We start from the raw sequence: 576716 nt of genomic DNA, 5'->3' as shown, positions 1-576716 counted from the left end.
TCACTGTTTTCTCCCATTAAGGCAAGGAGGCAGGCCTTTTATACCCCTATATTGACTTGTCCCAAGCTATCCCAGTGAAGGAGGGTAACCCCGAAAGCAAGATGGCTTTCTTTCGCTAAGGATAAGTCCCAGAGAGGGACTCAGCTTAGAGATAACAGTCACAAACACTCCCAGGACCTGGAGAGTTTAGTTCTTCAGTCCTGGAATGCGATCTGGGTGAACACCACCGAGTCCACTCCAGTCCACACCTTGTGCCTTTCAATTCCACATACATCATATAATCTGTTCTGGGAGCAGTCCCACTGTTCATGGAGGAAGCTTATGAGGAGCTGGTTAATGAGATGAACTACAGGCAGCAACAGGGAAGCCAGTACTGAAGCCTGATATTCATTGTACTCCTGCTTCACCAGCCATTCAAGATTCCCTTCACCCTCCACCTACACTGCTGTTAGCCTCACCTGGTAGAGGAACCCAGACCCTCATTCCTGAACAGTTAGCATGCCCTTCTCAAGCTTTAGCCACTGAACTTGTCCATTTGTTATCAAAGTTGGGCAAGGGTACCAAGGGGTACCCAAGTGGATCATCTGAGTGCCAAGCACATTATTTACTGCCCGTATAAAAGCAGGCTTACCCCCTCTAGATGATCAGAATCATTCGCCAGGTTGATGACTCCCTTCCTTGCATGCTGTTCTCACGACACAAGAAGAGTCAAGTGACTGCACAATTGCCAAAGCTTCAGCTCTAATGGGATTCTTTCTGAGTTCCCTGGCAGAAGCTTTCTCCCTCTGGTTACCAAGGCTCAGAGTTGTCAGAATAAGAAACACAAATTCTCTAAGTGGGTCACTGGGAGTGATAATTAAATAGGCTACTTTTATCTTCACTGCTTAGTTCTAGGATCAATGTGTTCTCTCTTTGGAAGACACAGCACTATATTTGGCTCTTAACTTGAGGTATATACAGTATTTCCCAAGGTGTCCTCTCCAAGCCTCAGGTGTTTGTTCAGCAGGCGGTACCACTGCTAAAGTAACTGACAGCTCCTGGGAAATGTGGTTTGTAATAGCGCCAAGAGATCCCAAGAGGATAGGCTAATACCAGATCTACCCTGCCATGAGGCAGGTCAGTTATTCTGATGTTACCTTATATGGACTCACATGTCAATGGAGCAAATACCCTGCAAGTTCTTCAGTTGTGGAGCTGGCTCAGCCCTATTGGCAGAAAAGGCAAACTCATATCCCAAAGGGTATGCATATCAGTTAATCTGAATGGCAGCCTTTCCCAGGGTGGAAGGGGCCCTATTATAATCAATTTGCTATCAAGGAGCTGGCTGGTCTCCTCAAGGGCTGGTGCAATATTCAGGGCTCAGATTTGGACTCTGTTGTTAGCAGACTGAAATTTGGTAAAGGCAATCACTAGATTAGCCTCGGTAAATGGAATCCATAAAGTCTGGCTGATGCCTACTCTGTTCATGTGCCCAGTGTGCCAGTGTTAGAATGGCTGATGGCAACTGGCTGAGTCACTCAGACTACTTGGTTGTCTAGTGTCTCTTCTATGTTGTATGTTCTCTAACTGGCATTGATAAGCAGTAGAAAGTCCACCACGCTTCACGACCACTCCCCGTCAGTTGTCCAAATGCCTGTTCCCCAGAATTTTTCATCCCCAATCTTCTACTCTTTCTTCTTCCAGGCTTCTGATTAACCAACCAGGCTATTTTCTACGCCCCATGTGTCTGTATTATTCTTACCTCGGGCTACTTCTCTTTCCACACAAAGTATCAATGGGTAGCTAGGTGTACTGCCCAAAGTTCTGGCCTTTGGGATGAAATTTCCCTTAAAATGTCTTTCAGTGTCAGTCCTGAATGGACTATAGTATACCTCTGTCCAATTTCAGTTTGTATCTATATACTGAGCTGACCCATTCATGACCTAAGCTTGGTTTATTCCCTCCTCTGTCAGCTGGTCATAAGGAAGCTCCCCATATGTTCGTACGTGTCAGCTGAGGGAGAGGGCTTGTACAAGAGTGGTGGGTACCATGAGGGTCTAGGTCTGGGCCACCCGCTAGTGAATCTCACTTATGACTTCTAGCCCTATTCTTGTCTGATCCCAGCTATACCACTTGCTTCTCACAGTGGATTACAGCTGGCCAGGCCAACATTATGATGTGGTGAGTCTGTCTGAACTCTACTCACGATAAACATTTCTAGTTGCATAGCCGCTGGCTGTCCCATGGTCAAGCATTATCTCTTTACCAGGGCCCAGTAGCATAATGGGAGGTGTTTTTCAGAAAGTTAGTAATAATTCTTTGATCTAGATGGCATGGTCTTACCATACTAGCACTTTACTGTAGGATGAAGGGTATTCTGGCACCTGGGGTATATTTTTCAGCCTTCAGGGCTTCTGTTAAGCACTCCTAAACAAAATGAAATGACAAATTTGACATCTTGTTACATGTATATTCTTGACCTCATTAAGGTGGAAGGATAGATCTTGGGGCCACTCTTCAGCATAGCTTACACTTATCAAGGCTTATAGGAGTAGAGCTGAAAGGAACAGAGGGAACTTTTATAGGTTTCAATGGCCCTTTTCTTCTAATCATTCTGAGAATCTAAAAGGAAACATGTACAAAGTATTATCAGTGTCCTCTAAGATGCCCTCATATGCTGAAATTAAAGGCAATGTCTACTTCAACTAAGCCTTTAAACAAAGCTGGTACAAACACAAGAATCAATCAAGTGATTCTACTGAACGTGAGAAAAGGTGAAAGGCAACGAAAATGAGGTCAGAATCAGAACTGGAGCAGACTGCCCATGACTTTTCTTTCTTCTTTCTAAGGGTATAAAAGCATACAGTTTCTTCACTGTCTGTGTGAAAGGACTGTTTACTTTGCATCTAACACAGAATAAGGAGAGCCTTTCTATTCTGATTACTGTAAAATGAAGCATTCCTAACCCATCTGAGTGATGGCATTGTCTTCTAATAGGAAAGGTATTTTGTGTTTACCAAAGTACAGCCTATCTAGAAAAATTGTAAAATAGCAGAAGCCTAAATGAAGACTTGGAGGAAAATTAGGGTATTATTTAAACAGGAATTACACATGATATTGTACTATAGAACCTAAGACGGAGCAGGAAAACGTTTAAGGGGAAGGGATTTTCCTGTTCTTAAAGAAACATGTATGTTATTAGAGAATTCTGAGCCCTGCAGACTTGAGTTCACTGTAGCAAAAAGGCTCCGCAAAAGATGAAATCATCTGTATTATATTATGAGCAGTCAGGCCAGTTGAAAACGGACATTGAGTTTGCAATGTGGTAGATATTAGCAAACACTTAAGAGAAACCACAAAAAACCTCATGCATTGGCCTGGAGTAAGCCTTCAACATCTGCTCAGGCCCTTCAGAGTCTACACTGCTGAGAACATGTCAGTTGGTTGGTCATTCCTCTGAACTTGAAGCCAGATGAGCAAATCCAAGCCATTTTATGGTACAATCATTCAAATCATTCCAGTATGTTACAGGACTTTTTGCCTTTGCCTTGAGCTTCAAAAAGAATTAGGCAGCATTTGCAACACTTCACACATTCCAAGGAAACGATTGGATCCAATTGCAAAAGTTTTCAAGTTCAGATGAATTTTTAATGTATAATTTATGCTGAACATCCAACTTAAAATGATACTTTGCTATAGAGTCATGGTGCTACAGTACAGCAAGGCAGTTACTGCTCTGCTTATTATTTTATCACATATGCTATTTATATTTATTATTTTTATTTAATAAATACTGATTTTGAAGTGATGCTAATCCTTTGACAGTCTCATCATAGGCTTCATCCAAATGGAGTAGATTCACCAATCAAGTTTAAGGTCTACAGAAGGGCACGTAAAGATGACCATACAATGAGAGGAATTCATTTACATCAAAATTTTCAACAAATGCTTTTAAAAAATATATTTTTTACATTTATGAGGCTGAAAACAATGGAGCAGATATTTGGGTTATTTCACTGCAGTGACATGTATTGTCTTGCTATCCATGAAATATCTCAAAATACATCATCTTTGTTTTAGAATCTTTATAAGTACACTGATATACGCAGGGCTGGAAGTGAATACCATCCTTTCACTGCAGAATTAATCTCATTCTCAGAAGCAAATTATTTTATGGAAGCCCTAAAATATTTAATGCGTGCCTAACAGCCTCAGTGTTTCACAGTTAGGTTAGAGTTTCTCCAGTGTTTTTCCTGTTAAATTATTGCTGCCTGGAAGGAAGTGGGAGTAGGGGAGAGAGAGAGGATGGGGGAAAGGACTTTGCAGAAATTTTAAGTTGATTCACAAAATGCTCTTTTATGTTTTTCCTGAAATTCTGAGATGCTTAGTCTACTTTTCCCCCTTTCAGAGTTAGGATAAAAACAACAACGTTTGGACCTGTTCCTCTGTGCCAAGAGGTATGCCTAATCCTCTATTTGCATTATTTTTTAATGTTTACCCAAAACAACCCCATGGAATCTGGGCTGCTATTATTATTCCTATTTCCCCTGTTAAGGAAACTGAGAATTACAGAAATCAAATAACAATCTTGAGCTTGTACTCCAAGGTATCCAGAGGATCCAAAGCTTAAAGTCTAGTTAACACCAAATATTCTTGAATGAACTGCTAAAAAGAATCAAGTGTATATTATGATGTTGAGCATATTGAAATCCACATCCTGGGAGTCAGGATACTAGACCACAACTATATAAATCCCCTAAATGGTTAACTGGGTTAACTCTCAGCTAATTGATTTTCTTTTTCTGGACAAGATTTTTTAAAAGAAAAAAAAGAAAACATAAAGGTAGGTCTTACTCATTTGGAGTTTTGGAGCTGATAAACCAAAGATCCTTGAATCCTTTTCAAGCAGCTGTAACCATTAGATGATTAGTTGGCGCTGTAGAAATCACAAGGGAATTGGCGTTTCCTGCTCCTGAAAAGGAGTACAGAAATTAATGGTCTGCTTCTCCACTCAAATGTGAGCATCTTAGGATGCCTGAATTCTCTTCTGGGTTTTGCTAAGAGAATGTCTAACTCATATGTGCAAACTTAAAGAGTATTTTGTGAAAACACACTGATATCTTGAGCCTCAGCACTTGATCCACATCTGCAACACCCCAGAGATTTAGGAACCTAGGAAGAGTCTTCCATCCCTTTTTTACCCTGCACTTTATTTTCAAGTCAGTTCCTGGGACCAAATAATGCCATAGCTCTGAGGCACCTTAGAGAGCATCCAGCTCAGTGTCTCCTTACTGGAACTACTTTGGGAATTCAAAGGCTTCCTAAGGAAGACTACAGAAAGGCTAGTTTTACTGGAATCACATTCTAATAGGTCAATTACTCTGTACTCTTTGTTTACCTGACTTGCCCAAGGAGATACTGGAGGTCTCAGAGTTTACCTTCTCTAATTATCTTTCACAATCAGCCTTTGCTTAGCTTACACAATGAAAGCTATCTCACCTTCTTTTGAAATGTTTCTTGGGTGAGCTACCCAGGAATGTAAAATCCTCTGGAATGCTAAACAAAAGGGCAATTTAAGAATGGAGAGCTCCTGAGGGCAGAGCTCCAGGAGAACAAAGTATAAGAGAATTTTCTCAAGTGCTACTTATTCTCATATAAAGATGAAACAAATGAACGCCAAAGAAGTTAAGTGACCTACTGATGATCAGTGCAGCTACAAAGTAGAGGATTTTAGGTTTGAAATAGCATATGTCTGCTGGCTGCAAAGCCTGCCACCTCCCCTCCTTACCGTATTGCCTTAAAGCATGTCGAGACTGGTAAGTCTGGTACTAAATGTCTAAGTTCATTATTTTTTTTCCTTATCTTACCTTTCAGTATTCAAGTCTAAAATGGAGACGGTCACAAAAAAGTCAAAGATTCCAGTGGAATTAAAACTATAGCCACACTGCCTCAGTATAGCCAATATATGGCATTACCCTCTAGACTAATACTTCTTTTCTCCTTAGAAGTATAAAAGATAGAATTACAAAGGGTCGTATTATACACGCTCTAAGCATTAACTGCAAGTGGGAGTTTAATAGCTAGTTTTTTAGCCAATTTTTGTAATGGCAATTTTCCTCCCTTTCTGTGCTCTCTGACCGTTCCTCCAACCTAATTTGGTTAACAAGCAAATTGTGCTTTCAATTGCCTTTACTTAGCCTGGGCAGGTAAGTAGTTGAGAGTCATTTTACATTTATTTCCTGTTTTTTCCCTTTTGAGAGGACTTCCCAGAGCTGTGTCACACACCCTCCATCTCCCCAAATTGCATTCCTTCAGGAAAACCCTGCCAAAACTTGGTAGTGAGAGATTTCCCTTAAAAACCTGGGCATGAAGCTGAAAAAGTTTTCTGACCCAAGAGAAACTCCACCAACTCCACGTTCAGTGACATATCCCATATGTGATATGATTCAGAAATGGAAGAAAATACAAATTAACTTATTTACAAAACAGAAACAGACTCACAGAGACAGAAAATAAACTAATTGTTACCAAAGGGGCAAGGGGGGGGGCAGGAATAAATTAGGAGTTTGGGATTAACGGATACACACTACTATACATAAAATAGATAAACAACAAGGACCCACTGTACAGCACAGGGAACTATATTCAATATCTTATAATAACCTATAATGGAAAAGAATCAGAAAAAGATATATATTCAATTATATATATATAATATATATACAGCTGAATCACTTTGCTGTACACCTGAAACTAACACATTGTAAATCAACTATGCTTCAATAATTTTTTTTAATTAAAAAAAAAGAAATGGAAGAAAATAAGAAGGAAGGAGGGAGGAAGGAAAGAAGGAAGGAAAGAAGGAGGGAAGGAAGGAAACTGGGAACCAAGGGTCTGAGTTCTGATTTACGTTTTACCACTGCCTCACTCTGCATACTTGGGCATTCTCTTTACTTCTCTTGCTTTCTGTTTATATAATCTGTAAAAATGGATTAATAATTCTATCTTTATAAATTGTTTAGAGGGTGATATGGGATAAATAAGTTAGTTGCCGACTTCAGTTCAGTTTCTTGTGCAGAATAAACTCTCAATAAATTACATGTAGCATTATTATGGACTTAAGAGATGAGATGTGACTCTGCAATGAAATTCTCATTTACTCAGCAGAACTTACTTAGGGAACGCATTTGGCTCCTATCTGGATAGACCAGGTGAAGGGGTAGTTCTTCATCCAAAAAACAGACCAATCTTCCCTTCTCTCCAACTCATACATTATTATTTCTGGAAGAAATATTATTTAGTAGAACAAGTTCAAGCTTCCATTTCCCAATGGAGAGACATTGAGAGAATGGTGAGAACAAGAGAAACAAGGAGTGGACACATGGATAAGTTATCATCGATTTTGTGGATGAATATTCAAATAAATGACTACTGAACAAAATCAACCCAATCAAATGCAAAGTATATACTTTCAGATATGTTTGAGTTGTGTTTCAAGGAATTTATCAAGCCACCAAGCTTTTATTTCAAATAGATGATAATAAGTGACATCAAAAACTGTTCTTTTCTATGTTTGTTAGGTATTTCTTAAATGTTAATTATTTTTTAATTTAAATTTATTTTTGTATACAGCAGGTTCTTATTAGTTATCTATTTTATACATATTAGTGTATATATGTCAATCCCAATCTCCCAATTCATCCCACCACCACCTATTTTATTTGTATTAATTCATTTAATCTGTACAACAGAATGAGATTGATAATAATATTATTACCCGAGATTGGCAATAATATTTGAGATTGGTAACAATATTATTACCTATTTACAGAGGAGAGTTTATGGTTCAGGAAGGTTATGTGATTGGTCTATTTCACACATCTCATAAGTGGTGGAGCCAACATTTGGATTAGGCATTCTGGTTCCAGAGTAGCTGCCTTAAACAGCAGCATATACTGCCTATAATTTTCAGGATAATTAGAGGTAAGGGAAGAGGAGAAAAGAACGGCACATCTCTGAGTGAGCTTACTTACCTAAACAGCAATTTTCATTAAGATCTCCTTTTTTAATGAATATTATAGTGAATGTAAAACATTTCACGAAAATGAGAATTTACTGCTGTAGGAATTTTTAAAAATTAATTAACTTAATTATTTATTTATTTATTTTTGGCCGCATTGGGTCTTTGTTGCTGCACGCCAGCTTTCTCTAGTTGCAGCGGGGCGGGGGCTACTCTTCATTGCTGTGCGCGGGTTTCTCATTGCGGTGGTTTCTCTTGTTGTGGAGCATGGGCTCTAGGCACGCAGGCTTCAGTAGTTGTGGCGCACGGACTTAGTTGCTCCGTGGCATGTGGGATCTTCCCGGACCAGGGCTTTAACCCATGTCCCCTGCGCTGGCAGGCAGATTCTTAACCACTGCGCCACCAGGGAAGTCCCCTGCTGTAGGAAATTTTATGATCATTCCACTGAAACAGGTCATCTTAGGGACAAAGAAGAGTCAGCCTTTAAGCTTAGTACCCTAACCAGTCTGGTACAACTTCAAAGGAATTAACATACTTCAAAAGCAAATGCAGGATTCACTTGTGTGCAAATAGCAATAAGAATAACAAGGACAATAATTTACTCTGGCTGCACAGAAGTCACAGTGTTCCTATTTCACTTGCAGAATCTCCAATATATTACTAAGTATCAAACATATGAGAAAGAGACTAGTTTGGTTAGGTCACCTTGTACTTGGCCTAGGTGGAATTGCTCTCCATAGAATATTGTTGGAAAGTATAGAAGAAAAGTTATCACAGCAGAATCTGCTAAGGAAATATACCTAGAGCCAGAGATTGGATCAGGGCCACTGTTATACAGACTGAGTCTGAGTCGATTAAAATGGCAATGTCCTATCTGTGGAAGGACACAATTATAGCACCAAGCCATGTCCATAACTTGGGAAATAAATTGAACATGCACTGCAGCTGTTTTCATGGAATGGGTGCAGAGTGTTATATAGAATTGAGCTTTCACCAAAAAATACAAAAGAGGAAACTGATTCAATACTTATGAAATTAAACCCTTACAGATCATTTTTCCGATTGTTTGAATATGTTTGCCCACTATTTTATTTATTTTTAAGAGTTTTCCAACAATGTACCCTCAGTTTGGGATAATAAATTGTTGAATTTAATTGAATGGAAAGAGAAATTCCTGTGGCTTGGAATCATTGCTTCCTTGTTTCAGAATTTCCTAATACCTTCAGGGCAAATTTGGTGATGAATTTCTAAAATAAAGCAATTTCCAGAAAGTTCCATCCAACAAGGTCCAAGTATTTCCTACCCGTGGATAGAACATGAATCCCTAGGTTCGGCTGAGCTATCTGGAAAAAGATATCTAACTTCTCAGTTTCCTTGGCTGCAAAAGAGGGATAAATTAATACCTAAATCCAGGGTTCCTGAAGATTAGATGCAGTAATGATGTAAGCCCTCAGTCAATGCCTGGCACAAACACTCGATATATATTATATTAAATCAGCTGAGTGGCTGTTCTAGTTGAGAATGCTTTTCCTCTCTGACATACAAACTATTGTGTTCTATGGACAAGATAATCCTAAATCCCTTATACTACTATTTTGCAACTTTTTTGATTTTTAGGAGGTGGTATGTTGCTGTGAAATTATTTCTGGATCAAGGTAAAATACCTGGGCTCTAGTCATAAAGCTGTCACAGGACAGGGGATTTGAAAGAGCCATTTTGCTTCCCCGTGTCTCTATTTTTCTCATATCTAGAATGAAAATCATGTCCTTGCAAATATCTTTTGAAAAGAAACCATTTAAATAAGAATCAAACCAGTGGTAAAATCGCTAACCTGTCTAATGTCTTACAAAGACTAATGGTCCTGACCCACTAATGAAAGATAATTCAGTAATCAATTTCTACACTTTCTAAACCACTCTCTCCAGTGGTTAAGGACTCATGCTTAGGTGGGGTTAAGCATGCAATAAGTGGACATGGAACTTAGTAACACTAACTGGACCAGAAGTTAACTTAACCATGGCCCCTGAAAATGTCCTTAGAAGTTTCCTAAACCAATAGAAACATGGTTGGATGTACAGAAATGGGCATTGCAGGCAAGCTTTTGGCTCTTTCATCACTCTGAAAAGGAAGGAGCATATGTATCACCCCAACCTAATTGTTATTGAAGCTATTTCAGCATACTAGCTGCACAATATAATGAGATAAGCATGAAAGATGGAATTCTAGGTTTAGAATTCAAGTACTAGCCCTGCCACTTTCTAATGAATTAAGTGCTCACTTTCCACATTCTAGAATGGGGGAAATAAATAATACTTTTTTAGTATAATACTTTTATATAATAAAATAAAAGTATAATAAAAATAAAATAAAATAAAATAAAAGTATAATAATACTTTTTTTGAAGATTAATTGGCAAAGCACATGTAAAGGCCCTAATCTAATTACAGCTCCTAAAAGATAGTCAGTTAATGTTAGTGCTTTTCCTTCTCCTCCAAGATCAGCTGACTCTCACTGTCCAAATTTATGGAAGAGGAAAAAGAAACAAACTTTAGGATAAAAAATAATTTTCTAAATCAACTTAATTTTGTGTCAAATTTTTAGGCCTGAGAATAATACATCTTTGACCTCCACCTGGTGATTTATAATCAGGGAGAAATGCCTGGTTAGTTGTAGAAACTGTTAAATTTCTAAAGGATGTTACATATATAAATCTAAATGTCAGATATCTATTTATTCAGAGGCTCTGTTATCTCATTTTTCTATCCTTGACTCCCACTAATAAGTAACTCCTTTTCCAACCCTGATATCCATCTGGTGTTCTAGCAACTCAAGGCAGGTCAAGGTTTTACAACACCACCACAGCTAACTCACAGGTGTGTGAGAAAAAATGATTGTTGTCAAAGATGCTGAGCTTTGGCGTGGTTTGTTACACAGCAATACTTAACTGATGACACGCTCTGCATAAAGTGTGTCTTCACCTTTATAGTCTCCAGTACGTATTTCGTTTCTCAGTTGCCTACTGCCATTAAGGCAACGCCACAGATTTTTGATACGGTACACATTTAAGATACATACTCAAATTTAGTAGCACGACTAAGTGAGGGCTAGCTGCTTTAACAAGGAGACCTCAACATGTAGGATAGTTCAAACCTCTTCAACAGGACTGGGCAGGCAAGCAAGCTGAAGTTGCTTGGTTTTTAAAAGTTTTGAGAGTCATCTTCATTTCCTCAAGCCCAGAAGTTAAAAAGGGCATGGAGGATGTATCAGAAGGTTTTGGGATCCAAGCCTAGAAGTGGCATACTTCATTTCTGCTCATATTTTATTAGCTAGAACTTATTTGTACAGCCACACTCACCACAGAGAAGAACAGGAAATGTATTTTAGTTGAGTGCCAGGAAAAAGAGTATAATGTGCGGTTTTGGTGATCAGCTAGCAGTCTCTGCCACACCCCACACAGCCCTTTTCTGAGGTGAGGAAAAGAGCTGATGAGGGCACCCTTTGCTTCTTCACTTAGGGATCTTTTAACTACTAAGATCACTATTGCTGCTGCTGCCACACCTACTACTGCTCCATTTCCTCTTTCATACGACCTTTCGTTGAGTTCTCACTGCCTTCCAGGCACTTAATATGCTTATTTTATTTATTCCTAATATTACAGATGAAGAAAATTAGATTAAAAAAATAAGTAGAAGAGTCAGAGAAAAAACTGTTATGTCACATTCTAACTCATTATATTGTGTATCTGAACATAATCAAACTCGTCTTAGACGATCTCAAGTATTTAAATGAATGAACTATAGTTCTTCACATACACACACACACACACACACACACACACACACACACAGAGATGTTAAAATCCCTGACAGTGGCAATGACAAGCTTGCTTGAGCTAAAGAGACAGGTGATTTTTCAAGTTTCTCCTCAAAAAATATACTGTATTTCTCAAAATTCCTTGGAAACTGGAGGCCATATTACTTATTTCCAAGATACCAAATTTCAGTAATTTAATCAAAGTTGGTCAATGCAGTAAGAGAAAGAATTCAGTTGAAAAGTGTCTATTGATCCCTTAAAGAGAAACAATTAATGGCAAATACTTGCATTTCTTGTATGTATATAACTATAATTTGAGAAATGTATTTAATGAGTAAGGCAAAATCACCCAGCTAGTTAGTGTAATCTCATTCAGAATTACATAGTGCTTTGCCTATTTCTGATGATTGGGGGAAACTACTATTCTAAAAATGATTGAAAAATCTTTTTATGACAGTCATAAAATAGGAAGAAAACAATAACATGATGCAGTTACATGATTGTAAAGCTAGAAGAGACCTAAAAACTGTCTGATTCATTCATTTTCAAATTTTAATTTTGTTCTGCTTGGAAGGATTGAGCCCAGATTTTAATCCACTCTAGCCTGTTCCTATCATCTTCCACTGTTACATCTAGAGAAGCATAATAGAACATCTAGAACTCATTTGAGAACTACTTGAAACCCCACTGATTTTATTTTACATGTAAGGAAATAAAAAAGTAGACAAAGTAGGAGAATGATTGAAAGTCATTCAGACAATCAAAAACTCAAGTGGTATTTTGTTTCCTTTTTCCTCACGTTAAATATTTCATTACCTACTGTAAGAGGGCAGGAAATGGAGGAGAATAGGGCGGTATGCTTGAGGAGTGGAAGATAAGAAAAAAAGAGAGAGTATACTATTACACTTCACTGTGATGATGCAGCTGCTGTTACAAGGGGTCCAATATATGCCAGACCCTCCATAATCTCACTAAATATGATAAGTCAATTTTTTTTTAGTGTGGAAGGGTGACAAAGATGGGACGGACAGTGACCTAGAGAGGCACCAGGAGCATCAATGCTGCAGTACATCCCCATCCATGGAAACATAAGAAGCGTGGAAACAAGCACGCATGTGCACACACACACACACACACACACACACACACACATTTACCCGCCTAAACCAATACAAAGGATAAATAAGCAGTGTGGGATTATGCTGTGAGGGTTTCAAAACTCACATAGAATAGATATTTTTACTGTATGACGAAATTGAGTCATTTAGGCTCTTTGTCAAGGAAGTGTTTTTAAGAATATTAGTGTAAAGAATGAATTGGAATTAGAGCAAGTAGAAGGGTATGGGAATTAGTAAAACGTAAATATGCAGAAGACTTCGAAGGGTGTTACATAGCTTGTTGTGTAAGTACATGGCTTGTCACTTATTCCTGCTGGCTCACTCTGGCTTCCAAATTGATCAAAATGAAGTAATTTAACTTAAGAATGACATGGCCCTTAGCTATTGTTTGAAAATATCTTTCATTGTATTTGGATGACACTAAAGGCCAAATATGTAAGTATGTCATTTTACTTCGGCTTGAAGATTTACCCAAGAGAATGGAAGAGTGGCCTTTCTTCTTTGGTCTTCACCTCTTAAATTCAGGAATTCACAACAGCTTCCTCTATCATATGCCCTGACCGCCTCTGAGTTTCTCATTAGTCCTCTGGATCTAGTTCAAGACAATATAATTTGGAGATTTTTTGAATAAAGAAGTGGAGACACCTGAACAAAACTATCATGTAATGTCCAATAATCAATTTTATGTCCAAGACCAATTACGGAAAGAAGGCAATCGTTTTTTGGGGTTTGGGGTTTTTTTTTTGGTTTTTTTTGCAGTATGCGGGCCTCTCACTGTTGTGGCCTCTCCCGTTGCCGCGCACAGACTCCGGACGCGCAGGCTCAGCAGCCATGGCTCACGGGCCTAGCCGCTCCGCGGCATGTGGGATCTTCCCGGACCGGGGCACGAACCTGTATCCCCTGCATTGGCAGGCGGACTCTCAACCTCTGCGCCACCAGGAACGCCCAATGCAATAGTTTTATATCATTTATTTTGTGGAAATGTTTTATATACTAACTAGGAGATGAACCCAATAATGTAATCATGTTTTCATATGTAAAATTACTAGGATAATCAAAAAAGTAAGCCAAGAAAACAAAGCTTTGCTTGGAATACTATAATTTGGGGTATTTATATTTATGAGATTTGGTGTTGCTGGCCTCACTTTAAAGGTGAAGACTATTAAATAACTATTGGAGATGTAACAAAAGGACATTGAGGCAGATTCCAATCCATAGTGCAATAAAGATAGAAGAAGGAGGGACGTTGTAAAACAGAAGGATTAGGCCATAGCCTTTCCTCTACCACTGCTTATCCTAATACCTTAGGGATCCACCTGCCTGGGCATCAGACAGCATACCTTTAAGACAATGATAGTCACACCTTACCAGTCCAAAGACAGAGGGCTGAACCAGAATTTCTCTGAGGTCCCTTCCAGTTATAAAACCCAAATCTAAATGCTGGTAAAAACTTAAAGGAGGGAGGTGACTAACAACCCGGGCCTCCATGACAAGTAGAAGTTAGAGTTCTGAAGATTTTCCCATGTTTCTCCCATACTCCCTCTAGGTTGGATCATGAGATGTACTAACCACCAGTCATAGTGGATTGTACTACCCTTGGCCAAATGGTCCAGTTTTGCTGCTCCCAGTAGAATGGTTATGTTATCTCCACCTTACTGAACCCAAGAGTGTCCATGTGATATCCTTTGGCCAAGGAAATGTAAGCAAAAGTGGCTATGATTCCTTCATGAAAGCAACGCTCTCCAAATAGTGAATAATGTAGGACTTAACTGTAGGGTGACCAACCTTCCTTGTTTACCCGGGTTTGAGAGGTTTCCTGGGATGTGGGGCTTTCAGTCCCAAACTGGGATGAGCTTCTCACCCTTGTTTTTAAATGATAAAAGCTCCCCAAAGTGCCTGGTATAATGTTGTCCCACGGCTGCTTAGGATCTCCTGTCCAATACCTTTTTTATCTGCTTCTGTACAAACTTAACATTTCTGTGTTCCATGTCCTCCTGTTAAAGGTTACTAGAAATCTGATAAACCTACAATATTCCATATGAGGTCTCTCCTCTCTGAAAGCACTGCCAATTTAATAGGCATCTTCAAGACCTTATCTCAAAGACATATGTAAGTGGAAACATGAAGGTAAGAGATTTTGGAGACTGCAAAAAGATGCTCAATGATCCTCAGTTCATACCATGCACACTGATATAGTGTAGTAAACACAGTTCTGGATTTGCATATATTAGATATAGCTTCAAGTCCCCACTCTTCTACAAAATGGTTCTGTGACCTTGAGATGGCCACTTAACCTCTTTGAGTTTGGGTCCTCATGTTTTAGAAATGGAGCGAAAATAACATGGAAAGAATTTTGCAAACTCTTAAAAACCTGTAACATAGTATTACTTTGCAGTGCATTCATAAAGACTGACCACATAGCTAAATCATATTCTATTCATTTCCCAAAGTATTTTTTTTAATTTAATGATCATTTCCCTTACCCAAACTCACACCCATGTATAGCAAAAGAAGAATGGGCAGGTAGTATCTACCCTACACCCACAAATACAGACATGATGTCAACTTATACCAGGGTACGATTCCAACTTGGTCAATAAAACATGGGTAATAATGATTAGAAATGCATATTTGACAGTGTAGAGGGCAGTATGGGTGATAGGGAGGAGTTAGGGTAGTAGAAGGAAAAGCAACTCGTCATTATTCTGAATCTCTGTACTAGAAGGCAAAGAAAAAGTACACTAGAACTCCTAATAAGTGCATTTTCGCTTTAAATGGGAGCTGTTAACTCCCGTCTGTCTGTTAACTCTGCTATCACAAAATACCACAGAATGGGTGCCTTGTAAACTACAAACATTTATTTCTCACAGTTCTAGAGGCTGGAAGTCCAAGATAAAGGTGCCAGCAGATTCAGTGTCTTGTGAGAGCCCACATACTGGTTCATAGACAGTTGTCTTCTCACTGCAACCTCACGTGGTGGAAAGCGCAGGAGAACTCTCTGGGACCTCTTTTATAAGAGCACTAATCCCATTCATGTGGGATCCACCCTTATTACCCAATCACCTCCCAAAGGCCCTACTTCCAAATACCATCACATCGGGCATTAGGTTTCAAAGATGATTCATCTAATTTGCCCCTCCAAACCTATACCCTATTTTCTCCTCCCTACTCTGTGCCCTTGTATGACGGGTGTCTTTGCCCTCTGGCTCCAAATGGAAACACTGGCAGAGACTGGAGGAAGGGAAGTAAGATTAGAGTATTTTCCTCCTGAATGAACCATTTTCTTGAATGGTTGCCGGGGAGTTGACTGTATCCCTTACCTGAAAGTCACAATTCAGGTCAAAGTAGCCTTCTCCACATGACTCATTCCAGGTTCCCATCATCTCTGATTTAAGGCGATGACAGCACTGTGGTGTTACTGTCCCAGGGACATTTTGCTATCAACTTGTGGTTTCCCTTGTTAAACACCTTGTTAAACCTTCTTCAAATAAGCCATTTTGAGAACACAATTTATTTCCTACCAACCCTTGAAAGCATTCAAGTACCTACTCTGTGTCAGATCTGTCTTAACTACACTTGTTTAGATATGTATGTTCTGTTTATTTTTTGGTATGTAAGAATCATTATTTTCATTTATTTATAGTAACACTTTGTATTGATTATGTCATTGAAAGAGAGTCTCTCTCTTGATTCTGCCTGCTTTAATCCTGATAAGAAATAAATTAGACTTACAAGATCCAGTTGTTCTACAGAACAGAGTCTTGACCAGCCTCTCTGGACACTGGTTTCAATGAAGGCTACCGAAAAGCTTACAAACAGAGTGTCCTGTCCTGTGCTTTCCTGCAAGATAAGTGAAACTGATTGCTGGATAGCTTCCAAAGTGCTGTTTTAAAGGCCTGGATTCTCCCTCATCTTTCAGGCCGTTTCCAACTAACACATGTGAACAATCTGAGCCCTGCCAGTGCATTTCCTGGCAGACACAGCATGTGTCACTTCTATTGCTCATTCAGACTTGGGAATTGAAGTGAATGCAACAAATGCTTGCTGAGCCCCAGGTTCGTGCAGAAGCACTTGGCTAGGTGCTGTTGAGGCGCAGAACTAAATTATTGTTATCAGGAATTTAGGAAACAGTTTTTAAACTGAAACAGTGACTATTAGTTGTTACACAGCTTTATGTTTCAAACTTTTACCAGCTATTTATTCACTGTTTCATTTCATTTAAATTTCAGAAAAATCCTGCAAGGGAAGCAATTATTTTTATTTTTATGAATGAAAAACAAGGAGGCTCAGAGATGTTAAGCATGTTACCCATGATTACACAGCTAGTAAGTGGAAAAATTAGGATTTGGATCCACTGATCCAGGTGAGCCTGGCGCCAAAGCCCATGTTCATCACCATAAACCTAGAAAATGGCACTAGTCTTATTCTGGATTCAAAACAGCTGAGGAAAATGATCTTCCAAAATGTCAGCTGCCCATCGAATCTTACTGCCTTCTCCCTTTGAGCAGCTGACAGAACACAGGCAAATTATACCATAAATGTGTACAATCATGGTTTCTGAGGGGATGGGTTCCAGGACCCCTGCCGGGATACCAAACGTGCTGATGCTCAAGTCCCTTACAGAAAATGTGTGCAGTACAGGAAGCCGTCTGCTTCTGCAAATTCCGCTTCTGCGGGTTGGGTTCAACTAACTGTAGATGCAAATTCAAACCTCACCTATAAGGAGGGCTGACTGTATTGACTCCTGCAAGGTGAGTCAGGAAAAAAAGGTTGGGAAGGTAGGGGAGCATGTCTCCTCCTAGGTTAAGTCTGCCCAACAATCAAAGGGTTTTTACAGACAGGCTCTCAGACATGGTGAAGCGAAGCCTGGAGAAAATACAGGATGCTTTCATCCAAATGGAAAAGCACAGAAAGCTCCCGATTATTCAGTCTTATTGTATGCATAGTTGGCTGGTAGACAGAGAATATTAGAGTCTCTTTTCAATGTACTAGGAGGACTGATGAATTAAGGGAAAGTGTAGTGATTTCTTCAGTTAGACAAAGAATCCCTTTTTTAATATGATTAATCATTCACTTCATTAATCTTATTTCAAGATGTTACAAAGAAATATTTCTTTCTTATTATCACACATTACTAGTGTGCCTTTTCCTGGTTACATACCATACTGGTATGCAACTATGCCCCAGAAATTTCCTGTTTAAAAAATAGGAGCCTAAAATAGAAGAATTAAATAATTGACACTGTGATAAAGCTAGTTTCTCTCTCTCTCTCTGCTCTAGTACAAAAAATTGCTCCTGGGAAAAACCAATTGCTGGTCCCTTCCTACCACAGAAGCCTTGTTGGGTCTGCATTATAATTCAAGCAATAAGTGATCTAAATTCTTTAGAAGAAAAATCTCAAAGGGCCCTCTCTTCTGTTCCACTTTTTAAACAGGAAACATATTTTGCTTTTTAGCCAAAATGACCACATCATTTGCATCTTGGGAAGCAAATGAAGTTTTTTCCCAAAGTTGAATATGATTTCTTAAAGGAGCTCTCCATAATTAATGAGTAGAACCAAATGTCTTTGTACAGGCCATCCTTTTTCAAGATGAAATCTGGCTTGAACGGCAGCAGGTGGATGGTGGAGATGGTCAACTGTGCACGTGACTCAGAAACAGAAGAGAAGTTAGCCTTTAACTTCTGTCTGCTCTTCTTTTCATTCACTTCTTTTGGAGCCGGGAACTTGTCCCAGGGCTTCGAAGTATCAAGCATGGAATACGTACAGTGGTTGTGTATGTACTATGGAGTGCAGAATCCAGTGAGCAAGGACAGGCTGGTGACGCATGTTCTGTACAAGTCTTACCATAACACACATTCCAATCCTCCTTCCTAGATTCTGTTAGCGCTCTTTTGCCTGACATGGTGTGAAATGGAGGGTTGATTCAGGACATGAGCTAGTTATATGACTTTGGGTAAGTCCTTTCCCTATGTCATTTCCCCGAATCTCAGGTGTTTCCTTTGTAAATTGCATGAAGTGAGAGTAGACAAACCTTGCTTTTCTCAAACTCTGATATTCCATACACTAAAAAGCAATAGTTTTCATCAGATTCTTCCTCATGGCAAAACAATGTCTTCAGAGAAAGTTTTGAGCTGCCAGTGTGAACATCAGAATTTCTTAGTATGGAATGTAATTGCCATCAATATGATGACTGGATCACTGTTGTTCTGGCCCCTGATTTCATATCTTGTTCCATGTGTAGCAATGGCCAAAGCTCATACTTTGGAAGAAATGAGATATTGACGACCACCCGTGGTGAAGTTTGGCCACTGCATCTGAAACAAAATAAGATTAAGCAATGTACTTGGAAGGCAAGGGTTTACTATAAATTCATTTTGCCAAGTGTGGGTGCCAGCTAAAAATTGTCACTTGCCATTTGTTTCTACAAGGATTAGGTCACTAGCCACTGCAGCCACTGACCTTCAACACAGCCCGAAAGGAGTTCAGGGTGGAGATCAGGAATGAGGCTCTCTGTGCTCTGGGGGAAACTGGCAGAAGAGGCCTTCAGATAGGTAGATATTTTCAGAAGATGTTATGAGCCCAATATCTTGCATCTTCTCACATCTAGAAAAGCACTCAAATCATAAACGGGGACATCTGCTCCTCGTGACTGGCCGCAAGCCTTGCCAAACTGTGTGCCTGACTGCACGTAACCCCCCTTACCAAAATCCCATATATACTGACCTCCCTGTCACAGACACCTTTTCAGAGCAGGTCCTCAGAGCTATCCTAGATGCTGTCTCCCAGGTTATGGTCCTCATTTTGCCCCAAGTAAAACTTAACTCACAGCTCTCACATTGTGTACTTTTGTAACAGGGGATAACACTATTTGGAAAAGACTGTAACAGAATTTGGCCAGAATAAACTGTCTTCAATATTAGGACTGGCCTGGTGACATATATTCTCCAAGACTTTGGTTATTACAGTTGGACACTACAGCTGTGATGTGTCATCATTGACAAGACAGTTAAGTCAGTTTCATGTTTCCCAAATATCAGTCATGCATATACCAGCTGCAGAAATTTTTTTTTTTTTTTTTTTTTTTTGCGGTACGCGGGCCTCTCACTGTTGTGGCCTCTCCCGTTGCAGAGCACAGGCTCCGGACGCGCAGGCTCAGCGGCCACGGCTCACGGGCCCAGCCGCTCCGCGGCATGCGGCATCTTCCCAGACCGGGGCACGAACCCGTGTCCCCTGCATCGGCAGGTGGACTCTCAACCACTGCACCACCAGGGAAGCCCTCACCTGCAGAAATTTTGTGAATCCATATTTTTACTAAAATTGATCCTTTATTTCAATATCATTAATTTATTTAAAACAACTTTTTCACTATTATAAACAGAAAGCCATAAGTAGAAGTAAATCATACAACGAGTAAACAAAACACTGCTACTCAATTTTTAAAATTAAAATTAACCAAAAGTTAATTTTTAAAATGAGCACTAAAAAACTCTCTAACAGAGTCTTTAAAACCTGTGTGGGCATACTCTACCAATCGACTCTTTGGCCTTCCCAACACAGTCTCCTGGTTGTGGACACCAGCCAGTGAACAGCTTTTAGTTTCTCATTATCCTGGCTCCTCTTCATCTGGGTTATCATAGGCTGTTTTCTCTACATGTAAGGCTCTTCCAGATCCCCTTCCTACATTTCTGTTCAATCCTCAGGTTTCAGACTCAGCTAAAGGTCACTTTCTCAAGAAAGATTTTCCTGTCTTTGTGACTAAGACAAATTTTCCTGTATCTGAAATCCCGGCGTACCTTTCCTTTGTATGCCTTACTCTGTGGCAATTTTACATTTCTTTTGCATTTCTTTGTTTAATGCATGTCTTGCCCAATAGACTAGCAGTTCCAGGAAGGCAAGTCGGGTTTTGCTCACCCCAGCATCTAGCTTGATACCTGATAAACTGTAGAAACTGGGATTCTTATCCCAGGTCAAGCAACAACAAAGGGTGGAACATGAGGGACAATCTTGTATTTTCCTGGAAAGAGAGAGGCAATTTTCCCCCACGAGAAATAAACTATTTCCTCAGGTAAGGGGACACAAATGGGAGTGATTCTGGGGTAGGGAGGTTGAATTTCAGTGTCCTCCACATTTCCAAAACCTCTTTGATCTAGTCATTCCAATTGTTGGGATCCCATTCTTTCTCAGTTCTTCTTTTTTAATATTTAATTTAATTAATTAATTAATTTTTATTTTTGGCTGCGTCAGGTCTTAGTTGTGGCACGCATGCTCTTCATTGCAGCGCGCGGGCTTCTCTCTAGTTGAGTTGCGTGGACTCAGCAGTTGTAGCAAACAGGCTTAGTTGCCCCGCAGCATGTAGGATATTAGTCCCCCAACTAGTGATCGAACCCGCAACCCCTGCATTGGAAGGTGGGTTCTTAACCACTGGACCACCAGGGAAGCCCCTCTTTCTCAATTCTTATTTTTACATATAAATACCCTTGTAATTCTGTAAACTTAACAATTAAAATAGATATGGATCCATTAAGGAAATCTTTATACGTGAACCACCTGATATTATCGTGCATTCCACCAATGACACTTACACCACACTTTGGGAAACCCTGTTAGAGTTAGTATGGGGTTAATATTCCCGAAGTCATATCACGTTTCAATCATATCACCCTCACCTTCTCATAATATCTAAATCTATGTATCTTTCAAAGCTTATTTTCAATATCTCTTCTTATTTAAAGTTTTTCCTAATTCTCGTAAATAGATTTAATCTTTCTCTCCACTGAAAGGCACAGGTCCAGAACTTTATCCAGTTTCCATTTTAAAATGTATCACTTATTATTTTGGATTGTACTACTTTATTCCCATATCATAACATCACCAATAAACAATCAAATAATTAACCTCTCCTTGTGAGACAGGGTTTTTGTCTTATTTATATTTTAATTTCTCACATTGCCTGGCACAATACAGACATTCAAAGTAATATATAATTGTATAAATGAATCTGGCATGTTCCATTTTTAAAAAGATGCTTGAATTTTCTGGGCCTGACCTTAAAATCTCAACCCATTCCCTATGTGTGGGATACTTTGCTGTGGGTGACATTTTTCTTCTTTCTTATATCCCAGTTTTTTATAGAGAGTTCTAAGTTGAGAGAACGGACCTCCCCCTTAGTGGTTTTCACAGTCTGGCTGGAGTAACAAGATGTGGTTTGAGAGCAGGGTCTAACTGTGAAGGTACATTAAGCCAAGGGAACATGAGGAGGCAGGGATGCATCATGGGACCTTGGAGATCAAGGATATCCATGTTCTTTGATAAGCTCTTGTTTGATTAAGTTTAGGAAGGATCCCACAAAGTGGGATACCCCTGTTCTTAGTTTTTTTCTTTGCTAATGTATTCTGAAAAGTAGAATTGAATATTTGATAATAGTGATAGGTAGCTGTTGTTAGTACAAATCACAGTTATTTATGTTTCCATTCCATTCGGCTACTCTAATGAATGTAATTGCGGCCAACATGGCCATCTTGCCTCTTCTTTCTCTCATCCACAAACCAAATTAATCCTTCTCCAGCACAGCGCCCTCCATACTACCCTCCTGCTGAAAAGCCTTCAACTGCTGCTTCTCTTTGCCTAACAATTTAAAAATAGTACTTAGCTTGGCGTTGGGTGACTTCTACAGTCTAGACCCAACTCACTTTTCAGTTCCTCATACTCAAGTTCAGAAAAGCAAACAGACAATGTCTAGACTGGGTTGTTTCTAAAATATTTTGACTCAGTACTATTGAAAATGAAATATGAGTTGTCAACATTTAAAAATCAGAATAGAGCACACAAAAATCTGGATTTCTTGAAAAATTCAGAATCTCTAGCAATGCTGGGTCTTCATTCTTGTGTGACAATATTCACAAGTACCATCAAGAAGCAGCTGTTCCCTTTCAATAGTCAGACCCTCTCCAGTTCTCCGCAGACTCCATAATCCCCTATGACTCTTGCAAACACCAGCCTTGTTCATTTTCATTGCCTGTTAAACCTCTGCAGACATCTGCATTCAAGGCCCCTACTCGAGCCATAAAGAACAGTTTGCTGTTAGCCTAATTAATCTGCCCCCACTCAGTTGTTGGAATTGTCCCTTCTCATAGGTGGACACACCTACCTTGCCACATCCCATCTCCCAACAACAGTCAATGTCTTTATCAATACTTTTTGTTTTTGGCTCGGGGGGAGAAGAAAACATGGAATATTTAATGGCCATGGGATAGGCAGACAAAGAGTTCTTAAACAGGACACAAAACATCACTAATCATAAAGAGCAACAATGATAAATTAGATTTCATTAAATTGAGAAATTGTCTTCATCAGAAGACAACAAAGAAAATGAAATGGCAGTTCACAGAGAAGGAAAAGAGTTTTTCAATACATATATCCAACATAGGACTTGTATCCAAAATATATAAAGAACTACTAAAGCTAAATAAGGACAAGGCAAACAACCTAATTTTTAAATGAGGAAAATCTTAAACAGGCATCTCATGAAAAAGGATACCTAATAATGGAAAAGAATCTGAAAAATAAGTGTATATATAGATATATACACACACACACATATGAATCACTTTGCTATACACACATTTAAATTAACTACAGTTCAATTAAAATAATGGTTAATAAAAAAATAAAACAATGCAAGGCAAAAAAGAGCTTAACTAAATACCCAATAAGAACTTGAAAAAAGTGCTCAATATCAAGAGCCAGAAGGAGAGTGCAAGTTAAAGTCACAATGAAATATCATGATACATCTGCCAGAAAGGCTAAAATTTTTTTTAACAATACGATAGGTCAGAGAGGGTGGGAAACAATTGGAACTCTCATACACTGCTGTTTGGAACAACTGTTTTGGAAAATGGATTGGCAATATCTACTAAAATGAAACATGCAAAATCCCTATGATTCAGCCATTCTACATATCTATCCCAAATAAATGAGTACACATGTCTACTCTAAGAAACAGATCAGAACTGTCATAGCACTATTACATATAGTAGCCCCCAACTAGAAACAGCCCAAATGTCTATCAACAGATAATGGATGAATAATTTAGGACATGTTTATACTATGGAATGTTTTACACCAATAATAAAGGATGAACTACTGGTATGCAACGACAAGGATAATTTCACAGAAATAGTGCTGAACTTAAAAAGCTGGCACAAAAGAATACATTCTATATTTTTCCATTTTACAAAGTTCAAAGAAAGGCAAAACTAATCTATGGTGATAGAATTTTCTTCTTAAAAAGTTCCTAAATGATTCTAAAGTATCTAGGTTCAAGAACTACTTACACACTGAGGAGGTAACTGAGGTCCCAAGAAGTTCATCAATACTTTTTAACGCACCCTATCAGACATGCCCTATCTATTTTTCCATGTTCATAATATCTTACAATTTATTTTATGGAATTCTCATTGTCTTTCCTGAAATAAGGTTAATTAGAAAATGGCTTTTTGATCCTTCTTGAGTTAGACATTGGACAGATGACTAAGAGCAGAGACTTTGTTTTCAAACCAACTTGGATTCAGTTCTCCACTCAGCCACCCACTGGCTTTGTACTACCAAGTTTGAGTCTTTTATGCTTTAAAATGTCAGTTTCTAGATCTGCAATGTAAAGCTAAGACTCATTTCATAGGTTTTTGTGAGCATTAGAAGAGACAAAGCTAAGACTTTGTCTTAAGAGACATTAGAAGAGACAAAGCTAAGACTTTGTAAAGCTAAGACTCTCATTAGAAGAGACAAAGCTAAGACTTTGTAAAGCTAAGACTCATTTAATAGGTTTTTGTGAGCATTAGAAGAGACAACACACGAAGAGAGCTTAGTACAGCTACTGGTACCTAATAAGTACTCTCTAAATGTTAACTATACTAACTCTTATTATTAATATGACAGCATTCCTGGCAGTTATTTTCACTGTGCTTTTTTAAAGCAAAGAAACTTTGCAGCTGAATAATCAAAAGGACAATGATCCAGTCTTATTTGCAGCCTATGAAACAAGCAGCAACAAAAATCTTATTTCATCTCTTTTACTAGATAGTAAAACATTAATATTTGACATTTACATAGCACCTGCAGAATATAACACAGCTGGGGTTGGTGTTTCATAAAGGAGCCCTCAAAGAGTTCTACCTTTCGGAAAGATCTCATTAAAATCAAAGCAACATGACATTATCACCCTCCTTAAAGGAATGGCTGAATTATGCATTTTAACAGAGAAACTGACCATAATACAGCATTAGAAATTATCTACTTCTTGTATAAAATTCTTTCACCCTATTACTCCTTCCTGAATACCATGTGTAGACCAGATCAGCTTCTCTCAAGAAAGAAATAATCAGAAATTAAATGATGAGAAACATAAAGAACCTATTGTATGGGTCAAAATAAATAACTGAGGTACTTGCCATACTGGCAAGATGAATGAAGAGGAAGAAAGAGGAGAAGGAGTAGGAGATGGACTTACTATTGCCAAGCACTTCTTAGTACATGATTTCACATAATACTAACAACACTAAGAAGTAGGCACTAGTACACTCTCCAATGAACAGACACAAGAATTAAAGCTTGGAAAGGCTACATAATTGGCATGTTGATCTAGTGAGTAGTAGAGGTGGGATGCCAACTCAATTCTTTTTGTTCCAAGAGTTCCATTCATATTCACTATGTTCTAATACTGTGGAAGTATCTAAACAAATGACCTTAATTCATTCTATAACCATTTATGATCTCAAGAACTTTTGTTAAATTCCACATAACTAGAATTAGAGAAAACTTCTGGATACTGAGAGAGGCAAGTAAACAGTATACAAATGGAATTTCTACTGAATACTCCAGTTAATGATCATTACCTGCAATATGGGACATTTCTCCTAAACGTTACTGAGGTCAAAGAATAGCAAACTACCTATAAAGAGGTTTAAAGAGGATGAGAGGCACAGACCTTCAAGATGGCGGAGGAGTAAGATGTGGAGATCACCTTCCTCCCCACAAATACATCAAAAATACATCTACATGTGAAACAACTCCTACAGAATACCTACTGAACGCTGGCAGAAGACCTTAGACCTTCCAAAAGGCAAGAAACTCCCCACATACCTGGCCATGTGGCTGACAGGGTCTTGGTGCTCTGGCCGGGTGTCAGGCCTGAGCTTCTGAGGTGGGAAAGCCAAGTTTAGGACATTAGACCACCAGAAACCTCCCAGCCCAACATCATATCAATCAGCAAGACCTCTCCCAGAGTTTTCGGTCTCAATGTTAAGATCCAGCTCCACTCAATGAACAGCAAACTCCAGTGCTGGACACCCCATGACAAACAACTAGCAAGAAAGGAACACAAACCCATCCATTAGCAGAGAGTCTGCCTAAAAAGAACACTAACCTCACAGACATGCCAAAACACACCATTGGACGTGGACCTGCCCACCAGAAAGACATGATTCAGCCTCATCCACCAGAACACAGGCACCAGACCCCTCCACCAGGAAGCCTACACAGGCCACTGAACCAAGCTTACACACTGGGGGCAGACAGCAAAAACAACAAAAATGACGAACCTGCAGCCTGTGAAAAGGAGACCCCAAACACATAAGTTAAGCAAAATGAGAAACACACAGCAGATGAAGGAGCAAGGTAAAAATCCACCAGACCAAACAAATGAAGAGGAAATAGGCAGTCTGCCTGAAAAAGAATTCAGAGTAAGGATAGTAAAGAGGATACAAAAACTTGTAAATAGAATGGAGAAAATACAAGAAACATGTAACAAGGACCTAAAAGAACTAAAGAGCAAACAAACAATGATAAACAACACAATAAATGAAATTTAAAATTCTCTAGAAGGAATCAATAGCAGAATAATTGAGGCAGAAGAACGAATAAGTGGCCTGGAAGATAAAACAGTGGAAATAACTACCGCAGAGAAGAATAAAGAAAAAAGAATGAAAAGAATTGAGGACAGTCTCGGAGACCTCTGGGACAACATTAAACACACCAACATTCGAATTATAGGGGCTCCAGAAGAAGAAGAGAAAAAGAAAGGGATTGAGAAAATATTTGAAGAGATTATAGATGAAAACTTCCCTAATATGGGAAAGGAAATAGTCAATCAAGTCTAGGAAGCGCAAAGAGTCCCATACAGGATAAATGCAAGGAGAAACAGGCCAACACATACATTAATCAAACTATCAAAAATTAAATACAAAAAAAAACTATTAAAAGCAGCAAGGGGGCTTCCCTGGTGGCGCAGTGGTTGAGAGTCCGCCTGCCGATGCAGGGGACACGGGTTTGTGCAACGGTCCGGGAATATCCCACATGCCGCGGAGTGGCTGGGCCCGTGAGCCATGGCTGCTGAGCCTGCGCGTCGGAGCCTGTGCTCCACAACGGGAGAGGCTACAGCAGGGAGAGGCCCGCGTACCACAAAAAAAAAAAAAAAAAAAAAAAAAACAGCAAGGGAAAAGCAACAAATAACATACAAGGGAATCCCCATAATGTTAACAGCTGATCTTTGAGCAGAAACTCGGCAAGCCAGAAGGGAGTGGCAGGACATATTTAAAGTGATGAAAGGGAAAAACCTACATCCAAGATTACTCTACTCAGCAAGGATCTCATTTAGATTTGATGGAGAAATTAAAACCTTTACAGACAAGCAAAAGCTGAGAGAGTTCAGCACCACCAAACCAGCTTTACAACAAATGCTAAAGGAACTTCTCTAGGCAGGAAACACAAGAGACGGAAAAGACCTACAATAACAAACCGAAAACAATTAAGAAAATAGTAATGGGAACATACATATCAATAATTACCTGAAATGTAAATGGATTAAATGCTCCAACCAAAAGACACAGACTGGCTGAATGGATACAGAAACAAGACCCGTATATATGCTGCCTAGATGAGACCCACTTCAGACCTAGGGACACATACAAACTGAAAATGAGGGGATGGAAAAAGATATTCCATGCAAATGGAAATCAAAAGAAAGCTGGAGTAGCAATTCTCATATCAGACAAAATAGACTTTAAAATAAAGACTATTATAAGAGACAAAGAAGGACACTACATAATGATCAAGGGATCAATCCAAGAAGAAGATATAACAATTGTAAGTATTTATGCACCCAACATAGGAGCACCTCAATACATAAGGCAAATGCTAACAGCCATAGAAGGGGAAATAGACAGTACCACAATAATATTAGGGGACTTTAACATCCCCTTTCACCAATGGACAGATCAACCTAAATGAAAATAAGGAAAGATAAGCTTTAAATGACACATTAAACAAGATGGACTTAATTGATATTTATAGGCTATCCCATCCAAAAACAACAGAATACACTTTCTTGGCAAGTGCTCATGGAACATTCTCCAGAATAGATCATATCTTGGGTCACAGTCAAGCCTCGGTAAATTTAAAAAAACTGAAATCATATCAAGTATCTTTTCCAACCACAATGCTTGAGACTAGATACCAATTGCAGGAAAAAAAAAAAACTATAAAAAATACAAACACTTGGAAGCTAAACAATATGCTACTAAATAACAAAGAGATCCCTAAAGAAATCAAAGAGGAAATCAAAAAATACATAGAAACAAATGACAATGAAGACACGATGACCCCAAACCTATGGGATGCAGCAAAAGCAGTTCTAAGAGGGAAGTATACAGCAGTACAATCCTACCTCAAGAAACAAGAAACATCTCAAATAAACAACCTAACCTTACACCTAGAGCAATTAGAGATAGAAGAACAAAAAAAACCCCAAAGTTAGCAGAAGGAAAAATCATAAAGATCAGATCAGAAATAAATGAAAAGAAAATGAAGAAAATGACAGCAAAGATCAATAAAACTAAAAGCTGATTCTTTGAGAAGATAAACAAAATTGATAAACCATTAGCCAGACTCATCAAGAAAAAACGGGAAAGACTCAATCAACAGAATTAGAAATTAAAAAGGAGAAGTAACAACTGACACTGCAGAAATACAAAGGATCATGAGAGATTACCACAAGCAACTATATGACAATAAAATGGAAAACCTGGAAGAAATGGACAAATTCTTAGACAAGCACAACATTCTGAGACTGAACCAGAAAGAAATAGAAAATATAAACAGACCAATCACAAGCACTGAAATTGAAACTGTGATTAAAAATCTTCCCACAAAAAGAAAAAACCAGGACCAGATGGATTCACAGGTGAATTCTATCAAACATTTAGAAAAGAGCTAACACCTATCCTTCTCGAACTCTTCCAGAATATAGCAGAGGGGGGAACACTCCCAAACTCATTCTGCGAGGCCACCATCACCCTGATACCAAAACCAGAAAAAGATGTCAGAAAAAAGAAAACTACAGGCCAATATCACTGATGAACATAGATGCAAAAATTCTCCACAAAATACTAGCAAACAGAATCCAGCAGCACATTAAAAGGATCATACACCATGATCAAGTAGGGTTTATCCCAGGAATTCAAGGATTCTTCAATATATGCAAATCAATCAATGTGATACACCATATTAACAAACTGAAGGATAAAAACCACATGATCATCGCAATAGATGCAGAAAAAGCTTTCGACAAAATTCAACACCATTTATGATAAAAACTCTCCAGAAAGCAAGCATAGAGGGAACTTACCTCAACATAATAAGGGCCATATATGACAAACCCACAGCCAACATCGTTCTCAACGGTGAAAAACTGAAACCATTTCCACTAAGATCAGGAACAAGACAAGGTTGCCCACTCTCACCACTATTATTCAATGTAGTTTTGGAAGAATTAGCCACAGCAATCAGAGAAGAAAAAGAAATAAAAGGAATCCAAATCAGAAAAGAAGAAGTAAAGCTGTCACTGTTTGCAGATGACATGATACTATGCGTAGAGAATCCTAAAGATCCTACCAGAAAACTACTAGAGCTGATCAATGAATTTGGTAAAGTTGCAGGATACAAAAGTAATGAACAGAAATCTCCTGCATTCCTATACACTAATGATGAAAAATCTGAAAGAGAAATTAAGGAAAACTCCCATTTACCACTGCAACAAAAACAATAAAATACCTAGGAATAAACCTACCTAAGGAGGTAAAATACCTGTACTCAGAAAACTATAGGGCACTGATGAAAGAAATTAAAGATGATACAAACAGACTGAGAGATATACCATGTTCTTGGATTGGAAGAATCAACATTGTGAAAATGACTATACTACCCAAAGCAATCTACAGATTCAATGCAATCCTTATCAAACTACCAATGGCATTTTTCACAGAACTAGAACAAAAAATTTCACAATTTGTATGGAAACAGAAAAGACCCCGTATAGCCAAAGCAATCTCAAGAAAGAAAAACGGAGCTGCAGGAATCAGGCTGCCAGACTTCAGACTATACGACAAAGCTACAGTAATCAAGACAGTATGATAATATCACAGAAACAGAAATATAGATCAATGGAACAGGATAGGAAGCCCAGAGATAAACCCATGAACCTCTCGTCAGCTAATCTATGACAAAGGAGGCAAGGATATAAAATGGAGAAAAGACATCCTCTTCAATAAGTGGTGCTGGGAAAACTGGACAGCTACATGTAAAAGAAGGAAATTAGAACACTTCCTAACACCATACACAAAAATAAACTCAAAATGGATTAAAGACCTAAATGTAGGGCCAGACACTATAAAACTCTTAGAGGAAAACATAGGCAGAACACTCTATGGCATAAATCACAGCAAGACTCTTTTTGACCCACCTCCTTGAGAAATGGAAATAAAAACAAAAGTAAACAAATGGGACCTAATGAAACTTCAAAGCTTTTGCACAGCAAAGGAAACCATAAACAAGACAAAAAGACAACCTTTAGAATGGGAGAAAGTATTTGCAAATGAAGCAACTGACAAAAGATTAATCTCTAAAATATACAAGCAGCTCATGCAGCCCAATATCAAAAAACAAACAACCCAATCCAAAAATGGGCAAAAGATCTAAACAGACATTTCTCCAAAGAAGATATACAGATTGCCAACAAACACATGAAAGGATGCTCAACTTCACTAATCATTAGAGAAATGCAAATCAAAATTACAAAGAGGTATCACCACACATCAGTCAGAATGGCCATCATTAAAAAATCTAGAAACAATAAATGCTGGAGAGGGTGTGGAGAAAAGGGAACCCTCTTGCACTGCTGGTGTGAATGTAAATTGATACAGCCACTACGGAGAACAGTATGGAGGTTCCTTTAAAAACTAAACATAGAACTACCATATGACCCAGCAATCCCACTACTGGGCCTATACCCTGAGAAAACCATAATTCAAAAGAGACATGTATCACAATGTCCATTGCAGCACTATTTACCATAGCCAGGACATGAAAGCAACCTAAGTGTCCATTGACAGATGAATGGATAAAGAAGATGTGGCACATATATGCAATGGAATATTACTCAGCCATAAAAAGAAACAAAATTGAGCTATCTGTAGTGAGGTGGATGGACCTAGAGTCTGTCATACGTAGTGAAGTAAGTCAGAAAGAGAAAAACAAATACCGTATGCTAACACATACATATGGAATCTAAAAAGAAAAATGGTTCAGATGCAACTAGGGGCAGGACAGGAATAAGGACAGAAACATAGAGAATGGACTTGAGGACACAGGGAGGGGGAAGGGTAAGCTGGGACAAAGTGAGAGAGTGGCATGGACCTATATACACTACCAAATGTAAAACAGATAGCTAGTGGGAAGCAGCTGTATAGCACAGGGACATCAGCTCAGTGCTTTGTGACCACTTATGGGGGTGGGATACAGAGGGTGGGAGGGAGATGCCAGAGGGAGGGGATATGGGGATATATTTATGCGTATAGCTGACCCACTTTGTTATATAGCAGAAACTAACACAACATTGTAAAGCAATTATACTCCAGTAAAGATGTTAAAAAATAAAACTATTCTACCATTTCTGTCATTTATTTTTCAAGGCAACTTGTCTGACCTTGACCAGAGAATCTCAGACCATCTGTAGCTGGTTGGGACACAAGGCAGTGCTTTCTGCCCACAGAGGTCGTTCCCTACATTCCAAGGGAGACCAAATGAATCAGGGATATGGAAAGAACACAATTACTAGAGATAACTCTGGAAAAATTAGAATGCCTGCCATCTTTGGTGTTAGTATTTGCCAACCTCTTATTCCCATCTCTTTAAGTTCTTTCTACTTCTGGATTTTTCTTTCAATCTTATCCTCCTTATCCATATAGATAGAACCCTGAATCCCACTCTTAGTCCAGGAGTTCTGCAATCCAAGTATTGTAATGAGTTTTACAAAATTACAAGATATGTTTATCTTGCTATTAATGCTCTCTTGTAAATATATATATACATACAATTGCTTCAAAGTCATATCTATAATAGTACCCTTTCTACTCACTAGCTGTGGCAGTTTTAAATCATGGCTGCAAATCTCTGACAGTTCTCCTATTGATAAGTTCACTGTCCTTGCATCTGGATGGGCTTGTGACTACATCCACCAATGGTATATGGCAGAAATATCTTTATGTGACTTCGGAAGCTAGGTCTTAAAGGTCAAGCAACTTCCTTCTTACTTACTGGAACACTTTCTCTGAGGTCCCTGAACTGTCATGTAAGAGGTCTGACTACCCCGAAACCACCATAATGGAGAAGTCTTGCATTCTGGCTAACAGTTCCAGCTGAGTTTATTCTTTCTGCCATACCTCCTAAGGCATGACGGCAGAAGGCACCAAATGATTCCATGCTCCAGCCATTCAAGTCACTCCCGGACATCCGAGTCCTTATAGCTGAGGTCCCAGACATTATGGAACAGAGAAGGTATCCAGGTGCACACTAATAAAATGTTCGTTGTGTTATGATACTTGGTTTTGGGGTGGTTTGTTATGTATCAGATAACCAGAACATCAGAACTTTAATATGCTTTTAAGAATGGTAGATAAAGGGATGGAATGACAGCTACTATTAACCTGGAACCTACACATAGGAGTATGTCTCACTAAAGGACGTAATTCATCATTTGTATCTCAACAGAGAAGAGACTGAAAACTCCTGCTTTGCAATCTATTGAAGGAGAGTTTTACCATTTCCCACTCCTCCTAACACATTTCTTAAAGTTATCTCATCTCATGATGGGAAAAATGTTCAATTTCAAGTGCCAGAGACCCAATTCAAACAAGTTTAAATTTAACATCGGGGCTTATTGGCCCATATGCTGAGAAGAACACTAGATTTGCCCAGAGAATCAAAGAGATACAGGGAACAGGGCTTGGTTTCAACAGACTCAGCCCATCAGGACTTTCTCATTTTGACTGCATTTATTGTTAATCTCTGATTGTCTCTGCTTGGCTTTATATGAATATTACTGAAAATGGTAACAGTACCCAACTTCATAACCTCTAATGTAGCAATATCAGCAGAAGCAAACTTTTTCCCAAAAGTTAATCAGCAATCCTGCAAAAGAATCCTGAGTTGATTTGCTTGGGTCCCAGGGCCAATTATTGCATACTTGTTCTGTGAGTTTTATTTTGTTTTCATGAAAAGTGATTTTTGCACGTTGTGGCCAGTAGAGCTGCAGAGGAGAGATTGTTCCACATATCTGAGAGGTGGCTCAAGACTGTGGACACCCCTGTAAGGTAAACAGAGACCCTTTATGGCATGAGCCTTTCAGAACTGTTTACACCTGATTCCTCCACAGCTGGATTTATGAACTGGTTAACCTATTATTACAGCAGGATTCTTCTCACATACTTCTCCTTAATCTGTTAACGTTCACAGCACCTAGTTAGTCCCAGCTGATCCCAATACTTAGCCACTTCATACCCCATAAGCCTGTCCCCCTTATGTTTGAAACAGGTAGCAACTTTGGAAACACTGACTTATAAAAACTAGAATTGGCTATTTAGGAACATTCTGGGTAGGCTGAAAAAAAACACCCTTTTCCATGTATCTAACACCATCTGGAAGCATTTTATCAAGCAGGTTACTTGATTATTCTATGGTTCATTGCTCTAGAAAATGTTTCCTAAATAAAAATAACTAACAAAAAACCGCATAAATACAAGAACAGAACACTTAAATACGGTGCTTTATTAGCATGATTTCAGTGACCAAGAATTTAGAGAGATCAGTTCCCAAATAAATCAACATAGAAATGATGTATTTGTGCCAGAGGGTATTTAAATACTAATTGACAATATGGCAAAGATTAAAGAATATGTCTAAAGAGTACATCTAAAAACATCATTGAAATAGCTTTAATTCCCCCAAGCTACTACCATACTCAAATTGAACATGTAAAAATACTTCAAAGAAAAATGCAGTAGTCATTCTTTGTCTCCTTATTTATAGCTAAATTTTCCAAAAAATGCCAAAAGGCTTCTTGCTCTTGGATTTTGGTTTATTCTCCTAAAGAGAGCAGAAACCACTTTTTAGTTTTTCAATGCTTGAAAAGGATAAACACACAGCTAGAAGAAATTTTAAAAATTGATAACCAAAGCTGCTAAAATATTGAATTAGTTACCTGAGAGGGAGGAGATGAAGTATGGAATTTCATTCTAGAACAGATCTCCAAAACTCAAAAGCCTTTGGGAGCCAGGCTTAAACATGTAAAATAGTAAGATGAACCAATGTGGAGTGGTGGAGACTGAAAGATGAAGAGGGTATTCTCCATCCAATGAAATTCAAAATCACACCGTTTAAAACACCATGGTGGAATAAGGTCAAGGTCTACTGTCTCTTGAATATCAGCAATATTTGATGAATATCAAGGACCTGCCATGTTTCATTCTGCTGCAGTAGATAATCATTATCAGGCACGATGTAAAGTCTTCAAATACTTTACACCATTTAATCTTTTTTTTCCCCCCAGTTTATTTATTTATTTATTTAATTTTATTTTTAGGCCAGTTCTGGGTGACTTCTTTTTTTTTTCACACACACACACACACACACACACACACACACACACACACACACACACTGTATTTTATTTTACAAGAGATAAATAGACTGACACCAAGCATTGTAAATGTATGACCACAACAAAAGCAACAATGATTGCAATTACCAAACATGAAACGCACTCATACTATGTCATAATATTGACATTCAGTCCAGGAATCCTCCACTGCAACAGCTCCTTTACTTTGCAGTGAAAATTGATTTGTATATTTTTTGCCTCTGAGTCCTTCTGGGATTTTTTTTTTTTTATTCAAACAGAAAGTCACAAAAATTATAATCATCCTCATCAGTTCACTCAGTCCCATGTAATTCATTTTTTTTATCTTGATCTTTTGTTAGCACTTTTATGAGTTCAACAGTTTTCCATTAGAGTTCTGAAAATGCTTATTCATTCAGTTCAGCAGTATAGTCAGTTACCAGAAACCTGTACTTGTCAGAGTCCTTTCAATGAATTCCTTGAAGATGAAACCCTTTTATACGAACATATTTGCAAAAGCAACAGAGTACACCCAGAACTGTCTGTAAATGACAAAAGACTTAAAAATGACCACAGTTAAAGATCTGATGAAAGTTCATAATAATGGAATTGACAAGGAAATTTAGTTATTTCTGAGATATACATTTTAAAGTACTAACTAGAATTATGACTTATAACATTATACCAGAACATATAAGATTTTTAGAAATTTCATGTAATGTCTGAAACATTTATATTAACATATTTCCATACAAATAACCCAAAGAAAGTTTAGTATTAGTTGTTTTGTTTGTTTGTTTCTTTTCTTATACTTCAGGTTCTTATTACTCATCAATTTCATACACATCAGTGTACACATGTCAATCCCAGTCTCCCAATTCATCACACCACCACCACCGCCCCCAGCCACTTTCCCCCCTTGGTGTCCATACGCTTGCTCTCTACATCTGTGTCTCAACTTCTGCCCTGCAAACTGGCTCATCCATACCACTTTTCTAGGTTCCACATACTTGCATTAATATACGATATTGGTTTTTCTCTTTCTGACTTACTTCACTCTGTATAACAATGTCTAGATCCGTCCACGTCTCAACAAATGACTCCATTTCATTCCTTTTTATGGCTGAGTAATAATCTATTGTATATATGTACAAAAATTCTTTATCCATTCGTCTGTCGTTGGGCATTTAGGTTGCTTCCATGACCTGACTACTGTAAATAGTGTTGCAATGAACACTGGGGTGCATGTGTCTTTTTGAATTATGGTTTACTCTGGGTATATGCCCAGGAGTGGGATTGCTGGATCATATGGTAATTCTATTTTTAGTTTTTTTAAGGAACCTCCATACTGTTCTCCATAGTGGCTGTATCAATTTACATTCCCACCAACAGTGCAAGAGGGTTCCCTTTTCTCCACACCCTGTCCAGCATTTGTTGTTTGTAGATTTTCTGATGATGCCCATTCTGACTGGTGTGAGGTGATATCTCATTGTAGTTTTGATTTGCAATTCTCTAATGATTAGTGATGTTGAGCAGCTTTTCATGAGCTTCTTAGCCATCTGTATGTCTTCTTTGGAGAAGTGTCTGTTTAGGTCTTCTGCCCATTTTTGGATTGGGTTGTTTGTTTCTTTAATATTGAGCTGCATGAGCTGTTTATATATTTGGGAGATTAATCCTTTGTCCGTTGATTCATTTGCAAATATTTTCTCCCATTCTGATGGTTTTCTTTTCGTCTTGTTTATGGTTTCCTTTGCTGTGCAAAAGCTTTGAAGTTTCATTAGGTCCCATTTGTTTATTTTTGTTTTTATTTCCATTACTCTAGGAGGTGGATCAAAAAAGATCTTGCTGTGATTTATGTCAAAGAGTGTTCTTCCTATGTTTTCCTCTAAGAGTTTTATAGTGTCCGGTCTTATATTTAGGTCTCTAATCCATTTTGAGTTTATTTTTGTGTATGGTGTTAGGGAGTGTTCTAATTTCATTCTTCTACATGTAGCTGTCCAGTTTTCCCAGCACCACTTATTGAAGAGACTGTCTTTTCTCCACTGTATATCTTTGCTTCCTTTGTCATAGAGTAGTTGACCATAGGTACATGGGTTTGTCTCTGGGCTTTCTATCCTGTGCCATTGATCAATGTTTCTGTTTTTGTGCCAGTACCATATTGTCTTGATTACTGTAGCTTTGTAGTACAGCCTGAAGTCAGGGAGTCTGATTCCTCCAGCTCTGTTTTTTTCCCTCAAGACTGCTTTGGCTATTCAGGGTCTTTTGTGTCTCCATACAAATTTTAAGATGATGTGTTCTAGCTCCGTAAAACATGCCATTGGTAATTTGATAGGGATTGCATTGAATCTGTAGATTGCTTTGGATAGTATAGTCATTTTTACAACATTGATTCTTCCAATCCAAGAATGGTATATCTCTCCATCTGTTGGTATCATCTTTAGTTTCTTTCCTCAGTGCCTTATAGTTTTCCGCATACAGGTCTTTTGTCTCCCTAGGTAGGTTTATTTCTAGGTATTTTATTCTTTTTGTTGCAATGGTAAATGGGAGTGTTTCCATAATTTCTCTTTCAGATTTTTCATCATTAGTGTATAGGAATACAAGAGATTTCTGTGCATTCATTTTGTATCCTGCAACTTTACCAAATTCATTGATTAGCTCTAGTAGTTGGTGGCATTTTTAGGATTCTCTATGTATAGTATCATGTCATTTGCAAACAGTGACAGCTTTACTTCTTCTTTTCCAATTTGTATTCCTTTTATTTCTTTTTCTTCTCTGATTGCCATGGCTAGGACTTCCAAAACTATGTTGAATAATAGTGGTGAGAGTGGACATCCTTGTCTCGCTCCTGGTCTTAGAGGAAATGCTTTCAGTTTTTCATCATTAAGAATGATGTTTGCTGTGGGTTTGTCATATATGGCCTTTATTATATTGAGGTAGGTCCCCTCTATGCCTACTTTCTGGAGAGTTTTTATCATAAATGTACAGCATTTAATCTTTATCTCTCTGAGGGAGGCACAAATATCCCCATTTCACAGAAGAAGAAACTGAGGTTTCAGACCTCAGAACTCAGACCTACGGTAATTCCTGGCACATAGTAGGTACTCAACAAACATTTATTGAAAGTTAAGTGAATGACAAAATCTTTCCCTTCTGTATTTTATGCTGTGATGAGAGGCTGAGACTGAAAACTTCATTTTCCTTTGTTTGTTGGGTTCCTATTATGTTTTGTCAGTAGAGGCCACTAGAGGGAACTGGAAGAGGGGACGAGGGAAGAGGGATATCCTCCTTGAGCTTGCCATTCCGTTCAGCATCAGACCAGCCACACCCTTCTCCCAACAGCAGCAGTTGGTTCTGGTCTTCAGTTTCTTTGGTACGCCCGGAACCAGTTTACTGCGTCTTGTCAGAGCTATAAGCAGCAGCCGACAGCACCCCCGCTCAGAGGTCTGAGCCTTAGCTCTTCAAGGGCTCTCCTCCAAACTCTTGAGGGATCAGCAACAGCCAGCTGGCACTCCCTCCCCAAAAGCTTGAGTCCTTAGCTCGCACAGGGACATCTTCCAGTTCCTGAGGAGGAGGAGTACCCACTTCTCCTCAGAGGTCTGGATTCTGGTTCTGCAAGTCCCTCATTTGCATTTCTAGATTCTGAAAACCCCAATCCCTTCCCTTTATTTCTCCAGCCTAGCAATGAATGCTGCTTTTTGTGTTATCTCAGTCTTTCATTTTTTGCTGTTTCAGACTTCAAATTTCAGACAAATCAATTCTCAATATTCTTCTCGACAAAATACCTAGTGTGATTCTGGTTTCCTGACTGGGGCATGACTGATATGGAATAGCTACCTTGTAGGACGGTTATGAAGATTAATTTCTATCTGGTTCATAGTAGATTCTCATTAGCCATTATTTGATTATTTAAAGCAAACCACAGCATTGCCTCTCTCTCCCAGGTTAATATCTTCTACATATTTGACAAGCATACATTTTATCCCTTCATCCAAGACACTGTCAATAATCTTGAACAGAACAAGGCTAAGGACAAAACCCTGTTTCACATCATTAGAACCTATCTTCAAAACTGGCTTCACTCTTTTTGGTCAACATTCATTAAGTATATTATTATCCTCTATGATGGAAATGTGTTATTTTTATCATCAGATAATGATATTTTCATTTTGAGAAAACAAGAAAACATCGAGTGCTTTAGACAACTTTTGGCTATAACACAATGAACTGAAAAGAAAGCTGGTTGGAAACTTAATCCTAGTTCTTCTGCTACTTGATTAATGTGTGATTGTGGGCAGGTCACTGAACCATTCTGCTTTCCAGCTCCCTTAAAAATAAAATGAGGAACTTGAAGTAGGCAATGTTCAAGATTCCTTCCAGCTTTTTTACTCTAAGTAAAAAAAGTAGTGTTATCTCTGCATATTTCAGATCACTGAGATATTTCTGACACTGAAATGATGATAAACCGACTATACTCCTAACAGCAAGAAGCTGAAATTGGGCATGAATGCTTCCTTCTTTAAGCAGATATGAAGCCAGTTATGTCAAACCTGGAAAAAAAATCCAAGTGAAATAAATTTCTCAGGCATGTCAGTATTTCTATGGCTAATTCACTTTGAGCCTAAGAGGAAGGGAAGCTAGTCTAGCCAAAATTATAATTGTGAGGAAGCTACCCATTCCTTCTTATCATGAAAAAGCCCATCTATAATAACGACAGGGCTGGTGGTATGATGTGATCATAACGCTACCCAATTATCTGGGAGTAGAGTATGTGTTAAACTTGCCAACTAGAACATCAAGTTCAGCTAACAATTCTCTGTGGCTCCTAACTGCCACTGTGGCATCGAGCTGTCTCCTCACCAGGGACTTCAAACAGTGTAGCTGACACCACAGGCAGCAGCTAGCTGAAGTTTCTCCCCTATGTATTTAGAAAGAAATAACCACAACCACAGAAGCCAAAGAAGTTTTGCAGCTTCCCTACTGTCCAGATAAATATTCTCATTCCAGAGTAGTAAAGTGACGGGAGCCTAAAATATCTGCGGAAAGAAAAGCCCAGATCAGAAAAGACAGAGATGTCATTCCCATGATTAACTCTACAATAAAACATTTTTCTGATACTTTTCTTCCCCCCTTCCTTCCTTCCTCCCTCCCTCCCTCCTTCCTTTCTTCTTTGCTTTCTTTTTTCCTTTCTTCCTTCCTTTATTCTTTTCCTGCTTTCCTGTCTTTCCCACTTAGAAAATATGTATGGCCTCTGTATTTATTAAGCTATTACAGGAGAGAGGAGGAAGAAAGGGTCATCCAGACAAAATGAGTAGAATGTGGATAGTGAATCACATGAGAAGAAGCCCAGCAGCTCCACAGATCTATGAAGCACAGCACTGGGGCTGAAGTGGAGGGCGTGTGAAGGAACAATGACAGAGAAGATGAGGGAAACAGCAGAGGCAAAATCACGGAGCAAATTTATGTGGCACCAGTGTTTGGATCTACATTGTATGTAATGAAAAACCACTGAAAGGAGCTTAGCATTTTAGAAAAATTATTTTGTGGTCAGTGTAGATAATAGATTAGAACAGATGACACTAGAAAAAGAGGGAAAAGATGTTAGAGACCACTGCTGTGTTTCAGGGAAGATCTAGGAGTGTTTGGGTTATGATTATAGCAATTGGAGTAGACAGGAGAGGACAGATGTGAAACTCCAAAAAAAAAAAATGGAGTTGAATGACTACACATTAGAGGGTGTGAAGGCAAGGGAAAGAGAGGTCTAGGATTACTCCTAAAACTTAAATTGTTTGCTATTTGTCTTTGCCAGGTCTCAATTATACATGTTCAGAGGAAGAACTGAGTCCTATGTTTTGCGAGAAAAACTGACTAAAGTTTTCTCTCCTATCTGTAACTATGGTGCCTGAAATTCTTTGATCATGGAGAGTTAGTCCTATTGCTTCAAAGTTGTGCTGTTCCATAGGAATCCCAAATTACCATGCACATCACTCCAGATAGGACTAATAACATAAGCTTATTATTCTTAATTCTTCAGAGAAGTACACCTAAGAAAAAGAAATTAAATAAATTTTTTTCTCAGATGACTGTTGAGCATAATATTTCCTTCCTATGTTAGTTTTAGTATAGAAACAATATTTTAATAACAACATTTTTTCACTGAGAATAATTTATGCTCTGTCAATATGTGTCAAAGTTATGGTTTTTTTTTTTTTTGTAGCCTCAATACTACCACAGATCCACAAGAATAAGGATTTACCATTTGATATGCACAGGCTTAAGTGCTCCTCAGGACAGGCACTCATATTAAGGAGGATGCTATTAGCTAGATAAGCTAGATATAAATTGACTGGAAGAAGGAATATTGGCTATTAGTGGTCCAGAAAATAGAAATGAAAGGGAGGGAGGTGTAGAAGGATATTTAATGCAAACCTCTCCTTAAAGATCTTTCTGTATGTTCAGCACATAAACACTGGAAAGAAGTTAAGGCTAGAGATACGTATCTGAGAGTCATTAGAAATTGCATGAAGAGAGGAAAAACAAATAGAGCAAGAATGAAATCCCGGGAAATTCCAACACTTAAGGGGCAAATAACAAGCCTATAAAATAAGAAATGTCAAGAGAGTACAGACTCTTTTTAACAGTACAGTCATATCAGACCACATTGAGGAGATTACCTTTGAACAAAAACTCGAAGAATTTTGAGAGTTAGCTATGTGGGTAATTGATAAAAGATTATTCCAGGCTTAAGAAACAGCCAGTAGTTTCTTAGTAAAGCCCCTAGAAAGTGACTGGAATGTTTGAGTAGCAACAAAAAAGTTAGTGGTCAAAGATGTGATGATAGAGGGTCATGGAGATACTTAAAGGCCATTGTCTTGTCTCTGGCTGTTACTCTGAGTGAAAAGGAGTGCCATTGCAGGGTTTAAGCAGAGGAGTGAAGCACTCTGGCCACCATGTTTGGAATAAGCTATAGGACAGGCAAAAACAGATCAGAGTTACTAAAAAGAACACTATTAAGGCAATTGATAATGATGCTCAGACTAAGGTAGTAAGAGTGGAGGAAGTAAGAATTGGTTGAACTGTGAATGTATTTTAAATGTAGAACCGACAGGATCCCCTTGTAAATTCTATGTAGGAGTAACAACAGAAAGACATCAGGGATTACTCTGTTTTTGCCAGAAAAACTTCAAGGATGGAATGATCATCATCTGAGATGGGAAAGGCTGTAAGTGGAGCAGAGTTTAGGTGGAAGTACAGAATTCAGTTATGGACATGTTAAGGTTGAGATAAATCTTAGATATCCAAGACGAGATTTTAAAACGGTAGTTGTTATGTGAGTCTGGTGTTTGAGAGACAGATATAAGCTGAAGCTATAAACTTAGTTCATTGGCATATAGAGGGAACTTAAAGCTCTATAACTAGCTGAGACTAACAAGACAGCAAGAGTAGATCAGAAAAGGACCATTGACTATGGGTTTGGGGAGAAGAGGAACCAGATGAAGACAGGGAAAGAAGGGGGAAAACCAAGAAAATTTGGAAGTCTACAGGCTGAGTATATAAAGTATGTGTAGAAGGAGGGAGAGAATAGTCCAGTACATCAGATGCTACCAATAGGTCAGGATATGGGCTGAAAATTGGCAATTGGATTTAACATCATGGAAGTGATTAGAGGACCTGACAAAAGAAGTTTCAGTGGAACGGTGATGATAAAAACTTTATTGGAAACAACTCTTTTAAGAAATGTTTTTATAAATGGGTATAAAGAAATTGAGGAGACTTGCAGGAGTAGGGTAAAGAAAAGTTTGTTTGTATTTTAAGATGGGAAAAATACCAGTTTACATGCTGATGGAGATATGTCGAGGAATGAATGGGAAGTTAAACAGAGACAGTAATGGTAGAAGACCTCATAAGAAGCTTAAACTGGAGGAAACAGAGAGTACCAAGTGGGTTTGTAAAGAGGATGTCAGAGTCAAGGGAAGGTTTATGAACATTTTTAGGATAAGATAAGCTAGATTGTGGGAGGAAAAAGAGACAGCAGAATTAAAATGGTTTAATATACAGAAGAAAATGAAATCATATATAGAGCTAGTCCCAAAAGAGATGAGTGGAGATAAGAGTATAGATGGAGAACTGATCCATGCAAATTATCCCAATACAGGGATAACTCCTCTTCTGATTCCCAGAAGGATGATACAGATGAGAAGAAAGATTAAGTAAGAGGATAAAAGTGATGGTGTGTGCATTTTCGAGGTGATGTAGAAGGTGAAGACATCTGAGGAAGGGAATGTGTGTTCTGAGTTCAGGAAAGGGGTGAACTTTGGAATATTTGCTGACAGAAGGAAAAGGATCATGACCAAGGATAAGTGAAAAGATGGGTTAACTGGCCAAGGTTAATGTCCACACGAAGTTGAAAAATCATACATTTATAGTGGTGCCAATTCATATATTATAGTAATTATTTTCCTGAAATTTTCTTCATAGTCCAATTTTAGGAGGTGAGAAGGCAAATGGTCAGTTGATCTGGGGTCTTAGTTTGCGAGGCAGATGCTTTGGAAATAAAAAAGAGCAAGAGTTGATAGTGTTGGTATCCAAGTTGTGTCAATGATTAACCATGAAGTCTAGGCTAAGTAGTGAAGTAAAATGAAGCCAGGAGGGTCCACATAGAGAAACAAATGGAAAGACAAGGAATAGATGGTTCTTTGAGGTGGAAGAGCAAGTATCTGTGAAAGTTGGATGAGACTGATTTGGACTGATTCCGGATAAGTTAAGAGTGTGGATCACAGAACGGAATGCTGGGATAGTAAAGATGCCTTAGAGTGGAGTTGGATGGGTCATTTACATTAATTCTTGAGTCATTGAGGATATTAGCAGGATATGTGGTAGAGAGGAAAACAGTGACTCAGATGTTAAAGTTTTGCTCTTTCCTTGACAGCTCCCAAGTTAGCTACCAATTCATTGTAGCATTCGTGGAGTTTGCTAAATTCCAACTGAAGATCTACCACTAAAAGTTTGCTGATCACTTATATAAATGTTCCCTTGATGTGTTGTAATAAGTCAGTTACCTCCCTAAACACCTAACCTATTACTAACACAAGAGTTAGGAGCAGAAGAGAAGAGAGTTTGATAACTGTTTCCATTAGTATTGCTCCATAGCAAACTACCTCAAAACTTTTCAACATGAAACAACAATTTTATTAAATTCAACATTCAAAGTTCAGCAATTCAGAGAGAGCTCCACAATGTCTGGGGCCTCAGCTGAAAAAAACTCAATGGCTGGGTGTGACAGGACAGTTGGAGCTGGAATTATCAGGAGGTATCTTAATTCACCTACCCAGTGGTTGATGCTGACTATTAGCTGGGACCTCAGCTGGGGCTATCAGTTGAAGAACCTACAAGTGGCCTTTCTTGCTTGAGCTTCCTCACAGCATGGTAGCCACAGAGTGGCAGACTTCTTCCACACTGTTTCAGGACTCCAAAGGTGAGTGTTCCAACAGAACCAAGTAGAAACTGTATTCTGACTTAGCTTTGGGAGTTACATAGTGTAATTCCTACTACATTCTGCTAGTGAAAAATGAGTCTACACCACCCCAAATAAAAAGGAAGGGGACACAGACCTCACCTCTCAATTGAGGGTGTCAAAAAATTTGCAATCATATTTTAGAACTTCTAAGTGGCATTAATGGGGATTGCTTAACCTTACTCCCAAGTCAAATGCTAAGTGTTTGCTGAGCGCGGTTATAAATGTTCCTTGATTCCAACTATATGACATTCTGGAAAAGGAAAAACTATGGAAACAGTAGAACTATCAGGGGTTTCCAGGGTTTACGGAGGGAGGGAGGAATAGGTGGAGCACAGAAGATTTTTCGGACAGTGAAAAAAGTCTGTATGATGCTGTAATAATAGATATATGTCATTATACATTTGTTCAAACCTATATAATGTACAACACCAAAAGTGAGCTGAAATGTAAACTATGAACTTTGGGTAATATGATGTGTCAACGTAGGTTCATCAATTGTAAGAAATATACTATTCTTGAGGGAGTTGATAATGGGGAAGGTTATGCATTTGTCCAGAGCAAGAGGGAGATGGGAAATCCCTGTACTTTCCTCCCAATTTTGCTGTGAACCTAAAAGTGTTTTTAAAAAGCCTTAAAAATTAACCTATGATAGAAACTGTATATAAATTAAATTTTAAAAGACAAATTCTTCCTCTCTTTATTATATTTGAAAATTCCCAATTTTCTAGTCAGTGCTTGAATGTTCTCACCCTCATATAGTGTGTTTGGGTACATATTAGTAATTCTCTTCATAACTGAAAAACCATCAATTATATGCTGCACAGATTCATAAAAAACCACCAGCAAAACCACAGTTCCTCACAGGAAAAATTGCCTATCCAGAGTTTATTTCAACAAAAGTGGCAGTAAACAATACAGACAGACCCATTTTTCCCATTCTTTTTCAATGCATGTGACCTCTTGGCATGTTGCAAGCTTATATTATTTCAGTTGCCCTAGTAATTCCTTGTGTTTGTTTAAGAATTGCCTAATGTTTATCACTAAGTATAGGTTACTGTGTTGAATGAATATGCTTTATTTTTATGCTGATGTAATTTAAAAATAGAACAAGTAAGTAAAAAGATAATGGTTTAAGGCAAAAGTCTTTTAACATAGGATACTATTTTGCAGTGGTATTTGTGTTTTATGGGAGAATTGAATCAACTACTAATTCCTTTATTTAACAAAAATATCCAATTAAAATGTAAAGTGTACACTATATTCTGAAGCTTGCAAGTGTCCAGTGAGTTCAGTGAAAACAATGAGCTAAAAGTATACTTACTGGAATTAGAGTTCTGGGTTGTAATGTTAGCTTTGTTGCTTGCTAGCTGCCTCACCGTAGGTAATTACTCTGAGCCTCAGTTCCCTTTTCTGCAAAATGGAGGTGTTTATCTCAAGTGCACTTTTCTACCAGAGAACAACTACAAAATATTGATAAAATACAAAATATTAACTGTAGACATCAGAGAAAAGCCAAGACAGTTAGGACCTGAAGGGTAAATATCCTGAAGCACAGGGAAATATATTGACGTTAGCCCCACATTCTCTACTGCTTTTTTTCTTGAGATATTTGCTCATTGGTTGGCAGTGTGGGACTTGGAGTCTACACAGAAAATGCCAGCAAATCATCCCCATCCTCAATGATTGATGCAAAGACTGTAAAGACAATGCATGTAAACATTTAGTGCAGAGTATAGAATGTGGTAAGTACTCGATACACGTGTAAAAGGACTAAAACAAACATGACAGAAGATCTCCTGTTTTCCCATTGCCTTCTCTTCCTGCCTCCCCACACTTTCTTCCATGTTTGCTATCTAACTCCCTCACCCTATGAACTTTGACTATCTGTTAAGCCACAAGGCTTCCAAAAAAACCAGTTCTTGGAAAACATTGTTCTGATAGGTATTATGGTTGTATCAAGGACAATAAGAGCGTATGATGTGGAGCATCTTTTCATATGCTTATTTTACATCTTTATATCTTCTTTGGTGAGGTGTTATGGTTTAGTTTTAACAATGACTACTTGTTAAGGGACTCATACACCAGACGGTATCTCTTTTAATACCTTCAGCAATCTTCTAGTTAGGTATTGTTATAACCTAATATTAAGACAGTTATAGTTCATAAATATGAGTTTGATGCCACTTACCAGCTTATGACTCTAGACACGTTACTTAACCTCTCTAATGCTTCAGCCTCCTCCTCATTAAGATGATGACATTGATAATATCTGCTTCAATGAATTTCTTTTCAGATTAAGTATAGGTGTAATGAATGCACAGTTATTGGTGTATTATAAACACTCAAAAACATTATTATGATGATTATTACATATGAGATACTGAGGCTTTGGGAGGTCAATAACAACCCAATTGACACAGCTTGTGTGTGTCAGAATTGCAAATCAAACACTCACTCCCTGATTCCAGAATTTGTGAACTTAATTACTATATTGTATCTTTCTCTAAGTCTGTGGGCTGTATCTCCCCAAGGAACAAAAACAGAATTATAGGACACAGCCGAAAAGCAAATCAAAATTTGTGCAGTGGGTTAATTGGCGGCTCCCAAAATATGTCCGTTTTACAATTCCCAGAACCTATGAATGTCAACTTATTTGGAAAAGGGGTCTTTGCAGATATAATTAAATTAAGGATTTTGAGATGAGGAGATCATCCTGGATTATCTGGGTAATCCCAAAATCCAATGACGAGAGTGATTATAAGAGTGAGGCAGAGACAGATCTCACACATACACACAAAAGGAGAAAGCCATGTAATAACAGGGGCAGAGATTTGAGTGATGGGGCCACAAGCTAAGGAATGCTGACAGATACCAGACTCTGGAAGATGCAAGGAACAGAATCTTCCCTAGAGCCTCTGGTAGAGTGTGCCCTAACATCTTGATTTCAGATTTCTGGACTCCAGAATTGTGAGAATAAATTTCTGGTCATTTGTTATGACAGCCCTCAGAAACTAATATACCTTGTTTCAAGGTTGATGTAAATTTAAATTTAAAAGTCATTTATTAATTACCTCAAGTCCTACTTCCTTTATAATACTGCCTAATAAAACTAATTTATGTCAGCCTTGTTTTCCTCCAGCTCCTTCTTTTGAATTAGTAGCTTAATATATATGTTCCTTGATTTTTACCTATATGCATCACATAATTTGGCATTCAATTTTATTTTCTCAATTCTTCATGGTTAACTTTGTCTCTCCAACTAGGATTCAGGTTCTCCTGAGCTAGAACTACCTAGTAATTTGTTTATAGTATATTCACTTTATACCATGAAGCTGGATCTCATTGGCCCTCAATAAACATCAAGTTATTTGTCAGTGTGATTAATCAAATAGATGGGTGACTAAGAACTTCTGTAAATATAAAAACAGTGGGACATGCAGGAAGGACTAGAGACTTCAAAGTCAAGCAGATCTGAATTTCAATCTTGTTTCAACCATTTACTAATTTTGTGACCTGGTGTGAATTACTTACACACTGAATTGAAATGTCCTCATCTGTAAATAATGATAATACTTACTCTCCAACCTTGTTGAAGGGAATAGCAACAGTGTCATTGTTCTTCCCAGAATACATTCATTCCGGGGGTGATAGTACCTAATTTTGCCCCATTAGGTAAGGTCTTCAAGTCATGATAGTCAAGGGGCCATCTGATCCTGGTCAATGGACGGTCAGGTGACCCAGGCTAGGATGTCAGGCTTTCTTCATGGAATTTGAATCTCAAAACCAGTGACAACTGAGACTGAAAATAATGTTCAAGATGACTTCCTAATGCATGTACCCTGAGATAATTCATCATGTCCTGTCACCTAGAAGACAGAAACTTCCAAAGGACAGGAGCTTCATTGGTCCCTGTCTTTCTGACATCTGGTTCTTTAGCTTTGTCTTCAATCCTATGATTCATTTCATAGGACTGAATTTCCTATGTTTTCATTTTGCTTATGTTTGCCATAGGATTCAATTTTGTGCTTTTAACCACCAAGTACTCCTCGACAAAACATGTTTGTCCGGTGACTGGGGCATTGTAGGAACCCAATAAATTATTATCAGTTGTGCTCTTCATTTAAGACACACAGTCACACATAAAATAGACTGGCTGGTATAATTTACAATTTGTATTTTCTTCCTCTGTATCTCTACTGGGGGTGAATTTACGTTCAAAGGGATATTTGGCAGTGTCTTGAGACATTTTTGGTTGTCACAGCTAGGGAGCTATTACATAGGCATCTAGTGGGGAGAAGCCAGGGATGCTGCTAAGCTTCCTACAATGCAGAGGACAGGCCCCAGAACAAAGAATTATCTAGTTTAAAATGTCAATAGGTCCAAGATTGAGAAACCCTGCTTTAGAGGAAGCAGGACAATACACCATGATTTCCAAGGAGTAAGTGGCATTATTTAGAGGAATTAATCCTTGTGTATAGAATCAGTTCATTTACTCCTGGAGAGGAAAAAAAAAAAAAGAATCAAGACAGTAATTGCCACAAATGTTATGAAGATTTTAAATTCTTTCTTAGCAATGTGCCCGCCAATATCTGATCAATGTGCTTAAGGGACTTGTGGTCCTGGGTCTTTGATGATTTCTTTGAAACACTGTATTAATCAGCAGTGTCCTTCCTCCTTTCCTTAGTTCTCACTATGTCCTCAATTTCTTTGATTGAAGGATTGAAGAAACCCCTCATCCTTGAATGTGCTACCACGTCTTTAATGAGCCTCTGGCACCAATTGTTCTCCCTTGGAGAAATGACCTAATCAACAAAATCAGTATATATAAAACCAAAAGGTGGAGGGAGAGTTCAGTGAAAACCAATTAGCGTCCTAGTCAACCAAATGTTCTTTTACATTCTGAGTAATCTGTTCCCTATTTCCCTTTCTTTGTAACTATACTGCCCATCGGCAATACATGGTTTTGATAATGATGAGGGTAATGAGATGAACTTCAAGATGGGTTACAAAGTGAAGAAATAATCAGAGAAAAAATAAGCCCTTCATTTTGGAACGGATTGATTTGGTTTGTATTATAAAAAAAAAAAGCATAATTCATTCAGCTGGTGATTGGTAACAAAGGGACCTTTGATTCACTTTGTTATAAAGCAGAAACTAACACACCATTGTAAAGCAATTATACTCCAATAAAGATGTTAAAAAAAAAAAAAAAGATGAGCCTCAGGCAAAAATTCCAGTTCTTGCAGTGGAGAGAAAAAGATTTTATATTTTGGGTGCTCTTGCCTGAGGAATTTTTTTTTCTAAATAAGTACTGTGTTATTTGGCAAGCTATAGAGATCTCAGTTTACATAATTAAGAGGTCTTTAAAGGCTGTCCCTAGTGGGTTTCACAGAACTCTGACAGTTTCAAATGATCCACTCAATAGAGATATATCAAATGAAATGACAGGATGAAAATAGTTTTAAATAATTTCCCAGTGCCAGGGACATCTCCCATTAAATACTTTCAATACTTGGATGTTTACTACCTGGACTCTCTCTATAAAGTACATTTTAATCCCCTCCAAAAAAGTCCAGACTTGTGAAACGTTTGGTTATTTTTTGAGATAACTATATCCAAATAAACATTAAACTAAAAAGACTTTTCCCTTCATAACGCTCTGCCGAAAATTCAAGAATCTAAGAAAAGAGTCCTACATTTCCTGTCACTGCTAATGACAACAGACGACGAGAAAAGAATATTTCTTGGGGACTGGAGTTCATCAGCGCTAATTAAGCAGCAGTAATGTGGGGATTATCGATACTATAGTTCTCCATCCCTGTGAAGAAGAAACAGCTAGACCAATAAAACAGTGCAAGAAAACGAGGTATGCCTGTACTCAGAATTACCTCTCATTGTATTTTCTTCAACTTCCCAGTACAGAGTTGGCCCAATTGCCATAATGCTATGAATGGACAATGCTCAACAATGAATAATATTAATCACAGTCTTGTGGCTACTAAAAAGAAAGTATTAATCAATGTATAAACTTGCTTACTGAACTCTAATATTTGTCCTGATTGACTGCTTTCCATTTAAAATTCCTATCCTACATTCTGATTCTACTACCAGAACCCACAGTTAATTAAGCTTGTAATAATAGTACGCAAGTACCCCGAGATTATTTCTTTAGCAAGGAAAAAATGCCACAAATGCCCACCACAGCTGAATATATCCAAGCATTGTTCCTTGATATCTTGCAGAATCAGACTAAACATAACAGCTGAGGCTCAAAAAACCCACTTTCTCCATGGAAAGATCTATTTTGGTTGGGCTTGGGTTTCTACTACACAGTATTCGGCTTTGTTTTACTAACCACATGCTATCTGTTGCCATCTTCTCTCTCGAGTCCACCCACGGACATTTGAATACTTCCATTAATGGTAAACCACTAGCATCGATGCAAGCACAGCAATAATGCCACAGCCAGCACTGGATCGTAAGACTACAAAGGGAAGAAATCAATGTCTTCAAAATATAACTTTTTCACACATAGTATCTTAAGCAACAATGTTATATCTGTATAGCCCACCAAAGCAAGCTGATTGAGCAAAACTTTTTTTGCACCTTTACATGATTGTGACCAAATTAATGTTAAAGGTAAAAAATTGTTTGTGATTTTTTATTTTGGTTACAAGATAGCAAGATGACATTGACATTTTGGGCTTAACTACAGTGGTAACATTTGGGTTGTTTAAATTTTTCAGATGATTGCAGAACAGTCAATTCCCATAATGTAGAGCAACCTGGTCATGTTTATTCCACCTGACACTCAGACACTTGCCAAATAAGAATCTAGATCAAAGCAAAAACTGATATTGTTATCTTTATGTGTCCCTAATAAAAACATTTTATGCTTTTAAGGGATTTTTAGGAAAATTTTTAAGGTAAGAAAATGTTATATTTAGTGCCTTCTATCTGTTTTCATTCTTTCCCCAAGTGGGCATGGTTATTTAATCACCATAATGTTTCTCTCATGATTGCAAGATAAGACACACACACACACACACACACACACACACACACACACACTTCTCTTTCTTCTCAAAACCCAACACAAGCCTGTATTTACTCAAAGTCAATATCTCTAACATTTAGATATGGTTTACAAAAGTGAAATAAATCGGTCTTAAATGTACAGTTCCATCAGTTTTGGTAAATGCAGACATCCATATATCCCAAACCTCTATCAAGATAGGAAATGTTTCCATCATCCCAGAAGGTTTCCTCATGCCCCTTCCCAATCAATTCCACTGTTCCTTCCACTCACACACAAAAGCAGCCACTGTTCTGGTTTCTATCACCATGGATTAGTTTTACCTCTTCTAAGATATCATCAAAATGTAATCATACAGTAGGTACATAAGTAAGTAAGAACTCTTTTTGCATCTTGCTTCTTTCACTCAGCCTAATGTTGTGGAGATTCATATTGTTAGGCTGAATCTTTTTTTTATTGTTAAGTAGTTCTCCATTATATGAATATTCTACAGTTTGTTTAACCATTTTTCTGATGATGAACTGATTAGGTATTAAGAATAAAGCTGCTATGAACAGTCGTGTACCAAACTTAGTGGACGTATGGTTGTATTTTTCTTGGATAAATACTTAGAAGTTGTAATGCTACATCATAGAGTAACTGTGGCTTTAACTGCTAAAGTTAACTGCTTCTCTTAGGAAACTGCTAAACAGTTTTCCAAAGTGGTTGTACTATTTTTCCTTTCCCTATACATGAGAGCTTCTGACAGCATTAGTGTGGGTTTTAACCTTTCTGGTGGGTATGCATCTTGTTGTAATTTTAGTTTGTCTTTCCCTGTTAAATATTGATACTGGGTATTTTTCAAGGGTTTCTTAGCCCCACACACACACACACACACACACACACACACACACACACACACACGATATCTGTGACGTATCGGTTCAAGTCCTCTGCCAAGTCATACATCAATTACTGTAACAGGAGCATATACAGGTGCAAGTTTAAAGAATCTTCCTTTTAACAAATACAGCTGTTGTGTGCTCCCACTCAGAACAGTCACGAGGGGACGCTCAAAGCATCAGAGGTGCCATTTCATTCAGCAATTTATCCCCACCGAAAACTCCTCTCAATCCATCTTAAAGCAAAACCTTCTCTGATCTGTGTCAAATACAAATTAGAGTCTGTGTGGATATATAATAGTACCACCATTGGAGTAGGAAAGATTTCAGAGACAGGATTTATGCTAAGTATGAATATCATTACTTAAACATTTGCTATTAGTTGGCACCATGCTAATCACTTCTGATGTGTAATTATTGCTATTATATTTAAGATTTATAAAAATGCAACCAAGTGGCTATCATTATTCCCCAAGAAAGCTTCAAATTTTCAAATTATAACACCTTTCATTTCTGTATTGATTATCTATCACTGCATAATAAATTACTCTAAAACATAGTTGCTTAAAACAACACACATTTATTATCTCACTATTTTTATGGAGCAGGAATATGGGAGTAAATTTTGTGGATCCTATGCTTTAAGTCTCTCCTCGAACTATCAAGTTGTTGACTGTGGCTGTAGACATCTCAAACTCAACTGGCTAAAGAGGCTACCAGAAAACTACTAGAGCTAATCAATTAATTTGGTAAAGTAGCAGGATACAAAATTAATGCACAGAAATCTCTTGCATTCCTATACACTAATGATGAAAAATCTGAAAGAGAAATTAAGGAAAAACTCCCATTTACCACTGCAACAAAAAGAAAAAAATATCTAGGCATAAACCTAACTAAGGAGACAAAAGACCTGTATGCAGAAAACTATAAGACACTGATGAAAGAAACTGAAGATGATACAAACAGATGGAGAGATATACCATGTTCCTGTACTGGAGGAATCAACACTGTGAAAATGACTATACTACCCAAATCAATCTACAGATTCAATGCAATCCCTATCAAACTACCAATGGCATTTTTCATAGAACTAGAACAAAAAAACTTCACAATTTGTATGAAAACACAAAAGACCCCGAATGTCCACAGCAATCTTGAGAAAGAAAAACGGAGCTGGAGGAATCAGGCTGCCAGACTTCAGATTACACTACAAAGCTACAGTAATCAAGACAGTATGGTACTGCCACAAAAATAGAAATACAGATCAATGGAACAGGATAGAAAGCCCAGAGGTAAACCCATGCATATATGGTCACCTTATTTTTGATAAAGGAGGCAAGAATATACAATGGAGAAAAGACATCCTCTTCAATAAGTGGTGCTTGGAAAATTGGACAGCTACATGTAAAAGAATGAAATTAGAACACTCCCTAACACCATACACAAAAATAAACTCAAAATGGATTAAAGACCTAAATGTAAGGCCAGACACTATCAAACTCTTAGAGGAAAACATAGGCAGAACACTCTATGACATAAATCACAGCAAGATCCTTTTTCATCCACCTCCTAGAGAAATGGAAATAGAAACAAAAATAAACAAATGGGACCTAATGAAACTTAAAGGCTTTTGCACAGCAAAAGAAACCATAAACAAGATGAAAAGCAACCCTCAGAATAAGAGAAAATATTTGCAAATGAAGCAACTGACAAAGGATTAATCTCCAAACTTTATAAGCATCTCATGCAGCTCAATATCAAAAAAACAAACAACCCAATCCAAAAATGGGCAGAACACCTAAACAGACATTTCTCCAAAGAAGATATACAGATTGCCAACAAACACATGAAAGAATGCTCAACATCACTAATCATTAGAGAAGCGCAAATCACAACTACAATGAGGTATCACTTCACACCAGTCAGAATGGCCATCATCAAAAAATCTACAAACAATAAATGCTGGAAAGGATGTGGAGAAAAGGGAACCCTCTTGCACTGTTGGTGGGAATGTAAATTGATACAGCCACTATGGAGAGCAGTATGGAGTTTCCTTAGAAAACTAAAAATAGAACTACCATACGACCCAGCAATCCCACTACTGGGGATACGCCCTGAGAAAACCATAATTCAAAAAGAGTCATGTACCACAATGTTCATTGCAGCTCTATTTACAAAGCCACGTCATGGAAGCAACCTAAGTGTCCACTGACAAATGAATGGATAAAGAAGATGTGGCACATATACACAATGGAATATTATTCAGCCATAAAAAGAAATGAAATTGAGTTATTTGTAGTGAAGTGGATGGACTTAGAGTCTGGCATACAGAACGAAGTAAGTCAGAAAGAAAAACAAATACCATATGCTAACACATATATATGGAATCTAAAAAAAAAAAAAAATCGTTCTGAAGAACCTAGGGGCAGGACAGGAATAAAGATGCAGACGTAGAGAATGGACTTGAGGACATAGGGAGGGGGAGGGGTAAGCTGGGACGAAGTGAGAGAGTGTCATGGACATATATACACTACCAAATGTAAGATAGATAGCTAGTGGGAAGCAGCCGCATAGCACAGGGAGATCAGCCCGGTGCTTTGTGACTGCCTGGAGGGGTGGGATAGGGAGGGTGGCGGGGAGATGCAGGAGTGGGGAGATATGGGGATGTGTGTGTATGTAAAGCTGATTCACTTTGTTGTAACTAGCACACCATTGTAAAGCAATTATACCCCAATAAAGATGTTAAAAAATTTTTTTTAATTGAAAAAAAAAAAGAAGGCTCAACTGGGGAAAGGTCAACCTTGAAGTTCCCTCATGTGGTTATTGGGAGGATTCAATATCTCATGGGTTGTTTGACAGATGGCCTCAGTACCCTGCTGGCTGGCGGCTGGAGGAAGCTTTCCAGACCTTGCCACATGGGGTTCTTCATAGGGTAAGTCACAACATGGCAACTTGCTTCATCAGAGCAAGTAAACAAGAAAAAGAAAGAAAAGCAGAAAAAGAGAGAGAGAGGTCACAGTCTTTTATAACTTAATTCAAATGTGATATCCTATCACTTTTGCTATATTCTATTTATTAGAAAGAAGTCACTATGTCTAGATAACACACAAGAGAAGACAATTAGACAAGGGCATAAATACCACTAGGTGAGATTTCTGGGAGCCATTTCAGAAATGTCTACCACAATTTCTACAGTGTTCTACACTTTACAAAGGGTTATCAACAACAATACTTTTTGACATTCATAATACTGTCATAAATGATATTAAATCCAAAGCCAGAAAAGATGATTCAACAATATATCCAAGGCCGTGGCAGGAGGACTTGACCCTGGGAAGGTATACTAGTTCAGTCCCAAGGATGCTATTCATAGCTCCGTGTTGCCCCTACACCAGTACTTCTCACTTATTTTTGTTTATTTGTTTTAATAATGAGTCAAATCCAGGTAATTTTTTTTCTTTAAAGCTTGAAACTTTAGTTCAGTGTTTCTGAGTATTAGTAACTCTGAATTCTGTTGCCCAAAATTATATATGAAGATGTAAGAACTTGAGTTTAGTGCGAACTGGCCCAAAGGTCCATATTTTTATTTTTTTAAATAAATCTCTGAAATTAGTTTGTTTGTTCAGATTGACCTTCTTTAGATGCTGTGGAAAAAAAGAATCTGGGCAATTAATGGCTCAGTTTGGTGGGTTTCATATGATTAATCAAGGCTTTACTATACTGAACAGATACAGGCCAAAGGGTAACTTTTCAAAAAATGGTTCACTGACATTGCATGTGTTTTAACTTGGAGGATCCTGTTTTGAATTTTAGCATGTTCAGATTCCCAGCCTTGAATTAAGTTGTTTCGAAAGCTCAGGGTAAATTTGCTCTCAACAGCAAAAACCCTCCTAAAGACTATGAAGTAAATTTGACTTTGAAAATCAAACTAATTGATCTTGGATCTAAAACCTCAAAAGTTTCACTTGGACCTATCATTTATCTGAGTTCTAGGAATCTTCTGTTGATGGGTCTAAAGGCCAGGAATGAACGGATATTGGTTCCTCTGTACCTGGCTGGACAGAAGGAAAATGTTCTGTGGGGATTTAGTGGAAGGAAGGGAAAAACAGAGAAAGACAGAGAGGGAAAGGAAAAGAAAAAAAATCATAAAGAAAAGAGAAGAAAAAGTAGAAAGGAAAGAAAAAAATTGTTTAAAAGTTTTCTCTGTATAACCTTTACTACCTGAGATAACAATGGTTTCTAACATTTTCCAAGGAACTTCATAAACTAGAGCAGTTATCCTTAGCATAATGCCAAAACCAGCAGCATCAACTTCACCTGGAAAATTACTAGAGATGCAGATTTTCACCTCCCATCCCAGGTCCACTGAATTAGAAACTTTAAGGTTGGAGCCCAAGAATATGTGTTTTTCCATACACACTGTAATGTACCCTAAACTTTGAGAACCACAGAAACTAGAGAAATTTCAAATATAGTTATAAGATCATAAGGAGTGTTATATCCTAGGTGTTAATTAGGGCCACTGAAAAGTCCTGGGTCTTGTGTTGAAATAACATTTTTCAGCAGAATATCTCCATTTATTGAGGCACTAGCAAAATAAAGTGCAGTTACTTAGGTAACTATAGAAGATGCCAAGTCTGAATGGGGTTAATGTTAGAAGCACAGCGTCAGTGAGCAAAGTCCAGTTAAAATAAAACAAAAACTAGGAATCAAAGGAACAATCACTACCCCAACAAAAACAAATAACTGACAAGAAGACAAGATCAGCAGCAGAGATCTGTGCAGGGCCATCACAGGTGAACTCACCCGGGCACAGACTCATCTCCAATGGACTTCCTATGAAGGCTTGAGTCCCACTCCACGTTCTCTTCTTGGCAATGGTAGACAAGCCCCAACCCATCTTGAGAAACAAAGCCCTGCAATCCAAGATTTGACATTGTCACAAACCTTCCTAGAAGCAGCAGCTCCAGCTGGAAAATCAGCAACCCTCCTCATAGGAGTTTATGAGCTGTCCACTGTGGTGGCAGCCAAGATGCTTTTGAGCTGCCCTGACACTGAAATCCTCCAAGAGCACTCGATTTGCATATCTATAAAAGTAGCAATGTGACCTGATTCTACCTAAGCTTTACCAAACTGTAGGTCCCTATGAAATCATATTGTAAACAATATCCTAAATTTCTTGCCCCATTCTTCAAAGCACATACAGCCACCTAGAAATTCCCTGCTATCCCTACCCACCTCTCATCGGGTATGTCTAGAAATTCACAGGTACATTTGAAAAGTGCATACCTTCCTCCATTTTGCCACTCCCCTACCACAACCCAAATCTACTGCCACTGTGGCAGGTTATGTCTATGAAAATTCTGTTTCCCAAAGTCCCCAGACTCACAAACCCTCCAAGTGCCTTTGGTGCAGATCTGTACTTAGGGAACATGAATCTACATGATAACTGAAGGTCTGGAAGCACTTAAAACAAACCAGTGGGAGGAGAGAGGAGAGGAGAGGAGAAGCAATCAAGGATGGAATCATCAGAAATAAAGCTTAGGCAGCCGCATAGCACAGGGAGATCAGCTCGGTGCTTTGTGACCACCTAGAGGGGTGGGGTAGGGAGGGTGGGAGGGAGATGCAAGAGGGAGGGGATAGGGGGATATATGTATATGTGTAGCTGATTCACTTTGTTATACTGCAGAAACTAACACAGCATTGTAAAGCAATTATACTCGAATAAAGATGTTAAAAAAAAAAAAAAAAGAAAGCTGAGGGAATGGAACAAATTAAATAAAGTGCTATAGGAACCTGAGGAGGAATTATAAAGCACACAGATTTCAAAGAACCAGGAAAACGTCTGTTGTACAAGCTAAGAGATGAAATACCTTTAAGAAAGTTGGCATGATTGGTCAATAAAAGCATTAAACTGCAGAAAATTCAAGTGGTATTACTTTGAGAGGAAAAAAGACTACCAGATTTATTGACAACAGGTACTTGATTACCCTTGCAAAAGCCATTTTTGAAGAGTGGTGAGTTTTGAAGAAGGGGTAGCAGAAATTAGTATTTAGCATATAAAGGGAAAAAAGAAGTGAGAAAGAGAGGACAGAGAGTCAAGTCTACTAATTCAAGAATTATGGTAGTGAAGGAAAGGAAAGGTAGGGAGAGATTTTTAAGGTAAGAGATATTTAGAACGTTTCTAGGCAGAGAAGGAAAAAAATAAAAACTTTATAGAGGGGGTAACTGAGGAAGCAAGAAAGAGATGAACATCTCTGAAATATCAGCGAGGAAAGAAAGGCTAGGTGTGGATTATCCAAAAGGCCAGAGGAGTTGGGAGGGAAGTTGAGAGGGTTTGTGCCTGAAAGTCACAATTAATTTTCTCAGCAGAGTAAACACTCTGGATGTTCTTGGCACCAACGCACACTGGAAGCTAGTGAGTTGGCGGAAATTATTTTTCAAGACATTAGACCAAAAAAACTAATTGCCTGGCTTAGTAAGGCCACAGGCATCTGACAAACATCAAAATGATTAAGAAAGGCTGGAGAGAGAGGGGAGAGAGATAAAGAGAGATGGTAGTGGCAAGGATGAGAGGAAGAGGCAGAAGAGAGAAAAAGAAGGATGAGGAAAGAGAAAGGAAACAAGAGGAGGAGAGGGAAGCAGGGTAAGGGGAGAAGAGCTAAAAGGAGTGGAGGAGAGAGAAGCTGCAGAAAGAAACAGATGCCATCTCAGAACATTGAAATGTCTCATTTGTGTTTAAATTCCTAGAAAGGGGAAACAAAACAAGGACAAACTCTTAAACGTTCTTGTTGACCAGCTGGCTTTCGACCAATGATAAATTCTAGGCCAGAGGTTTGGTAAAAGCTAATGCAAACCAGGGAGAGAATTTAGATCACAGACGTAAATATATTCCCAGGCTAGATAGTTGCAGAGTATTTCACAGGGGAAATCATGAAAAATTTTCCTTGTAGTTGCAGTGCACATTATTTATAAAGGTCAGGGAAAAAAACATGATATGGTATATATATTTTTTTGTCTTCTTACTACAAGTAAACCCATACACAGTGAATACGTCATCCTGAGCAGATATGAGCCAGTTGCTGTGCTGTGATGATTTGTGTTTCTTTTTGAGCGCGATCTAGCCTAAAGCTGATCCCGAGGTGGTCCTAGCTCATTTGACAATTGCCTTCGGTTTCACACTCTGTCCAAGGTGAAGATCATCTTTGCAGTGGTTCCTCAGACTTGTCTAAACTTTCCTCCTCTCTTCTAGACCCCTAGTGAGAACTTCCCTGTACAGTGATCTCAGGCCTAGAGAACCCTCGGATTGGGTCTCTCCCATCTTCGTGACATGTGGACTTTTGTCCAGTGACCTGTAAAAGTGCTATGAGCAGTTACAAGTGTTGGTTGTATTTGCAAAGTGGCACAGTTCCGTGGTTTTAAATACATGGTTATTAAAATAAGAACTTTCCTAACCATCAAATATATTCTGAACATATTATTGTGGTAAGGACTGGAGTCAACATGGTATAGTCAAAGGATCAAACTAGATGGGTTGTGGAGTCAGATATATTTAGATCTGAATCCATTTTCTAGCTATATGGCCTTAGGCAATTTACCTAAGTTCTCTGGGTCTTAGTTTCTGTGTCTGTAAAATGTTGTCCATAACAGTATCTATCTCAAGGTCACCAAAAATTTAATCAATAGTCAATCTAAGAAAGAAATGGAAAATTTTATTTGAGCCAAGCTGAGGATTATAACCCAGGGGGCGGTCTTTCAGAAAGCTCTACAGGTGAGGGGGAAAGCCAGTATATATACAATATATGACTTTGGAGAAGGGGTATATGCAATCAACACACATCTTGGTAGAGGGCAACTTTCTCTATTCGAGAGGAATAGATATCTTAGTGGTTTTAGAGCTTTTCAAAGTATGGGAAGATGGAGGAAACTGGGTTCACAAAATTTTCTCCTGAAAATATCTGAGGGTCAGTTTTGCCAGTTTTCCTAGAGTACAAAGTGCCTCAACCTGATCTTTGCTCTGAATTTCTTTCAGGGTGTATTATAGCTCAGCGACTGCAGTGACTAACGACTTGATTCTTGTAGAACTGGATCGTGGGCAATATTCTTTATTTTAGAACTCCCTCCCTTTCGGTCTTAACGTTGACCAAGTTCTCGGAGGTGTTTCGTGACCAGTTTGTCCCATGGCATTAGGAATACTCATTCCCAGGTCAGGCGAGAATTTCATTGAAAGGCCACTCAATGTGCTATTACTGGACTAGGTCCTGTTAACAGTAGCCAAAACCTCTGGACCGCCTGTCTTACTAGTCTGTTATGGTCCAGGACATGGATCCCTCTAGTTGCTTCTTCCCATATCTAGAGTTACACTATTGCAATCACTGATCTTATAAAATTATGTATTTGGTCAATCATTTCAAGTTGCTTGATTATCATTATTTTTATCATAGTCTCAGTCACACATTTGGTAATGCAAAAAACAATAATCTTGTAAAAGGCAGAATACAAGTAATATAGTAACATTACTAAGGTCATAAGTAAGTATTTAAGCTAAGAACTTTCATCAGGCGCAGCCAGTGTCTCCCCAGGTCAGCTAACTCAGTCTGTCCTGCACCGTTCGCTATCTTTAAGGAAAATGATATATTGGCATTTTACATAAAGTTCACCGAGGATGTCTGCACATACAAGGCAAGTGGTGGGTCATTGTGACCCCTTACAGGACTGGGAAAGGAGTTACGTGGCTGGTGTCAGAAGAAGAAAAATTGATCTTTATAGTTGAGCAGGTATTTCTGCCACTGGGGAGTTCTGGTTAATGCATAATACAGATGCACGATGCACACTAGAGGGGAGGGAGGAAGCCTAAATAGGCCGAGAAAAATTTTATGTTTAAATCTTTCTTGTCTTGCCTTAAAATATGAATTTTATTTCATCATCAAAGAGTTGTGAAGATATAAACCATATAAAGGGTTTGAGCATTAGAGTGACTTGAATTGTGTCCCCCCCAAAGCTCACATCCATCTGCAACCTCAGAATGGGACCTTATTTGGAAGTAGGGTCTGTGCGGATATAATTAAGTCAAAATGAGGTCATACTAGAATAGAATGGGCTCTAAATCCAATGACTGGTATCCTTATAAGAAGAGGAGAAAACACATGGAGACCAAGGGAAGAAGGCCATGCAAAGACAGATGGAAATTGGAATTCTGCTGCTATAGGTGAAGCCACACCTATAGAAGCTGGAAAAGGTAAAGGATTCTTCCCTGGAGCCTTCACAGGGAGCACTGCCCTATCAATACTATGATTTTAGACTTCTATCCTCCAGAAATGAAGCTTGTGGTAATTTGCTATGGCAGATCTAAGAAACTAATACACGTTTATAGTAACTGCTCAGTGAAAATCAACTCAGCATCGGGCCAATTTTACTCTATACTCTTTCTGGCTACTATCTTACGGTCCTTAGATTGGTAACTTAATTTGGTCCTACTTTACCAGCTTTGACCTCTCCAGGTCTAAATTTCAGCCCTGCAGACACCTTCCTTATTCTCCAGACCTGGGCTAAGAAGCATCCTGCATATTCTCCTGGCAGCTCTGCCATTGGCTCTGTGAGTCTCCCTTCCCCAACCCAGCCAATCCAACTCATTCATCCATCCCATACATATTAACTCACCACTTACTATGAACCTGTCAGTGTATGAAAAACTGGGTGTAAAGCAGTGAATGAAAGAGTCCCTCTTTCCATAAAAGGTGTTTTCTGGTGAGAGCATAAAAAAGATTAACAAGTAGGCAAGTGAATATATAATATGACAGATGGTCTTATATGCTATGGGGAAAAAAAGGCAGGCTGGGGGAATGGAGAGCAGGGGCAGGGTGTACATCAGTGTGTCACAAAAGGTCTCTCTGACAAGGTGGTATTTTTTTTTTTTTTTTTTTTTTGCGTTACGCGGGCCTCTCACTGTTGTGGCCTCTCCCGTTGCGGAGCACAGGCTCCGGACGCACAGGCTCAATGGCCATGGCTCACGGGCCCAGCCATTCCGCGGCATGTGGGATCTTCCCGGACCAGGGCACGAACCCGCATCCCCTGCATTGGCAGGCAGACTCTCAACCACTGTGCCACGAGGGAAGCCCATGAGGTGGTATTTTAATAGTGACCTAAATTTAGTCAAAGAGGAAGGCAGTCATTCTGACACCCAGGAGGTGAGGTGAAAGAAGAAATGGGGACTCAGTAACCTGCAGGATTGGAAGCCATAACTTAGACTTGGGATTTTGCACTGAACGACATAAAAAAGTCACTGGAGGATTGTGAATAGAGAAGAGCATGATCTGCCTTCTCTTTTAAAAAGATTCCTCTAGCTACTGTTTGAAGAGTAGGTTTTGAGGGTGACTTGGAAGCAAGATCAGTTAGGATGCTGACTGCAAAAAGTCCACGCTAAATGTGATGCCTCATTTCTTTTTAATTCTTTCTCCAGAGCTGTGATAAAAGGCAGATAGAAGTGAAAGCATTGATAAGAAGTTACTGGAGTCTGTTTATATTTTGCAGATAAAGCCAACTGGATTTTTTTTTAAATGAATGTAGTTTCTAAGAGAAAGAGAAATTAAGGAACACTCCGAGTGTTCTACTGGGCTAGGAAAGACTAGAGAAGATGTTGGAGAGTGGAGAAAAGAGGTGGATTAAACGTGCGAAATCCAACAAGCTGTGAATATAGGACTGATGAGTTTCCTTCCCTTCCCCTGCAGTCATTACATAGCTCTCAGCTGGTGGAATCCAAATGTCTCAAGTAATGTTAAGACATCACCTAGCTTATGAAACCTGGGAGGCCCAGCTGTGCCTTCCTAAGCACACTGTCTTAAATATATTTTTAATTTGTTAAAATTATATTACCATGTAGCCATTTATAACATCAAATACATGATTTTCCCCCCAAACAAAAGCAGAGCAGGAACTGGAGCATCTGTTCTTTCATGGCGTTTGATTCCCACCTGAGGTGCGGAGAAGGTATGTCAAGTAACACTGGCAGACCATTTTCAACGAAGGTGGACCTCCCCAAACCCACCAAGCTAGACCCAGGTCTATAAAGACAGCACTTGTGGAAGTGGCAGCCAAGGTGCTGAAGATGAACCAGTGTCTTGGATTGCCACTGAAGTCTTTTATCTGCTACTTTGAAATAATGAGGCTAAGAAACTCACTCTTGTCCAAAGTTGCCAATTCCTTTTTCCAGACAAAGCAGCCAACCAGAAGAGCATAAGCAGCTATAAAGTAAAACATTACCAACTCTTCTGTGCACAAGCTGGGGAGGGAAGGTGAAATAGGGAGATTACAGAGCATGCTTTTTCACACTCAGTCTTTTGGGGATGATTTTTGAACCATAAGAAATTCTTCCGGGAAGCAGGGCTACCAGTACAAGGTCCTAGGGAGTAACCTTTTATGACTCCCTCTGCCAAAAAAAGGATAGAGAACTAGGGGATTGCTTAGAAACATATGTTCTTCAGGGAGTCTTGTAAGCGTTACTCTAAACTCTGAGCCAACACAGCTGTGAGGGAGCATAGGTCAAGACTTCACAGAAAGCCAGATGCTGCAGTGAGCACATATTGTTTTAGAGACATATGTGTGTATGGATATGCGTGGTGGATAAATATATACATCGGCATGTGTATGTATACACTGGCAACCCCCCCCCTCCCCACTTCTCATCCTTTTAGGTAAACTGAAGGAGGAAGGGAGGATTTCCTGTGAAAACAATGTATAACCCTGCTCATCTGGTTAATGTGTTTGGCTGGATCCAATGTAACCAAATGAAAAGGAGGAGTAGGAAGAAAATTTCCTGATAAGACAAACTTTACACAGGGTATTCAGTCTAACTTAATTCAATTCCTAATTATGATTTTTTTACACTATTCAATCTAATTCAGCTACATTCCTAAGTACTATTTATTTGCACTGTTAGGTACTATGCAGGATGTCGAAATAATTCCAACACCAGTCACCCTTATACATTTATAAGCAGTGTGACTTTAGGAAAGGTACCTCTCTGGTGAGATAACTTTGAGTGGGAGAATCCCGTATTCTACCCGCTAATACATCAGAGCCCTAATGGAGATACCCATAGTATGCTATGCTATGGTAGAGAGAAATGGGCTGGGACTCCAGCCCCAAATCTGCACTGTGTTACTGTGACCAGTTCATCTCACTCCACTTCTCCTTCCCCAAAACTATCCCCAGAAAGAGATGGTTTTTTTTTTTTTCATTGTGAAATGAGATGCTTGGATTAGAAAACGGGTCACAAAATAATTGCCTATAAAAGAACTGGGTGGGTTCCATGTATTCCAACAGGGACTGAGGCCCCTGCATGAGGGAGGCAGCTACTCTCCACCACTGTCCCACTGCTGCCAGTGACAACGTGGCCTCATCTAATTTTCCAAGAAAGAGTAGCCCTCTGCGTTCTTCTATATGAGACTGAACAATTCTTAAAATACTGTACAAGATGAACAAAATACATCTGGAAGCCGAATCCTTGCCCATATGCTGCCAGTTTGCAATTTTAGGATTGGATGACATAATATTTCTTTTAATTCAGAAATGGGTGAGTATAGGGCACAGCTGTACCAAGAGTGTCCCAACAGATTTCCTGCTACTGGCAGAAATCATGCCTGTGAATCCTTGGTCCCTGAACTGGGGCCATCCAAAGGTCACTCACTCCCTGGTCTCAAGCTCTTCTGAAGCAGGATTGCCTAATTCCAAGTCCAGAGGAATCTCTAGGCTGTCACGTGGCATTCACGTGGCATACCTGCTTAGAATTTACAAAAGGACATCTCCTGACCCAGCCAGTGAGTCTCCTCTCAAAGTCTCAGATTCTATACCACTTATAAGTATTGAAGGCTTTCGTTCCAGAGACTACATTTGCTTGTACGGCAAAGTCCAGGAAACTAGAAAGGATTCAGCATCACTCAGATCCCAGAAGATCTAAACTTTTTGTATATCAGTACTGAAAAAATGAAGAAATAGACTCTGTCATTATAGACCATCCACCACTCCTTGTGATTCAAGGAGCTTTCATATAACCCAATGCAGGGAAACTACACCTAACATAAGTAAAAGTAAGCAGAACATTGTCACACAGAGAATGATTGGATATGAGTATAATTATGTATATGACAGTGGAGGATACCTCGAAAAGATAGTGCTCAAATTCTTCTTTTAATTTTTTTTTAACATCATTTTTTTTTTAAGGGCTTCAAATGCTTGGCTATTTATTTATTTATTTATTTATTTATTTATTTATGGCTGTGTTGGGTCTTCATTTCTGTGCGAGGGCTTTCTCTAGCTGTGGCAAGCGGGGGCCACTCTTCATCGCGGTGCACGGGCCTCTCACTATCTCAGCCTCTCTTGTTGCGGAGCACAGGCTCCAGACGCGCAGGCTCAGTAGTTGTGGCTCACGGGCCTACTTGCTCCGTGGCATGTGGGATCTTCCCAGACTAGGGCTCGAACCCGTGTCCCCTGCATTAGCAGGCAGATTCTCAACCACTGCGCCACCAGGGAAGCCCTAACATCTTTACTGGAGTATAATTGCTTTACAATGGTGTGTTAGTTTCTGCTTTGTAACAAAGTCAATCAGTTATACATATACATATGTTCCCATATCTCTTCTCTCTTGCGTCTCCCTCCCTCCCACCCTCCCTATCCTACCCCTCTAGATGGTCACAAACCACCGAGCTGATCTCCATGTGCTATGCGGCTGCTTCCCACTAGCTATCTATTTTACGTTTGGCAGTGTAAATATGTCCATGCCACTCTCTCACTTTGTCACAGCTTACCCTTCCCCCTCCCCATATCCTCAAGTCCATTCTCTAGTAGGTCTGTGTCTTTATTCCCATCTTACCCCTAGGTTCTTCATGACCTTTTTTTTTTTCTTAGATTCCTTATATATGTGTTAGCATACGGTATTTATTTTTCTCTTTCTGACTTACTTCACTCTGTATGACAGACTCTAGGTCCATCCACCTCACTACAAATAATTCAATTTCGTTTCTTTTTATGGTTGAGTAATATTCCATTATATATATGTGCCACATCTTCTTAATCCATTCATCTGTTGATGGACATTTAGGTTGCTTCCATGTCCTGGCTATTGTAAATAGAGCTGCAATGAACATTTTGGTACATGACTCTTTTTGAATTATGGTTTTCTCAGGGTGTATGCCCAGTAGTGGGATTGCTGGGTCGCATGGTAGTTCTATCTGTAGTTTTTTAAGGAACCTCCATAGTGTTCTCCATAGTGGCTGTATCAATTTACATTCCCACCAACAGTGCAAGAGGGTTCCCTTTTCTCCACACCCTCTCCAGCATTTATTGTTTCTAGATTTTTTGATGATGGCCATTCTGACCAGTGTGAGATGATATCTCATTGTAGTTTTGATTTGCATTTCTCTAATGATTAATGACGTTGAGCATTCTCTCATGTGTCCATTGGTAATCTGTATATCCTCTTTGGAGAAATGTCTGTTTAGGTCTTCTGCCCATTTTTGGATTGGGTTGTTTGTTTTTTTGTTATTGAGCTGCATGAGATGCTTGTAAATTTTGGAGATTAATCCTTTGTCAGTTGCTTCATTTGCAAATATTTTCTCCCATTCTGAGAGTTGTCATTTGGTCTTGTTTATGGTTTCCTTTGCTGTGCAAAAGCTTTCACGTTTCATTAGGTCCCATTTGTTTATTTTTGTTTTTATTTCCATTTCTCTAGGAGGTGGGTCAAAAAGGATCTTGCTGTGATTTATGTCATAGAGTGTTCTGCCTATGTTTTCCTCTAAGAGTTTGATAGTGTCTGACCTTACATTTAGGTCTTTAATCCATTTAGAGTATTTTTGTATATGGTGTTAGGGAGTGTTCCAGTTTCATACTTTTACATGTAGCTGTCCAGTTTTCCCAGCACCACTTATTGAAGAGGCTGTCTTTTCTCCACTGTATATTCTTGCCTCCTTTATCAAAGATAAGGTGACCATATGTGTGTGGGTTTATCTCTGGGCTTTCTATCCTGTTCCATTGATCTATCTTTCTGTTTTTGTGCCAGTACCATACTGTCTTGATTACTGTAGCTTTGTAATATAGTCTGAAGTCAGGGAGCCTGATTCCTCCAGCTCCATTTTTTGTTCTCAAGATTGCTTTGGCTATTTGGGGTCTTTTGTGTTTCCATACAAATTGTGAAATTTTTTGTTCTAGTTGTGTGAAAAATGCCATTGTTAGTTTGATAGGGATTGCATTGAATCTGTAGATTGCTTTGGGTAGTAGAGTCATTTTCCCAATGTTGATTCTCCCAATCCATCTTCTTTTGATTTTTATCAATGTACATTGCACTTGATTCCTTCCTATTAAATTCCATGCATTCCTGCATTTACACACTTAAAGTCTAGATAGAGTAACAGAAATTGCAAAATGAATTATTAAAAATATTTAAGAAATAGAATGCCGAACTGCAGAGGAATGGTATAGTTTCACAGGACCACGTCATCTAGCTTGAGTGTAGGAGTTTACTTAGTACATTATTTCCCCTTCTTTCTGTTGACTATCTCCTACTCATTTTTAAACAGAGAAACTAGCTATCCAGAGAGAGGAGAAAGGAAGGCAGATTCCATTTACTGAGAGATGGAGAGACAGACAGTGGATTAAGGAAAAGAGAAAGTGGATGTACTAAGAATAGAGAGGCAAGTATGGACAAGATGGAGTGCAGTCTTCTAGGGCATGTGAAGACTTTATTTGAAAGTCCATGGGAAGCCACTAAAGGTTTTCTGCAGTTTTAAGTTTATGATTTGTTCCTTTTACTCTGAGGCGGCTTTCTTCCTAGTCCCAGTGGGAGAAGATAGTGGTTTGTTCTAGGATAATTACAATGAAAATGGAAAGAAGTGAATGAATTTGAGAAATATGTAAATTTGCAATTTTCATATTAGCATAGACCAACCTAAACCATAGCATGTGTTTTACAATTTGGGTTGCTTGAATTTGCATACTATCATATTCCACATTCTTCCACATTTTCAACATACAATTTCCCCCCTATGGAATATTAGACAACTTAGTAGATGCTCTCGTTATGGATATTAGCATCTGATGGCCTATTCAAACTATTCTCCTATATTTAATGACATTTTCTTCCCTTTATTTTTTTTTACCTCCCCAGCTACCAATTTACCAGAACCCTGATGTGAAAAATTGAAGTGGGGAGAGTGTCCAGGAGATAAATTAGAGAAACAGACACCTCCCCCGTAATCAGAATCACCTCTCCTCTTCAGTGCCTACCTCTCTGTTACAAAGTTGTGCTTAGCTTAGTCTTTCCTTAGGATGAGTTAATTCCCAAGAAAGCTCTCACTTGTTCACAAATGTAAGATTTTTGGTAAGACTGCCTCCTACCTATTCACCTCTGATCCTTAGTAGGGTTCACAAGGCAGGCTCAAGCTAAGTCCCCACTACTCAAGTGTGTGACAGTCAGAAGCTTTATCTACTTTTAACATATATACCTGAAGAAAGACATCGCATTTATGTAATCAGGCTGAGTGTTGCATTTTATATTCAGTTTTATGTTAAAGGGGAAAAACTGTGAAAAACTTTGAGATGAATCGAAAAGATTACTAAGTATACTGTCTGAATCGGCTTTCAGATTATTTCAGTCTTTCATTGCCTTCAAGCTATTTCATAATCCTATAAATTTTAGAGAAATGATAATAAGACAAAAGGTTCTTATCCATCAAAATGGAAATTATGTCCAGTGGAATGCAACTGATTATCGCCCATGTATAGTGAACAATTTTACCAGTTTTGCAACTATTTGTAATTTTTTTCAGTATTCCTGATGTTTATATATTTGTCCTTTGCATTCATCTTTGAACTGTTGTAAAATCTTGTTAATTAATGAGTTAATTAAAATCTGTGACCATCTTCATTTTATGAGTCATTATTTTACCATTAAAAAAATTGCCTTTAGCAGTGGATTCCATTTGCATCTCTCATTACTACTATATAAGATTGACTTTGATTTGAACTCTAAATATTTTATAATATCTGGCTGAAACCTAACAAAACAAAAGAGAGGGGAAGTATCATATATAGCAAAGAAGAATTCAAGGTCACTCTGTTCCAATATATTATTGAATTTAATTTTTAATAAATCTACAATATTTACCACCTCCTCTGTGCCCAAATCTCTAGAACAGGGGTTGGAAAAGCCCTTTCTGTAAAGGGCAAATGGTAAATATTTTTGGTTTTGTTTTCCATGCAATCTATCTTATAGCTACTAACCTCTGCCATTATAGCACAAAATAAGCCATGGACAATATGTAAACAAATAAGTAGACACTGACCCAATAAAACTTTATTTACAAAAACAAACAGTGAGCCAGGTTTGGGCTACAAATGGTCTAGCATATCTACCTCTTGAATCTCATACTTGAAAAACAAGTTACTACTTCCCTTGCAGTTGGGAAGTCTTAAATGCACTTTGGAGGAAGAGAGTGAAACAGGCCCAGTTTTACAAACTCCATGAAAGAGTGGGTGTTGTAGGAAATGAAAGGAAATGACTGTGAGATTTTCTTCTTTTTTCTTTTTTAAACATGCTACTCATTAGTATAACACAATGACACTCTTTTCTTTCAATCTAAAATGGCCTGTTTCGTTATCACCATGGATTAATGAGATAAAATGTAATGTTTTCTCTCTCACTTATCATAAATATAGCCATTGACCTGCACTTGGCAATTTGTGTAACTCGTGCTAGAGATAGACGATTCATTAGAGAAACAAGGAGCAAAGTGAAAGGGGTAAGAAGAAACATATCACAACATTATACATTTCTGAATAAAGGCATCTCTGCTTTTATGCCTCAAAAAAAACATTAAATATATTGTTATATATTTCTGTAGTCCTTTTTCTGGGCATATCTTACCTTAATATGGTTGTCATGATACTGTATATATAATTTTGTGTATTTTTTTCACCAACAACTATTTCCCATATTATAAGCTTTTCACTGTGTAATTTTAAATATTATAATGTTCTCATTAGGTGGATTTATAGTTATTTACCATTCTGCTATTCCCACACAATAAAGTTTTTATCAATTTTTACTTGTCATAATTTGTAATGAATATATTAGTATGCATTTTCATATTGTCTTTAACAGTTAAGAGTAGTCTTAGTTATAGACTTATTGAAACTGAGAATATGAATATTTTAAGGTCATATGAACCAGTAGAGATAAGTTTGTGGTACAGAAGTCTGCCATAAGGAAATTTATCTTTTTTTTTTTTTTTTACATTGTAAATGATACATGGACATAGGAGAGAAAGTAAAAACTATATAAACTGAAAAGTAAAAGTATTCCTTACTCCTGATCACCAGTCAAAACCCAAAAAGAATAAGTATTAACCATTTATTGGACAGCTTTACAATAATTTTAATGTTCATAGAAATATACACACATATCCTTTTTAAACCCCCCGAAAGATGTAATACATACACTCTCTTAACATCTTGATTAAAGCAGTAAGAAATGTTTTAAGAAATCTTTTTTTGAAAGAAATGAAGGTGATCTCCAACTTTGTGCTATTACAACAATAGTGCAATGAAAACCTTTGTTCACATTTCTTAGAAGAATCAACAGGATACAGCTGGACCACAAGTTCCTAGAAGTCAATTGCTTGTTCCAATTTTAAGAGCAATTGTGAAACTGCCTGCCCAGAGATGCTGTACCAAACTACAGGTATATTCTAGAGGAGAGATCTTAAATCGTTTAAACAAAATAACATTTACTGAGTCTCCAATGTGTGCACATTATTTTTTGCTCAAGGAACACAAGGATGATTATGACATGGTCACCAGTTTATCAGTATATCAGATTAGCAAACTATGGCCCACAGGCCAAATCCAGGCTGCTTTTCTAAATAGGACTGAGACCCATTTAGGACTTCTGACCTTCAGAATGTAAAATAATAAATGTATGTGTTTTAAGCCACTAAGTTAGTGTCAAAAAGCTATAATGACCATAGGAAACTAATAGAAGGAATGAAGAAAAATAGTGGAGCCGGTTACTGCTACTCCCTATTCTATCTATCTCAGTTACATACGTGTTAAGGGACTATATTGTCTATGCCAATTATGCATAAGGGAAAATTCCCCTAGCGAGGGATATCACATATTCTGTTTTAGTGAACTTGCTTTATCTTCCAAGGAAACCTCTCCGAATTCTTACAAAATGGATTGGGCTATTTGCTTTAAAATTCAAACTTCTATTAGATAAGAGGACCTCTCTGACACAGTTAATCTCATTCTGTTGAAGGGTCCAAAAGAGTTTCCAAAGCCAAAGGCATGACCAGGAGAAATGAGAACGCCCTCCATTACATTGTTTTTAGAATGATGTCATCCCTCTCTATGAAGTTGGCTGATTTCTTATTTGTAAAGCAAAATGATAAAACCACCTGAGTCCTGGGAACTCAGGACAAGCAAACCTCTGGGTCGGCTTTAGTGGGGACACATTTCATTAATTTACAAATTGTCTGGTTTTCTTCTAGAGAGAAAGAGCATACAAGCAATGGTTAACATCAGAATGCCTGGAATAGCTGTTTATTTGGCTGAAAACAGAAGATAATCCCCAGCTCTCTCTCTGGCAGTCTCAGCTTGAAGTTGCTACCAACAGAATAAACAGATACTTCTTATGCTGTGTTCTTGGAAAAATATTTATATGAAGTAACACACCGAGTACTCTCCTGTTTGCGGCCAAAGTCTCAGCCTGAGAGAGACCTTCCCTGATCCTGCCCGTGTACACATTATATATATATATACACACACACACATCATTCATATATTTGTAGGGTCCATCCACTTCACTTAGTGTTTGCCTTTGTCTATTTTGGGTAAGAAAAATAAGAAAAGATTACTCATTTTCTTTTTGCATTCCTCCTATAAAAATGCAAATTCTCCTTGAAGCGTACTTTTGGACAAGTCAGGAAAGTGTGGGAAAGAAAGATAAGTACAAAAAGAATACTTTAGCTCTTATCTTGCTATACATGTAGTCTTAGCACAGTTCCTTCCTAGCATATCTATCAACACCACCACTTACACCAATTTTTTACACTACCACTCCTCTTCTGCAAATATCTGCTCCACTCCTAACACTTTCCTCAACAGCCCAATAACCCACAACCTTCCCCCTTCAATATGGTCACGCCTATCTGTTGTCTAGGGTTGAGGTATCTCAAATAAGTGTGAGTTTCCTAAGACAATGTCTCAGGATTCTGGTGGCCCAACCCTCCTAACTACTTAACTTTTATAATATTGATATATGTTACATTTGAACTGCCTCTGAGATAATTGGGCACCTTCTTTGTTTAAATTCATTCACACATTCTAGTCTATTGTATTCTATTCTGTTGTAAAGGGTCCTAAACTTATTCTGTTACTGACTTGTATAACATGGCTCTACAGGTTTCATGTATGTCTCACCATGTCAAAATAGAAGATTTTTACTACTACTCATTCATCTACCATTTGCACAGCTCAGTGTAGCAGATGATGGAAGAATCAGCTTCTCTTTCTACTACACTCTTGTAACTCATTAGACCATACCACAGGTCTGAAACATTTAACTGTTTAATATATTAGCTGTGAGCCATGCACATGGTAGCTGCACAGTAAATGTTTTCTTTGATTATTTTATTCTTCTCTATAAATTCTTTACAGTGAGAATAGGCTCTTCCACATCTTCTCCATATGACATTTTTAGTTGGTGTAAGAAATTCTTGCCCCAATTTAGTGCTATAACACAAATACAAGTGGAGGCTCTTTTTTTCATCTTGTTAATGGTATGTCAGTGTTCCTGGTGGGCAGGTAGTCTTCCACAAGATTCAAAGACCTACAGTTGTTTCATCTGGAGACTAAGTTGTCAGACAGAGGCTCAGAATCTTCTGCATTCACTGGGAAGATGGGGAAAAGGGACCTCCACTTCTCAATTAACCTGGCCTGAGCAAATGTACTTGTGCTTTTGATTATCCCTCTTTTATTCCCTTTCATTGACAAGAAGCTAGTCACTTGGCACCACCTAGAAGTAAGGAAGACTAGAAAAAATCTAGTTCCTGGGTGTGCATCCACCTCTTAGCAACAATTCTAAATTAAAGGAAAAGCATGGGGCTTCCCTGCTGGTGCTGTGGTTAAGAATCCACCTGCCAATGCAGGGAACACGGGTTCGAGCCCTGGTCTGGGAAGATCCCACATGTGGCAGAGCACCTAAGCCCATGCGGCACAACTACTGAGCCAGCGCTCTAGAGCCCGCCAGCCACAACTCCTGAGCCCGCGTGCCACAACTACTGAAGCCTGTGCGCCTAGAGCCCGTGCTCTGCAACAGGAGAAGCCACCTCAATGAGAAGCCCGCACACCACAACGAAGAGTAGCCCCTGCTCGCTGCAACTAGAGAAAGCCCACACACAGCAACGAAGACCCAACGCAGCCAAAAATAAATAAATAAACAAATTTATTTTTTTAAAAAAAGGAAAAGCATGGATCTTTGATGATCAGTTAGAGTATCTGCCATAGAATTCAACTTACAATTGATATAAGCATGTGTGTGTGTATATGCACATAAACGCACATCTCATATAGGATCTTTTATACATTTGTCAACCTCATATCACTATAGCAAAAAGCAATGTGTTTTATTTTACAAGCAACATATAAATCCTTGAAGCTCATCCAAATCTTTAATTATCTGATAAACCCTTTTCCTCAATTCAGGATACAAAATATGTTCACATCTGTTGTAGATTCAATTATTGGCCTTGATTCTTCATGCCTTTGCCATATAACTTTTCGTTCCTCTATTTGAAAGATATACTTTCATGCCCCTTCACTTTGAGCTCAACCATGTAACTTCTTTGGCTAATGGGATGTTAGAAAACATGACACAAGGGCTTAAAATGTACTTGTGCATTTGAATATTCTCTCTGGCCCCTCTACCACACCATTGGAGGAGCATGCCTCAGCTATCCTGGCAGTCCAAGAAGGAAGAGAGACATGTAGAAGAAAGCTGCTGCAGCTGACCCAGAAATTTTTTTTTCATTGAATATTAATTTATTTTTTAACATCTTTATTGGAGTATAATTGCTTTACAATGGTGTGTTAGTTTCTGCTGTATAACAAAGTGAATCAGCTATACATATACATATAACCCTATATCTCCTCCCTCTTGCGTCTCCCTCCCACCCTCCCTATCCCACCTCTCTAGTTGGACACAAGGCACCAAGCTGATCTCCCTGTGCTATGCAGCTGCTTCCCACTAGCTATCTATCTTACATTTGGTAGTGTATATATGTCCATGCCACTCTCTCACTTCGTCCCAGCTTACCCTTCCCCCTCCCCGTGTCCTCAAGTCCATTCTCTACGTCTTCAACTTTATTCCTGTCCTTCGCCTAGGTTCTTCAGAAACTTCTTTTTCTTTTTTTTTTAGACTCCACATATATGTGTTAGCATACGGTATTTGTTTTTCTCTTTCTGACTTACTTCACTCTGTATGACAGACTCTAGGTCCATCCACCTCACTACAAATAACTCAATTTTGTTTCTTTATTTGGCTGAGTAATATTCCATTGTGTATACGTGCCACATCTTCTTTATCCATTCATCTGTCGGTGTACACTTAGGCTGCTTCCATGACCTGGTTATTGTAAACAGAGCTGCAATGAACATTGTGGTACATGACTCTTTTTGAATTATGGTTTTCTCTGGGTATATGCCCAGTAGTGGGATTGCTGGGTCGTATGGTAGTTGTATTTTTAGTTTTTTAAGGAAGCTCCATACTGTTCTCCATAGTGGCTGTACCAATTCACATTCCCACCAACAGTGCAAGAGGGTTCCCTTTTCTCCACACCCTCTCCAGCATTTATTGTTTGTAGATTTTTTGATGATGGCCATTCTGACTGGTGTAAGGTGATACCTCATTGTGGTTTTGATTTGCGTTTCTCTAATGATTAGTGATGTTGAGCATCCTTTCATTTGTTTGTTGGCAATCTGTATATCTTCTTTGGAGAAATGTCTGTTTAGGTCTTCTGCCCATTTTTGGATTGGGTTGTCTGTTTTTTTGATATTGAGCTGCATGAGCTGCTTGTAAATTTTGGAGATTAATCCTTTGTCAGTTGCTTCATTTGCAAATATTTTCTTCCATTCTCAGGGTTGTCTTTTCGTCTTATTTATGGTTTCCTTTGCCATGCAAAAGCTTTTAAGTTTCATTACGTCCCGTTTGTTTATTTTGGTTTTTATTTCCATTTCTCGAGGAGGTGTGACCCAGAAATTTTCAGTGAGAAGCAAGGTGGCATAGCTGAGTTCAGCCTAGATCAGTGGAACTCTAGTGAGTTCATAAATCTGTGAGAATGCTTACTACTGAATGCTACTGAAATGCCATGACTATTTGTTACACAATAATATTGTGGCAATAGATAATTGGCACATCATATTTCAGTTTTAAAATTTTTGCTTATGAACCAACACTCCTAAACTATTACAAAGTCTTTTTCCCCTCTCTGGAGACATTCTCCATTCTGAATTTTCCAAGAATATCTGCACTTATGTGTTTTAAATGGTGATTGATTAGCTGTCCTTCCAAATGCAAGGTAGTGAGAGAACTGGAGAGTAAGACCAGTCCACTACTGCTACCGCGGCTTGCTGCCATGACGTGTTGCTATTGAAGACTGTTCAACACAATCCTACAGATATCTGTGATATCATTGGTGTAGATCCCTGTACTAACCATATAATTCCTTGAGGTTTGGCTTTTACAAGTACTAATCTTTATTCATTCGTACCTCCCTAGCCACTGTCCACCAAGCACACCTCCATGTCAATATGGCTACAACCTCAGCATACTGTGTTATATGGTCCTCCTCCAAAACCTTTGGGCCCATGTTTGGGACAAAGTGTATGGATAAGACTTCTTATGCTTCTTTTGGTCTTCCTAGCCAGGCCAGCTAAGTCCATTCCAAACCATTAGGGAGCATCTAATAATGGGGAAGATTAAGGTATAGGAGATGCTGATATTCATCTTCCTTGAAGTCACTGTCATCGCTGCACATTTTATCCAGCCTTCTCCAAATTCCACTCTGTATAAGCAAACAGTGTTTTGAGAATGTGTCTTTTCTCAGGCCACAAAAGTTTTGTTATACCCTTTCTGCAATGTGTTTATATATCTGGTCCTATTCTAGTGATTGCTCCATACTAATAAATCAGCTCCATGCTAAGGTGTTATCTCCATCTGCGAGCAAAGGGCTGGCTAGTGTGATCTATAAAATTATATCTGATCTCCCATCACATTATATCAAATATTCTATTTTAAATATTATTTAAGGGAAAATCATCCAGGAGAAAGCACTTATAACATGGGAGTCTTAGGGTTTACAGAATGTTGGGACTCAAGGTATCATATTCACAAATTGTCAGCCAAAGTTAGTCTCCAGCCAAGGAGCTTTCAGATAGATTTAGCTGAGCCAGCAAATGTCTTTAGGCAGGGCACGTCTTCTCAGTTTTAAACCCCTGTCATGTCCAGCTGCCTTAGAGTAGACAGTTTCTCTGCTTAGCAGTTTCTGCTTTCCTTTGCCTGTGTATATCTAAAGACATTTGAATTCAGGATCTCTGTTACAGATCAGTTCTCTCATTTTACAGATGGGGAAAGTGAGGTCCAACTTGATGTAGTTTATATGATGACTGGTGGAGTCAAAGGTGGAATCCCAGCCTCTGGACTCTGAGCCTTGGGCCATGTACTGGGATTCAGAACTCTTATACATTGAGAAATGAATTGACAAGAGTTGAACTCAGAAGCTCTTATTCTCATTCCAAGGTACAAATCAGTGCACCCAGGTGTCAGGCAAGCTAGAATGCAAGGACGATGGAATAGCTATTGCCAGAATAAGGGAGAACAGGCCAATAGGAAGAGAAACAAGACTCCCCTCTTCCTCCTCGAGGACTGAACAGCTGCTGAGGGATGGTAAATATTTCCCTTCTGGGGTTAAAGGTGAATGAACTAAAGGTGCCAAAAGTATAGATGAAAGATAAAACATGTAGACATTAAACTGACTCACTTTGCCCAAGTAAAACAGATGGCTGGAAAAAAGTCAAAGAATCTGGGTCGAAGACTAAATGTGTGGTCCCAGGGGAGGCTGAGATGTTGTCTTATTGATTCAACTAAGCTTTGGAAAATAATCCACAATTAAACTAAATTAATTCAGACTGCCCTTCCTAAGGAATGCTATCAGATTGGCTGAATGGGGATCCAGGGAAAGAGACTGTCAGTGGAGCCAGTGACTTGAAAGAAAGCAAGAAGAATAAAGAATGTGCCAAGAGAAATGGGAACAAGGAACCTAGAATACCTTCTATCAGTGATTCCTCTTTGATAAAAGAAAGAGGAAAAAAAATTCCTATCAGTGGCCACATATCAAGTAGGAAAGACAGAGAAAACAACAAATAGAATTTACCCAAATTTTACAGGGTACATGTTAATACCACGCATTTTGGGATCTCAATAAGAGGTAGATTGGGAGAGAGGAGTAATCTGGGAATGGAGGGGAATGTGGGTTAACTGGACTTTCCCCTCCTACAGGAAAGGAGTGGTGATGGCAAATTATATAAATCTTTACGATTAAGGGTTCATAATATATGATCATTGATCCAAGAGGTCAGATCAGGTAGATGAGGCAAGACTATAGCCATCTCCAAGGAGAAATAATTCCGGAGGCTGCTGGGTGTTGTGGCTGAATTGAAGAAGAGCTAGAGTTTGAAGCTGGGAAAAGAAGCAGGATGAGGAGAAAAAGGGCTGGCCTCCAGGAGAAGGTGCTAGAGAGGGATGGCTGGGTAGTTTACATATCTAAACTCCACACTCCACATGAGAACTGGATTTATCAGAAGGGACCAGGACAGAAACCTAGATACTTGTACTGACCCCAAACCACAGGGTTTAGAGTATAAATGCAAGCTGGCGGCATCTGGTGAAAACTGACCCTTAGATATACTATTTCATTGGCACCCAAAATTTTAAAAAGATATGAGTTCTTTGCCAACATTTCAGAATCAGGAGTTTTTCATACCAAAAAAAAAAAAATCTGAACTTTTGATTTCTCTTTAAAAATTATACAGTCAAACAACAACAGCCTTGTGATTTGTGGGGACCCAATAAATTTCACCTCTTGTTCTTCTCACTTGAGTTTATGAATAAATTGAAAAATGAGAGAAGAAAAGATTAAGGCAGGCAAGGCAAAGGTCAAAATATCTCATTAATGCTCACAATGTCTAAGATGAAAGATGTGAGTTGGGTGAGCAGAAACAATGAGCTTCTTAATGCCAAACCCCAGAAAAAGCCAGGCTTACGCACCTAGTCACAGGTAGCACTGGACTACTGCAGGAGCAGACGAAAGCCTGCACCTCCTCACACAGGCAAATGCCAGAGAGGAAAAGCGAGAAAGAGGCTGAGCTTTGAAGTCCAGGTCCTCCTCCAGATTTAACTAGCTTGATCAGTCACTTATCTCTAGGCAGCAGTGCATGAGAGCAGGGAGAGAGGCCAGAAGGTTCCTCCATTTGGAGGAGGGAGAAATGAGGTTTTCTCTTCACCCCTGGACCTATCTATATTGCTCATGTGGCAATGATAGCTCCTGGATCTGTGGTCATTGAGCAGAGGTTCTCCAGGTCACTGTAGTCCCTACTACATACTTCTTACTCTTATCATAGCCAGTTTGCTTCACTCATTTACATTACCTGCCTTACTCTTCTAGTATTTGTTTGCAACCATAAGCATTGTTGTCAATGTGGTCATCATACTACACAGTGGGTTAGTGAAGCAAAATGGTTCCAGCTTCACCTCTAAGAATCAGAGAATAGAACTTGCAGGGTTTTGGTCTTCAGTAGGGCAGGTGAAATGGACCGAGTCAAGTAGGGATGTATGGTGTGGTTACATTTAAAACTCAAAATCTATCCACATAATAATTGACTTTACAGATAATGGGGGCTTGCAAGTATACTGGGGAAACACAGAACTTTAAGCAGAAAGTAGAATGCCGATGAGAAAGAGGGGAGAAATAAAATAGAAGACTCAAAGATGCATAGTCCTCTTTACTTGCCTCCTCATGGCCCTTACCTTACTGCACTCTAAAAGCCTCCATATTTATCTCATGAATGATTGCATTCTTCATGGCCTGGATACAGTGGGTCCTCAAGATATTTTTATGAAATACATGAACAACAAACTAAGAAAGATGTTTTAAGGAAGAAGCTATTTAGGGTAAGTGATGATGAAATATTTTATCAAATAGGAGGTTACTGTTGATCTTGTGCAGAGTGGGTAGATGTAGAAGTCAGATGATGATGTGTTAAACAAGCTTCAATTCCTTTGCAAAACCTTCCCTGATCTTCCCACCATATGAACCCAAGGCAAACTGACCAAACCGTCATCTGTGACACCACTGTTGCTTACACTGTATAAATATTTATCATGCTAAATTACTGTAGAGAATAAATGAAATGGTAATTTGCATATTAAAAACAGACTCACTCCTCTTAAAATTCAAGAGGAGGGAAACAGACAATACACAAATGAACAGATGAGCATATAAAACATAGCAGGTTGCTATAAATGCTTTGAGGCAGACTAAAGGAAGATTTGGAACAGAGAAATAATATCCTATGACCACTCTGGATACCCTATTTAGAACAGATGCTAAGGAGAAAATATTGGAAGCTGATAGACCAGTCAGGAAATTACTACAAAAGATAATGAGGGTTTAGACCATGTTTATAGTATTGGACATAGTGAGAAGTGGTCGGCTTTTTTAAAAATGTATTTTGACAGAAGCACAATGGGATCTGCTGATGGTTTGGATGTGCGTTATAAGAAAAAGAAAGTGGTCAAGGATCCCAAGCTAGTTAGTTTGGGCAGATGGTTGAATGGAGTGCCAGATTACTGAGTAGCAGAAAAATGTGGCTGGAATAGGTTTAGATAAGAGGAAACACCCTTTGGTAATTAACTGTTTTCCTGTCTGCTTCCTGCACTATTTTGTGGATTCCTCCATGACAGGAGTTTTGTCTTTTTTTCTCTTCATGTCCACAATACCTAGTACAGCGTTTGAGACAAAAGAGGTGCTCATTCATTTTCTTAATGTTTGATGAATAAACAAATTATTTGGAAACATACAATATTTATTTCTTAAATTCAATACTGTAAGCTCCACTGGAGTATAGTCTTATTTTGTTACCACTGAATCCCCAGCATCTAAAATAAAAGCCAGCACAAATGTTGAATAAACAGGTTCTTGTCCTGTTCTTTCTACTGATATTTCTGTTCTCTGTATCTGGTTCTGGTTAGTCTGAAGGAAATACACAAGTAAATTAATACATGTTTTTGGCATATTCTTAATCACTTAATTGGAGAAAGGCTGCTTTGGAAAACGAAATTCATATTTCTTATTACCAACTGATAGTCATTAATACTGGCAAATCTAACAGTTTCAAATATCAAACTCTCTCCCTGAACTTTTGGTCATTACATGACCTTTTCCCATTTTACTACAATTTCATTTAGAAAGTCAGGGAATACTTCCAAGCACTCAAACGTGTTCTTGTGGTTTAAAGGAACAGATATCTGGCTCTGTATTTAAATCTTATTAAGATGCTAAACAAATTACTGAACTGATTCTAATTTTCTATAGTTTAAAAATCACTTTTAAACATCCATCTTTGTCCTGGACAGTGGCCAAAGCTAGCAAATGCATCTCAGCTGGGGAACAAACTGCCACTTCTTCCTTCAGATCCTCTTGCTACACTGGAGATCGGCTCACACATGGCAAGGAGCTAAGAGTCAGACCTGTCCTTGAATCTTCCTTTTGTTGTAGAGCAGATTTTCTAAATTGCCTTTTGCAGAACACCACAGTCTATGAAAATAAGTTTTGGAAATTGTAGTCTATTCCCTCTGAGAGATTAATAATGCATCTAAATACCCTGTGGTTAAAAGAAATCAACTTTAAATCCATTGCTTCTCAAACCCACATGACTCCAGAATGCTTTTTATAAAGGAGCGTTAATAAGTTATGAGAAACAGTGGGTTACAAAGTTCAGTTTTGTGAATGCTCATCTAAAAACTTAGGCTGACATATATATATTATATATATATATATATATAAAAGACCCTCCTTTCTCGTCAGCTCAAGTTTTCTGGACGCTTTCCTTCAAGTAACTCTCCCCTGGAGAAAATGAGAACTCTAGATGAGGCACTGGAATCTCCACCACCTACAGAATGGGATAGGCGGAAAAAAGTGTTGGTTTGAAAGATGTTTCAAGATTTTGTCTTAGCTCTGTCACTTGCTACTTATGTGATTTTGGGGGGTAGCTCTTTTACATTACTTGACCCTCAGTTTTCACATTTTAAAAACCAGGAGTGATAAGCTGTACCTTACTCATCACACATGACAGTTATAAGAATTAAGTGTTTATTAGAGAAGTTTATAAAGTGCAACAGATTATACAAACGTAAAGTGTAATTGTAAAATTTCCAGAAGGGTTTTCTCTTTATCAATATTGTTCAACAGAGATATAATGTGAGCCACAAATGTAATTTTAATTTTCAGGTAACTACATTTTAAAAGCAAAAAAAGAAAGAGGTAAAATTAATTCTAACAATATATTTTACTTAACCCAACATATTTAAGATAGTAATATAAACTAAGCAATGTAATCAATTTAAAAATAGATACTTCGCATTCTGATTTTTTGTACCAAGTCTTTGAAATCCGGTGTGTGTTTTATACTCATAGCACATCTCATTTCAGATTAGCCACATTTCAAGTGCTCAGTAGTAAATACATTTTGCTAGTATGGCTATTAGCACAGCTCTATATAAAAGTTTTGTCTGCAGAAAACCAGTGCATTTGTTCTAGTAGATTCCAGAGTAGTCATTTTTATATCACTATAATTCGTTCTGGAGGCTTTATGGGAGAATCCATTTTCTTCCTCTTCACAACTTTTAGAAGTTGCCCGTATTCCTTGGCCCATGTTTCTCTTCCATCTTCAAAGCCAGCAATGGTCTGTTGAGTCTCTCACGGCACATCACTCCAACCCTGACTCTTCTGCCGCCCTCTTCCACGTTTAAGGAACCTTGTGATTACACAGGGTCCACTGGATAATCCAGGATAATCTCTCTATTTTAAGGTCAGTTGATTAGCAACCTTAATTCTATCTGCTACTTTAATTCACCTTTACTGTGTAATGCAACATATTTATAGGTGCCAGGGATTAAAATATGGGCATTTGGGGGAGGCCGTTGTTCCACCTACCAAACTCCCCTTGTGAAATATTATGCAAATTGTTTTTCTCTGGCTCTGGTTGAAATCTCAGGCAGGTCCCATGAATGATATCAGTTCCTTCATAATTAAAAAAAAATATATCCCCAATGAATATTTTCAACATTTTTAACTGATTTTCAACTTTAACTTCTCCTATCCCTCCAATTAGTCTTACCACAAGCCTGGAAATCTGGAGTGGGTAGGGACACAGGTATATGGTTAATTTCTACATACTTCTTGACTACCACTTCCCCATGTCAATAGCTGCTATTTCCCATCTAGCCAGGCTCACGGAGGAGGAGTGCTGTTTTATGGGTTGAACCTCTGGCATTGGTGCCCTTTAATGCCAGTTGCAATTACTGGCTGTCTGTTTCATTGGGTGTTTGTGTGGACTCTTTAAGATCCTCTATGTGCAGTCCCCATGATATGGTCAGTGCTTCCCCTCAGTTGGATGCTACAACTTGTCTCATAGTCCTGAGGTTCCAGCATTCTTCCCCTCTGCTGGGGTCACCAGGGTCCTCCAGGCAGTCGAATTGGACAGTGACCCCAGGCTAGCTCCCTTCCATGGTGGAAATATAACTTGCTCCCCATGCTGTCCTTAGGGCAATCTAGTCATAACTTAGGACATTTAGACTATCCAAGCCTGATTCGTAACACTTAAGTTCATCAAACTCCAAGTTGTGTGAATCACTCCAAGAAATCTCCTTAGATTTTTTTTTTCATTGGCTTAAGTCAAGGCAAAAGAACACGCTCTCCTCTGAGAGATATGGAGGGACAAGAAATAAAGGATAGAAGTAACACTTTTACAAATAATCCTTTTTGCTTGCTTCTTCATAGTCTGCCTAGAACTGGATAGTGAGCGGGTAAGCCCGAGCAGAACTTCTTTCCCAATACCTTATTATGTCATGAGCAGGCAGTCAAGCCCTCAGTTTTATGGGACGGCTCTTGGTACCTATTGAATTGCTCTTGGCCTTTGGTGTCTCGATGGAAACTGAGATATATCTATATCTTATAATAAAATGATTTATATTTATGCAAGTATTATAGGGCATTTAAATAAATTGCTTGGACACAGACACTTCTAGTGTAGAGACGCCCACCTCAAGGATCTTTTTTGAGTCCACTGAAATATACAAACCTTTTGTTTTAAAGCCAAGGAAAGAGGAAGAATTTGAGTATGGGTCAATAGAACACTGAGAGAAAAGTAGGAGAAATAAGGATAATAAAGAGGAAAAGTATGGAATATTTTCTCTGCCATTCCTAACCCCTTGTTCTACTACCCTTCTTCCCTACTATTTAGAAGGTTGTTGACCAACAAATGGAGGAGATATTTTGTTGGAGACCCTGGTCACAAATAATGTTCATCTGGGGCCAAGTTGACAACATTGGTACAGAGTGGAAGTAAAAGATACATTTCTCATCTCTGCTCAGAGCCTAGGACCACCCTGGCATTCCAAGAACTGGTGGCCTCATAAATGGGAGACAGCACTTCAGACATGGGCACTGTTATCCCCATGTGGGCACCAGAAACGGCGACAATGACACAAGCAGCCCACATCAAATCAGAATAAAAGAGGAAGATTAAGTAGATCCTGCCTGTTGACTACATGCTAAAGAATAAGTAAATGCCTATAGGCAAAAGTAGGAAGCTTAGAGGCACAAGCTAAGTTAAGAAACTTTGGACTATTGATGTCAATATGACTTTATGTTCAAAAACTGGAAAGGTTAGGGACATTTGGGGTACAGAGTATATTACATTATAATGGACTTATTATATAATATGAAGTAACTAAAAAAACAGGCAGATTTTTAAGCCAGTTGAATAAAAGACAAATTATTAAACTATCACCCCCGGGCATAAAACAGTACCAGTCCTTTAATACACTGAACTGACCATGCGCGATTTGTTTCTTTTGCCCAACTGGAGCTTATCCTGAGGGTTACATTTATATGACTCCAATCTTCAAATAGAAAAAATTAATTGATTCAAGTATTTTAAAACATGGAAAAACATTTCTAGACACAGGGCTGCATTTTTCAGTTTTTGTCCAAATATGCAATGCAGAACAGCAGAGATCTGTTCTGAATCATTGTGGGCAGGGATCACTAGACCCAGATACACATATATCACCCACATCTTATTTTAGTCTTCCCTTTGATAATATTTAGATCATCTGCCTACCATCCAAGAACTGCAGGGCTTAGAAGAGAACTGAGGAAGCAAAGGGAGTTTATGAAGTCTTTGTGGTGTTTGAGGAATACAGAGAAAGAACATTAAAAAATGAAAGGGGAGAGACATTTTTAGCATTAAATAAACATTTTAAATAGACTACCTTTTTCTTAATGATGATTAAGTATTCCTAAAACTCTAAATATTCACCTTTTGTTTCTTGTGAAATGCACATCTCTCTGGATTTCCATGCTGCTACACTCTCCTGCCCACTTCCTACTCTGCTTCCTCAGTGCTTGTTCCTTGACATCCCCTATTTTCTGTCCTCTCATTAAATGTAAGCACTCTTCAAATTTCCATGCTCTACATTCTTCTCTTCCTTCCTAAGCAAGATTTCTAGGTAGTGTTTCACACCAATGGTTCCAATCATTGGATGACCCATAAAGACAAACTCATCATGTCCCAACATGTGCTCACATTGTCCATCTTGGTTTCATCATCTAACCATTTTCACAAATTAGAAACCTTCAAACAGCTTTAGCTATTTCCTTTGCTTTAACCCCCACATGCAATTAGCCGACAAATCCAATTGTTTTTACCTCTGCATTGTTTCCTGCAGCTATTTCCCCTTTTCTGTCACTGCTGTCTTGTTTATAGTACCCCACCTTCTGCAGTAACTTCCCGTATTCCCTGCTTCTCATCACCCTCCCTTTATCATCCTGTTCTAGTCATTGTTCAAAACTACAGATACGGTCCTATGACCTACTGATGTCACATTTTCTGGCTTTCCATCTCCTCAAATAAAAAAGCCCAAGTACTTGATAAGTCTTCGCCATCCTTCACAGTTGAAACCTAAAGTGCTTTATTAGTGCTTCTCATTAGTACTTTTGTTGGTGCTCTTTATTAATCTTGCACTATTTTGCAGCTCCCACATCAGCTTCATTCCTCTGTTTACCCACCACACTCTGAACAAAATATGTTCATAATACCTTAAATCCTTCTGAGCTCATGTCATTCTCTTTATGTGAAATATCTTATTAGCACACAGACACTGAATAATAATGAGAGCAACAACTACATTTATTGAGCACTTACTATTAGCAGGTGCTGTTCTAAGAGCCTGTCATTTATTAAGTCATTTAATCCTCACTCAAGCCTCTGAGGTAAAAAGCATGATATCCATTTTATAGATGAGAACGCTAAGGCATAGAGTGTTTAAGTAACTTAGCCAAAGTCACAGGGCTGACAAACTTTTACTGAATTCTGGTATCAGCAAGGTGTTTCATTTCATTTCATTTGATTACTAAAGCAATGTCATGAGGTAGGAATTATTACATAAAGGTCACAGGAAATTGGGCTTTACAGAGGTCTGCCTCTAAAATTTTTGCCATTTCCATAATAAAATTCTTCCTCTCTTCTGAGGGAAAAACATAAGCTTTATAGTTGGACTGAAATTTGAGGATCTTCCACTTAATGTAGTCTTGTTTTCTCCGTGATGTTAGTGGGCTGGCCAGAGGATGATGCTAAGCAGGCTTGGACTGCACATTTCGTGACAGGCCAGCTGGAGCACAATGAACCAAGGGAAATGGGTTTGTAAGAAAATGATGAATCTGTCTGTGACATCCAATTAGTATAGTTCTGGTAGCATCATTGGCTGAGATAAATGCTATTTAACATCCAGTCTATGGACTATACAGTTTCTAATCTTTAGGTAGTGTTTCCAGATATGCTTTGGAAATCAATACCTGAGATGTTGTGTAGAGCACCTGATTTCAGACGTTAGGTTTTCCTATTTTTAAAATTTTCTCCTGAGTAAAACAGTATATTAAGGTACAAATAAGGTCGTTTTGGCCACCATGCTAATGAGGGGCATTTTCTCCCCTAGTTGTGCGGGAGGTTGCTCTTGCCTCTTCTAATGCATCAGCAGAAGAAATCAAACCACTCAGACATTGCAAAACCACACTCTTTTCCCAAGCTGGCTGCTTTTCTGGGTAACTAAAGATGACATTTTGCAGCTCAGTGTCAAAGACAGAAACACAAAACTGAACTCACTGCTCAGATGTTGCTGTATGTAAAATCGAAGAGCTACAAATTCAGCAACAGTCAGTGGCCAAAAATGAAATAACATATTTCGCCAAAAAAAGAGAAAAAAAGTCAATTATGAAAGTAGTCTGGGAGACTGCAGATCACTTGAAACTTTTGCTTCTTTCTAACATTATCGTTTGAGAATAACGTTACTGAGGGCCCGTGGGCTGTGTGCACTACAGTAACACCCATAGTCATTGCTGGCAGATGTATCATATGATTTCTAGTCAAGATTTCAAAGCAGAGACATTTCGCTCTGTCCTATGGATACTGAGGAGCTTGGGCAGCAATCGTACCTCCAGGTACTTGCTTATATGCTGAAAAGTGAAAAGTCCCATCAAACCACAACACAGACTGCAACTACCTCTATACCAAGACTTGTCGTAAGAAATCCTATTTCTGGTAAATGGCATCTCTCTTCTCCAGTCATTCATGCTCAAGTCTTCAATCTCCTTTGAACGCTTCTATTTCTCCACACACATTTACCATAATAAGCCTATTCAATCTTCTTTTGTTGGTCTTGTTCCTTCTTCCTGCTCCAGAATTAAGACTTCATTATATTTTTCAACAGACATTTTTTTTGCAGTTTTTTTTTTAAAGAAGCTTGGATTAGAGATCCTAATGTTCACCACTGAACAAACATCTCTAGTTATTTTCTTACTACTTTTTCCAGCTTTGTAACAGCATTATAACAAGTACAAAGGAAATATCTTAAGGAGGAAAGCCGTTACGATCCAAACATCTCAGCAATTTTCCTTTTTCAAGTCCTCTACCAATTCAGTCTATATACATAACTGATGGTGTCTTCATATAATCAGTTCACACACATAAATTTATTTTCTACCTTTTAACAAAAGATTTTTATATAAAATGATATGTAATATAAAAATTATATTAAGCATTGCCATATATAGATATAGAGTGTTTATAATTTTTTATTTTTAATGGTTGCATGAGGTCAATATATCCTTTCTTATTTAATCACCTTCTTATTATTGGATAATTACGTTGTTTTCAATTTTTGTTTCTTAAAATGATAATTCATCATTCTTTATGTCTCTTTTCAGTACTACGTCAAAGGACAGGATTCATTATATTGTGCATTAGACTTGTTGTATAACGTGCATTTCAAGTAATGTGAGAGTACATGAGCTAAAAATTAATAAAATAAAATATTTTCAATGCCATTTTTAAGTTGCATATACTTTTTGTAAATTGTTCATAATTTTTTTTTTAATTTAACCATCGAGGTCCTATTTTTTATTGTAATCAATTTGCATGACTTATGTAATGTAGAATCAAAACCTTTATCATTTTATATAAATTTTATATAGTATTATCTTAATCTTATTCCTTCCAAGTTTAAAAGTTTTATGACTGAATCAATTGATTTTTTAAAAAATTTTACTTCATCATTTAAAATGGTGCCCCACTAGGGATCTGATAACTACTCCAATCTACTTTCTGCTAGTTATTCCATGATTTCACTTTACTTTATACTTAATTCTTTAATCCATTTGGAGCTTTCTTGGGGTATGTTCTGTGGTCATACTTGTGGTTCACAAGTTCAGAGAATCATATGTGGAGTTTTTTTTTTTTTTTGAACAAACATGGGCAGAACCAGAGATCTACATTTAGTAGGTATGAGATCAAAAAATATATATATATAATTAATATATTATTTTTGTGATTATAACATACGAATATACAAATATAATAAATACAATCATTATTTATTATAATGTATTACCCAATTTAGAAAAGTTGCAAGATGCAAAACAGTAAATAAATAATAAATAGAGCATAAAATAAGGATTGGCTCATTTTTCCCCCAGATTTGTGGTTTGTAATTTCTTACTTCATCAATATATTACATTACTCCCCTATGCCCCATTGTTTTTGGTTACTGTTCTTTCAGATACAAATATTTCCGATGTGAAAGGGAGTCATAATTCTTGCTGTCACTACCTTGAGTACATCAACTTAGTTCCATTCATCTCCAGCCTATGTTCACCCCCCACCAAGTTCCTCAAATGCACAGACCTTGAATGTGCAATGGGCATCTATGTCTTGCTGAGGTGTGTAATGTGGCAACAACTAACCACTGGAATGTTAGCAAGCAATGTCTCCAAACACAGAAAGAGCAAGGATGAAACTGCAGAAAGCAGCTAACCAGAGAAAGCTGGGTGTTGAAACACAGTGCTGGCTTGTTCTTTATCCCTTTCCTCGTTCCACACTCTAGCACAGCACCTGTTCACAGCTGTACTCTCCTTAATCCATAGGTCCTAGCTCTCTCAAATAGCACTGAACCTGGAACATGGTGTCAAGAGAGCCTCTCACTTGAAGAACCCAAAGCCCTGACCACCTTCCCTACAGTGTCAGAGAATGAGATTTCTAAATGTACATGTCTCCCAGCCAGACAGCCCATTGCCTTGTCTTTTTTTTACAGTTTTGTATGATCATACGACTTCGTTCTCACGAATAGAATGTGAGCACAAGTGATATAGGCAACTTGTGCATCACTGCCTGAAAAGGAAATATTTTGTTTACTTATTTCTCTCCTTCCTGTTTCACTTCAGTTAGACAATACAAATAATGTTGGGCCAGTTTCAATCATGCAAAAGAGGATAGCATCATAGGAGATGGTATAGTAGCATCTGTGAAGAAATCTGGGCTCCTGAGTGATCCCATAGAGCAGAGATGCTTACCTGACGCAGACAGATACCTGCTGACATCCAGACAATCATATTTTGGGGTCTCTTCATTAGAATAATTTATATTATTTATATAATATATATATATATAAATATATTTATATAAAATTTATATATAGGCTCAAACTATTATACCTCTACTCTCTACCCTCAGTTGCCCTTAATCCTCCCTTGTATTTCTGGAATATGGCCACTTTTCCTTTTAGATACTCACAGGCGTGCACGTGCATGCGGCACACACACACACACACACACACACACACACACACACACACACACACACACACACACACACACACAGAAATATAATCCAATACATACTAGCGAGTGATGTTACTCTGTGCCCTAGTTATGCTCCCATCAATCTTTCTGATGATACTATTCTTGGTAGTTCCAAGGTGATTTACCACTTACCAAGGATGATGACCCAAAGAATTATAAGTTCACCAACTAGTTCTCTAGAATGACTACTTTCAATGATTTTCAAGGTCATTTTCTGTACTCTGTCTCTCAAGAGAGTTTAATATTTATCAGTATTTTCCTACATAAATAATTCAATATTTCTGGAAAATCCTTTCTGTTCGATTTATCTATACTTTGACCATGCTACAGCAACAGCCTACCTGGTAATTTCTTTCCCCTACTATTAGTTTTCCTACTAAAATCTTTCTTGCACATCTAGGTGAATTTATTTTTCTAAAATCAATCCCCAATCATGTTAGAAACTTCAATAGCACCAACTTTACCTATAACTTAAGTTCATCCATGAGTGCAGTCTCTGTTTTTCACTTTATTGTTAACTCTATCCATTCCCTTTCAAGTATCCTGTGTATCCTCTTTGCCACACTGTTCTCCATACTCAGAATGTCTGGCCACAATCCAAATCTTTAAAATGTCTGCTCATTTTTCAAGGTATAGTGCCAATGTTCCTGCCTTGTCCATGATACTTTCCCTGAGGCCCTCTACTAAAAGCAATGTCTCCCTTTTTCACAGAATTTTGATTTTATGCATTTATCTCATACTTTTCTTTCCCTCTCATGTTTGTAAGCATACGTCTGCTAGGAAAAAAAAGATTCTTGAACATTCTTTTCACCTCTGTATCTCCTATCGAGCTCACAACAATGCCTTTACAAAAGCAGAGGTATAACAATTACATAATATAAAAATGACACATTGCCTTTAGGTAAATAACAACTACAATTCTATAGCAAATCATGTGGTGATTTTTGCAATTATTTTCTTAATACACTCGCACAATAAACGTGGAGCACGGCCAATTGGTAGATGAAGAAACTGAAGCTCAGAGAGGCTAGTTGGTGTGAAACTTGGGTTTTCAACCAGAGCCAGCCTCCTAAGGTGAAGATGTTAGATTGCTTGTCCTACCCTCCACTCCTTGTCCTACTCCCCCACCCTCTACTCCCTCCCCGACACACACACACACACACACACACACACTAATTCTACTCTACTTTCTGACAGCTACACTTATACTTGATTGACACTTACTCTTTACCCTGCAACTACAACCAAGTTTTCAGCTTTATTCAGAAATTCACCCTAAATATTAAAATATCAATAAAGAGAGTATGTGAGTACTACTTATGGCTAAAGGGAATTACATGCCAGGATATTATTTCCTTCCTTGCATATTCAATGTTATAATTCTTGAACCACTTAAAAGACAATTTATCATCAATATCATTTTTTCTCCTTATACCCAACTGTTGCTTAAAATTCATGTTTGTATTTGGCCAGTGACTTTTTTGAATGCCTTTTTCTTCATCCTGGAGTTTCCCATTGTTTTTTAAAACCATTGTTTGTCTTTACCACATCTTCAGCTTTTCCAAAACTTTAAATGCACTTTGTAATTTGTTGAATCACATCTTTTCTTAAAATATTTTTCTCCTTTTCCCAGAAAACCATCATCCTGCTCCTATCCAAACTGTTTGATCTGACAAAAATCATCCTGATACGTGTGTCCCTTCAATGTTCCCCTAAACTAGACTTGCTGTAGCTTGGATCTGCTATATTTTAATAATTTTTTTAATAACCTTGATATTTTTAGTCCATACTCAAGTAACTTCCAAGACAAGGACGCATGGAAAGCAAATTGTGTAAAACACAAATGCCTTTATTACACTCTCACACTTAATTAATAGTTTATGGACACAGAATTCCAAGATTGAAAATATTTTTTCTCATAAATTTTAATATATTGCTCCACTGACTTCCACATCCAGTATTGTTGATAAGGACCATAATATTAGTCTAATTAATGCTCTTTTGGAAGTGATTCATTATTTTTGTCTGGAAAATTTTCGGAGTTTCTCTTAATTTTTGGTGTTCTGATAAATAATCAGAATATGCCTAGGCGTGTGTGTCTTTTTTTAATTTATTTTGTCAGGCACTGTTGCGGTCTCTTAGGAAGCCAATTAATAACACATCTCCTTACGCAGATTCTCAGTTAACAGAAACTTTTTAAAGTCTGGGTAGAGACTACAATATTATGGCTTCATTAGAGAATACACTTGAATATCAGAATCAAATGGCTTTCTAATACAGTAGCGGAAATCAGGAGGACCTCGTCACTGGTTCTGTCTGGGGACTGCCTACCCTACCCCACCACCACAATGTCAGCATCTCTTCACGGAGGAGCCAGAAGAAAGGCTGCTTTATCTAGAGATTTTGTTCCTAAGTAAAACAACAGAGCTGAGCAGTGCAAGTTTTATCATTACAAAGTTACCAATGGTATGAATCGCTCCATGTCCTCTGCGGCAGAGGAAGAGGTGGAAAGAGGCTTGAACGTTAAGAATTTTTCTTTGCCTAGAAATAAGTATCATAAATGGGGATTAAGTGTTCCCTCCTAATAGACCTGAGGTAAGTGCTTGGAAATGTGTCCTAGTACCCTATATTAACTTTGGGAAATTCTTCCATAATTTAATAATTTTTTCCATGTTTCCATTTTTTCCATTCTTTCTTTTTGTACCTCCTATTTATAGGATATTGACTCATAGAATTATTCTTATTCATTCTAATATTTTGTATATATTTCTTATCTACATTTTTTGCTCCATATGCTTGAAAATTTCATTGATTTTATTTTACATTCCCCTGATTAAGTTTTTTCAACCATCATAGTCTAATTCATTAAGATTTTTTGTTGTTGTTCTAGTGGTTTCTTTGTCATAGCATCATATTCTTTTTTTTTTTAAAGATTTTTTGTTGTGGACCATTTTTAGTCTTTATTGAATTTGTTACAATATTGCTCTGTTTAATGTTTTGGTTTTTTGGCCCCGAGGCATGTGGGATCTTAGCTCCCCGACCAGGGACGGAACCAGCACCCCCAGCATTGGAAGGTGAAGCCTTAACCACTGGACTGCCAGGGAAGTCCCCCATCATGTTCTTTTTTATGATATATTTATATTTTTAAATACATCTGAGTGTTAATTTCCACCCCACACTAGTGTAGTGCAGAGCCTGCCTCACATGTCTAAAATATATCAAACTTATGATTATTCCTCATAGGTTGGTCTTCTAGCATTTGCTGTCCTAATGAATGGCTGTCAGATTGGTTTCAATTTGTTATCTCTGGCTCATCTCTTGGATTATCACTCTTTTAGGGATACTCTTCCTAACTTCTGCATCATTGCCTACTTCATCATTGCACCATTAAGAACATTAATTTCTTGTTTATCTGTGTGATGATTTGATTGGTTGTCTATCGGATTAGACTTAAGGACAGAAACGACATCTATTTTTGTTCAGCAAGTGCAGTGCCTGCGACAAGATAGTCATTCATTATATATCTATGGAATGCATGCAAGAATGTACATATAAATATGATACCTCATTTCTGTAAAATCTAGGCACCAGGATTATTAGTATGCCAAGGAAAGCTGTGTTGCAATCAAGAGTACTTACCATTTCTTTAGAATCTAAGTTTATTGTGCTCTCTAAGGGTCTGTATTTGAGTGCTAAATAACTTAGAAGCAATTAGTTGTAATTTTTTTTTATCTGTAACTAGATTCTGTGTTGGAAATTAGTTGTCTCTAACTTTTATTGTTACCCCAAATGCTATACTTATGTAATTACTGCCTACCTCTCTTTAAGAGGCATAATACCTGCTACTAAAAGGAATAAAAAATAATAACAGAATGTTAAATATATATATACTGTCTAATGCTGAAAATTGCTATGGGAAAGAATGAAACAACACAAGGGGAACAAGAGTACTAGAGAGCAAGTTTTGTTGTTGTTGAGTTAGTTAGTTAATTAGTTTTTATACTGTGTGGTCAGGGGAAGGTCTCACTGCAAAGATATCATTTGTGCATAAATCAGAAGGAAGTAAGGAGCGAGCAATGTAGATAATGGTTTAAAAGTATTTCAGGCAGATTAAACATTTTTTTTTTTAAAGCAAGTGTGAAGATTATGAAATAAAAGCAAGCTTGGTATGGTTGAAGAATGCCAAAGAGACCAGTGGTAAAAAAAAAAAAAAAAAAGTGATTAAGGGAAAAACTAGTAGATGAGTTTAGAGCAGTGGCCAGATTTCATTATTATATGGGCTTTTGGTAAGGGTTTGGAATTTTACTTGAATGAAATGGGACACCACTGAACACCATACCACATGTCAAGCACTATTTAGACATGAAGATGTAACATTACATTCTTAAGGAGTTGACAATCCAATTTTGAAGACAGACATATAGTCAAAATATTATTGTATATGATGAAGGACTATGAAAAGGCTATTTCCAAGGAGCAATACAGAAGGCCACCTACCCCAACAGAGGAAGATTTATCTAAACTGAGGAAGCAGCAAAGATGTGGAATCAATCTCATCTTCCGTTTTTCCTCACAGTTCTAATGGTTAATGGGCCCTAACAATCGGACTAGGGCCCTTGTGATTCTAGTGTCACTCTCAGAAGGGTATCCAAAGCTTATTTCATGGAGACCTAGGAAGACTTAGACTATATTGCTGGTACATTGCTAGCAACATGGTTTTTCATGTGTTCTCCAAGTCACATCATTCCTATTTCCTGACTGCTGCCATCTTAGAAAAAATCTATTTGATTAGGCGTTTTCTACAGTTTCTCTGATTAGCACTTCACTTTCCCACTAACTCTTGTCTCGGGCTATCAGTCAGTGTTCAATCAGAGAAGTGGAAACCACTGTAGGTGTTTTAGGCAGAGAGAGATGAATAATACAGGGATTTATTTACAAAATATTAGAAGAACTAAGAAACAGGAGAGGAAAGTTCATGTTGCCAAGACATCTGCAACTACAGGGAGCCTCTGCCTTCACTAGAGATCGCAGGAGCCGGCACTCCCAATGACACAGTAGGAGGCTACCTTCCCGCTGCTAATCGGGAGACCATGAGTCCACACACATATCAATGCTGCTACCAGTGTTAGAAATGAATCTACCTTCCTCAGGTCTTCTAATCACATGTGAGTGTTTGCCACTAAGCTAACAGAAATATAGCCGTCAAATAAAGTGACGATTCATCCTTGTTTGCCAACAACTGCCACGTTTTAACAGTGAAAGTCCCATGTCCCTGGAAACCTTCAGTCCCAGGCAAACTGGACCTGTTGATACTCAATTGGCTGGGAGTCTGAGAAATGTAGTTTTCAGGCATCTAGCTCATGCAGTACTAAAAGAGAAAAGTTGCTATGAGGCTGAGTACCAGTAGAAAGTTGTCTGACATAGTCCCTTAAAGAAAATTACAGATGACTCAGAACCAAAATGTCACTTCTACTTAAATGTGAGCATAACCCACTATTTGGAGCTCCTGTTGCTATGCTACACTTGAACATGCTGATAGCAAAGACTTACTGATTCAAACTGAGTTATTATGATGATGAAAATCTGACCATTAATAAACCTGACTCTGAGTATAGGATTTTTGTGAGATTAGGTTAGATTATTATTATATAATGTCCATAGCACACTGCCTACACTGAATACCTATCCAACAGAATAAATGACTAGTACTACCAGTACCACTAACAATGATAGTAACTGAGGCCATTTGTCTTTTTCTGATGAGCAAAGGCAAGCTGTAAAAAAAAATAATGAAATTGAGGCCAAGTGGAAAAGGAATAATAAAAACTAATTCACAAGTTGACTTCTCCAGTTTCATAGGATAGAGAATATATTTTGTGACTATTCCCATTCATCCTCGCAGAATGTAGATCTAGAAGACATTTCTAGCCCCTCTCGGAGAGGAAAGCAAACACATCTTCCTGGTACAATTGTGGCTATGGGCTTGGCTTATTCTAAAAGCAAAGAACTGCCCACTCTTATTCCTGCCCCAAAGCTTGTGCTATGCAAAAAAGACAAGGAACACTCTACTGTCAAAACACTCAATAGAGCAAAGGCTGAGTATCATTTTAAACATTAAAGAATTTCATACCAGTCCTTGGTACCAATAGCAATTCACGGCATGTCCACTGGCTGTATAACCCTTGCTTGACTTTGCTTGTGTGGCTTTTAAAATGTCACATAAATGTATTTAGCATCCATGCTTTTGTTTTGTGTTCTTGAGTAAACACAGGACAATTAGACTGACTGGTAATAAAGCACTCTTTATATAGCAGGATGGTGGAATAGAAATGGCTGCCCTGACCCTGGAGAGCAGACAGCTATTCCAGGCCTCTCTGGTTGTCCACACAAAGCTGTGCGGAGAAAGGCTTTCAGAGCCCAACACCACTGACTTTCAGGATGGAGCTCAGGGCTCATCCCTTAACCAGAGCTTTCATCATGTGTTCTTGGTTTACAATCCCTTATTCTGGCTGCCAGACAGGGCACTCACAGCTTTTTAACCTGAACAGGGAGAGACCGCATGTTTATCCATCCTGGGGCTCTGACATCTGATGCCCAGCTGTGATGACGCCAGAAGAATGGACTCCAGAGGCATCGCTCCAGTGACTTCTCCCAGCGAACAGTCCCCAGGGAGGGACACAAATCCCTCCCAGATCACAGGGGAGGGAGGCTCCAGGGAAAGGCAGTCAAGGCTGCTGGGGAGCTCAGGAGGAAAAGTTTTGCTGGGTGTGCACATATGATTTGGGGTTGTAGAAAGAACTGAAGTGCTGCTAATGGACCACTTCTTAGAGAAGACAATAACAGGGTTGTATATTTTAAGACCTGTTACAACTCCTCTCCATACCTTATGTGGAATGCATATCTCCATGTGCTAGCTCTTTCACATTAACGCTCTGATTAATTCGCCTCATTCATCCATTCATTCATTCCCTCATTGATACTAAGTGCCTGGACTGTGTCAGGGAACACAAAAAGGAATGGAAACTATTTCTTCAAAGGGTTCTCTGTTATCTGTCCAGTGGAAGCAGGCAATAGCAAGCATATCACTAGAATGTATTGTCAAAAGATTGTATAAAGTTCAATACACAAAAAGTCATTATGGGGACTTCCCTGGCAGTCCAGTGGTTAAGTCTCTGTGCTTCCACTGCAGGGGGCGGGGGCTAATCCCTGGTCAGGGAACTAAGATCCCACATGCTGCGCGGTGCGGCCAAAAAAAAAAAAAAAAAAAATCATCATGGGAAAATTTCCGTTCTTCCTAACACCCAGTCCAAGGGTAACATGTGCTGGTCCTTAGACTATCAGAGACTTACAGATATGCCTTTTGATAAAGTGGTGGAGTAGAGGGTGGGAAAAGGCATAGTTGAAAGAAGGCTGTTAGACAAGAGAAGGTGTTACTTCCAGGGGCCATTTTGTTCCTATACATAAACCCGAAGACTCAGCTCTTTAGTACACTGTTGGCACAGACTTAACTTGTGGTCAACTAAATCATGCCCACAGCAACTACCATAAGTTTTAGGGGATATTTTTACAAACTGTCAGAACCATTTGCCTCTCTCTTACACTTGCTCAACTGTTTGTTTTTTGTTTGTTTGTATTTTGTTTTAAAGCACAAATGCTGAACTTTGTCATTTTTTCCTATTTAATTTCATCCTGTTGGTTGGATTCAATCTCCAAATCTGGTGAAATCATTGTGAATTTTGCTTTTGTCATCCATTATTGTAACTATTCCACCCAGCTTTATGTCATCTGAAAATTTCACAAATATCTCCTTTTTCTCTTTGCTTCAATTCAATCTATCTACCACATGGCAACCAAAGTGATCTTAAAGAAAATCTGATCTTGTTATTCTCTATCCATCCACAACTTAAATATGGTTCCCCATCATGACAAATAGCCTAGCACGAAACTCGAGTACTTTAACAGTTTGCCCCTTATTTGTTTCTTCTTCAACTCCTAACACCTACACTCCCTTATCTCCAAATGTATTAAACTATTCAGAAGTTCTCAGAACTCAATATACAACCGCTGCCTGTCTGCCGAGCTCTGCTCTTCCTTCTAGGATAGGACTTTTCTACTAGATCCCCCTTGATAATTACTATTCATCCTTCAAGCCTCAGCCACACTGTAGCTCCTCTGGAAAAACCCATACCCACACTCCCCCACCCCAGGCTGGTGTTCCAATTTCTACGCTTTTATGATAATTTATATATATGCTAATATGCCACTTCCGACACCAATTAAAACTTAGAGTTTGTCAAACTCTAATGTTTATACAGATCACCTAGGAGTCTGGGTAAAATGCAGATTCTGATTCACTTGGGCTGGGATGGTGAGATCTGAAAATATGCATTTTCTCCAAGTTCCCAAGTCATGTTGATTCTGCCAGTTGTGGACCACACTTTGACTAAAAATATATATATAATTCCCTGTATATTTCCTTTCTCAACTGTGAACTACTTGACACTAGAGCCTGTGATTTGCTCATCTTTGAATCTCCAGAATCCAACACACATGGGAACACGCAAAACATTTTAAATGAATTCACCCTGTGTTGTTACCTAGTATTAATTTTTTTTAAATGTTGAACAGAGCTACCAGAAACTAGTTTCTGTGTTGACATCAATACAATTGCAAAAGTGCATTCAAAGTAAACCTTGGCTTTTTCATTTTTGATTCAGAACCTCTGGAAAAGAACTGCTCTAGACAGCACCTTTTCTCTGATTTTAACTGAGGTACAACAAAGGAGGCAAAAACAAGTTGGCTACAAATAATAGTTATTTTATGGTACTTGCATTCCCTTTTATGCAAACCACTTTCACATACTATTTCTTTTATGTTCAGTCACTCCCACCCTGTGAGACAATGTGTGTATATGTTAAAGGCACACATAAACTTCAAAACCCAACTCACTAGTTTTGATCCCTGATTCTGCCACTTACCTGCTGTGTGATCTTGGGAAAGTTTCATAACAACTTTGAGCTTCTATTTCCCATTAATAAAATTAGAGTAATAATAGTTTCTGCCTCACAGGGGTGTTTTGAGAATAACTGTGTTCGTGAGGTAAATAAATGTGAGATGCTTAGACCAGTGCCTGCTCGTGTTAAGTATGGACCATTTTAAAAAATTGAAGTATACTTGATTTACAATATTATGTCAGTTTCAGGTGTACAACATAGTGATTCAATATTTTTATAGATTATACTCCATCTAAAGTTATTATAAAATGTGGCTGTTGTTATTTACACACTCAAAGTTCCTGAGTGCCTGCTGCATGGCACACACTGTAGTCTGAGCTGAGCTTACAGTGATACACAAGATAAAATACACATCTATTCTCAAGGAGCATAGAGCCTTGGAAAAACAGACAATATGCAAAGAAACAAACAAATAAATAAACAGTTACAAATTGAAATGTATGCTGAAAAGGAGCCAAACAGGGCTATCAGAGTTGGGGATGGGGAGCTGGTTTAAATACCGCAGTCAGAATCAGAAAAGGATGCAGTTGACATCCTGAGGGGTGAGAAGCCAGCTGGGGATGCACAGAAATAAGGGCATTCCAGGCAACTGAAAAAGCCTCTGCAAAGATCTGAGGTAGGAAATGTATGATTATAGCCTCACAGGGAATGAAATCGAGGCTAAGCGAGGTTAAGCGATTTGCCCATTGTTAAATGTTAAGCCTCAGCAAAGTCAAGATCATCACCTAAATTCCTAATTTATATGACTGTCATCATTATACCACACCATGTTATGGATCCCTCATGGAAGGGAAGGTGAGGCAAATGACCAGCCATTTGTTCATGAGATTAGCTCAGTAGCTGCCCCGTCTCAAAGGGCCATGATATAAATCAGTCTTGTCATCTATGTGTCAGGCTGGATAGGGGATGATATAAAAGCCCAGGTCTCCTTTAAAAAGCTGTCCAGGAAAATTTGAGATATTTCTAATTTTTATTTTATTTTATGTTTCCATAGTGTGTTAGCCAGAGTTCACTAGGTTATGATGAAATAACAAATTACTCTAAAGTTACAGTGTTTATCAAAACTAAATTTGATTTTTTTGCTTGCCCTACATTTTGGTGATGATTTGCTTGCAACTCTGTTTATCCCATGGTCTAGGCTGAGTGAGAGCAGAACTATGCAGTGGTTCCTAAATGTTCTGCAAAAAAGAGTGTCATATCACTTCCAGTTAGACAACAAAAAGTAGCTTGGCCAAAACAAATTTTATGGCCAAGTTCAACATCAGTGAGGTAGAAATTGGTGGGATGTGTAATCTTCTCCCAGGGAGGTACAGCAAATACACAGATCAACAGTATGATCTGTCAAATGCACTAAACAAAGACATTCTCATTTGAATTTAGGATAACTTAATGGTTATTGAAATAGCGAAATTTATGAAGTGTTTATTATCAGAATTTTGAGAGGAGTTTCTTTAAATTTGATCCATGTATTTATTCAACAAACAATCATTGATGTTGCTGTATCCAGGGTTCTATATCTATTTCCTCTTTGCTCTGAAACCTATATTCTTCTACCCTTAACCTCAAAATCTCCTATGTGAAAGACTTATATATGTGTTTATTCCAACCCACCAAACAGTTAATTCATTCTGATACTATCTACCTGGAGATAGCATCAGATCTCACAAGTCAGGAGCTCAGTCCCATAAAACTGGCCCCACTTCAGTTGCCAATTACAAATCCAGGTGTTACCTGTGCTTTTGACCCACTGGCTATAAACTAGAGGGTCACATGACCTCCTCCTTGGGGTGGACTAATTTGCTAAAGCAGCTCACAGACCTCAGAGGAACATTTACTGACGTTTACCAGTTTATTATAAAGAGTATTATAAAGGATACAGATGAACATCGAGAGGAAGAGGTCAAGGTATGTGGGTAGGGGCTCAGAGTTTCCATGCTCTCTCTATTCCCCCCATCACCATGTGTTCACCCACCCAGAAGCTCACCCAACCTCATTCTTTGGGGTTTTTATGGAGGTTTCATTCTGTAGACATGATTGATTAAATCTTTGGCCATTTGCCGATTACTTCAACTCCAGCCCCTCTCTCCTCCCCAGAGGACAAGGGGATGGGACTGAAAGTTCCAACCCACTAATCACATGGCTGGTTCCCCTGGCAAACAACCACCTTCCTAATATGCTTTCCAAAAGTCACCTCATTTACACAAACTCAGGCGTAGTGGAAAGGGGTTTGTTATGAACACCAAGACACCTTTATCACTCTTACTGTTTAGGAATTTCTAAGTGTTAGAGGAGTACTGTGCCTGGAATGGGGTCAAAGACCAAATACATATTTTTTTATTATGTCACAATATCACCAAAAGGAGGGACTATGACAAAGAAGGTCTGCTTGCAGTACATACATAGAGGAAAGAAAAGGAATCCTGTCCTTTGTCTTGGGATTACATAGAACGTATGGTTAAACTTGAACCATTTTAACACCAACATGGTAGCCTTCTCCATTTCTCTCCTTCTGCTTCCTTCCAGAGTCCCTACCCAGTACCCCCATTAATAGCAGAGCCCTATTTCGACCATAAGGTGCTCATTAGCTATCTCACATGAGCTAAGGGCTAAATATTATATACTTTACTATAAAACTGGAAATGATGAAAGCAGTAAATACACAAACACACATAATTCGGAGAAGTTTAAACGCTGTTAATAACCCTCCACAAATATAATTTGCATTAAGATGTAGAGATGAGTGGATACCTACTTATAGGTTGGTGCCTTAGAGCCCCACAGGATAATAGTATTGGATGTGAATCTTATACTATGAGACAAACTTGATATGAAAAAATAGAATCTTCTGGCTTTGTCTTATTTTCCACTTTCCAACTAAAGATGACTTTCTTGAGATTAACCCTTTGCTAGACAGAACCAGAGACTCAGAGACTGACAATGTAACTAATCTAAAATCCCTGAAGTTCTACATCACAGGAAATGGTACAAGTATTGATGGAAGTGGTATTAAGATGGATACACTGATATTTTAACTACAGTGAAAATATTCACTGTAGTTAAATTCACTACTACTGTGAAATACTTTCATATCTGTTAGTGAAAAGCCATACCCTGAACCTCTTCCCTGCTGATAAACATTTTGAAATTTATACCTCGGGCTGAAGCCTTGGCATTCTCGGTCAAGTCAGAGCAGTGGCGTAGTGAGATCATCTAAGTTTAAGCCTTAGCCCTGCCACTGAGTTGGGATGCAATACTTGGCAAGCCCCTAACTTCTACTTCTTTTTCTTTACTTAAAAAAATCAAGTGTCAACAATTCCTCTGCTTGTCTCATAGGACTGAAATGACAATGAAGTAAGCCTGTATGTGAGCCTTTTATGTCACACATAATAATAAATACCATGTACGAGGTTTTTTATGCACCAGAAATTCTACAAAGCATTTTACATTCTTGCTTGATTTTTTCCTCCCACAGTGCTATTTGGGAGACACTATTAACATTCCTACTTTACAGGTAAAGAAACTGAGATGATGAAAGAGCACTTTACCCAAGGTCATATAAATGGGGTTTGGTAGAGCTAGCGCTAAATCCAAGATCCCTCTGACTCTAGGATTCAGCTAGTTACCAGCACATTAGAAGAGATATTAAGAGCAAGCTGTTCCTACAATTTTACTTTCAAGAACTAACACAAGGATTTGGGCAAAGGTAATCACGGTTATGACTTTAATGGCCAGGTAGCAATATCTTTTAAAAAATCTGATCTATATATAAAATAGATAACTATTTAATAAGAACCTGCTGTATAGCACAGGAAACTCTACTCAATACTCTGCAATGGCCTATATGGGAAAAGAATCTAAAAAAAAAGAGTGGACATATATAGATGTATAACTGATTCACACTGCTATACACCTGAAGCTAACGCAACATTGTAAATCACCTATACTCCAACAAATTTTAAAATTAAAAAAAAATTTATTAAATAAAAATCTGATCCTGACCACCCCCCACAAAGTTTCAAAATTAAAAAAAAAAAAAGACAGTTTCATGGTCTGTGGACTATGTGCCTTATGTCAGCCTCCTAAAACACATGTGATACCAGGACAAGACCAGGACACACACATGTTTTTGATCAAATTTTCCAATTTCTGTATTCCTCTGATGACAAAACACATTACAGCCACTTTCCAGGACTTGGTAAGAGTCTCTCTGGTCAAGGTGTACTGAAAGAAGTATACCTCATCTGGCAACATCTATGGACTTAATGGGAAGCAAAGCAGCTTTAAGCATTGAGCCCATATGTTTACTCCACTAGCTTGGCTCCCCATCTGGAAAAAAATTGAGGGCATGGAAAATCTCGGACACTGAAAAGGATGGGAGGCAATAAACCCACGCTGACCACAGATTTCAGACAACCATATTGAAACAAACCAGGAACAACAAGAGAATTTTGGCCAAGTCTAGCTTAGTCAGTAATCTATCTTTGGGAAGAAGTTTCACCATGATGACCACTTTAAGAATGTAATAGAATCTGCCCTTAAGTTCTGTACTTGTCCCCACTCCGTGATTCATTCCACCCCAGTCTTCTTCCCCAACAGATGGGCACCCAGGATCCTCATAGCCTTTCCTCTACTTCTATCTAGACCTATTCTAAAGAAAGGATTCCAAAAACTGATTCCCTGGGAGGAAAATTATTTAAGTAAGTTTCATGGTACTCTCTCTCCCTCGTAGAGAGATTTACATGTTAATGAGAAAAACAGCTGCTACGATAGAATCATCAGCTAAAGAAGTAAGTAATGTGAATAGTAGGGTTATGGATTTCTGACGAATGGGTCTGAAATCACACTTATGTTACGGAGCCCCGAACTATTTTACTCCCTGCCACCTCACTGAGGGTTTCTGAATGTAAATATCAAGCTGACAGAATAAAGAATAAAGGAAGTTGCCAACAAACACATGAACGAATGCTCAACATCATTAATCATTAGAGAAATGCAAATCAAAACTACAATGAGATATCATCTCACACCAGTCAGAATGGCCAGCATCAAAAAATCTAGAAACAATAAATGCTGGAGAGGGTGTGGAGAAAAGGGAACCCTCTTGCACTGTTGGTGGGAATGGGAATTGGTACAGCCACTATGGAGAACAGTGTGGAGGTTCCTTAAAAAACTACAAATAGAACTACCATACGACCCAGCAATCCCACTACTGGGCATATACCCTGAGAAAACCATAATTCAAAAAGAGTCATGTACCAAAATGTTCATTGCAGTTCTATTTACAATAGCCAGGACATGGAAGCAACCTAAGTGTCCACCAACAGATGAATGAATAAAGAAGTTGTGGCACATATATACAATGGAATATTACTCAGCCATAAAAAGAAACGAAATGGAGTTATTTGTAGTGAGGTGGATGGACCTAGAGTCTGTCATAGAGTAAATAAGTCAGAAAGAGAAAAACAAATACTGTATGCTAACACATATATATGGAATCTAACAAAAAATTTAAAAAAAGGTGGTGAAGAACCTAGGGGCAAGATGGGAATAAAGACACACACCTACTAGAGCATGGACTTGAGGATATGGGGAGGGGGAAGGGTAAGCTATGACAAAGTGAGAGAGTGGCATGGACATATATACACTACCAAATGTTAAGATAGCTAGTGGGAAGTAGCCGCATAGCACAGGGAGATCAGCTAGGTGGTTTGTGACCACCTAGAGGGGTGGGATAGGGAAGGTGGGAAGGAGGGAGATCCAAGAGGGAAGAGATATGGGAACATAAGTATATGTATAACTGATTCACTTTGTTATAAAGCAGAAACTAACACACCATTGTAAAGCAATTATACTCCAGTAAAGATGTTAAAAAAAAAAAGAATAAAGGAAGACCTGAACATATAAAACACTTCAAAATATCTGTATTGTACTCAGTGCTTGAAATTCTCTTATTCTTTTTCCCTTCTGCTTCCCCCACAGATGAACCTCGCATATTGACTCATATATGAATCCTTCCCTGACCCCCACTGAAGCCTGTTTACTTTCTCCGCTCCTGTAGTGCTTTGTACACATTTACCACCTGTAATTATTGGTGTAAGTAACTGTCCATTCATTTGTGAGGTTCTGAAGGACAGGAATCAGACTTTTTTTTTTTAATCTCTGAATGCCTGTTTACTTGCTGAAGCCTCACTCGTAACACTTAAGAAACATTAGGAGGATGATAAAAGGATGTGTGTGGGAAGTAAGCACAAAGTTTTGTCTGTTTTAGTTTTGAAAATGGATTTGAATTAGTTGTCAATATTGAACAATTGGGTACTTCATGTGGAAGTCTATATTCTCAATTTTTCTTTAAAAAGAAGTCTGAAAACATTGTGCTCAATAAGCTAGAATAAACTCAGTAAGTTTATCTTGGAGTAGAGAAGTTATTCTCAGCATGACACAAAAAGATAAGACATAAGAAAATATTGATAAAGTTGACCAAAAATCCTATATATAAAAATTAGCAAAAAAAAAAAAAGTCGTCAAAAGCAAATATCACAAATTCCGAGAGGAGAAAAAGAAGCACATGCATTTGCAAGAGGTTAATTTCCCCAAAACACATAGGTTTTCCAACAAGAAAAACATCAATTACTGAGCCCCGCTCCCCAAAAAGAATCTGCTTCCTTTAGATGGAGCACATGCTTTCTTTCCTAAATCCAGCCTGTCTCACTCATTAGTTTTAATGACTTGACCCTTGTAGGCATTTGATTTTTCTACCTTTGCTATAAGTCTATTGTGGGAGCTTTGTATTATGTCAGTTTAGCTAAATTGGAACTACAATTCCAAGAATTCCTTTTTCTCCATGTTTCAGAGTCAGGATTTGGCGATAGAGAAATCTGCCTGAGATTTACAAGGTTGAAATACCCAGCATCTATGTTTACATTTGAAAGTGTTGGATCAAGCACTGTTGCAGCTCACTAGCTGGTCTGTTGGCTCACTTTGCTGGACAGGACAGCAGTCAGAACTGCAGCTCTCCCAGATCCTACTACATTTCCTCCTGCAGCTTCTCCAAATCCTGTACGAGGTTCACGTACGGCTCTGTGGTGACTCATACTACCTCTTGAAATTGTTAGTGAGTGACCAATGTAGGTTCCAGTCTGTCCTCATGGGTTGCATCTCATCTTCTCGGGTTTCAGTTAGCTCTCCCAGACTCTCCCTGATCACCAACCCCAGTGACTTCTGCTTCAGCCCCTGAAACTGACCTAAGAGACATACTTATACATAAGCTTTTTTTTTTTTTTTTTTTTTTTTTGCGGTACGCGGGCCTCTCACCGCTGTGGGCCCTCCCGTTGCGGAGCACAGGCTCCGGATGCGCAGGCCCAGCGGCCATGGCTCACCGGCCCAGCCGCTCCGCAGCATGTGGGATCTTCCCGGACCGGGACACGAATCCGTGCCCCCCGCATCGGCAGGCGGACGGACTCTCAACCACTGCGCCACCAGGGAAGCCCCTATAAGCTATTTTTTTTTAAGACAGTTTTTTTAATGTTTTTTTTCCTTCTCTCCATCCCATCTCATTTTACTTTTTTCCCTGCACAACAATGGATTTTAGCTTTTCTTTCTTCTTTTGGCCTTGCGGTATGCGGGATCTTAGTTCCCTGACGAGGGATTGAACCCACGGCCCCTACAGTGGAAGCTCAGAGTCTTAACCACTGGACCACCAGGGAAGACCCTACATAACCTATTTAACAAGGTCCCATGATTGCATAAGGTCAGACCCCTATAATAAATCACAAGGGTTCTGCTTCTCTAATAGAGGCCTGGCTGATATGTCTCTCATGATTGTAAATCAGCACCATTGATCATGATAGTCAGAGGCCTTCTCTGACTACAAATTTATCAAAAAGGTTCCCTCTTCCTAATTCAACCATAGAATAATCATGGTAATAGTGGGAACAATAAACATTTATATATCATCATATTATTTACAAAGCAGTTTCACATTTACCATCTCATTTAATGTTCAAAACAATCCCCATGTAATTTTTTAAAAACTTTTATTGGAGTATAGTTGCTTTACAATGCTGTGTTAGTTTCTACTGTACAGCAAAGTGAATCAGCTATACCTATACATATATCCCCTCTTTTTTGGATTTCCTTCCCATTTAGGTCACCACTGAGTTCCCTGTGCTATACAGTAGGTTCTCATTAGTTATCTATTTTATACATAGTATCAATAGTGTATATATGTCAATCCCAATCTCCCAATCACCATGTAATTTTGAACTATCTTTGTTTAATAGATGAGGAAACTGCAATTTTGAAAGTCAGAATGACTTGCCAAAGTTACACAGCTAGACCAAGGCCAGACACTGAAGGCAGCTGACAAAGTTTCACAGTCTCACATTCAGATTGAGAAATTTACATAGCCCCCTTTCCAGCCATGTAACTGTGGTCATACATATTTCATAAGATTGTTATAAAAAGTAACTGAAATAACATATGTAAAGGATTAAGAAAGGCATCTTTAATATAGCAAAGACTCAACAAATATTAACTATTATTATTATCGGTTGTAGTAATATTAATAATAAAAGAAGAAATTGATAATGCAAATTAATCAGTAAATACTGGATACCTATAGTCAGCCCTTATCCCTGAGTTTTGCATCCATAGATTCAACCAACCAGATATCAAAAATATTTGAAAAAAAAATTCCAGAATGTTCCAAAAATCAAAACTTGAATTTGCAGAACACTGGCAACTAATTTCATAACATTTACACTATATTTATAACTATTTACATAGCACTTACATTGTATTAGGTATTATAAGTAATCTAGAGATGGTTTAAAGTACTCAGGAGGATTTGGGGTTATATGCAAATACTACACCATTTTATATAAGGGACTTGAGCATCCGTGGATTTTAGTATTTGTGGGTGTCCTAGAACAAATCCCCTGCAGATACTGAGGGATGACTGAATTTTAAATAGATAAAGACTAGAAGAAAGCAGAGAGAGGTCTTGTATGAGCAGGACCCACAAGATAGCTGCTCTCTTGCTCTTCGTACATCCCCTGCCCAACCAGGCTCTGTTTCACCTTCACCTTACTGGCATACCCTCCTAACCTTAGCATTCAATCAATAACTACTGGTGTGATCAGCCCAACCCCCAATTAATGATAGTTCTATCTCTTGGACCGGAAGGACTCCATTATGTTCGGTTATCAACGAGAAATGTCAGCCCTCATGACGGTCGCTAACCCAGAAAGTTGTAGGCGACACATTCCTTCAGCCTCATGGTAACCAGGGAGCCCTTCTGATGTCATTCCCCCTACAACTGGTAGCCTCCTCCTCCCCTAATAATGAAGACTGCTGCCGTGTCCTGCCTGCGATCAGCCACACTGTGGGGTGTCACTCCAGAAGCTTTGCCTCCCACTTGTAAGATTCCCTGTCCAATAAACCATCGATGTCTCTGTCATTGACTCCAGGTGTTTTCTTTGGTCTCGCTGCTGGCCAGCTGCAAGGATTGCAGGACTGTGGGGCAGAGCCCCACAAATCTACTTACGTGCTATGTCATCACGGGCAAGTTGTTAAATTTCTATAATCCTAGTTTTCATGACTTATAAATGGGAACGATGCTATCAACGTATTGCCATTTCTACCCTGGTTCTCAATGACCCATTCCCACACTTCCTGTCCTTTTCCTTAATCTTACTTTAATACCCTTTCTCATTCAGCAATTCCTGGCATTCTTTTCATTTCCTTCTAGGACCCCAAGCCCTTGTTGTCAGAGTCATCTTCTAGTATCTGCCCTAGGACCTCAGTTTATCCTTCTTCCCTCTCACAAGATTGCCAGAGAATTTCTTTTCCTTTCCTTTTCTTTTTTGTAAACATATATTTAAGGTATCTTCCTCCAATCATCCCAGTAACCTAAAATTTCAAGGCACCTCCACCCTGTATTGTGTTCACAGAAGTGGCAATAACTCTTGCTGATCCATCACACAAGACCCCAAAGATAAAGCTCAGCTTGGAGAAATAGGATGAGCATTTGGCAGCTTGCTTGACAAATGCCTGTGGTTCTGCCCTTGGCACCATTTGCTCTTAATTTCCCTGCTGATATTCAGTACTCTTGCCTTTTACTAAATTATCTCCACTTACAATTGCAGTGACTGTTAATTCTCACAACGATGCTGATAATGGGTAACATAACAAAAAGTAGACCTTATCTACCTCAGAGCGTTTTAGCCCAGCCAACTTCATCCCAGCTCAGCCTATCTTCCAGAACGCACCAAACCCAGCTGGAGCTAGGGCGCTCCCCAGAACTCACATCAGAGCCCCATCCAGCCACATATCCCCCTGCTTCTAAATGCCGCACCTGTTGCATTGGACCATCTTTTATTTTGACATTTAGGGTCTTTTTTCTTTTTAAATGAATTCCATTTTTGCTTTGTGTAGTGTAAGGCCTTCTGTTTTCAATAGGTTTCCTTTTGTCAATCATTGACTTCAAAATATTCTCTTAAGCTTACACTTTATTTCCTTTCATCTTCTCATTCATAAATCTCAAAAGCTGTTTTACATTAGTTGTTTTTAAAGTATAATCCAGTTCACTTCCTTTGTCAATGTATTTGCAGTGTAGCCAGCACTGGCTCCACCCTTCCTTATGATGAAGGCTTTTCTCCTAATGCAAATATATGCATGTAGATCTCTAAGACTCTATAGTGATTTCTAAGACTGTATATAACTGAAATCTATTTAACATATTTGAGGAAATTTGGGGTAGTGTGTGAGTTGGTTTAGCAGAAACAGTTACTGTGCTTAAATTAGGTTAGATTACAGTTATTTTTATCCTTCTGTCTCCTATTTGATTTATTGCATCAGCAAACATTTATTGAAAATCTGCTACATTCATGCACCACGCTGGGCATAAGTTGTTGCATGCGGAGCAAAGCAGACATAGTCCTTCTCCTGAAAGTACTTATAATCCAACATCAGAGACTGATGATAACCAAATAAGCAAATAAATGAAATATATTAGTCCCTTCTAGGATAGGCTAGACTCTGTTGCAGGAAGAAGAAACAAGAACAACAACAACAACAATATATTAGGGGTTAAAGCAACAAAGACTTATTTGTCACCCTCATTATGGGTCTGGAGTGGATTGGCTAGAGATCTGCTCTTCAACATTCTCTCTTTGGGGACTTAGGCTAGTAGAGCAGCCATCATGATGGATGTTTCTTGTCTCTGCAGCAGAGGAAAAAGAAAATAGTGAATGGTATTCTGGTTCTAAAATGTTTCCCCTAAAACTGACTCACATCCCTCCTGCTCATATTTCACTGGTCAAGGAAAGTCATGAGGCCATGCCAAACTACAAGGTGAGGTGCTGCGGGGTTAGTAAAGGAAATGCAATCCTATCACAGGCCACAAGGAGAAGACATGGAAAGCTTATGAAGATCTCTAACAAATACCACAAGAAGGGACTGTATCTCAAATTGTCTGTTGGAATGCTTTGACGATAAGTAACAGAAAACCAAACTAAAGCTGTTGAAATAATAAGGACATCCATTTTCCCACATAAGAAGTTTAATATCAGCGCAGACTCCAACGTGGATTGATTTAATGGCTCAACAAACGTCATCCAGGACCCAGATTATTTTCATCTCTCTGATCTATTATCTTCTGCAAATTGGCTTTGCCCTCAAGCTGACTCCTCTCTTAGTCTCAATAGAGGTCCAGTTCTTCCCAGGTTACACTTTGAGGCAAGAACATGTGAAAATGAAGAAAATAACATGATCTCTTCCTATATCTCCTTCAAAGTGAGGAAATATGTGAAGCCCCAGATTTTCCCTCAAGTTCCATTGGGTCGTAACAGTTGTTCCTGATCTAATCCTTGTCAAGCAGAATGAGATTGCTCTGATTGGCTTAGACCAATCATCTGATGATAAACGGATGCTGGGGAATATATCACCCTTTGAATTCCCAATGCCTGTCATAACCTTTGGAACATACCAGGCCTTCATAAATGCTTGTTAAAATCATGTATAAATAAGTGACTAGATGACAATCAAACACATTTCATTTTGGACTGCTTTCTGTAATCCTCTTTGTAATTTTTGTTTTTTGATGTTATGTTATTAGTGTATAATTAAGGGAGTTCTGTATTAGTTTGCTATGGCTGTCATAACAAAGTACTACAAACTGGGCAGCTTGAACAACAAAAATTGTCTGAAAGCAAGGTACCAGCAGGCTTGGTTCCTTCTGAAGACCGTGAATGAATGATCTTTTCCAGGCCTCTCTCTCTGGTTGTCTTCATGTCAAATGGCATTCCCCCGTGTGTGCCTACATCCAGATTTTCCCCGTTAATAAGGACAATAATCATATTGGATTAAGGGCCCACCCCTACGACCTCACCTTAACTAATTACATCTGCAACAACCCTGTTTCCATATAAGGTAACATTCTGGGGTGCTGGGGGTTAGGACTTCAATATATAAATTTTGGAGGGGACATAATTCAATCCATAATAAGTGCTATAACAAGCAGTCCTAGGAAATTGGCGTTTATTTCCTGGGTGTATATTTTTAGTATTTTCTCATATGATGTCTCTCAAGAAAAAACTTTTATTTTTTAATGCCAGTATAAACTTATGTTTCCTCAGCAACGTATCTTGCTGACATTATGAACGTTATAACTGATCCCATGTCTCTTTTGCTACAAAATCTTTTTTGTATATTTCTGTACATAGCACTATCCTTGCTTCAACTTTTTTATCTTTATCTTGATGTCCTTATCTATTTTTACCCTATTATCATTTAAAGAACTCAAATCATTTCAATATGAGTAGAGAGGAAAGGAAGGAAGAAAGGAAGGAAGGAAGGAAGGAAGGAAGGGAGGGAGGGAGGGAAAACAGGAAGGCAGCAGTAAAGAACACCAATGTTCAGAATTTAGAACCTCTAGAATTATATGTATAATAGCATTTTAGAAAACATCAGCATTAATTTTTCAGGTTTAGCAACATTCTACATAACTCTACAGCTTTTCCATTTATTTGTAATAGACATATTGGGTTAAAATATAAAATTTAAGAAAGATTTAGTAAAAATACAATAAACTATTGATTCAGATTAATGGATGAAAATGAAATGAAATGGCGACATTCTAATTGTGGTGTATTCACAAAAGAAGATAGCTCTTTTCTTTTCAAGTCCCTGTAGTATCTTGAAATAGGACAGCAAAGTTTAGTAAGTAGAGATTGCTTGAAGACATGTTTTAATGAATACACAGGAATAGTTTTCAGTTAAAATATCAAACTAATTTATAAGTGAAGGTTAAAGTGTTTGGAAAGTAGATTATTTTAAATTGCAATAACAAGAACCACTAAAAGTTACTGAACACTTTCTGCATACCAGCAAATACATACTATGCACTTCACAGAAGCCTTAAAACAGGCCTATGATACATGTTTTACTATTATTATCATTTTACAGATAAGGATATAAGGCTCAACTAGTTAAGTTTCTTCCCAAAGTCACTGAGCTAGAAACCAGCAAAGTTGGGAATAGAACCAGGGTCTGTGTGACCCCAAAGCCCATGCTCTTAAAATCATACTTCTCTCCCAAATGAAAGGTCACTCTATGGTTTTTACTATTCTCAGTCTCCTTTCTAAATTACCATACATTTTGATTAAGTGCATATTTTATAATATCTTTGGAAGCTCATAATTAAGTAAACTAGAGATGATTTAGGAACATCAAACTTGGTGAAAAAAATTCATATTTTCTTCATATTTTATTATTATAAGAAAAATAATATACAAAATATTAAGGAAAATATTACACATTGAAGTCATACAAAATCTTCCAATAAAATATTTTTAAATTTTTTAAATTATGAAATACAAATGAGTTCACTTCATTAACGTATTTTTATAGTAGGTTTATGTCTGATGTGGCACTCTGTTTTTTGTTTGTTTTTTTTTAGCCTATTGCAGCATAGCAAATTACCCCAAAATGTAACTACTTAAAACAACAAACATTTACTATCTCACAATTTCTATGGTCAGAAATCCAGGATGGATTTCTGGATTAATGCCTCGCATGAGGTTGCAGTCAAGCTGTCAACCAGGGCTGCGGTCTCATCTAAAGCATCAGCTGGGGGAAGGTCCATTTATAAGCTCACCTATGTGGTTGTTGGTAGGATACAGTCCCTCTCAGGTTGTTGAATTGAGAGCCTCAGTTCTTCTATGGCTACTGGTGAGAAGCTTCCCTAAGCTATTTCCCAGGTGGGCCTCTCCATTGAGCAGCTCACAGTAAGGCAGCCAACTTCCCTCTGAGCAAGCAAGCAAGAAAGCAAGAGAGGATGGCAAAGATGCAAACCAGTCTTCTTGCAATGTAATCTCAAAAATGACATCTCATCCTGTTTGCCACATTCTATTTTTTAGTAGTGAATCAATGAGTCCAGCCCACACTCTACAAAAGGGGAGTAGATAAAGGTGTGAATACCAGGAAGTGAGGATCACTGGGGGCCATCTTAGAGGCTGCCTAGCACAATGACTCTACACCAGTCATAATCTAAGGCTCACTGATTATAATCTTCTTGAGTCATCACCAACAAAAAAAACTCATTCACCCAAGTAGTAAATAAAACATTTTAAACCAATTTTAGAACTGTTCAAAGTGTATAACAGTTGAAATTACATTTCAAGATTCTAATAGTTGTTTTGATAAATGCCATGTTGAATAATTGGGGGATACTTCAAAAGAACTTTGGCTCCAAACTTTTCCCTCACATTTTTTTAAACAATGAAATATCTTCAACTTGCAAAATGTGCATGAATTTTGCAAATGAGAATGGATGCTACTAGATGGGCACACTAGCTGCAAATGCACAACAGGGGCCAATATATGAGAAGGCAAATATTTGTGGCTGCCTCATGGAGTGTCACCCACCCGGAGCTCCTGCATGCAGCACATATTATCTGTGCACCATATTCCCTGGGCACTTGGGACATGAAATTCTCCAGCAGCTCCAGGATCTCTCATTTATGGTGGCAACTCTGAAGCTTGCTGCTGGAATATGGTCAAGAGGCAAAGCACTTATTTGAGCATGTTCTACACTAGTGTTTCTCTAACTTTATTCTTGATACAAATCACCCAGGCATCTTGTTGAAATCCAGATTCTGATTAAGTAAATACAGCCTGAGGCCTGAGATTCGACATTTCCGTCCAAGTTCCCAGGTGATCTGATGCTGGTGGGTAGCATGTCTCTATACAACAAAGCTGAATACTAGAGACCACATATTGCTCATCATATTTTTTGCTGCCACTGGGAACAGTGAGGGAGTACCGCCAGACCCCACTCCTCAAGACTACAACCAGAGGATATAATAGAGACTTTAGTTGTCCTACCTTGAAACCCTTAGATCTCTTTTACAGTTCTGTTCCCATCTTCCTACGTCTATGGGCTTTGCTTCTTAGAGCTCACACCCTGCACATTTATTCAGAGGATTACCCCTGAGCTACTGTGCTGTTTTACCCATACTGCCCTCACGTACCAAGAGCCAGTGGTGCTTGGTAAACTGTGTCCCGCAGGGGCAGCCTACAGCCAATGACTGACTTTTGCAGGAGTAGGAAAGTTCAGCTTTCTCACTTTAAGGTGGGACAAAATCTGAGCTGTATTTTATGCTCCAGAGCTCCCAGAAAAATCAAGCTGAGTCTGGCACTTCACTAAGAAATGTCCACCTGCTCAGCTGCTGTCCCTTCTATATCCTGTTTCCCCCACTCTTTTGCAGGTTTCTCCTTACACACAAAAAATCACTTATACACAAATTCTTGTCACAGGTATACACATTGGAGGAGGATGCTTGCTGTTTGAAACAAGGCACCCTGATTAGGCCACCTTAGGCCTTGCCTTCTTCCCCAGGGCCCACGGACATCAATATCTATCTATAGCACATGTATAACTGATACACTTTATGGAAAGCTCTGGGTTAGAGAAACAATTTTGTACATATACACTGTGTGGCAAGAATCATGGAACACATAAGATATTCACCTGTTTCTAAATTTGTAGACCTCACGTTTTTGACACACATGTCACAGAACCACTGCATCCTCATTTGTAAATTTAGAAAAGAAAAAATGTATGACAGATGTAATACTATTTGTAGACTCTTTCAAGTCACTTTTGCCAATGATTCCTAATTTTTTTCAGGAAACAATTTTAGTTGGCATGTGTCCTCCAGCCTTTGCAGTTTGGACTGCAGTGTGTGAACAAGGATGATGAAGACATTAACAATTTTATTTAAAGTAGTTGTATTTTACTTTAAAGACAAAACAGGAAGTCCTTGATTTTGCTGGCAGACTTTTGGTGTTTGAATTCTATTTAAAGTGAATTATGAAAAAAAATCTTATGTTGGGAAAGAAGCTACAAATAGCTTATGAGCCTTGTGTAATAGACCAACATCTCATTATTCTGATGTGAGTTTGTTCCAACTAGTGGATAATTCAAAGCAACTGCTAGTTCCCTTAAATGCCTTGTTATTCTTTAATAAAAATAGCTAAACCTTAGTTCACAGAGACTCATTTATTTTTAAATTTTATTCCCTGCTCACCTTATTCATTATTTTTCATCATAAAGTTAAAATAGAGCTAAGGATTATGAAAACCAAAAATCAGTAATAATCTGAGAACTACAGCTTAAATGTAACTATACTTCCCCCTCTTTGAATAAGCAGCTTTGGACCCACTCTGTTCCCTGCTGCAGGTTTTAATAATAGTAGTTAAGTTGGGTGTTTCTTTCTGCAGTTAATCAAAACTACTTCCCAACGAGACTGAACTTAGCTTTTCCATGTTTAAACTGCAGCTGTTTTTCATATGCTGGTGTTCCAGGAAGGATCTGCAGTCTCCCACCCCCAGGAGAAGGTGGGCAGAGTATGAGAAAGTTCTGTCTTCCACTGTTTCCTGCCTTTTCTGTTCCTGGAACAGGCAAAACAAAATAAGTAGTTTTGTCCTTAAGAAAGCTCTTCCCTCCATCTTTTTTCTCTGTCTAAGCAGTTTAAACACTCAGCAACCAATTTTTTGGCTACTCATATCTCCTGAGGGGAATAAGTGCTAAGGAATATTTTCTGTTATATTCAAGCTTTTGCTATAATAATGTGACATAGGCAGTGACAGAAAACAATCACTTCTTTCATTCAAAAGATGCTTATCCAATGACTATCTCATGAGTCTACAGGCTAGCACAGAGGGAACAGACATGAGCAAGGCTACTTCCTTCACTTGACAAGTTCATGATTTTGTTGCAGTAACAGAAAGCAAGTATTTTCAAAACAATGAGATTCACTGCTTAAAAGAAATATATGGGACTTGAGTATAGAGGTTAAGTAATTTGCCCAAGTCCCATATTTTTAAAAGTGACAAACCAAGAACTTGAACCCAGTAACGCTCCCAAGCCCATGCTTCACTTTGTTCATCTCTGTATCCTCTGTGTGTCTCGGTTTCCAAATCTGGGAAATAAGGATAAGGCTAGAGTACCTTGATTTTAAAGCATTGTTGGTTTTAAAACACGTTGTTTAATAATTCGTTATAAGGAAAGGAAAAAAACTATATTAAATGTACACATGATTGTAAAACTCCATAATTCCTAAAATACTAAAATGTAAAAAATATTAATATAAATACAAAAGAAATATAAGCAGTGCCTCAGGAGATGTTGTCAAGAGCATTTATGAAGTACCTTACTCATTGTCCATCCCATAACAGTTATCTTATAAATGGCAGATCTTACTGCCTTTAGCATTACTGAATTAAGAATAGGATACTACTTAAATGTGAAGAAAGGACTTCACTATCTGACCCTTAACATAAAGTTTTACACTAGAGATAATACTTAAGCTGACTCTTGAAGATTTACTATTCAAGAAGATAAGGAATGGAACTGAATTTGAAGCAAAGGGAACAACAGACACAAAGACACACTAGTATGCTGTTTTCTAGGAATCTAAAATAGTTTGCCAAAGTTAGACTGCAAGGCATGCATGCAAAAGTGATGGCACACACAGCTGGAGCTGTAAAGCAGAGCCAGATCAGGAAGGGCCTTTGATGGACCTTGGATGGCATGACATAGAATTTGGTCTCCCAAATAAAAAATGAACATAGGGCAAAGAATACTTGAAATGAAACTCGCTACAAATTTCATTTGTTGCCATTGAGAAAGAAAATTCATTCTTCATTTCATTTCCCAGATGGAGACATCGTAAAAGTTCTATAGTTTCAACACCTTTAACAGTATGGTATTCCCACAGCAAACTGATGCCTTCCCCATCTAGTGGGCTTGAGAAATCACAGAGCTCTTTCTTGCCAGAAGCTCATTTGATTCTGTGGGATGGGAAGAACAGAATATATTATAAGTTGTTTCTGAAGACTCCGATACTGAGCAGATGACTAAATGACTTGCTCAATATCTCATAGCTAGTGAGTGGCAAAGACTCACATCTGTGTCTTTGGACTTGAGATCAGAAGCCTATCAGGGCTCTTTGGAAAAACTCTCCTTAAATTTCAGTTATATAGAGTCAGATTAGAATTGGGCTGGCCTCTTCCAAGACACATTTCACCCCTGGACCTTTTCTCATACAGATCCTCCTGCCTAGAATGCCCCTTAGCCCCCTCCTCATGACTTTCTATCTATCCAAAATCTTACCACCAGAAAAGAACAAACTGAAGTCCTTCCTCATCTGAGAAGACTGCTCTGCTCCCTCCAGCCCATAGAGTACTTTCTCTGGGGCACCTTCCTGTACTTTTTATATAGCAAAACCAAATTCTTATCATATTAAACTCTGAACTTTCTTTTCTTTCATTTTTGTCCCAATAATTTTATCCTGGTCATTCAGAGGCCTCAATCTTACCTTGAGTAAAAGTAGGATTCTAGAACAAGAATGAAGAATTTAAGAAAGACTTATTGTTTGTTCACATTTGTATACTTCAAAATAGGCTTTTGAATCTAAAGAAAGTACCAAATAAAATATAGGCTATTAAAAATAAAATTGAAAATAGAATGAAAAAGAATCAGATAATCCACTTCTTAATTCCTGCATCTGTACTCAAGGGAAACTATGGGTGGACCACATGGAGATATCAGCAGAGCCAGCATCTTGGGATTGCTACCCAGCCTGAATGGCCAGGACCAAGGTGATATGTGAATATTTTGGGTCATTCAAGGAAGTACCATATGTCATCCTAAAGAAGAAGCTAAATCAGAGTGGCTTCATGGTAGTAGGGTATGGACCATCTGTCAACTGCCATCTTAGCTGCCAATGAATCATCGAGAAGAAGGAAATCCACCAGGCCCTGGGGCTTTCCTGCACACCACTAGAACTGATCATCGCCCTTCGTCAAGAGTCGAAGACAATATGAGAACTGTAGCCTGGAATTGCATGATGCTATGAAATTGGTCCAGAAGGAAGGATTCCCTCCCTTCATTCAACTAAATGGGGAAAAAAAAAAAAGGATTTTTTTGACCTTAATTCCCAGGAGATGATGTGGAGGGTTGTGCAATGTAAAGTTCAGTTCTAGAAACTGGGTGGGACTGGAGAATGATGAAACCCAATCACATTATAGTTTTTAAATTCTATATGGTTATTAAATATTTGTATATTTATGTCTTCACTCTACAACTGGAGTATGGTTAATACGAGTCATAGTTTTGTGTATCTCTAAAGCACATAGAAACTAGATGTGTAAAAGTATTGATTAATAACAAGATAACTTTTCCAAAGTCACTTGTATAGTAATAGATTACAGTATCAAACTTTAAATTTGGGGACTTCTGGCCTTAAAATAGTTTCTCCTAAAGCCCATATTAACTCATGAAGTAAGTTAAGCACTGGTAGCTATTACATTTTACACCACCAGAATTATTATAACTTTTAAAAACATCCACATGCATTTTTGTCCTTAGCATTTACTCCCTCAGGGTTAGACGTAAATGGGAAAAACACTGGGCAATGAATTTTTGGGATAACACTTTTATGAAGTATTTCTTGACCAACTACACTCACAGGGAGGAAAAGTCTTTCTTAATGCCCCCATTTTACCCTATTGGTATCTCGACCACAGCCCCTATTATAACATAACCCTTCCCTATCTATACATTTCACTCTCTCTCTCTAGAATAGTGGTTCTCAACCAAGACACATTTAGCTATGACTGGAGAATTTTGGTTGTCACAACTGGTGTGTGTGTGTGTGTGTGTGGCAGGGTCTGGGGGAGGCAGGTGTGGGGGTGATACTGGCATCTAGTAGGTAGACACCAAGGATGCTGCTAAACATCATACAATGCATAGGATAGGCCCCACGACAAAAATTTATCTGGCCCAAAATGTTAGTAAGTCTGAGATGAGACCTTGCTCTAGGGTATAAACCTCTTGAAGGCAAGGATCATGGCTTATTTACCTTTAATCTTAAATGCCTGTACTATCAATAGTGTATTAATAAACTAATGCAATAAACATTGTCATAAAGAGAACTTCCTTCAGGTCTCGAGAACTGTTTCTTCACTTGGGCCAGGTACCTGTTACTCTTGTCTCTCTTTTGCAGACCCCTGAGTTTTATTTATCTTCTAAAGAAGAGCAGCAACATGTGTTAAGTGCTTACTTATGTGCAAGCAGTGTTCTCAGACCAGGGATAAGGCAGGAACAGAAAAAAAAGAAATCCCTGCTCAACTCCTCTGCTTTTTAAAACTTATTAATTTAAGGTGTTTTTTTTTTTTTCCTTCTAATGATTACAGAAAAGAGCAAGCATAGCAAGCATACTGTTTAGGAAAACTTATGGTGAAAGAACTCAGACCTGCTTTCATGTAGATATCTTCCCAACTTCCTGGGAATTTACTTGTAATTTCTTATGTTACCTATTTCTGTTTGTGGGAGAGAAGGTTATCATTTTCATGCAGGTGAGAAGGCTTCCACAAAAGAATATACTAGAGTGGACATGATGGGGCACAAAGAGACAAAGTAGACCTTGAGGATAAAAGCATAACTGGGCCCATGCTGTGAGGGACATGCTAAGGAATCTAGATGTCACTCTGCGGTCAACGGACAGTTGCTCAAGAGCTGTATCTCACTCTGGAGCTGGCAGTCTGGTCCTTGTTGGTATATTAGTACAATTCTGAAATGAATTTTCACAGTAAGAGGAGTTTCACTGACTTGAGCAGCACACTCCACTAGAACTTTCTGCAATAATAGAAATATTCTATAATCTACTTTTTATTAAGAAAACTGAAAATTTACCTGGCAGAGGGCATGATTCAGGAAGAGGTTAAGAATAAGGGCCAACAATTCAATCTATCTTCAAGTCCTAGATTGTAGTATCCAGGAGGGCAGTCACTAGCCACATACGGCTATTGAGCACTTGAAATAGTTAGTGCTAAGGAAATGAACTTGTAATTTTATTTTAGTTTAATTAATGTAAATGTAAACACACTTACGGCTAGTAGCTCTGGTATTAGACAATGCAAGTTTGGAAAAACCTATGTTCTAGAATGGAATTGTCCAATAGAAATATAATGAGTGCCACTTGTTTTTAAGTTTTCTAGTGGCCATATTAAAAAATATTTTTAAGTAAAATGATTTTAATAACATTTTATTTAACCCAATTATGCAAAATATCATATTAATATTTAATCAATATAAACAGTTATTAATGAGAAAATTTACATTATTTTAATTGAATCAAGTCTTCAAAATCTGGTATATATTTTACACTTAACAGTAAATCTCAATTTGGATGTTAAATTTCCAATGGTTAACATGGAACATAGTCCTACAAAAACAATGAAGTTGTGTTTAAGAGATAACTCTTTTATACTACTTTCATTTATAATTTTAAAATATATTAATTATAATTAAATAACATTAAGTTTTTTTCTTCCTGGGTCACACTAACTCCATTTCAAGCACTCAATAACCACACATGGCTTGTGACTCCCATAGCGGACAATGCAGCTCCAGATAAATAAAAAACTAACAAAATTGTTTTTTGTTTTTTTGTTTTTGTTTTTGTTTTTGTTTGCGGTATGCGGGCCTCTCACTGCTGTGGCCTCTCCCGTTGCGGAGCACAGGCTCCGGACGCGCAGGCTCGGCAGCCATGGCTCATGGGCCCAGCCGCTCCGCGGCATGTGGGATCCTCCCAGACCAGGTCACGAACCCGTGTCCCCTGCATCAGCAGGCGGACTCTCAACCACTGCGCCACCAAGGAAGCCCAAAACTAACAAAATTGAGATGAAATATAAAATGAGTTGATCTTGCAGTGAGACCAAGATAATGTGTGATGAAAGGTCGGCACTAATACAGATTTTGATGCTAGGCCTTCCTACCAGAACAAAAGTGGAAAATGAAACAACTTGCAGAAGTGAATTTCCCCATTTCCTGTTCACTTTTCATTCTCTACCCTGTTCTTTCCGAGGCTGCAGTATTTCCAGCGTGTGAATTTGGCCCGTGCTGCTTCCACATGTTCTCCCTGCCGTGGCTAAGGAAAATCTCTATAAGTGCAGAGCTTCAGGGATTCAGCCCAGCTTTTGTTAGATCCTCACACTTCATTCTGCTTCACCACTTTATCCTCAGGACATCACTCCACTGCCTCCACGGAGCTATAACTATTCTGGCTCACATCACTAGCATCTCCTTCGCTCCGGGTTCAACTGGATAAGCAGCTGTTAAGTACAAAAGAGTACTATACACTCCAGAGCCATCTTCCTCTTCTCTCTGTTCCCTGGCTCAGACAGATCATATGTGAGAAATGCTGCTTGTTCAAGGAGAAATAGGCTTGAAAGTGATTTCCAGGCTCCTATATCCAATTTTCTTCCCATCTTATGCTCCTGAGTATTACTGTAATGAAGAACTCCGAAGTGTCAGAGAGGAAGACAGGATGTTACCTCTAAAAGGGTACCCTATCCCTCAGAGTTTGAAGAAATCCAAGAGTCTCTTAATACATGCAGTCCACATATCGTGAAGGTCATCCACATCCAGGTGCAAAGAAGGCCCCAAAAGGATGGGAAACTTCTATTAAAGAACCATTGCCAGTTGTTCCTTGGAATAGCTTCCCTTGGAAATGACCGGCCCCCAGACACTCACTGTTAGTCAGCCAACTGGCACATTCCAAATTTCCAGTTCCGTTTTTGGACAGTCTAAATTTGTCATATGTTTCAAGAGTTTTCTGTAGGGCATTCTTTTTCTTAATGGACCTCAGGTGCAGAAGGTTGAGTTAATCATTTTCCCCAGTTCATAACACTTTATTGTCTTTGGTTCAGGAGAACCAAAGATAATAAAATATTACTTATTCATACATTCATTTGCTATGTATGTACTTTTTTTTTTTTAAGAAAATGTTGGGGATAGGAGTTTATTAATTAATTTATTTATTTTTGCTGTGTTGGGTCTTCATTTCTGTGCAAGGGCTTTCTCTAGTTGTGGCAGGCAGGGGCCACTCTTCATCGCGGTGCGCGGGCCTCTCACTATTGCGGCCTCTCTTGTTGCGGAGCACAGGCTCCAGACACGCAGGCTCAGTAGTTGTGGCACACAGGCTCCAGACGTGCAGGCTCAGCAGTTGTGGCTCACAGGCCTAGTTGCTCCGCGGCATGTGGGATCCTCCCAGACCAGGGCTTGAACCCATGTCCCCTGCATTAGCAGGCAGATTCTCAACCACTAGGCCACCAGGGAAGCCCTTATGTATGTACTTTTTTATTGAAGTAAAGCGGCAGATAAGTTGTACATATAGCAACATGGAATACTAATATAAATATTAAATAAAATAAATAAATATTATTTATTCATATATTCATTCATTTGCTATGTATTATGTACTTTTTTATTGAAGTAAAGTTGATTTACAATATTATATTAGTTCAGGTGTACAGCACAGTGATTCAGTATTTTTATAGATTATACTCCATTAAAAGTTATTACAAAATAATGGCTATAGTACTTTTATCCCCTTTTCTCACTTGGAAGTCTCCCTACAGAGGCAACCATTATATGCTGTTTAATATTGTCTCTCTTTTTAAAAAACTTTTATATAAGATGTGTAATTTTTGTGTGCATGTATTTTTTTAACTATATAATTTATGTTGCTTATTTTATTCTATATTATTTATTTCATTTCCTAATTTTTCACTAAGGTCTGTAAGTTGAAGGTTCCTCCATGTTGCTGTATGTACAACTTATCTGCTGCTTCCAATTGCTGTACAATACCCAGTGTGCATCCAATGAGTAGGGGATCACTCTGCCATCTCAAAAGTATCAAGAGAATCTGGGAGTTCAAATATGCTTAAATGGCTAAAGAAAGCAATAAACAAAGAGCTTTGTTTATAAACCAGGAGAATGATGTATGAACAAATAGAGACTATCAGTTAATGGAAATTATAAAAAGGAACCAAAGAGAAACTCTGGAGCTGAAAAGTAAAATAACTGAAATGAAAACCTAGAAGAGTTTAACACCAGCTTTGAGCAGGCAGAAGAAAAGAACTAGCAAAGCTGAAAGAAGACATTATCTAGTCTAAGGAGAAGAAATTTAAAAATGATAAAGAAAACAGAATCTAAGAGACACTGGGAAACCATCAAGCATACCAACATAAGCCTAACAGGAATCCCATCAGAAGAGGAGAAAGAGAAAAGGGCAGAAAGAATATGGAAAGGAATAATAGCTGAAAACCTCCAAATTTCACAAGACACTATTCTACATATTTAAGAAAAACTACTCTACATATTTTACATATATATTCCAAGAAGTATAAATTCAAAATAGATCCACACTGAGACACGTTATAATCAAAGTGCCAAAAAGCCAAGGACAAAGAGAGAATATTGAAAACAGCGTGGAACAGGGCCTTTGTACAATGAATAGGATCTGGGTGGAGGAAAGGAATGCCAAATCTTTTAGCTTCGCTCACCAGGAATTTAGTCTCTTCAATTTGGGGGTAGAGGGGATGAGAAATGCTGGCAGTTTGCCTCTCCGGTTCAGATACCAGAAGCCTTGATTGGGAGCTGAGGGGAGTGGGAGGCTTCTTCTGCCTGTAGTGGAGCTTCCCTCAAGCTGAACTCAGAAGGGGGGATGGGGGGGTGGGGAGAAAGCAGGTTGTGGCTCTAATGCCACAGACTCTCATGGTTCTTACTAAGAGTTAGTAGATTTTCTTGAATAAGTCTACTACCTTAGGATAATGTACAAAGACTTTAAATCATTGTTGGGGTTTTTTTTTTTTTAATAGTTTTTGCAAGCTTTTCTTGTTTCTCACGGAAGTGGGTCCACAGAGCTCCTCATGGTATCATGTGGAAATGCAACTCACCAATGTGTTACTTCTTAACCATTCCAAGATATCTAAAGAGACAGTGATCTGCCTGGAATTCTTGTGTAGTAACATTGCATCAAAAGACGTAGACATAGAGAATGGACTTGAGGACATGGGGGGAGGGAGAAGCTGGGGCGAAGTGAGAGTAGCATCAACATACATACACTACCGAATGTAAAATAGCTAGTGGGAAGCAGCAGCATAGCACAGGGAGATCAGCTCGGTGCTTTGCGATGACCTAGAGAGGTGGGAAAGGGAGGGTGGAAGGGAGGCTCAAAAGGGAGGGGATATGGGGACACATGTATGCATATGGCTGATTCACTTTGTTGTACAACAGAAACTAACACGGTATTGTGAAGCAATTACACTCCAATAAAGATTAAAAACAAAAAATTCCCAGTTGACTCTGTAGAATGCAATAATGTAGTATATTTGTGACTTTTAAACTGTTAATTATCCTACAGTTACTTGAAGATGAGGTCTCACTTTGCCAACACAGCTGGTGCCCTCTGCAGAAACACAGATATTTGTGGAAAGGCCACTGCCTCTCACTGCCCCCAAACTTGTATTTTCTGCATCCTTACTCTTCCTGGCCACCCAGTGTTTATGGAAAACTGTGGAAAATCCCTCCTCCCTCACTCTAGGCCACAATTTGTCACTAAGGTTGGCACTGATGGAAAGATACTTGTACTTCCTGTGTAACACAAAGCCCCTCGACAATATGCCTCTATAATCTGATGATGCCCCACTTTCCACATGCACAGACCTAACTCCATGGAGCTGGAGCTGGAAACCAATCACTGAAGCAAGTATCGTTGGATCCTCAAAATATAAATTCCTCCCTCCTTGCCTTTGCACACACAAAACCCTAATAAGACTCTTTACAGCAATCTGCTCATGATGCCTTCCTGCTTATTAAGTATACATATTTTTGCTTGTCTCCCAATAGAAGCTCAAGCGTTTCCTAAAGTGGTGGAAAACTATGGCCTGTGGAGCCAAATCTGGCCTACTACCTGTTTTGGTAAAGCCCGTGTGTTAAGAATGGCTTTTACAGATGAATATTTGTAATCAATTAGATAATAGAGAATACTGATTTTGAGCCCTAAAGTGAAATGTTATCCCCCAAAATAATTCCATTTTTTTACTAATAGAGTTATATTACCAATAAATTTGTACTTAATTATTTGTATTATATTTTGAGTTTCACCATTAAAAATTTTGTATATATGTGCTTTCTTTCTTGGCATATAATATCAATAAAATTTATACTATCTTCCACTTGTCTAACTGGTCCACAAATTCTAACATATTTACTATCTGTCTCTTTAAAGAAAAAGATCTTCCAACTGCTACCATAATGGATGCCCAAGAGAATCTAAGATTGAAAAATGCTAAAGAGTAAAAAAGGTGTGAAAATTGGCAAACTTCTATATGGGATATAGTATCCTGGATCTGCAGGAAAAGTGAAAGCCAGTGACAAAGTTGCAAGGCCCAATAACACAGACACAGATTTGCAGCAGATGTGGTCAATTTATTCCTTTCCTGACCAGATGGAGGCTATAAAGTCAGAAGCAAGGCAACCTTCTTTGTACCAGTTCTTTACACTGTCAACACATAAACTCCAAAAAATGCCAGGCACCTTGCTTTCTTCAGGGCAAAACACTTTCAGTGAATTTTTATTAGCCTAATTCTCACCCATATGCTTGGCTAACCCACCATGCGATGTTTTCTGTGCTCCAGCCACCTGCACAGTAGCATGATATATTTATGTCAGAGGCAACAGGATATGGTAGAAGCTTTGAAAGATAAGAAATAGGAATTTAAGGATTTATTCTGCCAGGTAACAACTAAGTGGCCTAATCTATTATATTAAGTGACAATCTACCAAGTCCTCAGTTTCTTCTCTATGAAATGGAAATTATAATACATAGATACTCCCAAGGCTGATATTCAAAACTTTTAATGGCCAATATAGTGCAGGCATTGATCAATCAGTAAGTATACTGGTCACGAAGAGCAGGAAAGCCACACAAGCCAGACTTATTCATAAGTTGTGTGGGGACTAAATGACAAATTGCATGTCATATGCTCAGCACAGAGTGTAGAACAGTAACTGCTTCATAATTTTTGCTATCATTACAGTGACACAATTCCTTCTCTTCTTCCTAAAAAAATGATTTCCTACCTTATTTGTTGAAATGCAGTGTGTTTTCCATATAGTGATGTATTCATAGTGTCAGAGCTTCCATTTCTTTATTTTGGGGTAATTTTACACAATGAAGAAATGTACTCTCTTGAAATAAATATCTGGAAAGGGATCCTTAAGGTTGGCAGGATTGAGAAACACTATTCTTTTGCCCACAACACTAAGAATAATACTAAGCAGTGAGATTCTTGCTAGAAGTAAATTAAGTTAAAGATTCATAGGTCTTAAAAAATAGTTAACTTGTAAGAAAAGGTTGCAGTAAATTTAACAGGCATTACCCAAGCTCTGACCACATGGAGAAAACCCTCAGGCAGGAAGGCTTTCATTATTTTTCCTCAGTTTTGATCTGTATACCTTAAGTGTTTTCTTGATTGAAAACAAGATATAGAACATTAGCACCAGCAATTAGGAGAAAGATCAAACAAGATAGCCAAGTTCTACATCTTCATTAGGTCCACCATGATGATATGGAGCAGAACTGATAGAACAGAACAGACTTATTGGCTATGCATGCAACATGCTGAGCAATCTTCTGTTTTACATATATTAACTCATATAATCCTCACAACTTTATCAGATTGTACACTGGACACCTTTCAACTACCACATCACACTCCCTTGGTCTCTCCTGCCCAGTATTCCACCACAACTACAGCAACCAGCTCTGCCAAGACTTCTACTAGCTTCATGTTGTACAGCTGATAGCATCTAGCTTCAGGCCACCTACCTTAGTCACTTCAGGCTCTATAACAAAGTATGATAGGCTGGGTGGCTTATAAACAACTGAGATTTTATTTCTTACAGTTCTAGATGCTGGTAAGTCCAATCAAGGTAATCTAGTGAGAACCTGCTTCCTGGTTCATAAGCAGCCATCTTTTAGCTGGGTCCTCACATGACGACCCAGCTAGGGAACTCTCTATTGTCTCTTTTCTAAGGGCACTAATTCCATTCATGAGGGTTCCACTCTCATGACCTAATCATCTCCCCAAGGCCCTACCTCCTAATACCATCATATTGGGGGATTAGATTTCAACATATAAATTTGAGAGGAACACAAGCATTCAGTCCATTGCACCACCCATTCCATTTGTTTATCTCCAATGCCAAGACTTCTCTTTTGATGCCCCAGAGTAGGACACAAAGGTAACTAACTCAAAGCCTGCATATGCAATCCAGAAATAAAAAGGAGTTGACCTCTAGGCAAGTCTTTATTCAATGACAATTGGGAGCTGATGGATTAATTTTTTCCCCAAATGGACAGATGAAAGGTTTTTCATATGGTTTCTTAGACAGTACTGCAGAATTAAGTAACCAGTAGCTTGTAGCACTGGCCAACTCAGTCATGTATCTTTGTATTGGCTCTCTCTTCTCTGCTTCACTGCTCTTTCCTTATTCCTCCTCCCTGGGACTATACCCTCCAAAAATATACTCACACCTCTCACTAATAAAACTTTGTCTCAGACTCATATTTCTGGGGAACTTGTTAATAATCCAATTAGTACCAAGAGTGGCCTAGATAACAGACTCTCAAGGCGGAATTTTTGAAGCCTGATCACTCACCAGTCAGATGGCAATACAATCCCTATTTCCTACTGGTAGTTGGGGTGAGGATTACCATTGGAATTCAGCAGAATTAGAATTACTAAGAATTTTACCTGTTGTTTTGGATAAAGTGCCAGTAGAAGGTACAACATCGGATTATACAGTGGCTGTGGCAGATAAATGGTATATGGAGCCAATGATAATTATAATAATTATAGAACAGACTGGTTTTATTTGTTGGAAGTCTTGAATGAAAAGCAGATAAGAACATAATTGCCAATTTCAGCTCAGGGCCAGCTAGGAAAGCTATAGGTCCTCTACAGAGGAAGAAGACTCTACTCTCCTGCAACTGCAGGGCAGGTTGTGCTGAAAATCAGGCCCCTGATCTAACTGTAAGGGTGGCAGACCTTTAACAGAGATTAAGTGCAAACCTTAACAGATTTCTTATGTCAAAGTTGGTACCTGGTAGAAAAAAAAAGGTGTAACTGTGTGACCTGGAAGGGGGACATTTAATGAATAAGCGTGAGACTTTTTTTTTTTTTTTTTTTTTTTTGCGGTACGCGGGTCTCTCACCGTTGCGGCCTCTCCCGCAGCGGAGCGCAGGCTCCGGACACGCAGGCTCAGCGGCCATGGCTCACGGGCCCAGCTGCTCTGCAGCATGTGGGATCTTCCCGGACCGGGGCACGAACCCGTGTCCCCTGCATCTGCAGGCAGACTCTCAACCACTGCGCCACCAGGGAAGCCTGAGATTTTTTTTTTTTTTTTTGGTAAAATCAGATTTATTGAAGGATTACTTAAATACAATAAATTTGCCTCTTTTAAGCGTACAATGCAATAAGTTTTGACAAATTCACACACTCATGCAACCCCAAACATACTCAAGATACAAAATCATCCTTAAAAAGTTTCCTCATGTTCCTTTGCAGTCAACCCCCTCCCGAAATCCCCAGCCTCTGGCAACTATTGATCTGTTTTCTATCCCTAGAGCCTCACCTTTTCTAGAATGCCACATAAGTGTAATTATATAGTATGAGGGTTTTTATGTCTATGTTCTTTCACTTAACATAATACTTTTAAGAGTCATCCTTTTTGTTAGTTTGTTTCTTTTACTTGCTAAATACCATTCCATTGTGTAGACCACAATTTGTTTATACATTCATCTAAGCTTGAGAATCCTGAACCTCCAGATTTCCCTGGACCTTCCACGCCAGCGAGAACATTCTCCTCCCTCTTGCCAGAGAATAGTTTTCCCTTAGTTGGACACCCTGTACTGTTAAAGGCCACACAGATCAAGCAGGGAATCATAGCCCCTTCTTTAGGAGGAAACAGCACACATACCAAGGGAATAATAGAATCTGTGTGTGTTAGAATAATGGCGCCCCAAAATGTTCATGCCCTAATCCCTGAGACCTATGAATATTACATGCCAAAAGAGACTTGGCAAATGTGATTAAGATTAAAACCTTAAAATGTGGAAATTTTTCTGGATTGGTCTGATTTAATCATATGAGGAAGAGAAAGGCAGAAGAGAAGGTCAGAGCAGTGTGACCAGAGGAGGACTCGACTCACTTTTGCTGGCTGTGAAGAGGGAGAAACAGGGCCACCAGCCAAGGTATGTGGCAGCCTTCGGAAGCTGGGAACAGTCCTCATCTTACAGTCAGTAAGAAAATGGGGGCCTCAGTCCTATAGCTACAAGGTACTGAATTCCACCAACAACCCAAATAAGCAGAAAACATATTCTCCCCTACAGCTTCTAGAAAGGAACTTAACCTGCTGACAACTTGATTTCAGTTCAATGAGACCCACACTGACTTCTGACTTACAAAACTGTGAAAAAGTTGTGGTATTTTAAGTCACTAAATCTGTGGTTATTTGTTACAGCAGCAATAAAAAACGAATATCCTGTATACTAGCAGGAATGGTATATTAGTAGGGATTGTGGGAATAGGGTGTAAAAGTGTGTCTTGGGGGTGTCAGAATAGAAGATGGGTCAGAAAATAGGCTTCTTTGGGGGATATATTCAAACTGGAGCATTCACACTTGGCTTGGCATCCCTATTCTGGCAGAGAGATCCTAAAACACTTCCGGGATCACTCCTTGAAATCTGACATACTGTTGGCCAAGTAGATGGCAGGACCTCCTTGGCATAGTCTTGAGAAAGAGTTAGAAAGCTAAGAGGTAAGAATATCAGAAAGGATTTATTCTGTGAAACCAGAAGGGCTCAGAGGGTATTACTTCCACTATAACAATAAGAAACTCACCAATAAGGGGTATATCTTTGACAAGATTGATAGTGGTTGTCCTCTGTGGGGCAGCATAGATGGTGAGAGATCTTGACACTGGGAATAAATGGATCCTGAAACAGCAGGGTCCAGTTGGCACACTTAAACTTCTGTAAAGGTTAACTGGATATAGTTTAACAATGTACAGTACACCAGATTGGTTTGCAGGACCTGTAGAAATCCAGCAATAGCTAATGTCTCTTGCCTAAGGGCAAGATAAAAGGACAACTGACTACTATGTTACTCAATTCTTACAATTCAGAAAAATAATCAAGTTCAAATAAATAAAGGTCTATGTCAGCAACCATAATGAAAAATTATAATTCTTTCAGATTCTTTGGACATAGAATTTTTCAGGTTTGACACAGGATTTAGAACTTTTCAGGTTTGACAAAGGATTTTAACACAATGAAAAATTATGATTCTTCATCCAGTTTCCAGATTCAAGTCAATTCACAGACTGAGCCAATTACTGAAGGGGCAAAAGGACCCTGAAATGCCACAGAATAACACATGGCAAAATCCCCTTAATCCTTCTCCCCAAGTGACATATGCCTGTTAGCCAAGGTAACTGTGTTGGAGAAGGGCAGTACTCAGACATTTCAATAACTGTTAAGATGTAGTGTCTGAGCTGACACTGATTCCAGGGGAACCAAAACACCACCATGCTTTCCACTGCTAGAAAAGGAATGTATGGAGGCCAGGTGATAAGTGGAGTCTTGCCCAAATCTCTCTTACTTTGTTCTAATGGGTCTATGCAACCATCCTGTGGTTATTCCCCTGGTCAAGTGTATAGTTAGGTTTAGATATATTCAATAGGTAGAAGAACCTTCACTTCAATTCTCTGCTCTATAAATTAAAGTCGTTATCATAGGAAGGACCAAGTGGAAGCTTCTGAAAAAAAAAAAACAGACAAACAACTCTTTCATCCCTAATCCTGATAGACAATCAGAAAGAATACTTCATCCTGAGAGGAACTGCCCTTAATGCTACCATCAAAGACTTACACAGGGAATTATACAGGATGAAGGGGTGATAGTCTCCATTTTATCTCCATTCAATTCACCTGTCCTGTCTCTGCAAAAGCCATATGGATCATCATAGATGATGGCCAACTATCATAATCTTAATCAGGTGGTAGTCCCAGGCTCAGCTACAGTGCTAGATGTGGTATTTGCTATGCACCTAACCGTCTGGTGAATGAATTCTTCTTGAAACCCACAAATTAGGAGGATAAAAGCAGTTTGCTTTTACATATAGAGAAAAACTAATATTCACTGTTTGCTATGGACTATGCTAACTCTGCTGTGCTCTACCCCAGAACAGTTCACAGTAACCTTAATTGTCTTCACAGTTCGCAGAATACCACACCAGTGTACTAAGTCCTGGCTAAAATATAGCTCAGACCGTAAGTGAGGCCGGCAGCGTGGATCCTCACTCTGTGCAAATCCTCGGGTTAGGCAGCTGCTTCTGGGAAATGGCGGCAGATAGGAGTTTGTGGAAGACCCAGCTACAATTCTCTCAAAGGTTGCCCTCCTCCTGGACTTTGAAATGCTTTACATGATCGGTTTGGGGCTGGGAGATGCCAAGGACATCACAGTCAAGGGCCTTGAAGTTCTAAGACGCTACAGCCGAGGGTATCTGGAAGCCTATACCTCAGTCCTGACTGTAGGGAAGGAAGTTCTGGAAGAGTTTTATGGAAGAAAATTGATTCTCGCTGATAGAGAAGAATTGGAACAGGAAGCAGATAATATTTTAAAGGATGCTGATATCAGTGATGTTGCATTCCTTGTAGTTGGTGATCCATTTGGCGGTGTGGCTGACAGGGTCTTGGTGCTCTGGCCGGGTGTCAGGCCTGTGCCTCTGAGGTGGGAGAGCCGAGCTTAGGACATTGGACCACCAGAGACCTCCCAGCCCCATGTAATATCAAATGGCGACAGCTCTCCCAGAGATCTCCATCTCAACACTAAGGCCCAGCTCCACTCAATGACCAGCAAGCTACAGTGCTGGACACCCCATGCCAAACAACTAGCAAGACAGGAACACAACCCCACCCATTAGCAGAGAGGCTGCCTAAAATCATAAGTTCACAGACACCCCAAAACACACCACCAGACGTGGGCCTGCCCACAAGAAAGAAAAGATCCAGCGTCATCCACCAGAACACAGGCACCAGTCCCCTCCACCAGGAAGCCTACACAATCCACTGAACCAACCTTAGCCACTGGGGGCAGACACCAAAAACAACAGGAACTATGAACCTGCAGTCTGTGAAAAGGAGACCCCAAACACAGTAAGTTAAGCAAAATGAGAAGACAGAGAAATATGCAGCAGATGAAGGAGAAAGGCAAAAACCCATCAGACCAAACAAATGAAGAGGAAATAGGCAGTCTACCCGAAAAAGAATTCAGAGTAATGAGAGTAAAGATGATTCAAAATCTTGGAAATAGAATGGAGAAAATACAAGAAATTTAACAAGGACCTAGAAGAACTAAAGAGCAAACAAACAATGATGAACAACACAATAAATGAAATTTAAAATTCTCTGTAAGGAATCAACAGCAGAATAACTGAGGGAGAAGAACGGATAAGTGACCTGGAAGATAAAATAGTAGAAATAACTACCACAGAGCAGAATAAAGAAAAAAGAACGAAAAGAATTGAGGACAATCTCAGAGACCTCTGGAACAACATTAAACACACCAACATTCAAATATAGGGGTCCCAGAAGAAGAGAAAAAGAAAGGGACTGAGAAAATATTTGAAGAGATTAGAGTTGAAAACTTCCCTAATATGGGTAAGGAAATAGTCAAGTCCAGGAAGTGCAGAGTCCCATACAGGATAAATCCAAGGAGAAACATGCCAAAACACATATTAATCTAACTATCAAAAATTAAATACAAAGAAAAAATATTAAAATATAGCTCAAATTGTTGCATGTTACAATTTGTACCATCAAGAAAGATGGACCACTTACTATTAAGTTTAGACCCATTTACTGGGCTACCTAGAAGGCTACCAGTTTCAACTGCGATCTGAAGCACCAAAGAGTCATCTTCTTTTAAAAAATCTTCACCATAAATGTACTTATGCTTCTTCTTCTATCTTCAGTACATCCGTCCTTTGTCTCTGTCTCATTCTTTCTTTCTCTCTGTTTCTCCCACACAGGCCAAATTTTTATTGTTTTACTTTATTTTTCAAAGAATAATTGTGTTTTCAAATTATTAATTTATGCTGTTATATTTAATAATTCTTCCCATATATTTCATTTGCTTTTACTTATTATTTTATTTGCTTCTAAGATTAAAGTTTACCTCATTTAATTTGTCTTCATTAATACTAATTTTCCTGAAAATCACTTTGATTGCATCCTGTTAGTTTGCATTGTTATTCATTTCTTAATAGTCTGTGATTTCAGTTTTAACTTCCTCTTAGACTCAAAAGTTCAGAAGAGGTCAGTATGTTTTTGTTGTTAATCTCTATGTAATTGAATTTTATTTATTGACATTTGTTTGCTATCTTTTGTTGCTAATGCAACTTTGTGCTTTTAAAATATCCTTTAATATTCTTTGTAGCCTTATAATGGATAACTTTAAAACTATTCCATTGGTATTTAAAAACCAAGTATATTCTCTCCTTATTGAATAGAATAAAATTAAATCAACTTTCTAGCATGATTCATCCATCTTCTCTATATCTTTACATTTTTAAAAATATGTAATTCATTGGTTTCTGAGACGGGGTGGTATGAATTCTTTTCTATTGCTTACGTTTCTAATAGCTTTTTATATATGTATTTCTTATAAATTAGCATAAGTACTTATAATGCATTATAATTTTTATCTATAAAAATTATTATTTTTTTCTATGTGATATTTTTCACCTTGAATTCTCTTTTGTCACATATGTCTCCATTCTTTTTGTTACCATTTTCACAAAGTATCAATCACTTTTTTACTTTTTATTGTTTTTTTCTTTTGCATATGTGTCTCACAAGGAGAATATAACTGAATTTGATGGATTTGTTTACCTAACACAAAAATCTTGAATTCATCAGTTTTATCTTCTCTTTTGTCTTGCATGCTACTCAACTAACCTATTAAGTTTTTATTTCATCATTTATGTTTTTAATTATAAAGACTGACTATTCCTTTTGCAGGGATCCATTTTTGTTCACTTTTAAGAATGGGTTACTCTCTCAAATATTTATACAAGTATTATTTATACCTATCTTTATATTTCCTTCCATTTTCTACGCTAAATCTGTTTCATGAGGAGCTAGGGATTCTGTTAAGTTTATTGCTTCACTCTTATGCCTTAGTGCTCTGCAAAAGTTTGGTAATGTTTATACATCAGAAAGTGACTGTTCACTTAGCAAAATATTGTAATTTGAGTGTATTTCCATGGCATAAGTCAAAATCCCTCTTTCTTAGGCGGACAGTCCAGATTCTGACTGCAGGAGTCCTACCTCTGAGGAAAGTGCAGGGGATGAGAAAATGGCTTGTGGCAACCTGGCATGTAAAATGCAGTTTCTAGTCTCATATTCCTGTGTGAGCTATATGTTTCCTCATGGTACCACCCCCACTTTTGAGGTCAACAAGCCTAACTGGCAATCTCATACACTAGAACTACTACTTTCAACTCTATCCCCTCCTCTACACCTATTTCATTCTTCTCACTAACCAACTTTTTCTGCTACACACCAGACATAGCCAACAATGCCTGAATTTTCATTTATTCTACTGTAAACAGCAGACTAAACTAGAACCTCTTATTTCCAACGTCATAAAGATTTTTATGTTCCAATCTTGGGAAAGGTAGCTACCCATGCACCCATGTTTTGTAGCCAGGGAGTCAGGCTGTACTTATAGGATGGCTCTCAGAGTAACCATAGAGATGGAATAGTATAGGGAGAGAGTGGGAAGAGACTGTTACTAGAGAAACTCCTTAGAAACAGAGCAGGTGACAGTCAAAGGGAAAAACATACCAAGTACTTTGAGCAGGATAGACATTTAGTGATTCAATGGAAGAGGAAAAGGAGATTAAAATTAGCTAAATAACAAAAATGTTACATAAACTAGAAGGAACAATGCCAAATGGGCTTTTGCATGGCTCAACAGCTGTATAATGTGAACCTTAGAATGCATTACCATCTAACATGTATATGAATTTTGCAGCTCCAAAATCATCATATGATGCCTGCTTTCCATCTAGGCTATGTAGTATTTCTGTGTATATTTATATATATAGTTTATCCTCAACCTACTTCAAAAAGATTTTGTGTTAGCTTACGATGAAAGACAAGCATATAATCAGATTATTTAACAGTAGAAACAGAAAACAGCATAGATTCTAAGGGAAAATAAACTGAACAGAAATATGGGTTATAGTTATGACTGAGCATTATACGTGGTTCTGGGCTTCTTGACACCCAAGGCAAAAGGTACTCAAAGTCTAAATAACAGAAGATGCTAGTTCATCAAGAGAAACAAAAAATTTTCCTGGGAAGGAATTTATCATATATTTACTCAAAAGATAATAAAACATATAAAAAGGCAACCTTGAAACAGATGCAGAAGCATTCTTTATATAAATACTTTCCTGTAAAAACCATAAGTTTAAAAATCAGAGTCTAACATTGAGGGCTTATTTAGATAAGGCATCTCTTTAGAAGGCTACGATATGCAGTCTTGGCCTGTATATCCTCTTGGACTTCAATGTTATACCCACCTCCTGCACATAGTTAATTTCCACTCATCTGTTTATATTTGTTGTGGGTGTTGTCTCCTTCTCAAAGCTTGCCTTAATTAACTTTTTGTCCCTCAGGCTGAGTTAGGCATGTTTCAACATACTACATAGAACCACTGTTTACCTCCATCACAAGTATATGCCTTTATCGTTGTATCATAATTTTCCTGCTGCTAGAGTCATTGCTTGTTGAAAGCAAGGACTGTGCTTTATTCATTTTTATATTCCAAGTGCCTATGTCAGGGTAAAGATTTTCAATATTTGTTAAATAAATGAACTATAAAAAGAATTAATGTTTATCTAGCTTGATACAATTTTATTGTTTAAATTTCCCATCGCCATAGACAGGGAGCCTATCTCTATGTTTATCTTTTTCTAATTCCAATGCTCTCAATCATGATTCTGATAGAACCTTAAGATCAGACTAAATTTTTGACTTGTTACTTTGAGAAAAGCTGTTGGATGTTAAACATGTTTCACAAGGACAGTGGGACGTGTCACCCTCTGGGGAATCATCAAACAGGGTCAACATTTTCCTCAAGAAGTAAATTTGTATTTGTCCATAACAGCTATCATTTATTGACTGCTTACAATAATCAGTTATTCCCTAGTTGATATCATTGAACCCCATGGTTTTAAAGGTCACCTGTATACTGATGACTCCCAAATTTATATCTCCAGGCCCAATCCACTCCCCATAAGCATCTTTTATTCATCAAGTTGCTCACACTAACCATCTTAAAGTCATTCTTGACTCCTGTCTTTCTCTTATACACATACTTATTCTGTTACCAAGTACCAAGGAGTGTGATTGCTGGACTGTATGGTAAGAGTATGTTTAGTTTTGTAAGAAACTGCCACACCATCTTCCAAAGGGGCTGTACCATTTTGCATTACCGCCAGCAGTGAAAGAGAGTTCCTGTTGGTCTACTTCATCAGTATTTGGTGTTGTCAGTATTCTGGAATTCAACTATTCTGATAGGGGTTTAGTAATAGCTCACTGTTTTGTTTTGCATTTTCCTGAGGACATATAATGTGGAGCATCTTTCATATGTTTGTCACCTGTATATCTTTTTTTTAATTTTTTTATTGAAGTATAGTTGATTTACAATGTTGTGCCAATCTTCACTGTAGAGCAAAGTGACTCAGTTACACACAAATATACATTCTTTTTTTATATTCTTTTTCATTATGGTTTATCACAGGATATTGTATATAGTTCCCTATGCTATATATTAGGACCTTGCTGTTTATCCATTCTAAATGTTATAATTTGCATCTACCAACCCCAAATTCCCAGTCCATCCCTCTCCCTCACCCCTTCCCCCTTGGCAACCACAAGTCTGTTCTCTATGTCTATGAATATGTTTCTGTTTTGTAGATAGGTTCATTTATGCCATATTTTAGGTTCCACATATAAGTGATATCATATGATATCTGTCTTTCTCTTTCTGACTTGCTTCACTTAGTAGGATAATCTCCAGTTGCATCCATGTTGCTGCAAATGGCATTATTTCATTCTTTGTTATGGATGAGTAGTATTCCATTGTATATATGTACCACATCTTCTTTATCCATTCATCTGTCGATGAACATTTAGGTTGTTTCCATGTTTTGTCTATTGTAAACAGGGCCACTATGAACATTGGGGTGCATGTATCTTTTTGAATTATAGTTTTGTTCAGGTATATTCCAGGAGTGGGATTGCTGGATCATATGGTAATTCTATTTTTAGTTTTCTGAGGAACATCCATACCGTTTTCGATAGTGGCTGTACCAACTTACATTCCCACAAACAGTGAAGGAGTGTTCCCTTTTCTCCACATCCTCCCCAGCATTTGTTATTTGTAGACTTTTAGTGATGGCCATTCTGACCAGTGTCACCTATATATCTTCTTGACAAGGTGTCTGCTCAGGTCTTTGGCCCATTTTTTTAAATTGGGTTGTTTTGTTTTTTTACGGTAGAGTTTGAGTTCTTCGTATATTTTGGATAACAGTCCTTTATCAGATATTTCTCTTGCAAATATTTTCTCATTAATAAATATCTCTTCACTAAAAAAATGAGAATACTAAATTTATTAGTTAGGGCATTTTTTGGGGAAAAGGAAGGAAAAGCAGAACACAAATAGTTTCCTTTTAAGCTGATACTGTGAAGTTTACACATATCACTTCTGCTCACATCTCACTGGCCATAACTTACATGGCAACATCTAACTGCAATGAAGACTAGGAAATGTAGTTTATGGTTAACTAGCTTAGGTGTCCAGTTAAAATATGGTGACATGGGGAAGAACCCAATACTGAAAATAGGAAGAGAATGGATTTTAGAGGACAGTTATGAGAAAACACCACACCCCACAATGTGTAGAAATAAAGAAGCAATTTTCACAAATTAAAGAACAAAAAAATTCTGGGTTCTGTAAATTTCAGTCAGTTTTAATGAGGTATGGAAATATTGAAAGTTATCAGGAGAGACATTTTATGACAACACAATATTTCCCATATTTTTAACCCCAAAATTTCTTCAAGTATGGTTCACTCTAGGTAAAGTGAACAAGTGACAATTGTATGATGTCTTTAGATACATCTATATTTCATTTTAATAGTTATTCCTTTATTAATTGGCTACCTTATTTTTGTGGCAAGCTATTCCAGCTTTTCATCTACAGGAATGATGTAAAGTTTCTTTTAAAAATATATTTTACCAAAGCAGGGAATCACATTTAAAGAAAAATATCAAGTAAATTATAATATAGATATGAGATTTACATGACAAAAATTACTAAGGTTGTATACAAATGACTTAATCTATACACCTTTAATAAACTTTAAAAATTTCATTCTCTCTTTGTTGATATTTCCAAATAAATTAAATACGGTTAAAAGCAAATAAATTACAGTTTTATAAAGTATTTTCATAATTTCAAACTGTTCATATACCTCCACATTCTGAGGTTCTAATGCACTCCCATAATGAGGTACAGCACCTCATTGAGAATCATTAAGTAGTGGAATAAACAGTGAAATTTTGTAGTGTTGAGCTCCTTGCCTGAAATTAACATTTACTGGTTCATGACACTCTTGAGCCTCAGCCCTGTCATCTATAAGATGGGATAGTAACACCTCGCCTAACCTCCCAGATTTAAGTAGGAAACTCTTCAGCCAAAATTAAGTATAAGTGGATCTGCAAATATAAGGAATCCATTCAGCAACAGCAATAATCCTAGACTCAGTAATTTTAGTCAAAGTTTCCAACTGTGAATTAGAGCGCTGTTAACTAGTGAAAAGCCAATCAACGAAGGGCAAGAAAGGAACAGCCATGGGAACCCATGGTCAAAGCCGTTGGAATCCAGTTCACAAGAAGACCTTTCTTCTACACTAGCACCAATGGAAAATTTCACTGACTTCAAGCACAAAATCAACCCAAACAATACAAAGACATACTATTGAGTATTATCCTAATAAATGTCTCTTTAGGAAGGTAGTTTGGGAGATAGTGTTTTCATTTCCTTTAAGATAGTTATGCTACTAGTGTGTACTTTGTAATACAGCATTTTATAAATTATTATTCTAAATAGTAACTAAATTTATTACGATACAAACACACATATACATACACACAATCTTTTAGGTATTTTCTCCATTATAGAGAAGAGAAAATTAAGTCTCAGAATTCAAATGTCTTGTCTAGGATCATATATTTACAACAAGGCAACACTTGAAATGTCTACCACATTTATAGACACTCAATATATGTTTATTAGATAAATGAATGAATTAACAAATAAGTTAAACATTGAGAAAACTGAGAAATTTCAGCTCCTAAAATGAAGGTATCTTTTACTCTACCATATTGTTCTTCTATTTTCATTGAGTCACAATTCCATAAAATAGTAAAAATTAACAAAAAAATAGGAGCTTATATTATAAGGGCATTTGCCAATGGCCTAGGCTCTAGCTATGTCGAATTTATAGTTTCAAAATTATTTTATAGTTTCTGCTTTGTGCTCCAGAATGACTACTTTCACCATTCTAAGTTGCCCTCCAGTAGAACACTGCTTACTACAACTGCCAATATTCACATCCCATTTAACGCACAGACCCCTTATAGGATCAGAAACAGGATGTTCAAATTAAGCAACATGTATGATGTAAAGGCTGTTTTATGGATTACTTAAAAGTATTCATGGCTATAAATGTTTCTACTCTTTGATCTGGGACTTTTTATTCATAGTTCTCCACTCTTAAGATCTCCAAAGTTTTCTTCCAACAAGGAGGCCCGAATCTATAGTGATGAATAATGTGGGGGAGCTCTGTTTTTATTTCAGGCTCCTCCCTGCTATGGAGCTTTCAGATCATGTACACAGAACTCGGCAGCCAATGAGATTTACTTCTCTAAGCAGAGGTAATATGTGGAAATAGCTCAGCACCAGCTCTGTTTACTCTGCCTCAACTCACCTAGGGTCATACCATTTCAGAGCTTGTTGGTATGGCCACTTGGCAAGTTGAAATTGTCAGAATGACAAGGAAGGTTAGATGGAGATGGCAGTGAATTTATCCTAAATTTGAGTGACTTTTGGTGTTCTTCAAATTTTATTTCTAGGTCTTACATGTGTAGATCCTTTTAGATACCTATTACCCTACTCAACTGACTCTCAAAGTAGTCAGAAGATTTTAATGCAAATATTCCTATTACTTGCCCTACGGTACCTAGTATGTGGTCTCTGCTCACCTCTAGGTGCCATGGAGATGTAAATGTACTTCAATGACTTTCTGGAAGCCCCTGATTTTGGAGCTGATTGAATGATCAAATTACTTTTCATATTAGGCAGCCCTATCAATAATCAACTCCACTACCACCTTTCCATTAAGACTACATCTGACTAAGAATTAGACATGTTTTTCTGAATGTCAAATACCTAGGGAAAACCACCCTTGATAGAAAACTCTATCATTAAAATAATGTCAAAAGAATGAAGTACCAAGAGAAAAGTAAAATGAAGTCCTGTGGCAAGGAGGTTGCTGCCTCATTTACTGCTCCCTGTAGCAGGAGTGCAGCTTTGATGGTGGATTGGGTTTCTTGAACACAGTTGGGTAAACAAAGATGATCATGGGCAATTGGACAACAGCACCTTAGACAACTGCACTTAGTGCACCAACTATGAGCCCTAAGAGTGCAGATACTTTGCCTTTTTTTTTTAATCACAGACAAAAATAATCAATCACCAAGTCAACAGTCACCCCATTCCATTTGCATCACAAAAATCTGAGATGCTTCAGCAATTTTACCCTAACATGGAAAGTCAGCAATAGGGTTGGGGACTAAGAATGCCTCCTGCCATATCAGCAAACAAAGGATGTTGTGGTCATCAAGCCATCAACCACTGCAGCCACCTCCAACAGTGTCCCCTGAGGGGACGCAGGATGTGAAAGAACAGGATACTGGCACTAGATAGTTTAGGTGCATATCAAAGGAATGATTTCACTGAGCCCAAACTCTTGCATCTCCCCATACATAGAAAAGCACTACATCCACTAACTTCAGATGTCTGATTTTCTTTAATAAACAGTAATATTTTGATGTTCTGACTACCTGGTTTTTGTTGCAAAAACCCTTGTATACACTGGCTCCTCCCTTACCTCTTCGAAGCAGTCCCTCAGAGCGACCTGAGAGGCTGTCTTCCGGGCTTAAGTTCTCAGAAAAATCCACCAAATAAAACATAATTCTCAACCTTTAGGTTGTGCATTTTTTTCAGTCGGCAGAGTGTTTGCAAACTGCCACATACTTTCTTGGGAGGAAGCAATAAGTAGTGATTAAAAACAGTGCTCTTGACTTCACTACTGAGATTTGATTCCCACTTTTACCTAATTATTTGTGACTATTACTCTCAGTTGACTCCTGTTTGAAATGGGGCTGGTGAAAGTTTCCATCTCAGATGGTTGTTGTGAGGATTAAGTGGAATAAGGAATGTAAAATGCATAGTATACAGAAGGCACTCACTAAATGCTGGCTATTAGTTGAGGTTCTTGGAAACACTGGAGGCTGTCCTTGCCATCAGAAGTCTTGCTTTCATGTCATAGGAAAACACTGTAGTTTGTTTACCTACAGTGCTACAGCTAAAACCATGTTTCCTAGTCAAATCTCATTTATTTGACCTCATCATTCAAAAATGCACAAACTTTTCTTACATTTCTATTCCACTGAATGCATTATTCCCATTTTACTCCTTATCAATCATTCTCAAAATAATATCTTTAAATGAAATCAATCTCTGACAGTTCCAGCCTTTTTCTACATGGTACGAATGACTGGATGAAAGACTCATGTCACTATGGACAATGTTCCAACATTTTCTGAATATTTGGTGCTCATATGAAACCCCTGCAGGTGATATTACCTCATCATCACACCTCGCCTTTAACTTGTTAAATACTCTGCTTGCAGATTCAACCTCACACAAGGATTTTATATTTGTATTTTTTTTTCTTGGAGCTGATCTTAATTTAATACATACTGCCATGAAGCAGTTTGCACTAGATCCACATAGGACAGTCCAAGCCTGACTGGCTGGCCTTGAAAGCACAACTCCTGTAAGTTAAACAGAGTTCATAGACCCTGCTGTGATCAGCTTCATTCCTCTTGCCCCAGACAGACAGAAAAATCTGCTCATTTTTCATGGTCCCTCCACACGCACAAACATAGCCACACAGCCAGCGTTAAATCTCATTAATCGAATGGTAATTTGTTGCAAGCTATGTCTAATGCAATGCAAAAAATTGTTACTCGCCAGATGACCAGATCCACTCATTCTCTTTCTATTCAGAGTGCCTTAATATTCTGGTGCTTGGTATTTGAAGTTAATGAAGTTTTATTGTATGCGAGGCATCTACATAAAGGGTGGTCAATTTATATCAGAGCTCATTCTATGCAATGTGGTTTGCAATGAGGCTGTTTTCAATAAGTTGACTTTTATATTCCCAACCATATGTGTTCAGATGATCATGAGTATAGGATATTTGAGGAGAGCTGGAAATGTGTTTGACTTGTGAGGCCAAACTTCTAACACATCATGGTGGTCTACTCTCGAAAGTATATATATATATATATATATATATATATATATATATATATATATATATATACACACACACACACACACACACACACATATATATATATATGAAATGCATGTATGAACTCAAATCTAGACCACATTTACTTTTTTAAATTTTTAAATGCAAAACAGAATTTGCCAAATATTAGGAATAACAGAAAAATTACAACAGGAAACAGGAAACAGTGAAATATTGATATCAGACTTCACTATTCCTAAAGTCCACTGGGCATTTCCCAGCTAGGCCCCTCTTACAGCTCATCTCCCATATGCCTGAGTCCTCTGCCATGTGCAGAAGTCATTGTTTACTCCATCTCCAGAAACCTCTTCTTCCTTCTCGAGTCCTCAAATTCTTATAGCCAGGGCTTCCAGAGCTAATATTAATGTTCCCTTATTATTTGAAGCAATTTAACTTAGCATCTTCTCAAATTCCACCTTCAGAATTAAGCCTGAGATTTTCTGAGCATATTTCCAGAGTAAATTCTTTTGTACATGATAAAGCTTGCTTTTTTTTTCTTACCTGAATTAGGAATAAAAAGTTCTCTAGTAGCCATAGTCAAAAATTGTCCATATCAAGCATTTGGCACAGTGTTTTAATTTTCTATTGCTGTATGACCAGTTAACACAAACAAATAAAAACATCATACATTTACTATCTTGCAGTTTCAATAGGTCAGAAGGCTGGGCACAGTGTCACTGGGTTCTCTGCTTAGTCTCACAAGGCTGAAATCAAGGTGTTGGCTAGGTTGAGTTTTCATTTGGGGCTCATGGTCTTCTTCCAAGCTCATTCAGGTTAGTAGCAGAATCCAGTTCCTTGTGGCTGTACATGTGAGATCCCCTTTTTCTTACTGGCTGTCAGCTGAGGGAGTCACTCTGCTCCTAGAGGCTGCCTTCAGTTGCTAGTTATGTGATACTATCACAACAGGGCAACTTACTTCTTCAAGGCCAGCAAGAGAATCTTTTTCACTTGGAATCTTTCTGACCTATGTTAAGAGTTCACCTGATTGAGTCAGGCCCATCTAAGATAATCTCTTTCTTAATTAGCTTAAAGTCAACTGATTAGAGATCTTAATTACATCTGCAACTCCCTTTACCTTTGCCACACAGTGTAGCACAAGAATGATATCCCATCTTATTCACAGGTCCTGCCAACAATCAAGGAAAGAGGATAGTACAGCAGAAGGTGGAATCTTTGAGGTCATCTCAGAATTCTTTCTACCACACATGGCATTCATGACAAGGTAACCTTCAGAAAGACATAGTTTATTTTTGCTATACCTATAAACGTACTTTAAGGTGCAAGCACAAAATGTTCCTTGTAATTGCAAAAATGCACTGTGCTCTCCTTTTCATTCTTCCTTTCAACATGCTGTTTTTTCTTTCTAAAACAACCTTTTTCCCAAGACCCTACTCCCTACTTAGCTGACTATTACATATGTCTCAAGATCTAAGTCACTCAGCTTAGAAAACATTAATAAAATCTACTATGGGTCAAGCTCTGGAGACACAAACTCCCTCACAGAGTCACATGCTAGCAGGAGCTACAGAGAGAAATGGAGAGAGGCTTATAGGACTTCTGGTCTAAAGGTAGCAGGATAAAGACATTTCTAAACATTATATCCTTCCACCCATCAATGCAAAATAAAGAGAACAAGAAAGAAAAACACAAGCTATTTCTTTGATGAACTATTAATGGATAAGGTGATGGAGATATGGCAAACAACTTGGAAGATCAGAAAAAGGTCAAATATAAGGGCCTAGGTGGGGATACAGATGAGACGTCAACTGCTTGCCTACATAATCCTGGAAAAATTCTGAGATGTAAGGCACCAGATATATATAACAGAAAAAAACAAGTTTGAAAATCTGCAAAAATAGAAATTATATACCAAAATTCTCCAACCTCACCCCCAGGAGTTGAGTCCAACTGGAAGGATATGGGGTTATAATATGTGGAATAATTGAACCAGATGGACCCTAAACTTGGGAACACAAGACAGAGAGGAGAGTAAAGGTGAGGACCTAGATTTTTAAAAGGAAAATAATGAAAGACTACATATTGAACAGTGAGACAACCAGCTCCCACCTAGGTATCAAACTTATCATCACTCAACCCCCGTAGCTCACTGGCAAAAGATTGGAGGAAGTGTCTTTAGAAAAGTTGAACCATTCCTTAGGGAAGGCCTAGTGATACTGATGTTTGCTGGAGGAGATGGGGGCAGTTCCAAAGAGAAATAGCCAAATTCACCACTGATACCCCTACCATTCAATCGGCCTAATTGTCACTCACATTTTAATGCCTCACTCTTGTAAGAACAGACAGCTATTCTTATACCACAATACAGTGGTATTTCCAACACTTCGAACTATTCATAGTATATAGAGAACATGTAATAGCTATTTGTTGAATGGATGAATGAATGAACAAACGAATGGATTTCATAACACTGTAAAATTATATTATAAAATAAAATTTACTTTGAAAAATGAATGAATAGCCAAGGATTACCAAACTGTTGAGAAAAGCCTTTGACATGAGAAAGGCTGAAAATGAAATGTTAAAAGGAAGCTGAAGAAAACAAAGACAACGCTAGGGCAAAACATCTAAAAATGAGATAAGAAAAAGTGGATCCAAAAGTAAGAATATTATATCAAAAAATTAATAATCAGAGAATAAGAATTAGCCTGGAAAACTAAAAAAAAAAAGATCAAAACTTAAATTCAGCAAAAAGGATAGAAGACAATGACAAGTAAATATTCCAGAGAGTAGAATAAAATGATGAAAATATCAAAAATAGGAAAGAAAGGACAATTCAAGGATCAATCCAGAAAATCCAATATCCAACTAACAAGACCCCAAAAATGAAACATCAAATAAATTATGCAAGAACATTTCCCAAAATATAGAGTCCACCAAATTTTTAGGAAAAAAGGAATCCATACTAAAGTATATTATCTTGAAACTTCAGAACATCAGAAATTTAGAAAAAAATTGTAAACAGAAAGGTCACATACAAAGGTATCAGAATGGCATAAACTTCTCAAAGAAATATTGCCTAGAAGACATTTTTCTTTGAACTTTAATATTCTAAAGCCAATGTGATTTTGAGAATTCTAAAATCAAAGTATCGTTCAATGGTGAAATCTGAATAAAGACCTTTTTAGATATGCTCCAAAAAATTGCCTCCCACAGAATTTTTCTCAGGAAGTTATTCAAAAAGTTGATTAATAATACAAGGCAGATAAAAAGTGATGAAATTGAGTTATTTGTAGTGAGGTGGATGGACCTAGAGTCTCAATACAGAGTGAAGTAAGTCAGAAAGAGAAAAACAAATACCGTATGCTAACACATATATATGGAATCTAAAAAAAAAAAAAAAAAAAGGTTCTGATGAACCTAGGGGCAGGACAGGAATAAAGACACAGACGTAGAGAATGGACTTAAGGACACCGGGAGGGGGAAGGGTAAGTTGGGACGAAGTGAGAGAAGAGCATGGACATATATACACTACCAAATGTAAAACAGATAGCTAGTGGGAAGCAGCTGCATAGCACAGGGAGATCAACTTGGTGCTTTGTGACCACCTAGAGGGATGGGATAGGGAGGGTGGGAGGGAGACGCAATAGGGAGGGGATATGGGGATATACGTACACATATCGCTGATTCACTTTGTTATACAGCAGAAACTAACACAACATTGTAAAGCAATTATACTCCAATAAAGATGTTAAAAATAATAATAATACAAAGCAGTAAAATCAAGAAAGAGACCTACACGGGATGGCTGATTTCCAACATGGAATCCCACCACGTTTCCTCAAAACAAAATGCTTATTTTTTCTGCCGAAGTAGTATGACAGTAAGGCATATGACTACTGGACCTACTTTATACCTCCTTACTCAAAAGCGGTTGCCTAACAGAACAATGGAATGGCCTACTAAACTCAACCAAGACGTGGGCTCAGGTGCAGCATCATCCAGGATGCGGGATGTACACTAAACCAAAGGCAGATATAGCCTACTGTTTCTTAGTCATTAGAATACGTGAGTCTGGAAGTCCAAGAGTGGAAGTAGGATTGGCCTCTCTCCCTATCAGCCCCAGTCAGCCACCTGCAGAATTTTTGCTTCCCAGCCCCACGAACTTGGACTCCACTGGGTTAGAGGTCCTAACTCTTGGATCAAAGATGTAAGATTGGAAAACCTTACGGCTGAGACTATCACCTGGTCACTTAGGAGTAGGAATAAAGTAGCTTGTTCCTCTAACCTCCTCTGTTAGGTCTTACGGAGATTATAGCCAGCTGCTACCTTGAAGTCCTGTGACAGACTGAACTTAATGAATGTACAAGGGGTGGCCTGTATTGTATGCCTCTTGTGTGCCCAGCCTTTGATTCCAGCCAATGCTGAAGTAACTAGTTTTGAACAATGCAACATGTACATACATGTACCTTGACCACACCTTACCTCAGCTGCACCACATATTTCAATTTCCTTCCCAGAGCTTGTCTGATACTCTGGTGTGAGGAATCTACCCAGCACTCATATACATATATTGAGGAAATGTGAGGAGATTAACAACCCATAAGGCAAATCCTGACCACTGAAGATCACTGAGGAATCAGTGGATACATTTTTCCTTCTCTATCCCTTTTGCAGCCAATTCTGGGGCATCATGTACATGGCTCCTTAATAGGTTTGTGCAGGACTGAGTGCCATTCTCCACATTGGGCAGCAGTCACAAGCAACAAACGGCCCAGCCTAGAGCAGAAGGACTGAGGACTGCAAGATGGATAATTGAGAGGAAAGTGGAGGACTTAGATGACAGACAGGAAAGAAAGAAGGAAGGAAGGAAAGAAGGAATGAAGGGAGGGAGGAAGAAAGGAGAGAGGGAAGGAAGGGACGGATGGACAGAGGAGGGAGGGAGGAAGGGAGGGAGGGAAGAAAACAGAGGCAATCCCAGAAAAACAAACTTGTTCAGGAATGTAAATATATTCATATACAATACATAATTTAGCAGTGTTTGATTTTTACTCAATCATAATAATGAAAACTAAATATGGATTTAAGAAAAATTATAAAATAAGTATCATGATAGAATAGAGAGGGGCAGTGGGGTGTAAGAGCGAAAATCTTTATCCAACATTATTAGAAGTCTCCAGGTGACATCTAAATTAATAAATCAAGTATGAAGAAAATGACTCTTTAGAGATATGGAGGGGTACAGGTTTTTTAAGCCTTTCAGCTTGTTAATTTTTTAAGTTGTGGTAAAACACATGTAACATAAAATCTACTATCTTAACCATTTCTAAGTGTACAGCTCAGTAGTGTTAAGAATATTCACATTGTTGGGTCACCAATCCACAGAACTTTATCTTGCATAACTAAAATTAAAACTCTATACCTATTAAACAACAACTCCTCATTTCCCCTTTCTCCCAGCCCCTGGCAACCATCATCTACTTTGTATTTCTATGAATTTGACTATTCCAGGTACCTCATGTAAGTGGAATCATACAGTATTTGTCTTTTTGCGACTAGCTTATTTCACCTAGCATAATATCCTCAGGTTCATTCACACTGTAGCATATTTCAAATTTTCCTTGTTTTCTAAGGCTGAATACTATTCCATTGTATGTTTATATAGCAACATTTCAATGTGCATATTCTGAGACACATCAAGTCAATTTCTAAAAATTATCTTCAGACAGACAAGTTAAACAAAATGAACATGAGGGCTTCCCTGGTGGCGCAGTGGTTGAGAGTCCGCCTGCCGATGCAGGGGACACGGGTTCGTGCCCCGGTCCGGGAAGATCCCACATGCCGCCGCGTAGCGGCTAGGCCCGTGAGCCATGGTCGCTGAGCCTGAGCGTCCGGAGCCTGTGCTCCGCAGCGGAGAGGCCACAACAGTGAGAAGCCCACGTACCGCAAAAAAAAATAAAAGGTTCGGGCCAGATATTCAGGATTTCAATATGGCTTTTTTTTTTTTTAACCCAATAGCTATGAGGGTCTCAGTTTCCCCATCTGTAAAATGACTATAATCATACTTCTTATCTCAAAAGGTACCACAAAGAAAATAAATAAATAAACATGAGATGTTCATTATAGCATTGTTTAAAATATAGAAAAATTAGAGTCAGTAAACTAGAGTACATTAATAGAGCACTAGTTATATAAATTACAGTATAGTTTATAGTTCATTCAATGAAATATGCAGCTATCACAAATATTTATATGCTCCTATATTTATTGACATTTATGATATACTAAGATTTTCCTGGTATATTATGGCTTATTCTCAACATATTAACAGAAATAGTTTCAAATTGTATGCAGTTTAAATTTGTATAATACAGCACAATAGACAAGATGTTAACCATGGTAAGAATAATAGTTGATAGTATTAAATTATTTTTTGATAAGTCTATTATTTTTATTATAATAAAGAATTATTTTTATTTTGAAGGGGTCATTTTTTTCCTACCTCTGCTGTTTACCCAAGTGAAATAAATAAACACTTTATCTTTATGGTAAATTGTCTTTTCCACTCCTGCTCTTACCCTTTCTCTGGCTGCCGGTTGCATTCATTGCTCAGTAATACTATGACTCAATTTTGTCAGAATTAGTCTTCATCACAAAGTCAGGACTATCCTGAGTTGAGGCCATAGTGACCCTAAAATAGACATCCCTATATATAAAATCCTTTTCCTTAACTAGTTTGTGGAAGAAAAAGAAGGTAGAAGGAAAGAAGAGAAAATTAAAATGAAAAAATATGAAGCCATTTGTATAAAAACTGATGATATGCCCTCTCATTTCATTAATCAAAATGGCCAGTAGTGTGAGAGAACAAGGTCAGTGCATGCATGTGTCCCCATGTATTATGTATTTGTATCTTAAAGAAAAGCACGTTTAGAAAATAAGACAATTTTCCAGAAATGGGACCACCCTAACAGTCACCAGTTTGGGGCTCACTTGTAGAAAGTCCTTGCTTTAGGAACATAGACAAGATTGATACATAACAACTAGCTTAAGTGGTCCATGGAGATAGACAAAAGAAAGGTGAATATTTGTCCATGCACTAAACGGAGAGAGAACAAATAGTGAAAGGGGAGCGTGTGAGCTAATTCTAAATGCTTTCATTGGTGTGTTCTAGAAATCCATTTTCAGCTTTCTTCTTTCTCCATCTACACATTCTCCCTTGAGTATTTTGCATATCCTTATTGCTTCAATTCTTAAGTAAAAAACAGGCTTATACACAATTACCAATAACAAAATGAACCTGCTTCCATACATGTAGTAAGAATAAAGGAGTTCAAAGGAGAAAGAGGCTATGTCCAATGGTGGAATCCAAGAAGGGGCATTGTTGCTGAGTACTGGGAAATAGGAAGGATTTCCTAGACTTGGTAAGAAAGAAGGAGGGTATTATATTAAATGCAGAAAGGGCAGAGCATATGGAAAGATAAGGAGAAGAAAACATTGAAAAAGTTAAAAGAAACTCAACAAATTAGTTTAAAGTAAAAAATATGTGTTATGAAATATCAGGGGATGACATCAGAAAAATAAATTAGGGCTGGATTTATGTGAGTCTTGAATGCCAAATTAAGAATATGAGACAATAAAAACACAAACCATTATAATCATAATATCATATTGATATTTTTCCACCTGTTCTCTCGCATTTCTGCTTGATTTAATCATACAATTGTTTCTGATACTGTTCTTGCATAAGAAGGTGGTTATTATATTTTTTAAAACTGAACAAATTAAAACCCATCATTAATTCAACAAGAAAAGTGCTGTCAGTTTTAATCTCCTTAATTGCACAGGTGAAAGGCATTACTAGAAGATTTGGCAACATTTGGAAAAACAACAATTCAGAGTTAGAGAAATAAGTGCAAACCATACACAATTCTCAGGGAAATTTCCCAAATCTTTCCAATAAGAATGGACATGGCCCATTCTTCATCCAGGCATGTTGACTATTAACGTCACAATCCATTTGCAATGGGGCTAAACTTTCAGGGCTAGAACAGATTGCTAGTGAAGGCTTAATGATCAGAGGTCTCAAAAAATTTGGCAACAAAATGCTGAGTACTCTTACTGAGTCTGGAAAAGAAAAGCTTTAATGAGTGGTCATCGAAGCACAAAGCAAAGGGTCAGCACACCTACTTAGCAAATGTCTCTTTGAAGTAAAACTGTTTACTGGGCTGCTGATTCCCCACACATCCCTGCAAACAGGTGGCCATGCTTCCCATTCTGATTTGCACTGCTCTTTCTCCTCTGTGTGTGAGTGAATAGTCTGCCAAGTGGAAGGAGACCTGCCAAGATACTAAACTTGAACATGGACACACTCCTCAAAACTCTGTGACTTAAAAGTACCCACTACAACAGTATGCTGATCCTAAACTAACTTGACTCTGTGTTGAAATTGTCTTACATTCTACTTTTAAATTGTTACCATTCTTTCGAGGTTCAAAGAATTTTATTTCACTTAACCTGTCTTCTGGCCCAAGAAGATCTGTCTGTTCTCCCTCAGATAAATTATTCCTTGCCAGTGAGGCAACTCTGTAGGATTACTGAAATGGGTGTAGGAGCAAAAGTTTTCATATTTTTAGAAGGAATGGATCGGCTACACACTAGGCTAGTAGGGGTGGGTTGGGTAATTCTCCTTGTTCCGAACCTTCTTCTCCATTAGCTTGAAATTCCATCCTTAGAAATTAATTTACTTGAGTCTTAAAGTTTTCCATTCTTTAGGATACCCCTACTGAAATGCAAATACCCCCGAAAGCACTCAGCTGGCCCCTCCAGGGGAATGGAATACAGGCTGCATAACTGGTTTGGAGCAGGGACATAACAGCAGAAAAGAAAGAGATATTAAAAGGAACAGTAGAACGACAAAGGCACAATTTTCCTCCTCATCATTTTGTGTGAGAATGGGAGGAACATACCATTGTTTCTAATTTCATCTTCTCTCCCTCAATAATTCAGACTCCTAATCATTCCTTGTTTTCTAATAACCCAGCCTCACCTGAAGAGAACCCTATTCAAAGCAACAAGAACACCATAACTGTGGGAAGAAAATCACGACAAAGCACATTTAGGTTAGAGTCAAACCACTGGAAATTTGCATGTAACTCTCTTGGAGTTAAGCTGGGGCTGGGAGTACTGAGAGGCAAGAGATGCCATGTGTGATCACTATGTGCATGAGTTTTTCTGGAAACACAGGTTTTCATTTTTCTGGAATAAATGCCTAGGAGTTCAATTGCTGAGTCCTATGGTAAGTATAGGTTTAGATTTTATGAAATGGCTTTACTATTTTCCAGAACGCTTGTAGCATTTTACAGTCTCACTAGCAACATATAAGAAATCCAGGTTCTCTGCATCCTAGGCAAAATTTGGTATTGTCACTGTTTTTTTTTTCCTCTGTTCTAACAGGTACATAATGATATCTCATCATCATGGTGTTAACTCCCATTTCCCTAATGGCTAGTGATGATGAATATCTTTTCAACTACTTATTCACCATCTCTATATCCACTTTGGTGAAAAAGCTCTTCATATCTTTTGTTCATTTTCTACTGAGATTGTGTTGGGGATGTTTTAATGTTGAGTTTAAAGTTTTTTATATATCCTAATGATAAATCCTTTCCTGGCCATGTGGTTTGCAAATATTTTCTCTAGATCTATGGTTTATCTTTTTATCCTCTTAATAAGGTCTTTCTCAGAGCAAAAAATGTTTCAATTTTGATGAAGCCAGTTTATTGATTATTTTCCTTTTATGGATCATGCTTTATATGTTTATGTCTAAAAACTCTTCACCAAACCTTAGATCCCAACGATTTTTCCTGTTATCTTCTAAAAGTTTTATAATTTACATTTTATATTTAAATTTCATCCATTTTAAGTAAACTTTTGTATCAGGTGTGAGGTATAGGTTGAGGTTCATTTTTTTCCCTATGGACATCCATTTACTCCAGCGAAACCATCTGGGCCTTGAAATTTCTATCCTAGGAGGTTTTTAATTATGAATTCAATTTCCTTGATAGTTATAGTGCTATTTAAATCATCTATTTCATATTTAATTATTTGTGACAGTTTTTCATCTTGTTAGGTTATCCCTTTCTTGGTCTTTTGGCTAAAGAGAACAGGTTTCTATTAGAGTTGGGTTGTGTGTGTGTGTGTCTGTGTCCACTGGCATTTCTAGGTTGCTGGCTTCTCCGGTATCGAATCTGAATGTACGAAGCAAAAAGAAAACCCAGGAAACACACCACCATGTTCTTCCTTGGATTCTGAGGTACCAAGCTAGTCAGTCTTCTCTTCAACTTTCAGCCTTCTTGTGTACAGTTTATATATAATGCACAGGGTTTTCAGTTGTACTTAGTGGGAGAGATAGGGAAAAGTATGTGTATTCCATCCTCACAAAATTAGAAGTCTAACTGTTATCTTTAAATGTATGAATAAATATTTTTAAGTTTCTCTGTTTTAATTTCTAATATGGTAAACATCAATAGGTATAACCCACATAAATAAAAGTTTTTTGAGGTTGTCAAAAAATTTTGAAGTGTAAGGAGATCCTGATGCCAAAAAACTAAGGAAACACTATTATAAATCATTTTTTAAAGATTACTGCTGAAAAATGTCCAGTGTTTTAACCACAAATAACACACTGGAGTGCATTAAGGGAGTGGTCTCCATGGAGATGTGGAAGAAGAAGCCAAATCTAGCATTTATTTTCCCAGTACTGAGAACAACCTGTGATACACAGGGTGGCCGCATGTCCAGCTATGTCCAGAAAAGTTTAGGTTTCCACCTGTTTTCCAGGCATATTATTAATAATAATCCCTTTCATTCTCAGAAGTATCCTGCTTTGTGTGATAAATTATATTGTCACCCAGTTTATACAGAACCATCAAGACTGTGCCACCATCTCTTTTTACTCTTTACTCTCTCAGAAAAACCCCTTAAACCTCATACTTTCAAATATCTTAGGATACAAAATACAAATATAGTATTTAATTTTAAACCACATGTTGATGCCAGGCAAGCTGAGTCTGGAAATGTCCATTTGTCTCATGGTGGCTGCCAAAACAGGACCAGTAATCACCCTCCCTGAGTCTCTCTCTAAGCCTTGACTGTGTGATGAGTATGTCTTCTACAAGGTTTCCACCTTGCCTTAAGATTCGAGCTAAGCATGTCCCCTTAGGCTTATCATCTAGGACCAGCCAGGAGAAAATCTTGAAGACCTTCTCAGATCCCTGGCAACGCTTTAGCCATATTTTCTCACTCCTACTGCTAGCTCATCTTCTCCATCATGGGAATCAAGAAAGAAAAAAGAAAAAATGGTACAGATGAACTAGTCTGCAAGGGAGAAATAGAGATACAGATGTAGACAACAAATGTATTGACACCAAGGGGGGAAAGGGGGGAGGGGTGAATTGGGAGACTGGGATTGACATATATATACTAATATGTATAAAATAGATAACTAATGAGAACCTGCTGTATAGCACAGGGAACTCCACTTTGCTGTACAGTAGAAACTAATACAACACTGTAAAACAACTATACCCCAATAAAAAATAAAATAAATAAGTAAAATAAAAATAAATAAAAACTTAGTTTTTAACACTAAAAAACAAAACAAAAAGCTCAGCTATGATGGAAATACTAGAAAATGTTCCAACATTTGGATGGCTAATACTAGTGAAAAAGCAATTCATTCTTTATCCATTGATTTATAAAAACATTTACTGGGAACCTACCATACACTCTTCTCTTGAATTATATAATCACAGAGACTGGCATACAAAACAAACTGAAAAATACTCATTTCCTTCAAAATATTCTTTTCAAATATAATTTTTGGAAGAAGAAACCAAACATAATTTTCCATCTTAACATATCCTGGAAATATCTTCTATACACTAATTTTACCATGAACAAACTATATTTTAAAAGCACAAAACAAACAAAAATCTCATACATAACATTAAGAATTTTTGTGGGAATCATTTTGAAAAGTTACGTGAGAGAAAAATATTTTCCCATGGAAAATACGAATTTGAAAATTATCTCATTACTGCATAGATTCTTATCAGACACCCAGAGCCTGAGTTATCAGATCAATTCCTAGAATTCTCAGACATAAGATTTTCTTCTCAGTCAGCAAATTTCAACTCTAAAGAGGAAATGAAAGTCTGACTTTCAGAATTTAAGGAAAGAACAATGTCACCAAGTTTATGTGGAAGAGAAATCTTCCATTTCAGAGACCTAAACTTGGGGCAAGCCCTGAAGAACAAGTTAATTTAAAATGGCTCTAAGTCTCCACCTCATAACATATGCAGAATATGCCACTGCCAGGCAGTGCTCTGCTACACAACAGGCCTGAGAGACACAGAGGAGGAGGAAAATATACTATTATCAACAGAATATTAGCCATAAGAGAAGAGCAGGGTCTGAGTGGCAAAATTAATCATACTACCAACAAATACCACCAATATTAGAAATGTATTTGCCAGTTTAGGCAAAATAGTACCATAGGGAAATTTTTTTCCCTGATATGTGGTTAACTTGTTTCCTCTTTATGAACCACCTTTTTCCTCCTCTGGACTCCCATAATTTAGTTTATCCCCAGGGAACTTGCTTACAGTTTTCAATCAATTCCTAGAAATTACTGAGAGTAATATGTGGCAAATAAGCCAAAACTCATTCCTCTAGAGCCCAAGTTTGACATCTTGTTCATAGAGCTCAGGCTTTTCAGGCTCCAGAATCCTTCACAACACAGTACACAAGATACTCTCGATCAGTTGTCCTGGGTTGACACAAGAACCCTATTTTCCATCTTTTCCCTAAGGCATGAGTTTAACCACATAAAATATTTATACTTCTAGCCTATCCCTTCTTAACATAATCGTTAAATATTCTTCATTAAAGTCTATCAGCACTTCAAAGCTTACCACCTTCACAGAGCTTTCCCAGTATCCAATCAGAGAAATCCAGTTTCCTGGATTTATTAAACCAAAGCCCAATTTTGCAAAAATTTGCATTTCAATGTCATATTCAGACATGTACATCCTAATCAGCCAAATAAAGAGAGCAGCATGTGACCTGGTGGATGAGTACACATAAATGTACAAAAAAATATGAGTATATAACACACGCTTTTAAAAATAAATGAAGCATTCTATACAAGTACAGTGAAACACTTGAATCGTTTAACTCCTTACTTGTACAGTTCCAGAGCAGAAGAAAATGGTAGACTACCGAAGTAACATACACAAAAATAGTAAAGATGACAAAAGCTAAAGAAAATGAAGCAAAGATAGCACTTTTAATATGAATCAAAGCATAAAATACAAAAATATTAAGAAAATATACAGAGCCTATAATAAAGATATCTCTAAAATTTTATTGAGGTCATAAAAGAACAAAAGAATTAGAAACACTTCTTATTATTTCAAGACATTCCATGTTTCTTGATAAGAAAACTGCTATGAAGAAGTCACCTCTTCTAAAATTGGTTTGTGGTCTAAACCTAATTCTGGGCAAACAACCAATGAAATTTTTTAGAGGGGACATGTAGCTTGTTGAAACAATTTTAAAATTAAGCTAGAATAATAAATTGATGTAATTAAGAAAAATCTGAAAAAGAAGACTAATTAATATAATGTTTAATATTACAGATAGTTTACTTCTATTACTGAAAACATTGAAGTAACAATAGTAATAGTGTATAACAATAGTAACAATAGTTATTGAGGAACTATTATTTGACAGGTTTTGGAATAAACATTTTATTTAATTTCCACACAATCCTCTGTTGAAGACAATATTATGGCCGTTTTACCAATGGATAGGTTAAGTGATTGACCAAAGCTTACATGTAGAGGTAGAGCAACCTGTTAGGTAGGTGCACAGGCTCTGGAGTCAAGGAGATCTGTATCCCAATCGTAAATGTATCCCTTGCCAGCTCTGGGACTTTGAGCTTGTGATTTAACTTTCTGAAGCATCAATTCCTAATCTGCAATTTGAGGATAATAATAGCCATATGACTAATATATACTACCAAGTGTAAAATAGATAGTGGGAAGCAGCCGCATAGCACAGGGAAATCAGCTCGGTGCTTTGTGACCGCCTAGAGGGCTGGGATAGGGAGAGTGGGAGGCAGACGCAAGAGGGAGGAGATATGGGGATATATGTTATATATAGCTGATTCATTTTGTTATGAAGCAGAAACTAACACACCATTGTAAAACAATTATACTCCAATAAAGATGTTTTAAATAATAATAAATAAAAACATTTTTAAAAAGAGCAATACATGAATGAAACAATATACATATGCTTAACAGAGTCCCTGTCACATAGTTGTTGATGCTCATTAAATAAATTCAAGGTTAAAAATGCTGGGAAAAAAAAAACATGGTGGGACAGGTATTGAAAAGCGATAATAACAGCTAACATACAATGAGCATTTATGACATCCTGGGTACTGTATGTATGAAGTCATGTTAATTATCCTAACAATATTGGAGGCATTCACTATTATTACCTCCATTTTAGAGATTATGAAACAGAGGCACAGAGAGATTAAATAATTTGCCAGGAGAATACAGCTGAACTGAGGCTCAAGTGATGCTCTTATAGCCACTGTGATCTACAGCACTTCCTCACACACAATCACAGTGTTATGAGACATAGAGATGACGGAGTAGAAAAGCCTAAATGCAGGCTGTGATTAAGATACTATCAAATAGCCTAGGCTTGAGTAGATGAGGATTTAAACAAGAACAGAAACAAAGGAGTTAAAAGGGAGGGAATTAATAAGGCACCTTTATTTAGGAAAAAAATAACAAGATTTAAAAAGCAACCAGATGTAGATGAAACAAGAGTTTAATTTCCAACTTTGAGAAATGGGAAAAAAAATGATGTTCTTGGTCAAGATATGGAAAGCAGGAAGAAAAAACAGCCTTAAAAGAAACTACCCAGATTGATCAAACTGGATACTCTACAAAAAGTCAAGAGCAATATTTTATTTAACATTTACTATGGGTCACGGACAATTTAACAGCAATAAAATCCTCTCAATTAACACTTGATAAATAAAGGGAATTTTCACACAAAGACGACACGGTAAATACAAACAATGAAATAATGTATCATGGGGATTTCCTGGTTTAGCTTATCGAAGCCAAAGTCTTACTTTGCCATAACTTGATGCAGACAAGTTTTGCAAGTCTTTGGGAAACTCAGGGGAAACCCAAATATAATTGCTTAAAATTTTGAAGCTCCAATTAACATTCAGAACAAATAACATTCAGAGTTTTGTCAAATTTAGGCTATTTAAGAGACTTTAAAGTTCTCAAAAATCTGGGGTTCTTTTATTGATTAAGACACCCTATAAAATGTCTGGGAATGTTATGGGATAACAACATTCCCAGGTATATTATATTAACTATAAAATCTCCTATATAGACATCATTATCAAAGTCATTCTCAAAAGCCCAAATCACCTTTTTCTCAATCCTTCTCACCTCTTCTCCTACTCCTATGTGAATACATGGGTACACACTGACTTAGTCTTCAAAAGACAGGGGAAGAAGTTATCTAAAATATGTCGTTGCCAGGTACTGATTTATTCTGTGAAAGAAAAGGATTTCCCCTTCCTCTTCACAGAATCTCCCCTCAAACTTAGAACAGTCATTGGCCTGAAAGTCCCAACTCTAACTTCTCCAAGAAGAAGACGGCATGATTTATAAAGGCTCCAGGGCTCCAGGCAGAAGAGCAACTGCCAGCTGTTGCTTAATCACATCACAACAGAACACAAAGGAAACTCTCATAAGCTTTATTCCCATCACTACCACCATCATCAACAAGTCAGTGTTTCACAGAGCCCTCAGACTATCTTGAGGAGTCTTTAATTCTTTTTTCCTGCAAAATTGTCTTTAAAAGACAATGGAGACAAAACTAGAAAAATTTCATGATACGGGAACAAATGACCTATTGTACTCAACTTCTGAGCCCTGGTTTATCTGACCAAGTCACGTAAACTCTTTGAGCTTCAATTATCTTATCTATAAAATAGAGGGCTAGGTAAAAAGGCTCTAAAATCTAAGTGCAGTGGTAATGTTGGGATTAGACTGCTATTCCATCTCAACATCTCAATATGGACTAAAACTTTTTAGGTGGGAGAAGAAGAACCCAGGAAGAAAGCCCTCACTGGACTTGCTAAAGTTGATGTTGGGCCTCACGATCTTCTCTCTTGGAATGACCCTACCTTCAGCTGAAATTATACTAAAACACAACTCACCACTACTGTTGTCGCTGCTGCTGTTTTTCTGGAATGCTTTAGCATTCTGAGCTCTTCTCTTTAATTCCTTTCCCCTCCCCTCCCCTCCTCTCCCCCTCTTCTCTCTTTCTTTAAATATTTCTTGAGCATCCATATGTGCAATCACAAATGTCAGCCACTAGGGACAGAGCGGTACATAAAATGGACACAGAACTGGCTCACTTGGAACCAAGTATCTAAGACTAGTTGTTTCCTCCAACCACAGCATAAGGTCATCACACCATAACGAAGCCAATGTTTAAGGATGCAAATTTAAGAGAAATTCTCACCAAAAGTCAGAGTCTCACATGCATAGATGCTGGAAGAGATTTTAAACTTTTGTTATTCCAATATCATATAAAAACATTGGAGTGGACTTCCCTGGCAGTCCAGCGGTTAAGACTCCGCACTTCCACTGCAAGGGGTGTAGGTTCGATCCCTGGTTGGGGAACTAAGAACCCACATGCTGCGCAGCCAAAAATATTAAAAACAAAAACAAACAAACAAACAAAAAATTGGAGTATCTGATAGATGTTACTCAGCCTCTCTTTGAGTACTTCCAGTGTTATGGCACTCACTTCCCCACAGAAAAATCCACCCCACATCTTCAGCACCATATAATATATGACACATGACATCCCTTTTCTCCAAGGAATACAGGAAAATCTCTTTTTAAATGGCTAGTATGCCTCTGGCAGAATATTTTGTAATGCCTCCCCAAGTGATTATTTTCAGAGGTCATTTAACAATCTTGATTATTAAGAACATGCAGTTTGAGATGATTAACATCTTGTACTGACACAAGAAATATTTCAAGTCTAACAAATATCTTAAGAAAGGACTTCCTTTGTGGTTCTGCAGCAGTTCAGGTTTGAAGTTGGTTGTTTGATGAGAGATAAGGCAGACAGATCTTAATGTTTTGTTTTAGTTGTTTCGATTGAGAAAGAGTACATTTAAAATATGTAAATATGATGGGTCTCTAGCAAAAAAAAATGGAAAATGAATATACTTATCTACTCTTGCTCTCTTCCATAACCCCAATAAAATGCCAGTAAAGGGTTTTTTTAATGCATAAATCCACAAGGACGAGGAGAAATAACAGAGGAGAAAATGATAATAAAATATTAGAAGATGGAAAGTAGATATATTAGCAGTAAATGCCTTAGTGAATTCAAGAAAACTAAACATTAATAGACAACTGGGGAAAGCTCCACTTGACTTGCCCAGAATTCCCTAAAGGCTAGGAACTACTAACAGTTCCCAAAGGGAGAAGAAAGGGGGTGGCATAATAAAGACGGTTGATAGAAAGTCAATTTGAGGAAAGATATCCAGATCTTGTCCCTAATTTCACAAATCTGGGGACTAGCCAAACTTTGGAGGTTTATTTTCAAGAAGGGATAAAGAGTCTTTATGTGAAGAACATCAGGTACATTTTTGAACATAGGTATCTTTCTAAAAAGAGGAGGATGAAGTAAAGTATATGTTAACCCCATCAAAAAGGTCTTAGGGAGATCCAGAGATCTACCCAATATACACATAAGCTTTTCTAATCTTGCAGTCAACCCTGTGAGCTGAGAATGGGTCAGAGACACATCTGGGAGTGATCAACTTAGGGATAAAGAATGAGTTAAGATGACCACTACAGGTAAAAGATCCAACACAGGGAGGAAATGAAGGAAACCACTGAGGGACAATGAAAAATGAAGAGAGCTATGAATCAGGCTGAGGGACAGACAACCAGTCCAGAATAGAACAGAAAGAATGCTCTGGAAGAAATTCCATTAACAGTGCAAACTGGTAGAACACCAGTGTTTAATTTGGTGTTGCACTGTGTTGGGTAGATAAAAAACTATCAAATGCATAAACAAACAAAAAACCTTCAGAAAAAACATAAAGCTGTTCAGAGGGGGGAAAAAAGTTACCGTAGACTATAATGCAGAAAATTATGCCTTGATCCCTCACTTTAGATGGTTCCTAAAATTATGTACATATTATGGAACACACAGAGGATATCAAATCCAAGTTCAGTCTGAGTATTAATTTCACGTCATAAAATGTAAATATTAACGACTGAATTGACTAAAATAAATATATTAAGAGGTTGGTAGATAGGAAGGCAGAGAAAGTACATGTATAAAGAACGCAGGGGGAGGGCTTCCCTGGTGGCACAGTGGTTGAGAGTCCGCCTGCCGATGCAGGGGACACGGGTTCGTGACCCGGTCCGGGAAGATCCCACATGCCGCGGAGTGGCTGGGCCTGTGAGCCATGGCCGCTGAGCCTGCGTGTCTGGAGCCTGTGCTCCACAACGGGAGAGGCCACAACAGTGAGAGGCCCGCGTACCGCAAAAAAAAAAGAACGCAGGGGGAGGAAATAAAGCTAAGTCCTTACCTTCCACGGTGGGAAAATCAGCCACTAATTCTTAAAACTAAAACTTCAAGAAGTAATATAAGCAAATTATATAGAGATACAAAGGAAAATACTAAAGAATCAGTTAAAATACTTGAAAGATGTTGTGTCTGGAGAGGACAAAACAGGGAGAGAGGCAGAAAGGAAACACTGATTTTCATACCAATGAGAACGCTTTCTCAGGATCAATCTGATTTTTTAAACTGTAAGTATAATTGAGTTATTAAAACAGGAAAAATGAATAGGTTCCCTACAAAGCTCCAGGGCATCTGTTAACAGTCTAAAGAACCAAAAAGGAAAGTGTTTTCCCCCAGACGGAAACTCAGAATCAATGCAACAAAGCCTTGCATTCTAGCCCAGCTGGCAGAGCCCATACTTACCCAGCTGGAAACAGACAATCCAACATCTGGGTCCCAAACACTGAATCCATGTTTCACCTTCTTCCTACCTGCTATGTCAGATATCGAGGGGCTGTATATGCACTGTGCTGAGGGTTGAACTTGATTGCCTGTTTTTATTTCTAACATATGTAGGCAGAAATTAGGATTTAATGCAAAGAAGGAATGTGTCTCTATGTTTTGCTTTGGAAATCCCTAAAATACTACAGAGTCTATGGCTATGTCAGATTCAAGTTAAATGGCTGACAGAAGGAGTTAAGGCTACTGATATCCAACCAAATAATCTAAGTAATCTAAGACCACCTGTCAATCTTACTGTCTTCAAAATGTCACAGAATACTCTGTGTCTCAAAGACACACACACACACACACACACACACACACACACACACACACACACACAAAGGTAGCTGAGATGGACTACAGATTTTTTTAATACAATTTAGTTGGCTTTTGCCTGATCCCACTGACCATATGGCAGCTAATCAAAGGGAATCCCCACCTTATGAAAATAGTATGGAGGTTCCTCAAAAAATTAAAAATAGAACTACCATATGATCCAGCAATCCTACTTCTGCACATTTATCCAAAGGACACAAAATCCCTATCTTGAAGATATACTTGCACTCCCACCGTCATTTCAGCATTACTCACAATAGCCGAGCTACAGAAACAACCTAAATGTCCATTGATGGATTAATGGGGTTTTTTTTCAATGTAAACATATAGATAGGATAGATAGATAGATAGATAGATAGATAGATAGATAGATGATAGATAGATAATGGAATATTTATTCAGCCTTAAAAAATAAGGAAATTCTGCTATTTGTGACAACATGGATGAAACTTGAGGGCATTATTCTAAGTGAAAAAAGACAGACATAGGCAAATACTATATGGTATCACTTACATGTAGAATCAAAAAAGAAGTCAAACTCATAGAAGTAGAGAGTAAAATGGTAGTTACCAGGGGCTGTGGGGTAGCAAAAGTGGGGAGAGGATGGTCAAAGGGCACAAACTTTTAGTTATAAGGTGAATAAGTTATGAGAATCTAATATATAACATGCTGACTGTATTGATAATACTGCATTGTATACCTGAAATCTGTTAAGAGAGTAGATCTTAAATGTTCCCACCAAAAACAAAAACAAAAAAAAGTAACTGTGTGAGGTGATGGATGTGTTAATTAGCTTGATTATGGGAATCATTTCATAATGTGTGTGTGTGTGTGTGTGTGTGTGTGTATCAAATCATCACCTTGTATACTTTAAATATATTACAATTCTATTTTTCAATTATATATCAATAAAGCTGGGGGTGGGGGAAGGAATCCCTTCCAATCCATTCCCTCCGAGGCTCACAGGTCTGGATTAACAGGCAAATGATAAACTGTAACTGGCCTTATAAGGAAATTTCAACTTACTCGAGCAAAGCAGCCAGCTAAGACATAATAAAGAGGGCCGACAAAGCTTGTTCACAAGACCCCTTTAATGTTGTTTCCTGCCTCTTGAGTTCTCCTATTTTGGGTCTCAGGATCAGTTAAGGCTTAGAGGAAGCTAAGACTTTCCTGGAGGCATTTCTACCTGGCTGAGAACAGATATTATACAGAATCCCTAGGATTCCATTTTCTATTAAATCATCATAAGCCAGACTGTCACAGATGCAAATTATCGTGCAACAGCATCTGTATGCAAAAATGACTCACTCATCTTCTGTTAACAGAAGGTTCAATTTGAACAAAGCATGAGTCCCAGACTTGAGACCATTGGCAAATGCTCCATGTGTATTTCTCTAGAGCAGCATTAGATGTGACCATGAGAATGTAGCTCTGGTTTTAAGACCATCATATTTTCACCCTGTAGCACCTCCCAGGAGTAGGCAGAATTTTCATATTCAGTTCTTTGGATGATAATTTTTTAGGTAAGGTCTGAAGACTTATTTTAATGTTTGCTTCTATTTTTAGTTCCTTCCTTACCCGGAGTATAGGAATTTCAGCTATTAGCATGGGTTCAAAAGTTTCCCACCAAATGAATTACACCCTAACCAAGCAGAATCCACTACTGATCACTTCATTTAATATCACTTTTAAATTTGGATTTGAAATGTATTATGAAATAAGGGTACATATATGCAACTTGTATATCCAAACCTAATGATTAGGAACTGGTCTCTTAAGTCAGATAGGATTGACATCATATTCTTGTTCTTTGCCTTCTAGCTGCATGACTGGGTCAAACTTTAGTTTTCTCATTTAAATAAAGTTGAAATGAAATGAAAGACAGCATCTGGAGCAGTATACACTCAAGAGATATTAGCTATTATAATTACATCATTTTATTATTAATACTTCTATGTAGTTACACTTGGAGAGAATTCATTTTTCAAATAACACCATATTTCTCAAAAAGTTTGACATTGTTGACCAATCCTTTCTGAATAATTTTATAAGGCTTGTGAGAATCAGATTCATATTTTTTTATATTATACACTGTTATCAAGTATAGGTACTTTTTTTCAGAGAGATCCTGATATATATTTACTTAAATTAACCCTTCTATCTCAATTGATTTTTTTGCAAGAAAAATTAATATGCCCAAACAAAGAAATAAAAAGTCAGTATTAGAAGGTTGATATATGTGGTGGATTACATTATTTTTATGTATTCACTGTCTTCTCTATGAAAGGATTATCTACTTCTGCCTTATGACCGATAGACTTGATCATTTCACTTACTTTGGCAAAAGAAATGTGAAAGTAACATAAGCTGCTTCCAAGCAGAAACTTTAAGAGCCATCAGGTAATCTCATCATTGTTCTTTTTTCCACCTCCTTAAGATTAATTTAGAATTTCTCTTTCAATTCTGGAACTCTGAAGGAAACACTTGCAAAGCATCTATAATTGAGACAGACAACTACAGATGCATCTATACCCGAGATACTGACAACCCAAAGTTCTTTTGGTATATGTGGGAAATAAATATTTATTGTGGTAAGCCACTGATATTTGGGGATTGTTTGTTATAGCAGCACAACCTAGAAAAAGCTGACCAATACAAAAAGCTCTTAAGTAAGGTATTTCCATGACAAGAAAGCTAAAATAGAGGGTATTGGTTGCTTAAGGAATGAATGAAAAAGAAATTTACTGAAGGCTGGAAAAATGATGACCCATGTTATGTAGTGATAAACTGTTAGCAATAATGGAAAATAATGTATCAAATGATCTGTGGCTTTAAGAAAAGAGATTAAGAAACAGAATGCTACTAGATTTACGTAAGTAATTGCTATAAGTTGCATTTGACAGAGAACTACCAGAAAAAAGAAAGAAGTCAATAACAACTGGCCAGTTAGAAGAGTTGTAATATGAAACTGTTTCTCATCTACTAGCATAAGAGCAATTTGAGAAATACTTTGAGAAACAAAGACTAATGAATGTCATTAGTCATGGCAATATGTCCAATACAAGAGTGAGAAAACTATACCCATATATATAACCCCTCAATTCATTAAAATAGTTCCTGTTAAGACGTTTCAGGCAGATAAAATGACTCAGAGAAAAGAGATGAAAGCTGTGGTTCTCCCCTGGAAATGTCATAGGCTTGAGTTACCTATAAGTATGTCTAAAGAGGTATAGAGATATGTTTCAAAAAGAATTTTGTGTGTGGGTTCTTGGAATAAAATAGATAAGAAGAGTTGTAATTCTAAGAGACCAACAACCTAGATTAAAAGAGACTACCATTTGAGGCTTAAACTGACATTTGCCACTTCCACCTTCTATAAACAAATGTAGAATGAGAAACCTATTAAGCCCCTAGGGAAGGCATTTTCCCCAATTCCTTCCTCAAATATGGGCAAGAAAAAGAGTGGAAAAAGAGGAATCTTCTAGTAAGTGGAGCCAGAGTCAAGCAGAACAATGGACTGATGAACTAATTTCAAGAAGCAGAATCTGGATCTTAAAAAAATGGTTTTTAAAAAATCCATTTCACAGGAGGCCTCTGATTGTCTGCCCTGTACGATTTCAGAGTTGTTATGGAACAGTGATTACTGTATACTTCCCATTTGTTCCTTTCCCAAATATGCCTTTATACGTAGCTCACAAAGGTGGGGTCAGAAAAATACTTTTTTCTGTTCATGGGTCACAAAGAGATTCACATTAAAGTCTGAGGCACAGATTATTGCAATATCCTAGATTAGGCCAGTTGGTGTGATTGGGTGCAAATCTGGTGGATATACCTGATAGACAGGGTCAATGTTTTTCAAGTAAGTCTGGGAAACAACTGTTTGACAAGATGAAGGAGAACTGAAATAGTTTACTACTATGGCCAAGTATTCACTATCCTTTCCATAAAAATATTATATTTTCCTACCCAGATGGTATGAGGTTTAACAATTTCACTTTTTTTTTTTAACCAATGAAATTAGCAGTGATGTGTGCCACATCCAAGCAGAAACTTTTAGAGCGATTATATGGTTCTTTTTTTTTTCTCTTTTCCCCCTTCCATGGAAACATCATGTCCAAGATACTGGCATCTCCTTAGCCTGGATCAACCAATGGAGAAACACGTGGACCAGAATCACAACCATCTCAAAGTGAGCAGTAATAGAATTACAGATGACACACAAAGGTTATGTAACACGAGTAATAAAGAAAACCTGGTTGTTTTAAGACAATGAGATTTTTGAGTCATTTTTATCACAGTCTAACCTAACAAAAACTGATCAGTAATATATAGGAAAGCTATTACATTTAATATGATATGCATACAAATGCCACTTCAATTTTTTCAAAAGTAAAAAATGTGCATTGACTAACAATGAGTAATCCTGGTGTATGTAGTAGATATATTTCACTTGTGAATTACTAATATATAATAATATTTCATTTGTGCATTATTCATATGTAATAGTATTATATATTTTGAACAGCCTCCCTATATTTTAATCACTTCCCACATTATGAATCCTGCTCTGCTGGGGTAGAATTTAGAACACATCCTTTCAGTGCAAATGCAAACAGGTGACTTATGTCCTGATACAACTGTATGAGACTTGAATTTAGAATGAAGCAACAATCTACAGGAGCTTCATTCAGGGAAATTGATTTTTAGCAAACTTGGAACAGAAACATTTAGTTCTTCAGAAATGGCAGTTGATGGGATGTCCTGCATTCTGTCCGGAGTGAAAGGAGATGGACAGCAGTGACCCTGAGAAGATCCTGCCACGTTGTTCTACATCATGTCTTGTTTCACAGCTTTGGAGTCCATGTCTCTATAACTTCTAAATGGGCTTTAATAAATTCCTGTCTTTTTAATTAAACTAGCCAGAGATAACCCTGTTGTTTGCTAGTAGATATCCAATATATATCAGATATATATTTATATATGTGAACAGAAAAATACTCATTTTGTCATAATTTGTACATAACAGGAGAATGATTCATATTCCCAGTGTAAACCAAGGTCTCCTGAACATGACACCCTCCACCACTCTCATAGGCAGAGATTCAAGGAGAGGAACTTCATTACAGGATTGGATAGTCTCAATTTCTTGACTATTTCTGGATAACTACTTTATACACATACTTACACTCCATTGGCTCACACATCTCTCTTGCTTTCACTCATTCGCCTCTAATTAAAGCCCTCATCACCTCTTCCAAGGACTAATACCATGGTTTTCCTGCCTCTAGTTCCTCAACAATCTAATCCAATTTTTAGGCTGCTGCCAGGGCAGATACCTTTCTTCCATATTTAAGAACTATCCACTGACTCCAGAAAAATCCATCACCATGTGGTCCCAATCTACCTTTCTAGACTCATTCCCAACTAAATCCTCTCATGCTTCCTGCCTTTCTGACACATATGACTTCTGAAAAGGGTCGTCAGTGGCACCTTACTCCTGAACACTTTTGTTCAGCCTACCACCAGAAATGCCTTCCACCTGGTCAATGCCTTCCACACCTGCACACACAGGAAATTGGAGGGAATAAAAAAGAAACTCTATCATCCTTCAAAAACAACCTCAAATACTACCTGTGTAGGGAGCTTTTCTCATTCCTGTGGGGGAATTCATCACTCTCAAAGCACTGTGTACCCCTCTTAGAGTGTCTATTTCTATTTGCTTATATTGTTTTATTTGTTTGCAGATCTCCACATACGTATTACATTATAAACTCTAATAGAGCAGGGGTCAGATTGAATCATCTCCGTAAATCCAGAGTAGCACTATTATCTTTTGTCTCTAATAAGTACTCCAAGAGTGTCTATAGATAAAAGAAAACAGTTCTGTACGGAGTAGAACAGATGTTACGGAACAGGATACGCATTTCCTCAAAGGTTAAACGGCTCTGCCTCGGCCACAACAGTAGCCACACATTTTGTTCCAATGCGGCAGGGGAGCCTATAGAAAGTGATGAATGAAAAATGTTCTCAGGAAAGATCAGATTACCGTGATGCCTTTAGGGGAGAAAAGACGCATTTGGATGTGCATCTTTAGACTGTAGACTATTAAATGACCTTGAATGTTTGGAAACAGGAAAGGAGCAAAATCCAGCTTCCTCCTTAAGTGTAGGTCCATCAATGTTTAATTATGGATTTAACTATTGGCATCAACCTAAAATAATAAACTCTCCTACACAATGTCACCTCATATGGGCTGTCCAGCGAGAACACACTCAGGCCAGCATTTCTCTCAACAGGGAGAGAAAGGTGACATAATAGATTCTAGTTGCTCAGTGAATCTGAATTATGTGAGAACAGCCGTATGAGTTTGGATGGAGTAGAGTGGGTCACAGGGTGATTTTGTACCTAATATCTCTGTCCCAGGCGACAGAATTCCTTTGCTCTTTTAAAACAAAATCAATTTGTTTGAAACTATAAAATTCAGTCATAAACTATTTGATTTAAACATTGCTCAATTTCAGTGATTAGCAAAAGGTGTAGAATACAATAGGTATTCAATAAAAAATTGTCACATTGTATTGAATTGCAAATGAATTAATGCCTCTTCATCTTCCTCCCCCATCCCCCACCACAAAAGAAAAAAAATTAACCAGCTGCTCTGGTTATTCCATGAATAGTATCATACTGAACTGTCTTTTTATAACCTAAGTTAAACTTTATGTTTTTATAATGCAAAAAATATTTTATTTATTTTAGTCAATCAGTCAAACATCCGGCTTGACTCAAAGTATTGACTAAATTGACTATATTTTACCAACATATAGACACATTTCATGTTCCCTTTGTTGATCTTCTCTCTATTTAAATTTCTTCAACTTTGGGTTTTCTAGTCAAGTGCGGATATGTATCCTCAACATATTTTGAAATCTATCCTTTTCAAATCAGTCAGCTTACAAGTTCTTGATTCTGCAGTGCTGAAGTAGAAGGATTAAACCACCCTTAAATTAAACTGAAAAACTGTCTAGAACCAAGAACAGGTTGGAGAAGCCTTCAGTCTTAGAATGCAAGCCATTATTCTTTATACTAAAATTAAATGCAACAGAGAAGCAGCAATGAGTTCTTAAACAACCGCAAAGGGAGAAAAGTAGGTATTTATTGATGTGTCTCAATTCTCAATCTGAAATAAATACTCTTTGGGGGCAATAAATTTTGTGTGTGTGTGAACTTCATTTGTAATTCATTAGCTTGACCACATCAAAATGCAATATAAAGGAACAAAAAGGAAACAGGCAAATAAGAAGGTTATATGCTTTTGGAAACTAAAAGGAGATAGTGAAAAAGCCAGGATTTATACAGTAAATGATTGAGAAAAAACAATGAAACAGCTGTTCCATCTCTCTCTTTTTTTTTTTTTTTTTGCCTATTCTGGATATAAATATAAAAGTATACACTCCTCCAAAACAGAATAATTCTTGCCTTCCTTAGAGTATAACAAAATCTATGTTTGTAGTTATACAAAAAGAAAAAACAAGTAGCAATTCATGTGCTATTATTCAGTTTTAGATCATGAAAGAGATTGTCATGAAAATATTCACCCCTAGTAGTACTAGGAAAAAGAGACTCATATAACAGAAATGGGAAAAAAGCTCCTACTATTCTTCATAAATATTTATGAATATCAATTTTTCCAGTCTGCATAAAATAGAATTCTACTTCCTACCATCAACTGAGTAGTGTTGTGACTATTCATGTGATTAAAAATAAATTTGTGATTTGGTGGAAACAACAAAATAGGTTGAAAAAAATTAGGTTTATTGTGCTCAGATTCTCACTTCTGTGCTGAAATCTTCATTGCATTCTGTTGATAATTACTAATCAACACTGCTTTTAGAAAAGACACCCATCACTATACCTGACACTATATAGCCACACACTAAATATTTTTTAAAAGACAAATCTGTTGGAAAGGTATCACTGAATCATGAGTCAGAGGCCAATTTTGACTATTTTCGTAAAATGACTTTGGCCCCAAACTTCTCTTCAGTATAACAAAATACAATGCCTTTTTATTTAAGTGGGGAAGGGTGGAAGAGTGGGATGAAGGGAACTAACTTTATTAAATTGCTACCGTGTGCTAGATACTGTGGCTGGTGCTTCCCATGTATTATTTATCGATTCCTCACAAAGCTGATATTATTATACCAAAACTACAAATGAGAAACTGAGAAGAGACTACTAGCACATCAAATGCTTTATAGGTAGCATAACAGAATAACATCATTGGTATTTCAACGGAAACACCAAGATAAACAAATACAGCATTCCAAAGTGCCAGACTAAAATAGAAACTGCCAACGTTAGTGTTCTAGACTGGTTTCGCAAACTTTGGTCCCTGTATGCATAATGATACCTGTCCCAAATTGAGTACGTAAAAGTTCGAGAGAGTAAAGAGAAAGGCTTTAAACAGAGTTGCCACCATCTCTGAATCACATGGGCCACCATTGCGCCTTTGGCCTAGCAAGAGAAGCCTCACCAGGTCTCCTTGTAGAGCTTCAGATGAGTTTGGTAGGCATAGTAGGCTGAAATCTGACTCCTGCCCGGAAAGCAGGAGGGCAGGAGAGGTGAGTGGGCAAGCTACATTACCAGCTAAGCTTTGGTCAGGTGCATCTGAAAAGAAATTACACTTCCCTTTGAGAGGTGGTCTGAAAGTACTGCATGCTTCCCGTGGACCGTGGCTTTGAGGAAGAGAAAATGAGCCTAGAGCCTTTTTTAAAGTTCTGCCCAAGACAGTCTTCTAGAAAGAATATCTGGTTTCCAAAAGTTAAAGTACCGGTCACGAGGTCCTCTGAAGAACCAAGGACTGTAAGGATGCAACCACAGAATGGGCATTGCCCTTAGAATGGAGGAGCTGCAGCTGGAAGATTTTAGGAAGATGAGAGACAGACACACAGACAGACAGACACACAGAGAGAAAGTGAGCTTCATAGATCTGCAAGGCCAGAGAGGGCAAAGTTATATTCTGACAGCACAATTCAAGAATTAATTCAGTTTCTTTGTCTCCTCCTCCCTGCCTATATTCCTTATTTAGATGGGCAAGGGTAGTAGCTAGTTAGTGGAGTAAAGGTGAAGAAGAGAGTGACCACACCCTCACTCCCAATGCAAGCTGCCAGACACTGGGCTCCAGCCCGGAAGAGGGAAAACAATGAACATTAAATGAAAGTCCATATTTTGAATAATTTCTGGGCTTAAAATTCATATTTAGAAGTTGAAATGCATTTAGAATTTGACGTGATAATTAGGACATGCTAGGTAACTTGCAAGATGTGAAGTTTCTTTCTGTCCCAGCTGGATTCAAGAACAGAGTCATGACATCTTTCTTCTCTGTTTCCCACAATGCTGGCACCGTGTGGATTGATTGACGCCATGGTTGTAAATATCAGGATGTCCCAGAGATCTCCCCCGCAACATGGGACCACCCACCAACCTTAATACAGCCTGGCTCCCATCAGCCGCCCATTATTTGGTATAATGTGGAAAGATGTGGAAGGGCTGAAAACAAAGCCAGTGCCTAAGAAGGGATGTGAAGTGATACAAGGAAGGAAACTGTTCCCTGGAAAACAAGGAAAGGAAATAAAATTGCATGTCATCACCAGCCAGGGAAGTGCCCAGCACAAAAATGGCCCACTGGAGTCAGGACACCTCTCAGCTGAGAGGAAAGAAAAAACTGTCTATATTCATGGAAGATGTTTTGGTAGCAAAATCGTTTAGGTATTGACATATTTGAAAAAGAAATACTACAGCCTTATTCTTTTAACTTGGTAAAGTCTATTACTTCGGTATTTCTCCAAACCAACAGGCTAGAGGTACTCCGAGGGGTAACCTGAGAGTCCTCACGTGTGTTCTACATGCCTGGTACATAGTAAGTATTCAATATTTGTTAAATAAATGAATATGAGTCTAAATCTGTCAATGACGATAATATTAGTTTTCATCACAATATAAATATAACCCTTGGATCTTTGAATGTTTATTATTTTTTAATTGTTCTTTTTTGTTCCTGTTATAGCTTTTCATAGCTTAAAGAACAAAAGAACATAGTTACCATGGACTTAAAGTTCTAAGGCTTGAAACAAAAGAAGCAAATACAATGCCAACAATGGCTTGGGAAATAAGGAAACAGTTGGACATGGGAAAATTAAACTGCCAGGATGGTATAGGGGCTGTGAGAATACCCATTTCAAATCCCTGCCAGGGTAGGTAGCTAATGAACTTCCCGCAGTTCTCTCTTCCTTTCCCCTCACGGGCTCTTGCAAGTCTGACCTGAGTTAGCAACTGCAGCTACGAGGGGCCAGATTACTTATGAAAGTGTGCTTAATGCCCAAATATTTCTGAAGAAATCGAAAATCCACTTTTTTATGTCTAATTCAAGATTTTTAAATATGCGTTCAAATTTTTCTTAAAAATCATAAGCAAACCAAACAATACATCCACCATCTTGATTCACCCACAGCCAGCCAATTTGTAGCTTCCACTCCATGGTATAAATCCTTATCAGTGTAATTTTTTAACCACCTCTACTAGGATTTGCTTTATTTTCCTTTTCACTGTTCTCATTTCTCTACTGAGGACAGAGGATTCTAGGAGTTCAAACAAAGTCAGGAGTTCTTACAAAAGTTCAAACTGAGGATGGGAGAGGAGACTTCTCGATACCAAGAGAACACTTGAGACGTGGAGATGCTTGGAGGGACCAGTTGCCTTTAAAGCAACAGAAACAGAGTGAACACCCAGTTTTTCCCCTGAGTTCAAAGACAAGGAATAAATGTTAGACAGCTCTTCCTCCATCAGGGGCTCCGTCTGACCTAGCATCTAAATGTGCTTTCAAATTGCCTTTGAAATTTGAGAAGGCTGTATAGTACCCTACTATAAAGTCAGCTTAGCCTGGAAAGCATGTCTTTAATGGCAGTCTAATATCCTTGGGACAGCTACTGTAAGCCTTCTCAGTAAATCACTCCTACTTACGGGTTTAAACTCTATTATGGTCCAGTTAGTCTTCATCAGTATGAGAAAGTCTGATTTATTTGCTTTTCACATTCAAAGTATCTGTCTTGTTAGAAAACAAAACCAATATTTTGTTTGCCTTCTGCACACTGTTAGTAATTGGAGGTCCCTAAATATACATTTATTTTAGTTGTGCAGAGACAGTTACAGAATATAATTAAAAGGGATTTCTAGACCACATTTGTGGTGAGACTGCAATGACAGACCTGCGTTAATGAACTTCCCTCTCACTCTCCAAGATTGCAAACATCCTCTGGTTTCCCTTGTGTATGATTCAGAGAGAATTCAGCCTTAGGGAATATGAATACAGTCCATGTCACTTTAATCAGTAACAAATGAGTCTCACATTATCCGGTTCTTTCATGCTTTATTCAACAATACTATTGCACGTCATTTGGATTTGCATCTCTAAATTTCAGTTTCCTGGCCAAGATTTCTGGGACTTTCTGGTAAGAACTGGCAGACCCCAAAGTGGTTCCCTCCTCATTTCTAGCCACTTTGACAAATGCCTTTTTCTCTAAGAAATGCATGCACAAGTGCTTACATGTTTTTTTCTGCACAATCTCTGTATTTATAGCAGACTTTGAGTCCTAGAGTTTAGCTCTACAATACGTTTTCTCAGCTAAAATTCTAGGTATAGATTCATATATACAAAAAAACTTAAATTATTCTATCTATAAATGAATAGTGAGAGATTTGACTCACTGCCCAGGGATCTGGGTTGTTGTTAAATCCTGTCCTTAACAGGTGATTCCAAAAAGTAAGAAATTATCTCGAAACCTGTATTTTTGTCTATATAATAAGAGTCTTGCACCAAATAATACCTAAGTCCAGGGACAAATCTAGGTTTTATGAGGTCTGAAGTGTATACAATTTAAGGACTCTCTACAAGAAAATAAATTCAAAATTATGAACACAAAGTTAGATATAAAAAAACATTTATTTATAGTAAGGAATAACAACAAATTACTAATTTTAAAAGGATGACAAATACCATAGACATCACAAAAATAGAGAAAACTGAAATAATATTTTAAATAATAATTGCCTGGTACATCCCTGTATTACTTATCTCCTTACATATTTTAGCTGCATAGTCTTGACTGACTCTTCAAATGAATGCCTATAATTTTGTAATATTATTCTCTACAGATAGAAGAGAAAGGCAATTCAGTCTTTCCTCTAGCAGGGCTGATCATAATTTGTGTTGTTCATAGTTTATTATTTAGAAAAGTTTCTTTCAGTTTCACAACCCATTGTTAATAACTTTATGTAAACATTTAATATGTTGTCAAATTTGGGGGAACATCTAACCAGTGTCTTTTTTATACCAGCTGTAAGATTCAGACTAATCTTCCACAGACCAGCTTCTGACTCCATATATTTGAGACTTTGCATCTTCTTTACTATCCACATACACCCAAGCCAGATGCTATAGATACATATCTAATGCAACATTATTTCTGGCACCTTTGAGTGAATCAGAAAAATGGCTGGTCGGAATATTCCTGAAAACCATTCCTATTATGAGATGGCTAGCAATAATTTAACAATAGCTGGAAGAGACTGCCAATCACATAAACATAGCCCATTAAAATCAAAACTCCAGTTAAATGTATCTTACTTTTTTCATATTATATATATGTGTATATATTAAATATATGCTATATAACATATATTAAATATAGATAACCATGTGAAAATATTGCCAGGGATCCTCCCAGGAGCTTGAAAACATCCCATTAAATGAGGGGCCTAAAGTGTAAGTTTCAGTATCTTCACAGTAAATCCATTTCTGTTCTAAACCTTCCTAATTCCAAAAAAGGTTCTGAAAATTAAAGTAGCTAAAATTCAACCCTTTTCTTTTGGCTTAGAAAAGAAAAAGTGGAAGAGTAAAAAGAAGTGAAGGATAAGGAATCATAAATACACAGGCATATGGTTTAAATTGTTTTGAGATTATGAACTGATTTCAATCACTTCTAGCCCATTTCCACTTACTACAAACAAACAAGAGTTGGTTGCAACGTTCTCTTGTCAATTAGGTATAATCTATCTTGTATTATTTAAGGACTGAGTTGACCCTGTTCTGAATATAGGGTGGACATAGCTCATACTTAGTCATTTAGATTATTCACTAAAGTTACTACCTTTAATTCTGATATAAGATTGGGTTTAAAAATACGCACCAGTCTGGAAGAAAGGTGTCAGGGATTTGTTGTTGTTGTTATTTGTTTGGGGTATATTTTTGTCATTACTGAAACTTAATATAAGTTTTGTAGTAATCCTTGAGTTGATCCGAGACCTAAAAACACAATCACAAACTGAAACCCTTGTCTTTAAGGAAATTTTATTAATTAATGGAAAAAGCCCTAGACTCTATACTTATCCATTCATTCAACAAACTTTTATTAATACTTAGTCATATGCGGCAAGCACTGTACTAGGCAGAAGCATGCATGTATAATTTGTGACTCTGACAGTCTTTCCCAAGATCTCTGGGCATGTTGATTCCACTCTTGCCTGTCTTCAAGTTCTGAGTTTGTTGGTGAAAAAAAAAAATAACTAAAACAAAGCTGCTTCCTACAGCCATATGATCTTCCTTTCATTGAATTATAACAGATACAAAATACTGCAACCTGGAGTCAAAAATCTAACTTTAAATGCCCTTTCTGCTTCCCGCCACCTGTGTGAATTAGCCTGGTGGTCTTCAAAATGTGTTACTTACATTCTTCCCCAAAGGCACAAAATTTAAGTTAATGTCTCAATTCTTTGAAATCAAAAGTTTAAATAGGAACAATGTCTGTGATTTTTGGTATATTGTAAATATTGCTGTTTAGAAATAATATGGTTATATTACCTTTTAAAATGTGTCCAGTAAATCTAATATCATAATGATAGATACTTGCTATCATATGTTTAAAACGTATATGAAATCTCTTCCTTAACAGTTAGGAATTTTATCTCATTTCTTTTCCCTTTGATCTCCTTGAACCTATTTCCCATTCCACTTGTCACACACACACACACACACACACACACACACACACACACAGTACCCTAGGATAATATACTTTTATGCTTAAGAGGTTATTACTGTATCATACTTGTCATACGTTTCATACTCTACAACAAAATCTTTTATATAAATTTAAAACAAAGATTTAATGCTTGAATACTAACCAATTTTGTTTGAATCCTGTCATAATTATAATTATCACTAGTCCACAATTAAACAAAAAAATTAAAATTTTGAAACTCATTAAACCAAAAGATAAATTTTTGGAAGTTTATCTCTTAAAAAGGTTGTTTTTTGCAATTAGCTCATGTCTCCATGGATGTCTCTAGAATAAGACAGTTTTCAGTACCGTGTCTATTCTTATTTTTCATTTTTATAGACGTAAATTCTGAAAAAATTTGTTCTTACAATAAACTGAATGGTATGCAAGAGCTTTTCTATTACATATCACCCATTTCTTTGGATTTCCTCCAAGGTATATGCCAAAATTCATGTAGTGATCTATCATCTAAAATTATTTTTAATAGTCTCTCAACTGACAACTTAGTTATTTCCTCCTTCAGTTTTGTTGAAAGCCAAGAACTGGAAAGTACCTGACCTGTGAAATGATTTGTTATCCAGTCATGAAAGCCATTCACTTTCTCAGTTTCTGGGAAATATACCAAAAAGGCTTTACCAAGTCTTATTAAATGACTCTTGGTCTTTCACACAGCGGCACCTTGTTTAACCCAATATCCTCAGAAACGTTTGAGAAAATCAAAATATTGCTATTTTCAATACACTTTTGGCAATACTAATTTTTAATAAAATAATTTTGTCTTATCATGTGGCTTAAATATATTTTCCTCAAAACCTTGGCACTACAAATTGAACCCATTCAGTTTATGGAAACTATCCACTACATAACCTAACTGGCAAAGTCAGTCCTCATTGTCTAACCAATTTATTGATTCCATATTTACTTTCTGTAAGAAAATGTTTCACTTTAGTTATCAATTCAAAATAAATTTATTAATTTATTATTAATTTATGACCATCAGCTAACTTATAAATTGTATGTTTAAGATACTTAGAAAAACAATGGCGCTTTGCCATGCTTTTCCTTTTTAATGACTTTCTTTTTGCTTTATGCTCATGAAACTCTCCCTTAAAAACAATGGATTTTTGACAGTAACCAAACACACAGTAGACTAACAAATATTAGAAAGCTGACTAATGGCAAGGGATGGTGGGATACAGGAGTGCCTGAACCCTGCTAGTGTAAAAGAAAGGCTAGTGCAGCCATTCCGGATGAACGCTGGTGCAACTTAGTCAATTGCATAGACACTTCCCCTGTGACTCAGAATTTCCACTCTCAGATCTATATCCCAAAGACATTGTCACCTAAATGGGACTGCAATGAGGATGCTCATTGTGGAATTGTGGTGTAGGCAGGGAGTTGGAGATTATCAGTTTGTCTGTCACTGGGAGAATAGATATATATAATGTGGAAAAGGTCACCATCCAATGGATGGATGTTAACATTGCTGTGCTGGTTAATGAAGGAGGAGAAGGAGGGGAAGAAGAGGAAGAGGAAGGTGGTGAAGGAGAAGGAGAGCAAGAGGGAGGGGAGGGGGAGAGGGAAAAAGAGAAGGAGGAGGAGAGGAAGAGGAGGGGAAGGAAAGGGAGAAGGGCAAAGTGGGAGAGAAAGGGGAAGTTGGAGGAGAGGAAGAGGATGGAGAAGAGGAAGAAGAATAGATATATTTTATAATATTTGTGGAAATTAAAAAGACACAATTACATAACTAAAATTAGATGATACATATATTGCAGAAACACACATGAAGTGATAAACATTAAACACATTAGAACTGTTGTTACATTGCAATTTATCGTTATTTTATATACATTATAAATACATAAGATATAGTTAACATTCACACTCTGCTTTCAGATACCGCTCCACCTGAAATAGGACCAGCATCTACACTTAAGGGTACTCTTTTGTTCCTTCTTAAGTCTTCCCAGGCAGGATGGTTGGGGAAGAAGTTCCAGGGCAAAATAAATTATCCAAGGAGAAGGAAAAGTCAGCTCTTAAAAGAATTAATTTGGTCTTAGAATAAAAAAAAAAAAAAAAAAAACAGGTGAGTTGAATAGAGGACATCTAGCCCTTGATAACTGGAAGTGATCAGACTCCAGGCAAAAGACTAAGAATTGAGCCAAGGCATCTCCCTCCCTCCTCCTCTCTCATCCTCTAACCCCCCATCACATCTTAAGATAAGCGGGGAGGGATCTAGAGCAAATATGATACAGTGTTAAGTCTGGATAGTAGGCACCAGATGGTTTCTTGTGTTATTTTTTATATGCTTCTGATGCTTGAATTATTTTGTAATTACTAACAATTTGCATGAAACTTGTGTTACTAATGTGGTATACAGAAAATATTTGTTTAAACACAAAGTAAAAGACCCTTTGCAACAAATCTACAGACCCATCCTGGAAAATCCCAAGGTGATCTTGGAAATTACAATAATCCTCAGAGGATTACATTTCCAACCATTATCATGTGACTTGCTCTGACCAATGGCATCTGAGCAGATGTGACCTATGCCAAGTCCTAGGGGAAACTATAAGAACGTCACAGGCTGAATTCCATCCCCTAAAAATTCATATGTTGAAGCCCTAACCCCTAGTACTTAAGAATGTGACTATAGGGCTTCCCTGGTGGCGCAGTGGTTGAGAGTCCGCCTGCCGATGCAGAGGACACGGGTTCGTGCCCTGGTCCGGGAAGATCCCACATGCCGCAAAGCGGCTGGGCCTGTGAGCCATGGCCACTGAGCCTGCGCGTTGGGAGCCTGTGCTCCGCAACGGGAGAGGCCACAACAGTGAGAGGCCCACGTACCGCAAAAAAAAAAAAAAAGAATGTGACTGTATTTGGAGATGAAGCCTTTAAAGAGGTGACTAAGTTAAAATGAGGCTGTTTGGGTGGGCCCTAAACCAATCCGACTGATGTCCTTACAAGAAGAGGATATTTGGACATACAAAGAGACATTCTTTGTGGACATGCTCTCACAGAGAAGAAACCACGTGAGGATACAGTGAGAAGGTGGACGTCCACAAACAAAGGAGAATGGCTCGAGAAGAAACCAAACCTGCCAACACCTTGATGTTGAACTGTGGTCTTCAAAACTATGAGGACAAGGACAAGCACCTACACGTCCCACATCAGAACTACTCCTTTAACCTGGGGTAACATTAGACAGACTGGGAAGCTAAGTGAAGCCACATCAGTTAACTTGTAGTTGCCAACATGTACCAAGAGAATAAATGCTTGCTGTTGCAAAACACATGCACACACATGCACACATAGAGTAGAGCTGTGTGGAATATACTTTTTGCCTGAGTGCCAAAGGGCAAAGAGTTAAAATCAATATTGCACCACAGCCGAACGAGAGCTGAATCACCATCACAGAAGGAACCTCTGGAATACAGAAATAAATCTGAAATTTGATATAAATTTTTCCTTGTCATTATTACCATTTGATTATTACACATTGTAGTGGTGGCCAAGGTTATGGATTTGACATTACAGTACAGGAAAAATGATTTCTCAGCCCTGTCAGCTGCCTGACTGCACCCACGGTTACTGAAGGCACTTTAGAAAAACAAAACAGAAGTGCAGTTTCAGTTGCCTTGGGGAGGGGAGCGATTTGGCTGGCTCTGAGGTACAGAGTGCTGCTAATGGTAAGTTGCCACAGAGTGATTAAGCTTTTCTTCCTCTCCATCATAACCAAAATAAATCCTCCATGGACTCAAAACAATAAGAAATTTTCTAAAAGCATTCTTGTGAAGCCTGTTGTTTTGAAGTTTGAGTTGAGTGAACAAAATGTGTTTTCATATGTGTTTTGTTATAACCCTTTTCCTCTAACACTTGCAGGTTTTACTTTTACAATAATGAATCTACATTTATATATCAATGGACTGTTAGAATTTCATGAAATAAAGAAGGTTTTCTTCCTGTCTTTGAAATTTTTATTATTTTTGGATCAAAGATGTATATCCTAGATGTTTTACAAATGAGTTTGAGGTCTTTCCAACTCTTAAAAATTTTAGATAGCTAGGTTGATAGTCTTTTTTTTTTTAACATCTTTATTGGAGTGTAATTGCTTTACAATGTTGTGTTAGTTTCTGCTGTATAACAAAGTGAATCAGCTATACGTATACATGTACCCCCATATCCCCTCCCTCCTGTGTCTCCCTCCCACCCTCTCTATGCCACCTCTCTAGGTGGTCACAAAGCCCCGAGCTGACCTCCCTGTGCTATGCAGCTGCTTCCCACTAGCTATCTATTTTACATTTGGTAGAGTATAAATGTCAATGCCACTCTCTCACTTCATCCCAGCTTAACCTTCCCCTTCCCCGTGTCCTCAAGTCTATTCTCTACATCTCTGTCTTTACTTCTGTCCTGCCCCTAGGTTCTTCAGAACCATTATTTTTTAGATTCGATATATATGTGTTAGCATATGGTATTTGTTTTTCTCTTTCTGACTTCACTCTGTATGACAGACTCTAGGTCCATCCACCCCTCTACAAATAACTCAATTTCATTTCTTTTTATGGCTGAGTAATATTCCATTGAATATATGTGCCACATCTTCTTTACCCATTCATCTGTCGATGGACTCTTAGGTTGCTTCCATGTTCTGGCTATTGTAAATAGAGCTTCAGTGAACATTGTGGTACATGACTCTTTTTGAATTATGGTTTTCTCAGGTTATGTGCCCAGTAGTGGGATTGCTAAGTTGTATGGTAGTTCTCTTTTTAGATTTTTAAGGAACCTCCATACTATTCTCCATAGTGGCTATATCAATTTACATTCCCACCAACAGTGCAAGAGGGTTCCCTTTTCTCCACACCCTATCCAGCATTTACTGTTTGTAGATTTTTTTTGATGATGGCCATTCTGACTGGTGTGAGGTAATACCTCATTGTAGTTTTGATTTGCATTTCTCTAATGATTAGTGACGCTGAGCATCCTTTCATGTGTTTGTTGGCCATCTGTATATCTTCTTTGGAGAAATGTCTATTTAGGTCTTCTGCCCATTTCTGGATTGGGTTGTTTGTATTTTTGATATTGAGCTCCAAGAGTTGTCTGTATATTTTGGAGATTAATCTTTTGACAGTTGTTTCGTTTGCAAATATTTTCTCCCATTCTGAGGGTTCTCTTTTTGTCTTGTTTATGGTTTCCTTTGCTGTGCAAAAGCCTTTAAGTTTCATTAGGTCCAATTTGTTTATTTTTGTTTTTATATCCATTACTCTAGGAAATGGGTCAAAAAAGATCTTGCTGTGATTTATGTCATAGAGTGTTCTTGCTATGTTTTCCTCTAAGAGTTTTATACTGTCTGGACTTACATTTAGGTCATTAATCCATTTTGAGTTTATTTTTGTGTATGGTGTTAGGAAGTGTCCTAATTTCATTCTTTTACATGTAGCTATCCAGTTTTCCCAGCACCACTTATTGAAGAGGCTGTCTTTTCTCCATTGTATATTCTTGCCTCCTTTATCAAAAATAAGGTGACCATATGCGCATGAGTTTATCTTTGGCCTTTCTATCCTGTTCCATTGATCTATATTTCTGTTTTTGTGCCAGTACCATACTGTCTTGATTACTGTAGCTTTGTAGTATTGTCTGAACTCAGGGAGCCTGATTCCTCCAGCTCTGTTTTTCTTTCTCAAGATTGCTTTGGCTATTCGGGGTCTTTTGTGTTTCCATACAAATTGTGAAATTTTTTGTTCTAGTCCTGTGCAAAATGCCATTGGTAGTTTGACAGGGATTGCATTGAATCTGTAGATTGCTTTGGGGAGTATAGTCATTTTCACAACGTTGATTCTTCCAATCCAAGAACATGGTATATCTCTCCATCTGTTGGTATCATCTTTAATTTCTTTCATCAGTGTCTTATCACTTTCTGCATACAGGTCTTTTGTCACCTTAGGTAGGTTTATCCCTAGGTATTTTATTCTTTTTGTTGCAGTGGTAAATGGGAGTGTTTCCTTAACTTCTCTTTCAGATTTTTCATCATTAGTGTATAGGAATGCAAGACATTTCTGTGTACTAATTTTGTATCCTGCTACTTTACCAAATTCATTGATTAGCTCTAGTAGTTTTCTGGTAGCATCTTTAGGATTCTCTGTGTTTAGTATCATGTCATCTGCAAACAGTGATGGTTTTACTTCTTCTTTTCCGATTTAGATTCTTTTCTTTCTTTTCCTTCTCTGATTGCCATGGCTAAAACTTCCAAAACTATGTTGAATAACAGTCGTGAGAGTGGGCAACCTTGTCTTCCTCCTGATCTTAGTGGAAATGGTTTCAGTTTTTCACCATTGAGAATGATGTTGGCCATGAGTTTGTCATATATGGCCTTTATTATGTTGAGGTAAGTTCCTTCTGTGTCTACTTTCTGGAGGGTTTTTATCATAAATGGGTGTTGAATTTTGTCAAAAGCTTTTTCTGCATCTATTGAGATGATCATATGGTTTTTATCCTTCAATTTATTAATATGGTGTATCACATTGATTGATTTGTGCATATTGAAGAATGCTTGCATTCCTGGGATAAACCCCACTTGATCACGGTTTATGTTTATGATATCTAGTGTCATAGCATTGTGGTCGGAAAAGATACTTGATACGATTTCAATTTTCTTAAATTTACCAAGGCTTGATTTGTGACCCAAGATATGATCTATCCTGGAGAATGTTCCATGAGCACTTGAGAAGAAAGTGTATTCTGTTGTTTTTGGATGGGATGTCCTATAAATATCAATTAAGTCCATCTTATTTAATGTGTCACTTAAAGCTTGTGTTTCCTTATTTATTTTCATTTTGGATGATCTGTCCATTGGTTAAAGTGGGGTGTTAAAGTCCCCTACTACTATTGTGTTACTGTTGATTTCCCCTTTTATGGCTGTTAGCATTTGCCTTATGTACTAAGGTGCTCCTATGTTGGGTGCATAAATATTTACAATTGTTATATCTTCTTCTTAGACTGATCCCTTCATCATTAAGTAGTGTCCTTCTTTGTCTCTTATAATAGTCTTTACTTTAAAGAATATTTTGTCTGATATGAGAATTGCTACTACAGTTTTTTTTTTATTTCTATTTGCATGGAATATCTTTTTCCATCCCCTCACTTTCAGTCTGTATGTGTCCCAAGGTCTGAAGGGGGTCACTTGTAGACAGCATATATATGGGTCTTGTTTTTGTATCCATTCATCCAGTCTATGTCTTTTGGTGGGAGCATTTAATCCATTTACATTTGAGGTAATTATTGATATGTATGTCCCTATTACCATTTTCTTAATTGTTTTGGGTTTGTTATTGTAGGTCTTTTCCATCTCTTGTGTTTCCTTGTCTAGAGAAGTTCCTTTAGCATTTGTTGTAAAGTTGGTTTGGTGGTGCTGAATTCTCTTAGCTTTTGCTTGTCTGTAAACATTTTAATTTTTCCATCGAATCTGAATGAGATCCTTGCTGGGTAGAGTAATCTTGATTGTAGTTTTATCCCTTTCATCAGTTTAAATATGTCCTGCCAGTCCCTTCTGGCTTGCAGAGTTTCTGCTAAAAGATCAGCTGTTAACCTTATGGGCATTCCCTTTTATGTTATTTGTTGCTTTTCCCTTGCTGTTTTCAATATTTTTCCTTTGTATTTAATTTTTGATAGTTTGATTAACATGTGTCTTGATGTGTTTCCCCTTGGATTTATCCTGTACGGGACTCTCTGTGCTTCCTGGACTTAACTGACCATTTCCTTTCCTATATTCGGGAAGTTTTCAACTATAATCTCTTCAAATATTTTCTCAGACCCTTTCTTTTTCTCTTCTTCTTATGGGACCCCTATAATTTGAATGTTGGTGCATTTAATGTTGTCCCATAGATCTCTGAAACTGTCCTCAATTCTTTTCATTCTTTTTTCTTTATTCTGCTCCATGGTAGTTATTTCCACTATTTTATCTTTCAGGTCACTTATCCGTTCTTCTGTCTCAGTTATTCCACTATTGATTCCTTCTAGAGAATTTTAAATTTCATTTATTGTGTTGTGCATCATTGTTTGTTTGATCTTCAGTTCTTCTAGGTCCTTGTTAAACGTTTCTTGTATTTTCTCCATTCTATTTCCAATATTTTGTATCATCTTTACTCTCATTACTCTGAATTCTTTTTCAGGTAGACTGCCTATTTCCTCTTCATTTGTTTGGTCTGGTGGTTTTTACCTTGCTCCTTCATCTGCTGTGTATTTCTCTGTCTTCTCATTTTGCTTAACTTACTGTGTTTGGGGTCTCCTTTTCACAGCCTGCAGGTTCGTAGTTCCCATTGTTTTTGGTGTCTGCCCCCAGTGGTTAAGGTTGGTTCAGTGGCCTGTGTAGGCTTCCTGGTGGAGGGGACTAGTGCCTGTGTTCTGGTGGATGAGGCTGGATCTTGTCTTTCTAGTGGGCAGGACCACCTCCAGTGGTGTGTTTTGGGGTGTCTGTGAACTTATGATTTTAGGCAGCCTCTCTGCTAACAGGTGCGGTCGTGTTCCTGTCTTGCTAGTTGTTTGGCATGGGGTGTCCAGCACTGAAGCTTGCTGGTCATTGAGTGGAACTGGGTCTTAGCGTTGAGATGGAGATCTCTGGGGGAGCTCTCACCAATTGATATTATGTGGGGCTGGGAGGTCTCTGGTGGTCCAATGTCTTGAATTCGGCTCTCCCACCTCAGAGGCTCAGGCTGACACCCAGCCAGAGCACCAAGATCCTGTTAGCCACATGGCTGCTAGTGTTGGAGGGTCTCCCGCAGAGGCGGGGGGCAGCTGTGGCTCACAACAGGGGCAAGGACACTCGATAGTCTATTTTTATTTGTGAATTATTCCAAGATATTTTTTCATAAAATCCATACATGAAAGTAGCTAAAAATTAAATGAAGTTCTCAGCAGTTCATTGTGTAACATTAAGGACACTAATACACTTGATAATTTCAGATAGTTTCAGAATATGATATCATATGATCTATTATTTGGTTTTGTATTATTTAAATATTACATACATTTTTGATTCAAAAATAGTATCCTTTCCAAGTTATCCAGCCAAAACACTCTCAATGTTCATATTAAATTCCAATATTTTACTTTTTAACTCTTTTAAAGTTCTTAATCATTTTTTTCATAAAATTAACACACTTGAAAATCATCACAATTTACTTGCAGCATTTTAGTTTTCCAATAATGAATATACATTTATATTTCACTGGACTTTTAAAATTTTAACAAGAAGAACACTTAAGGAGATTTTTCACTGCAAGTTATATCTAGCTTGACAATTTACTACTTGAAATAAAAACAATATATTTAGATATTAATATTTATAATATTCAGATATTGACAATAAATTCAAACGTTACTGTTGGTACCCCACCCAAATGCCATAAGCATTCATACTTCAAAAAAGGGCAACTGGAATTTTTCTAAACAGGAGCCCTGTAACTCTTCCCATGAAGGCCTTCTCTAATCACAAGAGCCCACTCAGCCAGTGCACAAGGCACAGCAGACCAGAAGTACTGAGGAGTTAAGACACTCTCCTCACCCCCTAAAAGCCCTCTATCAAAAACTGATGGGATTTGGTAGATAGATACCTCAACTCCTCACCTCTCTGTTGGGATAACTCTGAGGTAAGATCTACTCTATCCACCAGAGTTCTACTACAGAATTGAGACCTAATTGTCTAGTAATAACAAGTTCAATAATATGCCTGCATTGGCTTCCTTCTTTTCCTTGTATCACTTCCCACTCATGCACTAGTGCTCCCAAATAAACAACTCACACCCACATCCTTTCCTCAGGGTCGGCTTCTGGGGGAACCCAGCCTAAGACATATACAATCATGAAATCACACACACATTAGAAATGCCAGAAATGACATTAAAGTGGGATCTTTTATAAGCCATTAGCTTGAGGTTTACAAAGGTGGAAAATTTTAATCTGAAAAAATTTAAACCTGTATCAGTTGTCTAATGTTACAATAAGAAATCATCCCCGGGCTTCCCTGGTGGCGCAGTGGTTGAGAGTCCGCTTGCTGATGCGGGGGACACGGGTTCGTGCCCTGGTCTGGGAGGATCCCACATGCCGCGGAGCGGCTGGGCCCGTGAGCCATGGCAGCTGAGCCTGTGCGTCCGGAGCCTGTGCTCCACAACGGGAGAGGCCACAACAGTGAGAGGCCCGCGTACCGCAAAAAAAAAAAAAAAAGAAAAAAAGAAATCATCCCCAACTCAGTGACTTGAAACGATGATTTATTGTTTATCACAATTCTGTTCATTCGCTATGCAGTTTATCCTCTCCTTTTACCTGGATGACTCATGCAGTTGCCTTCAGGAAGAGTCAGCTGGGTTTGAAGGTTCAAGTTGGCCTCACTCATGTATGACAATTGATGCTCATTGTTGGCTGGAGTGACTTGATTTTCCTGCCTGTGGTCTCTCGTTGTCCAGTAGACTACATCCTTACATGGAAGTCCCAAGACAGCATTCCAAGAGAACAAAGACAGAAGTGACAAGACCTCTGGAAAGCTAGATTCTGGAAATAGCAAACACCGCTTCAACTACATTCTACTGGTAAAAGCAAGACACCAAGGTTAGCCTGGGTTGAGAGAGTAGGGTTATAGCCTTCATCTCTTAATAAAAAGAGCTGGAAAATGTTATGCCTATGCTTCCAATCTACCATAAATCCAACAGTCTTTGTAGTAGAAACCAGCTAGATATTCACTAATCCTACTTTCACTTTCTGGACATGAAACAGAACTATATCTCCCAGCCTCCCTGTAGGTAGGTGGAATCTAAGGGCTTAGATTCACGGTGCCTCCAAGTGCAGCGTATTACGCTGTAGTTTGTTGTCCCCTGCCCCAGCAACAGCATGTGCTGAAGATGTCAACATCACAAAACAGAAGGAGCATGGACCCCTCGGGGCTTTTTGAAGGGAAACTATTTGATTTTCATTGAACTTTGAGTGAAAAATAAACCTATAATCCATTAAGTCACTGAGATTTAAACACACTATAATATAAAATATCCTGACTAATAAAGACTTTTTTTTTTGCAGTACGCGGGCCTCTCACTGTCGTGGCCTCTCTCGTTGCTGAGCACAGGCTCCGGACGCGCAGGCTCAGCAGCCATGGCTCACGGGCCCAGCTGCTCCGAGGCATGTGGGATCTTCCCTGACCGGGGCACAGACCCGTGTCCCCTGCATCGGCAGGCGGACTCTCAACCACTGCGCCACCAGGGAAGCCCGGTGATAGGGACTTTTTGTTGCTGTTTTTGTTGTAGATTAAGGAGAAAATCCCCCCTCATTTAATACCATGTTAGCAGTCTTCTCCCTACTTAGGACATCTTCCTGATGATGTCTATTAGTTCCTTGGGCTCCGTTAGTCCCAAGGAAAATACAGATGACCAGACTTCCTACTGTGGCAGAGATTCAATTGCACAATATATATTTCTGACAGTTCAATTTCACAATTAAACTACTACTGTTCATAGAGAAGAGATGGCTGGTAGGAGCACATGCAAACATCTGGGGAGGTGAGCTTATGACTAGCTTAGAAAAACACTACCTTTGATGATAATGTCCAAAATTTACTTTCATGCACTCTCACACTCTCCTTATCTCTCACCTCTTAGATATATTCCTCTCTATTAGAACAACATTCATAGAGTTTCGCTCTGAAAGACCTTGCCAATTCCTTTAGATGTTAGTTTTCCCTTTGGTTCATAGCTGAAGTGACTTGGTCATATGATAAAGGATATCAAGTGGGTCACTAAGAAATTTTTATCCACTTTCTAGAGCAAAAACTCCTCCAAATGTTTTAAAGATGCAAACCTGTGCCTTTTCATGTCTGGCAATGATGCTGATGATGAGAAAAACCTTCCCAGACCAGGATGATCTATCCAAGATCTATTTATTTTTCCATAATTCCTCTGTTTATGTGTTCTCAGATGACTAATGAGGCCAATCTGGAGCTGGCAGATTTTGCCACAATTTAGACAGATGGTTTCAGTATATGTGTGTAAAGAAAGTTGGAAATGTGAAAATAAAGATATGTTTTGTACCATTCTGAGTTTTTCTAAGAGAACAAAGATAAAATGACAGCGGCATGGAAAGGTTTCAGTGTTACTAAACCATACAATGTGATCCTCTTACCTTATGAGCCTCTGGAATAACTACTGAGAATCACTACACTAACATATATATGGTTTCTTTAGTCCAAACACTTGGGAAAATCTAAACATATGCTCTAGTCATTGCTTTAGAAAGCTTGTATAAGCAATATTAAGTGAACTGTTGCTGATAAAAATGTGACCTCACTCCAAACCTGAGCCCTTCCTAGAACTGAAGCAAAACCAAATATTTCTGGGCAATTTGAAATATAAACAGGGCTGCCCATTTTTCAGGTCTTTGCATGGATGACACATTTCTAAACCTTCTACTTTAATCTAGTTATCCAAAGTTTAGTGTAATCTCTCTTAGATGCGAAACCCTAGAAGCCTTCATAAGTTTCCAATTTATTGCATAGAGCCAGCAATATGAAGACACATTCATTCATTCATGCATTCATTCATTCTTTCATGTATTATCAACTAGTACTCACTGAATACTTTGTGTAAGACAAGATAGTTGATCCTGCAAAATTCTGGCATGAATACACCCATATCAGCCCTGTATTCAAGAAACTCATAGATTTCAGAGATGCGGAAATAAATTTTTGTGATGCAAAAGACGTATAAACAAAATTTGTATGATAAATGTGTATACCTCCTTGGAGAACAAATGCACTTTTTGCTGCTGATGGCTGTAATGGTAATAACAAGGAAGAAGTAGAATGGAGGAGAGAAAGAAGAAACCAAGTATAGTAAGTAGTCCTGAGACATTACTCAGAAATGTGTGCCACATGAATACCATTAATGGTAATTTGCTAAGCATTTAAGCTACTTGTGGTGGTGGAAGAGACAAGGGTTGTGTATGGGTCTTGGATGCAGGCATAAGGAACAGAACATCTACCTGTGCTTACAAGGCCCTGTGATGCAGGATAGAAATAAGACTTGGAAGAGTGGGGAACGTATTGTGGTCCATGGGGTGGCTACCCATGTACTGTTGCAGTGAAGCTCCACGTGAGTTTCAGGTTCTAAGTTCTGACTTGGATATCCAGGTCATTATGAAGATATGTTTTTCAAGGTAAGAGAATAGAAAAAGCACTATTTAATATTTTTGTTAGCTAGATTTATAAATTTTAAATGGCATACATTATAAGAACTTCCATTTCTACACTAGCCCCAATCCCACCTACAGACTGTGTGTGTTTGGGAGCCTCCTCATCAAAGAATCACAGGCTTAAAAAAAAAAAAAAAGAATCACAGGCTTTTTCAGACCAGGCTGGTTTCTTTGGTAGTAATATTCCCTCATAATCTTTGTAGGCATTTGACCTATTTGTTTCCAGTTAGTTCCTGTGTAAGTAACCACAGCCAGAAGTTTCCCTCCCATCTCTCTTGCTCTCAATTTAATTGTTTCTACCTTGAGATGATTTGAAACAGTGGGTTTAGGTGGGTAGTCGATACTGTTTATCTGATCTTTGTCACTGGGTTGTCTGCCAGTTTCTGAATAACATGTAATGATAGGGAAGTGTTAAAGGCTTGAGGCCCACCCCTGTAAATCTGGTTTCATCAGCACAACCCCTAATAACTAGCCCAACTTCAACTCTCTCTTATAGAACTTTGCTAAATGTAGCAAAAAGAAGCCAGCACACATCAACAGTGTAATTTTTCCGACAAATTTAGCTAGATAAAGACTCTGTTGGCATATGGTCTGCCTTCCAAGGTATTGCAGATGAGAATTCTATCAAACGTTTTACTAAAGCATAACACAGATCACCAGCTTTCTAGCTTACCGTGTGTGCCCCACTCCTTAAGATCAAATGTTAAGCTAAATGTCAGGACAGTGGCCCAGTTTTAAGTATCGATTTCTATATTCATTGTAGAAAACAAACTCAATTACGTGAGACCCAAAATACAGTGCTTGAGCAAGAGTCAAGTTCATTTGTCTCTTACATAGCAGTCCAGTTCTTCAATCAGGCAGCTTTGACATTTCGACATGCAACTTTCAACTCTAGGTCTAAAAGTGACCATTCCACTTCTCATCACCTCCCAAGTGACAGAAAGAAGGAAATGGGTAAAGGCAGCATAGACACATTCATATTAATGATAAGCACAGAAATATATACTTTCTATGTTCATCAGATTGGACTGGACTTACTCACATGGCCACACGGGGTTGCAAGGATAGTGGGAATATGTAGCTGCTACTTGTGTAGCCATGTGTCTAGCTAAAACTGCGGTGTTCTATTACTAAAGAAGAGGGATGTATAGTGATGGAGAATCAGCAGTCTCTAGTACCATTACTCATTAGGTCAGAATAGGAGCCAAGAGAGGAAAAAGGAGTAAAAACCACAGAGAGAAGCAATGCTAATGACTAGGTAGGAACCTTCTCCTGAGCTGATTTTTAGTCTGACACCCTGAAGCTGTCAGCTCATTAGGAAGAGTTCCCTCTACACCGAGGCCTCCCTTTCGTCTCCCAAGAGGACACTCCCAAATTACAGAAAAGCCCATCTGCCACTTGGAAGTTTCAATGATTTGACTCATTCTCCATTGTTCTGTTAGACACACTTGCCACAAATAAAGAGACTCTTCTGTATCTGTGCAGTAGTAGCTCAGAAGAGCTCAGAGAAGGGCGAAAAACTCACGTAATCTGGAATAGTTTTACAAAAGAAGTAGGACTTGAGGTGAATGCAAAGGAATAAAGAAGGACAGAAGGGAGTCAGGCTTCTGTGAGGATTGATCAGAGGGGCTACCCCTGCTACTCAGACTTTGCAGGTCTGCACAACCTTAGAGAGAATGACTCAGAGGCAGGTAAATCAGGACTGGTTTCCACAATAAAGTTCCCAGGTTGAACTTCACCAGGTTACTTAATCTCTCTGTTCCTCAGTTTTTTCATCTGTAAAATGTGGACAACATTTACCTCATAGGGTTGTTTTGCAGATTTCAATGAAAGGATGCATTCAAAGTGCTAAGATAATGTGCCTTACACATGGTGTATGGTTTTTTTTTTCCACATGGTGTATGTTTAATAAATGTTACCTAAAAACATGTATCTTGGTGCTTTTATTGAAAGCATAATAGATGGACAGAAAATATATTTTTATTCATAGTAATATTTTTCACTGCCTCTAACATTGTGCCTGGAATGACACAGAAGTCATTCAATAAATAAGTGAATGAATGAGTAAATGAAAACATTTTGAAACCCATTAAAGTAAGCAACCTATACAAGGTTTCCCTGGCTTCTCAAGTTTCTTAGTGGTTCTTAAATAGTGGCTCAAAAATGAAGAATTTACGTTAAATATGTGAGCCAATATACATAATTCTATCTGAACAAAGAAAGTCAAAACTGCTTATTAATTTACAGTGAAGCCATAATATCAGTCTGGGAAAACCAAACATGCAGCAGCACTGAAATATTCTAGAACACACACACAAAGAATCCTGAAGTTTCTTTAGGAAAATGGAGCCATCTACAGGCCATATCAATTTACCATCAAACAAAACTCATTCTTTGAATTAGTCATCACAGAACAGGAAGGCTTTTTTCTTTAATGTCTTACTATTCTTATTTTTTTGTTATTCTCATTCTTCTTCTTCCAAATATGTAGCTCCAGTTCCAAAGCATATCCAGAACACAACCAGTTTTTTCTACCTCCACCACCAGCTGTGCCAACATCACTTCTCCTTGGATCTGTGCAGTAATCTAACTTGTCTCCTGCTTCTGCCCTTGACCCACACAGGTCCATGCACAACAGAGTCACAGCCATCCTTTCAAAGTAAATTAAGTGTCCATTACATTTAAAACTAAATGAATGTCTACCATAAGTTATACACAATTTCAAGTATTGGTGTTAAAGTGATAACAAAGACATTGTACCTGTTTTGTGAAGAAAACAGAAAAATTTATGGAAAAATCATTATATCCACTATAATAAAGGTAAGACCAGAATGAATGATGAAGAATTATACAACTAACTTCCTTAAAAATGACAGAGCATTTAAGCTGGTTCTTGAAGGACAAGCAGACTAGTACCTTCCTAGTCAAATAATAAGAATGGTAGGAATAAGGCAATAGCTGTCATTTAGCTGGGATTGACTATTACCAGACACAGTGCAAAGTGCTTAGATGCATTACCTCACTTAATCCTTACAGCTACCCAAATAAGTAGACATGTTATCTCATTCTGCAAAGGCAAAAGCTGAGAGTTGCCAGGGTTAGGTAAATTTGCCTAGGTATACACAGTAGTGGATCTGAGAGCTGAATCCAGCCTGTTATGGAAGGCTGCATTCTTAAGAACTAGGCAATACTCCCTCCATGAAAGGCAGAGACAGAGATCCTGGTGACAAAGCTACTGCAACAAAAAGAAGATTCTCAGTATCTATTCTGCAGCCCTTTCACTGACCAGAGTCCTGGAGCTTTAAGATGACTGTGATTATTTAAATGAATGCCAATGCCAATGACATTGTCCTGCCAATTGCCAATGTCCTGCCAATCCCTGCCAAAAATATAAATTTTCACATTGCAACACACATACACACAGAGAGATACACCTGCTGCATGAGACTCTGAAAGCAAGAGGCTATAACCAGAACATTAGCCCCATATGGGCAAGCACTATGTGTTATCACTACGTGTCCCCAGTGTACCAACTTGGCATTTAGCGAATGTTGAATAAATGAACAGATGAACTGAGACTCTGACTGCATGTTAAATATCCAGTTACAAACTGAAAGGTAAGAAGTGCCATCTCAGGACAACAGATTGCACAACAGATTGTACGTGGTGCCCAACAGTTGACGGCTTTTATTTTCAAGGATTTGAACATTAAATAGGCAATTGAGCAAGGATTTGAAATTGGCTAAATCAAGTTATAGACTGGGTAAGTCTTGTGCATTTTAAGTCTAATTTTATAAACATGCCTCTCACCAACTTCAGTCAGGAACATGCATGATAAATACATGTTTTGCTGATAATCATTCAGGTAGAGCTTTTCCACCGATAGAGCCAGTAGTAACCATAACAGGGGGCACAGCATAGTGACATCAGTGGACACTGAGTTCCTAAGTGTTATGGTAAAAAAAACCAAGACCTTGAAATGAGAAGAAATGGGACATCCCAGTGTTCACGAAGACAAGCCCACCAGTTTTAACTCATTCAGTTTCAAGTAACAGAAAGCTTTCTCAAACTGGCTGAAACAATGATTGCCTCTTGTAAGTGATATATTTAAGAGATGTGCCCAACTTTAAGAATCACTGGACCCAACGCCTCAAAAAATATCATTAAGATATTGCTTGTCTCTCCAGCCTTGCTTCAGCATTCCTCTGTATTTGGCTGCATTCTCAGATAGGTTCCCATTTGGAGCTAGCAAAATGGGTTTCAAGCAGCTTCAAACTTATATTCTATAAACTTAGCAAGCCTGGTGAGTAAAGAAACCTCTTTTCCAATAATTCTAGCTCGTAAGTCTGTGGATTTCCTCTTATTGTCCCCGCCTGTGTCATTTGCCCATCCCTGAACCAATCACTGTGGCCAAGATCATGCAGCCATTGCTCTGACCGGTCAGGATTGAGCCATGTACTTATGGCTGGAGTCCAAGGATAGGGTCAACTCTGCCCACATGATATAGACTGAGAGTTAAAGAGGACTAATTCTCTAAATACAACTGATCTAAATAAAACACAGAACAAGGAACGCTGGGTTTAAAAAAATACACAATAGACAAAAGGATATGAATGGCAGAAGCTGAAAATATGGAAAAGCATGTTGAATGCGACCCTAAACCTGTTAGACCACAGTCATTAAGCATTACATTAAGGAGTTTGACCAAGTTGTAATTTGATGGCAATGCTGTGAAAGGACATCATTCATCCTTTGGTTGTGGGTGACTGAATGAATGCATATGTGCATGAAAAAGGAAATGAAAGAATAAACAAATGTGGAACTTTTTTGTTTGTTTGTTTTTACTGTACTTTATTAAGTAGCTCCTTCTTGAACATAGACAATTACCATCTTGATACATTTTTTTTTTTCTAAGCAGTAGCTTTTTTTTTTTTTTTACATCTTTACTGGAATGTAATTGTTTTACAATGGTGTGTTCATTTCTGCTGTATAACAAGTGAATCAGCTACATGTATACATATATCCCCATATCCACTCCCTCTTGCGTCTCCCTCCCACCCTCCCTATCCCACCCCTCTAGGTGGTCACAAAGCATGGGGCTGATCTCCCTGTGCTATGCAGCTCCTTTCCACTAGCTATCTATTTTACATTTGGTAGTATATATAAGTCCATGCCACTCTCTCACTTCGTCCCAGCTTACCATTCCCCCTCCCTGTGTCCTCAAGTCTATTCTCTACATCTGCATCTTTATTCCTGTCCTGCCCCTAGGATCTTCAGAACCATTTTTGTTTTTTAAGATTCCATATATATGTGTTAGCATACAGTATTTATTTTTCTCTTTCTGGCTTACTTCACTCTGTATGACAGTCTCTCGGTCGATCCACCTCATTACAAAGAACTCAATTTCGTTTCTTTTTTATGGCTGAGTAATATTCCATTGAATATATGTGCCACATCTTCTTTATCCATTCATCAGTCGATGGACACTTTGGTTGCTTCCATATCCTAGCTCTTGGAAACAGAGCTGCAATGAACATTGTGGTACATGACTCTTTTTGAATTATGGTTTTCTCAGGGTATGTGCCCAGTAGTGGGATTGCTAAGTCATATGGTAGTTCTCTTTTTAGACTTTTAAGGAACATCCATACTGTTCTCCATAGTGGCTGTATCAATTTACATTGCCACCAACAGTGCAAGAGGGTTCCCTTTTCTCCACACCCTATCCAGCATTTACTGTTTGTAGATTTTTTGATGATGGCCATTCTGACTGGTATGAGGTGATACCTCACTGTAGTTTTGATTTGCATTTCTCTAATGATTAGTGACGCTGAGCATCCTTTCATGTGTTTTTTGGCCATCTGTATATCTTCTTTGAAGAAATGTCTATTTAGGTCTGCCCATTTTGGGATTGGGTTGTTTGTTTTTTTGATATTGAGTTGCATGAGCTGCTTGAAAATTCTGGAGATAAATCCTTTATCAGCTGCTTCATTTGCAAATATTTTCTCCTATTCTGAGGGTTCTTTTTTCGTCTTATGATTTCCTTTGCTGTGCAAAAGCTTTGAAGTTTCATTAGTTCCCATTTGTTTATTTTTGTTTTTATTTCCCTTTCTCGAGGAGGTGGGTCAAAAAGGATCTGGCTGTGATTTATGTCCAAGAGTGTTCTTGCTATGTTTTCCTCTAAAAGTTTTATACTGTCTGGACTTATATTTAGGTGTTTAATCCATTTTGAGTTTATTTTTGTGTATGGTGCTAGGTAGTGGTCTAATTTCGCTCTTTTACATGTAGCTGTCCAGTTTTCCCAGCACCACTTACTGAAAAGGCTGTCTTTTTTCCATTTTATATTCTTGCCTCCTTTATTAAAAATAAGGTGACCATATATGTATGAGTTTATCTTTGGGCTTTCTATCCTGCTCCATTGATCTATATTTCTGTTTCTGAGCCAGTACCATACTGTCTTGATTACTGTAGCTTTGTAGTATTGTCTGATGTTAGGGAGCCTGATTGCTCCAGCTCCATTTTTCTTTATCAAGATAGCTTTGGCTATTTGGGGTCTTTTGTGTTTCTATACAAATTGTGAAATTTTTGCTCTAGTTCTGTGAAAAATGCCACTGGTAGTTTGATAGAGATTGCATTGAATCTGTAAATTGCTTTGGGTAGTATAGTCAGTTTCACAATGTTGATTCTTCCAATCCGAGAGTATGGTGTATCTCTCCATCTGTTTGTATCATCTTTAATTTCTTTCATCAGTGTCTTATAGTTTTCTGCATACAGGTGTTTTCTCTCCTTAGGTAGATTTATTCCTAGGTATTTTACTCGTTTTGTTGCAATGGTAATGGGAGTGTTTCCTTAATTTCTCTTTCAGATTTTTCATCATTAGTGTACAGGAATGCAAGAGATTTCTGTGCATTAATTTTGTATCCTGCTACTTTACCAAATTCATTGATTAGCTCTAGGAGATTTCTGGTAGCATCTTTAAGATTCTCTATGTATAGTATCATGTCATCTGCAAACAGTGACAGTTTTACTTCCTCTTTCCCGATTTGGTTTCCTTTTATTTCTTTTTCTTCTCTGATTGCTGTGGCTAAAACTTCCAAAATTATGTTGAAGAATAGTGGTAAGACTGGACAGCCTTGTCTTGTTCCTGATCTTAGAGGAAATTCTTTCAGTTTTTCACCATTGAGAACTATGTTGGCTGTGGGTTCGTCATATATGTCCTGTATTATGTTGAGGTACGTTCCCTCTATGCCTACTTTCTGGAGAGTTTTTATCATAAATGGGTGTTGAATTTTGTCAAAAGCTTTTTCTGCATCTATTGAGGTGATCATATGGTTTTTCTCCTTCAATTTGTTAATATGGTTTATCACATTGATTGATTTGCATATATTGAAGAATCCTTGCATTGCTGGGATAAACCCCACTTGATCATGGTGTATGATCCTTTTAATGTGCTGTTGCATTCTGTTTGCTAGTATTTTGTTGAGGATTTTTGCCTCTATGTTCATCAATGAAACTGGCCTGTAGTTTTCTTTCTTTGTGACATCTTTGTCTGGTTTTGGTATCAGGGTGATGGTGGCCTCACAGAATGAATTTGGGAGTATTCCTCCCTCTGCTATTTTTTGGAAGAGTTTGAGAAGGATAGGTGTTAGCTCTTCTCTAAATGTTTGATAGAATTCACCTGTAAAGCCATCTGGTCCTGGGCTTTTGTTTGTTGGAAGATTTTTAATCACTGTCTCAATTTCACTGCTTGTGATTGGTCTGTTTATATTTTCTATTTCTTCCTGGTTCAGTCTCAGAAAGTTGTGCTTTTCTAAGAATTTGTCCATTTTTTCCAGGTTTTCCATTTTATTGCCATATAGCTGCTTGTAGTAATCTCTCATGATCCTTTGTATTTCAGCAGTGTCAGTTGTTACTTCTCCTTGTTCGTTTCTAATTCTATTGATTTGAGTCTTCTCCCTTTTCTTCTTGCTAAGTCTGGCTAATGGTTTATCAATTTTGTTTATCTTCTCAAAGAACCAGGTTTTAGTTTTACTGACGTTTGCTATCGTTTCCTTCATTTCTTTTTCATTTATTTCTGATCTGATCTTTATGATTTCTTTCCTTCTGCTAACTTTGGGGTTTTTTTTTTTCGTTCTTCTATCTCTATTGCTTTAGGTGCAAGGTTAGGTTGTTTATTTGAGTTGTTTCTTGTTTCTTGAGGTAGGATTGTACTGCTATAAAGTTCCCTCTTAGAACTGCTTTTGCTGCATCCCATAGGTTTTGGGTCATCGTGTTTTCATTGTCATTTGTTTCTGGGTACTTTTTTTTTTTATTTCCTCTTTGATTTATTCAATGATCTCTTGGTTATTTAGTAGTGTGTTGTTTAGCTTCCAACTGTTTGTATTTTTTACAGTTTTTTTCCTGTAACTGGTATCTAGTCTCATATCTAGTCTCATGTGGTCGGAAAAGATACTTGATATGTCAATTTTTTTAAATTTACCAAGGCTTGATTTGTGACCCAAGATATGATCTATCCTGGAGATTGTTCCATAAGCACTTGAAAAGAAAATGTATTCTGTTGTTTTTGGATGGGATGTCCTATAAATATCAATTAAGTCCACCTTGTTTCATGTGTCATTTAAAGCTTGTGTTTCCTTATTTACTTTCACTTAGGTTGATCTGTCCATTGGTGAAAGTGGGATGTTAAAGTCCCCTAATATTATTGTGTTACTGTGATTTCCCCTTTTATGGCTGTTAGCATTTGCCTTATATATTGAGGTACTCCTATGTTGGGTGCATAAATATTTACAATTGTTATATCTTCTTCTTGGATTGATCCCTTGATCATTATGTAGTGTCCTTCTTTGTCTCTTGTAATAGTCTTTACTTTAAAGAATATTTTGTCTGATATGAGAATTGCTACTACAGCTTTCTTTTGATTTCCATTTGCATGGAATATCTTTTTCCATCCCCTCACTTTCAGTCTGTATGTGTCCCTACGCCTGAAATGGGTCTCCAGTAGACAGCATACATATGGGTCTTGTTTCTGTATCCATTCAGCCAGTCTATGTCTTTTGTTGGAGCATTTAATCCATTTACATTAAGGTAATTATCAATATGTACTTCCTATTACCATTTTCTTAATTGTTTTGGGTTTGTTACTGTAGGTCTTTTCCTTCTCTTGTGTTTCCTGCCTAGAGAAGTTCCTTTAGCATTTGTTGTAAAGCTGGTTTGGTGGTGCTGAGCTCTCTTGGCTTTTGCTTGTCTGTAAACGTTTTAATTTCTCCGTCAAATCTGAATGAAGTCCTTGCTGGGTAGAGTAATCTTGGTTGTAGGTTTTTCCCTTTCATCACTTTAAATATGTCCTGCCACTCCTTTCTGGCTTGCAGAGTTCCTGCTGAAAGATCAACTGTTAAACTTATGGTCATTCCCTTGTATGTTATTTGTTGTTTTTCCCTTGCTGCTTTTAATATTTTTTTCTTTGTACTTAATTTTTGATAGTTTGATTAATATGTGTCTTGATGTGTTTCCCCTTGGATTTATCCTGTACGGGACTCTCTGTGCTTCCTGGACTTGATTGACTATTTCCTTTCCCATATTAGGGAAGTTTTCAACTATAATCTCTTCAAATATTTTCTAAGTCCCTTTCTTTTTCTCTTCTTCTGGGACCCCTGTAATTCAAATGTTAGTGCATTTAATCTTGTCCCAGAGGTCTCTGAGACTGTCCTCAATTCTTTTCATTCTTTTTTCTTTCTTCTGCTCTGCGGTAGTTATTTCCACTATTTTATCTTCTAGATCACTTATCCGTTCTTCTGCCTCAGTTATTCCACTATTGATTCCTTCTAGAGAATTTTAAATTTCATTTATTGTATTGTTCATCATTGTTTGTTTGCTCTTCAGTTCTTCTAGGTCCTTGTTAAACGTTTCCTGTATTTTCTCCATTCTATTTCCAATATTTTGTATCATCTTTACTCTCATTACCCTGAATTCTTTTTCAGGTAGACTCCCTATTTCCTCTTCATTTGTTTGGTCTGGTGGGTTTTTACCTTGCTCCTTCATCTGCTGTGTGTTTCTCTGTCTTCTCATTTTGCTTAATTTACTGTGTTTGGGGTCTCCTTTTCGCAGCCTGCAGGTTCGTAGTTCCTGTTATTTTTGGTGTTTGCCCCCAGTGGCTTAGGTTGGTTTAGTGGGTTCTGTAGGCTTCCTGGTGGAGGGGACTAGTGCCTGTGTTCTGGTGGATGAGGCTGGATCTTGTCTTTCTGGTGGGCAGGACCACGTCTGGTAGTGTGTTTTGGGGTCTCTGTGACCTTATTATGATTTTAGGTAGCCTCTCTGCTGATGGGTGGGGTTGTGTTCCTGTCGCTAGTTGTTTGGCATGGTGTGTCCAGCACTGTAGCTTGCTGGTTGTTGAGTGGAGCTGGGTCTTAGCTTGAGATGGAGATCTCTGAGTGAGCTTTCGCCATTTGATATTACATGGAGCTGGGAGGTCTCTTGTGGACCAATGTCCTGAACTCAGCTCTCCCACCTCAGAGGCCCAGGCCTGACACCCAGCCGGAGTGCCAAGACCCATCAGCCACACGGCTCAGAAAAAAAGGGAGGAAAAAAGAAAGAAAAAAATAAGCGAAAAAGAAAGTTATTAAAATAAAAATTATTAAAAATTAAAAAGTAATAAAAAAGAAAGAAGAGTGCAACCAAACCAAAAAACAAATCCACCAATGACAACAAGCGCTAAAAATTATACTAAAAAAAAAAAAATGGACAGACAGAACCCTAGGACAAATGGTAAAAGCAAAGCTATACAGACAAAATCACACAAAGACGCATACACATACACACTCTCAAAAAGAGAAAAAGGAAAAATATATATATATATATTTTGGGAAGTCTGAGGTCTTCCGCCAGTGTTCAGTAGGTGTCCTGTAGGAGTTGTTCCACATGTAGATGTATTTTTGATGTATTTGTGGGTAGGAAGGCGATCTCTACATCTTACTCATCTGCCATCTTGAAGGTCTCCCTGTAGAACTACTTTTTAAGGTAGGCATTATTGAATCCCATTTAACAATTAAGGAAAATGAGGTACAGAGGCTGAATAGCTTAGTTAAATCACCATAAGTCAGCAACTGAGAATTTTAGCTGAGGACTCAACCTCTTAGTTGAGTGCTTTGAAATGCGGTGCATTAAAACAGAGGCTTGTTCAAAATAGTGGACATAGAGTTACTAATGCACAAGCACAAGTAGAGATGCTAGGGCCCAGGGAAATCAGAAAACTATTGTGTTTGCCTACAGTGTCCTTGAAGTGGAAGCTCATGGGAAAATCGGAGATGCCTCCACATCTGGCCACCAAAGAGTAAAATGGTAGCTTGCAGAGAAGTCTGAAAAGCTACCATTTCTGGTCATCCAAGCCGCAAAATAGGAGCTGAAAGATGTCTGAGACGCCATCATGAGTGCGAAGTTTCAATAATCTCCTGAGAATAACAGACTTCCTTTCTCTGTACCTTCCAAGTATTGTTCAAATACCTATCAATGGGAAATCCTAACTCATAACTATCTTGTAAAGAAATCTTGCTCAAATATGCTTCTTGAATGCAGAGAAAACCTTAGAAGTGAGTGACAGCAGTGCAAAGTTGACAACCAAAATCCAGCCCAACTACTTTTTTTAGGGAAAAGTCAGCCCTGGGACCACTGGGACTATATGTGTCCCTGTAATTATAGAACGACACTTGACCTACTAGTGTATTACATTTCTCCCTATTGAGTTGATGTTCCAAGCAAGGTATAAGAACTCTTCCAGAATTTCCCCTATTATCATGATATGTCTTCCTAAAAAGTTACCTATCCATGGATATATGGTTACCATTGAGTTCAGCATATGTTTAAAAGTTATTCTTCCTACATTTTATACAGTGAAGCTCTATTTCACATTCATGCTTGTATTCTGGAGCCTATGAAATACAACAAAAATAATTTATTAATGGTACTAGAATATTCAAATAATTGAAAATATAAGTTGTCATTCATAAATAAAAATAAAATAGAGGCCTATTTTAGTGAATAATTCTTTTTTTAACATCTTTATTGGAGTATAATTGCTTTACAATGTGTTCATTTCTGCTGTATAACAAAGTGAATCCGCTATATGTATACATATATCCCCATATCCTCTCCCTCTTGCGTCTCTCTCCCACCCTCCCTTAAAGTGAATAATTCTTAATCCTAAAATTCAAAACTGTGACAGGGACTTTCATTATAAAAATACAGCTTAAATCTGAATTCTTAAATATCTTACTAGTCAAGCGTTCTTGGGCAAATGATTTCATCTCTCTTAGCCTCTACTTTCCCATTTGTAAAATGGTGACAATAACACACCCTTTATTGTGGAGATTAAATGAGATAACCTATGTGAAAGCACCTAGGTAACACATGTAAAATTAGTAATACTAATTAGTAATACTAATTAAATAAATGTGAGATTCTTTTTTAAAATAAAAGGGAAACTATGGTCCATGCTTTAAATTAAACAAAGAAGAAGAACACACACACACGCACAAAACAACAAAAACCTTATTTTGGCTTTCGCCCAATCACAATACTAAATCACCCCCATGCTATTACTTAAGTTAATATAATTATGTACAAGGAAAGGAAGAGGCATTTACTAAGCATATAATGCATGAAAACATGACCTCCGCTAATTCATTGGATCCTGAAAGCAATTTAGGTTTGGTTTTACACCACATGCAACCTCTCAGACTTCAGAAGCTTTGAATCAGCACTGTACCACCTTGCCATAGATTGGGCACAAGTATAAAAATAAAGAGAAAAATCAAACTATAACTCTGGACTCTATCCAGGGTCTTGTCTTAAAGTCTTAGAAAATGTCTCTCTTTGGCAAAATAAAGGAGTAATCATATCCTTGCCCATGTGGGACCTCTACAGTCTCTTCAAGGTTGTCCTGTTCTACTGTATCTCCCTGACCCCAAATCGTGACCCCTCTGGTCTTTGTGATGTTCTTCCCCTCTGGCTTCAAAAGTATATTCTCACTCCCTTCAGTTTAATCAAACATTTTCCTCTCTTCCCTTTTATTCCAATCACCCATCAGCAGCCGTAGCTGTTTCACAAGTGTCTAATATCCAGCATACAAAACAGGACAACTGAACACTATCACAAAGGGAAAGATTCAAAATTGAACTTTAGTAAAATTAAGAACTTCTGTTCATCAAAAGATATCACTAAGACAGTGAAAAAGCTACAAAAATATATCTGCATTACATAAATCTGACAAAGAACTTAAACTCAGATTTTTTTTTGAAATCTACTTTATATTAATAGGAAAGGACAACCCAAGTTTTTTAAATAGGTAAAAAACTTTGATAGTTCACAAACGAGGAAATCTAAATTCCAATAAGCACATGAAAAGATGCTCAACATCACAAGGCATTAGAGAACTGCTGATTCAAATCACAGTCAAAAAGTCCTACATACCCATTAAAATGGCTAAAATTTAACAGTAACAATGGAATGGATCAGTGTTAGAGAGTATAGGAAACTGGAACTCTCCTATCTCACTGGTGGGAGTGAAAATTGTCACTACTTTAGAAACTATTCGATGCTATCTACTAAACCTGAATAGACACACATATTCATGACCCAGCAATTCCTCTCCAGGGTATATTCCTAATAGAAAGGAAAGTGTCCACATAAGAGAAAAGGGTATATTTAAGAATATTCAAAGGAGTCATTGTAGTAGCCAAAAATGAGAAAACAATGCAAAAGCTCATAAACATTGGAAAATAAAATCATGGTGGTAGATTCATATGACAGAGTATTAAACAACAATAAAAAGGAATAAACTACTGCTATACACAATGGCATGGATGAACTTCACAAGCATAATAGTGATCAAAAATACATGTTCCATGATTCCTTTTTTATAAAGTTCAAAGAGGGGAAAAACTAATCTAGGGCAATAGAAGCCAACAGAGTGGTTACCTTTGGTGGAGGAAGGGGCTGACCAGGAGATGCACGGGGATATTCTGTGGTATGGGCAACATTCTCTGTTTATATCGGGAGTATCACTTGAGTATTACACGAATACGTTCACTTTAGGTAAAAGCTAATCAAGTTGTAACTTAAGATTTGTTCAGTTTACGAAATGTAGTTTATACCTCCATAAAAAATACACACACAAAAATCCACATCCTTCTTCATACCTCTAATTAAGACTCATGGATTCCATATAACCAACTCTGTGACTTTAGAATAAACATAAGTATGATTGGAATTCACCCGTCCACACAGAACATTTTCATACTCCATACCCACAAGACCACCTTTTTCCAAAATAACACTTATAAATATAAGCTGAACTGTCTGCAATTCAGCATTCTCTGGTCAATGGTTTGTGGAAATCATCATGTACAGAAATGGAAAGCAAGAAGTCAAGAGTTTCTAAAACAGTCATCATAATAGTGGCAAATATGAACAGATTATTTACTATACATTAAGCAATGTGCTAAGGCCTCTAGGTGTATTATTTCATTTAATCCTCACAATAAACATTTGAAATAAATACCATTAGTACTCCCATTACAGAGGCCAAGGAAAGTGAGACACAGAGATGTTAAGTATCTTATCTAGGTCCACACAGCTGACAAGCAGCTAGAATCAGGATTTAAACCCAAATATGTCAACTTACCCTGTCAACTCTGTGGACACTGGCCTACCCTGCCCTCCTCCTTGGGAAGCAATGAGACAGAGGAGGTGGGAGATAAATTCTCTCCTCCCTCTCTGCCCAGGGAAGAACTTCACAGTTAGGAAACACAAAGAAAATAGTGTAGATATTTCAGCTTCAGAGCTCCATTCTGGCCAAGAGCACATAGTCTGGGACTGGGGGTGTCCTCCTTGTGAGAGGCATTTCTGCACAATGGAATGGAAAGAGAATACCCAGCCTTTGGAGTATGAGAGATCTCAGAGCTCTCCCTCTTATATGCTCTTGAACAAGTCTGTTTCTTTTTCTACAAAATGAAGATGATCTATCTTATTCATAAAGTTATTAAGTGAAAGAAAACATTGGTTATCTTAAACCACTGCAATTTGGGGAGTTTTGTTTGTCTGTTTACCACAATGGAGCAGAGCCTATGTTGTCTAGGACACTTTCCTTTCTGATGTCTCTACTAATCCTCATCACAGTCCTGGAATGTATTGCAGAGAGGTGATTAACTTAAAGACCATGCAGTTTTTAAGCTAAGGTCCTTTCCTATGCTTAGCCACTGTACAAACTGCCCTAAATTCCTTTTCTCCTTCCTTTTTATGTGACCTAACCTGGGAAATTTGGAAGAACACTCAAGTATCTTTATTTCTCTCCTTTTAAATTTAGAACCAAAACTAAAATGTTAATTTCTGCTTCCTTCAATCCAGATCTTATTTTGATCCTTTTCAGCAAATGAGAATCAAATAATTATAACTACCACTTCAGCATCACCTCCTTTAGGACAGATCTAAACCTCTGATCATTTTTGCCCCAAACTTTGTTGCTCTTTCCACTCCTTTTTTTTCACAGTGTGCTGCCATCATCCACACAGGTCCCCAAAATTCATATCCTCAGTTATCTTTCATCCTCTTCTCCCCTTCAACCCATAATACATTGTTTCAAGGTTGATTGAGTTTAGCCCCCTGCCTCAAACCTTACCTACCACGGGTAGTTTAGGAGAGCTGGAACTTTTTACCTTTTAATTGTATGTACCATCTTCCCAACTGGTCCCTCTGTTTCTACCTCTCCTCTCTCCTTGTTTAGGGATCTCTCATCTATATTTCCTGTAGAATAAACTCCAAACTCCTTAAATGACAGGTCAGGCCTGACACCCTCTTGACCTTCTTTTCCAAGTGCATCTAGCTCACTTCTCTTATCACAGTCTATACTTCTGCCAACCTGACATCAGCACCATTCCTTTCACGATCCTTTGTACAAGCTGCTCTTCCGTCCTCTTCCCAATCCTACCCCATCTGCCAATCTCTTACACATTCTTCAAAATACTGCTAAATGTAACTTCCTCTACGAAAGCTCTTTTTTCCCACTCCCAGCAGCCCAGTTGGTTGATTTCTACTCTGAGTTCCCACAGCACTTGATACGTTGAATTGTGATATCTATTTTTCAATTCCTGCCGTTCCTCAGAGTAAAAGTTGTGTTATCTTTATCTTTGTAACCCCAGTGCTTGGCACTCTACCTGGCATATATAGCTTTTATGAAGATTAAAAAAGGTATCTGAAAGAAAATATATATAGCACGAATGAATGAATTAAACAAATGTAGAAGTTACAAAGGAGAGTAAGAATCTGATTTGGAGAAAGAGCACTGCATTAATAATCCATACACCTGAGCGTTACTCCATCTATGCCGTTCACTAGCCATGTGGCTGTAAAGGTGTAATTTTCCTCCTCAGTACTCTTAAACCCAAGGATCTCTGACATCACTTCCTATTCTAACATTCTATAGGGCTTGAAAGAGATCAACAAGCTAACCAATGACCTAAGCCTCTGTGTGCTGCAAGAGTTAATTCACATGCTAATGAAGTTCTAGGGTACAAGAATCCCTTTCCTAACTGAGGCCAGGAGGAAAGAGCCACAGCATTTCTAAGCAACAGCTTTAAAGACATAAGAAAAAGAAATATTGGCTCAGAAACAATATAAAAGGATACTCTCTGGATGTGGGACAAACCACATGAAGTAAGAGGAAATACTTTTTTTATGAGGAGATTCGAGCCAACCCCTCAAAACAAAACAAAACAAAATTCAGACAAAGTAAAAGTCCATTCCAATGCAAAGCACTTTCATTTAGGGGAAGGCAAATGGTGCAAGGTTCTTGCCGAGTTGGACCCAGAAGCTCCACTCTCAAAATAGACAGGAATTTTAACTTTACATGTGTGGTTTTGCTATTGTCAATTACGATATTTGTAATTAGCCTTTGTTGTCCTTTCTGGCCTGTGTTAGAACATTTTGTGGTTTCAAGAACAGGGACATACTGGTTCATATTTTGGAAAGGGGAAGGGATGGCACTGAAAGGACGCATAGAAGGAAGACTGACGAGGATCTTATCTGTGCTACCAGCATTAGGGAGAGCAAGGAAGAGGGGAAGTCAAGTTTCATGGGAACCCAGGAAGAACCACCATGACGGCCTCACCAAGATCAGGATATACATAGATTTCACTTAGCAACATCTCTAGTAGTCAAGTAAATTGCTTGTATTTTCAGCAGCCCAAGTTTGCTAAACCATGCTCTATTAACCACTGTTAGCATGGCTCAATTATACCCTTTGCCCCTTTTTCTGTGTGACTTTCAACTTCTGCAAACTCATTACATTATCTCCTCATGTATCTAGGTCAGATATTTTCCAGGGAGGATCTGAACACTCCAGTGGTAACATCTTGTCTGATTAGCAAAGCATTTACACAATGCCACTAAGTAGGCTGCTGGCCAGCCTGCAGATTGCTCACACTTGAGTCTCTACCCTGATTCTATCAGCTCTGGCCAGAGTAAACTGGTCAAATGAATCAACATCAATGTTTACAAAAGAAATCCCTGGGAATGATATTTTGGGTGATGCAGGTACTCTCAAATTTGGTCTGTCCAGGACATAATAACAAGGCCCACTTAGACAGTAGGGGATAGCTTTCCTTGTTTTAAATTGGAAGAAGCTGCCAGTAACTCCAGAAACCTCTGAACTTATCTTTAGTGTTCAGCAGTCACTTGAATGACCCAGTTACTCAGGCCAACAGAAGGCCACTTTTCAATGAGTTTTCTGCATCAATCAGCTGTATTGATTAAACTTCTGTTACCAGTTGGCTGAGCTGTGCTGTAGTAACAATGGACCCCAAAATCCTAGTGACTTACAGAGGGCGATTTCTCTCTCATGTGTGTCCATTATGGCCGGCTCTGGCCCTGCTCCCTGCCATCTTCTCTCCAGAAACCAAGCTGACAAAGCAGCCTCTATCTGGACTCCACATTCCAGTTTATCCAACACAGTCCTAGCTTATGTCTATGTCCCAGAGTAATTATTAATAGCATATCTTTTCACTCTCAAGAGTTCATCTTCTCACTTTCAAAAATGCCTGGTTTGGACAATAAATCATGTGTCACTTTTCCTATCTGGGTTATTGATGATTTCCTGGCAAAGAAAAAAAGAGATGTTGCAAAAACACAAGCTGGCTCTTAAAAGTTTCTGTTCAGAAATGATGCATGTCACTTCTGCCCACCTTTCATTGGCTAAAGCAAGGTCTCATATCCATTCCTGAGTTCAGTAGGGTGAGAAAGTATAATTGCCCCCAAGGAGGGGCAGCAAGTATTTTGAATAAAATACAGCCTTCCACAGTGAACAATGGCAAACATAAAGAAAAAATAAAATGATATAAATGGTGTGCCTGAGGCATGTGTGTGGAAGAGATAAAAGGGTACAGTTAGAGTTACTACGATTGGGGGCTTCTGTAATTTTATCAATTCCCTAGTCATGCTCAATGCCCTCATTTTTTGAGAGGAGAAGAACTGAAGCCCGGGGAGGAGAAGTAACTTGCTCAAGGTCCTGAAAGTCTGTGGACCGGTACATAACCTGCTAATGTGTCAGTTAAGGAGTGTGGTGAACAGAAAGGAAGGTCTGGTGATAATATAAATCATATATGTCTAAATATAAAGCAATCCCAAGCCACTGAATTTGCATAGCGTTAAGACAGATGTAAAATCAACATCGCACAGAACACAGCAAATGAGAGAGTGCCCAATAACATGAGAAACTTTGTAAGGACTGGAACATAATCCTTCCTCTTTTAGGAGGGATGATTTTGGAGAAAATTCTCCCCTTCTATTCAGACATTTATGGCATATGAGTCTCACTTCCTTCTTGTCACTAGGTGACAAGTCACTGACTACCTCCTTCTACTCCAGGGCCCAGCTGCCCAGAGATCAGTGGTTCCCAACCTCGGCTGTAACCCTCAACCCTGGTCCCCAACCCTCTTCCAAGATTCTGATTCAGTTATTGGGAGAAGAGGTGTTGAGGATTAGTACTATTTAAAAGCTCCCAGGTTATTCTAATTTACATCCAAGATTGAGAATCACTAACATAGGATTTTTTATAATATTCCATGGACCAGGATAATAGACATAATTTTTGGTCTAGCAAACCACTCTGAAAATAAGGAGATTTACATACTATTTCTTATGGACTGAATGTTTGTGCCCCCCCCCCCAAAACTCATATATTGAAGCCCTAACTCCCAACATAATGGTATTTGCAGATGGGGCCTTTGGGCGGTAATTAGGGTTGCATGAGGTCATGAGGTGGGGCCTGCCAAGATGGAATCAGTACCTAATTAGATGAGGTCATGAGGGTGAGGCATCCACGATGGGATTACTATACTACCCTTATAAGAGACACGAGAAAGCTTGCTTTCTCTCCCTCTCCACACTCCCACAAATAAAGAGGGCATATGAGCACAGAGAGGGACAGTGCCCATCTACAAGCCAAGAGAAGAGGCCTCAGAATGAAACTACCTGTTTGCACCTTGATCTTGGACTTCCCGGCCTCCAGAACTGTTAGAAATAAATATTTGTTATTTAAGCTACACAATCTATGGTACTTTGTTATGGCAGCCCAAGCTGACTAATATACACCAGTTCTCTTCAAAACTTCTCAAGTCCTATTTCTCACTGCTAGTACTTCCCAAATACACACACACATACATATGCACAAACACAAGCACTTAGTATGTTTTACTTGTTTGCCTATAATGCATTTTTTAACATATAAGTAACATATAATTTATCACCCAAACCAGACATTTTTGAAAGTGAGGAGGTATACTATTTCATTGGTGTTTTTAGCTTGAAGATTCAGTGTCTCTCTAATGAGTATAATAAGGCTACAGGTTAGGAGACCTTTGGTCTAGCATTGGTTCTGCTACTTAACTGGCTTGGACACTGGCTGAGTCACTTCACCTCTCTGGATGTCACTTTCCCATTATAAAGGAGAGAAACAACACAGACACTTTTGTAAGATCCTCTCTTCCAGGGCAGGAGTCACACAGCCATCCATAAGGCAGAAGTTCTGGTCCACTTTATAAAATTTATTGAGCTTTCCAAAAATGCCAATACCCAGGACTCTCCTCTTCTCCCCAAACTGGTCACTGGTCCAGGGCAGATGAAACCATTCATTGTCGTGGTGGTTTTTAAAAAAACTTCTAACGAGCAGCCAGGATTAAAACTATGAGCTATTTTACAAATTTTTACCACTGAGAATACAGACTCAGGTGAAGTCATTTGCTCAAGAGCACGTATCTTTCAAGTGGCAAAACCAGAACACAAACTCTAGTTGTCTAGCTGCAAAATTCCACCCACTGCACGTGGTACAAGAACTCCTGACACATTATCAAGTGCCTGATGCTATTTCCAGAGCTTTGGCTGCTCGTATTTGAAAAGTTGCTTAGCTGACTGACCAGCCACACTCACCTATCAGCTGCTGCAGGTGTCAAGCACAAAAACTGGTTTCATTGTGAAGCTGGGATAGGGATATTTTTCCATCTGTGCCCAGTTGGATATACTGGTCTTCCATATCTGCGGTTCAAAGGAGAACAAGATGCACCGAGATTAATTGTGAATTATAAATAGGAATGTTTATAGATATAGAAACGCTCTGGCTTGCATTTCCACATAGAAACTTTCTGGTACACTATATGGACGTTTTGATTAATGTTACATTCTTGGCTCATTCTTCAGTTACTGCAACACACAGATTTCCGTCTACATGTACAATTAACTGTCATCTGAGCTTCCCACTCAATACAGCTGATAATTACACATTCTGGAAGCTGAGTGTCACAACCAATTAACTTGACAGGCTTCACTGATTTGGGTAGAAATGGAGACTGAACAAATCCGTTTTGTAGTATCTCGGTAGATATAAAGAAGTGATTAAGTGCAAGGACTACAATAAAATAATACTGGCTTAAACCCAGGCACATGAGGAGTGAGTAGAACGATTTTGAGCTTTGGAGCCAAAGAGACCAAAGTTCAAATCCCAGTTCTGCCACTTCCTAGTTAAAAAGCCTCCAAAAAGTTACAGTCAGCACCCCGTATCCTCAGTTGCAGAACCAGCAGATAAAGAGCGTCTTCTGTACTGTGTCATTGCATATAAGGGACTTGAGCATGCTCGGATTTTGGTACCTGTGGAGGGTCCTGAAACCAATCCCCCGCCGGCCAAGGGATGAGTGTACTTAGCCCTACTTTATTTTAAACTATATACCTACCCAAAACTGCATTTTTAAAGGTGTCTGCTTCTTCCACGCCCCCGGCGACAAGGTGGGGCAGGTGGGCGGCCAGGCCTGCTGTCACCGCTCCACTGTCTCAGTCGCCGCCACCACTATGGCGGCCGCTGCAGCCTCGCGCAACCTCCGCGGGAGAACGGGTCGCCTCGTGGGACAAAATACAGCAGCACTCAGCCTTCGCCCGCCGTAGCCCAGGAGGTGGAAGGGGAGGAAGGAGGAAGAGCCCTGGTTCTTAAAGGAAAAAAATAAATTTCTGTTCAACCTCCCAACTTAAGAAATGGAACTGATCTATACTCTTTCTTTTTTTTTTTTTTTTTTGTGGGGTGGGGGTTGGTCAGTAGTCGTAGGTCGCGGGCTGTAGAGCGCTGGCGCAGTAGTTGTGGCGCACGGACTTAGTTGCTCCGCAGCATATGGGAACTTCGCGGACCAGGGCTCGAACCCGTGTCTTCTGCATCAGCAGGCAGATTCTTAACCACTGTGCCACCACGGAAGCCCATGTGATTTGAGGGTTTAAATCACTGATTTAGGAGATAGATTGAGTGATGAAGGAATGATAACACTTCAGTCTCTGATTCTGAATTCAGACTTTATGTATTAACTATTTTGTACCATGCGACTGCACTTGAACTACCTGTGTGTAGAAGGACAGTTTATCATCCTCTATCAGAAGAGTCTGAAACATGAGATTTGAAAAGGTTTGACTCTACCTAAGACTAGAAGAAAGTCCACCTTTTTTTTTTCATTTTTTAATTTAATTTTATTTATTTTTTTATACAGCAGGTTCTTACTAGTCATCAATTTTATACACATCAGTGTATACATCTGACCAGTACTCTTGAAGCTCCTAGAATTTGACCCATTCTCATATTCCCTTCCTCCATGATGGTAACTCAAAGCCTCTCTTAATCATTCCCTTCCTTTCCTCTATAGTTTCCCCACCCCTATATGTATCCCTAAATACACTTATAGTCGGCTTACCTGCTCTGAACTGTAGAATAATGTTATGTGTGCCTTACTGCACTTGTTCCACGCTGTGTCTAGAATTAGTTCACATTGATGTATGTGGCTGGAGATCACTTCTTTTCACTGCTATCTAGCATTCCACCGATTGAATATAAAACAACATATGTAACCATTCTACTGGTGATGTGGCCATTTGAGATCCTTGTTCTTATGATCATTATTAAAAGAAGCACTTCTGTACAGCTTTTCCCAGTGTATCATTGTCAGTTGTTCTAGAGCAGGAGTCAGCAAATTACAGCCCAAGGGCCAAATCCAGGCTGCCATCAGTTTTTGTAAATAAAGCTTTATTAAAAAATAGTCACGTTCATTCATTTACATATTGTCTATGGTTGCTTCCCACCACTGTATCACAGGATCCCATTTGCTCTCCTGAACGGTGCCTCCTTCCCCCAGACCGCAACACAAAATCTCTGTATCCCTCCAAACAGTCTAGTTTTTTTCCCTTTTTTGAAAAAAATCACCATCTTTATATTCTCTTAAAGAACCACCCGGAATTATTAGCAATTGCTTTTAAAAACTAATTCCCTTTTCTTGAAAGCAAGAACATTAAATTTCAAACACTCTGAAAGGTAAAGGGAAATCCTTGTGTTCATCTTGGGGATAGTAATTTAGACATGATTGAGAGGAATGTTTATGCTGTTTAGAAATAAAATGGTTGTTCTTTTTATAGATTTCTACCTCCTGCTTCCTATACTTCATACTCATTCTCACCCAGAGGCAATCCTTTCTAGGAATAATTCTATTCCATCTCCCTGAAGCAACTTGGTCTAGAAACAGTCAAAAGATGATTCCTTAGGAAACCAAATGTGTGGGCTAGTTTGGCCAAATGTGTGGCTAGCTACTACAAGAAGAATGCCAAGAATCTCTCACATCATGTGAGCTTTTGGAAGGAAATTCATTGCCTCCCATCTTTACAAGTAATTCCAATCCCATGCCTCAGAGCTTCACTGGGCAGTCCCAGAGGTAGCTTCATTCTGAAGCCTGTTATTTGCTTCCGGTAGAAATATGTTGCTCCCTAATAAGTAGTAAATGTGGTTTTTGGAAAATCCTTGGAACTTAATGCCATAGAGACTAGACCTTGGGAAATCTTATTTCCCTTGATAGCCAGCCTTCTCGGATGGGTTCAAAGCCTATTTTCCGCTTTGACATGTTTTAATTAAGCAAGTTACTTGACTACTCATTTCCATGGTTTTTCCAACAAGCATTTTAAAATAGGCAGCAACTAGGAGAAAGGCATAGTGCTGGTACAGATAAAGATGAATCTGAAATAGCCCTTCTCCGTATGGACAGCACCACTTACAATATTTGCAGAACTCGGTGCAAAATGAAAATGCAGGACCACTTGTTGGAAAATTTTTAAGATTTTCAAGATGGTAATAACATAACATTCAACTAAGTGTGAGGTCCCTCTAAACACGGGGTACTGTGCAACTCATGTCTATGAAAGCCAGCCCTCATAATCTAGTGGACGACATAGACACAAGTTAGTTACCTGATAAAGCAACAAAGAACTTATGTTAAACATCTGCACAAGTAACAACTTATCGTATAGACATGTAATTCTAAAGGATAATCAGGGTAAGCAACTGACAATAGGAAGTAGTTAAACTGGACTTTAAATGAGTGAAGACATTTTTATAGGGAGAGAGGGTGACCAAAAGCATTCTTGGCTGGGAAACAACACAAGAAAAAATTTGTGATGTGAGAATGTTGGCTTTGATAGAGGAGAGGCAGGAAAGCTACAGTGGTTAGAATGCAGAGTGCTGTAGGTGACGTGGTAGTGATGAACCCAGAAAGGTCATTTAAGGTCAATTACTGGGGTGTCCTGGGAGGCTGAATTCCTTAAATTTGGACTTTATCTTGATTTGGATATACTAAACCTTCCAAGGTTTTTAAGTAGGAGAATTATATAATCAGTTCTAGGATTCCAGAGAGAAAAATAACTCCAGTTGTAATGTGGCAAATGGATCAGAGAAGAAAGGGACCAGAGACAGGGAAAACTATCAGGAAATAGTTAATAACGTCCAAGGGTAAGAAGCTGGGGCTCCAGGCTACAGATAGAAAGGAGACAGATGGAAGACACTGCAGATGGAAAATGCACTGCAGTGCATTTTCTTTGAAAATGAAAAAGAATTGCCAAGAGTGCACGTATTTCTTTTTTTTTTAATTTTTTAAAACCACTTTATTGAGAGGTACGATTGACATGTAAAGATCTGTACGTATTTAATTTACACAACATGATGAGTTTGGGGATAAATATATACCCATGAAAGCATTAAGGCCATAAACACATCCATCACTTCCTCAAGTTCCCTCCTGCCCCTCTTTAGTAGCACGTATGTGTGTTGTGTGTGTTTGTGTGTGTGTGTGTGTGTGTGTGTGTGCACCCATGCGCTAAGAAAACTTAACATAATATTTACCCTCTTAGGAACTTGGGTGGATGGGTTATAAATATTCATGCAACTCTCCTGGAGAACTCAATGCCAAGATTAGAAAGATTGTTCTTGTGCCTTGCCAAGCAATGAACAAGCACAGACCCCCACTAACAAGATCCACAGGGGAGCTGTCAGCAAGGTACAATCATGGCTGTCATGGTGGAGAACAGAAGGACCTACCCTGAGCTGCCCATGTTTGTTTCAGTCAAACTGCTGGGCTGCTGAGGTGTAGATGGGTCTGAAACACCTAATCCTTGCCAAGAGCTGGGCAAACTGGGTGAACTCACCCAGAAAATCTTTTTACATAATTTCCATAAAAGACTAAGGAAAGCATCAATTTTTTAATTGATAGATGGATAGGAAGCAGGAAAAAAAAAATTTTAATGTCCTTGCAGGATCTGTTTAAATACCCAAAGCATCATTTGTCTAGGAGGAATATTTTTTTAAATCGTAAAATTTTTGATACAAAAATAGATGACAATTATTAAAACACTGGTTTCTGGCCATAATTCAAATCAATATAACTGCAACATCAGAACAAAGTTGTATAGAAAGATTTTGGTTCAAATCGTGATTCTGCAACTTACTATTAATCTGATCTGAGACAAGTAATTTAGCTTCTCTGAGATTTTGTTTCCTTGAAAATGAACATAATTTTATTTGCTTTGCAAACTTCCCAAAATCATTATATGGGGCAGGAGATGAACAAGTACACAGCAAGCCTTGAGGGGCTCCAAAGTGCTCTAGAAATCAAAGATCTTATTAGCAGTGCTACAGACCTTAGTGGTCTGTAACTTTTAATCCTACAGAATTAATTTACTTCCTTATAGCAAATATACTCCCAGAAAAATGTGGATTAGAAACCACTTGAATTGTCATCCTTGTGTGTATGTGTTTTGTTGTTGTCAGTTTTTGCACAAACGTATAACAAATATTAGCAGACATCATAACACGGAGTAAATAGGAAAACCTGCCAGAGCCTTCAGTATGTAACCAAGAAAATATATTCCATGTATGCTGTCTTCTGAGCATATGGGAAATGTTAAAATAAGTGAACCCAACAAATACTTGTAAATCACATTTGTTTTTCTTGCTTCCCTGCCCCCAACAACAACAAAAAACACTCATAAATCATCCATTTTATGTATAAGCACAGTGGTTACCTCCTACTAGGCTGCTTCTGATGGTGCAAACTGGCCATGTTAAGTCCACCTGTTCTGGCATAAGGAATTCGGCTGGCTCTGGCTCGGATATGCCTTAGGTTCCCTAGGTGTATATGTGTCCCTCTCCCACTAGAAAGAAAAGACCTTCAGGGCAGGGACTGACTTCTTCCTTGTTGTATCTTCAGCATCTAGTTCCGCGCCTGACACACAGTAGGTGCTCATTCAATGATGAAGGAATGAATGAAAATTTAAGAGTTCTCGTAAAAGGATGCACAGCCAGTTTTCTTCTCCATATGATTATCCAATTTTCATGGGTAGGTTTTTTCCTCTGATGTGGGTATTTTTGCAAAGACCACACACACTAAGGCATCCTTTTGCATTTTTTAATAACCCGATTTCACCTAATGTACAGTTTTTGCAATGAGTATGAAATGAGTTTACACATGTAGGGAGTTTAGCGTTTACATGATATGTACTCAATAAGCTAAATATTACATTATTTATCTACAAGAGGCAGAAGAGTGACTCTGAAGCCAGGTTACCTAGAATCATATCCTAATTCTTCCATCATTGCTATGTGACCCACATGTAACTTAACTGCTCAATGCCTTATTACTTTAGCTGTGTAATAGGAAAACAATGCAGCTCACTTTACAGCGTTGCTGTGAGGCTCACATGAGATGCTACGTTTGAAGATAATGCAAGAAAATGGAACACATATATGGTGGTGGGAACACAGTAAATACTCAATAAATACTAGAAAATAAAGAAAGCCGAAGAAACATTTGTTAATCACCTGCTTTATGCCAGAAACTCAGCTAGCTGCCGTGGAAGAGAGACAAGACCCAATCCCTCATAGAATTTAGATTCTAGGCAGAAAGGATCTCAATCTGGGGAACTATGATAACAGGGATAGTTACACTTTCCCTCCATTGTTCCTTCAGAGCTCTGGACCGGCACACAATTGAGACAAAAAGAATTTTTACAGCAGCCATGTAAATGGACTGTTAAATGGCTTCTAACACTTCAGCTCTTGGATGTAATTTGGATACAAATAATAATAGTAATAATAACCTTACCATGCTGAAAATTCTATATTTGATCTCATTTAATCCTTACAACAAAAATTGCAAAACAAGTATAGTTACCCTCTATTTACAGATTGAAGTTCAGAAAAGATAAATAATTGCCCGAGGTCACATATCAAGTGTATCCCAGAACTGCACTAACCATGCCTGGATACTTTCCCTGGCCTTTTGCTGGAACTTGGCAGCTAAGCCGATAAGCTCAGCAGGAGTCTATTCTCTCATCATGAGCACTTCCTGAATTAGGGACTGCCCTGTTGGCTGGCATGGTTGTTGCTGTGTTTTGCTTTCCTTTGTGTTAGAAATCAGATGGCATGGGGCCAGCACAGCATCTTCCTCTTTGTTCTCCTCACTTTCCCAGGAATTCCACCTCCTGGCATCCCAATCAGGCTGTGTCACAAAGGCTCAGACCTTAATCGGAGCGGCTTTCGCCCTCCTAGCTTTGCAAAATGGCACACCGAGGTCTCTGACTTATCAGCCTCTTCTCCCACCTTGTCTGCCAGCCCAAAGCTAGCAGAGCACTGGACACTGCAGGTCCTTCTCCAACCTCAGCTTTTCTTCCAACCTTCTCACAAGATCTTCAGCCTCTAGTTGGGCATCAGTGGCCACAGAACTGCCCACAGTGGAGGTCAGCCCACCGCCCAGCCAGGCATTTCCCTTCTTTGCCTTCCTGCAAAGAACTTCTTGAAGTTCCTCAAACAAGCACATCAAACCAGCCAACATTTTTGGGACATCCCAATACCTGCTCAGTGGTCCACAAACATCTGACATACTGGCCACCCCTCCCCACATAGAGGTTGATGGCCAACTCGGGATTTTCCCTGTGGGTGCATCTATCCCAAGACCCATTTCTTGTCTCCTGGCTGAAGGAATTCAATTGCTGGTTCACAACCTTGGGAGCTTCCTGGGTAAAATCTGAAAGTGACCCCATATACGGAGGGCAAAGGGAGACCAAAGAAAGAGACAGAGCCCTCCAGATTGGTAGGTGGCAGGTGTAATAATCAAGGGAACCTACATACAAGGCTCGTCTTGGGTGGCTACAAGATGCGTAGATCTTAGCACCCGCCTTCCAAAATCTTAAAAGTTTATATATATAGAGAGAGAGAGGCCTTAACCAGTTTCAGTCACATATACCAGGCAGATGGTCCCGATACCTAAACTCTCTCTAGGCTCAGTCCCTGAAATGGCTCCAGTTATGGGAACTATGGGTGAATGTATATTTCAAGGACAGAGAAGGGGTGAGGAGCCTCTGATTGCCCGGGTCCAGCTCTCTGGTCAACCAGCAGTCTCATCCTCTTGATAACCTCCTCCAACTCTAAGTGTAACCAAGTTACATATCAAGTGTAACTGCTCTAACAAATAAACTCGAAATTGTGTAATGTCACAAACACAAGAGAAGTTTCACTCTTGCTTACATAATAATACTGAGTAGGCGAACAGGAAGGCAGAGACACAGGTTGCCAGAAGCTCTGTCAACATGTATATTCTAATAAAATAAGGAGGAGAAAGAGGATTTAGAAGGGTACGTGGGAGGGCTTTCCTGGTGGCGCAGTGGTTGAGAGTCCGTCTGCCGATGCAGGGGACACGGGTTCGTGCCCCGGTCCGGGAAGATCCCACATGCCGCGGAGCAGCTGGGCCCATGAGCCATGGCCGCTGAGGCTGTGCGTTTGGAGCCTGTGCTCCGCAATGGGAGAGGCCACAACAGTGAGAGGTCCGCGTACTGGAAAAAAAAAAAAAAAAAAAAAAGAAGGGTACTTTTGGGAGATTTAGTGGGCCAGACCTGAAAGTGGTGCACATCCCTTCTGCTAATTTTCCATAGTCTAGAATTTAGACACGTGGTCACTCTTAACTCCAGGGAGAAATGGGGAATATAGACCCTGGCTGGGCAGCCACCTCCTGCGCATAATTCTGTCCTATGGAATTGAAGCACAAATATTTGTGTCTTCAGTCTTCTCTAGACAAAAAGTAAGTACCAAAGGCATGATTCCAATCCAGGTCTGTCTGTCTCCAGAGTCCATGCTTCTAAACACTGGTAATCACAAAGCCAGCCAAGAGCTCAGTATTGCCCCTATGCTGTCCATGTTTCAAATCACTTCATCCTCAAAACAACTCTATGAAGTGAGTCCTATTATTTGATAGACAAAACATGACCCAGAAGGATCAAACAGCTTGTTCTGTGTGACCTTGGGCAAGTCACTGAACTTCTCCACTGCTCAACATTCTTATCTTTAAATGGGCTTTATAATAACACCCTTTAGAGTGTGTGTTTGATCAGAACCTGCCCCCACCCAGTCCCTGATCCTGACAACTTCCCAGGACCCTTCCAACTCTGCGTGCAGCCCTAAAGCCAAGTTCTGAGATCAGCCTGAAAGGATGTCTTCTACCAGTTATCCAAGGAGCAGAATTGAGCTGTCCCCCAGGATGCCAGCCTTTGCTGGCAAGACAACCTATGGCCTGTTATTTTGGCCTGTATGATGCTGTCTCTAGATTATCTCACTTTCTAGATAATCCTTGCTGTGGGTTATCCAGGCATTCCACAATAAAACACCCTACTGAGAGAAAAAGGTTTTTGGCTTTTGACCCAAAGATTTAATGTCCTTGCAGATTTTGGAACACAACATTTCTCCCTAAAAGTTTACCATCAAATGGTGACATCTGTCAAGAATAAAAAGCTATAATTCTATTCATATACTACTTTGAAGTTGAAAACTAAAATTACATTTACTGGACATAGATTTAAAAACCTCTATTTTCAAAGTAACCACAGACCAATTTTTTACAGTGGAGCCTCATATCAGAGTAAATTTCACAGGGGTTGCTGCTTCTGAAAGGATTTCATGTCATTGTGCTTACAAGCCCAGGCATTGGAGCCAAGTTGCATATGCTTAAATTCCAGTTCTGTCACTCCTGCTAGCTGTGCAACAAGGGCAAAGGGATTTACTTTCTCTAAGCCAGTATTTCCCAATCTGTAGAATGGGGACAAATCCAGCGCCTGCTTTAGAGTGTTGCTGTGGAGATTAAAGGACTGAGGGTAACCGATGTGATCACTCAGCATAGTGCTTGGTAAACACTCCCTGGACTGTGTAAGGTAAGAAGGCATTTTATTTTCCCATTTGTTTTCTTAGATTTAGGGCCTGCATAATGGATCAGACAGAAATTTCCTCTTTCTAATATCTTGAGCCCATCAATCACTACAGTATAATGATCAACCTGTGGGTAGAATCTGCCTCTCATCCTATATCACGAGGGTGGCCCATGGCTCCAGAAAGTATATCCCCCCAAATAGGTTTATCCTGTTCACCCAGCATGTGATTAGTGTGATGCTAATTTGTACCTCCAGAACTAAAAGAGGGAAAAAGGCTTTATAGTACAGTTGTTAAAAGCTTAGTTTTGGAGCCAGATAGACAAATATTAAGAATCCCGCATTCTGTGTGGCCTTGGGCAAGTCGCTGAACTTCTCCACTGCTCAGCATTCTTATCTTTAAATGAGCTTTCTAACAATACCACTTTTATAGGTTTACTATGAGGATTAAATCTGATGTGACAGACACTGTGCTAAACATTTTATAAACATAATAAGTCTTCGGTGAGTACAGAAATCCTTTAAGCCTTGTAACGGATTCTCATTTTTTCTTCAAATAAAGACATGGTCAATGTAAACGTAAAATGATGCAATCACTATGGAAAACAGTTTGGCAGTTCCTCAAAAAGTTAACTATAGGATTGCTATGTGATCCAGCAACTCTCCTGCTAGGTAAATACTCCCTCCAAAATGAAAACATATGTCCACACAAAAACATGTACACAAATGTCTGTAGGAGCTTGAGTCATAATATCCAAAATGTGAAAACAACCCAAATGTCCATCAACCGATGAATGAGTAAACACCATCAAATACTATTAAGCAATAAAAAGAAATGAAGTACTAATACATTCTATAACATGGATGGACCTCAAAAACTATATGCTAAGTGAAAGAAACCAGACACAAAAGACCACATATTGCATGATTCCATTTTCTTTTAACTGAAGAGTAGTTGATTTACAATGTCATGTTAGTTTCAGGTGTACAGCACAGTGATTCAGTTACATATATAAAGGTTTTATATATATTCTTTTTCATATTATTTTCCCTTATAGCTTATTACAAAATATTGAGTATAGTTCCCTGTGCTATACAGTAGGTCCTTGTTGGTTATCTATTTTGTATGTGGCAGTATGTACATGTGTGATTCCATTTGTATGGAATATCCAGAATAGGCAAGTCTGCAGAGATTGGAAGTATCTACAGATTAGTGGTTGCCAAGAACTAGTGGCGGGGAGATGAGGTGTAAACTGGTGCGAGGTTTCTTTTGGGGGTAATGAAAATATTCCAAAATTCTATTGTGATGATGGCTGCGTAACTCTGTAAGCACACTAAAAACCATTGAATTATACACTTAAAACAGGTGAATTGTATGGTATGTAAATTACATCTCAATAAAGTTGTCTACAAAGAATATATAGGCACACTACAGAGATGTTTCAAGTTTGGTTCCAGACCACCACAATAAAGAGAATATTACAATAAAGCAAGTCACATGAATTTTTTGGTTTCCCAGTGCATATAAAAGTTACGTTTCCACTATAGTAGTCTGTTAAGTGTGCAATAGCATTGTGTCTAAAAAAAAAATGTACGTACCTTAATTTAAAACAATTTATTGCTAAAGAAACTTAACCATCGTCTGACAACTCAGGGTTGCCACAAACACTTAATTTGTAAAAAACGCAATATCTGTGAAACACAATAAAACTAGGTATGTGTGTATTGAATGGTAACTACATCTACTGTAGGTTCCTGGCTGGGTTGTCGAATATATTGGTTTGTGTGTTATAAACATTCAAAATGTAGCTATTGAATGAAGAGCAAAATAGAGAAGCCTAACTTTTCCTCTGAAATGTCCTGCCATTGCCAAAGAGTCTTCCTTCCCTTCCTAGCCAGAAATCAAGTTGAATCAAGTGCCAAAGCCAACCTAAAGACGTTGAAAGCGGGGACATTTTTCTTGCAGTAGGTATTGGTGTAGGAACTAGACCCCTTGCTGGCTGGCTCTTTGGTCTAAATAAGCAATAATCTCTCACCTACAAATACACACACTCTCTTCCATACACAACCAAACAGTCTGAAGATCAGAACGTTGTTTTAACAAGGTGACCAGACTAAAAGATTTTAATGACTTATTCAGTCACACCATTGTTTGAATGAATTTTTCCTCGGTGTTTATGGGTTGTTTAAGAAAAGAAACATAACATAACTTATTCATTCATTTAGTTAATATTTTTAGATCACCTACTCAGTGCCAAGCACTAGTCCAAGTGTTGCATATACTCAAATTATTGATCTACTTGGACCACATCAAACAGAAGCATTTTATCTCCTCAAGATGACCCTCATGTGCTCCTGGAGATCAAATAGGAATGCAAATTTAATTAAATTAAGGTCTGGTCCGCTATCCAGAAAAAGTAAAAAGCATACTCTAGTTGCTTAAGATTTTTAAGCAAAGAATGATGACACTTGACTGTCCATTGAGAAACCATTTCTTATTACTCTGGTCCTATGTCTTCTGTACACACTAAAGTATTTATCCAGGGCTTCCCTGGTGGCGCAGTGGTTGAGAGTCCGCCTGCCGACGCAGGGGACGCGGGTTCGTGCCCCGGTCCGGGAAGATCCCGCATGCCGCGGAGCGGCTGGGCCCGTGAGCCATGGCCGCTGAGCCTGCGCATCCGGAGCCTGTGCTCCGCAACGGGAGGGGCCGCGGCGGTGGGGGGCCCGCGTACCGCAAAAAAAAAAAAAAGTATTTATCCAAAGAGAATGTTGAAAGGAATTTATTCTCCAATGAATAACGTGATTCTCCAAACACTAATTTCACTACAGTTTCCAACACAAGAAAGAGGGAAAAATGGCACAGAAGGTGATAGCATGACACACTGAGGCACCAAACTTGAGTCCTCCAGCCTCCTCTGTGCTCAAAGCTTTACCTTGGCTGTTCCCCTGAGCTTTCAACTGGCTTCAATTACCTCTAGATTTAGCTTCAACAAACAACCAAGTATTGAAAACTCAATTTTCCATTCTTCAAAGTGCATTACCAGAAAAAGTGAAATGCAAGGCAACAAAGAGCATTTAATCATTAGGATCTTGCCCCTTGCTGTGGTGAAACCACACGGCTTGGCCCACTTCCAAGGCTAGAATTAATGAATGAGCAGGAATCTCAGGGAAAGCCTTTAACTACAGTCTGCTTAGCCCACAGAGCCTGCCCCTTTATTGCTCTTGGCATGTCTGCCTCTGTTTCTAATGGATCACCTTCCCGGGGGAATACACACAGGGGGAAAGGTGCAGCCTTATGAATTCCTGTTTCCATTTCTTTTCTTCTCTTTAGAAACAGACTTAAGGAGATTTAATTATGCTGAAGCAGAAAAGTCTTGAGTCTTAAGACTTAGACAGCAATCAACTGTGTTCCCTCTCTGCCATTTCTCAGCTGTGGGGAATCTGACACTTGCCTGGAGCCATACTCCTAGGCTACAGTATCCCAATATCCAACCTTCCTTCAGCTCGGACCTCATGGGCCTCACAGCATCAGCATCACAGATCCCTCTACCTATACTCTACCTTCTTGAAGAGGCAGTGTGTTGTTGAGTCAGGGTCAAGGGCAATGCTGGCTACATCCTAGGGCTGGAACTTCATTAGATAAGCTATAGGTTAAGAGCTTCTTGGCTTCTATTCTAGGTCTCCTCTCCTGATTGCTTCTCTCTGTTGGGCCAGCCTAAAGCTAGAGCAGGAAAAGAGGCCTGAGGGTGCTTTGTGACATTTACTGTATGTAGGCTACCCAATAATCATATCCTTCTTCTTATACGAACATCACCTCAATAGGCTTTTAAGGAGTTCCCTCTACCCTCTCTAGACACAGACTGGCAACTGGCAACGAATCACCCTGCCCACCTCTAACCAATGGGTGAGCACGTGACATAAGCTGGGGCCACATGCCCTTCCTCCCCCAAATTTTACTCTTCAGCAGGATGATTAGAAAAACTGAACACAGATTTTTTTCTTGAGGAAGAGGACTGTTTAGGGGAAGACACATTATCAGTTCCTGCTCTAAAGAGTCCACTTATCCACCTTCTACTGCCCCCAGCACACACAGACGCACACTGTTGTCCTGTTCATCAGCCCCCCTTCTGTTCCACGAGTAATTCCACATCCTTCCAATAAATTCCTTCTTTGCATCAGTTAACCAGAGTCAGTTTCTGATACTTGAAACCAAGCAGCTGCATAATAGGTTCATTTTTTTCTCAGTTTAATAAAGACAACTCAAGGATGTAACTGGTCTCTAAAGATGGTCTATGCTTCCAATCTTCAAGGAAATCTTTGTAAATGTACATTATATTTGTGCGGCACTTCCCAGGCTTTAAAGAACTCTCTCTACACACACACACACACACACACACACACACACACACACACACACACAGCATGTGCATATATATATAAGTACGCATTCATATATACACGTGCGTGTGTGTGTGTGTGTGTGTGTGTGGAGAGGGATAGAGAAAGAGAATCATTCTCAACTGAGACTAAAATAAAACAAACAGCTTTCCAACTCTGTGACATAAATAGCTATTGAACACAGAAAAAAGTGAAATGAGGTGCTTAGAAAAAGAATGGCATTGTAAATGTCCTCAGATTTTCTGGCTCCAGCCCAGAATGCTTTTAAGTAAACAACACACAAAAGCATAAAACCAAATGCTTTAACACTTACTAATGAAGTATTATAGACCCCTTATCTCATTGAATCCTCTCCATAGCCATCTGGGATACTATTAGGCTTATTTAACACTATGAAGTAAATGAGAATTTCAAGTAAATTGTCTTGTGTCTCAGCTAACAAATTAGAAAAACAAGATGATGCAACACCAGATCGTTTGAAATGCCAAGTCTATGTTCTTTACCCCACATCATATCCATCCTCTACAATGGGGGAAGAAACATACCCTTAATGGACTTAAATCAGAAAACACTTTTAGTAAACGTTACTTGATAATAAACGGTTTAACTATGGGAGGGAGGGGTACATTTCTGCCACTGAACATATATCAACATAAATTCAAGGTAGATTCAAGAGTTCAATGTTTAAACATGAAGCAATAACCAAGTAGAATAAAATATAGGCAAGATTTTTCTGATCTCATGGTGGGGAAAGCCTTTCTAAGCTAAACAAAGGAAGCATCTTAAAGGACATTATTGATATATTTGACTGCATACCAATTAAAAACATCTGTAGCACAAAAAGTACTATGAATTGAATCCAAAGACAAACAGGAAAAATATTTCCAAAATACATTATGCAAGATAAATAGTCTTAGTATATACATATTTCTTCTAAAAGAAAAATTAATTAATCAACACTTCAATATAAAAATATAGTCAACAGTCGTACAGTCAAATCACAGAAGTAATAGATAGGGGAAGAATACATCTAATTTAAAAATACAGGTTCTCTAATAATAAAAGAAATACAAATTAAATAAACTATGAGTTTCTATTTTCACACACCGCATTGACAAAAGTTTTTTAGTTGTATCAATACTATTACAACACTGAATGCACTGAGTAATTCTGTAGCAAAGACTTTAATAATATGTAACAAACACCTTAAAAAATGTCATTATAACTTGTCTCAGTGGGGAAGTGTTTTAAAAATACATTACATTTATATGATAAAACGCAAGGCAGTTATTAGGTGACAGGATAATTTTCATCTTCTTTGTTTATACATGTCTATATTTTCCAAATTTTTACAGTGAGTATCTACAGGACAATGTGTGTGTATGTACATACATATAAACACATATATTGCTATACATACACACATGTATATATATATATACATACACATAAATGATTTTTTTAATTTTGCACATTTAAGTTTGTATGTATTCGTGTGTGTGTTTATTGAGAATTTTAAACTCAATGGGGCATAAATAAGAAACCATTTCATTCTTATCTTATTTTGTCAAATCTCCCTTTTCCCTCCCATGTTGATACCCTAGGCAGAGTCCATAATTTCTGGACTCTTTCAGTGATTTGGAAACTCAGTCTTTTCATTTTAAAACAGAGTCTGTTCTCTGCTTTGGGGCTCTCTCCAGCTCCAGCCCCAGGCAATGCCCCAGCTTAGAGGCCCTCAGATGGAGAGGGGGCCGTGGTCTGCACTTGCCCTTTCTAGGTTGAGGTGGGGAAGGACGTGGTGGCTCCTGGGATACCCGCTGCTCTCCTTCTTATGGACCCAGCTTTTCCTCTCTGAGGGGCAAGGAGCCCAGGAGGCTCCACTGGTGGACCCCGCAGAGTCCTCTTCACATGGCTCCCTGCTTTGCAAGATCCGTCCGTGCACCCACTTCTTCTGCACCCTTTCTCCTCTCCGCCACTCTGATGTTCCCAGAGCCTTTTGTTTCTGAGGCTTCTATCCGAGCAACTAAGCCATTCAGGATAGAGGTCTCCGGGGCTTACCCATCATGGGGAGCGGAGAAGGAGTTAGAATACAGAGCAGGCAACTAAATGCCTCTGGACACCTCAATTTCTCTTCATTCCTGTCCCCATGAGCTCTCGCCCTCCAGCTCCCTGCCTCCCACTCTCCTCCAACTCATTCTCCACCCTGCAGCCCAAGGACTCCTTCTAAAACCCACACCCAACTGCTTAAAAACCTTTGAGTGATTTCCCACACCCTGAGGGTAAGCTCCAAAGCTCCTCACAGGGCTGTGAAATGGCATCTGGTCTCTCCTTAGTGTCTGCCTTCATTTGGTCCTCCACTTCTTCTCCCATCTTAGCTACACTGAATGTTTACCCATCTCCAACTAGCCGCACTCTCCCCATTAGGTCTCCACACACGTGTTCCCTTTTTCCAACGTACGCTCAGCCACGCCCAGTCCTATCACATCCGCCTCCCCCTTCACCTAATCAGTGTCTGCCCATTCTTCAGATTTCAGTCTAATCTATTACAATCCCTCAGGGAGGTCCCCCTCCTGAGACAGGGCAAGGGCCCCATGGACCCTTCCATCACCTGCCATACACTCATTATACTATTTTGCGATCACTGATTTAATTTCTGTGCTCTCTCGTAGGCCATAGTTCTGCTGAGAGTTAGAATTGCATCTGCCATATTTACAGGAGTTTATATCCTCAAGACCTAACACCTAGTCACTTAACCCAGAATAATAAATACATAATGAGGATTTGACTATAAACGAATTCCTCAACTTGGATTGAAGGCTGCTTAAGGGTATCTGGCATGGTCCTCTGCAGGACACAAGCTGAATAATCAAAAAGAACTGAATAAAAGGTGTATTTTTTCCAAACTGTGGGCACAGCCTAAGGAAAGCAGCAAGGGTGGAACAGCATCCTAAGACATGTACCTCAGGAAGCACTTACCACCCCAAGGCACAAAGGGGAACAGAAGGGAGCCTCGGTCAGGATCTACTCAGAGATAGGGCTGCACAGGGAAGGATACCTGAGCAGAAGCAAAGCTGATATGAACCTGCAATTCAGCAGGGAGTCAGGGAATGAATACCTGAACTTCTCCCTCCTCTCCACCCCCATCTCCTGTTGGTGTCTTCCATTGCCTGAACAAATCCAAAGCCACAGGACAAGGAAGTACAGTGATGTGGTCCATCTAAACCAGGTTTCCAGGGTGCAGAGCAGGGTGGAGAAGAAGGGGGGGGTAGATTTGGAGTGGTACCAGCACCAGCAGAGGTTTTCCTAGCTCTACATTTCTTTGCATCCCCCTCAGTGTCTGGCACAGAAACAGTGGGCCATAAACACCCATGAAAATGGATCCACTAAATTGAATTGAATGAAACAGAATGGAATTGAATTGCTTTGAACTGAATGGAGCGAACCAGACTGCTAAGTAGTTTCCAAGTCAAAAGTTGTCTTATCTTTATGGTATAATCATGGATCTTGCACCCCTGAATTCCAGTACAGTCTCTCTAAGCCTCCTGGTTTAGCAGAGCTTGGAATGCACGACATCCCGTGTTCCGAGCAATTCCAGTGAGTCCTGCAATTCACTGTTACATGGCATTGTATGTAACTTCATATGTTATCTTTAATTCCTGGGTCTCCCTCCCCACTAAGTTTATAAGGCATGGTAAATTGGGCAAAGAAATATTGTTTGTCTTTAGGGTTTCAAACCCTAAGAGGTAGTAGACTGTTAGAGGTTTATACACACGCATTAAAAAATGAAAAAAAGGAAAGTGCTACTTTTACGTGGGATTTCCAACATTTTGCAGCAGCATCTGTACAAGCCTCCAGGTGCTGGTATTGGCTTGTAGAGAGCAGCACCTTGTGAACACGAAGCTGGTAATTTACCTGGTGCAGCGTCTGGGAGCACAGAGCCATTTGAACAGCAGCTGATGCTGGGGCAGGTGGTGTGCCCAAGGCATTACTGGCATCCCATTAGGAGAGCAGTTAGAGTCCTGGAGTTAGAAGGGTCACACGGGCTGAGTCAGGCTGACTCTAAAATAACCTGTCCAAAAATCAGTCATTTTAGTGGAAACAATTGCCAAACTCTTAAAGTAACAATCAGATGATTAGATAGTCCCCTGTTTACCCAATCATGTTATTGATATTTTAGCATAGGCCCAGTCTTAAAAAAAGACAATTTAAACCCAGTAATTAAACTTGAACACAATGCGGGACTTCCCTGGTGGCACAGTGGTTAAGAATCTGCCTGCCAATGCAGGGGACATGGGTTCGATCCCTTGTCCGGGAAGATCCCACATGCTGTGGAGCAACTCAGCCCGCAAGCCACAACTACTGAGCCTTCATGCCACAACTACTGAAGCCCACACTCCTAGAGCCTGTGCTCCACAACAAGAGAAGCCACTGCAACAAGAAGCCCGCGCACCCCAATGAAGAGTAGCCCCCGCTTACCACAACTAGAGAAAGCCTGTGCACAGCAACGAAGATGTAACACAGCCATAAATAAAAAAATAAATTTAAAAAAAAAAAAGAAAATTTGAACACAATGCAAGTCCAAAGTGTCTAGTTGGACTAGAGGGTCCTTTATGACTCCAGTAGGGGAACAGAACCCAACCTAGCTGCTATAGGAAAATTATTCTTTGTCAGATTTTTGGTATAATAATGAAAATCATAATAATTTCACCCACAGTTAAAACAGTCTGTGTAATTAAATCATGGTATAATGGGATTATATGGCTATACAGAGGCTGAAAAATCACTGATCTTGATGTCAAGATCTGACAGAACACAAAAAAGAAACCCACAAAAACCTCACAAAAGTAGTGTTTATAGAGTCAACTATAAAATAGCACAGTGATGTGATCAGTTGTCTAATATGGAAACTCAAAAAAAAAAGTTACATCATTCATTAAAACCTACCTAGTCTGTTCATTCCAAAAGAGAAGTCATTTTAAATTAGGTTCAAATAGCATAAAGGGAGGTGGAGATTTGAAAATGATAAGGACACACTTTAAGCCAAAAGATTTTACGTCACTTTGCTGTGCAGCAATGGTCGGCACAATGTTGTAAATCAACTCTACTTCAATAAAAATTTTTTAAATAGCTATCCACTGATGATGAAAAATCTGAATGACAAACTAAGGAAACACTCCCATTTACCACTACAACAAAAAGAATAAAATACCAAGGAATAAACCTACCTAGGGAGACAAAAGACCTGTATGCAGAAAACTATAAGACACTGATGAAAGAAATTAAAGATGATACCTACAGATGGAGACATATACCATGTTCTTAGATTGGAAGAATCAATATTGTGAAAATGACTATACTACCCAAAGCAATCTACAGATTCAATGCAATCCCTATCAAATTACCAGTGGCAGTTTTTACGGAACTAGAACAAAAAATCTAAAATTTGTATGGAGACACAAAAGACCCCGAATAGCTAAAGCAGTCTTGAGGGAAAAAAACGGAGCTGGAGGAATCAGACTCCCTGACTTCAGGCTATACTACAAAGCTATAGTAATCAGACAATATGGTACTGCCACAAAAACAGAAACACAGATCAATGGAACAAGATAGAAAGCCCAGAGATAAACCCATGCACCTATGGTCAGCTAATCTATGACAAAGGAGGCAAGGATATACAATGGAGAAAAGATAGTCTCTTTAATAAGTGGTGCTGTGAAAACTGGACAGCTACACGTAAAAGAATGAAATTAGAACACTCCCTAACACCATACACAAAAATAAACTCAAAATGGATTCGAGACCTAAATTTAAGACTGGACACTATAAAACTCTTAGAGGAAAACATAGGAAGAACACTCTTTGACATAAATCACAGCAAGATCTTTTTTGATCCACCTCCCAGAGTAATGGAAATAAAAACAAAAATAAACAAATGGGACCTAATGAAACTTCAAAGCTTTTGCACAGCAAAGGAAACCATAAACAAGACGAAAAGACAACCCTCAGAATGGGAAAAAATGTTTGCAAATGAATCATCAGACAAAGGATTAATCTCCCAAATATATAAACAGCTCATGTAGCTCAATATTAAAGAAACAAACAGCCCAATCCAAAAATGGGCAGAAGACCTAAATAGACCTTTCTCCAAAGAAGACATACAGATGGCCAAGAAGCTCATGAAAGGATGCTCAACATCACTAATCATTAGAGAAATGCAAATCAAAACTACAATGAGGTATTACCTCACACCAGTTAGAATGGGCATCAGCAGAAAATCTACAAACAACAAATGCTGGATAGGGTGTGGAGAAAAGGGAACCCTCTTGCACTGTTGGTGGGAATGTTGATTGATACAGCCACTGTGGAGAACAGTATGGAGATTCCTTAAAAATCTAAAAATAGAATTACCATATGATCCAGAAATCCCACCACTGGGCATATACCAAGAGAAAACCATAATTCAAAAAGACACATGCACCTCAATGTTCCTTGCAGCAGTCTTTACAATAGCCAGGTCATGGAAGCAACCTAAATGCCCATCGGCAGACGAATGAATAAAGAAGATGTGGTACATATATACAATGGAATGTTACTCAGCCATAAAAAGGAACGAAATTGGGTCATTTGTTGAGAGGTGGATGGATCTAGAGACTGTCATACAGAGTGAAGTAAGTCAGAAAGAGAAAAACAAATATCGTATATTAACACATGTATGTGGAACCTAGAAAAATGGTACAGATGAACCGGTTTGCAGGGCAAAATTTGAGACACAGATGTAGAGAACAAACGTATGGACACCAAGGGAGGAAAGCCGCGGGGGGGTGGGGATGGTGGTGGGATGAATTTGGTGATTGGGATTGACATGTATACACGGATGTGTATAAAACTGATGACTAATAAGAACCTGTTATATAAAAAAACAAATAAAAGAAAAAAAATAGCTATCGAAAATCACTGACCACCTTGGGAAGTCCTGAAACATTTTGAAACCGAGAGAACAAAAGCAAGATGGGAGAAGCAATTATTAAGCTGCTGAAAAGTCCAGAGACAGGGACTGGACCCCAGAGAACAAAGAACAAGATGGATGAACCCACTTCAGAGACAATCGGATCATGCACTGCTCACGTCAAGGATCTGAAAACCCAGGGGCCGTCTCTGATAGAGCCATCTTGGGAAGGTCAGTGTGACACCACGCGTGTGACACCCTCCTGCTCTTCCCCATCTGCTCGTCCCGGACCCAACAACTGGAGAAGAAAGAAGAGAACCTGATAGGCAGCAGAGTCGAGGGCGGGGTGCCTCTACCCGTCATATAACCGTGGACCAAGTCTGAGCTTGATGGAAGGGAAAGGGAAACAACTCTGATTAGGATATAAGATTGAAGACTTGACTTAGACCAGACTATATTTTTCAATACCTGAAATCAGGCTGTTTCTTTCTGTTAAAGTGACTTGGCAGCTATGGGAGTTTTTCCAAGCTGTTATCAAGGGACAGGGAAGAGAGAGCTGACACATCAAAGAAGGCAGCAGTAGGCAGAAAAGAATGTTATTTCCTCTTTGTATTCAATTAATTCAATCAAGAAAACAGTTACTTGCGGAACTAAGTGTTTACAAACCCCAATCACACTAATATTAATGCCCCCCACCGACACACAGAGTATTTTAAGAGGCATAGAGCCCACACAGAAAAGTTTGTCTGATTAGTCAGTCTGAGTCACTTACACATTCTCAAATTGAAGGAGACCAAGCCCCAAGATTGAGGGTCCTGATGGTCTACCATGATTATGTAAAAGTGGTAAAGAACATTTCCCCGAAGGAAGGGGTGCTGGAAAAGAGAAACAAACAAAAAACAGTGGATGGACATTACAGTACCAAAGTGGAGCACATCACAGCACCAAAGTGGAGCACATCACAGCAGCTGACCTACATGTTTTGGTTTTGTCTCAGTTGTCAGTAATCACCTCCTTCTGTCTTTTTCATTAATCTACTTTTTAAACGTCTCCCTTGAATATTAGGATTGATTAAAGGAATCAAAGAGCAGGACATCTGTGAGGCAGAGGGAGTGTGGGGTAGACTTCAGGTCAGCGGGTTCTTCCTGGAAGCTGTATGAACTTGGGACAAATGACCTCATAACTTTTAAGCCTTAACACTCCTTTAAAAACTTACAAGATTGACCTAACAAAGGAAAAAAAAAAAAAAAAAAAACAGTCAACGGTCACATGAGTGACTTCAGAAGCAACTTAATTAGGTATTGGTTTTCCTTAGAGGAATAAAATATATAATCTATATTATGGTGCATCCAGTGGGTTTTAAAGATAAGATCAAGAAACATAAAAGTCACCTTTTATGTTAAACAATAAAGAGATTTATATAATAAACTGCCCAGGTAATAAGTAAAGGCCTAAATAGAAGGGAAAGAAAGAGGATAGAAGAGAAATAGAAACGGAGAACAAAAATTTCAAGGAAAAGGCAGAGGCAGAGACAAACACAAACAAATTACAAAGAAAGAAAAACCAGGCAGGGTGAGCGAAATAAACTAGGGGGTGGGGTGGGGTGGGGAGCGGGAAATACAAGCTAATGTCTGTATGATAGCAGCGCCATCTTGTGGCGGAAAAGGATAGTGCAGCTGATGGCTTCTGACGCCTTCCTCTCTCTCAACTGTACAGTAACTGCGAACAGTAATTTCACTTTCTTGGTACATTTGCAACGAACCAAGTGAAATCAAATAGCGGGAAAAGTCCAATGTATGGACTGAGGTTTCCCAATTCTTCCTAGGGGAAACAATGGCTCATAGAACATTCCAAACATTACAAAGATGAGATACACCTCAAAACATTCAGAACAAATCAAAAAATAATGACATTTGTAAGTAAAGTTTTCTTAATATTAAGTTTCCTGTGACTTACTTCTGTTTCATTTACCTCAATTAATTCATTTATTCATTCAACAAAGAATATTTATTGAACATACATGATGTGCCCCAAATAGCACTCTGTGGGTGGGAGATACAGCAGCTCCTGACCGATGAAGCTTCTGTTTCAGTGGAAGATAAACAATCCAGAAATAAACTAGTAAATATAAAGTGCCAATTGGGATTGGGTGCTACAGTGCTAACCAAAGTGGCAGATAGGAAGCATGGGGGTGAGAGGGCATTACTGCTTTATCTGGGACGGATAGAATGAAAACGAGCAGAGACATGAAGTGAGGGAGTGAGTCATGTGGCTTTAGGGGGAAAACAGACCCAAAGGGGACTAAGAGACAGAGGTGCTCAGGCTCTGGAGTCAGATACACTTGAGCTAGAACCCCAGCTTATCAGTTACCAACTCTGTTACTTGATCTCTCCAAGCTTGCATTTCTTCAACTACCAAATGAGAATTAAAATGCTTTCTTTGTTATACTCTTGGAAGATCAAATGGGGATAAAATGTTGCAAAGGTTTATGCATATAAATTGCTTTGCACAGTGCCAGGCACGTGGCTCGTATACAAAAGGGGGGGAGGGATAAATTAGGAGTTTGGGATTAGCACGTATACACTACTATATATAAAATAGATAACCAACGAGGACCTACTGTGTAACACAGGGAACTCTACTCAACATTTTGTAATAACCTATAAGGGAAAAGAACCTAAAAAAGTATATATATATATTTTTATACATATGTATATATATATGAATCACTTTGTTGTATACATGAAGTTGACACATTGTAAATCAACTATCTTTCAATTAAAAAAAAACAATAAACATTAGCTATTACCTATGTCAGTTTTTTGGGGGTTTTTTTTGCGGTGTGTGGGCCTCTCACTGTTGTGGCCTCTCCCGTTGTGGAGCACAGGCTCCGGACGCGCAGGCTCAGAGGCCATGGCTCACGGGCCCAGCTGCTCCACGTCATGTGGGATCTTCCCGGACCGGGGCACGAACCTGTGTCCCCTGCATCGGCAGGTGGACTCTCAACCGCTGCACCACCAGGGAAGCCCCCTATGTCAAGTTTTGATCGATGTGACATTATAGACACAGATTTGAAAACACCTTGATTCTTATGTTTTTATGGGATTGTTCAATAATAATAGCTACTATCAATTGAGTGCTTACTCTATTAACCTTATGTTAAATTGTCACAATATGTCAAAAAGGGGTAATATTGTTTCCATTTTACAGATGAGGAAACTGAGGCCCAAAGAAGTTAAGTAGCTAGCCCATGTTCATTCATGCAGTCTGTGTGAGCCAGAATTCAGACCCAGGCAGTCTGACTGCCGAATCTGTGTTCTTAGTCACAACAGGAAACTAGCCCTCAATTAGCTGTGCACAGAAGGCAAGTGCTGGAAGCCAGAATCCGAACCCAGACTTCTCATTTCTTCCCCTCCATGTACCTCTCATTCAGAATTACTTGATTTAATCTCTGTGATTCAAATTTGATCATTACACCCAAACTGCACCAATATGATGCCAAAACAACTGATCAGTGAAAAATAAGATTTCAAATCACCTACCCAGTTGTTTTTCACATTAGGGGAAATAACCCATTAGGGAGTTGTGAAACCAATTTGGTCAATGGTAATCAGCTTCTTTTAAAAAAATGAAATAAGGCTTCCCTGGTGGCGCAGTGGTTGAGAGTCCGCCTGCCGATGCAGGGAACACGGGCTCGTGCCCCCAGTCTGGGAAGATCCCACACGCCGCGGAGCGGCTGGGCCCGTGAGCCATGGCCGCTGAGCCTGCGCGTCCGGAGCCTGTTCTCCGCAACAGGAGAGGCCACAACAGTGAGAGGCCCACGTACCGCAAAAATAAATAAATAAATAAATAAATGAAATAGATAAAATGTAAAACACTATATAGGTACACATAGTAAGGTTAAGTATTTTCAAGTAAATCTTTGTTTCAGGCGCACGCGTGCGCGCACGCGTCTATTTAACTCCTCAGCACTCTCTGTATTGTGATGTAAAATGCATTTCTTACAGTGCGCCTCAATCTAAATATCTCAAAAAAAACTGATTTAGGTGATATTCTTTAATCTTCTCCAAAAAATGATTAGTTGCTCAATTATACTTTTTGATTTCCAATCTAGCCTGTTGAAATCAGGTATGTACATCATAAGATGAATTACCAGAATGGAATTTTCATGCCTTGTTCAGGTATGTTGCTGTCATGGACAGACCAAGTCTTTACCTATATGTTATCAGCAAATCTGGAACAAGAGTACAATTTTTACTCTTTAGTGTTTATTATTCTTCCCAAAGACTTGTTGGATATTTTTTCTTTCATTGAGGAGACAAGTCATTTTAGCCTCCAACACATACTGCCTCATTTTGCTAATCATAAAATCTATGTCACACACTGAAAAAGCATAAACAAATTACAAGCCTTAAAGAGACAGTTTGGATTTTCAACCAGTAGGTGAGCTTATAGACCATATATTCAGCCATCCTCAGGCATTTTTCAAAGTTGGAAATGTCAGGCATTTATATGGTTTATCTGTAAAGCACTAACAATAATTGGAACATTATGGTCTTATTATTTGCCAAAAAAATTTATCTAAGCAATTCAAGTGGTTGAAGGTTAAGGGTGTAGAAAAATGTCATGTGACACCAAACAAAATTTTATTACTGTTTTTGCACTTACATAACTTAGAAACACCTACTTAAAATAAATAAATAAATAAATAGCTTCCTCCCTTATGACAAAAGTTTAATCTTAGCTCACACTTTTAGAGACATGACATAGGGCAAAGGATGTTTTGATAGCTTTAGAATTTTCTGTATAAAATATGATTTGGAGCCAAAAATATCAATACTCAAAACTAATCTGTAATCAAAATATCAATCAGTTCTCGTAGTATGGACTTCGAGTCAAAAAGCAAACAAAACCCAGAAAACCTTCAATGTGTCTGATAGTTTAGTTCCATGGTTGGCCTTCCTTGGTGTCCTTCAGTCAGTATCAGAGAAATTTCTGAAACTGAAGAACAGAGGTGATCAGAGCTCCTTCTCTACTCACCTTCCATATCACCACCATCTCTAATGCTACCACTTCCACCATTACCAGACCTACAAAGTCTAGAGCCCTCTGTGGGGAAAGCAATGAGTTCCTAAGTCTTGTCATCAGCCCACCAGCCTTCATGTAATAATCATTTGCTTCCCTATCTCTCTGCATCTCCACAATTCTATTCATCAGCCACAGAACAACTGATTTCCAAGAGAAGACTTAACACTTCTACGGCCCTGATGGTCCTGATCATTTCTGGTTTCGAATACTTTGCCCTCCGATCCTCAGAAACAGGGTTGAAATTGTGCCACACCTCCATGGTTGCAGCCTCTGTGACAGGTATCACTTATTGCTCTTTCCTGCTGAGCCCAGACACAGCTTCAGAATCCTCCTCAACCCTGCAACTGCGGCAACCGCTAGCAGCTAAACAGAGTTGACATGAGATTGAATGTATTTGATCTTCGTGTTACACACCATCATAATGTCTAAAACCAACACTTTGACGTTCAAACACTATATCTCAGACAGTCCCTGGCATTTGAGAGGGGAACAAAAACTAATGTCAGACAACATGTTTGATTTTAAGGTTTGGAGGAAAAGGGTTGCAGAATTTTGCATAATAAGGAAACGAATAGCTTCCAGGGAATAAAAATGGCCATGATTAATATGAACAAATAATGGGAAATCTAGTTCATCCCCATGTCTAGCATTTTGCCCCATTGATCAACCCAAAATCAAACATTTTGTCAAATAAAGAGCTGTTAGTTTTTAGATTTAAACAATATTGACACTACAGCTATGACAATGTATTCCCTTTCTGGAGGACATTTGCAGTAGAAGTCACATCTCAAAGGGGAACCAAAGGATTTCACTTTAAAAGGATTTGACTTTAAAGAATTTCAGCCAGGAGAAAACTGGAAATCTTTGGTTATGGCAAGATAATATATGTAATATATTAATTTATGTCTTATACTAGTCTAAACTAAGGTAATTTTCCCACTCTGGACTCCAAAAGGAGTCAAGCTCCCACGTTTTTCCCCATGGAAAGTGGGCAAGATCCCCACAAAAGACACAGAGTATCATCTGAAGAAAATATCTGATCTACCCAGACATCAGCACTAAGCTGAGAGGAAATAGTATTTGAGTATCTTTTAGAAGGGATCGGTTTAATTGAAAGAACAAATGTTGGAGGCTCTCTTCGGCAGCACATATACTGAAATTGGAACAGTACAGAGAAGATTAGCATGGCCCCTGACCAAAGATGACATGCACGTTCATGAAGTGTTCCATATTTTTAGAATCTGAAAAATAATAGATATATATACATATGTATAACTGAATCACTTTGCTGTACACCTTAAGCTAACACAACATTGTAAATGAACTAGACTTCAATAAAAGAAAAAAATTGGGTACGTTGGGTGGGGGGGAGAAATTGGATCCCCTTCCCCCAATTAATGACATTAAATGCAGGAAACTGACAGGCTTCTTTAGTAAAATAAACATAACTAAGTTAAATAACAGCTATGCAACATAACACACTGTGTTTGTAGTCAATGCATTTAATCGGAGTTTTGGAGTCTTCATACTAAAGTGGAATAAAAATTGTTTTGAGGATTAGAGATGGTATACACAAAGTCCTTAGCACGTAGTAGGTGCCCATGCAGTGCAGTCAGGGCAGCTTCAGGGGCTGATGTCTTCACGGTCATGACATCCTTTGTTTACTGATATAGCAGGTGACGTTATTTGTCCAAAGTAGAGAGAGGAAAAATATATTGGTGACATGTGGGACAGTTGAGGTTGTTTCCTCAGGAATTGGTGGGTATTGGTCCTACTCTAGCACCTGCCATGAAGGAAACGTACTGTCTTCAGCTGATACGAGCCCCTAGGGGATATGTTAGCATCCCATTGACACAGGGGTATTCTTCCCAAAGAAGATGCAGAGCTAGAAAATCAAAGCCCAATGTTGACCTACCTGGCACCAATCAGTAGGTACAAATGGTGTTTAGGGAGTTTGCAGCTTTCCTATCACCCTTAAAATGACATCATATAATCAGTAAGTCTTAAGTCTACCCGTATTCCGGGGAACAGAAAATCACCCCAGGTCTTTACTTCATCCTGCACTACTACATATCACCACTAGATGACAGCAGCTGGCAAATAACTGCGTAGTCCAGGCTGGGACTGATTTTTTTTTTTTTTTTCTTTTTAAGGCAGAGCCGGATCCACACTTGGGAAAGTAAAGCGTGGAAGGAGAGTCACACGAAATAGTCTTTCGATAGGCTTCCATTTTCATTTTTCTCCATTGTTTCCCATCTGATAGCCCATTTGGAAAAACATGCCCCTGGGTATTCAGTATGTGAGGATTCCAAAGAACAATTGTCAAAGTGTTCTTCCATTGCTGTATCACAGGCCTTTGACTATTCAAGTGATACTGGAGGTATAAAGAAAGTACTGTAGCAAATATGGCCTTGCAGTAGATCATGCATTTGATTTAAGATGAGGTAAGTAATGATTTTAGGTAACTCAAGGATACATTTGGTGAAATGTGACCTAAGTAACATTTTGACATGTATAGACTTAACAAGACTTAAGTTTGCTCCCTTTGAGTGGAACCAAGGACGATGTTACAAGAGGAGAAGGGAGACATTTTCAAAAGTAAAGCTGGAACGAAATAAAATAAGGCCCGCTTGAAGAAGAAAAACAGCCAGTGTAAAAAGAGAAAAAGTGATTTATCCAAAAGATCAAAATCGGTAACTGCTGTTTCACTGATTTGGGCTGAGTTCTCTTAGCCAGCATTCTGCTCTAATTGACCAATCACAATCGTCCCTCTGAGAGAGAAAGGAGTGTGCAGATAAAGCCTATGTAGAAGCAAGGACACAACCCCTGGCTCCTATTCTCTCTGAATGAAGAGATCCACAAGTTGTCTCTGGCCTTGGGGAAGCTCTCCTGGCACTGAATGTGCTAAACACTTGAATTCCATCAACTCACCTGGTACTCCCGAGGACAGCATGTTAGCAGCAGGGGGTTATGGGTTGGATCCCTGGTCCGCGGAGCTAAGATCCCACACGCCTCCCGGCCAAAAACCTGAAACATAAAACAGAAGCAATATTGTAACAAATTCAATAAAGACTGTAAAAAACAAGGAAAAAGAAATGCAGGGTCTAAGACCAAGACTCTTTCCTCCCCCAGGGCAAGACGTGGCAAAGTGAGAGGAGATAACACCAGCCGCTGAGGGCTCTGAATTCAGCGCAGGCACCTGCCCCTGTTCTCCATTCGGTTCCGCTGACCGAAAGAATCGGAAGAGTGGGAGGTGGAGAAACGCGGGTCCTACCCGCTGCCAAACTGAGACCACAGCCTGCAACTGTTCCCTACCACCACCCACGATGATTGGGCAGCTCACGTCTGTGTTTGCAGTAGAGACAGCCATTTCTGTGCTACAACCTTGTCTGTTGTAGTAATAAAACTGCCTGCTATTTGTTTTGTTTTGAGCATCACATGGCCACTTCCATCGTAAAGTTTCTCATAGGTCTTCGCTTAATGGTTTTGGCAGACATTGATGACTGGAATGGAGTCATCAGAATGGAGGGGTTTTTTTTTTTTTCCAGCTTTATAGAGATTTAATTGACATATAACATTCTGTAAGTTTAAGGTGGATACCTGCTGAGTTGATACGTTTGTATGTTGCAGAATGATTTCCACCAAGAATGGAGATTTTTTAATCCTATCATTCCTCCTGCATTTATTAGCTAGAATTATCCAATAAAGAATGTTCTCTCAACAACTGTTGAATTACCTGAAACAAAAGAGGCGGGGTAGATGCTTCTTTCTTACCGTCTATTTTCAGAATAGTGAGCTGGTGCCCACGCAACCTCCAAACTAACTTGTCGATTTTACATACTTGATGTGTTTCACAGTGTTGTAATCATTATTTGTTTTTACATTCTTCCCAAATTTGGCCAGTGGGAAATCCTTCAAGTTGGCTCATATAATCTTGCTCTGGGTCATAATAATATGCCCCTAATTCATCTCAAAACACTTTCTTCCTCAGAAGTAAAATTAGGCATTTTTCCAAGGATCCCTGTTCCCTTTAAGATGGAAGTGGTACTTAGGTTTTACATTCTGGGTACCCAGAGTAATCATTTAAACTGAGTTGGTCATGCTTCTAGGCCTTTTCAGTGGACACGGCTAGGAAATTTGTAGTTTTTAGAAAGAGAAAAATAAATCATAAATACTGATATTTCTAATTCAAATCAAAGATTACAGAATTTTTACTTCAATTCTTTTATTTTAAGTTTGTCTTTTTTTACTCTGAAAACCTTATCTCCTAAGGGTATTAACTTAATTTCTTAGTTGCTTTATCTTGCACTCTATATAATGGTATTTAAAATAATAATGTGAATATTACCACTAACAACTAGCTGAAAGGATTCAATCTAAAAGATCTCTTTTAAAATTTATTTTATTGAGGTATATTTGCTTTACAATGTTGTGTTAATTTCTACTGTACAGCAAAGTGATCAGTTATATATACATATACATTCTTCCATATTCTTTTCCATTATGGTTTATCACAAGATATTGAATATAGTTCCCTGTGCTATACAGTAGGACCTTGTTGTTTATCCATTCTCTATATAATAGTTTTCATCTACTAACCCCAAACTCCCAATCCATCCCTCCCTCACCTCACCTCCCCCTTGGCAACCACAAGTCTGTTCTCTATGTCTGTGAGTCTGTATCTGTTTCGTAGAAAAGTTCATTTATGTAAGAGATCTTTATACTTTTTTTTGTCCTTAGGCTATATCTCCCTAGGAATGTTAAATCGAAATATGTCTTTTAAAATCAGTTGAAATAATTCTTGAGATGGTTATGCCACAGAATTGATATAAAGTTAAGTTCACTTTTTTCCAGTTTATTTTAAAGTTTTAGGGCTTGTTGTGTTTTGGTTGCTTTTCTCTTTGATTTAACTTTGTTTTTAACTATGTAAAATATTTACATGATTCCAAAGTCAAAAAAAACAAAAAAAATTTCATAGAGAAGTCTATGTCCCCTCCATATCCTCTAATTCCTTGTTCCCTCCATCCCATTTTTTAATTAATTTTTGGTTTATCCAGCTACTGAAATTATAAATAAGTGTGTATTTCCTATGTCTCCTCCTTTCTTATCTAAACTATAGCATTGTGCAAACATGCATGTGATGTATTTTGTTTTTGTTACTTAACAATATGTCTCGGCCGTCACTCTACATTACGACGTAGAGGTCTTCCTGATTCCTTTTCACAGCTACATAATATGGCATTGTGTGGATGCTCCAAAGTTTATTTAACTAGCCTCCCTTCGATAGACATTTGGGTTGTTTCTAGCCTTTTGCTAATTGGTTCTCTACATTTGTCTTATTTTGCCCTCCCAAGAGTCCAGTTGGTTTGGCTTCGTCTTATTTTATAGAAAAAGAAACTACTGCATAAGTAGTTAAGGCCTTGACCGAAAGTCACAGAGTTAAGTGGGGAGGAGGGAACCAAGGATTCTCCCGCTTCCATAATTTCTGTTCTTTGCACAAATCTATATAATTCATACTTCGGTGTAAATAGCTGGTAACACCTTTGTTTTAGAGTGAGAAGGAAGGGGAGGAAGTGAGAAGCACATGCTTTAGGGTAGATTGTGGAGGAAAATTTAGCCTTAAGTTCAAGGCTGGAATTTCAGGTCTCAGCCAGACTGTGGGAGGAGTATCTGAGGGAACAGCTGGCCTCTCTGGCATTGTCCCCAGTCAAAGGAATGCCACACATCCACAAGCAGGTGGGTCTATTTTTGGCAGAAGGACCTTCTCAGTGCCTGCTAAAATCACATCTTGTCCCCTTCTATCGCAGGGCACTCAAGACTCCCTTTAAAGGATATAAAACAGTCCCTTCTCCACTCTTCCCTCATCCGTGACTACCCCCTTTGTCTTCTTTTGTACTCTGCAGACCAGGGGGAAAATGTTACATATACTAAACCACACAGAGCAAGCCCAGTTCTGATAAGTAAACATCATTTTACAGTCTTCTTATGGGAGAAATTAAGCTGATATTTACAGGAAGACTTAAAGACTTGGAACAGAATCTTTCATTAATTTTCCCTTTTTCAGAAACGAAATTGAGCTATTTGTAATGAGGTGGATAGACCTAGAGTCTGTCATACAGAGTGAAGTAAGTCAGAAAGAGAAAAACAAATACCGTATGCTAACACATATATATGGAATTTAAGAAAAATAAATGTCATGAAGAACCTAGGTGTAAGACAGGAATAAAGACACAGACCTACTAGAGAATGGACTTGAGGATATGGGGAGGGGGGAGGGTAAGCTGTGACAAAGTGAGAGAGAGGCATGGACATATATACACTATCAAACGTAAGGTAGATAGCTAGTGGGAAGCAGCCGCATAGCACAGGGAGATCAGCTCAGTGCTTTGTGACCACCTAGAGGGTGGGATAGGGAGGGTGGGAGGGAGACGCAAGAGGGAGGAGATATGGGGATATATATATATGTATAGCTGATTCAGTTTGTTATAAAGCAGAAACTAACACACCATTGTAAAGCAATTATACTCCAATAAAGATGTAAAAAAAAAAATTTCCCTTTTCCCATCACTCTATTTTTTTAAGGGACAGTGTCAATTCTGAAGGAACATAAGCCCATATCATTGTTATTTTAAAATGAGCATCTCAAGGCAGTGCCTCATCTAAGAATATGTTTAGCCCAATCTCCTCCCACCTTCTCCTCTCCAAAATAATCATATTTAGAATAAAGCACCGAGACCACTGTAAGACAGGAGGGTCAGCAGCTTTTCAACTTCAAGACACAAACCATATTCACTGCACAGTCCTTCCCAAGGCGAAACAGCGGCCACTACATCTTATAGAGATTTTCCAAAAGGGTTTAAACAAAGGAGCTTTCATCTCTGCCTGAGTAGTCGGAATACGCCATTCCCTCAGTAGTCTTGTTAATAAAGCTTGTATTGTGCCATTGCTACACTTCTGAAACCAAACAGCACAAGTAAATTAGGCACATTATCATTGTACTGCAGACGAGGCAGCAGGGGGGATCTGATCTGACCACGTGAGGATCTGATCTCATCATGGATCTGACCAGCTTTCCAAGCTAGTCTGGCTCAGGACTCTCCCCAGCTCAGCTGGGTGGACGCACTCAAGTAAAGCCAGTACCCCATAACTCTGACGTTTGTCTTGTCAAGACCCCATAACTCTGACCTCTGTCTTGTCAACTTTGACATGTGAGTCAATGCCTGAAAGTTCACTCACTTAGCATACATGAAGTTACTTTCTGCCATGTGTCAGAGATGAGGAAGAAAGTTGTGAGCAACACACACACACTCCCTGTTATCTGAGAGAAATGGGGAGAAATAGGGATATAGAAAGACAAATCTATACAAGTGTTACAGCAGGACCTTGGGTACATTTTAAGCTCTGTGCCTGTTGGTAAAGGAGGATGACAAAAGTAGCTAAATCACAATGTTGTTATGAAGAGTAAAACACCTACTATCAGGCACAGGGTAGGTTTCCATAAATGTTAGATAGAGTTAGTTATTAAGTGAATTTGAAGTTAATGTAAAGCTACGTCTTCTCCCTATCCTTTCTGAAGCATATCTTTCTCCTCCAGGGTTTCATTTAATGAACCCAACAAGCCTGTAACATAGATGCTACCCACATTCGGAGAAGTTGAGGCCACAGAGATGAATGGGTTTCTCCAAGTCTTACACTTCACATAAAGTAGTGGTGGAACCCAGATCAACTCACATCAATTCAGCCCCCAAAATTCCTTATGCTTTTAATCCATACCTTATGCTACATTCCCTGTGAGAATCAAAACTATGAATAAATACCCAGAAGAGAGAGAGATTAATTCTATCAGGAGGCATCTAGAAAGGCTTCTTGAAGAAAGAAAGTGAGCACGCACTGCCCTGCTAATCCTCCCATGGCTCCTTACTGCTTTACAATAAAGTACAAACCCTTTACCAAAGCCGGAAATCCTCTTTTCCTTTCAGCCCTTGTATCTGAGTCCCCAACAAGTCCTATAAGTTACACCCAGGAATTTTATCCCAATACATCATTTTTATCTATCTACCTACTGCTACCACCCTAACCCAAAGTACCACCATCTCGTGTTCAGTTTGGTTTCCCTACTGATCTCCCTGCACCCCTTCCTGCCAACCTAAAATCCATTCTCTGCACAACAGCAAGGGTAAGCTTAAAATGCAAATCCGACTGTGGCACTCCCCCACTTTAAAAGTCCTCCAGTAAATATCATTTGTATTTAGGATTAAATCTAACTTCCTTTCCATGACTCTACGTATACATGATCTGGTGTCTGCTTATTTCTCCCACTTCATCTGGTCAATGTCTTCTCTCCACTCATCATCCTGCAGCCGTAAATGCCTCCTTTATTTTATCCAACAGAAAACATTTTTGATCGCATCTCATGGCTTTGCACTTGCTGTTTTCTCTGCCCAGGATGCCATGGTCTTTTCTTCCAGACTTGTTCCGCCTTATTGTTCAGATCTCAAATATCACCTCCTTAAAGAGATCTTCCCGAGACACTTCATTTAAAATAGGACCCCATTCCTCCTGCCCCTCCCACCCGCCCCGTTTTTTCCTATTACTGCACACTGTTTAATTCCTTTAAGGTGCTAATCACACTCTATAATTTTTAATGACATATTTATTTGTTGACTGGATCCCCATTGAAATGTGAAACTCCAAGAGGATGGGGATCTTGCCTATATTGCTCCATATGATATCCAGGGCTTATAGTAGACATTCACGACATAGTTATTAAAAGGATGCAAGGAAGGGAGGAAAGCAAGTTTCAACAGCATTTTTTCAGAAGCATAAGACTTGAGCAGGTAAATGTATAAGGAAAGTAGGGAGGCAATTCATAGCAGAAGGGACAGCTTGAACACAAATCTTGAGTCAGATGAGTTCAAGATTTGTTTAAAGAAGGACACGTGTACTAATGTGCCCAGAAAGTAGCTGTATAAGGAAACTAGGATCTTCAATCAGTTTACAAATGCTTGTCAAATGCCTGTGATGTCACAGATACTGTGCTGGACGTTCCCGTTACTGCTGCATAGCAGATTATCCTAAAACTTAGTGGCTTAAAACAATCACAATCCTTTATCTTCCTCACAAAGCTGCAATTTGAGCAGAGCTCAGCAGGGGCAGCTCATCTCTGATCCACGTGACACTGGCTTGGTAGACTCAACTAGGGGCTGGAAGATTGACTTCCAGGACGGTTCACTCCCATGGCTAGTTAGCACTGGCTGTCGCCTGGGAGCTCGGCTCCCACTGTGAGCTGGGGCCCACGCTTCCTCTCCCTGTGGGCATTTCTACAGATTGCTTGAGTTACCCCACGGCACAGTGGTTGGATTCCAACAGCAAGGGTCTAAAGGAGAGACGCAAACGTGCGTGGCATTTTTATGACCTGCCTTTGGAAATTACGTATTATCCCCTTCAGCTCTACTGTTTGAGACAGTCACAAAGTTCCATCCAGTTTCAAAGGGAGGAGACAGGGAATCCACCTCTGGATGGGGAAGTGACAAGGTTCTAGAAGAATACTTGAAATAGGAGATATTGTTGCAGCCATCTTTGTGAAATAGCAATACAATCTACCACTCAGGGATACAGCAGTGAGCTCGGAATTACAGTACCTGCCCTCAGGAAGCTCGGACTATAATGAGGAAGACAAACCCATATGGTTTTGTAAAGTGTAAGTTCAGTGATGGAGGAAAAACAAAGTGTTAAGCTGAGACCAAATGACCTGTTGCTACGCTCAAAATTTAACAGCTTAAGATAATAATTAGTTGCTTTCTCACAGTTCCAGTGGGTTAGGAATTCAGGAGTGACCTAGGTGGTTCTGGTTCAGAATCTCTCATGAGGCTGCAGTCACCACATCAGACTGGACTACAGTCGTTTAAACTCTTCCGCTTCCAAGATAGTTGCTGGCAGGAGGCCTCAGTTTTTTGCTACATGGACCCCTCCAGAGTGCTGCTTGAGTGTTCTCACAAAATGATAGCTGGCTTCCCCTAGAGTGGGTCATCCAAGAGAGAGGGCAAGGAAGAAACTGCAACTCCTTTTATGACCTAGTCATGGAAGCCACACACCATCACTTCTGTTATATTCTATTCATTGAGCCCATACTCAAAGCCAGAGAATTAAGCTCCGCCTCTTAAAGGGAGAAGAATTTGTGAACATGTTGAAAGCCATCACAGACCTTATCTATTATGCAATGGAAAGAAATTTAGGAAGAAGTAATAATTGGGTCAGACATACTTTAGATAGATCATCCTGCTGGTGATACGCTGGATAGATTTGAGAAAGGTAAGACTGAAGGTCTGCAGACAAATTAGAAGAGTCCTGAAATATCCCAAAGAGAGATCAAACAAGTCTAAGTGACTTGTAGCAACAGAGGATGAGATGGGTTTTAAAAATGCTAAGGAGGCAAAATTGTGTTATGAAAGAAATAAAAGCATTCAAAAATTAAATGTCATATTTTAGACTTGAGTGTCTGATTGGAGTGATGGTTACCAATCAAGATGGAAAATCCATGAGACAAAGCAGATGGAGGAGAAAGAGAAAATTCAGCATTAGATATTTTGAGTTTGAGCTTCCAGTTTTAGTAAATGAACAGTGGTAGGTTTTTTTGTTTTTGTTTTCTTGCCACTGCAGCATTTATTTTTGTCTTATTTTGTTAACAGCTTCATGTTTACAAGGTGACCCTATCCTCACGCACTCTGCTTGGACAGGGCCGTACCCAGTGATGGGCTGGTAAATGATCTCTCCAAAATAAGTAAACAAATAAAGCCCTAGTTTGTAGTGTGGATACTCCCACCTTTTCAAATTTAATGCTCGCAACAGTTTAACAACCAACTCAGAAAATTACTGGAATGTTATAGTCAACTGGTCCTGGTACGATGGGACTATATCTCTGGTTTAACAATGAATCACATGACCCAGATCTAAGCCAGTCAGCACACTGAATTTCTTCTTAACATGGTGCCCGGTTCAGAGATGGACATTTTAGCCAATCAGAGCCAATGAGATGCAAAGAGATTCTTGTTATGCATCTGGGAAAATACTTTTATTTTTCCTTGATACTTGTAATTAAGAGATAATGCAACAGCACTATTACAGCATGTGAAGTTTCAGAATGGAGCCAGCCCGCCCTGTGCAAAACAGAACTGAGAGATGGAAAGAAAGTAAATCTAGATGACATTATTTAAGCCATAAATCTAGGTGTAGCTAAAACTAACTCTATTCATAGACTTTCCAATTAAGTGAGCCAATAAGTTCTATTTTCCTTTTTCTTCTTTCTTTCTTTATTTTCTTGTGTAAGTAAATTTTGTTTTTCCTTTCCTTTACATTCAGAGTTTCTCAGCTGATATTATGTGTGACATCCAGATCCTTGGTTATATAAATCTGAAGCGCAGCAGACAAGTTCAGGATTGACAGAATTTAGTGAAAATTTAATCCATGAGAAGAAACAAATTCACCAAGGGAGAGAACCATCCTGCTAATCATAATTTTCTTAAAATTCTATAGAATGAGAGATACGGGAGCAACGTTAGAGATCATCCAATCAAACTCCTTCACTTAACAATTATGAAAACTGTGTCTCTAAAAGGTTCAATACTTTGTTCAAGATTACTTGGCTCTTTAGTCTTTAGAGCCAAGACGAAAACCCTGATTTCCTGACTCCTATGTATCCCTTTTCCCAATCATGGCAAATTCTGAGCTATAGGATCTAACTTAGCTGAGCAACTACATATCGTATTTATATTATGAATAAGTAAATGTATCATATACTCCTTTTCAGTTTAATGGATAGCACTTTACTATTTCAGAGCACCTTGTATAATTTAACCTTCTTGCCAACACTGTAAAGTAGGTGGGACAAGTATTTTAGAGATAAGAAAATCTAGGCTTGGACTATTTGAATGACTTTTCAAAGGTCAAATAGCCAGTGAATAGTAAAGCCAGTAATAGAATCCAGGACACTTGATTCCTTCCTCCAATGCTCTTTCTTCTGCCTCTCTTTCAACTTAATGATGTTTCATTGCAAGTGCTTAAGGTGTAATTTAGATAGCACAACCTCCCCGGATTTGAGATGGCTTCTCATAATCGTCAGAAAAATATATTCTAAGATGTTCGCTCTCTGCACTATTTCTGTAATTCTCCAGGCTGCTAAGACTCAATCTGCTTAGTAATCAAGGTGTCAGCACAGATGGTTTCACAAGAAATGTATTTGTTTCCAGGGCTGCTGTAACAAATACCACAAACTTGGTGGCTTGCAAAAATGGAAATTTATTCTGTCACAATGCTGGAGGCCAGAAGTCCATAACCAGGGGTCCTACTCCCTCCAAAGGCTCTAAGGGAGGATCCATTCCATGTCTCTTCCAGCTTCCAGTGTTGCTGGCATTCTCAGCTTGTGGCCACATATCACACAAATCTCTTCCTCCGTCTTCACATAGACTTCTCATTGTGCGTGCCCTCTGCCTATCTCCTATAAGGATACTCGGCATTGGATGTAGGGCCCACCCCGATAATCCAGAATGATCTTCTCATCTCGGTATCTTTTACCTTAATTACATCTACAAAGATCTTTTTGCCAAATAAGGTAACCTGCCCAGGTTCTGGGGATTAAGACATGGATATATCTTTTGGGGGGCCACCATTGAGCACACTATGAGAGGCAAAGGAGAAGGATTATTTATTTATTTATGTGTTGACAAGAGCAGAGTTATTTATCCGAAGGTCAGAAGGCTTACACGTGGAGTGAATCAAAGATTTGCTGTACCAGCAGTGATGACAAAGCACTCTTTTCCAAAGGTGACCTTCAACTCATTTACAAATTTTGAAAAGATCTAAGTGGTCCATAACACATTCTCTGAAAAGAGGCCTTGCCATCAGCTTTGTCAGCTAACTGTGGGTCATGGGCTAGAGGGTGAAAATGTATCCAACAAGTAGTGACTTGCTTACATGCTTAGGCATGTGCCCTGTTTATACGATACCCTCTGCCAGAGTTAGCTTCATGCCAAGAGGCAAACTTGAAAAGCCACTATTGAAACAAGAGCTCCTGTTTTTGTCTGACCAGAATATCAGATTCTTTGCATCATTCACTCTCTTGGAGAATCAACCACTAGACCATCTGTGCTTCTCCCATTGTCCTTTAAGTAAAGATTAATATGTGTTTGCTTCCAACTCCAGAGCTATGTCTGTGATGTGTCATAATCTATTAGAACTCGCATATAAGGCACAGTCTTTCAGAGGCTAGTGGCAGCTCTACTGTATGCTTATTCTTCCAAGGGAAAGACACCTTCTTGTTTACAGTCTCCGAAAGGGAAAAAGAAAGGAAATACGTTTACTGAGCATGCTGGGCATGTTCATTTGCCCCCAGATCTACTCTCCATCCTTCTCTACTCTGCTGCCCAGATCACTTCCTGTGACCTTAATGGACTCTCTTACCAAATGGCTTCAAGTTGGGTTTGGCCACTAGAGAATTCTGAAGGAACTGGAGGGAGAGAAAGCAAGAGGGAGGGAGGGAAGCTACTCTATCCGTTTCCCAGGCCCCCGGTTGTTGCCAAGGGCTGGCAATATCTCTCACGGAGGTCTCAGCACCTCTCTGGCAGCTCCCTCGGCACAGCCTTCTCCGTCTCCAAGTCCCAGGAAACACTGCTTTTACCCAGACTTTCAGGCCTGGAGCTGGTATCCCTAGAGTATTGCACTATCTTTTTTGTTGTTGTTGAAGTATAGTTGATTTATAATGTTGTGTTTGTTTCAGGGGTACAGCAAAGTGATTCAGTTACACATATACATATATATATTCTTTTTCAAATTATTTTCCATTATAGGTTATTACAAGACATTGAACATAGTTCCCCATGCTCTACAGTAGGTCCTTGTTGTTTGTCTATTTTATATACAGTAGTGTGTATCTGTTCATCCCAAACTCCTAATTTACCCCACCCATCCCACCCCATCCCACCTCCTGCTTTTCCCCTTTGGTAACAATAAGTTTGTTTTCTGTCTGTGTGTCTGTTTCGGTTTTGTAAATAAGCTGATTTGTATCATTTTTTAGATTCCACGCATAAGTGATATCATATGATATTTGTTTTTCTTAGTACGATAATCTCTAGGTCCATCCATGTTGCTGCAAATGGCATTATTACATTCTTTTTAAGGCTGAGTAATCGTCCACTGCATGTATGTGTGTGTGTGTGTGTGTATATATATATATACACACACACACACACTACATCTTTACCCATTCATCTGTAGTATATATATATATATATATACTACATCTTTATCCATTCATCTGTTGATGGAAACCTGGGTTGCTTCCACGTCTTGGCTATTGTAAATGGAGTACTGCATTATCTTTTCTGGTTTTCCTACACTTTGCCTATACATTTTTACAATAGTCCTGCTACCACACTTTCCTCAAATTTTCCTACTGTGAATGGACCACCTGTTTCTTAAAGGGGCTCAGGCTGATGAAGCCCAATCCTTTCAAGGTTTTCTTCCAGACGTCCCTTTATTTCAGTGATTACAACAGCCCTACGGGGTAGGTACTCTTAACCCACGTTACGATGAGGAAATTGAAGCTCACTGAGGCGACATAACTTGTCCTAGGAGACAAGCTAGCAAGTGAGGAGTTAGGATTCAAACCCAGATTTGTCTGACTTCAAAGACCTTGGATTTTTAGCTATTTCTCCTCAACACTGAAGAAATGTCCTTTTTATTATTGAGTTATAATTGACATATGATATTAGTTCCAGGCGTACAACATAGTGATTTCATATTTTTACACGTTGCAAAATGATCCCCATGGTAGATCTAGTTACCATCTGTCACCATATAGGGATATTACGGTATTATTGAGTATATGCTCTATGCCGTACAATACGTCTCGTTACTTATTTATTTTATAGCTGGAAGAAATGTTTTAAAGGATGCCTGGAGATACAAAGCGCTTTAAGGCACTAAAAGGCCAGAATGGCTTAAATGCTTTATCAAGGTTAAACTTTATAAAGCCATTCTGAGGGCCCATCTCTCCTTAGTATTGCATAAGGAGAAAAAAAAAAAAAAAAGACAGCCCTACCCAGCAGCCACAATAATTGGAATGTAATTGACATCTCTACTGTATTCTCCTAAAAAAAGGCCAGGAGTAAATTACATTTTCAATGCAGAGCCAGACTTCTTAAAAGCCTCTCTCTTTCCTTCATCATTCTTTCTATGTATTCCATATATGGCAGCTACTCACAAAATCTTTTCCAACCCATCCCAAGCTTTCAAGATTTCTCCCAACAGGCTCCCTGTCTCCATCTTTTCTGGATTCCTTTATCCTTTCTGGATATTTTCCCTCCTACCAGTAACTCTGCCCTTTCCAATGAAAATCCCTGTTGTCTCTTCCAGGCTTTTCCAGATTTCCCTTTGGCACCATGTCCAATTAACACAGCTAAAGAGCTAGATTGATTTATCTAGCTTAACAAGCGTCTTCTGGGGAGAGTGGGAGTTACGTTAATATTTCAAATAATTTTTTCTCTACATAATATAGATGTACTCAGTTTTCAAGGAGAAAAGATTTTGGTAGCACATATGAAATCTATACTAAGGATGAAGGATAAACTATAAGTACTGGAGCATGGGAAGGGTAATGAGAGGGGTAAAGGGAATATTCAATTCACATCTTATTCATTCCCTCAACTTCCCAGTGGGCTGCCAATGTAGTACAAATATTTGTTTCAGTTCAATTGTGTGAAACTCCAGACATATTTTATTTGAGAAACAGCATTATGGCTACATATTTTATCCATCATAAATTGTGTTTGCACTTAAAATTATAATTACTAATTAGTAATGATATTTATTTCCCTATCAATCGATTTACCATTAGTTCTTCTGTGTCCCAATTTCTAACCAGGTAACTACACAGTCCTCCCAGCGATACCCCCAAAGCAACCTCTACCTCCTGGAGAGTGATTATAAAATCCACTACCTTTCACATCTTTCCTTAAACACCTTAACTGATGGAAATTCAGGAAAAGATAGAATGGGTCTACAGTCAAGGCAAGCTATTTGCAGTAGGTGCTTTTAAAAAAAAAATCATTTATGGGTTGAAAGTAGTTCATCTGGAAGTATTCTCTTTGGCAAGGTAAAAAAAAAAAACAGTTGACTAGCTCTGGGACTTAAAAGACAGACAGACCCTCACAGGAACATTAGACAATAACCCAATTCATCCTGAATCCACAGTTCATAAGATGACAAGGATCTTCATTTTTCTGGCCTCAAGAAAGGCATCAACCAAACTGAAAAGGAGACAGTTTGTTTTTTTTCTAGAGCCCGGTAGGGTAGGGAGTAGAGGAGGTGAGAAAGCTATCATTTGCTGAGCCCTGCTGTGTGTGAGACACTATTGCATAAGTTAATAACTTACCCTAGGGCACAAAATAAGAAAAGAAAGCAAATACAGAGGCCGAGAGTTGAGGAGTATTTGTATGTTCATTATCTGGTCTCTCCACCTCCACTGTTCCAGAAGTTGTAACATCTAGGGGAGCAAGCAGCTCTTCAGTCTGTTGCGGAATCCCCAGAGCCTCACATAGCACTTGGCACATTAAAAGGAGCTCAATGAACATATGCTAAGTAAATGAGCAAATGAATGAGTTCCTTCTTACTTCATAGCCCAGGGTTATCCTACTCCACCTTACTTGTGGCTAGAAAAACAAAACTCAAACGGCACTTGCTCTGAGATTTTAAGATGTCTCCTCTGCGGTGTATTGATAGCAGGATAGAGTTTCTTCCTTTACAAACCAAACCTCCCCGTCCAGATAAATTATCATGGAAAATGGCACAGTACCATCAAATTGGAAATGAAAACCACAATTCCTGTTTGCAAACAAACACAATACCCTTAATGGTCATGGGAACACCTAACTTCGACTCCCACAGTTAACTTGAGAGCAAATTGGAAAGTTCAGCAGAAAAATTACATTATAATGAAAATTCCCATGAACTAATGCTGCTTTAGGTTTGCTTTGGCTGTATTTGCAGCCAAAACCCAGTCAATCAACCAATTGTTCACCCTACACTATACCAAAAGAGTGGTTTGTCTGATTTTTTTTTTTTTTTGTCATTGAATTGATGAATTGCTTTGGCATCAGGTAGCCAGCTTTTATCTTGGGAAATAATAATTTTCTACTGGGAGAGCTATTCAACTGTGTGGTAGTACTTTATCACCAGCTGCGCATAAGTAGTGCTGTTTGCAATTTGATAAACGTGCACAGAGGCTCAGAGGTCCCCAAACACAAGTCTGATATGTAAACATAATCAAATCGTACTATTAACCAGGGGATCGAGTTGTCATTGCTCATCCTTCTCTGTCTTTTTCAACTTCTCGGTAAAAAAATCCTCATACTTCATTCTGCACAGGCGAAGGGAGGGATAGTTTTCAGTCTTAGATGGCACTAGAATGAGAGTTAAGTACCTTCCACCTGTTCTAAACTGAATTTGTGATTGGAGAAAACCACATCAAAACAATTTCATAAGAAACTGGAGCACTTCCAAAGGCTTTTAAGCTCATTTCAAAATACTGAGCAGTACCTAAGGAATGCAGAAGAATAGCTTATTCTTTCAACTTTTCTCTACCAAAGACTTTGGAATCATAGAATTTCAGGTTAAGAGGAACTAGAAATGCCAAACACACACACAGAAATAATACACACACACACATACACACACACACACACACACACACACACACACACACACACCCCTCCTTTCTAGACAACTAAGAACTAAAGTTAATTATTTAATTTAAGCCTTGCCAACAATTATGCCTTTTCTTCATTTTAAAGATTATGAAACTGAAGCAGAAAAATGAAGCAACTTACTATGTGTCCTATACTTGGTAAGTGCCAAAACTGGAACTCAATTCCATCCCTAAGCCCCAACGAATACACTGCACCACTTTGTTTCTATGATACTGCTGCCAACCTATGCTTGACTTCCTTTTTTGGCCATGAACTCAGCCCATCCAATCCTCAGACATCTCTGTTTGAGTTGTCTGCTCTGTGTTAAAAGTTGCCTTTCTATAACTCCTACCTACTGAACCTAGATGTGGCCTGGGGCCATACTGAATAAGTGTAATCTCTCTTCCAAGTGACAGGCTTTGGAATATTTGAAGTTGACAATCGTGTCACATGGAGCTCTCTTTCTTGTGGGTTAATATTCCCAGATCCTTCAGCCATCCTTCATATAACATGGTTCACTCTCTTAATTGTTTTCTACTTTATACATGTTTCTCTTCAACTGTCATCTGGCCTCACCAAGAAGACCGGAAATCTCACCATCCTCAATCTATTAATGCAGAAAAAATCGAATTAAGATTTCTCCATTCTGCACCAATCCTATATTTTGAAACCTCCACTTTATGGGCACCCAACCTTGCCTCAGAGTCTGGCAACCCTCACACAGAGTGTGAAATCTCTAACAATGCTTGACTGAAAACACTAAGCAAAACCTCTATGAAATTAATCAGAGATCCCAATGGGACTCTGTATTATGCATCCTAATCCACTCGAATGTCCTGTCTCTCTCCTCAAAGCCTCATGGCCCAAGGATACCCTATCTCTAAGGAGTTCATAAATTCTTAAGTGCCTGCCACAAACCCAGGCGCTCTTCTAGGAAAGTGGTCCCAGGTGGCCTTCCTTGCCAGAGTTGTCATTAATGTCAATAAGGTATAGTCACCTGTCACCCTTGCCATTGCTGACAAGACTGTCCCAAGGGGCTGTACAAGGTCTGGTTACCTTTGGAGCAACTATCATGAAATACAGGAAAAATGATGAGATTCTTATCAAAGGTGTCAAAACAACCTCATTATGTACTCTCCTTAGAAAATATGTCAGAAAGGTAGTCTCCAAGCTCAAATGTGTGAGAAATATGTTCGCTTTAATTTCTTGACTTTATTTCTATTGCAAGTTCCCAGATTACTAGAGGTTTAATCTTAAGAAATTGAGGAGTCCCTCTCCTTTGGAAGGGGTTGCCTCTAATTTGAGGGGATTTTATGGAGTGCTGCTGCATCCTGCAACGTTGGGATGAAGGCATCTGATTTGGTTTATTTAACCTCACAGGCATCAACTGAGCTGTCTCCCTTTGTAGGTCCCCTTTCCTGTCTTCAATCATTGATTCAATATGTTTGGAATATATGGTCTCCATTCTTTCTTTTTTTATTTATTTTGGCTGCGCTGGGTCTTAGTTGCAGCATGTGGGATCTCCGTTGCGACATGCGGGATCTTTTAGTTGCGGATTGTAGACTCTTCGTTGTGGCATGCAGACTTCTTAGTTGCAGCATGCACGTGGGATCTAGTTCTCCAGCCAGGGCTCGAACCCGGGGCCCCTGCATTGGGAGCACAGAGTCTTACCCACTGGACCAAACAGGGAAGTCCCTATGGTCTCCATTCTTGACTCTAGGCTTTCTCCTGGCTCACTTCCTAAACACTCAGGGTCATTCTTCATACTTAAGCCAGACAGAACTACAGGAAACTCAGTAGGGCTGTTTATGACTCTTTCCTCCTTTGCATTTTCCCAAATCTCTGGGATAGTCTGTTCATATGCATCCTTTCAGATTCCCTCTGAATGCGTAGACTTTTGAAATACAAATATCAAGGAAAAACTCCTTCTTTCGCCTTCTGACATGCCATCACATTCCTGAGACAATGAGTTCAGAACCTCTTTCCTGTTACATAATAGCAGAACGAAATTCTAGGAATAAACACGTTTAAAATGACATTCCAAAAAGCATTAGTCTCTTGCAAGTAGAAGATGAGGGCACACAAAAAGATGGAAAAATCACTCAAACTCAACAGCTGCCCCAAATGAGAAGACAGGAAGTTTTCTGGTTACCATTACTATCCTTATTTCATAGGTGACCAAACTAAGATTACGAGAGGTTAAGAAACATGCGCAAAGTCACCTACCTAGTAAATAGTAGAACCAGGATTTGAGCCCAAAAGTCTGACCCCAGAGTAATGCTCTTAACTACTTCTGTGACAAGGAAAAGAGGCAGGAAGGAAAACCGTAATGAAGGGCAATAGTGAACTAATGTTATGAAGAAACAGAAAATGTATAGTGCCACAGAAGTGTGTAATGAGGGTCAAAGGAAGAATGGGGGGGATCTGATCTAATCTGAAGCTTAAGAATAGATCTCTCTGAAGAAGTGACCTTTGGGCTGAGATCTGAAAGGTTGCCTAGGAGCTAACTGGTCACCAGGAAGAAAGAATAGCACGTGCAAAGGCCCTGAGGCAGGATGACCACAGCTGTGTGTAGACCTGAAAGGAGGCCAGGAGGCCTGGAGCAGAGGGAGTGTCAGGGAGACTGGTGAGTAATGAGGTTAGAAAAGGAAACAGAAGTCACTTCTGGCTGGGCCTTTTAAACTATGTAAATGAATTTTACTAGAAATGGCCATCCCATCAGAAGAACCTCAAGTCCTGCGTTTATATTATCTCTTCAAGCATTCATCATGAATGAACTAACAAGACTTCGAACTCACAAGGTGTAAAATCTGATTGGTTCAACTTGGCTGACGTAGTCCCCACTTATCCAATCAGCAGGAGGGGCAGAATCACATGGTCTTCAGAGTCAATCATCATGAGGAAGAACGGGCGTTCTAATACAAACAAATATATGTATCTGGGCACAGGTTACTGCATTGACCAGCATCTCTGAAATTACAAGATCCCCAGATATACTCAGGTTTCCCCTGGGCAGTGGGTTTTATTGTAAAGATAAAACGGGACATTAAGTAAAACCTGATGTTCATTCAGAAAACATTAGCTCTAGCAATGCACTGCACAGAGCAAAAGCACTAGCCGTTCCATCACGTGATCAGCCTCTCAGCAGCAGGCTTCCAGTCTGAAAGCTCTGCCGTTCAGGTTTCCTGGCATTAAGTCTCAGGGTCTGCTTCTTCTCCTCCTGTTATTATGACGTAACTCTCTCTATCTTCTGGTCCAGTTCCACAAGAGCGAGGGTCTGACTGAGCCGAGCAGTCACCTTCTAGAATTAGGCTTCCGTGTTGAGGAGCATGCTTCCCACGGGTCGTTTCTGGGCAAAAGCTAAAGAGACCTGCCATCACCCCAATGACATTTCCTCCCCGGAGAGCAGAAGGCGGCACAGTGGTGCTGTGGGTGGAGCATGAAAGCTCACACAGTGTTGTTTTTACGTTAATGTGCAACCAACATTTTTAAATAGAAAGCTTTCATGTAAAATTCCAGATTTCCAGCTGCCCTTGAAAACCTGGAATATCAGACAACACTAGCCACAGTCAACAGATACTGCGTAGTGAGTGACCCGTGACCCCTTTAGAGGCCCATAAGCTCTCAGTTCAACATAGTCTCCCATATCCCTACGGTCAACCAGCTTCACTGATTTAACTTACATGCCTGACCCTTGTAGGCATCTGAGTTGGCAAGCACTAAAGTATGTAATTACGTGCACTTTTCTCAAAAGGGAGTTCATGGTGAGGCAGGCACTTAGAGTCACTGACTACAGGACTGTCACAATATCAAGTTCAGAAACTCTACCCTAGTATAATTTCACTGCTGCTGGCAACCCCGGAAACAATTTTGAGATAGTCTCTGAACACAGTTAACTGGGGTCCCTGTCAACTGCTGCGTATAAGGCAAGTGAACCTTCGCTCTACTGTGATAGCCTAACCAGACTCGACCTGATGATTTTGAGAAAGGTTAAGGATAGAGGAATGGCTCCTAGACGTTGGACCAATTCCATTCCACATCTTAGGTCATCCCGCACTGCCCTAATAATACCTGTTACAAAACACAGTAATAGGATCTCCTTGCCAAGCTATGTGATCCTCCTGGCTATCAGATGGCCCAGAGGAATGGATATTCATGCTGGTAAAATTGGGCATGTAGCCCCTAAACTAGCACGTTCAGGCTACCATGTAGCATGTCTCAGTCTTGAGATGCTACGGCTTGTGGTAAAAACGCTTCTTACGGGCCAAACTGGTGTCCACCTACCTGCCAACCACGTGACCTTGGCCGAGCCCCTTCATCTTTTTCAGCTTCAATTTCTTCACCTACAAAATGTAGATAATAATACGGACCTCAGTGAATATTTTGAGGATTAAAGGCAGTGATGGGTGTCTTCCTTCTTTACCCAGGTAGGGTATAAAATAACTTCAAACCCAGCAATTTGAATTAAATTAAACCTCTCTAGCCACCCCCACCCCCCTCACCTTATCATCTTAAGAAGTTTCTTCTGGCCTCTTTCAGGTTACCACTCCTCCCAGGGCTTTCCCCAGTTCAAATATTTAGCCCTCGTTTTACAGAGAGAAAAACCGCTCAGTCCCACAGGTGGCTGCATACTTTCAATGAGGCTGCAGCTGCCACTGTTTCAGAGTAAAAGCCGCCTGCCCCCCTTGGCTAATTCACTACCAAAGCATCCCACTGTGCTGCCACATGCCCCTGACCACCAAACCCACAAGGCCAAAATGGGGCTCGGCTCAGTGCAGCTGCTGTGGTCAGCAGGCGTGAAGCATGGGTGCAGAAAGAACCTCTGTGGATGATACAGGAGGGACCTGTCTCCCCTGGAGGCATATGCTGCTATGGAAGCTTCATTTGCCTATTCCATCTCTTGGGTCAGTTTTCATATTACTGACGTTTAGGCTACCTGGCTGATGTTTAGGTTATAACTGATGTCTTCTCTCCCCTATCCCTGCATTAACCAAGAATTGGTTCAGTCAGCACTGATTCTCCTTTGCTTTACTCTAGTATAGAGACAAGAAAACTAAGTATTCAATTTTCCTAGCTGCAATCTAGCTAGCAGTGGTGATGTGACACAGTTCTGACCAATGATATGTAAGTTTAGTGACACACACTGTCAGCCACTTTCCCAAGACAGACCTCCCACCCAGCATGGCTGAGTTGGAAAGCATTTCTGACACAGCATCACCCTGTGACAGAACCATTCTTTCTCACGAATTCCTTAGTCTCCCAGGTCCCTGGAGGTAGAGAAAGACCTTCCATCTCACACTCTCCAGCCCGTCTCCTACAACGGGATGAGTTTGTTTCATCCATGAGAAAACATCACAAACGGGTAAAAGTCCTGGTCCAGCAGCAGGCACAGGGTGGATGCTCCTCTTGACCTTTTGATACCATTTGAAAATTCAACCACGAGCATATACTATTTTCCTGACTAAAAATTTACTATCGTTAGTGTCTAACTGAGGCTTTTTCATTATGTTATTAGAAAGAAGCAACAGAGCATTTAGAGGGAAATATATAACTGTCCCAAGCATTTTGTGTCTGAAACAAATACTTCAGGATTTGGATAAGTAGGAGGAAATCTAGATTCTATTTCCAATGAACACAATGCTTGACTAAGCCATAGAACCAAGGATGTAAGCTGTCTGGACTTAGACTACTTTAATCCCATCTTGGACACAATGCCCAGTATGCTTTTGGCCTTCGACCTGGGCAAAAGGCAATGTCTGTGACCCATTTTGAGTCACGACAGCTTATTGGCTCATACCGAACATCTCTTCTGTTCTTAAAAAGTGGATTAATGTGGAATTTGCTGTCTCTGCTATGATCCCTTAAAAGGGCTACGACTACGGAGCCAAACAAGGCCATCCGAGGTGGAGGCTCATTCTTGCTGTTTGTGCACTTGACAGTTTTCTCTGAGTGGTTCCCCAGTCCCATGCCTCTAAGGCCACAAGTGTGCTATCCTGCGGGGCCCAGCCAAAGAACTCCGGGTCGTGCCTTTCATCAGTACATTCAAGGCCAACGCCACGCGAAATTCATTTCAGCTGTCTCCCAGCTCAGTTCTCACTTCTACAGAGAGAAGAATCCGCTAATGGAGACCTTTGGTTTCAGTGTCAGTATGAGATTGTGCTGAAAGAAGAGACTTTTTAATGTAAAATAGAGAGAAATTATTTAATTCATCATCAATCAGCAACTTTTCTTTAAGAGTTTGCTGAGTACCCGGAGCGGGGCAACATGTGAGTGCAGTGATAAATAACGTGGGCCCCGGAATCAGAAGGACTTGGGTCTGAGTCCGGCTTCTGTCAGGTATTTAAGGTTGAGCCACACGACAGTTCCAGCATTCAGTCATTCTGAAATGTAACTCTAGGCAATAAGGAGGCACATCCTCTCTTAGCATAGCAAAACCAGATGATCTGCTTATACGAAATGGGTTCTGTGTTATGGTAGTAGGAAGAAAACTAATCTCTCATGAAGGATAATAAAAGTTTTTTTTCTGAATGAACCTTTCTGCCTGCCCGGTATCATTGAATATCCATTCTATGGTATTGTTGGGGACCAGGCTTTTTCTATCCTCTGGTCCCACCATCCTTATGACATGACTCTCATCCTCATGATGGCAGGAGATGTGTTGCACCTTCAGCCACCATGCCTGCTTCCCAATCAAGAAGAAGGTAGGAGGACCACAGGTCTTCTACCTAATGGAAGCCCTTCCCATCAGACTGAATTTACGTACCATTGGTCAGAACTGTGTCATATCTCCACCGCTAGCTGGATTGCAGCTCGGAAAATGGAATACTTAGCTTTCTTGTCTCTGTGTTAGAGCAAAGCAAAGGAGAATCAGTGTTGAGTGAACCAATTCTTGATTAAAGTAAGGATGGGAGAGAGAAGACATCAGTTATTTAATGAGCTATTCATTTATGTTATGTTTATTTCCACAATCAGATGAGGGACTAGGGTTCAGGGAAACTGCAACAATTACCCAAAACGTAAAGGTAGGAGTCCAGCCCAAGTCATTCCTACTCCAATATTTTTGCTCTTAAAAAGAACTTTCCTTGCTTTGGACAAGAATCTAGAGTTTCCCTTTAAGCACCTCAAGCCAGAGGAATGGTCTCCAGTACAATGTAGAAGTAACAAGCATGTTTGCAATTGGCAAGATACCTCCTTTACTGGCTTTAGGACGCAGTGAGATTGACAATTTAGTTGATTATTCAAGGTAGAGGCTTGCAAACCCTACTAGGCACTGCAGCTACTGATCTCTTAATACAATAGGCAAAAATACATCTATTTTTGGCCAATGATAAGGTCTCCAGCTTGATTTAAGTACCAGTAACTTTCTCCACTTCTTGTAATGGTTTAAGTGGATGATCTAATATGACTTTTACAGTCATTTTCTTTTAAGATGTAAGCAGAAGGATGTTTAAACCATTTCCTCAGAAAGTAAAAAGCAAAGAGATACGGTTCTTGGGGCTTCTACAAAAAGGTGATCGACAAGGCATATAAATTGTGGCTGCTAAGAGATTAGTGATAGCCAGAGTTAGAAGGATTTGGATAGCCAGAGTTAGAAGGATTTGAGTTGGCTTCCAAATAAACCACAAGTGCAAGCGTCTGCGTATCATTCAGGGGACAAGGTCTTCTGCTTACTTCAATGCCTGATTCTTTAGATGGAAGGTTTATCTTCACTGTGTGCTGCCTAAGACCAGACTTCATAGAATATAGAGTTGCATCATTTCAAGATAATACCTACCTTCAGAAGGCTCTGTGTCACCACACAAAGGTGAGCCATGGACAAAAGCATAGCACTCACTGAACTGCATGGTCCATAGAGTAAGGTGTGCAGCTATAGTGCTGAGTATCAGAGAAGTGACAGAATCAGAGAATCGGCTTTGGAAATTGGCCCACGGTAAATGACTCACTCACTCATTCCACAAACCTTCATTGATCACCTACTGAGCTAATCGCTGTGACCCTATTTGGAATAATCTGATCACAGATGAAAGGGGACAGTGACCTGCTTTAGTGTGAGTGTCCAGTTAAACCAGGCACCATCTCGCTTATTAAGAGCTACTTTGAGAAGAAACCTTCACCCTTCCCAGAAACAAGGGGGAGATGAGCCCACAATGACTAAGAGCATGACAAACTAATTCTTACTAGGACCTTGGAAGGTTTTGAAGCCTTAACAGGCAAGAACTTTTTGTTAAATAATCAAGCAGTTATTTCTGAGAATCACACAGGGCTTATCCCAAAGTAAGTAAAAAGCTATTAGTCACCTGATGGGTTAGCCAATTGTTTATTCAGCATGGTCTTTAAAGTAACCAAATGTGTACAAATTGAACTTTTGGAGCTATTGATGGTCATGGGGCATGAACTGATGACCAACTCCACTTAGCAGTTTTCTGAATTGAGCTGTTGAAACAGGCACCAAATTCATGATTTCACGTACCCCAGCACTCATCACACCCAGTAGCAAATTTTGAATTATATTGAAATAGTCTCCTGCATTATATGTCCTCTAAGGGCTGAAGATGTTCCTTATTCATCCGTGTATACTCAGCAGTTAAGACAAAGCCTATATATGAATACCAAGTTCATTTTTCTCTCAAAGGTAAAATTCACAACTGGTTAGGAAAATCACTTATGTCAGAGGTATAAAAATAAATCACTTTAATAAAAAGACAAAACAGGTGGATGAATACTTTTATTTGAAACCTTCTGTTACATTCTTCTTGGAGCAAAACAGCAACAAAATCTCTCCGTGTATTTACATGAAGAGGTGAAATCACATCTTATTGTCAGTTCATGCTGCTATAACAGAATATCATACTGGGTGGCTTAAACAGTAAACATTTGTTTCTTACAGTTCTGGAGGCTGGAAAGACCAAGATCAAGGTGCCAGCAGATCCAGTGTCTTGTGAAGGCATTTTTCCTGGTTTGTAGACAGGTATCTTCTCGTTGTATCCTCATGCGACAGAAAACAGAGAGTGGATGCAAGTTCTCTCCTGTCTCTTCTTATAAGGGCACTAATCCCATGCATGAGGGCTCCGTACTCATTACCTAATTACCTCCCAAAGTTCCCCCCTCCTAATACCATCACATTGCAGGTTAGGATTTCAACATATGAATTTTGTGGACACAAACATTCAGTCCATAGCAAACAGTTTTCTAAGGTGAAGTTTTGAGTGATACCTTTTCTCCTAAGAACCCTAGGCATGATTTACAACTCAAACAATACATGGGAACAAGTCCACAATGCCCTGTTCTATCATTTCACTGCTTACTTGATAGATTTCTGTACAGGTTCACAGCAAGACATGCAGGCACACAGCAAGACATGCAGGCGCTCTCTGTAGATAATAATTTGGTGTTATTTCAAACAAATGTTCAATGGTTACTTATTTGGGCAGGGAGAAACAGATTTTTCTCTAAATAAAATTTATACTGAAACAGATTCACTTACTAATTCAAATTCACTTATCAAAGCACTGAAATAATTTGGCAAAACCCTTTTATTTCTCTGCAATTCTTGTTTCTCTTTCATTTTCCTGTGATACTTAAGAAACAAGTCACCTTATTGGGAGGCATATTAATGTGTGCAAAACTTAGATAATGAAACAAATTCTGGGACACAGTACTGTATCATGCATTATTCAGTTTTAGAATTTCAACAGATTTTCAGCTATGCCTGGACATGTGAGTCACAACACTTAACAGAGATAAGTGGGTGATAACAAGGAGGGCCTTTCTCTTTTTGACTTGAGGAAGCTCTCTATTTTGTCAGGAGCAGAACTCATTAAGCCTCCCAAGTTCTGTGTGGTAGAAACTCGAGACACCATAATTCTGATTTATTCTAAAGATGCTTTACCCTCCCTGACCCCCAACCTCAGACTGGGCTCTAAGATGCTGCATTTTGGGCATGCTTCTTTAAATTCATTAAGACCCCAGAAAGATCTAAAACAATCTCATTTAGTAAAACAATAGGGCTTTGAAGGAATTTAAAGCCCACAGCAGTCTCAGCAGAAGGCTAAAGGAAAGAAGACGTTATCATAAAGATATTTGTAGAGGTGGCTTCTGTCTAATGAAGTGAACCCCAGTAAGATTTCCAGGAGATTCACAAAGCTTTTAAGAAAAAGGAATCGGCAGAAATAGCAGCAGCTTGGATTGAAATGAACAGATAGAGACAAAATGAAAAGAGGTCTTTAGAACCACTGAGAAGGCTACAAACTTGAAAACATGGCTACCTTTCATGAAAGAGAGAAAAATAACTCAAAGGTAGAAACAATAGCCCAGAAAGTGGAGCCAAGAGTCATGAGGGATTGTTTCCAATTCTTTAGTCCTACTCACGCAACTACCAACCTGCCCTGCTGAATTTCAGAATTGCTATGAACTTACAACTCTTATATACCTTCAATTCCTCCCTTTTGAGAACAGTAGCCTTTATAGTAGCTTTAGAGTAGAGATAAACAAACTACAGAATACACAAAACCAAAATTTGGTTCTTTCAAAAAATCAACAAAATTGACAAACCTTGACCTAGACTGACCAAGAAAAAAAAAGAGATAATACTCAAATTCCTAAAATCAAAAATGAAGGTTGGGATATTACAACTGACCTAACAGAAATTAAAAGATAACAACAAATTAGATAATCCAAATGATATGGACAAATCCTAGAAGTATACAAACTGCCAAAAGAGACTCAAAGAGAAATAAATAGAAAATCTGAGTAGATCTAAAACAAATAAAGAGATTGAATCCGTAATTGAAATCCTTCCAACAAAGAAAATCCCAGGACCAGATGATTCTACTGGTGGATTTTACCAAATATTTAAGGAAGAATTAATATCACCCTTTCACAAACCCTTCCAAAAGTAGAAGTCATAGAAACACTTTCTTACTCATTGTAGGAGGCCAGCTACTATTAATCTATTACCAAAGCCAGACAAAGACACCATGAGAAAAGAAAATAACAAACTAATACCCCCTATGAATATAGATGCAAAAATCCTCAACAAAATGCTAGCAAAGCAAATCCAGCAGCATATTAAAAGAACTGTACACCATAACCAAGTGGGAATGCAAGGTTGGTTAGCATCCAAAACTCAATTAATATGTTATACCAATAGAATAAAGCTACATGATCATCTCAAAAGATGAAGAAAAAGCATTTGACAAAATCCAACATCATTTCATAATAAAAACTTTCAAGTAGATAGAAACAGAAGGAAACTTTATCAACCTAATTCAGGGCATTTATGAAAAATCCACATCCATCATACTTAATGTTAAAACTTTACATCTGGGCTTCCCTGGTAGCGCAGTGGTTGAGAGTCCGCCTGCCGATGTAGGGGACACGGGTTCGTGCCCCGGTCCGGGAAGATCCCACATGCCGCGGAGTGGCTGGGCCCGTGAGACATGGCCGCTGAGCCTGCACGTTCGGAGCCTGTTGCTCCACAATGGGAGAGGCCACAACAGTGAGAGGCCCGCGTACCACACACACACAAAAAACTTTACATCTAAAATCAGTAACAAGATAAGTAATCAACATTTTACTAGAAGTTTGAGACAAGACAATTGTTGGGGGGTGGGGGAGAAGATGGAAGAAAAGAAGGAAGGGAGGGAGGGAGGAAGGAAATGAAAGGGTATCCAAATTGAAAAGGAAGCTGTAAAACTATCTCCAGAAGACATGATCTTACATATAGAAAAACCTAAAGAATTCACAAAGAAGCTATTAGTGCCAGTAAACTGGTTCACCAAAGTTTCAGGATACAGTATTAATATACAAAAATCAGTTTTATCTCTACACACTAGAAAATGAACAACGCAAAAATGAAATTAAGAAAACAATTATATTGATACTTATAATAGCATCAAAATCAGTAAAATACTAAGGAGGTGCAATACTTATACATTGAAAGCTACAAAACATTGTTGAAAGATATTAAAGAATGGCTAAATAAATAGAAAGACATCCTGTGTTCATGAATTGAAAGACAATATTGTTAAGATGTCATTACCACCAAAAATGATCTACAGAGTCAATGAAATTCCTACTAAAATTCCAGCTGCCTTTTTGCAGAAATTGACAAACTGAACTTAAAATTTATGTGGAATTGCAAGGGACCCTGAATGCCAAAAGAATCTTGAAGAAAAGAGAAAAGTTGAAGGACTCACACTTCCCAATTTCAAAACTTACTACAAAGATAGTCAAAACAGCATATTACTGGCATAAGAATAGACTTACAGATCCGTGGAAGAGAACTGAGAGTCCAGGGATAAATCCATACATCTATGGGTAATTGCTTCTTGACAAGCACATCAAAGATATTCAATGGGGAAAGAATGCAAAAGATTAAAGTTGGACATCTACTGCACACCTTATACAGAAATTAATTCAAATTATGAATCAAAGACCTAAATTTAAGAGTCAAAATGCTGGAGATTGGTTCAAGATGATGGAGAAGAAGGAGGTGCACTCACTCCCTCTTGCAAGAGTACCGGAATCACAACTAACTACTGAACAATCACCGACAGGGAGACACTGGAACTCACCAAAAAAGATACCCTACATCCAAAGACAAAGGAGAAGCTGCAATGAGACAGTAGGAGGGGTGCAATCACAATAAAATCAAATCCCATAACTGCTGGATGGGTGACTCACAAAATGGAGAACACTTATACCACAGAAATCCACCCACTGGAGTGAAAGTTCTGAGCCCCACATCAAGCTTCCCAACCTGGGGGGTGTGGCAATGGGAGGAGGAATTCCTAGAGAATCAGACTTTGAAGGCTAGCAGGATTTGATTGCAGGACTTCGACAGCACTGGGGGAAACAGAGACTCCACTCTTGGAGGGCACACACAAACTAGTGTGTGCATAAGGACCCAGGGGAAGGAGGAGTGACCCCATAGGAGACTGAACCAGACCTATCTGCTAGTGTTGGAGGGTCTCCTGCAGAAGTGGGGGTTGGCTGTGGCTCACCGTGGGAACAAGGACACAGGCAGCAGAAGTTCTGGGAATTACTCCTTGCCATGAGCCATCCCAGAGTCCGCCAATAGTCCCACCAAAGAGCCTGGTAAGCTCTTTCTGTGTTTTAGTTTTGTGCGCTATAAACACAGGAATTCTGATGACTTCTATTTCGCATTGTTTCTCATTTAACAAATATATTAGTGGGGAAAAAATCAATGGGGAAAGAAGGAATTATATAGACCAGCATTCCATAATGGCAAGAGGCAAAAAGAGTATTGTTAATCTATTCAGTGGCTCTAAAGACAATAGGACTTAAAGATGAAAAACATAGAATGCGTGCCCTCAAGATATTCCCTGTCTAATAGGAAAATAAATAAATGAATAATGTGGTTGATGCTATACAAAAGGACCATAAGAAGTACTGTTGGACTGGAGTGGGGAAAAGTTCAGTTAACCTTAGCTGGGGAGATAGTATAGGTTAAACAGTGATTAGAGGCACCTTCACAGACGCAGTGGTACCAGAATTTAGAGGGATGAGCTGGATTTCTCTGAACACAATAAAAGTTAAAGAACACTACAATCAGAAGAAAGTAAATATATGGGCAACACACACAATAACATGAAACAAGATGTTAAATTCTTGAAACTGCAACAACCTCAGGAGGACTAAAATACATATAGTAGAGTGATGAGAGATGGAAATGAAAACACAGGCAGAGACCAAACAAAGCTCATTGCATTTCTTGTTCCATGAATAATTAGTTGCATAAATTCATTAGGAGGAAGAATAAAGATGTATTTGTCCTTTAATCCAGTTATCCCATTTCTGATCATTTATGCCATAAAGATAATCCAAAAGAAGAAAGATACTTTATGGGTGAAAATGTTTACTTCAGATTTAACTATAAATGCAAAAAAAAAAAAAAAAAACCCCAAACCTATAATCAACTCAAAAGTCTGATGGGAGGGACTTCCCTGGCGGTCCAGTGGTTAGGACTCCACATTTCCACTGCAGGGTGCATGGGTTTGATCCCTGGTCGGGGAGCTAAGATCCCGCCTGCGGCACTTCACAGCCAGAAAAGAAAAAAAAAAAAGTCTAATGGGAGATAGTGTGACTTAAAAAGTCTTCCAATGCAATTAAATGCAACTATTTAAAAGGTGATAGATATAAGGCTGCAGGATATAGAAAATATGATACAATGTTAAATGGAATAAGTAGATAGAACAAAATATATAGTATGATTGCAAATATGGAAAAAAATTCTGTCCCCGCTATGGTGGGATTGGCATAGGACAGGGGTCGATTTCTTGACACGCAGAAGCAGCCTCACGAGTAAGATGATATCTGTGCCTACTTATTAATGTGCATAATTATTCATCACACTCTCCCTTCAATTCTCAAGAGGCTCCCAGAAGGCACATGAAATTCTATGGTCATCCTCTCATGGGAAGAAATTTTACCCCAAGTAAAGAGTCCCATAGTTTGGGCAATGATTGTGGGTCATTAGAGCAGGGAAGGGGTAGTTTTGAGCACAAAATGAGGTAGATTACTCAAATTGTGTTTTAGTCCTACACCTCACTCTGTCCCCTAAACTGTTGAGGGTATTACACAAGCACATTAACTTTACAATTAAAGATTAAAAATTTGTGTCTCTAGTAAATTGAGATCACAAGGCAAGTTATGTTTTAGGTGTCACAGTGCATACTGCAAGAGCGTGGAAAAAATATTTCTCCCACTTCAGTGATGAATATTCGAGCAAGAAATAGAGAGGCCAAAAGTCACCTCATGTGGAATGGAAAATCAGCAGAGAGAATATCAGATATGAGGTGACCATAGAGGTAGGAGAGTCAGGGCAAAAAAGAAATTGATACGTAGGGATGCACAAGTTTTTGCACTCGTGTTTTTGTTTTAATGTATACTTGTGGAAAGGATGAGAAAGTGACGTACAGAAGTGAAAAGCAGTTGTTTTAAGGCAAGGGGAATTTAAGGGTCTTTTTCCCTTTCTCTAAAAATTTTTATGTAGTTCTGCATTTGTGACTTTCTCATAATAATACTTTTGTCTAAAATGTTGGCAGTTCTCTTAGGGCACTATTAGAAAGCAGAACCACTAGGGTGTACACATGTGTGTGCACATACACACATATATACATACATTTTTTACAAGAATTTGACCTTATACAATTTTAGGAGTCGGTTAAATAGTCACTCTAAGGCTGTTGTCTTTGTGTCTGATGCTGGAACTTGAAGTCCACAAGGTAGACAATCAGGAAGAGAAGATGAATATAAAGTGAGTTCCAGCAAGATCCAGCTGGAATCCACAAGCATAAGCTGGAGCCTAGAAGGAGAGGCTGAAACCCATCAGTTCTTACCTGCATGGATGTTCTGTAGGATCCAAGGCCCTTCTTCACAGTTAAATACACACAGCTGGCCTGAGAGCTGGCGTAATGAAAGGAAGTTTCAGGAGAAGCACAAGTAGTTGCAGGCTCACCCCGGCATCACCCCAAACGGGTGAACCAGCAGATCAGTGACGGCACTTGTGAGCTACAAAATGGCATCTGCATCGCATCACCATTTATATGTCACCCAAGAATATCTCTTTTGTTCAACCCTAACCACGAACATACAAGAAATGGGAATTTGGGGAAATGTAGGTCACTGTGGCCAAGGTGAAACCTGACAAGGCCACCACAAAGCCAAATTGTGCTTTTTGTCAAGAACACCAACAGTTTTCATAACAAGACTGTGAAAATCTGAGATCAAAGGAATCTCTCTTTTGCCGGGCTATCTTTGGTAGTATTTATTTAGAAGCATTTTATTTAACCTCATTCAGTTTCTTCCTTCATTATAAAACAAGGTTAGTAGTATCACCCGTTTTAAGTAAGTTTCTTAGTTATAAACCATAGAGACTAATTCGGACGCAGGATTTCTCAACCTCAGCACTACTGACATCTTGGCCAGCTCATTCTTTGTGATGTGGGACTCTCCTGAGCATTGTAGAATGTTTACCAGCATCCCTGGCCTCTACCCACCATGTGCCAGCCCCCTCCCCAAATGTGACAACCAAATATACTTCAGACATTACTAAATGTCCCCTGGGGGAGGAGGGCAGAGTCACCTGCAGTTGAGATCTACTGGTCGAGTGGATTTAGGCAGAGAGGAAATGACAAAGATTCTTTGCTTGGCCAAACTTTAGGCTCCTGAACCTTCTCCTAGCCCCATCTGTGTACTTTCTTATAAAATCTAGTTTTAGTAAGAACCCTGCTAAGTCAGTTTAGCCAAAATCCCCCAACCTTAATATCTAATTAGGTTCCTCACTCACCACCATCACCCAGGTGATATCTGATCAACCTGGTCTGTCGTCAGAAGAATCCTTTTAGGTTGGCTTAACCAGAATCTCCTTTACCCTTGATGTTTCCTCTCAGTAATTTTCCATCTACTGACCCCCACCCTGGTCCTTGGTTGTAAATTCCCATATGCTCATGCTACATTTAGAGCTAAGTCCAATCTCTCTTATTTACTGCAAAATTCCATCACAGTGGTCCCTAAACCTATCACAGTAGCCTCCCTTCCTTGAATAAAGTCTTCCTTACAGTGATTTAACAGTGTCATTGAATACATTTTTTCCCTTTAAGGGGAATTCATTATAAAAAGATGTTGAATAGCTCACAGTCTTGCTGGAACAGTAGATAACCAGGTTTGCGTCTAGGAAGCAAGGAACAATGTGAGAAATTATGCCACAGAAATTTCCTAGAGAGGAAATTACTATTGCTGCTTCTAGGCTCTGCCCACTATAATCTGCACGGCTGACACCACTGACCCTTGACATCGGAACCTCCCTCCCACCCCCCACCCCGGCGTCCCACTCCCTCTGCTGTTCAGGGTTAGTCTAACCCTAACCCTAACGATGGCTGCTGCCCCCACTAAAAGCTTCGTTGTGCTCCCCATTTCTTCTGGTTGCTAATTCCCTTTGCAAGTCTGCAGAGCATACATATGATCAGAGGAGACTGAGTTTATACCTATCCCCCTCTTAGCTGCATGAGAGGCTGGGGAAATGATTATCCAGTATCCTTCTGAGTCTCATGAGTGGGAAATTCTTCACACACAGGATACACTTCTAAAGCTGGGTGGACCAAATGAATGAGAATATCCACCAGACATATCAAGCCAATTGATTTGAGGATTATCTCTGATAATGAATGTGAAGAGTGTAGCAAGTTCCTGGCTTTAATTGTAGAGCATCTGCTCCTTGCCTAGCAGAAGGCTAAGTACTATGATGGGTCCAAAGAAGTCAGGGTTCCTGAGCTCCAAGAAATGACAGTCAACTCCGACAATGGTCCAGAGTTGACCTTCCTCTAAGGTTAATCCCTTTAGCGCCGTCCTGTGTCCAGGGAGAGCAAACTCTGCCTTTTGGTTTCAGAAGACCTCATTACTGCTATTGGAAAGAACATTTTGGTCAGAGATAAACAACGTTTCCACTTTCTTGTTTGGAAAGCTATTTAGAGAAGGGGAAATGAGTGAGCAAGGGTTTCTGGTGATGTGATGGATGACAAAAGGCTTCTCTCCATGCTGCAATGGCCCAGAAAAGGCAGCAGTCACACACGTAATGCTCGTTACTGCTAATGGGAGTTGAATCTGGCATCCGGAGAAGAACATGCCCTTGGAGCTGTGCTTCCCTCTGTGGACAAATTGACATTGAGGGAACCTTTGTCATAAATAATGCCTGCCATTCAAGAGAACATTCAGCCCATTGCTGCGGAGGGAAGACAAAAGAGTCACTGAAGTTTCACAGACTCTGGGAGCTCTCTTTAGGAAGACGAAAGAAGGCACAACAGGCCTCAGAGCTGCAGTGATGGCTAAGAGAAGTAAAGAAGGGGTTCTGAGTTGCTGGGCCTTGTGATGGCTGTACTGTATACATATATGTCAAATATCCAGGTACAAAATGAAAAATTCAGTTCCTGTTCCCAAAAGCTACAGTCTACTGTTTTGTGTTATATATTTTGACAAAAAGTAAAACAAAAAATAAAACACTATTTCAGGGTCGCAGTCCATTCAACCAAGAATTCTATCCCTGGAAGACTGTTTAAAGGTATTTTGGTGAAGGGCCCATGTTATATAAATTGACAAGTAAATGAATGAGTGAAGGCTAAATGAAGGATAAATAAATAAATACAAGGCTTAACAACCAGCCTACTTGAACCTGTGTGCCTGTCATCCACCTCCAAGCAGCTTTCAGGGAGTTCATTTTAAACTCTTCCAAAAGAGTTGACGACCAATGGCCTAAACGTTCCTCAAACCTAACTGTTCAGTTTGGATGGTAAATCTCATGAGACAAGTACTATAGAGTGTTCTTTCACAAAATCTTGTCTGAATGGAGTCCAGTTTACTGGAAACTTCAGTTTAATAATCTGTGCCAATCCTTTCAGCATCCCCTTGTCACACGCCCCGCCCCCCGCCCCCTGCAACCCATGCCTCTTATGCTCTGACCATATTGGGCTTTTTCCCATTGCCTAAATAGACCCAGCTCCTGTCTGCCTCAGGGCCTTTGAACATCCTGTTTCCCCTAGCTGTGCTCCAGCCTCACCACCGCTCAGTCAGCGCCTCCCTAATGAGACCAACTCTGGCCTCACCCTAAGTGCTACCACCCTGAAAAAACCCCTCTAATCACTCCATTCACAGTAGACCTTCCCCCTCAGTCCAATCCTCTGTTTGTCTTCATAGCACTTCTGATCACTTGTACTGAAGGAGTTCAGAACCTGCCACCTTAAAATAGGCCACTTTAGCATATGAAGTATTTTGAGGTAAAAGTAATCAGAACAATCAGATACAGGAAAAGCTCTTTATCTCCCCCTTAACTGCCTAAAATAAAGTATAAATTTCCCCTTTTATAAAGGAAATTTGCATTTATAAAATAATTTTCCATTAGTAAAGGCATCTGTGTGAGGAGAAAACTACTCCCAGAGACAGTTGGGTTTTTTTTTTTAGCAGTACGCGGGCCTCTCACTGTTGTGGCCTCTCCGCTGCGGAGTACAGGCTCCGGACGCTCAGGCTCAGCGGCCATGGCTCACGGGCCCAGCCGCTCCGCGGCGGCACGTGGGATCTTCCCGGACCGGGGCACAAACCCGTGTCCCCTGCATCGGCAGGCGGACTCCCAACCACTGCGCCACCAGGGAAGCCCTCATGTTCATTTTGTTTAACTTGTCTGTCTTAAGATAATTTTTAGAAATTGACTTGATGTGTCTCAGAATATGCACATTGAAATGTATACACACACACACACAATCTCCCTATCAGAGGGCCTGGGAAATAGTAGACCTTCAAAGAACACCAGTTACTTTCTTGCCTTTACGATGTTTTCCTTATGTAGCACTCACCCCACTCTATTCTATGCCTAACATGATCTGGCTCCAAGAATACAATCAGGGGGCTTCCCTGGTGGCGCAGTGGTTGAGAGTCCGCCTGCCGATGCAGGGGACACGGGTTCGTGCCCCGGTCCGGGAAGATCCCACATGCCGCGGAGCGGCTGTGCCCGTGAGCCATGGCCGCTGAGCCTGTGCATCCGGAACCTGTGCTCCGCAATGGGAGAGGCCACAACAGTGAGAGGCTCGCGTACCGCAAAAAAAAAAAAGAATACAATCAGGGATAGAGAAATACCTCAGGAAGGGAAATAAATCAGGCAGAAAACGAATAAGCTTCTAGAACTCTTTGCAGTGTCTCTGCACATATCCTGTCAGGCCAAAGCTTTAAGCTGATGCCAGCTTCCAAATGACAGCAGGATGACAGGGCTTCATCACCCAGTGCATGATCTTAAAGGCTACCTTACTGATGTACATAGACTGAGGATAACCTCTTTTTGAGAAAGTGTTCTCTTACTGCCTTTTAAAAGCATGAATCAGACCCTGGAAAGGCTCAGGTTCATTACTTTAAAATAACCATGTAAAGGAACTTATATCCACATATCCAGGCCTAATGGATTCTGCCCCCTGAAAGAGGCATAATTTTGGACTCTCCTTCTAAGCGCCTGTTGGGTTTCCATGGGAACAAATGTCTGGGGGTCAACTCTACTCATCTTGGGGTTGGGGAGCTATATGAATGGGCAAGAGAAAAAATCTGTCCCCTTTGGGAGCTGATTGGGTCTAACTATGAGCATATATTTGGCCATTACAGAGGAAGGAAAGGGCTTGATGTGATATGGGGTTTTAAGGCCAGAGCCGTGAACACCTCACAGAAGTGTGACATAATTTTTAGCCCCTCCAAATGGCCCCCTGGCAAGCTGTTGCCTGACCACCTTTAGTCTGCTTTCCTTTTTGTTCAAAGAAAGGGTAGATGCTATCTTTTCGGGCTATTCAAAACGAAGAGAGAAAGGACTCTCAGACCCCATCCTTCAATCTCATTTAATGGAAATGAAAGTCAAACTGAATGGAACAGTATCTGACATATAGTAGCATTACAACAAATATCTATCCAAATAAATATTTACAATGTATTATTAAATGAAAAATAAGGCTTTTGAGCATTGTGTAGTATATAATATTTTAAAATATACACTTATCAACTAAAGTATAAGTTCCAGTTCTTTTGCTTGCTGAGTAACTTTGACCAAATCGCTTAATTTCTCAGTGAATAAATGTCTTCATCCTTAAAATTGGGATAATATATAGTAACCACATAGGGCATTTTCATGAGAATGAAATGTGAAAATTCACATAAAGATTTAGCATAATCTTTAATATTTAGTAAATGTCCAATATGTCTGAGCTTAAAAATATGCATATAACTGCTATATATTATTATCACATAAACATGGACAAAGAATACATTAAGGGTGTAGACCAGGTTTAAAAAGAGAATTATCTGGCGGGTATATGAAGAAAGAAAAGAGGAAAAGTTAATCAAAAAGACAAAAACAACACGAAAAACAACAAATATAATAAGACAACATTTATGAATTATAAAATTATGTCTATATATACATTTTAAGACATATTTTCAATAAAAATAAATGTCTTGGGCTTCCCTGGTGGTGCAGTGGTTGAGGGTCCGCCTGCCAATGCAGGGGACACGGGTTCGTGCCCCGGTCCGAGAGGATCCCACATGCCGTGGAGCGGCTGGGCCCGTGAGCCATGGCCGCTGAGCCTGCGCGTCCGGAGCCTGTGCTCCACAATGGCTCAGAGGCCACAGCAGTGAGAGGCCCGCGTACCGCAAAAAAATAAATAAATAAAATTGATAAATTTGACTTCATTGAAATTTAAAGTTTTGCTCTTCAAAAGACACTTTTAAGACTTAAAAAGGCAGTCACAGACTGGAATAAAATATTTACAATGCATATATCTTACAAAGTACTTTCATCCAGAATACATAAAGAATTCTTACAATACAATAATCAGAAGACAAATAACTTGACTTTAAAAAATATATGTATATGCAAAAGCTTATACTTCACAAAATAAGGTGGCAAATAAGCCCACGAAAATATGCTTATCATTCATCATTAGGAAAACTATTAATAAAATCACAGTGAGATACCATTATATACCTATTAAATGGCTAAAATCAAAAAGATTGACAATACCAACTATTGACAAGTATGTGGAACAATCAGAGCTCTCCTACATCATTAGTGAAAATACACACTGGAAAACAGTGGGAATTTCGTTTAAAATTATGCATAATCTTACAAAGTACACAGAAATTCCATTCCTAGGTGTTTATTCAAGAGATATGGAAACATTAGTTTACACTTATACTTAAAAGCAGATTTATTCACTATAGCTCCAAATCGGAAAGAATTCAAGTTTCCATCAAAATCTGAATAACTAAACAAATTGTGGTGTGTATATAGAAACAATGAAGTACAATTCAGCAATAAAAAGGAATGAATTACTGATAAAAGCAATAACATGAGTAAATCTCAAGAACACTTTTGTTAAGTAAAAGCATCCAGATACAAAAGACTACATACTGTATGATTTAATTCAAGTAAAACTCTAGGAAAGCCAAAACTATAGTAAAAGACAGCAGATTTATAGTTACCAAGAACCAGGCGTCAGGAAGAGAAAATTGCCTTTAAAGAAACATAAAGGAACTTTATAGGATGATGAAAATAGCATGATTACTGTAGAGGTTACACAACTGTATACAATTATCAAAACTCAACAAATTTTGCACTTAAATTAGTGGATTTTTATAATATGTGAATTACACTTCAATAATGTTTATTTTTAAAAATAGAGTGCAGGAAAAAATCGCCTATGGCCCTAGTGATTTAATCATCAGTGGAAATTTTGTGTTGCTGTAATTTAATTATCAATAAATACAATTGCCTTAATTATAATAATGTAGCATTTTGCTGATTAGTAAATTGCATGTAATCTGACACATGCTATGGTAATGAAACAGAAGGTTCAAAATACAGATTATTCTAAAGAGCCAAGGTAACAATACCAAGTATCACTGAGGATAGAGAGCAACAAGAACTCTCCTACACTGCTGTGGGAGCGTAAATTGGTACAACTGTTTCAGAAAATTCTTTTGCATTATTAACCTTGTTTTGTACGATTAACCCTATGACCCAGCAATTTTATGTGTACGTATGTATCTGATAAAAGTAAGGTCTTATGTCCATCAAATAAAATATACAGTAATTTCATAGATGCTTTATCCATAATACCTCCAAATGGGAAATTCATGAAATGTCCAAACACAAAAATTATTATGGAGAAATAAATTGTGATATATTCACCAAGGAATTCTATTGAGAAATTTACAATGAACTACTGTTACCCACAACCATACAGATAAATCTCATAGGCAACGTGGAACAAAAAAAGCCAGACCCCAAATTCCGTTCAAACTGTGTTAGAATAGGCAAAACAAATCTAAGTTGGTAGAAGTCAGAATGGTGCTTCTTCAGTGGGTAGTATTATCTGGGACAGGGCATGAGGGAGACTTCTGGGGCACTGAAAACATTCTGTCTTGATCTGGGTGGTGGTAACACATACACATGTAAAAATCCATCGAATTGCACACTTAAAATCATTGCACCTTACTGTGTGTAAATTATACCATAATTTTAACAGTTTTCAAAGTTTAAATCATGCTTTTAAAAATTATGAAAAACATAAAATAATTATGATGTATCACAGCCTTAGAATACTAAATACTATTCTTGTTCTGTGGATAAGAGACTGAGAGAACATTCTCAGTCTAAAAGACTGAGAGTCTTAGAACATGCTCCATGTAAAAATCCTTCTGGAAGGTATTAGGGAATTCTCAGGATCAGATAAGATGAACCTTCAAGCCATATGAGAAAAATGTGAGCTCTCAATTTATTTAAAATGTCAACACTTTCCTTACTCTTCCAGTGGTTATTTCTTTTTAGTTTCCTGTAAGGGTTGAGGACAGACCTGGCTTGATTGGTAGTCATCAGGTTGTACTTTAAGCCCCTGCTGCCTTCTGAGTAGTAGTGTGCACTTGGACAAGTCATGTACCCTCCCTATGATTTCAGATTCCCAAAATACTATTACTAGCAATAATGAGAACAGCTTCTGTCTATTGAATATTTGTTATGAGCTGGACACTGTGCCTTCCACTTTGCACACAGTATCTCCAGCCTTGTGTGCAGGGTCTTATTATTGAGAAGCAGCACAAGACTGTGTTCTCTGGAGTCAGATTCTGAGTTAAAACCCTGGCTCTGCTTCTTCCCAGCTCTGTAAATGTGGGCCTCAGTCTCTTCATCTATAAAATGAGAATTAAAAAAACATTCCTCCCAGGACTGTTGCTAGGATTAAGCAGATTTATATATATAAAGCATTGAAAATATGCCTGGCACATACGAACAGCTATAAACATATTTGATAAATAAAAATGACAAAAATAATTTTAAAGATGAGAAAACACCAGCTCACAGTGGCAATAGCATAGATTGAGCAGAGTGCCACACTCTCATGTGTAGACAGTGAGGGGATGCATTATATGCTGGATTTTTTTAATAAGACTTTTTATTATCATAATGCCCTGACAATTCAAAACACTATCGAAGGTAAAATACTCTCCAACTGTTCTTGGACCACACCCACCTTGGACAGCCCTGCCTTGAGGTTAAATAACTTGCCCAGAGTCATAGAACTGCAGATGAGGAACTGAGATTCAAACCCATATCCATCAAATTTCAAAGTCTTCACTGACTAAACCTCCTCTAAGGGCCATCCTTGTTCTTAGAATGTATCTCTTAGAATCCCTATCTGCTGTATATAGTATTGAGGTCTTCTCTTGAAACATTTTTTATTCAAGAAATAAATAGTAGTACCTACCATGTATTGAGCTCTCTTCTAGCCACTGGGCATACAGCAGTGAACCAGATAATGTCCTTTCTCTGTTAGAGCTTATAGTCTAGTAGGGTGAGACAGAAAAATGAATCTGAAGTGTTATTATTTTCAGATGGCAATAAATCCAGTTGACCCATGTGCAAGGTTGGAGTTAGGGGTGCTGAGTCTCTGTGCAGTTGAAAACCTGAGTATAAGTTCACAGTCAGCCTTCTGTATCCAGTTCTGAATCCTCAGATTCAACCAACTGTAGATCCTGCAGTACTGGAGTACGGCTTTATTGAAAAAACCCATGTATACGTGGACCCAAGCAGTTCAAACCCTGTTGTTCAAGGGTCAAATGTAACTGAGGAAATAAACCAGGCTGATGGACCAGAGTTGTGCTGCCCAATAGAGTAACCATTAGCCATATGTGGCAACTGAATACTTAAAATGTAGCTAGTCCAATAGTTGAAATGTGATGTAGGTGTAAAACACATATGGATTTCAAAGATTTAGTACTAAAAAGAGAGTGTAAAATATCTCATTTAGCTTATATTTCTCTTTAAATCCTTGAAGGTATTTATATTAGCTTTTTTTTTTTTTTCTTTTTTTTTTGCGGTACACGGGCCTCTCACTGTTGTGGCCTCTCCCGTTGCAGCGGAGCACAGGCTCCAGACGTGCAGGCTCGGCGGCCATGGCTCACGGGCCCAGCCGCTCCGCGGCATGTGGGATCTTCCCGGACCGGGGCACGAACCCATGTCCCCTGCATTGGCAGGCAGACTCTCAACCACTGCGCCACCAGGGAAGCCCGTATTAGCTGTTTTAAGATCCACATCTGCTAATTCCATTACCTTTATCACTTTTGTTTTGTTTATAATAATGGATGCTTCTCCTGGTAGTAAGTTGTACTTTTTCTACTTCTTCACATGTCTAGTATTTTGTTTCTATTAGACCTTGGACCCTGTGCATTTTATAATGTTGAGTGCTGGATTTCCTTTTAAGATACATTCCTTTAAAAGGCATTGGACTTCATTCAGGCAGGCACTTAAATTACTGTACTTGTTATTCAGCTTGAAATTTGCCAAGTTTTCTTACAAGCTTTTTAGTGCAGGTTTCAAGTGTCCTTAACTCTAGAGCTAGTTTATTCTCCTTCGTAAGGCAGGACCCTCCAGTGTCCTGAGGGCTTCAACACGAACTCTTTACTGTGGTTGACCAAAACTCAGACATCTCCCAGCCCCGTGTGTGTTCTAGGAACCCTTCAGTTTACAGTTCCTTGGTTGTTTCTTTGCCCAGCCTCATGGAGGCTCACCTTTCACATCTGTAGGTTACTATTCAACACTATATTCAAGCGGGCCTTTATGCAGATTTTGGAGAGTTTTTTTCCAGGCAGCTCCCTCCTTTCTGGTACTCTGACCCTTAAATTCCAGACACCTCACTCTTCCATAATTCCAGCCTCCATCTCCTCCTATGCTCTGCTTGAGTTTCCCCTCCCTTCACTGCAATCTGGGAAGTGCCTCTGGACAGACAGCCCAGATGAACATAAAGTTCACATTATTTATTTCTCTTCTCTCATGAATCACAGTCCTGCACTACCTGTTGTCTACTGTCCAGAAACAGTTACCTCATATATTTCATGCAGTTTTCTCATTGTTTACTGTCCCATCACAGTTACTCCATCACAGTCAGAAGCAGAAATAAGCCTGTATGAAATTTGGCCATTTATAAAAATTAAAGTATTTTATTTTTAGAAAGTAAATGCATTCTAAGCGCATCTCATCATAAGAAGCATCTAATCTAGTCCACCGATGTTCAAACTTGGTTGCACTTTGGAATAACCTGGAATATCGCTCCAAGGGTTTCTGATTTAGATGGTCTGGGATGTCATTTGGGCATTAAAAAATGTTAAAGACCCCTTGTTGATTCTACTAATATGCAGTCAAGCTTGAGAACCACTGATGTGATATACTGAAGTATTTACTGACTGACATTACACTACAAAGGAGTGGATGAAGTGTGGTTTTTGGTTTGTTTGTTTGTTTTGCGGTACGCCGGCCTCTCACTGTTGTGGCCTCTCCCGTTGCGGAGCACAGGCTCCGGATGCGCAGGCTCAGTGGCCATGGCTCACGGGCCCAGCCGCTCCGCGGCACGTGGGATCTTCCCGGACTGGGGCACGAACCTGCGTCCCCTGCATCGGCAGGCGGACTCTCAACCACTGCACCACAAGGGAAACCCTCCATTGGCACTTTTATCTTTGCTTCATCCTCCTAAGGGAATGTGAGGCATGTGTGATTCCTCTTTTAGAAGGTTTGCTTTACTTGTTATTGCTACAGTACACTCCTATCATTTCCTAATAATGACAATAGTATAAAAAGATTTTTTTAATGCTTCCCATAATTTTTTCATGTAATACCCATAGGATTATTACTGGTTATGTTTTATGATATAGAGATATTATAGATGCCTATATTTTTCTTTCTACCAACATGTAAAATGCTGATAAGTTACAACCCTAGGGGGTGAGGCTTGACCAATCAAAGACAGGAAACAAGAAGAAACCTTGCCTAAAGGCATTCCACAAACATGAAGTGATCACCTAATATATTCCAGGCACTGTATCTGCTTAATAATATTACATGAAACTTTGACATAGACTATACTGTCTTGTTTCTTTTTATGGTAAAAGGAGGTGGTTTTTTTCTTCTTTATCCTAGAAGCTACTTAAAAACTGGAATTAGTGGGAATAAAATAAAAGAGCTTGCATGCACAATGTCTTTCAAAAACAGCCATTTCTCTTAATGATAGCAAGTCTTGGAAATCTTGCTGAAAGCTACATGACTTGTTTAAAGTAAATGAGATTTCATCTTCCCATAATGATCATATCAGGGAAAGAGGAAATCCGAGAGATCAAGTGGATTACAAGGGCCAGAGACATCTCTAAAAACTATGAACCAGCACAGAGATGCAAATTTCCAATTTTTGGTCTTCAATGACAATTCAAAAATAAATTCAAACTATTATTACCATAATTCCATAATATAAAGAACATTTTAACCCCAGTAAGAAGGAAATTATCTCAGAATTCTAAAAGTCTGCTATAAACTTAACATTATGAAAAACTCATTAAATATTTTATTTTTCTCAAAAGCTGGTGGGACTCAGGGTTCCTTCTGTCCTCCTTTAGTAGTTCATGCTTTAGTTTATTCTTCACTCATTTATTCACAAAACCTATGTTGAGTGCCCACTATGTTCTAGGATTGCTAGCAAAAGATGGAGATCTCTAAATACTGCAAAGTATGATTTTCAAAAAGTTAAAAACATGACTCATATGATCAATTTATTTAACTAATTTAATATGGAATGATCAATTTATCTGACTAATTTAAAAGGGAATCAGCAGAATCGTAAAATAGTATCAAAGAGCATTTGAGGAACTGAGAATTTATAGGGATTAAAGAAAGAATATTGGAGTAAAATTGCTAGGTTAGGTAGAAAACGAATGAACTGTCCTCTGTAGTTAAATTTTCTACGAGACAGAAATTTGCATCTCTATTAAACAAAAATCTACCAGTTAAAAGGTAACATGACAGAATTAGGGCCCTGATCCATAAAAAATACAATATCAAATACAGGCATTTTCTCCTTGATTATTAAGTAGTCATTGGGTAGGTCTATTAGTCAATGTTCCAGAATGACACTGAAAGGACACACAGTCCTCTTTGCCTTATTCCTAAGTATCAGATAATTTTGAGAACAAGAAGCAGATTCTATGGGCTGGTCTATTACAACTGTACTTCCCCAGCTGCTAGAAAGGAAAAAATAAAAGGATTAAAGAGAATTAAGTCCTCAGAATAAATAAATATATATAGAACTTACATGTGGCACTTTCTTTTTTTTTTTTTTGCAGTACGCGGGCCTTTCACTGTTGTGGCCTCTCCCGTTGCGGAGCACAGGCTCCGGACGCGCAGTCTCAGCGGCCATGAATCACGGGCCCAGCCGCTCCGCAGCATGTGGGATCTTCCCGGGCCGGGGCACGAACCCGCGTCCCCTGCATCGGCAGGCGGACTCTCAACCGCTGCGCCACCAGGGAAGTCCCTACATGTGGCACTTTTAGTTCTCACGCAACTGAGCAAAGTGGTTATCACCAAGCAAATTTTAAAAATGGAAAAATCAAGGCTGAAAGCATTGAGATCACACGAGAGGAGCCACTATTCTCAAATCCATACATGTCTGTTCGAACCTTCAAGCACTTTCCAGTAGGCCATGTGGCCACTCATGAAATTCACAGGTTTGCTGAGCCATTCACTCACTGGTTAATTCGAAGGCATTTATTGATCACCTCCTACACACTCAGTATCTCAGGCCTGGCCCTGAAGCAGGGAGCTAAACAGGTTCTATCTTCATTTTATCTCTGCTTACATTCTAAGGGGCCCCAGGCCTTCATTTTAGCCAGTTGTCACGCAAGCATTTCCCTCTGACATATCAAAACACAGCAAAAACTAATTTGAAGTCATTTCTTTTTCTTTTTGGAAGCATGCCCCTCTTTCTGCCACTCAGCCCACAGACATCTGCCTGTTTCATCCAGCAGCCTCTCCCCTTTCCTGCTACCTCTCATCTTTCCCTTCCAAAGCCATTTCATTCCCTGAGTTCAGAGCTGCCGAGCTTTCCTTGCAAGTCAGACAGACACCTCACGCGTTCTATTCAAAGGTTTCAGATGCCTAAACGACCAGCAGCTGCTCTTGGGAAACCTGAGCCCAGAGCCCTTTCAAGCAGTGGCTCCAGGAACTCCCCTCCCCTCTGGGCCTGGGATGGACAGAAAGTCAGCCCAGGCTAGAGCTCACTTTCACACAGGACACATGTCTGAGAAGCCGGTCTTTGTTACGAAATGTCACAGCTATGTGAACAGTGGGAGCATAATTCAGGCCACTTTCTTGGTGGTCATTCACAATGGATTAGGTCACTGGTAAAACAGAACCCAAAGGTCCCCAGTGTAGAAGGGCTCCCTTTGGCTTTAGCAAGAATGCAAAACATCAAGAGGGTGTACCTTTACAGCTCATGGAGACTATTATTTGCTTCCTTGTAAACTGGGGTAAAATTCATTTCTGTTTTGAGCTACAGTGATGTGACTGTGCAATGCTTAAACAGCAGGCCACGGAATCCTAATCTTTTAGACCTGTAAGGACTCTACCAAAAAAAAAAGAAAAAAGAAAATGGTAACTATTGAGGTGATGGATATGTTAATTAGCTTGATTGTATTGATTATTTCATAATGTGTACATATATCAAAACATCAAGTTGGGGCTTCCCTGGTGGTGCAGTGGTTGAGAGTCCGCCTGCCGATGCAGGGGATACGGGTTCGTGCCCCGGTCCGGGAAGATCCCACATGCCGCGGAGCGGCTGGGCCCGTGAGCCATGGCCGCTCAGCCTGCGCGTCCGGAGCCTGTGCTCTGCAACGGGAGAGGCCACAACAGTGAGAGGCCCACATAACACAAAAATTTTTTTTTTAAATTAAAAAAAAAAAACACAAAAAACATCAAGTTGTATACCTTAAATATTTACAATTGTCGTCAGTTATATTTTAATAAAACTGGAAAAAAAATCATATGTCCCATTCCTCTGCTTTCAGACAAGACTCCACAAGATCTGTAACATTCAAATCAGAGAAATCCAGTCAGAGCCCAAGGGAAGCAGGGTGGAGCTTCCCACCTTTCCCCTCAATCAACCAGTCCAAGGTTTAAGGATACTCAGCTCTCAAATACATTTTTCCTGGGGCATAAGTGAAGTCCCTCACACCGGAGCCTAATCATTTCCCCTTCCTCTTGTTCTATAATTGCAGAGGTGCCATAAGACTGGTCAGTATCCACTGAAGTGTGACCCATTGCAAATACTTAAGCACAATCTCTAAATGTTCTCGCCCCAAATGTCTGAAACTACGCGACTGGTATAGGTGAACCGTGAAGTTGAACCGTGAAGTTGAACTAGAACCCAGTGAACTTGTCTCTGTAAACTCCCTGGGGGTCTGAAACGGGAAGCTCTAACTAACCCGTGGGAAAAGGCATTTTTACTTCCTCCAGAAGGACTGACAGCCAGGCTCACTCTTATTATTCCCAGACCAAAGGCCAGGAGACAAATGGAAGCCCACATACCATATAACAATATATTTTAAAGGTATAAATCAAGCTGACCAACTGTTGGTTAAAATATGTTCTATCCACCATCCTTGAACAGTACACCTTCATAATGACAAAATTGAACAATATTTTTAATACTGTTAAGTTTAAGTGATTGTAAGTCAGTATAATATCAAAGATAACTGAATTTAATTCAAGTTACAGTGTTCTGTTGGTAAGCCGCCAATGTCAGAATGAGTTCTAAAGACATGCCATTCATAAATTATTATATTTTTCATAAAAATATGCCTTGCCTTTATTTTAGCACATCACTAATTACACTGTTAAAGATTTGTCACATAATCTGGGATCTACTGCCAGCAAAGCCAAATTAGACAAACTTTCTTGAGTCATCAGAGTTCTTAGTTTTTTAAATTAAATTCAATGTAGAGAAATTTCCCTCTTCCGAGACAATAGCAATTAGCATTGTCAATGAATTCTTTAAGCGAAACAGATTCAGAAATTAATCATAATTTTACATGTCATTTAAAAATTTTTGATGTGGTCACATATAATAAATTATGATCACAAAAATGTCATAAAATAATTTTATCATATAAGGCACAAATGCACTGTAAATTTAGCATCTCTTTATGAAATATTCAAATTCATAAGACCTGCGTTTCATTTCTCTCTTCTAGTGAATCTCATGTTATCTAAATTTAATTTTGTTGCTCTAAGAATGATTTAGTCATTATTCTCAGCATGTGTCTGAGAGTAGTTATGATGTCAGACTTGATATGTGTTTCATCAACATGTTCCTCCATTGCCTAGATCCAGAAAACATATGTAATCTCTGATTTGTTCCCAGTGTCATTGTTATGAACATCGAGACTATTCTCCCAGTAACAAATTCAGATGATGTACCTTACATGCCACACAAAATATTTCTGTATTTCAGCCAACATTCTACTTTGCACACTGTGTCACCTTACCCACCATTTGGTGCCATTATCTTAGGCCTTTCCTGATTGATCTTTTAATTACTTAAATAAGCTGAATCGTTTTTTTGAGAATTTGTTAAATTATATTAAATATTTTTATAAAGTACAACTTTTGCAATCCTAGCTTCGGTACCAATCTAATTGCCAATGTGAAAAATCAGTATCATGCTCTACATTCATTACATCTAGACAAATGCTGTCCAATAGAATTTTCTGCAATGATGAAAATGTTCTATATCTGAACTGTCCAGTATGGTAGCCACGCTCCACGTGTGACTAATGAGCGCTTGAAATGTGGTGAGTAGGACAGAGGGCCTGGATTTTTTTTTTTAAATAACCTCTCTTTTTTTTACAAAAAAATCTATTTATTTATTTGGCTACACCAGGTCTTAGTTGCAGCACGCAGGATCTTTTAGTTGCAGCACGCGGGATCTTTTAGTTGCAGCACGCAGAATCTTTTAGTTGCGGCATGCGGTATCTAGTTCCCTGACCAGGGATCGAATCCTGGCCCCCTGCATTGGAGGTGCAGAGTCTTAACCAGTGGGCCACCAGGGAAGTCCCAGGACCTGGATTTTTAATTTCGTTTAATTTTGGTTTATTTAAATCTAAATAGCCCCATATTGGACAGCATAGATCTTGACCTACATATAAACAAATTTAAAAGTAATATGAATTTTTCACACTGTAAAATATTTCTCATTTGGCACGTTAATGTATGCCTTCTTGTCCCTACCTGGAAACCCTATCTCCTTATGTAAAATTGGCTTCATGCTACCTGAGAGAAAGAACTTGTTAATTAATTTTTCTTTCTCTTAATTAAGAGTTCTGCCACTCAAATTATTTCCATGCCCTGATACAGTGTCTGTCTCCACTATCTTGTCCCATCCAGGAGAGGGAGTGGAAAAATGTTTTGTTGATGCCTGAGTTGTGTGTGTTATGTGAGACTTTCTAAAACAGTCTTAGGTCAAAGCCTCCTCTTGCCCAAATCTAGGATGAGGCATGTGGGTGAAAAGGAAAATCTTGAGTTGAGAAAGGAGGTGGGGAGAAGAGAAAAGAAAGTAGGGCACATAGATTGGTTTATCCTCACCCTCCTTCTTGCTTTCTCTCTTCAGGATGCCCAAATGTGGAGAAAAATGGTAGTCAGCAGCTTCTGACCACAACTTTTTTTCCATGAAAATGTTCACTGTTCTGAGGGAGGAGATCAGAACTTTGTGTAACCAACATGCAATAAGTAATAATTGATTGAATGACTCAGTAAGGCCCACATCCATATATACCACCCCCACCAACACTAGGAGGGACTTTGCAATCAGCCACTCTTTGGGATCCAATAATTTGACACATTTAACTGTAGTCCTGAGAACCTCTTGACAAACTACATCACCTCCCTGGGATTCAGTTTTATCTCTAAATCAAGAAGTTTGCATATTGGAAAACAGAACCCATCTTCTCGATCTTCACTAACATGCTATTCTGTTTACTGTCCGGACTTCTAATGGAATTGTTGAATCTGTCAAGTGAGAGGACTATAAAAATGGTACATCCAGGCGGTCCTCATTAAAGGAACACCATTTCAGGGGTATTCTATTTGTTTGCTAGGGCTGCCATCACAAAGTACCACAACCTGAGTGGTCTAAACACCAGAAATTCTTTGTCTCACATCTCTAGAAACTGGTAGTCCAGGATGAAGTAGTTGATAGGACATGCTCCCTCTGACGGCACTAGGGAAGGATCTGTTGTGGCCTCTCTCTTAGCTTCCGGTAGTTCCTTGGATTGTGGCAGCATAACTCCGATCTTCACATGGTGTTCTCCCTGTCTGAATGTGTCTGTGTCCACATTTCCCCTTTTTATAAGGACACCAGTCATACTAGCTCATAGCCCACTCTACATCTTGATGACTTCATCTTAACTAATTACAACTGCAATGACTCTATTTCCAAATAAGGTTCTATTATGAAGTTCTGGAGAGACCACAGCTCTGCCAACTCCTTCGATTTTGGCTCAGTGATACCAATTTCCCACTTCTGGCCTCCAGAGCTCTGAGAGAATACGTCTACTGTTTTAAGCCATTAAGTTTAAGCCATGATAATTTGTTACAGCAGCCATGGGAAAGTAATTCAATACATCTGAATCCAAGTTTTACATCTGTTGAGTTGGGGATGGGAGACAGAATAGATAGGCAATTCTCAACTCTTGCTACAAGATACCATCAGCAGGAGAGCTTTCAAATTATTCTGATGTGGGTCTGGCTCCAGAGATTCTGGTTTAATAGTCTGGGGTGAAGTCTGAGTAGCAGTACTTACAAAAGCTCTCCAAATGTTTATAGGATGCAGGGAAGATTAGGAGCCACTAGACTAAATGGTTCTTCCTGAATCTAACATGCTTTCATTCTATATTCTCGTACTTTAATACCATTAACTGTTTGAATGTGGGATAAGAAATCCCCAGAGAGGACAGGAGGAAAGAAACCTCCAGGAGAAACCAGGACAAAACTGAGTGATATGAAAGAGAACCAGAGGGACATAACAGCGAGTTTCAACATGTCCCTTTGGTGTTCAACAGCCTTCCCCTCCTGGAGAGAGTGAAATCACTTCTAGCAGTGAAGAAACACTGTAGAAGTAGGTGACTTTCAGAAAGCCTACATCCAAATGGCAAGCCAATTTACTTCTGTGCTTCACCAGAGTGAAAATCAAAGGACCAGTGGGAATTCAAAGGACTCCCTTTCTTAATGATTCATTTATCACTTTATGAAATATTTATTACAGTACTTTCTTGGATGCCATCCAACCTTTAGTCATTCAACAAATACATACAGGTTGCATACTGTGTATCAAGCACTGTTCTAGGTATTAAGATCCAGCCAATATCCAGAAAGATCCTATCCTTGATGAGATCCTGGGGAAAAAACATGGTGTGAGGAAAAATAAATCAGGGATGGGGAACATGAAATGGGGTGGGAGGTAGTGCACATGCTTGAACAGGGAAAGGCTCCCAGGAGATGTATTTGAGCAAAGCTCTGAAGTGGGTGAGGGAAGAGCCTTGGGCATTCACTTAAAGAGCTTCCCCAACAAAGGGAGTAGCAAGAACTCATGGCTACTTTAATAAATCTAGAGAATCATCTGTCTTCGGAACTTGAATACTTGATTCAAGAATCAATGTATTCTCTTCTGCTTTGCCCTATTTCAAAATAATTTGGAAATGGAAAATAGGAGAAACTGTTTAAGTAAAGCTTGAGTATGGGGGACACTGCATTGGTGAAGAATTGGTTCTATGAATAAGACCCTTTTATACTCTTTTTAGCAATAAAGAGAGCAAAAAGAGCCTTTTCAGGCAAATACCCCCAAAGCAAAAGTTGAGCCACTGTGGGGCTTCAGTCTCCAAAGGGCAAGTTCCTTGACAGGAAGCTCAAGGGAAGAACAGTGACCAAGGCAGTAGACGCCCCTAAGCTCCACGCTGTTTTTCAGCACTGTGCTGTGATTTCCCTTTATCATTTTTGGACCAGTCCCCTTTCCAATTGGGGATCACAGCTGCTAAGAATAAAGTGGTGTCTGTTCTACTGGCAGAAGGCACAATGGCCCACTCATGTCATCAATGGGAGTCATTGTTTGGGAAATATTGCCATTGAGATATTTTTAAATGTTAATGAATTAATTTCTGTTTCAATGCTGATTGTCACTCAGTTCCTTTTGTTTTTAAATGCAGGAGAGTTGTTTTTAAAAAACAAATTGTTGTGGATCAAAAATATTTCTCATGAATATATAAATTCAGAATTTCAGGAACCTCTAATATTATTTATTTAACCAACTCACTTAAAGAAGAGAATGCAGCTCAGAAAAGCTGAGTACTTGGCTAAAGCAACAATGCTACTTAATGACAGACTTGGAATTAAGAACCAGTGTCTGTGCTCCATCTAGCATGCTTTTCACTATAGCAGCCTGTGCCATCAGAAATATTTTTGTTAGAGGGATCTGTAATTCACCATTAAATTTTCTTGCCAAGTAAGTATATTCTTCCAGCAATTTTTTTCTTACTACTCAAATACGGAGTCCAGTCAAATTTCTCATGGCCTTCTCATCGAATCAATGCTATCTTTTCCACTCAAGGAAAAATAGTCCTTGTACACTGGACAGTCTCAGGGAATCAAAGGAATGTGTTGTTCTTTCAGATACAGGCATGTTTCTTGATGCAGCCTGTTTGGTGGCTTGTGTGGACATTAGCTATAAAGCGTCCACCCCCTTTAGGTGTCCTGGTCAATGGTTTGTTGCTGTTAAATCACTCTTTCCAGAAGCTGAGGGTACATCAGCCATCTCAATACAGTGCCCTGAAGACTGCATACTCAATGAGCCTCACTGGAAAAAAAAGGGGGGTCCCTTTAATATTGTGGAAAATATAAGCGTGATTCAGTCCACACTTACATCAAAAAAGCTCTGCTTTATCTGAATACCCATTATTCTGCTGTCATTAGAAGAAAACACGACCCTGGTTTAGATATGCAGATTGAGCACACAAAAAAAATAGCAATAAACTTGGAGTTCAGAGAATTTTTGCTTTAGGTACTTCATTCAATCATCTATTCAACAAAAATGTTCTTAAGACCTATGAAAAGTCAAATCCTATTCTAGGTGTTAAAGAAAAAATTATTCATGACACTTGTTAAAGATGAAAGGCAGACTTCATTCAGAGGGGGGCTACTGAGATCAGTATGGGGACCACTGTAATAGGGTCTTGTAGTGGAGAAGAGATATTGGTCTCAACTTTGAACACAACCTGGGCAAGTGGAAATTTATAGCCAAGGAGCAGGGTGGGGGTCAGTAGATAGAAAATTACTAAGAGGAAACATCTGGGGTGAGGGAAGATTCTTTCTTAACCAACCTAACAGGATTCTTGCTGAAGGCAGGCCAGGGTGATCAAACATCACTTGAGGGATGCTGGAAGGTGAGGAACCCAATTAGATATCAAGAGTGATTGGGCAGGACCTTCAAGACGGTGGAGGAGTAAGACGTGGAGGTCACCTTCCTCCCCACAGATACACCGGAAATACATCTACATGTGGAACAGCTTCTACAGAACACCTACTGAACACTGACAGAAGACCTCAGATTTCCCAAAAGGCAAGAAACTCCCCTACGTACCTGGGTAGGGCAAAAGAAAAAAGAATAAAGAGAGACAAAAGGATAGGGACGGGACCTGCACCTCTGGGAGGGAGCTGTAAAGGAGGAAAAGTTTCCACACACTAGGAAGCCCCTTCGCTGGCGAAGACAGGGAGTGGGCAGGGGGGAAGCTTCGGAGCCGTGGAGGAGAGCACAGCAACAGGGGTGCAGAGGGCAATTCCTGCACAGAGGATCGCTGCTGACCAGCACTCACCAGCCCGAGAGGCTTGTCTGCTCACCCACCGTGCGGGTGGGGGCTGAGAGCTGAGGCTTGGGCTTTTGAGGTCAGATCCCAGGGAGAGGACTGGGGTTGGCTGCATGAACGCAGCCTGAAGGGGGCTAGTGCACCACAGCGAGCCGGGAGGGAGTCCAGGAAAATGTCTGGACCTGCTGAAGAAGCAAGAGACCATTGTTTCGGGGTGCACAAGGAGAGACGATTCCTTTCCCGTGTGCCCACAGAAGGCAGAGTACCACCTAAGCAAGCTCCAGAGATGGGCGCAAGCAGCGGCTATCAGTTCGGACCCCAGAGACGGGCATGAAACACTAAGGCTGCTGCTCCTGCCACCAAGAATCCTGTGTGCAAGCACAGGTCACTACCACACCCACACCCCCCAGGAGCTTGTGCAGCCCGCCACTGCCAGGGTCCCGTGATCCAGGGACAGCTTCCCTGGGAGAACACATGGCATGCCTCAGGCTGTTGCAATGTCATGGCAGCCTCTGCCGCCACAGGCTCGCCCCGCATTCCAATTATGACTACTGTACCCCACCCTCTCCCTGGCCTGAGTGAGCAAGAGAGCCCTAATCAGCCGCTGATTTAACCTCCTCCTGTCTGGGCAGGGAACAGATGCCTGATGGTGACCGACAAGCAGAGGCGGGGCCAAAACCAAAGCTGATCCCCAGGAGCTGTGCGAACAAAGAAGAGAAAGAGAAAGGGAAATTTCCCGCAACCACATAAAAGGACGCTCAACATCACTAATCATTAGGGAAATGCAAATCAAAACTACAGTGAGGTATTGCCTCACACCGGTCAGAATGGTCATCATCAAAAAAATCTACAAACAACAAATGCTGGAGAGAGAGTGGAGAAAAGGGAACCCTCTTGCACTGTTGGTGGGAATGTAAATTGATACAGCCACTATGGAGAACAGTATGGAGGTTCCTTAAAAAAACTAAAAATAGAACTACCATATGACCCAGCAATCCCAGTACTGGGTATATACTCGGAGAAAACCATAATTCAGAAAGAGTCAAGCACCACAATGTTCATTGCAGCTCTATTTACAATAGCTAGGACATGGAAGCAACCTAAGTGTCCATCGACAGATGAATGGGTAAAGAAGATGTGGCACATATATTCAATGGAATATTACTCAGCCATAAAAAGAAACAAAATTGAGTTATTTGTAATGAGGTAGATGGACCTAGAGTCTGTCATACAGAGTGAAGTAAGTCAGAAAGAGAAAAACAAATACCGTATGCTAACACATATATATGGAATCTAAAAAAAAAAAAAAAAAGTTGGTTCTGATGAACCTAGGGGCAGGAAAGGAATAAAGATGCAGACGTATAGAATGGACTTGAGGACACTGGGAGGGGGGAGGGTAAGCTGGGATGAAGTGAGAGAGTCGCATGGACATACATATACTACTAAATGTAAAATAGATAGCTAGTGTGAAGCAGCTGCATAGCACAGGGAGATCAGCTCGGTGCTTTGTGACCACTTAGGGGGGTGGGATAGGGAGGGTAGGAGGGAAACACAAGAGGGAGGGGATATGGGAATATATGCATACGTATAGCTGATTCACTTTGTTATACAGCAGAAACTAAAACAACATTGTAAAACAATTATACTCCAATAAAGATGTTAAAAAAAAAAAGAAGAGTGATCAGATATTGAGGTTTGAGGATTCTGGCTAAACAGACATAGCAGGATTCTTGCTAAAATTAGACAATGCAGAAATAAACATGTAAATCCAAGAGTTGAAGCCTAGTTGAAAAAGAGTTTAGGAGAGCGTGAGTAGTTTGGTCAAGAAGAGAATCTTGGTTATAGGTTATAAGGGATGACGCTGAGCTAAGGCAGGTTTCCCGCTCTGTCATGATTTGCAGCATGAACTTTGAAAAATCAGTTTTATATGTCTCGGCCTTGGTCTTCTCATTTTAAAATGGGAAGTTTTAATACTTGCCTTGAGATTTACACAGAAGAAATATCAACACTTTATAAACTGTGAATCACGTTTCAAATGCAAACAACGATTTTAAAGACAGTCCTTGTGAGGGATGCCAGTAATAACAATAATGTGCGAGTTCCTGTACTAGGATCTTTTAATCATCCCAACATCCTGCCAGACAGGCAGCATGATTTCCTTACAACCTGCCGTAACTGAGGCACAATGAAGTGAAATGTTTGCCCAAGTTCCCAAGGCCAGAAGGTAGAGGATCTGGGATTCAAACCATGTCTGTGACTTGTTAAGTTCTGAAGTGAAGGCCATGCATATGTGACTTCTACAAAACAGAACTGACTTCAATTTAGCAAGAAAGAACCATAAATGGCTATAAAACTCTTGGAGCAAAGTAACCAAACTGGTTTGTAAAATTTTATGCACATACAGTGACCTACTTCCCCTACCCCCAGCAATAGAAAATGTCTCCCAGACCCCGATGTCTTATCTCTTGATACAAATTCTAGAACCATCAAAAGCAATAATTGAAATCATATCTCCAGGTCAATCAGTCTTCAAATATGACAGCTTAATCAAGAGATGTGTGGTCACCACTGTCAAAAAAACTTTTTTTTTTTTTTTGTATCTAGGCCCAGGCAATTTCAGGACGATAAACTCAGATAAATAAAGTTTACCTGGAGTTCATACAAATACAAATTTCAGGAACTGACCTTTGCCGGCCTAGAGACTTTTTTCTTTCTTTCTTTTTTTTAACCTCAAGCAAAAAAACCAATAGCAAAATCAAAACCAAACCAAACAAATGAACTGAAAAAACAAGCCTGAACAACTGACCACAAAAATTTCTAATTAGAAATTTAAACATCTAGGAAGAATTACCTAGAAAAGAAATTTTCTGTGGGTCTCATCTTTCCTTTAAGGTGTCATTTTGGTTCTATGTGCAAAAGTGGATTGAAATCAACTTCACAGGCAGCCTTGACTTAAATCAAGGAGACAGTTCCATCATTACCTGGAAACTTTGCAGCCACAGCCCTGCTCCCATGTAATAATCCAAACCTTAACCTACAGCAAATTTGAAATGTTATTTATATATGTTTTAGGTAGACGTGTGTTGGAGGAGAAAAATCAACTCATCAGACGTGCTCATCTGCCACCTGGCTTCCTCTGGGTGCCTAAAACATCCCTCAAATTAAGAACATATCAAATGGAAAGAAAAAACAGCAAAGACCAGAGCTGAAGGCTCAATTCCAAACAACTGTCCAAAAACAATGTTAACATCACTCTTTCTCAACTCTAAAAATGGCTTTTTTTTTTTTTTTTTTTTTTGCGGTACGCGGGCCTGTCACCGTTGTGGCCTCTCCCGTTGCGGAGCACAGGCTCCAGACGCGCAGGCTCAGCGGCCATGGCTCAGGGGCCCAGCCGCTCCGCAGCATGTGGGCTCTTCCCAGACCAGGGCACGAACCCATGTCCCCTGCATCGGCAGGCGGACTCTCAACCACTGTGCCACCAGGGAAGCCCTAAAAATGGCTTTTAATTAATTTATTAAAATCATTAAATTATGCCATTATAAAAATTCATATTTTTAAGATATCTTTTCTGTGCTTTGTGTAGTCCATCCTCCAGTTGCCAAGAGAATGCTCACTTGAGCACAAATCTTCACTTCGCCTGCACGTATGTCGCCTGTGTGTTATGTTTATCGTGCCATACAGTCCAAAGTTGGATATAAATGTGTTCATTACTGTTCCATGAAATGTATAAAGATATCTGTGTTGCTTTTCACTCATAGCAAACCCCTTCCATGTCCTGTCTCTTTCTGCTTAGCCTTAAAACAATCCTGTAAAGTAACTGAAAAAGGTACCATCACTCCCGTTTTACAGATTAAAAAAACAAAGCCTCCAAGAAGTTAAGTGACTCGCCTGGCAAAGGCTAACAGACTCAATGTCGTGTTGCAGGAAGAACAGGACACTGGAGCTGACCAGACAGACCTCTAGTATTTACCACCTTCTTTCCTTCCCTTCTCCCTTCCCCTTCTTCCTCCCTCAGTCCCTTCCTCCTCTTCCCCCATCCTTCCCTGCTTTCCTTTCTCCTAGTGGTCAATAATTATTGAACCCTTTGAAGTCCAGGCAGACATCCTGTTCAGTCACTGACTAGCAAATTCATGGCCATACTCCCATTCCAGGCATCCAAAAGCAGAAACCCCAAATCTGACCAGTGTCAAATTTGAAATTGCAGCTCCTTCATGTCTTCCAAAACCTGAACTTTCCTTCCATCTTAGCTATCATAGGTACTTTTGTTGGCTAATTTGGATAAACATGTATGTTGTTTACCAGTCCACATAATTTGCACAACTGTGTCTGTTGGGATCACATGAATATTCTTTTGTCTCCAAGTATCCTTGAGAACAATGATTTAAGCAACAAAGTTTGGGGTAATAAAAAACTGAGCAGACTTCCATATATGAGAAGGACTCACTGGAAGATCAAGGAAGAAAGAAAGAGAAGTTTCACCCCTTGTCTCCAGCAAGACCACATTTCTTACAAACACCCTCACAATGCAGCTGCTATTTCTTGTTTCCAGCAATAATGCAGGGTCATTACTGTTGTCTTTAGTCACATGATCTCAGCTTCTGACCCCTCCATCCTTCATTCATGAAGTGAAGAAACATACCAATTGCTTCACTGTGAAGTTTGAATGAGACTCCCTGGAGGCAATCCGCAATTTCATGATTAATGTCAATAGCAAAGATCAGTGAGCTATGGAAATGGGAGCTGGAGAGGGAAAGAAAAAAGAGAAAGAAGAAGCAGTTGCATGGGAGACTACAAAAATCTACTTGTAAGTCAATTACCAATTTCCACATTTACTTCTTCCTTGAAGGGAGAAAAATCAGTCTTTCCCAGAGTATGTGTAAAGACATGATGTTAATAGGCTTCACCACAAAAAAAAAAAAAAAAAAAATGAGGGGCGGGGTAGGAAGTCTTATAGTCATTATTGTGCTAAATAAAATTTGAAATTTTGTAGACTTTAATATGTGAATGGAAGTGGTAAGACAAGATGAGTACAGAATACATTGGTTTTACCAGATTTATGTGATCATGGAAACAATTTTCTTACAGTCTATGACACTATGACACAGAATGTTCTGTGGAACACACTTTGCTCAGTTATACCTGTAAAAAAAAAAAGAAAGAAAGAAGAAGAAAGAAGAACTCCAGATAAGATATAGTTGAATTTCTCACATTCACATAGTAACTTACAGTTTATCAAATACTTAACTAACATAATCTCGACATAGGATGTTTTGATCTCACTGCCCCCTTGAATTTTACCTAATCCCATATGATCCTCGATTAAAGCAGCTCATGACCCTTGTAAACAAGGAGAATTCTTTCTCCATCTCCCTCCAATTTCTCCCATTCTTTTCATCCAGTGTTCTCTCCTCCTTCCCCCTGGACCCTAAGGTCCAGCACGTTCTTCTCTTCCAGTAGGATCCTAAAAAGAAGGGGAGTTCTAGGAGTGCAGCTAGTTATCAGTTCAACTGGTGTTGAGTACGTACCATATGATTAGTTACTAGTTGGTGATGCTGAGGTTGTCCCATGTTTCTGGCACTTGGAAATGCTAGAGAATAGCAGCAAATCAGGTTGCTGTATGTATAAAGGTAAATTCCAATTAGATTGACATCCCAGCTTCACTGCTGCTGTTGGACAAAGGAAGGAGACAAAAGTATGTCTTCTGCCACTTTACATTGTAGACATTGCTGGTGATTGGATAAAGCAGGTAAAAATAATTATCTAGTAATCTCTGTGTCATTTTTACTAATATGGAATCTATAGGAGCGAGTTGGAAATTTTTTGAACATGGCTTGTCTCAACTCTTGGTCCATGTGATATGGAAAGGATGAATTTCATCCCCCGATCCAGGGCGTGTCACATGGCCAGACAACTCCCTCCGTTGTTCAAAGGGATCAATTGAGGGATGGGTACATGACGTCAGTGGGTCAATTAGTGTTGACCCTCGGCACTTTGCTGAAACTCTCAGGAAAGAGGAGCTCTTTGTTCTCTGTGATCATTAGCTGTGAGAATGATGTAAGCCTAGAGATTTTGGTGACCAAAACCGCCACATTAGTTCCATGAGAATGAACCCAAAACTGGGGAAGGCAGGGCCAAGATAGAGAGAGAGAACAAGGTGATTTACTGGTGGCATTATCTGAGCTACTGGATGGCTTCCTGAAGCTAGAAACGCTTCTGAATATCTAGTTTTATGAGCCAATAAATCCTTTTTTCCTAGAGAAGTTTGATTTGAGATTGTAACTAAATGGATTTTGATTAATGCACGTTAGAATTCTTAACCCCTAGAAAGAGACTGAAAAATATATCCTTTTACTCATTTTGCCAAAGATGATTAGAAGGATTTCAAAAACTAAATGTTTGCCTTCTCTAGAAACTTAATATTATTCAGAGATATTTTAAAATTTTTTTAAATTGTTAACTTGGAAAAATAATTTCATTATCATTTTTAGAATGGTCCATTTTCTCTTATTTTAAAAATGTATTAGCATAAAAATATTCATTGTAATTAGTTTTTTTAATCTCTCTGTATACTTATGTACCCCTTTTCTCCAGTCATGTATACTTGTTTATTCACTCTTTTTTTAATCAATTGACTCACAGTTTTTTCTATGTTATTATTACTCTTCACATTGAATCAATTTGGTAGTTATTGATCCTCTCTAGTTTTTGTTTTCTACTTCACTTATTTCTGCTTTTAAACTTACTGTTTTTCTTCCCTCTACTTGTTTTATGTTTAAATTGCTGGGGTTTTTCCAAGGGCTACAAATTTCCCTATAGTACAGTTTTAGATTTTTGGTAGGAAAAAACTCATGTATTTCAGTTCTAGGTATTTTCTGAGCTCCATAATGACTACTATTTAATCAATGGGTAAGAATGAAGTTTAATTGTTTTTATTTGCTCATGTTGCTTTCCAATCACGTCTGGTAATTATTTAGTTTTATTTTTGTCGTAGTCTTCTAGTTGCATTGGGGTTATAGAAAAGAGTCAATATATTACTACCGAAACTTTGGTTTTCACTAGACATGCTTTGGAGGTAGATACATAATTGGTTCTGGCAAATGATCAATATATATTCACAGTGTAATTAGCAAATGTACATTTGCTAATCGTTAAATACAGAGTTCATTGTAAATCCATTAGATAAAGCTTCTTAGTCGAGTTTTTTAATTTTTCTATGTTTCTCCTCATTTTTATTTTGGCTTGATTCATTCATCCACTCATTCACTTACTCAACAAATGCTCTGAGTGACTACTACCGGCCAGGCACTACTTTAGAACCTTGAGATACTGTGGAAACGATGAAAACAAAAGTTCCTGTCATCAGAAGGCTTCCTATGGGAGAAACCCTGATAATTTAAGAGAGAGGGAAGAAAGAAGGAATGAAAGAAAGAATGGAGAGGTATATAGTATCTGAGGGTTCGATTCACCCAACTGCTGATGGGGAACCCACAAATACGGAGGGCTGACTGTAGTGCCATTTTTGATAAGGGACTTGAGCATCAGTGGATTTTGGTACCCTTGGGGGTTCTGGAATCAGTCCCTCTCAGATACTGAGCGGTGGCTGCAGAGAATTACAGGTGGTGATAGGAACAATGGAAAAAATAAAGAAAAAAGATAAATAGTGCAAGGGTGGGAAAGGGAAGTGGTCTGGATTATATGTGGGGTTCACAAGAAAGAGCCCACTGAGAAAGATACACTTGAGAAAAGACTCAAGGAAGTGGGGGTGTGAGCCAAGTAGATTTCTGAAGTCAGAGAAATTAGCAAGTAGAAAGGTCCTACAGTGGGAGCACACTTGGTAGGATCAAGGATCACGACGGACCAGTGAAGCTACCACAGAATAAGTAAGGGAGAGGCTAGGGCGTGATGATTTCAGCAAGGAAGGCTGCTGGGTTACAGTGAGGAGGGAGACTGAATGGGGACTTTTAGCTATTTTCAGGGCTTTGGCTTTTATTCTAAGTGAGATGGAAAGTCATTGGATGCATGTGGAGTGATTAATATGAGTAAAATCATAAACAGGTCATTTGTATATCTTTTGGTGGGGGGCAAGAGGGAGAGTGAACAGCTACAGTAGGCAAAGGGCAGAACCAGGGAGAACAGTTAAAAGGTAATTGAAATGTACATGTAAAAAACTATTGGATGTGGCACATATATACAATGGAATATTACTCAGCCATAAAAAGAAATGATATTGAGCTATTTGTAATGAGGTGGATGGACCTAGAGTCTGTCATACAGAGTGAAGTAAGTCAGAAAGAGAAAGACAAATACCGTATGCTAACACATATATATGGAATTTAAGAAAAAAAAATGTCGTGAAGAACCTAGGGGTAAGACGGGAATAAAGACACACACCTACTAGAGGATGGACTTGAGGATACAGGGAGGGGGAAGGGTAAGCTGTGACAGGGCGAGAGAGTGGCATGGACATATATACACTACCAAACGTAAGGTAGATAGCTAGTGGGAAGCAGCCGCATAGCACAGGGAGATCAGCTCGGTGCTTTGTGTGAACTAGAGGGGTGGGATAGGGAGTGTGGGAGGGAGGCAGACGCAAGAGGGAAGAGATATGGGAACATATGTATACGTATAACTGATTCACTTTGTTATAAAGCAGAAACTAACACACCATTGTAAAGCAATTATACTCCAATAAAGATGTAAAAAAAAAAAAAAAAAAAAAAAACTATTGGAGCCCAGGCCAGAATGGTATCAGAGAAGGTAGTAAGATGAATGTATTCAAATACGGCTTAAAGATATAGCTAGCAAGATTTGCAAACAGATTAAATACACTTGGAGTATGAGATAAAGAAAGGAGTAAAACATGACTCCAAAAAAATGTTAATCTCTTCCTTCTTTCCATAACACTAAAGAGATTTTGAAAACTTTTCTTATCATGCCTCTCCTTTTTATATGTATTAGTTTTCCAGTATTTTACTTCCATCTTGCTTTACACCACCAAATGAATCACTGTTCTCTTTATTGTTTTATATACAGCCGTTGCCATTTAGATTTGCCCACAGTACTGTCTGTTGTTTTTTGAAAACACACCTAATTTCTTGGATCACACTTCTTTCTTCTATATTCAACTTCCTTTTATCTAAAGTTTATTATGTCAGCTATCAATTTATTGCTTCCTAGCTCGAAATTCACCCTTCAATATTGGCTCTGCAATAGTGGAAGAAATTCCTTTCAATATTTCTTCTTTACAACGAGTTAAGCTTTCTGGATAGAGGGCATGGGTGGGGCACTTCAGTAGGGAGGAGAGCTCCTGTTTTATCTGGATGTACTGTCAGTGAGGGGCATAGGCATTAAGACATTCAATGGTGCTTGGCCCTAGCCACACACCCAGAACATATATGGCTTTTTGGTTTAGCCTGGTGATCACTTGTCATGGTCTCAATAGGGACACTGTGAGTTCTGCCCACACTGGCACCCTAACTCCCTCTGCTATACTCCCTCTCCCTGAGGTTTGTCTCCTGTGACCTGTGGCCCATGTACCAGGCTTCTCACACACTCTGGCATCCTGACTCTCACTGCTTGCCCCTGCTCTGAGAAGTTCGTCTCCAGCAGCCCTCCTGATGCCACAGCCCTCCAGACAGGAACAATATATGGTAACCCCTCTCCCACGCCAGCGCTCCACCTGTCCTGCAGACCTGCATGCCTGGCCACCACCTGTAGCATGCGTGTGGCTTGCCTCTGCACCCTGGAGTGTTTAGAGGATGTTCTCTTATTGTCATTCTAGCTGCTTTTTTTTTTTTTTTTTTTTTGCGGTACGCGGGCCTCTCACTGCCGTGGCCTCTCCTGTTTGGGAGCACAGGCTCCAGACGCGCAGGCTCAGCGGCCATGGCTCACTGGCTCAGCCGCTCCGCAGCATGTGGGATCTTCCCGGACCGGGGCATGAACCTGTGTCCCCTGCATCGGCAGGCGGACTCTCAACCACTGCGCCACCAGAGAAGCCCTCTAGTTGCTTTTAAGATCATTTCTGTGTCTGTGCTATTCGGCAGTTTGACAGTGATGTATCTAGCCCCTCCCCACTTCTGTTGAAACCAAGCAGGTGCCTGTGGGACCTTCCTGGGGACAGACTCCCTGTGTCTCCCCTTTCTTATTTGTAGAAAAACTTTAGCCTCCTAGGCCTTCTACCAGTTCCAAAGAGCAAACTTAATCAGAGAAGTGAGAAAACGCAGAAACAAAAGAAAACAGTCAAGCAAGACAAAATTATAATACTTTAGCCATCAAGCAAGTCAAGGACATTTAGTTCCTCCTCAAGGGCCATAGATAATATCCTTAAGTTGTTTTGCAGATACCAAAACCCCCCACCAGTGGAAGAAGTTAACTGCATGCTGATCACCAGCGCATAGACCTCAGACTGGTTGAAACTAGAAGGTTAATGATTGAAATTCTCAAATCATCACCCTGTTACCTCATGATCAACCAGTCAGAGAACTGTGCATAAGCTGACCACACACCCTGTGACCCTGTCCCTCACACTGTCTTTAAAAACCTTTCCCTGAAAGCCATTGAGGAGTTCAGGTCTTTTGAGCACAAGCTGCCTATTCATCTTGCTTGGCACCCTGCAATAAATGCTGTATTTTCCTTTATCACAACCCAGTGTCAGTAGATTGGCTTTGCTGCATGTTGGATTAGTGGGCCCAAGTTTGCTTCAGTAGCACTGTTATGTCCTTCTTGCACTTTCAAATATGAGAATCCGTGCCTTTCATCAATTCTGGAATATCTTCACCCATTTTCTCTTCAAACATTGCTTCTTTCTTATGCTCCCTCTTTTCCTTCTGTCCTCCTTTTTGACATACGTTAGGCCTCTTCATCCTAACCTGCATCTCTTTAACCTCTCTTTGTAGTATCTACTTACCCCTCCGTTCTGATAATTTCCTCAGCTCTACCTTCTACTTTCCCTTATTCTCTCTTTCAATGTAACTAATCTACAATTTAACCTACCTATTGAGTTTCTAATATAAATGACTCCAGTTTACATTTCCAGAATTTCTATTTGATTCATTTTCAGATTTGCCTGTTATTTTTTATAGCTTCTTATGTTTAGTTTTTTCTAAAGTTCTTTTGTAGTTCTTTAATTATCTTAAATGCTCTTATTTCACCATTTGAATTCCTGCTATTTGTTGTGTCTGCTGATTCTCAGGATAACTATTTTCTTAAATTGATTTATGATTTATCATTGTAAGTTTTTCTTCAGAAAGAATTTCTCAGTAAAAATCTTATGCATCACAGTTAAGAGTACATCCTTCAGAAGAAAAATTTGGCCTTCTGAAAAATGCCAGAACTATTTTTGTGTTAATTTGTCATCATGGAATCCTCAAACCATGCAGGCAGTAAAAAGTACAATCTCTCATCCAAGTGCGAACATGCCAATGGTTAAATTTATCAGAAGGAACTTTGTTCCCACTCAGAGTCCAGGATGACAGACAAGGTTCCTTGTCATCTTACTGTGCCAATGGTTCATTTGTGTCTAATCTACCCTTTCACTAAAATGGTAGCCCTTGAAGGATCAGACTTAATACAGTGGTCTCAGTTATAAACTTTTTTCTCATGTAGGTTCATTTTGTCCTGTCCCAGTATGTGCACCTAACACCCTAGTTTACTAAGACTGACAACCACCAACTTCAGGACTTCCACAGTCCTATAATATCAAGTCACTTTTTTACAGCTCCATTGACACCTCATGTCTACCCTTACTCATTGAAAACCTAAGCTATGAACTCAAAAGGATGTTGTCTATATATTTTTTAACATCTTTATTGGGGTATAATTGCTTTACAATGTTGTGTTAGTTGCTGCTGTATAACAAAGTGAATCAGCTATATGTATACATGTATCCCCATATCCCCTCCCTCTTGAGCCTCCCTCCCACCCTCCCTATCCCAGCCCTCTAGGTGGTCACAAAGCACCGAGCTGATCTCCCTGTGCTATGCGGCTGCTTCCCACTAGCTATCTATTTTACATTTGGTAGTGTAAATGTGTCCATGCCTCTCTCTCACTTCAGGCTCTCTGATATTCCACCATGTTTCCAGATATAAAAGTATGACTATTATTTTAAAATATTTTTCCCATAGTAAAATGTAAATTTTCCTCATTCTGACACAAACAGTTGTAAAAAAGTTGTATTGCAACTGGCTTTACAACTGACAAATGAGAAATGTAATTTTCCTATTGCTCATTCTTTGCTTCCCAAAGTGCTTCTGTTGAACTAAAAGTCTAAGAGCAGAGAACATATTTTTATTTGAGTCTTCTGAGTCATATTAATTAGGCAATGTTTTCAAAGTGCTTTTTGAGATGAAACCATTATTCATCAGCAAACCTAGTTTTTTGTTAACATAATGATGGCTCCTTTTAAAGATGCTAATTGGCCCACCTGCCATGAAAGAACAATTTCACCTTTGCATTAATGACTGGAAACATCATACCTAGGCATCCTACTTGTGAATTCATAAATAAAGACTTCATAGGCAGAAATATATATAATTTTACTGTTACAACAGCGATGAAAAGTCACTGCAATGAAAGTGAACATTTTGGCAATGCTGTGCACCTCCTGAAAATAGAAAGTTGCTTGTGTGGGAACCACAAGAGAAAACCCATTATTCTCATTGTTTCCATATCATTGTTTCTATACATAAGAAAAATATTTTCATATTTCTCAGCAGACTAGACCTTACTGAAGTAGTCCATTCCCAACAACTGTCCTATGAATATGGTTTTAAGCTAGTTCTATTCTATGTCTATAGAGGGGAAAGAACTATTAAATGATTTTTTTCAGCACTTAAATGAAAATAACAGTAACGAGTAACTTAGCAGTAACAAGAAAGTTTCTCTCAGGTTCTTTTCTAACATGCAAAGAGAATATTATGCTCTCTAAAATGTTATCCAAAGATTCTTTGGCATTTTTTTTCAAAATTATATTTTTATCCACTCTGTATTTCATTGGATATCAAATATTTGATATGGCATTTGAACTGACTTAATTTTTTCCCAAGGGCTAAAATGATTTTTTTATAAATCTTCCCTACAGAATCAAAACTATTTGGAAGGCAACATTAATAGCCTTCTCTTCTGAGAAAAGTGAGAGGGCTATAAAAATCTAGCATAGAGAGCCAAGTACACTACAGCTCTTATAAACCTTGAATCTAAAAATAAACCTTTTCATGACACTTGTTTGAAAAAAAAAAAGGTTGTTCTAAGAGAATATTCTAGAAATAAATTTAATCCAAATGTCTCCTTTCAAAAGAATTAGTTTTGAAGTCGTTGTTCCATAATAAAACAGCCTAGTATATGAGCAATTTGCTAGCTGTAAAGTAGGCATTTGGGGGCGTTCGGTTAACTTTTTTGTGGATCCAGAGGCCCTTGAATGGGCTAAGTACCCATTTATGAAATGGTGCCCCAGAGTCAAAAAACTAAGAGAGCAATGAAAAACACCTAAATAATTGTCAACAATCAGGTTCTATCCCAGGATAATCTACATGGTTCATATATAACATAAATCTAAATGAAATTTTTAAAAATCTGATGATATATAATGTTGAGAATCTGGTTTCTAAACAGAAGTCTTATTTCTTAATTTCAAAAATCGATCAGGTTGGTTTATGAGATTTCATACTATAATAAATTTCACTGTGCCTAAATAAGGAATGTTAAATAGCTGGGCCAAGAAACTCTCTACCATCAAGGAAGTTAAATAGATGCATTTTAGGGGGCTGCAGGTGTGTCTGAAATTCAAAATTTGGATGTTTACCTTTACATATTGCACTAGGTGTTGGGTACATAAGAGGCGAATATAAGATAATGGTCCGAAGTTCAGAGGGGAGGCTGACATGTAGATCCGCAGTTATAAAACAGTGATGGCAGGGAAAAAAACGAGTGATCAATTCTACTTGGGAAGCTCAGAGAAGACTTCTGAAGGAGGTATTTGCAGTCAGATTGAAAGCTGAGTAGGAGTAATGTAGGTGGACAAGGGGAACAAGGGGCATCCCAGCAGAGGGTTGAAATAGGATTGCAGATTTGGAGAACTGTATAAGTTCAGTATGATTGGAGCATTAAATATACCTGGGAGAACAGTGGGAACTGAGGTTCCCAAAATACACACATACATATATTTACACTTTAACATTTCAGCCTTTTAAAAAAGGTGACTTAGAATCAAATTATAAGAAGGGTGTATTATGTACCTTGATGGCTGAAAACAACACATATTTATTATCTCACAATTTACATGGGTCAGGAGTCTGGCCAAGGCTTAGCTGGGTCCTCTGCTCAAGGTCTGACAAGGATACAGTTAAGACATCTACTGCCATGTGCTCACCTGGAGGCTTAGCTGGAAAAGAATTCACTTCCAAGCACATGCAGGTTATTGGTAGAACTAATTTCCTTGTGGTTGTATGAGAAAGGGTCCCAGCTCTTTGCTGGCTGGTAGCTAGATGTCACCCTCACACCCTAGAGGCTGCCCACAGTTCCCTACCATATGGCTCTCTCCTTAGGCAGTTCACGATATGGCGATTTGCTTTTCAGAGTCAGGAAGAGAGTCTCTCTCACTGACAAAGTCTTATATGATGCAGCCTAATCAAAGGTGTGATATCCCATCACCTTTACCATATGCTATTGGTTATAAGGAAGCCACTACTTCTTCCTACACTCACGAGGAGGGAATTACATGAGTGTCATTCATTGAGGGGTCACCATAGGGTGTGTCCACCTCAGAGGGCTTGATGGAATCTTCATGGAATCAAATAGAAACTGAGTATCTAAACTGTTTTGATGTCATTTTCAATTCCTAATTTTCCAATGACTCATGTTAGAAAATTGGAGGTAAATTCCTTTGGAAAATGATCGGCCCTAAGATATAACGACACAACGCATAGAAACATAACAAACATTCTCAAAACAAAATAATAGAAAATAAAGCTTTGATGAACTACTAGTGCTCAAAATAGCTCATAAAAATTCAGATATTACAAATAATATTAATTCTGTATTTGATATAACAAACTAAATACCCAAAGGATAGCAAAAATGGCACATTGGATTCGGTCATCACAACCCCTCTTCCCATGGTCCACAGCGAGGTAACAGGTGCTGAGAGCTATTCAGAGCTTTGTGAAAACTATGTGGTCTCTGGGAGTGATCATGACTGAATGAGATACAAAACAAAGCAATAGAAGTGGCAATTCCAAATGCAGCAAGTGATTACATGGAGTGACTTATTTACTAAAACCAGAGAGGAGGAACTTGAAAACTCTACTTATTCACTCAACAAGTATTGACACCTCCTACATGCCAGGCATTGAAAAAGGCACTGAAGACATGATGGCAAACAAGGCAGACTCAGTTCATGTCCTCAAGGAGTTCTCGTGACCTTGTGGTGTGTGGGTATAAAGTGAGCTCCTGTAGACTTGCCCTGCCTGGTATGGTACCCACTGACCACGTGTGGCTATTGAATATGTAAAATGTGGCTAGTAATGATTGAGATCATTATATACTATACTAAACTATAAGCTTAAGATGTACATTGGATTTCACAAATTTACTAAAAAATATATATATATATATAAACTATCTCAGTAATTTTTATATCAATTACAAGTTAAAATAATATTTATGCATTGAATTAAATAAATATATATGTATACATAAAATATATTATTAAAATTACTTTCATCTGTTTCCTTTCATGTGGCTTACATGTGTGGCTTGCATTGTATTTTTACTGGACAGTGCTCTAGACTAGGGACTTCTCATTTCTATGTCTTTTGTGTCAAAGATTGTGCCTGTCACATAGTTTACTCCACACCCATCAGGAAGTAGTAAAAGCAGAGAGAGAGGGACCACCTGGGGCTGTGTAACAAAGTAAAGGAGAGTTGTTATCAAAATTTCTCTCTAAACACTGCTGTTCTTGGAACTAGACAGTGGTGATCTACAACTGAAATATATATATATAAAATAATTGTTTCTTCTCAATTTTCAGAGGGGGAAAGTCAAATAAAAGAATTTTCTTTAACTACTTTGTTTTTGTTTTATTCATTTATTTATTTATTTATTGGCTGTGTTGGGTCTTCGTTGCTGCGTGCAGGCTTTCTCTAGTTGTGGCGAGCATGGGCTACTCTTCCCTGTGGTGCGCGGGCTTCTCATTGCAGTGGCTTCTCTTATTGCAGAGCACGGGCTCTAGGCACATGGACTTCAGTCGTTGTGGCACGTGGCCTCAGTAGTTGTGGCTCGCAGGCTCTAGAGTGCAGGCTCAGTAGTTGTGGTGCACGAAATTAGTTGCTCTGCGGCATGTGGGATCTTCCTGGACCAGGGCTCAAACCCGTGTCCCCTGCATTGGCAGGCGGATTCCTAACCACTGCACCACCAGGGAAGTCCCATTAGTATATTTTGTTCATGAATTTTTCTTAAATCTCTGTTACCAGTTGTTGCTTTTGTGCTATAAAATAAATAAGAAGTTAGTGTGATCAGTGGAAAAAACTGAAAAACAGCCTCCATCTAGCAAACACTGAGAGCTTCCCTGGAAAACAGTTTTCCAGATTCCTTTGCAATTTATTTCCAAACTTCTTTCAAGTCCAGTTTACTTTTGGCTTCTGATCTTTAGTATCATGTCTTGTTTGGGATCCTCTTCTGCCCTTTGGACAGAAGTCAATATTTGCCTTTGCTAGCTTTGATGTTTGTTGCTACTAAAGATATTGGTTCTGTCCTTTTCTGGACTTGGGCAGGAGGAATCATAGCTCAGTTTTAGCCTCTTAGCCTTCGCAGCTAATTCTAAATTGTACCCACAGAAACAAGGTGTTAGACTGAGGAGACATTATTGCTTTCCACAGGATGAATCATTCCTAAGGAAAAAAGCATCAGCTTCTATAGTCTACTTGATACCACAGATGACCTTGTCATACTCCCTATAAGAAGAGTAACATTTTTCTGCCCCAAAATCCATGGCGGTGGGAGCTTTGGGAAGTTATTGAGAATCTAAAAAGTTACCTGTTCTTCAGATTACTTGTCAGGAGAGTGGGATGCTGAGAAAGAAGATGTACATGATGCAGAATGCATAGAATAAGAACTGTAAGAAATATCAGTTCCCTTGTTTTTCTTAAATTCAACTTAATTTGATTCTCTACTCCAACCCACCAGGTTGGCAGACTATTCAATCTCAAGCATTATTGGGGTCTCCTCTCCGTCCCAGGTTTGCAACACAGTATGGGATCTAAAGATACAGAGAAGGTCTTCTAATCGCCAGTCTATATGAGGACCACTGAAGTCTCAGAGCTCAAGTTTATTGTAGTTTAATGTGCCACTCATGGAGTCTGGGAACTCTTTCTAAAGCTGAGAACCTTCACAATAGAGTTTCCACCTCCTTATGCACTCATCATAGTCCTAACTTCTAAGTCCTTGTCTCCTCTTTAGGGACAGGCACAGAGCAGTGTATGGTATACAGATGCTCACTGGTCTGGGGACACACAAATCTTTCTCCTTTTCCACTTTCAGGGGCATGTCTTTTCATTTCCTGGCCCTCAAAAACCTTCATCATCTCACCTCTTTCTCTGGGGCACGATATTTTTAAATACTCACAGTATTTTATAAACGACAGAAAGCATTATTGACTTCAGGTTGCTTTTACTAAGGCTCTGGCTCCTACCTGGTACGGGAGGCAAGATGCAGTACAACAAGGAGGAAAAAAAAGAAAATTAAAATTTTAACCAGTTAACCTGGGACCAACACTGTGAAAACCACAGATTTAAATAATGGCGCCTTTGTTTTTTAATCTGTCTCTAGTAACCAGTATTGGACGTGGCTCAATAAATATAGATTATGTAAATGAGTTAATGAATGAAGAGTATTCAGTTAGATTTATATCGGCCCCACCTTTCCCAAGGTCTGCCAAATTTAAGTTATCTCCGCCACTTTCTCAGGCTGCCCATCTAAATTTGTCTATCAACATGGCTACTATCTCAACAGCAAACGAACAGACCTCGTAGTCATGGTCTGAACCTTCAATGGTACATGCATCAGACAAGCAGAATGCAATCCAGGACATTTCAAACATCTTTTAATCAAACAAAAAGTCAGTGCACCTATTTTCTTTACCCTTCTGTATGAGCAATTTTGATGGCAAGACTGTTCATTTCCCTACCAGTTCTAATGTGAAAAGAGTCTGCAAATTTCTGCTCGTCCCACGAAGCCTGCAAAATCAGCTTCCATTTGAAGAAAAATAAATGCAAAGATAAGACAGAGTGGGGGTGAGACCCTGGTGCCTTCAACACATCTCCATGTTGACAGAACTCAATTTTTTGCTTCACCCACTAAAAAAATTATTTGTATCCATTTCTAGCCTTCTCTCCTTTGATCCTCTTCAGTTGAGAAGCCCTTCTCTATATTTCCCATACAGCTCTATGGCTTACGTGACTGCCTAAAGGGCACCGTGGGTTTTCACATGGCAAGTGTGACAGATTTCTAGAGCACAGTGAAGACGATGAGGTAATGTAGAGTCCCATTCCGTCGGAGTCATTTGTTTGGTTTTCATATAAGGAGCAGCCACTTGCTAAACAGAAACTTTATCCTCCACTACTTCATGTTTCCACAGAAAGGTCGTCCCACTAAAGTAACACCCCTGGCCTCCTTCCCTACCCTTTCACTCCTTCCCAGCAGAGAAATGATTTATGCAAGTGAGGAGCGTGGGAGAAGAGACAGGACAGCTCTATTCCTTAAGAACTATTGGGTTAGCCCTGCCTCTGTGATGGGGATTGGAGAAGCTGTCTTGGACCAAAGACTCCGTGGTTGAGTGAGTACGTCTGTCTAATCCTAGAGTTCAGTATTAGGAAGCAACATCTTCCAGCCTGGCTGTGGGGTCCCTTAAAAGTCCAACACTACTGTGTCATGTTCACTGTGAGCTATTGGGAATACAAATACCCATAACAAATAATCATGGTCCCTTCACTCAAGAAACTCATGGCTCATAGGAGAGACCAGGCACATAAACATATAATTACAATGTAAAGTGGTAAGTAGTGACTGAGAAAAGCACTGGGTACTAGGGGAACACAGAAAAAGACATCTAGTCCAACTTGAGGGGTTCAAAGAAAGCTCAAGAAGCAAGCTGAGTCTTCAATGAGAATTAAAATTTAGCATCAAGGCAGTAAATAACAACAAAAACTACCATTTATTGACAATGCGCCATGTTCTAGGCACATGCTTTACATGAATTATCTCATTTAATCCTCATGACAATCTATGAAGTAGATTATTACTCCCATCTGAACACGGAGGACACTGAGACTCAAAAAGTAAATTATGTTTTTCCAGCTCATACATCTTGTCAGTGATGAGGCATATGCACCTTTTTTTTTTTTTTTTTTGGTACTTAAATCAGGATTCAGCAAAATTTTTCTGTAAAGGGACCGATAGCAAATATTTTAGACTTTGCAGATACTCTCAACTCTACTGGAATAGTGTTAAAACAGCCAGAGAACCTGCATAAATCAGTGAGCATCGCTGTGTTTCAATTAAACTTTATTTATGGACACGGAAATTGGAGTTTTATATAATTTTTCTGTGGCACTAAAATCAATTCTTCTTCTTATTCTGAATTTTTTCAGGTATTTAAAAATGTAAAAGCCATTCTTAGCCATAAAAATACAGGCCATATTCAAACAGGTGCTAGGCCAGATTTGGCCCTCGGACCGTCCATTGCCAATCCCTGCTTTAAATCATTTTCTACCCCACTTCCTCTCTGATGCTTGCTTGCAGTTTTCCTTCTCCTTTGTGATGGTGGGGACCTTTGTTGGTTTTAGTTGGTTTTATTAAAGTGTGAGTTACTGGATTTTCTTTGATGTCTTCTAAGGTAGAAAATAATTTCTCACCTTCCCAAAGTGCCCCATAGCTGAAAGTAAGCATGTCACGACTGGGACTTCCCTGGTGGTGCAGTGGATAAGACTCTGTGCTGCCAACGCAGGGGGCCCAGGTTCGATCTCTGATCAGGGAACTAGATCCCACGTGCATGCCGCAACTAAGAGTTCACGTGCCACAACTAAGGAGCCCGCCTGCCACCACTAAGACCTGGTGCAACCAAATAAATAAGTAAATAAAAATATTTTTTTAAAAGTCATGACCGATGCTGGCGCCAGTTAGAACCCATCACAGTCTCTCTGCCCTGATGTGACTCTGAAACACTTGGCAGAACTTTACTTCTTGCTCTTCCAGCCCATTTTGTTTCTACCTTGTTATTCCCAGGCACATTCCTCTGAGTCAATAAGTTCATTCCTTTATAAGTCCAGACGGGGAGACTGATAATAAGCAAAGTGATGACTTCAGAAAATGGCCCTTCATGGAGGTGTTGGGTGAGCCCTAAAACATTCCTTCCATTTTCCAAAGAGGAGAAGTTAAAGGCTCTAGTAGACATGGTGGTATGGAAGCCTCCTTGTAGGAAAGGCCCAAATAAAGTAAAATCGTCAAAGTTCAAGTCTGACACTTGTGATAATGGTGAGGGGGTAGAACCTACTTTCTGGGCGCTTCCATTCTTTCTTAGAGGCTGTTGTGCCTGCTCAGCCCCTCTTACCTATCTGCACACTTAGGTGCCCAGTGTCCTCAGAACGCCCCTTGCTCAACTACTCAGATCAAAGCCATTGGCAGAATGGCCTTTGGTATTTCGAAACTATAATGATGAGAACTCCAGTTTTTTCCGACACCCAGGAATGGATCCTTTTTGGCAGAACTGCTAGTCGCTTATCCTAAAGTCCATTCTCCCTTTCTTTCTTAGTAATAGAACCCAAAATTGTTACCCAGGCAAATGACTGTCTAGAAAAAAGATGAATTTTCCTAGCTTCCTTACAGCCATTTGTGAAGAAATGACTATGTTCTGAACAATGATATACAAGGCAAACTGTATTCAGTAGCTTTCAAGAAGCATACTTAGGTATCTGGTGTGCACCCCTGCTCTCCCTTCTTATTGTCTCTTTCTCCTTGAAATAAAGTTTCTATGGCTGTTGCTCCAGTAGCCACTTTGAAAATGACTATGAAAGCCACACACAAGGGATGCTGGGTGGAGAGCTGGAAGGAGCGTTAGTCCCTAATTTCATTTGGTCATCAAATAAGTTCTGGACTACCTCTGGATATTTTATACATGGGCAAAAAATAAATCTTTATCTTACTTAAGCAACCACTTTATTGGGTTACTATTATACACAGCTGACCACACACACACCCCCGCCCCTCCCCGAAGTCTAACAATCATCATTTGTTACAATTGATACAATCATCATGTTAGCCAAACTCATACAGGCAGAAATATTGAATCTCTGACTTTCTGAGGAAGTTCAAACCATGGACCACCAAGTACTTAGCGGTGAGTAAAGATGATCAGGGGCACCTCTGAGACTGTTACGGCAACTTCCTGGCTCCCACTTGTCAGATCAGTTCTCAGCTCAGCTATGAACTTCACGGTTTTCCATCTTACACAGGGACACAGGGTAGGATAGAGGTCAAGAGCAGAAACCCATGACCCACCCATACCTGCTCAACCTCTTACTAACCGTGTGTCCAAAAGTAGGTTAACCTCTTTAAGCTTCAGGTCCTCATCGCTAAAATAGTAACTACTTCATAGGATTATTGTAAGGCTTAATGAGTTAATGTAGGCTAAACAGTGTCTGAAACAAAGAGGTGCTATCTGTGTGCTGTTATTATTAATATTATCATCATTAGTATCTTTGATGCTTTGGACTTGATGTTGATAGCACTTGATCTTCCTAGTATAGAGTTACTATTTTATCCTTTGTAAGTTCATTTAAAATATTGTTTAGGGCTTCCTTGGTGGCGCAGTGGTTGAGAGTCCGCCTGCCGATGCAGGGGACACGGGTTTGTGCCCCTGTCCGGGAAGATCCCACATGCCGCGGAGCGGCTGGGCCCGTGAGCCATGGCCGCTGAGCCTGCGCGTCCGGAGCCTGTGCTCCACGACGGGAGAGGCCACAACAGTGAGAGGCCCGCGTACAGGAAAAAAAAATTGTTTAATTATAAAAGAAATAAACGTTCTCTATTAAAAACAGTTAAACTGCACATAAGTCAATAAAGTAAAACTCAAAATGTTCCTTAACATGTTGGTTTCACTATGATTCCTAGGGTCAATCATTATTTTTTTTAATTTATTTATTTTATTTATTTTTTGCTGCGTTGGGTCTTCATTGCTGCGCGTGGGCTTTCTCTATTGGCGGCGAGCGGGGGATACTCTTCCTTGAGGTGCACGGGCTTCTCATTGCAGTAGCTTCTCTTTTTGCAGAGCACGGGCTCTAGGCACATGGGTTTCAGTAGCTGCAGCATGCGGGCTCAGTAGTTGTGCCTCACAGGCTCAGTAGTTGCGGTGCATGTGCTTAGTTGCTCCACGGCATGTGGGATCTTCCCACACCAGGGCTTGAACCCACGTCCCCTGCAATGGCAGATGGATTCTTAACCACTGTGCCACCAGGGAAGCCCTCAATCATTATTAATGGTTGTACATGTATCCTTTCGGATATGTTCCATGCATGGAAAAATATACATAGACATATGTAGAGAGAGAAAGACACATATGGATATGCATATCCTATTGTTTTATACAAAAAGCTCCTACTATAGCTACTATTCTATTATTTGCTTTTTTGACAATATTATTATTTTATTGAGATGTAACTGACATATAACATTGTATTCACTTTAGGTGTACAACATAATGATTTGATACATGAATATATTGTGAAATGATTATTACCATGATAACTTTAGTTAATATCCACCACTACACATAGTTACAAATTTATTTTCTTCTGACAAGAACTTTAAAGATCTACTTTCTTAGCAGCTTTCAAATATACAATACTCCATATTGTACATTACATCCCCAGGACTTTGTCTTAAAACTGGATGTTCGTACCTTTTGACTTAATATGATCTTGACATCCTTAAAAATGTTTGCATTGTATTCCCTATTCATGGACAAATATGTTGTTTCCAGTTTTTTACTATTATAAAAAACACAGTACCTTTGTGCATTTGTGTGAGTATATCTGTCAAAAAATTCCTGAAAAGAAAGAGCTGGGTCAAAGCCCACAAGCATCATAAGTAGTGCTGAAAAGCCCTCCAAAAATTTTGTTTCAATGTATAGCCCACTGATAGGGAAAGGAGTTCAATCTCCCTACACTATCTTTAAGATTATTATCAAATGTCTTAGATCTTTGCCAGCCTGAGAGATTAAAAACAAAATGCTTTATTGTTTTAATTTTTATTGTTAGTGGGGCTGAGAAGCTTCTGCTAAATTTATCATTTATCTGTTTTTTCTTTAAAAAAATTTTTTTAATGTGATGTTTTTTGTTTATGTCCTTCCAGTATTTGAATCTTGCCGTTTCCTCGAGGACTCTGGCTCCGTGTGCCTTGGGTCACCACGCATAGGGACTCCTGCTGTAATTCAATCTCTTTCTGACTTCTGACACCAGCCACTCAGCTGGCATCTTGGCCTGAGTGCCTTGGTTCCAACTGCCCTCGTACGTAGATGGGAGAGGGGCTCTGGTGGGCAGGTTTGGACACACTCATCCAAAAGGGTTAAGTGACAGAATGAAAAACTACAGCCCTTCTTTCCTAAGTCATATCTCCTCTGTGAGTCAGAGGAATAGGTTGTATAACCCTAGGCCTCTCCAAGCTGGTGTGAATCCTCACCCAGAGTCCAAGATCTCCAACAGCACCACATTTCCTAGTGAGAAACCATTACTCTTAAGTGAAGACTTTGCAGAAAGCCCAACAAGCTCTACCATCCTACTGTCATGCTATGTCAGAGTTGAATCCCTTTAGGAATGGTTGAGAGGGGCAGGGTCCTCCAGGTAATAAGGTTTCCCCAGCCCGGGGCCGTCTTTAGCTCACAAGGTTGACTCTGGCTAATACGTTTCTTAGAGCTCCTGGAAGCACCTCTCAGAAGCAACTGAAGCCTCAGAATACAAAGGAAATACTAGAGAAAGTGGAGTCTACGAAACCAAGCTCTGGCTTTGCAAAGTGCATCTGTGGGCCATAATTTTGGTAGGTACACAATTTGAAGAACTTGTTTGTAAGAACGTATGCAAAGCCCGGTGTTGTGAGGCAAGCATGTATAAAACCCTCCAGAGGCCTCCTATAGGCTCCTTCACTGTCCCCTAAGAAACAGCATGGTTCAACCCACTCTGCCTTATTCAGGGAAGCCCCTTCCCTCTTCTCCCACGGATGCTGCAAAATCTTGCTTTTCATCTCCTTCAGGGAATACCTGAACTCAGGAAGCTGGGGCACTTGGCAAAAGCAGCAAAGTCCCCTTTAGAACAAAGAGGCACAGCTGTAAATGCAGCTCTGAGAACACGCCATACTCACCCACAGCGCTCTCCAGCGAGGAAAACCACTGACCTCTGAGAGAGACCGTGCATCGCTTAGTTTGAACCAATCACCCACTTATTACTCATGCTTTTCCAACCCCCCTGTGCCCTCCTCAAACCACTGGGTCTGCACCAGTCCTGCTCTCCGTTTCTTTCAAGTTCCAACACAACACTTACTGTTCTGACCCTGTCCTTCTCTGAGGGTGCCCACCTTCCACATTTTCCTGGACACTGAAGGGTTCGGTCCCTATCGCGATGGGCTCCTTTGTGTTCACAGAGTCAGAACGGCACGGTGAAACTCTCCAGGACTTTGACATCCGGCAGAGGTGCAGCTGAATCCCCGCTCTGGCATTTGCCACCTATGACCTTGGGCAAGGTACGTAATAGTTTCCTCCGTTGTCGGGGGGATAATCACAGTTGCCCTGGAAAGTTGTTCCAATGATTAAATCAGATAATTATGTAAAGTGCTTAGCTCTGTGCTTGATTCATGCTATGAGATCTAAATATTATTCTTAGCTTGACCTCTCTTTTTTGGTAGTTTCACATAATCCTTTTCTTTCAAATCCAAATTGTCTATCCTTTGACATCACAAACCAAGTCCTATGTTTTTTTTTAAACCCCATAAAAGTGTCTAGCCCAGGCTGTTTATGGATTAGTCAATAACTGTTTCTGAAATTATTGGAATATTTAGACAATATTATGGTAAAAGGTGAGAAAGACGGGAATCACGTGTAAGAGTTGATGGCCTCAACAGAACTGGTACAGTGCTGTATAGAGCATGATTCTCCAGACACTGAAGAAAAATGCTCAAGTTTGACTCAGAAAAGCTGAGTTATAATAACCTTGGCAACCTTGGTAAAGTCACACAACCTTGGGTTCTCGTCAGAAAATAATGCTTAACAAAACCTGCCTACCTTTCTGGGACATGCTGAGGTTCAACTGCCACCATCTATATGAAAACATTTTCAAACAGTAATACAGTATAAAAATGAAAGAGCTGAGAATGGCTGGGTAAATTAGACTTCTTAAGATTACCTAGGAAAGGAAGAAAGAGGTAGGCTGTTTCTCCTGGAAACTGCCCAGTGTCTGAACATTGTTAGGATTTGTAGCCTTGAAATGTGTACATAATCTGATCCTCCCCTGGATGACAGAGGGTCAGGCTGTACTTCTCAAGACTGCTCAGAACCAGATCTGCTAGCCCCTTACACTCTGCTCCTGTGCCCAAGTTAACCCTGCAGTGGCTCAAAGCTAATTTCTAAAATATTAGGAGACTTTATGGGGAGCAAAATCCAGGTACTTACCCAGAAATGTTCTCTGGCTTGACTCCATTTACAAAGAATGTACAGTGCAGAGAATTCTGAGACTCCTATGGATTCAAATAAACCCCAAATTTATCTCTATACAAGTCCCATTTTTAGCACTTTTTGGGTCAGGTTGGTTTCTTTTCATTTGCTTTTGCTGCAAGCTTGTGGAAGTGTTTGCTTCTTGACAAGTAGGAGTTGGGAAAGAGGTGGAAAATTACAATCTGATAGCCACACCATGCCTTTTGGGCAAGAACCTAATAGAAAAACATCGAGTCTGGTGTTGAACCATACAGTAGAAAACAGAAGGTCTAGCATCCTATTTCTGTCACTAGTTTGGACAGTGGTATAGGCTGAAGGCGCATACCATGAAGCAGAAGAAAGTCCAACTGGCTAGTTGCCATAAAACCCACCTTGTAGCATTACACTTACTGTATGAGCAGGGATGGGACCTCCTTGGAGCTCAGAGGTTTCATTCTATGCTGTGAGAACATGAGATTGTAACAGATTATGTACTGAAGACTGAAGACAGACCAAACATATGCCAACTTCCCAGAGACTGATATAAACATCCAGAGCTCCAATTCGGTTATGTATAGTGGGAGGTACCAAGTCATGACCCAAAGTTCAAATCCAGCCTGCAGCAGTCTTTGTTTTGCTTGTCGTTTATTTTATTTCTGGGGCTAAATAATATTTTATGCAAATTTGAGCCAAAGGTTTTTCCAGCTTTACTGTGGTATAACTGATGTATAACACTGGGCAAGTTTAAGATGTAAAACATGATAATTTGATATACATTTATATTGTGAAATGATTACCACAGTTAGGTTAGTTAGCACATCCATCACTTCACAGAGTTATCTCTTTTTTTTAATGGTAAGAACTTTAAAGACCTACTCTCTTAGCAGCTTTCAAGTATGCAATACAGTATTGTTAACTACAGTCACATACTATACATTAGATCCCCAGAACTTATTCATCTTATGTCTGAAAGTTTCTACGTTTAACCTCCTTCACCTATTCTTCCCCACCCATCTGGCATCCACCAATCTACCCTCTGTTTCTATGAGTTTGGTTTTTTTAGATTCTACATGTAAATGAAATCATAGAATATCTTTCTTTCTCTGTCTGGCTTATTTCACTTAGCATCATGCTTTCAATGTCCATTCATGTTGTTGCAAATGGCAGGATTTCTCTTTTTTATGGCTGAATAATATTCCATTACACATATAACTCACATTGTCTTTTTCCAGTCATCCATTGATGGACATTTAGGTTGCTTGTGTATCTTGGCTATTGTGAATAATGCTGCAATGAACATGGGGGTGGAGATATCTCTTCAAGATAGTGATTTCATTTCCTTTGGATATATATTCAGAAGTGGGATTTCTGGATTATGTGATAGTTCTATATTTAATTTTTTGAGGAACCTCCATACTGTTTTCCATTGTGGGTGCACCAATTTATATTCCCACCAACAGTGCACAGCATTCCCTTTTCTCCACATCCTCGCCAGAACTTGTTAGGTCTTGTCTTTTTTTTTTTTTTTTTTGCGGTACGCGGGCCTCTCACTGTTGGGGCCTCTCCCGTTGCGGAACACAGGCTCCGGGCACGCAGGCCTAGCGGCCATGGCTCACAGGCCCAGCCGCTCCGCGGCATGTGGGATCTTCCCGGACTGGGGCACGAACACATGTCCCCTGCATCGCCAGGTGGACTCTCAACCACTGCGCCACCAGGGAAGCCCCAGGTCTTGTCTTTTTGATAACAGCCATTCTAACAGGTTGAGCCAAATTTAGAAAGTCATTTAAAAGTATATTTCTTGATTGTTTTGGCAAATCAGAGCATCTGGCTCCTATGCTTTTCCCAAATGACAGCAATCACTGCCTGTTCCTGAATAACACTGGCTCTTGACAGGGAGCTTGTGCTCTCCAGGTTTGCGTATCTCTCACCTCTGATTATTATCCAACACGGGGATCATTTATCATGGTGTTTGCAGAGAAATATCTCATCTATACTTATGTCTCTATCAAAATTTGGAAAATTTAACAGAAAACTAGAGAGCAGAGTATTTTAAGAAAACTGAAAGGGGACATATTTCCTTTTGGGGGTAAAGAATAAACATCCTCATCAAATATATATATATATATATATATATATATATACAAATATTTATCTATCATCATCATCCTATGGTCATAAGCTTCTCTCTTCCCCAAGGTAAAATCACTTTAGCCATGAAAAACTTGCAGAGCTTACTGATTATAATTGACTTTTTGTGACAGAATCTAAGTTCACTCTAAGTTGATTCTTTTGGGGAAAACAAAATTCTCTCTTAAAAGGAAAAAAAAAAAGAAGATAGAAGAAGGAAAGAAAGAAATCCCCAACCAGCCTGAAACACATTTTTCAGTCACTTGATTTTCTGGAAAGAAAATAAATGGCAATAAAGTGTTTTGCATTGGTGAAAAAAATAAGACTCCCTTGCTCTGACTGTAATCTACAGCTGCCTTTACTTGGGGGCGTTGGTGCTGGTGACATTGAAAAGAATAGCCATAGTCTTTTTAGTCTTTCAGAAAGCCAGTGAGACAGAGTTTAAAACATACCCGTGTTAGGGCTGCCAAAGACTCATTCTTTGGAAGAGAGGTTGATCCTCTTGTGGGTTTCCCTTTCAGAATGACTGTAAAGGCCCTCACTCAGAGGACCGCAGATGTAAAATCTGAGTTTCTATCAACTGAAGCTTAAAATATAGTGAAGGTGGCAGGGTGACCCAGTGGAAAGGGGACAGGATGTGGAGTTTGGCAAGCCTCAGTCTGAATTTCAACTCTTCCACCCAAAATTGATGTGACCTAGAACGGGCTTATTTCTCTGTGTTTCAATTCCCTATTTATGAAACATGGATAACTTCTGCTTCACAGAGAAAACATAAATTGACCCATTGTAGGCACATTCAAGTGTTGATTCTGATTCTTTTGTTTGTTTGTTTCCTTTATGTATAATAATGTTAGCTAACATGGACTGAAATGTTTACTATCTGCCAGACCGATGCCCCTTCACCTACATTCCAGTTTTCTCCTGCTTTTAAAGTTGCTCTAGTCCCTTTCCTAAATTTGAATACACTAGAGCAGGAGTCATTCTTTTTTTCTGTAAAGGACCAGGTTAGAAATATTTTTATATTTTTGACCATCTCTACTGTCAAAGGGTTCAAAGGTCAAAGGGCTCTATAGTTTGTCAGATTATTCAAACCTGCTATTGTAGTATGAAAACAGCCACAGATAATATATAAACAAATGTCTGTGGCTGTGTTACGATAAAAGTTTATTTACAAAAAAAAACAAAGAGCTGGACCAGGGACCATAGTTTGCTGCATCAGAACCCCCTTGATAAAATGTAAATTTCCAGACCCTACCAAAGACCAGAATCATCAGAATCCTTTGGAGTGAGGCTTACGTTTCTGCATTATTATTCCCAACTCTATTTTGAAAAAAAAAAAAAAAAGTATTAAGCCTATCAATAATTTGAAAGAATCGTACAATGAATCCCCATTTATCTTTCACTAAATTAACTTATTATTAATTTTGCATCATAGATCTCCTTCTCTTTCTCTTGTTCTCTGTCTCTATGTTTGACAGTCAGTTGATACTTTGCCACATTTTCTTGGTAATCCCTCCCTTTCTCCATCTGAAAGTCAGTTACAGGCATCAGCACGTATCTTCTAAGAAGAAAAACTTTCTACGATTATCACCTGCAAGAAACTTAATTAACATGGATACAATTATATGATCAAATATACAGTCTGTATTTAAATGTCTTTAATGGCCACACACAAAAAATTCCTTGTAGTTTTTCTTTTATTATTGAATCCAAGATCTTGCAATTTATTTGGGTTTCATGTCCCTTTAGCTTCCTTTCTTTTAGAAAATTCCACCCTGTTTTTTGTCTTCCATGACTTGACACTTTTGAGAAGCCCTGGCCACTTATTTTATAGAATCCCTGCAATCTGGATCTGCCTGTTTCCCCATATTTAGATATTTAGATGGTAGATTGGATCAAGCATCTATATGGTGATCTGTGCACCTTTACTGAAATATATTCTAAGGACAAAATGAACTGCAGAGAAATTTTGAACTTACTAAGTAGGTTTGTTTTTGGTACTGCTATCAGGATAGTAATAGTAATTCTGAAACAATTTCTTTTTGTAATGTAGGACACACCAAAATGAATAACTCTATTGACATGTATGAAAACCAGATTTCTCACATATTGGGAGACACAAATATGGAATAAGGAAAAGTAAGAAGGTATCTCATGGTGTAGAATTTGAAATGATAATAGGAGTATGAACTCTATCTACCTATCATCATAGTTTAAATAAGCACACCTAGTCTCCAGATCTTGATTTTTAAATCACATTTCACACTGAAAGGAACCAGGGGTCCTTAAGGAATGGCTGATCCCAGGGCTAGGCAGATAAAATACAAGTTGATCCTGAAATAGCTTGTTATGCCAGAAAGCAAAAAGCAAAAAGCAAAAAAAAAAAGTGCTTGATAATGAGGACCTGTCAAAAGAACACAAGAGGCAGCTTGAAGAGGTTCATACTGTCCATATTTGATATATTTAAGCAGAAAATAGAAAAATGATAGTAATGAGTTAGAGCGCATTAGATAGAATCTATATCACAGTGAAATTCAAAACCAACAACAAAAATCACTGTATATAGAAAAAAGTTCCTTGCTTCAGAAGCAATAATAAATGTGGAAGAAATTATTGAATATGATACCTGCTTTTTTAACATGTTCCCCAGGTGGTTCTAATTCCCTCCAACCACTGGGAACAACTACTAGGTGTCGCCTTGACACTGTTCAATTTTATAATAGCCATGAATCTTAAACATAGCCCCAGGTCTGGAGAACCTAATACTTAATAGAAATATATGAAAAATAGAAATTCTAGTGAACCTGTGACAATTTGTTTTCTCCTTCAAAACACTTCTGAAAGTATTTTCCCTCGCTGTTTAATATATCAGTCATTCCGGCTACTCCTGAAACCTGCCTTTCTATTGTAGCGTGGTCCTAGGAGAAGTCCTGCTTACTTTCTCCATAATCCCCTGCCCCTGCAGTGCAAGGTCTTATCACCCGTGGAGACAGGAAAAGAAGGCAGCTGCCTGGGACTGCCTCCAGGCTCAGCCTCTTGCTTGCTCTATTTTTTTTTTTTTTGTCCCTTCACCAGGCAGATCAGAGCTTTCAGGCAGTGATTGCCAACTTCGAGTTTAGTCCAGTGGACACTGTGTGTAAATACAGTGTCTTGCGATGCCTCAGAGGGCTTGAATTTTCATTCCAGAAGTAGGGTAGTAGCCCTTTGCCTTTAAATATGTCTTCCGCCTCTGGGTTTCCAAGTTTTGCAATTAATTGGGGTTACTTTTGCATAGTTCTAGTTTAATTATGCAGAGAAGCAATTCAAAAGTTAGCATATAGTTATGAATTTCTCTCCCCATAAACACTTTGCTCCCATATTCAAATCAATTGCTAGACCCTATCAATTCTGTTTTCAACATTTTTCAAGCATCATCCTTTGACTTTTCACTTCCTTGCTACCACATTTTAAAGACGTGTATGGAAGAAATTTTGATTTCTTATTCCTCTTTACCTTTGCACCGGGACGTCTTCTATGCCTACTTAGGCCAACTTGCTAAAGTTTTAGTATGTGGTGGGATACACCTTGCCTACTAGGATTTCAGAGTCATTTTATTCAACATGTCTTCAGTATGGGATCTCACCTATCCTTCTACAGTTTTAAAAAAGAATCAAATTTATATCCCTTAGGAAAAGTGACTTAAATTTACAGCATGGATATTAAAAGACTGGGAATGGTTGGTTTCAGCAGAAGTAGTTATGGAAGAGAACGAGAGAGAGTGGAACTCAATAAGAAAAGAGAGAGGATAAGCATCTATAACTACAATTCTGCCTCGAGCTAGTCTTGTTGCCCAAAGTCACCACTACAACATTCTAAACACAGTGAGCAATCAGATAACTCACCTGACCTACTGGCTGGCTGAGAGCCTGGGTGGTCGTCTATCTAGTTTACCAAGGATCCACCCAGCTATCCACCAGGTCTATGCAATAGAGTGTGTTGGCCAACGCACTTGAAATGGATGATGTGCCTGTAGGCCTCCTGGGGCACGCCAGAGAAGAAGGAACCTGCTCAGCCTTCTGTTCAAGCGCTGTGCCCCAGTCTCAGTGCTTCATCTTTAAAATAAGAGTCACTCCTCCTGTGCCTTGAAGAAACTTTGAGAGCCAACGTGGAGTCTTCCGTGGGTCTCCCCTTCTTGCAGCAAGTAGACTCAAGGGTCCCCTTGGGCTAAGAATTGCATCTGGGCAATTCCTCGTTTCTCAAGGTGGTCTCTGTTGCCAGTTAAGACTCCTCAGTAGGTCTCTGTGAGGTTTCAGTGGCCTCAAAGCAGAGGGTCCAGATGGGGGCCTGACTGAGCCCTCTGCTGTCAATCTCAGCTTGCTCTAGCTGCAGCCACTAATGACAACCTTGTTTCCTTACAAATTCCAGCCTGTGACTTTCCAGCCATGTCGTTACTTGTAAAAAACCTATTCTTCTGTTGTCTTTGATGGGGTCAAAAAAATTCATGTAGTTACATAAAAATATCTGATTCACAGGGAAGCCAACTATATGTCTTGTGTTGGGACAGTTCAAAATGTAGTTCCTAGACGGCTTTTGCAAATCGTTCTTGTTGCCAGACGCGTTCAGACATTGCTGTGCAGTTGTGGGGGAGGATGGAGGGAAGGGGAGGGGAGATACTTTTTTGGTCTTTTTGCTTTTTACCTTCCCCAAGAGGGGACAGTCTGGCCAGCTTGCTCCAGTAATGCAATAAAGACATTGCAATAAATAAAGCAAAAAATAGTGAAACAGTAGGGAAAGGGGCAGGGCACAACCTTTAAAGGAATGACATATCCTGAGGACACGACATAAACTGATTACAACCAAATAGGTCCAAGATGGTGGACGAGTCAACTTCCTCCAGACCTTGAGCCCCAGTATACACTCGCTGTAACACATCAGCACTCTAAATGACACATCCACAGGCACCATGACAGTTCCAAGGCTGACCATAAAGGTCAAAAAGTAGGTGGTGGCCCAATTCCTGGGAATCTCCACCCATTATGCAAAATAGCTAGAATACTCCTCCCACTCATTAGCCTACAAATTTACCCACCCCTATAAAAACTGACAACCTCATACCCTGGGGCTGCTCTCGCCTTCTGAGATGGCCCACACACTGTCCATGGAGTGTGTTTCTCTCTAAATAAATCCACTTCTTACCTGTCACTTTGTCTCTCACTGAATTCTTTCTGTGATGAGACATCAAGAACCTGAGCTTCATTAAGTCCTGCGACCAGGTGTGTGATCTCAATTGAAAGACTGTGGTTTTTGGCCGGGTTCAAGTCCCAGCTACGTGGATGCAAGTCCCAATCAGGGTTTTGGCCAACTTTGAGTCTTGGATGCGTGGGTTCAAGCCCCAGTCTGGGTTTTGAGTCCCAGCCTGAGGGTTCAAGTCCCAATCTGAGTTGCACAGTTTTAGTTTCAATAGTGAGAAGAAGAAATAAAATAAGAGTCACTAACCAGAATTATGATTCAGAGTCTGGAATCTGGCTGCTTCCATTCATTTCACACTCAGTACTGCAGCCCTCTCATTCTCCCCATGAGCTCTTTATGTACATGTCTGTCTTGCTGTCTTAATTATCTTTGTATCCTTGGGTGTGCCTGTCTCCAGCACCTTCCACAGTGTTTTATAAGAGCAGGTACTCAGTAAGCATTTAGTCAACACGTATGTACACAGGTAGGCCTCAGCTTAGGAGCTCTGCATTTCAAGCACCCTCCTGCCCCTCTGTCATTCTGTTCTCTAATTTCCCCTCAGATGTCAAGGAGCTTTCTGCCTCCTCTTCTTCACAAGATAAATACCTTATATCCAAACTCCATTCTGTAATTGGATAAATCCCCCTAAAGATGCTCAATGTATCTTCAGGAAACAGCATCAAAAGTACAATGATCCTATTTTCCAAACCTAAACACTGGAGCATGTGTTCTAACCAGTAAAAATTGACTCAGTAGGTATTAGGAAGTAATACAGTCTCTCGCTATCCGAGGGGGATTGGTTTCAGAACCCCAAAGGATACCCACATCTGAGGATGCTTAAGTCCCTTACATTAAATGGCATAGAGCAGTCGGCCTTCCATACTGCAAGTTCCGCATCCACGGATTTAACCAACTGCTGATACAGAGGGCCAACTGTAGTTGTAATTAAGACAGTTCCTGACAATCCAAAATGTATGATGGTTGAGGCTCAAAGAGGACAGGGAGAATGGATTGTGCTGTAATCCTCCAAGGCCCTCCTTTGTGGTCTGGCCCAGTCTATCTCTCTGATCTCCCCTCTGGTCTCTCTCTTCCTCCCAGGGGCTGCTCCAGCCATGCTGGCCTCCTTTGGTCCCTTGAACCAGGCAAGCTTAGTTCTATCTCAGGTGCTTTGCTCTGGCTCTTCCCTCTCACTGGGACCCTCTTCCCTAGATCTCTGCAAGATTCCCCTCTTCTTACCATCCATGTCTCAGGCAAAAGTCACCCCCTCACAAAGGCTTTCCTTAACAGTGGCCTTGCCCCTCGTCACTCTAGACCCTGTTGCTCTGTTTTATTCTCTTCCTGGTATTTACTTCTCCATGAAAGTGTCTTAAGTTCGCAGTCTCTCTCCACCTCCACCCTGCCGCCCACTATGATGTAAGCCTCATAGGGCACATCCTACCATTTGTCTGCTCGCATATCACAGCACCCAGAACAGTGCCTGGGACAGGACAGATGCACCACCAAACTTTGTGGAATGAGGGAGGAACACTGCCCCTTCTTGCTACTGCTCCATCACTATCCTCTGCTCTGTGCTGCTGAGGATTTCGTGGCCTGTTTTTGCAAGCCTAAGTCCACCCAAACATCTGCAGGAAAATGCACCTCCCACAGCAAAGGGGCACCCATGGGAAGATCCCACTTTGGGCTGGGTGGAAATGGAAGTCAAAAGTTTAGGACAGAAGGAGGAAACAGAACTGGAGACAGAGCTAAGTAAAAGAAACCTGGTTAAAAAAAGGAGGAGGGGACTTCAGCTGTAATATCTGGAATTTTCAAGTTGGACTGGGATTCATAACCCAGTTGTGTCTTTGTCACAAACCCACCACGTGGCCTTGGATTTGTCACTGCTCTTCTCTGAGCTTCAAAGGCCACACGCATAAAGTGAGGAAGCTAGTAGTCTTTTCAGACCTGTCCAGTGACCATTCTTCAAAAGGGGAGACCTAAGAGAACATAATCTGTCCTAATTGTAAGTATTACAGGGCTGCGGTGCAGTAGTCCCATCTAGAACCAAGAAATGAGGTAAGTAAAGTTTACCTTTGAGAGTCAGCCTTACTGCTCAGGCCAGATATGCAGAGCTGTGTGAGGGATAAGAAAGGGCTTTTAGGCCAGCAAGACCACAGTAGTCATCAGCTTCAACTTACTAACATGTCTAAAGAAAAGAATGTGTCAATTCTGGAAGGGCCGGGTGTGCTCTAACTTTGGAAAGCAGGAGAGGCCAGAGAGACAAGGCTGGCTGCCCCTTTCTACACACATCTAGGGGAAGGGTCTAAACCCTCAGGGCTTTCCTCCCAGTGGAAAGGCTGGCCTCAGTCCAAGGTGAACACTGGGGCTGACAGGTTCTGAGCATTTTTAGGACAGTGTAGGACAATGATTAAGGTCCAAATTCTTCACACCTGGGTTTGTATCCTGACTCTGCCATTCATTAGCTACAGGACCAGAACAAGTTTTACAATCTGTACCTCTGCCTTTCCACCTGTGAAACAGGAGAGATGATAATAGTAAGTAACCCCAAGAATTACTGGGAGGATTAAGTGAACATGTATAAAGCACTTAGAATAGGGGCTATTATTCTAATTCCATTGGTGAAGGCATCTCTGGCTGACATGTATACCTCAGGCCTAATGATACTGAATATTTGCTCTTCTCCTTCTGATGCCACTTTCAACAAGCAACCTACTGCTTCCCACGTAGGGCTGCTTACCCGGAAAAAAAATGTGCTTATCACAGAGATTCTGAGAAATTCCCATCCCAGAGCTTGCAATTTCTTATGGCAAATTGATACATTACTTCTAGTTATGCCTGGGCCTCTGACATCGCTTGACCACAGAGGCAAGATACAGGTGTGATGTGAATGGAGGATTTCAGTCCAAGGGCAATCTGTTTTGATTTCTAAATCATCACACTGGCATCCTGGTGCCTATCTCCACCTCAGTGCGTTTGGCAGCACTCAGGCTCCTGAAGAGCGACATGTGTGAGTCCTCAGCCTCTAAAGCAGAGGGCAGCCCCCAGATGGTTTTCCCACCCAACACTGGAGCCGCCTGTGCTGTCCTGGCCGTGAGTACCTTTCCATGAAAGAATAAACAGCTTTTGGAACACTGGTGGGTTAGAAATATAGGAAATAAGGTTGCTACAAGCAGAAGTATAAATCTAAGCATTCCCCTTGACCTACCTGCAGTGACTTCTTTTCCTCAAAAACAAAAAAACCCAAAACTCAAATGTTTCCATTTCATTCTGGGACCCTGCCTGGAATACCAAACACCGGATCTCTGGGGATTGGTCTGGGTTTTTAAACATTCTCAATTAAAAGTGTGAGTCATTCTGGAAGGGTTAGAGAACTTCCAATGATAATACACATCGGTGGGAATGTGTTCAATAGATTTCTTTCCTCCTGACACCTTGCTGGGTTGGGTTTACCTTTAGGAATTCTCAGATTTGTGAATTTTGTTTTGGTTTTTGGAGAGAGGGCAGAGAGAGGAGGGAAAAGGAGGGAAAGGAGAAGTGTGAAACACTTCCAGAGTTCCATGAGACCTGCTTAGGGTCGGGGAGAACTTGAGAGGTTCAAGGACAAGGAGGGTTCTGGGAGGTTCAAATAAGACATGGGTTATGTTGGCATTTCCGCATTGGCCTGGGAAAGTAACCAATGATTATAATATCATTTCCCAGGAAAAATGCAGCTAGAGCTCCACATATGTCACTCATGAAGGAACTTTTGAGAGACAGTCCATTGCAACTGAGTTCTTAAATGGTGGACTTTCTATATTGGATCTCGGGAAGAAAGAGAACGTCACAGGAAGCATTTGGGTCGCACTGGGGGGGAAAAAAAGATAGGTCAGAAGCAGAGAGCATATAATGTGCTAGAAATGGAAGAACATCTGTCTCTGGGGTCTGGGGCAGGCAGCGACCTGCTAAAAACCCCAGCCAGCAAAGACACCTCTCCAGAGACCCGGCAGAAAGATGTCCTGCATTTAAAAAGAAGTTTCCCGCACTCGGGTTATGCTGACGTTTCATTTTGGGGTCTTGGGACAGCCTTCCCTCGTGACTCTCAGGGAACCCAGGGCCTCTGCCTGAGTCTACCTAACAGTCCCTGCGAAAAGGAGAGACAGGTAAGAACTCAGCAGGAGAAGCCGAGACTTGGTTTGAGGAAGCCAGAGGGAGGAGATTTGAATCTAGACACCCCTGGGGGGTAGGACTGAGAGGCGATTCTACAGAGGGTGTGAAAGGGGAGGGGGCTTGGGAGCATCAGGCAGGGGACCAACGCAGGACACACAGACCACGCCAACGTGCGGTGTGGGCGCCCGCGGAGAAGGGCGGGTGGAGAAGGGACGCCTGGGGCGGGGTGGAGGGGAAGCTGTCCCTGCGGCGACGTGCGCTCGGAGGAGGGAGGCGGGGAGGGTCGAGCGGGCGCGCGGCGTGTGACCGCCGAGGCTGCGGCGGCTAGAACAGGTGAGCGGCCGCCGGGCGCTGGGTCCCCGCCCTTCCCCGGGAGCGACTCCCCCTACCGACCCTCGCCGGCGCTTAGCCGTTACGCGGCTTCCCCTCGGTTTGGGGTTTTGCCACTGGCAGCTGGTTTTTTTCCCCTTTCCTGTTTCTGTCTCTCCTTCTTCTTTTAGGTTGCTCCACCCCTCCCAGGATCAGGCCAGGGGGAACCGGCCGCACCGCCGTTGCCAACTCGCGCAGGGCGCTTTGGCGAAGTCCCGGAGTGGAGTCCCGCGTCCCGCCTCCTCCCTGCGGGGCGCGCTCTCCTTGCTCCCCCCCGCAACCCTTCCCCACTTTTCCCCCCTTTTGCAATCACATGGCATTTTAAGAATGCCGGAAAGATGGCGGTAGCGGCGGCGGCGGCAGCGGCGGCCGGGCCGGCCGGCGGGGGAGGCGGCCGAGCGCAGCGGAGCGGGCTGCTGGAAGTTTTGGTGCGGGATCGCTGGCACAAAGTTCTGGTGAACTTGAGCGAGGACGCCCTGGTTCTGAGCTGCGAGGAGGGCGCTGCGGCGTACAACGGCATCGGGACCGCCACCAATGGCTCGTTCTGCAGGGGCGCCGGCGCGGGGCACCCGGGCGCGGGCGGCGCGCAGCCCCCGGACTCGCCCGCCGGGGTCCGCACCGCCTTCACCGACCTGCCCGAGCAGGTGCCCGAGTCCATCTCGAACCAGAAGCGCGGCGTGAAGGTGCTGAAGCAGGAGCTGGGCGGGCTGGGCATCAGCATCAAGGGGGGCAAGGAGAACAAGATGCCCATCCTCATCAGCAAGATCTTCAAGGGGCTGGCGGCGGACCAAACGCAAGCCCTGTACGTAGGGGACGCCATCCTGTCCGTAAACGGGGCCGACCTGCGGGACGCCACCCACGACGAGGCGGTGCAGGCGCTGAAGCGCGCTGGCAAGGAAGTGCTGCTGGAAGGTGAGGGGTTAACGCCGGGCGGGCCCGCTCGGGATGCGCAGCGCACGCCCCCCCGCCCCACCGCAGCCGCATCCTCACACCCACCCGCTTGCTGTCACCCACCAGGGGGCCGCAGCGCGCTGCTGGCGGAGTTTTGACAACTTTTGCCCACCTGGGGGCAACTTGTTCCCTCCCTAGGGTTGTCCCAGGCGTTGACCCGTCAGGGGTGTAGGAAAGGGCTAGGCGAAGAGGGTTTCTGTGCCGAGCACCGGGTCGGAGGCGTAGTGATGTTGACTCATTTTTTATCCGCGCAAAATCCTTGTGTAGGGGCTGGAAGTGAAACTGGCAATGAAGTGTACGCGCCCGCGTTCCGAAGCGAGCTCACTGAGTAATAGCAATTCTGACAGTTTTCTGCTTTGGCACAATTTTCTTCTCAGGAGCCTGGGCTGCCCAGCTAAAAAAAAGGGTTGAATCTCAAAGGGGCCAGAGAGGGGTGGCAACGTGTGAATGCTAGAACTCCCACCACCCTTCCCGATTTCCTCCTTTCAAATTGGAAACTGGGCTTCTGGCTCGGGAGCTGTGCCCAGGGCTGGGAAGTGAGGTGCAGCTGTATGCAAAAGTTCACTTCTGCTGCCAGGTGTTTGGCCGGTGCCTCTGGATTCCAGGTTGCTCCGGTGGAGGGCTGGTGAAGTGGTGTTTCTGCCTGCATCTTCCCCCGGTGTTTCCCCTCCATTCCCCCGGAGTGATGTGGAAACAACTTTGCATTTGTAAACAGTTTCCCCTGCGTGTGAGGTGTCTTAGAAACTACTCTCTTGCGATCTTATGTCCCCATTCTCCTAGTTACCAAATGTGAGCAGAATAGGTAGCACCGTTTTCTGCGCTTTTGTGACTGTGGGGCGTTACGTGGGGCAGAAGGGCAGTGGTAAGGGGATGACGCATTCTCCTTTCCCACTACAGCTGCATTTTTCACTGGATGCCTGCCACTCTGCCCCTTAGCTTGCTTTGTACATAGCTCTTTCAGCACTAATGTCATGGAAATATCTATTTATTCAGCTTTTCCCCTGCTGTAGATTGAGTTATCTGGGGTCTTTGATTTAGTTTGGGTCATCTCCCTTGAGCTCCATGACATGCTTGCTGAGTCAACGAATAAATGAACCCATGGCCATTGAAACAATGTTTCAACTGAGACCTTGTAAACCAGGTGGTTGATTTAAGCCTAAATTAAGAACTTAAGTCAATTTCCTGCTCATCAGTTGTGGTGCTGGTGTGTGAAACCCAGAAAGTTAGAAGTTGGGAAACCAACTGTTCCCTGTAACAGCTGATGCAACTCTCTGGTACATGGCCCACATCCTGGCCTAGAATACACGTCCCCCCCCCGCCCTTATTTGTCTAGAGGATTTGTGATGTCTTCATATTTAATTGCTACCCAGGATCCAGAAAGTGGAAGGCTATTTGCTTTGGCTTTATGGTTAACATAAGTAAACAAAAAAAGTTTTCTTGATTCAAGTGTGTGTCGGCTTCTGTGACAAGGGGCAGGCGGAATCTGGAGCAAGTGTAGTTTGGACTATAAACGGCTGAATACCTGCTTGGCTTGTAATATTTACTGCAAAATATCAGGGGGCACACAGGCAGGTGGCTTCTATTTCAGGCACTGCCCTTCATTATGTCTCTTCTTCTCCTCAGTTTCACTTTAATGGATAGTGATTTAGCAAAGAAGTAAAAAAAAAAAAAAAAAAACTCTCTCACCCCAAAAGAGGAAGAAAATGTGACTTGCTACAGTTTAAAATAAACTTAGACAAAGAAAAAAAGTCAAGCAGTTGTCTGACTTTATTGGTGCAGCAACTGAAAAGTGAGCTTTGTAAAAATCTCTGAAGGTAACATTCTTACAACGGATTGTTGTGTGTTCCAGGCAGGACCTCTAGGGGCAGACCTATGGGCTTCTTAGACACGACCCACCTGGGCTTTGGGCAGCAGTCTTATTCCAAGCCTGAGTTTTCAGAAATTGACTGCTATTAAGATAAGCAAGAAACCCTCCCCCCCCCCCAAAAAAAAACAGTGTCTCTTCTTCTGAGAGTATTGGTCCGAAATGAGGTGGGAATGATCATGCATCATCAAATCAAACAGCACACAACCTCTCTTTTGTAGCTTGGCCTAGTACAGGGATTCCCAGCTAAAGGTACTTTTCAGAATCATGGGAAGGGCTTTTTAAAATCACCTATCGGGACTTCCCTGGCGGTCCAGTGGTTAAGACTTCGCCTTCCAATGCAGGGGGTGTAGGTTCAATCCCTGGTCCAGGAGCTAAGATCCCACATGCCTCACAGCCGAAAAACCAAAACATAAAACAGAAGCAATATTGTAACAACTTCAATAAAGACTAAAAATGGTCCACATCAAAAAAAAAAATCTTGAAAAATATTTAATAAAATAAAATCACCTATCTACTTGCTACTGCACTGAAATGCCATCTTGATTTCAGAATTTCTACATAGGAAAGTCTTTGCTGATGTAATCTAGTCGGACCAGAGGGCTAAGGGAGATGTATTAAAGATATATTTATATGGCAAAGACACTGTTTTCTATTTAGATTGCTTTTTTTGGTTTGTATGATTTTTGAGGGAGCGGTTGGAGACTAGTTTCATCCCTCAACCGCAGCCAATATGACCCCCATTACATGACATGCGCCCCTAGTGGAGACTGACTGCCTCTACTAATGGTACATCCTGTGAAATGAAACCCCGCCCAGCAAACTTCAATGCCAGCGTTCTAGTCTTAGATTCTGCCACAGAAGGATGTCAACCTCCCTGAGCCTCAGTGTTTTCTGAAAAATGAGAATAAAGAAATGCTTACTTACTGGGCTGCTGTATGGAAGAGCACTCTGAGAATTTAAAAAGGCCTGGGGAGGGGGGCGGGACAGAATGTATCAAATGCCTGCTGTGATTATTTTTACAATTCACATGAAGATGAAATTGCCCCTTCTAAGGGACACACCTTTCCTATTCCTTTACTAGAGTTTATATTTTTTAATTTTTATTGTTTTTTTGTTGTTGTTGTTTTTGTACTATAGAACTGTAATGTTAGGAGACCTTTGCTCTGGGAAAAGAGAATCACAGCAACAGCTAATATCTCTTGAGCACTTAATATGTGCCAGGTTTTACTTATATTTGTTCGTGTACACTTCTGGTAACCCCATGAGGTTAGTGCTACTGTTGCTTACTTTACTGATGGGAAACTAAAGTTTACAGACTTTACATGTTTAAAGTTTACAGGTTATTTGCATAAACTACCAGAGCTAGAAGGCATCCAGGTCTATCAGACTTAAAAGCTCATACTTAAAACCTCCAGGTGAAATTGATACTCTGAGCTTCTGCTTCAACTGCGTGCTTGAATCAGTTGAAGCTTCATCAGTTATTGGGCTCAAGATGTCCTTCCCCACTACTCGAATGTGCTGACATGCTTGGGCCGGCTTTGAGCAGGAAACAGCAATTGTGTGGACCGCTCAAAAGGGAGAGACAGGAAAGAGGATTGAGTCTCAAAGCCCTCATCAGCAAGTGTCTGGCTATCAAGAGGGAGCGGCTGCGATATGGCCCAAATTTACAATGTGACTGAGCCTCCATCATTAAACACATGGCGGGCAAAGAGACTCAGTTGCAATTCAGACTTAAAGAGTGAATAAACTATGCCAGTTAAGTCAGTGTTAAACCAAACGTGCATCAAAGTTAAGATCAGAAATCTTCACACTGTGAACTCATTTCCCATTTTAGGGAGGTGGGAACAGGGACCCTGCATTCAGCCATGCAGATATTCAACCTCACAACTCCAGGGGTGCACCCTCTGGAGTTGGGCAGGGCATACCTGCATAGACGTCTTTGGCAGCTTTGGGTACAGAAGGGGGGGTGGGGGAAGAGGTTTTTGCCCTTATATTAATAGTAAAATCATAATTTGGCCTATATCAACCTTTTTGTAACTGAAGCGACAATAAAATTGGTTTCTTCAGAACTTTGTTGAGATCGAGGAGTGCAGAATGTTCTGGAAGTGGAGGTGAGGGGTGGACAGAATTATCCTTGGGTACAGAGGTCACTTATGGAACTAGACTAGAAAAAATAGAAACGCAAAGGAGAAAGTCAGAGACAGTTGTTGGCATTAACCTTCTCCATCAGAGTTCCTCCCTCAGTACTACTCCCAGGAATGCTTGTCTGCTGAGATCATCTAAAATGTCACTTTCATAATCACTTTCTCCAGTGGTGGAAGTAGGGATGATGGGGCAGGGAGATGGCAGGGTGCAAGGGAAGGGCAGTGATATTGCTGGCATTCAGTCTCAGGATTGGATGAGAATTTGAAGTTTAAAGAATATTAATTTATTTAGAATGTACAGATTCTTAAAGAATACCCAAGAACCCTGGAATTAGAATCTTGAAACTTGAGTTATCTTTTAACTAATAATTACACTTTTTGCAATATACTTTATTTCTTTGGACCTTAATTTTCTTCATTGGAAAGCTAGAAAACTGCAGTAAGCCATCTCTAAACCTTATTTCACTTCATAACTTATAAATTCAGACCCAACACACTTTTATGAACAAATCTTTCTAACACCCCTTTTATTATCATGAAATGAATTTCATAAATATAACCTAACTCTAATTTAAATTTAAAATCAAAATAATGCCCTATTATTAACATGAAAAAATGGAGAAATGAAGTGAATTATAAAAAATATGTTTCAACAGATAACTGCATGGTACAACTACACCAGAGGTCATAATGAAGGAGGTAGATGCTAGGACTTGTGTGTAGGGTAGGGGTATGTAGTATGTAGTATCACTTGGGATCTGGAAAAATCTTGCACTGTGAAGGACTGGCTCAGACGTTGCAAGGTGTCTTGGATCCCTGGCGGCTATCACTAAATGTTAGTCGTATGCCAGCATGACCCACCTTGACCTCTAAAATGCCTCCATAAGTTTATGAACTGCTATTGGGGAAGGGCAAGAACCAACCTCTTAAGAACCAGTGTTCTGTAAGAATGCTAATTCTATTTTATAATGCCTAACCTTTTGTAAACTCTTTTTACACGTGTGATCGTACCTAACACTTATATAATATTTACCTGGTACCAGATGCTGTTCTTAGCACTTTACGTGGACCAAATCAGTGGTATCTCACAATACCCTGATGCTATCAGTATGTCTATTTTACAGATGAGAAAACTGAGGCCCAGATCAATGAAGCCACTTGCCAAAGAAACACAGTGAATAAATGCTGAGGCTGAGATGGAAGCACAGCCTTAAAGCCTTTGATCCTCATGAACAGCTGTATAAAATAAGCGGACTAGGGATGCTTATCCTCGACTTGTTGATTGGGAAAGTGAAGCTCCAAGAGGTGGAATGATTTGTCTTTATGAGGCCTTGCTTCTGCTTTCTTGTTTGAAATATTCGTTTCCTACTATGGCTGTAACAAATACCTAGAAACCCTGGTAAATTAAAACACACATTTACTGTCTTACAGTCTGTTAAAGTCAGAAGCCCGATGCTGATCTCACTGAGCTAAAATCAACGTATCTGCAGGGCTGCATTCCTTTCTGGAGGCTCTTTTCCAGAAGCTTCTAGAGACCACTCTCCTGCCTTGACTCATGGCTCCCTTCCATTAAGCCTGGGGTAGCAGTTTGAGTCCGTCTCACCTCTAATCACTGCAACCTCTATTATACCTCCGTCTTGCATTTTAAAGGCACCTTGTGATTACATTGGTCACATCCAGATAATCCGGGATCATCTCCCCATTTAAAGTTAATGTTTAGCAACCCTAATTCAATTTGCAACCCTAATTCCCCTTTGCCGTGTAAGGTAACATATTCACAGGATCTGGAGACTAGGCCTCTTCTTTTCAGGGGGTGGTGGAGAGGGATAATTTTTCTGCTACCACATCTGGTTTGCTAAAGTCATAATGGTGCAGAGTTCCCAGGTAGGACTTCATGAATACGCTGAACCACAGTAAAGAATCACTTCCTGTCTCATTGCAAAGGAGTTCTTCATTCATTCATTTATTGATGCCTCTAACGAGTTATTTATTCCGTGTCTTCTATGTGCCACACGCCACTAGGGGATTGCCCTCAAGAAGCAACATTTGAGTGACAGACACAGATCAGCACCGGATCAGCACCGTACAGGCAACTACAGGATGGAGTGAAAAGGGCAACATGCGGGGTTTTATGGGATGCTGTGGGTTCCCGCGGGAAGGGCAGCTGAGCCCCTCTAGGGCTAGGGAAGGCAAATGCCTCAGGGCAGCCTAAAAAAGAGCTTGGCATCAGCTGTAGCCCAGTGTGGCTGAGCGGGTAGAATGTGACCTTCAGACCTTGATGAAGGGCAAGACTGAAAAAAGACCAGAGAATTGAGCAGGGGGCAAGGCTGGTAAGCCTTGTTACAGAGTTGGATTTCATTCTGAGGGTGAAGTGTTTTAGGCAGGGAAATGTCACGCTCGGTTTCACATTTCAAGAAGCTCGCTCTCTAGGGCGGTGCTTCTAGCATGAGGTTGGCAGGGCTTTAGTGAAATGACTGGCTCCCTGTTTCCACCCAGCTGCCCTGGGACACGGCCACTTGACCCTGAATTATACTTGGGGGCAACTCCATGAATAAGGCTTAGGTTTGCAAAGGGGCTTTACTCACATTACGATTTTGTCACCAGGTCACCCCTTTGTGGATGCTTGGACAGGTGTTACAATCTGCCTTTTGCACAGGAGGGTTAGGTGACTGGTCCCAGGTTACCTGTCAGTGACAGAGCTGGAAATCAGATTATCTAACACCCCATCAGCTCTCCTGCTGCGCGCTACACAAACTCAAGACATCGTGTGGGGACCAAAAGAAGTCTCAGAGGAATAAGCCTTGGCCTCTGATTTGGGGAGCCTTACAGTAATTAGGGAGGCAGGGCATTTGAGGCTGACTGTGAAGTACTTGAGATTAGTAAGACAAATAGGGTGATTTTGACTCCAGCATATATAGCATAGTACCTGGCAGACATCAGGCTGTTAAAATGTGTTAGAAAAGGAAAAAATGGAAGGACAGATGGAAGGAAGGAAGGGAGGGAGGGAGGGAGAGAAAAAATTGGGGGATTTAGCAGTGACCCTTTTTTTATGACTCCCATCCTCCAGCACTCCTGCTGTTGGACTATGGTGATAAACATTTGGCATCCGATAATGAAAACTATACCTTTTCCTGTAGAGAAGAGGAATAAAGAAGGGACTTTATAAACCTAGGAAGCACTTACTTAACATAGACCAGTCTTGAAAGAGGAGCCAGTCTTGAAAGGCCAGTCTTGAAAGAGGAGTCCCAAAAGAGGAGCCAGGCATGATTTTAACCGTGATCCGAAAATGTAATTAATTATCCTTTTCGTGTTATATTTATAACCACTTTGCCTTTGCCCCGCTGTGGCACAGGGACCTCCACATCTGAATAAGTAAGAACGCTTTCTACCCAAGGAGATGAAAACTCTCTGCTTAGATATTTTAATTGTTTCTTTTTTAAGCTTATGTATCAGCCTGAGAATTCAGACCATGTTCCTTAAGTGAAGCTGATCGGAATGGTCCTTCAGTTCCTTCTTTCTGCCGGGGTAGGGGATGTTCTTCTTGTTCAGTGGTGCATTTTAGCCGTCACCCCATGAAGTATGTATAAAAATAACTCGCTGCACATGGCTCCACACTTGTGAAAGACATCTAACCAAAGCTACCAGTGTTCTGTTTGGCGAAGGGAAATCATTCTCTGGCAGCTAGTGGCCTGCTAAGAATTCTACTTCAGATGATGCATTTCAAAGCAGTTCATGTTAAAGAAAAGCCAGAATTTCCCCCCGTATTTATAACAGGTGTTTTACGTACCAAACCTCATTACCCACTTCACTGGCTTTGATCTATAATAATGCTTGCCTTTAGCCCTGGTCTGCAGAGTGAGACTTAAGAGAAAATATATAATGTGCACCACAAAGTAAATATCCTAACAGACCCGCACAAATGAGCCGCATTCCCAGCGCAGAATAGACAAGATGGACAGGTTCATGATTAATAATGATTATCATGGATCTTAAAAGGATGACCCGTACTTTAGCTCAGTACTTTTAAAAACTGCTCCTCCCTGTGGACTGAAGCGTCGTTCTTAGCATGTTCATAAGTGTGGGAGGCTCTGTCTAAAATGTAACGGGTTGCTGAGGAGGACTGCAGCTGACATGTCCAGTTTGTTTGCATTGCTGTTCAAACTGCTCTTGTTTCTTCCTTTCGCAATTTTGTTTTTTTTTCAAAGTGGTAAAAGACAATGGTTCAGAGGGTGGGCCTTGGATTTATTTTGTCTGGGCTCGAATTTGCAAGCCACCTCTTTCTCCCTGTGTGATCTTGTGCAAGTTACTTAATTACAAGCTTCAGTTTCTTAATCAGTGGGTTCATTGTAAGGAGTAGAGTGATTATGTATGTAAAGTGGTTAGCTCATTGCCTGGAACCGTAGTCTGCACTAAATAATTAGTAACTGTGTAATATGTCAGGTCTCATGCTTATCTAAGTATTATTTTTGGATAGAGGGTTCAATCCTATAAGTAAAATGAAGGGTTCAATCATATGTTCTATAAAGCCTTTTGGGGGGCACAAGGGACAGCTTGGGATTTGCCATGTTAGGGAACCAAATGATGTAAGTGATGGCTTAGGAGAGTTCGTTTGCCTTGCAGGTGTGAATTATGATCCCACAAGGGTGTATTTCACTGATGAGTTTTAGTCGCATCAGGTGCTTTCCATCAACCAAACCACAGTGTAGGGTGCTGTGGCTTTTAGTGGGCAAATGTGAACTGTGTCTTAAAATGCTGATATGCAGAGGAGTGTTTTGTGAAGGAACAGTAGGCAAGTAGGGATTTAACCTACACAGCAAAATTCAAAACTCTTTAAAATTTTTTCTAGTAATTATAGGAATGTGGAGATCTTATTAACCCAAAGAAACCCAAATGTTTCTTTTACAAAAAATGTAAAATATTTATATAATCATTACTAAGTCAGAAATATACTTTAGTTTTTTATTCTATTATTTAGTACTGTGTTTCATGGTCTCCAAGAGACCATCCAGTGGAAGATATGTCATTGTTTATGTACCCTTAAGAAAGAAAAAACTGTCTAAGATGGGAAGTCTGATAGGTTACCTGCATAAAGTTGGGACACCAAAGGGCTATGCCTTCAATGCAGGAATAAATGAAAAATAAACCCATCACACAAAAAGGGACAACGAAGGCACTCATTTCAAATTTGGTACTGGTGGAAGGAAGGAAGAATATATCTCCAATAATTTTGAATTGCAGGTTGGTTCTAATAAATATTTAGGTCTGAATATACAATGTCAGTGTGAGTTTTAAAAAGTACTTAGGCAGATAATCTAAAGTGTTTTCAGATAGAGAGAGCCCCCGATGAATGATAGGAGAAATTATAAATACTCTCTGCAAGAACTTGGTTTCCATCCCCACCTTCAGAGATTTTAAGGCCCATCCCCCAATTCAAAGATGATAAAATATGAAAAGAAATGGGCAGTTTGAATTGATGAGGTATGGTGTAAAATTGTTACACAACTATTTATTAAAATAATTTTTCTTTTAATGTTTGTAAGGTGGCACCTTGTTGGTAGATTGAAGCAAAAATCTGTAGAGGGATGAGATGAAATTCCTGTTCTAAAATAGAACACCCCAGAGGGGAGACAGGTGTAGAGTAATAAACTACATTTATGTAAATTACAATAAGTTCTATAATAATAAAAAGTTATAAAGGAGTAAATGTTGTGACAGAACTTATGGAATATCTGAAGGTACTAAGGATATATGAAGTGGAAAGGAATGCTTCACAGAAAAGGTGACTTGAGAGTAGGATTACATAAGCAAAGTGAAATTTAAAATATAGGTAATTACATGGCTATCTGGGGCCCTGCATTTCAAATACTTTCATCTGAAATGTCCTTCATCTGCAATGAAAATCAAGGTTAATGATTTTTCTTTTTTGCTTGCGATATCCATATACTGTCCTCTGTTCTGTACTTCATTTTTAGAATTTGTCTAAATCAAAATACTACATGTTTATAGCATTCCTTCGCCTACCCTCCCCCATATCTTCTCTCCTGTTCCCCAGAATATTAGAATATATAGCAGTATAGGCATATTATTTAGAATATTCTAATAGCAGTATGGGCATATGATTTAGAATATTGGAATACTTTTTTTACATACTAGAATATATATTCTAATATTCTGAATCATATGCCTATTACTGCTATTTCTTGATATATCAGATTTAGCCATGATTGACTAAATCAGTCTCTGTTTATAAAATTATGATGTCAGTATTGCTCCATTTTCCAGCCAAGTAATATTCTATGATCAGGTCTTTTGCAGTTACTAACAGCTTTTCTTTTTTTTCCATTTGCTTAGTTTTCTTATGCCTAGCTCAATTTTTTTTTCCCCAAATGCAGCACTAATGTATCAAATTTCTAGCAATAATTTTTTTTTCAGATTTTCACACATATCAAATAATCCACCCATTCTGTTTATTTTTCTCCTGGAGCCCTGCCACTCTGGACTGGTTCTGTCTTGGCCTGGTGTATGGCCGTCTTCCTCGGGTTTGTCCTTGGCTTTATCCCGTGTCTGTTTTCCTGAATCTACTATCACCTTCATTTCTTGTTTACTCCCTAGTTTTGCTGGAGCACTTTTTTTTTTTTTTTTTTGCGGTACGCGGGCCTCTCACAGCTGCGGCCTCTCCCTTTGCGGAGCACAGGCTCCTAACGCGCAGGCTCCTAACGCGCAGGCTCAGCGGCTACGGCTCACGGGCCCAGCCGCTCAGGCTCCGGACGCGCAGGCTCAGCGGCCATGACTCACGGGCCCAGCCGCTCCGCCGCATGTGGGACCTTCCCGGACCGGGGCACAAACTTACGTCCCCTGCATCCGCAGCGGGACTCTCAACCACTGCGCCACCAGGGAAGCCCCGGAGCACATTCTTAAGTGGCTTTCTGAGAAAGAATGTTTGGGAGGTAAGTATGTGATAATATCTTTAATTTGTTTTCTCACTGGGTTGGTCCTTTGATTGTGGGTCTGAGGTAGCAGTCATTTTCCCTCAGCAGTTTTCAGGGTTGCTAGTGAGAAGTCGTAGGCCATTCTCGTTCGCTTTCTTTTATGTGTGAACTATTTCTTTTTGCTGGAAACTTTTTTTTTTTTTGCGGTACGCGGGCCTCTCACTGTCGCGGCCTCTCCCGTTGCGGAGCACAGGCTCCGGACGCGCAGGCTCAGCGGCCATGGCTCACGGGCCCAGCCGCTCCGCCGCATGTGGGATCTTCCCGTACCGGGGCACGAACGCGTGTCCCCTGCAAAGGCAGGCGGACTCAACCACTGCGTCACCAGGGAAGCCCTAATACTTCTTTTTATCTCTGATATTCTCAGTTGTATAGACTGCCTTGCCTTGGTGTGAGGCTTTTGGTAATCAATTTTCCAAGCACTTAATGGACAGCAGTAGGCTGAAGCCATAGTTCCCAAACTGTGTGCCAAGATATCCTAGGGTGCCCCAGTGAACTCACAAGGGTACCATGGAATATTTTAAAGTGTCAAGGAAAACAGCACCATCTCTTGGATACCAGGCAAACAGTTAAAGGGAGTTTCAACATTAGATTGCTGCATTCCTTCAATAATGTGAATATCTTTGCAAAGCCGGGTTTCCTGCGATTACTGTGATAAGAAATTAAATTAAATTAAAAATAAGTACCACATGAAATGAAGGTGGCAGTATCCACATGATTCCAAAGCTTTAGAAGTTGTACAGTGCCCAACAAATGCTAAGTTTTTAGGACTTAAAGATGTACTACATTGTTTCGACTTAACTGCTTAATAAATTGAATTGGTAGGTGTTTCTTTGGGCCTATGAGTGTCATGAAAAAAATAACTAAGACATTTAGGGTGCCATTTACCGAGTAGATTGGGGTCTGTGGTCCAAAGGCTCTTACACGTCAGTTCTGGAACAGTTTTCTTGTATTATTTATTTGACAGTTCTTCTCCTTTGCCGTTTTTGCTCTCTGTGTGTGGAAATCTTATAGCTGGATGTTGGACCCTCTGTATGGACACGCTAAGAAACTAATTTTTGTTGTTATCTTTTTTTTTCTTTTTTTTCTCCAGTTGTCCTTCTCTTTCATGTTTGTTCATTTTCATGAACAATTACTAGATTTGTATCTACAACTCTTGTATTGAATCTTTAAAAAATTTTATCTGTTCTATCTCTAAGCTCCAGAACATTCTCTTGGTCTCATTGTTCATTCTTTTCTTATAGCATTCTCTTGTTTTGTGGGTACAATATCTTTGCTGCTAAGAACCCATGAAGAGTAGTTTCCTGAAGACTTTTTTTTGCACTAATATTGGCTCAGATGTCTCAATGTACCTTTCTGTTCACTTAATTTTTCAGTGTGTTTAAGCATATCTGATAGTGTCACGTATTCTGAGATTTGTTCCATTTTTGTGTTCCCCGAGAGGCAGAACCTGATAAGAGTATCTCAGTGTAAGAAGTTTATTTGGGGTAGAATCACAGAAAACACTGGTAGCAGAGTGGGAATGTAAGACGGTGATTGGAACAAACCCATAAAGACCCCACCGTGAGCCACTAAGCCACTCTGGAATGCATCAGATCCTAACTGAGGGGTGAGGAAGGGGGTGAAACTTATTCACCAGCTCGCCATCATCATTTCGTTAAGGTTGACTGCTGAGGGTATTACCTCTCTGATACTCTTGCTGGCATCTCTGTGAGGGTCACAAGTACCCTCCTGCCAAAAAGATGCCCTCCAGGCAGAGAACTGCAGGTATTCACTCTAAGCAGCCTTCTCTGCATGTAACATTGACTGCAGAGGAGACATGATATACTAACTTGGGCTTCATCAGAACCTCATTTCCTGATTTAAAAGTGTTCGGAGGAAATCGTGATGGAAGATGTACTGTGCTCAGACCCATTTCTGTCCCAAAATCTTTTGTAAAGGCTGGTTCAGACACAATCAAGATGGAGTATATTATCCTCGGGAAGCCTTGTAAGGCAAAATTTTGCCCACCTTTACCTGATTTTTAATTTCTTTGAGTGTGTGGTTAGCAGAGAGGCTGGCAGTTCCACTTAGTTGATTGCACAGTCCCTGCAAGTAGGCTATGCACAGGTTAGATTAATTGAACCAAAGGGGAGCTCTGTGTTTCTCAACCTCAGTGCTATTGACATTTTGGACTAGATAATTCTTTGTTGGGGAGCAGGGTCCGTCTTCTGTGACGTAGGATGTTTAGCAGCATCCCTGGCCTCTACCCACTAGATGCAAGTAGCGTCCTCTGCCCCTACTTATAATAACAAAAAATGTCTCCAGACATTGCCACATATCCCAAGGAGGGCAAATAGCCCCTGGTTGAGAGGCACTGGTGTACAGCCTATAGTACCGGTTCTCAGACTTGGCCATGCGTTAGAGACACCTAGGAAGCTTTAAAAAACCTCATGACTGGATCCCTCCCTAAGGGATCCTAATTTTAACTAGTCAGGGATTTATTCTGGGTATTAGTCGGTTTACAGGCTCCCCAGGTGATTCTAATGTACCTTCAGGGCTGAGAACCACTGGCCAAATCGATCTGCTCATTAACTGTAAAGTAGTGAAACAGAGTCTAAGGCAATCAGGAGTGGTGGGGCCCGTGGTGGACTGGGTTAATCCAATGTCATCTTAAGGTGGGCAACTTCGGCTCTTATTGCCATGTGGAGGAAGATCTCTTTTCTGTTTTGTCTCTGGAACTTGCGATTTTCCTTTATTGACGCTTTGGAGTGCACAAAATACATGAACAGCAAGCCCCTTTTGATAATACGATTCCTGTTCCAGGGACAAAGGAACTATTGAGTCTCAGAGGGACGGTCAAAAGTGTAGATGAGGCATGAGCAGAGTGGACAAACTAGCTTTTGAACAATAGCCTCACCTGTCGAGAACTTAGTTTTCTCATGGCTAACGTGGGGATAACAATAGTACTTTGTGGGGCTGATATGAGAATGGAAAGAGTGAATACAGAACTTAGTACAATATCTAGTACTGTGCATTGTATCAAAGTGTGTTGGTTACTATTATGATATATTTGTCTTCCTGCATAGATTATATGATCATAAGAGAAGGGATCAGGCCTTGTCTACTTTAAGAACTTCAATGAACTGAACAGAATTGACTCATCGGTAGTTGTCTGTTGGTCATTAGCCATGGCCCTAAAACAGCAGGATTTGGGCAAAACTAAGAAACAAGCAGCTTCATTTGGTAAGATTTACAGATGGTTAAATAATGTACGTGGTGTTGGATCAACAATTATTTAACAGTGTCTCCATGTCGTAGGTCTTTATCAATACCTGGTTGAAAGAGGGGCCTAAATTAACAAAACCAGATGCTCTGTCCCAATCCTTCTAACACCTGGAAAATAAAATTTTGAAATGGATTTGCTGGTTTAAATATATTTTGAACACTTTACAATTTTTACGTGGGTACATTTTATTTTAAATTATACCTCATGTCCCAGAATCATTATTTCTCATTCTGCCAGAAAACGTACTCTCCACAAATTTATCTTTGCCTCAATAATTATGAAATGACAGGAGACTGTATTTCCAGTATGGTATGTTTATCAATCTGTATTTGTCAGGGAAAAAAATGAATATAACTTTACAACTGTTCCAAGTACTGAATTAAGTTGTCTATCCTTTGAAAACGTCCATAAGGCGTGGAAGGATGATCTGAAAGAAGAAACTTTTTTTTTTTTTTTGCGGTACGCGGGCCTCTCACTGTTGTGGCCTTTCCCGTTGTGGAGCACAGGCTCCGGACGCGCAGGCTCAGCCGCCATGGCTCACGGGCCCAGCCGCTCCGCGGCATGTGAGATCTTCCCAGACCTGGGCACGAACCCGCGTCCCCTGCATCGGCAGGCGGACTCTCAACCACTGCGCCACCAGGGAAGCCCCAAGAAGAAACGTTTTAAAGAATGAATCTCAGCCACTGATTTGTAAAATTCCATTCTCAGCTGCTTAATTTTTTTATATATGTTCATATTTATATACGTGTGGGCATGTAATGTAAAATATGCACATAAAATATATTTTGGGAAAATGGAAAGTTTCCCTGATATAGTTGTAGAGAAAGAACATACCTAGAAAACACACATGACACTATATGACAGCTTTGCTAAATGAGTGTTGTGGACAGTAAGTGCTGCTACACACATAATGAGGGAGGAATCCTGAAAGCTGTGGACAATACGGAATGCTTTTACAGCGCCAAGGCCTGAAGTGGACACAGATGGTTCATTCTTGTCTGCCACTGCGTCCTTCCACGCTGGGTAGAAGTAGGGCGCTTGCTTGCAGGGCAGGCTTCATCTCTTTCCTCATCAGCCCCGTCCCCCCATGCTGGAATAGTTAGACTTTTGGGGGCCGGTCCCAGGTCTTGGGAGCCTCCCACTTCCCAGGTTCTCTCTGTCAGGTTTCATATCCAGACTGGTCTCCTTCATCTTTGGCTTTCCTCTCCAGTCTTTCTAACACATTTACAGATTCCACCCCTTGTTTTGAGTTAAATATGTCCCCTCTAAATTCTTGTGTTGAGGTTCTATCCCTCAATACTTCAGAATGTGACATATGGAAATAGTCTCCTTGCAGATGCAGTTAGTTAAGATGAGGTCATACTGGAACAAGGTGGGCCCTGACTTGTATCCTCATGCAAAGGGGAAATTTGGACATGGACACACACACACACACACACACACACACACACACACACACACACACACACACACACAATACCTTGTGAACATGAAGGCATAGATTGGGGTGATGTTTCTACAAGCCAAGAAACTCCAAAGATTGTTAGCATGGAACTGATTCTCCCTCATGGCCCTCAGAAGGAACCAACCTGGCCAACACCTTGATTTCAGACTTCTGGGCTCCAGAACTGTGAGAGAATAAGTTTCTGCTGTTTAAGCCACCCGTTTGTGGTGCTTTGTTATGGCAGCCCTAGCAAACAAATGCACCCCCTATAGGAGGTTTTAGAATAAATTCCATTAAAATTTGGCAAGGAGTTTAAGGAGTGGGTGCACAGTCATTGAGTTCTAGCACATTTTTTTCTCTTTGTCAAATGTCTGATGACACCATCTGTCTTTTCTAAGTGTTCAAATAAATTCCTCATCACCTCTAGGTGTGTAAGTCAGCACCAATAGGGCTGAGCAATGGTAAAGGCTGTTGCAGGTTGATCTGTGCTCATGAAATAGGTGGGAACTAGCTCTCTGTTATGATGCATACAGCACTGCAAAAGTTTGCTCCCATGCATCTTAGCCTTGCTGTGAGTACTGTTACTTGGAAGCAATTTCTCTACTTTCTGGCTGTGTCAAAACCTGATATCCGCGCTACTGGAATAAATCATTCATGTCATTCCCAAAATGTTCACATATACGGTTGCTGGATGGAATACAGTTATTTGATTTAAAAAATTTAAGTATAAGTATGTCCCAAATACTGCGTGGGACATAGTTACGCTAAAAAATTGGGCTGCTTACCTGAAAGCCAAGTTTAACTGGACATCCTGCATATTGATTTGGTAAAGCTGGGAACCCAATTTACATTGCTTTCAACATTGTAGCCTTAAAGCCAGCCAGTGACAAAACCATGAGTCACTGGAGTAAGCCAATCAGAGGGTGGATCATTTAGAAAGGGTTTTGTAAAGATACAAGTAAACCAAGAAGCTGCTCAGAAGGTGTGGCTAAAACCTAATATTACCACTGTGACCTGAAGTAGTTCTCATCTGAAAATTGAAGAATTGGCATCTTGATGCTGTAGGTGTAAAACTAATTCACAAGATTGTTATTAATAACAACCCCCCCTTTATATCTTTACCCTGATTTCTTTCTAGCATGTCATACCCATAGTACTTCTATTCCTTAGTACAGCTGGCCTTCAGTATCCCTGGGGGATTGATTCCAGGACCCCTGTGAATACTAAAATCTACTGATGCTCAAGTCCTTTATATAGAACGGGGTAGTCTAGGCAGCCTTTGGTATCTGCAGGTTCCACATCCGTGGATACAAGGGCCAAATGTATGTATGTGTGCGTGTATATATTTATATATAGTGCATATACTGTATATTGTTTATTGGTCTCTTGTCAGATTCCTTCTGTTGGAGGCTGTATTCCCAGTGCCTAGAGGATTACTTGGAATTCAATAGACACTCAGTAAATACTAGTTAAACTGAATGAATGAATGAGTAAATGGCATTCTTTAAGTAACCCAAGGCTTTACAGAAGACCCTTTAGTTAGTCAGTTTAAAAGAAAGGCTGACCCTCTGAGCTTTCTATGTGAAGGTCTGAAAATTTTCTGCTCTTGTGAATTAATTTGGGCTAGTGGGGCTGAGAGCATGGTGGGAGAAATTTAGAGATGGAAGGTCCTTTTTTCAAAACTTTCTAGCATTCCGTTCCAAGTTTTTGAGTTGTGTCAGGCTGCAAGACATTGTATGGTCTAAAGGACTTCTCAAAGTCTCTGCAGCTTCTTGCTAACTAGTAGTGAAGTTAACCTTCTTAATACTGAATTCACCAGCCATTTCCTGGTTCCTCCAGTTGGTTTCGTGAAGGGGAACAGAGGCATATGGGAAGAAAAGTTTCATCGCCTGGATCTTACCCTATTATTGCCATAACTAAACCAGTTGCAGGATTTTTTCTTTTCCGCGGCATTAAAAAAACATGATCGTGCTTGACCTATATTAAAAATAAGTTGAAGCATATATTTATCATTGAGAAAGACACTGTGAGCTAGTCACACTTATGAAAGTTCTTTCATGTGCTTCAAATAGCAAATATATAAAGATGAAAAAACACCTAATAATTTTTTCGTTCCTTGGCAGCAGCATTAACATTCAGATTAAATCTTTGGTTGTTAATGTGTTCTAGAATCTTGTAAATAGGATTTTTTAAAAATCACCTTAAAAAAATCTGTATTTGACTAGTTAAAACAAAGTGGGGTTTGAAGTTAAACAGGCTGAGTTGCAGTTGCGCAACTCCCCGGACCCTCACTGCCTAAATCTTCATAATTCCAGTTATCAGAAGCCAAGGACTCTGGAAGAAAAAAAAAATGTTTTTGAACTAGAGTTGGTCCCTTGAGTGGAACACTTAATAGATTGTATGCTGAGAGATTACCTTTGGGGACAGCATTTGTTCATGGGCACCTGGTGTCCTCTCTCTTAGATCTTGCCTTATCTTTTCAGCAGCACGATTAGAAGTGGCGACTGCAGTCGCAGTGGAAAAATCCAGCAGGAGGTTATCATATTTAATGTTTCGGAAAACTTCCTTTTGAAGGCGATAACAGTATTTCTTAATCACCATACTGCTGGGCAAGCACAGGTGTGTTGCCTACCGTTAAACCACTCTCTCCTTAGGACATAATGTTGTTCTTTGAAAGTATTTGGCTCTCCTTCTACCTCTTTTTCCTCCCACCCCCTCTTTATGCCAAAGAAGGCACATTTCCCAGACTTACTCTCCACACCGAGCAAGGTGTTCTTTCAGAAATCCCGGATGATTTTTTTTTTTAACTCATTCCATTCCAGTTGCATTTCCAAGCTCATGATGCATGTTTCCTATTTGGTTTCAGTCCACACATTTTGACTGAGCATGTCCTGTGTAATGAGCATTATAGCAGCTTCCAGAGGTAGAAGCAAGTCCTCAAGGGGCTTCCAATCAATCCACTGGGGGAAAAGACCTACAGAGTAGCCATGTTTTTCTCTTTTCTTCTGTTAGAGTTTGTCTTGCACTGCGTCAGGGAGAACCATGGTGTAAACAGATAGCTCAAGCCTAGTAATAAAAAGGGTGGGTTGGAATAGCATTTCAGTCAATTTTGGTCACATTCAAAGTATGAGTCTTGAAAGGCAAGTGAGGGAGAAGCACAGGACTTCTTGATGTGAGTCAGTTAAGAAACATTTTGTAAAACCAGCTACCTTTTAATTTTAACTGCAAGATACAACCCTCAATCTTTGGTCAGCCGTGGGAACCTGCTACAATTTTAGCCTCAACCTACTTTCTTCTTCCTTCATGAACACTAGGCTTTAGCTAAACTCTTCTTCTTACCTCCTAAGAACACTGTACAGTATAGGATCTGCCACAATACTTGGCTAGCAGCAGGTAATTAGTCAATATTTGGAGAATGAGGAAAAAAATCAATATGAATGTAGGTATTTCCTCTTCCATTTCAATTCCAAATTTCTGAGAGAGAGAGGAAATCTGACTGGTATGGCTTCGGTGAGGTGTCTCCCCTTTGTCCAGATAGCTGTGTCCGGGAAATCGTGTCCAGGACCAGGTGGTCAGTCAGCAGGGGTTTGGAGCATCTGCTCTGGAAAGGGTGTCACGAGTATGACCTGCTGTACTTCTGGGCTTAAGGAGCAGAATTTATTGAGAGATTGTAGAGGATCAAGTATCTGGAAGGGGCAGCAGGGAACAAGGAGTCTGTTGATTTTCCTTCTTTGCCCTTGTAGTTGGACAGAGGTTGAAGGAATGGCCAGCATTGGAAAGAGTTACAAAGGAAGTGGTATTTTCAGGGGAAAGCCAGGCTTCCGTCAGGGCAAGTAGGAGGAGGGAGTGTTTAAGAAAAGATTGAAGATAAGGAGAAAGAATCTTTTTTCACAAGTAAACATAATTCATTTTAGTTTATGCTTAATTATGGGTATTGACATTTTTTTTTCTCGTTATCTCACTGTGATCAGATATGCATTTACTGAATACATAAGACCAAGTCTGCATGGGTAACATTGCTTTTATTTTAAATGATGCATTCCAGTTCCAAACAGTAGTGTTACAAATTGAAGGGAAGTAACCCACTTTTAGGTTGGGATTTACCCATGATTGTTGAATGACTCAGTGAAAAGTGAGTGAGTGAACGAGTGAGTTAGTATAAAACATAAACTGAGAGTGAGAAGTGGGTGTGTTTGGAAAACTATCAGCTTTATATAATTGACTCTTCTGAGAAATATTTGCTACTCTCTGTTGGTTTGCTGCCAGAGCTTGTTTTCAAATTAACCCAGATTAGTTGTCTCAAGTTAGATAGACAAATTTGCAAAAGCTTTTTAGGCAAATGTACAATTGCATATTATAGGAGAACTATTGATTAGATAAACCAAATAAGAGGAAAATTCTCCCCTTGTAAACTTCCTGTGAAGTGCCCTTGCTGTAAAGACCTGTCCAGGAAGAGTTGAGTAGAAATCAAAGCGAAACTTGTCATCCTTGCTTTTCTTTCTGGGTGGAGAGCAAAAGGTAAACATCATGGTCGAATGGAAAAGTAAATGGATTTTAAATTTTTATGTGTGTTTCCCCAGTTTGAGGTGCTCAGGCTTCATTCAGCTGTACAGTTAAAATTGACAAGACCCCTTAAAATGTGACATAGTCACTCGAGGGTTGAACCTTCCAGTATAGCTATCGGGTGGATGCTTTTGGATGATGACTTTGTTGTATAACATTTGTTATGTTTATATATAAATGCAAGCATATTTATTTATAATTTAAATTATTATTACTTCCTTTGATCCTAAATTATCCTAGAGTATGTATTCATTTAGAGGAGGTAATGTTATGGTTAGCATTTTCCATTTTATTTAGTAGAGGAGTTAACAGTGGGTAAATTAAAGTGAACTTCTTCTTTCAAACCTTTTTTACAATTGATTTTAATTTTTAAAGGGACATTCCTAGAAAAAGAAAATATTCAGTAAATTCTGTAAATGTTGTTCGGAGGAAGGCTTCAAGGATCTGGTCATTGCCTGGTTTTGTGGATTGAATTGTGTTCCCCCAATATTCATATGTTGAAATCCCAACCCCCAGTACCTTAAAAGGTGACCTTATTGGAAATTGAGTTGTTGCAGGTGTAATTAGTTAAGATGAGGTCATACTGGAGTAGGGTGAGCCCATCCAATGTCACTGGTGTCCTTATAAGAAGAGGAAATCTGCACACTCAGCCATGCATAGAAGGAAGACCATGGAAGAGACACAGGGAGAGGACAGTTATCTATAAGCCAGGGAGAGAGGCCCAGAACACATCCTTCCCTCACAGCCCTTAGAGGGAACCAACTCTGCTGACACCATAATTTTGGACTTCTGGTCTCTAGAACTGAGAGGCAATGAATTTTTGTTGCTTAAGCCACCCAGTTCTTGATACTTTGTTATGGCAGCTCTAGCAAATGAATCCACTTGGCTATGTAATCTGATGAGCAGGGGTGGCTATACAGGGTGCCTTGGTTCCTCCCTCGCTAGAAACTGACTTTCATTTTGGAAATTCCAGTTCCATACCCCACCTCCTGGTATTTCCCTTCTTCTCTTTAATGTCTGATGAGGCTGAGTTGTGATATAATAATTTTCCAGGGAAGTCTATCGTATAGTCTGAAACTTCCTAAATAAGAATGGATCCCTTCCCTGCGTTGCAGAATTCATAAAAAGAGGCAGGTTGAGAGGGCCTTGATAAGGTACAGAACTAGTAGAGAGGCTGGATTCTTGCTTTGGCTCTAGCTATTAGCTGTGTGGCCTTGGACAGCTCACTTCTCTGAGTCTCAGTCTTTTGACTTGCAAAACAGAAGATCTTCTCTATCTTTTTGTGACTGTGTGAATGTAAATTCAAAAATCTAGACTACATAAGACAAAGTAAGCATACTCGTAATCATAACATTTAATAGCCTTTTTCCACTTTCTTATTCTCCAAATAAAAATGCCGTTGGTTACCAAAAAAAATTGCAAAGTACAGAACACCTTATAATGAATATCACAGCCTCCTGCTTCAGCCTAGTTTTAACTAGTTTTAAAGTGAAGAATCCCCACCCTCCTTAACTTCCAGCTCACTTCCCAGAAGAAACCACTTTGAACACTTGCCATGTTTAGCTCTTTTAGTGGTTACCACCCTATCTTTAATGATATGTTTATGCTACATTTCCTTGATGATCAGGTCCAGACATTAGCTCTTCACTCCCCAACGCTTACTAGTTTTAAAGTGAAGAATCACTGATTCAGCAGACATTCCTAATGCCTGTAGGTCAACAGGTCCCTTTAGGAGTCTCACTCTCTGTGGATCTAATTTGAGAACAGAACTCTAGCTTCAGTCAAAGGGAAACCAGGGATTGGATGATTTCCACAGGGCATAACACAAGATGTCGGGAAGGAGTTTGGTTTAATTACTCAGCCTCAAATTGGGCCTGAACTGTTACGTTTTTACTCCTTTCTCTTTTTCTTTTTTAATATTTTTTAAATTTATTTTTTATTTTTGGCTGTGTTGGGTCTTCATTGCTGCGTGCGGGCTTTCTCTAGTTGCGGCGAGCGGGGGCTGCTCTTCGTTGCGGTGCAGGCTTCTTATAGTAGTGGCTTCTCTTTTTGCGGCACACGGGCTCGAGGAGCGCGGGCTCAGTAGTTGTGGCGCATGGGCTTATGTGCTCTGCGGCATGTGGGATCCTCCCGGACCAGGGCTCGAACCCGTGCCCCCTGCATTGGGAGGCGGATTCTTAACCACTGCGCCACCAGGGAAGTCCCTCCTTTCTGTTTTTCTGCACATATTTATTTTCAAAGAAGTAAAATAAAACAAAATATTGTGTGTTATTTTTATAAAAAGGAAAAGTATCTACCCTGATAGCTCATCATTGATTAAAAAAGAAATTAAGAGATACTTGACAGGTTAGATGCTTGGTTCTTAAATACTAACCCAGCTGCTCTGAAAGGGTCAATTGGTGTTCATTTGTGGCACTAGTTTGATTTGGTTTTGCAACTTCCCTTTTCTGGAAAATTGCAATTGGCTATCCAAAGAGTAAGATACAGAGTTGAAGAAACCATTACTGTTTCTTGGAAACACAGCATTTCTGCAACACAGATTTTTCTGGAAATGCTATTAAGTAAATGACATTGGCTTATAATTTAGAAAACCTCTTTTTCATCCATGATGGCAATAAAATACATTTTACAAAGGTTGTCATGTTGACAACTTGGGGTTTCTTTGAACCTGTTCAAATAATCTGACGCGTCTGCTGTTCATTTCTAACTCTTGATCACGTTAGATGTCTCATCAAAGTGGAGACGGGAAACACTGATGTTAATGGAGTTTCGAATTTAACTATCATATATACCATAGCCACATATTAAGATATACATTAAGCCACGTAGACTGTAGCCACATAGATACATATTAACTCATAGCTTAAAGGGAGATATTAAAGGATGTGTCTACAAATGAGACAAACAAATTTGGTGGTGAGGTGAAAAGAAATGTAGAAGGAAGGGTTGGATTTTCAGCACTTTTTTCTATTTACCAACCCTCTTTCTGGAAACTCTCTTAGTTCACCCACCAGGGATCAAACCTGGGCCCTCAGCAGTGAAAGCATGGAGTCCCAACCACTGGACCACCAGGGCATTTCCTGTCTTGCCTTGTTGACTTCATAATAGCACTCTTTCCGACTTCTCCTGTTCTACCACCTATCTTTTTTTTGGTAGATCATCCCCTATATGTCCCTAATAGGCTTTGGCAAGTGTCCATCTGTAATCTACTTCTTTTCTTCTTCCATAGTTTTAACTGTTATTTATTTGCACACAGTTCTTAGATCCCTTTCTCTAGCTGCTGCTCCTATCCTGAACTTCCGGCATGCCAGCTGGACATTCCTGCATGAGTGACCCGGAAATTTCTCAAATGAGACATGCCCCAAACAAAATCGTCATTTTTCACTCTTCTGTTCAAACTTAACCTCCTCCCGGTGCCCTTCAGTTGGGTTACAGACTCATACTTTGCCCACTTATCCAACCCAGGAAACGGAGGCTTGGGCTCTGCCCCTGCCCATCTCTCAGAGTTCAGTTCATTCTACCCACACAGTTTGCAAATCCTGATGCTTCTTTCTGTGCCCACTGTTCTTGTCCTAGTCAGGTCTTATCATCCTGTTTCTAGGCTGTAGCAACATCTTCATAGTTGGGCTGTCAGTCATCAGCTTCCGTAATCCTCCATTGTTTAATTTTATTTTTTGCCAGAACTGTTTCACTTAGTAGGTGTTGTGATCATGTCATCTCCCTGCTCAGAAATCCTTGGCTAGATCCCTAGTGACTATCAGGCTACAACCGAAACTTCACAGCCTGACATCCACCATTTCTTCATCTGTCCCCACTGGACCTGGCACCCAGTAGACGCCTGATGAATAAATGAATAATGAATGAAAGAATGACCAAATGAACGACTCAACAGGTATTGAGCGCCAAAGATACACTCGTCTCATGCTGCCAGGAAAGCTATTTCCCTCCTTCTAGAATGGGTGAAATGGTATCCAGTGTGTCATCACTGTGCACTTTTTCATGACTATCCAGATGTGATCAATTTCCTCTCAGTTTGTGACTGGGGGATGTGTTATTCACACCACAGTCACAGCAGTTAATATCCGTCATGGTTATTTACGTGTGTGCTGGGTATTCACCGAGAATTGGACCTTTTAGGGCAATGAAGACTCAACCCCGAACACAAAGCTTGGTGCACATGGGAAATCATCCCTCATTTGAATTCCCACCACCACTGATTTCTTTCAGACTCTCAGTATATCTCTCCTGAAGTTCTATAATAACTTCATAGGCGTTTTCCCTGTCTTCACTCTCTCATCCTAAAATCTACTCTTCACAGCCCTGCTAGGTTAATTCTTTTGACCTAAAAATGAAAAGTTTGCAAAAATGTGAGAACACTGATGAAATCAGAGGTCAGGATTCTTGATTTAGAGGTTGTTGCCCTTTTGAGAGCGTCTGAAGTTTTCCCTTTTTTGGTAACCCTGATGGTTTTAGAGATGTAGGCACCCTAGGCTGCAAAATGAACAGAATGTCATTTTGTGGGGCATGGGAGATCTTTCAATAAATTTTAGCTGCCTAACCATTTTGCAGTATTTGTACTTCGAGAGTAAATATAGAGTTAAGAGGAAATGTTCCTGGGAGCAGGAAGGAGACATGTCTAAGCCTAAAGTGAGCCTAATAAGTGTATTTCCCCTGCTAAGGGGTCTTGGAAATTACCTGAGTTGTAGCATATAAATACGGTTATTGCAGCTTGACGAGGTTATGTTCACAGGCACATAGAGTGTGGACTGATGCAAATGACTAGACTTTGTCAACAGAGCTGAAGTTTGCAGGACAGCTAAATAAGTTGGAGACTTGAGAAAGGGAGAGTTCTGAGAAACATCCATCTCACCAAAGCGTTTCTGGTGCTACTGCAGATGCCACTGTGAATTGGAATTGCTTATTACTTCAGTCACTTTCCATAGTGCTTTGGGGGATACCATTGCCTTTGTATTATCTAAGTCTGTTCCTGCCACTAGTGACTGGAAAACCTAGGGCTTTTTTTTTTTTTTTTTTTTTTTGCGGTACGCAGGCCTCTCACTGCTGTGGCCTCTCCCGTTGCGGATGGACGCACAGGCTCAGCAGCCATGGCTCACAGTCCCAGCTGCTCCGCGGCATGTGGGATCCTCCCGGACCGGGGCACAAACCCGTGTCCCCTGCATCGGCAGGCTGACTCTCAACCACTGTGCCACCAGGGAAGCCCCAAACCTAGGGCATTTTAACAGGCAGCCTGTTACTTGAGAGTTGGCTTCATGTTCCCTGTACTAAAGTAGACATTCCTCCTGGGATTTAACCTCCTGTGCAAAGCCTGAACCACTTCGGTAGGAAAAATGTGGCCCTAATCATGTTTGCCAGTCACCCGTGGCTTGCAAAGTACTTAATGCTTATTAACTCATTAATCTTCTCCATGAACCCTGTGAGGAACGTAGATGTCAAGTCGTGTTTTCTTCCTTCCAGGGGTTGTGAATTCGAAACACAGATTTGCACAGGCTGTATAAGCACATGTATGGCCAATCTTGGGAAGTGACTGTACCATTTTGAGCTTTGTGAAATCAACATATTTTAGCAGCTGATTCTTTTTTTTCTGGTAACTCCAAGACGGCTCTTTAAGGCCACCAAGCAAAAGTCCTCATTGAGTAAATCTAGCAAGGAGACATGGGCTGAAAAATAAAACTTGAAGCAACAGCAACTGTTGGATGGGGTGGGGAAGAGATACTTACAACATCAGGACCATGACGCATGACCTTGAGGTTGTTCCAAATTCAACATGTTTTATCAGTTTTTTGAGGCTCCTGTTTATCCAAGGGGTAAGGGTTAGTTTAACCAACTGTTTTCTAATCTCCTCAAAAATATTTATGAATAAACCATGGCAGGTGCTCTTTTAAGAGACCCAGTCTCTGGCTTCGGAGAGTTCTTTTCTTCATTCTAAATCTGAGCAGTAGAAATGCATCCTAGTTGAAGATTGGGATTAAACGCTTATAGCTGAAACTGGGATATTATTCCTACTTCTAGGTGAGAGTATTATTTCTGTCCCTTAGATCTATAAATCGAAGGTGATTTCTGAGGATCTGCCCTGTCACAGGGCCTGATTTTAATCAACATGCTTCTCAGATAACCATATTGCCATCTTATTATTTTCCTAATGAAGTATGCAGAGCCCAAGGACATGCAGACTGTTGATTCATCCATGTGTGCGTTTATTCATTTCGCAAGTACTTCTTTATTACCCACCATGTGACAACATGTGCTAAGCTCCTGGGGGTGCTGAGATGGCCAGGCTTAGGAGGAAGAGCAGGTGGGCTATTGAGCTCTAGGTCTCATGTTCATAAAAGGCCTCAAATTAAGACTCCTGACCTTGTTCCCAAATGAAGTTTTATTTTGGCTGTCAATAAGGGTAATTTGTGAAATACAAGCATTTTAGACTGTATGAGAGTTCTGATAATCCTGCTTTGGCAGGTCTTAATTCCATAGCATATTGGGAGTTTCGAAAGAGGAAGTGACCTGGGCCAGGTACCACCTCTGAGAGTTTTTAGGAATGGCTCTGACACCCTTCCTGTGTCTCATTGCCCCCCAGAAGATCAGGCATCCTTTCCCCCAAGAAACAAAGAAGGTGGTTTGCCGGGATGAAGGAGCATCTCCTGGCAGCAGCCGTGGAAAATAAATGTTAGATGGAAGGGGCAAGAGACAGCCTCTGGGAAATAGAACTGAAAAGGTATGGGACATCGTAAAGCCCCCTGGGCAGTTAATGGCACAGTGAGACTAGAATGAAGGTTTCCGAATCTGATGTGCTCTTCTCTTTCCTCCATAGAAGGGGACCTTCAACGAAAGATACTGTGCTTTACCTTGCTGCATGGTCCCCTACATCACTTCTTAGGATACAGGTTGACTTCAATTTGCCCTCCTCTCTCTCCCACACCCTCACTCCTTCTCTCCCTCCCTCCCTCCCTTCCTCCCTCTCTTCCTTTCTTCCTTCCCTCTCATTCTTTCTTTTTGTCTCTCTCACTTTCTCTCCTTCTTGTTTAATTGAGTACATCCTGCTTTATACTTATTGCCAATGTCTTCTCACTACACTAGTCCATTGTTTTTACTAACAATAGAGGTTGGCCCACATCAAAAGCCAAAAGCTTGGTTTTTATCAGAACAATATTTGTGTTATGTGCTTTGATCTTGCTTGACTCTCCTGCCTGGGGCCAGAGCAGGACTTTATCACAACAGTGAACTTGAGGCTGTGTGTTCTCCTCCCTGGAGCTGGGATGGCCAGGATGCAGTTAGCCTGTTGCAGAATGAGTATCACTTGGACTAAAAACCTGCAACCAGTTTTTCTCAGTAGGTCCCAACTACGTAAGGCAGAGAGGGAGGAAAAGAAAAAAACCCCACACAAATATTACTCAGCCATTAAAAAGAATGAAATAATGTCATTAGCACCAACATGGATAAACCTAGAGATTGTCATACTGAGTGAAGTAAGTCAGAGAAAGAGAAATATTGTATGGTATCGCTTATATATGGAATCTAAAAAAGAAATGATACAAATGAACTTATTTACAAAAGAGAAACAGACTCACAGACTTAAGAGAAGGAACTTATGGTTACCAGGGGGGAAGGGTGGGGGGAAGGGATAGTTAGGGAGTTTGAGATTGACATGTACACACTGCTATATTTAAAATGGATAACCAACAAAGACTGACTGTATAGCACAGGCAGCTCTGCTCAATGTTGTATGGCAGCCCGGATGGGAGGGGAGTCTGGGGGAGAATGGATACATGTGTGTGCATGGCTGAGTCCCTTTGCTGTGCACCTGAAACTATCACAACATTGCTAATCGGCTATACTCCAATATAAAATAAAAAGTTAAAAAAAAATAAAACCCACACAAACAAGCAACCCCCTTCTCCGCCTAAAACACAGAGAAGACAAACTAGGCCAGAGTGACTTATTTACCTGCCTGTCCTGTTCTTATGATTTCTCTTTCTTTGGGTTTTAGACAAGTGCAATACGACAAAAGTTTAACTCTGTGTTTTCCCTGGAGTTCCAGAATTATCTTTGAGCTGCCTGGTGGATAGCACACTCAGTGTGCCAAAGGCTTTTCAAACTCAGCGTGCCAAGACTGCACATACCATTTTCCTCTAGAAATCTGCTCATCCTCTTCAGTTTTCCAAATCTGCCACCAAGATCCCAAGCTAGAAACACTGGATTCAGCCTACACTCCTTTCACGCACCGTGTTCTGTCAGTTCTCCCGCCTAAACGTCTGTGAATCCAATTACTGCCGCCTCTCCACCCTGTACTCCACATGGCTTCCAGGAAGATCTGTCCAAAATGCAAAGCTGAATGTGCCATTCTCCTTTCTAAAAAGCTCTGAGCATCCCCCAGACTCAGAGCATCACGTCTGTACCCTGAAGCATGGTAGAGCCACGCTGCAGCCCTGTCGGGGTTACCTGTAGCCACACTGAATGTCCGACCAGGCCTTCACGGGGTGTCATCATAAATGCCCCTGTATCTTTGCTCTAGTTAGTTGCATCACCTGGAATATACTTTTACAGCTAGTCACATTCTGCTCTTTCTTTCAGATTCAGCTCAACTCTCTCTACTCTTTATTTTATTTTATTATTATTTTTTTGTGGTACACAAGCCTCTCACTGTTGTGGCCTCTCCCGCTGCGGAGCACAGGCTCTGGACGCACAGGCTCAGTGGCCATGGCTCACGGGCCCAGCCACTCCGCAGCATGTGGGATCTTCCAGGACTGGGGCACGAACCTGCGTCCCCTGCATTGGCAGACGGACTCTCAACCTCTGCACCACCAGGGAAGCCCATCTCTCTACTCTTTATCAAGTCTTCTAAGGCCTCTCAATTAGTTGGTGGCTTCATCCTTTTACCTGGAGTGTGGCTTACTAGAAAGAACATGAACTTCAGAGTTAGACCAAACAGATCTTGAGAACGCGTTTCACTCTGAATCTCAGTTGTGAGCCCTTTACAGAAACTGCCTTAGATGAATACTTATGTGTGACTCAGTGTCATAAATACAGAATTATTATCATTCAGCGGATAATTACAAAAGTGGGAGCTCAAGATGGCAGAGTAGAAGGACCTGGGCTCACCCCTTCTTATGGAAACATCAAAATCACAGCTAACTGCTGAACAACCATTGACAGAAAAACGCTGGAACCTGAATCTCAGTTGTTTCATTCAGAGCATCGACACAGTGCCAACTTTGTAGACTCATTGATAGGATTAAACAAAATGGCACTGTTTCCAATAAATACCAGTTTCCTTCTCACAAAACTGTAGAGATATATAGCACAGCGGTTACAAGAATATGGCCCTGAATCCAGCGCATGTGGCTTTATAAAGCCCAGCACCACTACTTACTCATATCAGTGACCTTGAGCAATGACATTCCCTTGAGCAAATTACTCTTCTTTCAGTGTCCTCATCTGTATGATTATAGAACCTACTTTGTAGGCTGCTTGGGAATATTAAATGAGATAAATGTAAAGTTATTGTGTTTGACACACAGTAGTCATGCAATGGGTGTTGGCTGTAATCATTTTCCCCCCCGCACTTGCCATGCTATATCACAATTATTTGTTTACATTCTTCTTTTCCTGTTAACTTGAAGATTCCTAAAGGGAACAGGCTATGCCATACTCGTGTGTGTATCCTCAGCGACGACCAGGAAACATGGAATAAACATTCAGAAGGTATTTCTTCAAATGGATAAAGCCAGGAGCATTTCATCCGAAGTTTTCATTCTGCACCACAATTAGCAATACAGTCTGGGCTCCTTCCCGGACATTGCCCCGTTCTCCTGTCCATGCCAATCACTCTTTATGATCCATTCAAAATTGGCTCCTTTAGGAAGCCTCCCCCCATGTTACCGCAGGTCCATTCAGATCTCTCCTTTAGATCTCAGTTCCTGTTGTTTTATGACTTTTAAAGTCCATTATTATGATGATGATTTTGCAAGTGTATCCTCTGTAGGACTGGAGACTTGTCAACAGAGGGGACTGCCTTCTTCCCTGGTCTGTGAGTGCTGTTGGTACCAACAACAGTGACACACTTGTCAGTGCTTTTAATGAAACGTGTTACCTCTCAGGCTGCCTCTTATGGCAGCGTCTTTTCTTCCCCTTCCTTCCTTCTCTTCCCATTCCCTCCAAGGGCTCTTCCAGCTTTTGAAGAATGTGGTTGATCACTGCTTTTGACTAGAGAGCTTCCATTCCTGCTCTGGACCCAGAGTCTGTCAGTCTAAGGAGTTTCTCTCCTCTGTCCTGTCTGTGGTGGGCACACAATTTTTAGTGTTCCCTATCCTTATTTCAGTTTAGTTGACCCCAGTTGTATTGGAGACATTTATTGCGTCCTTTGTTATACTTTATATTTTTTTAAAAAGTGTGTCCCTGGGCTTCCCTGGTGGCGCAAGTGGTTGAGAGTCCGCCTGCCAATGCAGGGGACACGGGTTCGTGCCCCGGTCCGGGAAGATCCCACATGCCGCGGAGCGGCTGGGCCCATGAGCCATGGCCACTGAGCCTGCGCGTCCAGAGCCTGTGCTCCGCAACGGGAGAGGCCACAACAGTGAGAGGCCCTCGTACCGCAAAAAAAAAAAAAAAAAAAATTGTGTCCCTAACCTTATATGTGAAAGGCAATCCAGAGGGTTCTGGACAGGACAGATATAGGACAGAGATAAAATATGTATTGTAACATTGTTACCCACCAGAAGTCCTGAGAGAAGCTTATTTTGGAAGATTTCTATTAGAAGGGCTAAATTCTGTTCTAAAGATGCTCAAAGAGCTTGATGTAAATTAAAGCTGTATGATTTGGGTTAAGTTTCAAAGAAGGCATGATTATATTTGTTTTACACATGTTTTTCCATTGTTTTCAAATCAGATCCTCGAGTTGAAAATGATTCTTGTTTGGGAAGAAGACACAAACCAATCAAGGGCTTCTCCAGTTCAAACTGGTTGACTATTAAAAAGAAGCATAAGCATACAGCACTTGCATTTACATCATCTTCATTGTATTCACGTTCTTAGCAAAGAAACCTAAATGCTTGTGATCTAAGGGAACAGAAATTACTTATACATTTTCCCCTGAATCTGTCCTTTTCTTTATTTTTGAACAGAAACAAAATTTTCAGGTGCATTTTCCTAAAGAATAATTGTTTCTCCATTCTTCACATAACAGAAAAAATAGAGACTAAAAGAGAATGCCACCAGGGTTTCCTTTAATTCCATAAATTCTGATTTCCTTTTATCTTATTCTCTGGAGTCTGAGATTCTAATTTTTGACTGAGTCCCTGGACCTTTCTCTTTTCCCAAAACATTGTTCACCTCCCTCTGGGACGAGAAGTTTCCTTTCTCAGAGATACTGGGCGCCTGGCTCCATTCTAGTCCAGCCACAAATCCGGTATCACAGCAGCTGTCAAATATTCCTGATCTCCCCACCTAACACCTTCTCTCACCCTTCCATTGAGTGAACAATCTGGAAATAGATGGTCCAAAGTGACTCTTCCTGTTAGAATTCTGAGATCATTCCTCCATACCTCTGTCTGTCTTTCCCATAACCCAGCTTAATGTAAACATAGCTAAAGATTGGCATCAGAAATAAATTGCTTAAAAAAATAAGCATGATCCATTTACATTAGATGAGTCTGCATTTTAAGAGGTACATCTTGCACACAGGATTTATAGTCTCCCTTCTAATATTGAAGGTTAAATTGGTTTGAGGTCCAAATTTTCAGTAAGCGCTTGAAACCAGGCAAAGAAATGCCCAATTATTATGCATGGTTCCTATCATGAAGGCCGGGGTGGATATAGGGAATGAGGTGAGGGAAAGTAAGGAAAAGATCCACACTGACTTGACGTTCTGCAGAGTGAATGGTGATTGTTTTTCTTGCCTTTTTGTGTCAGTCCCTTCACTGGGATCAATGTGTGTTGGAAGGAAAAGCCACTTGGCAATGTAGGATTAGTAGAAGACAGCATCACAAGACTGATTACTATAGAGTCAGATGTTACAGTAGTTATAGACATAAACGGGTAGGAAGAGATGCATTTCATGATGGAAAAGACAGCTGGGATGCATAGAAATGTTTCTCACAAAATACCATGGCTGATGATAACCAACTGCCCAGTGATTAGCAAGAACAACTATGTGTAGCAGAGAGAGCCCTGGGATAGGAGTGCAGACCTGCCTGTGTTCTAGGCCCTGCCCAACAGCAAATTTGCTATGTGAGTGTGGGTTAATCACATAATAATAATAACATCATAGGTATTGAATATATGGAGCATTTTGCTAGGCATTTTATATGTGCTGGTTATCTGTTGTGCAACAAACCATCTAATGCTTAGTAACTTCAACCATGTATCATTCTCTCTTACAATTCCATGGTCATCGTTTGCAGTGGAGGAAGACTGAGGCTCAGAATAGATTGACCAACTTGCCAGGGTCACAAGCCGACAAAGAGTAGAGCATGCTGTCAGGGCGTCATACCCTCTCTTTCAGCCTCTTTTAAATGGAACATCTGGCAAACCTTACCAGCACCCCCCCTCTGATGCACACTACTTCCTGCAACCCTCCCTTGCTTGTTTCTCTCCAGAACCCTTATTACCATCCGGTATAGTCCATGCATACTTGTTTCATGTGAGTGTTGTCTGCCCCTCTCACTAGAATGTGGTCAAATGTAAATGATGTGGTTGGAGTATAAAAGAGGTACAAGTACAAGCTAGTGTTGTTTGCACACAGGAAGTACCACTGTGTCCCCTATAGTATTCGGTATGACTTTAGGATGTCCCCATGATGAAGTTCTGAGGATGTGGGCTGCTGGGTATCCATCACTCCTGGCCTTAAGGGTGCCAGCACACAGGCGAGGGGCTAATGGTTGGTGCCGTTTTGCTAGAACTTGAGTGGCATGAGGACGATGTGTTCCATGGGACTCAGTGGTGTGACCATGTACAGGTGGGTTAGTCTCCATTTCAGGTTAATTGTTCCGGGCTTTGCTGCTGTTTTCTACGGTGAGTTTCACAGACAGAAACAACTGTCTCTCTTTCTAGCAGAGCTCTCAGAACATCAAAACCATTGTCCGGCTCTTGGCTGGATCAACAAAGCAATTGAATGCAGTTGCAGTGAAATAATGCAGACCCCAGAAAGGTCCCGCTGCTTGGCTGGGCCGTGACCATCTTCCCCAGTGATGCCTGCAGGTCTTTTGTGGGGAGTAGAGAAGTAGCATCTCTCTTTTCATTCATCAGAGTCATTAGTTGCAATTTATCGAGAATGAGAGAGGTTAGAGTTGGAAAGTGCAGAAGGATATATTAATATATATATATATAGTATATTAATAATAATGCCACCATGCTCAAGAAACAACAAAGCCCGATAAAAGCCTAGTAATAGAAGAAACTTTTTATTGAGGCATCTTGCAAGGGATTTCTGTGTTTTATCACATCAGAGGCTCTGAACAACCCTCTGAGGAAGTAGTACCCCTTTGTAACAGATGAGAAGCCTAAGGCACAGAGATGCTAAGTGATCGGCCCAAAAGTCGCACAGTAATGTGTCAGAGCCCAGGTTTGAACCAAGATACTTCAGCTGTAGAGCCTGAGTTCTAAACAACTATATCACTAGATCTTTCTACTGCCTTTTTTGCTTTTTTGTTGATAGCATTTTCAAGGTCTAAAGAGTGTATAAGCAAGTCAATGAATGCATCCAAGATGTAAGCTCTTTGTATTCTTCAACTATATAAGCATGATGTGTGTGCAAACAATTTATAGACATTGCTTACAGTTATCAAGTACGCTGGAGTGGGACGTGATTTTAGAAGCAGTCTATTCCAGCTTCCCACCCAATGCAGGGTTCCCCAGGGAATCATCCTTCAGGTTGGCTTCAACTTTAAGGTCAGGTGAATAAAAATACTAACAACCAGCATAAGAACTGATGTTAATAATTGCTGTAACCATGGAAACAAACTAGAACACAAAGGACAAAAAAGGTTCTTAAAAGAGAATAAAACACACACACACAGAGTAATGACTAGATTTGGGAACCCAAGTCAATGAATAAAGGCTGGATAATGGAGGAGAGCGGGGTTGGGAGAAGTCTAGACACTAAATGCCTGGGCATCTATAAAACACGGTCAAACCCTTTTTTGTTTGTTCATTTGTTTTGATTAGGTAAATAAGATTTTTTGTGTGTTTGTGAAAAAACTCTGTGATAACCATTCATACAATTAAAAATAAGACGCCTGTCTTTTAAGTGGATATGGGACATAAAAGAGCCTCTAAAGGAAAAAAAAAATTAATGGAAAAGAAAAAGCAAGGAAACAAAAGAACAATAACAATAAACCCCCAAATGTATGCAGTATGGCAAGTTCATAGGTTTAAATTCTTCTATTAAAACATAAAATGTTTCAAAGTGGATTAAAAAGCAATATTTAGTCATTTGCATTCATTACCCGGTGAATTAAAATGGTCTAGTCAATTGTCACATTGTACAGTATTTTATTAGTTAATATCTTCTCTAATTACCTTGAAGACAGACTTTAAGTCTTATTCACTTTGGTATTGCCAGTGTATAGCTGGTATATTGTTGTCAAATATGTGTTAGATGATTTAATAATAAAAAGATAATACGTGGATAACAATATGAGGAAGATAGTATTTAATCAAAAAGTGTTATACACAAGAGAGTGGGTGGTTTCACATTGATCAGTGGTATAATCAATGATGAAGACATAATAGATTTGAAAGTTTATGTGCCAAAGAGCTTTGCTATAAAACATATGGAGCAAAAACTGTTAGAAATGCAAAGATAAATCGGTGGTAAGAGTATGGGCTTTGTAATCAGTCGTACCTGGATTTGAATCATGGCTTCGCTGTTTATTAGCTTGGACCAATTATTTATCCTTTCGGAACCTCATTTTCATCATCTGCAAACATGGAAATCACCTCATTGTTGTGAGGATTAAGCGAGGGAGTGTAGGTCAAATACTAACCCACAGTAGTCAGCCTTCCCTCACCACCAGGTCCCTTAATTTTTTGGAAAAAATGGAAGGGAAGGAGAAGAGGGAGGGAGGGAGGGGAAGAGGAGCCCTGTTCTGTTTAATATATCACTGCTTGGATGTACCATTATTTGTTCTCTTGATGACATCTTTTTGGATGGCCATTAGAGAATTTCTAATATTTTGCTATCAGAAACAAGACTGTAATGAATATTCTTAGAAATATGTCACTTTGCATACGTGTGAAAGTACTCCAAGAATTAGAATTTATCCTGAGTCAAAAGGTATGTGTGCTTATGACTTGGAGACTATTGCCAGGTTACTCTCCAGAGCTATGGTGCCCGTCTACTCTCCACCAGCAAAGTACTGAGAATGTATTTTTCCTCATACTCTTGCCCATTACATTGTGTTATCAACCTTTTGATCTTTGCTTATCTAATTGGTGGAAAAAAAACCATTGAAACTTTGATTTGCATTTCACTTATTTTGAGTGAGGTCAAGCATCATATTGTAGATTTAATATTTTTTTCCTATTTCTATTCTTTGCCCATTTTCTTGTTGGTGTTCTTTATAGTTTAAGGAAATTAGCCTCTTGTTAGTTGTAAAATATGTTTCCCATTTATCTTTTGACTTTGCTTAATAGTATTTTTTTCATTAACATTTAAAAAATGTTTATATAGTCAAATTTATTAATCTTTTAAAATGACATTCAGGGTTTATGTCATATGTAGCAGGGCCTGCCTTACCTTAGATTATTTTAAAAGGTCATTTTTCTTCTAATATTTATTGGTTCCATTGTTTAAATTTACGTCTTGATCCTTCTGTAATTTATTTTGTTGAAGGTGTATTGTTTTAAAATGACCTCTACATTTTATGTACTAAAACCCAGTTGTACTAATAATCCCATGCCTTTTGGTGTCTAACACAAATAAGATAAGACCAGGCAACCAGTGCCAGATACCAGCAAGGTGGTTGTTGAAGAGAAATATGTTAGTGCTGTTAGGACAAAGACCCGTGAACTACTAGTTACAAGGAAACTGATTTCCGTTCCTCCAGGAAGAAAGAACATTTTAACAAATAGAGAGACCAACAATGGCATCACCTCCTTTTTGCAGGTTTCGTTGTGGCTTAGTAAGCTATTTTTCTGAGTATTCCAGGAAGCCTGCATTCCTCTGTCTGCTTTTCAAGAACTTTGCACTTTACAATGAGCATCATTAACCAAGCAGTTCTTGGGAAATAAGCACATATAGTAATGGGATATGTAGAACTCATACTGTCTAAATAACAAAATGAATTTCCTGGGAATCACATACCTTGTGCTGGAGGTAGACGTTTCTGAGATAGTCCATTGCAGTGATAAGAGACTGGGCTTCAGAGTCAGAGGGCCTGTGGGCCTGGCTACACATACCTCTGAGCCTTAGTTTCTTCATCTATAAAATAGGGATATTAATACTACCAAGGGATTGTAGTCAGGCACTCCTGAAAGTTTAAATGATTGATAAATACTAGCTATTTTTATTACTATCCTGTTTTGGTACAATTCCGTTGCCTAGCATTTTTTTTTTTTCTTTCAGCAAGCATTTATTGAGTGCCCACCGGGTACTGAACACTGTACTGGATTCTGGGGCATAAAGAAGATTAAACAAGGTACCTGTCATCAAAGACCACAGTCTTAGGTTGTACAGAAGTATGGGGACAAAATACTAATTAGATCAATAAAGCCAAAAGCACTGTACAAATTCTAGATTATAATCCAAACTAGAGAAGGAGTGGCACATAGAGCAAAGTAACTTATCTTGGCAACAAGCCTGTGAGTGCACAACAGCTGGTAGGAAAATCAAGTAGCAGCTTCCTCTGCACCCTCCAAACCCAAACAGTCCCCTTCTTTCATGCACGTAACGAGAGATGACAGCACGGGATCAGGTCCTAATGCACAGGCTTTCATGAACCCAGTCCTTCTTTTCATCCTGATTAGAGGATAAAGAAAATGGGTTTCCTGGCTGGTCTCATCCTGGTAAACATTTTGCCTGCTTTACAGAACTGCCACCCTAGTTAAGTGCAATTTGCTGGACCTGCAGTTGGTGGAAAACAGCAGGGCCTTTGTCAGTGAGTAGAGCTGTAGTGACGGGGGGACATTTATAAAAATGCTGGTGTGTCTCATGCCGCATGCCAGCTGGTGCTGTTAGTGCTCTTTTATGTGACTCTTGAAATTCACTATAATCAATTCTGAAAGTAAAGCCAAGGCATAATGAGTAATCAAATTCAGTTCTCTGGAACCCATAGTAGCGGTGGTTTTAAACGCGGGTATTGTCTCACTGGAAGTTGAAAACTTCTGAGAAGTTGAGAAAAAAAAGGTTGATATTTGTATAAAGAATCATATGGGTTCTTTTCCAGTGGTTTTATTTTTATTAAGAACCAGCAATCCATGAGTTGCAGGAATACCATAGACTAGGCACCTTGTAAACAACAGAAATTTATTTCTCACAGGTCTGGAGGCTAGAAGTTCAAGAACAGGGTGTCAGCATGGTGGGGTTAAGGGCCGTCTTCCAGGTTGCAGACTTCTCATCGTATCCTCACATAGTGGAAGGGAGGGGCGAGGGATTTCTCTGCGGTCTCTTTTATAAGAGTGCTAATACCATTCATTAGCTAAGCACCTCCCAAAGGCTCTACCTTTTAATATCTTCACACTGGGCATTAGGATTTCAACATATGAAATGAGGGGCAGGGGGAGACACACTCAGACCATAACAACATGGGTAACTGGAACCCATGGATTTATGTGAATCCTGCAAATCCTGGTCTAAGTTACCATTTTGAGAAAAAGAAACGCTTCTATTAAAAGTCTCTGGTTGCCTCACAGGGTGTTCTATACCAAGCATAGGGGTGGGTTAACTATGACCTGTGGGCCAATTCCAGTTCACCACGTTTTTTGGGGGGTTATCTGCCTAGGAATTAGGCTGTGTTTATTGTTTCCTGGAACTGTAGGTGTCAGAGGCTGAATTCTTCTGATGTCCTTGTTTTTGTCTGCTCTGTTGTCTTGGGTTTCCCTAGAGACTCCTTTAGAAATATGATCAGAGCCTTGCAGTTAGCAGTAATCCCGTTATTATACAGTAGCCCCACTGATGTGGTGGCAGCATGTGTGCGAGGGGAAACACTCTTTTATCCTTTGATTATGATTAGGTCTCAGTCCTTAGTCTCCATCATTGCAGATTTAAGAGCCTTTTAATTTCTTTTCCTGTTTATATTCTTTGCTCATTTTTCTGTTGGGTTGATTAACTCTTGTAGGCATTCTTTATCGTTTAAGGAAATTAGCCTCACATTAGTTTCCCATTTGTCTTTTTTTTTTTTTTTTTTGTGGTACGCGGGCCTCTCACTGTTGTGGCCTCTTCCGCTGCGGAGCAGAGGCTCCGGACGCGCAGGCTCAGCGGCCATGGCTCACGGGCCCAGCCGCTCCGCGTTAGGTGGGATCCTCCCGGACCGGGGCACGAACCTGCGTCCCCTGCATTGGCAGGCGAACTCCCAACCACTGCGCCACCAGGGAAGCCCTCCCATTTTTCTTTTGACTTTATGCTCTTTTTTTATCCACAGAGAAAACCCCCCCAAAAAGGTGAATACATTTGACTATATACAGTTCTTCACAAGTGGTTCTCAGAAGTTTTTTTTACCCCTTAGATGAAACAGGAAGACGAGGAAGGGCTGCAGTTGGGTATTTTCCTTCCCTTAGCTCATTTGGGTTCTAATCAAACCCCAGTAGTTTAGCCTCCGGTAAAATAGTTTCCCTTGAAGACAGGCCTTGTTAAAGAGAACAGAAGAGTCTGGGTATACAGTTGACCCTTAAACAAAACAGGTTTGAACTGGATGGGTTCACTTATACGTGGATTGTTTTCAATAAATACGTTCTACAGTACAACACGATCTGAAGTTGGTCAAACCTTCAGGTGGTTGGTTGGTGGATGTGGAACCATGGATACAGAGGGCAGACTGTAAAGTTATATGCAGATTTTTGACTGTGGGGAGTGGGGCGGTGGGATGGGGTGGGGGGTTGGCACCCTTAACTCTCACATTGTTCAAGGGTCAACTGTATTTCAGAATGGTTACTTTTCCTCTCCTCCTGCTGGAGGCATGAAGGGCTCATTTTCCAGTCTTCACGTTGAGAACCTGATGGAGCTCTCGGAGATAAAACTCAGGAAAGTGTGGGAGTCCCTCAAGTCTAGGCCTCCAGGAGTTTTAATCTCTCAAGCTAGGCCAAACCCAGTCTCCAATAATTAGCAATTAAAGGCTGATCAGCCAATTGCAGTTTAGGTATTCTTACCCAATGCTGGCTCCAGCAGAGTTTGTGCTCCTGGTAAGGTGTGAATCTCTATAGCTACCTGTCTGGCCACTTGTGGGAGCATGGTGATTTGCTCTCACACATTTGTGACCTCGACTCTCTAATGACCTAAGGAAAGTTATTGATTTGTAGTTTCTCATCTTTTTTTCCTGTTGTGAGGATGGGAGCGGCAACTTCCTAGCTCTTCGCGTGTCAAACCAGAAAGCGAGAGTTACCACTACCCTTTTTTGAACAGTCCATGAGCTAAGAAATAAGTCGTTGAAAAAAATTTAAAAGAGAATATGTTGTGACTTGCAGAAATTATATCAAATTCAAACTTCAGTACCCAGAAATCAAATTCTGCTGGAGCATAGCTACTCTTATCCATTGATATATTATCTACGGCAGAATCGAGTAGTTGCGAGAGGGACTCTGTGGTCAGCAAAGCGTAGCGTATTTACCCTCTGATCCTTTATGGAAAAAGCTTGCTGACCCCTGGTTTAGCACATTCTGGGTGCAGGTCCTGATTAAGTTCAAATCCTTTTTGACACTGTGCTTGAGTTGGAAATCAACACTGAGCACCTATCAAGTACGGGACAGGATCATCATATTCAGAGATGAGTGAAGACATAGGCCTGCCCCCAGGGAGCTTACAGGCTTGTGGGGCAGACTAAGGGTCAACCAAATAAGCATTTACTGGATTGTTTCAGAATGAAAGACATTGGCGTTAGCTTGCCAGAGAGCGTCATTAGAGCCCAGCCTATTGGGGAGAATAGGAAGTACTTGGTGATGGGCCAAGGGCTGGGTCTTCTTAGAGTGCCAAGGTCAGGAGATCGTTGATGTGCTGTACTTCCTTACACTGATCGCTAACAGTGGTGGATGCCCCGTGACTGCTGTGGCCACCTCACTATTGTAATGCCACTTTCAAATAGGCATAACTGTGTCCAGTGTGGTTTTCAATTCTTATGTTACCAAGAAGTATACTGCTTTGGGGAGGGAGTGTGCTCATTTATCAAAAAAGTATTTGAAGCAGACTACCAACCTAATGACCAGTGAATCAGGAGAATTCCCTAAATGTTTATAAACAAGTAGAAATATGTGAACATTTCCAGGTTGGTCTTAACTCTGTTGGTCATATTTGCTGCTCTCTTTCTGTCCTCTGAAGCTTGCTTTGGGTTTCCTGCAGAAAAAAAGCTAAACCACTAACTGTTGAGCTCATATATATCCTATAATGCAGAGTGAGTCTACTATGATCTCCATAGAGAATAGCAACTTTAGAACTCATGGCCATAACCTGTTTTAAACTCTTTCAGTCCTTATTGTTATGTGTATAACAGCTGAAAGATACCAGAAACACTTCCTGATCTTAAGTGGGTTGATGCTGAGGAAGGTCTGTGATAGGCTTATATAATAGGGTGGGTGTAGGCAACACGTAGATAATACAGTCTGGATTTCCTTATTCATTGAAGATAACTTCAGTGAGGTCTGGAGTCTTTAGGAAAGAGAGATGACCACACTAGCCTCTTGGGTCTTCTTTGTGTGAAGTGTTAAGGTCAGCCGAGTTCCTGATTTAATAGTAGCTTTGAGTCTTTCTGGCTGTGTCCCCAAACTGCAGTCTGATTGCACACTATGCTGTGGTTTGGCAGGGGAACAAAGGTATATTCCCTTACCTTCTTCTTAGATTCTTTATCGGAGTGATTGTGAAATCCCCTCAGGAAGTCTTGTAAGTGAGCCATCAACAGATGACATTGCATGTAAATGGAGCTGGAGAAATAATGAAGCAAATGACCCATGCAGAAGTGACCTAGAGACTGTCATACAGAGTGAAGTAAGTCAGAAAGAGAAAAACATCTTATATTAACGCATCTATGTGGAATCTAGAAAAATGGTACAGATGAACCAGTTTGCAAGGCAGAAATAGAGACACAGACGTAGAGAACAAATGTATGGACACCGAGGAGGGAAAGGGGGCAGGTGGGACGAACTGGGAGATTGGGATTGACATATATACACTAGCATGTGAAAAACAGATAACTAGTGAGAACCTGCTGTATAGCACAGGGAACTCTACCTCACTTCGCTGTACAGTAGAAACTAACACAACATTGTAAAACAACTATACCCCAATTTAAAAAAAAAAAGAAAGTGACTGAGGCACAAATAAAGAGCATATTCTTGACCGTCTTGCAGCTCTCATAGAATTTAGACTTGCCAAGGACTTCCAACTCAATGCAGAGATCACTTTCATGAAAACTGTGTTCTGTTATCATCATCCAGGTCCTTTCTGAATGTGTCCAGAGGTGGGGAACTCATGCCCTCACCTCAACCCATATGCATTAGGGATCACTAATGATTACGTTATAGGGATCTTGTGGTTGCGAGTGACTCCAAACTCAAACTCGTTTTAGGGAAAAGCAACATTTTTTAGCTCTCTTGACAAAACTTGGGAAGGGCAGGTTTCAGGGTTGAGTAGAAGCTAGGTTTGAATACTGGAAATCAATCAATTTCTCCATCTCTTTCCCTGCCTCCCTCACTTTCCTCATTTCCTCTTTCCCTCTCTGATTTTTCTCTATTCTCTTCCATCTTTCTAAGTAGAGATGGGCTTTCTCCACTTAGTGGAAAACAACACGGCCACCAGCAACTTCCCAACCTCATATATCCCCGCTTCACAGTTAGAAAGGGTTTGCTGTTTGTTCTTTCTGGTTCCCATGTTCCCAGTCGGGGGGGAAAGATCTGATTAGCCTACCTTCATCTGGTGTCTATACTCACGCAGTCAAAGTAGCCAGGAAGGAAGGACACCCCCACTGGAATGTTATGGTTGGAATAAAGGAAAGTCTTTCACAGAGGAAGGGAAGAGTGTTAGGCTGATGAATCTAGGGATGCACATTAGAGACATCTTGGGTGCTTGGGAATGCTTTCCTGAATTAAAACTGCGTGCTTGTACTCCCTAGTTTTGCCTTCTCTTGAAACACAAAGTGCATTAATCCTTTCTTTGTGACCTTTCAAATATGTAAATACAGCTTCCACGTATGACCATTTGGCCTCTTACAACAATCTCCTGGCCTATGTCTCCTGTCTCTGAGTGACCTTCTCCTTTCACTTTCGGCTCCAATAGGACCTTCTTGGATGTCTCCCTACTTACTCTTTTCCTTTAGCCTCCTTACTCACCCTGTCATTCCACCTTAGTCCCCAGAGTTCCCCTTAATTGTGGCTCAGCTGGCCTTGGCAGCTGTGGGCCTGTTACCCAGTATCATGTAGGAATGCAGTTCTTTCATTAGAAAACAGGTTTGGGAACCTGATAGATCTGTTTTGATTCCATCTCTCCCACTGAGTAAAAGTGTGACCTTGAGAAATTGACTCAGCCTTTTGCAGTGTTGTCATGAGGATTACGGACTAATACCTACACATAGTCCCTAGCCCAAGGTCTGGCATGGAGTAGGCACCCAATAAAGGATAGCTGTGGTTATTGTCATCACGATGATTACCTTAATTCCTGACATCCCATAGGTAAGGGGCATGTGGCTAGAGACCAGCTCCTCTAGCCTTTGTCCATGGAGAAAAAGATGAGACTTTTCCTAACCTGGAAAAGGAAAAAATTGGCAGGCACAAGTTGGACCTTGGGACTTCAATTTCTTTCTCCCCTGCAGGCATTAGATTTCAATCTCTGTGCCTCTGGCAATGTAGCAGTTGATTTTCTCTTGTTTTCTACCTCAGGTCTTAGGCCAGTTGTCTTGAGGGAAATAAAACCTCTGTTATCCCAAGCTAGGGAATTGGACAGAATTCAAATTCCATCCAGGTCAGCTATTAGAGACCCTAAAGGTAGAGATGATTCTTCTCTGGGGCTTTCTTGAAAGTGTCAGCCCAACTCATTCAGCTCAGTTGAAGAAAGACGGTTCTCATATTATTACTCTGGGTAAATGTCTTGGCATTTGAAGCTCTCCAACTTTTGGCTCTAGTTTAATTTTCCAGCTTTAATTCCCTTTACTTTCTAATACTTACCTTCTGCCATTCAGAAAAGGTCAATTTACTGTCCCCAAAGCTCGCCCTGTGAATAGGTACCTCTGAAATTTCCCTATATCATTACCCAAGTGGGTGTCCTGCACCAAACTAAATCCATCTTTACCACCTTATCCGTTCATCCATCCATGCCCATCTGTCCATCTACTGAATAAGATAATATTTGTTCTATTCTGTTATTAATGTTCTGTTCCAGGTGCTAGATGTGACCAACATCAAGTTCCTGGTCTCGTGGAGTTTATATTCTAGTGAAAGAAACAGAAAACAAATACATAAAGAGATGCTTTAATGTCAGGTGTGTTAAGTGTTGTGCTGAAAACTAAAGCAAAGTGAGGACATAGCAAATGATGTTGAGGATGGGAAGGGTAAGGGAGTGACGCTATTAGATACACTCATTATGAATCTTAGACTCTTGATGATTTGGAGGATGGGAAGTGGAAATTTAGGTAGTCCGGAATACCACCTCGTTCTCTGAAAGATGTCTAGCCATGGAGACAATACACCATTGCTCTTAAGAGCATGGGCCTTGGAGTTGGATTAAACTGTGTTTGAATTCTAGCTCAACCACATGTCAGCACTTGCTGCCATCTCAGAGAGGAGATTTTTTAAATGATATATATTTAATATTAATTAATTATATATTTTATTTATTTTAAATTATATAGTACGTGTGTGTGTGTGTGTGTGTGTGTGTGTGTGTGTTTGCTAACCCCTGTGTTTCTGGGAACTTTAACTTAGCCAAGTTGCCTGACCTGAGATCAGATTGGATTTTTCATTACCCTTTTGTCTAATGAACCAAGTAAAACTGCCCTTCTACTAGGCTTGGCTTTTGATTTTTTTGTTTTTAAATGTATTTAGTATTTATTTTTTGGCTGCGTTGGGTCTTTGTTGCTGCGAGCATGGGCTCTAGGCACGTGGGCTTCAGTAATTGTGGCTTGCAGGCTCAGTAGTTGTGGCGCACGGGCTTAGTTTCTCCACGGCATGTGGTATCTTCCCGGCCTTGAACCTGTGTCCCCTGCATTGGCAGGCGGATTCTTAACCACTGCGCCACCAGGGAGGTCCCAAGGCTTGGCTTTTGTTAATTATCTCTTTAAATTGGATATTCTTCTTTTCTCACGTGTGTGTCATGACATAGTGTTTGGGGGAGGTTTATAGGCAAGAAAAAAACAAGACCGTCACCAACAACGGCTCGCAGGTTACAATGCCAAGATTCTCTGAAACATCTCAAATGACACAGTGAGCTGCGTGCTGGGCGGCACCGTTTGTGTCTGACTGCTTTAAGCTAGAGCAAGGTGAAGGAAAGAGAATGGGTTGGAAAAGTTACCCGGTCGTAACAGCTGACATTTATTGGGTACCCACTGTGTGCAGACACTGTACTCAACTCTTACATGATGCTTCTCTTTTAATCCTCATACAGTTATTATCCCCAGGTTCCAGAAAAAGAAATGGAAGCTTACAGAATTTAAGTCGGTAGCTCAAGAGGTTGTAACTAATACGTGATGGAGCTGCTGGCTTAAGAAGTTTTTTTAAAACTATAAAATAATTCTTTGGCCCACGAGGGAAGAAAGCTTTAATCACGAGCCAAACGCATAAGGGAAAAGAAAAACCGGGACCAGCTGTAAAGGCAGGAGTTTTCTTCTAGTGCCAACAACAATATTGCCACCACTGCAGGTAGAGGTACGATCAGCGGGGACAGACTTCTTGCACATAAAATCTAGCCTTTAAGATTTAATTTGTGTGGATATCTGAAGGAGATGTATGAAAAAGAAGTGGAAATAAACACATATAAGGAGTGGCATGAGGGGCTCTGTAAAACCCTTCCGTCCCAAATTCTCTCTTCTACCCTGTTGTCACGTCTGAAATTCCTTCATTAGTGACTAATGTCCTTGCATGGTTTTTCTAGATGTCATCGTCATGTGGGCAACACATTCATAGCCTATCAGATTTCATCAAAATTCAGAGTTTGTCTTTTCACATCCACTGCCTCCTATTTCCTACCCTGAGATAACTTAGTGTCCTCACTTGGCCTTTCGTTTCTACACTGAATCTCACTTCCTCATCTCCTCCATTGGCACTTCACTCTGTGAATCTGTCCCTCACTCCTTTGTTCTCTAAAGCTGACAGTGGGTGATAAAGGGTCAGTTATTAGGTGGAATCCCTTAGCCATAGATAATATGATTCCCCTCCTTAGCATACAGTGTGGTAATATTCAAGCAGCAGGCTAATTCTGTTGAGTTTTCAGTATCTGAATCATAATATTCTAGGTCGGGGGGGATGGCTGGAGGAAAGGGACAGAGTTCTTTTAAATTCTTCAGGAGCCTTTCCACATTCTTTTTTTTTTTTTTTTTTTTTTTTTTTTGCGGTACCCGGGCCTCTCACTGCCGCGGCCTCTCCCGTTGCAGACCACAGGCTCAGCGGCCATGGCTCACAGGCGCAGCCGCTCCGCAGCATGTGGGATCTTCCCGGACCGGGGCACGAACCCATGTCCCCTGCATCGGCAAGGCGGACTCTCAACCACTGCGCCACCAGGGAAGCCCCCTTCCCACATTCTTAAATCACAGTCCCCTTTGCTTGTGCATAGAGCTGGTTCTACTTGTAAAATGGAAGCCAGCTCTTCATTTTCCACCTGACTTCATGACAGATGGAAGTGTCTCTTCCGCTTCTCCTTCTTATCGCTCAGCATCCTTCTTCTCTGAGCAAATGAGCATTCGTGACCCTTAGTAAGTCAATTCCATTTAAACAGAAGGCCAGACACACCCCAGTGTATTCAGTTATTTTATAATCAATTCCCTTTTCTGCAGCATCTTTCTTCCAAGGGTCAGAGAGCACTTTACGAACTATACTGGCAACATTATCACAAGTCGGAGCACAGTGAACGGCATCTGAGGACGGTGATTTAGGAGAGAGTGAATATGAAAAGACAAATTTGATTTTGATCAATGGATGATAAGCTCTTCGCCTGCTATCTCCATAGGCAACACCTAGAGAAATCAGCTCAACAAATGCATCCCAAATGAAGGAATTTCAGGCAAGCCAGTTGGTACTGGAAGTTAGGAACACAGCAAGTTATTTCACATTGTGGATACTTAGTAAATCTCTGCTGAATGATTAACCATGTAAATGCATTAATTCAAAATGTTTGTTGAGCTCCTGCTATGTGCCAGACACTGGGCTCAGCCTGGGGATTATAGAGGCAGGGGGATGCTGCCATAGGATGCAGTAGTGAATGAATATACCATAGTGCTGGCCTTTAGGAAGCTCAGATGAAGACACATGAGACAAATCAACATAATAAAGATGATTAGAAGACACAAGAGAACAAATAATGAAGATGAAATTTATATAGCAGAGGTTACAAAACTGGCATATTTACAATGACCTGTTCAGAGTTTAAAAAGTAAATTGTTCTTTTGAAAAATTGGGAGATCATACACACCCACCCACCCACCCCCATACACACATGCACCCCTCAGATTTTGAGCTTCTTTTGACTCTCTCAAACCTGACAACATGAGCCCCTAATTCCCATTATGATATCTGGTGTATGCTGAGTAGCCTTTTAGAGACGGTGGTCCATCTCCGATTAGCCCCAGGTTCCCCGCTCCCACCCGTGCACAGTACAGACAAGTTCAGTTATATACAAGTGACCCTCTTTTGCATATATGTGTCCTTGCCACCCTAAGCGTTTAAGTTTGAAAAGGCTGCTGTAGGGTGCAGTGGGGAACGAAGAAGGAAGGAGTCAGTCCTATTTTGAAAGGTGTCAGAGAGGAAGTGAGTCTTGAGTGCTGTTAAAAGCTGAAGTTTTAATTAGGTGGTAAATGGTGGATGGCCATTAGGGGAACTGTGAGGTTTTGCTGGAAGCAAGAAGATATCTTTTCCTGGAGTGAGAAGGCAAGGCCAGATCATGGGAGACATTGCTTGGCGAGCTAAGAAATGTGGGCACATTTACAGCCTCTTTCTCTCGGCAACACCTTCTACTCAAAAAGACGACGATACAATGGCTTCTAAAAATTGAGTTCAAGATAAAGCCACCTAGTTACTAAGGCCAGAATCCTGAGTTCATCCTTGATTCTTCTGTCTCTACCCCTTCATGAATTTATTATCAAGCCCTGCTAATTCCACCTTCTAAGTATTCCTTGATTTCCATTCCTTTCCAGCTTCATCTCTTGTTCACTACATTCCTTCCAAGCCCTTGCACAGTTCCTAGATGTGTTTCTTCTCACCTCAGGTCTTCCTACATGCTGTCTCTCTGCCTAGATCTTAGTTTCCCTATGACAAGCTCTGGCCCACCCTTCAGGTCCTAGCTTAATTATCACTAACTCAGGGTACCTCGTTTTGACCTGGCCATGCTCCCTTTGTCTTCTTGCACAAGATATGGTCTTCCTATGTATGTTCTCAAAACATCCTTATGCTTCACCACAGAAAATATAACGATTTTATTGCTTGTGTAATTATGGGTGCAGTGGCCCTTACCATCATTCAACTGTAAGGTCCAGGAGAGCAGGGATAGGTTGTGTCTGTCTTGCCCACTCCATCACCTGTCCCAACCCCAAGCAGGTAGCAGCATAGTAACCACCACATCACATGAGTCACATTATCGCCGTGGAGTAAAACTTATAAAAATAATTATAAAAAATAATGTTTCATATAGTAATAATACTGTGGTGTATAATCACTGCCATATTATTGCTGAGGAGTAATGACAGAGTGACAGGCTGTATGGGCAAAAGAATCTGGTTTATTCATTCATTCCAACCGTATATATTGGAGGTGCATTATATGCCTAGTATTGTTTTAGGAGTTAGGGATAGAGCAGTCTCTGACGTTGTATGCCCATCGATGAGCGCATAAATGAAGGAGACAGGAAAGGATGAGCAGAAAGGAAGGAGGGAAGGAAGGAAGAATTATTAGCCTAAGTGATGGAATAATCTGTCTGCAGTAGAGAGGCCTGGCCTTGAAAGATCAATGAGCTTTCTTAATACTTCTTAATAATGAAAATAATCATGGTTATGACTGATTCAATTGATAAAGTTTCTATCCACATCCCATGATTACTAGAGTTCTATAAAGTGAAAGCTTTAAAGCTCGGAAAGAATCAGGTAACAGCTTTGATGCAAAGACTTGAACGGTCTGTTTGCCCAAAGAAGAAACAGAATCTGGACTCCTAAGGAGTTAGGTAAGTTCAAAATGGGCACTTTAGCAGACAGGGATTCCAAGACCAGCACAGACTTTTCCATACTAATAGTTCAATACTGCAGCTGCTGAGCACCAGCTAGCTAGGCTTTCGGTGGAAATGTAAAGAGGAGAAAAATAGCTGGCTCCTAACTTCCTATAAGTCTGTTTCAGTTTTCTTCATTGCAAACCTTTATCAGCATTTTTCACAAGACTTTCATAACAGCCGTAACACTCAACAGGCAACCACAAGACAGGGGCCTCTTCACAACGTACAGCCAGCCAACCACAAGACACTACCAGGGAAGTAGAATAAAATGCACCAGGCACATACAGAGAGGGACTGTAGTGGTTTATAAAGAGTATCTTGATCCATTCCCTACACATGGAGAAACCAATAAATTTAAGTAGTCTTTAAGAAAAGAGAGTTTTGGCTTCTCAGCAAGCAGTCTGGTCAACTGCTAGCGTATAATGAAAGGAATTATTTGAGACTTAGCCTCCATCACAACAAGATTCTGCAAACATGTAAAGAGGAAAGAGAATGCTTTTCCTTTCTCTTTTATTTTATCCTGCAACCAGTGAACTGTTGAAGGTCTGCCCTAGCAGTTAATTTTAAAAGTTGAGGAAAACAGGTTGTTGGAAAAACTAGCTGGAAATAGGCTCTGACCCAGACCTTCTAACTAATCCCTGGAAGGCTGTCCTCTAAATTTTTTCCAGACCTTCCTCTGATATCGAGTTTGAAAAATCAGGCAAACTAGAAGATTATTATTAATATGACCAGTGTTTGAAATAATATTTTTATTACTTATATTTAAACTATTAGTGAAATAGCTAGCCTTTATTATTTCCTTTCTGGGTGCCAGGGACCATACTACCCACTGCACATATAATTACTAACAATAACAAAATCAGTACAGGGTTGGTAGTATTATTTCTGTTATTTTTAGAAGAGGAAATTGAGTCCCAGAGGGATGCAAATGACTTAAAGTCCCACAGCTGTGAAGTCACATGGCTGAGGACTCAAACGCTTGAGTCTGTCTTCCTCCAGAGCCTGGGCTCTTTCCACTGCACTGGGCTTAATGAAACCAGAACACCACCCTTTGCAGTGAACAAGGATATGTCATTAGCACCATGCTAGTCTTTTGCTAAGCACTGAAGTATTAACACCATTACCCTGGAAGAAATTTTCATATTTTATTTTCCTTTGGAATTCACTGCCTTGAAGTTATATAGTCAATTCAAGCACTAACCTGTCTCCCCTTCTCTGGGCAGCTCCAAAGAGTTCCTGTGGCCCCCGATGCAGGAATTTGACTTTCCCAGACAGCAAATCACTTCACCCTCCTTTTCCCTGTCGAGTCTTTACAAGTCCTGCATGTGCCAGATGCTTCAGAAAACAGATCCTTTGTATTGAATTTCCAGACCACAATTCCCAGATTGCGGAAGGATGAGGACCAAAATATTTTTATATTCCATCAGCCCAATTTTTTGTGGATAGATATATTTTTAGAGTCAGTTAAAAAGGAGGAGGGAAAAAAACCCACTCCCGAGCAAACAACTCCCTGATCTAACACAGAGAATGCAGGAGTCCTTACGTTCAGTGGAATGGACAGGATGTCAACAGTTGCTACAACAGAGCTTGTTTTTCTTTGTTGTTTTTTTTTTAACATTTAGTTATTTATTAAACATTTGGCTGCGCCGGGTTAGTTGTGGCACACGGCATCTTTAGTTGCAGCATGTGGGCTCTTAGTTGCAGCATGCATGTGGGATCTAGTTCCCTGACCAGGGATTGAACCTGGGCCCCCTGCGTTGGGAGGGTGGAATCTTAGCCACTGCGCCACCAGGGAAGTCCCCAGAACTTGTCTGAATAGAGTGAGAATGTAATTTCTCTCACCTGCTTCAGAGCGGAAAGGGGGATGAAAGGTTTGGGTTAATTAGAGAAGTCAACAGTTACTCTTTGGCAGATATCAAACAGTTAAGCACTGGCAAAGAAGTCCATTCAAGATCTCATCAAACAGACAATGCCTAGCAATGTGTAAAATGTATCTTTTGGGGGAAAAATAGAGGGAAGGAAAAGGAAAAAATAATCACTTTTTTTCTCTCCACTCGGAGACAAACATGTTTAAAAATCGGTGTATTATTCTGGATTAATTTGTTTGTATACGTACATAGGTGTGTATGGGTATGCTTATATACATATATATTTTTTAAACAAAAATAGGACCGTACTACATATTCTGTATCTTCACCTGCCTTTTTTTACTTGAAAATACAACATGAACCTCTTTCACTGGTTGAAAAAAATATTATTTTTATTTCTTTTTTTTTTTTTTTTGGCCGTGCTGTGAGGCTTATGGGATCTCAGTTCCCCTACCAGGGACTGAACCTGGGCCACAGCAGTGAAAGCCCAAAATCCGAACCACTAAGCCACCAGTGAACTCCAGGAAAAAAAAATTTTTTTTTTACATGATTGTTTTTTATTGCTTCAGAGAATTCCTTGAGTGGATATATGAGTTGTTGGCTATATATATTGCTTTCTACCTACCTATTATAAACTATCCATGATGACATTCTTGTAGGCGAATCCTTATTCAATACAAATTTCCTTACGATGAATTAATAAAAGTGGCATTTATTGGGCTAAAAGCTCTGCATATATTCAAGATTAAACTGTCCTCAGAAAGATCTACAGTCTGAATATAGGAAATACCATTTCTCTAATCTTCACTAATACTGAATATCCATGGTCCTGAGTAATAAAAAGAAAATCATCATTTTCCTTTTTTTTTTTTTTTTTGCGCTACGTGGGCCTCTCACTGTTATGGCCTCTCCCGTTGCGGAGCACAGGCTCCGGACGTGCAGGCTCAGCGGCCATGGCTCAGGGGACCAGCCGCTCCGCGGCATGTGGGATCTTCCCGGACCAGGGCGCAAACCCGTGTCCCCTGCATCGGCACGCGGACTCTCAACCACTGCGCCACCAGGAAAGCCCCGAAAATCATCATTTTAAAAGCCAGCGACTTATTCATTTTGGTTGGCAAAAATTGCCTTAAGACTGCAACTTTTATATAGGAGAATGCCTCCTTGACCTTTTTTAGGTGAGAAAGGCTAGACCAGGGGGTGGAAAACTCTCTTCTGTAAAGGGGCAGATAGTAAATATTTTAGGCTTCGTAGGCCAGCAGGTCTCTGTTGCAGCTACTCAACTCTCCAGGTAATGGGTATGGCTGTGTTCCAGCAAAACGATGTACAAACACAGGTGGATTTGACTTCTGGCGCTATGGTTTGCCAACCTTTAGGCTAGACCCTCAGCATGGTCTTTAAGGATAAGATTGAAACAAAGACTGAACAGTAGTGCCTTGCAGGATAGAGTAACTGGTACTTGGTAGGAGGGGCAGCAATTAGAGGGGGCGAAAGTTTGGGGGAGGTGGGAGAGAACTCAGACGAGTCCAGTATCAGGGCAGTTAGCAAGGCTTAAGGAGAAGCCTGCCAGAGAGCAATTCCCTCTGGTGGGGGTGGCTGAATAAATTTGGCCGAGGAATTTTGTCACATCTAAGATTAATTTTAGCTTATTTCCTGTTATGCTCCAAACAGGAGGCCTCCTCCATCTTTCTCAAGCCTCTGGTAAGATTTTGCTACACTTCCTACATTGTGGTTGTGTGCTTTGGCAGAATGAGGGCAATAGGACCAGTTCCAGGGGTGGGAAGAGGTGACATTGGCTGTGGTGAGTGAAGTGTTTGAGAATTAAACCAGAGAAGGGATCCAGGCAAATTGTGACAGGAGAATGTGATCTTGCTTCTCCCTCAGAATCTTCAGAAGTTCTGGCGGAATGCTGGACTCTACTCTCCATCTGTGGGATGGGACTGTATCAGGCAGCGTCCTGGCAGGAAACAGATGCAAAGCTGGAGCAGAGTCGTGGGCAGGGCTAAGGGAACCGGCCAAGATGGGGACGGGCCCAGGGACCAGGAAGAGTGGAGAGCCATCAGCACCCCTAGGTGTGGGGAGGTACGGGAGAGAATCATGTCACCAGGGGCTGATGAGGGCTGGAGCCATCTAAGAGGGACCTGCTTGCCTTTGCTTGTAGCTGTGTGCTGCCTAGATCAGAGTAGACATCTAGGTGGCTGGGCCTGTTAAAATAATCACTCAGACCTCTTTTTTTCCCATCTTTGTTCTCCTGCCTGTGCTCCCAGTGGCCAGACCAAATAAGTAAAAGTCAGAGGGCAAGGAGACTGGGCAGTGGAATTCCCAGAGGTCAGTCTCCCAGTACACCAAGAGGAGCAGAATGACCTGCGGGCAAAGAGTTGTAATCGAGAATACTATTCACTTTATTTGGATAATAATAATAATAAAAAAGGATATATCAGAACACTGAAGGCCTTGGGATATCTGGGTTTTAATAAATCTGCCAAATTATTTAATGAACAACCATATTTTATTATTTATATTTTTTGTTTTAAGCATGGCAACAGTGCTAGGTGCTTTAGACGGAGAGAGGAAGAGGGGACAGCAGATACATCTGTGATTCGTCCTGGCTGCTTGCTCTTGTTCTGGTTTTAGGAGGCTAAAATATGCCCCTAATTAATCGATGTGTGGCATCTATTCAAAGTTTCTTTTGTCCTGGGAAAACTCTACCAACACTAAAAAATAATAATAAAATATTAAAATAAAAGGAAAATGTTATGGCTGATTACAGCAGTTATAATTATAGCAATACGTCACATTTACTGGTGAAACGTCGAACTTATGCTACATCAAACATATTAAGAGCAGCTGAAAAGGATGGTTTTGTATGATCTGTATTTGGTGTGAATGATCCATCTTCTCCAGAAGAGTCAGCCTCCGAGGCTGGTAGAGGGGCCAAGACAAACGTTAGGTCATAATCATCTTGTGTAGCTCTAGGAATCTGTACATTTTTCTATCGTACGGAATTGCATTAACACTGATCTTCACTTATGTGGATCTGTTGGCTTTTAGAGGCAAGGGAGAGGTACTAGTTAATTTTTAGTGTAAGAGATGTAGATGCACCTTCTTCTCAAGGTTGATTGAATCAGATTCTCTTCCTAATGAAACTGGAAATAAATGGAGGTGAAGACATGTCTCCCCAGCACATTAGTTTCTTGTCGGAGGGATTCCGGGACCAAAAAAGAAGCACAACATTTTCTTTTCTTGGCCCAGTGCGGTAACAGTAGTGTGCTCTGTGCTTTAGCCTGAGACACACAGTTTAGGAACAGATTGAGGCTATTTCGGCACCATCTGCCAACATAGTAATGATGACACCCACAAAAGCCCACCCCTCCCAAAGCCCCTCAGTCGCTAGACTACCTGCTGTTAGTTGAATGTTTTATTCATAGGTTGCAAGAGGATCTTACTCTATCAGGAGATAGAGAATTACCACTTGTACCATTGCTGCAAAACAAGCTCCATGAAATTTTCAACTTCCTTCACGGATGCACAGCCCCTTAAACACAGACTTTTGCGTGAGCCTTCACTCAGCTTTCTGTTAATATGGGCTGATTACTCCCGCTCACATTACAGGTCTCAGTTAACTACAGTGCTGCTGGCCAGGTATCGGGAACATCGATTGAGAAGCCAAGGAAAGGGTGCTGAGCGTGTTTTTGTAATTACCTCTGTGTTGCATGCAATTTCCGGACTCCAAGTGATAATGAAACGCAGACACTCAGTGTCATTTTAAGAACTGTATCCTTTGAAGATTAAGCTTCATTGCGCTTGTCCTCACATACTTTGTCCCTACTAATCAGAGGTCTCCTTGCAGGACTATTGAGCAGAAAGACCTAGAAAGAAGCATTTTTGCTTCCATAGTACGGTCACTGACTTAGAACCCAAAGGTGCCAGAGCAAGTTGCCAACTCCAAACCCTCTTTAATACTCACAAGAGAAAAACAAGTCTATTCATTTGTATTAGGCTTATATTAATGGAATGGCCAGAAACCTAGCAAGTAAGAACATGTTCGATGTTACCTATCTTCCAAGAACAGCTGAAGTTTTGATAGTTATCCCAAAGGATGACTGGTTCATATGGTCGACATCTGCTTGTAGAACTTTTGACCTTTCCTTTAGGAGTTCTGTGACTCTCAGGTTTTGACTGTGCACAAGAAGTACTTTAAAAGTTTGTATACACAATACCATGTTGGGCACTTTGAGAAATTTCTCAGCAGTAATTTTGGCCCTTCAAGATTTTTGCCTTACATTTAAGAACCCAAAGCCAGGCCCCACTCTCTGCAGAAGATGAGCTGTCACCCCTGTTCAGCAGAGTAAGTCTGTAACCTGGTTGTGCGTGTAGTCAAGGGTCTTCAGCCTCCTGATATGTAACTATTGATTGTTCTCTTAGTCTATTCAAAAACATATACTACTATAACAAAAAAAAAAACCCCATATAAACCGGGTGGTTTATAAACAACAAACAGTTATTTCTCATAGTTCTAGAGGCTGCAAAGTCCAAGATAGAAGTGTTGGTACTTTCTGTATCTGGTGAGAGCCCACTTCCTGGTTCATAGTCAGCTGTGTCTGAACTGTGAGTGTCCTCACATGGGACAAGGGAACTTTCTTGGAACTCTTTTATAAGAACACTAATCTTATTCTTGAGGGTAGAGCACCTCCCAAAGGCCCTACCTCCTAATATCATCAACCTGGGGGTTAGGATTTCAACATATGAATTTGGGAGGTTGGGGGGGGACACAGATATTCAGTCCATAGCAATAGTAAAAACAAATAAAAAAGGCTTTTTAGTTATTTTATTTTATACCATTTTAGCTACAGCATTTTCTGATTGTAACAGATAATAGGTATAATGTCCGTGACCGGGGACAAAAAGGACAGAACGGATTATTTGTTGTGCGGAGCCTTGTGTGGTGGCTTTAGGATGCAGCCTCCTTGCTTCCTCCATGCTTTTCTGTGACTGCAGAGGCTGGTTCAGCGTCCTTTCTGTGCAGTTGTCATCTTTTCCCTAAATGCATTGTTTTGCATTTGCCTTTAGGGAAGAGGCAGTCCCTCTGGGGACCCTCTGCAGGACCTGAAGAGTCCTGTATTGTAACCCCACCTCACTCTACATTTCTTTGGAATGTCTTATTTTTGCCCTCTTGGAAATCTCTATACATTCTCTCTTCCCAATTATTATTAAAAATCTGCTGGGAATCACTATCGGTTTTACTTGTCTCCCACCCGCAAGATGTGAGTCGATCTGTCCTCCTCTCTCCCTTTGGCAAGAACCACAAGAGAGCCCTGGCTTAGTTTTGAGAAATTCATGCTGCGTTTGGGACCTCTTCTGATGTTTGTGTGGGGTTCCCCGTCTAAAAAATACCCATCAGTCTGATAATTTCCAGAAAGAGAAGGAAAGTTTTTACTCTGAAAGAGAAATCCATTATTTCAGCCTGTATGGGGATCACTTAAAGCTCCTGAAAGAGACAGCCTAATGAAATGCCACCAGTGTGGCTTGAAATAGTTAACAAATGCCGGAAAGATGGAGAACTTCTACCCCCAGATGGAGGTGGAAGCTGGGCTGGGAGTCACACAGCTGGGGCAGGCTGCTCAGGGGCCATCTGCCAATCAAAACCTCTGCCTTCTGTAGGAAAATAAATGGCCTCAGACGAACGTGATGCTTTCAGTTGGAAACCTCCTTCAGAACAGGAGCGGGTCACCTCTCTCAATAGCGTATCCCTTACTCAATAATCCTAGGTTGGTACACTTTTCCTTATATCTCGTGAAAATCTTTTTTATTGCTTTTCAAGCCAATACAATATAATGTCCAGGAGAGGCAGGAAGAGGGTTTTTAAAGGCACGGTTTTCTACCTCAAAATGCTTTCCCTTAAGCCAAGGGCCGTAAATTGGCAGGCAGTGTTTTGCTTGTCTGGTAGATGGCTTGACTTTTTTTTTTAGTTAAATGTCTTTGATTTTGTTCCCTTGTTTCCACAGACCCTGCCATTTCCTACTGTTTTTCCTTCAGCCCATTCACAGGTGTGTTCTACCTGCCCAGCCCCTGCGGGTATTTGGGCTCAGGACTCTTGATTTAAACTCTTATTTTCTCAACTTGATAAAAGACAATAGTAACACGGTCACCTCTGCATCTCCTACACATACCAAACTTCAGTCCTAACCCTAGGATGTTTTCGGAGAATGAAGAGTTAATATGTGTTTTTCTCCCATATAGAAGGTTTCTCTCCCATTAGTAAATTGGTAGCATTTGCCAATTTCCACGGTATAAATCCTCCCACCATGGCTGATTCCAGGCTGCCAATACAAAACCATCAAATGCTGATGTGGGAAAAGATGCACAAAATCAGTTGTGCAAGCCAGCCCCAGCACACTGCTCATTGTTGCTGCAGTCGTACCCATGGTCTCTTTTGGTTTATTTCCTCAACTCTGAGGTAATCAGATGAAGAGGACATTACTCTGATTGTGGCAATGGACAGAGCAAAATGCCCAAAGAAAATATAGAATATATTGCTCTGGTGAACTTTAGAAATTATATCAAACATGAGGTCAGCAATTTTTTCCCCCTATAAACAGCCAAATAGTAAATACTGTGGGCTTTGTAGGTCACATACAGTCTTTATCACATACTCCTTCTTAGCATGCCAGCCATACAAGTAAGGTCAGGAGCCAGTCAGATCGGTCTGTGGGCTACAGCTTGTAGGGTATAAAAGAGTAAACATGGGAAGATGGTCAGATTCATGTATATTTTAATTAGAAGGGGTCAAATTACCCTAATTCTAACTATCTTTCTCTGAGTACCAATGCACAGAAAGAACATGAAGCAAAGTTACCTAGAGATTTTTAATGCAGGGAAATAAAATTAATGAGTAGTTGCCACTGAGACTTGGTAGACTTGGTCATATGTCTGGAATGTAATCATCCTAGGATAATGCTTCATCCAAAAGGAAAAGTGCTATAAGAAGTGGAGGTGGATGCACTGAACACCAAAAACATGCATCCTTGGACCTAGACGTTATCATACTAGGTGAAGTAGGTCAGGCAGAGAAAGACAATTATCATATGCTATCACTTATATGTGGAATCTAAAAAATTATACAGGCACTTCCCTGGTGGCACAGTGGTTAAGAATCCGCCTGCCAATGCAGGGGACATGGGTTCAAGCCCTGGTCTGGGAAGATCCCACATGCCGCGGGGCAACTAAGCCCGTGCGCCACAACTACTGAGCCCGCGCGCCTAGAGCCTGTGCTCCGCAACAAGAGAAGGCACCGCAACGAAGAGTAACCCCCACTGGCCACAACTAGAAAAAGCCTGCGCACAGCAACAAAGACCCAAAGCTGACAAAAATAAATAAATAAATGAATAAATTTTAAAAAATTATACAAATGAACTTATTTACAAAACAGAAACAGACTCACTGACATAGAAAGCAAACTTGTGGTTACCAAAGGGGGGAAGGATAAATTAGGAGTTTGGGATTAGCATGTACACACTGTACATAAAATAGATAAACAACAAGGTCCTACTGTATAGCACAGGGAACTATATTCAATACCTCATAACATAATGGAAAAGAATCTGAAAAAGTATATATATATATATATATATATATGTGTATATATATATATATATATATATATCGAGAGAGAGAGAGAGAGGGAGCTGAGTCACTTTGCCGTACACCAGAAACTAACACAGCATTGTAAATCAGCCACACTTCAGTTTCTTAAAAAAGAAGACAATGCATCCTTGTGTGCAAACTCACTGCCCAATGTTTTGTGAGGGCAGAAGACTGATGTGATATTACTGTGCCTAGAGATTAAGAGCATGAGCTGTGGGTTCAAATACTTGCTCTGCCACTGACTAGCTGTGATGTCATCAGTCTTAAACTCCCTGGGCCTCAGTTTCCACATCTGTAAAATGACAGTCATAACTGTAACCACCTCATAGTCCTGCTGGGAAGATTGAGTCGATAGATTTAAACTGCTTATAATGTGTGTAGCATGTGGTAGGTGCTTTATTACTGTAAATCCAGTAAAGGGAATGGACGATGCCTTCTTAAGAGATCACTCTCTGGAAAGAAAGATGTGGAAGTGATGGGAGAACCTGAACCTGGGTGCTTTTTCGTGTATAAAATATGAAATAGAGCATGTGCCAAGTTCTTGACCATGACAGCTTCGTGACTCAGAAGACAGAGAAAGTGATGAGGGCAGCAGCCTCTCTCCTAATCTTGTCTTCAGCCCTATTTATAAGGGGTCCATCACTTCCCTTTCCTTCCAGCTCTCTTCATGTCACTAGAATTAAAGAATCCAGTATCTTGTCTGTTGCAAACACAGGTCACAGAAACCTTTTTATGGGAAGGATGCAGACAACTGCTTTCCTGTTAAATTTCTTTTAGGACCATTGGCTGATTTCCCCTCGGTCTGCATGGGTTAGTCTAGGAATATGGGTTCATGCATGACTGTGTCATTTTCATTCATCCCAACCCCCAACTTTTCCATTAACTTTGCAATTTTGAATAAGTTGCTCTGTGTTTATGATCCTCTGCTTCTTCACCAATAAAATAGGAGTAATAGCAACACTTCCACATCTGGGCAAAAGGCAAAAATGTGAGGAAGAATTAGAAAGCACTCTATAAGCCCAAATACTTTGTAAATATTTAATACTTAGTAGTTGAGGTAAATGTCAGGGGAGTATGGAACCCAACATTCATCTTTTTGTTATGACAGCTCTTTAGATGTGTTTAATTTTCCAGTCCAAACACTGTGGACCCTGAACTTTTCTGACCCCTTTCTCCTTTTCTTATTTCTCTTCTTTCACAATACCCAAATATTTCCCACCCAACATCAAATCACAGTTCATTTTAATTCCTCAGCAAAGGGTAATTTTAGCTTATGAGGTGCCCCGATGTCCTGCTGTCCATCTTGAGTTCCTAAATGCTGTCACAGAAGAACTTAGGCTTCACTAGGAAATTCCCTTTTTTGACAGAAATATCCCTTTGTGTTCAAACTGGACTGAATGCCTTTATCCCAGAACAGCCCCCATTGTTGGAAGTCCTCCCTTCTCGTTAGGCTAGCTTATTCCACGGACAGGCTAAAGGCATTTCCTTCCAACTTCACAACCCTACTGGGTCCTTGTCACTAATGAGACCCAGCGCCTGCTACTGTCAGCAAGGTTTCCTGATTGAGGCTAGGAGGGGTATAGGTAAATGAAGGCGGCAGGGGGATTATTTAAAAATGACACTTAATAATGCATGGAGATTTTTCCAGATTAACTCTGTTCTTTTGAAATGACAAGAGCTTTTCAGTAAACACTTGTCTGGATGCGGTTTCGCAAGGGAGATTTGCTACACTCTGAGGAGAGCTTTTGCTTCTAGTGTTTGTCGCTGTGCCCAGGTCACACCCACCTCAGCTGCCCAACAGAAGAGCAATTCTTATGAACAATGATTTGTTTTGCAGTTTTAGTTTATTCCTAAATTGCAGAAATGGTTGATGAGTGAAGTCTTCTGATAACTTTTTATTGGAATAGAATAGAGCATAGATTCAGGAATACTTGAGGCTGACATGTGTTTGGTGAAAAAAAGAAAAAAACAATAAAACCTCGTGCTTTTTTTTTTTAACTTCGTGGTGTTGCATGCAGTTATCTGAGGCTAGATATTTTATATTTGTATTGCGTTGCAATTTGCGTAGGACTCGTACTTTCACGTGCTTCTCGGCTTTAAAGTACTATTATTGAGGGTTTGGGGTGATGATGTTCAGTGACAGCTTTAGAAGACAGCTGTGATGAGTGATTGGGAGTTGGGGGTGGTATTTCTTTTACATTTAAGAAGGAAGGAAGAAAGGATGCATGGAGGGAGGGAATGAGAGAAGTCAGCTACTTAACCTCGTCAAGACCTGCTTTTCTTACCTGAAAAATGAAGATAATAGTAATCCTTACCCTGTTTGTCTCACAAGGTCTTCGATCCCCTGCAGTAACCTCTATATGAGAGTCCTACTTCATCCAAAAAGCGCTTTAGAAGTTCTAGTGGGTGTTACTGCTTATATTATGATGATGCATGGAAAGTCCGCCCAGCCAAAATTGTTTCATTCACTGGCCTCCTGCACTGTGAAATTCCCAGTTTCAGGGGTAACACAGTAACTCCATAGCACTCATCAACACAGTAACTGGATTGGTTTAGCCACTTAACATGTTAGCTTCTAGGGAGACCTAGTAGTGATGAAAAATGGGATTATATATTCTGATAAATAAGAAGAGGTTGAGAAGAGTTCTGAACTGGAGAACAAGAAGGAGAAAATGAGGACTGTATTGCAGGGGTAGGTTGAAGCCAGACTAAACAAAGGCAGACCTTGATGTCCAGGCTGGCCCTAGAACTGCCTTCAGCCTTAAAACTCAACAACTGCTCTGACCCCTTAAGCAACTTCAGAACTCTTACGTCTCCCCAATCTCTGGGTAGTCCTATGGTTAGGTCGTTCTGAGCGTGTTTTGGTTTTCATTTCTTCTATCAAAACTTGTCGGTTTATAGGAGATAATGTCAGGTTTGGACCCAAATTGCCCTTCTTTCCCCTCTTAGAAAACATCAATAGAAGGAGTATATGCTATACAGTCATGAGATTTGTTTAAACAAATTTATAGCTAACTTTTCTTTAATGCTTCATAGTTGACAAAGTATTTTTCAAGTATTATGTAATTTATTTAGAGCATTGACTCTGTGGGTAGGTATCCTAAGTATTGGGGGGAAAAGGAAGGTAGTAATACATACCTGCCACCCAAGATTGATAGGATTAAATGAGACAATGTTTATCAAGCACTCTGCTTAGCCCCCTGGCACACAGAAAACACATATTTCTAATGCCCCTCGTTTATGGATGAAGAAACAAATTCAGAGAGGTTATGTGATATGTTTAAGGTTACAGGACAAGTCAAAGGTGGATCCATAGGTCCGACTGCCTCTCCACCACGCTAACATGGCAATGAACAGTCAAACCACGTGACATTTAAGTTTGGATTCCATGTCACAAACTGTTGAGAAACAGAGGCAAAAAGAGGAAAAGGGAGAGACATAAAGAGAAAGAAGAGAGGGGGAACACAAGCATGTGCTGTGGTCTGAATGTGTGCCCCCCAAATTCATATATTGAAATCCTAATGCCCAATGAGATGGTACTAAGAGGTGGGCCTTTGGGAGGTGCTTAGCTAATGAGGGTGGGACCCCTTTGAAAGGGGTTAGCACTTTTATGAAACAGACCCCTCAGAGCTTCCTAGCCCCTTCCATCACATCACAGATACAATGAGAAGTCTGCAGCCTGGAAGAGGGCCTTCACCCAACCCTGCTGACACCCTGGTCTTGGATTTCCAGACTCCAGACTGTGAGAAATAAATTTCTGTTGATATCACCTACCCAGTCTGTGATATTTTGTTAGAACAGCCCAACCAGACTAAGAGAGCTTTTTATTTTTGCCTGTGTTGGGTCTTCGTTGCTGCACACTGGCTTTCTCTAGTTGTGGCGAGCGGGGGCTACTCTTCGTTGTGGTGCACGGGCTTCTCAGTGCGGTGGCTTCTCTTGTTGTGGAGCACAGGCTCTAGGTGTGTGGGCTTCAGTAGTTGTGGCTCGCACGCTCAGTAGTTGTGGCTCACAGGCTCTAGAGCACAGGCTCAGTAGTTGTGGTGCACGGGCTTAGTTGCTCTGTGGCATGTGGAATCTTCCCGGACCAGGGCTCGAACCCATGTCCCCTGCATTGGCAGGCGGATTCTCAACCACTGCGCCACCAGGGAAGTCCTAAGAGAGATTTTAAAATGTTGACTTGCTAAGACATAGGTGAGAGATAATAAGTACTTCATCTAGGCACAGTTAGGATATCGTAAAAAATAAATGTGTGTGTGTGTGTGTGTGGTTGTGTGGCTTTAGTATGGTATGTAACCAAAGGGCTTATGGGAATGAAGCGCATTTAATTTTCCTCCAGCTTCTAGTTTCTTAGGCTTCCATGTTTTAGCCCTGCTGCATCAGACCTTGCATATTAATAGATGGTTGGCATGGCAATCCTTGGAGGGCCCCAGGGGAGGGAGAGGTCTTCTAATAAAATCCAAACTGGTTCAGCTGAAAATTTTGTGAAGTCTTTTTATATCTACTTTGTTTCTTGACCTCCCAACAAACATCATGGAAATGTCATTTCCAGCCACAGAAGTTTCGGTACCTTGATAGAATTCTGAGGGGAAGTAGACTCACGTTCATTGGTTCCCAGCTCTTCTTTGGGGCCCCCCTACCATCATTCAGCATCTCTGACTTCCGCCTGCTGCAAAGTCTTAACTCACCTAAGGTCTCTTCAGAATCCCAACATTTGTGCTGGGCCTTAAGCTGTTATTCCCTACAATCCACCAGCCTAAGGGCTACCTTCCAAAGAGCACAGTTAACAATAAGGAGACTTGGGGGGATATTGTGACACAGCTTTGGAACTGTTTGAACCCGTCTCTCCCTGCCTCCCCCACGTTCCCCCTGCATCCTTGGAGAATCCCAGGTGACTCATTTGTGCCTCGTGTAGTAGTTTGCTTAGGGCTTCCATAACAAAATATGCAGACTGGATGACTTCCACAGCAGAAACTTATTTTCTCACGGTGCTGGAGGCTAGAAGGCTAAGATCAAGGTGGTGGCAGGTTTGGTTTCTCCTGAGGCCTCTTTCCTTTTTCTCGCAGATGCTGCCCATGGCCACCTCCTCACTGGGTCCTCCCATATCTTTCCTCCATAAGCACCCCCAGTCTCCTTTTGTGTGTCCTCATCTCCTCTTCTTAGAAGGACACTAGTCACATTGAGTTAGAGCTTACCCTAACAGCCTTATTTTAACTAAATCCACTCTTTACCGGCCCTCTGTCCAAATACAGTCACATTCTGAGGTCCTGGGGTTAGGGCTTCAACACATACATTTTGAGGGGGACCCAGTTTAGCCCATAGCACCTTGACAGCTGTCAAATCTTCATGCTTTGCTGCCTCCATTGTTTGTTCCTTTTCTGGCCTCACCTCCCGCCAGGGGTTGTCTCATGGAGATCTCTTGTCTTCCTCTGCTAGCCCCTCTCCTGTGTTCTGACTCCTGTGAAGATTTGCTGACTTCCAGGCGGACTCTTGGGTTTGCGCAGACTTTGTTGCATTGACCTCATGTTGTCAACATGACCGCAGCCACTGCTGAGTTGGACTATGGCCCCCTTCCACCAGAGTGATGACTCTTTTTCTTAAGACATAAAATGGGCAGATGTGTGTGTTCTCTCTCAGATGCGCCTAAGTATCTTGGCTGCTTTTCCTGTCACACTCTTTCTATTTTATATATCCTCCCTCTTGGAATTTCACACATCCACTCCATGGGCTGGGTTGAAAAACAATTGGCATTGTGTTTAATGCCAAAGCTTCCTTGTCAGCTTATAGCCGTTCATCCTAGAATCATCTGCAAACTCTCAGAATCTCTATGCTGGGGGGGGCGGGGGGTGCTCTCTTTCCTCCTCCAGGACTTCCTGGACAATTCAAAGGTAGCCATTGTTCTGTCTAGGGCTGGCCAGAATGTCCAAATGCTTCAGTCATATCTCATTGGAAGTTACACCAACCTGTATTAGGGAATACAGCATGGGTTTGATCCCTCTGGCCCTGGGGTAAATCCTAGAATTGCCTAGAATTAAACCCTATAATGGCCCCTCATTAAAGGAGTATTATTTCCCAAAGGTCTCAAGCTTCTTCATCTCTAAAGTGGTGATAATGAGAGTACCTATTTCTTAGTGCTGCTGTCAGGCATTAAATACGGTAGCTTAAAGTCTGGCACGTAGTAAGCACTCAGTCAGTATTAGCTTTCATGACCATTATGCCAATAAGACGTCGTGGCAGTCTTGATCTTTTTATGTTAGAAGCTTCCTTCTTCCTCTTTGTGCTCCTCTTTTTATTCAACAAAATATTTATTAAATAAGTGGTATGTTTTAAGCACTGTGCTAAGGTCTTTGCATTCACTGATCTTACTGGATTCCTCACAGTAAGCCTTGCAGTGGGTATTATTAGGAACAGAACTTTACAACCCTGGGAGTATAGCCTTGAATAAGACAGATGTTGTAGCCTCTTCCCAGAGATTGCAGCATAGTGGGAAAGTCAGATGTTCGACTACAACAGTCATCACATCAGCCTCCTCTACTGGAGGTGGTTGGCTACTTCTTCTAGTGATCACGGGATCCTGGAGTTTAAATAGAGTTGGCCTTACTATTGCTAAATGCTTCATGTTGTGAAATTATATCCCCAACCTCTGGCATCCCTTAGGGCTCTTATCAGTGAAAATCCGGAAAGCTTAGAGAAGGAAGAGAGTGGAAAGCATATGGTCATTTGTATTTTGTTAGATTAGAGCTGATTATTTATTATCACCTGGTAAAGAAGACACACAGACCCAAGCTCCAGTCTTTCTTTCAGGAGGCACCAAAGAGCTTGGAATTCCCAGCCAGCATCCTTACAGAAGGCAGTTACTTGGTTGGTGGAATAGGAGTTTAGAACAGACCTATTGCTTGGAGATCCAGACTCACTGAGCCTACCTGGGCCATGCGACTCTGCAGAGCAGTATACCGAACACAGAAATAATGTTTTAGAGAGAAAAATGATACAGACGCCTATGCGTACACCACCAGTTGCCAGCCACGGCTACCCTTCCTAGCCCTCCATTAAAAACCACAGCCAGATTTTCAATATGGGTAGACATTCTTGTCTGTACAAAGTGATCCCTCAGGTACAATGACTCACTCCAGGAAGAAGAAGGAACAGGCCACCCAATGATTCTGAAATAAACTATTGTACTTTTTTTTAAACCACTTTGTGAGTACTTCTCAGAGGTGATATTTACCTGCCTAATACTTTGCACACATATAATTTTATTCCCAATCAGGGCCTCTTGGGTGAAATTAGTTTCCTTTGTCACCCCGGTGATGTTTGTCACATGAACTAGCATTGCTGACGTTGCCTAATAGCTGTAGTTCTAACTGTCCCTTGCAAAGGTGTGTTTTACTCTAAAGTACGATATAAACTCCTGAAGGCATAGGCAAACAAGGGTTGACTTTTGCCCATCACATAAACTTCTGCACCCTTTCTATCTGTCAGCCTGCAAGAGTCTCAGAGGAATAGTGTATGTGCTCTCTATTCATAAAATATTCCTGTGCTCGAAATAGAAACGATCAACTCTGCACTGAGGGAAATGACAAAATGATGTGAAAGCAAAAGGAGAACTTCTCATGCTCAAGAACCCAGAACCCACATCCCCTGAGCTAGGTTTCCGCTTTTCTGGTTAATGGTGAGGAATAACCAGCAAAGTCTACCTTAAATATAAGTTCTGCTAGAGACAACAAACATCATTTTGAATGTCCTTCCTTTTTTTTTTTCCCCCCCCCCCGTCATAAGCTATAATGCTGTCTTCCTCTCAGTGGTTCAAAGTTGCAGAAATGAGGAGAGTTAAGGTATTTGATAACCAAAAGTTATAGGAAGCTATTTAATAACCAAGGGAGACTTGAAAAAAAAGTAGCTGATTTACCAACGAGTCATATCAGTGCTTTGAAGAAAAGAACACAGCTGTTACATCCTATGAAAAGTGTGGGTAATAAAATCTTTACAAAGGTGTTGAGCTTTCCAACTTTTAATTTTCATACCCTCGTGGAAAGATAAGCATCTTCAAAAGAGCCAAATTGCTTCCTATGGCTTTTTGAGTTTTGAGACACTGCTTACTGTTTATACAGCCCTCCTATTTCCATGAAATAAAATTGTCATTCTAGTCGCCTTTGCAGAAATTACACAGCATTGGGGAATGTTGAGTGTTTTCCGTTGAAGTTCTTATTAGGGGAAGTTAAAAATTCAACAAGTCATAATAATTATCCAGAATTAAACCCATGGTATCTAGTAACAGCTGGGGTGCTGAATGATAGGGAAGTTCTGCCACGGACATCTGCGGGTTTGGCTTCTGGTTCTGGGTTTTGGTCCTTCCTGAGCGATTCAGGACAAGTCGCCTCTCAGTGAACCCCAGCTTCCTCCTTCATGACGTGACTTGATGTCTGCGTACTCATTGATGTCCTTTCCTGCACCAATGTTCTGTGACTCCTGGCAAGACCAGGGAGCTAAACTTTTCTAATGAAATATCAAGCAATCAAGATTTTAGGTCTCAGAAGTCATCTTTTCTAAGCCCCGTCCATCCAGAATGTCATAAACTGGCCCAGAGAGATGATATTGGTTCTCCTGGTCCATTTCTAATGCTCTGCCATTGACCCCCTTTCACTCTCTCTGGGTCTGAAACTAAGGAGCTGCTACTGCCTCATTTTATGGAACGTGTGTGGTTCCTTAATATTGTGATTGTATAGTTTTTTTTTAAAGAGAAAAAAAGAGCTAAGCATTCTTTTTTTTCTTCTTCTTGTTTTTTTTTTCTTGAACAAACTAAAATAACAGGGTATAATTTGACCTGGATTTATAAAACTGCGATTTATTCATTGAATGGAAAACAACTGTACTTTTTCTTCTTAGCTATTATTTTCTTTAACCGTTTTTTTTCTTAGCTATTATTTATTAAGCCACCCCGTGCCAGGCACTGGGCTAAGTTCTTTTTCTAGACATACTATTTAAAATCTTTAAATCATCATGAAAGATAGGTGTCATTATGCCCATGTTACAGAAGATGAAATTGAAGTACAAAGATATTAAGTTGCCTAGAGTCACTCAGTTTGTGATGGAACTGAGATTCCAGTTCATCCCAGTCATCCTAACCACAATGTACTGTATATATACACAGATATATATCCTATACATGTATATATCAATATGTATAAAACATATTGAGGAGATGTAGGTAGTGGTAATGTTTCCACTTCCATTTCTAAAACAGTTTGTTGCAAAATGAAACTCATTTTAAACTCACCCCCCAAGGATTTAGAATTCATTGCAGTAGCCCCTAGCATAGGGTAGGTTCTCAGTTTGGTTGAACAGATGCTTGGACTTATAAACATGGGATTTATGTATGGGACATCAGTATGGGGTCGGTGATAGAATCGGCGGTGCATTTGTTGATGCTGAGTTGAGATGATGGCAGTCTCCGTGTTTGCACTTTGACTTGATACCGTGGTCATTGGCACGGTGCCTGTGGGGACACTGGGACATTAACCCACACTCTGTGTTTAAAATATGTCGGTGGAAAGATTAGGTCTGATAAACAGATTTCTCTCCAGACATGTTTTGCAATAGTCTCGCTCTTGTGGGAGGTTGATGATAAGTTAGACATGGTCCTTGCCCTGGTCCTTCAGCCTGTTCTGAAAGGGACATGACTTTCACTTTGGGGATCTTTGAAAGGCATAGAGCATGTAGGCAAAGTGTGGAGTTTTTAACTATAATTGATAATGATTATAGTTGTACCTACATAGGGAAATCTTATTTTTCAAAACAATTTTCAAGAGTTAATGCATGCATGGGGTACATAATTCAACAACTATCGAAAGTCCTACCTCCAGCCCTCCCTCTCATTCACCCAATTCCCCTCCCAGAAGCAACTGGCATCTTCCAGAATATTCCAGAGATACTGTAGACATATATAAGCACTTAGGCATTTATGTATTTTTTTTCCACCAAGAGTAATACATTTTATACAATCCTATACCTTGCTTGGAAAACAGGATTTTAAAAAAGTGTCTAGCATTGAAGGGTCATTTAGTAAATATTCTGTTTAACAAATTAATCCACAAAGGCAACAGCAAGAGGGAGGGGGTGGGGGAAAGAATATTTGCGTGGCTGGTAATACCATTCCCCAGTAAAGCTCAGAAAGATGTCCGTAGGAAGCTGGCTTCTAATCTCCGTTTGTTCCTCTGTGCTACAGTAGGAAGCTATGAGGTGTAGGTAAAAGATCACAGGGCTTGGAATCAAACTCATACTGAATTTGTTAGCCATTGATTTTCCCAGTGATCAGCAAACTGAGAATTCTCATAGGAAACTACCCAGCCCAGTGCTCGGTACATGGTGGATGTGACGCAGGAACGATAGAAACTCCTGGTCTTTCATGAATCTCCTCTGCAGTATTTTCATTCTACTTCAACCTGGGTCTTGTTGCAATATTCTACATACTGTGGAAAAAATCTGGCCATAGTTTTTCTGGTCTCTGAAAGCAGTGGCCAGCATATACTGAGTGTTACTCTGTGCCAGGCACCGTGCAAAGCACTTTGCGTACATGATCACGTTTAAGGCTCACCGAAACCCTATAAGATTATTACCATTATTTTTCAGACCATAAACTGAGCAGAAAAGTAAAATAATTTTCTCACAGTCGCCCCTTGGGTGAATGACAGCTACAGGACTTGAACTCTGAGCTGCCTGAAACCAACGTGCATACTTCTCACACACTCACCTGCTCCTTGTCTGGATCTGATAGTTTCACACCTGTAGACACAGCCTTTGGACATCACAGGCAAGAATGAACTTGTTACCACCTCAGTCTAGTTCTCCACACACATCCCTGAAGTTTTATGTAGCTTTACACACCTCGTTAAGTTGTTGCAAACACAAGTAACAAGATGAGTCACACCTTGAGCCCACATGTCAGTGTTCTTCTTTACTTTGTTGGTCAGCAGGTAAGGGCTTGTACTGAGGTGCATTTTCTGATTTCTCCTACTCTCATCTTCCAGCCCTCCATTCAGGAGCCCTTCCAGCTCTTGATCACAGCAGGAGCCATACAACTCTTGCTGCGTAACGCAAAACGAAAGGGAGAAAAGTGTTGACTGAGAATTCTAGCAAACATTATTTAAGCTGAAAAGGAGTGCTGCAGATTGACTGTTAGACTCTTAGTGCTAGGAATGCCCGGACACTTTCTTGTCAGCCTTACAGTTTCAGATTTTTATGACTGTTTAATTACCACCGCTATCCCACATTGCCCGCAAGTGCCTCTTCCAAACACTGTGGAAGTTCATTGTCAATTACAACCAGCTACGTTCACACTCTACATTGTGGATCTTTAATAGCTTTCTTAACGCCACAGCACTGTCACAAACAGTCCAGATAACGGCTCCAGTTTTCCCTCTTAGAACTCATTTTTTTTCCTTATGTACCATGAAAACAAAAATCGGATGAAACTGTTATCTTTCTGCAGAAGAGTGATTTTCCTTGTAACGATTACTTAAACAGGGGTCTATTTCAAAATGTTCACCCTCATCTTACATGGTATCAGAAATCTGTTCATAAATGTATTTCGCCATTTGGATAATTCTGGGAATTACGTATTTGTAATATCGATGTTGAAAGAGGAGTTTAATCCACAGAGGGTGATTTAATCAAGAAAATAGCTTTGCTATTGGAATATATGGTTCTTTACAGAGCAACAAATCGAATCCTTCCTTATCCAATAAAATTTATACTCAGTGGCCAACAGTGTCTCTGAGGACATCTGAGAAACTAGGGAAGAGAGCATCTAAGGGCTAAAATAATATTCAGGGTTTTTAAGTGATAGCTGATGATTTTTAAAGAAACGTAAATTTTGAGCACAATAACCTAAATGGAAAAAGAATTTGAAAAAAGATAGGTACATGTATATGTATAAGTGAATCACTTTGCTGTACACTTGAAACTAACACAGCGTTGTTGATAAACTATGCTCCAATATAAAATAAACATTTTTTAAAAAGAAATGTAAGTGTTAAGAAATAGATTTTCTAAACTAAATGAACACAGAGCCCTTAAGTAAGGATGAGCAAAATAGTTCTGGTTATACTGCACCAGTGAGCAGGGAAAACTTTGGTTCCAGTTAAGTGTATGGTGGAAACAGAAGCCTTCTTGTGGTGGGAAGGGAGAGGAGAGTAGTTTCAGTGTAATGAGATGCTGACCTCCCAAAGGATCATTGATCAGGTTGATTAGATTGGTTTATAGCAAGTCAACGGTCATATCATTTTTTAGGCTTTTGGTACTAGGGGTCTAATTCATTATTAGTGTTAACGATAATGATTAACTTCATAGATTTTGTTAATGATATTAAAGGATTTCCACATAGCAACTTTTAAGAAAGTCTCTCCTGCCTAGGATTGATGAAGCACCTGTCTTAAGGTAAGGAGACAGACTAGATAATGTCTTTAGAGCCCTTTCAGCATATGTTACTATGATTAATATTGTGTATGGTCGGACCTTTTTGTAGGCATAACAAGTGTTCTTTCTCTGCTGCAGCTGCTGCCACTAACTTCCTTCCTCCAATCCTCTTTTAGTTTGGGGTCCTCTGAAATCAGAGTCTGAGACAAGGACTTAGGCACAGGTACTTTATTTGGGAGGTGATCTCAAGAAGCTGGAATGAGGGCAGAGAGATTGATACAGGGAAAAATAGAAAGTCCAGGAAGAGCATAACATTGAAATATTGAGCTGGTGACCACTTTGGGCAACTGGGGCTTAATCTCATTGGGGACCCTTTAAGAAATTGTTCAGAATGCACCCAGAATAATCCCCCCTCGCCATAGGTTTGAAAGCTGCAACATCATCCACCAACTCCTCCCCCTGCCCCTGTTCCCTCTCTTCACCTCCCCCTTCCCTGCCTTCTCATTAACTCCTCCACGCTGAATGAATGGCTTCCGCAGCTCTGGAGAAAGTTCCGAGGCAGAGAGGTTGAGAAGCCTTAAGATGGGAGGCTCTCAGTATTTAAAGACCCGTCCACCACAGCCGGAGCTAAATGAAGTCAGACGTGGTTCAAGTCACAGGAGGCCGTAGGGAGGGGGCACGAAGCCCCCATTAGCAACTCCCAAAATATTCTAACTCCTTTTACCCACCAGCCCTTCTTCTCTACCCCACAGCCCACTTCACTACTGTTCATTTGCTCTCTGCCTTGTACTTTTCAACCCACTGCCTTCACTGGTCCCTAAGTCTCCTTGCTTTTCCCCTCATCCCCATGTCTGTCTTCATTCAACTGTGCAATTCTGCCACCCCTGCTTTTCTCCCTCTATTGGTGATATCGTCCTTGTTTGGGGGCTTATCGTTTTTTAAATCTGCTTTCCATTTCATCAAAACGGAAAAAGACCAAAAAAACAAAAAGGGTGGGGATGGGTTTCCAAAGCTCAAATCTTACATTGGGTTAGTGATCGTAAAAATACTGTGAGCTAATTTGCAGCTGTCGCTTTAAAATCTAGTGCTTTCTTTCCATCAAATTACTCTTTTCCCTACTCCATGTTCCCTAGAAGGGAATCGCTACTGAAAATAACTTTTCAGCATTTGGAAGCCGGAATGTGGTGTGGCTTGAGGATTTGGGCTTGGTGGGGAGAGAGCTTTATTCTGAGAGAAGCAGGAAGACGCACACACTGCTTAACAGGTGGCCCAAGCTGATGGGACTTCATGTTCTATAGCAGCAGTGAAGGAATGTACGATGGACGCCAACTAGAGCCCATTAGAGCGGACAGGCCCAGGCCCATGGCTGTCACTCTAAACCCGAACCTTGTCAGGGTGTCCAAGAGCTCTGACTCTCAAATTGCCCACACACATGCTGTTTGGTGCCCCCTGAAACGGGGATCTGTTTCAAGGTCTGTAGAAACATGAATTAACCTTTGCAGCAGAAAGGCTCATCAATGTCCAAAGCCTTTTTTCTCTCTGCTGTTGTCTGTCGGTTTCCTTTCCAACTACAGGGACCCAAACGATCTTTGCAGAGACTGAACTAATCTCTTTCCTTCATGGGGAATGAGCAAGAATTTCGGACTCCCTGGCTCGAGCTCCATCAAGCATATGCCTCCTTTGAGTTCCCAAAACATATTGTTTATGCTTCTGCAGCAGCGATGATGGCGTTGTAGTGTCATTTATCTGTTTGCATGTCTGCTGTCTTCCCGTGAGACTGGAAGCACCTTGTGGCAGGAAACGTATCCTAGGATGAATAACAGCTGCCGTTTGTTGGACATTCAGTATGAGCTAGGCATGGTTCTACGGCTGTAAGCATATTTCATTTTCTTTGCGGTAGTCCTGCTGGGAAGGTATTATTATCTTCATTTTGTAGGTGGGAAAATTTGAAGTTGAGGGAGGTCAAGTTTGCCCAAGGATATACAGCTTTTGAGGGGGCAGAGTTGGAACTTGGACCCAGTAGCCTCTATGTCTAAGCCAGAGTGTATGACCAGTGAGCTGTATGGTGTCGCTTTGTCAAGCAACCAACTAGGAGTGAATGAAGGAATTCACAGAGCAGGCTTAGCAAACCCCAGGCTCGTCTCACACACTTATTTACACTCTGCATTTGGAAGTAATGCCAATCACACCCATCCTTCTACACTGAGGAAGAGCCTTTGCCTTGCTTTCTGAAAATAATTCCAATTGGCTTTCTGTATGGTTTGTAACGTTGGCATATACACTTTAAGTCTTTTCTAAGCGTGTATAATATGTAGTATATATGTGTGTGTATTTATATATATATAAAATATTGTGCTATATGCAGCTCTTCTGAACCTTCTTTGTTCATGTAACAACATAACGCTATGAATATTCTTCCATATCAAAATATCGTTTCTCTGATATAGCTGGAAACAAGTGTTGTGATAAAATAATCAGATTGGAAGGGACTTTCTGAAGTCACCACCCACCTTTATCTAAAGCGGTGGTTTCAAACTCATTTTTAACCATGACTTATTTCTTTTCCAAATAAATCTATAAAGAATATCAACAAACGGCAGTAGGGTTATATTTGTATGAATTTATTTCATAACTGCAGCTTTACACATTTACTTATTAAGAAGGCAGCCAACTAGAGTAATAAGGCTGTTTTGTCTAGACAGCCCTTTTTAGTTGGAAGTTAGGGATGGCAGTTGAAGTTTTATGCGTGCCTTGGCATCTTGTTTCGATTGTGCTATGATGGGAAGATCATGGACCACACAGCTAAGTATCTGTGAGTGGTCATCAGTATTTAACCACCGCAATTAGCTGAGTATGTGCGGCAGGAGAAGCCTGATTTCAAGGTCTGTACAAACATGAATTAACCTCGTAGCAGAAGTCCACACCTTGGTGTGTGCCAATGTGTCAGAGTTTCATATAAGACACATTGAAATCTGGGAGTACCGCTTTTTATTATCATTTTAAAAAATAGTCGAAGGTAAATTTTCACTAAAATATAAAATCTTAAACAAATACTTGTGTAACCCCTTAAAGCACGCATTGTAGAAATCTAGGATTCCATGACACTCTAGAGTTTTCTGGAACTCAGCTAGGAAACCACTGATAGAGCATCCCTCCACAAAGTCTAATAAATTTATAAAAGCTGGAAGACAGGGAGGCTACCCAAGACTGCTTCAGGAATACACCCAAGTATTTAAATCCCCTCATTATGGTCAGAAAAATTTTCCTCATGCCTGACTCACGTCTCTTAAGCTGCTGCCTGCATTCAGCACAGTAGATAGAGGTTCTCCGAAAATCCTTGATGACTGGTAGCTTGAGGCTTCTGTGGAGGGGTAAGGTAGTTGGTCACCTTCCTTCTCACCAAATAAACATGTCTTCTCTCACCACTCCTGACTTAGCATCGTGGGTACCCGGGATTCGGCAGCATCATTTTCTGATTAGCCCCAAAATCCTGCCAAAGCAGTAGTGACTTCTTCAAGTCACCTCAACAGAGAAGACATTTAACTTGATATGTTTTCAGAGTTTGGGTTTGGAAAAGATCCTGGTTGATGCCCTTCATAGCACTTACGTGTGTCTCTCATCCATCTTGTCATAGCTCAGTCCAGGATACAGGTGGTTGCAGTGAGTCAGGCAGAACGGGAAAGCCCGTAATTTGACCTGTCCACTTGAGCCAACTAGTTGTTTGGGAAGTTGGATTCACCTGCAGCAGATAGGAACAGGAAATGGTAGGCAGATCTGAGGAATAAGGAAAAGACCCAGTTGTCAGAATGGGGTCACAAGGTCAGAGTCAAGAGCACTTGATACTGATGGGCTGTGTCTTATGCTGAGGGTGCTTAAATCTATCCTTGCTGGCTTATGGCGGGCTTGTATGAGAACCAGGGTGCTGGCCCCTGGGACAGAAGCCAAGTAGGGAGCTGGGAAGAAAGCAAAGCTTCAGAGTTTGGATGCCAGGCAAGTTCTAATACACTTAGCATTGGGCAACCCCAGAGGGCATACATAGGGGCTTTGTCCGCACACTCTTATGGGGTAGCTGGGTTCTTCTGGACATGGCACACCAGGAGGTGATTGAAATTATTTAGAGAGCACTGCCTTATCTTGCTGTCTGCCCCTTTGTCCTCGCCCATATATTCACTACATCACCTATCACCAGAAGGTGTGGTGGTAGCCCAGACTTCTAAGAGAATTTGCAGCTGTTCTAATCCTGATAGTGAGTATAAAATTTTTATTGAAATATATGGATAGTTTGAAATTGTTTTACAAACAGGAGAACAAGAGCTTTGGGTTTTCTGAGCCTTGGGCCCTATTCAAGTAATTGGGTTCCTACATGAGAGAGAAAAAAAGTCACGCACATCCCGTGATAGGAGGAATGGTGTGAGCAAAGGTGAAGGTTGGGTGAATAAGTACGTTTCGACCCCAGCACACCATATTGGCTCTTCTCCCTTCTTGGTCCCTCTCTCTCCCCACATCCTTGTTTGTGCTTCCTGGAATTACCCTCCAAATAATTCACCTGCACCCAAAGTCCTTATCTGGGGCTCTGCTCTTGGGAGGAAGCCAAAGTAAGAAAGTGAGTTTGACAATGAGACCATCTTCTTCCACTGAGTGTGCCGCAGCTTTGGGAGAACATTCTGTGGGGTGATGACCGAAGGCAGGCCCATCAGCCGAAACAGGCATCTTGACCTGAGCAAACCAGGGAGACTTGGCCAGGCCAATTATCCATGCATCCAAGAAAGCAGGGGTGTTCCTGGAGCAGGGAACTTGCACAGGGGGTAGTGAGGGAGGGTTGGGAGCAGCGGCTTGGATCCAGTTGTAGACAACTTGGACAACCAGGTTAATGAGTTGCTTCTCTGTTCAATTCCTCGGCAGTTGGACAAGTCTTTCTTATACCCCACTGTTTGCTTCTGACGCAGTGAGAGAGTTGGGGTTGGAAGCAGGTCCTGATCGATGCCCTCCATTGCACTTTCCTACTTGTGGTATCAGTGGAGTTCTGGAGTCACAAAAGCCCAGGCAGAAGAAAGTATTCTATTCTTCCTTTCTTGTAGAGAATTGACATTCTTTTGCCTCAATGCTTGTAATATTTGGGGTTTCTAAGGACCCACAGGGGGAAAATGTGCTCTATTTTGCTTTCTTCTTGGTGGTTTTAATTTCCCTTAACCTCTTCATCTGTTCTGGTAGCTCTGTTGTGCCTCGTACTCAGCCCTCCAAAACCCTCACTTCCCACCTCCCAAATAATGCTTAGTCTTTCTTTCCCTTTCCCTCCCAAGAGCAGTTAGTGAGCAAGGGATGTGTCAGAAGCAGGCCCGTTCCTAATATTTTCAGAGCCCTGGGCATGAATGCAAGTGGAGATCCACATGCTATTGGCCTAAATATTTTAACATTTTCAAACAGATTTTAAAAATTAAATAAAATCTATTTGGCCATCTCCATTGCCGGATCATATTTAAAATTCTCAGATCCCTTGGAGTTCCAGTCCAGAAACTGGTAGGGGAGAGCTGGTGGGAGAGCAGGCAGAGAAGTGGCCCTGGGGACACCTTCATCCTCTCTGTCTCCACCCTTGGCTTCACAGACGCCACTATATGCTTTGTGCTCATGTGAGTGGACAACTAAGCCCACACAAGCTCTGTCTAAGCTCTGCCTCTACAAACATGCATTACTTTTGCTCCTCTTTGAGCGTGAGGTTGGCATACTCTGGCTCAATCAACCTCAGAAAGAAAGACAGGGGCCAATGAGACAGCAAATTCCAGGGAACTGAAAGGAAGGGAGTCACAAGCTCCAACTGGGCAATCCCCTTGGCCTGCAGGATTCATCACCCCATGGGGAAGGGTGTGGCCAGAGAAGGACCAGAGCAGACCTCTTTAAGAGTAGAGCACAGGGCGATGTCCTCTCTTGCCTGGTTCAAAGGGCAGGACTTCTCAGAGCTGATGGCTGGATACATCTAACACCTCTTTTCTCCCAACTTCAGCCTGTCCTCAGGCACCCTTAGAAGTGCTCTCTTGTTTGAGCCACTTGAGGAAAGAGGGCTCTGTTTTTCATTTCATTTTTATTTTCTCTAAAAATACCCTGAAGATCCTGTCTCTAAAAGTGTGGGCATTGAATAAGCAGCTTCTAATCCTGACCCCATTTCTGTGTCTGGAACACACAACAGAAAGTTCATCTTGACTCTCCCTGGCTTCCTTCCACCCTGGACATTATTCTTGGCTATTTACCATCAGTGCTGCGGGCAGGTCTCATCTGATAATGCAAGGCAACTAGGTAGACTCCTGTCCAGCCTCTGCAGCAAGAGATGGAGAAGGCAAACTTCGTGCTCTGGAGGCTTAGCGTTATTTGCTAGCTGAGAATCTCCATCAGTAAAACTGAAATCAGAGAGAGAGTGTGTCATGGCAAAGTTGGACCAGAAAGGCAGCTGGTGACCTGGTGAGTTTTAATCATATTCCCTGGGCCACTGGAGTCACCCAAGCATTCCTTTGTCTCGGGCTGCCTTTCTGCAAAGGCTCAGTGACTTAGCTCTAAACTTGTACAGTGGGAGAACAGTCTTAATATAGAGTGGGCCGTTTGAATGGGGTTCAGTGGGCTGCATCCCGGGCTCTGTGGTAGCCGGTGATATTACATATCATCTAGGCAGGACTGAAAGGAACATTAAACTGCATTTCCATTATCAGCGAGGTCCTTAGTGGCCTGTGGATCAGAATCAGAGCATTCTAATCAGTCTGCCTAATGTCTTCCTGGGCAGCCTCCTACAGGTCTAGGATTAGTTGGCACAGGAAGGCTGAACCACCTTTCACAGGGGAAAAAGTCATCCACAAGAAAGCCTGAAGCGTGTTGAGCCAGGGAAAGGCTAGTGACAAGTTAAAGGGCCTCGTATTACGAACGAAAGGGCCACTTCTGGGGAACCTAAGGATTTCTGCAGAGAGGATGGGCTCTCTTGTCTAAAATATTAAAATCTGCGAGAACTCCTGTGAGGGGATCAGTAAGAAAATTGCTTTTCAGAGAAGCCCAGGCTCTGGACCTCTTTTGCCCTTGCGTGAATTATTTAGCAGTCCTCAGAACTACTTCGCAGGGCTAGCAACAACTTCTATTTCCAGTGCAAAATCATGAAATTTTAGAATTTCAGGTGGAAGAGAAGGTAAGGGCATCTAAACAGAAGTGTGATGCAGAATTTCAGGTTGACGAGAAGGTCAAGGACCTCTAAACTGTGATGCTCAGTTCCTCTCCAAGGGGCTGCCCAGGGGACTTCCAGCCTCTGTGAGAAACCTCCCCTGACAGGGAACCCACTGCTTGTAGCTGAGGGCATTTCTGATTGTTAAAAGTTCTTATTCCCTGAAGTCCGGAACATCAACTGTCCCAAAACAGAGACCTATATTTTAATCTCTAGCATCCTCTCTGAGTGAGGAAGCACACATATTTGCAAAGTCAGCTGCTGGAAAAGATGATTAACTATAAGTATTGACCTTCACAAAATAGAGTCGTTTGCCTAGAATGCTGGCTAAGGAATCAGTTTTGTTCTGTGTGACGGTGTGAAGAGAATAACAGAATATAATGTGAATAGCTTAAATAGGGATAAAAAAATTAAGGTTACTGATGTGGGACAATACTTTGAAGTATATTTCAAGTGAAAATTGTCAGTAATAATAATAATAGAATTTCACACAGACTATATACTTTATCCTTGGGCAGTTAGTCTGTGGCAGGTATGCTTAAGGTGAGAAAATGTATTCCTTTATTCATTCATTCATTTATTTTATATTTACTTTTTTATTGAAGTATAGTTGATTTACAGTGTTGTGTTAGTTTCAGGTATACAGCAAAGTGATTTAGTTACACGTATATATTTACATATATGTATATATATACATATATATGTATATATTTATACATTCATAAAACATTTATTCGGTACCAACTCAGCCCTAAAATAGCCAGAAGAAAGACTTAAATTTTTTCATCTGTGAAGGAGCCCAGAATCTGGTCAGAGAGAAGATGATTTAAATCACTCACTGTGGCTCACTGAGAAGAGGATTCCTGGGGTTCTACCAGGACTGAGGAAATGTACCTGGATTAAATCAGAAGGAATTTCCCAAGGTAAATGGGACCATCATATATTGATGTCAGCCAGTTCTCTTCGTTGCTTTCTCAGAAACCCTAGTCCCTTGATGAGTTAGAGATTTGGCTTTTTGATTAGTCCAGACTCTGGTTAGTTTCTCAAAATGTTTCCCCCACTGCCTTGCAAGCAGGACGATATCATGAATACAGGGAGTGCTTAATAAATGTGAAACGAGGAGGAGAGAAACAAGAAAGGAGAAGAATGCCACCTCTCTTACTTGTTATTTCAACCTCTGGTAATGGGACCCTCTGGTCTCTGCCAAATAGTTGGTCTCGGTACTTGACATCACTTGAAATCTTGCATAGAAATGTACTCAAGTCCTGTCCATCTTTGCTTATCATACTTCTAGGCATCTTCTTTTGTTTATCACTTCTTTAAAGGGGACATCTTTAAATCATACAACCCAAGTCTATTCTTTTCTCTTTTTAACTACTTTTCTCCCCGCGATGCACAGCTCATGTGATGCAGGCTTGTTTGCTGTTGTTTTCTGGACTCTGTTGAATACTGCCAGCCTCACATTTTGATGAGAATCAGGAAACCTGAGCATTGGGTAGGTATACACTGTAAACCTCACTTAAATATCAGCAACTTATCCTTCATTAACACGATAATGAACCAAATTCCCTGTTCCTCTCCTAAGGATATTGTGAACTTAAGGAGACCAAACACAGGCTTTGACTTTCATGCGTTCAATCTAAACTTGTTTTGGAGAAGTGAGTGGCTTAAGTTGAGAATGAATGACCTTGAATGTACTTTACTTATTAAAGGAAATGGAGCTATGCATATCGAGGAAAAATGAAAAGAAGAGAAAATTACAAGATAGAGGTTGGATCTATTTTCTTACAACTCCTAGAGTTGTGTATTGAAAGAGAATTCCACTGTGATGGGGATTTACGTCTTCTGGGTACGTGAAATTCCTCCAGTTTGTGCTATTATGTAGCTCATCTTTTCACAGAAATCCCAGAGTGCTGACAGATCAAGAGGTTTAACGTTTCAGATCCTTTCAGCATTCAGCAAATGCAATAAATATCAGAGGTGGCTTGGGTTGAATGTAAGAGCGGATTTTGTTTCTGCAGGAGAGAAACTTAAACCCACAGGCTTGCAGTAACTTTGAGGAGATTTTCTTCTACACCTCGCTCCAAATGTGACTTGGTATTTTAATAAATTTTGTATATCTTGTTGCTTCCCTGTAGGGCATCATTCTTGCCCAAGTTGCCACCTGAACAAGGGGTCATTTCTAAAACTCTTCTGTTAGTTCACTTAACAGAGGCTTCTGAACTTTTTGCTTGAGGGTTTGGAATTTATACCGACACCTCATCCTCTAAGACTGATTCTTGGAAAAACTCTTTGGGAATAGTATCTGCTTCCTATTTAGATTGAAGACCATGCTTTTAGTGAAGAATGTCTCTGCCAGAAAGGACTTAAAATATCCATCTCGATGATTCTGTTTCTTTCTAGTGTGTATCTATTTATTGTGGCCAAATCGCCTTCTGTGAAATGCAGTATTGGTGTCATACTTATGCGGGCCAGGCTCCAGTTCCCTTGGAAAAATTGAATTACACAGCTGGCCAGAACTGACAGCATAAGCTTTGGCTTTTGCTGAAGGCGAGCGTTATGGATGGCTTTTCACATGCTGGTCTTTCAAATGTAATCTTCTGATTTAGGTCGGCCGCTATCTCTGTGGTAGGCGAAAGGGAATGTTTCAGAAATACACTGGGAAGATACTCTTGGCATATCTGCATAGCAAAAAATTAATTTCTCGTCTGGAAGGCTAAATTCAATCCAGTTCCAACCCAAACTCCAAATATATGTGTTTCTGACATGGGGCGTCCTTAAACATATAAAGAATGTGATATGAGAGATGCTAATAATGGACTCCTTTCTCTAAATATACTCCAACCTGTGATAGGTTTAGATATTCTCCTCTTGGCTCTAGCACTCTCATGTTCCTGGGTTTCCTCTTTTGAATAATAATAACTATTTTTTGGTAGAGCCTTTAATAGGTAATAATGTACATTATTTTAATGCTTCTGTCAAATTGTTATTATTGGGCATGAACTATTATCACACACTACAACATGGGTGAATCTCAAGAATATTACGCTGAGTCAAAGAAGCCAGAGACACACATATACATACTGTATGATTCTATTTATAGACAATTCTAGAATAAGCAAATCAGGTTGCTTTAGGAATGGGCAGTAGGGAGGGTTGACTGAAAAAGAGCATGGGGGAAATTTCTAGGAGGATGGAAATGTTCTGTGTCTTATTATGCACTCTTCTAATCTGACTGAATGATGTGTTTAAGATCTGAGCCCTTTACTTTATGTGAATTACACCTAAATTTTAAAAATTATGATTTCTATTAGTATATATACATGAGGAGCCTGAGTTTTAGAAAGACCAAATGAGTTGTCCATTGTCATGTAGCTGTGGAGAGAACTGTGCCTCAACCCAGATGACGTAACTCATAAGTCCAGGTTTTTCCACTCTAAAACAGTTTCCAAGAATGGTCATATTTACATGACTCCACTATGAGGTCAATGAGTTTTCAGAACTTTTCTTCCTGGGAATAGAGATGGCTTTCCAAAAGCACATGAGTGGGTACTGGAATGAGCAAAGAGAAGGGGGCCAGCATCACAGATTCACGGCATGTGTAATGGTTAATAGCTAGTGCTGGAATCAAAATTCTCACTCTGCAACTGACTATGCATGTGACGTTGGGCAGGTAAACCTGTCTGAGCTTCATCTTCTTCATATGTAAAATGGGTTGCTGTGAGGCATAAATATAACCATTCATAGACAGTCCATAGGTGTCTGTGAATTATCAATGAATGTTTGCTATTATTAGTCACAATTTTGGTTAAAGGAGGAATAAATGCCCTTGTGTTATTCACAGGTTTACTGTATTATACTGTATTATTTACCTATATGTATTATAATGTGAAATCTTTGTCTCTCCTATACTTGTCCAAGTGGCTACATAGTTAACTTAGCATCATATTAAAGAAATGCATGTAAAGCTAAGAGTCAGTAGTTCCAGTACTTCTCTCCTTGACTTCCTTGTTTTGGCAACAGGCATTGTCGAACAATTTATTACTCTATGTACTTCATATGCGGTGTGTATAATGTCATGTATTTTTCCAAGTTCTGGAAGAAAATTCATTCCGAGTACAATTCACTTATAAATCTATGATTCCATGAACTCTGGGGATGATTCACTGAAATGTCTTAATGTTTGTAAATGATTGTAGAACTGGAAGGGACCATCTTTTGGAAGTAATTAGTATATTACATAGTTTAATGTAGGTAGACTTTCTTAAAGCAGGATATTCCATTTAAAAAGTGTTTGAGTATTACTCAAGGATTTTAAAAAAAAGAAGTCTTTTTGAGACATGATGAACAGAATATATGGCTTTTTTTTTTTTCTTTTTCGATACGCGGGCCTCTCACTGTTGTGGCCTCTCCCATTGCGGAGCACAGGCTCCAGATGCGCAGGCTCAGCGGCCATGGCTCACGGGCCCAGCCGCTCCGCGGCATATGGGATCTTCCCAGACCGGGGCACGAAGCTGTGTCCCCTGCATCAGCAGGTGGACTCTCAACCACTGTGCCACCAGGGAAGCCCAGAATATACGGCTTTGATGGTGAAGTTTGTTTTTCCAGCTTCACTTCTGTTATTATAGATAGCATATTAGACTATAAATGTTTGATTATTATATATCAGAGCCCTCTTTAGCTGGCTCAGGTCACAAATCCTGCATGACTTGTAGGCTTGTCCAACAAGGTAATATATTTTAGATAAGCACTATCCATTGAACAAAAAAGAAGGAGTGAAAAGTTTGGAGCTTGATAGGAAATAAAGCACTTATATATTTTTTTTCATGAAGAAGTACTTTAAACTTTCTGGTTCAAGATGCCTGACAACATCTGCAGCTTTTGTTTCCATGGCATGTTTGCATGGAGCGAAGCCTGGATACCCAGGACGATAGGCAATAAGAATGTCTAGTCTATAATTCACAACCAGGATTTTCCATTTTGCAACCCTTCAGCTGGTGAGGCGGAGCTTGTAGGACCTTGCCTCAGAGGGATTTGGGGGAGATTTTGCCTTGGGGCAACAAAATTTAGAGTATATAAAGATTTTTTTAAATGATTTGTTTAAAACTATGCAATATTTATAGATGTTATTTACATTAAGATAGTCCAAGTACTCTTTCAGCCTGTAGAAAACTGTTGAGTTTCGTACGTAGAGTCAGTTAACCATATCATCATATTAGTACTGCCTATAAGTAATGTTATGAACCACAAAATTGATTTGAGATATTTTTCAGGCTGCTTGTCCCAGGCTTGTTAAAACTCTGGTTTTAGCCTCTGCCAATGAACACCTGGTTCCAATGTTTCACCACAAGTAATGGTTTGTCCCTTGCACAAGCCAAAAGGATTTTCGGTTTGCATTCTTCTCTAAGTGCAAGAAATAGCCCTTCAAGGTCAACCAGCTGTCTCTTCAGGGTGTTCTGAATATGTGCTAAACATGATCTAATTGAAGATTTATAGTAAATATATGAGTTACATGTATTAGCCTCATTTAAGAGGTGCAGATACTAAGGCTTAGGGAGGTCAGGAAATGTTCCATGTGGCCATTTGTGGAGGAATCAGTAGCATAAGCCAGATTGGACTGACTCTCAATCTGTAATCTTTTACCTGAACTATATTGGTTCTTGAATAACCCAATCATTTTCCTGTTGTTTGGTTTGAGCTTTCCCTTCATAACACCCACAACCTCCTCCTCCTTCTTTCCTGCTCCCAGATTAGATCATGGAACATAGATAGTGTTTTAGAACAGCAGGAAGAGTTTAAGTCATCTGTTCATTTCAACAGCTACTTCCTTCTTAAGCTTTGATCTTTACATTTGCCCTTTGCTTGGCCCTTAGCTGTCTGCAAAGAAGATGGGGTAGGGAGCGGTGGTGGAGATGTGGATTACTTGGAACAGAAGAAAATATCACTAAGGTTGGAATCCCTAAAATGACTCTAGGATGATACACACCTGCCAGCTCCCTCTGTCCTAGTGTTCTAGTTCTCTATGTCTGTCTCTGGGAGTTTGCCTTGGTTGGAAAGGATAAAGGGAGCTATGTGCGCCTTTTAAAATAACAAGACACTATACGTATAGTATCTGGTTTAATACACACAACAGCCCCATGTGATTAGTATTATTTTCTTCATTTTGAAGAGGAGAAATCTCAGGCTTAGAGAGGTTTAGCAACTTGCTCAAGATCTCAGAGCTCATTCAGGAGAGTAGATTCTACATTAGTTTGGATTTCAAAAGGCAGCTTAGCACAGCACAGTGGGGAAGAGGAGGGACTTTGCAGTTAGATCCAGGCTTGAGTGAAACACCATGACTTTGAGGCTGTGAGGCCTTAGAGTAATTTATTTGACTTCTGTGTCTTCATCAGTAAACTGTGAGTAATAAGAGTACCTATCTTTCAAGGTTGTTGTGAGAATTAAAAGACGTAAGCTATGTAAAATTCTGGACCTTTAGTTAGCACTCAGTAAGTGTTAACCATTATGACTGTTATATTCCCTCCTCCCCCTGGGATTGAGGTGAAGCTCTCACCACTTCCCAAAGCTTCAGACTCACAGTTCTACCGCCTTTTGATCTCTGTCTTCATGGATGGTCTGTCTACATCTCAAACCTGACATCTTCAGAACCGAAATAGTTTACTCTCATGTCCCAAATCTGTACTTCTTCACATATTTTCTGTTCTTTTTAATGGCATCACTGTCTACCTAATTAACCAAGGTATTTGAAAGCTTGGATTTTATAGATAAGGAAGCTTAAGAACATTGGAGGTTAAATGATTGCTAATGACCACACAGAAAATTAGGACCCCGGCCAGGATGGAAATCCAGGTATAATGAGCTCTAAGTACTTTACCTTACATCTTCTTCCCTTTTTCCTTTCTTTCTTTCTTCACTCTCTCACTTATTCATTCATTTTTTTTAAACCTTTCAATCCTATACTTTTAATTGCTTCTCATCCTTTAACATTGCCTAGGGCCTCAAGTACTATACTGAATAGAGTGGTAATAATGGGTATCATTATTTTGGTTCTGATTTTCAAGGAGATGCTTTCAGCATTTCCTCATTTAGAATGTTTGATGTCAAGTTGTTTTTTTTTTTCTTTTGTTTTTGCACGTGTGTGTGTGTGTGTGTGTGTGTGTGTGTTTTGTTTTATCAAGTTAAGGAAGCTACCTTCTATTTCTGGTTTACAAAGGGCTTTTTTGTTTCATTAAAACAGCTTGCTGGTTTATATGATAAAATGATTTTTCTGATTGAAGTAATCATATGTTTTTCTTCTTTTCTTCTGTTAACATACTGAATGACATTTATACATTTTCTTATATTTAACTGATCTCGCCTCCAAATAATCCAAATTTGTACTGTCTTCTAATATACTATTTGGCTTGGTTTGCTGATACTTTGTTTACTATTTTTGCTTTAATTTATGAATGAAATGGGTTGGCAGTTTTCCTTTCTGAAATTTTTCTTGTCTGGTTTTGTTATATTAGCTTCATAGAATAAATTGGGGAGGCTCTTTCTTTGTTTTCTGAAATAATTTGATTAAGATTTGAATCATCTATTCTTTGAAAATTTGACAGAATTCACTAATAAACTCTGGTTCTCTTTTCTTTGTGGGAAGAATATTGACCAGTGTTTCTATTCCTTTAAGAGTTATAGGACTAGCCATGCTTCCTATTTCTACTCAGTTTTAGGAAGTATCCCCCCCGCCCCCTGCCCCAGGAATTTGTGCATTTCATTTAAGTCTTCAAATTCATTATCCTAAATATGTCCGAAGTTTTATTTTAGTATCTTTTTAGTCTCTCTTGTGTCTGTAGTTATTTCCCCTTCTATTTATTTATAATACTGGTTTTCTGTTACCTCTTTTTATTTCATCAAACATGCCAGGAGGCTCTCTATTTTTTCAGTCTTTCCTTTGCTACTTTTAGATCTTTCCCTTGTGATGTGGAATAGTTTGACAATTTGAATTCTGATATAATCTTTACAGAATATGTTTATTAATTTAATCCTCCCAATATCCACAGGTTTTTCCAGCACCAATAGCAACTCATTAGTTATTAGTCACAGTAACCTAGCCTATGTCTCCATGTCACTTGGACCATTTGCATTGCTACAGCTGGGGTTATTAGATTTATTCAATTAGATATTAGATTTAGAACATAAAAGACCAGATTCCAGGTCTGCTTCTTCCTTGAGGTAAGATAATTAAGCCCTCCGAACCCCAATTTGTCCACCTTTTTTATTGTTAAATTTTCCTATGGGTCTATTTATTACAAAGAGTTGTATCTCTTTTCTGATGCTTACCATCACTCCTTCCTTGCCGCCTTAAAAAACAAACCAAACAACAAAACAAGCCCTTCTATCTTGGCTGCTCAGGGTCAAGAGAAGCTTCTGGAGGCTTAGAGGAAAATTGCGAGGTTTTAGTCTCCTGATCGGTTCTTGTAGTTCTTGGCAACTCCTCTCCCAAAAGACTCGTAAGCAAGGTCAAGCTAAGTTTGGCCTATGGGACAAAATCCAGTGCATCAGGTATGACCAATAGGCATTAGTTCTGTTGAGCAAGATGTGTCTGTGTGCACGTATGTGTACTTGGGAGGGGGTAGAATTTGGTGGGGAAAGTTGTTAGGCTCTTACCTCCTGGGCCATGGAAATCTCAAGCAAATAAATGCACAGCCAGATTCTTGCAGGACTTGGAGATCGTGCACAGTTCGGCGGGGATGACAATAAGTATGAAATGAGATTGTGCCCTTAGAAGTGTTTTAAACGGTAAAGCCTGTTGAAAATGGCAGATATTCATAACATCGTCCAGTTTAATGGACCCTAATGTTTCAAAGCCCGCACCCCCATCTCCTTTACTCTCAGATGCTTCTACAGTCGCTTTAGGTTATCCAGGCTAGGGTGAATAAAAAATCTCAGACACGGCCTGAGTCTGCCGATGGTCATGATACTTTGTTTACTTAATGTGGTTTCTTTCGGAAAAGCTTGATGACTCTGGGCTTCTGCCACTGAAAAGTAACTGCAAGTTTACTGAGCCCCAAGTCTGATTTGCAGGATGTTATTACCAAGCTACATCTGGAATAATAGAAGTTTATTTTCCAGAGATACCTGTCAGGAGGAAGTGAGAGCAGGACTTCCTGCCTTTTGACGTAAAGTCCTATTCACACATGATCTTCTGTCTAGGAAAGAGTAAGAACAATATTAGGGCTTGAGCATTCAGACATCCTTTCTGCCCATTACTCATTTCCTGTCTTCAGATGTTAGGGTATAGCTGTTAAAACAGTTACTGTATTTTCCGAAGGAAGAGAAACTATGATTATTTGCGATGGTGAAGAGCTTACTGGCAAATTGTTGGAGGATCAAGTCTGTAGACATTGTTAATCCATATTCTCTCAAGTACTTATTAATACCTAATGAATACGCTTCAGTCCAATTGTGTGTGTGTATTGAATTATATGCTGTAGCAAACCCCAGATTTAATTTATGTGCAGTAAATGCATGAATGAAATGATACTTTATACACTGCTGATTTTGACAGTTCCTAGAGTTAGAAAAGAGATTGGTATTCTTGCAATACATGTTCTCATTTAAATTTCCTAACAACAGTAACAGCAACATAATAGCAATAGTTATATGTGAGTGCCAAGGATGTGCCAGGCACTGTTCTAATGGCTTTGCATACATTTTAAAAGTTATTTAACCCTCATGACAGTTCTACAAGATAGGTCGTATTATTATCAGGTGAGGTAACTGAGGTTCAGAGAGGTTACATACCTTGCTCAAAGAAGCCCAGCTTGTAAAGTAGAAGATTTGGGGTTCGAACCCAGATTCTGTGACTCTAGAGCCCACTTATTAAACTAGTTCATTTTATTGTCTCTCTAAAGAAGACACTGTTTTCCTCATTTTCTAAATGAGAATTCTAAGATTCAGATATTGTAACAAACTGTCACATAACTAATATGTAGCTAATAAGCATATAATAACAAAGAAATGTACAGCATGACTTCGCATGGTATACAACCATGACCTGCCCTCACTGTACTGGAGTCATTGGATTCCGCATCTTAATGAACCACATTCCAGGAAGAACATAGAACATGACACCTTGAAGGGATTTTAGAAGCAATCTGTTCTTCTGCAGAGTAAAAGAATCTTTTCTGCAACGTGGGAGATAGCTCATCCAGTTTCTGCTTGACTGTTACTAGCAATAGTGAACTCACTACTTCACAGTGTTTTCTTACATTGAACCCAAATATAACGTCTATAATCTGTCTTCACTGACTGTGGCTCTACCCTGCAGAGATACACAGAGTGAGTTCGGCACAGCTTTCTGTTCTTTAGGCCCCATCAATCTTCGCTTTTCTAGGTTACCTTCTAATAATGGTAATTGACCCTTATGGTGTTTGCTATGCCAAGTTCCTTAGAAGTTTTTTTACTTATATTAACTCATTTAATCCTCACAATACCTATGAGATGGGTGGAAGAAATAACACATGAAGAACCTAAGTTATTTACTCAAGAGCTTGGTGATAGAAAAGCTAGGAGTTGGACCCCAGCAGTCAGACTCCAGAGTTTATGCTCTTCACTACTATGAGCTAATGCCTCTCATTTAACCTATGTTTTCTTTATTTCTTGAATCTTTGACAAGCCGATTACCCTCTTTACCCTCATTTGAACATTGTCTAACCCATTAGGGCTTCAGGTATGGGCTGATCAAGGTGACAAAGAGGGGAACTATCCTCTTCTGAACACCATACATGAATCATTGGAGCCTAATGTCCTATTACTTTATTATGCAGTCATAACCATGGCCATCCCTAGAACCTTTCTACACACAAAACTGCTTATAATACAGTTCTCCTATCCTACATGTTACAATGATTTTTACTTTGAATACACAATGACAGAACTTTCCATCTTATCCCTATTATATTTCATTTATTTAGTTTGGGCTTGGGTGAAACTCTTAAATCCTTATTTTGTTATCTAAGGCATTAGGCCCCTCTTCCAGCAACTCTTTAGGGACCTAAAATAGTAAAAGCAACGTCTATGATGCCTGTCATACATTAGGTCATCCATTAACTCCTTTAGGCCCTGAGAGAATGTGGACCAGGAACCCGATAACAACTGGCTATCAGATGAGGAAGGTACTAGTGGTTCCAGCCTCCTTTTTGCCAGGCTTGTCTTTTTCTTTCTGTAAAGCCAAATATGTATATTTTATCTGTTTATAAGGTGCTCTAAATGCTTTGTGTACTCTGCAGAGTAAAGCCACCATCAGAGAATACAAATTATAGGAGTAAGATTTGGATTCATATAAGAAAAGGAGTACAAGAAAAACATTCCAGACAAAAAAGTCTTTTTAAAAGCATGACTTATAAATGTTCATGGTTGGACAAACAGGATTCATTCAGGCACAAGCATCTAGCCATGTGTAGAGGCAGCATCCAGAGTGCAGGAAAGAACACGGGTTCGGACTGGGGGCTTTGGAGCTGGACTCCCTCAGGTCAGATCTGGCTCTGCCAGTTGCTGCTGTGTGACCTTGGGCAAGTCACTTCAGCTCTCCATGCCACACTCCCCTCGCTTGTGAGGTAGGCATTATAATAGTCCTACTTCATAGAATAAGAAATAAGAATAAGAAAATAAGCTAGTATACTTCTGACATTTAGAGTAGGGCCGGATGCATAGTGAGTAGTCAGTAGCTGCTAGTTAGTATTCTAAAGCCCTTTGTTCAAACAAGGCCCACTGCCTGTTTGGGTAAACAAAATGCTGTTGCAATGCAGCCACGCTGATTTATTGACATATCATCTGTGTGTCTTTCATGCTACAATGGAAGGAAGTAGTTGTGACCAAGACCCTAAGGTCCAAGAAATTTTATATCTGGCCCTTTACAGAAAAAGTTTTTGCCAACCTTCATTCTTCAGGATAGAGGACAAGGATTTCTGAGCCTCATCTGTTACTCCTTTGTCTTGAAACCTTGGATCAGTGACAGATACTCTCTGGCCTCTGCTACTTCTGTTATAAGCCGCCTTCTCCTGAAGAACAAATCTGTGAAAAATCGTATCTTGGAGATCCTACTAACTTTGTCTTTCATTTGCTCAAAACTTCCGTGTTTTACAGCCAGACTTCTGTGTTAATTGCTGTGGATATAGATGAGAATATCAATTTTTTATTTTTTCTAACACTGATGAATACTTAGCATGTGCGGACCTCAGTTCTAAGCCCTTTATATGTGTTAGTTCATTTAATCCTCACAGCAACTCTTTGAGGCCGGCACTACTCTTTATCCCCACTTTACAGATGGAGAAATGGAGCCACCGAAAGGTTGAGAAAATTGTCCCAAGCTCACACAGTTGGCAGGTGGCAGTGGCAAGATTTGAAACTATGCAGTGTGGTTCCAGAGTGTAGAGTTTTCACTTCTACTGTAGTCACTCAACTTTGAGGACCTTATGATTCCACCAGAGAGACCTATATGTGAACAGATAACTGCACGTGATGTGTGTTTAAATATTTGTAAGATGAACCAGCACAGTGCCTCGCGTGGCATAAGCCGTCATCATAATGTTTAGGTCCTGATGCTGTTAATATCAGTGGAGATCGCCACAAACCGTGGCTGGAGCTTAAGGGAGGCATGCCTGGAGGACTTCAAGAAGGAAATCTTACCTGAATTGAGACTTACTTGATATTAAGAGGAGTTTGCCAGAAAGCTTTCCATGCAGAGGAAAAAACACATGTGCAAAGAACGGAGGCATGTTCAGAGAATTAAACAGTATTTCTCTATGGCTGGTCTGCAGACAATGGGGACCAAGAGGTAGTCACTGATAGGAAGTGGGCAGGGCCAGAACGGCTCTGTAGGAATTGGGACAGACCCAAGTCCTTTAGTGAGTGTCTCTTTCAGAGCAGAGTTCTATATCTGTTTGTTTATTGTCAAACACACACCCCAATCCTGCTCATAGGCACTGGAATGTAAGCACCTCAAGGGCAGGCACCCAGTCTGTTTTGTTCACTGAAATAACTCCAGCACTAAAGGCCATGCCCATAGCAGGAGCTCATTAAATGTTTGTTCAGTTAATGGATAACTAAACCAATCAGCATACTTCTGGGTGGTTGTAGGACTCATGGAATAGGATACTTTCCCTGGGTCCACCTGTCATCCCTGGTGACAATGAGCTTGCTTTGTTGAAGAGTCAAGGCAGGAGGTCACCTCAAATGACTCTGCTGTAGAAAATAGCGTAATTTTTGAGTTAGTTTTTAAAGTAGAGGCTTAGCAAATTCATAACCAGTTTATTTTAGTCCTGACTCCACATATGAAAATTCAGCATCCTCACCCACAATGTCCTATGACCTCATGCGAACCTTTGGTCATCCTTCAAATGTCTGAAAATCCTACCCTCAAGGACCCACCTGGCAAAATATAAGTGAAAAAAATATTGGAAAGTGAATGAAAACAATGATTCTTCTAGGCCACTGTGCCAAAGTAAAGAAAAAGTAACCTAAGTATATAAGCTCAACATAGGTTTGTTTTCATTTGTCAGGTGCCCATAGGGCTTGGTAAAAAGTCAGAAGGCACATCTGCCTGAGGCCTAAGGATTTGGCACACATTTTAACGGTGATGTTAAATGTTTAACAGCGATTTCCCAAGGGATCATCGAATGTTTGAAGGGTAGGAGCCTTATTTCCCACCCCTGACATGTGAGGAGAATGAGGTCTAGAAGGTGAAATAACTTGCCCAGGGCTGGAGAGGTAGTTAGCGACAGGGCTGGAACTGGAACCAGGTCCCTGACTCCCAAGGTCAATTCTCTTTCCAGTTCACCGCTCAGCCTCCTGAGAGATTAGCTATAGTTTCTGAGAAGCTTATATTACCTCTTTCATCATTTCTTGGTCTTTTTGGAAATATTGATGATCTCCCTCTGCATCTTTCCTAAGATGACCCAGGAAATGGCATTAAGAGAAGTCTCTTGCGTATTTCATTGAGTCAGCAAACCCCATTGTCACCAACTTGTCCCCAATTTGCAGGTTTCACTGAAGGTCTGAATACTCAGGTTTCTTGGCTCCAGCTGATGCCTTTTCCCCTTAATCACATTAGAAAATGTACATTTCATGTTCACATCCCCTAGAGTAGTGAAATATTTCTTTTCCTCCTGTAATCTGGAAATCCCTTTTTTGGTTGTTTTGTTGTTATTTTTAAGAAGAAAACTTGCACATAACAGAGGGACTTGCTGGTTCTTCAGAAACCAGCCTGGTAGGACAGTTGATTGGATTTGCCTAAAGCATTTCCTCATTAGTAGCCTGTGTGTGCTTTTCCTTTCAAATGTCACCTGGCCTCCTCAACAAAGATTTAATTGTGGCAACTTGGGGCCTTTGCAAACGTGGGTTTCCTGAATGTTCTTTTGAAATCTTCACAACTGGGCATCTTTCAGATGAAAAACTGGAAACATATTGAAAGTGACTTGGTGCATTATTGGTTTGGAGACCACTTCTCATTTCTCTTCTACCCGTATTTTGTAAGGGAGGATTGGAATTTTAATTGCTCAGCCATGGTTTTTAATTCATGATGCCCAGAAAGGGCATGGTTTATTAATTAGTCCTGATTATGAGGTGCCCTGAGCCTGGGCCTGGCTGCTGCTTGATCAGTTTCAACAGTTCTTTGCCTGAAATTACTGTCTGTAAGCACATGGCGGTCTAATTATGCAGACACTAGCTGTTCAGATCTGCCAGGTTAAACCCTGTATTATACATATGACAGTGCCTTAAAAGGCATTTGTTGAAATGCCAGTTTATTAGTTCAGCCTTACAAAATCCAGCTCTCTTATGTTATAGGCAAATAGCCTCTTAATTGGATGTTTTCTCCCAGTACATGAAAACGTTGGCTTAAATACACAGACACACACAGACACACACACACACACACACACACACACACACACACACTCACACTCATCCAGTTAATTTTTTTAAAAGTGCGAGAAACAGTATTGCTTCATGGTTAAAGGTAAGGACTCTGGAGCCAGGCTGCCTCGATTTGACTCATGTGTCTGCCACTTTCCTGCACTCTAACTTGAGTTTATGAGTTTCTCTCTCTCTCTATTGCACAATCTTCAGTAAAATGGGAATGATTGCAATGTCTGTATCCTAGGGTTGTTGTGAGGCTCAAGTGAGTTAGTACACAACAAACACTTATCAGAGTTCATGAAACCTCCTAGTTCTTGTGTTTTTTACTGATTGCTCCAATGCATTTATTTGTGGTTATATCTTATAAAATCTAGTTGTGTTAAGCTGGCACGGTTAGGGATATCTCCCTGTGGCAAAAGCTAAGAATTGTCCCCTAATGTCTATTCTCTTTTTCTTCCACAGTAATAGCCTCCCCTCACACCAACTTTTAGCCAGGTTGGCATAGAACTGTCCAGAGTTAAGAGTAAATTTCTTTTCCATGTAGAAGTGGCCGTGTGACTAAATTCTGGCTGATGGGTTGTAAGTAGATAGTGTGTCAGCTTCTGAAAAGTGACCCTGAAGGAAGGGTAGTGTGTCTTTGACTTTTTCCTTCTTCCTAACGATGGGAATTTGGTCACGATGGCTGGAACCCAAGCAGCCCTCTTGGGTCATTCGATGGCAGGTTAGCAGTGTAGAGCAGGAAAGGAGCAGAAGCCTGAGGACCTAAAAACTTCAGGGAGCAGAGTTGCCCTAGCAGCCCTTTTCTTTCACACTAGACTTTCGGTAAAAGCAAACCTCTATATTATTTAATACACTGTAATTTGGGGCACCTATTGCTGTCAAATCTAGTCTTAGGTAACATCTGACCCTCCCTGAATTAGACCACGTTCATTATTTTGATTGCAATGTGTAGAAGTTTCAGGACACAAAGGCACAAAGAACCACGGAAAGTTTTCACACACTCTTAATTTCCTATTAGAGGCACTGCTTTACAACACCCAGACATGGCTGCAGTGCTTTTACTGTCTGAATGAGGGGACTTAGCCTCAGGCCTCAGTTGGTGATTGGAGAGGGCACCGCTTGACAGTAGAATTATGCTCATAACTGATGGCCAAATCTTGTAGAAACTACTTGTAATATCCCTCAGAAGGGATAGTCTGACAATTTTATTGCTTCCCTTGGGCCAGAAATTGTGAGCCTCTGGACAAATCCAAGACAGTTTTCTTCTGCTCTCGTTGCTATACCCAAGAACAAGTTTCTCCACTTCCTATAAATATCAAAAAGAAGCAGGACTCCTAAACAAAGGAACTTTAAGCAGGATTGTGGTGGTGTTGCTAGTTCTTCCTCAGGATAGATATGGAAATAGTTCAGTGATCTTAGTGTATCTTGCTTAGGAGCAATGATGATAATCTCTTAGTCTCCTTTATTTCCTTGAAATTGAATCTTATTTTCTGGCGGTGCCAGAGATCTCAAGACTCATTTAGGGATTTTGCTGAGCCATCTTCCCAACACTGGTGAAAAGGAGAGATGACATCTAAAGCTCTCAGAGGAAACATAGGTTCTAAGGAAGAGTGCCTGATTTCATACTTGGCACATCATGAAGAGTAATGATAAATGTTCTTCTTTATCCCCCTTCCAAACTGAGGTCCAATTTTCCTTTCCTATGGAATTGTGATAGAAATTATAAATCAGAGTACATTATATAAAAGAAGGACTGTTATTCTTACCTCTACTTTTAAAAGTCCTAGCTGCCCTTTAAGGCCAAGTTCAAATGCCACCTACTCCATGAAGCATCCCTGGATTCTCACCTCCACAATGCTCACCCCCTACTCCAGCCAGAAGGATAATAATACAATCAAAGTAGAATCTTCAATCTCAGCTGATACTTGAATTTCCCATATATCAATAAGTATAAGTCTACAATATACAAAGCTAAGCAGAGTTCTAGCTACTGCAAAAGCATTTTAGCGATGGAAATTCAGTACCTTCAAAAGAGAATTTATTTATTCCAGTTTTTAGACAGCTTAATTCTGTCCCACTAAATTTTCTGCATTTGTTTATAGGTATGTCTGTGCTCCTCTTTAAATACACTGCCCAGAAATAAACAATATTCCTTGAAATACACTGTCCCTGAATCACCTTTCTTCTTCTGTTACTGCAACCTGTGCTAACAGGTTTGCAGCAACCATGGAGCTGTTTTCTCCCAGTGGCACTTATATTCAGTGAAAATTCTGAAGTCTTCTTTTTAAATATGTGTTGGTGCTAAATGACATCTCCTCTGTCTTAAATTCATGTGGCTAGTTTTGAAATTTAGTTTGGGTCCTCCAATATATAGATCCATATTGCATGCATGTGGGTATGTTTGGTCTGCTTATTAAAGTGTTGCAAACCTAACCTGTCACTCAAGCCCCTAGATCCATTTGTCTGATGAATTCTTCCAAGGTCCTTTATTCTTCTTATAGCTCATTCTGCTTTATGCCACAGTTTATGTACTTGTTTTATGCAACTGTCTTAGGTGGGGTTCCCTAGAAGCAGAGCCTCTGTCTGGGGAATCGGGCAGCAGCTCTATAGTCTCCCAGGTTTGACGGCTTCTGATGGTCCAAGAGCAGTTTTCCAGAGCAGGAGAGTAGCTAAGAATTGTTCTCAGCCAACACACAGCAGCTAGGATATAGGTGCCCTAGCTGCTGAAAAGGATCTGCCGGGACACCAACAGCATCCACTACAGTCAGCCATGATTTTGTAACTCTTAAGTATGGAAGCCATGTATTGTTTATTCCTGCAGTCTCCATGAACCTGAGTCCAAGTCTTACACAGGGAAGGCACTAGTTTGTGGAATTGAATCACCAGAGATCTGGAGGAAGTGCCCCCTGGTTTTCACCCATTCCAATCCACTGCCATTTGTAATAACAAATACCTCTAAGGGACTTACCATGTAAGTGACAGAGAGAAGGATATGGAAGCTTATATTGCATATTCCAAGAATCCAGTTTCCCTGTCCACTTGAAAGCTGTCTAAGGACCAAATGCTTAAATTTAGAATTGGCAAATACCACCTTAGTAAGCATATCAAAGAGCAGAATTTTAGTCTGCTCCATTCAGCTTTTAAACGATTTTGTTTCTTTAAATTTTATAAAGTAATATATGCATATGGCTAAACATGAGAATGGTATAAAAGAGTAATAAATGAATAGTAAAGGTCTATTTTTCCATCGTCTTGACTTGCAGTTCCACTCCTAGAGCTAACTACCGTTAACATTTTCTTGGATTTCTATCCAGAAATAGTTGTAGCTATACGAGGATAAATATCTATGATTTTATACACAAAATGAGTACAGTATATGCACTGTTCTCTAAAGTTTTTTTAGACTGTTAATAGATCTTAGAGGTTATTCTACATCAACGCCTCTATAGTTATCTCATTTTTTTTTAATGAATGTATAAACGTCTTACAATTTATTTAACCTCTCCTCTTTCTTTTTAGTGGACATTTAGGTTGTTTCTAGTTTTTGGCTTATACAAGTAATATTTTTGCCATCACAGATTTTTACCATTACAAAATAAGTGTTCTTCTATGTATTTCTTTGCATATATGTTCTTTTTAAAAAATTTTTTTAAATTTTATTTATTTATTTTTGGCTGTGTTGGGTCTCCGTTGCTGTGCACAGGCTTTTCTCTAGTTGCAGCAAGCAGGGGCTACTCTTCATTGCGGTGCGCAGGCTTCTCATTGCGGTGGCGGAGCATGGGCTCTAGATGCATGGGCTTCAGTAGTTGTGTCATGCGGGCTCAGTAGTTGTGGCTTGAGGGCTCTAGAGTGCAGACTTGGTAGTTGTGGCGCACGGGCGTAGCTGCTGTGTGGCATGTGGGATCTTCCCAGACCGGGGATCGAACCTGTGTCCCCTGCATTGGCAGGCGATTCTTAACCGCTAAGCCACCAGGGAAGTCCCTGCATATATGTTCTTAATACTATTAAATTGAAAAGCCTATCCCTGAGTCTCAACAGAATAATGGAGACGTGGATAGTAAATGTGGCCACTAGATTCCCTACATCTCTACTGAATAACTGTGTGTCTTTTAGCCTAAGATATGCTTTCTCACTCTCTGCCCATTTGTTTTTCAGCCTCTTTCCCAGAATGCACCTCATAATCAGAAAAGATAGAAATTGTCATAATTAAAAAAAGCTGAGAGTAATTCTCAAGTTCAGGTTATCCTTATGGCAAGTTCTAAAAACCACGTTGGTACATAATTTAAGGAATAGAAATTCTGAATCTTGTTCAGATTTTAAGAGTCTCTGTTTAAGAGCTTATCTAATACAAGTTTCAAAAATGCCATCAGACTTTTCAGAAATTCAGCCCTGATGTACTGAAAAGTGCTTACTGTTGTCTTTTTGCTTGCAGTGAAGTATATGCGGGAAGCCACACCCTACGTGAAGAAAGGCTCCCCAGTATCCGAGATCGGGTGGGAAACGCCTCCGCCAGAATCCCCTCGGTTAGGCGGCGGGTCCTCAGATCCTCTGTCATCGCAGTCCTTCTCCTTCCATAGAGACCGGAAAAGCATCCCTCTCAAGATGTGCTTCGTCACTCGGAGCATGGCCTTGGCTGACCCTGAGAACAGGTAAGGATGGCTAACGCCCTCCTCCGTATCTCACTGCTCTTTGGCCTCTGCGGTTGAAAGAGAGCTTTTATCAGGTTGTACTTGTGTTCTGGAAACACTGGACAGTTTCCAAAGAATAGCCTGAAAGGACCACGATGCAGGAATGTATATGTCAAGCTAGGCCTCCCTCTGTTTCTTCCTCCATCCTTCTTTTTCTTCCTTTTATCCTCATGAAGAATCTGTATACTAAGCTCTGGTTCTGGAAAGAGTTGAATCAGTGGAGTCAGGATCTTATCTCTCTTCCCTGGGTCTGCCTCTGCCAGTATATGGAACTTTGGGCAAGTCTCTCGGAGCACTGAACCTCAGTTTTGTCGTATGTAAAATGGAAATAGTTGAAATCAATGCCTCGTTGAGTTGTGAAGATTCAATGAGGAAATCAATGTGAACTGCTTAGCCCAGGAAAACCTTCCATGAATATAAGCTATATAATACTATGTATTATTCCTATTGGGTTTTTTTTTTTGGCTGCATCATGCAGCATATGGGATCTTAGTTCCCTTACCAGAGCTCGAACCCCTGCCCCCTGCATTGGAAGCACAGAGTCTTAACCACTGGACCACCAGGGAAGTCCCCAGTACTATGTATTATTGATGTTAGGTAACAATAAGCAACCAGGCCTCTCTGGGCCTCCGTGTTCTCAACTGTGTACTTGGAGGGTTTGATGAGAGCATCCTTAACACTTTTCGGCTTTGAAGCTCTCTTTATTCTCAAGAGAGAAGAAGGAGTGGCCTCGATCCAAGCCTGGAGTGCTATTTCCCAAAGCCTATACATGACATCTTTGCCACAGGATAGATATATAACCCAATCCATGGCAATTAGAAGGAATCCAGGCAAGATGAGCCAGTATTTGGGGTCCCTATTCCCCCAAAAGTTTTCCTTTATCTCTGCTGACAGAAAACATACATCTGGAAGGAAAATAAAAGACATGTAGAGAAGAGAGAGAGAAATTGAGCCAGAGAAGGGGGAATCGTGGTGACCTTTGCATCCTCATTCAAATGCTAGAAAAAGAAACAGCTCTACTGGCCCTTATTTACAAATGAGTGGGACAGCTGCAACCCCACCCCAACCCAACGAGGAAGTATTTGGCTGGGCTCCGAGCTGCTGATGGGGAAAACCCAAAGGAAATAAGAGCAGGGAGAAAGTTGCCTCCTTGGCTCACAGCTGAACGCTTTTTTTGTTCTCTTCCCAGTAAACTTATGCTAAGGAAGCTGCTAGCCCTTCTGACCCCGGTCAGCTGCAGGGTCTACCCTGCTCCCCGCCCGTCAGTTCTATCTGCATAGGGATCAGAGATCAGCCATTGTATGAGCGAGCCAGGGGGTATTAGCAAAAGATGAATCTGAGAAGGCAGATTGGGAAGGAGGCAGAATTCTTAGATGGTCCATTCCCACCCGTTCTCTGTTTTGCTTCCCCTCCCCCCAATTTCTACCACTTTCCTGGGCCTACAGTTGACATCCTGGTTCCTGAGTTTCCTCTTCCCTGGGCTTTTACCCAGTCAGTCAAACAAGTCCTTTCTCCCAAGGGTCTGAGGTCTAAGGTTTCGGATCTGATGAATTCATAATTTATCCAGTGGCTGTCTTGTGCTGGGCAGCATGCTAATTACTTCAACCCAGAGACTGCAAAGTGGCAGCCTTTAGGTGTCCCCAGCCCACAGATATGTTTTTTTAGTGGTCTATCTAGGGTTGCAAAGAAATTTGAATTAGTTGCCACATTGAATAGTCAGAAAATTTCACATTAAAAAGCCAGATTTCTGGACTTCCCTGGTTGTCCAGCGGTTAAGACTGTGTGGTTCCACCGCAGTGGGCACAGTTTCAATTCCTGGTCAGGGAACTAAGATCCCGCATGCTGCACGGTGCACCCCCCCCAAAAAAGAAAAGAAAACAAAAAAGGTTTCTGCAACTTTCACATGGGCTATAAGAAATTACTTTATTAAAAAAAAAAAAGCCAGATTTCTACTTTTCTAGAAAAATAAGAAGATCTAATGATATCATTAGGCCTATATTGCTGCAGGCAGGCCTCCCATCTATAGGAGCCCAGTAGAGTCTTATCCTTTGAAAAGGGAATGAACTCTCCTAGTCACTCCTTTTGCCTTACACTTAGGGGATTCAGTTAATTACCTGCCTGGGTCTTCACATTTCCTGCCTTGTCCTTGAATTTGTAATCATGTTTAGTCCTCTGAGTTTCTAACATCATCCCCACTCTGCAGATAAAAATAACTGAGGCTCAGGGCTTACGTAAGTTCCTATGGTCATATAGTTAATGTATGATACAATTGGTCTTTAATGTCATGCCTATAGAATGGGTGACAGTGTCAGTTTACCATTCCCAGAAAAATACAGAGACTAGAAAACTCGGGATATTGTAGAAGTGGTTAATACATTAGGGAGAGAGTTTGAGTAGATGATTTCTAGGGTTCCTTTCAACGGTGGACTTACATGCTATCATATTTCTCCCAGTCATTTAATTACATTGTAAAGAATATTTGGGGAGATATCAGGCCTTAGTTCAAATATTGGAAGCTTCATTTTGTCAAGCCAGTAGAGAGGATGCATTTTAAAAAATTTTATATGATTGAAGTATCGTTGATTTACAATGTTGTGTTAATTTCTGCTACACAGCAAAGTGATTCAGTTATACATATATATACATTCTTTTCCATATTCTTTTCCGTTATGGTTTATCACAAGATATTGAATATAGTTCCCATTTTTAAACTTTTATATCGGTGCTCTTCAAGTTGACCATTGATAAGTGTATGTAGGGCCTCCTAGGTGGTAAGGGAAAGCCTGTCCTGCTGGGGTGTGAGAACCAGTAGGGCAAGACTGAAAAAGAGAATCCAGCTAAGCCAGAGGGTCCAGGAGGGGATTTGGGTCCAAACAGATACAAAACTGCTGACAGTAAATTAACCTTTCACAATGTGCCCGTGTATCAAATCACCATGATGTGAACTTTAAATATCTTACAATTTTGTCCGTTATACCTCATTAAAACTGAAAAAAAGAAAAAAACCCCAAAAGACGAGGGGTTTAATTGAGTCTTGACCCTGGTTGAATAAAAGAAGAAAAGAAAAAAGAAACCTATTTTATGGAACTCCAGTCACATGCCAGGCAGAGTATAATGTACCAGTCAGAAATATGGACTCTGCAAAATTCAACTCTGTGCTGAGTATGAGACACACCTAACACAAAGTGATTTTAAAAGGCCAAAAATATAGGCTGGGCAGATTATATAAGGCAAATGCAAACTAACAGCAAAAACAGAAAGCATCAGTTTTGATCTTGATATGTGACAGGGTAAAGTGCAGACTGAAAAGCACAGAACAAGACAAAGAAGAACTGGTTTATGTTAAAGGCCAGAGTTCACAAGGAACAGAATTCAGCAGTTATGCATGCACATCAGGTGACACAGCAGCAACCTTTACAGCAAAATATGCAGAAAATGCAAGAAGAAATAGAAGCATACTAAAATTAGGTAGTTCAATACTACTCTCAATCCAAGACAAGGCAATTGGACAAAAGATAAACAAAGATACAGAAGACCCAAATGACATAATTAAGGGATGTCTGGACACATCACAGTCTTTGTACCCTGATAATAAAGAGTACACTTTTTTTTTCTAATCCACATAGAACATTCACAAATTAACCATAGATTGTCACAAAAAAATGCAGTAAGTTCCATAAGGTAGAAGTAATACAAACAACATCCTCTGATGATTGTGGAATAAAACTAGAAAATCAATAACTAAACCAAAGCACAGAAAGCCTTTCTTCATGGAGTTTCAAAAGCTCTCTCTGAAATAAATAACTCTTGGGTCAAAAGGGAAATAGAAACTGAAAGTATACCATTTTTAAAAATAATGAAAATTATGCAAATATTAAATATAAAAGGGAAAGAAGTTGAAAGGGAGAGTGTTGCCTCTGCTGTCAGCTAGATCTACGGTGGAATCTTAGCTCCACCACTTATGTGTGAATTTAAGCAAGTATCTCATTTAATCCCGATAACAACCCTAACTCATAAGTACTCTAATCTCTATTTTACGGACAACGAAACTTCGTTCAGAAACAAGAGTTGAAGCCAACGGGAAATCTGAGATTCAGACCCAGGCCTGGCTGGCACCAAGCTCTGTTTCTTAAACATGACACCCCATTGCTTCCGATTTTAGCGCCTGGCAGAACAGCTCACCTGAACTGTAAGCACCATGGCCAGGAATTAACAGTCTCCTGGATGCTAAAACCTCAGCATCTTGGGGCTAATCCCCTCGGTTGGTGACACACAGCTACTCATAGTTTGCATTAAAAGCTCTAATGTTCGGGCTTCCCTGTGGGTGCAGTGGTTGAGAGTCCCCCTGCCGATGCAGGGGACACGGGTTCATGCCCAGGTCCAGGAGGATCCCACATGCCGTGGAGCGGCTGGGCCCGTGAGCCATGACCGCTGAACCTGTGCTTCCGGAGCCTGTGCTCCACAATGGGAGAGGCCACTGCAGTGAGAGGCCTGCGTACAGCAAAAAAAAAAAAAAAAAAAAAAAGCTCTAATGTTCAATTTCTCAAATTGAAACAGCCATAGAACAGCAGGTAGTATTGCTGCTCTTTGTGTAAAAAAGGTCACCCAGCAGGCACTGAATACACAAGAATATGTCACTGCTAGTGTTGGTTGTCAATGATTACAATAGTTCTTTTGTCACCTTGTAAATATCTCCTGTGTTTCACAGTCAGCTCTTTGCCATCATGGCCACTGCCCTAGTCCAGGCCCAGACTATCCCAAGTCCTCTGGACTATTGGGACATATTTTCTACTGGATGCTTCCAAGGTTCTAGTTTGCCCCTCCCCCATCCCCTAGCATCTACCCTACTCTCAGCTAGTTAAGGGAGTGTGAAACACTCAAAATTTATCCATTTGGTCAACGTGGCTTCCGTCACCTTCACTAATCATGAAGCTCCTCAGTATTGCATAAAATCCCCATGAGATTTTGGATCTTTCCTAACTGTCCAGCACCTCTGCATCTCATCCGTTATGCTCCAGGAACCCTTAAACAATTTCTGCACACCCTACACTTGCCACCCTGACAGCTTCCTAGTCACCCTTTAAGCCTCAACACAGGGGTAGCACAGGTCCTGCTAAACATTGTGTATAGATCCATTCATGATAGCATCCTTTATAATGACTTGTGATTTTTTTTTCCTAACATGATTACCCAGTTCTTAAAGCCAGAGGACCCTTGAGGTCTGGGATTCCCCATGCTTTTACTTTGATATCCCAGCTTTCTAAAAATTATTATGAAGAGAGGTAAGCAGCAAGTGATAGAGTAAATGGAGGGAAATATTAACAGTAGGTACCCCTGGGTATTCATATATTCTTGGCACAATTGCTAATTTTCCAAGTTTTCTGTAAATTTGAAATTATTTCCAAATAAAAAGTGAAAGAAAAATCCACACACTGCCAAAAATAAGAATCCCAGCTTTCTAGAACATTGCTTGATATAAAGCAGGCATTCAAAAATATACGATGTTAATAAATGATAAATGGCATATTTATCTGCCCAGTTTTGCTATTCTTACCTTTTCAAAAACTTCTTTTTAAAAAAATCTTCTACTAAATATTCTTGCAAATAAAAGAAAAAGCACGGTTCTATACTGCCACGCTCAGCAAATTTAAACCAAGACAATTCATTAACCAAGCCCGTTGAAAGCAGATGGACCAATGCAATGGGTGTTGTACAAAGCTTTGTTCATGACTCTGTGTACTAGTAACAGATCCCACTGTAGATCTTCATGGTTAAATTACAGAGCACACAATCTTTCTTGAAAAACAGTGCACATCTCTAGTTACAGCACGTAAGTGAAAAATGCACAGAAAGCGTCGTTGTGGTTTCAAGTGGAAAAGCTTCGCTCATCACACCATGATTCAGAGGGATGGGATCTCGTAATCCTATAGGACCCATGGATTTGTTCCCACAAAGTGCCCTTGGTGATATCCCCATAATCCAGTGCCCAAGCTTCTGCTACAGAGGATCAGAAACCTAATTGGAGGCACAGTAACGTTGGATCCATCTCTAAGGGGTGGACTCATATTAACCAAGCAAACTAGGGTTCACTTGTAACGGGCAGTGCAGTTGTCAAACAGATGTAAACACCTGCATGGGAGGATCTGTGTGTCCCCGTTAGGGGCAGGCCGTATTAGAAGACAAATGTAAATAGTAAGCAGAATACCAGAACTCCAAGTAACAAAAACACCGTGGACTTTCAAGGCAGCCTAAGCAATGCATTCTCTCCATGTAGGCCAGCTATGTGAGAAATTAGATTGTCACCAAGGTTATCAGTACAAGATATGCCAATCGACCATAAGAAGTATATTTTCCATGAGGAAGCTGGAAGCTGTCCTTTCCTACATCAGAAGAGCTTTGCCACGTGGCCGTTATGTTAATTTCTGCTCTACTCAGACTCCCATCTCCTTTGGTCTGTATGTAAATGGCCCGGGGTTCCCCCAAGTGGCTCTCCACTGTCCCCTTAATTTCACATGATCTTATACCTGATGGGGATCAGAACAGTGGACTGAATTTTTGCTGATCAAATTATATCATTTTCCAGTCCTGGCTCCCTGAATTTGCTCCAGTATCCCCTCGTTCAGAGTTTTAGGTGATCCCAAATACTTTACTTACACATTTATAAACAGATGGTCTTTTAGTGACCCCCAGCGGAACAGTAATCATTTTACTGGTTTTACCTTATTTTCTCCTTTTCCCACTGTCTGGGGACACATTATTGTCGTTTCCCCCCCCCCACCCCATATCTTATGTAGAATTCTAAACTATACTCTTTAAACTTAGAATACTAGTGAAAAATCCTCTCCTGTAGTACATCCAGAAAGAAGATTCATGAGGTACTTATAACCACCTTGTTTCCACAGTAAGTTCTTGCGTATGAAAAGTGTTTCTCCTGTTAAGAGGCTCACAAAACATGTATTTTCTTGGTTCGGTTTTCTTCACTCTTGGTTGGACACATCATGGTGGCCTCATAACTGAAAATACCACCAGCAGATCATGATTGATGTTACATTTTGGAAACAAAGGAAAAATGAAAAATCAGTTATATTGGTGCTGTAGTAAGTGGACACAGTTTAAATATCTAAAACAGAGGCCCAGATTAACTAATATCAATGAATAAAACTCTAGATTGAAGTTAGAAAATGTGAGTTTGAATCCCAATTCTGTTACTTACTCCCTTTAACTTGAGACAGATTATCTAATCTCTGATTCCCAGGTTCATCTATAAAATGTGCTTTAAAATACTGACCACATACGATTGTTGTGATGATTAGATGACTTAATGTAGATATCCTCTAATTCCTGGCAGCATAACCATGGCATAAATGCAGCTTTCGATCAAAATATCCTTATTCCTGGGTGCAAGAGGGATGGGGGGAGTTTTTTCCAGCAGAGAAGTTTCCAGATGATCTCCCCAAGCTGTTGAGCAGAGGCTGTTTTGTAAGACATTCTTTCACAGAGGGGTTTAGCCTTTTGAGATGTCTGGGTCTCTGCAGAAACTTCAGTTCCAGTTTCCCAACTCCTGGGCTCACGAAGCCTTAGCTGTCATTTATGTATCAAGACGGTCCTCAGCCCCCCACCACTACCTGATGCACTCTCTGACACCACCCCACTCCACCCCGTTTCATCAGGGATGCCTCATGGTCAGACTGAATATTCACCCTCCTGGTTTTCAATGCCCTTGTACCCTTTTTTTTTATACCTGGGAGTTTCTTTTTCTTTCTTGCAAGCTCAGTATTACATTAAAACATAAAGAAGCAAACTTTTCTTATTATATCTTATCCAGCATATCTAGGTGTTCATAGCAGAAGGGTTTCTGAATCTGTGTAGACCACCATTGTGCTGGAACGGGAAGCCTCCTCTCATGGCTGCAGAATTGCTTGTAATTGGCCATGTGTATCATGAACAAAAGTCAATGTTCTATTTTTTCAGCTTATTTAGAAAAACAAGTTAAACTTTACCATCATGTTGAAAACTAAAAACAAACAATTTGAGTATTAACCTTTGGATGATCTACCACTTTCATTTGAAAGTGTGGGCTTCCCTCTACCACCAAGAGCACGATTTTGGTCATGCTTATTCATCTGTCTATACCTGTCCGTTTATCTATCTATCTATCTATCTAGCCATCTCTCTATCCATCTACTTATTTATCATCTTTATCAATCACATTATCTGTCTATCATCTTTCTTTCTTTCTACCTATCTTGCTCTCTGTTCTTGTTTCTTACTCAGACAAGCCCAGTGAACTATTTTGTTACTGTAGGAAGAATATGCATAAAACAAGAGATGGCCTTGGTGTTTGTTTCAACTGTGCTCACATTCTGCATTTGGGAAATATAGGAAATGGATTATATACTATTATTTCAACAATTTGTTTAAAGATAATGGGAAGGGGAAATTCAGGGAGATTGGGCTGAATTAGTCAGAAACCTGACATAGGAAATAAAGTCCTAATCAGTTGTATTTTTTTTTTTTTTTTTTTTTTTTTTTGCGGTACGCGGGCCTCTCACTGTTGCGGCCTCTCCCGTCGCGGAGCACAGGCTCCGGACGCGCAGGCCCAGCGGCCGTGGCTCACGGGCCCAGCCGCTCCACGGCACGTGAGATCCTCCCGGACCAGGGCACGAACCCGCCTCCCCCGCATCAGCAGGCGGACTCTCAACCACTGCGCCACCAGGGAAGCCCAGTTGTATTGTTTTTAAGTGTACATAGTGAGACAAAGGAGGCGTGCCTCACAGCATTCATAAAACAGACCTAAGAAAATAGGTAAGATGCTCCCTTTTTAAAGTTATTTTAAATGAAAGTTTAAATTTTATCAAAAAACAATAAAGGCAGATAGTTTAAAAATCAAATAAATCTAAACGATTTGTTTTACAAAAAAAGCAATGGATTCTTATCATTAATCTGCAGCCCATTTGTAAACCAATCCAGAGACTCATGTCTGAGATCTGGGAAATTTCCTCATATTATTTATTTGATAAAATTCTCCTCTGTTTTCTTTGTTCTTTCTCTCTGCCTCCCGTGTTGGAAGGATATTGGACCTCCTAGATTGATTTTCTAAGTCTGTTTCTTTCTCTATTTCCACCATATTTTTTTACTTTATTTTTTGACCGTTCTCATGAATATATCTTGTTTAAATTTCAGCTATTACATTTTAGCTCTTTTTGTTCTCTGAATGTTCTTTTTTAAGAGAATTTTGTTCTTGTTTTATGGATCCCATATTTTCTCTTACTTCTTGTAGACTATTAATTAGTTTTGTTTATTTTTCATTGTGCTCTTTGTTTCTCCAGTTACCTTATTTCTGCTTGTTTCGATTTCATATTCCTTGCTGGAGGTTTTCCTCAAATGGCTGGTGACCCATTGCTATCTGTTCATTTTTTACACGGAGAGACTAAGAAGCCTGTTGGAACCTATGTGTGTGAGGAGTGGAGCTTAATCATTGTTGAGAATTCATGCACAGTTGCTGCTTGCTGAGTCAGCCATCCTAAGAGACCCCTTCTGATTCTGCAAATGTTGGTGTTTGGAAGTTTGAGTTACTTAGGGGAGAACCATCTAGTCTTTCTGTGAGTGTGGGTGGTGGGAAAAGTGGAGAACCTCCCTCTGCCAGCTTTCTCACTGTCCCACCACTCAGCTTGCAGACCTCACACAGGACCCTTGTTTTGAGCCCTGCATCATCCCCAGTCCTCTCTCTGGAGGTTCCAAGCCGCTGCAGGTTTGCAGATCCAAGGGGCTCACACTTCACTGAAATCCTATCTTCAGCCCTTCAGATTGTAAATTCCTTGCCTCTTAGTAAGGAATTAAGAGGAATTCCTTGCCTCTGACTCTGTAGTCAGTTACCTGGTTCCACTGCTGTCGGTCCTTCACACATGCATTGAACTCTTGCCTCTCTTATTTTCTTGTGGGTTTTATACCTATTTTACTGTCTTTTTCCTGGGATCTTTTAAGGGAGGGGAGATGGACATGGGTGGCCAAGCCACTATGTTTTTCCCAGTGAGAACCCTTACATGATTTGCATCTTTGTATACAACAGAGTGCACCAAAGGTTCATTTTAATGAGCTTAAAAAACATTTTCATAGCCTTGTTATTTTTAAGAAAATCAGTTTCCTCCATAGATACACTTCAGGACTGTATTCATCCTAATTATCATCCATTTTTAACCAGTGGGAGATGAATTAGTAAGGCTTCCCTGGCAATGGTAAGCAAGTTACAAAAGGGAATTCAACTATCCTTAGTTAGCCTTGAGAAAAAGAGTTGAGGAGAAGACTTGCCAAGCATGGTTCTGTGATTTCATCAATACACCAGTAAAATGAGTTCATTTTAGTCCATTCCTGTGCCTCTAAACACCATTCCAGGAAAATCTCAGTTTCCCCTCTTCTAAGAGCACTTTGGGACATTGAACTTGACCATCTGGGTGCTGAGAGATTTTTGCTAATGTTGACTCTCAATATTTAGGTCTTGATCCTTTGCTCTTGATTCATTAATTGAACTCCATTTGGTTTGCAAAAAGCTGCCCCAGGATTTCCAGCTGAGATAATGAAGCTTCTGAAAATAACTCCAATGCTCTCATGCAGGCGTTCTCTATTCAAGCAGGCATCACCTACCGGGCAATGGGGACAAGGGGGAGAGAGGGAGGTTCACAGAGCAGTCCCTGCCCTTTGGTCCTTTGACGCATGCGTGGAATTTTATTCTCCTTAGTAGAGGATGGGTTTGGGGCACAAAGAGCTGCAGACACATTTAGAACAACACCCACTTGGATATACAGAGCCTGTGACTGTTGAGAGATACTCTGTTTCTAAATAATAGCAATTTTGACATTGCCAGTCCTTTAAACCAGGTTGAGATTTCCTTCCTTCTCTTAATTTCAACTTTTAAATAGATAGTTTTGATCATTCTTTGCTAGATGTTGAAGCGGCAGCAGTGACAGAGTTCTTGCCCTGACACAGCTTACTGTCAGGTGGGAAATAGGTACAAGCATGCCGGCAATTACAAAACAATACTACGGAAGGGTGACGAGAGAAGTAAAGGATGCTGTAGAAGCTGTCTCATGGGACAACTACCTAATCCAAAGTTCTGGTTTTGGAGGGGGTGGGTGCAGGCAATAAGGGGTGATTGTCGGAGGCGGTGATGTCTATGCTGAGACTTGAATCATAAAATAGAAGTTAGTCAGGCCAAAGGTCACTGCAGGGAGGCAGAGAAGGGATTCTTGGCAAAGGAAATAGTATGAGTCTAGGCACCAAGGCAAGAAAAGACATAGTTCTGATAAAGAACTGGAAGAAATCGTCTCTTTGGAGCAGTCGATGAGAAGACTGTGTCAAGAGTCTGGAAGGGGGCTTCCCTGGTGGCCCAGTGGTTAAGACTCTGTGCTCCCAATGCAGGGGGCCTGGGTTCGATCCCTGGTCAGGGAATTAGATCCCGCATGCATGCCACAACTAAGAGTTCACGTGCTGCAACTAAAGATCCCGCGTGCCACAACTGAGACCCAGAGCAGCCAAAAAAAAAAAAGAGTCTGGAAAGGTTGTCACAATGTGAGCTAAGCCATTTTATGGTTAGACTTCATCCTGGGAGGGTCTGGAGCAGTGAAACAACAGGACAGAGATCCCTCAGGCCTCACGGTGAAGCACGGGCTGGAAGTGGAAGGCAAGACTGGAGGCTGGGGGAGCGGTGAGACGGCTCTCGCAGAAATGGAGGTGAGAAATAATCCCAGCTTCTACCGGAGTAGGACAGAGGCACTAAGGAGAAGTTGGACGAATTTGAGAGATTTTAAGAAAGAGAATCTGCAGGAGTTCATGATAAAATGGACTTGGAGGGATGAGGGGAAAGAAGCTGCCCAGAACTAATCCATGGAAGCAGAGCCACACACCTGGCCACTGTTTCCTAGATGATTACACTGGCCCTGAGTGAACGGGACTGAGGACACGTATGTTTTGGTACAGGGTTGGGGGTAGGTAGAGGCTTAAAACAAGTTTAGGCCTTTGGAGATACTGCCTCCATTGAGAGTGTGAGTATGACACCTTTGGACGGTTTTATGTCCCTACCTGGATTCACAAGCATCCTGAGGACCAGTAGCATGGCTTGGCTTTCTTTTGCATTTGCCACATTTCTTAGAAGACCACATAGAAATCACTCGCTAAATATAGAAAGGCAACTGCAGTGATTCCACTCAGGGTCCTGGCAGGTGTCTATCTTGAAGGGTTAACTGAAGAGCTTTTAATGAAGGGACTGTTTATGGAAGAGTGGGCTGGGTTAAAGGAACCAACAACGGATGGAGAGGCGCCCAGCATTTAGCAACAGCAGGAAGCTATTCCTACCTCCTGGGACCGAGGGGCAGAGGGCACAAGTTTCTGCAGCCCAGTGAGGACCCTGGGAGATGCACAGTGGCCCAGGAAGGATTGGGGGTAGGTCAATACCCTCAACCTTTCGTTTTTTTTTTTTTTATAAATTATTTTATTTCATTTATTTTTGGCTGCTTTGGGTCTTCATTGCTGTGCACCGGCTTTCTCTAGTTATGGCGAGCGGGGTCTACCCTTCGCTGCGGTGTGCGGGCTTCTCATTGTGGTGGTGTCTCCTGTTGCGGAGCACAGGCTCTAGGCATGCAGGCTTCAGTAGTTGTGGCACGTGGGCTCAGTAGTTGTGGCTCACGGGCTCTAGATCGCGGGCTCAGTAATTGTGGCGCATGGGCTTAGTTGCTCCGTGGTGTGTGGGATCTTCCTGGACCAGGGCTCGAACCCGTGTCCCCTGCATTAGCAGGCAGACTCTTAACCGCTGTGCCACCAGGGAAGCCCAGCCCTTCTCTTCTTCTGCCCTAGAATCTCCTGTCGATGCTTCCAATTGGCTGCATGCAACTGGGAGCCAGAAGCTAGGGAGCCTGAATGATTAGTTAGAGTTTGACATCTTGGAGCACAGAGCAAGGCAGAGAAGGGCAGAGAATGAACCTGGAGGCAAACATAGAAAAAAATCGCAAAAGTGTATATACATTCTGCCTTTTTGAACATAGGTCTGATATGTTTATGACAAGTTATATACAAGTTATATACTAGTTACAAGAAAAATGTGGTTGACCCCAACACTTTGTTTCCTGATCTTGTTGGATAAAAACGTCTTGGACAGTCCCAAGTCAATATTTGTAGGTTCCTGCTTAATAAATGGTGTTATGCCCCATCTAGAGTTTTTTGGGCCTCACACTGTTGTGGCCTCTCCCGTTGCGGAGCACAGGCTCCGGACGCGCAGGCTCAGCGGCCATGGCTCATGGGCCCAGCCACTCCGCAGCATGTGGGATCTTCCCGGACCGGGGCACGAACACGTGTCCCCTGCATCGGCAGGCGGACTCTCAACCACTGCGCCACCAGGGAAGCCCCCGTCTAGAGTTTTGATCGAGATTTCTTTTCACCACGGTGATACGAGCTGGATATAGAGATGACAATTGAGAAGCTTAGAGAAAAGGACAGTTTATTTTACGCAGGCTGGAAGCTGCCAGAAGGACAGGGAAATGGAGTGGACAGGGCAGCATAGCTAAGAAATGGCCTTGAGGATCATTGTTGTCATCTCTTCGGAAAGTGGCAGAGGTCTGGAGGGGGTGTCCTTTTCCATTATGACAGAGCTGAGGGCTGGAGAAAGGGCAGGTGAGAGCAATGCTGTGACTATACCAAGCTGCTTTTGACAGTGAAGTCTCCATAAAAAGGCAACAGGTAGACAGATGGAGATGTGAGGAGACGGGGGTACCTTTGATCAGTAACCGTTGGTCAGTGGGAATCAAAACTGAAACATCTTTTTAACATTCATTTGCTCTGCTCTAAAATGCCACATCACTTACCCTTTATAGACACGCTTTGACTTGGAATATGGTGCTTTTTTTTTTTTCCCCTAGAATAAAACCCTCTCCTCTACCTCTGTTATGAAACACACAGTAAAGGCCAAGGAGTACAATATGCTTCATTTCCTGTATTATTAAATATTCAGGCAATTGGAAAATGTTTCCTCATGTTACTTGAAAATGAAACACTAGATCCAGAAGTTAGAATTCTTGGAGCTATTTTCTCAAGCTCTCTGGCAATATTTTTTTACTGGATGTGTTGTGTCATCTTGAAAAGATGATTGACTTTCAGGCCAGGCTAACCTGAGTTCCATTGCTAGCTTTTCTACTTATTATCTGGGTGATTTTGGTCAATTTTCTTAGCTTCTTTGAATTTTTTTATATATATATAAAATGAGGGTGATAGCATTTCTATGTATGTGCTGTTTTAGGAATTAAATAACTTGGTATGTGCCTAGTTACCTGCCACATAGTAGGCACTTAATCCCTTCCCATTTAGCTTTTTTTCTGGTGCAGAAATAGTCAACCCTAATAAGATTATCAAGAGAGTCTTTTAGTGTCATGAAGATATGTTAAGAATGTTTTAGATAGTTTTATTAAGTGCTGGGAAAGCCCTGGGAAGAATATTGAGTTCGAAAGTATAAAATACCTGTTTAGGTAGATGAAAACCCCATCGTGATTTTATACACTTCTGTCTGATACCGCATCTGTAGTAGTTGACAGTCTGAAGAACTGGGTCAGTCTGCAAATAGTATCTTCAGATTGATTTCTCCAGGAAAGAAAGAGACAGGACTTGAATCACTAAGAAGGGGTAGACTCCTACCACGGCCACATACAGTTTTATAGAAATATTCCAATAAGTCTTGATGGAAGAATTCTCTAGCCAGCTGTCAGATATGTAGAGAAGGAGAGTGATAGAAAAAAAAAAAGCGCATGCATGCGCCAGAGTAGGAATTAAAACCAAAATATTTCTGTTGGATACCACAGTAATCCCAGGATCCTATTGACTTCAATTTGCATCAGTTTTCCAGGCTTCACAAATCTATTATCATTATGTCTATGTACAGAGTTATAGCAGTGCTGTTGATGGGCGACCAGCAGTATAAAACGTGTATTTTAGTCATTTCTTTCTGGATGTGCAGATTCTTCTGTTATGTTCCATCCATCTTTTCTTTTTGAATTCTTTTTTTTCTTTTTAAACATCTTTATTGGAGTATAATTGCTTTACAATGATGTGTTAGTTTCTGCTTTATAACAAAGTGAATCAGTTATACATATACATATATCCCCATATCTCTTCCCTCTTGCGTCTCCCTCCCTCCCACCCTCCCTATCCCAGCCCTCTAGGTGGTCACAAAGCACGGAGCTGATCTCCCTGTGCTATGTGGCTGCTTCCCACTAGCTATCTATTTTACGTTTGGTAGTGTATATATGTCCATGCCACTCTCTCACTTTGTCCCAGTTTACCCTTCCCCCTCCCCATATCCTCAAGTCCATCCTCTAGTAGGTCTGTGTCTTTATTCCCGTCTTGCCCCTAGGTTCTTCAAGACCATTTTTTTTTTTTTTAGATTCCATATATATGTGTTAGCATATGGTATTTGTTTTTCTCTTTCTGACTTACTTCACTCTGTATGACAGACTCTAGGTCCATCCACCTCATCACAAATAGCTCAATTTCATTCCTTTTTATGGCTGTTGAATATACAATATTCCACTGTATATATGTGCCACATCTTCTTTATCCATTCATCTGTTGATGGACACTTAGGTTGCTTCCATGTCCTGGCTGTTGTAAATAGAGCTGTAGTGAACATTGTGGTACATGACTCTTTTTGAATTATGGTTTTCTCAGGGTATATGCCCAGTAGTGGGATTGCTGGGTCGTATGGTAGTTCTATTTTTAGTTTTTTAAGGAACCTCCATAGTGTTCTCCATAGTGGCTGTATCAATTTACATTCCCACCAACAGTGCAAGAGGGTTCCCTTTTCTCCGCACCCTCTCCAGCATTTATTGTTTCTAGATTTTTTGATGATGGCCATTCTGACGGGTGTGAGATGAGACCTCATTATAGTTTTGATTTGCAATTCTCTAATGATTAATGATGTTGAGCATCCTTTCATGTGTTTGTTGGCAATCTGTATATCTTCTTTGGAGAAATGTCTGTTTAGGTCTTCTGCCCATTTTTAGATTGGGTTGTTTGTTTTTTTGATATTGAGCTGCATGAGCTGCTTGTAAATTTTGGAGATGAATCCTTTGTCAGTTGCTTCATTTGCAAATATTTCCTCCCATTCTAAGGGTTGTCTCTTCGTCTTGTTTATGGTTTCCTTTGCTGTGCAAAAGCTTTTAAGTTTCATTAGGTCCCCTTTGTTTATTTCTGTTTTTATTTCCATTTCTGTAGGAGGTGGGTCAAAAAGGATCTTGCTGTGATTTATGTCATCGAGTGTTCTGCCTGTGTTTTCCTCTAAGAGTTTGATAGTGTTTATAAGGTGAGAAATGCACCATTTTCAGGCAGATGCTTATAGTTTTTGATGTCTGTGGAGGAGAGGAGAACTAACTAAACATACGGGCGTTGAGCTGAATGAACTAACCAAAACTCCATTACAAACCAATGTTCAGAGCAGCTGAGAGTTTTTGCTCCAGGTCTGTGTGTTGTAATGGAAAGAGCTTGTGCCTTTGAAAACAGAGGGACCTAGGTTTACATCCTGGCTCTTTGGATCTTGGACATCTTATGTTATCCCTCTAAGCCTCAGTTAATCCATCTATAAAATGGGCATTATAAGACCTACTTTTCAGAGTTGTTATACAGATTAAATACCTCTCAAAATGAGGTATGCATAGCCTCTTAGATAAAGTAGGTTTTATCAGGGAATATATAAGACCAGTAAATGAAGAAGTGTACTTTCCAGGAGCATGAATTCTTCTCTGAATTTTGGGAGAATAGAATTTATTATGGAGTTCATTCACATGAATTTTAAAGCCAAAACATGGGACTTCAAACAAATTTATGCTTGGAGTTATTTTAGCTCAAACCTAGATTCCCTGAAAGTACAAGTTTACTCATTTCAACAATTAAGAGTTCTTAGAAAGTTGTTAGAAGAACCTATATATATATAACAGTATTTAGCAAATGTTGTCCGTCACATCACAGTGAAGCAATAGTAACCAGCCTAGGTAACTTAAACAGAGAGGGATTTAATATAAGGAATTCACTGCTTACAAAAAATGGGAAGCCTTTGGAATGGGTCTCCCTTAATGACCCTCAGAACTATATAATACTGATATAATCAGGAAAGTGGGGAACCAGGAGGTTGCCACTGAAACTGTTGAAATTATATAGCACCAGAGCAGTGATGCAGGAGTCAGGAAATTGGAATAAAGATGCTGGAACCTTGCATCTGCCTTGTGACACATAGAAAATTGGTGATTGGACACCACAGCTCCAAGCCAGCTGCCATTGCCTCTTCCTTTTGATGCTGCCAGCCTTGTTTGCCAGCAGTGGCAGTTAAAACATTAGAAGTTTGTCCTCCTCTTCACTTCCACCTCCCAAATCTCATGGGAATATATAAAACCTATATCTGGCATAATCTTATATGTCTCCAGAACCCTAGCTGCAACAGAATCGGGAAAGGTGGATAAGTTTTTCTAAGCAGTCTACGTTATAGAGAGGGTATAATGGGCTGAGTTAGCCAATTCAGAGTATCCATCACATAGTGTTGGCTACATAGTGGGAGCTCATTCTCCTCTCTTTTTCTGTAAAGACTCAAAAACAAGAGCTTAAAGGAAATCCTGTGCCTTGATATGGTTTGGGGAATTGTGGCAAAGATAGGACCTCCTCTCCTGGATCAGTTTTGTAGAGTTTTGGAAATAGATGATAGTGGCTAGAACAGTAGTGCTCACCGCATCCATTTGTTCCTCTGAATTTCCAGGCCTTCTTATAGTTATGTTGGGCCTTGTGACTAATTCTGTCTAATGAAATATGAGCAGAAATGGTGGGCACACTTCTGGGCTGAGGCTGTGATGGGCACATGTGTTCTTGGAGATACAAGTACAAAATGGGGGAGCTTCCTGAGTGACTCCATGAGCAGATCCCCACCTTACCCACCTGGGACCCTTTATGGACATACAGCATGTTATTTTCATAAAGTTTGGTTATGTGGGATGACTGAGATACCAGGATCATTTGATACCACATTAAACCTATCCCATCATGACTAATGCAATCAGCCTGTAAATGCACTAACCAGTCAGTCAAGCTGATTAATATTTACTGGAAGACACCCATGTTTCTCCTGAAGCTAGGAGTCTTCAGTAAATGAAATTTTCTCTTTCCCACTTTATATAGTTTTTAATTTAGAACGCAAAAACAACCATATTGCTTTTTTTTTTTTAGTGAATGAGCATGACTTAGCAAGTGAATGAGCATGACTTAGAGTTACCAGATGAAGGACCATCGGGCCTTTTCACACTCAGAACATGTGAAAAGCATCCTTTGTTGTTGCAATTATAGCTGTTGCTTTTGGAGACTGTTATTACTTGTGGCCAAGGCTCTTTCCCTCAGGGGCTAGAGGACACCTGTTTGGTCAATGAAGAACAGACTTGAAAACACTTTCCTCTCTAATTTACCTTTGCCCCTTTACCCATTCTCTCAAGTTTTCATCTATATTAGCTTCTCTACAATAATTCTCAAGCTTCTTTTTTTTAATCTTGTCACTGCATAATTGATGTGAAAATAAAGTGAGATAATGTATGTTAAAGTAGTTCACAATCTATAAAGATATAAGAATGTAAGAGAAAAACATACCTCACTGAAGATGTCTATATCTCATCACCCCTTCATCAAGGCCCAAAGAAACCCCAAACTTCCCCAACTTGAGTCTCCATGTATCACCCTTTTACAGCTGTTACAATGTGAAGGTTTTACATTTATCTGTGTCTTTATTTGATTAACATCTGACTCTCCCCCTAGCTCCGTGAGTTCACTGGCCATGTTTGCTTTTGCTCATCAGTGACTGGCTCAGGGCAGGTACTGAATAAATAGTCATTGGATGTATATATGTAGGGATATATGGATGAATGGATTGATGAACGGAAGAGAGAAAAAGAACACAAGAAAGACCCAGGAGATAGGAAAGCGCTTCTCAACTTTCCTCTCCAGCATTTCTGTAGTCTGCAGGTTACCATCGATGGGCCAAACAGATGTCTAGAATTTCTTCAACTATGATCTTTATGGTACCTTGTAAGTTCCCCAAGGTACTTCTGGTTCCCAGATGGAAAAATTCTTCCTTATAATGATTGCCTCAGTATGTTAGATTGCAAAAACCATGAGGCACCATTTATGAGAGGAAAACTACCCTCCAATTATGACCAAGGGGCAGAGAATTCATTTTTTTCAAGGGAACCTCGGTTGACCTCTGTTGGCCTCTTTGTAAGAGTTGGATAGCTTTAATATTGTACCTTCCCTATTTCCATGTAGCCAGTGCTCTAATTGCATGTTGTAACCCTTCAGCTTAGAATTACTTGTCCCGAAGAGCCATGAACTTGGGCCCAGAGGACTGATGGGGGGAAGGACTGGACTAAAGACTGGCCTTGGGAAGTCAGTGTCCCTCCTCTTCCAGGAGGTCCTGGAGCTAATCAGTCCCAATGGAGCCAGAGGACCCCAGCTCCAGGCATTCTGGGAATCAGATGGAGTTTGTGCCACTCCAGGTGGTGCAGCTGTCCCTCCATTGCCCTACGTAACCCAGGCAGAGAGGATGGCTTCCAACCACAGGAAATCAAAATCCAGCCTGCAGACAGATGTCATTCAAGGTCCACCCAGGAAAACAGACTACTCTGGGCATTTTAAACAGAGGCAATGAAAGGCAGGAAATTGGTTATACTGGTGAAGGAAGAGCTGAGAAGCCAGCAGGGGTGATATGACCACCCAGAGCTGAGCAAGCTCTCTTAGACTGAAGGGACAAAGTAGGGAGGGGGTGTACCAGCATCCAGGGCACAGGGCCACTCGTATGGGGAGGGAGAGAGTCACTGATTAAGCATACAGATTCCTGGGCCTACCCCAGACCCACAGAACTGGAACCTCCAGAAAAAGAGCATACAAATCTGCAGTTTTAACACATTTTCTTGGCATGTCTAATCATTGGTTAAGTATAGAAAATCCTCTTTTGAAATAATCAAACAAAAGCAAAAATCCCCAAATATAAAACTTGATCCAGTAGACTTGAGATCAAATACTGGTTGTGCTGGGATTCACTAGTTTATAGCCTCGGGCATATTTGGGCCTCAGGCTCCCTATCTGTAGAATGGTAGTAATGATGTAAGCTACATTGTAGGGTTTCTAAAAATGGAAAGAACATATGTACATGAACCCTGAATGTGGCAGAGCTGCTAGGAGGCAGATCTGGGACTTGAATCCAGAACTTTCTAGTCCGTGTTCACCATGAACTTTCCATTGAAATCTGTCTTCTTTTTGACTTCACAGAGGTGTCTACGTTGGAATTCTTTAAAGAATTCTTAGGTTTCTCCAAAGAATTATAAATTTGATTCTATTCACAAAGCTGTAATACATGCCTACTTAGCAGAAAGTACTCAGTGAATAGAGCAGTGTGTTATTTGACACCTTGCTGACGTCTTCCACCTAGAACCACCTATTCACCTCCCTACCCACTGACTCCTAACAGATGGACTTCATAAACTCCGGTCATTCTTTAGTCATCACACCGGGGGAGATATCACCTACTCTGGGAAGCCTTTGCTGTCTCCCTCTCTCAAGACAGAATCATTGCTATTATTATCCCGAGGAACCCTGGCTATCATTTTTACAGCACTTACTGTATTAAGACCAAGGCAGTAAGTGACAGAACTGGGTTTGAGCCCAGCCCTTTTATTCCAAAGCTCATATGGCATAGAACCATAACTTCACATACTCTCTCTCTCTCTGTCTTCAACCCCCTTCTAAAGTTGCCCTACGCAGACGTAGAGAATGGACTTGAGGACACAGGGACAGGGAAGGGTAAGCTGGGACAAAGTGAGAGAGTGGCATGGACATATATACACTACCAAATGTAAAATAGATAACTAGTGGGAAGAAGCCGCATAGCACGGGGAGATCAGCTTGGTGCTTTGTGACCACCTAGAGGGATGGGATAGGGAGGGTGGGAGGGAGATGCAAGAGGGAGGAGATATGGGGATATATGTATATGTATAGCTGATTCACTTTATTATAAAGCAGAAACTAACACACCATTGTAAAGCAATTATACTCCAATAAAGATGTTTAAAAAAATAAGAAATTAAAACTGAAAAAATAAATAAATAAAAATTTAAAAATAAAATGTAAAAAAAAAAAAAGTTGCCCTAACCATTCTGGATGGGGGAAAGGGGGGGAAGCCTATTTCCTCCACTGAGCTCTGACCTTCTAGTCATCCATTCCAGAGCAAAACCCCATGTTCCATTCGTTTTTGTGTCCTAGCACAATGCATGATTTATAATAGAGCAGAGGTCAAAGTATGGTCCCAGGTCAGCAACATCAGCGTCACCTAGGAATATATTAGAAATGCAGATTCTTGGAAGTCTGAGGGTGGGATCAAGCCGACTCTGTTCTAACAAGCCCTACAGATGACTCAGATGCACAGTCATCTGAGAAGATGCACACTCCCTCCTACCTGCTCTCCAAAACACAGATTCTCAGCCCTCTGTGTACTCTTAACAACCATTGCTTAAGCAGCTTTATAGCATGTGTGGCATCTTGTTATCATTGCCTGATTCTCTCTGTGAATTGATTTCTTAGTGCAGGTGTTTGATCTAGTGCATACTTAACTAGCCAGTACCTTATTCAGTGCCTGACCCCTGGTAGGTGCTCAGTACATGTCTGCCAATAGAAGGGGTGAATTCATGAAGACAGGGAAGCTAGACCCATGCTTTCAAGAACACGATACATTTTTAAGAGCTGGAAGGAACTTTAGAGAATAATTCATTCTAAACTGAAGCCCAGCTGAGAAGGGTTCCCAGGTTACAGCAGTGACTTAGTGGTAAAATAAGACATGAATGATGTCTTGATGTCTTCGAGCTCCTTGCTATTCAAAGTACGGTACAGAGACACCAGCAGCAGTGCATCACCTGTGGGTTTGTGAGAAACGCCACATCTCAGGCACCCCCTCCAGACCTGTTATACCAGAACCTGCGTTTTACTATGATTCGTCTCACTACAGTTTGAGAGGCATTTTCATTTTGACTCAATCACTGAGCTTTCACCAAATTAATCTCTCATCCTTTGGTTGACTGTCCTTGTTTTTGTTTTCTAAAGATGAAATTCAATTTCCTAGTGAATCCACGTATGTGAGGAATTTATTAAGGAGGGGATGGTGGTGGTGAAATTAATTAAATTCACTCAGTGCCTTGGAAATAAAGCTTTAACAAATGATCAGAAAAAGTTCCTTCAGTGCAGATGGGACGACTGATTTCTCATTTAGAACAGCACCCAACCTGGCTCAGATCCAGGCAAAATGTCAGCTGCTCCAGCTCATGAAAGGTCAACATATTGTTTCAAACTACTTTTATGAAATGCTCATCTTGGACTTCCCTGGTGGTGCAGTGGTTAAGAATCCACCTGCCACTCGGTGGTTAAGAATCTGCCTGCCGGGCTTCCCTGGTGGCGCAGTGGTTGGGAGTCCGCCCGCCGATGCAGGGGACACAGGTTCGTGCCCTGGTCCAGGAAGATCCCACATGCCGCGGAGCGGCTGGGCCCGTGAGCCATGGCCGCTGAGCCTGCGCGTCTGGAGCCTGTGCTCCGCAATGGGAGAGGCCACAACAGTGAGAGGCCTGCGTACCGCAAAAAAAAAAAAAGAATCTGCCTGCCAATGCAGGGGACACGGGTTCGAGCCCTGGTCCAGGAAGATCCCACATGCCACGGAGCAGCTAAACTAAGCCTGTGCGCCACGACTACTGAGCCAGAGTGCCACAACTACCGAAACCCGCACGCCTAGAGCCCATGCTCCACAGCAAGAGAAGCCACTGCAATGAGAAGCCCGTGTGTCACAAGGCAGAGTAGCCCCTGCTTGCCGCAACTAGAGAAAGCCTGCTTGCAGCAATGAAAGCCAAACGCAGCCAAAAATAAATTAATTAATTAAAAAAAAAAAGCCAGTTGCTGTTTAAAAAAAAAGAAAGAAATGCTCATCTCAAAATTGGAAGCACTATGAAGATGGTTATATGTAAGCCAACACCTCAATGTCATCAACCTTGTACCCTTACTCCAGCCTGCTTTGTTCCCACAGGATCTAAGGTGGAACCATTTGAGGCTTTGTTTTCTCCCATCTGAAGTAGAGCCAACTTTCTGTTATGGTTATGGCAATAGAATAACAGTGTGAAACAGGGAAGCTCATTAGCATAGAATATTTCCCTCTAGAGTTTCAACTTCTGCCCCTAAGTCTAAGCCTAAGGGCTGCTTACAATTAGTAAAATCATGTGACTTGAGTTCCTTATTTCCTCCAGCTGTCCAGGATGCAAAATGAGTGATGGTGTTGGCAGGCACGAGAACAAAGGAGGGAGTATTAAAAGCATGGGTCATACCCAAGTCCTATAATTGGTTCCTTTCAAAGTTACTTGCTGTATACCATACAATACCATACTAATCAAAATCTCAGCAGGTTTTTCTATAGAAATTGACAAACGGATTAAAAAATTCATATGGAAATGCAAAGGACCCAGAATAGCCAAGCAGTTTCAAAGAAAACAAAGTGAGACGACTAACACCACCTCTTTCAAGCATTTTTATAAAGTTACATGATCAAAACAGTGGGGTACTAACTTCAAGATAGATGACTTGATCAATGGAAAATAATAGGGGTCCAGAAAAAGACTCATACATAGACGAACAACTGATTTTCAAGAGAAATGCAAAAGTAATGGAGAAAGGATAGTCTTTTTAGCGAGTGGTGCTGTAAAAATGGCATGTCCAAATGCGAAGAAAACCTTCACTCCGTACCTTACACAGTATATAAAATTAGTTCAAATGTGTCATCAACTTAAATGTAAAACTTAAAACTATAGAACTTCTAACAAAATAAGGGAAGACTTTTGTGAATTTGGGTTGGGCAAAGGTCCTATATATGGCACCAAGAGTGCAATCCATAAAGACTGATAAATCAGATTTCATTCAAATTAAAAACCTATTCGTAAGAGAATGAAAACACAAGAAAATATTTGCAGAGTAATACTTGATAAAGGACTTGTATCCAGAACAATGTATTAAAAACTCTCTAAATTTAATAATAAAAAAGGAATAATGCAGTTTTTTAAGAGCAAAAATGTATACAGACACTTCACCATAGAAGATAGATGGATAGGAAATAAGCACATAAAAAGATGCTCTACACCATTAGTCACTACAGACATGCAAGTTAAAACCACAAATGAAATAACACTACACACATTAATCTGGCTAAAACTGAAAAGACTGATCATACCAAGTGTTGACAAGGGTTTGAAAGAATTGGAACCTCCATACACTGCTGATTGGAAATGAAAAATTGTTACAAGCACTTTGAAATGCAGTTTGTCAATTCCTTAAAATGTTAAACACACGTCTATCATATGAACCAGCAATTTCACTCCTAGCTGTTTACCCAAGAGAAATGAAAGCATGTGTCCATAAAAAAACACAGTTGTTCATAGCAGCATTATTTGTAATAACCAAAAACTACGAACAACCCACATGTCCATCAAAAGGTGGTGGATAAACAAACAGTGGTATATTCATACAATGGATTACTGCTTGGCAATAAAAGGGAATGAACTATTGACACATGCTACAACATTGTATGAATCTCAAAATAATTGTGCTGTGTAGAAGTCATAAAAAGGAATATATACTGTATGATTCCATTTATTAAAATCCTACATAATGCAAACTAAGCTATAGTAAGAGAAATGGAGGGAAGAAGAGCCATGGGGGGTATACATGTGTCTAAATCTTGTACACTGAAAATTATGTGCAGTTTGTGGGGCTTCCCTGGTGGCGCAGTGGTTGAGAGTCCGCCTGCTGATGCAGGGGACACGGGTTCGTGCCCCGGTCCGGGAAGATCCCACATGCCGCGGAGCGGCTGGGCCCGTGAGCCATGGCCGCTGAGCCTGTGCGTCCGGAGCCTGTGCTCCGCAACGGGAGAGGCCACAACAGTGAGAGGCCCACGTACCGCAAAAAAAAATTAAAAAAAAATTATGTGCAGTTTATTGTATGTCAAGTATAACTCAATAACGCTGTTTAAAAAGAAATGCAGTTATAGAAAGAGTTTCCAATGAACTGGACTATTTGCTGTTTGAGAATATCCTCCGCTTCTGCGCCTCTCTGTCCCTGGTCGTGGTCCCCCTGTCCCGCAGACTGGAATGCCCTCCATCCATTCTCCACCTGTCAAAATCCACTTACTCCATAAGCCCCATCTCAAATGCCTTTGTCTTCCAGAAGTATTTCCTGATCCTTGCCATCTAGCAGCTTTCCTTGGATAACCTATGCTTCTTTAATGGCATACCTGTTCTGCCATATGCTCTGCCACCACCCTCACTAGGCTGTAAATGGACTACATCCAACTTATCTTTGTATCCCACCACGCCCCACCATGCCTAGCAGACTTCTGTATCCATGTATGGTTTGGTGGACCCATTTCTCCAAAGATACAAGTATTAATTCATAAATCAAATGGTCAGGATAGAATGCTCTTCCACTCTGCTGTAGTTTAACCTTTAGTATGTAAATTGTTCTCTCCTCTGCATTTCTACTGCTGGTACCCTCATAACTGCAGAGATGTCCTAGCAGGTCTCTCTCCCCTCCAGTCTCATCTCCCCAGCATGATCTCCCTAAAATACAGCTTGGTCATGTCACTTGCTGAAATGAAATTCTGTCAGTGGGTCCCCTTCAGCCTCTCTCCCCTGTTTGTCCCTTCACTTCCTTGCCCACATTTCCCCTACACTTCGTCTAAGCCAAGACCCACACAGTTTCCATAATGTGCAGTGTGGATTTCCTCTACTGTCCTTTGCTCAGGCTGCCCGTCTCCTTGGGATACTCTTCCCTGGGCTAGCCAACTGACTCCATCAACGATATTCTAACCAGTGTGCTATGTGGCCTTTCCTGGAGGGCAGTCATTGAGTTCTTTTTTTTTTTTTTTTAATTAATTAATTAATTTATTTATTTTGACTGTGTTGGGTCTTTGCTGCGTGCGGGCTTTCTCTAGCTGCGGCCAGCGGGGGTTACTCTTTGTTGCGGTGCGCGGGCTTCTCATTGTGGTGGCTTCTCTTGCTGCAGAGCACAGGCTGTAGGTGCGCAGGCTTCAGTAGTTGCAGCACGCGTCCTTAGTAGTTGTGGCGCACGGGCTTAGTTGTTCCCCAGCATGTGGGATCTTCCCGGACCAGGGATTGAACCCGTGTCCCCCGCATTGGCAGGCAGATTCTCCAACCACTGTGCCACCAGGGAAGCCCAGTCATTGAGTTCTTTGTCTGCCACTACCCACTCCCCCCTCACCTTTCAGTCCCTGCAGACAGTAAGCTCCTCGAAAGCCATGGCCATATTGTCAGACTCAGTGTCCCTAGCACCTAGCAGACTACCTGGCAGAGAGCAGACCTTCAATAAACCTTTTTGAATGAATGATTCAAACATGATTAAGGTTATATGTACTTGCGCCAGCCTCAAATCTGTCTTCTTTCGGTTTCTTTCTTTGGAGGAAGTATATTGAAGTCTTGGTAAAAGCAGTCTGGGCTAATTGATAAGCAGTCCTCATGCAGATTGCCCGAGGGTACAAAGCTGGATATAAAGTTTAATCAATTGCCTTGAACATCTGGAGGGAGCAAATGTTTGGAATGCCTTGAGGCAGAGGCAAGTCTCCCTGGCAGCAGCCATAGAAGTCACTGCATTCTTTTCTCCCCTCCAAGGCCTGCCCCCTCCCACTGTCACCCACCCCAGTCCCCGGCACCTCCCCTACCCCATGCACTCCCACGCCAAGAAGTAGAGAGCTTTGAGTTAATTCCTTCATTTGTAACAATTTTCCAGTTCCACTATTTTAACATATATTTTCTTTAAAAAAAAAAAAAAAGCAAATGAAGTCAAAACAAAATCAAACAAATCTAACCCACAGCCTTGCTGCTTCACAGAGAAACTGACTCTCTTTCCAACTTGTTTCACACCTTGGCATTTACTATAAGAATGAGGAAGATTGAATTTCATGTAGCGTGACCTTTTGAAACTCAGGATGATCATTTGCATTATTCTGATTTTCACCCTCTCTTGCAACCAGTACAGAATTGCATGACAATTTAAAACTTGTCTAGATAGTTCAGATATAGATTTTTTTAAATAGCAATTTTGTGGGTAGCTGATTCATTTGTTCGTGCTTGTTTAAATCCTTCATGTAATGAAAATGATGATTGCTATCTACAAAAGAGGTGAAAGTGTCTTTGAGCAAAGCCTTCACAGAGAAAATAATTATGAAGCTGTCATTTCCATAAATACCTTGACAGTGAAATATCTACAAAATACTATAGTGAGTGTTTCAAACACAGAAAGAGCTACTAGCCTCAAATTCAGGATCAACCCTCTGGAAAATGGTAGAGAAAGTTGTTTGGCTCCAGCACACCATGAGTTCTCCATTCTTTCCCTGTTCTCTGAACTTGGAACTTAACATGGTTGTTAAGAAGTTGGATTCTAGGGACTTCCCTGGTGGCGCATTGGTTAAGAACCTGCCTGCCAATGCAGGAGACACAGGTTCGAGCCCTGGTCGGGGAAGATCCCACGTGCTACAGAGCAACTAAGCCCGTGCGCCACAACTACTGAAGCCCGTGTGCCTAGAGCCCGTGCTCCACAACAAGAGAAGCCACCGCAATGAGAAGCCCGCGCACCGCAACAAAGGGTAGCCCCCGCACCGCAACAAAGGGTAGCCCCCGCTCGCCGTAACTAGAGAAAGCCCACACGCAGCAACGAAGACCCAACGCGGCCAAAAATAAATAAATTTTTATAAAAAAAAGAAGTTGGATTCGAGGCTCAGTAATATTGATACTACTGCCTGTAAGTGTGACCTTGGCTAAATCACTTCTCCTCTTCCAGAAGTTAGGGTTTTGTTGGGTTTTTTTAATCTTTAAAACTAGTGGTTGGCTTAAATGACCTCTAACTTCCTTCTGGGTTGCTAATTCTGTCTTTGATCACTCATTCATTCATACATTAAACTACGATAATTTTGGTTTCTGCCTTTCTTTATCTTTATCTAGTTCTCTCATGCTAACGAACATTGCCAATGGTCTTTTCCACTTCCTGAATCCAAATTCCCTGGCAGCTCTAGTCCTCTCAGGTGGTAGAACTTCTTCAAATTTTTCTTGTCCCATCCAGTTTATGCCTCCTCTTCGCCATTCTCTCGGGGCCCTCTTCTCTGCTGGCTGCTGGCTCTTAATAGTCTTTGTTGAAGGGGTGGCGTCTATTAATGGTTTAAGGTGCTGCCTCGCATCTTTATCTGTATAGGGGCCATAGACGCACAGGAGTGCTTTTGCCCTTATATTCTCCCCTTTTCTTCTCCTCCCTCCTTGAAAGACTTGGTCAAAATTAAAACTAAATGGATGAGTGATATTTTGGTGCTAGTGAAGTACTGTTCTCTATGTAAGCAGCTGCCAGTTTCACATGGTTAATTATTGCTCAAGTAATTTATAGAGAATTTAACAAAAGATTCTCTGCTCCTTGAACAGATACAAACTCTTCTCTTGTGTTAGGAATTTCTTATGATATTTGAAAACTTAAGAAAGTGTGTATGTTTGTCCAAGATTGCTAGACAGTAATCTTAGTGATTACAGGAACCATATCCGTGTTGAGTTGCCCTTCTCCTCATGTGCCTAATGCCATGTCTAGTAGGTACCAGACACTCAGAAAATGATAAGGAAATAAATGAAAAAGGCATCTCACAATTTTGTAAATGAGGCATACCAATAAGTCTTACTTTTTCACATGAAACTCTGACATAGAAGAGTTAGATGACATCCACTTCTATTCTTCTCTCTCAGAGATAAGCACTTTGAATTAGTATTCCTCATTGCTTCAATTCTGTGTCATTTTACCCTGTTTTACACATTTGCAAGGCTGCCTGCTTTTACATCTAATCCGGGTAAGTCTCACAAGATCACAACTTGATTATTTTAGCCCAAGAAAATCATCTGTGGCAAATTGTGTGATAAACATTATAATATGAAATAAAATACAATAAATATTTCTGAGCTGAATGCTATTGCACTTCACCCATGTAAACTAGCCTTCTTGTGGGACATTAAAACATGTTTGACTTTATTTAATGTACCAAGCTTATGACTTAGAACTGAAGACACTTTGTACCATAGAATTAAATTCCATTCTTCAAGACTAAAAAGGTTAATTTCTAGTAAGGGAAAACATAAAAATGTCAGTGCAGGCAGTGATAGAACTTTATCTGGAAAGGGAGTTACCATAGAGATGAGACAATCTTTTACTAGTAGACAGAGCCATCCATTCACTTAGCCCAACCAATACTTATGGAATACCCTCCTCCATGTGCCAGACAGTGGGGGTGAAATGAAGATAATTCTGCTGTATGTCATACCCTCAAGGAATTTATAGTCTGGTGGGGGAGATAAACTATAAAAGGATAAATCTTGAAAGAAATTAGCAGATGACTAAAAATGAGAACTCTCTCCAAGGGTAGGGCAATAAGGAGCTACATGTCAGAGCTACATGTCAAAATGCTTTCTAGATATTTCTAGAAATATCAAACAGATAGCATGAGTGCTGTCAATCCTCACTGCCATGCCCATGGCAGACAGCAATGTATGATTAGGTTACTTCACCTCATTGAGCCTAGAATGAGACCTCTGGCTCCTTCACAAGACATCATTTGAGGAAACCACTACTTTTTAATCAAAGTTGACCTAGAAAGTAGAACTTATATCCCACCTTAGATATTGCTCCAGCTCCACTATGAAAATTTGGTAACTTACAGTCTGGCTAGCTTTTCTGAAAGGGAGATAATATTGATAACCCTTGGAGACTGAATGAGCACCAGGAAAAAAAAGACAGGAGGCATCAAGGATGACTGGGTCATGCAACCTGGATTATTGGGAGGATGCTGATACTGTGAAGACAGAGTAACCACAGAATACTCTTGGAGAGTAGCTGGTATATGTATATTCTACAAGTATGAAGTTATTACAAGACACCTAAATGAAGATGGAGCATTTATAATGTTTCTTGTCAAATCTGGACTTCGTTTTTTTTTTGTCTTGGTGATTGGCACTGTCATTCATTCAGCTGTATAAGCCAGAAAACTAGGCATCCTAGACTCTTCCCTTTTCCTCACTCCTCATAGCTAATCCATCATGAAGTCCTATCAGTTTTGTTTTCTATACGTTTCTAATCCACGTACTTCATACGATTTCCACCACTAGATATTGTGCGGGACATACTTAGAGTAAAAAATTATTCATTGTTTATCTGACAATCAAATTTGACTGGGCAGCTTATATTGTTATACGTGAAATCTGGCAACCTTAGCCCAAATAATCTAATTACACAGAAGCAGAAATAGGTCTTTAGGCTTCAAATGCTATGCTCTGGATTGAACCATGGGGTGGATTGTTTATTTTGTCAGTATATTGTACTAAGATTCTAGAGACAAATGTATATTTATTTGACCTGCATTGCACCTTGTATATTTACATGGCTTTAAAAAAAGAAAACTCCAGTTGAGTAAGGTCAAACCACAGAATATTTTGTGAGGTACAGATGAAGTGTGGAGTAGAAGAACAAAACGTTTTCTCTAGTTTGACATTAGCTGTCTCCTCTTCCAAAACTTTGATAACGATATCGCTCCCATAGGAGAGGCCAAAGTGCTGGAATTCTTCCCATATTTTGTAAATTTATGTATTAGTGAAACACTGAAACGAGCCAACGTGAGAGATATTGTCAGGTTCCCTCAGAGCTGAGCAGAATACTATATCATGCATGACCTGTTTTTGAAATGGGGTTTTGTGAAAAAACAGCACAACACCTTTTTCTGGCTTCTTTTCCATCAACTGCTCACACTTGACACATTCCTTAGATGATCTCGTCAGCTCCCATCATGGCAACCATATTCCCAAATCTCCATTCTTAGCTGGGGAGTGTAGTTTTAAGCAACAGAATCAACTCTGGCTGAGGATATTAGGGTGCTCGCATATCTCCCGGAGTTCAGATAGCCAGGCTAGGAAGTTCAACATCCAACCACATGGTGAAGGCTGTTCTAGAAGAAATGCCACCGTTGCCATCGCTTAACCACCATCCACAGCCCACACAGCTGCCTCAGCTTGCTCCTGTGACAGCTGGCACTGGCCGAGCTCTACCGCTGCTGCCATTACGAGCAGGGTGCCTCCACCACTATATGTGCCAAAGGATGGACCCTGTACTCACCTACTTTCTCACATTGCCTCCTTCAGAATTGCCATTTTGAGTGAGTGGCTCGGTGCCCTAGCGGTGAGGAGGGCTGAGAACTGGAATTCTGGCTTCTACTTTGGGGAAGCTCAACTCAGAGTTTGGAAAACTTTCCAAATACACAGGAAGGGTGTTCAAAAGATATTGAGCAAAACGTGAAAATTCTTCTCTACTCTTTTAAGCAACAGACGATGCTTTACAAACGTCCTGCTAAATGGAACATAATGACTGAGACACAAGCCTTGCAGTTAGGTGAACTTGGGTTCCAGTTCTAGCTTTGCCTCTTACTAACTGGGAGATTGGATGAGCCTAGCCCCTCTGAGGCACAATCTTCTCATCTGTGCTGTAGACACATTAATACCATTCCCCTCATAGGACGGTGATAAGGATCAAAGGAGGACAGTGAACTCCTTTGGGGGTGGAGTTTACATCCCACAGGACAAATACTCATCCTCATTTTGAATATTATTACTGCCATATTTTACCTCTTTCTTTAGTGTTGTCTTTTTCACAGAAGACTATCTTTTTTCTAGTGAATTGTTTCACTAACGACATATCGCAGAAGGTATGCAAGCATTCACTGTCTTCACCTTTTTTTCTAGTATTTTTTTTCTGATTACATTGCAAAAAGATGAGAAATTGTAGAAAAGCAGAAAAGTAGAAATAAAAATGCCTCGGAATTCCACTGTCTAGGGGTAGCCACTGTTAAAGGTCTGCCATGTATTTGTCTGTCGGGAAATTTTTTATCAACCACCAGAGTCACAGATTTGTGGAACAGTAAACAACCACGTGGTTTGCGTTCCCCTTGATTCCCTGTAGTTCTGCAAGTCCACAGGCCACCTTCGTACTCACCACCTTCGTCTGTGTTTTCTCCAGCCTCACATCGGAGGGGAAAGGTCACTTGAAACCTTCGTTGCCAGGTTGCAAGTTATGTTTTATTTATTAATATTGTGTTAGGAGGCTTCAGTTTTGTGTGTCAGCCTTGTGTTTCTAAACAGGGGAAGTAGAGGATGCTGGGAAATATTATCTGGCTCCGTGAGAGCCTCTGAGAGAGTGAGAGGGGAAGAAAATGACTCTTTTGGTGTGAGGTTTGCCAAATGATCTCTGAGAAGCTGTGATATCATTCATAGGCCTTGCCAGGCTGCATGGAAACGGCTCATCTTGGCAGACATCTAGAGCGAGCATATAATTCCTCGGGGTTGGTATGGGCCTTTATCAGAAATAGTTCCATAGGCAGTATTTACATAACTGTGGTGGAGTGTGAGAATAAACACAGCTGTGGCATTGCCCTAAATATTTCTATTCAGTAGGGAATTAAAAGAGAACTTTATCGCTGAATAAAGATAAACACAATTCATCAAGCAATGGTCAGTTCAACTGGGGAACAAAACAGGAGTTAGAAAAGACTGGCCTGCTGAAAATAGCTCCAATCAGCCAGCCTGACTTTATTGCTCCTTCCCTCCCTCCCTCCCTCCTCCTCCCCCAGTTCCAGAAATGTAGAAATCATCAGCTCTCAAAGAAGTTGTCTAGATTTTTTTTTTTTTACACCAAGGAGGAAGTGGAAGCCCCTCAGTCTGTTCACTGCGTATAGACCTACTGTGAGCCAGTATGCTTCCGGGTGCTTTATCTATGCGTCTCATTTTAGAAGGCTTCCATTTTTTTTCGGGTTGTAGAATTGAATGTGAGTAGGGAGTAAGATTATTTTGCCAAGGAGAAGATTTTTTAATACCAACGTGTGTTGGAATGGAAGCAGGATTGCCACAGCTTTAAGTGGTCTGCATCTTACAGGTTCCTTTCAGCATTCACATATATATAGGGTGCTGGCGATATTCTGTTTCTTGTTCTGGTAGTGGTTAAATGGGTGTTTGCTTTGTAATAAAACACTGAACTATACAAGATAAAACCACGGTAAAATACCGTGTTTTAACTGAACAGAGGATAGCAGCTGATTTTTCCAAGTTTCTCTATAATAATTTCATTTTCAATTTCTTAAATTTCCAAACATTATTCGTTTACAAGAAGATGTGCATGTATATAAATGTAACAAGTAGCAAGTAAATAACATAAACATGAATAGTAATAGAAACCCAGGAAAAATTAACTTTAAATATTTTATGAGGACCATCTTGAAGACAGGAAGAAAAAGTAGTTAAGGACTCTTTTCTTTGAAAGTGACAGACACTCAACTCAAACTACTTAAATGAAAAAGGGAAACCAGGAAGTTCAAGGGGGTGACTCCAACTACAGGCCTGGGTGGATGGAGTGATTCACATGATGTCATGAAAAATCTGTCTTGGCTCTAAGCATCATATATTTTAAACATTAGTGCAGTCCCAGGTCAGCTATGCACAGGAAGATAGTTCCACAGTTTATTAGTTTTCTAGGACTGCAGTGACAAAATGAGCACAGACTGAAAGCTTAAAAGAAAAGAATTTCATATATTCTCTCTCGGTTTTGGAGGCCAGAAGTGTGAAATCAAGGAATTGGCGGGGTTGGTCCCTTCCCGAGGCTGTGAGGGAGAAACCATTCCAGGCCATCCTTGGCGTTCCTTGGCCTTGCGATGCTTCACTCCAGTCTCCACTTGCATCATCGCCAGGCCTTCTTCTCCGTGTCTGTGTATATCTTTTCTGTCTCTTCTACTGAGACTCTCATTGGATTTAGGACCCATCCTAATCCAGTGGGTAGATGAATAAAATAAGCGTCTCATTATCATCCTTACTTTCATTACTTCTGCAAAGATTCTATTTTCAAATCAGTCACATTTGAGTTTCTGGATAGGCATGAATTGGGGGAGATACTATGCAACCATCTACACATGGTGAGCTTCTTGGGGGCAGGGACCGTGCATTCTACTTTTCTCTGCAGCACCCAACACACATGTGAGTGTCTGGAAGACTCACCAGTACTCACAGCATATTTTCTGTGTGCATGGGTAAAGAAATCGCTGCATGTTCCCAACTCCATTTTGTAACCCAAGAGATTTACTGGGATTTTCTGTTTTAATAGGCATGACTGTCTCTTTACTAAGTGTAGCTAAGAGAGAGCTAACTTGCTTATATGTGCCCATGGGTCCAGATAATATAAAAGCATTGCGTCCACTAATATAGTTTCTTTTTCCAGTAACTGAGACAACAACACAGTCTTAAAATGCCCAAAGCTTAAATGACAACTGCTAACATCGGGATTTACCAGTCACGAAGCACATTCACAGTTATTATCTCATTTGGTTCCTTAGTAATAACCCCATGAAGGCTATTATTATCACTTTCATTATAATGATCATTATCACTTTCATCATCATCATCATCATCCCTGTTTGATAGGAATAAAGAAACTCAAGGCTCATAGAAACTGTGACCTATTTGTGATCTGTGTATGATTCAGGACTTGTAGTTGTGTTTGAAAATTACACAGCTCAAACTGGCTTCTGCAGAAGGGGAACATGGAAGAAAATACAAGGATATGCTGAGTGTCAGGTACGGCTGGATCCAGGTCTCTCATCTTTCAGCTCTGCTTTCCTCTGTATTGGCTTCATCTGCAGGCAGACCACCCCTCTTGATGGCCAGATGGCCATCAGCAGATCCATGATTATAACTGTTCCCTCTGTATATATGATGAGAGAAAAACATCATCTTAACAATGACTCCTGAAGAAATCCTGGGCCTGGCTGTCCTTGGCCAAATTGCATCACACCTACAACCTTTAACCCATCAAGCCCCCAAATCACATAGACTGAGAATGGAGGTAAAGCCTGTTACCAGAAAGGGGGGGAGTAGAAACTGGGCAGACAGAACCACAGATGTCCATAGGAAGCATAGTTTATAAATGACAGAGCTTGGGCTTTGGGACAATGTTGTTTTAACCAACAGGCCAGTCCGGCTCCTCCCCCTCCCCTCCCCCCTCCTCCTCTTCTGTTCAAATACAGTGAATACACAGTGGGTACACATGGAACAAAATTCAGAAAATACAGAGTTATACTGTGAAAGTTTCCCTTCTTAAGTGAGTGGGTTTGCTGATTCATTTTGTGTCTAACATTCTGCAAGGATTGATTGTGTTCTCAGTTGCTTGTTGGCATTTGTATTCAGGCGGGCCAATAAGACAGTTTTTATAATGTGGCTGTGTTTTTATGTGGCTTGCAAACATAGTTTGGTACTATCTCTATTGTGAAGATATGGCTTCGATTACAGAACTTGGCTTTGGGGGACTATTGTACCTCTTCTGTTATTAAATGTGTATATGTTTATGTCTCCATATGTAAAGTCTAGCATAGAACTTTTTTTTTTGAAATAAAATTTTTTAAAAATTTTTTAAAAAAGAGAAAGTTTCCCTTCTTATCTTGTCCTGTCACTCAATTTCCCTCCTAACTGAACCTACCTGTACACCTCTCCAGGCATAGTCTCCACATTTACAAACATTTATATGGATCATTTTTACATTAATGTTATGATACTGCTCTCACTGTCTGCCCTGTGCATTTTTCACTTCCATTGTATCAGACATTTTCTGGTTCTCTGACTCTCATGACTCAGCCACCCAACCACAGTGCCATTTTTACACACCACCTAGTTATTTTTCCACCCCTGCGTTTTTCTTTTCTTTCTCCCCCCACCCCGGCCACCTCCCCTCTTCCTATTTTATTTCCTCATCTTTATCTCTCCTTTAAAAATGGATGAGGTAATTATCAGAGTTGAAAGTGCCTTTTTAAAGAATGAGTTACCTGAAATATTTGACCCTACAAAATGGTTCTTTTGGGGTAGGTTGTCAGCAAAATACTTCAGTAAGATGAAACCATTCCACATCTCTTTTCACCCCCAGAGTCACTGGTTAGCTCAGGCAATTCAGAAAGCAAAAGGACTTCAACAGATAGTTGTAGCTCTAGTTATGGCTAAAACTCAACATAAACCTCATAAAGTCCTTTTAGGTGGAACAAATTAGGAAGTTGGGATAAGGGATAATGTAGAATCAGGTTTGCCCCAAATCTTCCAGTATCTCTCAAGAAACTCATGCATCTCTCTCCAAAGTTATTTTTTTTCCATCCCAAGATGTTAGAAATAGCCCTTGTATAACTTTTTAGTTTCTCCTGGGGCTTGCATTTTTCAAGTCCATGTACTCTGAAAAAGAGTCTCAGGGCCCACCCTGGAGGACTCTTCCTCGCCTCATGGGACCACTACCATCTTCTTGTACGCAAATTGGGAAGACTCTTCATTGTAAACCAGAATACAAACCAGAATTGATCAAGATTAGCTTGGCACTGTGAGATCCCATGCATACGTTATCTCATTTTTGTCTTTTCAATGACCTTGAGAGGCAAGGTTGAGCCATCTTACGGATAAGAAAATTGAAGCTTAGGGAGGTTAAGGAACTTGGCTCACAGCCAACAAGTTTTAAAGTCAGCCTGAACCCCAAAATCTATATGCTTAACAACTACCTCCTGACACATGTGGGTTTGAATTGTTTTCTTTAAAAATGGGCTACTGAAAAAACTACTGCACAGCCAGCCCAGGAATAGGATTTCTTTCCCTCCTTACACTCCAAGACATGCATTGCACCTGGTACATTTACATTTTGGCAAAATAATATTAAATGACAAATTAAGCCAAAGTGTGTGTGTTTGAGATTTGTGCTAGGTAGTGTGATAAGTAACCATATATATACATAGTCACTCCATGACCTTGACCAGCATCTTGAGTTGTCTCTCGGAAGTTCTGGGGACTTTCGTGCTACCAGCTACTTGTTGTTTGCTTTAGCGTGTAGAGTACATTGGTATTAAAAGGAAAGGTTGGTACTCTTCTTCCTCCTTGCCCTTTGGGTTTAGGGAGAAGTAAATGTGGATCACTGAATTCTTTCATTTATTCATTGCACAAATAATTGACATCATTTCTGTGCCAGACGAGCCAACAATTCTTCACCCGCTATCATTTTTTGGTGATTTCATGCTGCTCCCATATGCTGTCAGTGAAAGGCTCTTTCTCATCGCCCTGTTGACACTGACCCCTCTCTTGAGTCACATTCTGTCTCTTTACAGAATCTATAAAGCTGACAGAGCTGCAGCTTTGTCAGAAAGAATGGTCTTCCTCTTCACTCAGATCTGTAAGCCCTTCCTAGGCTGTTGATTCACAACCCCAAACACTCGCCCTTTGCATTCAGGACAGACTCTCCAGAGCCTTACTGCATCCAAGGCCTGTCTGTGGTGGTTTTAAGATATGTCCCCAAATCCTTTGATTCTCTTCCCTTTAAGAAGTGAAGCCTAACTCTTCCTCGTGAGTGTGCGTTGGACTTAGTGCCTTACTTCCAACACAAAGAATGAATCAGACATATATACACTAATATGTATAAAATAGATAACTAATAAGAACCTGCTGTATAAAAATAAATAAATAAAATAAAATTCAAATCAAAAAGAATGAATGAATCAGAACTGATGGTATATGACTTTGGAAACCAGGTGATAAAAGGAATAGTAGTTTCTTCTTGCTCTCTGGGGGAAACCAGCTACCACGTCATGAAGACACTCAAGCAACTTTTGTGAGATAACAAAAGTGTGGAGTGTTTTTTTTTTGATGTGGACTATTTTTTAAAGTCTTTTATTGTATTTGTTATAGTATTGCTTCTGTTTTATGTTTTGGTTTTTTGGCCCCGAGGCATGTGGGATCTTAGCTCCCAGACCAGGGATGAAACCCACACCCCCTGCATTGGAAGGCAAAGTCTTAACCACTGGACTGCCAGGGAAGTCCCAAAAGTTTGGAGTCTTAAGCCACTTAATTCTGGGGGAATTTGTTACTCAGCAGTGGATTACTAATACACTTTCCAAGAGCCCTCTGTTGTGTTGCCCTTCTGGTGACAATCCCCTACGGGCATAGCTCTTTGGGGGGTGGTTTGAGCTTGAGCTCAGAAACGCCTGCCATGATCCTTAATCTATATAATTTGTGGAACATGTAAAGCATTTACCCAGGCCTCAACCTCTAGAAATTCTTAATAGGTCTGGGATGGGGTCCAAACATCTGTATTTTTTTGTTTTGTTTTGTTTTGTTTTTGTTTTTGCGGTACGTGGGCCTCTCACCGCCGTGGCCTCTCCCGTCGCGGAGCACAGGCTCCGGACGCGCAGGCCCAGCAGCCATGGCCCACGGGCCCAGCCACCCCGCGGCACGCGGGATCCTCCCGGACCAGGGCACGAACCCTTGTCCCCTGCATCGGCAGGCGGACCCCCAACCACTGCACCACCAGGGAAGCCCCAAACATCTGTATTTAATTAAATGATTAAAAAAGAAAAAAAAAACTACTCAGGGATTCCTGAAGAATACTTTTGATGGAGAACTTCTGCTGCCTTCTTTTTTTGACTATAAAAAGCCACAAGCCTCTCTATTCTGTATCCCCTCTGTTCCTTCTTTGAGACTGATGGGGCGGGGTGAGGTCAGTTCACTTTTCAGCATGTTCACTTCAGCCACTGGGGACCCTGGCAAACAACCAAGCTCAATGCTTTTTTCTTAGGACCCCATAGAGCACCCTTCTCAAACTGAAATTGCGTCAGAGTTACCTGAGGGGGATCGCTGGGCCTCACTCCCAGAATTCCTAATTCAGTGGGTCCAGGTACGAGTTGAGAATTTATATTTCTAATAAGTTCCCAGCTGATTCTGCTGCTGCTGGCCTGTGGTCACACTTTGAGAACCACCACTAAACAGGCATAGGACCTGGTATTTAAACTTTGCCTCAAAAACAGTCCAAGATCCCCCCTGTAGTGCAGGCAACAACAACAACAAATGAAAACAGGCAAACAAAACCTCACCCATTTTGCCTGAAACAAGTCATCCACGGTGACAGAAATTCTGCTGGTGGTTATTTGAGGGGAAAATAACTGGAAAGGGAGTGTGAGGTGACTTCTGGGATACTTGTAATATTCTGTTTCTTCATCTGAGTGGTGGTTACAGGAATGTGTTCCCTTTGTGAAAATACATTTACCATCTGTGCACTTTTCTCTCTCTATGTTACGCTTTAAAAGCTTACTTAAAAATTAATAGTAATGATAAATGCTGTCAAAATCTGGGGAAAATGGGCCTCCTCTTCACTAGCCTGGACCTCTGTGTATAGGCCAGCTTTCCTCTGGTTACGCTGGCAACCCAACAAAGAAATTATTCTTTCTTTCTTTCTTGCTGGCATCATTTTTGTACGTGTGTGTGTGTGTGTGTGTGTGTGTGTGTGTGTGTGTGTGTGTGTGAGATACCTGGCTAGTGGCTGCTTCCTAAACTGTCATTAAGAAAAAAAAAATCCAGGTCTTCAAAGGAAAATATTCTAAGAGAAATATTTGCATGTTTTAAATTCCTAGAACAATGGATATTGATAGAATAATTTGAAAAGCAAGTTGAGCTCTCAGTAATGTTTTTGGAGAATCCTAGTTTGTGTTTGGCTACTCAACTTTACTGAGAACTTTGGGAGGGAAGGAAAACTCACCCTAGATTGACCACCCATTTCTTTGAAAAGTGCCTAAGAGGCATGAGAGTATTTTCTTCTGGGTAAGAACACATGTCACCTAAAAAATTCCCTGTTTCATCACATAAAACCTTTGAAGTCTTAGCGAGAAGACTTGTTTTGCAAATTTCTTACCGAAAAAAAATCCGCTAATTGTTGCTAAAACTCCCCTAGAGATAGTCTACTTTTTAAATAATTCTTTTTCTATCATTTAAGTTTATGGGTAGAAAACGTTTACTCACTCTAAAATGTTGGTTTCAAATGTAAATGAGGCCAGGTTACACTGGGACTTCTAATTTTCTGGTGATCTGCAAAACTGTTATTTTAAATTTAGGAGCTAAGTAGGACACTGTTGGGCATATTTGTTGGTGCTGATGCCTTGAGACAGCTGTAGAAGACAATGGATGCTCCCTTATTGGATGCCATCCAGTCTAAAAGGAGAGGCATTGTAATTCAGTATTTAAATTCACGGTCTTTTGAGCCTCAGCATCATGGGTTGAATCCCAGTATCACCAACGTTGTGGCCTTGAGTCAGTTCTTTCTCTGTCCCTCCAAACTTTAGTTTTTGTTTTTTTTTTTATCCTGTTAAATGAGGTAAATAATATCAGTCATAGGGATATTACAAAAATTATAAAAAATAATATAAAAGGGTTTAAATTTTTGCCTGACACATAGTAAATACTCAGTTAATGTTAGCATAATTATTGAGGGATGAAGGGAAATTGATACATGGATCATTTCATTTAGTTTTGAATTTCCCAATCCCTGTATCTTTCTTATGCAAACATGAGTGAAGAAATGTTATTTATTTGCATGTATACATACATGAATGAATAAATAAAATGTATGCTTTTCTCTCTGCAATAAAAATTATCTGTCTAAAAATTATAGATGTGGAGAACAGGTTAATGGTTGCCAGGGACTTGGGATGGTGGAGGGGAGGGCGGCATTTGTGACTGTGAGGGGTGAGTGGGGGGAGAGTTATGTAAAATAGAAACCTCGGAGTAAACTGGGTAAAGGGTATACTGAAGCTCTCTGTCTTAATTTTGCAATGCCATGTAAATCTGTAAGTATTTCAAAACAACATTTAAAAACTAAAAGGATTTGTCTAGAATTTCTGCCTTTTACCATAATTACAGCATGTAGATCTCACTCTGAATCTCAGGTGATCCCTTTGGAGTTCTGGCATAAACTTTGGTATTTGACTTCAAATATAACACTTTTGGGAATTCCCTGGTGGTCCAGTGGTTAGGACTCCGTGCTTCTACTGCCAGGAACCCAGGTTCGATCCCTGGTCGGAGAACTAAGATCCTGCAAGCTGCATAATGCAGCCCCCAAAAATAAATAAACAACACTTTTCGTGCATCTCTCTCCCCACTGTTACCCTCTCCTCGGCCAACTCACTCCTGCACTACGCTTGTCCAAGTATTAAGTGGTAGGGAAATGAGCCACAGACAGGATTCTTAAAGAGTGCAGTTTGGTCGTCTTTGATGCTAATTCACAATTAACCCTAGCAGTAGGATTAAGCAAGTGGGTAGATATTTCAATCTGCTTCCTACCAGCAGCAGCTAGGTTGTGAGTATATTGTTAAAATCCTCTGTGGATTGAGAGGTAAGGTAAATTAATATCAGCTCACAGTTTGGAAGTCTTAATGCGATACTACTAAAAACCCACTCAGCTGAGTAACAGGAAAACCAGACATCCTTAATTCAGGTGATTGGATGGTTGGATAGCTAGGCCCCCAGTACCTCGACCAATGCCTGCGTACAGTCAATGTTTGTAGATGAATGGATGAGTGAGTGAATGAATGAATGAATGAATGATGGGGGCATTAAGGTAAACCATGGGAAACAAGTTAAAAGTAAGAGTAAAGAATTAGTTCAACTTAGCAGGGAGAGGCAGTATAGAGGTAGGAGGTGGGGAAAAAGGTTATTACGGAATTATATGAACTCTCATCTGTGTGAAACTTTTGAAAGTTGTAAAGCACTATAAAGAATCTTTTATTTAATTGAAAAATAAAATCAAAAATCTTAATTGAAAAGCTAAAAATTAAAATAAAATGTATAATAGGAAAAGAAAACAAAGAATTAGTTCACCTTTGAGGCCCAGGACTTAGGAAGCATGATCTGCCAGGGAACCTTCCAACGCTTCTCTCTTTGCTTCTCTAGGCAGCTTGAAATCCACTCTCCAGATGCTAAGCACACGGTGATCCTGAGAAGCAAGGACTCAGCCACTGCCCAGGCCTGGTTCACTGCCATCCATTGCAACGTCAGTGACCTGCTCACCCGAGTGATCACCGAGGTCCGAGAGCAGCTGGGGAAGACGGGCATTGCTGGGAGCCGGGAGATCAGGCATCTTGGCTGGCTTGCAGAAAAGGTAGGGAAAACGTTCCCCCCGTCGTAGGCATTTTCCCCAGGCTTTCCCAGCACTTGCTGCAACCACTGAAGTCAGGTACCTCATTCCACAGGCTGATTCTCTCATTGGGATTTCTTGTCTGTCTCCAGCAGATTTTCCGTTGCATTATGCAGGGGCTGTGTCTTCAGCAACCTTGATTCCCCACAGACGGTCCAATATGTGGCAAAATGCAGGTGGTCACTGATTGTCTGTTGCATGGATGAATGAGTGAGAAAGTGACCGGACAGTCTGATTCTCACATGTACACAGGAAGGGCAGGGGAAATAACTCAGACTCACAACACAGCTGTCTCCTTGGGAGGGAAGGAAGTTGAAATTGTTGCTTAAAAGAGGGTTCATGTGGGGTTTGATGGACCTGCTTGTTAACATCGATGCATTTACAAATAATAACAATGATAATGACAGCAAGGATTTCTTAAGCAGCTACTCCATGCTGACTCTTATATATTATCTTTAAGTTGTATTCTTAAGCCAGCAGGCTCTGAATGTGTCATCATTTATGAGCACCTATTTTGTGCTAGGCACGGTGCTAGGCAGGAGTGGGGAGGGGTGTATAAAGATGAAAAAATGCTTAATGTCTTTCCCCAGGGAGGACAGCTGCTGTGGAAGGGACCTAGGGTCATGGTAACACTGTCACTTTGACTTCTTTTCCCAAGTGGTGTGATACGTTGAAGATAGTAAAACTCACTGCAGCAATCTCCTGGGAGTTAACCCTCCTCTTGATTTCAAAGGATTGAACCTTTGCCATTGCCCTTACATCTGATTGCTGTCCCTTGAACTTGACCTTCAGTGCTCAGGAACACTGGGCTTTGGTGACAGTCTGACCTCCCAGTGACTCACATTCTAATAGGTGGTAAATGGGAATAATGATTGTTGCAATAACAGCTTTCCTGCCAGTGAATCATGTCATCTGAGAAGACCCAGTCCAATGGCAACTGAAAATAATACTTGAACACAGCATTCGGCAGTTTTCCACCATTGTTCTTTGTTCGCGTCAGTTCATGTGTGGGTCTCAGCCACAAAGTTCAACACAAAGTGGGCTGTTTGGTTTGGTATTGTCCCATCTCTCACAGGTTTCAAAGGACTAAAGGGACAGTGCAGGTTGTGGTGGCACCAAGATCGTAATAAACAAAAACCACAGGTAGTCTCTCGTGACACCGTGTGTGGGGATTCCTGATGAAAACAGCACTGCAGATCTGGATGATAGCATTTTAGAAGTCGTTCTCTAACCCTCTCCGCTTTTTACTCTCTCCAAATGTATGTGTTTTTATTAGGAGAAGTCTCATTAGTCAGGGATCTTTCAGTTGCAAGTGACAGAAAGCTCAGCTCAGCTTGAGCATGAAAGGGGACCTACCACTTCTGATAACTACAGTGTCCAAGGGTAGGCTTCAGGCATGGTGGGATCCAGGGACTCAAATAATAATAATAGACCTGCCTCTCCATCTCTTTGTACCCCGTCCACTTTGTTGGTTTATACCCTAGCAAGCCCCCTTTACTTGGCCTAAGAGTTTCAGGCTCGTGGGGGCGGTTTTGTTTTGATTTGTTTTTGTAGCTGTGGCTATTTCAGTGAATAGAAACCTCTTTGCTCTCATTAGTTCCCACAGAAGTCCTAAGATCAGCCTGACCCAAACCATGTGCCCCGTTTGTTGAAGGGAGGTGGTTCTCCCATGGAAAGTGAGGCCTCTGTGCAAGGAAAAGACTGAATGGGTTCTGGGAAAGCAAAAACAATAGACATTCGCTATAGAAGGAAAAGGGGAGGAGTTGATTGGGATGAAAAGTGTCCTCACTTGGTTAGGGTCCGGAATGGACGTGGAAGTGTACTGCATACTTTAGGATCCAGCAGGAGGTGGATGGCAAACTCAAAAGGGATGATTGGAAGGGATTTAACATAGCAATAATTTGTAAGGTGTGGCCGAGGCAAGGAAAACCAGTAAGGGATGGAGAAGCACTCCAGAGCTCAACAGTTAGAGGTCACTGCCATCCTTTAACCTGAAATGGCCAGGAACGGGAGCAGTTACCTGAAACCAGCAAGACTTGTAGCTATAGAAAAAGGCATCCATTAAGAGCTATGGTCTTCGAGAGAGAAACACAACCCCTGCCAATCCCTGCCTGCCCATCTCCTGCTGGTGTCTCCCATTGGCTGAGGCTGATCAGAAGCCAGAGGCAAGAGAGCCCCACTGATGCTCTGTTAGGGTCAGACTCCCAGGGCTCCGACCAGGGCAGAAAAGGATGGAGCGTGGATCTAGAGGCAAAAGGAGGCTGTCCAACACACATCCCTCTACCTTGCAAGTAACTGAGATGGTCTCAACTCTAGAAGCTACTTTTCTCTCATCTCTTTTAATACCAACTACATTTAAAACCATTACTATCTGGATAGTTGAAAATGATATTGTGTCATTAGTAGTGATCTTGACATTTTTTCCAAAGGTTCCATTTTCTCACTTATAAATTGTCTGCTTATGCCTTTTGCTTATCCCAGATTATCAGTAGACACGTTAAGCATTCCTGTGGAGCAGTCATAAAGGTGCATAAAAAGCTTTCTGCTTTTAGAATATTCTTATTCTTTTGATGTAATTTCAGATCATCATTACAGATGTTTCTTTAAAGTGTAGTATGCACTTTATCCATAAGAGCAATCAGTAATGAGTTATCATGGATAATTATCAGAGGCAAGGATGTCTTTTATTGCTTTCATCTTCAGAACTTCTTAAAAGATTACCATAGATCAAGTCCAAGGGAGCAAATGCAAACTGGAATTTTTTTGAATAAATATTTAATACTAATCCTAGTGTGTAGACATATGAATGGTTTTTAGCAAAATGTTAGAATGAATGGCAAATCCTTAATACTGTGGCTTTCTTATATTATCACAAATATCAGAGAATTCACTTGGTATTTGTAAAGATATAAAGTATGATCCTATATATATTCAGCTGTAATTTACCTTAAATTGATATCCTTTGTCTTTTCCTATACTGTCGATCTTTGATTTTTTTGGATTAATAACAGTAGCTCTAGGACAAGGTCTGTACATATTATATTCAATTTCAAGTTTTTAAAACGCATTTGCATGAACTAAAACAATATGAAGCAACATTTCCCCTACTAAAATCCTATTCAGTGCAAACCCTAAAACTTCCTCTACACTACACAGAAGGAAAACTTTATATTTAACGTTATTCTTCATTGTGAGATGGTCCAGGGACTAAAAGAATGTCTCCTAAGAAATGCTTAGGTCTTGAGTCAATGGGGAGAGTTCAGTACACTCCAAGAGAGGAGAATGAGAATGAGAAAAAAGTGGAGTTTGTAGGGAGAGCAGACCAGAGACTGGTCTAAAGGGAAGTGGGGTCATCCTGAAGGAAGGCGGTAAGCAAATCTGGTACCTTGGATGGCACCCAATTATGGAAGATCTTGAAAGCTGGACAGATGGTTTGAATTTGATTTGGCAGCAATAGGAAATCTTCATGTAGAAAATCAGAGAGAAGGGAACTTAGAAGTGACCTCTATGGACTGAACGTGTCCCCCCAGAATCTGTAAGTTGAAACCCTAATCCCTAATGTAATGGAATTTGGGGGTGGAGGCTTTGAGAGGTAATGAGGTTTAGATGAAGTCATGAGGATGGAGAGCTCCATGATGGGATTGGCGCCCTTATAAGGGATGAAGACACCAGAGCACTCTCTCTCTACCACGTGAAGATACAGCAAGCAGGTAGACTTCTCTAAGCCAGGAAGAGAGCCCTCACTAGAACCCCAGGCTGACACCCTGATCTTGGGCTTCCAGGCTCCAGAACCGTGAGAAATAAATGTTTGTTCTTTAAGCCACCCAGTCTGTGGTAGTGTGTTACAGTAGCCTGAACTCTGGGACCTAGAAAATGGAAGGTGGTTTATTTATGGTCACACTTTAAGTCAAGATACAGGAATTATTAGTGAATGGGACAGTGCTGTGATATAATTTTTAATTTTTAAAAGAATCCAGTGCAGCTCATTCATGGCGATCAATTTAATTCTTTCCTTGAATTCTGGCAGCCATGCCCTGAACTCTCTACAGAATCAAGGTCAGCTCTGCAGTCGCCTTTGAGTGGGGCTGTATTCCTTGTCTCCTTGGTGTCCTCGGTCCTGTGAACCAACACCACAGTGACAGGTCCTGGACTGCTTTCCCCTGTGAGTGCCCTCACCTGTAGATGGGCCAGGTGCACCAATATAAAGTCTTTCCTGTGATCATATTAGTCTCAAGCCTTTTAACTCTTTGCAAAGCCCCAGTTGCCCCAAAAGGCCCATAAATGCTCATCCCTACCCTGAACAATAAAATGCATTATGCCCCAAACAAGCTTTTTCAATCATCTTTCTTCAGTTAATCTTTTTACAGTTATTATTGAGGTGTTTTCAATGGTCTAGTTTCAGACAAGAGAAAAAGAAAGAGGAGAATATAGGGCTTCCCTGGTGGCGCAGTGGTTGAGAGTCTGCCTGCCGATGCAAGGGACACGGGTTTGTGCCCCGGTCCGGGAGGATCCCACATGCCGCGGAGCGGCTGGGCCTGTGAGCCATGGCCGCTGAGCCTGCGCATCCAGAGCCTGTGCTCCGCAATGGGAGAGGCCACAACAGTGAGAGGCCTGCGTACCGCAAAAAAAGAAAAAGAAAGAGAATAAAATAAAGAATAATAAAGAAAAAATAAATAGAAAAAAATAAAGTTGTGACTCTCTCACTACTTAAGAAAACAGTAATAAACAGGGATATGGCAGAATTGTTAAATTCTGTTTTGTGCTCAGTTTGTAGGTTACTGTCTTTGCTTTACCTTGTTATCTCAGTTTGCAAACATTTCTTGTCAGATTAAAAACACAACACAATTTAAAAGAAAAAATACCCCGTTGGTAGCTCTGAGATGCAAGTTCAATTCTCAGCTTTCCTCGTTTCCACTAGTTTCCTTCAAATGGGCAGTTTTATAGAGCTGTGCCTCCCCAGGGTGTTGTTGGAAGAGATGAAGCTGGTAATTAGTATTTATTATGTGCCTAGTCTGTCTCAGGCAATGTGCTTGAAATAATCCCTATCCTAGGAGGCAAACTTGGAGAAGTTAAGCAACTTTTCTAAGATCACTCCTCTAGAAAGTGGCAGAGCCAGAGTTTGAACCCCTCTTTCTAACTCCACAGCTCAGAACTCTCCACTAAGCTGAGCTAATAAGGGACCCAGGGAACAAGTGTCCATATGAGTGAGACACCCCCAGAACCCCGTGTCAGAGCACCACTACATACCAAAAGCACAGTTTCAGAACTAAGAGACGTATCAAAATAACTCAAATCCTTCGTTTGCCTTTATGAAAACAAAGGGTGTCTTTGTCAGTTCGGGCTATCACAAAGTACCAGAGACTGGGTGGTTTATAAACAACAGATATTTATTTCTCACAGTTCTGGAGGCTGGAAGTCCAAGATCAGGGTACCAGCATGGTTGAGTTCTAGTGAAGACCCTCTTCATGATTTATAGACAGTCCTCTTTTGTATCCTCAAGTGGCAGAGAGAGAAAAAGGGCTAGCTGTCTTCTTATAAGGACACTAATCCTATCTTGGGGGCTCCACCCTCATGACTTAATCACTTCACAAAGGCCCCACCTCCTGATACCATCACATTAGGGCTTCAGCATATAAATTTGAGGAGGACAGAAACATTCATTCCACAGCAGAGGGAATTTACATACCACGACAGAGCAACACTTACTAAAATCTTTTCTCTCCTGTCCTACAAAGACTGAAATTATCTTTGATAGAATAGGTTAGAGGAACACTAGAGTACACACACACACACAAATATAATTTGTGTACACACACACACACACACACACATTGTCTATTAAATGCAGTAAAAAGGATTTGCACTGGTCCTTTCAGCAAAATATTGACTTACTGTATGGCTCAGAGGCTAATACACCATGGTAACTGAAATCTGAACCATGTTGTTGAGAGACTGAGATTATTTAATTAAACCATGATAATTGGAATTCATAGATGTTGGAAACATGCAAAGCAAGGCCGATGCTGTGTGTGTAGTTCATCTCTGTTTGTTTGTTCTTTAGTTCTTCTAGATCTTTGTTAAACATTTCTTGTATTTTCTCAATCGTGCCTCCATTCTATTTCTGAGATTCTGGATCATCTCTACTGTCATTACTCTAATTCTTTTTCAGGTAGATTGCCTATTTCCTCTTCAGTTATTTGGTCTCATCTGTTTTTACCTTTCTCCTTCATCTGTGACATATTTTTTTGCCATCTCATTTTTGTTTTTATGAGTGGGATTGTGTTCCTGTCTTACTGGCTGTTTGGCCTGAGGCTTCCAACACTGGGGTTTGTGGGCTATTGGGTAGAGCTGGGTCTTGGTGCTGAGATGAGGGACTCCATGAGACCTCACTCTGATGAATATTCTCTGGAGTCTGAGGTTCTCTGTTAGTCCACTGGTTCAGACGGAGCTCCCACCACAGGAGCTTTGGCCAGACCCCAGGCTCGTGACCCAAGATCCCGCAAGCTGCCTGGGGCCGCATAAACAAACAAACAAAAATAACAAAGTAAAAAACAGAATTAGACTAGGAAACTAACAGATATGTTAGGAAGAATATAAAAATAAAAATATAGATGAATCAACAACTGGAACGTACATCAGTACCACAACATTAAAAAAGAGGAGGGAAAAGAAAAAAAGGGGTGGGATGGGGAGGCCTTGGCTGTGGAGGGCGGTGCCTAAGCAGTGGCGAGGTTTGGACAGTGGGAGGGGCCAGTGCTCGGGACCCACAGGGCTAGGAAGGCCCTGGGGCCTGTGGGGGATGGGGCTTAGGCTGAAGGAACAGAAGGGGCCCAGCCGTGCCCCCCACCCTGGTCTCAGAGGACAGGGGACCTCACCTGGGGACTCAGCAGGCTTCCTGGGCTCGAGTGGGCGGGGCAAACGCCCTCCTCTCCTCTCCTGCTCCTCCGGTCTGGGGTCTGGGAGGGCCCCTCCCACCTGCCTCTCCTGATCTCCCTGGCCTCCCTCCTATGCCCCCAGGACCAGTACGGCCGGTGGGGAAGGGGGAACCTTGGCGGGCAGGGGAGCGGCCTGGGAGCTCAGCAGGCTCCCCAGCCCAAGTGGGCCAGGTGATCGCCCTCCGCTCCTCTCCCTCTCCTCCCGGAGAGTCCCTCCTGCCTGCCTCTCCTGATCTCCCCATCTCAGGGGCACCGAGCCTGTCTGGCCTCCACTTCTTCCCCCTCAGTCCCCCTACATCCTACCAATTCACCTTGGGGTTCCTTCCGTCTCCTTGGGTGTCAGAGTTCTCCACCAGCAGCAGGCAGGCGCCCTAGTTGTAGGGAGACGCTAACTCTGCATCTTCCCACGCTGCCATCTTCTCTGTTTTGTTTCAGGACTATCTTTTTTTTAAAAAAAGTTTGAGTGCTGTAGCATATTGCTTTTTATGAAATATAGCCTAGGGCTTTGTGTATTGTACCAAAATAGATTTAGAAGTGAACACTCCACTGTCTCTCTCATAGAAGTGTTCTTCCTTGGTGTTCCAACTCCAGGAAGCACACCAGTTATAATAAACAATTGTCTTGGACTTCCCTGGTGGTGCAGTGGTTAAGAATCCACCTGCCAATGCAGGGGGCACGGGTTCGAGCCCTAGCCTGGGAAGATCCCACATGCCGCGGAGCAACTAAGCCCGTGCGCCACAACTACTGAGCCCATGTGCCTAGAGCCCGTGCTCCACAAGAAGAGAAGCCACCGCAATGAGAAGGCTGAGCACAGCAACGAAGAGCAGCCCCTACTCACCGCAGTTAGAGAAAGCCCATGCACAGCAACAAAGACCCAAACAGACCAAAATAAATAAATAAACTATTGTTTTGTTTGGGCCGCTTTAACAAAACACTATAGACTGGGTAGCTTATAAACAACAGAAATGTATTTCTCACAGCTCTGGAGGCTGGAAGTCCAAGATCAAGGTGCCAGCATAGTCAGGTGAGGGCTGTCTTCTGGACTGCAGACTTCTTGTTGTGTCTTCAGATGGGGGAAAGGGCAAGGGGTCAGGGACCTCTCTGGAATATCTTTTGTAAGGCATGGATTCCATTCATGTAGATTCCATGTCCTTACAACCTAATCACTTCCCCCAAAGCCCAACCCCATAATACCATCACCTTGTCCGTTAGTTTTCAGCATATGAATTTCAGGGAAACATTCAGACCATATGTAGAATTAAATATTTGCTTCGTGCTTTATAGTGATTTCATCTTCATTTCCCTTGACATTCCTGAGAACTCACTGATTCTACTCCATCTAACTACCAGAGCAGAGTTGAGTTCTGTTCTCTCAGTGAGTGAGCATGAGGCTGTGTGCCCAGTTTAGAGGTGGGGACATCCTTGCTCTGCAGGAACACATTCCCTTTCAGGAAGAACACAGGCACAGTCGGAGATGTTGTGCACGCCTCGTGGTTGTCATGGTGAAAAGTGCTTATCGGGATTCTGCCCAAAAAAGGTGTGATCGTTGAAAATAAAAGCTACTCTTTGAACTGTGCTGACAAGAAAGCCGATTCTCGGTGTTGGAATGATTAGTTTGACCTTTCATTTTTAAGTGGTTTTATGAAAATATGAGCACTGCATGCACCGTAATTTTAAACATGGAATGTTGGGGTTTTTTTCTTCTTCAAACCAGACCTACAAAAATCAAGCTAATTTTAAATATCCATGTAGGGTCAGGTAATCATCTCTAAAATACCAACTGCTGGGAGTCTTTACCTCCTTGTTCTACTCTTAAAGAAAGGGAAACTGTTTAGTAATAGCAAGACAGTCCTACCCAAAAATGTCCTATTAAATAATTACTTTGAAACATGACGGATTTGGAGATCTGACGAAGCCTTTCTTTTCTGATACAGTTTTTCTGGTCCTGCTGGGGTTTGCTGTCCTCCAGGAAAAGGTGATAGGAGGTGTGTGAGCAGTATTTGTGTGCCCAATGATGCATTACGGGGATGACCTGAGAGGCCCCAGTCTGGAAGAACAGGTTTTAAAGAGCTATTTATTACTATATCCATTTAAGGAGGAAGTTGGTAGGAAGGAAAGAAGGAGACAGGAAGGAAGGAAGGAGGGAGGGAGGGAGGGAGTGAAGGAAGGAAGGAAGGAAGGAGGGAATGGGAGAGAAACACATGCTTTAATAATTTTACCTCCGTTAGATTGAAACCAGCTTATGTTATTCAGAGGATAAAAGTAACATTTGGATTTAAAGAGACATGCTTAAAACTTTCACTTGGATCCCTGATGCATGGCATTTGATTCCTGGAACTATGATAATAGCACGTGACAGATCAGCACTGTCTTATTTAGGTGATAATCCTAGTAAATTCTTCATGTGAGTGGAAGGGCAAATGAATAACCATGAAGTCTCGTGGGTCCTGCAAAGGGATTTTTTTCCTCCCCTCAATTTTTAATGAGGCCCCATATTTGTCGTCCTCCCCAGTGGCTCCTGGGAGCACGATGTGTTCGGTGTGGGCTGTGGAGCCCACGCCAGGCTGCTGGCCTCTGCATTTGAGGAGTCCTCAGCTGAGACTCTGACCCAAGTTCCAACACATTGTTGGCTCCATCATATTGATTTCTGGCTCTGATACTAATGTGCAACTAATGAGTTGCGTGGCGTACATCTTAACCCAGGCTCTGGCAGTGCTAATGCCAGACGAGCCATGAGATGGAGTTGGGAGGAGGGCAGCGAGACAAGCAGTGCGCTGCCATCTTAACGGGCGTGAGCAGTTAGCGAAGCTGTGTTGCAGGATCACCATTCCTTAGCTTACAGGAAGTAATAAGCCATCGAGAGGTGGAAAACGTGTCATATCTCCTGTTAAATAAAAACTCCTTCTGCATCAGAGGGGTGCTCTGTGAACTGTGAAGTAGGGAGGAAAGTTGGAGTGACTGACTTCCAGCCTTGCTGTTGAGTAACAGTAGATTTAAGACCTTCAGGCATGGCCACGTGGCACTGACCGCAAGGACATTGGTGACATTTCAAGGCAGTGCTGTGTTGTCTGGTTTTTTTGGTTTGTTTTTTCAGGAGATGGCAGGTTGGAGGTACAAAAGGGCATGCCACTCAGGCCTTAGAAGACAGTTGTGCACAAAAATTTCTACCAGCACATCCTGGGAGACATAATATGTCAAAGAAGGAATCGTGCCTAGTTTTGTATGGTACCCAGAGCGCCTAGCACTGTTGCTGGCTTATAGTTCAGGGCAAATGGATTGAACTGGTTAAGGAGTTGAGAAAATTGATTACAAACTCAGCCATGCTACAGAAGACAGTTATTTGACTTTGGACAAGGCACCTCTCTTAAATTTGTTCCAACTGCCTTATTTTACAGATGAGGAAACTGAGGCAAAGAAAGGTAAATGGTTTTTCACTTTACTGCACTGCTTCCATTAAGCATTAAGTTTATATAAGAAAGTACCTGCTATGATGGCATGGATAAACAGTGGACACCAAGCCCAAAAGACCCGGTTTTGACCCTCACTCTGCTCACACAAGCTCCTCCGTCTTGGGCAAACCACTGATAGTTTCTCTGAACTCTTACATGCAACCCTGAAAAAGGCAATAATGATGCATGTGAAAGCTCTTTGTAAACTGTAGAGCTCCATACAAATGCAAGCTATTATCATTAATTTATTTTCCAAGACACTGCTTTCCAAACTGTTAATACAGTTTAAAAGAGGTAATGTAAGAGAAAAAGAAGTAATGGGATCCATGACCAAATAACTTTGAAAAAAGGCTACATTTTGCCTTTAATATTTTTCCTATATTAAAAGCTCTGAGAGGTCCTGATATAAAGAAACCCATTTGACTGTGTTTGACATAGAGGTCCCTGAATCTGTCTCACCATTGTAATTCTTCATCTTTACCCTTGTAGAAACAGATACAAAAATGTCACATGCCGTAGAGAACAGACTTGTGGTTGCGAAGGTGGGGGGGGGGAGAGGGATGGACTGGGAATTTGGGGTTGGTAGATGCAAATTATTACATTTAGAATGGATAAACAACAAGGTCCTAATGTATAGCACAGGGAACTATATACAATATCCTGTGATAAACCATAATGGAAAAGAATATAAAAAAATGTATATATGTATATAACTGAGTCACTTTGCTGTACAGCAGAGATAGGCACAACATTGTAAATCAACTATACTTCAATTTAAAAAAAGAGTGTCACGTGCTTATCTTGTATAAATGTCTATAAATGTTATATCCACTTATTGACCATCACTGAGTGTCTGGTGCGCAAACAACAGTATTGTATTGTTTCTCGAGAATTTTGTAAGCAACTTCATCAGAATTGCCTAGAGAGAGGATGCTGATGGTTAAAAATTCAGATTCTTGGGCCCTACCCCAAACCTACTGAATCAGAATCACCCCAGGAGGCGGAGCCTGGAAATCTGCATTCTCAGCGAGCTCCCCAGAGATTCTGATGCACGTTGGAGTTTGATAACCACCGCTGTCTACCGTCGTGAAAAAGAGCATGGACTATGCAGTTAGCCCACCTGGTGCAATGACCCTCCAGCTGTGTGGCCTGGACAAGCCCACTTTGATGTTTCTAAGCCCCAGTTTTCTTATCTGTGAAAGGGGTATAATAACTACTTGGCAAAGGTTTTGTGAAGATGAACTGACGTAAAGAATGCGAAGCGCTTATCACATCTGCCCTAGTCCGTTCGGGCTGCTCTAACCAGAGCCCACAGACGGGCCGGCCTATGAACAGCAGAAATGTATTTCTCACAGTTCTGGAGGCTGGAAGTCCAAGATAAGGGTGCAAGTTTGAGGCCCTCTTCCAGGTCCAAACTTCTCCTTGTATTTTCACATGACAGAAGTGGAGAGGGATGTCTGTGGGGTTGCTCTCATAGGAGGGAAAATCCCGTTCAGGAGGCCTCTGCCCTTACCGTGGAATCACCTGCCAGAGTCTCGACCTCCTAATTCCATCACCTTGGGGATTAGTATTTCAACATATGATTTTTTAGGAGGACACAAACATTCACACCGTAGCAACCTGTGATATAATGAGATCTCATTAATAGTAAAAGTTGCTATTATTATTAGGACCACTATACAGGGTGGAGATATAAACATGATCGCTTTCCTCAAGTGTGCTCTGTCCAGGGCTGGGGTTAAATTTTAGCAGTTGACTATGGACACCACGATACGTGCTGCGGGGATATGAATGAAGTCAAGTGAAAACAGGGATTCACTGTTTGGAGGGACACCTGGAAGGCTCTACAAAGACAATATTTGAGCTAGCTTTGAAGTAGATGTCTTCTAGGTGACAGCCAAACAAGCCCACTAATAAACAGAAAAAAACAAACAAAAAACCAATCCTAATAGGACTTCCAGCAAACTCACAGGACATTCACCACATGTCTGACACTGCCTTCTTGGTAGTTCTGTGAGTTGGCTTCCTATCACCTCATGTCTAAAGGTAACTGTTCTTTCTCTGATTTAATTTTCTGCAGAGACTGCCATAGGAAGCACTAAAAAAAAAAACCCTGTAGATATTCAAAAATCATTTCAAATAATGATTCCAGTTTCTTTATTGACTCCCGCCTGCCCCTGCTGCTTCTAGTTGCTATTTAGTAACTTTTGATTTTGCTGCTTCTCTCCCATCCCCACTCTTTGGTCACTGGCCAGCAAGTGTCTAAGAGTGACCATGAAGCAAGGTCTAATTACTTCCAAGCTTAGTGGTGGATAAAACTAGTAACAGCCAGTATTAATTTCTTAAGTGCTCTGTTTAGCATTATCAAGAAAATTCAGCAAAGTTAGGTTAATTGCCTGCGGGAGGGTCAGCCCTGCTCAAGGGCATACGTGGGCTACAAATGCAAAACACAGTCCCTGTCCTCAGGTAGTTTATAAGCTGATCAAAAAAGGAAACAACAAAGTGAGAAGTTTCAAAATCAAACCATGATCCACAGAGAAAATGTGCAAGGCAAAAACCAATCCTGTTGGATTAAATAACAGTATAAGTCTTCCTGTGATTAATTAGATACATCTGAGATCAGGTGGGCTAGGAACATTGGTCCAGCCTCATGGAGAGCCCCTAAGGAAAGATTCGGGTGGAAAATATGAATTTAGTAAGTCTCATCTCCAGTACCCTTAGGGATTACATATTTTCACAAGAGGCATCAGGTCTGTGCTATGATTCCAGAGTATATCAAGCCAATTTGTCAAGTATTTCCTACAAAGCCTGGAAAACATCAGGCAGAACTGTGGCCCAGCGCTGCTGGAATATCTGTGCGCAGAGACATGTTGAATATTAGATAAAGTGACACACGTTTCTCTTCTCTCCCTTCCAAGCAGAAAAAGAGGAAGAATGAGAGAGAGGGTGACGTGATTCGTTTTCACTCGCTTTTGAGATTGTTTTAAATTTATTTTTCTCTTTGAAAATTAACGGGTGCTTGTTGTAAAAACTATTGTCCATTCATCTTTTAATCTGATTACGGATTTTGCAAGGGTGACTCTGCAGTGCGGGCAGCTCTCCCCAGAGACACTCCCTTGATGATGGGGAGGCAGGTTGGGGTGGAACTTCACATCTTAGCAAGAGTCTCCTCTGATGACTCAGGGCGTCCTGCTCCCATCTGATGCCTGCTGGATGGACTGTTGCTGGTAGGTGGTCATTGGATCACCCATAGAAGTCACTGGTGGGAGAAATGCTCCAGCATGGAGCTGTACACATGGTCTACCCCATTATTTCCCGAGGGTTAAGGAACACTGGGTCATGAACTACACGAGAGGGAAGCAGGCAATTCTACACTGAGTTCTTCCTATGTTAGGATCTTCGCTTTTTCTGTTTCTTTTTTTTTTTCTTGCCTGCTAGTGGATTTATTGTTTTTATTTTGTTCTTTTATTTTCCCTCTCTACTTATTTTGGAAATTATATAGCCTTTATCTGTTGTTTTAGTAGGTTCCCTTTAATTTTCAATATGTGTATATGACTTCACAAAATCTAAACAAAATTAATATCTCTAACTCATTCCCCCAAATGTAAGGATCTTAGGAAGCTTTTGCTTCACTCCTGTCTTACATGTTATTTTGTTCAATGTCTTATTTGCCATCTTGTTTTACATTCCCCAAATTAGTGGTCACTTTTTAAATCCAACAACAGACACTTGCTTAGATTTGCATACAAGTTGACTGCTCTCTTTGCTCATCATTGCTTTCTACACCCCACTTCTTCCTTTGGAATTCAGTTTCCTTCTTGATGAAGTACTTCTTTAGTGCTTTTCACTTTTCTTTTTTTCAGCAGGAGTTCTTTTCTTATTTTCAGCATCTTATTCCATGTTTATGGTTTCTAATATTTTTAACAGACTTCTATGTTAGTGTCTGTCCTTTTACTGTATATAGTTAGTTGTGTTAGTTTGCTAGGGCTGCCGTAACAAAGTACCACGGACTAAGTGGCTTAAACAACAGAAAATTTATTTTCTCACACTTCTAGAGGCTCCAAGTTTGAGATCAAGGTGTTGACAGTGTTAGTTTCTTTCTCTTGAAGCCTCTCTCCTTGGCTTGTAGACAGCCATCTTCTCCCTGTGTCTTCATGGGCCGTCTTCTCTGTGTCTTCACTTGGTCTTCCCTCTGTTTGTGTCTGTCTCCTAATCTCCTCTTTTTAAAAGAATAAGTCATGTTGGATTAAGCGCCCCCCTTATGATCTCATTTAACTTAATTACTTCTCCAAAGACTGCGTCTCCAAATACAGTCACATTCTTAGGTACTAGGGGTTAGGACTTCGACTGTGAATTTGGGGACTAGAGGAGACACAATTAAGCTTATAGCATAAGTTCTTAGTGTTCTACTAACCCTATATGATGTGTCTGTTAACCCATTCTCATGGAAGATTTTTATCATGTGTTGTGAAATTTTGGACTGTAAACTTATCTCCATCGGGGGCTTAATTACTGGAATACTTAGTGCCTGGGTCAAAGTTGTGTCCCTACAGAACAGCTTTATCTTGAAGGATCTGCCAGGTGCAGCCAGAGTTTCAGTGGCTCAGGTCAACATTTTTGATAATTGCTCAGCTTGGGGTTTCATGGACCATGTGGGCAGTGTAACTGCTGACCCCAGACCGTCATGGGCCATAGCCTGTGGTTATAAATGATCAGAGGAGGCCTTTTATCCTATTCAAATCACAGGGTGTTGTCAAGAAAATTTTTTTCTGTCTATTCTTTCACTAACTGTGAAGCCCTTCAAGGGTTCAGATTTATTCATGGACAGCAATTACAACTTCCCACCTTGCAGGCATGGCCTGCCATGGCGTTGGGCAGCAACCCGCTATTCCCAAGGAGTGCTGAAACCTGGTTTTGGTTATGGAAACCAATAACCTCTCCTTCAGGCTACCCCAGCCTCTCTACGCCAGCTTGGCCATAGCATCAACCCACTGCTTTGCAGTTCCCTCTTTTTTTCTTGCACCTGAGATTTTGAGGTATTCATTTAAAAGGATATGTGTTAGATTTTATCCAGCATTTTTAAGTGTTTCAAGATAGCTAGTCTCCCACTGCTAGAATGAAAATGTAAATGATGGGTTCTAGGGAAGAGTAACATCTTTATAATGATGAATAGTCCCTTTCAAGAACTGAGTGTTGGTTTAGATTTTCTTTGAATCCCTCCAGTCTATTCTTTTTAATTTTTTTTACATGGATTTGTACTTATTTTTATTTACTTTTAGCTACTATACATAGGATCTGTTCAGTTTTCACTGTTACAGACTGTATATATGAAGTCTGTGATTTCTATGTATTAACGTTGTACCTAGCCAACTTGTTGTATTCTTCTGTTACTTATAAGTTTTCCCATTGCTTCTCCTGGGTTTTCCAGTTATAGAGTCATCTCAACCCCCAAATATGATCATTTTACCTCTGTCTTCCAATTTTTTTTATGACCCTATTTTATTTATTTTGCTGGATTGATAGTACTTTCTTAGCAGTGTTATATAATAGTGAGGATAGAAAGCATTCTGATATTTTCTTTTCCCTAACTTGAACAGGAATGCCACTTGTGGTTTCTTGTTAAGCTTGACACTGGCTAGTTCGCAGATTAAAGTAACTGACATTTCTGTAGGTCTTCAGAACTTAAAAGCACTTTTCTGTACATTGTCATCTTGAATTCTCACCACCACCTGGTTTTGTGAGACACAGAAAAATGCCCAATTTGCTTAATTTTCTTTTAAAGACGACTTATTGAAAATTGGACCTGAGTGGGCAGTGACCTTCAACTGGTACATACCGGTGGAAGTTTTATCCACTTTTGGTTACCATATTTAATAATAAGACCTTCCTGTTCAGACTTCCTATTGTTTATTTCTTATTGAAAACCCAAATTGGGTCTTCTCTTTAACTAAAAAGCAAGTGAGAAAAATCCAAAAGCAGTACAATGTTTTGAACTGGAATAGGTATGTCTCATTGTAAACTTTTAGGGGAATAATAGCTGTTGCTTTGAGATGCTTGTATAAAGTGCTGAAAAACCCTCATCTGTTCTGTTTGTATTTACACAGTTGTTGATATTCACTAAGGCTGCTCTGTAAGTTTGTACAGTTCGTGCACCCCACAAAGCTGCCCAGCAGTGGGGAGTAATAGGGCAAAATCCAACTGACATTCCACTTGCCAAGCCTCCTGCGTTGGGTGTTAGCAGGAACCTGACCCCACTAGAAGAAAGGGCCCTTTATTTTCAACATAATGACAGTCTGTAGCTAAACGGTGTACCTGCAGGGCTGCTTCTTCCCAGAAGAGGGCGCCTTTTCCTAATTCCCTTAAAGAGGACATAGGCTGATACCACAAGCCATGGATTAAACCCTCTCCCCTAAAGCATAAGTCCATACACAGCTCATGGGGGTTACGGTGCAAATTCATGCTAGTGTTGTTTTACAGGGGTTTTGCCTAATCTGGACTTTTAAAAACTTATTTATTTGTTTATTTTAACATCTTTATTGGAGTATAATTGCTTTACAATGGTGTGTTAGTTTCCACTGTATAACAAAGTGAGTCAGCTATATGTATACATATATCCTCATATCCCCTCCCTCTTGCATCTCCCTCCCACCCTCACTATCCCACCCCTCTAGGTGGTCACAAAGCACCGAGCTGATCTCCCTGTGCTGTGCGGCTGCTTCCCACTAGCTATCTGTTTTACGTTTGGTAGTGTATATATGTCCATGCCTCTCTCTCGCTTTGTGCCAGCTTACCCTTCCCCCTCCCCATGTCCTCAAGTCCATTCTGTATGTCTGCATCTTTAGTCCTGTCCTAATCTGGACTTTGTTTTTACAAATGTGAGATAATTTTTGCAGAGGTTCCCTTTTATAACTCTCAGTTTTGAAACATTATACCGTCTTCATCACTGTCAACAACACGCATCTACTGGGTGTTTACTAAGCAGGGATCACTAATACGCACTAGGTGGAAAAGAGTTGAACTCAGCATGTCTGCTTAACAAGCAGTAGCCAAAGGTGTGTGTCATGGATCGTCTTGTAGATGTATTACTTTTGTTTGAAGCGACATTTCTAAAGAAGCACAAGCAGACGTGGTAAGGTCACTGGAAGCCACATATTTCCATCTGTTAGCCTTGCGGCTACTTCCTGGGAGGTTGGCAGTCTTTGTGGGAGCTGGGAGCTCTTTTTCCAGAGTGAGTTACAAAAGGCGGGAGAAGCACATAAGGCTCCTGAAAGCAGATGGAAGTCTTCGTGCTCTTCTGCAGCAGAGGACTCAGCCCATCTCTTGCTGCTCCTCCAGGCTTCGGAGAAAGGGAACTGCTGAGTCAGCACTGACGATTCAAATGAATACAGGGGGGCAGGGAATTGTGTACATCGCCCGCTCTACATTCCTCACACATGAAGGAACGTAAGTGTGGGAAGGTTCTTTACCAATCCAAGATCACATGCTTGTCATGGGAAAGTAGAGACTAAAATGCAGCACGGACCTCTACTCTGGGATTCAAGAGGCCCCTCCTTGTGAGATTTCAAGCACTTTCATTCCTTCAGTAACAACTTACGATGCACCCACTACATGCATTCATAGTCTCTGGAATAGCAATGGCTTGAATAAGGAAGCACATCTTACTGGAGACAGTTGCCTGGCTTTGAATCCTGATTTCTATGTGTCTTACCTGGGAATGATTTCTATAGTTCAGTCTTTAGATCTGATGTTTCTATTGGTGGAGTAGTTGGATGTATGAATATGGGACACAGGCTACCTATCCTTAGGCTAATACTGCAGTGGCTGATGACATGACAACACGAGAAAAGAAGAACTGATACTTTGGGAGCTTGCTAGAGTGAGCTGCTAGATGTGGAAGCCTAACTGACAGGTGATTGGGACTCAGAACCTGAGAGCACCTGCGCCATGAGAAAGCAGAGGATGCCATCTGCAAAGACAGCTGCACACACACATGAAGAAGCAGAGGTGACACCTGAAGAGGAAGAAACTGCTCCCACTTCATCTGCCTTTCCATTTCTCAGGGGGCCTGGCTCACCTTCCCCCCTGGTCTTTGGGTTCTGTGAGACCTCTCCAGCCTCACTTTCTACGCCCCTTCTTGATTTGGTCCCATATTTGTCATTTTTCCTTTTTTGTAATCAGAGTGTCTGAACCAAAGCCAGCTGTCACTCGCAGACACTTGGACATGGAACCTTTGAGGGAGCAGGGGTCCTTTCGCCCAAAGTCTTCACCTCATGACTCTCTTCATCCTGCTGAGGCGGCCTGCAGCCACCTCTTCACCGTCCAGGTGAGAATCCACACTGGGGAGATGAGGCCTTGACTCAAACTTTCTATTCTGTTAGAAAGAGCTCCAACAATTCACTAAGAGCTCAATCAATCCACTAATCCCCCAAGTGATGAGTGAATTGATTATTGAACTGAATTTTAGGTCTGAACATTTGACGTGATCCCTGAATGAAACTTGAATCCCACAGAACTTCTGGGAGACTCAGCCGTTGCCCTGTCTCATCCTGGGAGCACAGAGAACACTCGAGAGCACATGGTCTTCCTGTCCTGTCCTCCAGGACTGTGGTTCTCAAATGTTTATTTGCATGAGAATCATCTGGAATGTTTGCTGAGACACAGGTGGGTGGGCCCCACCCCAAGAGTTTCTGATTCACTAGGTCTGGATTGGGGTCCAAGAATTTGCACTGTTGACAAGTTCACAGATAATGCTGATGATGCTGGTTCCAAATCACGCTTCGAGAAACACAGCTTTAGAACAAAACACAGGTGATAACTAGAGAGTGAATACTCAAGAGTCCAGGGCTGCTTCTGGAGATGATGAACATATTCTAAAATTAGGCTATGGTGATGGCTGGCCACAGAACTCTAAAAATATATGAAGAATCATCGAATTGTATACTCTCAATGGAAGAATGTTGTGGTATGTAAATCACATGATAATAAAGCTCTTTTCAAAGAGTCATGACTTTAATTAGAGTGGGTTGCAAGCAATATTTTTCTTTTAATTAATTGGAATGAAATAGAAAATATCAGCATGTGTTTTTTTTATTTTTATTTTTTAAATTTTTATTTATTTATTTTTGGCTGCGTTGGGTCTTTGTTGCTGCGCACGGGCTTTCTCTAGTTGCGTCGAGCAGGGACTACTCTTCGTTGGCGGTGCGCAGGCTTCTCATTGTGGTGGCTTCTCTTGTTGAGGAGCACGGGCTCTAGGCACGCAGGCTTCAGTAGTTGTGGCATGTGGGCTCAGTAGTTGTGGCACACGGGTGGCTTATTTGCTCCGTGGCATGTGGGATCTTCCCAGACCAGGGCTTGAACTCGTGTCCCCTGCATTGGCAGGTGGATTCTAAACCGCTGTGCCACCAGGGAAGCCCCCAGCATGTGTTTTATACGTTGTATTAGTCAGGGTTCTCCAAAGAAACAGAGGAATAGGATATATACAGAGACAGACAGAGAGACAGAGACAAAATCTGCAGGGCAGGCTGGCAGTTGCGGCAGGATTTGCAGTTGCAATCATGAGTCCAAAGGAAGTCTGGAGACAGAACTCTTTCCCCTCTGGGGGACCTCAGTGTTTTCTCCTAAGGTCTTCACCTCATTGGATGAGCCCTGCCCACATCATGGAGGATAATCTGCTTTATTCAAACGTACTCTGATTTAAATACTGACCACATCTAAAAAATACTTTCATGGCAACACCTAGATTGTTTAATCAAACAACTTCACTCCATAGCCTAACCAGACATATAAAACTGACATAAACAATTTACCATCCACACAGTAAAAATATCACTCCGTGAAACTGTTGTTTCCATTTGCACACAGATGAACTGGCTTGCGATTTAAAATGTCTTTGTGACTGTGATTCCCAGATTTAAAAGTACGAAAGCCTCTGCTTTAGAAAACTTCATAAAGTCAACAAAACAAACAGAAAACCTGCTTTCTTACTTTTGGTGAAGGCACACTAAATGGAATGCAAGGAAATCTTTATTTGCCTCCAATTTAAAGACCCAGCGGGGAGAACACAGTCTCCAGACTCCAGGAGCCTCATCTGGCTGTCAACGTTATTACTCTAGACAGCCATATGTTTGTGACTGTCTGAGGGATTGTAACGCCAAGCCTGGGATGATTGAACCGAGTGGAAAACACGTGTAGGTTGGCAGGCACGTCTCACAGACACATCAAGATGATTAAACAGAGGCTCCCTGTATCATTAACATGCAGCCAAAGCAGTTCTCGTTGAGGAGGCTCTTTTGACCTGGCAGCTTCTAAGTGTAAAAACAGTGATTTCATATAGGTTATCACAGAATATTGAGTAGAGTTCCCTGTGCTATACAGTAGGTCCTTGTTGGTTATAAAACCTATATGAGAAAAGAATCTAAAAAAGAAAGAATATTTGTGCATATATAACTGAGTCACTTTGCTGTACATCTGAAACTAACATAATATTGTAAATCAACTATACTCCAGTAAAATTTAAAAATAAAGAGCAAATAAATAAAAACACTGTGGTTTCTTAAGCAGTTCCGTGCTTAGCTGATGCTCCTGAGCTCCCACTGCGTCCCCAGGCAAGGCTCACAGTATGAGTCGTGGATGGGGTGAGACACAGCAATGGACGAAGTTGTCTGTGATACGCATTACTGTGTATTTTTTATTTTGTAAAGGGCTGTGAAATTAAGGATCTTTTTTTTTTTTAGCACGAAGGATGTGGTGAGGCTCTCAGTGGGACTAGAGATGGGGTCAGACTCGGTATGAGGTACGGAATGTCTGAACGGTATTTTTGGTAACACATTTACAATTTAAAGGTTTTTTTAAGGTAATTTCATATTGTCTCGTCCAAGTAAGCTGTCTCAGGATCTCAGATACTTTCATCCTCATGAGACTAGTGAAATCTAAATTCTAACATCGACATTCACCATCCCTAGGTAGGTAATGAACCCCCGCCCCCGATGTGGCCACCCCCTACCCCTTGAGACCAGTCTGATGGTGAGAGCCAGAGCTGGCCCCGTTCTTTGCTGAGATTTGGAATCATTCCCCAGAGCGAGAGTGCCCAGCTGGCCTGGCCCAGCTGTATTCCCAGCAGTGCTAGGAGACAGCCGGTCCTGATGTAACCCCACAGGGAAGCAGCTTGACTGCCGCGCCTCTTCCCCTTTGTCTGGGTCCCTTGGGCATCAGGCTCTTTTACCCACTTTAGTGTGCGGATGTGCTGGCACGATTTTCCTTCTCTCTGTACTACTGGCTTCTCCTTCCAGCTTTAGTGTAACCAGTCCCCTTTTCTCAGGCTGTGCATAGCTGTGTCGGGCTCTTGTTCTGTCCACCAGTCAGATTAACCTTGACAGCCCTGCTCTGTGACTTATGCCTCTGCTTCCTTCACTCCCCATCTTGCAGCGACGGCCCATCCATTTCCCCGTGACCAAGCCCAGTTTTCCCAGTTTTCCCCCCATTTCATGGCCAGCCTGAAACTGGACTACAAAACCATGCAATCTGGCTGTAGAGACACTACACCATGCTGACCAAGACAGTCTGTAGGTCAATTAAATAATAAGTTGATAGATACAATAATAGACAAGTAGAGAATTTCAGCTATCTATTGCTAAGTAATATCTACAACAATTAAATGCCTTTTTAACTGGGGTAGTGGCTTCAAAACAACAACCACTTTATTATCTCTCGCAATTCTGTGGGCTGACTGGATTTATCTGGAAAGTACTTCCGCTCCGTGTGCTATCGGCTGGAGCTGCAGTCTGGGGGCTTGACTGAGCTGCCCCATCCAAAATGGCACACGCATATGGCTTTCCAGTGATACTGGTTGTCAGCTGGGAGCTTGGCTGGGATTGTCACCTGGAGCACCTTGGTCCTCTGTGTGCCTTCTCTGTAGGGCTTGGACTTCTTGAAGCATGGCAGTTGGATCCCAGGAGTTCCAAGTGTCCAGAAGCAGAAATTGCAGATCTTTCAAAACCCAATCTCAGAAGCTACAACAGCATCACTTGTGCTGCATCCTGTTAGTCAAAATTAGTCACAGGGCCAGCCTAGGAAAGGGAAATAGACTCCAGTTCTTGATGCATTTGTATCCCTCTTTAATCTGCCATATCAAGACAGATCAACAGATGAATAAAGAATAGGTGAATTGAAACATTCCAATTAAAGTTTTGAGGAGGTAATGGTGGTTTTTATGTACTTCAATATAGTTGCTTCACTATATTTTCTGAAATACATAAATTGCTATTTTTTAACTTTAATAAGTATAATACATGCATGTATGTGCATATGTTATTAGTACAACTTGATGAATTTTAACAAACTGAACATACCCATGCAACTTGCATCCAGGTGAAGAAAGAGAACATTATCAGCACCCGAGAGAGCTTCTTCCATAGCTATTGCTTCTTACTGTGACAAAAAAAAGTGTTGAAAAAGAAGGATCTATTATAAAAAACAACAATTCTTACCAATCTGCTATCCTTTACAGGTAAAACCACATGTTTGACATTTGCAAAATAACCACCAACCCTTCATGATTATTTAAATTATAGATTTCAGGGCCCAATTGACTAATATCCATCAATTTGTAACAAATGAATGGAAGTGCATCTTCCTGACAGTTGAGTGACCAGTCTGAATGTTTAGTGAATTGACCAATGGCCTATATTTCTTAGCAAAGCTTTTATCATTGTCAAAACGGTATTTAATTCTTCAAATGTGTTTTGAAATGAGGCATAAATAAATATAAAATTAGGGGTTTTAGCAAAAGTATCATCCAGCAATTAGCTTCAGAAACACACACACAAAAAAATCTGCATGTGCACATAGTGTCATTTTGTCCACTTTACTATTTTCAGAGGTAGTAGCTAGATTCTCATGAGCTAGAAATCACACAATTACACAACTGACTATTACACAGAATTCTGATTAACTTTTAATGTGCATTTATATTTTGAAATGGGCACTGATAAAAGATCAAGAACCAAGGCTTGTTCTTATTCTTTAAGTCTTGACTTAAAGTCTCCTCATGGCATGCACCTTCCCTGGCCACCTTATTTAGAGGAAGGACCCTTTCTTCCCACCTTGTTTGTTATCTACCTAACCCCTGTGATAGCTTCAATAATAGGCTCAAAATATAACCAGGTCCTAAGCCCTGGAACCAGTGAATGTTATCTTCTATGGAAAAAGGGTCTTTGATTATGTAATCAAGTTCAGGATCATGTGATGAGGAGGTAATCCTGGATTATCCTGGTGGACCCTACCAGTAACCACAAATGTCTTTATAAGAGGGAGGTAGGGGGAGGCTTCATACAGAAGAGGGAAAGTGATGCGATGGAAGTGGAGAGGAGAAGTCAAAGAGAGAAGATGCTATGCCTTTGGCTTTGAAGATGGAGGAAGGGGCCCCTGAGCCAAGAAATGCAAAGAATGCAGCTCTAGATGCTAGAAAAGCAAAGAAAGAATTCTCTAGAGCCTCTGAAGCGACTGCTGATCTGTGGACACTTTGACTTTAGCCTCGTATCACTAATTTTGGACTTCTAGCCTCCAGAACTGTAAGAGAATGAATTTCTGTTGTATTAAGTCACCCAGTTTGTGGTAATTTGTTACAGCAGGCATAGGATACTAATACGTACCTATCACAATTTGATTTACTTGTTGGCTTATCTTTTTTTTAATTCTTTCCTCCTTCACTGAACACTAAGCTCCTGGGAGTAGGGACTTTGTTCGTCTTTACTGCTGTATCCACGGTACGCAGTTGGGTGCTTGGCATAGAGTAAATGTATACAAAGTGATACTGAAGCTAATGACAAGTTGGAGAAGGTTTTTGGAGGAATGCATGGACATTAGACAGTGGGTAAAGTAGGGGAGAGCGTTACAGACAGGGGGCGCTGTTATGAGCAAACGTGCAAAGGTGAGAATAAATTAACATGGGGTTTGGGGATATGAATGAAAAAAGAAATGGCCAAATAAACCCTCAGTTCCCATTGAGAATCAGGAACACTCTCCCCTGGAGGGATGACATGAGAGCAGATTAAGCAGGACTTTGAAAACCCAGTAAAGATGATAGGAGTAGAAAGGGATGCAGTGAAAGCTGGATAGCTTTGGACTGGTGGGCAAATGGTTTACCCAGTGGGCAGTTATAAGCATCAACAAAGTAGCCTCCCTTAACAAAAGAGAAAGCTTTATCTTTGAGGAATTAATGAAGAATTTTGCAACTGGAAAATCTACCGAGATATTCTTTTAATTTTAGCATACAATGTGTGTTCTGTTTTAAAATTAAATCTTGGTTTTATTTTGAATTACATGTAAATAAGTAAATCCACAACCTTTTTAGGACATTAAGCCTCTGCAGATCTTAAGCCTTTGAAGCTGCAAGATGGGCTAGAAAGCACTGGTTCATCCCTGGCCAGGGCTGTGTCCTGCTGCTGCCCCATGTGGCTCAGAACAGGGGATCGTTTCCAGTCTGCAGAGATCAGCAAATGGTGATCACCGATGGTGGCGCTCCCAAACTCTTGTTTTGTATAATGATGACTTACGTCCTCAGTAAGAGCTTACCAGTCAAAATGGTGATTAATTAGCAAACTCACTAATTGGGATCCTTCCTTGTGGTTCTGTTGTGAAGGATACTCATTTTTCCACTGGTACTTCCGAAAACCGCCATCCTGTAAAAATGCCAATTTAGCAAGAACCCTGGCTATGAAACAGGCATGTGCAAATCACACATGCTTATAAAAATCCATCACACCCCTTGTGGGGGGCAGATTAATGCTCCTCACCCCCACCAGATGTTGTATTACTTTTCTACAGCTGCTATTACCACAAACTTCAAAGTTTGAAATGATTCAGAAATATCAAAATCATTTGAGGTTTATACATGAAGGCATGAGCTTTTTAGAAGAGACTCCCACTTTGTAATTGACAAAAGTAATAAAGGCTCATCAAAAACTCAAACAATAGAGAATTGGGTAAAGTAAACAGTGAAAGTCCTTCCTCTCTTCCTGCCTGATCTTATCCTTGAGCAGTTCAGTATTTCCCTTCTTCAAGACAAGGACTTTTTGTATTTGTGAATTTGAGACAGCTTTAAAAATAGACTCCCCGGATGCCTTCCTAGATGAGGTGATTTATGGGATTAGGAAAAAGCCCTGTCCAACTTGCCATCTCCCCAAATAATGTTCTCATTATGCCATTTTATGGCTGAAACTCCATCATTAGCAATTCATTTCTTTGGCTTAATGATTTGGTTTCTTAAGATGCAGATACCTCATACAAGACTAACCCTTTAAGCCCTAATGATCTTTATAAGAATGAGTTTATTTAAATTAAGACTTTCTCTCTCCCTGCTCCCTTATCTCATCACCTGCTTTGTTTATTATCACAGTTTGGAATCATTTGTGTGTTTCGGTGCTTTTTTTGTCTGTCACCACCACAGACTCTTAAGTTTCATGAGGTCAGGGACTACTTATGCCTTCGTCACTATCCAGTTACTGGGCTACAATGATACCAGATGTGCTCAATAAAGATGTGATTGGATGGAAGACCTTGAAATAATGGAATCAGACATGAGACCAAAGGGTGCTGGAACATTATGGAAGGCACGGGAAATACAGCGTGAGAGGGTGGGGCTGCCTCCCAGGCCTGCTCTTCTGCTGATGTGCACCCGTCAGCATCTAGGGCTTCCTTCCTCTTGGCTCCCACTTCCGTTGGTGGGGCTGTGCTGTGGTTAAATAGCTTGAATATCACACCTGATGCCATAATTAAACTTTACTGACCTCACAGTTTTCTTAATTACCTATGCTGTAAATCAAAACTCTCTGGAACTGATTTTTTAAAGTCTGAGACGATAGAAAATCAAAGCAAGAGTATCTGTTTTATTGGTTTTTTTTTTTTTTCTCTGAGTCCCCAAAGCTGTTTTTTCCCCCTTTTTCTTTTTAACAGCTGTATAAACATTTGCAAAAACAAAAATCCATGAGAACAGGGTGTGGGTGAAGGATCATTTGCAAAGGAATCCGCTGTTTGCAGAAATATTTACAGAAAGGTAGCAGCCTCCACGCACCTGTTATTCCAGGTGTGCACATCGAATTCACTGACCATGTTAGCACTTGCCTTGAATGGCGTTCAGTGCACAGGGAATTTGGGAACTAAGAATAACAACGCTTCCGGAATAGGAGAAAGTAGACTTGACTCAATGGGACTCTGACATAAGCCTCATGATGAGGGGCAGCAGCCACCACAGTTTAAAATTGGATATTTATTGTTTGTTTGATGATTTCTATAACATCTGTCTCCTCTTCCAGCCTATAAGCTCCATCTGGGGAGTCTGGTTCTGCTTCTTACAACATGCCCAGCTCCTGGCCCAGTGCTTGCATATAGCATGTGCTCAAAAATATTTGTCCCGTGAATGAATACTTATTACCTCATTCAGTTAGGATGGCCAGTACTGGTGGTGTGAATGGATTTTTAAAAATTGTTCAGCTTCTTAGTTTGACATAGGACTGTTCATTTATCATTTTTGTCTGAGTAGCTTTCTAGCAAAGCTTTCAGACTTTATTCACACTTTAAAAAAAAAATTATGCTGACAGATGACTCAGCTTTTCTCACCAATGGTGTTAACTGTGGATCATTAGCGACTGTTATAACAGAAGCAGTTGGAAGAGATTGTCCCCAAAGATTCTCGTAATGAGAAAGTAGTAAAATTAAACTCAAGTAGTCTATGTTCTTCTTTTTACATGTTTCATCATCATCATCTTCAACTGAACGATCTCATGTTCAATTTAATTTAATGAGAATGGCTCTTTGCATCCACTGAGACCAAACGCTTGCATGTTACGGAAATCACTTCCTTTAAGCTAACTCACACCCCTTTGCACACAGTGAAGATGAAAGAGTTTTTACAAGGGTGGGAGAGAAAAGGGTGCAGACTGGACTGTGTAGGACACTCAGGGGGATGAGGCTGGAAAGGACCCCAAAATTTGTTGGAGGCGAGGTATGAGGCAAGGGAAGAGACCAGAATGAGTGCCTTTACAGACTCATAAAACAGGGCCATTGTTGCTACCAGCTGCAGTCCTTCTATAACCCATTGCGTTGTCATGGTTAATATGTTTTCAATCCCAAACCTTACACTCCCCACACTGTGAGTTTAAAGCCAGAGTTATTCTTAGACATTCCTTCCTGACAGTGAGCGAGGAGGTCCCGGAGTTATGCGTCTCTGGCAAATCTTATCTAGAATAGCATGTAAGCCTTTGATCCTCAGTTCTTAAGATGGATGGGAGAAAAAAGTGACTCTAATGAAAAAGGTCACCAATTCTCTAGGGGTCAAAGATGAAGTGGACTAAATCTAATGGCGTTTGGTAAATGAAAAGCACATAAGAAGATGCTATAGGAAGATGTAAATTTGGGAGACGAAAGAGGAAAAGACAGGACGTGTGTTCTTGTGGGGTTGGGGATGGCTAATTTTTAGAACTTACTGATGATCCAAGGGCCAGGGAAAATCCAGGAGACAAGTGTCTGAGAATCCATGATGCTGAGTGTCGGATGTGTTACAGTGTATGTTTTGTGTGTTAACCACTTCTGCAGATGCTTTCTTTAGGGAAGTACAGTCAGTGTGTGCTGCATCCCAGTCTGTGTGTTCTGCATCAGTGGATGTGGAGGGCTGACTGTATTGCCACTTTATATAAGAGACTTGATATAAGGATCCTTTTATATAAGGATCTTGGTATCCACGGGGTTAAGGAACCAATCCCCAGCAGATACCTAGGGATGACTGTATAACACCTCAAAGACAATTCATTCCAGAGAATCAAACGTGTTGTCATGTTCAGTTGAGACCTGTGATTAGCACAGGGGTAGCCAGGATCAGACTTGTTAAGGATGTGCTAATATGACAGTGGGCATCACTTCATGTGATGAGCCCTGTAAGGCCAACAAAAACTGTGGGGATTCCAGGAAGCATCATTGTTAACTGTGCACTTTCACAACACACACTCCTATTGACACTCTATATAATACTTCTGATACTTCCTACCTTTCATATGTTACCTCATTTGATTCTCAGTTATCCTGTGAAGTAGATACAGTTGTTTTCCTTGAATTAGACCAGCATGAGGCACTGGTTAGAAACCAGAGGAAAAGAGCAGGGAGAAGCCAAGTTGTACTAAGGGATGACTAATAACGTGAAGGCAAAAATTTCGATTTCAAAACTCTCTGCAGAGTTAGCACATTGAACTGCCACTGGATAGCAGTTAAAACTATTCCTAAATGAAAATTTCAGCTATAGTTTGTAGCGTATTGAAACCATATTAGCCTATTTTGTCTCTTTACAACACTGGCCAAGTTAACTTTTTTACATTTGTTGCTGATTTTACTCTCTTTGCTGCCTCGTCTAACTTCCATTAAGTGGCCTGAGACAGGGAGCAGAGTACCTAGCACACAATTTGTGGTAAATAAATACTTCTTGAATGAATGAATGAGTTCTGAAAGCAGAAAAAAATGACAAGAATGACATTTCTTTTCAGAAAACAACATTCTTTTTAGGTTCTTAATAGTGTACTACATTAGCAGTTTTATAAATTTGAAGTTAGATCTCAGATTTAATTAGTATGAGGGTAATTTTATATGAAACCTGTCATTAAAAGTCCTCCCGGGAGATTCAAGGTCATCCAGAAAATGTCCACCTTTGGAGAGATTTCAGCTCTGACCTGGTACTGCATTTGAAACTGTGCCTTCCTAACAGTGTCTCATTTAATTCTGCTGAGCTCTTGTAGAATGTTCAAATGTCCTTGGAATTTTCCTCATGATTCTTTTACTCCTGAAAGTAGCATGTTGACCACAAAGAGATTGTTCGTTGCATAAGGGAAAGCTGAAAAAGAAAACGTTATTAGAGAGAGAAGGAAAAGCACATGTCACCCTATGTTTTCACAGTTACTTTTCTATCTGGAAATGACATTTATATTGTTTCCTGTTTGATACCTACAAAGAGTGCACCCACAGACATGAAAGAGACCTCTTTTCAGAGTAGGAGGTGCCTGGATGTGTGATCTGCCAAATGCCTATGAACTTGGATATTTAGACAATCCTAATAGGGTAGAGATGGAGGACATGCCTGTGTTGGAATTGTCAGAAGGGGATGAATATGAAGGAATGTGAAAGCTGAAGCTAGGAGGTAGAGTGTTTTAACTGGACATATTGTCACTCCTAATAATTTTGGTAATTCTAATTCTCTTAATAAAAAGAAGGAGAAAACAAACTTTGGGTGGGCAGCTAGCATTTATTCCCATATTAAGTAAATACAAAAAAAATCATGAAAATGGTACATTAATGACTAGAGTTTGGAAAAACTACTGTGCAGGAATCAAATGTCCATGGATATCCCATTAGGAAGAAACGAAGAGGGAAAATCCCTGAGCAGAGCCTTTTCTAGATTAGAGGTTTCCTTGGGCCAACACACCTTTACTCAGGTCAATTCATTTCAGCAACATTTGTCATACTATCGTAGACACTGATGAAATGGTTAAAAAATAAAAGGCTAAGGGACTTCCCTGGTGGTCCAGTGGCTAAGACTCCACGCTCCCAGTGCAAGGGGCCCGGGTTCGATCCCTGGTCAGGGAACTAGATCTCGCATGCCACAACTAAAAGATCCCGAGTGCCACGACTAAGACCCAGCACAGCCAAATAAATAAATATTAAAAAAATAAAATTTAAAAAAAGAAGGCTATGATCCAGTGTCAGAATGAGTAATGTGGGCCAGGGAATCCCAAAGCAAGCTGTGCATCAGAATCTCCAGACGAAGTTGCAAAAAAGAGAGATGTGTAGTGTCAATCCCTAGATATTACGATTCAGTGGATTTGGGATTCTAGAATCTGTACTTTTAAGGAGTCCCCTGGTGATACTGAGGCAGAGAATCCAAGGGCACTGGTCTTTGGAAATCGCGGGGAGAAAATGAGTGCTCTGTACATTATGATTGTGCACATGGTAATTGACACGTTGATGTTTTCAAACAATAGTGGACACAAAAATTCCCGAGCCTTTGCTGTAAATGCAGGTTCCTGGTGCCACCCCCAGTGCTTCTGAAGAACTGGATCTTGGAAGGGGCAGACATCTGAATTTGTAACTAGCAGCCCAGCTGATTCAAAAGCAGGTGATCTGCACAACAAATGTTGAGAAACACTGATTTTTGAGAACTTGATATTTTCCAGGCACTGTGCTATAAACCATGTATACACAGTATCTGACTCCATCCTTCAAATAATCATATGGGAGAGGGACTTTTATTACCCCCATTTTACAGATGTGGAAACTGAAGCATGGAGAAAACTGGGTCAAGATCATACTGTAAATAGCTGAGTTGACTTGCAGACTAGAACTGTCTGACAGCAAGATTTATGATCTTAATACTAGATTGCCTCCTTGCTTTCAGGAGGTCAGAGGAAAAAAAAAAAAAAAGAATCTTCCCAGTTGAGGCAGGCTTTATGAGGCATTTAAACAAAAGTAGGATAAGGGGACTTTGGAATTTGTTGCTTGGTCCTTGGACACATAAAGTTTGAGCTGTCTCTAAAATGAAGCCTTTTTTGCTTTTGTTTGTTTAGTTATAAAACTCTGAGAGCTCCAACTGAAAGCAAGCAAGCGTGTTGATATTTTTTTCATACAGTAAATAGTGGAATGGTGTCTGGCATTATTGAATAGCTGTTGGACTAGGCCATGACTTTAGAAAATGCTGATGTGTTTTTGAGGCTGACACTCCCTACATTTTTTTGCCTTTGATAGTGTTTTTTAAAATTGAAATATAGTTGATGTACAATATAATCTTAATTTCAGGTTTATTACATAATGATTTCACATTTGCATATAGTATGAAATTATCACCACGATAAATCTAGTAACCATCAGTCACTATGCACAGTTATTACAATATTATTGACTATCTTCCTTATGCTGTATGTTACATCCTCGAGACTTATTCCTTTGACGAACTGTTGGTTTTCTCCTTTGAAGGATAAATAAAGTAAGAAAATAGATAAGGAAGCCCGCAGATACAGTGAAAACAAAACGAAGGATGCTGAGGCATAGATTATTTTTTTAATAACTTGCTCTTTTAGATTTAGTGATAATGTCAGCTGTCTTTCAAAAGATAACTTTTTAAAAACTTATAAATTTCTGCTGCCTATTAGCAGCCCTTTAGAGGGCAAATTTCCTGGGCATTAGAGAAGTAAAGGCTGTAAGTCAAAGATAACTTGTTTACCAGACAGGGACTGTAATTGAAATAGCCCTTTGGAATTAATGAAAGTATGAAATAGCTTTTCCCCAGCAGACCGAGAGAGGTCTAATTTAATTATCTGTGAGTGTCACAGATTAGAAGCAGCCTTTCATTCACTTCTAGAAGCTGAGTATGGACAGCTCATACCTAGTGAAGGGAACAAGGAATTGGAGCCATGGGTATGTGAAGAATGCCCATGGGAGAGTACAGTGATCATAGGCCTCTGGGCTCCAATGGCAGTAATGGTTAGGTCCTATTTACGGTGTTTATCGGGGGCCTGAGACACCGAGGTATGACTTCAGTCCTCCGGCATTCAGCCAGAATCTACTGAACGCCCCCCTGTATCCTAGGCATTATGTAGGCACCATGCATACCTAGATACAGTATGGAACCGTGAGCATTCTGTCCAACTGGTTTCCTTTTGGGGGACAGGGGGCAGGAGATTTCAAAACAAATGCCAAACTTCATATCACTTCATTCCATACGTTATTTTTCTAACTTGAACTAGTTGTCACCTGAGGTAGGCAGAGTAATGGTCTCCCAGAGCTGTCCACAGCCTAACCCTCAGAGTCTGTGGATATGCTGCCTTAGGTGGGAAAAGGAACTTTGCAGATGTAATTGAGTTAAAGCTCTTGAGGTGGTCAGATTTTCCTGGATTATCCAGTCGGCCCCAATTTCATCACATGGGTTCTTACAAAGGGGGGCAGGAGGGTCAGAATCAAGACAAAGGATGTGGTGACAGAAACAGAAGGAGCAATGCCATGTGGGGTCATGAGCCTAGGGATGTAGGCAGCAGCATTTGGAAGGCAAGGAAATGGATTTTCCCTTCTAGCCTCTGGAAGGAAGCAGCCCCGCCAACACCTTGATTTTAGAACTTCTGACCTCCAGAACTGTAGGATAATAAATACCACTATGTTTGCAGTAATTTCTTAGAGCAGCAATAGGAAACTAATACACAAACTTTTAAAAATAGGGAGAACTCACATAATAATACAGATTTAGGGCTTCTTTTGAAAAATCAGAGACTGGGCAATGCTGAGCCCACAGTCTTTCCTGGCAATGATCGGCTAAAGCTGAAAAGAAGCTACCTTATAACTGGGATGTGGTTAGCTTGTTTTTTTCTTGTATCTGGTCCTCTGTAGTCTCTGAATTTGTGACTGCTTGTCTAGAAGATTCTGTAGTTCATATGGCCTCCATAACATTGCTGACAGCATGTGTTTTGAATCGACCGTTATTTTAAGCCATGAGCTGGAAGGGTCAGAAGCCACTTAACTTCCTAGTGGTTCCAATATCTAGAAAGGTTTGGTAGTTACAAATATTCAAACACTATTTCATAGTCTACTGTACTCATCTGTTATATGTCCCTAAACATATGATATGTGGATGATTTAAAACCACACAGCACGTTAAACTGGACCTCACCCTCTTAGAACTTGCAAACATTTGTACTGGGGTGAACACCACCCATGAGGAAATGTGTTAACCAAAATAACAAAAACATGCAAATTAAATTTATAGTGTAATGGAATGTTTCATCACCTTTAGAAAACAAACTGTGTTTCATTTACTAGCCCCTCAATTGTTCAATGAAGAGTAAACATAAGAGACTAATTTTCGTTATAAATAGTGGAACAACCTATTATGGGTTATGAGACATTTACACCTTAGTCTTTTTTTTTTTTTTTTTTTTTTTTTTTTTTTTAACATCTTTATTGAGGTATAATTGCTTTACAATGGTGTGTTAGTTTCTGCTTTATAACAAAGTGAATCAGTCATACATAAACATATGTTCCCATATGTCTTCCCTGTTGCGTCTCCCTCCCTCCCACCCTCCCTATCCCACCCCTCCAGGCTGTCACAAAGCACCGAGCCAATATCCCTGTGCCATGCGGCTGCTTCCCACTAGCTATCTACCTTACTACGTTTGTTAGTGTGTATATGCCCATGACTCTCTCTCGCCCTGTCACAGCTCACCCTTCCCCCTCCCCATAACCTCAAGTCCGTTCTCTAGGAGGTCTGCGTCTTTATTCCTGCTTTACCCCTAGGTTCTTCATGACATTTTTTTTCTTAAATTCCATATATATGTGTTAGCATACGGTATTTGTCTTTTTCTTTCTGACTTACTTCACTCTGTATGACAGACTCTAGGTCTATCCACCTCATTACAAATAGCTCAATTTCGTTTCTTTTTATGGCTGAGTAATATTCCATTGTATATATGTGCCACATCTTCTTTATCCATTCATCCGATGACGGGCACTTAGGTTGTTTCCATCTCCGGGCTATTGTAAATAGAGCTGCAATGAACATTTTGGTACATGACTCTTTTTGAATTTTGGTTTTCTCAGGGTATATGCCCAGTAGTGGGATTGCTGGGTCATATGGTAGTTCTATTTGTAGTTTTTTAAGGAACCTCCATACTGTTCTCCATAGTGGCTGAACCAATTCACATTCCCACCAGCAGTGCAAGAGTGTTCCCTTTTCTCCACACCCTCTCCAGCATTTATTGTTTGTAGATTTTTTGATGATGGCCATTCTGACTGGTGTGAGATGATATCTCATTGTAGTTTTGATTTGCATTTCTCTAATGATTAATGATGTTGAGCATTCTTTCATGTGTTTGTTGGCAGTCTGTATATCTTCTTTGGAGAAATGTCTATTTAGGTCTTCTGCCCATTTTTGGATTGGGTTGTTTGTTTTCTTGTTATTGAGCTGCATGAGCTGCTTGTAAATTTTGGAGATTAATCCTTTGTCGGTTGCTTCATTTGCAAATATTTTCTCCCATTCTGAGGGTTGTCTTTTGGTCCTGTTTATGGTTTCCTTTGCGGTGCAAAAGCTTTGAAGTTTCATTAGGTCCCATTTGTTTATTTTTGTTTTTATTTCCATTACTCTAGGAGGTGGGTCAGAAAGGATCTTGCTGTGATTTATGTCATAGAGTGTTCTGCCTATGTTTTCCTCTAAGAGTTTGATAGTTTCTGGCCTTACATTTAGGTCTTTAATCCATTTTGAGCTTATTTTTGTGTATGGTGTTAGGGAGTGATCTAATCTCATACTTTTACATGTACCTGTCCAGTTTTCCCAGCACCACTTATTGAAGAGGCTGTCCTTTCTCCATTGTACATTACTGCCACCTTTATCAAAGATAAGGTGTCCATATGTGCATGGGTTTATCTCTGGGCTTTCTATCCTGTTCCATTGATCTATCTTTCTGTTTTTGTGCCAGTACCATACCGTCTTGATAACTGTAGCTTTGTAGTATAGTCTGAAGTCAGGGAGCCTGATTCCTCCAGTTCCTTCTTTCGTTCTCAAGATTGCTTTGGCTATTCGGGGTCTTTTGTGTTTCCATACAAATTGTGAAATTTTTTGTTCTAGTTCTGTGAAAAATGCCAGTGGTAGTTTGATAGGGATTGCATTGAATCTATAGATTGCTTTGGGTAGTAGAGTCATTTTCACAATGTTGATTCTTCCAATCCAAGAACATGGTATATCTCTCCATCTATTTGTATCATCTTTAATTTCTTTCATCAGTGTCTTATAATTTTCTGCATACAGGTCTTTTGTCTCCTTAGGTAGGTTTATTCCTAGATATTTTATTCTTTTTGTTGCAATGGTAAATGGGAGTGTTTTCTTGATTTCACTTTCAGATTTTTCATCATTAGTATATAGGAATGCCAGAGATTTCTGTGCATTAATTTTGTATCCTGCCACTTTACCAAATTCATTGATTAGCTCTAGTAGTTTTCTGGTAGCATCTTTAGGGTTCTCTATGTATAGGATCATGTCATCTGCAAACAGTGACAGCTTTACTTCTTCTTTTCCGATTTGGATTCCTTTTATTTCCTTTTCTTCTCTGATTGCTGTGGCTAAAACTTCCAAAACAATGTTGAATAATAGTGGTGAGAGTGGGCAACCTTGTCTTGTTCCTGATCTTAGTGGAAATGCTTTCAGTTTTTCACCATTGAGGATGATGTTTGCTGTGGGCTTGTCATATATGGCCTTTATTATGTTGAGGAAAGTTCCCTCTATGCCTACTTTCTGCAGGGTTTTTATCATAAATGGGTGTTGAATTTTGTCAAAAGCTTTCTCTGCATCTATTGAGATGATCATATGGTTTTTCTCCTTCAATTTGTTAATATGGTTTATCACATTGATAGTTTTGCGTATATTGAAGAATCCTTGCATTCCTGGAATAAACCCCACTTGATCATGGTGTATGATCCTTTTAATGTGCTGTTGGATTCTGTTTGCTAGTATTTTGTTGAGGATTTTTGCATCTATGTTCATCAGTGATATTGGCCTGTAGTTTTCTTTCTTTGTGACATCCTTGTCTGGTTTTGGTATCAAGGTGATGGTGGCCTCGTAGAAGGAGTTTGGGAGTGGTCCTCCCTCTGCTATATTTTGGAAGAGTTTGAGAAGGATAGGTGTTAGCTCTTCTCTAAATGTTTGATAGAATTCGCCTGTAAAGCCATCTGGTCCTGGGCTTTTCTTTGTTGGAAGGTTTTTAATCACAGTTTCAATTTCAGTGCTTGTGATTGGTCTGTTCATATTTTCTATTTCTTCCTGATTCAGTCTTGGCAGGTTGTGCATTTCTAAGAATTTGTCCATTTCTTCCAGATTGTCCATTTTATTGGCATAGAGTTGCTTGTAGTAATCTCTCATGATCTCTTTTATCTCTGCAGTGTCAGTTGTTACCTCTCCTTTTTCATTTCTAATTCTATTGATTTGAGTCTTCTCCCTTTTTTTCTTGATGAGTCTGGCTAGTGGTTTATCTATTTTGTTTATCTTCTCAAAGAACCAGCTTTTAGTTTTATTGATCTTTGCTATTGTTTCCTTCATTTCTTTTTCATTTATTTCTGATCTGATTTTTATGATTTCTTTCCTTCTGCTAGCTTTGGGGTTTTTTTGTTCTTCTTTCTCTAATTGCTTGAGGTGCAAGGTTAGGTTGTTTATTCGAGATGTTTCCTGCTTCTTAAGGTGGGCTTGTATTGCTATAAACTTCCCCCTTAGAACTGCTTTTGCTGCATCCCACAGGTTTTGGGTCGTTGTGTCTCCATTGTCATTTGTTTCTAGGTATTTTTTGATTTCCTCTTTGATTTCTTCAGTGATATCTTCATTATTAAGTAGTGCATTGTTTAGCCTCCATGTGTTTGTATTTTTTACAGATCTTTTCCTGTAATTGATATCTAGTCTCATGGCGTTGTGGTCAGAAAAGATACTTGATACAATTTCAATTTTCTTAAATTTACCAAGGCTTGATTTGTGACCTAAGATATGATCTATCCTGGAGAATGTTCCATGAGCACTTGAGAAAAATGTGTATTCTGTTGTTTTTGGATGGAGTGTCCTATAAATATCAATTAAGTCCATCTTGTTTAATGTATCATTTAAAGCTTGTGTTTCCTTATTTATTTTCATTTTGGATGATCTGTCCATGGGTGAAAGTGGGGTGTTTAAGTCCCCTACTATGAATGTGTTACTGTCGATTTCCCCTTTTATGGCTGTTAGTATTTGCCTTATGTATTGAGGTGCTCCTATGTTGGGTGCATAAATATTTACAATTGTTATATCTTCTTCTTGGATCGATCCCTTGATCATTATGTAGTGTCCTTCTTTGTCTCTTTTAATAGTCCTTATTTTAAAGTCTATTTTGTCTGATATGAGAATTGCTACTCCAGCTTTCTTTTGGCTTCCATTTGCATGGAATATCTTTTTCCATCCCCTTACTTTCAGTCTGTATGTGTCTCTAGGTCTGAAGTGGGTCTCTTGTAGACAGCATATATAAGGGTCTTGTTTTTGTATCCATTCAGCTAATCTGTGTCTTTTGGTGGGAGCATTTAGTCCATTTACATTTAAGGTAATTATCGATATGTATGTTCCTATTCCCATTTTCTAAATTGTTTTGGGTTCATTATTATAGGTCTTTTCCTTCTCTTGTGTTTCTTGCCTAGAAAAGATCCTTTAGCATTTGTTGTAAAGCTGGTTTGGTGGTGCTGAACTCTCTCAGCTTTTGCTTGTCTGTAAAGGTTTTAATTTCTCCGTCAAATCTGAATGAGATCCTTGCTGGGTAGAGTAGTCTTGGCTGCATGTTTTTCTCCTTCATCACTTTCAGTATGTCCTGCCACTCCCTTCTGGCTTGTAGGGTTTCTGCTGAGAGATCAGCTGTTAACCTTATGGGGATTCCCTTATGTGTTATTTGTTGTTTTTCCCTTGCTGCTTTTAATATGCTTTCTTTGTATTTAATTTTTGACAGTTTGATTAATATGTGTCTTGGCGTATTTCTCCTTGTATTTATCTTGTATGGGACTCTCTGTGCTTCCTGGACTTGATTAACTATTTCCTTTCCCATGTTAGGGAAGTTTTCAACTATAATCTCTTCAAATATTTTCTCAGTCCCTTTCTTTTTCTCTTCTTCTTCTGGAACCCCTATAATTCGAATGTTGGTGCGTTTAATGTTGTCCCAGAGGTCTCTGAGACTGTCCTCAGTTCTTTTCATTCTTTTTTCTTTATTCTGCTCTGCAGTAGTTATTTCCACTATTTTATCTTCCAGGTCACTTATCCGTTCTTCTGCCTCAGTTATTCTGCTATTGATCCCATCTAGAGTACTTTTAATTTCATTTATTGTGTTGTTCATCGTTGCTTGTTTCATCTTTAGTTCTTCTAGGTCCTTGTTAACTGATTCTTGCATTTTGTCCAATCTATTGTCCATTCTATCTCCAAGATTTCGGATCAACCTTACTATCATTATTCTGAATTCTCTTTCAGGTAGACTGCCTATTTCCTCTTCATTTGTTAGGTCTGGTGCATTTTTATCTTGCTCCTTTATCTGCTGTGTGTTTTTCTGTCTTCTCATTTTGCTTATCTTACTGTGTTTGGGGTCTCCTTTTTGCAGGCTGCAGGTTCGTAGTTCCTCCTGTTTTTGATGTCTGTCTCCAGTGGCTAAGGTTGGTTCAGTGGGTTGTGTAGGCTTCCTGGTGGAGGGGACTAGTGCCTGTGTTGTGGTGGATGAGGCTGGATCTTGTCTCTCTAGTGGGCAGGTTCACGTCTGGTGGTGTGTTTGGGGGTGTCTGTGGCCTTATTATGATTTTAGGCAGCCTCTCTGCTAATGGGTGAGGTTGTGTTCCTGTTTTGCTAGTTGTTTGGCATAGGTTTTCCAGCACTGTGGCTTGCTGGTCGTTGAGTGAAGCTGGGTGCTAGTGTTAAGATGGAGGTCTCTGGGAGATCTTCGCCGTTTGATATTATGTGGAGCTGGGAGGTCTCTTGTTGATCCGTGTCCTGAAGTTGGCTCTCCTACCTCAGAGGCAGAGCCCTGCCTCCTGGCTGGAGCACCAAAAGCTTTTCATCCACACGGCTCAGGATAAAAGGGAGAAAAAGTAGAGGGAATTAGTAGAAGTATGAGGAAAGAAAGAAGGAAAGGAGGGTAGGAAGGAAGGAAGAAAGAAAGAAAGAAGCAAAGAAGGAAAGAAGGCAAGAAGGAAAGAAAGGAGGGAGGGAGGGAGGAAGGAAGGAAGGAGGGAAAGAAGGAAAAAAGACAGAAAGAAAGAAGATACAGTAAAAATAAAATAAAGTATAATAAAGTTATTGAATTAAAAAATTCTTATTTAGAAAAAAAAAAAAGGGACGGAAAGAACCTTAGGACAAATGTTGGCAGCAAAGCTATACAGACAAAATCTTACACAGAAGCATACACATACACCCTCACTAAAAGAGGTAAATGGGGAAAAATCCTAAATCTTGCTGTCAGAGACCACCTCCTCAATTTGGGATGATTCGTTGTCTAAAGGAGGGAAGGAAGGACGGAAAGAAAGAAAGAAAGAACGAAGGTAAAGTATAATATTGTTATTAAAATTAATTATTAAAAAAATTAAAAAAAAAAACATGGACGGATAGAACCCTAGGACAAATGGTGGAAGCAAGACTATACAGACAAGATCTCACACAGAAGCATACACATACACACTCACAAAAAGAGGAAAGGGGAAAAAATCATAGATCTTGCTCCTAAAGTCCACTTCCTTAATTTGGGATGATTGGTTGTCTATTCAGGTATTCCATAGATGCAGGGTATATCAAGTTGATTGTGGAGCTTTAATCCGCTGCTTCTGAGGCTGCTGGGAGAGATTTCCCTTTCTCTTCTTTGTTCTCACAGCTCCCAGGGCTAAGCTTTGGATTTGGCCCTGCCACTGCGTGTAGATCGCTGGAGGGCGTCTGTTTTTTGCTCAGACAGGATGGGGTTAAAAGAGCCGCTGATTGGGGGCTCTGGCGCACTCAGGCCGGCGGGGACGGAGGGGCACAGAGTGCGGGGCGGGCCTGCGGTGGCAAAGGCCGGCGTGACTTTTCACCAGCCTGAGGCGCGCTGTGCGCTGTCCCTGGGAAGTTGTCCCTGGATCCCGGGAACCTGGCAGTGGCGGGCTGCACAGGCTCCGCGGAAGAGGGGTGTGGAGAGTGACCTGTGCTCGCACACAGGCCCCTCGGTGGCGGCAGCAGCAGCCTTAACGTCTCCCGCCCGCCTCTGGGGTCCGCGCTTTTAGCCGCGGCTTGCGCCCGTCTCTGGATTCCGCGCTTTCAGCCGCGGCTCGCGCCCGTCTCTGGATTCCGCGCTTTCAGCCGCGGCTCGCGCCCGTCTCTGGGGTCCGCGCTTTCAGCCGCGGCTCGCGCCCGTCTCTGGCGTTCGCGCTTTTAGCCGCGGCTCGCGCCCGTCTCTGGAGTTCCTTTAAGCAGCGTTCTTAAACCCCTCTCCTCACGCCCCAGGAAACAAAGAGGGAAGGAAAAGTCTCCTGCCTCTTCGGCAGGTGCAGGCTTTTCCCCGGACTCCCTCCCGGCTAGCAGTGGTGCACTAACCCCTTCAGGCTATGTTCAAGCCGCCAACCCCAGTCCTCTCCCTGCGCTCCGGCCTCAGCTCGCAGCCCCGCCCGCCCCGGCGGGTGAGCAGACAAGCCTCTCGGGCTGGTGAGTGCCGGTCGGCACCGATCCTCTGTGCGGGAATCTCCCCGCTTTGCCCTCCGCACCCGTTGCTGTGCAGTCCTCCGCGGCTTCGAAGCTCCCCCCTCCGCCTCCCGCAGTCTCCGCCCGCGAAGGGGCTTCCTAGTGTGTGGAAACTTTTCCTCCTTCACAGCTCCCTCCCACTGGTGCAGGTGCCGTCCCTATTCTTTTGTCTCTGTTTTTTCTTTTGCCCTACCCAGGTACGTGGGGGGTTTCTTGCCTTTTGGGAGGTCTGAGGTCTTCTGCCAGCCTTCAGTAGGTGTTCTGTAGGAGTTGTTCCACGTGTATATGTATTTCTGGTGTATCTGTGGGGAGGAAGGTGATCTCCGCGTCTTACTCTTCCGCCATCTTCCGCCTTCTCTCTACACCTTAGTCTTGAAATACTTTAATGAGATGTGAGACTGGGGGAGTCAAGAGCTTTGATGATTAGGAAGGGAAGTTAGGAGCTTGGATTAGACTGATGTCTGGCCTGAGTGAAGCCCTACGTGCCAGGAGGTGGGAAAGAGGGGCAAAGGGAAGGACCCGTGGGAAACAGCCTGCTGCGTGGGTGCACAGAACAGGATCCCGGCTCTCCAGCCTGCAGGAAGCATCATGGCTGAGTTCCCAGCCGTCTTCCCTCCTACCTTTTACCTCATTTTCCCACATCATCCCCCTTTTCTTGTAGGAGACAGCTTTGTGATACGAAAGTATCACAGCTTTGAAGACAGGAACTAATGTAACCTTGGCTGTACGTGACCTCTCTCAACCACAGTTTCTTCTATAAAATGGGGATAATAATAAATGCCTCATCGTGTTGGAAGGATTGAAAGAAGTGAAACATATCACAGTGCTTGTCTTATTTCCTAGAGCTGCCATAACAAACTGCCGCAAACTGGGTGGGTTAAACAACAGAAATGTATTGCCTCACAGTTCCGGAAGCTAGAAACCCAAGATTCAGGCGCTGGCAGGGTTGGTTCCCTCTGAGGGCTGTGAGGGAGAATCTGTTCCTTGTTTCTCTCCTAGCTTCTGCTGGGTTGCTGGCAACCTTAGGCATTTTGTGACTTCTAGAAGCATCACCCTGATCTCTGCCTGCGTGTTCATGTGATGTGCTCCTTGTGTGTGTGTCTGTGTCCAGATGTCCCCTGGTATAAGCACACCAATCATATTAGATTAGGGGCCCCTGTATTCTGGTATAACCTCATCTTAATTAATTACATCTGCAATGACCATATTTCGAAAAATGGTCACATATTGTAGTACTGGAGTTAAGACTTCAACATATGAATTTGGGGGAGGGGGCAACACAGTACAACCCGTAACGGTGCTCATCATAGAGTAGGCTCTTAATACGTGTTTACTCTCTCAGCCGTATCCTCCCTTGATAAAGAGAATTCTTCCTTGTCATATAGATTTTTAAATTGTCAGATTTAAATGACTCAAAATCTAATAAGCCTCACACATGTCAGAATGGCTGTCATCAGAAAGCAACAGATAACAAGTGTTCACGAGGGTGTGGAGAAAAGGAAACCCTCTTGCGCTGTTGGTGCGAATGTAAATTGGTGCAGCCACTGTGGAAAACAGTATGGAGGTTCCTCAAAAAACTGAAAACAGGGCTTCCCTGGTGGCGCAGTGGTTGAGAGTCTGCCTGCCGATGCAGGGGGACACGGGTTCGTGCCCCGGTCCGGGAAGATCCCACATGCCGCGGAGCGGCTGGGCCCGTGAGCCATGGCCGCTGAGCCTGCGCGTCCGGAGCCTGTGCTCCGCAACGGGAGAGGCCACAATAGTGAGAGGCCTGCGTACCGCAAAAAAACAAACAAACAAACAACCTGGCTGTGCACTTACCTCCGTGGATATGTGTGATCTGCCCTAAGGTTGGCTTCATTATGAAATACCGGGGACCAAGGCATTACTTTTAATAGAGCCACCAAGGCCTCTGGGAGAGTCCGTTAGCATCTGACCTTCTGCATACTCAGTAAATAAGATAACTTTCAAAAAAATCTACTCTGGGTCTGCAAGTGTTCAAAGGGAAAAAAAGACAAAACTGGAAAACTGACTGAAAATATAGTGGGTTCAGACCATTTTCTTATGATTAATTTCTTGTCTTAACCTTGCGCCCCCAGTTCAGAACGTGACCTGGTTTGGAAATAGGGTCTTTGCAGATGTAATTAGTTGAGTTCATATTGGAATACAGTAGGCTCTAAATTCAATGATGGGTGTGCTTATAAGGCCATAAGAAGACACAAAGAAAGCAGTCCATGTGACAACGGAAGCAGAGATTGGACGCATGCAGTACGAAGCCACAAAACACCAGGGAGTACTGGTAGCTACCACATGATAGGAAGAGGCAAGGAAGAATTCTTCCCTGGAGTCTCCAGAGGGAGCATCGTCCTGTCGACACCTGAGGTGACTGATTTATCTATCACCCAAGCGCCAGAGTCTCACCTCACTAACTTGTATGTTGACTCTGGTGAGCATTCCAACCCTAAGCCCAGAATCTGGGGCATTACTATATATGGCTTAGAGGAGTCCAGACCCAGTGTCACAGTTTGGCAGAAGAGAGCAAGCTTGAACCTGAGGACTGCTGCTGTTGGTTGTTGGGAGAGTTGGCCTATAAAAATGATGTCCTCTTTAATTGCCCCACAGTCAGACTATATTTTTCATCCCATAGTTTTCACTCTGCTTTCTCCAGCATTTTTCATCACTGTCTTGACATCCAGCAGACAAAAGGGATCACTCAGTCTGCTGCTCACTCTAAGCCACCTTGAATTCACCGTGTAATCCAGGTGCCAAACAATTTGGGAATTGTGTGAGAGGCGAGAAATTAGTCCTGTGAAGCTGAGGCTCCCCCAGAACCCCGTCCTGAACCTTCTTTTTCTAGCCTTCTTCCCCTTTCTCCTTTGCTTTCTCTTTCTTTCCATTCTCCTCTGCGTCAAGCTGTGGATGACCCACCTGGCTCCTGAATGCTGGGTCTCGGTGTGGTTCAGGACCACTTGGAAGAGAGTTGCAGGTTGCGTGGGACTTGCTTAGCGCTTCCCTGTGCTCCCTTTGGTAAATTGGAGATGATCTTTATCTGCCTCTCGGAGAGTTGGTGCAGGGATTATCTAATGTTTGTAACGCATTTGGAAGTCGATAACTGCTAATTATTTTACCCTGCTATCCTGTCCTTTGTTCTAAATACTTTGCAACCTGAGGTGAAAAGACATAAATTAAAAAGTGGTCGAGATAACCATGATCTCCAAAACCAAGGTTGTGATTGACCTTCTTTTATGAACTGCTTTCACTCTACTGTTAGTCACTCCGCTTATGCTACACCTTCCTTCCTGAGCAGGATGGATGGAAGAAGAGTGCACTCGAGGTACGCAATGGAGAGAGTTAAGCTGCCAGTACCTGCCGTCTGGGAAGAGCTTTATATGCATTGTCTCATTCAACCCTCATATAATATGCATAGGAGGTCATGATTAGCATCTTACACATCAGTGAACAAGTGCTTATGGCAGTTCTGCTAAGAACTGGTAAAGCCAGATTTTGAAGATGTTGTTTGGCTCCAAACACTTCTTCCTCACCTTGTGCTCAAGTAGAAGGAGAAAATAGGTATGTTGTTTGTAATGAGGTGGATGGACCTAGAGTCTGTCATACAGAGTGAAGTAAGTCAGAAAGAGAAAAACAAATACCGTATGCTAACACATATATATGGAATCTAAAAAAAAATGGTACTGATGAACCTAGGGGCAGGACAGGCATAAAGACACAGATGTAGAGAATGGACTTGAGGACACGGGGAGGGGGAAGGGTAAGCTGGGACGAAGTGAGAGAGTGGCATGGATGTATATACACTACCAAATGTAAAATAGATGGCTAGTGGGAAGCAGTCGCATAGCACAGGGAGATCAGCTCGGTGCTTTGTGACCACCTAGAGGGGTGGGATAGGGAGGGTGGGAGGGAGACCTCCGCAAGAGGGAGGGGATATAGGGATATATGTATACATATAGCTGATCACTTGGTTATACAGCAGAAACTAACACACCATTGTAAAGCAATTATACTCCAATAAAGATGTTAAAAAAAAAAGAAAATAAGTATGTTGGGAAGAGTGAGTTGGTATGAGGAGAGAAAAAGAGACCCACACATTGTTTTTTGCCCTGTGAGCAAAGTCCACTGAACACAGAAGAGGTATAAAGCAAGAGTCTAGAAACTAAAGCAGTCCCAGCCTATATAGCAGGGAATTTTAAACTAAAAAAAAAAAAAAAAAAAAAATCTGATTTTCAATTGGAGAGGCTGTTAGCAATAATTTAGTCTTACCCTATCCTTTGACAGATGAGGACATTAGAGCTCCAAAGGCAAATAATTCTTGCCCAAGGTCACTCAGATCTTTAATTTGATATTCTTAGTAGAAAGAGCTAATATTTTTTAATTCCATAGACCTCTTTACTTATTGTTTGTTAATTTTTATCTATTTTATTTATTTATTTATTTATTGAGTTATAACTGACATATAGCACTGTATAAGTTTAAGGTATGCGGCATAATGATTTGACTTACCATACATCATGGACTGATTATCACAATAAGTTTAGTGAACATCCACCATCTCGTAAAGATACAAAATAAAAGAAAAAATATATATATTTTCCTTGTGATGAGAAAATTTGCTCTCAACAACTTTCATATATAGCACACAGCAGTGTTAATTGTATTAATCATATTGTACATCATTAGTACTTATTTATTTTGTAACTGCAAGTTTGTACCTTTTGACCATCTTCCTCCAATTCCCCCTCCCCCATCCCCACCTCTGAACCGCAGATCTGATCTCTTTTTCTATGAGTTTGTTTGTTTGAAGTATAATTGACCTACAACACTATATTAGTTCCAGGTGCACAACACAGTGATTCGATATTTCTACACATTGCAAAATGATCACCACGAGAAAACCTAACGTGTTTAAGACTTGCCTGTTTACTGTACTCAAGACATTTCTAAGTTCTTTATGTGTATTTATTCATTTAACTTTTACAGCTCTAAGAGGCAACAGCATCATTCTTTTCTTTGCAAGTACCTACAGAAAGGGCACGGAAAAGTTTTGGGGTTTTTTTTTGTATTTTTCATTATCTTATAACTTTAATTTTTTTTAACATCTTTATTGGCGTATAATTGCTTTACAATGGTATGTTAGTTTCTGCTTTGGTAAAACCATCTCTTTGAAAGTAATCTGCAGATTCCAGGTATTTTAGAGGAAACGAGTTCAGCAGTTTTCAAACGTATTTCAGTGTTTGTTAGGAACCCCGCTCAGAGATGTGAGTTGTTGGAGGATAAAGCCATAAAGTCTGGGACCCCAACCCGGCTGCAACCCTATACAAACTCTCTTTCAGTTGTTTCACATTTTGTTTTATGACTAGATGACTGTTGAGACCTGCCTCAAATTGAGGATTCAATGACTACTTCCCTCAATTCTTTTTTAAATTGAGATAAAATTGACATAGAACATTGTGTAAGTTTAAGGTATACAACGTGTTGATTTCATACATTTATATCTACTTCCCTCAGTTTTCAACCTTGACTTCTTACCACTCTCTCTTAGATTCTGCTTGTCTTTTCATAAACCTTTTCTCTCATGCTCTGCAGAGGTGACTGTGCAATATCCCCCTATGGGATTTAGCTCACTTCAGTTGCGCATCAGAATAATTTCAAAATTGAATGTCTGTTTCCCTGCTTTTTCGCTTCACCTTCTTCATTAGAAACATGATCAGTTCTTGAGTCTCTGACCGATGCAGCATCTGATGGCGGGAAGCTGGAGTGGAGATGAAAGTTGTCACATCCGTTTCAGGAGTCACGTTTCAGTAAAATGCAGACACATCCCCAGAATTGTTGCATAGACACTGGAGAATCTTTGGGTGCCAGGAAATTTGGACTTGTAACAGAAGTTGTCACCAAACTACAACCTAAATATTCAAGCCTGAAGAAAAGTGTCCTTGAAAGGCTTTACAATGTGGAGCTCACGTGGCCCAAAGCATAGTTTTAAAAACCTGTTCTTCAACATGAATATTTTCTCCTTGGAAAGTCGGTGGTCCTCATGAGCAGACTTCTGCCTTTGAGCATCCACATAGTATCAAAACGAACATTCTGTACACAAGGATGGTGGGGATTGCCCACTCTGAGTCTTCTTGCAGCAGAATTAACTTATCAACACCGAAGTCTTAGTAAACCACAAAATGTTTTAGGGCTTTGGTATTATTCATACCTATATATGCCACTTAACATGTGGGTGAGTTTATGATTCCACCATTAGAAAGGTCTGCACTTTACTGATGGTATTTACTGTTGACATTTATTTTACAAACTTAATATTGTTTTTGAAGAATGATGCTTAGTTGTGTTCACATTTAAGTGACTGGTTCCAGTCAAAGTTAATGGATCAGATGTGACGAGGTAAGTAAGACAGGCGCTTTGGGAGGATTGTTTGTAGCTTCTCCAGTCCTATTTAATGAGCTGGAAAAGTAATTTACTAGGTTTAATGTAGAGGCTGGAAAAAATTTATTCTAAACCCCCCAAACACTTTATGCCTTGAGACCATAGCTTATTCACCTTGTAGGGTCTGGTACATTGCCTTCTCTAACAATTCATTTTGATCTCTTGAAGATACTGTTGGAAAAAGCAATAAGCTAAGGCTCAATTTTTTTGTATGCATAAAATGCATAAAGGGGGAAATAAGCCAAGCAGTCATTCACATTCTAGTATAAATAGCTCTACAGGGGATTCCTTCATTCTAAAAAGTAAATGTTTATTTGGAATTGTTGGAAGGTGGGCATTCAAAAGTAAAGGTGGTCATTGTGTAATGAATTCTTCCTGGGAGGAGAATGAGTTGAAATTGTCAGCACCAAAGATAATCGTGTCTTGCCTTATAGTTTTTCCCAGGGAAAGCAGGTAGTTATATTGTTGCTGTTTCCAAAGAATACCTTTTTTTGATAAGTTTAAAAATTGGTGAGCCTGCCACAATTTTCCCATCCTGAGTTTCACCATCTGCCAGGTACCAGGCTCAGCACATAACATGCACTGTCTCATTTAATCTCCTCTCCAGCATTATGAGGTCCATGCTACTAAACAGGCTCTAAATGATGTTTAATCTGCATTTTAGACATTTTAACTCAATCTTCACAACAACCCTCTGATATAGGTACTATTATTTCCCCATTTTACAGATACAAAAACTGAGATACAAAGAGGGTAACTGACTTGCCCAAGATCCCACGGTCTTGTGGGGATGTTGTAGCAAATTGTGGAGCTATGATTTATGTTCAGGCATTCTAGCTCCAGAATATACTGTTGTATGTTATCAGTGAGGAAACAGAAGGACAGAGAATAACAACTTGCTCCAAGTTATACAGGTCAGGCAGCCTATAAGCTACATAAACCTACAAAAGCTCAACCCTCATATCATCCTGCACACCTTCTCTCTGATCAGTCAGTTGTAAAGCCACACACACTTGCTTCCACCTCAATACAGATCTCACTGTGGTGCTTAGAAAAGATAATGATAAGCATAGAAAGGGAAGAAATTGCTTTATCATTTATTTAGCTTACTGTTTATTTAGTTTACTGTTTCTTTTATTTCTGAAGAAATTGGAGATGGTGGTTCATTATGAGAGAGTTGAATCATCACTGGATTAACTGCCAGTATCAAAGACAATCTTAATCTCGTCTACAGCAGTGTTTGTTATCTTTCATGATGATAAGAATCACCTGAAGATCTGGTAAAGTGCAGATTCTGATTCAATAGGTCTGGGATGGACCTGAGATTCTGCATTTCTAGCAAGCTTCCAGGTGATGCTGATGCTACTGGAACATGATCTGTGCTTGGAGTACCAAGGCTAGAGTACTGAGCTTTTCCAAACTGATCAGAAAGATTTATGCCAGGGCCCAGAGTTCAAGTGGGAAGGAGGGCATTTTCATGGGTGGAAGAACACTTAGGGAGTCTGGTCAAATCAACACTGGGCAGAGGAGGGATGGCTCATGAGATAAGGTCTGAGCTACACAGACTCTCAGGATTGAAAGGAACTTTAAAGGTCATCTGGTCCAAACATCCAGCTGATGTTTGAATCCTCTTGTATCCCTGCCAGGTCATCTCAGCCCTTGAGTTGCAGAAGTATTCTCCATGAAAGGAAATAAACATTCAGTTGAACAAAAGAATTTTAAGATGGTGCCTGAATCACAGAAACAACCTAAGAGTGAAAGAGTGGGGGAAGAGCTGTGACGTCTCATGCCTGTGGAGACAGACATTTGCCTCCATGGTATATTTCTGGAGCCTTTGGATATTTATTCAGAAGCTTTCAGACCTTACCATTTCATAATAAAAACAATGCACTCTACCAGAGAACCAGCTGGGAGTGCTTATTCCCCTACGCATTTGCGTCCCACTATAAAATAGAGATTTCAGTGCGGACTGGCAGGTGAGAAACAGTGACAGATGTTTGGCTGCTGGGCTACTTCTTGGCTGCACTGACTGTATATACCAGGGCCCTTGAGAAAACATATTTTCAAGGATCAAGAATCATGCAACCGGGGCTCCCCTGGTGGCACAGTGGTTGGGAGTCCGCCTGCCGATGCAGGAGACACGGGTTCGTGCCCCAGTCCGGGAAGATCCCACATGCCGCGGAGCGGCTGGGCCCGTGAGCCATGGCCTCTGAGCCTGCGCGTCCGGAGCCTGTGCTCTGCAGCGGGAGAGGCCGCAACAGAGGCCCGTGAACCACAAAAAAAAAAAAAAAAAAAAAAAAAGAATCATGCAACCATGAATAGTTTCTTCTCATTTTGATTTTTACAACCTGAACCAAAAGGCACTTGTATTGTTGAGTCTTCTGACTGGGGGGATGCCAACTTCTTTTCAGGTACTCTTTTCTCAGGCTGTTGCTTGATGGGTCTCTGCTTTCTGTTTCAGGTGCCCGGGGACAGCGAGAAACAGTGGAAGCCAGCCCTGGTTGTGCTGACTGAGAAGGACCTTCTAATTTATGACAACATGCCACGGAGGAAGGAAGCCTGGTTCAGCCCAGTTCACACGTACCCTCTTCTTGCCACCAGGTAGCCATGGTTTTGTGTCCGGGTATGATGTGTGGTCTGTTTGAAACTATTTAATCAATTACAGTTATTTCAGCATATTATGATATTACTGCTTCCTCTTGCAGTAAGAGCTGAGAGTTCCTCCAGAATATAGCCACACGTTTTTAGCCGTTTATTGATAGATTATTATTTATGACCAAACACAGGGCAACACAAAGCCAGAGAACAAACTGCTTCTCCATCAGGAAGGAACAGTGCCATCTGTGATACGGTCCCAGCCTAGTCACCTTCCTGGGTCTCCATCCCATTCCCTCTGAGATGAACTATACCAGTGTGTTTACAGTCTTGATGTTCAGGTAGAATTAAGAAAGGGACTTCACTTGGTGGCACAAAAAATGTCACGTGGGAATGTCCCATTGTGCTTTTTAAAGCTCACTCAGCGGGAGACCCCATAACAAGTTCTTCTGCAGTTGTGTGATGCTGCCCGTGGAAGTGGGGCTGCCAGGGTCTGTTTCTTAGCACCTTCAATGCATACTTACTGTTCATGTGACATTATCCTAATACATCATATGCTTACCCCCTTCTTTAAGGCCCTATATCCTGAGCATGAAAGCACATCAAACCAGAGTCTTGCCTTCACGCCTGGCTTCTGCTGCGAGCTCTTTCTGTATGTGCCTTATGACAATGGGTGCAGTTTTCATTACTCCTGTTACCTCTGTTTCTCTACCTAGAAGCTATGTGTATTAACATAATGTTTGTGGCCCCTGCTGGCACAGTGCCTGGTAATTTGGGGCCCTTAAATGTCTGTTGAATGAATTATTGAACAATGTGGGGCAAACCCTGGAAGGAGTTTGGTCCAGTGGATGCAGCATAGTGGACTGAGGTTTGGGGGCATCTGTTCTGAGCAAGAGGTAGAATCAAGGTGGGTTCTCCGTTCTGAAGGGATTGAGATGCCTGACAGGTTATAGTCAAGGCTCAGGTGCAGGGAAGACGATGAGACTCAGTAGCCGAGCAAAAGTACCACAAACTCAAAATGGCAATAGTGAATAGAGCTGAAACTCCCTAAAATCCCTCTTACTTCCACTCATGGTTGGTTATGGAGAACAGCAGAAGTAACCTGAAAATGCCAATTATTGGCCCCAGAGGTGAATAGAGGAAGCCTTCCGGGGCTAGGAACCAGGCCTAGATCACTTAGATATTAATCAAATAAATAAAATGAAATAAAACAGTAATTTAATTTGAGTCTCCTAAGCCTCAGAAATTTCAGCAGGCTAGCTATTCAAGTACTACTGATGTTTACAGTAAAACCTCAATGATCAGAATCCAAGCATCCTGAAATGTTCCTGCGAAGATTCAGGCTATGTCTTGGGGTTCATTCAAATTCAGCACAATCCCCATCACTTTCTTTTTTTTTTTTTTTTTTTTGCGGTACACGGGCCTCTCACTGCCGCGGCCTCTCCTGTTGCGGAGCACAGGCTCCGGACGCGCAGGCTCAGCGGCCATGGCTCATGGTCCTCCGCGGCATGTGGGATCTTCCCAGACTGGGGCACCTGTGGCTCAGGGCACTCATTGAAGAAAATCATAGATATGAACCCATAAAAAAGCAAAGCCCCCAGAAGGGGAGATGGGTGCACAGACACAGTGAAGGGTATCTGAGTAGGTTTGGGTGGGGCGCCTGTCATAGGCTCATGAGCCATAGGGATGTCAGGTCTGGATTATGAGCAAAACACATGAATAGCCTAAAACCATAAGCCTGCGTCCAGTATGGAAATAGGAAATGGAAACCCCATTCAGTGCAAACTGCCCATTTAGAACAGAAGATGCAACATTTTAAAAAATCAATGTCTGCCACCTAAATATAAAGGAGATGTAGCGGGGATACTTGACCTCTCATCTCGCTACCCCTCTCCCAAATTACTGACCTCTGCACTGCAAAATACTTCACTATGATGTGCGTATATTAGCCATAGGAGCAATGATAAAATTAGGCCCATAATCATGACCCTGATCTTAAGCTGGAAGCCTGTGAGGCAGAGGTAAGATGTTAAGGCAGCGCTGGCAGTCCATTCTTACTTCAGCCCCTTGAGCTAGTAGGTAAGGAGCTGTCTGTCCTTGAGCAGCAGGCTGGAGATGCAGGAGCTGAACTTCCCATCCTAGTTTTGCTCCCGCGAAAACAGTCTTACCCCGCCTGATCACTTCACCTCCCTCTTCTGAGTCCTCATCTGTTAATGCACTAGGCAGAATGCTGCCCTCTGCCTAACCCAGGGAGAGATGCGCTTTGGGGAAATGGGTTTTTCACTGACCTTTTGGCTTGTTCAGCTGCCGTGGTTTGCACACATTGGTCATGGTCAGCTCCCCTCCTCGACCCTGTGGATGTATCTAGAAAAAGACTTTTGGTAAACAAAGAGCGAGGAAAAGGACCCCTCCCTTCCCCTGTGTAATCACGAGGGGGAGATGTAGCCCCTTTGTAGCTCCAGGCTGTAAAGCAGCGTTCATCTCAGCTGAGGACTGAAACTCTTGTGTCCTTGCAGGTAAAGCTGGTTCTCTGAGGTGGGAGGCTGGGCTGAGGATGGTTTAGAGAAACCACCGTTAGAAGCGGTAGAAGTCCAAGGAAACTCTGGATCATTGCATTATAGAAGCCACCCCAGTACTTCCAGTGGCTTCTTCCCCGACCGCATGTTGAAGTTCATCAGGTGACTCTTTCATTTACTTTCCATGCGTTCCAGGCAGTCACATGTGGCACTGTGCCCTTGATATATGAGCATTTGGGCACATAGCCTGTCTAGTAGCGTTATTTGTCTTCGAGGGCATTTCTCTAAGGAAGGGGGGGTCATGTCTTTTTAATATTTCTTTTGAAAACCTTTTATTGAGGTAAAATTTATAAACAGTACTGTACATGAATCTTAAATGTATGGTCCAATTAATTTTTATTTGTGGATACAGAGCCACGTCTTCTAAAATTTTATTATAGGTTAGGGTGTCTACTAATTAATCATCCTGGGTAACGTTATCACAAAGGCCATGGTAGTACCATTTGCAAATAGCTAGACCCAGCTGGTAATAAGCCAGTGGCTGAGCTTTGTGGAGGGAGCATAGATCAACGCCAAGGGCTTTACATGGATTCTATCTGAGTTTGCAAAACTTACCCAATTTAAGAATCACCTGGTCCCAAGGCCCTGCCCTGGAGATTCTGGCTGAGCAGGCCAGGGTTACGAGTCAGGAGTCTGTTTTGTTGTTGTTGTTGTTTAAGAAAGCAGCTCCTTTTTTAAAAAAGTTATTTATTTTATTTTTGGCAGCGCTGGGTCTTCATTGTTGCTTGCAGGCTTTCTCTAGTTGCGGCGAGCAGGGGCTACTCTTCATTGCAGTGCACGGGCTTCTCATTGCAGTGGCTTCTCTTGTTGCGGAGCACGGGCTTCAGCAGTTGTGGCTCTCGGGCCCTAGAGCATAGGCTCAGTAGTTGTGGCACACGGGCTTAGTTGCTCCACGGCATGTGTGGACCTTCCTGGACCAGGGCTCGAACCCATGTCTCCTGCGTTGGCAGGCGGATTCTTAACCACTGCGCCACCAGGGAAGCCCAGGAGTCTGTGTTTTTAACAAGCATCAAGCACATGTAGTCCTCAGGGATACCACATTTAACCCTCACAACCCTACAAGGTTTAAGGTTTATTCCGATTTCACAAAGAAGTAAGCTGAGGAACTAAGAGGTTAAGTAACTACCCACAGTCATACAGCTGGTGAGAATCAGACCTGAGATTCTGCTTCTGAACCCACCTTCTTAACCACCATTCTCTGCAGCGTCCCAGGAGCATGTTTCTTATTCCCTGAAGTTTTGGTGGCTCTTTGAATCTGCTCAAAGCTTTCCTTAGCTCTCCTAACAACTTAATCATGAATAGATGGCCACTCAGATCCCCCAACAGAGTGAGGACGGAGCTGGGGATGCTCTCAGAGACCTGGAGTTTCTACCCAGGACTTAGACCAAGGGTTCTCAAAGTAGGGTCCCAGACCGCAAATTCTCCATCCCACTTCAGACCAATTAAATCAGAAACTTCTGAAGTGGAGCCCAGCCCATCTGTGAGTAAACAAGCCCTCCAGGTGTTTCTGATGCAGGCTAATAAGAACCACTGGTTTAGAAGATTCCTGGAAGGCTCTGCTGCCTTCCAGGGTTCACGGTAGGAAGCAAGTGCCATAGCAAGGACTGGGTTCTTTCTCCTCTGTGGTTCTTCGGAAGCACTGTTTTGCCTCAAGCTGTGATGACCAATGATGAATTAGTTCAAAGGGTGTCCTGGATCCAGGTGCTCACAGCTCCTAGAATGTACAGTATGGCTGCCCTGCTTTTTCATCTTATAGGCATTTTCCATGGGTCCTTTGCCCTCTACCTCAGCTTCCTTTGAATGACTGTGCAGTGCCCCACTGCATGGATCCTCCAGTGCACAGGATGTCACTGCACAGTGATGACTTAAGTACAGCCTTATTTAGCATGATGCCTGGCACATAGCAGGACGGGGCAGCTGTCAGTCCTCTTCTCTTTGCTTAGCGGTGCTGGGAAGCATTGTTCAGAATGTTAGAGACAGTCTTTTCTCTTGCATGAGAGAAACTGGCTGGGAGTGTCACCAGTAGGAAACAGGTTTCTTCTATGGTTGAATTATCCCTCAGACAGTAAAACATGGCTCCAAATCCCAGCTACTTACCAGCTTTGGAAACTTGGGCAAATCATACCATCTCTTTTTGCCTCATGTCCCATATTTGTAATATGTGGATGATATTTGTACCTGCCTGACAAGGTTGTTATAAGGATTACATTAGGGGCTTCCCTGGGGGCGCCGTGGCTAAGAATCTGCCTGCCCATGCAGGGAACACAGGTTCGAGCCCTAGTCTGGGAAGAGCCCACATGCCGTGGAGCAACTAAGCCCATGCGCCACAACCACTGAGCCTCCGCTCTAGAGCCCGTGAGCCACAACTAAGGAGCCAGCGTGCCACAACTGAAGCCCATGTGCCTAGAGCCTGTGCTCCACAACAAGAGAAGCCACCGCAATGAGAAGCCCGCACACCACAACGAAGAGTAGCCCCACTCGCTGCAACTAGGGAAAGCCTGCATGCAGCAATGAAAACCCAATGCAGCCAAAAATAAATTAATAAAAAAAAGAGGATCACATTAGACAGTGTAACGTGCATATGATATGATGGTAAATGCTAAATAAATTTAGTTATTTTTACTCTTATCTCCTTAAAAAATAAAAGAACAACAACTTAATTTAATGGCAGAGAGGAAAGATCACAGTATTGGATTTGACAGACTTGGGTTCACATTCCAGTTTTGCCCAGTTAAGCCCAAGTTTACAGGCTGTATGATCTTGAGCAAATCACTTCTCCTCTCTGATCCTCATTTTCCTTGTCTGAAAACATTTTCCTTGTCTGAAAAATGTCTACTGCAGAGTGATTATGAAAGTTAAAATATGATGACTGTATTAGCTTGTGCTGCCACAACAAAATACCATAGACTGGGTGGCTTAAGCAACAGATAATTATTTTCTTACAATTCTGGTGGCTGGAAGTCTAAGATCAGGGTCCAAGCGTGGTTGGTTTCTGGTGAGAGCTCTCTTCTTGATTTTGTAGATGGCTGCCACCTTGCTACAGGCTCACATGACTTCTTTGCATGCATGAGGAGAGAGAGAGAAAACTTGAGCTCTCCAGGGCCTCTTCTTACAAGGGCACTAATCCCATCAGAACATGGCCCCATCATTAAGATCTCATTTAACCTTAATGACCTTGGTTCTATCTCTAAATATAGTCACATTGAGGATTAGGGCTTCATCGTATGAATTGATAGGGTAGGGGTGGAGCAGAATTCAATCCATTGCACTGACTTAACTACAGCCTTATTTAGCATGATGCCTGGCACATAGCAGGACTGGGCAGCTGTCAGTCCTCTTCCCTTCATCTTAGCAGTTCTGGAAAGCATTGTTCAGGAGGTCAGAGATAGTCTTTTCTTTTGCACAGAAAGAACTGGCTGGGACTGTAGCCAGTAGGAAACAGTTTTCTTCTAAAATCAAGTTATCCCTCAGCTCAGACAGTTCATAGTTGATTTGCTGATTTGTTTTGAGGTTTTTTGGGGGGGCCCAGGCACATCTAATTTATATTTTTCTGGGAGATGAAAATTTGATTGTATTTCAAGGCAGAGGCCCTAGAAATGCTCACAATATGTTCTTGGTGTCAGCCTCCATGCAGAGAAGTTTACAGTCACTTTTTCCACTGACAAAATTCCATGGTGCCTCTGTACATTGATGGCTCAGTTCATAGCAGTGTGCTCAGGAAGTTTGCAAACATGTTGTAATTTTAGTTGTTCTCATCCTTCAGCTTTTTATGCATCCCTGGGAAAACATTTTTTGCTTAGCTAAAAGCTTATTTGATGTTGCTGAACATTAAAAAAAAGAAAGGTATTCTTGCCCATAAGGAGTAAGTGTGTTGGTTTTTTGTCACTGTCGTCACAAATGGCAAGTGAGATAGGTCTACAGAGAGCGAGGAGTAAGGTTGCAATATTTCTGGAATTCTAGAAGAAGTTTAACCCAGAAGTTCTGCCCACCCAGTCCCAGTGGTTGGTGAAAAATTCAGAAGCACAGAGCTTGTAAAAAGAATGACGCTGCTCTGAGCCCAGTTCCCTGACCTGTGGGTTTGAAGTAGCTCAAAAAAAGGAACAGACGGATATGCACTCCTCTCCTTTGATATCACTTGGGAACCAGAGACATGGAACATTTGGGGGAATCTTTGGTGCCTCAGGAACTAACCTGTTTCTAAGTGCTAAAAGTAGCTGCTGCCTCAGGCCAGCCTCAGACACTTTAAGAACGCTTTCCACTGGAAAAGGCTGGCCAATTGCATTTGTCAAACATTAAATTATAATCAGCCCCTGGTTTTCACGCTAAGCTTAGGAGCAACCCTCACTCTTACAGAATGTGGGCATATTCCATGGGCATTCCCTAGGGTAGCATGAAAGGATCTACATGCCCAAGAATCTGCACTCTGTCAAACTGAAAAGTGTGGGGTTTGCCTACATACCCATCCATTCCATTTGTTCCCATATACCTAGTACACATATTAACTGTCAGCCTCCTGACCTCCTTCTTACCAATCCAGGAGTTCTTCAGAGGTGGTGAGTGGGAGATTAGCAGAGTGAGGAGATTCATGGACTTTGGAATCAGACAAACCAGGAGTCAAATTCTGAGACCTCTACTTGCAAAGTGATTTAGGGCAAAATATCAGTCTCTCTGAAAACAAGTCTCCTCATCTATATGAAGGAGGTAATGGTATCTTCTGCTTCATATAGTTATTAATAGGACTGATTGAGACAGTGTATATAAACGTTTAGCAGATTACTGAGATATAATAAGTGATTGATAAATGCTAGCAACTGTTATTATTGGGGAAAATATTAATAATTGGCATTAATGTATGAATGAGAAGTAATTGGACCTATTTGATCCTACCTGTGATACTGTATTTATCAGGGACTTGTAGTGTCCCAAAGTCATTGTGATGTAAGGATTGGGTTAATTAACAGTTGTGGGTTTGTTTATAGGGAGAGGGAAGTGTGAGATGGAAATAGGGAACCTGGAACCCCTTACCTCACATCACAGAGTTAGTTCTGAATGCTGCCTGTAACAGCATTGCAGGTAGGTGGCTTAACTGATGGCTTCATCCTTGGAGAAGGAATTTCAGTTCAATTTAAGAAACTTTTAACAGGCTCCTGTTAGGAGCCAACATGGTACTAGAGGCTGATAGTAGGGGAATTAAAAAAAAAAAGCGAGAGATAAAAGCCAAATGTTGTAAGAGCTAATTGTTCAGTTTATGCACTCATGGCTTTATTTTCTCAGTAAACCAGGGCTGATTTTAATTGTCATTACCTTACATGGAGAAGTGCTTGAAGGTCTTTTAATAATATGTATTCTATACCCATTGTGATATACGTTGAAGTAATTAAAGCATAGATGGGATAGAAGAATATGTAAAGATAATCAGACAATTCAAAGAATATATCTAAAAATGAGAGTTCTAAAATTGCTAAATAATTAAAAGGCTATTAACTTGAAAGGAAAAACTTACCAAGACATTGGATGATCATGATGTGACAGCAGCCATCAGACTGTGAGTCTTGTTTATCCCTGGAGAAGGAAAGTACATGGATGAGTTAAGCCCATGGATGACCTGAAGTCTTCATTATACTCTCTCACTTTAATTTCCTTCCCACCTAAAGTTGACCAGGTAGAGTTTGGCTCCTTTTCCTGGTATTGTGGAAATGTCTTGTGGACCTGGGCTCAAATGCTGGACACTCAATATGTGGTCCTGGGCAGCTACTTTACCACAGAGAACCATGGATTCCTTGTTTGGAAAATGGAGCTCATAATACACTGTCAAGAGTCATTGTGGAGGATAGACGAGATAGTTTATCAGTGCAACTTTTCACATCTACTTTCCTCCCTCTTTATAACTGCCAGAAGCTGGCTCTGAATGATTGTGAGGCCATGGGGAATGTGTGGAGGATGATCACGTGTCTCTGGAAATGCACCTGGGTAATACCATTAACTAGTCAAAACTGGGCTCCAATCTGTTTTGCTGCTCATTCTCCTGTGTTCAGAGGGTCTTTGCTTACACTCAGTATCCCTCAATGATATCAACTTTCTGAGAGATGGGACCTTGCCTAAGTCTTTTACCACCATATTCAGATGAAAGAAGTTTAGAAGGTAGAAATGAGGTAAGTGTTCAGTTATTCTTGGCCGAGGGACAGCACGCTTGTTCTTGGGCAGCCCTTCCTGTCTGATAGTTTGGGGGTTATTAGGGATTATTTCCCCTCACTTCTTTCCTGAAGAGTCTGTTGACTGCTGAGCCCCATTAGGGGTGACCAGTTGATTAAAGTATTCAAAAGGAGCACCAGAACCACTGAAGGGATCTAACCAGCTGCTTTTCCTTCCTCCCTCCCTCCCTCCCTCCCTTCCTTCCATCCTCCCTTTCTTTCTCTGTTTCTTCTTCCTTCCTTCCTTCCTTTTCTTTTCTTTAGTTATTTTTGTGTGTCTTGCATTGTGGTATGCAGGGAGATGCTAATTACAGCAATTAAGTAAAATGAGGATGTAATATTGCTTAGCAACCCAGTTACCTAATCTGTAATTTTACTAATTTGGCTGAATCTGTGTGCTGCAACTGTTTTTGTTTTAATTAAGGATATTAATAATAATGTTTTTTATGGAACATTTTATGTGAACACCTATCCAGAATTAAATTAGTGCATAAGCATCCCTTGTGAGATAGATTTTTTTGTTTCTGTTTATCTCAAAACCAGTCAGACAAAAGGGGCATATCTGAGGATCAAGAAACAATATGCAGGGCTTCCCTGGTGGCGCAGGGGTTGAGAGTTCGCCTGCCGATGCAGGGAACACGGGTTCATGCCCTGGTCCAGGAAGATCCCACATGCTGCGGAGCGGCTGGGCCCGTGAGCCATGGCCTGCGCGTTTGGAGCCTGTGCTCCGCAGCGGGAGAGGTCCCAGCAGTGAGAGGCCCGCGTACCGCAAAAAAAAAAAAAAAAAAAAGAAACAATATGCAGCCTTATGTCATACCTCAGTTATTGATAGAGAAACAGGTGGCCTGGCCTCCCGCAGGAATGAGTATTTCTACTGTCTTGTTCCCCCAAATCTTGGACAAAGAATTTGACTTGAAAGTGGGCTTATCACACAGCCCTTCTGAGCCTCATGGAATCCACCACTTTGGGAATTGGAAGTAATTTTAAAATGTTTCGCCCTTTCTATCTTATAGAAAGATAAATGGGTTAGGGACCCAATTATATATAATTCTTTAAATGTACACTGGATCCATGCTAGCCATGAATGTAAAATCTTAATGACTTTCATTTTTTTGATAAGATGATTACCTTCTACTCCCAGACCAAAAAATACCTCAAAACACTCAGACTCCCTAAGCAACCAAGCTACTACTGAAAACACCAGTTGCTAAAGACGGATTTGAAAGAAGAAACAGGAAATGGATGTTAGACTAATCTCGTAGAACATCCAATCCCAGATACCTTTCAAGATCACTTTTTTTTTAGGACTGAATTAATCTGGAAATTAGCATTTTAGTGGATGCAAACCAAATTCTTTGGATTTAGCCGTAACTACTGTTTGGTGTGGTTGAGGGATGGAGGGTGGGAGAGAAGTCAATATCTCATAGCAGTAATTAATCACAAACTTCTTGGAAAAGAGTCCTCTTTGTAGTCTAGCTGTTCATTTAGTCATTCATTTAAAAAATATTTACTGAGCGCCTGCCATGTGCTTGGAGTTGTTCTAGGTGCTAAGTGTACAGCAGGGGATAATCAAATAATAAGTCCTGCGCAGATCAAATTAATTATAATAATGACTATTACTATATATTCTGTGCCAGGTGCTGTTCCATACAGTATTCCTGTAACTCATTTCATCCTGACATGTTGCTAACCCCAGTTTCCATTTGATGAACCCAAGGCATGAAGAGTTTAAGAAACTTGTCAAGGTCATACCATTGGCAAAGAGCCATTGGGGTATCTGCCTCTCTGCTATGTCCCCTCCTACCTACGGCTTTATTCTCTTGCTCCACTCTTCTCATGTTATATGGTCCTATTCACTTGTTCAATTATCTACACTCCTTGCTAACAGGGAGTGTAAAATCTTGCTAGAGTTTGTGGCTTTGCTTCCAAACATGGAAATGTGTATCTGAATTTTGTACCGGAACAAAACATGTCCTTCGGCTTCTCAAGCAGTTTCAGATAAAACTTAGAAACTGGGTGTGAGACCAGAGGGCAGACAGCAAAAGCAAGAAGAACTACAATCCTGCAGCCTGTGGAACAAAAACCACATTCACAGAAAGACAGACAAGATGAAAAGGCAGAGGGCTATGTACCAGATGAAGAAACAAGGTAAAACCCCAGAAAAACAACTAAATGAAATGGAGATAGGCAACCTTCCAGAAAAAGAATTCAGAATAATGATAGTGAAGATGATCCAGGACCTCAGAAAAACAATGGAGGCAAAGATCAAGAAGATGCAAGAAATGTTTAACAAAGACCTAGAAGAATTAAAGAACAAACAAACAGAGATGAATAATACAATAACTGAAATGAAAAATATACTAGAAGGAATCAATAGCAGAATAACTGAGGCAGAAGAACGGATAAGTGACCTGGAAGACACAATGGTGGAATTCACTGCTGCAGAACAGAATAAAGAAAAAAGAATGAAAAGAAATGAAGACAGCCTAAGAGACCTCTGGGACAACATTAAACGCACCAACATTCGTATTATAGGGGTCGCAGAAGGAGAAGAGAGAGAGAGAAAGGACCAGAGAAAATATTTGAAGAGATTATAGTTGAAAACTTCCCTAACATGGGAAAGGAGATAGCCACCCAAGTCCAGGAAGCTCATAGAGTCCCATACAGAATAAACCCAAGGAGAAACACGCCAAGACACGTAATCAAATTGGCAAAAATTAAAGACAAAGAAAAATTATTGAAAGCAGAAAGGGAAAAATGACAAATAACATACAAGGGAACTCCCATAAGGTTAACAGCTCATTTCTCAGCAGAAACTCTACAAGTCAGAAGGGAGTGGCATGATATACTTAAAGTGATGAAATGGAAGAACCTACAACCAAGATTGCTCTACCCGGCAAGGATCTCATTCAGATTCGATGAAGAAATCAAAAGCAAAAGCTAAGAGGATTCAGCATCACCAAAGCAGCTCTACAGCAAGTGCTAAAGGAGCTTCTCTAAGTGGGAAACACAAGAGAAGAAAAGGACCTACAAAAACAAACACCCCAAAATCAAGAAAATGGTCATAGGAACATACATATCAATAATTACCTTAATTGTGAATGGATTAAATGCTCCAAACAAAAGACACAGGCTTGCTGAATGGATACAAAAACAAGACCCATCTGTATGCTGTCTACAAGAGACCCACTTCAGACCTAGGGACATATACAGACTGAAAGTGAGGGGATGGAAAAAGATAGTCCATGCAAATGGAAATCAAAAGAAAGCTGGAGTAGCAATACTCATATCAGATAAAATAGACATTAAAATAAAGAATGTTACAAGAGACAAGGAACGACACTACATAATGGTCAAGGGATCAATCCAAGAAGAAGATACAACAATTACAAATATATATGCTCCCAACATAGGAGCACCTCAATACATAAGGCAACTGCTAACAGCTATAAAAGAGGAAATCAACAATAACAAAATAATAGTGCGGGACTTTAACACCTCACTTACACCAATGGACAGATCATCCAAACAGAAAATTAATAAGGAAACACAAGCTTTAAATGACACAATAGATCAGATAGATTTAATTGACAGTTATAGGACATTCCATCCAAAAACAGCAGATTGCACTTTCTTCTCAAGTGCACACGGAACATTCTCCAGGATAGATCACATCTTGGGTCACAAATCAAGCCTCAGTAAATTTAAGAAAATTGAAATCATATCAAGCATCTTTTCTCACCACAGCGCTATGAGATTAGAAATGAATTATAGGGAAAAAAATGGAAAAACCACAAACACATGGAGGCTAAACAATACGTTACTAAATAACCAAGATATCACTAAAGAAATCAAAGAAGAAATCAAAAAATACCTGGAGACAAATGACAATGAAAACGCGACAATCCAAAACCTATGGGATGCAGCAAAAGGAGTTCTAAGAGGGAAGTTTATAGCTATAAAAGCCTACCTCAAGAAACAAGAAAAATCTCATGTAAACAATCTAACGTTACACCTAACAGAACTAGAGAAAGAAGAACAAACAAAACCCAAAGTTAGCAGAAGGAAAGAAATCAAAAAGATCAGAGCAGAAATAAATGAAATAGAAACAAAGAAAACAATAGCAAAGATCAATAAAACTAAAAGCTGGTTCTTCGAGAAGATAAACAAAATTGATAAAACCATTAGACAGACTCATCAAGAAAAAGAGAGAGAGGACTCAAATCAATAAAATTAGAAATGAAAAAGGAGAAGTTACAACAGACACCACAGAAATACAAAGCATCCTAAGAGACTAGTACAAGCAAGTCTATGCCAATAAAATGGAAAACCTGAACGAAATGGACAAATTCTTAGAAAGGTATAACCTTCCAAGACTGAAGCAGAAAGAAATAGAAAATGTGAACAGACCAATCACAAGTAATGAAATTGAAACTGTGATTAAAAATCTTCCAACAAACAAAAGCCCAGGACCAGATGGCTTCACAGGTGAATTCTATGAAACATTTAGAGACGAGCAAACAGCCATCCTTCTCAAACTCTTCCAAAAAATTGCAGAGGAAGGAAAACTCCCAAACTCATTCTATGAGGCCACCATCACCCTGATACCAAAACCAGACAAAGATACTACAAAAAAAGAAAATTACATACCAATATCACTGATGAATATAGATGTAAAACTCCTCAACAAAATATTAGCAAACAGAATCCAACAACACATTAAAAGGATCATACACCATGATGAAGTGGGATTTATCCCAGAGATGCAAGGATTTTTCAATATACGCAAATCAATCAATGTGATACACATATTAACAAATTGAAAAATAAAAACCATATGGTCATCTCAATAGATGCAGAAAAAGCTTTTGACAAAATTCAACACTGGTTTATGATAAAAACTCTCCAGAAAGTGAGCATAGAGGGAACCTACTTCAACATAATAAAGGCTGTATACGACAAACCCACAGCAAACATCATTCTCAATGGTGAAAAACTGAAAGCATTTCTTCTAAAATCAGGAACAAGACAAGGATGTCCACTCTCACCACTATTATTCAACCTAGTTTTGGAAGTCCTAGCCATGGCAATCAGAGAAGAAAAAGAAATAAAAGGAATAGAAATTGGAAAAGAAGAATTAAAACTGTCACTATTTGCAGATGACATGATACTATACATAGAGAATTCTAAAGATGCCACCAGAAAACTACTAGAACTAATCAATGAATTTGGTAGCCTTCCACCTGTGAGGCTGCAAGGAGAGGTCTGCAACCTGGTAGAGAGCTCTCAACCAATTATGCTGGCACCCTGATCTTGGACTTACAACCTCCAGAACTATACACCAGAAATACATCTACGCGTGGAACAACTCCTACGTAGCACCTACTGAACGCTGGCAGAAGACCTCAGACCTCCCAAAAGGCAAGGAACCCCCCCACGTACCTGGTTAGGGCAAAAGAAAAAAATAAACAGAGACAAAAGGATAGGGACGGGTCCTGCACCAGCGGGAGGGAGCTGTGAAGGAGGAAAAGTGTCCACACACTAGGAAGCCCCTTCGCGGGCGGAGACTGCGGGTGGCGGAGTGGGGGAGCTTTGGAGCCGCGGAGGACAGCACAGCAACAGGGGTGTGGAGGACAAAGCGGAGAGATTCCAGTGCAGAGGATCGGGGCCGACCGGCAATCACCAGCCGAGAGGCTTGTCTGCTCGCCTGACGGGGCGGGCGGGGCTGGGAGCTGAGGCTCCGGCTTCTGTCGGAGCGCTGGGAGAGGACTGAGGTTGGCGGCGTGAACACAGCCTGCAGGGCGTTAGTGCACCGAGGCTAGCCGGGAGGGAGTCCGGGAAAAAGTCTGGACCTGCCGAAGAGGCAAGAGACATTTTCTTCCCTCTTTGTTTCCTGGTGCACGAGGAGGGGGATTAAGAACTCTGCTTAAGAGAGCTCCAGAGACGGGCGCGAGCCATGGCTAAAAGTGCGGAGCCCAGAGACAGACATGAGACGCTAAGGCCGCTGCTGCCGCCACCAAGAAGCCTGTGTGTGAACACAGGTCACTATCCACACCCCCTTCCGGGGAGCCTGTGCAGCCCGCCACTGCCAGGGTCCCGGGATCCAGGGACAACTCCCCCGGGAGAACGCACAGCGCGCCTAGGGCTAGCAACGTCACGCCGGCCTCTGCCGCAGGCCCGCCCCGCACTCCGTGACCCTCCCTACCCCCCCCCCCCCCCGCCTGAGTGAGCCAGAGCCTCTGAATCAGCGGCTCCTTTAACCCCGTCCTGTCTGAGCAAAGAACAGACGCCCTCCAGCAACCTACACGCACAGGCAGGGCCAAATCCAAAGCTGAGCCCCTGGGAGCTGTGAGAACAAAGAAGAGAAAGGGAAATCTCTCCCAGCAGCCTCAGAAGCAGCGGATTAAAGCTCCACAATCGACTCCATGTACCCTGCATCTGTGGAATACATGAATAGACAACGAATCATCCCAAATTAAGGAGCCCTGTGGATGAAAGGCTCTTGGGGCTGCAGCCAGGAGTTGGTGCTGTGCCTCTGAGGTGGGAGAGCCAACTTCAGGACACTGGTCCACAAGAGGCCTCCCAGCTGCACATAATATCAAACGGCAAAAATCTCCCAGAGATCTCCATCTCAACACCAGCACCCAGCTTCACTCAATGACCAGCAAGCTACAGTGCTGGACATCCTATGCCAAACAACTAGCAAGACAGGAACACAACCCCACCCATTAGCAGAGAGGCTGCCCAAAATCATAATGAGTCTACAGACACCCCAAAACACACCACCAGACGTGGACCTGCCCACCAGAAAGACAAGATCCAGCCTCATCCACCGGAACACAGGCACTAGTCCCCTCCACCAGGAAGCCTACACAACCCACTGAACCAACCTTAGCCACTGGGGACAGACACAAAAAACAACAGGAACTACGAACCTTCAGCCTGCAAAAAGGAGACCCCAAACACAGTAAGATAAGCAAAATGAGAAGACAGAAAAACACACAGCAGATGAAGGAGCAAGATAAAAAACCCACCAGACCTAACAAATGAAGAGGAAATAGGCAGTCTACCTGAAAAAGAATTCAGAATAATGATAGTAAAGATGATCCAAAATCTTGGAAATAGAATAGACAAAATGCAAGAATCAGTTAACAAGGACCTAGAAGAACTAAAGATGAAACAAACAATGATGAACAACACAATAAATGAAATGAAAAATACTCTAGATGGGATCAATAGCAGAATAACGGAGGCAGAAGAACGGATAAGTGACCTGGAAGATAAAATAGTGGAAATAACTACTGCAGAGCAGAATAAAGAAAAAAGAATGAAAAGAACTGGGGACAGTCTCAGAGACCTCTGGGACAACATTAAACGCACCAACATTCGAATTATAGGGGTTCCAGAAGAAGAAGAGAAAAAGAAAGGGACTGAGAAAATATTTGAAGAGATTATAGTTGAAAACTTCCCTAATATGGGAAAGGAAATAGTTAATCAAGTCCAGGAAGCACAGGGAGTCCCATACAGGATAAATCCAAGGAGAAATACGCCAAGACACATATTAATCAAACTGTCAAAAATTAAATACAAAGAAAACATATTAAAAGCAGCAAGGGAAAAACAACAAATAACACACAAGGGAATCCCCATAAGGTTAACAGCTGATCTTTCAGCAGAAACTCTGCAAGCAGAAGGGAGTGGCAGGACATATTGAAAATGTTGAAGGAGAAAAACCTGCAACCAAGATTACTCTACCCAGCAAGGATCTCATTCAGATTTGATGGAGAAATTAAAACCTTTACAGACAAGCAAAAGCTGAGAGAGTTCAGCACCACCAAACCAGCTCTACAACAACTGCTAAAGGAACTTCTCTAGGCAAGAAACACAAAAGAAGGAAAAGACCTACAATAACGAACCCAAAACAATTAAGAAAATGGGAATGGGAACACACATATCGATAATTACCTTAAATGTAAATGGACTAAATGCTCCCACCAAAAGACACAGTTTGGCTGAATGGATACAAAAACAAGACACATATATTTGCTGTCTACAAGAGACCCACTTCAGACCTAGAGACACATACAGACTGAAAGTAAGGGGATGGAAAAAGGTATTTCATGCAAATGGAAACCAAAAGAAAGCTGGAGTAGCAATTCTCATATCAGACAAAATAGACTTTAAAACAAAGACTATTAGAAGAGACAAAGAAGGACACTACATAATGATCAAGGGATCGATCCAAGAAGAAGACATAACAATTGTAAATATTTATGCACCCAGCATAGGAGCACCTCAATACTTAAGGCAAATACTAACAGCCATAAAAGGGGAAATCGACAGTAACACATTCATAGTAGGGGACTTAAACACCCCACTTTCACCCATGGACAGATCATCCAAAATGAAAATAAATAAGGAAACACAAGCTTTAAATGATACATTAAACGAGATGGACTTAACTGATATTTATAGGACATTCCATCCAAAAACAACAGAATACACATTTTTCTCAAGTGCTCATGGAACATTCTCCAGGATAGATCATATCTTGGGTCACAAATGAAGCCTTGGTAAATTTAAGAAAATTGAAATTGTATCAAGTATCTTTTCCAAACACAATGCTATGAGACTAGATATCAATTACAGGAAAAGATCTGTAAAAAATACAAACACATGGAGGCTAAACAATACACTACTTAATAACGAAGTGATCACTGAAGAAATCAAAGAGGAAATCAAAAAACACCTAGAAACAAATGACAATGGAGACACGACAACTCAAAATCTATGGGATGCAGCAAAAGCAGTTCTCAGAGGGCAGTTTATAGCAATACAATCCTACCTTAAGAAACAGGAAACATCTCGAATAAACAACCTAACCTTGCACCTAAAGCAATTAGAGAAAGAAGAACAAAAAAACCCCAAAGTTAGCAGAAGGAAAGAAATCATAAAAATCAGATCAGAAATAAATGAAAAAGAAATGAAGGAAACGATAGCAAAGATCAGTAAAACTAAAGCTTGTTCTTTGAAAGGATAAACGAAATTGATAAACCATTAGCCAGACTCATCAAGAAAAAAAGGGAGAAGACTCAAATCAATAGAATTAGAAATGAAAAAGGAGAAGTAACAACTGACACTGCAGAAATACAAAAGATCATGAGAGGTTACTACAAGCAACTCTATGCCAATAAAATGGACAACCTGGAAGAAATGGACAAATTCTTAGAAAGGCACAAGCTGCCAAGACTGAATCAGGAAGAAATAGGAAATATGAACAGACCAACCACAAGCACTGAAATTGAAACTGTGATTAAAAATCTTCCAACAAACAAAAGCCCAGGACCAGATGGCTTCACAGGCGAATTCTATCAAACATTTAGAGAAGAGCTATCACCTATCCTTCTCAAACTCTTCCAAAATATAGCAGAGGGAGGAACACTCCGCAACTCATTCTGTGAGGCCACCATCACCCTGATACCAAAACCAGACAAGGATGTCACAAAGAAAGAAAACTACAGGCCAATATCACTGATGAACATAGATGCAAAAATCCTCAACAAAATACTAGCAAACAATACAACAGCACATTAAACGGATCATACAGCATGATCAAGTGGGGTTTATTCCAGGAATGCAAGGATTCTTCAATATACGCAAATCAATCAACGTGATACACCATATTAACAAATTGAAGCAGAAAAACCATATGATCATCTCAATAGATGCAGAGAAAGCTTTTGACAAAATTCAACACCCATTTATGATAAAAACCCTGCAGAAAGTAGGCATAGAGGGAACTTTCCTCAACATAATAAAGGCCATATATGACAAACCCACAGCCAACATCGTCCTCAATGGTGAAAAACTGAAAGCATTTCCACTAAGATCAGGAACAAGACAAGGTTGCCCACTCTCACCACTATTATTCAACATAGTTTTGGAAGTTTTAGCCACAGCAATCAGAGAAGAAAAGGAAATAAAAGGAATCCAAATCGGAAAAGAAGAAGTAAAGCTGTCACTCTTTGCAGATGACATGATACTATACATAGAGAATCCTAAAGATGCTACCAGAAAACTACTAGAGCTAATCAATGAATTTGGTAAAGTAGTAGGATACAATATTAATGCACAGAAATCTCTGGCATTCCTATACACTAAGGATGAAAAATCTGAGTTGAAATCAACAAAACACTCCCATTTACCATTGCAACAAAAAAAATAAAATATCTAGGAATAAACCTACCTAAGGAGACAAAAGACCTGTATGCAGAAAATTATAAGACACTGATGAAAGAAATTAAAGATGATACAAATAGATGGAGAGATATACCATGTTCTTGGATTGGAAGAATCAACATTGTGAAAGTGACTATACTACGCAAAGCAATCTACAGATTCAATGCAATCCCTATCAAACTACCACTGGCATTTTTCACAGAACTAGAACAAAAAATTTCACAATTTGTATGGAAACACAAAAGACCCCGAACAGCCAAAGCAATCTTGAGAACGAAAAACGGAGCTGTAGGAATCAGGCTTCCTGACTTCAGACTATACTACAAAGCTACAGTAATCAAGACAGTATGGTACTGGCACAACAACAGAAATATAGATCAATGGAACAGGATAGAAAGCCCAGAGATAAACCCATGCACATATGGTCACCTTATCTTTGACAAAGGAGGCAGGAATGTACAGTGGAGAAAGGACAGCCTCTTCAATAAGTGGTGCTGGGAAAACTGGACAGGTACATGTAAAAGTATGAGATTAGATCACTCCCTAACACCATACACGAAAATAAGCTCAAAATGGATTAAAGACCTAAATGTAAGGCCGGAAACTATCAAACTCTTAGAGGAAAACATAGGCAGGACACTCTATGGCATAAATCACAGGAAGGTCCTTTTTGACCCACCTCCTAGATAAATGGAAATAAAAACAAAAGTAAACAAATGGGACCTAATGAAACTTAAAAGCTTTTGCGTAGCAAAGGAAACCATAAAGAAGAACAAAAGACAACCCTCAGAATGGGAGAAAATATTTGCAAATGAAGCAACTGACAAAGGATTAATCTCCAAAATTTATAAGCAGCTCATGCAGCTTAATAACAAAAAAACAAACAACCCAATCCAAAAATGGGCAGAAGACCTAAATAGACATTTCTCCAAAGAGGATATACAGAGTGCCAACAAACACATGAAAGAATGCTCAACATCACTAATCATTAGAGAAATGCAAATCAAAACTACAAGAGATATCATCTCACACCAGTCAGAATGGCCATCATCAAAAAAATCTAGAAACAATAAATGCTGGAGAGGGTGTGGAGAAAAGGGAACCCTCTTACACTGTTGGTGGGAATGTAAATTAATACAGCCACTAAGGAGAACAGTATGGAGGTTCCTTAAAAAACTACAAATAGAACTACCATATGACCCAGCAATCCCACTACTGGGCATATACCCTGAGAAAACCACAATTCAAAAAGAGTCATGTACCAAAATGTTCATTGCAGCTCTATTTACAATAGCCCAGAGATGGAAACAACCTAACTGTCCATCATCAGATGAATGGACAAAGAAGATGTGGCACATATATACAATGGAATATTACTCAGCCATAAAAAGAAACAAAATTGAGCTATTTGTAATGTGGTGGATAGACCTGGAGTCTGTCATACAGAGTGAAGTAAGGCAGAAAGAGAGAGACAAATACCATATGCTAACACATATATATGGAATTTAAGAAAAAAAAATGTCATGAAAAACCTAGGGGTGAAACAGGAATAAAGACACAGACTTACTACTAGAGAATGGACTGAGGCTATGGGGAGGGGGAAGGGTAAACGGTGACAAAGCGAGAGAGAGGCATGGACATATATACACTACCAAATGTAAGGTAGATAGCTAGTGGGAAGCAGCCGCATAGCACAGGGAGATCAGCTCGGTGCTTTGTGACCGCCTGAAGGGGTGGGATAGGGAGGGTGGGAGGGAGGGAGACGCAAGCGGGAAGAGATATGGGAACATATGTATATATATAACTGATTCATTTTGTTGTGAAGCTGAAACTAACATACCATTGTAAAGCAATTATACTCCAATAAAGATGTTAAAATGAAAAAAAAAATTAAAATTAAAAAATTAAAAAAAATTAAAAAAAAATGAATTTGGTAAAGTTGCAGGATACAAAATTAATGCACAGAAATCTCTTGCATTCCTATATACTAATGAAGAAAAATCTGAAAGAGAAATTAAGGAAACACTCCCATTTGCTATTGCAACAAAAAAGAATAAAATACCTAGGAATAAACCTACCTAGGGAGACAAAAGACCTGTATGCAGAAAACTATAAGACACTGATGAAAGAAATTAAAGATGATACCAACAGATGGAGAGATATACCATGTTCTTGGATTAGAAGAATCAATATTGTGAAAATGACTATACTACTCAAAGCAATCTACAGATTCAATGCAATCCCTATCAAACTACCAGTGGCATTTTTTACAGAACTAGAACAAAAAATCTTAAAATTTGTATGTTGACACAAAAGACCCCGAATAGCCAAAGCAGTCTTGGGGAAAAAAACGGAGCTGGAGGCATCAGACTCCCTGACTTCAGACTATACTACAAAGCTACAGTAATCAAGACAAAATGGTACTGGCACAAAAACAGAAATACAGATCAGTGGAACATGATAGAAAGCCCAGAGATAAACCCACGCACCTATGGTCAACTAATCTTTGACAAAGGAGGCAAGGATATACAATGGAGAAAAGACAGCCTCTTCAGTAAGTGGTGCTTGGAAAACTGGACAGCTACATATAAAAGAATGAAATTAGAACACTCCCTAACACCATACACAAAAATAAACTCAAAATGGATTTGAGACCTAAATGTACGACCAGGCACTATAAAACTCTTAGAGGAAAACACAGGAAGAACACTCTTTGACATAAATCACAGCAAGATCTTTTTTCATCCACCTCCTAGAGTAATGAAATTAAAAACAAAAATAAACAAATGGGACCTAATGAAACTTAAGAGCTTTTGCACAACAAAGGAAACCATAAACAAGACAAAAAGACAACCCTCAGAATGGGAGAAAATATTTGCAAATGAATCATCAAAGGATTAATCTCCAAAATATATAAACAGGTCATGCAGCTCAATATTAAAAAAAACAACCCAATCCAAAAATGGGCAGAAGACCTAAATAGACATTTCTCTAAAGAAGACATACAGATGGCCAAGAAGCACATGAAAAGCTGCTCAACATCACTAATCATTAGAGAAATGCAAATCAAAACTACAATGAGGTATCACCTCACACCAGTTAGAATGGGCATCATCAGAACATCTACAAACAAGAAATGCTGGAGAGGGTGTGGAGAAAAGGGAACCCTCTTGCACTCTTGGTGGGAATGTAAATTGATACAGCCACTAAGGAGAACAGTATGGAGGTTCCTTAAAAAACTAAAAATAGAACTACCATATGACCCAGCAATCCCACTACTGGGCATATACCCAGAGAAAACCATAATTCAAAAAGACACATGCATCCCAGTGTTCATTGCAGCACTATTTACAATAGCCAGGTCATGGAAGCAACCTAAATGCCCATTGACAGACAAATGGATAAAGAAGGTGTGGTACATATATACAATGGAATATTACTCAGCCATAAAAGGAACAAAATTGGGTCATTTGTAGAGACGTGGATGGATCTAGAGACTGTCATACCGAGTGAAGTAAGTCAGAAAGAGAAAAATAAATATCGTATATTAACACATATATGTGGAACCTAGAAAAATGGTACGGATTATTTGGTTTGCAGAGCAGAAATTGAGACACAGATGTAGAGAACAAATGAATGAACACCAAGGGGGGAAAGCCACGGGGGGGGTGGGGGGGTGGTTTGATAAATTGGGCAATTGGGATTGACATATATACACTGATTGTATAAAATGGATGACTGATAAGAGAATAAATAAATAAACATTTAAAAAAAAAGGAAATTGGGTGTGAATTGCACCTTGAAACCCTGTCCCTGGGCGCCAGTATTTTTTCTAGCTGGGTAAGAAAGTTATCTTCTCTAGGGAGATAGCATTTCCTTGGTTTCTGTAGTGTAGTCCCCACTGCAGATAAGAGACAGAAGGTCGTATTTTTAAGGATACACTTGCTTAAAAATGTAAACTAATTGAAAGATAAATAATAGCTGTTTCAGAGTCCCCTGCCCCCCACCCCACCGAGACTGCAGATCAGGAAAGATCTTTGGCAAGAATCTTGAGAGGAATGTAAAAAGGCTGCTCCTGGCAGGATGGGAAACACTCAGGCAGACAGATTCTGTCCTTAGCCCTACCCTTTCAGAAGTCCAAATGATGACTTTTAAAATCTTACTGTCCAGCTGACAGTTACTTGGTACACTGTATCCAGAATCTGACTACTGTAATGTGTTCTCGAATGCAGTCTGCAAATGAAGAGCCCAGTAGGAGCTTTTCACTGGCCCCAAATTTCAAAGGATTTCAAAATAGGTCAATTGTGTATGAGTGTGTGTGTTTGTGTGTGTGTGCACTTCTCTTTGTAAAACTGAACTCACATTTCAAAAACTTTTGAAAAACTTGCATTGATGCCGTTACTCAGCCAACATGTATTGAACACCGACTATGAATCAGGTAAGATACTACACACTGAGGAATCAATGAGAGATGGGACAAGGCTCCTACCTTGAAGGACATTAGGGGAGATGACGTGGTGATCTTAAGCAGTGGGGTAAATGAATTGATAATGATGTGTGGCGTCCAGAGGAGGGACGCCTACCTTGAGGAGATCCATGCTATGCTTGGTCTTGAGCACCAGCCGATCACTGTGCTGTCAACAGCAAGCCTGCTTCCCCCAACATCTTCCTACCCAGGAGCTGTCAACTTTGACACACGAGCAACAAACCTTACATACAGAGAGGGCACCCAAGAACTCCTGCTGGCTGCCAGCCTAGGCAGTCTGAGCCTTGCTGGAAATGTCGCTACCTCACCTTAGATCCCAAGAAGCAAATCATCTACTCCAAGTGTGGTTCTCCCAAGAGGGCCCAAAGTCCACGGACGGCTTTGATCTAACCATAGACTCTCAAGGTGAGAACTCTACCATCCCTGGGGAGTCGCTGACCAGCCCATGCTTGAACACTTCCACAGATACTGCAGACATGTATGCTTGCCCCCTTCCTCCTTCCCATTCCTCACACGGTCTCTCATCGCCAAATTATGTTCTGAGTGATTTCTGGTGCTCAGTTGAAAGGATGGAAGAAGAGGCTTGAACAGAGCAAGAAGCTCGTCGAAGGCCCCCCAGTGCACCCCTGAATCCAAAAGGATCGTGTAACTTCAACTGGCAGGTCTCAGCAGCCCTCGTGACTCACTTGCTGGAGGCCAGTAGGTTCATGTAAGGGATTAATGAGGCCATGAGTGTAGGTTTCATCCCACATGGATCGGTTAACTTCATTCTGAGAAAGGCTATTCCACAGCCACAGGCTGCAGGTGTCAGGTAATAGGAGCTAGACATGGACAATTTAGACTAACGCAGACACAAACCAATGCAAGAGGACACAGATGAGTTCATTAGTATTCCAGCCCTGAACTCCCACTAACATTAAACAAACAAAACATGTATTCCACACTGAGTCAGCATGCATATATTTTTCAGTGCAATGGAAGGCCTGATTCTAGAAATTAAAGGTGAAATATTTGGTTTCATTTTAGTCCCATACCTTGTAAAGCTAATCTTTACCTTGTGCAGTATATGTTGCTTAGAGAAAAATTTAAGAATTAAAAAAATAAAGTAGAAATAAAATCAAGCATGAAATTGCTTGACAGTTTAATGGATTTGTTTCTGAGCTTTTATGTTACAGAGTTCAACTGCATATTTGGAGCCTTTCAATGAGTACAGGTGCACTTCTCCATATTCACATATGTGTTTCTAAAATAATTTGTTGGGACTGTGTAGTACCCCATCCAGAAGACGTGTACCCAAGTGCATTGTGTGGATATCTGATGTAGTTCATTTGATTTTCATCTGGAAAAAGTATCCTTTTGTTACCAGTATGCATACTAGGTAGCAGAAAAGACAATTTGCTCTGTCTCACAGTTTACATACAGTACTGTACGTTTCATTAACCAATATTGGTATATTCAAAAGAAGACATAATTCAGCATGTTCTTCAGATTGCAAATCAACTTGTTCTTTGATACAAATGTTAGGTAATTCACACTCGGGTAGTTAAAAAATCCATTTTGCCTCTTCCCTTTTCTTGTTCAGTGAGAATTTGGTGATGAAACAAAGTACACCAATAGTCCTCCCCACAAAGGGCTTTTTTTTTTTAATCATTATTTCCTGTAACACGGTGAATTTCCCCATCAAGGACTCCCTGTGCCTGGTATTGGTCAGCTAGATACAGGGCTTCCTCATACCTTGTTACACTCTGTTAGTAATTTCATTCCTTTATATCCAGACTTACCAAATGCAAAATTCCTAACAAATTGCATTTTCCAGTTATTATTGGCTTTAATTTTATAGTCTCTCTAGAGAAAAATAAATATTGGTAAGAAATTCACAAACATGTGACATTCTTCAGAGGGTGGTGTAACTTCTTTTTTGCTTCACTTGTGCCTCTGTGTTACATTTACACTATCCCTGGACTGTGACAAAGTTGATGTCCTCTGGGTGGAAATTTAGTGGATAGAAAGTGAGAACGTGAACAGGGAAGGCACTAAATACTGGATCAAGTCCTTTATATATTTTCTTTTTGTGTGTGTGTATAAACATGACACTTAATGCATTTAACATTTATGTACCCTTAGGAACATAAAGAATCAGGTTTGTTTGTTTTTTCTTTCCTTAAAAAAAAGTAATTTTAACTAAAAAAAAAAAAGTACCCAGTTAAAAGCAAATAAGAGTAGAAAAAGATATATAAGGAGAAGTCAAATTTTCTACTTCAGATCTGTTTCCCAGGGCAACCACTATTAGTATTTTCTTATATGTTCTTACATAAATATTTTATAAACACACAAAAGCATATATAAATATGTAAGTGTGTGTATTACTCCTTCCCCACCTTCTTTTCTTAAACAAATGGGAGCCTGGTCTATTCACTTTTGTTTATTACAGATGTTTCATTTCTGTAAACATCAATACAGCCCATTCTTTCCACAAGCATATATTATAACTGAGTATATATACTATGAGTATATATATATGATGACATTTAACCAGGTATTCCTAGTCTTTTGCTTTTATAAACAACGTGGCATTGAAAATCCTTGAATATACATACATTCCTTCACATACTTTTTTTTTTTTTTTTTTTTTTTTTTGCGGTACGTGGGCCTCTCACTGTTGGGGCCTCTCCCGCTGCGGAGCACAGGCCCCGGACGCGCAGGCCCAGCGGCCATGGCTCACGGGCCCAGCCGCTCCGCGGCATGTGGGATCCTCCCGGACCAGGGCACGAACCCGCGTCCCCTGCACCAGCAGGCAGACTCTCAACCACTGCGCCACCAGGGAAGCCCCCTTCACATACTTTTTAATTTATGTAGAAGCTGCCCCAATGTATACCCCAAATCTGTTACCAAACTTTTTGACCTCTTCATTTCTCTTTGGTTAACATTAGCATCTCATTGTTATTTTGATTAGCCAGCCATCTTCTGTTTAGTTCCACTGATCTTCCCATTTCTACCTGAATGAGTACTAACCTGTTTTGAATAATACAGCCTTAAAATATATTTTTATGTCTGGTAGGTTCACTCTCCTTATATTTCTCTATAAAAGGAGCATTTAAAAAATATTTTAAGGACAACATTTCAGATTGCCTTAATGACAGACTCATACAAATCCGTCACAGGCTGACCTTGGAGATATTGCAGGTTTGGTTCCAGATCATCACAACATATATTTTTTTATATATTTTCTTATATTTAATCCTAATCATATGAGGCAAGAATTATACTTTTAAAGTAAGGAAACAGAGGGTAGGGGCAAGGGATGGAATTATTGATTACAAACCATATCTAGGTTCTGTACAAGTACGGTACACAGATCATTTCACTGGATCTTTATAACACTACTTTATGAGGTGGTGACTCTTAGAACATTTCACTAATGGTAGAAGAGGGTTCTAATGCAGTTTGTTATGCCTCCCAAACCTATGTCCCTTTTTGCTTTACCATGCAGCCTGCCACCTGTGCCCAACTGACACAGATTTTAAGATTTTAAAAAGGAAGAGCTAGATATATTTCTTGAAGCAACTAAAACGTAAACACCTTTGAGGAGAAGAACACTTTTGAGCAACTAAGAAAACACAATAGGAATTTGTGCTTTCTGTACATACTTCTTCTTAATGAAGTTTTATCTGACCCTCAATCCCTTTAAATTCTTAGGCTTTTGAGAAGTGCTTTCCATTTTCTCTACTCTCACCCAGATTTTGAAACCTCCCAGCAGCTTCTCAGTTACTGTTGTTCCCTTCTTATTACAAAACACCCTCCTCCCTCCCGACGAACTCGACTCAGTCTCTACATGTTAAATCCCTGGGTGGCGGCACCCATGTCAGCAGACATTTTCCTTCACGCTGTCCTGGACTCTCCTCTCAGTGAGATTCATGGAACTTCTGTCTTGCATTATCTTTTTACTGGGGTATAATTGACAAATAAAAAGTATACACGCGATGCTTTCATGTCCATGTATATTGTGAACTGGTTACCAATCAAGTTAATATATTGATCATCTCACATAGTTACGTCTTTTTTCACAAATTTTAATTATTAGCAGATTTCAAGTCTACAATACAATATTATTAACTATATCACCAGGCTGCTCATCAGATCCTCAGAACGTATTCATCTTACAATTAAAAATTTATACCCTTTGACCAACATCACCCCATTTCCCCCAGCCTCAGCAATCATCATTCTACACTCCGCTTCTGTAAGTTTGCCTTTTTTTTAAAAAAGATTACACGTATAAGTGACGTCATACAGAATCTTTCTCTGTCTGGCTTATTTCACTTAGCATAATGCTTCCAGGTTCATCCATGTTGTTGCAAATGGCAGAATTTCCCTTTTCTTAAGGCTGAATAATATTCCATTATGTATATATGCACCACATCATCTTTATCCATTTGTCCATCGATGGACTCTTAGGTTGTTTCCATATCTTGGCTATTGTGAATGATGCTGCAGTGAACTTGGGAGTGTAGGTATCTCTTTCAGATGCTGATTTTGCTTCCTTCAGATATTTCCTCAGAAGTGGCATTGCTGAATCATATGGTAGTGCTAATATTAATATTTTGAGGAACCTCTATACTGTGTTCCATGGTGGCTGTACCAGGATACATAACCACCAACATGTACAAGGGTTCCCTTTTCTCCACATTCTTGCCAACATTTGTTATCATTTGTAATGTCTCTATCTTCAAAGAATTGTACAGCCGAAAACCTTTTTCCATTAACCTTTTGCTTCAAGTCAGCATTGCAGACCACATCTCCCACTGAGTTTCAACTTTGTAAGTAAAAGAAAGCTCCTCAGAGTTAAACGAGCCTGTCGCTAGAAATTCAGTGGGTTACAGTATGTTTTATTTCAGTGATAATTTTGGTGTACAATATTTAAGCTTGCAAGAGAAAAGAAGCTTTTGGATTTCCTCTGTACAGTTTTTAATCTAGAGGTAACAAGCCCTTTGCCTAAGAAAATAACTCTCTCATCCACCAAGTGAACAGACACCTGGAATTTCTCTAGCCAGTGCTGAAGTGTTTCTTTCCGTATTAAAAGATAAGGCTGAATATGCAAATACCCTGGAGAGAAGTAATATTTACTAAATTATACTCATTCTCTCCTGCAAATTATTGATATGAGAGTCTCTCCCAGAAGGAGGTTGGGGTATGGAGGAGAAGGAGAGAGCATAAGAGATTTGAGTGTTTACAGGGGGCAAGTGAGAAGCAGGAGCCAGTGCCTGCTCAGAAGGCAGCACTCACAGCCTTTGATTCCTCATGTTTCCTCTGCCCTTTTAGAAAATATTTACCGTGAGAGTCACATTTTATGCTGTGAATGTATGTTCTAAAGTCAGTGTGAAATCATGTACAGTAAAAATCACCCTTGGAGGTGCATCAGACCCAGGTGACAGGCAGAGCCACGACGACGTTGCAACAGCCCTGAGGCTGAGTGGAGGTGAGAAAACAGGCTCACGGATTTTAGGGCTGTGCCTGGGTTCCACAACCGGCAAGTGACTGAGGCACCCCTTCATCCAGTTCTTCCAACTTTAAACCCTTCTGTCTCTCAAGTGTTGGGTGCCTGCCACAGTTCCCCGACCAGGGGTCAAACTCAAGCCCCCTGCAGTGGAAGCGCAGAGTCTTAACCACTGGACTGCCAGGGAATTCCCCAGAATCTGCTTTTTACCAAGACCCCTCCTGCCAACCAGCTGTGTGGCTCCCAGGGTCTTGGTGCTCCAGCCGGATGTCAGGCCTGAGTTTCTAAGGTGGGAGAGCCGAGTTCAGGACATTGGTCCACCAGAGACCTCCCAGCCCCTTGTAATAACAATCGATGAGAGCTCTGCCAGAGATCTCCGTCTCAACACTAAGACACAGCTCCACTCAACGACCAGCAAGCTACAGTGCTGGACAGCCCATGCCAAACAACTAGCAAGACAGGAACACAACCCCACCCATTAGCAGAGAGGCTGCCTAAAATCATAACACGTTCACAGACACACCTAAAACACGCCAAAGGACGCAGTCCTGCCCACCAGAAAGACAAGATCCAGCCTCATTCACCAAAACACAGGCACTGGTCCCTTCCACCAGGAAGCCTACAAAACCCACTGAACCAACCTTGCCCATTGGGGCAGACACCAAAAACAACAGGAACTACGAACCTGCAGCCTGTGAAAAGGAGACCCCAAACACAGTAAGTTAAGCAAAATGAGAAGACAGAGAAACACACAGCAGATGAAGGAGCAAGGTAAAACCCCACCAGACCAAACAAATGAAGAGGAAATAGGGAGTCTACCTGAAAAAGAATTCAGAGTAAGGATAGTAAAGATGATCCAAAATCTTGGAAATAGAATAGAGAAAATACAAGAAATGTTTAACAAGGACCTAAAAGAACTAAAGAGAAAACAAACAATGATGAACAACACAATAAATGCAATTAAAAATTCTCTAGAAGTAATCAGTAGCAGAATAACTGAGGCAGAAGAACGGATAAGTGACCGGGAAGATAAAATAGTGGAAATAACTACTGCAGAGCAGAATAAAGAAAAAAGAATGAAAAGAATTGAGGACAGTCTCAGAGACCTCTGGGACAACATTAAACACACCAACATTCGAATTATAGGGGTCCCAGAAGAAGAAGAGAAAAAGAAAGGGACTGAGAAAATATTTGAAGAGACTATGGTTGAAAACTTCCCTAATGTGGGAAAGAAAATAGACAGTCAAATCCAGGAAGTGCAGAGTCCCATACAGGATAAATCCAAGGAGAAACATGCCAAGACACATATTAATCAAACTATCAAAAATTAAATGCAAAGAAAAAATATTAAAAGCAGCAAGGGAAAAGCAACAAATAACATACAAGGGAATCCCCATAAGATTAACAACTGATCTTTCAGCAGAAACTGCAAGCCAGAGGGAGTGGAAGGACATATTGAAAGTGTTGAAGGAGAAAAACCTGCAACCAAGATTACTCTACCCAGCAAGGATCTCATTCAGATTCAACGGAGAAATTAAAACCTTTACAGACAAGCAAAAGCTAAGAGAATTCAGCACCACCAAACCAGCTTTACAACAAATGCTAAAGGAACTTCTCTAGGCAGGACACACAAGAGAAGGAAAAGACCTACAATAACAAACCCAAAACAAGAAAATGGTAATAGGAATATACATATTGATAATTACCTTAAATGTAAATGGATTAAATGCTCCAGCCAAAAGACACAGACTGGCTGAATGGATACTAAAACAAGACCTATATATATGCTGTCTACAAGAGACCCACTTCTGACCTAGGGACACATACCGACTGAAAGTGAGGGGATGGAAAAAGATATTCCATACAAGTGGAAATCAAAAGAAAGCTGGATTTAGCAATTCTTATATCAGACAAAATAGACTTTAAAGTAAAGGCTATTACAAGAGAAAAAGAAGGACACTACATAATGATCAAGGGATCAATCCAAGAAGAAGATACAACAATTGTAAATATCTGTGCACTCAACATAGGAGCACCTTAGTACATAAGGCAAATGCTACAGCCATAAAAGGGGAAATCAACAGTAACACAATCATAGTAGGAGACTTTAACACCCCACTTTAACCAGTGGACATATCATCCAAAATGAAAAGAAATAAGGAAACACAAGCTTTACATGACACATGAAACAAGATGGACTTAATTAATATTTATAGGACATTCCATCCAAAAACAGCAGAACACACTTTCTTCTCAAGTGCTCATGGAACATTCTCCAGGATAGATCACATCTTGGGTCACAAATCAAGCCTCAGTAAATTTAAGAAAATTGAAATCATATCAAGCATCTTTTCTCGTCACAATGCTATGAGATTAGAAATCAATTACAGGGAAAAAAAACATAAAAAATGCAAACACATGGAGGCTAAACAATACATTATTAAATAACCAAGATATCACTAAAGAAATCAAAGAGGAAATCAAAAAACACCTAGAGACAAATGCCAATGAAAACATGACGATCCAAAACCTATGGGATGCAGCAAAAGCAGTTCTAAGAGGGAAGTTTATAGCAGTACAATCCTACCTCAAGAAACAAGAAAAATTTCAAATAAACAACCTAACCGTACACCTAAAGCAAAAAGTCCCAAAGTTAGCAGAAGGAAAGAAATCATAAAGATCATATCAGAAATAAATGAAAAAGAAATGAAGGAAACAGTAGCAAAGATCAATAAAACTAAAAGCTGGTTCTTTGAGAAGATAAACAAAATTGATAAACCATTAGCCAGACTCATGAAGAAAAAAAAGGAGAAGACTCAAATCAATAGAATTAGAAATGAAAAAGGAGAAGTAACAACTGACACTACAGAAATACAAAGCATCATGAGAGATTACTACAAGGAACTATATGCCAACAAAATGGAAAACCTGAAAGAAATGGAAAAATTCTTAGAAAAGCACAACCTTCTAAGACTGAACCAGGAGAAATAGCAAATATAAACAGACCAATCACAAACACTGAAATTGAAACTGTGATTAAAAATCTTCCAACACACAAAAGTACAGGACCAGATGGCTTCACAGGCAAATTCTATCAAACATTTAGAGAAAAACCAACACCAATCCTTCGCAACTCTTCCAAAATATAGCAGAGGGAGGAACACTCCCAAACTCACCCTACGAGGCCACCATCACCTTGATACCAAAAACAGACAAAGATGTCACAAAAAAAGAAAACTACAGGCCAGTATCACTGATGAACATAGATGCAAAAATCCTCAACAAAATACTAGCAAACAGAATACAACAGCACATTAAAAGGGTCATACACCAATGATCAAGTGGGTTTTATCCCAGGAATTCAAGGATTCTTCAATATATGCAAATCAATCAATGTGATACACCATATTAACAAATTGAAGGATAAAACCCATATGATAATCTCAATGGATGCAGAAAAAGCTTTTGACAAAATTCAACACCAATTTATGATAAAAACCCTCTAGGAAATAGGCATAGAGGGAACTTACCTCAACATAATAAAGGCCATATATGAAAAACCCACAGCCAACATCGTTCTTAGTGGTGAAAAACTGAAACCATTTCCACTAAGATCAGGAGCAAGACAAGGTTGCCCACTCTCACCACTATTATTCAACATAGTTTTGGAAGTTTTAGCCACAGCAGTCAGAGAAGAAAAAGAAAGAAAAGGAATACAAATTGGAAAAGAAGAAGTAAAGCTGTTACTGTTTGCAGATGACATGATACTATACATAGAGAATCCTAAAGATGCTACCAGAAAACTACTAGAGCTAATCAATGAATTTGGTAAAGTAGCAGGATACAAAATTAATGCACAGAAATCTTTTGCACTCCTATACACTAATGATGAAAAATCTGAGAGAGAAATTAAGGAAACATTCCCATTCACCACTGCAACAAAAAGAATAAAATACCAAGGAATAAATCTACCTAAGGAGACAAAAGATCTGTTTGCAGAAAACTATAAGACACTGATGGAACAAATTAAAGATGATACAAATAGATGGAGAGATATACCATGTTCTTGGACTGGAGAATCAACATTGTGAAAATGACTATACTACCCAAAGCAATCTACAGATTCAATGCAATCCCTATCAAACTACCACTGGCATTTTCACAGAACTAGAACAAAAAATTTCACAATCTGTAGGGAAACACAAAAGACCCCGAATAGCCAAAGCAATCTAGAGAAAGAAAAACGAAGCTGTAGGAATCAGGCTCCCTGAGTTCAGACTCCACTACAAAGCTACAGTAATCAAGACAGTATGGTACTGGCACAACAACAGAAATATCAAATCAATGGAACAGGATAGAAAGCCCAGAGATAAACCCACAGGCATATGGTCACCTTTCCTTTGATAAGGCAAGAATATACAAACTGGACAGCTACATGTAAAATAATGAAATTAGAACACTCCCTAACACCATACACAAAAATAAACTTGAAATGGATTAAAGACAAATTTAACTCCAGACACTATAAAACTCTTAGAGGAAAACATAGGCAGAACACTCTATGACATAAATCACAGCAAGATCCTTTTTGACCCACCTCTTAAAGAAATGGAAATAAAAACAAAAGTAAACAAAAATAAACAAATGGGACCTGATGAAACTTAAAAGCTTTTGCACAGCGAAGGAAACCATAAACAAGACGAAAAGACAGCCCTCAGAATGGGAGAAAATATCTGCAAACAAAGCCACTGACAAAGGATTAATGTCCAAAATATACAAGCAGCTCATGCAGCTCAATATCAGAAAACCCAAACAACCCAATCCAAAAATGGGCAGAGGACCTAAATAGACATTTCTCCAAAGAAGATATACAGATTTCCAACAAACACATGAAAGGATGCTCAACATCAATAATTATTAGAGAAATGCAAATCAAAACTACAATGAGGCATCACCTCACACCAGCCAGAATGGCCATGATCAAAAAGTCTACAAAAAATAAATGCTGGAGAGAGTGTGAAGAAAAGGGAACCCTCTTGAACTTTTGGTGGGAATGTAAATTGATACAGCCACTATGGAGAACAGTATGGAGGTTCCTTAAAAAACTAAAAATAGAACTACCAATATGACCTAGCAATCCCACTACTGGGCATATACTCTGAGAAAACCATAATTCAAAAAGTTATAAACCACAATGTTCATTGCAGCACTATTTACAATAGCCAAACCATGGAAGCAACCTAAGTGTCCATCAACAGATGAATGGATAAAGAAGATGTGGCACATATATAGAATGGAATATTAATCAGCCATAAAAAGAAACGAAATTTAGTTATTTATAGTGAGGTGGATGGACCTAGAGTGTGTCATACAGAGTGAAGTGAGTCAGAAGGAGAAAGACAAATACCATATGCTAACACATACATATGAAATTAAAAAAAAAAAAAGGTTCTGAAGGACCTAGGCACAGGACAGGAATAAAGGTGCAGATGTAGGGAATGGAGTTGAGGACACGGGGAGGGGGAAGCGTAAGCTGGGACGAAGTGAGAGAGTGGCATGGACGTATATACACTACCAAATGTAAAATAGATGGCTAGTGGGAAGCAGCCACATGGCACAGGGAGATCAGCTTGGTGCTTTGTGACCACCTAGAGGGGTGGGATAGGGAGGGTGGGAGGGAGACCCAAGAGGCAGGGGATATGGGGATATATGTATACGTATAGCTGATTCACTTTTTCATATAGCAGAAACTAACACACCATTGTAAAGCAATTGTAGTCCAATAAAGATGTTAAAAAAAATCACTCTTTAAAATCCCTTTAATCTCCCATAAAATGCAGTTCTCCTCCATGTCTCAAGAAGTCCAGCATTACTGTTCTTTTTCAAGCTTTAACACTGATACACAGATTGCTACTTCTTCAGCTGAGTCCCCTGGTTGTCTGCTTGCATTTGGAGGCTGTGAGCATGAGAAATGCATGCAGAAGTGCAGCCAGATGATCCAAAGTACAAGAAACACAGGGGGTAACTAAGTCTAACCCAGGAAACAACAGATTTCCTTTCTTGTCTCATGCTCTCACTGGGTCATACATATGCCCAGGAATGGAATGGGGGAGATGGGATTTTCCACATTATTTAAATTGTTCTCTCAATCATTTACTTAATTATCTTCCTTTCTGGTTGAGTGAGTATAGCTGAATTTGTCTAAAGAAAGTTAAAGTCACAATATTCAATTCCTCTGCATAGTCAACCAGATGCACAGTTCTTGGCCACTATGCTAATCTCACTCTACCATTGGCCAGGCACTGGGTGAGGAGATGGCAGAAAACCATGGTGAACATTAGGGTATAGTGGACCTTTTGGTTGTGGATCAGAAAATTGAGAGCAAATCACCAATTTGGGGCTTTTCACAGGTGTATCAGGTGAATACAGTAGTTTCCATTTTGATAATTTCTCTCTGTTTTTCTCAACAGGCTGGTCCATTCAGGTCCAGGGAAAGGATCACCCCAGGCTGGTGTAGATCTGTCCTTTGCAACACGAACTGGTACCAGGCAGGGTATTGAAACGCATCTCTTCAGGGCTGAGATCAGCAGGGACCTCTCACATTGGACAAGGAGCATAGTACAGGGGTGCCATAACTCAGCTGAACTCACTATTGAAGTCACCACAGGTGAGCATTGTTGGCTTTGGTTTTGTGATGTCACATCCTTATGGAAAGAATGCACCTTCTACTCCACCACAGCCTCAAAATTGTTTCCATTACTGGCCATTTGGGGTACTTAAAATTCCAGAGATAAACTTAAATTCCAGAGGTAAATTTAAAATTCTTCTAAATTAAGGCACTGAATGCCCTACTAAAATGGAACCTAGGGGTCTGATTGTGAAAAGCCTTATCGTCATTCAGGAAAAGTGGGTAACTTGGATAGTCAGATGTCATTTCTACCATGGTAAACGGTGCAAATCTAGAACATTTCCATCATGGTAGAAAGCCCTGATGGTATCTGCTCTGGATGAACAGGATTTTCCCACAAGACCTCTAAGGTTATGAAATAAATGAAATAGAAACCAAGAAAACAATACCAAAGATCAATGACATTAAAAGCTGGTTCTTTGAAAAGATAAACAAAATTGATCAACCTTTAGCCAGACTCATCAAGAAAAAAAGGGAGAGGACTCATATCGATAAAATTAGAAATGAAAAAGGAGAAATTACAACTGAAACCGCAGAAATACAAAGGATCATAAGACACTACTACAAACAACTATATGCTAATAAAATGGAGAACCTGGAAGAAATGGAAAAATTCTTAGAAAGGTACAACTTCCAGGACTGAACCAAGAAGAAATAGAAAATATGAACAGACCAGTCACAAGTAATGAAATTGAAACTGTGATTAAAAATCTTCCAACAAACAAAAGCCCAGGACCAGATGGCTTCACAGGCGAATTCTATCAAACATTTAGAGAAGAGCTAACACCTATCCTTCTCAAATTCAACACTCCCAAGCTCATTCTACAAGGCCACCACCACCCTGATACCAAAACCAGACAAAGATACTACAATAAAAGAAAACTACACACCAATATCACTGTTGAACATAGACACGAATATCCTCAACAAAATACTAGCAAACAGAATCCAGCAACACATTAAAAGGATCATACACCATGATCAAATGGGATTTATCCCAGAGACGCAAGGATTCTTCAATATACGCAAATCAATCAATGCGATACACCATATTAACAAAATGAAGAATAAAAACCATATGATCATCTCAATAGATGGAGAAAAACTGACAAAATTCAACACCCATTGATGATAAAAACTCTCCAGAAAGTGGGCATAGGGAGAACTTACCTCAACATATGGCCTCAAAGGCCATATATGACAAACCCATAGCAAACATCATTCTCAATGGTGAAAAACTGAAACCATTTCCACTAAGATCAGGAAAAGACAAGGATGTCCACTCTCACCACTCTTATTCAACATAGTTTTGGAAGTTTTAGCCACGGCAATCAGAGAAAAAAAAGAAATAAAAGGAATACAAATTGGAAAAGAAGAAGTAAAACTGTCACTGTTTGCAGATGACATGATACTATACATAGAGAATCCTAAAGATGCCACCAGAAAACTACTAGAGCTGCTCAATGAATTTGGTAAAGTTGCAGGATACAAGATTAATGCACAGAAATCTCTTGCATTCCTATACACTAGCAAAGAAAGATCAGAAAGAGAAATTAAGGAAACATTCCCATTTACCATTGCAACAAAAAGAATAAAATACCAAGGAATAAATCTACCTAAGGAGACAAAAGATCTGTTTGCAGAAAACTATAAGACACTGATGAAACAAATTAAAGATGATACAAATAGATGGAGAGATATACCATGTTCTTGGACTGGAGAATCAACATTGTGAAAATGACTATACTACCCAAAGCAATCTACAGATTCAATGCAATCCCTATCAAACTACCAATGGCATTTTTCACAGAACTAGAAAAAAAAATTTCACAGTCTGTATGGAAACACAAAAGACCCCGAATAGCCAAAGCAATCTTGAGAAAGAAAAACGAAGCTGTAGGAATCAGGCTCCCTGAGTTCAGACTCCACTACAAAGCTACAGTAATCAAGACAATATGGTACTAGCACAAAACCAGAAATACAGATCAATGGTACAGGATAGAATGCCCAGAGATAAACCCACATGCATATGGTCACCTTTCCTTTGATAAAGAAGGCAAGAATATACAATGGAGAAAAGAGAGCTTCTTCAATAAGTGGTGCTGGGACAACTGGACAGCTACATGTAAAAGAATGAAATTAGAACACTCCCTAACACCATACACAAAAATGAACTTAAAATGGATTAAAGACCTAAATGTAAGGCCAGACACTATAAAACTCTTAGAGGAAAACATAGGCAGAACACTCTTTGACATAAATCACAGCAAGATCTATTTTGATCCACCTCCTAGAGTAATGACAATAAAAACAAAAACAAACAAATGAGACCTAATGAAACTTAAAAGCTTTTGCACAGCAAAGGAAACCATAAGCAAGACGAGATGACAACCCTCAGAATGGGAGAAAATATTTGCAAATGAAGCAACTGACAAGGGATTAATCTCCAATATATACAAACATCTCATGCAGCTCAATACCAAAAAAACAAAGAACCCAATCAAACAATGGGTGGCAGACCTAAATAGACTTTTCTCCGAATAAGACATACAGATGGCCAAGAGGCACATGAAAAGATGCTCAACATCACTAATTATTAGAGAAATGCAAATCAAAACTACAATGAGTTATCACCTCACACCAGTCAGAATGGCCATCATCGAAAAATCTACAAGCAGTAAATGCTGGAGAGGGTGTGGAGAAAAGGGAACCCACTTGCACTGTTGGTAGGAATGCAAATTGATACAGCCACTATGGAGAACAGTATGGAGGTTCCTTAAAAAACTAAAAATAGAACTACCACATGACTCAGCAATCCCATTCCTGGGCATATACCCTGAGAAAATTGTAATTGCAAAAGATATATGCACCCCAATGTTCATAGCCGCACTATTTACAATAGCCAGGACATAGACGCAACTAAATGTCCATCAACAGAGGTATGGATAAAGAAGTTTTGACACATGTATACAATGGACTATTACTCAGCCATAAAAGGGAACGAAATTGTGCCATTTACAGAGACATGGATGGACCTAGAAACTGTCATACAGAGTGAAGTAAGTCAGAAAGAGAAAAACAAATATCGTATATTAATGCATGTATGTGGAATTTAGAATAATGGTTCAGATGAACCAGTTTGCAAAGCAGAAATAGAGACACAGACAGAGAGAACAAACGTATGGACACCAAGTTCGGGGGTGGGATGGGTTGGGAGATTGCGACTGACGTATGTACACTAGTGTGTATGAAGTAGATGGCTGGTGAGGGCCTACTGTATAGCACGGGGCGGGGAGAAAGACGGTAAAATCTGTTTGAAGGACATATATTAAGTTAACCTTAAAAATGCACTCCAATATACATTAGATGCAGACAAATACTGTTTGACTCCACTTACACGAGGTATGTCGAATAGCCAAATTCATAGAGTCAGAAAGTACATTGGTAGATGCCAGGGGCTGGGAGGTGGGCAGGGGAGGGGGAATGGGGAGTTAGTGTTTAATGGGGACAGAGTTTCCATTTAGGAAGGTGAAAAATTTGGGAGATGGATGATGGTGAGAATTGCACAACAATGTGAATGTACTTAGTGCCACTGATCTGGTTAAATAGTTAAATATGGTTAAAATAGTACGTTTTATATTATGTAACTTTTACCACAATAAAAAAAATTCTTTTAAAAAGAATTAATTAAGTGGAATATAAATCCTTTCTCCATCCCTGCTCTGAAGCAGAACTATTCCTCTATCCTAAACGAGTATCTGTCTCTTGAGGTTCCTGAATTAGGTGTTTCATCCAGGGAGGGATGCCATATAAAAACAAGACATTTTGTGTTTACTTTAGGTTAAAATAAATTAAGTTGGCCTTAAAAAAAAAAAAAAAAGACCTCTTAGGTACAGTGTTTCCAAACTTTAGTCACACTGAAAACAAGAACAACAAAAACAAAGTTTTTCAGTTGTACCCTCAGAAGCCTCCGATTGCTGATGCCTATCCCTAGAGATTGTGACGCGGCAGTTCTGGGGCAGGGCCTGAGAATTTGCATCTAGTACGATACCAGGCAGTGCTGGTGCTGCTGGTCCGTGGACCACGCTGTGTGCAGTACTGCACTAGGGTGCAACTTCCTCCAGCACCCAGGAGGATTCTAAAAGATGGGACCCACGTCAACGTGTAGTAGGGTTTCTCCACATTTCCTTTACTGGTGCAAACATGAAAAACCAGATGTTTTGTAGAATTTCTGCTGCAGCATCTCTGAGATAATCACTGTCTTTTAAAAATTATCCTGAAACTAGTTAGTACCCCCCAATATTTTCCAACATTGTTGAAAATATCTCTCAGAGTGTCACTGAAGTTTTTATTTTTTAAGCCACTCTGTATGGCACGAAAAACTAGAGTTTCAAACCTGAGAGTTGGAAAAGGCTCAAGTCACCTGAAAACTAAATTTAATGAAGTTATACGTGTAATTGCAGAGAAGTCCAGACTCCTTGCAACAACTTCTGGGGTGTTCTAGAAAAGAATGAAGATGGCCAAAGGGGTTTGGTTTAGTTTACATTCCACAAATTTCATAAAATCCTTCTCTCAGTAAGCTGAACTCTACTTTGACAGGAAAACAATGAGGCTGTTAATAGAGTAGCCAAAGGAGAATAACAAAGAATTGTGTGGACTGAGCTAGCTGGGTGGTGGGAGAGAAGAAATTATGGAAATGGCCAAAGGTGCAGCCCAGTTTCAAATGGAAAGATGCCTGCAGAGAGTTGGGGGGAGGGGCTTATGTTTTAATCAGAGCTTCAATTAACTTCATAATGGGTTCAATTTATCCTGTGTAGATTAAGAACGTCTTCAGATACCTGATTACATTATATATAAAGGCCACGAATACCACTTTAGGTCAATTAAAATTAAAAGTAACCAGAGTCAATTAATTCAAACCATCCAGTGGCACAGCTTTCAAATTCAAACATAGAGGAAGGGGGAAAAAACATGTTTAGAGCTCAGGCACCCACATATTCTGCAGATGTTAGAAGTGAAAACTTTCAAAAACGAGGATTCGAGATGGGAAGTCATAACTACATCTGTACTGTGTCTATGTTATGTTTTGGTCATCCTTGAACTGGACGGGTGGCAGGGGTCTAGGGCCCTTCTGAGAGGATAACTTAAGACTTGCCAAGGGGCTCTTCCCAGGACTCATTAGAAAACGCACCTTTGGAAAATACCAACCCTTTGTTACAAGTTGAAAGATGGCTGCGGTCAGTCGAAGCAAGGGGTATATGTTTTAACCAATTAAAAGCCACCTCATTCTGTGGGCAGATAGACACTCTGTTCCTTCCCCCAAACTCTGAGGGGCTCCCCCCACCCCAGTTATTAGTCTGAGAGCCTCTTTGCCAAGATCCCTCCCCACACGCCTCCGTGTCCTGAGCGCCAGCGTGTGAGAAGGCTGTACAAGACAGACTGGAAGGAAAGAACTGGAATTTTGAAACCTAAACCACTGGGTTGTGACATGTTCACCTCTCTGAGCTTTGCTTTTATCACCTATAATATTAAGCTAAGGTCCTGCTTCTAAAGTGTGCTGAGGTGAAATTCAGTTTGGTATATAAAGCCGAGCTGAGCTGAAGGTGGTAGAGAGTAATCAATACTGCCTATGTCCTCCTAGCCCCAAAGAGCTTTCAGATGTATAGGAAGGCCAGAGCCAATTGACTTGCCAGGGCCGGTTAAATGTGGTGTTTTGTGAGGCAAAAAAATCCAATCTGATACTTTTGCTTTTTTTTTTTTTTTTTTTTTTTGGCCGAGTGGCTTGCGAGATCTTACTTCCCCGACCAGGGATCAAACCAGGGGCCGGCAGTGAAAGTGCCAAGTCCTAACCACTGGACCGCCAGGGAATTCCCTCCAGAACTTTTTGATTAAGGGTTTTAAACACTCACAAGTCTTCCTAATGGGAACTTGGAATCAGGTGGCAGTCCCCCTGTCCAGCTCATAATCTGAGAGCGCTGGTCTCTTTTCCTAAACGCAAGGTAGACCACAGATAAATGCTGGCACCTAACCTGATCAGAAGGTTTTACTTTTGTTCCGTTGGATCAGAGGGCACCTTGTGGACACCAGCTGAGGTTCCTGAATACCACACTGGACAGAGGGAGGAAACAGCATCCTTCACCGAAGGTGCCACACCTGACATCGATCTACAGCAGCAGCTTTTCCAGGACCCAAGATGATCAGATCATCAGGGAAACTCAAAAAGCACTTCTTTCTGTTTATAAAATGAGCTTTATTCAGCTTTTTTAAAATTAAAAATCAGGTTATTTTTTCACTACTCACTCCTGACTTCTTACATGTGTTTTTGTTACCTTGGGTAATGTCACTGGGGGATTGCTTGCTTCTTTCACCAGGTGGTAGACATGGCATTGATTGATCGACTGTGTGTGTGTTGATGATGATCAGAGGTAGCTTACTCTAAATCAAATGTCAGTTTTTTCCAGCTTGATACAAGGCCATTGGAACACCTGTCTCCCTACATACATGTTGTCAGATGGTCATATAAGGGCTAGAGCCCAGACAAAATCCAGCAAAAGGAATTTCTTTCAGTTTATTTCCCTTAGTTTCACAGGGCAAGTTAAATTACAATATCACAATCAATCTAAGGAGAATATTTTCATGCATGATTATTAATTTTTAACTTTAGAAAGAAGTTGGTGGCTGGGCCCTGGGTTTGGGGAGACTAGAAGCTTAAGTGCCTGGGAAAATGGATGGACTTCCATTGTTCATACTTCTGTCTCCATCTGTCTCTCTCAGCTTGCACCTATAAAAACCAGGAGTGCCGGTTGACCATACATTATGAGAATGGATTTTCTGTTACCACTGAACCACAGGAGGGTGTCTTTCCCAAGACAATCATACAGGCTCCTTATGAAAAGCTGAAAATGTCTTCAGATGATGGAATCAGGATGCTGTATTTAGATTTTGGAGGCAAAGATGGAGAGCTTGTAAGTGCACTTTTCTTTAGACAGTGTGGTTTCGTATATTTTGTCTTGCAGTACACCCATTATGGCCTGCAAACATAATGCTGCCTGTATTTATTTAGCATTTGACTATTTACAAAGTACTTATAGGTTCATGTCTTAATTGAACCTTTAAAAACAGTGAGGGGATCCAATTTTTTCACAGTTCTTTACTTTGGTCTCATTTCCCATGGGAATATTACAGAAATATTTGAATCAAGGAAAGGATCCTTTACAAAGTCAGCATTAAATTCTTTTCAAAGAGGGTCCCACCAGCTTTAATATATACCATTCATTGTTTAAAAGTATCAAGCATCTGATCTAACCTGGGCATTGCGCCAGGTGTCAGGGATGTAGGGATGTAAAACACCAGTCCTGGCAACCTGGGGGGTCTCAAAGGAGCAGAGAGCATGAAGAGTACAGACGGGGAGGGGGTGGGAAGGGGCAGAGTGGAGGGGGCAGTGAGGAAACCCAGCAAAAGTGGTCAACTCTACCTGAATGGAGAGAGGGCCAGACAAGGACCCAGAAGTTTTGAGCTCGTATCAAAAAGTGTCCAACAAGCTCAGCAAGTTTGTCAGTTAACGTAACATTTGTACTTCTCATATCATTGCAAATTGCCCATGTATTTAAAATCATGATTTCCTGTGATCGTTACCGCCTACCATAGTGAAAAAATATGTTACTCTAGTTCCACTGAAGGGTGAAAGTGGCACATTCCTCTACTTTCTAGCAAGTATAGTTCTCAAGAAGACATAGCATCTCATTTAAGCTGTGGAATGTAGAACTTCAAACAGGACCTTGATTTGGAACAACTAGTCTCTGTCTAGGTCCTTCCTAGTCAACAAATATCTGTTGACTCACACTTGATAACGGGGACAGGGGATATATAAAATGCAGAGATAAACCTCAATTTTAAAGATCTAGTCATTTTAACTCAGCTACTAGCCTTGCACAATTCTCCCTCTCCCTACTCCCGTCTCTCTGAAGGAAAGGGCCAGGGCCACACTTGAAAGAGCATAGGAGCCGGAAATCTCAAAGTTTCAGCACCACTGTCCTAGATCATGCAATACTACTAGCCCCAGTGCAGTACCAGGTTTCTTCCTATGGGTGTCACAGGAGTCATGACGAAGTCAGTGCCCCGTGGCTGACAGGTGATCTGAACTCACTTTCTGAGAACAATTTCCAGCCAGTCATTTTTCTAACCTTTAAAATGGATCCGCAGAATTTTATAGAGTTTTGTTGTTTATTTGTGTGTTCAATCAGTAAATTCACCCTGAAGGCACCAGTTTGGAAAGAAGAAAGTGGTTGGAAAGTCCATTTTGCTGAGAATGCTTCTGGTTCAGTTGCTGCTCTATCCATCACCCAGCTGTGCACTTTTTCCTAAGGGTGACTGCTCCCTAGCAGCAGGGAAAGGAACAAGAAGCAGTCTCCTGTTTTATCCATGGCTTGAAAATTCAAGGCTATTTTTGCCCATGAGGAAAAAAATCACTTGTGTCTAAATTTCAGCCTTTCTGCGTGTAATTACAACCTGACTTGAAAGACTTAGGAAGGACTGATTTTTTGCTGCCAATATATTAGGCTGATAAGCTCAAGTTCAGACACAGCTCCCCCAGGGTCTAGCTATGCAACCCCCAGAGGCAGGTGCCAGGGAGGAGGAAAGGAACAGAGGTGAGCTGTACAAAATGCAATAAATGGAGGGTCAGGAGACCCTTGCTCTCTTTCTGAGTGTGGAACTAACTCACCAATTGTCTTGCGCAAGTCCTTTTATTTCTTTGGATCTGAGTCTTTATCCATAAAATACAGTGACTGAAGTAGATAATCTCTAAGGTTACTTCTAAAAGTTGCATTCTGTGTTAGTGAAATAGAATATGGTGATTAAGCCCAGACTCTGGCATCAGACAGACCTGCGTTTGAGTCCATGCTTTCTCTTTACTGCAAGATCTATGATCTCAGAAAGTTTTATAACTTCTCCAAATCTTAGTTTCCCTTATAAAACATAGAGATAGTAACAATAGCTACCTCATAGTGATTTTGTGAAAATTAAATAAGATAGTATATAGAAAATATTTAACACAGCACCTGGTTCATGCTAAATACAACTTAACTTTGCTGGATGTTATTTTATGATCAGGTTGTTATTCCCCAACAGTGTCATCATCAGAACAGAATTGGGGACAGTGCATGAGAATTGGGAGCAACACACTCAATGCTCCTGAATTAGGTCAGGTGATAAAAATTCAGCCTATTAGGCTCTGACCACGTGCCAGCCCAGTAGGAACACACGGAGAAAGATAAAACTTTAGAGGGGGTCTTAACAGACAAGTGATGTACGTGATTACAACAATCTATGAGTATAGGACAGTGAGGACACAGCTGCTTCAAAACCTGGGTTCTGCATTTTATGGTTTACAAGGAATTTTCACATACAGTATCTCATTTTAATACTCTACCCGCTGTGAGTTAGATAGGCCTGGGAAAAATTTTCAGGGACTTGTCCGAGATTATGTACACATCTAAAAAGTATTAGAACCACGACTGAAACCTATGATGTGAAATTTAGTACCACTTCATACTGTACCTAATCCGACATAAATAATATCACTATCGTGATACCAAAAATAAATGGTTTAGACAGTCAAGAAGGGCAACACTGATATTTATGCTATGGGTATGTATAAATTTCACAGAACTTATTTTGGAAAAAAAGATATACGAGATGTAAGGAATAAGTTCAAAGAGTTATTTTTTTATCTCACTGGGGGGCAAGGATTTAAAAACACAATTGCTCCAGTTAACACTTAAAAGTAGGAAGTGCATAGATCTGTTTGATGTGTAAATCACTATTTTGTATCAAGCATTAGTTTAAAATCTTTCATATTCTCTTCTTTTTGAATTTCAGCAACTGGACCTTCATTCCTGCCCCAAGCCGATTGTTTTCATCATTCATTCCTTCCTGTCAGCTAAGATTACAAGGCTGGGGTTGGTGGCCTGAACAGAGGAGCGAATTGCCTTTGAGAAAAGGAGGGCTGCGATGCCACCGAAAAGTGTCATATCAGACACCATTTGCAGTGATGCACCAGATGTAGCATGCCACTGTCAGCTTTAGATCCCAAGAGTCCTGTGTAACAGTCCCAGACTCCTCTGTCAATTTCAGCAATTATAAAGGGTACCTTCAGAAAAATTCCACAAGGACTATCAGAATGAAACTGTTTTTTTAGAACAGTAAAAGGGTAAAGAGGTGAGGCTGATTGGAAATACACAGCATAGCTTTTAAATAATGACAATCAAGGACATGAACATTAGAACAGCATGTGCAGATCTTAATCATACCAGTTTCTAGGCAACTGGTTCACCCAGGTAAGCAAGGGCTGTGTAGATGAGAAATGGACATTTTTCACCTCTCCCCTCCCCACCCCAGTAATAAGGACCCCTTGTTTTATTGTGCTTTATTTCCTATTTCTAATTGAGTTGACTTTCGCTGGTAAGGAAAGAAAAGTACTTCAAATGGAAACCCACCTTTTATTTAAGTGTGAAACAGCTGTTACTTTTTCTTAATGAATTATCTTTCAATGATGTAGAATGATTCTGAAGTGTTCTTATTAGCATATGATGAGTGGGAATTAAATAAAGCACCAGATACTGATCTGAGCTGTAAGCTGGTGGATTCTGAGCCAAAGTAGACTGCTTAAATTGCAAAGCTTTGCTGAAGAGTGGTGTGCGTGAAAGATGATTAATTCTGGGACTACACTCATACCCAAAGTCTGCTATCTTAGAGCCATGACTTATAGCTTTATTTATAAAAGCAAATTATGGATTTTTTTAAAAGATTGTCAATGGATATATATATATATATATATAATAATTCATGCGGGGTTAACTAATTTTCCCCATTTTGTGGTTTTCAGTGGAAGTACTCAGCAATTTATTGGCCCTTGTTTCTGCCTGTGCTTGTATGCATGCATTTTCAAGCAAGTAATAGAGCAGCCTTATATGATTCTGGTTAATGCTGGGTTTTACATAGAGAGCCAATGTTATAATCAAACCCATCAAACCCATCAACAGCTCTTTTGGAATTCCAGGGAAATAATATAATGACCTGATATTTTTCTACAAGAATATTTTCAGACATCGTATAGCATATTACTGATTTAACACTTTTGCTTTTATCTTTCAAAACAAATTCACTGAAAACACACCTATTATTTGATTTTAAAGTCACTTTTCTCAAATCTTGAAAATTAGCTCTGGAATTTCTGTATTTGTAACCGTTCTCTCCCCTATAGTTTTACATAGACAAATGTTTCAGGTTAGGTTTGTGTGTTATTTTTCAGAACCGTATTTTAGCAAATACCTATGCAAAGAGCTTTAAAAAGTAAAACTGTTTTAAAAGAATGTGATTTTGTTCACTCAGATACATGTGTTTCTTGAGTTTTACTTTAGATCAGCATTTTATTTTAGATCAGTGTTTCCCCAAAGTAATACAAGTAACATGTAATACAAGTTCCAAGGGGCACTGATTGACTGGTGTTTTGTCGGGGGGCAATTAAAGGGATTGGTCATCAAAAATATTTGTTCAGGGCTTCCCTGGTGGCGCAGCGGTTGAGAGTCCGCCTGCTGATGCAGGGGATACGGGTTCATGCCCCGGTCCGGGAAGATCCCACATGTCGCGGAGCGGCTGGGCCCGTGAGCCATGGCCGCTGAGCCTGCGCGTCCGGAGCCTGTTGCTCCGCAGCGGGAGAGGCCACAACAGTGAGAGGCCCGCGTACCGCAAAAAAAAAAAAAAGTTTGTTCACTACTGAGTTAAAAAATGTTAAACAGATTTCATGATTGCAGGCCTCCTCAAAGACTTTATTGCACATTGCGATTCTGCAAGGGGGGGCATCCTGTGTGCCATTCCTAATGCTTACCTACAGAACTCCTCTCTAAAGGAGCATCTTGTGAAGCTAGTGTTAAAACACACACACAAAACAAAACAAAACAAAAAATACATTTTGGAAAACACAGCTTTAGGACACTGATTTTGTTTTGTTTCCTATTTTAAAATTCTAAAGAGTGAAGTCCCAGCCTGAATATTGTAGGAAATTTTTGATGAATTGTAAATTGTAACGTACTCCTTCATTATATATTTTCAAAATCACTGGATTATTGTTATACGAGAGAATTATACTTGTGTATTGTAAATAACATATTAAAATACATATATTAATGCCAATAGCTTAATTCAACAATGTGTAATCTAAGGTGCTCAGTACTACATGAAGTGTGAGTTAATTACTCATAATTTAGTTGCAGAGATCCTATTATATATTTATAGACAAAATGATCATAATTACAAATATTATTTCTTCATCACTTGAGTTTTGGACTGATTAATATCTGGATGCGGGTCAACAGAAACTACATTCTCTGTTTATAAAAGTTTAATTTAAATATTTATATTTTAGAAAAATATATTTGAATAAAGTTAATGCATTTTCTGAATTAAAATGTGTTATTAGCAAGAAATAGAAAATTTTACTAAGAGAATTGTGTATATAAATAATTTTTCTTCCTCAAAGTTAAATTGTATCATATCAGAGTGGCTATGATTAATCAATTTAAATACTCATTTTTTCTCATTCTGAATTCAACAGGTTATAAGTTTACACTGTAGATTTAATCTTGTTGATGTGTGTTATGAATGTTGTGAATAACACAAACTCATACATCTGGATCGTGCGTGGGTATGGTTAGCAAATCAACTGAGTGATTTTGGGGGGTTTGTTTTTGTCCAGTTCCCTCTGTGCTCAATCTGTTTCTTATTTGAATTGATGAATTATTAAACTCACAATGTCTGTCCTTTTAGGGGCAAACCAACACCAATGAATGATGTCTTAATCTATATTTTGTGGGAAGCTGCCCATTTGTTAGATGTGATTAGGTGAGCCCTTTGGTGTGGTGACATATCTTTAAACCATCCCGTTGAAATTTAAAGAAAGCCAACAGGAAGATTGCTATCAGTTTTTTTTTCTGACTTGAATTAAGTAGGAGGAACAAAACTATAAACCTATTCAAAAAAACACTCAGGCAGAGACATTTCATTAATTCTATCAATTGATGCATTAAAATGCTGAAAAATGCATGTTTCTTTATCCAAATGCTTGTTGACCCTGCTTGGTTGAAGTCAGAAGGAGGTCTTAACGGGCAGAAGGATTCTTCTGAAATTAATGAGCAGGGCCTTTCTGGCCCCTGTTACAAATACTGGATACTCTATCTTGACGGGATTGGAGTAGACTAGGGTAAGGGAGTAATTTTTGAATGTACCATGAGTTTAAAAAAAAATGTGCCTATGTTTATAGCACTATGGCTATCATGTAAAATTGATATATGAATTAAATAAATATTCATCTCTGAATATGGTGGGCTGGCTGGTGGTTTCCTAATAGCCACAGAGGGATATGGGTGTGTAAAGACACATCCTGTTAGTCTGTGCCTCCAAGACTGGCCTTGAAAGGTGCTAGTGGGTGGAGGTGAGGGGATGATGCCACTAGCAATTTTTTTGTGTGTTTTTGTGTGTATAGTTCCAGGATGGGTCTTCACCTGGGGCTTAGGGCTTTCAACTCTCATTTTAACTAAATTTTCATGGGATTTTACCTGTACACCAAGCTCCAAAAACTCAAATTCTCGTAGAACTTGGTTCGTGTCTAAGTTACTTGTAATAAATGTAACAGGCTGGGGTTGAGAAGTCTTTTACTATTTGAAAATTTAGTAGTATTGAGATTTAGAACTGTAGAATCTGTTTTGAAGAGACTTCAGAGGTCATCAAGCGCATTATTGCTCAAAGTTTACCTATAATTTTAGCAATACTACCTTAGTATTGATATTTTAGGATATGGAATTTGCTAGTAATATAGCAACATGGTGTATACATATAAAAATGAATGTAGGGCTTCCCTGGTGGCGCAGTGGTTGAGAATCTGCCTGCCGATGCAGGGGACAAGGGTTTGAGCCCTGGTCTGGGAAGATCCCACATGCCGCGGAGCAACTGGGCCCGTGAACCACAATTACTGAGCCTGCGCGTCTGGAGCCTGTGCTCCGCAACAAGAGAGGCCGCGATAGTGAGAGGCCCGCGCACTGCGATGAAGAGTGGCCCCCGCTTGCCACAACTAGAGAAAGCCCTCGCACAGAAACGAAGACCCAACACAGCCATAAATAAATAAATAAAATTAATTTTTAAAAAAATGAATGTACACCAATTATAATTTTTGGAAAAATCTGTACCACCACCACATACACTATAATCCAAGTACTACATTTTGAGAAACACTGACCTTGTAGCATATGCCACTAAATTCAGGAATCTCTTTCTGAACATCCCTTGTACTTGTTCATTCCACCTGAAATTGAAAATTTTCAGCTATACGGAGGAGGCTCCTTATCTCCTGAGGCCAGCCATCCCATTGCCGGATGGCTAGAGTTGTTAGAAAATTCTTACACTCGTAGAGCCAAAACTTAACGTCTGTGTCAATTTTAGTCATCACCCTGTTCTACTCTAGAAAACACTGAAAGTCCAATCTCTTTTCCACGTGAGTGTCCTGTATAAAAGACAAATCAAGGCTGGGGGCTCCTAGGTAATATAAAATGATCTGAAAATGGCTTTAAATAGGATATTTAAACTTTCTCGTTTTTATCTTTAAAGAACCAATTGGCCAAGATTAAAGCTTCCACAATACTTAGTGGTGGGAAGTGATGGGAAAACAGGCATTTATACACCCATTAGTAGGTATATATTTGGCAATAATTTGGAGGGCAATTTTGCAATATCTATAAAAATTTACAAATACATGTACCTTTTGACTTATGGGAATTTGTCCTACAGATATATTACAGAAGTGCACAAAGGCTAATGTATAAAGATCATCTTTGCAGCAACATTCGTAACAAGAAGCTGGAAAGGTCCACGTGACCGTCGATAGAGCGAAATAAATCATGGCTCACCAATGCATCAGAATATTCTGCAGCTGTTACAAAGCATGGTCCATCTAATATGGACAAGATTTCTAAATGCAAGTTCTGAAAAATGCAGATATAGATATGTAGATATCTAGTCCATTTGTTCTTTAAAAAGAAGTGGTTCTCAAGAAGAATGGTACTGCGGGGCATTTGAAGTCTGTGCTAGTGGTGTTGTCACAATGATGGGGCTGGGGCGGGGGAAGGGGTGCAGGAGTATGACGCTATCAGTTTGATGAACAAGAGCCAGGGTTGGTTAGAGTCCCTGCAATGTGACGATAGTCCTCACATCCAATAGAACCCTTTCCCACACAATTTTTGTGCCTGCTGAGTTAGGTGAAAAACACGTATAATGATCTGAGCCTAGACCTGACTACATTTTACAAATGAAAACATTTTTTGACTCATTCAATATATTCTGAATTTTCTAGGTATACAACTACCATGCATATGGAAGAAGGTTGTCTTTTTGTTTTGCTCAGGGCATTTTATAAAACATTTTATAAAAACAAGTCAGTGGTAGCGAGTGTGTTTGTGGTACTTGAGTCAAACACATGACGGCTATTATATGTGCCTCATTCATGCTGAATCCAACTAAAAGTCAAATATTCGACTACTTCATTTTGTCTTTCAGTGTAGTAGTACCCCAGCTTCTCCATATTGAAATGCATATTATTTTATTATCATTAATCTTTTCCAAAACTTCTTTACAATTAGAGGATATCAATTAAAACAAATTTCTGAGTGCATGTAAGTTAGATTACTCTACTAGGCACATCCTGTGTATCTCCTCAGATTCCCTCAATGCGATTGGCTGGTCTCCCAGACTTTTCACCCGCTTATTCAACTTCAGGCATCACCACAGACAGCTCTGCTTGACCTAAGTGTTTCTGCCACTTAGAGCCAATCCATTGCTTGCCTGGAAACGCTGCTTCCCCTGACCTCTCCCCTGGGCTGCTGCCAGGCAGCCAGGCTAAGGAGAGACATACTTGCATTTCTGGGTTCTCTCATCAATGCCAGACTTGGATGAAACGCCGCTCTGTAGGGCATAGGTGACCTGAGCAGCTGCTAAAGGTGATGACCTGAGCAACCCTTATCTGTAGGCGATTTATTGAAACCTTTGTGGAGCCAAACGGGAGATGATCACAGGAAGGAGCTGGGCAGATAACCTTCCTCTGCCTCCTTCCTGTGGACCCGCCATGCACCGTATATCCTGAGAGGCATCCCATGTGATTGCACACCTGCTAGGTGACTGGCCGTGTCTCTCTGCGCTTCATGAAGCAGCAGCCGGTGTCATCATGCATCACCTGCCTTGCTTCCCTGCCTCCTGCCCGCTTCTTGTCTTCACTCTCAGTGAAGGCCTTGGAATTGGGCCTCCTAAATAAAGCATCAGCACCTAATCCCTGCCACATGTTTCATTTTCTAGGGAACTTGGCCTAAGACCAGTATTTATGAATTTCACCTGATGACAGCAAAGGGGACATTAGAAGGGGTGCTGGGTCTTCTCGGTTGAGGAGAGATGCACGTGTGTATAATACGCTTGTACTTGTATAACAATGTCCACAAGGATACATTTTTTTAAAAAGGCCTCTTACTATCAGTTACTGCTGAGAAATGGGGCCAGGGATCATATGACTGTAATACCCACTATATTACATGAACTTCTTAAATGTGCATTTAAAAATCCTCTTTTAAAAAAGGTTTTCTGGGGCTTCCGGGAAGATGGCGGAAGAGTAAGACGCGGAGATCACCTTCCTCCCCACAGATACACCAGAAATACATCTACACGTGGAACAACTCCTACAGAACACCTACTGAACGCTGGCAGAAGACCTCAGACCTCCCCAAAGGCAAGAAACCCCCCACGTACCTGGTGCGCGAGGAGAGGGGATTAAGAACGCTGCTTAAAGGAGCTCCAGGGACGGGCGGGAGACGCCAAGGCTGCTGCTGCCGCCACCAAGAAGCCAGTGTGCGAGCACAGGTCACTATCCACACCTCCCTTCCGGGGAGCCTGTGTAGCCCGCCACTGCCAGGGTCCTGGGATCCACGGACAACTTCCCCGGGAGAACACACGGCGCGCCTCAGACTACTGCAACGTCATGCCGGCGTCTGCCGGCGTCTGCCGGCGTGCAGGCCCGCCCCACACTCCATGCCCCTCCCTCCCCCGGCCTGAGTGAGCTGAAGCCCCCGCATCAGCTGCTCCTTTAACCCCGCCCTGTCTGAGCAAAGAACAGACGCCCTCCGGCGACCTACACGCCGAGGCGGGGCCAAATCCAAAGCTGAGTCCCTGTGAGCCGTGAGAACAAAGAGAAAGGGAAATCCCTCCCAGCAGCCTCAGGAGTAGCGGATTAAAGCTCCACAATCAACTTGATGTACCTGCATCTGTGGAATACCTGAAGAGACAACGAATCATCCCGAATTAAGGAGGTGGACTATGAGAGCAAGATTTATGATTTTTTCCCTTTCCTCTTTATGTGAGTGTGTATGTGTATGCTTCTGTGTGAGATTTTGTCTGTATAGCTTTGCTTCCACCATTTGTCCTAAGGCTCTATCCGTCCGGTTTTTTTTGCTTTTGTTTTTATTTTCTCTTAATAATTATGTTTTTATTTTAATAACTTTTATATTTTATCTTACTTTATTTTATTTTACTTTATCTTTTTTTTTTTTTTTTCCGCGGTACGAGGGCCTCTCACTGTTGTGGCCTCTCCCGTTGCGGAGCACAGGCTCCGGACGCGCAGGCTCAGCAGCCATGGCTCACGGGCCCAGCCGCTCCACAGCATATGGGATCTTCCCGGACCGGGGCACGAACCCGTGTCCCCTGCATCGGCAGGCGGACTCTCAACCACTGCGCCACCAGGAAAGCCCTACTTTATCTTCTTTTTTTCCTTCCTTCCCTCCTCCTTTCCTCCCTCCCTCCCTCCCTCCCTCCTTTCTTTCTTTCTTTCTTCTACTAATTCTTTCTTTCTATTTTTTCTCCCTTTTATTCTGAGCCGAGTGGATGAAAGGCTCTTGGTGCTGCAGCCAGGAGTCGTGCTGTGCCTCTGAGGTGAGAGAGCCAACTTCAGGACACTGGTTCACAAGAGACCTCCCAGCTGCACATAACATCAAATGGCGAAAATCTCCCAGAGATCTCCATCTCAACACCAGCACCCAGCTTCACTCAACGACCAGCAAGCTACAGTGCTGAACATCCTATGCCAAACAACTAGCAAGACAGGAACACAACCCCACCCATTAGCAGAGAGGCTGCCTAAAATCATAATAAGTCCACAGACACCCCAAAACACACCACCAGACGTGGACCTGCCCACCAGAAAGACAAGATCCAGCCTCATCCACCAGAACACAGGCACTAGTCCCCTCCACCAGGAAGCCTACACAACCCACTGAACCAAACTTAGCCACTGGGGACAGACACCAAAAACAACTGGAACTACAAACCTGCAGCCTGCGAAAATGAGACCCCAAACACAGTAAGATAAGCAAAATGAGAAGACAGAAAAACACACAGCAGATGAAGGAGCAAGATAAAAACCCACCAGACCTAACAAATGAAGAGGAAATAGGCAGTCTACCTGAAAAAGAATTCAGAATAATGATAGTAAAGATGATCCAAAATCTTGGAAATAGAATAGACAAAATGCAAGAAACATTTAACAAGGACCTAGAAGAACAAAAGATGAAACAAACAACAAGGAACAACACAATATATGAAATTAAAAATTATCTAGAAGGAATCAACAGCAGAATAACTGAGGCAGAAGAACGGATAAGTGACCTGGAAGATAAAATAGTGGAAATAACTACTGCAGAGCAGAATAAAGAAAAAAGAATGAAAAGAACTGGGGACAGTCTCAGAGACCTCTGGGACAACATTAAATGCACCAACAGCCGAATTATAGGGGTTCCAGAAGAAGAGAAAATGAAAGGACCTGAGAAAATATTTGAAGAGATTATAGTTGAAAACTTCCCTAATATGGGAAAGGAAATAGTTATTCAAGTCCAGGAAGCAAAGACAGTCCCATACAGGATAAATCCAAGGAGAAATACGCCAAGACACATATTAATCAAACTGTAAAAAATTAAATACAAAGAAAACATATTAAAAGCAGCAAGGGAAAAACAACAAATAACACACAAGGGAATCCCCATAAGGTTAAAAGCTGATCTTTCAGCAGAAACTCTACAAGCCAGAAGGGACTGGCAGGACATATTTAAAGTGATGAAGGAGAAAAACCTGCAACCAAGATTACTCTACCCAGCAAGGATCTCATTCAGATTTGATGGAGAAATTAAAACCTTTACAGACAAGCAAAAGCTGAGAGAGTTCAGCACCACCAAACCAGCTCTACAACAACTGCTAAAGGCAAGAAACACAAGAGAAGGAAAAGACCTACAATAACGAACCCAAAACAATTAAGAAAATGGGAATAGGAACATACATATCGATAATTACCTTAAATGTAAATGGACTAAATGCTCCCACCAGAAGACACAGATTGGCTGAATGGATACAAACACAAGACCCGTATATTTGCTGTCTACAAGAGACCCACGTCAGACCTAGAGACACATACAGACTGAAAGTAAGGGGATGGAAAAAGATATTTCATGCAAACGGAAACCAAAAGAAAGCTGGAGTAGCAATTCTCATATCAGACAAAATAGACTTTAAAATAAAGACTATTAGAGGAGACAAAGAAGGACACTACATAATGATCAAGGGATCAATCCAAGAAGAAGATATAACAATTGTAAATATTTATGCACCCAATATAGGAGCACCTCAATACATAAGGCAAATGCTAACAGCCATAAAAGGGGAAATCGACAGTAACACAATAATAGTAGGGGACTTTAACACCCCACTTTCACCAATGGACAGATCATCCAAAATGCAAATAAATAAGGAAACACAAGCTTTAAATGATACATTAAACAAGATGGACTTAATTGATATTTATAGGACATTTCATCCAAAATCAACAGAATACACATTTTTCTCTAGTGCTCATGGAACATTCTCCAGGATAGATATCTTGGGTCACAAATCAAGCCTTGGTAAATTTAAGAAAATTGAAATTCTATCAAGTATCTTTTCCGACCACAATGCTATGAGACTAGATATCAATTACAGGAAAAGATCTGTAAAAAATACAAACACATGGAGGCTGAACAATACACTACTTAATAACGAAGTGATCACTGAAGAAATCAAAGAGGAAATCAAAAAATACCTAGAAACAAATGACAATGGAGACATGACGACCCAAAATCTACGGGATGCAGCAAAAGCAATTCTAAGAGGGAAGTTTATAGCAATACAATCCTACCTTAAGAAACAGGAAACATCTCGAATAAACAACCTAACCTTGCACCTAAAGCCATTAGAGAAAGAAGAAAAAAAATAAACCAAAGTTAGCAGACGGAAAGAAATCATAAAAATCAGATCAGAAATAAATGAAAAAGAAATGAAGGAAATGATAGCAAAGATCAATAAAACTAAAAGCTGGTTCTTTGAGAATATAAACAAAATTGATAAACCATTAGCCAGACTCATCAAGAAAAAAAGGGAGAAGACTCAAATCAATAGAATTAGAAATGAAAAAGGAGAAGTAACAACTGACACTGCAGAAATACAAAAGATCATGAGAGGTTACTACAAGCAACTCTATGCCAATAAAATGGAAAACCTGGAAGAAATGGACAAATTCTTAGAAATGCACAGCCTTCTGAGACTGAACCAGGAAGAAATAGAAAATATGAACAGACCAATCACAAGCACTGAAATTGAAACTGTGATTAAAAATCTTCCAACAAACAAAAGCCCAGGACCAGATGGCTTCACAGGCGAATTCTATCAAACATTTAGAGAAGAGCTAACACCTATCCTTCTCAAACTTTTCCAAAATATAGCAGAGGGAGGAACACTCCCAAACTCATTCTACGAGGCCACCGTCACCCTGATACCAAAACCAGACAAGGATGTCACAAAAAAAGAAAACTACAGGCCAATATCACTGATGAACATAGCTGCAAAAATCCTCAACAAAATACTAGCAAACAGAATCCAACAGCACATTAAACGGATCATACAGCATGATCAAGTGGGGTGTACCCCAGGAATGCAAGGATTCTTCAATATACGCAAATCAATCAATGTGATACACCATATTAACAAATTGAAGCAGAAAAACCATATGATCTTCTCAATACATGCAGACAAAGCATTCGACAAAATTCAACACCCATTTATGATAAAAACCCTGGGAAAGTAGGCATAGAGGGAACTTTCCTCAACATAATAAAGGCCATATATGACAAACCCACAGCCAACATCATCCTCAATGGTGAAAAACTGGAAGCATTTCCACTAAGATCAGGAATAAGACAAGGTTACCCACTCTCACCACTCTTATTCAACATAGTTTTGGAAGTTTTAGCCACAGCAATCAGAGAAGAAAAGGAAATAAAAGGAATCCAAATCGGAAAAGAAGAAGTAAAGCTGTCACTGTTTGTAGATGACATGATACTATACATAGAGAATCCTAAAGATGCTACCAGAAAACTACTAGAGCTAATCCATGAATTTGGTAAAGTAGCAGGATACAAAATTAATGCACAGAAATCTCTGGCATTCCTATACACTAATGATGAAAAATCTGAGTTGAAATCAAGAAAACACTCCCATTTACCATTACAACAAAAAGAATAAAATATCTAGGAATAAACCTACCTAAGGAGACAAAAGACCTGTATGCAGAAAATTACAAGACACTGATGAAAGAAATTAAAGATGATATAAATAGATGGAGAGATATACCATGTTCTTGGATTGGAAGAATCAACATTGTGAAAATGACTATACTACGCAAAGCAATCTACAGATTCAATGCAATCCCTATCAAACTACCAGTGGCATTTTTCACAGAACTAGAACAAAATTTTCACAATTTGTATGGAAACACAAAAGACCCCGAATAGCCAAAGCAATCCTGAGAATGAAAAACGGAGCTGTAAGAATCAGGTTCCCTGACTTCAGACTATACTACAAAGTTACAGTAATCAAGACAGTATGGTACTGGCACAAAAACAGAAATATAGATCAATGGAAGAGGATAGAAAGCCCAGAGATAAACCCACGCAAATATGGTCACCTTATCTTTGATAAAGG

The 576716-nt window shown here is 40.2% G+C and overlaps 1 protein-coding gene and 1 long non-coding RNA gene across 3 annotated transcripts; one reads left to right on the top strand and one right to left on the bottom strand.

Annotated features, from left to right (window-relative positions):
• Positions 1-36678: 36678 nt before the first annotated feature.
• LOC309974046 lies at positions 36679-67308 on the bottom strand. Its single transcript, XR_014326851.1, has 2 exons — positions 67248-67308; positions 36679-36914 (listed from the first exon to the last, which is right to left on the bottom strand). It is a non-coding gene; the product is annotated as an uncharacterized lncRNA (long non-coding RNA).
• A 261507-nt stretch (positions 67309-328815) lies between these two features.
• SNTB1 (syntrophin beta 1) lies at positions 328816-567893 on the top strand. 2 transcript variants are annotated; one of them, XM_082858485.1, is made up of 7 exons: positions 328816-329497; positions 426800-427016; positions 468986-469193; positions 518766-518905; positions 554356-554552; positions 561348-561538; positions 564453-567893. In XM_082858485.1, exons 1-7 carry the CDS (start codon positions 328924-328926, stop codon positions 564543-564545), a joined length of 1620 nt encoding a protein of 539 aa, XP_082714611.1. In that variant the 5' UTR covers positions 328816-328923; the 3' UTR covers positions 564546-567893. The 2 variants fall into 2 exon arrangements, with proteins under 2 accessions (XP_082714611.1, XP_082714612.1); XM_082858486.1 differs by lacking the exon at positions 561348-561538.
• The last annotated feature ends 8823 nt before the right edge of the window (positions 567894-576716 follow it).

Source organism: Leucopleurus acutus, assembly GCF_964270905.1.
Source record: "Leucopleurus acutus genome assembly, chromosome: 17".
NCBI lineage: Eukaryota > Metazoa > Chordata > Mammalia > Artiodactyla > Delphinidae > Leucopleurus > Leucopleurus acutus.
The sequence above is the reverse complement of the archived record's forward strand: the minus strand, read 5'-3'. Positions and strand labels throughout refer to the sequence as shown.

Bases quoted from the DNA above. Each gene is read 5' to 3' on its own strand.
- SNTB1 (XM_082858485.1), top strand. From the start codon at position 328,924: ATGGCGGTAGCGGCGGCGGCGGCAGCGGCGGCCGGGCCGGCCGGCGGG. The intron at 469,194-518,765 runs GTAGGGAAAACG...TTTCTGTTTCAG, and splicing joins TTGGCTGGCTTGCAGAAAAG to GTGCCCGGGGACAGCGAGAA. The intron at 554,553-561,347 runs GTGAGCATTGTT...TGTCTCTCTCAG, and splicing joins CACTATTGAAGTCACCACAG to CTTGCACCTATAAAAACCAG.